The sequence below is a fragment of the Pogonomyrmex barbatus genome, unplaced genomic scaffold (assembly GCF_055798465.1).
Source record: "Pogonomyrmex barbatus isolate J1 unplaced genomic scaffold, ASM5579846v1 scaffold18, whole genome shotgun sequence".
Classification (NCBI taxonomy): Eukaryota; Metazoa; Arthropoda; class Insecta; order Hymenoptera; family Formicidae; genus Pogonomyrmex; species Pogonomyrmex barbatus.
This window is the reverse complement of record NW_028297114.1, coordinates 3,534,621-4,014,445: the sequence shown is the minus strand read 5'-3', so window position 1 is coordinate 4,014,445 and position 479,825 is coordinate 3,534,621. Positions and strand designations below refer to the sequence as shown.

The 479,825-nt window shown below is 34.6% G+C and overlaps 45 protein-coding genes and 5 long non-coding RNA genes across 138 annotated transcripts in view; 25 read left to right on the top strand and 25 right to left on the bottom strand.

Moving 5' to 3' along the window:
• Positions 1-8,902: 8,902 nt before the first annotated feature.
• On the bottom strand, positions 8,903-41,710 carry Galphao (G protein alpha o subunit). Its single transcript, XM_011646095.2, has 9 exons — positions 40,449-41,710; positions 34,623-35,285; positions 28,525-28,567; positions 24,671-24,812; positions 23,142-23,302; positions 18,961-19,089; positions 18,130-18,259; positions 16,878-17,031; positions 8,903-16,782 (listed from the first exon to the last, which is right to left on the bottom strand). The coding sequence occupies exons 2-9, from the start codon at positions 34,738-34,740 to the stop codon at positions 16,595-16,597; spliced, it is 1,065 nt and encodes a 354-aa protein (XP_011644397.1). The 5' UTR covers positions 34,741-35,285; positions 40,449-41,710; the 3' UTR covers positions 8,903-16,594.
• A 4,469-nt stretch (positions 41,711-46,179) lies between these two features.
• On the bottom strand, positions 46,180-57,004 carry RanBPM (Ran-binding protein M). 6 transcript variants are annotated; one of them, XM_089075179.1, is made up of 9 exons: positions 56,647-57,004; positions 50,690-51,072; positions 50,087-50,274; positions 49,749-49,861; positions 49,099-49,530; positions 48,517-48,837; positions 48,127-48,310; positions 47,731-47,792; positions 46,180-47,640 (listed from the first exon to the last, which is right to left on the bottom strand). In XM_089075179.1, the coding sequence occupies exons 1-7, from the start codon at positions 56,852-56,854 to the stop codon at positions 48,177-48,179; spliced, it is 1,779 nt and encodes a 592-aa protein (XP_088931305.1). In that variant the 5' UTR covers positions 56,855-57,004; the 3' UTR covers positions 46,180-47,640; positions 47,731-47,792; positions 48,127-48,176. The 6 variants fall into 6 exon arrangements, with proteins under 6 accessions (XP_088931305.1, XP_088931303.1, XP_088931304.1 ...); XM_089075177.1 differs by having other exon boundaries at positions 46,180-47,577; XM_089075178.1 differs by having other exon boundaries at positions 47,731-47,761.
• LOC148936999 (uncharacterized) lies at positions 49,427-49,783 on the top strand. Its single transcript, XR_016138842.1, has 2 exons — positions 49,427-49,566; positions 49,692-49,783. It is a non-coding gene; the product is annotated as an uncharacterized LOC148936999 (long non-coding RNA).
• Positions 57,005-57,040: 36 nt separating the features above from the next.
• LOC105431707 (tRNA-splicing ligase complex subunit RTRAF) lies at positions 57,041-59,122 on the top strand. The gene is made up of 4 exons (XM_011646088.3): positions 57,041-57,279; positions 57,619-57,840; positions 57,993-58,088; positions 58,174-59,122. The coding sequence occupies exons 1-4, from the start codon at positions 57,210-57,212 to the stop codon at positions 58,539-58,541; spliced, it is 756 nt and encodes a 251-aa protein (XP_011644390.2). The 5' UTR covers positions 57,041-57,209; the 3' UTR covers positions 58,542-59,122.
• A 1,601-nt stretch (positions 59,123-60,723) lies between these two features.
• On the bottom strand, positions 60,724-63,656 carry LOC105431706 (AN1-type zinc finger protein 2A). Its single transcript, XM_011646087.3, has 2 exons — positions 63,321-63,656; positions 60,724-62,809 (listed from the first exon to the last, which is right to left on the bottom strand). The coding sequence occupies exon 2, from the start codon at positions 62,773-62,775 to the stop codon at positions 62,143-62,145; it is 633 nt and encodes a 210-aa protein (XP_011644389.2). The 5' UTR covers positions 62,776-62,809; positions 63,321-63,656; the 3' UTR covers positions 60,724-62,142.
• A 511-nt stretch (positions 63,657-64,167) lies between these two features.
• On the bottom strand, positions 64,168-72,246 carry LOC105431705 (tetratricopeptide repeat domain 30). Of its 6 annotated transcripts, XM_089075173.1 has the most exons (11): positions 70,232-70,996; positions 69,097-69,215; positions 68,817-69,024; positions 68,125-68,192; positions 67,715-68,053; positions 67,524-67,659; positions 67,272-67,436; positions 66,935-67,203; positions 65,040-65,447; positions 64,577-64,961; positions 64,168-64,501 (listed from the first exon to the last, which is right to left on the bottom strand). In XM_089075173.1, the coding sequence occupies exons 1-11, from the start codon at positions 70,233-70,235 to the stop codon at positions 64,359-64,361; spliced, it is 2,244 nt and encodes a 747-aa protein (XP_088931299.1). In that variant the 5' UTR covers positions 70,236-70,996; the 3' UTR covers positions 64,168-64,358. The 6 variants fall into 6 exon arrangements, with proteins under 6 accessions (XP_088931299.1, XP_088931295.1, XP_011644385.2 ...); XM_089075169.1 differs by lacking the exons at positions 68,817-69,024; positions 69,097-69,215; positions 70,232-70,996 and adding exons at positions 68,382-68,431; positions 68,728-68,797 and having other exon boundaries at positions 68,125-68,190; XM_011646083.3 differs by lacking the exons at positions 68,817-69,024; positions 69,097-69,215; positions 70,232-70,996 and adding an exon at positions 68,382-68,795 and having other exon boundaries at positions 68,125-68,190.
• On the top strand, positions 65,801-66,877 carry LOC105431704 (zinc finger CCHC domain-containing protein 17). The gene is made up of 2 exons (XM_011646082.3): positions 65,801-66,056; positions 66,136-66,877. Exons 1-2 carry the CDS (start codon positions 65,937-65,939, stop codon positions 66,787-66,789), a joined length of 774 nt encoding a protein of 257 aa, XP_011644384.2. The 5' UTR covers positions 65,801-65,936; the 3' UTR covers positions 66,790-66,877.
• On the top strand, positions 72,069-76,817 carry LOC105431703 (adipocyte plasma membrane-associated protein Hemomucin). Its single transcript, XM_011646081.3, has 4 exons — positions 72,069-72,204; positions 72,282-72,487; positions 73,918-74,203; positions 74,290-76,817. The coding sequence occupies exons 1-4, from the start codon at positions 72,095-72,097 to the stop codon at positions 75,410-75,412; spliced, it is 1,725 nt and encodes a 574-aa protein (XP_011644383.2). The 5' UTR covers positions 72,069-72,094; the 3' UTR covers positions 75,413-76,817.
• A 188-nt stretch (positions 76,818-77,005) lies between these two features.
• LOC105431696 (mitochondrial inner membrane subdomain organizer) lies at positions 77,006-78,374 on the bottom strand. 2 transcript variants are annotated; one of them, XM_011646070.3, is made up of 5 exons: positions 78,232-78,374; positions 77,907-77,966; positions 77,610-77,811; positions 77,440-77,549; positions 77,006-77,367 (listed from the first exon to the last, which is right to left on the bottom strand). In XM_011646070.3, exons 1-5 carry the CDS (start codon positions 78,286-78,288, stop codon positions 77,110-77,112), a joined length of 687 nt encoding a protein of 228 aa, XP_011644372.2. In that variant the 5' UTR covers positions 78,289-78,374; the 3' UTR covers positions 77,006-77,109. The 2 variants fall into 2 exon arrangements, with proteins under 2 accessions (XP_011644372.2, XP_011644371.2); XM_011646069.3 differs by having other exon boundaries at positions 78,227-78,370.
• Positions 78,375-79,697: 1,323 nt separating this feature from the next.
• Positions 79,698-82,469, top strand: LOC105431697 (uncharacterized). Its single transcript, XM_011646071.3, has 3 exons — positions 79,698-79,838; positions 80,238-80,464; positions 81,431-82,469. The coding sequence occupies exons 1-3, from the start codon at positions 79,803-79,805 to the stop codon at positions 82,272-82,274; spliced, it is 1,107 nt and encodes a 368-aa protein (XP_011644373.2). The 5' UTR covers positions 79,698-79,802; the 3' UTR covers positions 82,275-82,469.
• Positions 82,361-107,292, bottom strand: LOC105431698 (RNA helicase aquarius). Of its 2 annotated transcripts, XM_011646072.2 has the most exons (15): positions 106,671-107,292; positions 105,930-106,566; positions 105,374-105,552; positions 87,920-88,033; positions 87,456-87,559; positions 87,166-87,277; positions 86,850-87,063; positions 86,689-86,737; positions 86,354-86,589; positions 85,555-85,942; positions 84,955-85,206; positions 84,512-84,869; positions 84,174-84,430; positions 82,974-84,108; positions 82,361-82,886 (listed from the first exon to the last, which is right to left on the bottom strand). In XM_011646072.2, the coding sequence occupies exons 1-15, from the start codon at positions 106,752-106,754 to the stop codon at positions 82,656-82,658; spliced, it is 4,350 nt and encodes a 1,449-aa protein (XP_011644374.1). In that variant the 5' UTR covers positions 106,755-107,292; the 3' UTR covers positions 82,361-82,655. The 2 variants fall into 2 exon arrangements, with proteins under 2 accessions (XP_011644374.1, XP_011644375.2); XM_011646073.3 differs by lacking the exons at positions 105,374-105,552; positions 105,930-106,566; positions 106,671-107,292 and adding an exon at positions 89,298-89,492.
• Positions 89,607-97,069, top strand: LOC105431699 (G protein-coupled receptor Mth2). The gene is made up of 7 exons (XM_011646074.3): positions 89,607-90,317; positions 93,820-94,084; positions 94,424-94,731; positions 95,126-95,204; positions 95,343-95,503; positions 95,831-96,071; positions 96,151-97,069. The coding sequence occupies exons 1-7, from the start codon at positions 90,263-90,265 to the stop codon at positions 96,347-96,349; spliced, it is 1,308 nt and encodes a 435-aa protein (XP_011644376.2). The 5' UTR covers positions 89,607-90,262; the 3' UTR covers positions 96,350-97,069.
• On the top strand, positions 101,167-105,331 carry mthl5 (G-protein coupled receptor Mth-like 5). The gene is made up of 2 exons (XM_011646076.3): positions 101,167-102,402; positions 103,392-105,331. The coding sequence occupies exons 1-2, from the start codon at positions 101,487-101,489 to the stop codon at positions 104,036-104,038; spliced, it is 1,563 nt and encodes a 520-aa protein (XP_011644378.2). The 5' UTR covers positions 101,167-101,486; the 3' UTR covers positions 104,039-105,331.
• Positions 107,293-107,438: 146 nt separating the features above from the next.
• On the top strand, positions 107,439-112,071 carry LOC105431695 (uncharacterized). 2 transcript variants are annotated; one of them, XM_011646063.3, is made up of 4 exons: positions 107,439-107,893; positions 108,354-108,785; positions 108,893-109,117; positions 109,267-112,071. In XM_011646063.3, the coding sequence occupies exons 1-4, from the start codon at positions 107,753-107,755 to the stop codon at positions 110,728-110,730; spliced, it is 2,262 nt and encodes a 753-aa protein (XP_011644365.2). In that variant the 5' UTR covers positions 107,439-107,752; the 3' UTR covers positions 110,731-112,071. The 2 variants fall into 2 exon arrangements, with proteins under 2 accessions (XP_011644365.2, XP_088931294.1); XM_089075168.1 differs by having other exon boundaries at positions 107,820-107,943.
• A 184-nt stretch (positions 112,072-112,255) lies between these two features.
• Dmtn (transmembrane and coiled-coil domain 2 protein Dmtn) lies at positions 112,256-121,978 on the bottom strand. 4 transcript variants are annotated; one of them, XR_016138839.1, is made up of 12 exons: positions 121,839-121,978; positions 120,214-120,421; positions 119,791-119,998; positions 119,163-119,328; positions 118,813-119,041; positions 118,611-118,655; positions 118,291-118,373; positions 117,016-117,344; positions 116,472-116,872; positions 115,989-116,149; positions 115,770-115,874; positions 112,256-115,647 (listed from the first exon to the last, which is right to left on the bottom strand). XR_016138839.1 is itself a non-coding variant. In XM_011646062.2 (11 exons), exons 2-10 carry the CDS (start codon positions 120,360-120,362, stop codon positions 115,993-115,995), a joined length of 1,767 nt encoding a protein of 588 aa, XP_011644364.2. In that variant the 5' UTR covers positions 120,363-120,421; positions 121,839-121,978; the 3' UTR covers positions 112,256-115,874; positions 115,989-115,992. The 4 variants fall into 4 exon arrangements, 2 of the variants coding, with proteins under 2 accessions (XP_011644364.2, XP_088931306.1); XR_016138840.1 differs by having other exon boundaries at positions 112,256-113,973; XM_011646062.2 differs by having other exon boundaries at positions 112,256-115,874.
• Positions 121,979-122,261: 283 nt separating this feature from the next.
• LOC105431693 (GSK3-beta interaction protein) lies at positions 122,262-127,858 on the bottom strand. Of its 2 annotated transcripts, XR_016138841.1 has the most exons (3): positions 127,328-127,858; positions 123,031-123,083; positions 122,262-122,346 (listed from the first exon to the last, which is right to left on the bottom strand). XR_016138841.1 is itself a non-coding variant. In XM_011646061.2 (1 exon), the coding sequence occupies exon 1, from the start codon at positions 127,750-127,752 to the stop codon at positions 127,399-127,401; it is 354 nt and encodes a 117-aa protein (XP_011644363.2). In that variant the 5' UTR covers positions 127,753-127,858; the 3' UTR covers positions 126,368-127,398. The 2 variants fall into 2 exon arrangements, 1 of the variants encoding a protein (XP_011644363.2); XM_011646061.2 differs by lacking the exons at positions 122,262-122,346; positions 123,031-123,083 and having other exon boundaries at positions 126,368-127,858.
• A 713-nt stretch (positions 127,859-128,571) lies between these two features.
• On the bottom strand, positions 128,572-131,800 carry LOC105431692 (protein-associating with the carboxyl-terminal domain of ezrin). 4 transcript variants are annotated; one of them, XM_011646056.3, is made up of 5 exons: positions 131,384-131,800; positions 130,351-130,804; positions 130,083-130,272; positions 129,845-129,981; positions 128,572-129,711 (listed from the first exon to the last, which is right to left on the bottom strand). In XM_011646056.3, the coding sequence occupies exons 1-5, from the start codon at positions 131,576-131,578 to the stop codon at positions 128,756-128,758; spliced, it is 1,932 nt and encodes a 643-aa protein (XP_011644358.2). In that variant the 5' UTR covers positions 131,579-131,800; the 3' UTR covers positions 128,572-128,755. The 4 variants fall into 4 exon arrangements, with proteins under 4 accessions (XP_011644358.2, XP_088930977.1, XP_011644359.2 ...); XM_089074851.1 differs by having other exon boundaries at positions 131,288-131,398; XM_011646057.3 differs by lacking the exon at positions 131,384-131,800 and adding an exon at positions 131,138-131,374 and having other exon boundaries at positions 130,351-130,881.
• Positions 131,801-133,129: 1,329 nt separating this feature from the next.
• Positions 133,130-153,238, bottom strand: nocte (no circadian temperature entrainment). Of its 11 annotated transcripts, none has more exons than XM_011646043.3 (20): positions 152,756-153,238; positions 151,452-151,600; positions 150,821-151,072; positions 150,353-150,509; positions 149,276-149,536; positions 147,096-147,176; positions 146,713-147,014; positions 146,131-146,629; positions 145,324-146,040; positions 144,384-144,853; positions 142,691-144,259; positions 140,532-142,439; positions 139,780-139,974; positions 139,375-139,683; positions 139,049-139,231; positions 138,827-138,959; positions 138,392-138,736; positions 138,098-138,243; positions 136,980-137,244; positions 133,130-136,891 (listed from the first exon to the last, which is right to left on the bottom strand). In XM_011646043.3, the coding sequence occupies exons 2-20, from the start codon at positions 151,542-151,544 to the stop codon at positions 136,737-136,739; spliced, it is 8,040 nt and encodes a 2,679-aa protein (XP_011644345.2). In that variant the 5' UTR covers positions 151,545-151,600; positions 152,756-153,238; the 3' UTR covers positions 133,130-136,736. The 11 variants fall into 11 exon arrangements, with proteins under 11 accessions (XP_011644345.2, XP_011644348.2, XP_011644351.2 ...); XM_011646046.3 differs by having other exon boundaries at positions 136,980-137,232; XM_011646049.3 differs by having other exon boundaries at positions 138,119-138,243.
• A 720-nt stretch (positions 153,239-153,958) lies between these two features.
• Positions 153,959-161,348, top strand: LOC105431687 (peptidyl-prolyl cis-trans isomerase-like 3). Of its 8 annotated transcripts, none has more exons than XM_011646037.3 (7): positions 153,961-154,156; positions 154,230-154,304; positions 155,472-155,752; positions 155,839-156,012; positions 156,106-156,240; positions 158,779-158,962; positions 159,106-159,621. In XM_011646037.3, the coding sequence occupies exons 1-4, from the start codon at positions 154,154-154,156 to the stop codon at positions 155,963-155,965; spliced, it is 486 nt and encodes a 161-aa protein (XP_011644339.1). In that variant the 5' UTR covers positions 153,961-154,153; the 3' UTR covers positions 155,966-156,012; positions 156,106-156,240; positions 158,779-158,962; positions 159,106-159,621. The 8 variants fall into 8 exon arrangements, with proteins under 8 accessions (XP_011644342.1, XP_011644339.1, XP_088931098.1 ...); XM_089074972.1 differs by lacking the exons at positions 153,961-154,156; positions 154,230-154,304; positions 159,106-159,621 and adding exons at positions 154,311-154,521; positions 160,386-160,496; positions 160,607-161,348; XM_089074970.1 differs by lacking the exons at positions 153,961-154,156; positions 154,230-154,304 and adding an exon at positions 154,311-154,521 and having other exon boundaries at positions 159,106-159,195; positions 159,283-159,621.
• On the bottom strand, positions 155,999-160,761 carry LOC105431690 (sarcosine dehydrogenase, mitochondrial). The gene is made up of 15 exons (XM_011646042.3): positions 160,620-160,761; positions 160,398-160,500; positions 159,912-160,168; positions 159,625-159,837; positions 159,089-159,412; positions 158,770-158,932; positions 158,543-158,690; positions 158,061-158,199; positions 157,759-157,959; positions 157,408-157,675; positions 157,192-157,321; positions 156,854-157,110; positions 156,591-156,753; positions 156,387-156,494; positions 155,999-156,301 (listed from the first exon to the last, which is right to left on the bottom strand). Exons 1-15 carry the CDS (start codon positions 160,641-160,643, stop codon positions 156,142-156,144), a joined length of 2,658 nt encoding a protein of 885 aa, XP_011644344.2. The 5' UTR covers positions 160,644-160,761; the 3' UTR covers positions 155,999-156,141.
• Positions 161,349-161,878: 530 nt separating the features above from the next.
• HERC2 (E3 ubiquitin-protein ligase HERC2) lies at positions 161,879-179,253 on the bottom strand. Its single transcript, XM_011646034.3, has 13 exons — positions 179,112-179,253; positions 178,287-178,905; positions 177,888-178,088; positions 177,318-177,528; positions 176,801-177,058; positions 165,556-176,675; positions 165,162-165,485; positions 164,716-165,025; positions 163,854-164,575; positions 163,339-163,777; positions 162,934-163,157; positions 162,702-162,856; positions 161,879-162,586 (listed from the first exon to the last, which is right to left on the bottom strand). Exons 2-13 carry the CDS (start codon positions 178,477-178,479, stop codon positions 162,353-162,355), a joined length of 14,391 nt encoding a protein of 4,796 aa, XP_011644336.2. The 5' UTR covers positions 178,480-178,905; positions 179,112-179,253; the 3' UTR covers positions 161,879-162,352.
• A 121-nt stretch (positions 179,254-179,374) lies between these two features.
• Positions 179,375-189,447, top strand: LOC105431686 (xaa-Pro aminopeptidase 3). 3 transcript variants are annotated; one of them, XM_011646036.2, is made up of 10 exons: positions 179,375-179,514; positions 180,051-180,217; positions 180,373-181,314; positions 181,389-181,751; positions 181,821-183,170; positions 183,230-184,395; positions 184,512-184,817; positions 184,936-186,377; positions 186,657-187,204; positions 187,302-189,447. In XM_011646036.2, exons 2-5 carry the CDS (start codon positions 180,169-180,171, stop codon positions 181,976-181,978), a joined length of 1,512 nt encoding a protein of 503 aa, XP_011644338.2. In that variant the 5' UTR covers positions 179,375-179,514; positions 180,051-180,168; the 3' UTR covers positions 181,979-183,170; positions 183,230-184,395; positions 184,512-184,817; positions 184,936-186,377; positions 186,657-187,204; positions 187,302-189,447. The 3 variants fall into 3 exon arrangements, with proteins under 3 accessions (XP_011644338.2, XP_088931087.1, XP_088931086.1); XM_089074961.1 differs by lacking the exon at positions 179,375-179,514 and adding an exon at positions 179,724-179,865; XM_089074960.1 differs by lacking the exon at positions 179,375-179,514 and having other exon boundaries at positions 179,982-180,217.
• On the bottom strand, positions 182,413-186,070 carry Paics (PAICS bifunctional enzyme). The gene is made up of 6 exons (XM_011646028.3): positions 185,929-186,070; positions 184,920-185,243; positions 184,480-184,823; positions 184,113-184,388; positions 183,245-183,389; positions 182,413-183,168 (listed from the first exon to the last, which is right to left on the bottom strand). Exons 1-6 carry the CDS (start codon positions 185,933-185,935, stop codon positions 183,008-183,010), a joined length of 1,257 nt encoding a protein of 418 aa, XP_011644330.2. The 5' UTR covers positions 185,936-186,070; the 3' UTR covers positions 182,413-183,007.
• A 621-nt stretch (positions 189,448-190,068) lies between the features above and the next one.
• LOC105431683 (amidophosphoribosyltransferase) lies at positions 190,069-192,848 on the top strand. Its single transcript, XM_011646029.3, has 7 exons — positions 190,069-190,282; positions 190,391-190,683; positions 190,797-191,046; positions 191,127-191,366; positions 191,446-191,573; positions 191,847-192,068; positions 192,145-192,848. The coding sequence occupies exons 1-7, from the start codon at positions 190,069-190,071 to the stop codon at positions 192,415-192,417; spliced, it is 1,620 nt and encodes a 539-aa protein (XP_011644331.1). The 3' UTR covers positions 192,418-192,848.
• Positions 192,099-194,747, bottom strand: LOC105431684 (general transcription factor 3C polypeptide 6). 5 transcript variants are annotated; one of them, XM_011646033.2, is made up of 5 exons: positions 194,588-194,747; positions 194,207-194,433; positions 193,876-194,134; positions 193,607-193,797; positions 192,099-193,383 (listed from the first exon to the last, which is right to left on the bottom strand). In XM_011646033.2, the coding sequence occupies exons 2-4, from the start codon at positions 194,363-194,365 to the stop codon at positions 193,634-193,636; spliced, it is 582 nt and encodes a 193-aa protein (XP_011644335.2). In that variant the 5' UTR covers positions 194,366-194,433; positions 194,588-194,747; the 3' UTR covers positions 192,099-193,383; positions 193,607-193,633. The 5 variants fall into 5 exon arrangements, with proteins under 5 accessions (XP_011644335.2, XP_011644332.2, XP_088931092.1 ...); XM_011646030.3 differs by having other exon boundaries at positions 192,099-192,445; XM_089074966.1 differs by having other exon boundaries at positions 192,099-192,445; positions 194,520-194,741.
• Positions 194,748-195,518: 771 nt separating this feature from the next.
• Sec61beta (Sec61 translocon subunit beta) lies at positions 195,519-197,094 on the top strand. 2 transcript variants are annotated; one of them, XM_011646027.3, is made up of 4 exons: positions 195,519-195,672; positions 195,783-195,901; positions 195,981-196,177; positions 196,643-197,094. In XM_011646027.3, exons 2-4 carry the CDS (start codon positions 195,899-195,901, stop codon positions 196,728-196,730), a joined length of 288 nt encoding a protein of 95 aa, XP_011644329.1. In that variant the 5' UTR covers positions 195,519-195,672; positions 195,783-195,898; the 3' UTR covers positions 196,731-197,094. The 2 variants fall into 2 exon arrangements, with proteins under 2 accessions (XP_011644329.1, XP_088931102.1); XM_089074976.1 differs by lacking the exon at positions 195,519-195,672 and having other exon boundaries at positions 195,679-195,901.
• Positions 197,095-198,841: 1,747 nt separating this feature from the next.
• Positions 198,842-204,565, top strand: LOC105431679 (uncharacterized). Of its 4 annotated transcripts, none has more exons than XM_011646025.3 (6): positions 198,848-199,181; positions 200,125-200,373; positions 201,347-201,508; positions 201,598-201,805; positions 202,495-202,690; positions 202,962-204,565. In XM_011646025.3, the coding sequence occupies exons 2-6, from the start codon at positions 200,191-200,193 to the stop codon at positions 203,152-203,154; spliced, it is 942 nt and encodes a 313-aa protein (XP_011644327.1). In that variant the 5' UTR covers positions 198,848-199,181; positions 200,125-200,190; the 3' UTR covers positions 203,155-204,565. The 4 variants fall into 4 exon arrangements, with proteins under 4 accessions (XP_088931091.1, XP_011644327.1, XP_011644325.1 ...); XM_011646023.3 differs by having other exon boundaries at positions 198,851-199,181; positions 200,145-200,373; XM_025219493.2 differs by lacking the exon at positions 198,848-199,181 and adding an exon at positions 199,402-199,424 and having other exon boundaries at positions 200,145-200,373.
• A 143-nt stretch (positions 204,566-204,708) lies between these two features.
• Positions 204,709-235,537, bottom strand: fax (failed axon connections). Of its 2 annotated transcripts, none has more exons than XM_089074962.1 (4): positions 234,945-235,537; positions 209,345-209,683; positions 208,401-208,553; positions 204,709-207,552 (listed from the first exon to the last, which is right to left on the bottom strand). In XM_089074962.1, exons 1-4 carry the CDS (start codon positions 235,296-235,298, stop codon positions 207,196-207,198), a joined length of 1,203 nt encoding a protein of 400 aa, XP_088931088.1. In that variant the 5' UTR covers positions 235,299-235,537; the 3' UTR covers positions 204,709-207,195. The 2 variants fall into 2 exon arrangements, with proteins under 2 accessions (XP_088931088.1, XP_088931089.1); XM_089074963.1 differs by having other exon boundaries at positions 208,401-208,538; positions 234,945-235,535.
• Positions 235,428-259,955, bottom strand: Evi5 (ecotropic viral integration site 5). Of its 12 annotated transcripts, none has more exons than XR_016138801.1 (11): positions 259,755-259,955; positions 251,100-251,354; positions 250,163-250,426; positions 249,753-250,017; positions 249,233-249,595; positions 248,352-249,029; positions 247,784-248,266; positions 247,607-247,705; positions 244,772-244,927; positions 236,240-241,398; positions 235,428-235,974 (listed from the first exon to the last, which is right to left on the bottom strand). XR_016138801.1 is itself a non-coding variant. In XM_089074947.1 (11 exons), exons 2-11 carry the CDS (start codon positions 251,796-251,798, stop codon positions 241,165-241,167), a joined length of 2,862 nt encoding a protein of 953 aa, XP_088931073.1. In that variant the 5' UTR covers positions 251,799-251,971; positions 254,138-254,936; the 3' UTR covers positions 235,428-241,164. The 12 variants fall into 12 exon arrangements, 11 of the variants coding, with proteins under 11 accessions (XP_088931073.1, XP_088931071.1, XP_088931072.1 ...); XM_089074947.1 differs by lacking the exon at positions 259,755-259,955 and adding exons at positions 251,734-251,971; positions 254,138-254,936 and having other exon boundaries at positions 235,428-241,398; XM_089074945.1 differs by lacking the exon at positions 259,755-259,955 and adding exons at positions 251,734-251,919; positions 254,138-254,936 and having other exon boundaries at positions 235,428-241,398.
• LOC105431676 (uncharacterized) lies at positions 246,035-246,880 on the top strand. Its single transcript, XR_968327.3, has 2 exons — positions 246,035-246,172; positions 246,513-246,880. It is a non-coding gene; the product is annotated as an uncharacterized LOC105431676 (long non-coding RNA).
• A 379-nt stretch (positions 259,956-260,334) lies between the features above and the next one.
• Positions 260,335-274,105, top strand: LOC105431674 (uncharacterized). The gene is made up of 6 exons (XM_011646010.3): positions 260,335-260,704; positions 262,804-262,849; positions 264,204-264,434; positions 264,563-267,413; positions 267,945-268,176; positions 268,364-274,105. The coding sequence occupies exons 1-6, from the start codon at positions 260,648-260,650 to the stop codon at positions 268,370-268,372; spliced, it is 3,426 nt and encodes a 1,141-aa protein (XP_011644312.2). The 5' UTR covers positions 260,335-260,647; the 3' UTR covers positions 268,373-274,105.
• A 519-nt stretch (positions 274,106-274,624) lies between these two features.
• Positions 274,625-287,043, bottom strand: LOC105431820 (serine/threonine-protein phosphatase 4 regulatory subunit 4). 6 transcript variants are annotated; one of them, XM_089074938.1, is made up of 16 exons: positions 286,167-287,043; positions 284,866-285,116; positions 284,691-284,764; positions 284,297-284,403; positions 283,768-283,997; positions 283,526-283,648; positions 283,323-283,426; positions 282,939-283,130; positions 282,716-282,874; positions 282,474-282,656; positions 281,948-282,394; positions 281,766-281,877; positions 281,445-281,484; positions 281,260-281,333; positions 280,944-280,989; positions 274,625-280,669 (listed from the first exon to the last, which is right to left on the bottom strand). In XM_089074938.1, exons 1-16 carry the CDS (start codon positions 286,211-286,213, stop codon positions 279,199-279,201), a joined length of 3,660 nt encoding a protein of 1,219 aa, XP_088931064.1. In that variant the 5' UTR covers positions 286,214-287,043; the 3' UTR covers positions 274,625-279,198. The 6 variants fall into 6 exon arrangements, with proteins under 6 accessions (XP_088931064.1, XP_088931066.1, XP_088931065.1 ...); XM_089074940.1 differs by having other exon boundaries at positions 274,625-280,198; positions 286,167-287,042; XM_089074939.1 differs by having other exon boundaries at positions 281,320-281,333; positions 286,167-287,042.
• Positions 287,044-289,519: 2,476 nt separating this feature from the next.
• Positions 289,520-297,763, bottom strand: LOC105431673 (piwi-like protein Siwi). Of its 3 annotated transcripts, none has more exons than XM_089074956.1 (12): positions 296,512-297,763; positions 295,886-295,983; positions 295,163-295,189; positions 294,848-294,929; positions 294,268-294,366; positions 292,918-293,126; positions 292,652-292,837; positions 292,393-292,560; positions 291,789-292,071; positions 291,257-291,609; positions 290,696-291,104; positions 289,520-290,553 (listed from the first exon to the last, which is right to left on the bottom strand). In XM_089074956.1, the coding sequence occupies exons 2-12, from the start codon at positions 295,979-295,981 to the stop codon at positions 289,913-289,915; spliced, it is 2,553 nt and encodes an 850-aa protein (XP_088931082.1). In that variant the 5' UTR covers positions 295,982-295,983; positions 296,512-297,763; the 3' UTR covers positions 289,520-289,912. The 3 variants fall into 3 exon arrangements, with proteins under 3 accessions (XP_088931082.1, XP_088931081.1, XP_011644311.2); XM_089074955.1 differs by having other exon boundaries at positions 296,916-297,763; XM_011646009.3 differs by lacking the exon at positions 296,512-297,763 and adding an exon at positions 296,154-296,395.
• A 146-nt stretch (positions 297,764-297,909) lies between these two features.
• Positions 297,910-306,904, bottom strand: LOC105431672 (CDK5 and ABL1 enzyme substrate 2). 3 transcript variants are annotated; one of them, XM_089074957.1, is made up of 10 exons: positions 306,041-306,904; positions 304,574-304,951; positions 304,236-304,359; positions 304,031-304,158; positions 303,481-303,519; positions 302,472-302,557; positions 302,285-302,391; positions 302,089-302,195; positions 301,814-302,030; positions 297,910-301,739 (listed from the first exon to the last, which is right to left on the bottom strand). In XM_089074957.1, the coding sequence occupies exons 1-10, from the start codon at positions 306,487-306,489 to the stop codon at positions 301,599-301,601; spliced, it is 1,776 nt and encodes a 591-aa protein (XP_088931083.1). In that variant the 5' UTR covers positions 306,490-306,904; the 3' UTR covers positions 297,910-301,598. The 3 variants fall into 3 exon arrangements, with proteins under 3 accessions (XP_088931083.1, XP_011644309.2, XP_088931084.1); XM_011646007.3 differs by having other exon boundaries at positions 301,814-302,018; positions 306,041-306,902; XM_089074958.1 differs by lacking the exon at positions 303,481-303,519 and having other exon boundaries at positions 306,041-306,903.
• On the top strand, positions 305,261-306,634 carry LOC148936998 (uncharacterized). Its single transcript, XR_016138804.1, has 2 exons — positions 305,261-305,580; positions 305,964-306,634. It is a non-coding gene; the product is annotated as an uncharacterized LOC148936998 (long non-coding RNA).
• LOC148936997 (uncharacterized) lies at positions 306,862-308,023 on the top strand. 2 transcript variants are annotated; one of them, XR_016138803.1, is made up of 2 exons: positions 306,862-307,002; positions 307,660-308,023. It is a non-coding gene; the product is annotated as an uncharacterized LOC148936997 (long non-coding RNA). The 2 variants fall into 2 exon arrangements; XR_016138802.1 differs by lacking the exon at positions 306,862-307,002 and adding an exon at positions 307,009-307,171.
• Positions 308,024-309,953: 1,930 nt separating this feature from the next.
• Positions 309,954-312,656, top strand: LOC105431670 (WD repeat domain-containing protein 83). Of its 2 annotated transcripts, XR_016138872.1 has the most exons (5): positions 309,954-310,321; positions 310,389-310,632; positions 311,220-311,446; positions 311,517-311,950; positions 312,532-312,656. XR_016138872.1 is itself a non-coding variant. In XM_011646004.3 (4 exons), the coding sequence occupies exons 1-4, from the start codon at positions 310,249-310,251 to the stop codon at positions 311,891-311,893; spliced, it is 921 nt and encodes a 306-aa protein (XP_011644306.2). In that variant the 5' UTR covers positions 309,954-310,248; the 3' UTR covers positions 311,894-312,210. The 2 variants fall into 2 exon arrangements, 1 of the variants encoding a protein (XP_011644306.2); XM_011646004.3 differs by lacking the exon at positions 312,532-312,656 and having other exon boundaries at positions 311,517-312,210.
• Positions 312,657-312,733: 77 nt separating this feature from the next.
• On the top strand, positions 312,734-347,238 carry LOC105431671 (low-density lipoprotein receptor). 5 transcript variants are annotated; one of them, XM_089075307.1, is made up of 15 exons: positions 312,734-312,993; positions 313,352-314,097; positions 318,856-318,981; positions 331,371-331,493; positions 334,155-334,274; positions 335,075-335,197; positions 337,666-337,901; positions 338,056-338,257; positions 338,675-338,986; positions 339,112-339,412; positions 339,497-339,788; positions 340,093-340,573; positions 341,378-341,461; positions 342,686-342,954; positions 343,140-347,238. In XM_089075307.1, the coding sequence occupies exons 2-15, from the start codon at positions 314,019-314,021 to the stop codon at positions 343,182-343,184; spliced, it is 2,793 nt and encodes a 930-aa protein (XP_088931433.1). In that variant the 5' UTR covers positions 312,734-312,993; positions 313,352-314,018; the 3' UTR covers positions 343,185-347,238. The 5 variants fall into 5 exon arrangements, with proteins under 5 accessions (XP_088931433.1, XP_088931434.1, XP_088931437.1 ...); XM_089075308.1 differs by having other exon boundaries at positions 312,734-313,011; XM_089075311.1 differs by lacking the exon at positions 335,075-335,197 and having other exon boundaries at positions 312,735-312,993.
• Positions 347,239-350,136: 2,898 nt separating this feature from the next.
• LOC105431669 (pleckstrin homology domain-containing family J member 1) lies at positions 350,137-352,611 on the bottom strand. The gene is made up of 2 exons (XM_011646003.3): positions 351,913-352,611; positions 350,137-351,372 (listed from the first exon to the last, which is right to left on the bottom strand). The coding sequence occupies exons 1-2, from the start codon at positions 352,001-352,003 to the stop codon at positions 350,891-350,893; spliced, it is 573 nt and encodes a 190-aa protein (XP_011644305.1). The 5' UTR covers positions 352,004-352,611; the 3' UTR covers positions 350,137-350,890.
• A 3,752-nt stretch (positions 352,612-356,363) lies between these two features.
• LOC148936996 (uncharacterized) lies at positions 356,364-358,676 on the bottom strand. The gene is made up of 2 exons (XR_016138785.1): positions 357,076-358,676; positions 356,364-356,758 (listed from the first exon to the last, which is right to left on the bottom strand). It is a non-coding gene; the product is annotated as an uncharacterized LOC148936996 (long non-coding RNA).
• A 3,499-nt stretch (positions 358,677-362,175) lies between these two features.
• On the top strand, positions 362,176-366,251 carry LOC105431667 (uncharacterized). 5 transcript variants are annotated; one of them, XR_016138784.1, is made up of 7 exons: positions 362,211-362,393; positions 362,501-362,651; positions 362,738-362,886; positions 362,987-363,242; positions 363,614-363,754; positions 363,841-364,036; positions 364,563-364,701. XR_016138784.1 is itself a non-coding variant. In XM_089074841.1 (6 exons), exons 2-6 carry the CDS (start codon positions 362,531-362,533, stop codon positions 363,975-363,977), a joined length of 804 nt encoding a protein of 267 aa, XP_088930967.1. In that variant the 5' UTR covers positions 362,176-362,192; positions 362,501-362,530; the 3' UTR covers positions 363,978-364,298. The 5 variants fall into 5 exon arrangements, 4 of the variants coding, with proteins under 4 accessions (XP_088930967.1, XP_011644301.2, XP_088930966.1 ...); XM_089074841.1 differs by lacking the exons at positions 362,211-362,393; positions 364,563-364,701 and adding an exon at positions 362,176-362,192 and having other exon boundaries at positions 363,841-364,298; XM_011645999.3 differs by lacking the exon at positions 364,563-364,701 and having other exon boundaries at positions 363,841-364,298.
• Positions 366,252-366,726: 475 nt separating this feature from the next.
• On the top strand, positions 366,727-368,323 carry Mob4 (MOB kinase activator 4). 2 transcript variants are annotated; one of them, XM_011645998.3, is made up of 4 exons: positions 366,727-366,949; positions 367,507-367,880; positions 367,956-368,090; positions 368,165-368,323. In XM_011645998.3, exons 1-4 carry the CDS (start codon positions 366,890-366,892, stop codon positions 368,259-368,261), a joined length of 666 nt encoding a protein of 221 aa, XP_011644300.1. In that variant the 5' UTR covers positions 366,727-366,889; the 3' UTR covers positions 368,262-368,323. The 2 variants fall into 2 exon arrangements, with proteins under 2 accessions (XP_011644300.1, XP_088930968.1); XM_089074842.1 differs by having other exon boundaries at positions 366,916-367,041.
• A 2,211-nt stretch (positions 368,324-370,534) lies between these two features.
• Positions 370,535-394,380, bottom strand: Rpp25 (ribonuclease P protein subunit Rpp25). Its single transcript, XM_011645993.3, has 5 exons — positions 393,903-394,380; positions 371,798-371,929; positions 371,529-371,707; positions 371,371-371,469; positions 370,535-370,973 (listed from the first exon to the last, which is right to left on the bottom strand). The coding sequence occupies exons 2-5, from the start codon at positions 371,927-371,929 to the stop codon at positions 370,778-370,780; spliced, it is 606 nt and encodes a 201-aa protein (XP_011644295.2). The 5' UTR covers positions 393,903-394,380; the 3' UTR covers positions 370,535-370,777.
• Positions 376,677-384,378, top strand: LOC105431663 (aromatic-L-amino-acid decarboxylase). Of its 2 annotated transcripts, none has more exons than XM_011645995.3 (14): positions 376,677-377,189; positions 378,519-378,724; positions 379,041-379,154; positions 379,392-379,443; positions 379,536-379,606; positions 380,143-380,385; positions 380,672-380,797; positions 380,892-381,130; positions 381,404-381,578; positions 381,660-381,825; positions 382,125-382,177; positions 382,256-382,452; positions 382,545-382,622; positions 383,500-384,378. In XM_011645995.3, exons 1-14 carry the CDS (start codon positions 376,856-376,858, stop codon positions 383,636-383,638), a joined length of 2,193 nt encoding a protein of 730 aa, XP_011644297.3. In that variant the 5' UTR covers positions 376,677-376,855; the 3' UTR covers positions 383,639-384,378. The 2 variants fall into 2 exon arrangements, with proteins under 2 accessions (XP_011644297.3, XP_011644296.2); XM_011645994.3 differs by having other exon boundaries at positions 377,056-377,189; positions 378,492-378,724; positions 383,500-384,333.
• LOC105431664 (tyrosine decarboxylase) lies at positions 386,279-391,930 on the top strand. 3 transcript variants are annotated; one of them, XM_089074838.1, is made up of 4 exons: positions 386,279-386,463; positions 387,345-387,564; positions 388,569-390,019; positions 390,269-391,930. In XM_089074838.1, the coding sequence occupies exons 2-4, from the start codon at positions 387,364-387,366 to the stop codon at positions 390,330-390,332; spliced, it is 1,716 nt and encodes a 571-aa protein (XP_088930964.1). In that variant the 5' UTR covers positions 386,279-386,463; positions 387,345-387,363; the 3' UTR covers positions 390,333-391,930. The 3 variants fall into 3 exon arrangements, with proteins under 3 accessions (XP_088930964.1, XP_088930965.1, XP_011644298.2); XM_011645996.3 differs by having other exon boundaries at positions 386,281-386,463; positions 390,283-391,930; XM_089074839.1 differs by lacking the exon at positions 390,269-391,930 and having other exon boundaries at positions 386,280-386,463; positions 388,569-390,023.
• On the bottom strand, positions 392,698-393,896 carry LOC105431665 (peptidyl-prolyl cis-trans isomerase H). The gene has a single exon (XM_011645997.2). The coding sequence runs from the start codon at positions 393,351-393,353 to the stop codon at positions 392,799-392,801; it is 555 nt and encodes a 184-aa protein (XP_011644299.1). The 5' UTR covers positions 393,354-393,896; the 3' UTR covers positions 392,698-392,798.
• A 2,676-nt stretch (positions 394,381-397,056) lies between the features above and the next one.
• LOC105431661 (uncharacterized) lies at positions 397,057-401,450 on the bottom strand. Of its 5 annotated transcripts, none has more exons than XM_011645990.3 (4): positions 401,309-401,450; positions 400,970-401,140; positions 399,575-400,887; positions 397,057-399,508 (listed from the first exon to the last, which is right to left on the bottom strand). In XM_011645990.3, exons 3-4 carry the CDS (start codon positions 400,603-400,605, stop codon positions 397,789-397,791), a joined length of 2,751 nt encoding a protein of 916 aa, XP_011644292.2. In that variant the 5' UTR covers positions 400,606-400,887; positions 400,970-401,140; positions 401,309-401,450; the 3' UTR covers positions 397,057-397,788. The 5 variants fall into 5 exon arrangements, with proteins under 5 accessions (XP_011644292.2, XP_011644293.2, XP_011644290.2 ...); XM_011645991.3 differs by having other exon boundaries at positions 397,057-399,490; XM_011645988.3 differs by having other exon boundaries at positions 397,057-400,887.
• Positions 401,451-401,521: 71 nt separating this feature from the next.
• Positions 401,522-404,034, top strand: LOC105431660 (dehydrogenase/reductase SDR family protein 7-like). The gene is made up of 7 exons (XM_011645987.3): positions 401,522-402,018; positions 402,085-402,247; positions 402,722-402,865; positions 402,952-403,171; positions 403,235-403,319; positions 403,392-403,552; positions 403,628-404,034. The coding sequence occupies exons 1-7, from the start codon at positions 401,930-401,932 to the stop codon at positions 403,825-403,827; spliced, it is 1,062 nt and encodes a 353-aa protein (XP_011644289.2). The 5' UTR covers positions 401,522-401,929; the 3' UTR covers positions 403,828-404,034.
• A 1,517-nt stretch (positions 404,035-405,551) lies between these two features.
• Positions 405,552-407,746, bottom strand: Pmi (Transmembrane protein Pmi). The gene is made up of 4 exons (XM_011645985.3): positions 407,586-407,746; positions 406,544-406,761; positions 406,040-406,377; positions 405,552-405,880 (listed from the first exon to the last, which is right to left on the bottom strand). Exons 1-3 carry the CDS (start codon positions 407,648-407,650, stop codon positions 406,091-406,093), a joined length of 570 nt encoding a protein of 189 aa, XP_011644287.1. The 5' UTR covers positions 407,651-407,746; the 3' UTR covers positions 405,552-405,880; positions 406,040-406,090.
• Positions 407,747-409,226: 1,480 nt separating this feature from the next.
• osp (myosin phosphatase Rho interacting protein outspread) overlaps positions 409,227-479,825 on the top strand; it is a 171,847-nt gene continuing 101,248 nt past the window's right edge. Inside the window, exons 1-2 of one of the 3 annotated variants that reach the window (XM_089074922.1) lie at positions 409,227-411,045; positions 459,110-459,190. In XM_089074922.1, the coding sequence (XP_088931048.1) occupies positions 410,902-411,045; positions 459,110-459,190 (225 nt within the window). In that variant the 5' untranslated portion in view covers positions 409,227-410,901. The remainder of the gene's footprint in view (positions 411,046-459,109; positions 459,191-479,825) is intronic. The other 2 variants (XM_089074921.1, XM_011645984.3) reach the window with 2 other exon arrangements.

Here is a 479,825-nt window from a genome sequence, read left to right as displayed (position 1 = left end):
ACGAAGCCCGACATTACGTGCCACAATATCTTGAAGAGCGGCATTGAGCTTTTGTGTCTGATCCCGACTTTCGCGACTGTGTCGAGAGGATCCTCGGCTCGTAGGATAATCCAATTCATCGGCTAATCTTTTTTCAATTCTAGGAGGTAATTCAGTTGGCTCCGCTCTATCCCAAGATTTTTCGTTTTTATTCAAAGCCGTTCTTCCGTTCAGTCGAGCCTCTTCATCTTCACCCCTGTAGAAGATGGAGAGATCGCGATCACCTGCCACACGAATAAAATCCGTTCCCTTGCCTCTCGTCCGCGTGACATCGGAAGAAACAGTTGATGAAGTCCATCCTGAAGAAGAGTTCTGGAAATAATCCATCTTCGACTTGTAGCGCTGCTTCTTCTTTCCTCCTTCAACCTTTTGAGTAGATTTAGATGGGTTTGCTGCGATTACCTGCTGCTCTTCTGTAGTACGATACCAAGGATGATCCTCAACTTCCTCCTCAGCATCCGTTAATTTTGTACTTGTAACGCGATTGGCTATTTTCGGTTGCTTTCTATTCTTTTTAATTTTACTCGATACTCTTCGTGCTTTCGTTTTCGATGAGACGTTTATGTCAGGTCTTCCAGGTCGAAATCTCCATTTGGAAATCGTTACATGACTGGGCGTCGTTGCTTCCGTCTCGTCTATGAAGGTAGTCTCGTCTAGAGAAATCTCTTCGTGCATCTCTCCCGAAAACGTTGTCATTGTCACGGGACGTATCGAGGGTCGGAAAGCCACGTCCGTGATCCTGGTAGTGGTCGCCAAGGTGGTCGTCGTGGATTGAGTGACAGTCGTCTCTTGTTTGGACGGCAAGGTTTCCGCTTCCGTGATCTCATCGAAGGTCGGCATGATGGGCGTGTACGCTGCATATTGTCTCACGATTCGATCTACCAACTCGGCGATTTCCTCCTTCTCCCGCGTTTTCTTCAAGTTATTTTTTGAATTTTCCGGATATCGAGCTTCGATGTAACGAAAACCTTCTACTTCCTTGTCACCCGGTGTAACCTTCTTAAATACAGTAACCGAAACGCTACCACGTGATGAGAGCCCCGGATCGATCGGCGGACCTTCAGGCTCCACGGAATTACCGGAATTACCGGCAATCATCCGCGAAGAGTTATTATTAAGTTCGAGAAATCTCGCGTTCTCCGTTTCATCTCGTTCGCCCTTACTTTGATTGTCCAGTGCTCCAAGAGATGTCACTTTCTTGGAACTACTCATCCGACTGCCAGATAATATTCTAAGCGGATCATCGGTCACTTTGAAATAGCTACTGACATTTCGGCTACGTGAAGTATTCGACGAAAGTTTTCGCGTGAATACTTCCGTCTGTCTCATTACGAATTCGGTTGCAGACAGCGGATTTTTTGATTCGTCAAAATTAATTTGCTTCGAGACATTGTAATCATATTTGCTTGTATTCGGTGATACGAAAAGATCGATGATGGCTCCTTTATAATTGGAATCTGTCTGTTTAATTGATGATGAAGTCGTGATGACTTCATTATTCGTCATCGTAGTCGCTAAAGAATTTTTATTCACAGTTAACGGCTGACGCGTATCAATGAATTCTGTGACTTGTTCATGAGTTTTATCCTCATGAATCACAAGCGATTCGTTCGGCTTGATGTTTTTGCGCGAAAAAAGATTATCTTTTACTTTATTCTGCATTTTAGAAATATCGGCTTTCGCAACTTCACTCTCCGTAACTACTCGAGAAGTCTCCGGAGTTTTTTGAATAATTCCTGTGTCGATAGAATCTTCCTTCAGGACATTACTTATTCGCAGGAACTTGTCCTCGATTCGTTTATCGATGCTGATCCCTTTGCCATCTTTGTTATTGAGGTAGAATGGATTATCGTTCTCTTCAGATTGGACCTTTTTATAGGAGTGACCAGATTCCAAAATCACTTGTTTCTTCGGACCTTTGTTTTCCCGAATTTTCGACGTCTTTTGTTTAGAGCGAGCTACCTCAGGTCGAATATAGTGATCTACAGAAGTACGTGTTTTGCGACGCAAGTCCTCATCTGTCAGACCGTCGCTCCGAGCATCCGCGGTATTAAAAAGTTCCTCTCCAGTTTCGAGATGTCTCCGAAAACGTCGTTCACGCTTCGAAAATTCGTTTCGAAAACTGTCGCGTTTGAAGTCCAGCGACTCGCGCTTCCGCGTCAATCCGCGGCTCGACTTGCCGAAACGTTTCAACTTCCCCCCGACGCCCTTGTCGCGAAACTTCTCGACCCCTTTGAACTTTCGCAACTTCCGGCGGGGCTTCCGGAATTTGTAACTGTTTTTCAAGTTCACGTCTTTCGACGCTCGTTCGGCCGAGTTATACGTTCCGCGCGATTCTCCATTCTTGGATAAATCCCGAAAGTCGTCGGGAAATCCCTGCATCTCATTCGCCGGTAACGAGCCGCGAGCTTTTGATTCCGGGATTTTCGTCAATGATTTATCCGCGGAACGAGCGGCGGCGGCGGCGGCGGCGACGACGACGACGACGGTGGGCGCGGATAATTCTTCCAGCCGTGCGATTCCAACGGAAGAGGAGAGATTTCGTAATCTTGTAAAAGCAGGAGCGGCCGAGACTCGCGTCGATACATTAGCATTTTCAGTTTTTTGCTCCTCACTGCTCGTATTACCGCTTCGAATCGCGGCTCCACTTAAGTTCTTCCTCACGACCGAGGCGTTTCTCAACGCGTTAACGTTATCCGAGATGTTCCCCGCTGCCCTAAATCCATACCTCTCTTTATCTGCCGTCGACGAGTGCGCTTCCGATATCACGATTTTCGATAATTGCACGAACACATCCCCCTCGAAACCGTGCGATTTTGTCGTGACGTTACGATTAATATCCTCACCGGTGTTGTCTCGAAACAAAATCCCCGATCGAGTAAAAAGTTCAACAGCCGCGGCGAAACTTCCGTTATCACCGTTAGGGAACGCATTCTTCTCCGTCCGTCTCGAAAATTGACTCTCTTCCGGAATTCGCGACGAGTGTAATACTAGGAACGTCGATGTGTAATCGAAAGTATTTTCTGGCTGGATTGCACCACGAAATCGATCTCTCGCCATCTCCTCGCGATTTCCACTTTCTGAAAAATTCACTGATCTGTCGCACTTCTCTAGCTCGAGAAACTTCCGATTATCCTCTTTGCCATCCGTTTTCCTGAAACCTCGCTCGCCTTCTAACTTCGTTAGTTTCGTAGTTGAATTTCGAGAATCATCTGCTACTGATCCGTGAAGAATCGAAGATCGATCGTCATCTCGACGATCGGGAAATTGCGAATTCGAGTTCTCACATTTTAATCTATTAAAGTTATCTCCTTCTATACTTGTAAATTTTATAATTACGTCTTGAAGATTATCCGTGACCGATCCATGGATCGAAGAGCGGCCGTTGCTAATCCGTTGATCCGATTCTCGAAATCCTTTTTTCGAATCATCCAGATTTCCACTCGATAAATTGACCAATAAATCCTTGTTTCTCTTGTCGTTTTCCTGTTTCATGGCTCTTTTTTTCATGGCTTGTTCGTACATGGCATCGATATAGGCTTCGATTTTTCCCTTGATTGGTGACAGATTGGAGAACACGTTCTTCGATACGGACGACAGAATTTCGCGATTCGCATTCTCCGCCTGAGGGAATGCCTCGAGCGGTCGAGTATGCTGTCTAGCCGAATTGCTTTTAAGCTGTTCTTCCCGTTGTTGTTTCCAAAGAGGAGACGCTCGCTCGCCAAGTGGGCCATTAACGGCGGAAGTATTGCAGCTCGTTACTCGTCCTCGCGCGTCGCCGTTCTCCAGCTCGATTTGGCGGTTGTGTTCCCCGTTCCCGCTCGTTTCGACCTGGCGCTGTGCCTTTGGATTGTCAAATAAATTTACGCTCGACACGGACCTGTTGCGAGCTGTGTTTGCGCCATCGTCCCTCTGGTAATAGTTTGACTTGGCGGCGACCGAGCGGAAACTTTCGGCACGATGCGCGTCCTCGCAAGAACAGCAGAAACCCTGAAAGCAATCCGGCGTCTTGTTGCGCGCGGCTCTTACTGCAGGGACATAACTTGCTTAAAGTTTAATTAAATGGCTCGCCATTGTCAGGGAAGTTTGGCCAAGCTAACGTGTAAACGACGGCATTCAGAAATTATTTTCATCTTTGGCCAGTTGGATTCGACCGTAATTGAGAGAATGGTTAATAATAATAGCTTACAAATGCAACAAAATGAGTAAAATACAAATGGTAAAATGCATAACATAAAAATATTATATAATAATTTACATATTAGCTGCTATGTTATGGTAACGCATAATATAATTTTGTTTAATACACAAATATAAAAAATAATATTAAATATTACAATTAACGTAATTCTCATGTTTTTCTATTTTTATTTATGTTATTTTTTGTTTAACTTTTTATTTTAGATAAATGAAATCGAAAGAATTTAAAAATTAAATAATCGATCATTCATCAAGGAATTGTACTTAATTTTTATATGCAAAGGAATTATAGAACTGTTTAAAATTTTTATATTTTTATCGATCTTTTGATACATAAAACTTTAAAGTCTTTGATAATATCAATGAGGATAATTTCCAAATGTTATCATTAAGAAATAAAATATTTTGTTAACAAGTACAAAAACCATAAAAAAATATGAAAAAAATTGAAATAAAAATATGCTAATTTATTAAAAAATTCGAAATCATATTAATTATTATTAATGTTAAAAAAGTAAAAGATATTTATAACAGCAAAATGGATGGTCAACGTTACTACTTCAGCGAGCGTAAGCTTCAAGCCTTATACATCCTCAATCACACATCATTCCTCACTTTATATTAGAAGTTCTTATATAAAGAACTGCTATCATCGCTTCCTTTACTTTTTGTATTCTAATATCACCTAATATCTGATACGTAATATATATACATATATGTATATAGGTACACACGCGCGCGCGCGCGCGCGCGCGCGCACACACACACACACACACACACACACACACACACACACACACACACATATATACACACATATTTTGTATACAGATATATACAAGAATATTGATTGAATTATAGCAGAATCTGTATATATGTCAAATTTATGTAGATCTATCAGAAGATATATATCCGAGTTGATAGTAAAGTTAGAAGCGAATTACGGAATTACGGATTTTTTCTTTTTTTTATGGCGACACAATTGAGATCGATACACACAGTAACTATTTAGCGACTATTTCAATTAGATATTTTGACTGAAATTTGTGTAAATCAATGGCGCTGGGCATATGATGACTAGACTCGTTGTTTTTTTTGTCTTTTTTTCTTTTTCATATTTTTTTATATTTTCTTGGCCAATACTTCTTTTTTTTTTTACGTGCAGCATTGATTTGGGTATGAAGTTGATGTACAGTTTTGGTGGCTTTGAAATTACGGCTGAAATTAATTGCAATAAAGCGAAAAAGACGGGGACGGAAGAAATGCAGGGTGATACATATTATGGAACTGTTCGGGATAGATTCTGTGCGTTCGAAATTGTTCAGTTATTTCCTAGATTTCTATTATCTTTTCTAGGAAAAACGAAATAATTTTAATCGTAATCTATTCCAAATAGTTTCATAATATGTACAAAGGCTTCTCTGAGCAGTAGCAGACCATCAAGATAAGATCCAAATTTGCTTCTTATATAAGAAACATACCGACAACAATCACTATCGAGAATTAAAGAGACACACTGTTGATTTTGTCGGAATCGGTGAAACTTAATAATAAATTCTTCGCATCTATCAGCTTTAAGAAAGTGACATATATAATTATTAAATTATTAAATTTCAAAATAAAATTATAAAAACTGTTATATTATCTGATAGTAGACATTTTCTAATTTTTTATTTATGTTTCTGAAGTCTTATATTTAGTTTTTATTTAAGAAATATAGTCTAGAAACAAAATGGCATGATGATGTCGACAACTTTCTTTTATATATTATGACTAATGTTTATATTTTTTTATATTACTCTTACTTGACTAAATAGTATTGGCTCTTCATTAATTAATATTCGACCACAAGTTGGGTTGTCTAAACTATCATTACATCCAGTGAAGTTTGGTCGATGATTATTAACGACTTCTTCTCTCACCTCCGCGTTGACAACCTTATTCAAAATAATCGATATATAGGAAAAACATTTTCTTTTTATTACCCAGTATGTGATATTTAAAACAGTGCAAATTTATCATCAGTTAATATGCATTTGCATATCAGACGTAGATAATCCAGATTACATTGTGGCGGTCCTCCGCTCACACAACTAATACTTAGCAAAGCATCCACGAAAAACTTGAAAACTATTTTGTCGATCTCAATTAACAAATTGTTGACGAACCTAATTGGTATTTTGTCCGAAAAACTTATAGAAAAAAAATATATTCTTCTTAGCAAAATTAGATTGTTCTTAGCAAAAAAGATTCTATTTCGCTTTTTACTAAATAGTATTATTATTAAAAATTATGATAAATATTAAATAGGATATAACTTAATTAACAATCTTACGCCTTGAAATCTCAGCCCATATAAGTGCAGCAAAGGCTCTTGGCGGACTTTTATGACATATGGATTACGTAGTCGTATTTTACGCATTTTTATTGGATCCATTACATGATCCACCAACACGAATTCTTCTCGCGTATTTGTCTAATAAAAATTTTAAAATAATTATTATACAATAATAAACTAAGGCATTTAGAAGTCAAAGAATGATAAAATTATAATTGTATGATAAACCAAAATAATAAATTTAACAGTTTTGATAGATTAATAATGTTTTTTTGAAAATACCTTTCCAACATTGTTAATCTTCACGCTAATAGCCACTTTCCTTCTGCAATTTCGTATCGGTTGTGTATGCAACGTTTCTCTTCTATCGGTACGATAAAAAATATTAGTTATAAAATGATTATTTTGCAAATTATATCAACGTCAATGATTTTGCTTACACTTTTTTTCGCGTTTTTGAACAACGAACCAGAACAGTTCTGATTTCGATCCACGGACGATCGATGAGTGGTTCTTTGAACGAGGAACGTCGATGGTTATCGTGCTCGAATTGTCCATTATAAAGTTCACGTTGGTGCCATCGCGACGCGCAGTCGGGGTTTCTCGATGGATGATACTGAGGGATGTACCGAAACTCCGAGATATAAGGGCGAAAATGCGGGGTGGCACTTTCGGGATGAGGACCGATTAATGCGAGTACTATCTGGATAGATATTTTAATCATTTGTTAAGAATATTAAGAACAAATAGAATTATTAATATTTATTATAAATAATGAGTTTTATAAAAGTTTCTTATGATGTAAGGCTCATATAAAAAACACGAAGACAGTTGTCAAACGTAAAGTCGATATCAGAAGGTACCTGCAGCGTTATCCAAAGGATCTTGAAAGGGCGCGAATGAGCTGGTGACATGTTAGATTATCCAGTGCGACATTGTTATCACTTGTCGAGCTCATTTCAAATGCAGAACGGCATCGAGGTTTGCCCACTCTATCTTGAATCTTAACGCGACGCGCATGTCGTAATCATTCAAGTAGAACAAGTAGACTGAATTGAATTCCCGAATGAATGAATTATAAATAATCTCCTAAGATACCTTGAAAATAGCAGATTCCTTGTACGGATTTTAATCTGTAGTTTGAGTTAAGAACATTCAAGGCTATGATTTTAAGGTTATGATTTTATCGGAATCATTCGAAGTAAGATTTCTTATCGATAGTTATTCGTGAAGTCATTCGATGAAACTATTCGTTTGACAACGCGATAAATCAAGATCTTTATTTGTCTATCAAAAGTTAATTTATAACAGAATAAGATACATAGAGTATTCATAAGATATGCATAATAATATATAATGTGTAATTATTCTACTTTAAAATAATTATTTGTATTTGATATTTATTTGAGAAAATTGATTTCTTTATTTTGATCGGAAAAATATTTATGGAAATGAAATAATGTTTTTCTTCATTATTTTACATCGGAAAAAGAATAAGATTGTGTGATTTTTGCAATTTAACAAATAAGTTTGTAAATTAAGAAAGACAGTAAAACGTTTAATAATCTTGATATTCTATATTTTATGTTTACAATATAAATTAATATAAAAGAATAATGAATCATTCCATTTACGAGCAGGAAATTGTCTTATCGTAACTTATTAAAAGATTGTACTTTTTATCAAGAATATTATTTAATCAACGCCCGCATGTGAATAAAATAAATTGGCTAAAACGAGCTTAATTCATCATTCTTTTTAGAGCAAAGGGATATTTAAACGCATTTTAATTCCTTGAAAATTGAAGTATTTTAAAAGTATATATTTAGGAAAGTCATCATTTATTTATTTATTTTTAAATACGTAGAACGTATTTATCTCAGACAATATATAGAAACTTTTTATTATTGTAAGAATTTAACAAATAATATTAATTATTGTAATTATAATTTATACAATAATTAATAATTAATAAGTAGAAATAAAATAAGGATTAAATAAGGAGTATGAAGAGATAAATTTTTTTTCATTATTAGTTTATTCTGACATTTTAAGATGTATGGACAATTATTACATAATAATTTTATATAATGAAAGGTTCTCCATGGTGGTAACTTTATATAATGAGACGTTTCACTCTTTTTCTTATTTTATCTTTTGTGTAACGCTCGCCCTTTCTCCCCTGTCGATCATCCCCCTCAATAATAAGACTCTTACACATCATTCTTTCACAACGGAAATCAAATAATGATTATTAAACTATGAATGCATCATGAAATACGTGCGTTCTTGATTATTGATCGTCAATTAAACGTCATTATTCACTTCTTTTTTTTTTTTAATTATCTTTATCATTACCAGTGTGTTATAATAATTACCATTAATCATTATAATTACGATATAACGCTATAATTAATTCCTCCCACACAGTTTACTGCATTTCGCTCGCTTTTTACCGTGATAAACGGCACAGAGAGAGCACGTTTTTATATGATAGGATGTATAGCGAACATGTCGCGGCTGTTGTCGGTAAATTTCACCTCGCCTCGCATTATAGTCGTCATTATAGTGGATTTTCACCGGGAGGCCATGTATCTTCGAAAGAATCCTCGTCGTGCCTTTCCGCCCTCTTCCGCGAGTCCTCCAGGGCGGCCTAGCCGCGTTCCCTACGACTTCCTTCCACTCGCGACGGAAAATAAAGAAGTCGACAGTTTAAAAAAAAAAAATACAACAAAGCAATAAAAAATAAGTGGATCGAATAAAAAGTAACTTCTGATAAATCTGCGTAGAAATGCAACGTTTATATGGCTCACAGTCTCTAAGAAGTTGACGGCGATCCTTCGCGCCGTGTTTCGATCAATTGCAATCCTTCCTTTTTCTTCTCTCATATGTTAGAAGCGCGCAATTATATTCGGTATATACAGCATGTACCGAACCTACCATTATTATTATTTTATTATTTCGCGGAGAGGAGTCGTTTCGAATAATTTAGAGATTTCGCGTGTTTCAAGCTTTCTAAATCTCGATTAAAATTGGCTCGATTAGAAATCGATCGATGAGCCGAGCATAGTCGTTCCCGATCCACTTGGAAAGGAGCTTGTATCATACATCTTAAACGTAATGTAATAATAATAATTGAATTCAAGAGAGAAATTTTTTATTCTCGACACGCGCTTAGCCGACTTCAGATTCGTCATGAAATTCGTTCGTCGTAAAGTATCTCTCGGCGGGTCTCTGGGACACGCTGTACACAAACTTAAATGAGCGAACAATGTCAGGTATGCACGTGTACGTACATGTAAACATGTACGCGTAAACATTTAGTTGTTACGTTCCTTCTTATTTTTTTTTTCTTTTTTCTTTTTGGTTCGATTACGTGACTAGAAATGCTACACACACACACACACACACACACACACACACACACACACACACACACACACATGCGCACCATCCATCCGTCCACGCGGCTGCATGTACACACACACACACACACACACACACACACAAAAGTATGACTTAGCAGTAGTATAACTAATACGTATCTCTATATTTATATATGTATAATTATATATTTTGTATGTATAATTATATATATATTACTCGTCACAATAGCTTCTACCGGCTGTCTGTGTATTAAGCTAATTTTACAACAATATGGCAATCATGGTGAATAATGAATAATACAGCTACGTTATCGCGAGACTACACAGTCAATAACACTAATCTTAGGGACAGTAATACAAAATAAAAGGACTCTCGCATCTCGGATACAGTTTCACCGAGCGAAATTAAGTCGCGCGCTTGTACCGCGAAGCAACTCGCGCTAAACACGGGCTATCCGCCGATGAGAGACGTTCTTGGATTCATCGTTGAAAACTTTACAACTTCGATTCGCCACGAACGAAAAACCTGAATATTTTCATTTCGCTAGATAAAATATCGACGTGACTGACGTACTTTTAATAAAAATAAATAGCCAACTACTCGTACGTATAATCCATCGTTTTTATAGTGCACATTTTTTTGCGAGAAGAAACGTTTTATGTCGCGTAAAAAAACCATGTCGTGCGCAAAACCGCTATTGTTTTACTTCACAAAGTTGCAACGTTTTCACCCGGACGTCCCGTGCTGTCGCAATAAACCAAGGTGTTAATATGTAAAGGTCATTCTTCATCGATCTTACTTCACAAAATGTTAATTGTCGAGTTCTCTCTTTTCGACAAAAACTTGACATATCTCGAACAAATTCTTCGCGGCATGACTTCCTCGGATTCTCAATTCCGCATCCACGATCAAGTTGCCTCAAAGTGAAGTTGTCAAATTGAAATTGCGACCGCGTTAAGCGACTTTTCTTTCGCGCCACCTTTCCCATTTACTACGATTCGCAGATTGATATGAAAATGACATGGATCATTGCGCTCAATTGCCATAACCGCTAAAACATTTCTAAGATACATCCGAATAAAAACTGGATTAAAAAGAATCGCCGTTTTGCCTTCTAGAAAAATAAAATAAACGAAATAGAATAAAGTAAAAAAAAAAAAAGACGATAAAAAAATCTTCCACTCTATCACAAACGTCTGAGGACGTTTAAAAAGGTACACCGCAATTTTTTCAGACGTCTCTTAGAGACGACTTTGGACTCTTGTTTGAGATATTTGAAATAAATCGCTCGAGAAGATAATTGGAATTTCCCCGATGTTGATGCACGAACTAGGCCGCCCTGGCGAGATTTATCTCGGACGACATCCAAGACGTCGGAAAAAAATCATCGCGCTTGGGCCCGACGCCGAAAGCCCGCTTTACGACCGGTCGTGAGACGGTGAATGTGAGATGAAACGAAATGAAAAGTGCGATCGCGAAGTGTGTGCCTCGAACGGAGAGAGCCTGGTTACACATGCGTGTGCCATGAGAGAAACAACGGAGCGAAGGAAACGGTGAGACCCGCCGATCCGGGATTGTGCGTCACGAGCGCTTACGCGCGTTACGCACAAGCGTGCAGCGATACGCGACGGGTGATTCCGCGTGTCTCGAGCGTATATTACACACATTTAATATAGTATCACACATCATAATACTATATTATTATTATTATTATTATTATTATTATTATTATTATTATATATATTATATATTATACAGACCCGAGACTTGTCCACCTGTCTCGTCGTCGCAGCGCGATCGACTTGTCTATCTTTCGATTTCTCGCCTATCGATCTTTGCGATCTGACCGACCCGTAAGAGTCCTCCCCGATATATCGGGCCTCTTGTCGCTGCCCAGTATCAATTTCTAACGAACATCCATCCGTTGATCTCCACGAAAGTCGATCCCTCACGTCGCGATTATGCGAAGCCAGTGGACAAATAGGTCAAGCGCCGGCTTATTCGCTTCATGGATCTTTCCCTGCCGAAAGAAACTAGCCCTCTGCATTTTTACGACCGACTTTACTTCCTCTCCCGATTTCACGACCGTGTTTTGTATTTCCCATTGGTTTTATTTTCGTAAAACATTTGCTCGCGTACAGCCGCCCATTTTTCGCCTAAGTTCCTCGCTTCCTAATTCCTTGTCAGAGGAACGTGCATTCTACACACGTGTATACACGAAAACATTGTCACTTATATCGCTTTTCAATATTGAATTATGTATAAGTTAGCAACGCAGTAGATCGGTAGACGTATGAGTGTACTCTTGCGTGTATTCCTGTTCCCTCTCTTTTCCTTCTGATTCCCCATGCTTATCCTCAACGTTTCGCACGCTCGATGTCCGCGAACATTTTACATAATTAAATTCACGCGCGTGTACCCCACCCAGACTTTTTGAACCTTTCGGATAAAACGATTTCATTAATATATAGAGAAAAAAGAACAAAAAACCTGGCCAAAATTAATATGTAATATATGTGTGTGTATGTTATTATCTAATATTAATATTGAACAATAAAATACGTTAGAATGCACGTAAAAAATACATAAATTATCTAATCATACTATAAATATCATACTATAAATTATCTTATAAATATCAAAGAAAATAAATATTTAACAATAAGATAATAATATCAATGTTGCCTGTTCGCAGGAAATCGCAAATGAAATTTGAAAAATGTATTAAAGTAGCTACTAAATTACTGTATAAAAAAAGATCAAATTGGAATTTAGACATATTTTTAATAAATAACTAAATTAATATTGTGTATTATTATCTAATTATGATTCAATAATAAAGCACAAATAATTTACATGATATATTTTTTATTTTACGTGTGTATTTCAATGTGCTTTATTATTAAATATTAATTGGATAATAATATATTGCAATATTAGTTTTGGCCAGATTTTCTTTTGTTTTTTTCTCTCTGTGTCGTCGATAAGCTTTTCAACAGATTGACTAGAGCCGAGAAACGATGATCTCCACGCACTTCAATTTACATTGTACCGCGAATATTCGCTGAATGTCAAGTTGATTCGAGGACAAATTGAACAGCATCCCGGAATGAATATTGGCTCTCGTTAGACGAGATAAGAGATCACTCGAGCAATCGCAACGGTCGTTTTTTAAAGATTTTTTTAATACGATTGGTTTATATATTTAGATCCAGTGAGGAATTTAGGATAAGAACAAATCGTATTGAAGAATCTTTTTACGGCATTTTAGAAGGTAGAAACTGATACTCATGACTAATCAAATCCTCCATATCTCGCGACAACGAGCGTAGTGTCAACTCCTATCGCGTTCAACTTGCTCTCTCAATAGAGTTTCCTCGACACCTTAACTGTGTGTAATTAGACTAAAAATTAAATCATGCGCATTTGCATGCGCTATTTGGTACGTTTCGTTTGAAAGACTTCTCACATAATTCCTCTTGATGGTAGTCCGTATAAATACTTTAATCCCTAAAGTACTTACAAGTCACAAAGCACGAGATCACCCGCCTCGCTAACGATGCCATCGATTACTCACAACTCGGAAGCTCGGAAACATCGAGATCGATATTCATGCTCGTCCGACGTTCGAAGAGATGAAAAATCAAGTGATTTAAAATCGCTAATGAGTAGCATTGCTGCCACTCGAGACTTATTTTTAGAGCATCAATATCTCGTTGCATATATATAAAGGTGATACGTGATCCGTGCGTATCGCGAATGATACCAGAAAATAATACAAAGCATTACGAAGAAAATATCCAAACTCCATCCCGAGATCTGAAAGATATCTAAAAATTTATTTTAGAAATGTCTTTTAAACATCTGCATCATTCAAGCATTTAAAACGTCCACTTTAAAACATCCTTCTTTATCAGACAAGCACAAGTATGTAAACGCCCGATATTTTCGAATGTCTCGTTTCAAACACCCAAAGTTAATTCTCGTTATATTATGCGTTTCCTGTCCCGTTTCTTTCGTCAGTTCTCCTCGTTTTCCTCCTTCTTTGTACTTATATTACATTATTCGACGACAAAACGGGCTCGCAATCTTGATGATGAATGCGATCGCGAAGACTGACTGATCCGAAAGGCGAAACGCGCCAAGGAAAGTCGCATGGAATAGGAACGACGAGCAGACAGGGACTTCAAAGATGAAAAAGAACGCGTCATAATTCTGCTGACGAAGTTAGACGTGAAGAAGTCTAAGGATCTTCGCAAATCGAACAGTGACAGATTCCCTCTCCTCCTCCATCTGTCATTCGAAAATTCATTTTATCTATAAAGATAATTCTACCACCTTATCGCCTTCGCGATTTTTCCTAACGGAATCTAATGGCACTTCGAACGATCGTTTCTGCCACTTCTGACTCTACGCATTTATCCTTTTAGATTGCGGCTATCTTCGTTATCCCCTCATCCTCGCCCTTTCCTTGCGCAAAACGATCCAAATATCGAAACGTGACGATGCTGTGTTCATCGATGGCTCGTTTTCTCTCGCCCGTATCTCCCTCCCTCCTCTCTCCTCCCCTCAATGGTCTCGTGTAATAAAATATAACTTATGCGAGATAGCGCCGTGTACAATACGATTGTGCGCAACGAGATTCTTACTTGCCTGCCCCGGAACGCGTTACACACGTGCTGGTACACGCGCCTAAAGTGTGAGGTCCCATGTATGCATGCTCTCGTACACACACTTTCCCTCGCCCTCCCTCCCTCCCTCCCTCCCTTCCTGAACCGAATCGCCAGTATTGTCGGTACACCCCGGTAGGAAAAGAAAAACGAAAAGGAAGAAAACGAAGCACTTAGAAAAATACACTCTCAGGACTCCCGCCAGAAAATCGCGCCGCGGCGCTTTTACGCGCGCGCCTGTGCGCGGGACGTCCCAGAAATTGTACACGCATAGGTACGTGCGTACGTGTGTCCCTGCTCTCGAACGCACGAAATGCGTCCACGTAAGAATCTTGAATCACTGTCAGTAACATGTCGACAATCATTTTCAGCCGTCTCGTTATTTCGCAAAATTTTGTTTTTCCTCGGTGTCCACGATTAGGATAATTTGCGAATTATCTCGTGCGTTATAGAAACTGCGAATAACCTTTTTCTTTTTTTTTTTTTCCTTTTTTCATCTCCCTAATATATCCTATCAGGAAATTTCGCAAAGCGAACGAGTGATTCAAAGTCGCGAGGATTTCAAGGGTCGACACGTTCTATATATATTTTGGAATTCGTGTATGTGCGCGACGATAAAAGTATACTGTACATGATTGCTCTGCGGCAATCGTTAACGAAGGGAATACAAGTTTCTCCAAAAACGTGAAAAATAATTATGCGTGTGTGTCGATGTGCGTATGGATCGACATTTGTGGCTGTAATGTTCCCGTGCCTAGGAATACCTCGTGTGCGTGGTCGTCATATTAACTGCGTGGTAATTGCATGGCATAGAAATGACGTAAAGTAAAAATAGAAAGATCTAACGTTACGCTGAGAGAAATGTAATCAACCGAGCTATGGAGACATTTCGCGACGTCGAAACCGTGGCTCTCATACGTCATTACAAAATTTGTCGCGTGGCCTCTTCAGCCGCTCCTCTGTTTATCAAAATGCAAATCTGGAAAACAATCTCGGCTCTCTCTTGAGAGATACGTTCGATCGCGTGCGGATCTGTTTTCCTCGATGAAAGGAGAGACGTAAGAGAATATATGAACGTGTATATGTATATATAAACGGAACTCCGAGTGCGCTTAGTAAAATCTGTGTGCGAAAGTTGTGGGAAAAGGTTTTTTTCGACTCGTGTGCGCGGCGCGCACGACACATGACTCTTCCTCTCCTTCTCTGCGTAGGAGCGTCATGGAATGCTCGAGCGTTTTCTAGCGAAACGAGAATGAAGCCAAAGATCGCGGTACAAAAATGCTCTCATGCCTCGACGGTCCTCAACATCGACGACTGATTTCGATCGACCGGTCCGATCGATCCGCGACTCCTTTAATTTTGTACAGGACCAGCGTTTTCATCGGTCGTGTCGACGATCGATTCGCACGCGAACTGCAACACGGCGGTTCTCGCCGAAGAAGAAAAACGCGTTCTCGGAGAGGCAAAAAGTTATTAAGTTTCATTCCTCCGACACGTACACCAAGATCGTGACATCACCCGCGAAACCATCTTCGATCGTTTCGGTCTCGTTCCTCGTGAAAACGACATTTGCTCCGTCCGGAGCAGGATCGGAGCCAACGATGGCCCGCCATCTCGTTCTTAGAGCATCGCGTTCTCCGCCCATAATCGATCGTTCTTTCTGCCTTCGCCAAGGAGCGTACCGTTTCTCCGACTGACATCACGAACGATTGACAACGTCGGCTTCTCGGATTCGTCAGCATAAAACAAGAACAAACTAAACGTTCCGCTACGTTCTGCACAGCGTTGATAATGAAAGGGATCGTCCTTCTCTCTCTTTTCTCTCTTTCGCGCTCTCTTTCTCGTGTCGGAATGGAGCCGAGACGAGCCACGAACCCATTGAAGAATACCGTCCGGCCAGCCATATCGTAGGTAGCGTTTTCCTCCTCCGTTTGCGCTTAACGTAGAATACAGAATTAACCTAGTAGAGACCGCAGCCGCGCAGATTATTGGCGATAATGACGTCTGTGACCGCGTCGAACACAAATTGAATGTTGTTCGTGTCGGTGGCACAGGTCATGTGGCAGTAAATCTCCTTCGTGGTCGACTTGTTCTTCGCTTCGAACTGTGCCTGAATGTATGCAGCCGCTTCGCTGTATTCCTGCGCACCTACGAGCGTTCAACACAGCCGTTAGCCATAAAAAAAACCCGTAACGCAAGATAAAAAGATGAGAAACGCAACTTTCTTGAGAAACGTAACTTACCAGCGTATTCGGGAAAGCAGATTGTAAGAGGAGACTTGCGGATTTTCTCCTCGAAGAGATCCTTTTTGTTCAGGAAGAGGATAATCGAGGTGTCGGTAAACCACTTGTTGTTGCAAATCGAGTCGAATAGCTTTAAGCTCTCCTGCATTCGGTTCTGCAATATGTCAAAAAAAAAGGATGACGTTACAATCTCGCTCGTTCACGCGAAATGTTCGCGTGCAAACTCCGCGGATGGACACATGCTTGCGATTCTAAAGTTTCGTTTTCTCCTCTTGCGAAATCTGACGGTCGATCAGACATGAGAGAATGCGATCACGAGAGAAAAATCCATAAACGCATAATCATACGGTATATAAATAGCGTGCTAACGATTCAAGCCCACGTCTCGTAGAAACTCGCTCTCTAAACGCGATTGTATTTAAAGCGATTAATAATGGCGTGGCGCGGCATTTGCTTCGCGCATAATCCGTATAGGCTATGATGGACCGACGATACAGGTCACGAGACGGACACACCGTAATGGCAATTAACATTGGTAGGATGACAACGCGCGTGTGTCATTACGCACGCGAGCGGAGAGTTCAACGGAACCTTCCCACGTGCAGCGACCCCGGCAATTGATCTCTTGATTCCTCGGAGAGGAATTCAGTTACGTTATTCAGTTACTCTCCCTCGCATTCCTAATTTGGACGTGATATTTTTCATACGGACCGTGCGTAACAAGCCGGTAACAACCATGCCTAACATCGATCACCTTGCATTTCTAACGTGACGAATGCGCGTGAATTTGCGATTAAACGAAATAAAGAAAACAACCGTTAGAAAGAGGAACCGTTTTTCTCTATCATATCTCATTTAAAAATCTCAATTAGAAATGTTATAACTTTTTCTCCTCAAACTAAAAGAGGAAAGCAACGTAAAAGTCAGGTAGGATCTTTGTGTTTGAAATAAAATTTTTCTCCTTATTTAATTATGTATTTGTCCAGGATCATTATATGTTGGCTGTAACGATAATATCATAATAAGATTTGATGTCTCTTGAATTTTATAATATTATTAAAGTTAAAAATCCTAAGAAAAATTGATTTTCTTTTATTTCTGTGTGATATATACAAAGAAATAATTAATAATTTATATTATCTTTTTTCTTCATAATATCATAACAATCATGACAAACGAGTTTGGATCGAGTATTCGGAATTAAAGTAACGAATATGTTGAAAGAGATAAATTAGCAACGTCGTGTATTTACCGTCGTTTCGTCCTCGTGCAAGACCTGATCGTATTCGGACATTGCCACACAGAAAATAATTGCGGTTACGTCCTCGAAGCAGTGTATCCATTTCTTACGCTCGCTCCTCTGACCACCCACATCAAATAATCTAAAAAAAGAGAGATAGGGAAAAATAATTAACTTTACTAGCATTTCGTTCTTTGAATTTTTAATCTAATCAATCATTTCTATGAAGTTGATACCACTTTCTTAAAATGTAAAAAAAAAAATAAGCAGAGTTCTAGGCCAACTTCGCAGAAATTTATTATTCTATTGTACTACATTACGATGTCAGAAAGTAAATGAAAAGGTTCACATGGTGTCTCATCTAATTTCGTTGTTAATCGGCAGATATAGAGAGAGAGATATAGAGAGAGTTGAGAAGCTAGTTGGTTTAGCGGGGACGTAACTATCTCGACACGCATTTTAATCGCTAGCAACGCTAATTTTCGATCCTCCGCGACAAATAGAAAGAAGTATCGGTCGAGTACGATTCATCGCTCGGCTTCGTTCCAAGCAAACGCTCAAATTATCACGGTAAATGACTCACGCGTCGACCATTCATAACGAGGTAGCCGCCTCGCATCTTCAGAGTGTCGCGTTCGTTCGCGAGATTACACGAGTCGGCATAAATAAAGCAGGAACGAGTGATTGATATCGTCATCCGCGAAACAGTCCTAATTAGCGTCGCGGGTTTACCTCACAATTTATCTTCCTGTATTAAGCTATATTTAAAAATATATTATATTTAAAAATATATTATGAACCTTTATTTAATTGTACAACTAAGTTGATTGGACCTCGGCTTACTTGAAATTGAGGTTTTTGAATGAGAAGTGAACTTCTACAATGCCCGTCGTTTTCACTCGGGTTCTGAGGATATCCTGTTCCGTTGGCTGATACTCCTTCGCTCCTAATCGATCCAAGTCATCCAGGAAGCTATAAAAAAAGAATACATTTGTAGGAAAATGTTGCAAAATTATAACTATTATAAATAGTGGCAATATATATCTTGACAATATATATCCAAAGTATTTTGACAACATGACAAATTAATTATTTCCTGCAGTTTCTGTTCTCTTCTATCTATTAAATATTTTTAATATTTGCACAGCATTTCTTAAGAGAGCAAAATAATTTTCTTTTTGATTAGGTCTGCTTAATTTATTTTTATAATATGATTCTTCTTTTACACGCGCCTAGATGCTTTTAGTCTTCGACTCTAATCTCGATTTTTCATTAAATTGCGAGGACGATGAATTCTCGAGCGACTATCGATTAATTGGCAATAAATTAACATCTGCTTATAGAATAAATCTGGATTCGATTCTGAGCGGTGGGAGCGTTCGAAGTGGGAGCTAGGGCGCGGCTCGCAACAAGTAGCTGGAAGCGAGCGGATAAAATAAATGGCGTTACTGTAATCGGATTTTCGTAAACTGCCGTGCGAACTGGCTGCCACGAGCCAGGCTTTCACCGGTGCAAGCGCCTTAGAAGTTTCTCATTGATCGTTCGCGAGATCGACACGGTTGACAACATTTCGCAATTCAACATCGAGGACAATGTGAAAAAAAAACAAATCCGATTATTCTTAGATATTATTTCAGTGTATATTTAATAATAATAATAATTTAAATAAAAGAAATTATGAAATGTTTGAATTGTTAACTTTGTTGTAGATTACATTGTTGAATTAATTAATTCCATTGTCGGTTTAATAACTACATTTCTTGAATTTGACTACGCGATGTTGTTCTCGAATGTTGAATGTTAATGTTAAATTAATGATAGGCGATGCAGTTTGAATAATAAATATTTAATGATTAGAATATATTAAATGCTAAACTATTTTTCAAAATAAGGTATCAAATAAAAATGATTTAGTATTTTTTTTCATAAATGATTGTTAAAAAAATAAAAGTACAACAGTACTCGTATTAAAAATCCCTTCGTCAAATGTCCATATATTTTTCAAGAAGCAAACGGGGAAATGAAAGGTTAGGAAAAACCACGCAGCGCCACCTTTTTAGACTACTGCTTACGGCATTTAGGGGTTGCGAGATAAGGGTTATAAGATGCCTTCTGGCTTCCGTAATGAATAAAAAAAAAAGGAAAATGAGATGAGAAAGGGGAGTAATCGGAAGCTGGTGATGAAGAGGACTAATGATAAATGAATCTTCAACAAGGAAGAGAAAAAGAAAAATAGCGAAAAGAAATAGCCAGGCAATGCGAGGGAAGATACGATGAAAAGGGTCCAGAGCATGAAGAAGCGACAGAGAAAGAGAATGAAAAAGAGAGGGGTGGCAGGGTGGTGAGTGCGCAGGAAATGGAAGCGAAGATCGAAGCACGGGGGAATCAGGCCGCCATGAAGGATTTGGCAATTCAGGACACGCCAAAGCCGAGACGAGCGAGCGAGTCCTGGTAATACCACCCTAGGGAGGAAAGAAGCTTAGATTTTTCTAGCAAGAGGAAAAAAAGGGAGAATAGATAGAGAAAGAGAGGAAGAGGCACGAATAAACCGAGAGGAGAAAATAGGAGAGAAGGTATACGCCGGAACCCGATCGGCCATCTTGGTTGCGTGCCACGTGACACGGGCGTGGCGTGACGTCATCGCGATCAATAATGACGAGGTGCGCACGAGGGAGAAGAGAAAGAGAATCCCCCGAAGAAAGCGTTAAAGAGGAAAGAAGAGGAAAACTGAAAGAGAGAGAGAGAAATGGGGAGAGGGAGGGAGAGAGGAGAGAGAGAGAAAGTTGGCGCGCGTTTCTCGTAACATTTCGACTATCGAAGCTACCCCTGTCGTATCATCATCCCCCCTGTCGTGACCTCGTCTTCGGCCAAACCTGTCGCATCTCCTCCAGTACTCACCCCAGCGCGATTTCCTCCTCGAGAAATTCGCATTACTCTCTTCCGGCCTCGCGAAACGAAATTCTCGCGGCAGTCCCCTACACGCGAACTTCCCGGAGGGTTATTCAAGATCATCTCGTTCTTCCCTTTGGAATGTTCATTTTTCAGGTTTCAGAAGACCTCGCTTCTGATGACACAGTCTTTGAACCGAATCGCGATTGAGTTCTCCCCGAGCGAAAATATCGAGGAATCGAGGTCTCGCCTGATTTGGGAATCACAAGCGAATTGATAGAAGAATTCTCTCGTTGGAAACTCAAAAGAAAAATCCGGAAAGGGGGATTCGCTATAATTTGACATCGATGTACATCTCGTGTGTGTTCGACACGTGCGCCATTCGACAAGCGAGCTTCCTTCCTCGGCAATTCTTTTCTATTTCTTTTCTATTTTCACCTACATAATACGCGAGACCTTCGAAAAAGAAATGGCGCATTTTGTCCTAAAAAAACGCGTGTAAATGGCGTTACTCTTTATTTGTATAAATTCGGTCTATTAATATCATCACGGTCATTTGTGTTCTATATATAGATAACGTGGGCAGTACAGTTAAGCACATCGTTTGCTCTATCATAAATGTATTTCTGGGCAAGCCAGACGCAAATAATTAATATAATCGTCGGAAGGTGGACTCGTGTTTTGCATTTCTCTCGACGTCGCTGTCGCGAATATTGCCGCCCTTATCGAAGAGGCATCGACTTTCGTTATACACGATTATTACGAAATGGCGGGGTATCCCCGGTTGAATGATGTATTAAACGAAGGCGAGGCGAGCGCGAGGGGGAAAGAGAGAGAGAGAAAAAGAGGAGGGAAAAGGGAAAGGGAAAAAGCGTACTTGCGTGTGCAATAAATATATGCGATATCGTGCAACCCGGTGCGAAGCCGCAGTGCGGTTTACTAAGGCTAACAATAAGAATGGCGCCAGAAAACGGCGGTCCGTGAGACGCCGAGAAAGAAAGACCGCTGCTCTCGCATTGCGTGCAGACGACGGAACACGTATGTCCTAACCGAATTTCTGTCGCTAATATCAGCGACAGGGATTTCGCAACAGCGCGACGTGGCATACACAGCGTTTGGTGAAAATGTGCGCGAATAAATCTTTCACGAGCAAACATGTTTGTGGAGCTTTGTTTTCTTTTCATATCCAACAGGGGAATTTTTCCAAGAAAATGAATGCGAACCATCCTGCAAATTTTTTTTTTTTTTTTTTTGCTAACGAAAGTGGATTCTACTCATCGTGAGTAGAAATCTCAAGTGTTTTAAATTAAATTTAAAAAAAACGTGGGGGTCTCTTTATCTTTTTTAATCTTGCGGGTACATTGATTTTTAATTTCAACCGCGGGTATTGTTGTAGAAGTAAAAAATAAACGAATTGTGCTTTGACGAAAATAGATAATGTTAAAAAAGCTTTTTTTATTCTTTAATTACGATCTGCTCGAGTGTAACGATTCGACTTTATCAGAGTAAATAGATCCGCAATCATTATACGCGCTCGAAGTATGGCGTAATAAAAAAAAATGTATGCTTAGCGAAGATAACTGATGAAAGTATTGGAAAACGGCACTACACCGAGATATACAAGCTACTACAAAATCAATATCCAACGAAGGGGCAGCGCGGAAATATGCCTGCGAAACGCACCGAAAGGAAGAGGAGGAGCGACAAGTCTCGCGTTCAGGATGAGGTTTGCTCTTGCTACCTCCGCCCTTTCGAGCATGCGAATTCTCAAAACTTGAAGTTTGAATCCCAAATATCCTCCCCGTGAAGCGTGACAAAATCCGCGGCAATTGGTTACAAAAGTCATCACCGAATCGAAATTAATTTCGTTATATTGATATAAAAAGTTTCTCCTAGATCAAAAAGAAGCTTTCGATTTTGCCTGAAATATTCTCGATCAAATAATACAATTTGAACAAGTTAATGAGCGTTTCCTTTAACTCATAGTTGTAATTTTCAACTGGCAATTTTACAGCGAAATTGAGCTATTGTATTTCAAGAATACGGACATTAATTGTTCTCGCATTGCTTTTGTGGTATCAGAAAACTTGGATTTTTAATCCTTCGAGAAATGATCGTTTTCTAGCGCTACTTACTATTTCGCGGAGTCGTTCAACTGATACTCATTGCTCCTGCCAAAGCACTCCTGCACTCCATTATCGGACCACAGCCTTTTCATAGCCGCCAGTAATTCTTCGCTAAAGGGTTCCGTGTCTTCCATTCTTTGAATTACATCGAATACCATTTTCGCGTCCGTCTGCAAGTATGGGAAACATATAAGTCCTTACATCCAAAATTCTTATTACGTCGTGTGACCATGTTGTCCCAAACTTTGCCAAATGCTTTAATTCTAGGCTGCAAATAATATCGATTAATATAATAATATGAAATAAATATTAATTGCTTTTTGCACTCGAATTTTTCCAATATTTAATTACTCGATAGATATAATCTTGTTATTAGCCAAATTTTTTCCTGTGAGATCGTTTGTCCAGATATCGAGTGAAATCTAATCTTCTAGCTAATCAAAAATCAATGATATTTATATGGTTAATGCTATATATATATATATATATTGAAAGAGTTTAAAAAATTGGCCAGATACAGAGTTAAAAATAATTTCGTTGGACCATTAAAATTTTTAGGATGTTTAAGCACAATGATAAAACTGTAAAAATTTATAATATTCTAGCGACTAGCGTTGAACTTTCTACATAATTATCTCTAAATTATTTTCAGATCCGTGTTTGGCCCAATTTTTACATATTTCAGGAAAATTGTATACAGACGTATTTTAAATACATCAAATAATCACGATGATCTTCCATAATTAATATATGGATATGATTACTTTGTAATTTTTTTGAATTACACATTTATATAAAAAAATAATGTAATTACATTGAAAAAAATGATCATAATTATTCGTGCGATCTTGGAGCAAGCATCCGGCGAGTAAGATCGCCTTACACAATCACACTTTAGACGGCTAATCAACCAGGCAACACGTTATGATTCGCCGTTGAATGCTTCATTCATTAGATAACCGTCGGCATGTAGTAAACTACATTCTGGATGTCATGTCATGCTTCACGAGTTAAAATAATCGATACATAACATTTAAATAGCATACAAGATATACACGGCTGATGTTACCGATTCGTTTCCATAATTTTGCAGTTGACATTTCATTGAAATTAAATGAGCGACGCACACGCGGATACATCTCGAGTATGGATGGACGAGCAGCATAAATAAAGGCACGGCGCTAATAAATTACCATGGAAATAAAAAAATAAATCATTTCTGTATGTGCGATAATTTTTTTGTCAAACAACACGATTGAAAGCAAATTTACAAAGATAGCTTGGGAAAGTTTAAATTGTAAACCTTTTTATCAAATCATAGCTAGAAGATGAAGAGTATTCATCAAACTACGAAATTTAAAAAAAATCATAATTCGATAAAATTGTAACTTAGAAATTACATTGAAATTATTTTGTAGTAACTTCGAGATCCGTGTGATATCTTACTCGTATCGCAATTTCAAATTTATAATCCGACGGAATCTCTTCACGAACTCTCTATTTTCTAAAACGTTCGGATATACAGAAGTGCATATTACCTCTCGCTCGTTGGTTGAAAAGCTGATGCCTAGATTAGGCATTGCTCTGAGAATAGCGACTAGAGATTGTATCGTGTTACTGTATACGACGGGTCTGTACTGCTTGAAGTCTTCCGGCGTGAAGCCGCTCTCGTGGATAATTCTGAAAGCAGAATGGGACTCGGGTTAGCACGTTCACGTGGTGAGACATCAGACACGCACACAGGAAGAGACACGAAATGTCTCTTTTCTGTAAATATTAGGACGGGGATTGTTACTTCGGAACGTTTACTTAAAAAAATACAGAAGGAGGGAAAAAAGGCCGTACCTAAAGCAGAAGCCGTTCTCTGAAAGAAAAGAATGAATACGTACGTACGAGAGAGTGCAATACTTGTATTATTAATATCATATTATCGATACGATTTGAATGAATAGACGCGTCGATGTCCCACTTAATTTAAGTGCGTCTGGCTCCCTCGCAACAAATTTGCAATCGCTCCGTAATATACGCGTGTCACGTGCGCAACGACTCGAATTAATATATGCCACGTAGCGTATCGTGTGTAAACGCATATATGAATTGCAATGCGCGCTACATGTACTCCATGACTTACATGAGTGCCCATACATATCGTAACAATGTTGGGAGTCAACACAGATGAATCGTAGAGTCGGCGGTGCTATGTATACAAGTGAAAACACGGTGTAGTATTACGTGGAATAGATCTATGTTCGTACCTGCGATTAAGTATACTTTTCTATATATAACCGCTCGCGAAAATGTTCCGAATATGATCCTTAAAAAGCGTGAAAAAGGGAAAAAGGGAAGGACATACAAGGGACGAAAAGAAGTTTTGCTGAAGTATCTAAAAATTCAGCCAGATTTAAAAATAATTTTTGTTGAGTCATCAAAATAGTATAAGACGAACAAACACAATGGTAATATCGCAAAAATTTTTGACAATCTAGCAGCTAGAATGTCCTACATAAATATTTTGATGGCCTAGTAAAATTATTTTCAGATTTGTATCTAAAGAAATTTTTGTATACTTCAGAAAAATCTTCTTTCCTCGTATACATTTCTAATTCGACGGAAACCAAAATATTTACAAGAATAAGAAGTTAATTTACATTCTAACATTAATTAGCATATTCTTCTTGTCATATGTATATTTTATTATGACGTTTTTATTATAACGTTCAAAGGACTCTAACGACTTCTCCATCCTCCATTCCTGAACCAAAGAATCAATCGAAAACCAAGGGCGTGCAAATTTCGAAAACGCTTTAATTAATAAATTTATAATTTGTACTTGCAACAATATTATGTAATGTAATTCTCATCGCGTCGTCAAACCGTTTGCGCGACCGTCGCGCAAACGTTACAACATTTAACGGCGTATTAATCCCAACAAAGAATATCGCACTGTCCATTACGTTAATAAATGACACAGAAACGTGTAGCGGGCGTCCGCTGTTTCGAGAGTAACGATATTAACGGCAGCACGGGGAGCGTGCGTTATGTACGCACGCACACATCGCTAGATTTGTAGTTGCTCTCGCACGCGAGAGGGAAAACCGGCCGGAGAGAGTACGCGTAAAATCACGCTTCGCTCGTACTTCAGTCTCGGACATCTACCGCTCGCTGCATTATGCGCATCCATAAATTATGCAGCCGGAAAGCATGCACCGAGAAGATGTACGGGGGAGTGGTTACATGTACGCAAAGAACATTGTTTCGAGAACACCCATAGTTTTTCCTTCAAGACAACCGGATGATTCGCTACGATTTAATTATTAATTTTTTTCTCCTCGATACAACATCGACACCCCTTTACGTCATTTATTCTAGAATTGTAATCCATGGGAGATTTTCGACACGGATTTAACGGCACTGGCACTTCGAAAAGAATGGAAATCTAATTAACTTGTGAGAAAAAGTGTAGAGAAAAATATTGAGAGCTGGAAGAGAAGCGTCTATTCGAGATCCCTTTATTCGCGCGAGTGACAGCTTCCCTTCCGTCTGGAGAATTACGCATAGCGGCAACTTTGTTCGTGGGACCCCTTGAACAGGCCCCATTCATGGCGCAGGTCACAGGAAAGAGAGAGAGAGAGAGAGAAAGAGAGAGAGAGACTCACCCCACACAGAGAATATGCTAATCTACATGAGAGAGAGAGAGAGAGAGAGAGAGAGAGAGAGAGAGAGAGGGAGAGAAGGAGAACACGGTGCTAACATCTCGGACGAGCTCGCGTATCACGGAACAGCTGCTGCCCTCGGATACGCGCGAGCGTATCGTAACATTGCGAGTATCGATCTTGCCGAGGCGAGGCAACAGTTTGCCTCGAAATAACGCCGATGCACGGACGCGAAAAGATTAATCTATTATTCGCACATGCGAGAGATGGACACGGCGTTATTATGCCACCATTCTGCCTACTTTCGAGGCGCGACGACGATAATTCACGAGGAAATTGCGCGTCTGTGCGGCGTAGAAAGGCTTTTCGGGTATAGATGTGACGTGAGTTTTATTTAATTAAAAGATCATATCCTCGTGACGACATAGAATATATAACAAATATGATAAGCGAACGAACATTTTTCATACAAACTTTTTCATTAGTAATTTTATACGATACGTTCTTTTATTAACATGAGTTTTCGAAATAATACGAGTTATTGCGCGCCTATGGATTGTATGGAAACCTACCCAAAATTATAGTTTCACGCAACCATGAGGATGATTCATCCGGCTCGTGCGTGTACGCGTGTAATTAGGCGAATTTCGCGTTACGAACTCGTTACCCGAGAATTTAACGGCTCTTCCACTGGAAAATGAGACGGTACGAAGAATGTGACAAGAATGGATCGTGGATACAATGGTACAATGCGGCGTCTGCAAGGCTCTCCTTTGATGTTTCGCGTCGTCGCGGAAATGCTAATTTGCGGATACTCATCAGTTAGCTGCAGACCGATCACGAGAAATATTTTCCCACGCTCCTCTCCTAATTCTCAACTGTATTTTCAATCAACCAGATTTTTGTATTTTAAATTTCATTTTGTTGACTTAAATCCCCAACAATTTGATTCTGGTGTTTTTCCTATCCAAATTGTAATATCTTTTATATATAATTAGAATATATTTTCATATCTTCTTAAATTTTGCATAAGTTATATTTATATTCTTTTGTATTTATTATAATGCATATGCGCAATAAGGACATGTATTCTTATTTTCTTCTCATTTCTTGACGTTACTAGTAATTTATCCTTTCTCTTTAATTTTACTATTTTTAACATTAATAACTCCGTTTAACCAATCTTTTTTAAAAGATATTTACTTTGTCTAGGAACGGAGTTACTCAAATTTAAATGATTTAAAATCGGTCGGAAATGAGTCAAATGCCTAATTAGGCATACATTTCGGTTTGCTTACTAAGAGTTGAATGACTTTAATCATAACGCACGTCTATTCGCTTAAGAAGTAAATTGTATAAGATGCTTTACTATACCCTATACGTATTGTTCGCTCGCAATTCTATTATTTTGTCAAGTCGCGATGATAATCCAAATCTTCCTGATCTTCCAATCAAAAATTTTCGTAATCAAAGAATTTCCTTTGAAAAATATATGTTTAAAAAAATCAAACTGTAGAATTTTGTTTTTCACAATCGTCAAAACAATCTTGTTTAAAAAGTCACGACGAACGTAAAAAGAGAAACTATTGCGAAATTAATTCAGACTTAACTGGTGATCGGAAGTGACCGATGTGAGTTAGGGAGTAAACAACATGTAATCTCGCTTCAATAATAGAATCCCCCTCCTTTAAATGATAATTAGTGCATGTAGTGCGAAGCGCTAAGACGATTATACTTACTTCATTTGTTTCACGATCGTACTCTTGCCGGATTCGCCCGCTCCTGAAAAACAGAAAGAAAGGCATTAATTGAGAGCAATCAGTTTCACGATTGCATATCGCCGAATTACGTTGCAAATGAATTCCTTTGTGCATTGGACAAAGGAAAGATAAGCTTCTTGTTCTCAATTTAATACCAAACAGAATTTGCTTTGAGAGACTCTCCACGCCAGAGCTATCTCCAACGACATTTTACATAAAGATTAGAAAAATTATGGCACATAATCTTTGTTCATCAAAGAAAAAAAATCAATAAAAAATTCGGCAAAGAACATATATTAAAATTCGATGCTGAAAATAGAAATTATTTTGTATATTAATTTGCATATTCACTAAGTCAAATAGAAAGGAAGAGAGAGAAGTGTTATTTTATGTTCTGGATATTAAATTCTAATTTACTAATTAATAATTTTCTACGAGGAAGAGTTTCGCATAGACGTCGGTTCGACGAACGCGTTAGGGCAAAGCGAGTCGCGAGTTATCGCGAAATATGCCACTCTGTATAACCGGATAACGTCGACGGAACTCGCTTTTCCTGCTTACCGCAAGCCTCCGCTCTCTCACTTTTAAAAGCACTCCCGGCGTAAGTAGCCGTCTATAACCAGCTACTCACGGTTAGAGTCGTTTAGTAACTGAATACACGTGAGATCTCGAGTGAGGAACGCCCTACAGGCGGCGACCGGGAAGAAAGGAGTCATCTCGAGACACCAACGATGATCCTCGTCGTGCTCTCGCCGAGATAAAACACCGAGCGTAGAGCTAAACGAGTTGCAAAATTCCGCGTAGAGCTCGCCGAAATCGTGACTTCCCCGGCGTTCTATTTTACTCAAAGTAGTTGTTGTTCTTAGGCACTTGGTAGAATAGTAGGCGCTACGCCTCGATAAAATAAGATAAAATAAACTCAGCCTGCCTGTTTACTTAAGATAAACAGTATCTCGAGAACTCTCTGGTAACACGGTGTTAGATCCTATGTTGATATGTCCTATGATTTTAGATCCGATCTAATTAGATTTTATTTAACTCTAATTAGATTTAATCCCCTTCCCTCCCCCCGCCCCTCCTATCTTCTGTGTGTTATGCTGCACCGTGTGCTTCCGTTTATTATTCGTACAACGGTTTGTTACATCCTTTTGATATGATTTAAAACCAGATAGCGTTTACTATGGCGTCGCGGTAAAATTTAGAACCTGTCAGCCACGTTTACTACATGTTCCGTCAAAACTTAGAACCGTTGATGATCGGTTTATCTTCGAGTCCGAGCCAGGAATGCACGTCAGTACGCATTACTTCCTGCAGCTACGTTCTCGCTTGCGTTTTCATTCACCTGCTCTATCTTCGGAAAGTTCAACCACTAAAAGGCGACTTTATCCATCGCAAACGCGATAAATGCGGTAAACAGAGATAATTTAGATAAATTTGAGCGCTCGGAGGGCGATGGGAGAGAAGAAACTGTTTGCGCTACACTAATCTACATCAATTTGATGCAAAATCAATCATGCGTAGGAATATTCATGAAAATATAATATAACATGAACGAAAATTTAACACAAACGTTTACATTAAAAAAGAAAATACGTAACATAAAATCAGGGAACTTCTATGAATTTATATGAATGCTTTAATCAATATGAGACAAAACTCGCAACTACAATTTTATAAAGAATATGAATATTTTATTTATGCTGAATTTTATATATGAAATATCGCGGAAAAAAATTCCATTTAATAAATTTCTATACATCAAATATTTTTATATATTAGTACTTAATTATTATTAATAATTATAATAATATAAATGACAATGAAGTTATAAGTTTATATTTAAAACTCATCTGATTCTTTAACAAATGTAAAACAAAGATACTCTTTTGATAATTTCTTAACTAAGAAGAACAGTGAAAAGATTTGAGAGATAAATTTAAAAATAAAATATATCTTAGTCTTCTTTTTTAATGAAATTTAATTTCTTTTTTGATAATATTGTAAAATAGAATAAATTTTACGTAATTCTATGTATATGTTGCAATATTGATGCTATATTGAAAAGTAAAGTATTAATTGTAATGTAATTAAATATTGAATGTAACATTTAATACATGGAAAAATGCTTAGTCGTTATTAAATCGTAATATAATTTTATAAAATTTACAAATTGTAATAAATTAGATTTTATTGCGCTACCCTTCAAACATTTTAACTGCTTTCATGCGCAAACAACACATCCGTGCCCTTTGCCATTTTTCTCCATTTCACATCGGTACATGCGCTGATGGTACGTAATCGATACTGTTTCCTAAAGTATGCTTAACTACACTTACAAAATTTTCCGTAACTTCCGAAATAAAACGTCTGTGTGAACTGAAGTTCCCAAAAATCTCTCAGTAGTTTTTAATATACTTATAAAATAATTTGAAAAGGTGAAAGAGAATGAAATATAATACATATATTTCTAAACTTTCTACCTAAATCTCTGTAATTTTTTTATAACTAATCATTGAAATCTATTGAAATCTTAGGATTAATTTAATGAGCAGTATATTGAAAAAAGGAGATTGTTTAGATAAAGTTCTCTTTCATCCATAACTAATTTAAATACAAAGATCCGATAATAAAAATAAATTGAGGAAATGATAACAGCAAAATTATAAAATCTTTTAAAGGGAAAAAGATCTCTTTTATTATATAAAAGCAGAGTAAAAAAATCAACATTTTCTCTCTATTCACGCATTTTTAACGCTTTGTATACTGACACGCTGCACACCGCGGTACAAAGAAGGCACCTCAGTCGCTGACATTTAACGCCATAGAGCCGCCCTGCGTCGCCTTGAAATACGCAACGTGCGTTCGTATTTCGCAGCCGAGGCACCATTAATCGGATGAAAATACTCGCAGCCAATTTGCGCACGTACATACGCACGCACGTTCAGCCGGCAAATGACGTCACTGGTTACACCAATAAACAGGACCCATATTTCGCTAGAAAACGTATCTTCCACGACCCTCGTATATCGCATTTCAAGCTAACGCAGATTGCAATTCTTAAGATGTATAGCATGTCTCCGGAAGATAAACGTCGTTAAAAATGGGAAACCTTCGGTTAACCAAACTTGCGCACGAAAATTTGATTTAGTAATTAAATTCGTAACAATATTGCTTTTATAGGAAAAAATTTAGCCAGATATTTAATATCGAATAATGCAACGATTATAATGCAACGTGAGTTGAAAAAAAAAAAAATAAAATCAAGGTCGATAATTCTCTCGGACACCAGGTATATCCCGTCTCGGGAACGGAGAATGAGAAAAGGCGAGAAAGTAAATTGAAAATGTGCGAAGCAATTAGTACGCGGACAGATAAACGGAGACAATAACGCCGGTGCATTTTATGCCGCCTCCGCACTGATTTTGCCTCTAATTATAGCGCAAGGCCAGCGAAGAATTTTTCATTAAGACTTTGAATCAAGAAGCACAATTAGCACGGTAATATTTATGAAATAATGAAAATTTGACAATAATCAATTAAATGCTATATGATAATTTCATTAATATCTATGCGAGAGAAAATAATGTTGCAACAAAACATGAAATTTATTAACAAATGATACATTTGTGAAAAAGCCACAATCATGAATGGATTCCAGATTTTATAAATATCTCTATTTATCTTTGTTCTACGTAATCATTACACATTATGTAACTCGTAGGAATTTTTCAAACACTCAATAGAATAGGAGTCATCGCTAACAATCAAGGATTTAATCTTGCTTTTAATCCTATTTACGCAAGTAATCTTAGGATATAAATGGAACAAGCAATTCTTTGAAATAATTATATGGTTTCTGATTAAAATAAATGTACAGCTTCCATAAATATTGTTTTGGGAAACAAAAATTTGTTACGATAATTTTTTATGTTTATATCGTATATCAGTAGCATATCTTTTCTTTTAGATTATTTCTGAAACATTTTTTTCATCTGAAAGATTTAATTGAGTTTTGCTTCTATTAGGATACTAGAATAAAAAGAAATGTCTCTGATGTAAGAAACGTAGTTTGACCGAACGAATATAAAATGTTGGAAACTGCGTTCCCAAATTATCCTCGTGTCACTCGAGTGCCACAAGCTCGAAAAAAAAAAAAATCTGGTGATAGACTTTCCCTGTCGACTGAAAATTTCAGCTTTTGTATCCCGCAGCCCAAGGGATACTGACACGTGGCAACAGTATGTGTCTCGGCGAATATCAGGTCTCCCGACATTCGGCATCAAGTTCCCGACAGATACCTCAAACGTTGGAGCCGGACAAGAAAAAGGGAGAAAAAGGACCCGTATCTGATTTATTTTTCCAGTTTCTCTCTCCGGCGATCTCGCGGCGCCGTCCGACGTCTATTTCAGTGAAAATATTTTCGTCGCGCGAGAATCTACGTTACGTATCACTCCCGCCCCCGTCCCTGTCATCTCAGTTTTTAAAATCGAGAAGTTCTTTTCTGACCCAATCCGCGTGCGAGCAAATGAGACGCGCTATCCCCGCGTCATCTCGGTCGCATCCCAAAGCGTTGACGTCATCGATGAAACGTCAGATAATGTCTGATGTCGACGCCGGCAATTATGCGCCACGAAGCGTGCACCGGCGTGGACTGAAAGAACTCACGTCGGATGAACGATCGGGCATTACCCTTCCGCAATAAGGAGGAACACGCTTGTTGCGCCATTCTTCCGGTTTTACGTCGCATCCAATTTCCTGCATGCCGGTCGATTTAAAAAGCCGGCACTCTATCCGCGAGAGCGCATGGAACGCGTGCACGAGCACCGAGATGAATCATCTTTAAGCCTGGGAAGGAGCTTCGAATTATTATCTCGCAAATCCAAAGAATCCATGTGCTCCTGCTGACATCTAACTTGGGCGGAAAATTCTACTCTTTTCGGTCACGGCCTTTTTCAACGTAGCGAATCAATTTCCGGCTTTACGTCAAAGGTAATCGCGACTTCTGCACGCGACGGGGAACTTTGATATAATTAACCTGTGATTTAGCACGCATTTAAAAAGTTAGGGTAGATCGATCAAGACTGTAGAAGAGAGAGAAGGCGAAAGAGTCGCAACTCCTCGCCTCAATCATAGATCCATAGTTCATGAAATATCTAAAGAGAAACGGCGGTGTAGATACTTCGCAGTGTCGTCGATATAATCGCGCTCGGTCACCAAGTTGTATGTATCTCCCACGAATAATTTCCCAACAATATTTACGCAGTTTGACGAAGTTATTCTTTTTATGTTTCAAAACTCGCATTGCTAGGTAACTCGTACAATTCTTTCCAACTGTTACATTAGTCATATCTTCTTACTTCCTCGCTAATTCCTTCTGATTTATCGTATCAATATTTTAGGCAAACAGCGTGATCATCAAAACAAAAATAATATTCCAATAAATTTATGATAATATAATAATTTTTACGTTATATTTTTCTTACTCATTTATATTTCAATGTGATTTCCAATTTATCCCTTTTGTCCCTTTTAATTATGTGCTTTAATTATAGTGCTTTTCACATGTTGAATGTACAAAGTCATCAGATCCAAATCAAATATTTAACTACTTGCTCCCTTATATCTAGCCATTTCCGAAATGTGTGATAACACATTATTTTAAAGCAATTTAAATTTAATAATAAAAAAAAGAAAAAGAAATAAAATATCGAGATTCTATAATCTATAATGTTTTAAATAGTACATTTAATTTTGAAAACAGATAGGAATCTCAAATGATAACATAATTCAGACATAAATTAACAAAATACGTAATTCTACATATAATATTTCAATTTTATATCGGTTTAAAGATATTCTATGCAGGATAGAATTCTAAACAAAAATTAGGAATATTGGTTGTATTTTTTTTTTTTTTTTCAAATTTCCAAACCTAAAATAGCAGAGGAATCTGCTGGATCGGTCCACCTATAATTTCACGTTATAAAATTTTAACGAGCGCACATATCGCGCGTACAGTTTATTCCCGTCTGACATGTATTTCGGGATGAATCGAGATGAATAAGGTAATTACATACCGAGCAGCAGGAGCTTGATGTCCTTGGCTGCCTGGATACCATCCTCCTTGAGATTCTTCTCGATCTGCTTGCTGCGAGCCAGAGCGGCCCGCTCTTCCGCGGACATGGCACAGCCCATCTTGCTACACGTTGCCTTTACAAATGCCACCCTCACGCACTTCCTCTCTCACCAGCTGCTGCTAAACAGCGCGGCCAGGTAACGGCCCCGTCGCCACGAAGAGGGTGAAACGACTTCCTGGCGCAACTTCTTCTCCTCCACCACCACCACCTCCTCCTCTCCGCGTCCTTAATCCCGTCCTCTTCGTCGCACTTCGCACCCGTCGCCGTCGTCACCACAGCAGCCGATACCACCACCGACACCACAACCACCGTAAACACTTTCGATACCACTAATACCACTATCGACACTATTGGCACTACCTCCTTCACCGGTTTCACCGTCTCTTCCGCCGCCGCCTCCTCCTCCTCCTCCGCCACCACCACCGCCGTCCTCCTCCTCGTCCTCGTCTTCGTCGTCTTCGTCTTCGTCGTCACCGATGGCAACCTTACTGGCGGCAACCGGCACCGAGTGGTCCTCTAACTACCTGGGCGACCGCAGCCACCCGTCCGCGACTCTAATGACCGCCACACTTGCGTCGATTTAACCGCGCGATTCAGCTGCGCCTGTAATCAAAAAAGGAATCAAATCAATCTTTGTGAACATCGCAATCCCACTCGAGAAATCTAATCGAGAAATGAAACGTTAACTTATCAGTTAGGAAGGCTATCTAGAGCAGGTATGGTCAACCGGCGACATGAATGCCACTAATGGTCTAAGAAGAATGGTCTAAAGAAGCACGGGCTGTTAAAAAAAAATTTTTTTTAAATCAAAAATGATAATAACTTTGTTAAATGAAAAGTCTTTTCGCTTCCAGTGCAAGAGAAGAAAATATAAATAAAATTATAGCTTTTTTTTACTTAATTCTGTAGCAGGCACATCAAAGATTTCGATAATAATACATCAAACAAAAGAATTGGCCATCCCAGATATGAATATCAATCTCATTTTTGCTCAGCATCATTTCTCTTTATTTGGTGAACAACAAAATGAAATAGTTCTAAAAAAAAACGGTCTTGCGAGCGTCAATTATATCGTATTTCTAGCAAACATGATCTGTCGAAACATATAATAAAATCGACTGCACCATTAAGATATTGAAATCGATTTTTAAATAATTTACGCTTTAACAAATTTAGATAATAATAATTAGATAATAATAATAATTATATAGTAAGTAATTATATAGTAGATAATAATAATTAGATAGTAATAATAATTTTTCCACTTAGAAGAAAGTGAGTTGAAAAAATAAAAATTAATTTCATATTGTATATTACTATAGGCAACTCTTTAACAACCATCACTCTATAAAAATCCTGTTCGTCACGAATACGAATGCGAACGAATTAAAATAATCAATTGCGTATTTCCGAATCTCCGAATTAGATCATCGATATCGGTATTGTTTAATCAATCTTCACTTCCGGATATAGAGAAGAAAGACGAATGACACTCGTTTTCGTCTTTCCGACGATAAATAGGATCACGCCTTGGCAGATCTCCCGTGTTTGATACGCCGAAAGATTCTCGACCAAATCATCGTTGATAACATCGTTTGTACGTCGTATCTCGTTATTATTCCTCCGGCGCGAGCCGGATAATAATTTTATTAGGCTGGCGTATCGTAACCGCGCTCGATGCAATTTAAGACCTTATCACTGAACATGAATCCGATTTAATGTCATTAGCCATAGTAAATGAAACACTAAATTTTATAATAATGAAAGGAGAAATAACAAATCAACGAGAGAATAAATAAAAAATTGTAAATTTTGTGCAGTCAGTATTTTTTATACTATTAAATAAAGATATTTTTATATAAATAATTTAAAATAATAAGATAGACTGAAGAGTTTTAAAAATATTATATGTTTGACGAATTCGTAAGAAAAGTTCGGTCTGGACAATTTTATTCACAGTTTATAGACAACTAGAGTAGATCTCGTTTGGTTAGACATGACAGTAGCGTAGGTTTATGTTTAGTCAGCCTAGTTTTGACGCAACTCACGAAGAAATGCCGTTGCGTGGAAAGACGACGAATTATAATGAAGAAATCAAATTGTGGATCTTGACGAGCTATTTAAGAAAACTCAATCCAAGTTTCCTTTCTCAGTTGCCGAGAACAAACTTAACTTAACAGAATGAAAAGATAGCAATGCTAAATTAGATTCTCAATTTATTTGCAATTAGATTCTGATAGCAATCGCTTTGTAATTTAATAAAAACAAATTAAATTTTCGAATATCAAAAGTAAACAGTGTTCAAATCTGAAAATCTTATAAAACGCCAATAGTAAAACAACATTAAATTAAAGCCGTAAATTTCTCTTAATTTAAGTAAAACAACTTCCTGTTAATATTTAACGCGCAAATAATTCAATAAAGTGGCGAATATTGAAAATATTAAACAAATAAAATAAAATAAAACGTAATAAAACAAAATAAAATAAATTCGAATTGTGACAAAAGCAATTGTTAACATAACGTTACCTTTAATTAATTATTTTGCTGTCTAGAAACATAAATCCAATAAAATATCGATATCTTTTTCCTGCATTTGACACCGAGTCTCTTCGCGAATTTTAATAATAATAATACAATTAATTAATGAATAGAGCAAAAATGAGAAAAGCGCTGTAAGAAGTGCGCGATTAATTTTTTTTAACAATAATGTTAACTTTTGGCCGGTTTCTAGGGCGCCCAGCGTTATGATGTTGCAAAATCGAAATTCATTGAGATCGTTCCGGCCGCGAGAGCTAAATTTTTAACTAGCCGGAAACCGCGGAAGTTGCGAACTGGGAATGCCCGTGGTTTATTCGTTTGTCGGATTGCACGTATCTTCGCAAGCACGGCATTACGTGGAAACACACCGGCGTACGATCAATAAAATGCAACGACCTGATATAATGGAAGCGATACGCGCGTCGTGCTTCATAAAATACCATCGTCGGCATAGTAAAACTAAAATACGTTAAGGAGACATGCGGAAAAAAAGAGAGAGAGACAGGCGATAGATCGTCGTCCCCTGGACTTATCGAGTTCCTCGCGGTTTCATCTCCGGCCTCTCCTCCGGTCCGCCCCTCTTGCCCTCGCGTAATTAATGTGTAGCATAAGAAGAAATCTCTTGTGATATGCGAGATAAGCTCATAATATACAAAGCCTAATTTTCATTTATTACGAATATTACTTGCGAATTATATATTTTCTTTCGGACTATACTCCGAACGATTAGATCATCATTGTTTGATTAAAAAGAAAAAAAAACTGTTTATTTTAAACGGATATGCGGAATATTTCATTTTGTAACGTAAATTTTATCGTCAATATGACTTGGAATTAATACATTGTTCAGTAGTGCGCAGTAGTTTTAATACGACAGGAGAGAAAGGACTCGAGTCCTCAAGCCTACATAAGCCACGCTTACGCTTAATCGCACACTCAAGTGCCTGAATATCTTCTGCGTTTCCTTTCGTATATTTAAATAATTAACAGCTTTCGTGCCATTATAATTTACCATTAATCTGTTTTGAAAATACTATATAAAATCGACTTGCTTGATGAATAATTTATATTACATTAAAAAATCTAATTTAAATTAATACATACATAGATAGATTTATGTTAAGTACAATTACATTATTTTGCGTATTTAATATCACAAATGACAAATGAAATCAGATCCCTCATTGTAGTATCGATCAATCATCGAGGCAAAAGCAAGGTAACATTATATCGTTATAAATTTCGAAAAAATTTTTCGTAAAAAATTTTTTAAAAAATTTTCTGATAATTTAGCTACGTTCATTTCCCGCATTTGAGCGATTTGATACATCAGTGATGTAACACGAAACCTTCTATCGATTGTGGTCACGCAACGGGTATTCCAGATCGTATCTGAAATTTAAAATCATTAAAAAACGCAAGCAGACACCTCGTTCTGCGTATGTGTATTTACGTCGGGGGAAGATTAAAATACATTTTACGAGCGTTGTCGTTGCGTTTTATCGAGGAGTTGTATTTTCTTTTTATATTCTGGAGACTGAAAATATTTCTTCTCCGTGACTTCAACGAAAACACGTTGATCCACGTATACGTATATCGCGCGTATTGCAATTTTATCATGAGTGACGTATCGCCGCTTGCCTATACGTTCTGCGAGCGTAATTGAAAATGGAAAGTAAAATTGTTTGATCGTTTATTTTTATTAATTACCAAGAGTTTCGTTTAGCTTTCGAATGTCGATGCTATTTTAGAAAAAAATAGGATGGATAATCAGAATTGTTAGCGATCAAGGAAAACTGGGAGGTGGATTAAACATAGTCTGGAAAAACCAAGAAACATCAGGAAATAAAGAAATTTATTAAGATAAAATTAAATTGCTGTAATATCAACTCTAAATTTAAACTTTAATTCTTTAAAAATTATTAAACAAAAATTTTAAAATTATTTAAAAAAAGATTATAAATATTTTAAAGTTATGTTTTATTTTATCACTTTTCATTTATTTCCTGTTGTATATTTGTTTGTAATTAATAACAATTTTAATATACCTTTTTAATTTTGTTAAATGCTTCCTTCAGATATCAAATATCAATTAGGAAATCTATCTAAGAAAAATAGCGGAAAAATCGGGAAAAATTAGGAAAAAAATTTTTTTGTTTCGCTAACAATTTCGCTAATATAACATAATATAAAGTGAGTTTTAATTAAAAGAGTCTTGTCTGCAATCTTTGAATTTTCAAAAACGCAATTATTTCAACTGATTTTGAAAATACTATATGGAAAAAACAGTTTTTCCTGACAAACCTAAAGATTTGATCAGATCTGAAAATAATTTTGTTGAACCATCAAAATTATTATAATAAGACGCTTAAAAATGATAAAAATACTGCAAAAATTTTTTATCTTCTAGCAATCAATTTGAACATCATGCATAATAATTTTGAAAACTTGAACAAAATTATTTTCAAATCTATATCTGGCCAAATTTTTAGATTTACCAGCAAAAGTGTTCTTTCCGTGTGTTCCGTATCCAAGCGAACGAGAGATTATTTCTAAGAGATCCATTATTTCTAATTGTCTCCCTTAAAATATCAATATTAAATGAATAAAATAAGTAATTTAAATAATTTTCAATTGCTTCACATTTAAGTTACATCAAACGCTAGCCTGAAATAAATGAATTTGTCAAAGAGCGCCAGATGTGAACTCGTAAACATGAACGCGCATTAACACGATCGTATAATTTGGATTATGCGTTCATTGTCCTCGAATACATATCATTTCGAAGATACGACAAAAGTAATTAAACAATATACGATAAAGAGTTCATGTACGACTCGCACACCGGTCAATCCGCCAATTGCCATTCTTCTTTATCGAATCCCATTTCGCGAAACGAGGACGTTTCACAGTTTCGAAGCACCCTTATGACTTTTCAGTTTTCATCCCCTACCCCCCCCTCCCCACCCTCGGCACAGGATCGTGGCAGTTAACGGGTGAATCGAGCGTCGGTGTGCGACAGTCGCGCGTATTCCAACAGAACCCCCGCCCTCTCTCATTCTCTCTCTCTTTCTCTCTTTCTCTTTCTATCTCTCGACCCTTTCTACTTCCCTCTTTCGGAGCAGCTCGCCAGGGGTAGCTCTCGACGGTATCACCACGAGCGCACAAACGGGGTGCTTACCCCGGCAATCCGTCGATACGAATCGAACGTGTACGTGTACGCACCTCCTTTCGTGTATCCTGAGGTGACGTCGGGATTCTCTCGTCGTGTCTTTTTCTTTTTGTCTTCTCTTCACCACCGACACTCTGTATGTTCTCTCTCTCTCTCTCTCTCTCTCCCTCTCTCCCCTGTTCTTCCCGGAGTAGTTTTTCACTTGGTTCAGGCTATTTGATCGATATTCCGGGAGAACGGTTTCCGGCAGGAGCACGGTCGGTGGTCCTGCTCGGTTCGACCGGGATCCGGGAGGAGGAGCACTTTAGGCGAGGCTCGACCCGCGCGCGAGAGAGAGAGAGAGGGATCCTCGTCCCGGCAGCGGCGACGGCGGCAACGACGACGACGACGACGACGATGATAATGACGGCGAGCACTCACGGCGCGAGAGCGAGCGAGCGAGCGAGCGAACGTGCGTGCGTGCGTGCCTGCGTGCCTGCGTGCCTGCCTGTCTGCCTGCCTGCGTACGTACGTGCGTGCGTGCGTACGTACGAGCGAATGTGCGTATGCGCGTTCAGCGACAGATACGGTTCGTTATCGCGTCTCTCGCTCTGCGGCGGCGGCGGCAGCGGCGGCGGCGGCCGCTCTCCTTCTGACGGGTCTACGTCTCCCGTGTCTTCTCAGGAACGAGAGAGGCACCGATTCCGATCGGGCGCGTCGTCTCCAACGGCACGGCGCCGGGATACTCGGTACTCGCGGTGCCGATTGACGTCGACGTCGGACGTCGACAGCAATGACGGGGATCCGAGAGTCTCTCAACAGCAGCAGCGACGGCGACGACGACGACGGCGGCGGCGGCAGCGACGTCGACGGCGGTGACTGCCGGCAATAGTCTCCGCCGTGGGTACGTTTTACGACCACGTAAAACAACTCGCGGCTCGTCTGTCACCTTCGTGTGAAAAGGGGAATACGCGAGGGAGAGCGGAAGGTTCCGGCGCCGATTTGCTCTCTCTCTCTCTCTCTCTCTCTCTCTCTCTCTCTCTCTCTCTCTCTCTCTCTCTCTCTCTCTCTCTCTCTCTCTCTCTCTCTCTCTCTCTCTCTCTCTCTCTCTCTCTCTCTCTGTCTGTCTGTTTCTCTCTCTCTCTCTCTCTCTCTCTCTCTCTCTCTCTCTCTCTCCCCGAGTCCGAGTGACGGCTGTAGGGCTCGTTCGCTCGCGCGTTTTTATTCCAAATCTCCGGAGGGGGATACCCGCGGACCCGGCAGCTGTGCTCCGCGAAAGTCGTACTCTCTTGACAGCGGCGGCGAGCTGGACGCGTACTGGCGGCGGAGTTGGCCGTCGATCGGGGCGACCTCTCGCCCCGCCCGACTCCGCCGCCTCCACCGCCGCCGCCGCCGCCGCCGCCGCCGCCGCCGCCGCCGCTGTTAGCCGCCGCCACCTCCGGCGCGTCGCTGGGAAAATGTCAATCGATCCCGGCCGGCCACGATGCTTCTCGTCTCGTCACGAGCCAAGAAACGACCAGCGGTTGCTCGACCCCGATCTCGAGTCTCGGAAATATTCGTTTGGCGACATCTAACGACGCGCAGCGTCGCGACGCTACCCTTACTCGAGGGATAGATCGGGTCATATTAAGAGATGGCTCATCGCCACGACCCTTACAGAAATCCAATTTAATACTAGTTAATATAACACTGAAAATTATTTGAGTATTAAAAACACTATTGTTCAGCACTTTTAATATGTTATTAATTACGATCTAATATTAAATTTCTAAGCGAGAGCTATAATTATTTATTTATGCTGCCATTATAATGTCTTAAATTGATGTAAAAGGCTTGTCTCATTTTTTATTTCTCTTGTGATAAGATTGAAAGTAATACTTCGGCAATATTGAAAGAAATTTATTATGCGTTTTAATATTTTCTTTTTTTCGTTTTTTGAAAAAGTTTTTTTAACTCATTTCCTAATTTTATTTAATATAAAACTTATGAAGAGTAGAAAGGTTTGGACGTGTAAAGCTCGATAAAATTTAAAACTTGTTAATACAAATTAAGAATAAATTGAAAATCTTTTTATGAATTCTATTTATATATGTGTGTATATATATATATATATATATATATATATATATATGTATGTATGTATATATATATGTATATATTAATAAAAACTATTTTACAAAGTTACAAAATATTGACATGAAGCTGTTGAAATCTAATCCATTGTGCGGTGAAAATTACACGGTGTTGTAATTTTGTAGAAATTTCGGATGATCCAATTTATATTTAATTGAAACAAGTGGGCATTGTATTTCGAAAATTATTTACTATAAAATAAATTAAAATAAAATAAAATTTGCTAAAAGTGGAAAAATAGCGGCAAAAATGTCAAAAATAAAAAATAAAATGCTTTTTATTACTAAAATAAATAGCTAATAGTATGTAGTTAACTGTAGTCAGTTCTATAATAAATATAATGTTTTTTTAATTTAAAAAACTTTAATATCTTAATTCATTTTCGAATTATCTCTGCAAAAATGAAAAATCTTCCAAAATTTTGATGTAATTTTTCATAGTAAATCATTTAACTTATATTAATTAAAAATATAATATAAAAGAATTATAAAAGAATTTTATATTTAATTAATTTCATTTTTATGTCTACATTAATAAGTCAAAATTTACCAAATTTACCGAATTTTTGCATATTTAAATCTTTCTATTCTCCTTAATGGAAAAACGACAAATTCTTAGTATATTATTATATCTTATGATGTAACGTATTAACCACCATAAGTCAATATTTATTTCGCTACAACAATCAGATTTTACAATTAACTGTAACTTTCATCTGCAAAAATATGAAATCAACTGCTAGAATTTAGAATTTTAATTTCAATACGAAAGGAAACATCAGAAAAAAATATTGAAATATATCTTTATACGAAATACTTCCAAATTTATGCTCCTTGCGATACACAGTCACTTTTTATTGCTAACAGCTCGACAAAATGTTTTACAAAATTGCCTCTAGAAAGATAAAGAGACTGTCAGACTTACCTTAACACATTACAACTTACGCGCCACGAAGACGATCGATTATCGCAAAATTTATCTTGCGATATTAAAATACTGTAAGAGCAATATATCTTAAAATCATCCGAATTCGAAAATCACGCAATGATTTATGCGGCTTGCACAAAGAAGAAAATACAACTCGCTTGATTACTGAGTAACGACTTTATAACGTAATCGTCGGTGGCGGTCTAAACAGGTCTTGAATAATCAAAAATTGCACAGTAAAATCGTAAAACAATTTCCATTCGAGTATTCTCTATTCTATCAATTGGAATCCTTGGCTAATGAGAATCATTTTTACCTTAATTGCATGACGTTCGAAGCAGGGACCAAACGTCGTTCAAAAATGTCACTTAGCTCAATCCACCTTTTGAACACAACCGTCTAATCCGCGATTTTTAATACTTCAATCAAGATGTAGATCTGTGGCAATAATTTCTTCGAGTCACGTCAGTCGACCGTTAAAAATCGCGAATTAGACTCACCTACGCTCGCCGGTTCGTTGAAATTACACTGACTTCGATCTTCGTGCCGACACTCCATCAAGCTGTTCGCGTGCGCTTTATTTATTTACATGTACGTTACTTTGTATGTTACACTTGGGTTTCTTGAAATGTCAGAAGCGTCGTCCGCCTAATCGGAATCGGAATCGAAGGTTCGTAAGGGTAAAACAACTGATATGGAACAATCCCGTGAGCCACTGCCCATCGCTATTGCATTTCGGGACGAGGATTCGTTATTCGAAAGCTTCGCAACATAGACAGAAAGAAAAAAAAGATGTGTACAGCAGCCTTGATCGTCGTCATGCTGTATTTCCAGAGAATGTCGTACGTTATTCTATCTACATTCCGCAATTCGCTCCTTCCATTCTTTCTCCTTTTTTCTCTCTCTCTCTCTCTCTCTCTCTCTCTCTCGTTTCATTATTACAAAAAGTGTTGCTAAAAAACATATTAACAGTATGAACTTTCGATTTGGTTTTATTCGTGTTACAGAGTGTTCCGCTGGCCCGCCGGACCCGTTTTCCGAATCACCCTGCACATGCTCCTAAACGCGGAGGACTTATATAGCGACGACAATGTTTTAAATGTTTCCACTACGTTGTAACATATCTCGTTACACACGACGCCACGCAGCTCATTTGATACAACTACGTCGTACATGTATAAAAATAACGTTTCTATTGTTAAAATATGTTTCAACATACTCAGAGTTAGAAATAACTAATTCGTCACCACTGCGTTCGTCCATTTCCCACTAAAATTGGATTATTCAAGATATTTGACTCTCATATGTCTCAAACTACAATTATTTCGTCATATAAAAAAAAGGGCATATAATATAGATATATTTATATATATTTACTGTGTACATACGCACACGCACGTGCGCACGTACATACGGTACGCACATAAAATAAGTATCATCGACTCTTTTTACGCGGTGCGAAACAAAATATCACAACACCACGAGAATTTATAATAATCCGTATTTATGTTGATTAATTTAACTCGTATCCGGGCAAACTGCCGCTCTCAATTCCTCGATAAAAGTTTAAAGTTACTTCCTAAAATGTGTAACTTTGTAAATGTATAACTCCTAACTTTGTAAATGTATACATGCGATCTTTGATTATATAAAGATAAATATATTTATATACGTGTAATACATTTTTTACACGAGACTCTTACGAGAGAAAAAGTATCGTTTACCCGTTTGTCTTTAGAAAAGTGGACCTCCCGGATAAGGGTTAATCAATGAAAATTAATTCATCGCGAATCCTCGTCATACACAAGCCTGGAGATGGCTAGATTGTCGCCGGCGTTATTTCTTGAAAAGCGTATGCGCGCGTGCGTGTGCGATTTACGTTAGAGTGCGAATAGTCCCTCGAAAGTTAAAGATAAAAGCGAGAAAGTGTTTAACTGCTTCCCTATTTAACGTCATCTGTCGTACAACGTACGCTAGCTACATCTTGTGCAAGAGTCACCTCGGGTGAGAAGACCCAAGAGGAAATCTTTCCAGTGAACATTTACTACCTTTCGACGTGAACGACGTGATTGGTGCATGCCCTACACACGCATATGCATTATCCTTTCGTTACAAACAGGGAATCGTCCCTCGTACTTCATGGCGGATACAGGAATACACAATACTCAGCCTCGGAGGGAAAATGAAAAAGCGATGTACACCGATGCGTTGTCAAACGTATCACGCGTAAACGCACGTATCGCGTAAGCCTTAATCAAGCGAGAACGAAAATCAAATTACGTTAAATAGGCACACATATATATATATATATATATATATATATATATATATATATATATATATATATATATATTACAATGTATTTTTATTACTTAAAATATATGCACTTTGAAAATATCATCGAAAGACTTAGAAGGCAGGCAAGGGGCAAAAACGATATTTGAGAGCCAATGATTGAAAGGGTGCAAATGAAAATGTCCAGAGACAAGAACGCCGACGATTCTACTGAGCAGGTTCCGATGAATGGTCTGATACAAAAATGAGCAGATTGTAAAACATCATCGGTCGCATAACAAAATGAGTGCTCTAACAAATCTCGAAATAACAATGATGATCATTTCGAAAATCAACTTTTGTGATCAGCTTGTACAATAGGTCATTAGGTAAATTTACACGAAGATCCTGATTGGGATAATCGCGATAACAACAACATGTGCGACGAAACAAAATGACTTATAAACCATGTTGGCCAAATCACTGCTGTATTCGCACATATTTCTTTATAGCTCTATCTATAGTACATAAAACAATAACACTAAAAATCATTAAATTCGAGTAATTCTATTTTAATATGATTTTTTTTGTATATATAGTAAATTATTGTATTTAAACGCACGCTTACGCCTAGCTGCATACGATTTTCTTATTTGTGATTCTTTTTTTTTCTTCTTTAATAATATATAATATAATAATATACTATGTCGCATATAAAAAACAATTACTTAGTATAGAGTACAAGATCGTTCCTTAGTTAAGTTTACAGATTTTTTGTTTTTCGCAACTATTTATATAAACGTAAGACGTCATCCATCTCTAAAATGAACATGCTTCCGCCGCTCCCAGAATAATTCTGAAAATCAAGATACATCTTCGTGCCGATTTGTCAAAATAATATCAAGTGAAGAAAATATCTTCTATCGTTAGAATGCTTTAAATGAAAATTAAGTAGAATCATTAACAAGTGCGGAAGATTAGTTCGACAGTTCGTGCGATGAATTTTTCTTTTTTTAAACAAACAAAGCTCGATATATAACAATACGTCTATTACTCCTCCCCTCCATAACCATCAGCGAAATTTAGCTACATCTAATCGGGTTGGACGTTTGATCGTTTTTTCAGTATTGAATACATCTTTGACACAACTCGCTTAAATGCAAATAAATTTGATTACAGGTTACCCTACAGTGCGCCGCACGATACGCGAGTTAATGCGAGAATCTTGACTGATGATGATACGAACGACAGCTTCATAGAGAAGTCTATACGAGATGACCTCAACTGTACGTTCCATCATCAATAACGTATTCTCGTGTTCTCTTGTGGAACCGTGATATTGCACAATGCTTGCCGCTGCTAATTAATTATGCGCGAATTCTCGCAGTTGGAATAACTACGAGGCATTATCGCGCATACATTTCACAGCGCTAGTCACGGTAAAGTGGATTGCAAACAAAATGTTGGTCTGATAAAAAAAAACAAAAGAAAATAAAAAGGGGAGAAAAAATAAAGAGATACAGAAAATCATATAAATAGTTATAACAATGTCAAAAAATGTAATATGGTCGGCCGCGATACGTCTGCGATCCGACCCCGGGAACGGGGGATCAGCATCGTGAACTGCCGCTTCTCGTTCTTGGTCGGCGTAGTAGTTATCCAAAGTGACCGTCCATCCGATTTAAGCTAAAAATTCATGAGGTGTCATTTTGGCTGGCAGGTCTGAGCGTTCACCTTGTATGTTCGTGTCTGTGGTGTGAGATCGAGCCAAGGCACCGATGAATCCGGCTGCTCTAGCTGAAGAGGCACGCGACATCGCGATGTTGTTGCGTTAACAGAACAATCTGCTCCACGTTCCGCCTCTGCATCCTATAAGATTCCCTCTCTCAGTTTCTTGCAACGGAGAAGACTCACATGCATATCGGAGAAATACTAAAGACACGATAAGTATTATAGTAATAATAAAATCGCCGCGCTTAGAATCAAAACGATTTTCAAATTAGTGCACACAGCACTTCCTACCTTAATCTTTCTTTGTATGGAGTTTCCATACCTAGATAAAAAGGAAAATCCGCGTTATTTACCTAGAAGAGAGTTCACTCCTTAAACATTTTTATTCTACAGAAGAGAAAGAGAGAATTATTTCTCTTTTTTAAATATTTTATTTTATTAAACAATTTTGAGATAATCTACGAGATCATCCGTGTGTTTCTCAAACTGAAGCTTATTAAGTTGAGAATTATAAAATTCGCGATCTTCTCTTCTTTAAACAATTGGTTTGTCAAAATTCATATATGTTTCATTCTCGACGACGAAAAATATGCAAACGTGTATTTCGTAGTAAATCATTCCAAATGATTTCGCAATCTTATTCGCAAATACAAAAGCGCAAATACAAAAGCGAGTATTGTTACTCACCATACTCGCACTGGTAAAAGAGGCGGACGTGGTAGCAGAGATAGGCACCGTCAATATTGGATAATATTATCTACTACTGCAAATCCGCAGGCCCCTAGGCCATTAGTCGACATCAAGCGTACAAGTTCTCTGGCATGAGATGCTGCGACTTCCAACGGTGGCTGACGAGACAAATTACTGGACTCTGTTGATCATTATTATCGCAATTAAGCAATGAAGCAGAATTTAAGAAATATAAGAATCACAAAAAGTAATAAAATCATTAATTGATTATAACAAAACAATGATTAATCCAATTTAATTTAATCTAATCTGATTTCTTCTTGTGTGAAAATAATTTATATTTATCTATAGATATATCAAAAGAAAACATGCTATTTTTTTTCTTACCTAGAATAGCAGAATTTAACCTGGCGCAAACTGTTTCCCTTTCCTGAGGATTCAGTTGCCAGCCAACTGGTGAATTCCACGGATTAGAGTATGCCAGCAGACTGAAAGCGTCCTGCAACATCTTTTTATTGCTGTCATTCTTTCCGTACTGTTGTCTCAAATGCACCGATTGTGAGTACAATTGTTTGCCAAATTCCAGCATTTTCTCAATTGCCTGTTTGTTACCACCACACAATTGCTTCTTACTTTTACATGTTGCAGTGGTATCCGGGATATTACTGGTCTGCTGTTGTTGAGTTTGATTGGCACTGTTGTCGATTTCTGCAAACAGCAATATTTGTCTATTTTATAAGAATTGCATTTTTTCTAATATAAATTGTCATGGAAATCATTTAAAAATAATTAACTATTATGAAAATAATTAAAAAATTTATATTGATTGCACATATTTATATAGATATAACGACGTTGTATCTATAATTTTATTTATTTTACTTGTTAAATTCCTGACATGAATTTATTTACAAGACAATCTATCGTGTATATAATGTATTTGCAATGCAAACTACATTGAGATCTCACCCATATCTACATCCTCCCCATTTTGACACTTGTACCCATTCGAATCCAGATTACCATTCTGATACCCATTACTATTCTTGATACCATTCACATTGGTGACACTGCTTTCCTCCATGTCTACATCATCTTCTATCTGACCGTTAACGAACTGTGGGCTGGTGCCGTTTATTGTATTATTGATATTCATCTCTTCCACGGTACCAGATGAATTTGCAGACTTCACGTACGCTTTGGTCGATTGTATCACACTAGTCTGGTTGGGGTTGCCGTTCTGACAGACCTCCGAGTCGCTGCCGTTCACCATTTCCACGAATTGACGGCACTTGAGCGCGAACAGGAGGTCCGGATCCCGATCGAGTAGACCGGGATATAACCGATTAGTCGTATCTATCGCTTCGCCAATGCGACCAGACAGTATCAGCTTTATAACCCCTGTGAATCATTGTTGAATCACGGTATAAAGATGTGGTACGAATTTGATAATCAACAAGCAGAATTGTCACTCTTCATTAAATTTAATTTGAAAATGCTATATTTAGATAAATTATAAATAATGTTTACAACATTTTAATATTTATCCATTGTTTTCTCAGGTTCTTTACGAAAGAGCGACAATCCCGAATGAGCGACAACGAAATCACAACACTTACTCTGCCGATTTTTGATGGAGTTGTAATCCTCCTCAAACACCTGACCCGTGCTGCTGGCGAATGCCTCGGCGCTGTCGAGATACCCATGATGGACGAGATACGTACACACCATTCTGTCGAATTCGTACAGAGCTTCGTTAACTCTCGAGAGATACCGCGAACATTGGTCCGTGGCGATTTTTTTCCCGCAAACTTCCTCAATTTATCCGCGCAAGCATTTGGGAAGAACTCTCGCAAATCAAGGAGGATTTTAACGGACAAACGAAGGGAGAGAGAAAGCAACCACGAAGGGAATGGAATCACGCACCCGGTCCCTGTCCCTCGTTTTCTGGTCGTACCTGTGAAGAATCGCCTGCCACTGTCCCTGGCCGTGGTCTGGCATGGGATAGTTTATGATCTGTAACCTCGTTCGTACACGCAGTTCGTTGATCATGTCCCCGATGTCGAAGACAAATGGCAACTGTCCGAAATTTGCGTCGACCACCTCGCCTGGAGTTTGCAAACCCACCGTCGGAAAGAGATTGGGCTGCAAAAATTAAGTAAGATTTTGTTTTATATAATTCGTTCACAAATTCTATTATTTTATCAATATTAAATAAATTAAAATTTGTGTTGTTGTCTCTTTCGTAAAATGATTTTCATGATTTATATTTGCGAAATTTATTACGCGAAGTTTAATGATAAGTAATAAAACATAAATAAGAATTTTCTAGAAGAAGAAAAAAGAAATACACGGAAAAAATTGTATTGTATCTACTGAAGTTTACAAGAACTAAAAGAAGCGCAGATAAAGATTTCTATGGCTCATTGGTCGTTTCTTCTCTTTTTTTATATGTGCCTGAATTCCTTTGATAACAAAGTATTTTTTCTTCCATTTTTTTTTTCCTTTCCATTTTTCTTCCATCTTTTCGTTGTTGTTATTGATGCAATGAATAACTTACAGGAAGATCCGTGAAGGCGATGCCCAAGTGATGGCCATTCTTCGTGTAGAAGGCGGTGTTGTCAACGAGATTTACACCGCAACCGATCACGTCGCCGGTGGTGAAGGTCGGTCCATAAGGTTGTCCAGTACCGCTTGAGCAGAAACTGTGACCGTCGTCGCCGTGATAACCGTATGAATGCTTATCCCAGCCAGGAAGTCTATTTACGTTGACGCCAGAAGCTGAGAGACCAATGCCCATGTAACCATCACGCCCCTTGCTCACGATCTTCACCTCGAAATAGTATAAGCCGCAGGCGGCTGGTATCGAGTGCGTTGTGCGAACACTGGCAGCGTCTTTGTGGGTTTTGCCGTAGCCTGGAAAAACAACACGGCCCCGACTCTCTTTAAAGGAATCGGTGAATCCGAGCGACTATAGGTACACTGTGTGATACGAAATTTCAATTGCACGAAGAAACATGTTAAAAATAGAAAGAGAGGCGCGTATTTGCGAGTGGGACGTATCTGCGGCTTGAGATTAAAACCGAGATCCCCATGCAACGCGGAGATGCAAGGACGAATATCACGCGTTCATACATATCCTCATACATGTCCTCCCACTTACTCCGCCAGCAGTGATTTTATTAGTTGTCTCGTAGAATAACATGCAATCATCGAAAATGTATCAAAATACGCGGAAAAAAAATTTATCAAGAATAGCACATTACATGTTGCAAAGATACATTGCATAATTCATTGTAGCACTACATTTTTTTCTTACATAAACTGATTCTTATTATCATGCATAAATACAAGATATCTTGTAATTTATTTCTTTACAATACTATCCAGATGTTTCAAAATGTCAGATTGCAGATAAAAAAATAATTCGGAAAATTTTCATATAAAAATTGGATAATTGTTATCTTTCTTATTTTTTTTTTAATAAATATTTCAAGAGTGTATATTGCTAAACTTTTTCTAGTTTTTTAGTATGTTAATTTTAAAAGAGACAGAACTATCAATTACATAAACAATTTAAGATCGGAATGAAAATGGGAAGTGAAAGTGGAAGTAAAGAGATGAAACCAAAGATGGAAATATATTCTTGTTCAAGAAAGAGAAAGAAAAATCCAATATCTTACGTCTACATTTTTCTTTCTTTGCAACGAGTTCGTTGGAGCAAATTTAACCAAATTGGCTGACTGCGTAAGTTTAGGCGCCAAGATAAAGCTAAGCGAGAACTGTGGTCACTTCCGAGATACGCTATGTGCCTTGGACACGACGTGAAATATTGATTTCAGGCATACATTAGTGCCACGAGGAAAAGCGCGACGTGATCCGGAGAAATACCGAAGTCGTTGCAAGTGAAATGGTTAGTCTTCTTTCACGCGTTGTAACTCGCAATGCGAGCGATATATTTTTGGCGTAACTAACATAATACGATGGCGATGAACAATACATACTTTAGGAAGCGACTTTCGCACGTGGAAAACATTAAGAAAACATTAAGTAATAAGTAAAGGACCTTCGGAACTCGCTTACATAACAAGATATCGCCGTCGTCGTGTATGAAACATAGGATATTCTCGTATAGGAAGTATTATCATATAGGTGTATATTATTTTCCCAACAAAATTGGACGTCGATTCGTCAGGGATTAAAGTTCTACCCTTTGATTATCATGACTTCCCGTAATTTTCTTTGTTAAATCTTTCAATGTCTTATACCCTGAGCGAAATTAATGCAAAGAATTTCCGTCACTGTGAGGACTTTGCAATACAAAGCTACAAATTGATCTGGAGAAAGACACGATTTACCTAGGCAGATATAAGTGGGGCATTAGGTCATCACGCGGTACATCGATGCAATATTACAAGCTTATCCACGATTATCTGTAATCTATGAGTGTTAGGCGCATGTCCCTCGCCCTTACACAACGTAATATACCGTATCTATCTGCTCCACACCGAACATCATTTCTAACGCGCTTTCAAACGCGCTGCTTCTATCGCAGTATTACAGAATAAAACAAAAAATCTATTCTTTATGCAAACAACGATCTTCAACAAAGCTCTTGTAATCACATAATTATAATATCATTTGATATAATATCAGTATAATATGAATCCGATTGTCATTTGATGGCAATATCTAGTATCCTCTCTCATTTCGAAACAAAGAACAAAGCATTTACTTCCGCGAATATCAAAATGCTTTTTTTATAAAATAATATATAATAATCGAATATATCATTCCGTATATGGAAATATAAATCAATGAAGTACAAATCAGTTTTGCGTACTCAAATATCTAAATATCTAAATAATTGAATATTAATTAAATTATCATTATGAATATGAAACATAAAAAGAGAAAGCTTTTGGATGGCTTTTAAATTTGTTCTCTGTATTAAATAATTAAATAAATAATCATGCTACAACTTCATGTTATATTAAAAATTGAAAATAAATTAATAAAAATAATCAAATACGTCTTCTAAACATTTTTCATTTTTGACATGTAAAACGTTGAGAGGGAGAGAAGAAGAGAGAGAGAGAGAGAGAGAGAGAGAGAGAGAGAGAGAGAGAGAGAGAGAGAGAGTAAATCAATCAACTCGTCTGCTAACTTTAATTAATGCAGGCACCTTTTGGAACTTTGGAGCTTTGCAAAAACGGCGGAATCAACTCCAGAGAGATTGAAAGATGTAAACGACGAAGATGAAGGCAAAGTCCGCTCGGCCCGTATTTACGGGATCAAAGAGCGATATGTGAAGTGCAGAGAAAACGAGAAGAGTTAATGGCTAACGGTAGATGCACTATTGCGAGTGACAACGACGATCTTCCGCTTTCTCAGGCACTCCCAGGCAAGAGAGGCCACATGCACTCGCTCGTTGCGTCAAGTCGCAATTTGTAAACAGATTCAGCATTCGTGATTCGTACAGCAAGCCCATGGCCGCGGTCGATTCCCGCACTGAAATTCTCGCCGAAATAGTTACCATGCATTCGCATGTAAATGGGATGTGCGTCCGGCTCGCGGTTCGAAGCTCGCAATAACAATCGCGACTCGCCTCTTAATTAGAAACGCAACGAGCTTTGCGAATGTATTTGCGACCATCAAGCGTGATTGCATTCCACGATTTCGCGAATATTGCTGCGCACAGAATTATTCTATCTTCTAGCAAACAGTCTCGCAAGTATCTCCATGGAATCTCTCATCATATCTCTCGCCCATACGGTGATTTGATAATCCCGAATATTTTCTTCCCCAAGCTATTGATTAAGTTAAAGTTGCGAAATTTGAGAAACGAGAAAACGCACGTAATAAAATAATAGTATAATAAATAGTATAAATAAAATGTAATAATCACATGCAAATCTGATGAAATTTAAAGATGTAAAGATGTAAAGATCCAACTGTAAAGATGTGCACGAACCAAATAAATTCTTTTAATTAGTTACAGGAATCTATTCTAAAGGAGAATCACGGCTTGAAAACTGACCACTGAAATATTTATGTTGCAAACTGAGACCGCCTGAACGATCCGGGACGAGTGCTACGACTCCGTAGAGCCCCAGAAGCAACGATCGAAGTTAAATTAAAGGATTCGCCAGCGATGGATATTATCGACGCGCAGCATGACTAGGGTCGAGTGTACACGTGCATTATGTTTCACGTCTACCGCGTATTACAATTTCTTGTGGCTCGCTTCCATAATAATCAGAGAATTTCGCAGTCGCATGACGATTGCTGAAACGCGATGCTCGATTATACGCGAATGTGTATCGTATAATTAAGACAGAAATATTTAATGAAGACCCAAGTATTCATATACTGACTTACTCATTTTCTAATTACGTAAATTACGATAACTTTCGTAATATGTCTTACAACTTGGCTATAAACTTACACTTTCTATAAAAGAGAAAAAAAGATATATAATAGCTTTATTCTGTGCAGTAATCGCGTTTTAATGTTTATGTTTTAATGTAGCTTTTATTTTACAACATTTTGCGGCATATATAAACGTTATTATCGTTAGTTATTTGCAATAAAAAAAAGCTACGGAAGGAGAATGATATAAATATAAATATTTGCAGTAGTTAGGAAATTCTTAGAAATAAAAAAAAAGATATTACTGTTGGCATACAATGACGAAAAACAATTTTGCTGTAGGATGTAAAAAAATAATTTGTAAATAATTTTGTTATATCAAAATTATTATGTCAGACGTTTAAATATGTACGTGATAATATTTTAAAATTTGTTTACATTCGATTAATTGTCCTACATAATTGTTTTGATGGCCAAACAAAATTATTTTTCAGATCTATAGATAGATCATATCTGTATCCAGCAAAGCTGTTCTCCGTCGTTTGCTCATGAAATAATCGAAGACGTGCGCGACAATTGTTTATCTCTTTCGCTTCGTTTCCTTTTAACAATCTTCGTTCGCGAGAGGAGAAACAATATTTTCGTTCGCTGCACGAACACATCACGCTCGTCGAGCGTGCACGGTTCGGTCGAAGTCGATACAGCACATTTACGTTTTAAATGCGTTTTAATTTTTCTTATCCCGTGCGCACGGCGGTACCAAGGGAACAGATAAGTACGTCGTCAGTGTTCGTCTTTGTCATCGTACGTCGCGACCTATGAGCTTGCGATGAACGTGGAATCCAAAAGTACACCCTGTATATAACGAGCACGGAGGAGCACAAGAAGGAAAGAAGAACAAAAAAAGCCATCGCCATTTCTGACATCGTCAAGTCCAGGGAAAGATACTTGTTCGTTACAGGAGGGCACTCGTAGGATTTGAACGAGCTCGTGCTGAGAGAGTGAGAGAGAGAGAGAGTGAGTGAGAGAGAGAGAGAGAGAGAGAGAGAGAGAGAGAGACATATGACGCGTGTGCCTTGCTGCATCAAATTTTAATGACGGGTTCCTTGAGGCTCCGGATCCGCAAAGAATCCGGCCGACAACCCGGTGACTAAAATCCCGATGACTCTATGCTCTCCGCCGAAATATCTCGGCACGATTAAGCGCATCAAGCTGCTGACGCAGCAGGCTTCGTTTCAATTCAATCGGCGAGCGCTCTTTGTGTTTATCTAACGTTTCCGCTAAGATCGGATTTACCTTCGAATCTATGCACTCGGTTATTTCGGGTTACGAGAGAGATGTGAAGGATAGGCCGTCTCGGAATTCGGAAGACAATCCTTATCGCGTTTTGATGTTTCGCGTGGGATCGGGACACCCTGTATATCGGCAGAGGCTGACGTGAACTCCTCGATGAGAATGGCGAGGAGAAGAGAGGAGGGAGGGAGAACGCGGAATGAAGATTCGGGCGAACGACGAGCTCGGGACGTCGACGAGAGTCGACGCGCGAGGTCGAGTCCAACGTATCGGTTTCACGTCGACGACGCAGCTGTCATTGACATTGTGCGTGCCCGTGCCTCGTCTCGCTCGCTTTCTCTCTGCATGTCTCTATCTTCCCGTCTCTGTCTTTTTTTCTCTCTCTTTCTCTTCATCTCTCACTCGCGTTTCTTTTACCAGACGCGTGGATGAGGATCGACGAGTGTTCCCCGAGGAGATGCGGGATAACGCGGGGACAGACGCGACCATCACATTAACGTTAACGTCGACGTCGACGTTGTCGTCGACATCGACGTCGACAACGACGGCGATGCGTACGGGCCCGATCGCGAGGGGACTGGCTGACTGATCAGCTGATTCCTTTGTTTAGGTCGCTGACACGCGCTGAAAAGCGCCCTGCCATTTTCAATCGATCGACCGTGCCTGCCCCGGGAGCAGCCCGACCGCAGGCACGAGGCACGAGGCCGGGGGACGGCGTCCGGGATGGCCCGCGACGCGATGCGATGCGATGCGATGCGATGCGACGAGGGGGAACGCTGCTTACGCACGAGGGAGAAGCGCGTTTCGTCTCGCACGCCGCGGAGGTCGCGCGCTGACGGTCTACCCACGTACCTTTGTAGTGAACGCGAAGATTGTTTTGCGACAAGCCTATGTAGCTGTACTTGTCCTTGGTGCTCCAGGAACGCGGCAGCGGCGTCTTCTCCTCGTCAACCATAGGGTAGAGCAGCTTCAGTCGATCCACTGGCTGGCCTTGTCCCGAATTCGTCCTCCCAGGCTCCATAACACTCCGTTCATCGCTGGTGGCGGCCATCATTGTCATCCGCTGCCCCACTCGCCCCGCTCTGGCCCGCCGTGCTGCGATTCCTGGATGCGAATATCGCCGCGCACGTCGCACGCGCAACTCTCTCGCAACGCGACGGTGGCGCCACCGAGAACCGAGCGCCGATAGACAAGCGTGCCACCTGCTCGCTGTTCGCGCCCCGCCTCGCCCCCTTCAGGCTGTCTCACGCACCGTTACTACCCGCTATCACCGCTCGGGAACAGGGGTATTCCGGGGTGATATGCGATATTTTTTTGGAGCCGCCTGAAAGAATCAGAGTCAACTTTTCGACACTTTTGGATTTTTCTACCACTTGACTTTAGAAGCAACCGTTCCACCGATCTCTCGTTCGCAAATGACTAACATGTTCGAAAGGAAATTAAAGGCGCTTGGCTACTTAGACTGGAAAAAGACCAACGGCAATGGTGAGCGACTTCTGATACATGTCATAACCTACGCGCGATACTCTACAAATTTTGTTATACACTATTTAAATCCGTGAAAAATTGCAAAATATTAATTATATTTATAAATGATATACGATATTTATCTCTGCTTATGAGATTGTATTTTATATTCCACCCTATGCTTGTTACTTAGTAGTGTTAATGAATTGTTTAAAATTTAAAAAGTTTTACAGACGTTTTACAGAAGTTTTTTTTTATTACTAAGAATGTTTTGATCATAAAAATGCTGCATCTGTTATTTGTAAAATGGACCAAAGCTTTTAAGAAATACAACATCAATATTGTTATATGTTTTAGATACTGATCACTTCAGAAGAGTGATTATATGGTTAGAGGATCAGAAGATACGTCATTATACTCCAGATGATCGTAAGAAATTGAGGGATATCACATCTTCAGAATGGCCGAACACTTTTGAAAAATATTGCAATGATGTTGAGTGTCCAATAACAAACAATGAGATTGATCGGTTAGAATGGCTTATAGGATATGCTATTCAACTGGAATTTGGAGATGATTGTAAGTAAAATTTGCTTGAAATAACATGAAATAAATATTTCAAAGACATATTTATAATAAATTATAAACATAAATTTTACAATAGTATGAGGTTATTAATTATTAATAAACTTAATAAATATACTGATAAAATATTATATATATTTTTTTAGGTTCTAAATATCAACAAGTTGTAGGAAAGAAAGCAAAGAATAAGAAGGAGATAAAACCTATTATCAAGTCTACAAACCCTTTAGATAATTTAGATTGTAAGTACAACTCGCAATAATATTTCATGCAATAATGTATCGTATATGTAATATAATCTATATTTTGCAATTTTATTTTTTTTAGTTAATAGTGACGCTTTTAAGACTGGAGTTAACTCAATAGCCAAATTATTGAATATACCAAAGCATTCTAATCATCTTGTGACGTTAGAAGCATGCAGCAAACTTGTGTGTAAAAAGCTAAATGCAGATGCGATTAAACAATCTAATAATACTGTGAACACCAAGGGTAAAACCCAAACGAAGATGATTATAGGGCCCAGTTTTAATATGGGCGATGCAATGTTGGACAATGCTGCTAAAGGCCTCTCCTTGTTGTATATCCAAGATCTCAGGGATCTTCAGACAAGTATCAATGAAACAATAGTCGCTGTGCAAAATATAACGGCTAATCCGAAAACGGATACAAAATTAGGAAAAGTCGGTAAATGAATAGTCACTTATGTATTTTGTATTCTAGAAAAACAGTTATTTAATTGACTAACTTGAACGACTATATTATATTAGCAAGCTATTTTGCGTCACATATAAATCTCAAAATAAAAACGTTTGTACCAATGTTGTTGCACATTGTAAAACGAGACATCTTTAATTATATGTAAATATATTAATTTATTTTTTGTGCCAAATTTGTGAATATATCTCGGTTTTGCAAAAAAGTATGGTGTAAAATTTGTTTCTTTTGTACATAATTAATATATCAAGTAAGCATAGCTTCGCTAACATAACAAAAAATACTCAGTATGTGCAAATAAAAGTCACGCTGTTAGTTTACACATAAATAAGGCGAACGAAAATAGAATAAGACAGTCTTAATTGCATCACATTAGAATAAGCAACATATTTGATTATAATTTTTGGTGAATATGTTAACTTCTATATTATAAAAATTGTTTTCTTGCAAATCATTATTTTAAATCTATATAATACATATAATGTTAAATTATGTAATGTTGAATATATTTGGAAAAATATTCTTAAAAAAATAAAATATACACTTATTTAATATACAATGTCAAACGTGTATAAATCATTCAAAATTATTTTATTAAGGTAAATTTGCTTCAGATTTTTATCATTTTTTAAACTGGTTTATATTTAATATATGATGTACTTAAGTAATTAAAAGAGTATATCCAGAAAAAGAGAAAAAACTGCCTCCTACTACTGAACATTTTATTGAAAAACCTATTTTATATATATATATATATATATATATATATATATATATATATATATATATATATATGAATATTTCTAAATCCAATACATATTTCATAGTATATGCATTTAAAAAAAATTATTGAAAAAAGTTATTTCAAAGCTATTTCATTGGTCATGTAATAATTACAACAATTTTAGATAGTTCTAGATAAAGAACAAATTAAGAATTTATATAAGTGTGATTCAAGACAACCTGTTATCTTTACAGGATATATTTCTGACCGAATTTTGAGACTTTCTTTGACTTTCTTTCAAAATTTGACTAAAGTTTAGTTTTTAAATTATAAAAACAAATAGTTTGCGTATTGGGCAGGGATATAGAAAATAAGTAGTAGTGACGCAATTCATCGCCTCTGATTAGTCATAAGCTCTGCATAAGCATATTCGTATAACAGTAAATTGTGCCGCTCCTGTTTACCTCTTATAGTCGATATATGATTAGCTAATTTTTTTTAATAATTTAGAAATCAAACTTTAAATAAAATTTTGCCAAAGGAGATGTCATCTCAGAATTCAGTCAAAAATATGTCTTATAAAAGATAAAGGATTGTTTTAAATCACTTTCTATATCAATGAACTTTTGTGTATGTATATACATCGGTACACATTCGTGAAATTATGAAATATATTTATCATTATTTCACTTTTATTATCTATTTCAAATTTACTTACAGTATCAGAATCCATTGAATATAAATTACTATAATATATATAAGAAGATACGCACGGGATGTATCTATATATAGATGTGTGTGTGTGTGTGTGTGTGTGTGTGTGTGTGTGTGTGTTATGTGTGTGTGTGTGTGTGTGTGTGTGTGTGTGTGTGTGTGTGTAATAAATCACCTTCTCTTACATATTTTGAACATTTCAGAACTACTGGAAGTCAATATACTTATAGATTTAAATTAAAGTACTTCAAAATACTTTTTAGAATAAAAATGAAAAATTGCAAAATTGTTATATATTAAAATTTCTTTAAAACATAATAAGGGAGACAATAAATGTTTTTATGCTTTCCAGTAGCTCTGAAACATAGGCAAGTATAATATAACAATACTAATAAACTTTTCAAATTAGTAAAAAGCATATTTCTATTCATATATTATCAAGAATTGTATTATTTTCAAGTCTTTAAAAGTATCATTATTTATTGATAAATATATGTATAGTGGCAAGCATAAAGCATCTGCTATTGACTATATTCATTAATTGTCAATACATTCGTACATATTACAGATATATTTATTGATCTCTGTTTTATTATAATTATTTCAAAAAATTCATGCCTCATGTATACATATACTTTTTCTCATATTATCAATTTCTTTTAAAAAGAAAGTGCTTATTCTACACTTTCGAAGAAATAAAGTAAGTTAAATGAAACTGAGTGTATCGTAAAATTATATATATTTATAAAAATATGATAGTTATCACAGAATTTATGAATATCAGTTTTAATATATCAATGCAGCATCTTGAGTATAAAGCTTATACATTTATTTATCCTGGTGATATTCTGAGGAATCTCTGTAAGAAGCCTATCTGACATGACTGTGATATGTCCAAACATGATTTCTATTTTAAAGTTCTGCTTAATATAATGAACACGCCTAGATATCAATACAATATACACGACTTTTTCCCACCATCACAGTTTTTGATATTGTACCAAAAACTTAATTTATGTCGTTTATTAAAATCTTATTAGTAAGAAATACGTTATAATGATAAAGAATTTTCTTTTATTTAAATATTCTGTTGAAAATAACATGTATTTTTAATACACAAGTATATATTTTTATATTATATAAAAACCTATATGTAGCCAGTGCTTGAAAGCAATTTTTAAAGCAAGTCGAATATTAATAAGCGTGAATTAAAATAATTTTTATGTTCTTTTATAATTATTAAAATTGAGAGATTTTATGTAAACGCATTCTAATATATCTTAATGATTATGCTTCATCTACTAAGGCACTCTATACTGAAGCTTTTTTTGTCATGTATTATCAGAATTGTTTTATTTTCGACAGAATATATTTTTTCTGGTTGTAAGCCAGATTTTATAATCTAAATGAAATATATGGAATGATTCACATTTATGATACATGAAGAGGAAATATCGAATTATGAAGATTTGTACTTGCAACTTAACATAAAATCTTATCTAATGACAATATCTTTTCTTTTGAAGACAAACGCTTTGAGATAAAATCTTGCTTAGGAATTTCTTAAGACGCCATAATTACAGTGCGCTTAATTACGTGAGCAATTTTAGAAAAACGTGGTAATTTCAATAATATGACAACTGTTACAGGTATAATCGCAATTATATCTATAAAAATACGTAACAGATCAAAAGTAGATAAAGCAACAAATGTAATATTTAAGTAATTTCCGCTATACGCATCATCAAATCTGTACGTCTTTTAAGCTAGCGCCAGATTATACAATTTTTAACAGATTTGCAGAAATTTACCAATACAAACATTGTGATTTATTTGTTAATTATTCAAATAGATTTATATACACAAATTGACTGATCCGTATCGATTCCCGTTATTTAATTCCATCAAGAAGTTGTTCCATTTTGGTAAATTGGCATAGTTAAACAATGATTACAAATTCGATAGATTTGTCTATTCATGCATCTCATTTACAAATCTCATATAAGTGGCGAATTGTACATCATGAATTACAGATAACCTGTCGCTGGCTTAAGATGAAACATATATTTTAATGCTCATAGATTATCAGAAAACAAGAAAGAAGCCTGCTTCTAGAACGGTATAAAATAACGTGTAGATAGTTACGAAAGTCTACATCTATCTCTGTTTCCAGAAGGCACTGGTTGTAATACACGTCTGTTTCTCTCCTCGTCGTCTAAAGAAGCTTGAAGAGCCCTAGCTAACGCCTCATCTTCATTGATTGTCCCTTGAAGACTTCGGAACAGATGCGAGTTGCTATTGCCGCTGTTCTGTGATATTGTCGTTTGAGCCTTTTTGTTTAGTGCCTCCAACCTGCGTAGCCTCAACGCCTCTTCTGCTCCAATGCAAGCGTGATCAGTAGGATGTCTATGCTTCAAGCAGAAATTGGCACCGCACTCGCTACACTTCACCGGCACCATCTCCTTGACCTTGCATCCTTTTGAAGAGCACTTGTTGGAGAACACCTTCCTACGGCTTTGCTTACAATCATTGTCTATGTGCAATCCCACAGCCACGTCAGGTAAATCGCCACGTTTTATCGGTATAGGAACGTCGCATAACGGACACACAGGCACTTGTACATCCTTCTTGTATGCGCTGGGGCAGCTGTGACTTGTATATGTTATGTGATCCGTACAAAAAATCCCCTGACAAGCATCGCACTTCAGAGGTAAGAAATCCAAGCGGTTACAGGTGTTCTCGGAGCAATGCTCTCCCAAATTTGGAAATTCCATTTCTGATTACGTCGTAAGTTGTCTTACGAGATATCTACAAAAATGATGCAACAAAATCAGAATAGATGACATGAACATAATCGCATCCTCTTTGAAAGTAAAAATTTATATTTTATTAATCAGGATTTTATGAGAAAATAAAATTGGACATAATGTACTTTTTAAAAAAGATGCAGCTTTCTTATATTTACTTTTACCAAGATTAATTTTAATCTTGATTTAACTTTTTATTTTTCTTTAATTTTAAGAAATTGAAAAAAAGCAAACCAAAAAATTAATTTAAATTATAAATGAACACAAAACAAGATTTTAGACTTTGAAAAGAAATACTTTTTTTATATTTCAAGAAGATTTCTTAATCATCACAACTCCCATTATCTCCGATATCGAATAAAGCAGTTTTTCGGAAAAATATCTTAAATTCGAGCTGCAAAAGCTTAAGATCAGAGATATATACCTCATACACAAAGCTAAACGTCATATGAAAACAGGAGGTACGAGGAGAGAGTGCAATTGTTACGATGAATTTTGCAACAACGACATACCTTGACTCAGCCAAAATGAAAAACTATGAGGACCTCGCGAATTAAGTCGCCGTGCGGATTTTCTCCCTTCTCTTTTCTGCCGAAGTGACGTATGAACTTTTGAAGATGAATAATCGCCCAAATTTTACCAGAGCGCACGTCGCTCGAATTTCCGAATAGTGGAGTATTTGACAAGGACTTTAACAAATCAGACCTCGATCTTATCCACGATGGTCGCATGCACTGATGTGACAGGCACGTGTACCTCCTTTATATATTCTCGGCGTGACGATAGAAACCGATGACCAACGATGATCGACGATTTTCAGACCTATACTTTCGCGGAGGAAAGAGCGAGAGGGTCATCGAGACAGAACAAAGAGATCTAACGCGAGGCGACGTCGTGTCACCGCGATGGTCACACCCTATACGGAAGTACGAGTGAATTAAAATCACCCGCTAGATTCGAAGAAATCATCGCGTTACGTCGAACGCGAAAAATATAAAATAAATTATATTGGCCGCGTTCAACGGAACGTTTATTTTGCAACTGTTGAAAATCTTTTATGTTGAAATTAAGAATTCTTTTGGATTTAAAAATATAATCCAATCTCCACGTAAAAAAACTTTTAATGACTGCAAAATAAATATTTTATTACATATTGGATTATACATCCAATTCTTTTTTTCTTTAAAAGAATAATCCAATTTCAACGCAGAAAAAACTTTCGACAATTGCAAATTAAATGTTCTGCTAAACGCGTGACCATTAAATAAATCTAGTATTCAAGTGAAAATTTTCCAGGATAATTAAATGATTCAGGTTCAGGCAATAAGATTGGGTAATAATTAATTAATTACAACATAAATAATAAAGATAATAATGTTTAACTTTTGTTTAAGTTAAAAATTTTTTTCCAGGTTATTGATTTTTTTATATATTATATTATAATTGTTTAAAACAATACGAATTCAAAACATCAATTAAAATAACTACAAGATATTGCCAAATAAATTGTATATAATAATATATACAAGTCCTTCTTTACGTATATGAATTTAAGACATTTGCAGCTTCAAGAATAACGCCTTTAGATACCGCGCTTCGTAGACAACCGTCCGTTTGCCCTGAGGTGAAACATTTAGCATGTCCTGTATGTCGAACGGTTGATCTATCACCGTCATTATGTCCTTGCCGTAAACTGAAATTCCAGAAATATACAAATAAATTAATTAAGATTCGGTTGAGATCATACATTGGATATAATATTGGATACCTTCACAGTGCTCCAGAAATTGGATGCATTCTTGTAATGTGGAATCCTTCAGGACTACTAGTTGTTTCGCCAATTGTTCCAGAAGCGACAGAAAGCATCTCTTTGCGTAGAACCAAGTGTCAGTGCCGAGTTTTTTGTTATACGGCTCCAAGCTCTTCATCACTCGCGATATGCCGAACTCGTAGTTACCCTTGGAACAATACAACGTCCCGATTACCAAGTTCACGATGCACAAGTGAAAGAGCTTCTTGTCTTGATCCTCAAAAGATACCGCCTCCTCCTCTTTCTCGATTTTTTTCATCAACTCCTCGGCTTCCGCGTTCTGCGAAGTCATGATGTAGCTGACGCAGAGGTTTGCGAGGACTATAGCGCTCACATCCAAGATCTGCAAATGTGACATTGCAACAAATCACGAAGAAAAAAGAAATAGAAATCATGAAAACGCGCGTTACTTGGTACTAACGTTGTCATATTTCTTCTTGACGATCGGTTCGTAGAAACGCGTCGCATCCTTAAATTTGTTTTCCTGCATAAACAGCGTATGAGCCACATTGAGTTTCCATACATCGTGTTCATTACAGAATTCGACGCTCTTCTTGAAGATCTTCTCCACTTGAGTGTAGTTCTCCAGGTCCCAGTAGATCTTTGCTTGCGCCATTAACACGGGAACATATCTATCGAGAGCCTCCTCATAATCGTTAACAGCCTTCTTCACGGCGTTATCATCGTGATTTAGCCTCGCTTCTTGAACCTGCTTAGTCGCCTTGCGAAGTGTTTCCGTATGTTTATTAGCGAGATCATCGAATTTGCGATATGCCTCCTCCGGCGAAGTTTGTTGTGTTATTAGTGCGTCCAAAAAATCATACAGATACTGAAACAATAATTCATATTTAAAGAATTCTAACTAGAACATTGCATATCTACCAGAACTTATTTCTTATACTTAAAATAAAATAGTATTAAAAATTATAGTCTTTCTTATATTATCATTCATTCTTATCAATGTTTTAATTTATTTTATTTTTTCTAATTTAAAAAAAATATATAATTAAAAAGATTAAAAATAATCTACACATTTTTTATATTTAATTTTTATATTAAGTTTTTGTTGCACTTTTCTATAAGTTTTAACGGAAATTATAAATATCTCAGTTATCAAAAATTTAATAATCTTGCAAATAAATAATATTATTTACATATTGGCTAGTCCTAATATTTATGGACATGTCGATATTATACGGCCCTGCATTTGTTGATAGAAACCTAACCTGTATCGCAATTTTTTTTCTCTATTGATTTGTCTATTGACTTGTCTGTTAGTTGCGTGACGGATATTGTTCCGTTACGAAATTGAAGCAAGATGGACAAGCACGAAAGTATAAATAAAATATTCTTGGGTGAAATTGTTTCAATTCAAAATTATGGAGCTTTTATCAGAATACCGGGTACGTCGGAACAGGGCTTGGTACACCGGTCGCAGGTGTGTATTATTAGATCACGATATAATAGCCAACACAATCCTACTTATAACATCCATTGATTTCTATAAATTCTGTCAGGTAAGCACGGTTCATGTCGACAATGTTGCAGAGGTTTTGCAAAAGGGTGAGCGGGTCTGGTGTAAGATAATCTCCATTACGGAGGATGGTAAAATAGGGCTATCCATGAAGTATGTAAATCAAGGAAATGGCACAGACCTGGACCCTAACGGCGTCGAGCTGCAGAGAGACATACAACGAAAGAAGAACCCAGGGACGATTCAGCGAAAGGTTATACAGTTAGAAGCAATATTGAATACTACATGTACCAAGTGTGGAACCAAAGGACATTTGTCCAAGGATTGCTTTATGTCTCCCGATGGTAAGAAGTACGAACTGATCCCGGAAATCGAAGAGAAAAGTATTCCAGAACCGAATAACGAAAAAAACACTGAAAAAAAAGTAGAAAAGAAACACAAATCAAAAAAGAAGAAGAGAAAGTCGAAAAAGAGCAAACAATCCTCTGACGACAGCGAGGCCGAGGACAAGGAGAGAAGTAAGAAGAAAAAGAAGAAAACTTCTAAGGAACATAAGAAGCACAAGAAGAAGTACAATAGCAGCTCAAGCGACTCGTCATCTAGCCACGATGTAAAGGCTCACAAACGGAAACACTTGGAGGAGCACGAACCGCATACCAAAAAATGCAAGCATGCGAAAATTAAGCATTCAGATTAATTGATATCAACCACGCTTTTCTTAATAAATATAAGCTCGCTATTATATTTTATGCCATTTGTATATAAAATATACGAGATAAAATTCATCTATTCAAGCGTTTAAATTTATGTCTAATGAATGAATGTATAAAAACTAAATTTACCGGCGTCAGATATTTATAAGTCAGATGTACATTTTCGGCCAAAACATCAGCGGCAAGATCGTAATATTGATATTTACAATATAGAAGTAACAGGTTGGCGAAGGTCTCAGGTGGGAAGGGATTCTGCTGTAGCAGAAACTGTAGTTTCTCGAAACCTTCACTCGGTTTTGTATCCATATTTATTAATGCCTGATTATGTAAAGTAACGGCATCGAGCTCCTCTTCGGAACGTGGCGGCATATCCGTTAACGCCTCCTTCGCTGCGTCATCTATAATAACAACAAATGTAAAAAAGCGTGTGGATCTTCATAGAATCAAAATCTATGAAATTATATACAATTTTGCAATTGGTATTCGATAGCAGCTTTCAGATTGAACGCCTCTGTCAGAGCTGTCTCGTGCAGAGTCAATGTATTCCCAACGCTTCGAACCTCGATACCCTCGGTGGCCATGCCTACGCTCAATTCTGGATGCTCCCTTATACCGTGCTCGATAATACTGGCTGAATGACAATAAAGAATTTAATGAAAATTAGCAAACAAACGCAAAGTTATAATTCGCATTGGCAAAATCGATACAAAGATTATACCAATGTGCTTTAGCGACGCTGCGTACTCTTTCAGTTTGAAGTAGCAAAGAGCAACGTTATATGACAAATGAGGCCTAAATCCCGCGATCTGCAATGCATTTGCAAATTTCTTGAGAGCTTGCTCGTACTGCTCCTCCTAGAAAAGTAATCATGTATATTCATCTGTCGAGCTTACTTATCACTATCTATACCTTGTATAAGAGACACCCCAAGTTGATTTCTGTATCCACATCGTCAGCGGGACATTGATCCACGAGATTCTTCGCAGCTACCATATCTTCCTGTCCATATTTTATAGCTGCCTGCAGCTTTTTTACCTTGAATTCCATATTACTTTGATTGATGATGCTCGAACAGATCGTCCATGCTTCCGGGAACATACAAGCTTGATGCAAAGACTGAGCATAGTAGAGCTTATAAAGATTCTCCTCTGGACACAGTTGAACCAGTTTCTCGTAACATTGAGCTGCGGCCATGAAATCTTGCGTGTAAAAGTAACAATGGGCCAGAAGAGACAAACAAGGTCTAGACTGAAAAACGCTTTATTGGTAATGTTTATGCAAACCGTAATACACAATATTATACATTATAGTATACATACATTAGGATGAGAATCTAAAAGATTTAGCAAGATTTTAATAGTTTCAGTGTATCGCTGTTCCTTTATCTGAAACAATTACATACAAACAATTACAATTACACACAACAATTACACATTGGTCTTTGAATTAAGAATACTAAACCGTGTGTTTTATACAAGATCGTTTGAAAATTTATTCTCTCAATTTAATTTCTCAATTAATTACGAGTTAGGTTTATTTTCTTAATTTTGTAATATATGCATGGTTAAATATGTACCATATTATATATTATTTTAGTGTATTCTCCATCTTTTATATGCACGTTTTCTATAAATGTAGACATAACGAGAATTACGATAACGAACCACAAAACCTTAATAAATAATATTCTTTTGCTTTACAGTAGTTATATCACATGTACCACACTCAACATGTGCATTCATGCATATTGTTTTGACACAAAGCAAAACTCGTTACCAAGGAAACAACATTAAGGAATAGTGCAAGTTTTAAAATCAGTCCATTTATATTTTCATTATTAATAATGTGAATATTTTGCAAGATGCCTTATTCAATTAATACAATTTGTCAGAAGATTAAATAATTTTAGGATATAAAGTTACCTTTCTTTTTTACAATTTATACACAATATATAGTAAGACAAATAGATTAAAAAGAAGGTATAATTAATTCCACAATAATTTATTGAATTCACACAAATTGTCCTTCTTAATCTGATCCAAAACAGCTGTCAAGTTATTAATTTTATCTGTCATAACTTGTAATTTATGTTCATGTGTCTTCAACAGTTCAGTAGTCTCCGTGAAGTTCTTTTGAAATGTTGTCAAGTGTTCATTTGTGAGAAATGGTACATCCAGAACTGATGTACTATCCGATGGCTTTGCAAAAATCTTTGTCATCTGTAACAAAGCATACAAATAATAAATGTAAGTAAATATATAGTAAAATAACTAGTAATAAGGAATACTTACATATATCTCGTTGGTAAGTTTGATAGATTTTTCAAGCTCATTTGCACATTGTAGTGGATATCTTTCTCGAGCGTCACATACCTCAAATACTGCATCTTCACACTGCTGCTCGAGATCATCTAAATTCAGAATAACATTATTGACATTATTATTGTATATATTGCATTACACTCATATGAGGCATTTTCTTATAATTTTTGTTCTTTTAAAATCCAGATACAATAAATGTTATAAAAAAACAAAGAAATATAAGGAAAATTAAGAATAAAGAATTAAAATTCGATAAATAGGAAACCATATTTTAAAACACAATCAAGAAATATTAAAGTGCTATTCAGTCTATCATTAATCAAAAGAAATTTTTTGTTCTGAATATTTAATTCTTTATTTATATTAATTGTGTCTGAGCCTTTAGGATTCAAGATGAATTTATTGATTTCCAACAAAATATTAAATTAAACCTATTCTTTATTATCATTAGATAGCAATAAAATGTTTTCTTTCTTACTTTTTCAAAAATATATTTATTTTCTTTTAAGTGCAACACACAGTTATAAAAAATAGATGTTATATTTTCTATGTTAATAACTATATCATATATATTTATATTTAATTTTTCTTAATATTTTAAAAACATAATATTGTTAACTTATTTATATTCCCAGCAAGCAAAATGTTAGCAATTTACTGGCAGAGTGGCAGCAAATTCAATTGGATAGTGATTGCAAATCCATAGCAATCTGTATCTGCATTAGACTCAGGTTTTATCAACAAAGCCTGCTGACATGCTACATCAGCAGATTGGTGACAGAAACCAAATCGAGTCTGCTAATATCAGCAGATTATTTTTGACAGCAGTTTGCCAACATTATCAAATATTACAAACACTGTACAATTCGTTTTCTTTCTACTATCAAATATTGGTAGCAGGCTCTGCTCAAAGTCTGTTTTTGCAGATTTTGCTATCAGAGTTAATTGATTTGTTTCTATTAATCAGATATCCAATAAGCCATTCTGATATTTTCTACCATAATTATTTATTATAATTATAATAATAATAATTATTATTATTATATATACTGCACTCTGCTTTTGTTCACTGCTACATTTAATAAAGTTATTATTAAATACCTACCCATTTCTAATCTTCACATCTAACGTTATATCTCTGAGAGCTTCAAGCTTATCTAAAAAAACAAAGAAAAACAGGAATAGATCCTATTGAAGAAATGTGAATAAGATGTTTTGCACGATATAGAACTTTGAGACATCAGAAAGAAGAAAAATATCGATGACTTTTCGCTTCGTCAATTGAACAGTTGTCAACGAATTTTGTCACGTTGGAAATCAACGTCGGCTAGATCTTTTCTTTTTAAACACATGAAATTTTCGCACGAGCGTGACAGCAATCACTAGAAACACAGATCAATCGTTTATAATATCAAGATTTATATATAATGTCTAAAAGTGTTTTAAAAGACACGATTAAGACTGTGGAATCCGTCCCGCCATCAAAATGTCGAATTTTTGTTTATCAGCAACTGCGCTGTGTTACACTTCAGTGTTGCACTTTATGCACTTGAAATGAGATCGACATTAGAATCGAGCGTTGACGAGAAAAGGATAAAAAGTGAGAAAGTACAAAAATTCAATTGCAACAAGCAAGCGTAGAGTTGAAAGGTTGACTATCCTTATCTGTCAAAAAAAAAATCACATATGTGCTCATCGCGTTACTTTGAACATGTTTTGATGAAAAAATATAAGAACTCAGGCATAATAAATGACAATAAAGAATAAGGAATTAATTATAAAGAATTAGAACAGAAAATTTCTTTCGATCAACAGAATATTTTGTTATTCCTTCAAAAAATTAAATATAAAGTAAAAAATTCCTATTATTATTATTATTATTATTATTATTATTATTATATTATTTATTCCTAATCTTTTTTTATATTTAATTCCTTATTCTTTATTCCCATATAATAATCTCTTATAGTTTATATCAAATTATATCACGAACACAAATAAACTATTTAGTATACGTATCAAATGATCGTTGTAAGCTATAATTATTCTGAAGATTAAAGATAACGAGTCACGGTGAATGGAACATAAAGCTTTCTGTAATTAGTAGTATAGTTATATTTTTTTTATATATAATATCTACAATTAATTAATTAATTACATTTCTAGCTAAATCTAACTCGTCAGTATCATCACATTTTCATATCAGAAAACAATCCGAATTCAATTTAAAATATGCCACTTCGCACAACAAGGGAGAAAAAAGTTCGATAAGTCGAAGTTCAGGAACGTGAATGTCAAAGAGCACACCATGGGACGATGGGTGATAGGACGGCAATTCTCAGGTATTAAGTCCAGCTTGAGATTTCATTCGGTCAACGAGGTAACGGTACTTAAGACGATCTTAAATATAGAGAAAAGATTGATAACTATGAATAATCATCTCTATCCGGCCCGATTTTACTTTAATCTCTGCCGAAAACGGGATTTTCGTCATGGGAAATCGGCAGGACAACTTCGTGACGTTTGCGAGATGAGACCTGCCTTTCCCTGGGAGTGATCGTCTGACAAGTAGATGCCCAAAGGCAAAATACCACGCAAAATATCACACATCGCATAGGAGCGTCACCGCCATTGGATTGGTGCGGACGTGTGCCGTTGCCCGTTATTCGTGTATCGTGAAAACAGTTAAATCACTGCCACAGAGGTCGCCGATCTTCATTTTCCCCGGCACCGTCCACCGCCGTCGACGATAACGACGACGACGACGACGACGACGACGACGAGAACGACAAGAACGACGAGTTCACATCGCGACACGTCGCGAACGCGAGTGATTCCGAGGTGAAGTGCATCCTTTGACTTGCTCTTGAACCTAACGAAGGAAACGAGGTGATATCGGCACCGTGTCTACCCGAGGAACTCGACGTTCGAGGAAACTGCGACGGGGCGTTTACCGCGCACCGGCAAGATGAGTTACCTGAAGTCGATTGGCACCGCCGTCATCTACATCGGCGTGTTCCTGGCCGTGATCACGTTCATGCCTGGTCTACCACCAGACACGGAATTCCAGGAGTTCAGGTATTGTAAACGTGATTAGATGAAAAAAAAAAGAGAAAATTGCGGATCTGATTTGTTCTTGACCTTCGATCTTGCAGCGTAACGCCGCCGCGCAAGTTTGATCCTAAGGTGGGCCCGAAAAATCGATTGAACAATGCCGAGAAGTTATTCGATGGTGAAATCAATGGTCCAGAAGGATTTGATTCTTACGACGGTCAGCTTTACACTGGCGTTCATGGCGGTTACATCCTTAGGATCGAGGAGGATCGCCTGGTGTCGATTGTCAAGTTCGGCAAGAAATGCGGTGAGTACGGATAGGTGTGTCTGATATTATAAAAGATAGATAAAATTATCTGGGGTTTAATGATAGAAATTTTGAATTTTAATGGAATTTGATGGAAAGGAACTAAAATAGAACAAGATGTAATAAAATCTTGTTAGTGATAGAATTGTTTAAATAAATAGATTAGATACATATACAAGATAGATAAGGGAATATCACAATTTTATCTATTTATAAATCAGTCGATGTATCTTGTCAATTGTATATGCTTAAGAAATTATTTATGCATTCAGTATGCATATAAAGGAAGTTTGTTTGATCTTTGGACTACTTTGTCTATATTTATCTTCTATTTTGCACATAAACTGATGAAGAATATTGAGTTTGATGATATATATATATATATATATATATATATATATATATATATATATTCGTCTGAGATTGATATTTCATTTTCTTAAAGGAAAAAACTTAATTTAAATCTAATTAAATAATTAAATATACCTGATATAAATAAATTAAATTAATATTTAAATAAAATCATAGATGATCAATATTCTAATTAGGTGAATATAATAAAATATGATAAACTTATAATATAAATTATATCAAATTTATTTTAAGTTAAAGATTATTTTAAATGTTATAACTACATATATATAAAAAAATAGAAAAATAGCAAATATGAATTCTATTCTATAATTTAATATAATTATTACATAAATTCTAAAAATGAGAAAAAAGTTTTAATTAAATAAATGATAATTATATATTTTAATTATAATTTTAAAAAATACACATATGTCAGAAATATAGATGTCATTGCTTTCTTAATATTTTGCAATTAAATCATTAAGTTACTTTAATTATAGATTTGCTACTGTTTGTGTATACATAAATATTCCATCACACTTGTAAAAGCAGAAGAAAGATTAACTTAGTGCATTCATGCTTTAATTATTTAATTCTTTACTTGTTATCTATAGCATGTATGCATGAAATACTGCTTAAATATTCTTTAATTAAGCATTGTCACAGAACAAGGCATCAAATTTCAAAATTTTTTATATCCTCTTTTTCTTTTATTTAATTAATTAATTAATTAAATTAATTTTTCATGGTCATTTTATAAGTGTGCATAGTATGATATAATGAAAAAGCAAATTTTACATCTACCATTATATTTATGAGAATTTAGTTGAATATCAAATTGACAAAATTGAAATTTTATGTGTGTGTGTGTGTGTGTGTGTGTGTGTGTATATGTGTGTGTGTGTGTGTGTGTGTGTGTGTGTGTGTGTGTGTGTGTGTGTGTGTGTGTGTGTGTGTGTGTGTGTAAACAGTTACATAAAATTAATAAATATGAATAATTTTTACAATCGATATAATTAATACAATCGATTATATAAAAGTAATAAAACTAACACGTTTTCTTATCAAATTTATAGAAGGTATTTGGCAAGAACACAAATGTGGCAGAGCCTTAGGAATGAAATTTGATAAAAAAGGCAATTTATATGTGGTGGATACCTATTATGGAATTTTCAAAGTAAATGTGACAACCAAAAATTATGAAAATATAGTGAACATTTCGAAGCCGATTGATGGAAAAATTTCACGGATTCCTAATAGCATAGATATTGCAAAAAATGGAGATCTTTATTGGACCGTTTCTAGCACCGACTTTGCGCTTTACGATATAGTGCAGTCGTTTCTAGCGAATCCATCGGGAAGGTAATAAGACATGAATGCGAGTTGTGTTTTTGTGTGTGCATTATATTTATGTAGATGTATGTATTAATGTGTTATGTAAATTACAGGCTCATACGTTATAATGCAGTTGAAAAGAAAAATGAAGTATTGATGCGAAATCTTGCATTCGCAAATGGAATCATGTTAAGCGATGACGAGAGTTTCGTAATTGTGGCGGAAACGCAAGCAAATCGTATCATGAAATATAATCTGAAAGGACCAAAAGCAGGGCAGCAGGAGATCTTCATTGATGGTTTACCAGGTCTCCCGGACAATATTCACAGCGATGGTCAAGGTGGTTTTCTCGTGACTTTGATCATAACTATCGATTCTGAGCATCCCCAACTTTTTCAGTCTCTTGCGCCACATCCATATATCAGAAAAATGTTAGTGCGATTGTTACTGACGATGGAATTACCATTTAAACTGTTGCACGATATCTATCCCAATATTTTCACGGAGAGACTTCTGCACGCGATCGGATCATTCCATAGTCTTGGATCATTAATACAAGCAAAAGATCAAAGCCTGTTGTTGAGAATAGATGCATCCGGTAACATTGTTGAAATTCTTTCTTCAGAAGATGATACAATATCTCATATGAGTGCGGCTCATATACACAATGGCTTTTTATGGTTTGGCTCTCCATGGAATAAATATCTCGCTAGAGTTCCGTTAAAACAAGCTTTTCCTGATCTAGCTAATAGTGGAAAGCAATTTTCTCATTCCAAGAGTGAGAAATTACCAAATGTTGATATAAAGACAGAAAAAGTGAAACGAGACACAGGTTCTATGACACCAAAATCAACTGCCGTTCCTACGACACCTAAGCTAACCGCCGCTCCCACAACGACGCCTAAACCAACCGCTGCTCCCACAACACCTAAGTCAACCGCTACTCCCACAACATCTAAGTCAACTGCTGCACCAAAATCATCTCCTAAAGCGGATAAACCTACAAATAACAAAGCGAAACCATCAGAAATTAAATCATCTGCCGAAGTGAAGAAGGACAATGCAAAAACAGCTAGCAATGCGAAATCAAAATCTCCAAATGTGAAATCTGAAGAAGATATACAATCCAAAAAGAACGTAAAAGTAGAACAAGATGCTTCCAAGCAAAAAGCTCAGAAGTCTCATTCCGAGAAAATTAATCGAGTCGAAACGAGCCGTCCGAAAAGCGACCTCTAAATGAATGAAGTAAATTAACTATGATATAATGACTTTTGTGATACCATACCAACACTTGTTGAACGGTACACTCCATTTTTCAGACATTCCAGACATTTAAAAAAAAAAAATAGATTGAAGATATCATTTCATGATATCAATTTGCTAAATTTTATAATATTCAAATTGTTATATCCGAGTTATGCACAAATTATGTATAAGTTGTGATCTACTATTACGGGTGCTATGATTGGAAAAAAAGGTCCTATATAAAGGTCCTCTTAGGAAAGAAAGAAAAAATAAGTTCAAACTTCCTAATATATTCCTAGATAAAGATATCTTTTTTTTAATTCAAACTTATTATGAAAGAGAACTTATGTTTTATTCGTGATATAAATGACATTGATAGTTTAAAAACTTAAAGTTAAGAAAAAAACATTCGCCAATATAATAAGATTAATATATATATTTTGCAATCTTTAAACTAGATATTTTCAAAAACAGATTTTATGTGTGGAATGTCAAAGAATCTTTGTTCTACATTTCGAATTATTGTTTTTATGTAACATCACATTCCTTGTTGTATTATCAACGATGGACCACTTTGTATATTTCAAAATGGGATAAGAATGCTAAAGACAAATTATTAGAGAACTCTATCAGCTTTATTACTATGACTAAAAATGAGGATAAAAGTTTAGAAGAAAGTTATAGATTATTTTATATATATATATATATATATATATATATAAAATATAAAGTTGAAAGCAATCATTTTTGCAAATTTTATTGTACGTTTTCCATTTATATATATACTAATTTTTATATTTATATATCATGTTTCAGTTTATATGTATAAGACATATATCAAATGATAAAATAATTAGCTGATAGCACAAGTATCTTTTCAGTGGGAACAAAATGATAATCATATTTTTTTAATGTTGAAGTTATTTTGCATTTTTGTTCGTGCAATATATGATTCTCTGCAAGTCTATTTTTATATTATATTTTTCTTTATTTGTGATGTAAAATATTTTTCAACAACAATTATAACTATATACTATTGTGGATATTAGAATATAATTCATGTAAGTTTTAATAACAAATAAGAATGAACAAATCGCAAAATGATATATGTATGTATATATATATACACACCATATATATATATATATATATATATATATATATATATATATATATGTGTGTGTGCGTGTGTGTGTATATAACATACATATACATACACTGTAGATGATTAAATAACTACGATAAATGTTTTTGTTAAGTTAATCAACGTATCGATTATAAATAACAACTTTGTTATATGGTGTCAGGTGCACAGAGATGTAAGATAATTGTAAAAGTATTGTACAGTTGTACAGTTTGGCAACTACATAAATAAAATTGACTTTTTCGATAGTTATATCGAATCAGTGTGTATCACTTGTGTAAATGTTAAATGCTTTACAAAAATATTTTATCGAACGGAGCATTAATTTTATAATTAAAATATATTTAAAGAATGCGAAGTAAAAGAGTAAAGTCTAATTTTCTTATGGAATTAATTCACTCTCAATTATAAAATATAATTTCAATGAAATATGCACGAAATTGCTAAAATAACTTTATTAAAAAATCCTTAAGTACATAATGTATATAATTCTCTCTTTGTACAAACTATTAAAAAAAATATATCACTGGAAGTTTATGAACAACTATAAATCAAGCCGTTTTGCTACAATGATTGGTAATAATGATTTCATTTTGTTAATTATAAACATTTCTGCTTTCCACAAAACTGTTGGCTGCTTGACAATATGCCAGTATCCATTTCTTCTCCGTACTGCCCACTTCTGCGCGCTTGCTAAAGATTTTTTGTATGCTAAAAAGCATTTATCATTTAGTTTTATCCAAGGTTCATGTACTGTAGCTAAACCTAATTTGATTAATTCCTTGCCAACTTCTAACGAATCCTATTTGCAAAAGAAAGAAACATTTAAGTGATATAGTACAAGTATTTATTATAAATATTATAAATCTCTTACCTTATCTTTTTGTGGCATTATAATCTCGCACTCCAAATATTCTTTTCCTTTGATTATAGGCACAAATGTTATGTGCTTTCCATTAAGCACAATTTGCAACCAACTTACACCTATAAGATTGACATGGAATGTTGAAAATGGCAAATTTTTGTAATCAGTCTGATACTTACCATTACCTGTAACGTTAATGCCACAAATTTTCACAGGCAGATAGGCTTTATTGTTGAAATGAGGAAAAGGCAGCAAGGATTGATGATCGACCATCAGTAAAACATTAGAGCTCGGTTCCACATGTGTTACAGTACCTTGAAGTGGAACCCGTGATTGCAGAAAATGCGAGGGGATTTCGGAAGGCTTCGTAAATCTCGCAAACTAGGAAACGAGAGAAAATCAATGTGAGATCCGTGGAGACAATGATAATGGATAACACCAGCGAATAGATCTGTGTTCTTCAAGTTTGTACTTACAGGTCTAATTCTGTACAGAGCTGCAAATAGGCTAGCACTAGCGATCCCGTAGGTGATGAGCTGAAAAGAGAAGTGTTGAATATAAATACGAGTTCTCTTTTTTTCTTTAGTTGACAAGTGCTTTCAACTTTAAGTTATATCTGACTATATTACAAGCTATATAATTACGGACTATATTAAAAGCTTATATAATTTTTCCTGTCTTTATAATAAAATCAAGTGTGATTTTCTTCGTTTTTCCGACTTCTCTTTTCTCAAACAGTTCCACGTTCAAGTCGTTTAAATGTGAGAGCCTAAGCGAGGTTAGGAACGTCTCGTACCTTACCCGGTCCCAAATCGTCCTCCATAAGGATCTGGAATCGTTTGAAGATCGAAGATGCATCCTTGGACGTCATGATTATTGCGATCTTGAGCTAAGGATGCCGTTCGCGTTATGTTTTTTGCGATCAGCCAGCTCGAAGTGCTCTTCGTGTATGCCGATCGTTCGATTATTTACAATCGTGTCCTACGATCCCCCTCTTCGTCAGATACCTGCTACTAGAAATACAACATCTACAACAATTAATAACTTTCTTGTTGCTATTTTCTCGCGAAGGATCGTCGAAGGTTTCTCGCAAGCAGGTACGATTTAATATACGGTCACACGGAGCGCGTTGAATTTCCCGGTCAAATTACACGTGCCCCGCACCTGAGTCTTGCCTCTCGCCTCGCCGTCTGCGCTGGAACGCGACACGAAATACACTCTGGCAGAAAAAGGAGAGCAACAGCCCATGGGTGTATCCAAGGGGAAGTTGGGAAAGTTCAAATTTCCTCTGAAATTAAAAAAAAAGTTAAAGTTACAGTGATAAAACCTAATATTTTTCTCATTCAAAATCAGAATAGGAGATAATCTAAGCTTAAAAAAAACAATTTATTGACGCAAAAAATTGCTGTTTGTGTTAACAGAATTGATAAAAACTCCCCTAAAAAAAAAATCCTGGATACGCCCATGGCAATAGCTGCGAGAAAGTGCAAATAGGAGATCTTTGGTGGAGCGAAATACCGTGCTTACGTAATCGCTCGCCAAACGTTAAATTCAATTTTATTCAACGTAATTTTATTTCTATACGAGCAAATACGAACGAAAGATTGACTCACGACGTAAATTATTTCTTTCTATATCGTTAAAACTAAGTTCATTAAATTAATTATTACTCATGTTTTCTTTTGCAAATAGGTCTCCTTGAAGAGGTGAGGAATTAGTCAAAATTAGAAATTAGGAATCGGATTATTAATTATAATACATAAACTTCGGATGAATTAACATCGGTGTTTTCTGAAAAAAATACGCTTAGAGAAACCATTTTTAGGAATTTCACGCTAATATATCTCTGCAAAGTTCTATGGAATCAGGTGATTTTCTTTGCTGAAGATTTCTATGATTCCTGACGAGAGAAAAGAGATGCATCCAGATGACTCACGTGTTACCAGTTACGATAAAGCTGTGGGTACAAAGAGAAGACGTCTTTCTTTTTCGTCTCTTATTCAAAACTTGCACTGTGTAAAGAAATACATCTTTCATGTAATAATCTGTCCATTTAGAACGCCTCGATAAACGTTATCACCCCGGCGCGGCTCGTGAGAGGCAAGCTGGACGAAAAATGTATTGACGTTGTAAAAAAAGACGTGACTTCACGCGCGCGCGAGGAGTGCGAAGGAGCGGAGCGGAGTCGCGTCCGCGCTCCAAATCAGTGCCGTCGCTCGGCGAGGACGAGCGTGCGTCACGCCGCGCCGCGCCGCGCCGAGCGAGTTCGCGCGTGCGACGTCAGCGGGAGACGTCAATCCGTCGTGAATCAACCACGCGAGCGGTGAGGGCGAAAGCACCGGCGAATCTCCGAGCGCGTGCCGAGCGCGAACATGTTCCGGGACGGCCAGTACCTGGAGGTGATCAAGGTACACCACGTGCAACAGCTGTCAACAGCTGGTTGTCAAACGCGCGCGCGCGCGCGCGTAAGCACGCGATCAGGTGGGCGCCACGCGCGGGCGAATGCACCTGAAAACATCTGTTGCGAGGACTGAGTTTTCTTATTTGCATTGGGTGACATATTTTGGTATTTCTTTTTTTTTTTCAAAAAGAAAAAAAAATAGTAATCACGACGGTGGATAGTGAATGAGCGATTCAATCGGACGGAAAGATACGTGGAGTATCACGATGGTCACCATACGTCTTATCTGAATTTAATTATATTACAAATATAATTAAATTTGACTTGAGAGGTTTTGTAGATTTTCTGAAACGGTGTACATAATTTGTTATCGAGCGCAAAGTATATATGTATGTGTGTATTGCAGGCCTCGGATGATTGCTTGGCGACTGCCGTGGTCACCGTGCAAGAGAAAACGGTAGAGATCAAGAAACAGAAGGTCAGCACAAATAAGTGGCTGCAGATCGAAGATTGGGCGGCGCTTTATAAAATATTGGAGCGAGCGGTTCTACGAAACGGCCGCCGGGGTGATGGATCACATCGCGAAGATCGGGGATGTGAGTGGAGAAAGTCCACTCGTCAACTCGAAATCACGTAAGAAGACAATTGTCTCAAACTGATGATCTCGTTTTGATTCTTTAACAAATTAATTAAATCTTCTAATATAACTTCAATCAAATTTCAATCAACTCAATCGAATTTGTCATCTACATATTTTGTTAATGAATAAAATTTGTTAATTTTTTATTATTTAATACGTAAAGAAAAATTGATGATTAGGGATGATAAATGGTTTACCTAGAAATTCGCAAGCAATTTCTTTTATTTGAATTAGTCAAAGTTTAGTTTTTATTTATAAAATCTACATTGTCATCTGAATTCAATTTAATTAGATCGTAAAGAGTCGAAGAACTTTACACATATATTTTTTACATATATATTTTGTATAATAATGTAATCATGCTATATAATAATGTAATCAATAGTAAAAATAAATATAGTATATGTCTTTAATGTTTATAACGAGTTGAGCTTGTAGAATAAATTAAAAAGAATTATAAGACTAAAGTTAAGTTTGATTAATTCAAGAAATCTTGGGAATAAATAAAAGCAAAGAGATAAAGATGAAATATATATGATTTATTCAAATTAGATTAGATAACGTTTCACAAGATGAAGAATGTTTTTCAAATTTTACTTGATCCCCTAGCCGTCGAAACCAAATCAAAATAAAGAAAATAATTACATTACTATACTACATGAATGTTGATTGAATTATAGCATAACATTTCTTGATCTATATATTATTGAAAACATGAATTAATATAATTATTATTTTCTCTGTTTTGCTTTCGTCTCGATAGCTGAGGAAACTTAAATAAAATTCAAAACGTTTCTTTTCTTTGTAGTATCTTATGATTTGAATAAATTACATATATATTTTATCTTAATCTCATTTGTTATTTAGCCATTATTTATTCCCAAGTTTCTAAAAAGAAACATTACAAATTTTTATTTTGCCGCAAGCAAGAAACATAAAACACGAATTTTGTATAACAGGTATACTTTTGAGCATTCAGAAAGCGCAAGTGATTTGTCATCCTTGCCTACAATCAAGGTGCACGTATCACCAGCGCGAAAGAAATCGGTGAAGCGAGAAACAAATGACGAGACTTCAAAGAAAAGTAAAGCGAAAACGGATGATGATGTGACGAAAGGCACGAAAGAAGAAAAATTATCCGTTCGAACAACAACAACAAAAGGCGATCGATTGAAGAAAACGCCAGAGAAATCGAAGCAGATTTCTTCGAAGAAAACTGAAATTCCGAGCGCTATCGCGACGGAGCAGGAGGATTTGAAAAGGAAGAAATGTCGGTCATACACGCTCTTCGACGATCTGGAGAACGCAGCGTTGGAGGAATACATTCCGGATGCTCCGAAGGCGAAGAAACCGTGTCCGGATTTCAAGTACGTGCCCAGCCGAAAAAGTGCATTGGAAAATATGCGGTTAACATCGAACGAATACACGCCAACTCTTTGCGACGGCAGAAGCCGTATCGCGGAGGATGTGAGCTATGTACCAAACTCCATCGAGAAACTGGAGATGACTTATGAAATTTACGAACCACGCGCCACCACCGAGATACCTGATAGCATTTTCGAGGAGTACGTGCCTAATTCCAAGGGTTTCAACCCCTCCGTAGAGAAGTACGAACCTGACTTCAAATCGCCGAGCAAGCTGATGAAGTTCGATGATAGTTACGTGCCCTCAAGCGTGCGACGAAGCGCGCCGAATGAATCGAAAAGAACTCCGAGTAAGTCGGAGAAGTCAAAGATGCAAAGATTAGAGGCGCGTCGAAAGGGAACGCTGGACAAGAAAAAGATAGACGAACTTTTCTCGTGAGACACGCGACAATGCAAAGTGTTCAAGCGGAATAGTACACGACTGAAGAAATTCTTGCAGGCAGAGAAAATAAATTTTGGCATGACTGACATTTGTAAAAAGTATAGTTTATCTTAAGATGATATATAAGGAAATTCTATATATTACATTATTATATAATGGTCCGTAATAAAATACTTATTATTAAATATAAAATGGTATCGATGGATCAATTGTTAAACAAACATCATTTACGATATGTACATTGATGTCTTGGAATTAAAGCGAATAGCTGTTTTATTTCCAAGCTATTTTCATTTGTTCTATTTCCGATGTATCGATAGGCTTCCTAATAGTATTAACCTTTGGGCGCAGTACAGATACATCATTGCGTGATCATATTCAGCGGTCGTCTTCGGCCTCACTCGGAGGATCTTCGACCAAATTCTTTATGGGTTCATATTTGTTCTCTGCCGTTTCTTCTTCCTTAGATTCGCTCATTTCAGCGTCATCTTGGTTGAGTTCCTCTTCGTCGTCGGTATCATCGTCGGCACCCGGATGAGTGGGAACTTTATGTGTCGGACTACTTGATGTCTGCATGGATCCCGGTTTCTGCCACATCTTTTGCGATCCCTGAAAGTGACGAAGAGGTCGTAATTAGTATATCGTAGAAATATAAATATAACTTATAAAAAATTTATAAGTTTTCATAGAAATTACCTTCATTCCACTGACTTTCTCCATGTAATAATCATAAACGAACTTAGCCATATGCGGCATATCTTCGATCTCCATCGGCACTGTTGAGGGTGCAGCGTCGTTCAGTCGCTCGGTAGGATAGAGTTCCTGCGGTAATAACTGCAACTTCAATGGTCTCTGCATCAATTGATCGAAAGCCGGCGTAAGCTCGAAGCAGTTCTTGAAAAGGGACACGCGGGCGAAGACGTAGAGACCGAGACGAGCACGCGACATTGCCACCACCAGACGTCTCGCGTCTCTCAGATGACCAACTGCGCGTGTTTTCACCAGAGACAACAAGATATAATCGTTTTGCTGACCCTGGTATTTGTCGACGGTCGTTACCTTGTTCGGCCGGCCAATTAGAGGATTGTTCGCGCACCGAATATTTATCACGTCTCTTATTAGATGCTTTTGACCGTTATACGTGGTCAGAATACTGATCTTATCCGCCGGGTATCCTAGCAAACGCATATACATAAACACTGCAACGCAGTACTCGGCTTCAGCAAGATTCTGGTAAAAGTAAGCGCTGGGTTCGCTTTCGCCAACGCCATTGAAATCCTCGACGTTCACTAGTTGGAAGTCGTACAAGAAGCCAGCGTTCGCTACCAGATACTCCGGGCTGCGCTCCACGTGCGTCAGATTTCCCAGTTTCTTGTATCGCCAATTGTAGAGATTGCAAATACTGGGTCTAGCACGACCTTGGCCGTCGAGATCAACTGTGGGTACACCCAATCTCACGAATCTCGCGAACAGCGATTGCTCCATGTTTGAGTACTTCTGGAAGGCCATATTTTTGATAACAGGCGGTAATTGATGATGATCTCCTATCATTATCCAACGTTTTAAGCGATTATATCCATCCTGAGGATTTTGTAGGAGCAACGGTATGAAAGTTTCTATCTCTAAGATTTGCGCGGACTCCTCCATAAGGATATTGTCATATTTGAAACCCATGTCGACAAGCTCGCGACGTTTAAGCGCCGCGTGCGTACAAGTCATAGCGATCACTTTGGCCTCCTTCACAAGCAAATATTTTGATCTATCAAGACCCGACCGTAGTAATTCGAAAGCACGAAACTCCTCCAATTGCGCGAATATCCTTTCAATGTATCTGTACAGAAGATATTTCATTAGAAGCCATTGTCATGTCATTTTGTAAGAGTTTAATACACTTACCTGAAGCAGCTGCACGCAATCTTGAGATCTTCCTCATATGAATTCCGTTTAAAAAGCGGCTGCGGAGCATTGTCGAAAAACTTGTGAAAGGGAAATTCCTCGTCGATTATAGAAGATAAATCGGACTTCTCGCTTGTGTGTTGCCTCTGCTTGATTTTAGCCTGGAAACGATCCCATCTTGTGGACACTTGATACATAAAAAAGTATCCTGCTGTTTCACATGTATACGCGACATCACCCTTCACGTTCAAAGATTCCTGCGAATGAAAACACATCATGACATGACACAATTTGACATAACTAATCGATATTAATTTAATAAGTTGAAAAATAAATACCTGTAACCTTTGAACTTCCAGGAGTAAATCTAAACGTTTGGCAAGAACGTAATTGACTCTGCCGTAGCGACTAAAGTCTTTTTCTGTCTCCAAAGCCTCCTCTCCATGACCGAGACGCAACAAATGTCGCTCGTCAATATCGAGAGCCATTATCTTCTCGAACAATTGATTGAGCGCTTGATTGGAGTGCGTTACAATCAGCGTTCTCTGATTGGGAAAATTGTGATATAGATTTGAGATGATCTGAACGGCGACATCCGTTTTACCTGTACCGGGCGGGCCAACGACCAACGTCAAGCCTGGTTGCATTCCAGCACGTATAGCTTCAACTTGCGTCGGCGTAAAGGGTATCTGATTTCTGCAACAATTTTTCTTCCGTTCAAAAAGTAACACGTTCGCATGCTATTAATACTACTAAAGAAATAAATAAAATGAATACTAACTTTTTCGGTTCGTTCGCTCTGTATGGACCTCTACTGGGTGGCACATGTGGTTTAACTGTAATGACCTTTTTGATTGGTTCTTCGTTGTTATGCTTCGCAAGGACATCCTCGAAAGTTAGCTGAAACGGTCGCACCAGATTTCCTTCGTCCTCTGAGTTCGTTTTGATCTCGTATTGAGGAAAACTGGCTCGTAGATGATCAATATCGAGGAATGTATCGTTGAAGTCTATCGTCGCGATTTCATCTGGCATTCTGTTACATTAAACATTTTTCAATAATTAATTAAAAATCACAATTTTATTTCTTAAATAAATTATTACAAATACAAATATTATTTATATATCATGCAAATTATTTCAAAAAATAGTATAAAAAAGTTAGTATAAAAAAGTTTTTCAAACACAATCAAGATAAATAATTATCGCCTGGTAAATATTGGCAAATTGTAAAAGAATCACGAAAGAAGGTATCTATTGTTAAGATCTCAGATACGTTCGCTCAGCCGTTTACGTTAATCGATGCCGTTCCAAGCGATCAAACATACTCGGTTTTATTATTAGTATAAATATAGTCACAGAGAGATAATAGACAAGAAACTACCTAGAATAGCATGCTGCACCTGGATCACCATATCCGAGGATTATATCGTGCAACCAATCGGGCACGACGCATTCAGTATTCATGAGCTCCCTTATAGTCTCTAACACGGCTTTGAAGTTATTCTCCTTAGGTTTACGTCTCATTATGATATTAAATCCCTCGTATACATCCTCGCCGCCGTGACTGGCGTTGTCCATGTCGATCCGGTATTGATTGCAATCCAGCCATACTCTATAGGTACGCGAATCGCCCGGCAGAATCGGCCTCGGCTCAGGGCCATCTTCTATCACTCTGCCGTTCGAGTCGAGCATACCCTCGACCTCGCACCCTCGCACTGTCGTTAAACCCACTTGTGGTACGAAGGGGAGCTTATGACTGTATTTCGTGCCTGCGATAGCACGACAATTGTTTGAGAACTCTGATCTCATTTATATTATTATTATAATATAAAACTACATGAAGAATTACATGAAGAAACAATTTTAATCTCAAAATCAAACCCTCACTGTTATTGAATATAAAAGCAATTAAGCTTCACTAGTATAACTAATCATTCGATACGATTGCAATAAAACCTGTTTATAGAGAAGTTTATAGAGAAATCTTAGCTGTTAAAATCAGATTTTATCTATTTTTGTTAAATAAATTCTGTTATCATAAAAATTTGTTTTGATGACAGAATAAGAATACAAATCATTATTTCATTACATATATTATTAATAAGTCTTTTTGCTCTCTATATAATTGATTTATATAAAACAATTACAAATTATTCTTTTTAAGTTCCGTTTTATCTTACCAATAGGATTCGGCGGCTTGACTGTGATGAGAAAGCACACATCGTGCTTGCGAAGATTCTCCCATTCGGATTTAATCTCCTTACGAACGCTGAGATTTATCGTTACATCGGCACGGACTCTCGACGGTCTGTTTTCGCCGACGTTAGGTTTGGCTACCTCAACCACCGCGAATTGCGTGATAGGTTGAGCCATTCTGGCCCATCCGCCAAAGTAGACACCACCGTCTTCTGCCCGCCTACGAACAAAGAAAGAAGAAATATAAGAAGAGATATATGATTACTTTTACTTCTGCAAAAGGAGAAGACAGTCAATGTTATGCAATAATTTAACATACCAAGGACTCAATCTGCTCACGGCATCCTCGATATCTTGTCGTATCTCATCTGTGGACAATAATAAATTTATAATAGAATAAATGACACGACTTAATCATGAATTCAGATACGACAGTAAACAATGCCATTCATCCATTTTTTTCTCATTTTTTTTACATACATGTAGATTCTAGGCGGAATAGATTGAAGTTTCGTAGCAGATAATCGTGTAACGTGAGGAATTGCAGGTTCAGTTTTGGCAGAGCCAGACAACCTTCGCCGGAAAAGTATTCAGTCGGGACGATGCTCTCGTTCCAGATGATATCCTCGGTCGGATAAAGAGGCATCTCATTCAACTCTTCAAGTTGCGACGGCCTACGTTCGTGTCGCGATATCTGAAATTAAGATGCATGCTCTGAATTCTCCGCTGATCTTGACGTAGAATCTCTGGCGGTCTCTCGATCGGCTTTTTTCTTTCTTTCTTTCCTTATACTCACTAGCAATTCGCGTAGAAAATCTATGTCCAGGCGGTACCAATTCTCGTCTTTTTCTCGCTCTACAGGCGGTACTAAATTCAAATAACTTGCAATAGACCTCAATTTTTCTTGACTGAAAATAAAGTAATTTGCGGTGTTTTAACATTTTAATGTTTTATGATTCATATATCAATATAATTATTTTACGTAAAAAATTATCTCACAATATTATCTTGAAGATTAATAATTCTTGTAATTAACTTTTATATGTATTTGAGAGGACAAACAATTTTATCATACGCAGAACTCACCTAAGCGAGCCGAAATGCTTGTAAAGAGCATCTCTGACGTCGACGCTGGCTACGTTGGCCAATGCGAAGCTTCTCAGGTCTGGGAATTTTGCGAAGACCGCATTCTAAACAGAATTTTAAATATTACCTGACAATCTCAAGATTTCGGGAATTCATTATAATTTAACATTCAGGTGTGCATTAGCATGTTTATGACGTAATTAATGGGCTTAATCATAGCTTAATCATAATTATTAAGATTCAAATCTCTGTATCATGATATTAAATCAACAACGACCGGTTTACGATGATGATAACATGTTTAGAAATCTGAAAGATGCGAAGGACTTTTTCTATCATCGCTTTAAAAATAGAGCGTTAAGGTAAGATAAAAAATTGGAAGTTATTTCGCGCGCGTTTTAAGAAAGAACTCCTCAGTGCATATATACGAAATTACACCATTTCTTAATTCGCTGTTTGCATACCTGAAGGGACGTAATTTTAGCGTAATGCAATTCCGTCATGTCATGATCCGTCAGAGGATTGCCGGTCTCCTCGCTGATCTCGAATCGGGCATAGAACTTGAGCATTTCCAGGAGCTGCAATCAAAAACAGAGATAACCGGATAGATAGTTTTCTAGCGACAGAACATGCTGTTTATTGTTATTCGTTATAAGCCATGTGGCCTTTATTCATGGAGACACACAGCTGGAAATTATGTGCGCGTCATGAAAGCAGAATCCACTGAGCCGCTGCATTTGTAATCGGTTCTTCGACGTCATAGTCGACGAGAGGACCGGCTGCAGGTATGTTAATCATTTTTCTTGACGGACGTGGTTTCCTCCTGCCTTCTCGAGAGATTCAACCTTCGTCCGTCACGAGATCGATATTTATTTCCCGCGTATTTCATTTATCGCCTGCGAAATTCATTTTCCGAATCGATGATTCACGCAAAATTAATACTTGTTAATAGACGAACGTGCATTTCAGGTGTCCCATTGCGTAATATAATTTCTCTCATTCTTGAAGATTTCTCGATGGAGACTGATAGATCAATCGGTTCACCTGACAGCGAGTCTAATTGGCCAAGAGCGTGCCAATTATTATGGCTCATTATTCATACGCATGTTCCACATATCAAATGACTGCTCAAACACAATTAATCAACTGCGGTTTTAAGCTCGTAGTTAATGTTAACGATAGTAATTAATCATGGTAATTATCAGAATTTCCTATCGTTTCACCACGGCCTTCGTTCGCGTGTGCGCATAATACAATAGTCGATACATGTATTTTCTGCAGTCTCTCAGAATATAGTTTTATAGTGCGTTACGAATGTACGTATCGTCAACATTTTAATTTCTACATACGAGAAAGATGCTACACGCGTAACGGTATACTTCTCCAACGAGTTTCTTCGTTGCGTTCTTATTCACGCGGCGTGATGTTCGTAAAGCACTACGATAAAGCACGCAACGACCTCGTTCCTTTTCTCTTAATTCTCTTAACTAATTAGACATCTACGGAATGGAGACCAGCAATACTCAGGCAGGGCAAGATCTTAGGCGCTCATACTCATCTTTTTATATTTTTAAATTTATGTATATATAAATTGTATAAATATACAGGATGGAAATCGCAAGCAATACTCGGCAAGGCAAAATCTTAAGTGTCTTAGTAATTTACTTTTGAATTTATATAAATTATATAAAAAATTACAAAAAAAATTTTTTAAATCATATATTAGATCTTGTCCAACCGAATATTTCCAGTTTCCGATTTTGTTATCGAGCACATTTTTAGCTTATATATCGATCATTTAATTAGAAATCCTTTGCAGAGTGAAACTCTGTTGAAGAGTACCATTCTACAGTACTCCTTCTTCAGTAGCCTTCGCAATCGCAACCCCGTTCGCATATATCGGCGTCGCAAAGAAATCTGGTGATCATTGTTTCACTCCGGCCATCGGTCTCGAGGCAGAGGTGGCTGGTGGTCTCGCGGAGAAAAAGGTAGGGAAGGTAAAGGTAGAAAAAAAAGAGGAATACGCGACTTCGCCGCACCACACGAGTCCATCCAAACGCAAAAAAGTGGGAGAGGATCGAGGCACTATCTTTCAGCCGCGCTCCGCGGCTCACCGGTGAGCTCCGAAGAGCAGTTCGCCGTTGCGTTCAGTTTCGCTCGCAGCGTAACTGCGTGAACTCGGTTCAAGTGGAGACTCGCGTACTCCAATCGCTTATCGTACTTCAATCGTATCGACTCAATCAAAACACGTCGACTTCCCTATAAAAGCACACGTGACACGCGTCGAGGACTTTTCCCGTAATTCCGATAACGGTCGCGCGATTCAGCCTGGATCATTCTGAGCAAACAAAAATCCGCCTCTTTAACGGGTTTCTCGGCAATTTTTTTCAAGCGATAAGGAAGGTCGTTCGATAAAGAATCGATAAAGTTGTCATAATCTTCACGCTCCTCGCCCGCAAAACAGCCCGCGAGTGATCGCTACGCGTCTTGGTTCCGGCCAGAGGGAAGGACAGAAGAAGGGGAAAACATTTGCGGGAAATTGCGATAAGAAGAGTGACAAAACCACGGAATCTTGGTTATCCGCTGGAGGATTTCCCACGGAAACTGCAGATAGATCAATACGCGGTCAGTTCTCCCGTGGCGAACGCCAGAGCAATCCCGAGCGTCCGTTGACCCTGATCGCGCGCAACGCGTCGGACAAGTGGTGGCTCCTTCGCTTGGAGAACGTTCGTCAAGTTCGCCGGAACTTCCTCGGCGTCCCCAAAACCCGGAGGAACGAGGAGATGCGGTAACGAGAGCGAAAGACAATGTCGTTTCCCGACGTGAGTTACAGCAGGCAGATGAGCACGTTGTCGATCAGAGGTGAGTAAGCTTCGTAAGCTTCTTCGCTTTATTATCCTTGCTTCATTATCTTCTCCTTGGTAGGAGGAGATAATGAAGCAAGGCTAATGTTTGTTTTTTCACAGAAAAAACCCGTGGACCGGTTTATCTACGTCGGTAGTAATAAAACTGGTTGTAATTAAATTTATTGTCAGCGAAACCGGCTGTTGCGAGTGTTTTGCACGAGTCCTTGCATTGTTCTCTAAAATTTTGCGAACTATTATGAGAATCGCCCTGCGTGGAAAAGATCACACACGCGTGAAGTTTCGTTTTTTAACAATTCCGAGATATCGTAATAATATCATCAGAATAATAGACCATCATCATAATAGATCTCCATATCAGGAGATCTTCTCAGAATATTCAGCAGCTAGTATTAAGAAATTCAAAATTTCTGAGTCACCCTTTTTCCATATTGTTTCATAAATGTCGTCATGCTTTGTTCGTTATTTTTGGCGTGTACATCAGAAACTTATTTTGTTTACGTAAAACGTACCTCATTGATATTCCAAGATACAAACTCATCTGTATACAAATTGCTGTCAGTCATACAGCAATAGGATGAGATTGATATTTAATTAATTTATCAATTATCAAAATGAGCTGATTGAAGTCTAACGTCTTACACAATGCGCGATTATAGAAAAATTTGCGGTTCTCAGTAGAAAAAAAAAAAAAAAAACTCGAATCCGTCAATGATATTTTCTCAACAAGGATGCTGCTGTGCCAGAGAGAATTATTAGTAGATAATCAATTTGTCGTAAATATTAATGCACACATTTAAGCATGCTCTCTGCACGTGTCTCTCAGAAGAAACAATATTTCGTTGTCTACTCGAAGAATATGAATTCGATTAAAGTCATTAAAAACTAATATCAAGATAAGCGTGAAATACTGAGAATGTGAATTATTGTGAAAAAGTCGCAACCGGATCTATAAATAAAAGCTGCCGATGAGATTGACGAGTTTTATCTTAACATTTCATAATCTTGAATAAAGTTAATTTGATGTGAAGATACAGACTGCATTAAGCAAACCTCCTTGATTGTCAACAGCATTTCCCGCTCATTTTCTGATTAAGCTACCTCGAACGAACGATTATCACGCATCTTTGCTCCAGATATCTTTTCTCGGCATTCGTTCGTTAATCAACCGAAACAGCAGATTACTGTTTTCACCTTAAATTTTATAATCATATCGTTAATGAGTGAGTTATCGTGTCAAATTCACGCGATTGGAGCTGAATGAGCGAGAAATTTATTGTATAACATCTTTTTTTTTCTTGTATAACAAACGCGATGATAACAGCGATATATAAGGAATAAAAGCGACGAACGTTTATTCTGCTCGCTCATTATACTTAATACGACAACTGCATCTAATTAAATATGGACGGCGTTTTCATTAAGTCGTCCCCGCTACAATAAGTCGAGGTGGCTGTGCCGTTTCATGGTTAATCCCACGATTTATTGAAAAGTAAAAATTGTTATTTTCAACATCGGGACTTTCTTAGGAATTAGATGTGACGACATTCGACGATTATTACGTTTACAAGTTCCGTTTAATGAAACTTACGATACGAAGTATCACGTTCAAAGTTTACAATTCCAACGTTTTATATTGTGACAAATAGTCGATCGGGTCAAGAGATCGTTCTAGAAAATTGAAATAGTTGAGAAAGAGCGTATTAATGCCATCCGTTTCACATAAATAATGTTATCCGACAAGATTACGAGGTCGAGATATCATTCTAAATAAAAGATGCCAAAATAAATAAGACGTTTGCTCTTACCGATAATGATAATATCAACAAATCCCTGCTAGCGTAAGAAATGAACATAAAATGCACGAGTTCAAAAAAAATATATATATCGCATCGAGAAAAACATGACCTTTTTTTGAATTAAAAACGAAAAGAGAGAATTATCAGTATTGTAGGAGTATTAACATATAATAAATAATCGCCTGAGCGTTTGAACTTTTGCGATTACGAGAATGCGATACATATTTCTTACAATTACAATTTTTTTTTTACGTCAATTTGCGTTTTTTGCATTTCGAGCTGCTTTGACGAATATTCTCGTGAAATGTTGAAGTCAAAAACTTAGTGCGAGTGGTGTATCAATGAGTTATCTACACACGCACGTGCGCCTAGTTCACACGCACGCGTGTACACAGCGTGGACCAACGCCGGTAATGAAGAGTTAACAGTTAAAAGAGCCGTCCCTTCTTCTTTCGCAACGATTGTTTCATATCGCACATCTGCACATTAGCGTCGAACTGGGTTACGAGTATCATTCCTATTGCGTTTCTTATTGCGCCCTCCGAGCCGCGATGCACCCGTTTCTGATATCCTCTTCTCAGAAGCGAGACGCATCTTCGTAATCTGCGGAATGCACTGCGTTGTACCGAGTCCATTTTTCCATTCAGAAAGTCTCGCTCTATTATTTCCCGCTGAAAATCTCGTAAACCCCCTCCCGCCCCCCCCCGGATAACACTCTCATGTCATGATAACGCCAAGTCTAATATCACCGAAGATAAAAAAAACGTTTTGATATCAGACCGATCCTTGTGACGCACGCGCTAACTCCGTGGCAAACGTTTTACGAATGCAATAATACGTTGTGATAATACATTTTCAGAAAAGCGCTTTAAAATTCTGTCATTATTTCAACACGAAAGAAATTTTATTCAAATATCTATTGGTTAAATACAAATCTGAAAATAATTTTATTAGATTGTCAAAATTATTATGTACGAAATTTAAGCATAATAATAATATTACAAATATTTTTGATATTCCAATGAATTTAAATGTTTCATAACATAATCATTTTTATAACTTAACAAAATTATTTTCAAATCTTCATATTCTAATATCATATTCAAATATTTGGTCAAATTTTTTTTTAAACACCAGCAAAACTATTTTTTTCTGTGAATATATTAAAATCCATTGTCAATTTATAAATATTTTATAAAAAGATCATGCTAGAAAAAAGACTATCTTTGCAAATAAGATTTCTATTGTTGGGCGAATATTACGAGAAATCAATGATGACACTTAATACGAAAAAAAAATTTTTTATTTCAGTTTCGCGAATAGAACAGTTTTGCTAAAACTTTGAATACAGGTCTAAAAATAATTTTGTTTGAATATCAAAAATATTGCAGTATTAATTATGATGCTTAAGCGTCCTACGTAATAATTTTATGATCCAACAAAATTACTTTGAGATCTGTATCTGGCCAAATTTTTATTTCAACAAAATAATTCTTTCCGTGTATACATTAGGTCTATCTTCCTGTCAAACGTGTCTTTTTGTAAAAGACACATACCGAGCGTTAGCTACATTGGGTGCTTTAGTGATATAAGTCGACACAAACATCTTATTCAACGAGTAACAAAGGCTAAAACGATACGTGTGTTAATTTATGGAAAGTATTGGCGCTTGAGCAATCGAAATGCAACAAATTTTTGCAGGTTCCTTCTGGTTGCTGTGGCTCTGCCTGCTCGCGAGCTCGGTCTCCCCGAGCGTGTCATCTTTCGATGTATCCTGCTGTCCCGAGGGTACGGTATGGCAACGCTCATCCAACTGTTCAGACGGCTCGAAGATCCGCCTGGAATGCCAGTACGGCATCTTTCTGCTGGATCCTAAGCTGAGCAAACATGATAACTTTACTGTCATCCACGAGGAGCTCACCGCTTGGCTGTTGCCAGACAGCCATGAGAGAATCCCGGCTGACAGGTAATTCTCCGTGGCTTTTGTCCGGATTTATATCATCGCGTCTGCTCGCTAATTTATTGTACACGTGCTTGCGGAAGAAGAAAAAAACGGAAAAAGGAAAGAGAAAGATGGTAGAACTACCGGACGATTGAGAAACATTGAGGAAAATCCTGATGTTCGGAAATTTCCCATTGTTGACACGTTATTATTGCGCATTTAGCAGCTCTAGGTAATTAGAATCTTCCGTAGGTAGACAATTAATAATTCGATTGCGATTCATTCATGACTGAACATCATTCATGACTTTCATCAATCTATGAGATTATATTTATTAATCTAATGAGGTTTTTTTTTTTTTAGATTTTGCATAGCCAAATCGGAGCAGAGCGGTGGTGATGTCGCGCTGGCCTGCTTTGATGAGGACCTGATGGATGACGAGAAGACATCAAACACATGGAAAAACATGCTAATCTGTATCGTTAGCATCATCTCGGCGATCTTCCTGATCGCCACTCTGGCGATTTATGTTATCCTGCCGGAATTGCGAGAGCTCCAAGATAAGGCGATGATGACTGCCGTTACGACTTTGGCCGTTAGTTACATTGTTCTCTCCATTCAGCATTTGCGGCCAAATTTAGACGACGATTATATCATCTGTATTTCTCTCGGTAAATAAATTATATTATCAACGCGTTTGATTATTTGCAGGCTTGAATACATGACAAATATTTCTTTTGAAATCACACACGAAAATAACAATTTTGCTGAACTATCTAAAAATTTAATCGGATATAAATCTAAAAATAATTTGGTTGAATTAAACTAATGATGTAAAATGCTTAAGCATAATGATAATACTGCAAAAAATATTAAATATTCCAGCAACCAGTGTGAGCATAATAATTTTATATAATTATTTCCAGATTTGTATCTGATTAAAAAATTTCCAAGTACTTCTACTTCTGCAAAACTATTTTTTCCGGATAGTCTTGTTTTTCTTATATTTTCCCGCTAGTTCCTTCGATTTCTTCTTATTATTCAATCCGTACGTTTGTATTCTAGGATTCATACTGTACTTCGCTTTCATGTCCGCGTTCTTCTGGATGAACATTGTGGCCTTCAACGTATGGCGATGCGTGTGGTAAGTGCCAGACGAATAAATTACCTGAAGAACATCCGATTGTAACAAAATTGTAATAAAAAAAGTAGGGCGCTGGCGATGGCGCTTAATTTCATGCAGATGTAAAAAGTTTTCTTTAAAATTCAATTATTTGTGCAGGTTTAAGAACTTCAGGATAAAGGATCAATTGCTCTTCTACACTTTTTGCGTTTGGGGATGGGGTGGTCCAACGTGTTTCCTGATCGCCGCACTGACGACGCATCATATGCCTGGAGATCACTTGCAACCCGGTTTTGGCCTGTATGGTTGCTGGTTCAGTGGTGAGTTTGAACACGCGTTGAGTGTCACGTGGCGATGGCGCATTGGACTTTCCGTTCATTTGCACGTATTGTACATTATCCTTCCTCTTGATAATAAATGATTTTTGTAATCTTATCAATTTTATACGTCAATAATAAATGTGGTAATGCGCGGGACTCAATATGTTAAAGATATAGACAAAGGTATTAAAGTATAGACAAAGATATTAAAAGTATAGACAAAGAATGACACGTGACTTTGTTGCGCTCTGATATCATCGGAGAATGATTTCAAAGATCATTCATGTTTTCTAATCCAAGATGAGATATATAGGTGTTATTTTGCAGGCCCTATGGAGACGTGGGCATGGTTTTACGGGCCAGTCGCTATTTTGCTAATGTTAAACATGATCTATCTGGGATTGACCAGCTGGCGTTTATGGCATCAATATCGTGATTACACAGGAAGCAAGTTGCGAATTTTGCGATTCAAGTGCTTGCTGTACATCAAATTGGTGCTTGTCATGGGCGTCACATGGATCTTCGAACTGATATCGTTCGCCATTGGGACAAAACTGGACGCAGTCTGGTAGGCGATCGTTAAGATGTCTGTCCCGATTTATTGATTGTTGATTTAATGAGCTAATTATCGAATGTATTCTTCATAGGATAGCAACGGATCTGTTGAATGGTCTTCAAGGATTCATCATATTTTTGCTCTTGGTCGCGACGCGAAAAAGAGTGCGGAAGCTATTGGCGAAGAAGCGACCATGCGGTATCGCTTTTCCCAAATCTTGGGCCGCATACGAAGACGAGGAGTGCGAAGCAGTGCTACCCGAGGAGCTTGAACTGTCTCAACAAGGATAAGATTCTCTTACAATTTGTTTTCCAGCATCTACATTCTGTAACGTATGCGTTACAGATATAACGTATGCATGTATTACAAATCTTTGCGCAGATATATCAGAGTATGTTGCTAACGAAATAGTTGCAAGTTATAAGAAGGCAGGATCTTTTATACGAGTTAAATATAAGAAATATCGTCTAGAGAAAGATAATCTTGCTTTATCTATATATTATCTGTAAACAGATAACGCGACACATACTATTGACAGGCTTTTAATTAATTTGATTCTAAAAATAACTCCTTTATAAACGCATTTTATTCTCCGTGCGAATATTCTCGTTATTATATAGTCTCAATCATGTTAATTCGTTTGTCATTTGTGATTCAGTTTCGCGAAATCAATGTTAATTTAATGTATTTTTTGCGTTAACGCGCGCAATCTTTTATTCTTTTATATTTAGTAGTACTAAGTATAAGAGAGATAAATATGACGATTGCCTTATAACAAGTTAATTATAAATACCGTACGTTGTAAATGACGATCGTCGTGGAAGGTATTTCGATTAGCGTAATGAAGTATATTATTATTAAGCTGTATAAGAATCTCCGAGTAAACATTATGCAAATTGGACCGAGTCACTCTGTGTGTGTGTGTGTGTGTGTGTGTGTGTGTGTGTGTGTGTTTGTATGTATGGAGGAACTCGTGGAAAGAATATAACAAAGATTACAATTATTACTCATCGGTGCGTAATCTCATTTTGCTCCTGTGATTCAGTTACAGTTTCTCGTTTAAGTTACTCACGGAAACGTGACGACAGCAAGTTATTATCTGTTTCCCACCGCACGTTCCTACAATTTCCTACGAAAATACGTAAATCCCGACTCATTCACTTTGTTTTATGTCCCACCTCCATTGTCGACCGAGTAACAAATACTATTCGTGACATAGCTCTTCGAGATATCTCATGCATGATAAAAGTATTGCACAAGCGGATTCTGAATTTGATGATTCGACATTGAACCACTAAATATAACGAATCATTATGCAATAAGTTGCAATGCAAAAGCCGCCCGGAGTCCGAAGGCTACCGAACACTTTCACCGTGGGCGAGACAATAGACACACATTAATGTACGTACATTAGCATAACATGCGTTCATTAATTCGAGTGTCTCTCAATGTCTGACTCGTTGACAGCGACAGAAGTTTAGGCAACAATTAATTTATTAAAAATTGTCGCCGCGGGCACGTGTCGAATGCATTGTAAACACACACTGTTTGACCTACTTTCATTGATCTCGCGAGTAATTCGTTACGCGTCATCCACTTCGATGTGCGTCTATTAATGTAAATTATATGTAAATTATATGGAGTGTCCCACATTCGGAGGATCATCCTTTACCTCTAGATTCTTCGATCGATTTTCTACCGATCTCTAATTTCTCCTTCGCGTAAATGTCAAGGATGATTTGTGACTTAAAAAAATTATTAATATTCTCAGTATATTTTAATTAAAGAGCCTCAGCCACATCAATTCAAGAATCAGCGAAGATAATTCGTAGCGGTGTTTCTCATCACGTTGCATTCTAACAATAAAATGTCATAAACGTATCAAATAATGCGCGTAACGAATCTGGATATGTTTTATAAAACTGTTCGGAATAAATTCCGGTCAAAATTTTTTAATTATTTTTAATTAAATTTTTATTGTCATTTCTAGGAAAAACGGAATAATTCCGATTGGAATTCATTCCCAATAATTCTATAATATGCTCCCCTGATTGCATTCGTGCATTCTAGTTTGTTGATACTGATACAGGCAGAAGTAGATCACGATGCGAACAAAATTTGTTAGGCAAATTAGATCGGCCCGGAACAATCGATACCATTGAAATGCAACGAGTTCATCGAATGCATTTAACCCCGCGAGATACCATGCGAAATAGGTTCATTCATATTCTCAATTCTATAAAATATCCAGAAATTATAATTTTGTACTACTTAAATGCAATTCTTTTGCAATATTTTTTATCAAACACAGAAAGAACAATTTCGCTGAAGTGTTGAAAAATTTGGCCAGATATAGATTTGAAAATAATTTTGAGTCATCAAAATTATTATGTAGAATGTTTAAGCGTAATGATGATTGCAAAAATTATTTATATTCTAGCAATCAATTTAATCTTTTTTTATAAATATTTTGGTGGCCCGCCAAGATTATTTTCAGATTTGTATCTGATTAAATTTTTAGATACGTCAATAAAAGTGTTTTTTCCGTGCAGCCAAATCGTGACAGAATTCTTCCTGTTAAATCCTTCATTTCTTTAAAAATAAGCTAAATGTGTTACAGATATTCGAAATGCTGATTCACATTGTTGTAAGAAGGTAAGCGCATTCAAAGAATTTCATATTTATACTCTTTTTTTTCTTCATTTTCATAATTATATCAAAATGACTTAATAATAAGGTATACGTAATCGAGTATACGTAATCAAACTATCATTTGAATAAAGGTGAAGAGTAAGAAAAATGACAAAGATTAAAAGAAAAAAATAAACGAAAAGAATCTGTATGAAGAATATATTAAATCTATTTATATGAAGATATTATCCTCTTGTATAAATGACTCGCATACATGCGCACCACAGTAATCGACGGTAATGAGATTAGATAGACATAAAAATGAATTTGCAATAATCCCGGAACTTGATTGCTAAGCTTTATCGCAATAAAACGCACTATTCAACGGATTGAAAGTGACAGAAGAGGATATTGCAGTGACTTTTACATTCTTCCCACATGTCTTCAACAAGAGGAAATTATGAGAAGTGGACTCGCAGCTTTCATTAAAACTGTCTCAGAAAGGGAAATTATATCGTTTGAAGCATAAGTAAAAGCCGGCGATTCAGGCTGCGTATAAAATACGAAAAATATGCATAGCTAATCACTCTCTTTCTCACTTCAGAGTACAATGACTCGATTGTTCAGCGGAACGAAGATACGAGATAGAAGTAATGCATCGTTGTCACACACATTGAGAGCATAAATAGAGCATGCTAGCGTGCATTACGAATGTCTTAAGAGCGGTCGCAAAAAAGAGACTAATGAGAGGGGAAGCCAGTACAAATTACCGGGGCCCGACTGTCCGGAAGAGCCTATTTGTCTTTCTCAGAAAGATCATTATTGGTCTATCTATTTTTAGTATGCACTGTTAAATCGGCAAACCCTACGAAGAATTTTGGAAAAATCTTTTTGTGTTTCTTCAAATAAGACTAATCACCGACAACAGACGATAATAACATTTAGAAAATGGAATATTTATCATGGTATCTGTTATATCAAGCTTATTAGCTAACATTTATTCTTACTCGCACGTCAATATAATATTTATTTTTACTCGCACGTCAATACAAGTTTCGTGCCAAGGAAGCTGAAAACATTTCAACTTGAGACCATCTTGGTCTTGAATATGCATCAATATTCAATGTTTTCTCGGTTTCCACGAGCAAGTGCCATATTTTGCACACGTCGTTGCGGTTTCGAGTTGACTTCTACGCGTTTGTCATAGAAATGACGAATGAATGATATAAAGACGGTGTGAAAAAAAATCGCGAGAAAACAGGAAAGACAGCCGAGTGTGACAAAGAATGCTGTGTACTTGCATGCGAATATAACAAACTTTTGTTACATGCGCTAAAGGCAGTAATAATCGAGGGAAATATCGTGTTGCTTTCGTGTTTCGATTCGTAAACTTGTTTAATCCACCTCGCGATAACTCTATCGGATAAGATTAACGTTGTACCATTCGCAATAGAGACAATTCCTTTTATACACTTACAAATAGTGACAATTTCGATAAGGATAATCTCGCAAGATAGAATTGGTAAAATAAAAAATAAATGAGTTCTGAATAATTTTTATGAGTTATCAATGTTGCTCGATAAGAGGAGTATCAGCCTGATTAAAGACTCGTTTGTTCCTTATTTATATGGCTCTTTCGTTAATAAATAAAAAAATACATAAAGCTCCTTCTGATAAGTCCAATAATTCAGTTTTCATGTTATTCATCCATTCATACCGTTATCATCGATAATCCTTTGACATTTCACCAGAGATTCAAATTGTCCTATCGATAATAGACAATGTTCGTTTAATCCTTAGTCATGGGCGCAGATTATATGTATTGAATCACATTGAGGGCCAATTTCACCATCTTCGATGGTTAACTTAATCGGCCAATTATTCCAATGGAATTGACTGATCGCATTTGTCATTAGGCAGAATATATCAGAATTGATCAATCACGGTTGATACTTAGATCAATTAAGTTAATCGAAGATGATGAAATTGGCCCTAAATTTCAAAATATTTCATTTAACATCCCTATATTAATATTCACTGTTGAAACAAAATAAAATAGAGTAAACTAGTCATCTAGGCATCTTAAATTTATATTAAATCTTAAGATGCCGAAATCATTCAAAGAGATAAAAATGTATGATCAAGAGATAAAAATGTATGATCGAGAGACACATACACACACACATCAATTCTTTTTTAATATATACAATTTAAGAGAAAGAAAAGGCAAAATGAAAATAAAGAAATAGAAAAAAACCATACTTGAAATGTATACAATAAGAATAAAGAAAATAATATATTCATTACAAAAGAAAAAGAAAAAAACATATACGAAATGAATAAGTAAACTATAGAATAAGTAAAATAAAAAAGAATATATACATTACAAATAAAAAAACAGTATAATGTACTAAATTTTACACAATATTCTAAAAATTTTAAAAAGTTAAATCAAAAGGATATATCATTAAAAATGAGGAGGACAGAGAATACAAAAGCGCGCATAAGCGCAGCATTGACGCACGCCGTTGTGTCTTCAAAGCAGCTGGAACGAAGGTAAACTCGCTTGCGGTTATCGAGGGACGCGGAGGGGATTGAGGGAGGCTCGATGCGGCGAGGAACGGGAATGTCATGGCGGCGGGAGCTAGTTGGGGCAGAAGTTGAGATAGATAGGTAGAGGTAGATAGGTAGAGGTAAGCAGTCAGCCGCGGGGACGGGAGGTGCTGGCGGTAAGGCTAGGCCAGGTATGGGCAAAGTGAGCACAACCTACGTCGTGATGAGCTGACTGAATCACGAATGAACTGTTCACGAAACGATCGATCGAGCGTCCGGCAACTCGGCTCTCTCTTCGATGCGGTTCGAGGCCGCGATTGTGAACGTGAGCAGAAGAGGATTCGCGCGCATCTCGACGCCATGTGTCCGAGGATCGTATTGTTTCTGTTGATTGTCGGTTGGGAAGCGAGAACTGTGCTCGCCAACAAGGAACGACCCGCCGGTGCCGATACGGTGAGCATCAGCAAGTGTTGCGAGCTCGAGGAGCTGCTAGTGGATGACCGATGTACGTCGTTGTCGGAGACTAATGAGACCAAGTGGCAACCGGAGTCTTTGATGGATCAAGACGCGAAGAAAGGATTAATCAAATCCAAATACGAGCTGAAGATCGGACGACCCAGATGCAACCCTAATGAACACCAGTGGCACGTGTATTACTATCCGTCCGGGCCGGATCGCCTAGTGATTCTGTCGACCGGCGCATTGCGTCATTATGTCATGAATACTCCTGAGAGCATGGACGAGTATCGTGGTCTCTCGCCACCACCGAGTGTCAATGATAAGAATGATGAAGACAAGGAAGACGGGACCATACACTATGACTATTTGTTCGGACATTACTGCGCCGACAAAGTGGTACTTACAGGGGATCGCCTAGTGGCGATGTATGCTATGCTTTGCGTACCGAACGTTTATAACCGCTGGACCGATATGAAGTTCCTGATAAATTGCTACATCAATCCCGTCATAGCCACGATATCGATAGTTTGTTATCTCATCATCTCACTTATCTACTCCACGCTACCACAATTATGCGATCTGGTTGGCAACATCATCGTCAGCATATGCCTCTGCCTCGTGGTCAATCAGATTACTCACTACGTGAGATTTATGGCGGATCTTCCGACTTATTCCCATTTTGTCAACCTCCTAGTCACTGGTACGTGAATAGCGAGCGATCGTTCTTGTTTAATTGTCGTAAATGCGACAAGTCATTTTCTTCGCGCGTTTAAATCACTCGCATCTCTATAATGAGTGTAATTCAAGATGCCTTTTTAAAGCGAAAAAGATGTAAATAATTTTCAGAAATATTAGTTAATTTATAATCCGTACCTTTCAGCTTTGAATAACTTCCTCTTCACATGTTTGCATTCTTTGCATTTTTTTATATGAATTATTTTATATGAATTTCCTCGTCTACATCTCATAGGCTCAGTATAAACATATCTATAATTTAGACATATAATGTATATCAAATTCAAAAATTCAGATTCTAGATATCAAATTAGAAACAAGAAAAAATTAATAATATAAAATTAAATTAAAATTAAAACAAAACGTAATCTATTCTATCAAATCAGACTAGTTACTTTCACTTCTATTCAGTTTGCTTCTTTTCATCTCTTCTTTCTCTTCTCGTTTGTTCATCTCACGTTTACTCTATTTTCCATCCTCTTCAGCCTTTTTTATTATTTTCTTTTAAAAATTCTACAATTCACATTTTCGGCCACATGCCGAATGCGTTTGTCTGTAGAAAGAAATATTCGCATTCATAAAGAGAAATTTTGTTTACAACAATGCAATGGTTGATAACAATATTATATTATATACTCAGCGATGTTGAGACACTTGACATAGTTTTACAGAATTACCGTGGATTATTTTTTCTCGGAGATACCGAGACAGTGAAATTGACAGTTACATCCTTTTCATCTTAAGTCATATTAATTTCATCCGCGAGACACGCGAAGAGTGTCGCAAAGACTCGAATAAGTCACGTCTGAGCACGCGTACATGACGGAAGAACCAATTAAGCATAGCTGTTCGAACGGCCTTTCGCTGTGAAAGCAAATTGTTTTAAAGAAATTTCAGGCCAGACGTGTGACAAGAAAAACAGTACTGAAATAATAACCGTTGTTTTTTTTTCAGACATAATCATGTTTGTTTCCCTGATGGCCGCCTTCATCTGGCTCACCGCCCTGGGCTACTTCGTGTGGAACTCGTTTAAATCGCCTAATATTTATCTGCGGGTGACCGACTGCTCACAGTATAGCCAGTATTCATGCTGGATCTGGTGTACAACGATCTGCATAGCTGGCTCCGCGATCTTCGCGCACATTTTCCTCGAGACGAACAAGCCCAAGATGGGTGAACCTCCTCAAGAAACCTTGGGATACCTCGCGATCTCTGTGATATTCATGAGCATCGGATTTACCATCATCATCAATCTATTCCTGATACAGAGTACCGTGAAGAGGATCAAAGATATGAACACATGCGGCCATATTCATCAAAGAATGAAGCATAACTTCGCGATGTTCTTCGTTCTCTACATGATTATGGGGGCCAATTGGCTTTTCTTAGTACTTTTGCAATTCTTGAAGTCGGATACTCTGACATACTGTTATAACGTTATAAATATGGTACAGGCAATCGCCATCCTTTACATATGCATATTATGTCAACGGAAAATCATGTTTACGGTTAAGAAAACGTTCAATTGTTGCAATTCCGGTAACAACACTGAAGACTTCGATTGGGGCGAGGAAATGACGGCCATCAATGCGGGTTATTAAAATAGGCTTGCTCTTAGTAAACACCTATTCGAGCGATGATCGTGAGCAATGACAATAACGCATTTAGATCATGATTTGTTAATATATATTGCTTGCAGAACGGCGAGGAATGACATGTGCGAAATGGAACGTGTCAAAATGCAAGATACATATTCAAATTAAGAATGTACAGTTTTGTTGAAAGATCTAAACATTTGGCCAGATACAGATCTGAAAAAATAATTTTGTTGGGCCATCAAATAATTATGTAGACTGTTCAAATTGGTTACTAAAATATAAAAAAATTTTGCATTATCATCATGCTTAAACGTCCTGCACAATAATTTCGATGGTCTGACAAAATTTTTTAGATCTACATCTAGCTAAATTTTTAAATATTTCAGCCAGTTTTTCCGTCAGTTTTTCAGTCAGTTTTATATATCATACAATCAAAGTATCGAGATCGTACACATAATATAAGTTTTGCATGCAAATTTTAACATGTAACACACACAATATACACACATAAAATATAGATAAATGTCTATATATTCAAATCAAAAGATATTCAGTGTGAAAAATGCAATGTGTCTCTATTTCAAAAGCAGTATTACGCACGTAATTAATTACGCATTATTTTTAGAGAAGTAAAATATGCGCGCAAGAAATATAGAAAAAGATTATATGTATATGTCGAAGATATTATCGGAAGAGATATCGGAAGAGAAAAATATGTTATCAATATCAACGTCAATAATAATCGATATAATAATCGAGTTAATGTGCAAATTAAATTATATGAGAGAAACTGTTGAAATATTTTATAAGTTTAACAAATTTCTAAAGTATTATATATGAAATATGTACAACATATTTCGATCGGAACGCTCGAACTGGTTGCATATTTCGCGTTTGGTGATTACATGTACCTTGGAACAAAATCAATCTCTTGCCTTATAAGAATGTTCGCTTATCACTTTACGACTTTGATCTGAAGTGACTTCATATTTAACATCTTGCATGTATTCATGTGTTCATCGTATTATATTACAAATGTACTGACTTAGATTCTATACAAAAGTAATTATATTGTGCAACATCATTGTTAATTGACTGACAAAATTTGTTAGCAAGCATGTTGTACGCGATATGATTAAGATATGTATAATGTATCATATGTATCATCGAGTCTCAAAAGATCTTATAATTTTAATATTTGTGTAATATTTATATCGACGTAGTATATAGATTTCTTTTTATACAAAAGATGTTAGATTCGATAAATAAATATTCGGATCAATATCGCAAGTTAAATTATTTTTATCTTAACATAATAAACTTCTTGCAACGACTTACCTGACCAAATAAACTTCCTTCTGGACGATGCAATAAATTAGATAACTGGCAGCGCACCACTAAGTGATTGTCATCCATGACAGTATTGAAGAAACGTCTAGTAGGAAGTAAGGCCTCAAGATCGATTACCAGCTCCAGAAATCTCTCACAGTAACGTACTTTGTCCGGAAGTACAGGTCCTGTTGAGAAAATAATTTCAAAATAAATTATAATTAAATATAAATTATTTTAAGCATTTTATTATTAAGATTTATTGATATTTCTGACTTTATTAATGCTACAAATTCCAAATAGTTGTTGTTAATTATTTCTAATATCTTTATCTTAATATCTTTTTCTCATATAATGATTTTCGAATTTTCTAACTTTTTATTACTTATTCTTTTTATTCTGATAAAATATTAAAGTCAGAAAATTTAAAGTCTTATTTTTTATAAAAAAATAATTCAAGAAAATAAAAATGGTCAAATAACCGCTTGGTACTTCTGCTATCAAGACAGAAAATTCTTTTAAAAAATATACAGACATTTAAACAAAAAATATAAAAATACAATACCTTCTGCAGGAATCGTTTCCAATATTGTCATGAATTTTATCATAAGTTTATGCAAGAACTTGCGTTCCCACTCATATTTCTCCTTATGTTCAGGATTATCTTTCTTTCTTATAATTTTCCAATACTTCCTCCATTTTGGATACTTTCTAAATTCGAGTTCTCTCCTCCCTTGTTGTAAGGAGATCCACATGGAAAGAGATACCAATCTCTTGGCTTCCTCTCGAACCAGAGATACCTCCATGGAATTGAAACAATGATTCAAAAATACTATCAGTGCCGTTTGTTCCTTCAAATTAAAGTCCATTATACTCTCCTCTAGGCATGCTTCGAGAACCTTCTGAAAGAATCCAGCAAATTGTGTTGGATTCTTTTCAAACGCCTCCCAGACTTGTACTCGTTCCCGGAACTTCTCGTTCACCATGACAACGATGGACATGGTGTGTGCCCGCGTGGCATTCTCTGCATTGTAATTCGGCCAAAGAAAGTTCTCCAAGTACTGGCTGAACTCCAACATCATAATCCTCCGGACAGAGAATCTGGAGGCACATATTTCCTGTATATAGATGTCATCCACTACCTGAGGATTGAACGCTAAATGCGTGTCTGTGGTGTGCGGCGCCCAGTATTTATTCGCGAGCTGCAAGATAATAAAATCATGGTGTAATCATGTGGTGAAATGCTTGATTGTAAAACTTATATATCTTTGCAATTTGTAAACCTGAGATAATAATAACAAAATACCTGAGTGATCCTGTCTGCATTGATTTGTTCCACCGTAGGAGCAGGATTATTACTTTTGATAGGTGGTGCGTTTTGATTCTCCATTATATTCACAAACTTACGAACCAAACGCCAAGAGTCAATCTAACCTCAACTCCATTCACCGGTAGTCACAATGAACTCAATAGCTGTCGACAGACGCGCCGGACAAACGTACAATTCTCGCGTGGAAGGAGAATGAAAAGAGTTTTTTGGCAATCAAATTTCTTCGACAAAGCGATTCAATTTTACTTCCGCGAGAGACGTCCGAGTGTTTGCGATTCACTTTGGTTCGCGTCGATAAAACACCAAAAATCCTTCTTCTGCAATCTCCAAAGTGAATTTACGAAAAATTTTCAGAGCATTGAAGGAAAACGGCGACTCAAAGCGAGAGTTGCCTGTTTAAATATTTAAATTCGATGATCGGGATTCTCGATATCGAGAGAGCGAAATCCGGAAGAAGCGACTGCGCGGAACGAAGCTCCAAAATACAATCCTCATCTACGCATTAGTTCCCATTGACGAATTAGAAGCGAAAACAGTTATCAATAAAGAAAAACACTCGTGGCTCTTCAGCCACTAAATATGTCGACTAAATGGAACACAGGGATATACGCGCACCATGCCGTTCGGATTTAGCGCGACTCCCTGTTACTGTCACGTGACCGGCTCTTAGTTCGGGCCGAGCCTCCGCGGAGGCGACGCTGCCGACCGGCTCCCCCCCCCCCACCTTCCCGGGAGAGGAGTTCGGACTGTCTCGAACTGATTCTCCGTCGCGCGACACAGGACGGGCTCTCCCGATGGTACGGCACGGACGGTTGGCTTGGATTTACGGAGCGACGCGCCGTCGCGAAGGCTCTAGAGCCGACGTTTCTCGCGGGACGCCGTCGTAGGGGATGCCCGTCGCGGTGAGCCAGTGAATCGCAATCGTCGCCGCGCTCTCTGAGAGAATCCCCTACCTCCCTCCTCGTTTCGCGTCCCCGGTGAACTCGAGAATTCAGTCTCGGTGGTTTTTCTCGGAGCTGAAGGGACAGCGCGTGAGGAGACACCTCGGCTCCGTCGACATGGCCGTCGTCGAGGAGTTCGATTACCTGTGCCGCCTGTGCGCGGCCAAAACTGGTATTCTGATGGGCCTGCCGATATTCGAGGCCGGCGACCAGATGCGCAACATCGACAAGAAGATAGCAGCCTGCCTGCCGGTTCAGGTAAAAAGATGCGGCGTGACGAACAAGCGCAGCATCATGCCGAGACGGCGGTAGATAAACTTTTCACATTCCCGATTTTTAAATACCCTCTTGGAGCAAGACGGAGATACACGATATCTTCTTTCTCTCGTGATCATCCTTATTTTCCTTATTTTTTCTTGATTGTGAGATGTTTTTTGTACAATCTTAGCCAATATTTGGCAATGTTAAATGAATTTTAATTAATTTTATATAAATCTTGAATTGATTAATTATGAATTTAAATTTATACAACCATGAGAATTTAATTAGAATCAATATTCTTGTAGAAATCCTCTAAGGATGTATCAAGAATACACAATTCTGTTAATTTAATTTTTATTCCAAAATAAGCAAGTATGCTGATAACTATGCTGTAAAAAGTCAGAGCAAATAAAAAACTTTTAGGATGATTGTATTATCATAATTTTCAAATTTTCAGGTGTCATTGACAGATCAGTTGCCCAAGGTTGTATGTGAAGAATGTGCATTTAAATTAGACCAGTTGTTCGATTTTCGCGAGAAGTGTTTACATACAGAAGGAATGTTTATGGAAATGTTAAAAGAAATTGGTAAAGAAGACGTCGTGCATATGACAGAGCACGACTTGGCAAGTGTGAATAACATGGGCACAATGCAAAGAAACTTGAACAGTATACAGATTAATAGCGAAAATGTACAAAACCATTCAGCTGTATCTCACGAAGCTGCAGAGTCTACCATACACACGATGCAGGTGATGGACGAAATGGATCTAGCTGGCGGTGAACAAGTAGTCACTCAGGAAGAGATAGGTCAGCAGGATGCGGACATTACAGGCATTGATTGTCTAAGTGGTGACACTGTGAGAATGGTTGATGCACATATACGAGAAGTAATTAAATGTTTATGTTTTCTTTAATGGATTGCTTATATTTTGATCTTATAATTGTTCTTACTTTAATTTATATCTTAATCTGTAAGCTATGGATTATTTTGTAGGTTTCAAATCATCAAATTGCAATGCACTTGGAAAACGGCATATGTGGAAACTTGGATCCCCTGAGTCAATTGGGTATAAATTATGTCACTTCTATCAATCCTGAAGATCAGAGTCAAGAACAGATAGTGCATTATTGTGAAAATGTTAAATACGAAGCGGATCCGATAAAACAGGAATACCATAGATTAACCACAGAAGAGCCACAGCACGTACTCAAAAATGATGTAAGTACATTGTTTTAAATAATAAGCAGCTCACAAAGAAAAATTAATCACAATTTATAATCAGAAGCAAATAGAATAATTATAAAAAATTATTTACACATAATCTCGTTTTATTTACATCAAGTTTATAATATAACTTTGTGATTCAGGTACCGGCAGATAATTTTGTTCCTCCTGAAACAGAAAACGAAATAGACGAATCTTGTATGACTGAAAATGGAACTCTAGAACATGTTAATTCCGTAAATGCTTTACCATCTACAAGTCAGATAAACGACGTACCTTGCGAGATAATGGTTAAATACACAAAGAGAACGAAACATGCGTTATTGGAGTCTACGCTTAACAATCCCACTATAGACGAGACCGGTTCGCACTGGTACGTTTGCCCGTTCTGTAACGAAGCAGCTTTGGAAACGACCAATCTAGCCGTACACTTTGAACAGCATTTCTGTTGCTGTCCTTGCGGTTTATATTTTACTAGTGTCGAGATGTTAAATTTACATAAGGAGCAATGCAATGTATATAAAACGGAGGTAGTCGATAAAGAAAAGAAGGACGCACAGTTAAACGTAGTAACGCCACAAGAGAGCAATGACAATCAAGAAGGGCAGAAGAAGCAGTCGACGGTGAAACGGAAGTGGACCGCGAAAGTGTGTACGGAATGCGGCAAGCAATACAGAACGAATTACAAGTTGCAGGAGCATATGCGCAAACACACGGGCGAAAAGCCGTTTCAGTGTACGACGTGTGAGAAAGCCTTCCGCAGTAAAATCGGCCTCGCGCAGCACACGGCTACACACACGGGCCAGTTCGATTACAACTGCTCGACGTGCGGCAAGGGATTTCAATGCAAGAGCTATCTCATCGTACATCAAAGAGTACACTCGGACCTGAAACCGTACCCATGCACCAAGTGCGGTCAGCACTTCAAGACGAAACAGTCGCTGCTGGACCACGAGAACCGTCACCTCGGCGTGAAGCCGTACATGTGCGAGATCTGCGGTCGTGGTTTCATCACCAAAGGCCTCTGCAAGAGCCATCAGAAGATCCACTCTGGTACGGACAATCGCCAGTATCCATGCGCGGTGTGCAACAAGATGTTCGTCAGCAAGAGTTACCTGAACACGCACTTGCGCATCCATACGGGCGAAAAACCGTACCTGTGCGAGGTGTGTGGCAAAGGATTTCTTACGCGGGTCGACCTCAAGATCCATTCGACTATGCATACCGGAGAGAAAAGTTTCAAATGCGAATCTTGCGGAAAGGTATTTGCTCGACGCGCCGCGTTACGTTGCCATCGACGGTCGCATACAGGCGAACGTCCTTACAAGTGCGATGTTTGCGACAAGGCGTTCACACAATTCAGTCCGATGGCAATTCACAAGCGTTTACACACTGGCGAGCGGCCATACGAGTGCGACGTATGCGGCAAAGCCTTTGTGTCCAGGTCGACCATGATGTGTCATAAAAAGAAACATCATATTACGACGAATGCTGTACAAAAGGACGCGCCTGTGCCGCACAACGAAGATGCGGAGGTCAAGATGATTCTTTCGTCCGATATCATAGTCAGAGAAACACATGATGGGATCCAAATCACCGCGGATTGAGATTGTAAACGAAAATGACATTTCGAATTCTGCGAACCGCGTTCAAGCCGACAATTTGGGTGCTAAAAAAGTTTCATTCGCATTTGTTAGATAATGAACTGCTTTCATCACCATAGTGTATTCTATCAGTGTACATTGTCAAGAATTTTATATAAAGATATTTTTACAAGCAGTATAATTCTTATATGAAGATTGAAAGTTATCTCGAAGCATTAAAGTATAACATGATTTTATATATTCTATAATGATATCGTCTTTTAATTTTCTTTCCGAGACATCATATTGTAATTATTAATGATTAATGTAAATACAGATATTTCATAATTATATTATTTTCTAATACATTAAAATTTTAATTATTATTTGTTAACAAACAAAATAATTATAAAATTCTAGAAAGATCAGTATAAACGAATGAATGTATATTATTCGTAATTTCGGAAAGACTATTGCAAATTATCACATTAAATCGTAATATTTTAGCTTATATTTAAAATTTTTTTTTCAAAAAATAAATAAGTTTTGTTTTAATGCCGATTTCTGCAATTTATCGTACAAATGGATTTAATATATAAGATATATTCTTTTAAAACTATATATACGTAAAATAATATTGAAATATAAATCAGCAACATTTATTATCGAACATAATGAACTTCAAATCAATGATATAAATCATTGAAATGAATCAATATAAAATACAGTACTCTTGATTTTGTTTTTAATAAAAAATTTTAATAAAAAGCGAAAAATGTATGGAAAATGTATTTATAATATATTTATATAAATATTAGATTATATTGATATATAAAAAATATGATTGGTTTTTTGATTTTGTTCACAAGTATACAGATATAATTATGACAGATTGTAATTTTCTTAGATTTCCATCTTTTTACATACTCCTGTATGTGTATGTGTGTGTGTGTGTGTGTGTGTGTGTGTGTGTGTGTGTGTGTGTGTGTGTGTAAAACTTTTGTTTATCATAAAAGAAGGACATTAATATTGTAAAAAAAGAGTATTTTCTTATATAACAAGATACTATTTAATCGAAAGCTGATGCGTTCATATGAGAAATGTTGTGCATTGATAATGTTTTGTAATCATGAACGTTTTTTGAATTTTCATAGAATAATCCAGAGAATAGATATAATCACTATGAATACTGTATATGCAGCTGCCAGGGAAACTCTCAGTAAATATAAATCAGCTTTTTGCACTACACAAAGTAGAAATTGTGATATACGATAAAATAATTGAATATATTATATTTGTAAGATTGCGATGGATGTAATATTATTAACAGAATCTTGAAAGAAAATATAAAAAGCTTTACACCGATATGTATCTTTAGTCATTTCTGAATATATTCTAAAATATACTCCATAAAAGTTGAATGAATTTCTCTCTCTCAGAATTAAGATCATCTATGAAGAGAAGTTCATTAACTTTATTACATTTATACTTTATTTATTATAATTTTTATTAACAGCAAATAAGGTCGAGTAGAATTGAATATAATTGATTTTACTGAAAATTCATTTTATTTTGACAGTACGAAATATGAATTGCAGAAGGCTGCTCGATACGTACACTTGGTACATCGACTCTACCAGCAGCAATAACCTTTGTCGTTGACAATGCACATGTAGATAGTATCGATGTATCGAAAATTGGATATATAAATTTATGTTGTTCACTTTTTTTTCTTTGAAATATTCCTTTTATTTTATCTTGAATACCAGTTGAACGCAGCTGTTATATATGCACAATGAGTTTATGTGATAACAACCTTTACAATAACTGCTGCTGGCTTTGCCTACACCGTTCTACAATTGACAACGAATATTTATTCTATAATTTGACATTAACTACCTACGCAAGGCATCGATGATGTAATTTATTTAATAATTCTGTTGCCTACGTTATATCTACATACGGGCCCCGTAAGCTACGAATGACAACAAACTAACAGGGATTGGTTAATCGATCACGGTAAATTATACAATACACATTTATGTGATGCGCCGTGGTCTCGTAAATATAAAATACATATAAAATTGTAAACGGCTTTTCAAGTAGAAAAACAGAAACTTATGCGACGTTTCAATAAAGTACAAAATACATTCGTCGTTGTTTAATAACTCCCTTAAAATTTCGAGTTGGAGCATTATTTGCTACTTAACACGATTTCTTTTCCGTACGTTCTGTATCGCTCGATATTTTATAAGCGTGTAGGGGCCCTCGGTAAATAGTGGTCGACCGTGTGAACAAATTTTCTAATTTCCTAGTGTTAAATACGTATATTAAAGCACCATGATCTAAAATTATAAATATACAGGGTGTTTTATTCTTTAATGTTATAATGAGAAAGAATTAAATTTTCATCTCTCTAGAAAAGTTATTAAATAAATGAAAAACCGATGAAACACAGTTAATACATCGTCGTATTGATAAAATTTTTACAAATATAACATAATGCTACATAAAGGCTTAACACCCTATATATTTTGACTACTTATGATTATGTAATACTAAATAGACTTACATTTTAGATTAATTATGTATTTTATATAACAAAAAAGATATACTATTACATAGGGGTCCACCGTTATACCAATACATATATATTGACAGTGTACAGTTGTTATACTGTCATACCAATACGTTATTGATAAAAGTATACTGGTATATCAATACATCTTCATCAGTTGAATGTTGAATATACATTGTAATGAACGGTGTACAGTTTTTGAGAAAACTCGTGTGTGTGTGTGTGTGTGTGCGCGCGCGCGCGCGCGCGCGCGCGTGTGTGTGTGTGTGTGTGTGTGTATATACAAGGTATACATTTTTCTGTGGTATCTTTCAGTTGTGATTATATTGATCCCAAAGCTGCTTCTTAAATATTAAGCTTATATATAAACCTAGCATAATCACAGCGATTTATCCGAAATGTAATATTTTCAGGAACATGAAAAACTATATTGAAAATATTCAATGTTTTTCGAAAAAGTTCTATTATTAAATTGATCAAATTAATACCGAGCGAATAATGTGAATATGAGAAATTTATTGAAGAAAAACATATTTCTGATGTTATGTATACACGGTCCAATTTTCATTTGCTTTGAGATCAGTGATGAATCGAATATCTCCTTATAACAGCATATAATTATTTTATCACGTCTTCAATTTCCATGCGATGAATTGTTCAATCAGATGCTCTTATCCTTCACATTGCTTCTAAATCAATACGAAATTTTAATATATATTGTCAACATAAAATATTTGACACAACAAGGCATATTAAATTACATCTTTTTGTACACGGTTACAGGCAGCTTTTGAATTAAATTCTTTGAATTAAAACTTTGCGCTATTATACATTTGCTACATCACTAAACTGACACAGATACCGGGCTTAAATTGTTAATTATAAGCTATCGTTATTATCACTTAGTTGTAAACACACAGTGTGAAATAAACATTCAAATTTCTATGTGCAAGGTGAAAGCAGCATGATGTAACGATTTAAATGAGATAAAATATTCCTGTATAAAAACATTATTTGATTTTAATGTATATCTCATGCATTGCAGTTGCTCTGAGTAATGATGCTTAGACACGGACCATCTAACTGTGAAAGCTATAAAATTGTATTGCAAAATAGTGAATATATAAGTCATATTATGCTCATAGAAGAAACACAGATGTTGAATCTTATTTATGAATGTTGTGATTTTAAACTTTAAACTTGTTTTGTTTTTCGTCACGTATCAAATACTCTGCATTTTGATAAATTTGTATTATCTCTCATATTAATTTCCAATACTAAAAACTTAAAATTATAATACATATTAAATTCACGCCAATATTAAATTAAACATAATTGTATAGCAATGTCCTTCAGTCTTTCTCTCATTTCAACTAACTGTCATGGATCAATTCTTTATGCTCGTTATGACATACATGCAGATTGATACTTTTAATGATTAAATCATTCGTTAGACTAATGAAACTCACTCCCTCTTTGTTCTCATGTATACGCATAATTTTAACATTATATGTAATATGTGCGATGTAAATCATATCATAGAATAAGAGGAAAGAGACAGTTGGTCCTCCTTTGATATCGGATAATAATAGCACATGCATTGCATATATGTATATGTATGTGTATGTGTGTGTATAACTTTTATTTAGACTCAAATCTAGTATTTACGATTTTTCAACGAAAGTTGAATGTTCCTTCATAACTCTTAGTAAAATTTTCCTTTTATTGCGACTCGATTTATATATCACCTATTTTATGCAATGCACAATTAAAAAAAACCTGCATTTTCTAGAGAACTTATATCTTTATCGGATCTTACGAATAACAATTAAACAATACATACTATTTTATACTTTATACAATGCCGGACAGCAGCTATCTATAATGATATAAGAGCTCTGTCTTAATTTACATTATTGTTTAGCATTTGGACGATTTGGATATTACAAATTCTTTACCTATCAACACGTATATCTAAGAAAATTCGAAACAAATCGATTGTACATCGACAAATTGTAACTGGACCGATCGTGAAGGTTGAAGACAATATCCTGGTGTGCATCATTTAACATCTTTTCACAATTTCTTTCACTACTTTTACATTCGCGCGAAGAAATAAACGTAGAGATATCCCAAATAAAAATTAAACCTCAATAATAATGTGCCACATAAGTCAAGTGTCAATGTACAATATTTCAACCATTTTTCATGCCTTAATACGTTTCCCTATCATGATTTTTTTTTAGCACTAATAGATCGTTAATGTTACGATCATAGAAAATTAAATTGAATCAAAATGAAGATGTATAAATTATAAAATTAATAAGAGTTTGTACAAATTAATTTGAGAATCACGTTTTTCCCTACAGCAAAAAATAGCTTTGTCAATTTAAATAATGGTATCAAAAATACATATATATCTTATAATAATAAATTTAAACAACCCAAGACACAAGATAATAAACTTATTTACGCATATACATACTATTATTGCTCCAATCTACAACACTGATAAATGGATGCAAGGTTTCGATCAATACGTTCTAGCCCAGCTTCATCACAGGGTTTGATTAAATTTAAGTATTCCACCCTGAAATAAACATTATTTATTTAAAATATTTCGCATGAAATATAATACTGCACCAAATTATGTAATTTACTTGTTAAAAACAATTAGCACTGGATGAAAATTCCATTCACTTACAATGCTACTTCATGGCGAGGGTCTGCTTGAGGTGGCGTATGAGGTGACTACCAACGTCATGTACCTCAGGCCATTGTTTTAACACGAACACTATACCCAGTACAACGAATGTAGTCGTTAATATACGCACCCTGCACATGAAACAATGAGGCTTAGTACAGCTGTAACAGACATGCAAAAACAAAACAAAATAATGTATGTGCGAAATAAATTTAGATAACTGATTATAATATGAAAATGAGTAAAAATTAACAAAATAAAAATAACACGACATATTAAAGAACAAAATAATATACACTATTGCATGATTATATTTCAGCACATTCTACATACGGAAATGTATAATGATAAATAAATAATATCAATCTAGATGAATCTAATTTAATAGTTTATTGTTATTATAGTGAAAAAATAAAAACAACACAAAATGATCTCAAAAAAATAAGAGATAAAAAAGAAAAATTATTTGTACAATAATCTTACCTAGTTCTAAGAAAAGGCATCATAATACCAGCACCTGTTGCAACAAGAAGCAAAATAACTTGCAATACTGTTAATACTACATTTATCAACTTTACAACCAATGCTCTCGCATTGCTATTATCCAAACCCTCCAGCGTCACATATTGCTGGTGCTGTTGTTGCTGATGTTCCATTTTACAGATTTTAGTTTGACAACTTTCTAACATTTCATGTATATCTCGTAGTCTATCTTCACTTTGATATTGCACTTTTTCCTCCATATCTGTAATAGTCTGTTTTAAATTTTCTACTTCATTTTGATGTAACTCTGTTAAGTCATTGATTTGCTCTTCCAAACGTTCACATCTGAAACGTTCTTCTTGGAGGGAATGAGAAAGATATGTCACTTCCTGTTGTAACGTCTAAATAATAAGGACAAGAATTAGTAATGTATTTGTAATTTATAAATATGTAATCTTTGTTTTGTATTTATATTTTAAATTATATTTTAATTTAGACCTATCACATATAATTTAGATATATCTAGAAAAAATTGATTACAAACCTTAATAGTATCTAATTTTTCTCTCATTCTGTCAAGATTCTCCCTGTGTTCCTGTAGTTCTGCAAAAATAGATTTGAGACTCAAGGCTGCATTATTACTGTGACACGTATGTGGCTGTCCTCTGCTACCAGGACCGCTTTCACTAGTCACACTAGAACACTCTGACCCTTCCTCAGACGGAAACTTCATTGCCGCTGCACTTTGGGTCGATGCCAGACTACATCCGCCCGGAAGTGTAGCTGATCCATGGTGAGTTTTATCATCTTCAACGCTAGCGTTATCACCATTACCTGCATGCGGTGTATCGTTTACATAAAAAGTCGAGCCATCTGTAGAGACACAGAGGTGGCAAGTTAGAATGTTATCCAATACCAAAGCTTGGCCTTTTGAAATAATATTATTTTTCGAATTATTATATTATTCAGTTCCTCATAAACAATTGATTAATCTCTATCTTGTTCCATCTTTACTTTTACTACTTAAACTGTTGAAAAATAGCAGTTATTCCATAAAATGCTTCTATTAAATTGTAATAATAATAAATTGTAATAAAATAATTGATCATTTTATATATTATATATAATTTAACATTATTATAAGAAAGTATTGGATAACTGACAATAAATAAAGAAAAGCAAATGTGTAATCGTAAAAGCTATTGTAAATAATGTGATACTCTGCTACGTAACGTAATGTTAAATAGATATGTGCAACAAAACACACGACGAAATTATATTCGACAAAAAATTATTCTGCATAAAAAAAAGAAACGGAAATTTAATAAGCAAAAGTTAAAAGCAAAGAATACAATATATAAGAAAGATAATCTTTAATATCTTATTTTACAGATAATGACATCATTATTTAACCATTTCTTTATAAAAAAAGAAAACTAAGAAGCTTAAAGCAATCGAAAAAATACGAACATTGTGCATGAAGCATATAAAAAAGTGTAACTCTCGCTCTTCGGACAACACATTACTTACTACTCTCAACTGCCATGATAGCAAAAATGTTAAAAAATGTTTATTTTCTTATTTAAGTATATTTTATATTTAAATAAATGGAAATAAGAATATAATCGCATGAATCATATTGTAAAAATTATATATTTTATTTTCTGTATTTAAGTGGAATAAATTATATATATTAGTGTGTAAAATTTAAATTGTTTTTAACTTGTTGTAAAATTGTTTTTAACCAAGTATTGTAATATGTCATATTTCATAGCTTGAGTAATATAAAATTTATTAAAAATTTAGCATTGCTACTTACGCGATAAAGTATTTATGTTATCAGCACTTCCAAATTTGTTTTTAATAAGATGAGCAAACTCTCTTGGTTTCGACATAACAGTTCTGTAACAGAATATGATTAGAAATATAAATGAACATATACAATGTTTTGCTTAATTGCTTTTAAATGTTTTTTCTCTTCAATCATTAAGAGATTGTTTTGCATTAATCTCCATTTAAAGTGATCTTAATGGAAATATGATTCTAAAAAGAAATAATGAATCAACCACATAAGAATAGAGTTTCAGGCATATTTGGGTATGGGATCTTCGTATGAATGATTTTCGTATGAACACTCACCCTGAAAAACCAGTGATTCCATCCCTAATATTTCCTCCTACATTTCTGGAATACATATTAGGCAAAAATATTATCATTTTAACGCTTATCAAAGAATAATTTACTATAGAAATATATTGATATTCAATATTATTCAGTATTATTATAAGTTTAAATATTTTTCTCTAAATATAGTAAAAAGTAAAATAAATTTAATACTTACTTAAGTCCTTGTCCCATATCGCGTAATACTTCTCTCGGTTGCCTGTGACTCGTCGGTGCGCCATTCATTTCATAACTTTTTAATTTTTTCATATAACTGTCTAATTTTTTTTGTAGCTGCGAAATATTGTGCGCCGACTTTTGATTCTTCTTTTCAAATACCGTTTTAATCCTGGTCAATTGCTGCTTATCCGCATTAGCAGCCAATTTCAAATATTCATTAACATTTTCTAAAATGTAAGTAATGTATATAAAAATACATACAATGGTTTGTATATAAATAAACAATACATATCAAGAATTTTCGTCCTTATGTGTTTAACTTAGTTAAATTAAGAAAAGTTTATATACCATCCCGCGTGGTCTGTTCTATTCTTATCTGCTCTCGGGTTTTAGCAATTTTGCTTTGAATATGTTCAATAGCTTGACGAACACGTGTTGCACTAGAATCAACATCATCACTTATCAATTCAGAAGAGCCATTTGATAGGAACGATTGGGTTGTGTGGTATTGTTCCTGTAGAAATATATTGATATTAGTTTCCTATCCAAAATTGTAAAAAAAATATATAAAAAAATATATAAATATAATATCAAATATATGAGAATATCTTTTAACACGACTTAGAAATAAAATCAGCTTAAAAGTGAAATCTTTGAATTATATATAGAGAATTTAAAAATCAGCAAATCTAAATATAATCTTGCATATAACATAATCATATTATCTCTTAATCTAGAAACTGCGTATTAGTAATTAGCGATTGGCCTTGTTACTATGTTATTTATGCATATACAATATTATGTAACTCTTTATGTAAGAATAGAAAGACATGCTGTTATAAAATTGCATGTACATTAAGTCTACAAAGTAACAATTTTCTTATCCGCTTTGATACAAACTCTTATTATCTTGCAAGTTCATTAGAACCGAGATATTCAAAATTCTTCCCGAATCAGAAAATATTTTAATACACACTCCTTCATCGTCAGTCGGTGGATGAACATTTGGCACAAACTCGTCTGGTTCGGCAGTGTTTGAAGTATTACTTGGTTCATCCATGACATCCCCCGAACGAATTAAATTTCCTGGTGATCTTTGCCTACTGCTGCTTTTCATGTTGAGGCTACTTCCGGCACCGCCACCACCACTTCCACTGCCTGTGCTACCCTCGCCTGTTTGAGAACTAAAACAAATATTTGAAAAATATTATTTGTTACAGCTTCTTTAATTCACTAATTGGAATTTACAATATTTTAAAGAAATGCAATACTATTGTACAAATAGACTAACTTATAAATAATGTATGTATAAAAGTACACATAGATTTTATGTTAGAATTTAGAACATTAAATGTGCAATAGATAGTAAATTGTACATCTATTGCTAATAGAATCTTACATTGGAACATTACGCAATCTTGGAGTATGATCCAAGTTTGCTGTCGATTGTTGAGACGGTTGATGCAGTTGAGACGTCGAAGGCGTTCTACTAGGAGATCCACTGCGTGAACTGTTTTTACTAGAAGTGTTTACCATCAGGCTTGCCATAACTTTCTTCTGAGAAGGTTGTCATCTATCTATTTTGTTTTAGCAAGTTCACATTGAACCTGCATAATAAATTAAAAATATTGTAAAAATTCTATAAAATAAAAAACATATAATATATAATGTAATATTATTAACAAAATTGGTTATAATTGTCCTTGTTATTAATCTACTTTGGTACTGAAATTGATAAATTAAAATTTGATAATTTTAAGCTACAAAATGCGAAAGATAAAATTAATATCAAGAATTAAAGAATTGAAATTGATCTCACATTGGACCGATTATTCACGCCTTTTGATTATTAGATAAAGGTTAATATCAACAGAACATATGATAAGCTTTATCTTATTATGGCTTATGATTCACAAGCTTTTCCTGAGAATAAATCGTTAATAGCAAAACAAGCAATCTCGATTACAGGGCTCATATATTAATTTATAATTTTATCTCATTGTTATTTTTTCTATCTATGCGCTATAAATATATATTAATATTTCGCAACAGTTTTATTTCTTGTATCATAGCAATAAAAAGAAAATTTGAAGCATAATAAATTACAAGAACAAACACTCCACTATAGCTGGACCCCAATGTATCTATCTTGAGCAGTAATTTTCTCTAAGAGACTACATTATCTAATTTATACTTTAAATATACATTGAGTAGAGAGACTGCATCTAAATATAGAATGTAGGATACATTCATATAAAGAGAAATACTCTCATATCTCAGTTAGAGAAAAATTATTTTCATTCTGCTAGAACGCAAACGATAAACTTTATACAAAAGTATCTCGTTATATTTCCTTTCTTATATAAATTTAAGAAAATTATAACAATTTTTTAAAACCTTAACTGAATTACATCAAGGAAAACAAAAGCTTATGCTTATTATTAACTTGATATGCTGCATATGCATATTTATTATAAATTTTTGGATTATAAATGTAATTAAAAGCTGTACGCCAAAGTTGCTTCTTTATTCTATCAATGCTCGTAGAAATGAAGATTAAAGGTCACAAACGTTTTTTCTCAGTTCTACGTCGTATCACCGTCTTCAATTCAATCATATTAACTGATGAATCATTGCTATTATCATAACCACCGTTGATCTGGAGCTAAGAATGCATAATAAATGGCACGCGACATTAGCGAAGATTACAGTTTCCTCTTGCTTTCGAGATTTTTATATTCACCTTGTTTATATGCTTTACTCGTATTAAACTATTTAAAATATAATCAAAATACAGAAACACATTAAATCTAAGAAACACAACATTAAAAGCCGAATGTCCTTTCTATGATTACAAGAAGAATGCAGAAATAAGTGACAAAGGCAATCTGATGTCAGGAACGGATCAGATATCAGGAGCGTGCGATCAGACATTCGAACGATCGTTAATTCTGCCAATTCGTGAATGACAAGACGCTCGTTCTCGTCCACGCTCGACGACAACGTAAACGGAATTGAACTTGCCGATCACGTGGCTGGCGAAAATCTTGGCGGTGATCCTTAGACGGCATCGGGTGGCTGGTGGCACGGTGTCACGATGCGCCACAAAATAACGCACACGATGTACGATAACCGCAGAGATACGTGACGGAGAGCGTAGGAGAGCGGAGGTAACACCGAACGCGCACCGTCACAGTTCGATTGTGGGTACGCGACGGCGTACACTGACACGTAGCACAAACACACTAAAGCGCGCTAGTAGAAGAAGAAATGGAAGTCCAGCCTCTGGACTTCGCTTCTCGCCGCGCATTCGAGAACGAGAGCAGTGATTCTCGCTTATGCGCGATCGACCTGTTATGCGAGCACGGACTAGCGTGCGGTGGCGGGCAGTATCGATGAAAAACACACAGGACCGTATTAATAGCGTGATGATCGCAGGGTCGGTCGGTCGGTCGGTCGGTCGGTCTGTCGGTCTGTCGGTCTGTCGGTTGGTCAGCAACGACGTAGAGGCTTCGCTAAGGCGAGATGATACCTAGAAAAATATAAATAGTAAAACTTGAGCAGTAAGCAAATCAATGTCAACTTGCATTATCGTATACATTAACTTCAATATCGATTTAATTTATTTTTTATCAGAGTTGGAAAAGTTAGTTTTTTTTTTTAAAGTTAATAGTCTAGAATTAAAAGTTGCGTGAACAAAAAAGTAATTCAGTTAAAAGTTACGTAAATATCACTTCAGTTAAATTAAAAGTTCATTTTAAAAAGCATTATTTATATTAAATTATAAAATGACGTAATTTTTTAGACTAGGTTATTTTGAACGATAAAACAATTACGAAATAAAATAAATTTTAATTTGAAAAAGATTAAAAACTTAAAATTGTGTTTTAAAAATAACTAGTTAAAATTTAAAGTTAACTTCGTATGAAATTAACTAAGTTAAAAATTATTAATTATTTATCTTTATTAATTTATTTGTAACTAATTAATTAATTAGATTATTTATTATCCAATCTTATTTTTTATATCTTATCTTATTTTTTTAATTCTAATTAGGGAAGAAAAGGTAAAGGCTAACTATATTAAACCGAGATTAAAATTAATCTAGAAATTTATATACATGAATACAGAAGTTTTACAATAACGATCTTATGTTTTCGATAATTCTCTTCTAAATTTAGCGTGATTTATTTACTGTCAAAGTCTTATCGCTTACGTTTTCTATGCGCCACTAGCTCCAGTTTCTTCCTCTACGTTTACAAGCCGTTCCTACAAACAGGAAAAAGTTACCTCATTAAAATAGATCATCTTGCATAAAGAATTTTATACAAAATCAATCGAACGGCAGTGAACGTTAATTAATATAATTAAAAGACATACAAACAAAAGATTACACGTTATATTCTCAACTTATGACGGGCAATAGAGATCATAAAATTATTCCTCGATGCCGGGAAACGGGCGAACGATCCAATTGGGCTTCTCATTCGCCTGTTAAATCCGACCGAGGAAAGAAAACGTTGAAGCAGAGACGTTTCTCACGTCGATGGCCACGCGTTAATTAGTCTCAATTAACTGTTCCTCGGGTGTCGTCGCGCGTGCGGGCTATTCGTGTCATAATAATTTTACGGCGCGGACAGTGTTATCGTGAGAGAACAGAATTAAATCTTGGCAGAGGCGCACGACGTCGTACGGCGTTATCGCGAGTCGTAACCGGCATGAGATATCGCGCCGCGTTGCAAAGGAGGCACGGGAGTAAATACGGAAACGCGGGATCGTCGACGGGAGCTGTCAAGTCGCCGTCTGGTCTCGTTCAGCGCGCGTAAACAGAAAGTCGGACGGGCGCATTCGGCGTGACGTATGCTCGATTATCCGTGCACGAGGCTTAGAACTCAATTCTTGAACTTCGCAGTTTTGCACATATATATTTTTTTTTATCGTGTTTTTTTTTACTCGTTGCATTACGAGTGAAAAATTGCGTGTATGTACGTTTTCCCGCGACTGTCGGGAATACCATTCTAGGGATTTTCAAATGCGATTAACTCGTAATGTGCCAATTTGCGTAATTGCATTCACGTTTGCTTTCATCAGTGTGGATTAACTTTAATCTTGATTTAACTCTATCTTTTTCTAATTTTTATATTCATTTCCAAGTAGATCAAACAACTTTCATTTCGATTTATTACCTTTCTCTAATTGGAATGAATGAAAGATAGAAAACAAATTAAGATAAAAAAATAAAACTGTTTCAACTAAAAAAGGTAAAAGGTAAGAATCGAAAGTTAATTTACATTAATAGAAATAGATATTATTTCCAAAACAAAACAGAATTGCATTTTTCTTTCTCGCTTTCGCTAAAATACAAATATATATATATCTATTTCATTCTCGGTACATTCGAACTCCGAAATAGCTATAAAGACAGACCTACGAACAAGCGCGTCGCCGTTCGAATCGAGTGCACGCTTCCGTTTTCACAGAGAGAATCCGCGTCCTCTCGTCTCACAAACCGAAACTGTTGAACGTTGAAATCGCGCTGCCGGACGTCTCTTCTCAAGCGAGGAAATGCGATGACACACGCGTCGAAGCGTTAAATCGTAACGGCCGTTGCGGTCAAACGCACTTTCTTGGCAACTCGCTCTCTCTCTCTCTCAGCCGCACTCGCGAAATCGCGTCGTGTTATAATCGTCGTTATTCTCACCTGATGATATCCTATGCGACGTCGAACGCACGAATGCACGATTCGCGACGCATGTCGCATCGGCACGACATGCCGTGACTCTGTCCGTGATTTCGTTCTTTTGTCTTTTTCTGTCGCGTACCGTATCCTCGCGTGCATCCGCATGCGACGGGACGGAATGGAACGCGGGGAACTCGCGAGCTCCGTTGTCCAATACAACCGACTGACTATGAGTACCGTATATCACTACGTGCTCGCTGCGTGACGGCGCGGGCGTGTCGTCGCACGCCGGCCGATCTCCCACATATCGTCGCGACGTCTCGCGGTTGCGGCGTCGTCACCGCGCATGCACTCGTCGACCGCGCAAATGCAATCTGGCGCGACGAGATTTTTCGCGCACGGTCTCTTTATTCCGTTTAGCGACCAACGAAAATTAACTTTAATCTTATGGTCTAATTTGTTCTTTATCTTTTTCCTATTTTGTAGAAATAAAAACAGATAAAAAATAAATTGAATCTTTAATTAATCTATATTCATAGAAATATTATATATAGATAGTACTTTTTTAGCATAAATATATGGTCATTTCTATCAAAATGAAAATTAACTTTAATTTCGGGTTATTCTTTTTTTTTTTCTAATTTAGAGAATTAAAGAAAAGTAAAAAGTAAATTAAACCAAAATTAAAGTTAATCTATATTAGTAGAAATGGACATTAATTCTAAAAAATATTATTTATGCATTTTATCAAAGTAAATTAACTTTAATCTTGATTTACTTTATACATTTTTTATTTTTTACTTTATAGAATTAAAAATAAGTTAAACCGAGATTAAATTGAATATTAATGAATTAAATTCAACGTTAATGGATATTAATATTAATAAAAAATACTGTTCTATTTATATTAGATTAATTTAACTTAAATTTAATTTAATTTACTTTTTATCTTTTTCTAATTTGTAAAAATAAAGAAAAATAAAAAGTAATTAAGATCAGTCTAGTAAAAATAGATATTAATGTTAATAAAAAATACTATTGTCTATTTCTATCAATGTAACTAATTTTAATTTACTCTTTATTTTTCTCTAATTTGTAGAGTTAAAAAAAGATAAAAAAATAAGTTAAAAGTCAAGATCGAAAATTAATTTATATTATATATATTAATAGAAATGGATACTTTTGATAGTCGCGGGAATAATACTTCGATGCCTCGAACGATTAACTTCGCCATGCATAGATTAACTTTTAAATATCACTAATTAATGTTAATAGTTTACATAAAATTCGTGGACTGTTTTTGCAGAATTTTTAGAAATACGTTCACTTTTGCGCGAATTCAGTTTTTATATTTGACTTATCTTTTCGTTCTTGGTCTTAAATATTAGTGCGATGCTCTTAAAGCTCTGAAAATCGCTTCAAATAACTACTTCGATCCTACAAGCTATGTATAAATAAATCGCTACGCAAATGAATTTCAATCAACAAAATTTGAATTACAAAAATGCCTTGTAAATGCAAATGGTAAACTGGCTCGAGAGTCTGTTTGGAATAAAAGCGAAATCGTACGGCCATTCGAATTCGAAATTTTAACATTTCTTTTTCACTGTCACGGATGATATTTTTCACATGTTCCGGTCATATTATTTCGCAATCGTTCTACTTCATTTTTGATAAGATTACGTTATTCATTTCCTCGTCGCCCACGGGAGAATTAACAAAGCCGTCTCGTCGCAGTTGCGTTAAAACGCAGAATATGATAAAACGTATGCGTCACTACGTGATACGTGCATGTAAGGCCATTAAGTCAAAAATACTAGGAAATCGCTTAACATGATAAGATGATAAGGCTTAAGATGATAAGAGCTGTCCATATTTTCCAAGAATTTATGAATCAGCTTTGAAAAAATCATCTGCGAAAGCACAACTTTCCAGATTTTCATGAATTTACAAAGTAGGATAAAAGCGCGAAAATATAGCAAACGCATTATTAAGAATGTTTAGAGAAATAGTGTTTAGTAAAATAGTTTTAGTATAAATATATAAGCGAAGCTAAATAATTTACTTTGTAACGTTAAAAAAGTTAATACTTATAAGAGATCGAGGAAATAGTGTTATCTAAGAATTGTAATTCAGGAATTGTTTTAAAAATTCAAGTCTAGATACTTGGATAATGAATGGAAAAAGCTGGCACGAATCAAAATTTCTAGTCGATTGGAATCAATTCTGTACATTGAAAATCTCAATTTTTATTTTTCTTTCTCTCGTTTCATGAAATAAAATTATAATTTAAATGAACAGGATAAGATCGATTATCGCTGTTATAACTCTCTATTTTACAACTTATGACTAGAAGTACAAAGGAGAAAAACAAATCAGCAATTGGCAATTTTTCAAAAGATGACTATCTTCCTTCATAATGTTTGTTTCTTAACAAAGCAAGTTGTGCTCACATGATTTATTTGGAATAAGAATATATGTCCGTTCTTTATAATTGAAGTAATATACATTTAAAATGAAATAGATATGTATTTGAAGCTCGAAAGAGAGAAAAAAATTTTAACATGATACAATGCAGTGATAAAGAACAGACTTTATATAACAGTAACAGATCTCGATTATAGACACTATTTCATCAACCTGTTTTTTAAACATGTCAACATAACGTATCTAAGGATGTTTCTTAGAATTGATTCGTATTTGATAGTGATTAATTATCGAAATAACGTATCAACTATCAAGCAAATTATAGTCATCTTATTTTAACTTGCAAGATACTATGATATAACAGACTTATAATTATTCATAAGAGATTTAATTAACTATGCTTAACCTAAATCTTAATCTAAGCCGCGTCGGCGAGTAACATTTCTGCTGCTGCTTCTTCCGCATCTCGCACGAAATCTATTGTTTATCGCTCAGTTCCTTCAGTTTATCCAGCAGCGCGTTTCCAAAGGAGCTCCTGTATTGCGGACTGACGAAGTTCAACAGGCCGTATGGTGTCTCGAAGCGCTCGTGCCCCGTGTTCGACGTATCATCGTGCTGATTGCCGACGATGGCAAAACCGGCGGCCGACAGCTCCACGCAAAACCGCAGGCCCTCCAGCGTGATTAGGTTCAAGTAGATGACCTGATTCGTGCTAGTTAGTCGCTCGGACACCCTCAGATCCTGCACATGTTCCTTCACGTCATTAATTATCGCCTGCGCCTCCAGCCGCCACTGTTCCGTGTCCAGCACCCGGTCCACGTCGTCCCGCATCACGAGATGATGATATGAATACAAACCCTCGATCACCCTCCGATCCGCGTTGTCCACGACACCGAAATCGATCTTCTCACGACGCAACCTAAGACATTGCAAACACAACCCCAACGTAAAATCTATATTTCCCTATATTTCACCATTACGTCCATTTTCATTAATTTGCGAATCAACTTTAATTTCGGTTTAAGTTATTTTTCTTTATTTTAATTAAAAAAAAAACAAGAATAAATTAAATCAAGATTAATAGAAATGAACATTGCTTATTGATATATATTCATCTCGCCAGATTCTTTTTAGTTTCAGAAGATAAAGATTAATAAAATCATAATGATTTTAATTATATAAAAATATATTTAAATTAAATTTTAAAGTTTTATAATTGAATAGTATTTATATTATCAACTATTTATATAAAATTTTCAGAATATTCAGAACTATCAGAATAAATTAATTAGAAACAATTAATTTATAATACAATATAATACAATATATGAGATTGATGATTTAAAAAATATCTCTATTTTTATGAAATATTTGAAGCTTGTTAATCTTTCTTAAACATTTCGATAACTAAATCGACAATGAATAATGTTGGAATATTGTTATCTAATTCAGTTCAAGAAAAATAGTATATGGGTATTTAAATATCTTTTTAAGACATTTTTTTTTTAATAATATCTATAGCTTATACATCTCTCTTGTATTTTTTGACTAAATCGATAAAATTCAATAAAATAATTTTAAATATTTCAGAGATATAATTAAAAAATTAAAGTTAGAAATTTAAATAATAAAATATACAACAATTAGATATCATGTTGTTGTATAATCACGTATATTTTACATTTAATAAAAATACTTATTTTAATATACATCATATTTGTAATCACATATACAGGACGTTTAATAAAAATGGATACGAATATCGGGACGAGTATCTCTTATCGCATGAGCTCTTTTGTTTCTTTGTGCAAATAACTTCATTCTTTTTACATGGTCACTGTTCCGCCAGTTCATATGTATCACCTATGCTCAAATCACTCAAATCTTCCCCCCATCCATTAACGTCGTGTTCTTCCAAAGTGGCATCCGATGCTTTCACGTCGAACATACTTTTCGGTAATTGCACTTCCGGTATGTGCAAGACCTGTGTCTTCTGTATCACAGGTTCCATATCTGTAAAGAAGTCAAATTCTTCCTTCGGTGATTTTATTACTTTTGAATTTTTTATGTCGAGCTCGGTAATATCAGAAAGTACCAGCTTCTTCGTATACTTTGGTTTCACTGTGGTTTCACTCGATGGTAATTCCGGCAATGGCGAGGGTGACGTCGAGGGATCGCAAGTAGGATCTTGCAATTCTATCTTCTCTGTATCCAATAGACTTTCTTCTTCTATGTGAAAATGACCATTCCCAACTGACTCTTGTGTTTCCCAATCTGACCAGGTGCACTCCTCCTCCACGAATGAAAATTCCTTTTCCTTTTTGTCTTCACCACCATCCGGCGATGGCCTCTCTGCTAGATGAACGTTAATGTTTTCATCTATATTTACGAAAACAGGCATCTCGCGAGTAAATGATAAAGCCTTGCTGATGTCATCGAGATTTTTGCTTCGAATCGCTATCTTATTTGGTCGACCATCTGTAAATAATTTCCCTCTGTTTCCACCGATAACTGTTGCTGCACCTAAAATCGGCACTATATCAGCCAGTGCTCTTAACGTAGCACAGACAAGATCATCATTGGTGTCCTTTATGCCAACGAGTAATTCAGGAAGAATATGATTTTTCAATTCGTCCGCTTCAAATATATGCACGAATGAATTGAAATGAGACAGTAATAATAGACGAATAGAAACGTCTCGAATGCAAAACATTTGTAGAAGTTTTGGTATTAAAATGCTCTTAAAAGTAGGAACTGTAAATAGACTAGTTCCCAAATCATTTTTTTCATCTGTAAAAGATATTAAGTATCTTATTAAACTGTTTTTTATGTGAAATTAATATATATTATATATTTAAATAATTAATATAATAAAAAAAGACAATTGAGATTTTCTGCATACAGCAGTATAATATATTCTAACCTTTGGGTTTAAAGATAAAAGGTAAAAGTTTTACTTGGGCAGTGCTATCCAACAAAACTATCCTGGAAAGAAGTACCCTCCCTAACTGTTCAGCAACAACAGCCTCGGGATACATTTGTAATTGTTGCCTTAATTTCCTGAAGAATAAAACATATTTTTTTATAAATATAGATATTATTTTTTTAATGCTGATAAATATCGTATAAATAGATACTATATTTTTCCTAGAGTTACTTACGTGAAGAACTCTTCTCTTTCGACGTCGGTTTTTAATGGTAATTCTTCTAGAAATGCATGTATTCTTATAAACTCGTGAGTGAAAAACGAATGTTGCAGCACGTTCAATAATCTACTTCTTAAACATGCATCTGAATTCTGCAGATTCTTTTTACAAAATTCCCTAAATTCCAACAAGTTTGATGCTTCATCTAAAATCAGTTTCAAAAGTTTTATGCATATATCACTCAATAAAAACAGTACCTATATGTTTCTTAATTTTTATGTACCTGTATTTTGTAAATTATTTAGAATATCCTCTGCTAATACTCCAAATGCATATGCATCAATTGCGGTAAGATTAGCAGACTTAACTAGATCAGCTATATCTTCGTTCGACGATATTGCCTTCTCGTATCTATAACTTTTTATTCGTTGGTAATACGTCGGTGTTGCATCTGTGAATTTACATAGGCATTCTAATCCACCCAACTTCCAGTATCCCTCCGTAGTGACGTAGATAGAACTACTGCACACATTGTTATGTGATGCCAATGCAGTCTCGTGCAAAAATATTAACGCTCGCAGGATACTGTGCAGGCCGATACATATTTGTAATATATTTTGTTTTTCAATAACTTGAATCAGTGGTCTGGCTTCTTCTGTGGCAAGGAAGAACTTGCTACCTTTGTTCCATGATGAAATATATTTCAAGATACAAGGATGCCGATGCAACATAAAATTCTAAAATATATAACATCATAGTCTTTGTTGATTTTTGATAATCTCACTTTTGCAAAATAAACATATAATCCATATTACTGTAAAAAAAAAAACAATAAAAAAAAGAATGATTCATTTATAAAAATTTTAAAAGAAGGAATGGAATATAGGCATTTATTATAAATTTTATGAAATTTAACACTTGAGCTATAAAACTAGAAATAGTATAACATCTCTTATTAATAATTTCCCACGATATTTGCATAGTTCTATCTTTGAAATAGAATATAAATTTATGTATATTTTATTTTCATAGAAAGATTAATTTCTTAGAAAGCCTTCCAAAATACTGACCTTTTCTCTAATATCAATTCAGAAATAAAAAGATTATTAGGCGTCGAAGATTCGACCTTACTGAGTAACACCTATGTTCCATTCCTGTGCTTGAATAGATATTTATATGGTTGTTTAAAAATTATAAATTGTGCTTCAAAGTATTTCCACCTAAATAAGATAAATTGTTCAGGAAGTATAATCGTTCATTATTATCGTTAATCATCTTAGAAATATTCAAAAATGAATGGACAGTTAGATGTCAACCTTCGCCGCTCGCTCCAATGGCGACGGTCTACCGAACGTGGCTGCAAAGTGCAGCGATGGTTCGCTGATGAAGACCGACAGTCTCTGCAGGTTCGAGTCGTGCACGCTCGCATCGTAGTGCATCCAATAATCGGTAACTTCGACGGCCTTGTCTTCGATCTCGAGACCGCGTAGAGCACTCTTCTCGTTCCCCATTAGTCGATCACCGTTGTCACGCGGACTGTCAGTTATGTCGTGTGCAAATCACTCGATCGTAGGAACATCGAGGATACGACGTCGACACGAGTAGATTCCATTTGATTCGCAATTCGCACGTTTTTACGGCCGACAATGACAAACACTCGGATCGGATTCCGACAGCACCGTTACGTGTGCGCCGAGCTGTCATTAGGTTAGGTTGAAGGAATTATCGATCCGCGATTGATCGATTTCTCGATCGAGTCTCGACGAATATATATTGAAACATAAAATACATATTACTGCTATTTATTATATATGTTTTTATATAAGCTGCTTGAATCGTAGGTAAAGATAAATTAAGATTTTTTTTATGAACAGAGAAGTGATTACATTAACATATGTCTCATTGTTATGCTTGTAATAAGAACTAAAATTTGTAATGGAAATAAATGAGATAGGCATTCTCGGATAATGCTTAATAATTATTTTGTGAATTTATATAATTTTATTTTTATTACATATATAAATTCAATAGGCCCTGTTTCTATCACCAATTATATATTATTACTTTTTAATGAGTTTTGAAACATAGTTAGCCAAAATCTTTTCAGAAATTTACTCAACGGAAAAATTTCCACTCAAAAACTATCACATACATAATATTTAATTTAAATATTCAAATATATATTTAATTTATATATATGTATATATATATATAATTAAATATGTATTTTAATATTTAAATTAAATATTATGTATGTGATAAATCATTTGTATCATTTGTATTATCAACGACATGTCGATTAATTAAAGATTTTCTGAAAGTTGTACAATTATTTCCTTTCCAAGATAATTTTTATACATGGTCTTATACAGCATGCGTTTGAAAAATGTAAAATCCGATAGAATACCCTTTTATGCAAGATATTCATTGTTAACACAAATAAGCGAACGATAGCATACTTTAAAATTAGTAGCGTATTGTAAAAAGAAGTATAATAACAAAGAATGAATGAGAGCAGCGCAGTATATCGATACATGCACATATGATTATTTTTAAGCAAATCTTCATTAAATTACAAAAAAAATATCACATTTGTAAATAAAAATCAGTAACACTCATTTAATGCATATTGCACATATAATATCAAAGATTAAATCATACAGCGTGCATATCTCAATTCTTTAATCTTGAATGATTTGTTCATTTAATTCAAAATACGAAGAATTTTTGCTTCATTCTTGTGTCTGTCGCGTGATTATCGTCTTTGTTATATATTAACATTAAAACTGTTATTAAACTTTGTTATTAAATTGTGTTTAAATTTTGTTAAATAAAAAGAAATATACATTTGAAAACCTGATTAATTTACAATTAATTTAGCTAATTCTTAGTTTTCCGATTCCATGAAAATTATTTATCATCTTCATATAACAAGAAATATTACTTAAACCATCATTATCTCTTGCAATTTCTTTTATTATTAAATGTTCCTTTTTTTATTAATTTCTTCGCCTACAGTTCTCTGTTGGGTTGTATCAACTGTATAAATTAATAGTAGCAAATTGCCATTTACTATTTTATTTTTCACGTTTAGCACGTAGGTGTATAAGTAATGTTCGTCATATTTCTAACTACAGATAATAATTACAGGCGCCCTGCGATAGGTAAACGGGTCTGTCGTATTACTTTTCATGTGTTTAATACTTTAAAACATTAAATATCAGAAAACGAATAAAACTTTGTTTTAAAATATCAACAATTTATATATTGTCATCAATAATAACAATCATATCACGAAGATTCTTATTTTTTCATCCGCTAAAAAATAGGACAAAGGGATAATAAAATCGCAAAAACAATACTCTCTAAATAAATAACATCCCTCTCGCATTCTCTTATATATTAAAATATGATCCTATAATAAAAATCATTAAAGTATTTTAGTATCGTTGTGAGACGACTGACTGTTGTAATACGACAGACCAGCTCGAATCTATATGTTGTGTGATATAAACAAAATCCACTTCGCATTTAAGCTATAAATGTCGTTAAACAAATTTTAATATTTTTAATAAAATTTATCGAGAGTATCCTATGAGACGTACCCATACAATTGAATTGTATTTTTTTTCCATTTACTTACTCTTTTTAGCTTATTCTTCACCTTCATTATCCACTGAGTGTACACGTGCAATAATAATAATAAAATAATAATTAAAATAATAATATAAAATAATAATAGCAATCGTATTAACAGTAATAATAGTAATTGCAGCAGCAGCAGTAGCAGGTAATAATAATAGTATACAGTAATAGTAGTATAGTAATCGTAATAATCTTAATAATAGTGATAGTATTAACAAGAGCAGTAGTAATAGTGACAAACGATAACGATAATAGATATAATGATAACTAATAAGAAGATAATATATAGTAACGGCAATATAATAGTAATAATACAACAAAAGATAACAGTATAATAATAGAAATTGAGCGAGCGAGCGAGCGAGCGAGCGAGCGAGAGAGAGAGAGAGAGAGAGAGAGAGAGAGAGAGAGAGAGAGAGAGAGAATGATATAATTGCGACGATAATTGCGGCCAGTTTCAATAGCAATGGTAATAGTTACGATAATAACAAAAATCAGTTCATGCATAATATACAAAGTAAAGTTAATGCTGATAAAAGAATATTAATAAAAATCATAAAAATTATAATAAAATTGAAGAGGATAAAAAATGAGACGATCGTTATCACAGCACTATTATTACTGCTGCTTACTACTACTGTTACTATTATTGCAATCTATTATTATTATTATTAGAGCTATTATTATTAATACTATCATTATTATAATTGCGTTCACTGCAAACACCAACTATTACCACTGCTACTTCTACTCCTACACTACTGTTACAATGCTGTTGACAATGATCCAGCTGCTGATGATGCTAGTGATGCTAATGATCGAAGTGGTAATAGCCATCGTGGTAATGATGCTTATGATAGAACTCGATTCTTTAATACTCATATACTGTGCTAACATTATCAGTCGCTATATATTATAATATATAGAATCGCGCTTTTAAAAATATAAATACATTAGAAGTTTGTACCGGCAAAATTTCAATGTATTTACATAAAAGGTACGAATGTCAACTACATTGGTGACAACATCAATAATACATTGCAATAGCACACTATACGAGTACTGGAGAATTAAGCAATAACATAAGAGAGAAGCATTTACTACTGGTTCTTTGAGACTCCAACAATTTCTTTTCTTCGTTTTTTTTTTTTAAATATTGTATATATTGCCCGTGCTACTTGATGAGATTTCACCAAGGATTAAATTCTTTTGTAAGACGAAAGGAATTGTAGCCTCATGTCTAATTTAAGCAATCCGTGGCATCGCCGTTATGTCGATTATTCATCTCTTAATAACTTTCCTCAAATTCTTCAATACTTTAGAGAAAAAGACGAAAGGGAATTTAATCTCTTTCTAATCAATATTCTCTAAATTCATTGAAGTGTTAAATTTTTAACAAGCCTACGTGTTAAGAATGTCTCTTCCTCTAATATATGTTTCTTCACTATTCACACAAACATCACGAATACGACATGAAAAATTCTCAGAGTTCAAGGATAGTGGTCGTCAGTACGACTGGCAGTATATCATATTTTTTTTTGAAAGTTAACATTTTATCTCAACAGTGCCTGGACTTCTTTTAAAAATCAAGGCGTAATGGGCATGGCCACATTTATCTTTACTGAATAAATCTGGCAACGGTGGACTCCTGTGAATACTACTATTTATTTTCATGGGCTTTATCTTTATAACAAAGCTTTAACTGCAACGAAAGCAGAGAATATACAATCCTTTTCGTACGTTGCGATAATAGTAGTTTAGATTGCAGTTCGGTTGATCCAACATAATCTTTTTAAGCGTGAAAAGTCTCGACATTATTCGTATAGCTTTTCACGCTTCACAAGCAATACCTTATATATCTAATGATTGAAAATTCGTCGTGAATAAAGTTAGATCATGATAAATTGTGCGATAGCTATTTAAACAACAGTTTCCTATATCGTCGCATAAAGTTCATGATCTCGCCTTATCGACAAAACGACCAATATACATGGATTCTCCTTGTCGCAATACATACGAGCGACATAGTCATTGCATAAATCAGAATCGTGGATATCATCCTAATCGGTAAGTGATTCCGCTTCTTATTGTTCGAATAAACGGAGGACTTTACACCGCCGCTTGTTTTAGTCCTTTCGAATATGCTACATATGAAATTGTAATAATTGTAACTTTCCTTGGTTACTTGCACTCTTCTCTTTCCTTATGACATGATCAAGAAAACGTGCATCGTGCATTCTAGAACATGTAGTATCGTTTACCACCGACTGATCCAGATCTGGGTACAGAGAGATTACATATACATGAATATGTGTATATATATATATATATATATATATATACACATATACATATATATATATATATATATATATATATATGAGTCCGTGTAAATTTTATCTCACTTCCCACAGATACAACCTTACTAATGGGACTCCTTAACGATACAGACATATCTTTTTGTAACTTGCATTTCGATTAACTAATATTCCACTCGACGACAGCACATATTTTTCTTGAGTCAAGTTATTTCAACATTACATGACAATTTAAAATGTGTCACTTTCTCAAGCTTTTTGTAGCAGTATCAATCAGCGCTGATTAACTTGTCGCCATTCTTAAATATGTTCATGTATATTCAATATTATTACTTAATAATGGAAATGCTTAATAAACATCTGTCCGATTGCGCAAAGACAGTAAGTTTATATTGTTAGAACTAAAGAACGGGAAAGGTGTATACATATAATGTTACCTTCCTACATGTTCTTTCTTTCAATATAGTACGAAACTCAGATTTTTAACTCATCTATTTAATTGCTAATCGATTATATAAGCACGTGATTTCGTAGATGAATGAATTCCATTGTGACACTGCCGTGCTGTATTTCTCGAGAAACAGAAAAGCACGTTAGTCTTTGCCCTTATTTTTCGACGACATTATATCAAAGGTTTAATTAAAGAAAGGTGTTTTTTTCCACAAAATAGAAGAGCAAATGTGTTCACCCTCACGAATATTCACGTTCACTCGTTTTGCTGATTCACTTCTTCCTTATTGTTATCACTGTCTTGTTGATTCACATTGGGCTTGTTATTCCCAGGCTGTGTTCCAGAAGGACCATCGTTCATCTTATCGTTATGGTTGTCAGATTTGTCACTGGAATCCATTTTAACGTTTCCTAAAAAAAGAAAATGTAATTATGAATTATATCTTAATTCCATATAAGTATATAAGCAGGTTCTATCATATATTTGCATTTTGCAAACCTTGGGGTGAATAATATTGCTGCTGTATCTTCATATTACGTTGCTGCTGTTGTTGATGTAAATTCGGTCTATGGCGATTAATTTGAGTTTGTTGCTGCTGTTGCGTCGGCATACAAGCAGGCTGCTGTTGCGTAGGATTATTCGGGTTTGGACCTGGTGCAAATGGTACCACAGGTCGTTGTATTGGAGGTGGATAACGCTGTTGTGACGGTTGAATACCAGCTCGAGGCGGCATACCCATTCCACGTACATTCTGTTGTAAAACCTGTAGATTAATACATAAAGCTATATTGTCTTATTTTTCATCTGTAAAACAGATGAAAATTAATTTTGTTTTAATATTCTAAATATTTTTTTCTTACAAAATGGAATTTTAAATATAAACTTATGTAAAATATTTAATTTAATGTAGACATAACATTTAGGTCTTCTTATTTTTTATGACAAAATTTACATATATATTATATAGAATAAAAGAGAGAAATTCTTTAATTATAAATATGCATATTATTTTATTACTAAGTCTATTATTTTATTTTTAATAATATTTAAAATATTTATGTATTTATACAAATTTATCTCTTTAAAATAATTAATATTTCTTGAAAGATACATATTCTAATTCTTGTATTAATTTTTTATTATTTAAAAAAATAAGATAAATTTACATAAATACAAAATCTTGCAGTTTAATGTAAAATAATATGTGATATTATAATATATTCTTAATATGATATAAATGATATTTCATTATATTTCAATATTTCAAGAGATAAATCAAAAAACTGAAAATAAAATATTGTATCAAATATATAAAATGAATTGTTCAAACAACATTATTTTCTGACTTATAATATATTTTTAAAAACAATGTTCAAGATACTCATTATAATACACATGATGTAATATACTTTAAACATATATTAATTATTACATTATAGAAGAAGGAAATTCAAATTTTTCTTTATTGATTTAAAATAAAATCTCAATAAATATTTATATAACACTCTTAAGCTTTAGATTCTCTTGAGATATTGTCATATAAAAATCTTGTATATGTTCAACTTGAAATACATGCATAATATTTAAATGAAATAATTTTAATGAATGGTACATACGTAGTTATTGTAGCTGCTTACCAGAGCAGACTGACTAACGCCCTGATATTGTTGATACTTGTGATGTTGTGTAGGACTTGGTTGTGGTTGTTGTGATGAAGATTGCTGTTTGCAATTTCTTGATTTAGGTGATGGTATTTGAGGAGCTATAATTAAAACATTAATATAATTACATTATATAAACATTTTATATAATACAGTTAAAAAAATATATATAATTTCTTTCATAATTTAAATAAAATTTTTAATAAGTTATTTGTTTATTTCAATTACTTTTTAAAATAACAAACTTACTTGAGCTAAAAACCGATGCAAGCACATCTTGCTGGTTTCCTGATGGACTCTTTAACTGTCTGGGCTGTTCTTGCGGTTGGTGCTTACTGAGAAATGTGGGAGCTGCATTTCCTGGACCTGGCAAACCACCAGTGGGATTGCGAAACTGTTGAGCTGCCGCGGCTATTTGTAATCCTGAACCGGATAAGAAGCTGGGACCATAATTTTGTAGACCGACAGGAGTTGCACTACCAGTTGCCAGACTTTGGCTATGCTGACCAAATCCTTGTAGACCATAATGAGTTCCAGTTTGTTGAGTAGCACCACCAGATTGATAGAAGCCTGTTTGCGATCCAGGAAATACATCTAAAAATATATTACAATATTAATGTTAAGAATATTTCATAAATCGATTTGCGCAATATGTAAATTCTTGATAAAATTCTTGTCATTTACCGGCAGATGTAGCGCTGTAATAACTGTTGGATGCTTGTACGTTTGGACCAGGTCTTTGTACTAATTGCGAATTACTCATGTAACTACCGCTAACACCGAGCACTTGATTTGGATCATATGGTATATAAGCCAACTGAAAAAAAAGATAACTTTTTATCAGTATATTTTATATTATTGGATTTGTTATAACAAAAGGTAAAAGTTTATAATATAAAATCGCACTTGATTAGGTTGAGCAGACGGAGTCTGGAAATGCGGAGCTTTAGTTCCAATTGCCCCAATTGGTTGGGACGATGGTTTGACGCTCGCCGACATTAGAGAGTTTGATGATGAACTGATTAACACCGTATTTGGATTATTACTGAGCTGCTGATTTTGTCCGAAGGGCGGAGCAGCTGCCGCGGTCTAAGAGAAATTAATGATTGAATCAATTTCATTATAAATATGTGTTAGAACAGTAATAGATACTTTTAGATTGTAATATACTGCAAATAGTTCCATCAGAAATTCATATGAGACGTTATAAAAAAAAATTAGAATTTACGTACAATACGATACTGAGACAAATTGCTTTGGTACATCTCTGGCGTGGGAGCATTCGGTGCATGAGGTGGCGGCGGTGGAGGTTGCTGCAAGTACACGTTTTGTTGGCTGAACGAGCTTTGGAGGGACGGAGCATATGGCGCATACTGCGTAAACGGTGATCGACTCTGATCCAATTGAAACGCTCCGTATAAACCGCCGGCTTGAGCTGGTAATTGTCCCGAGCCTGTATTGAATAACACCGCAGGCGGCGACGGTATAGCCGACATGCCACCGTATTGTGCCGCTTGTGAACCAGGATATTGCGGAAATTCCTGAAAACAAGAAAAGAGATCGTTTCTTTTAATATTCAGTTCCTTATCAATCAATTTTTGAAATAACAAAATAATAACAGTAAGAATGCAACGCACCTGATAGTTAATATGCGAGGGTTGTCCCGTAGAATTGAACGGAGGTGGACTTAGGGGACCTTGGAGACTAACGGGAGGATGGCCAATAGGACTTTGACCAGCTCCGATCGGACTTGGTCCAGGCACAGTAGATCCTGGTTGTGTACCACTGCTTCCCGAAGACTGTTGCTGCGGCTTCACCTGCGGGGGAACCAGCTGCGCATCAGGCAAAGAGTCAGCGTTTTCCCACAAGGGACATTGTGTTTCAATATTTAATTGTTACATATATCACGTCAACAGATATTCTCGACTAGCATTCGTTAGTTTGAAAATCGTTTTTAAATCTTTGAAAATCTGGTGAAAATGAAATAGGTTTGTTACATCATAGTAATCATGCATTGCTTTATATTTAATAATAGAAAAGCCGTAATAATGATAGTGAATAATGATAATAGTAACAAATAACGGTAATATTATCTATAATAAATATGGTTATAACATATATTGGTAATAATAAAAATAATCTATTAAATCGATATTGATTATTAATAAGTGGCTGACCGAGTAATCTTTTGGCTAAAGGTATAGCCACTTACCTTTTTCATTTTCACCACACTTACTAGATAAAATTTTTCAAACGAGAAAGAAAAGTAAAGCAATTAATGACAGTAACAATGCAAGTAACAAACATTGGAGAAACTTTAATAACGTGATTTCTATTGCATGCATAATAACATGACATATGAAAAAGTATTTGCGAAATGATTTCTCACCTTGCACACATTTGTAGATGTTGTGATTTCATTTTTTATATTGCTCTGATTGTATTGTTGGTGAGGACTGTAACTATCATCGACGTCGCCGCTTTCGAACGCCTGTGGAAAGCTAGTAGCGCTACTGACTACACCAGTACCATCCTCGTGTTCGACCACCGTCGGCATTGGTGGCGCATTTTCCCAAACTTTCTTTACAGATGCGATTTTAAGATTGAGCTCCGCGGTCGACGGCGATATCGTGCTCTGGCCACCAGCCATATGCATGGAACGTGCCATGCCCAAACTCTTGCTCTTATCTTCCGTCAATTGTGAAAGATCAGAGTCAAAGGTGAAGTCCAATTTCATATCAGCATTGTCTTCGTTCTTGTTGAAAGACAAAGGCATTTGGATGGGTTCTTGATTCTTGTCTTTGATCAGATCGTTCGGTTTATTGGAAAACGCGACGGAAAGCGTTGGCTGCTGATGCTGCTGGACTTGACTGCCTTCCTCCTCCATTTCCGCACGCTTTTCGGCTCGTTGTTGCGTCTTGATATGATTCGAAAACTTCGATTTAACTGCCAGGTCCGTCGGTCCACTCGTTTTGGTAGTCTTCGAGTAATTCGTATTTTCGAAGATTAAAGTCTGTACGGGAGGCGAAGACACATCGGACACGTTCTTTTCCGTCAGAGTTTCCTTCAGATTTTTCCCCGTTTTCTCGCCGCTCGGAGAATTTCGTTGGCTGCTATGTCCAGAGTTGGCTTCGTTGCCTTCGTGGCTGTGGTCATTCTGTGCCGTTAAACCAGACATCAATTGGATGTCGGTAGGAACCGCGGATGGAGAATTCGAACGCAACTGGCTTGTGAAAGGCTTATCCCAAGCGTTGACTGTTGGGGGAGGTGCAGGACTATTCGAAGAGTCCTTAGTGTAGTTATTGCCCGAGCTATTCAGTTTGTTCATATCGCTCGCGTCGGTTACGCACATTTGTTGTTGCTGTTGTTGTTTCACTAAACGTTGGAAACGCGGCGCGAGTCTTGGATTTCGAGAATTTCGACTATCGTACTTCTGTGGGATGTTCGCCGGTTGAGGGATATTCTGTCCAAGTAAGGGTGGTATATTTTGCACTTGCTGCAAAACTTGCTGCGACCCGTTCGACTTCGATTTCGAACGATCACGTTCACGCTCCTTCTCCTTGTCTCTCTTAATAGGTTTCGCTTCCTCCTTCTGATTGTGCCTGGACTCTTTCACGTTTTTCTTTGAACGTACTTCTTGGAAACCGTCAGCGTCTACCTTATCTTCTACTGCAACATTTGTAGCATCTTCGGTACAGCTGTTTGTTTCGATCTCCGAGTCCATTAGCTTTTTGTCTTTCGTCTGAGACTTCTTGTTAAGATCATTCAGCGCTTGATTCACCAGATTCGGATCGCTGAGCTTGATCTCATCGATACGATTAACCATGCTATCTTTGTTATTTGGTTTATTTGTGACCGCGCCACTGTTAGTGGAGCTTTGACTTCTGGATCTTCCTCCGTTCTGTATTTGCGTATTTTGCATTAGAGGCGGTATGCCGTCAGTGTGATTCTTCTGAGTGCTAAATCCAGCATTCTGCAGATTCCGTTTTTCCGCTCCTGGGGCTCGTGACGTCGGATTGGAAGACTTGGGATTTTTCTCGCGTTGCTCTCTAGTATTTGCCGATTGCTCGCCTCTACGGGAATGCACGTTCGTGCCGATAGCATTCTGGTTCACAGATTGAATAGCTCGCCCACCAAAATGCTTGTTGCGACTGTTACGAGACTCTTTATGATCATCTATGTGCTCCTCGCTGTTTTCCGATGTGGTTTCCCAATCTTCGTTACCCACGTCTGACTGAGGCTGTTTCGACAGATTGCCGCTGCTGCCGCGTGAACGGGCTTCGCGGTTATCTCTTCCCTAAATTAAAAAATTAAAAAAAAAAAAAAAAAAAAAAGATATAAGATACATTTATTTGATAAATTGTGACTAGTACAATAAATTAATTAATATAAAATATTAATTTCGAGCTTGAACTCTTCACTTGTTATTTATTTTATATTTTAGTACTTATTATTCCTTTTTTAAATTAATAAAAAAATAAATAAAAAAATGTATTAATAAATTTAAAACTGTAGTGTCTGTATATAACAAAATGTGATTATACGTACTCTTCTACTTCCACTACGAGTTCTCTTAGAACGTGACTCTTCTTTTCGCATTTGTATTTTTTGGGATGGGACATTGGTGACTTGACTCGCATGATTCGTTTCTTGCTTGTTACCAGACTGAGGAGTTTGTTGACTCGGAGACTTATTACGTCTGCCCGTAATACCTAAAGTAAGTGCCTGTTGCTTCGCGATTATCTTGTCATCGGCAGATTCAACTGGCGCGGATTGCAATAGACTTGCTTCTTTTTCTGAAGTCGGAGTCGGCGGATTTTGCCGACCGGCATTTTGTTGCTGATGCTTCTCGTCCGTATTACGTTCCGACGAGAACGGACTCTTGCTGGATGGAGGCCCGTAGCCTTCCATGCGACTACCCGTAGCCGTATTCCGAATACGGAAACCGCCTCTGCCACGACGAGATGGCTCGCCTGATGGTGCAAAAGCCTCATGGCTGGGCTTTCCATCATACGTTCTTTTCTCGCTGCGTGCCTGAGGATACTCAGTACCTCGCTTGTCATCTCGCCTCGATACCTCGCGATTGCGCTCCTCCTTTTCAACCTTTTGTGACGGTTTTGGAGAGCGAGCCGATCGCTTATCTTCTTTTCCAGACTCGGTAGAGCCGGATATCTCATCAGCGCTGTTCTCGGAATCAGTGTGCCCATATGAACCGCTCTTAGTAGACATTCCAGATTTACCAGCGGATCGTGGTCCACCCCTTCGTCCTCTGGATTCCGGGCCACGCCAACCGCGAGTATAAACGCTGAAAGTTCCTCCCCACTGACGTCCACCGCGAGATTCTCGGATTCTAGAATTGGAGCCACTGCTACTCGTTCTATTGCGCGTACTCTTTTCTCTCTTCTCATCCTTAGCTTGCTCTTTGGCATCTTCCGTAACGGGTTCCTCCCTCTTCTCCAAGACGGACTTATCCAATAAGCTCTGTTTAATTTCATCGTTTTCCTTGCTGTCTTTAACGACTTCAGCTATTTTTTCCTCTTCTTTTTCAAAAGTCGGTGATATCGCATCAGCCCATGCCTTCGGAGAATTATCACCTCTCTCAATTTGTCTACTTTCCGGAGTACGTTCCGTTTTCCTATTCCACACATCCGTATCCTTTTTCGTTTCTACGACATTTTCTTTCGGTTGATCTTTCTTTTCTTGAAGATCAGAACTACCTCTTTTCAGTTGAGTCAAACTGCGCTTCTCATTCTTCAATTCATCCGCTTCAATTTTCTCTTTAGTAACTGGACCAGGCGGTTGCCTTCTATCTCTCTCCCTTTCTCTAGTTTCTTCGTGATACAAATCTCGTTTCTTTTCCTCGTAATCTGATACTTCGTTTACCCAAGAAGTACAGTCTCGTAATTTATGCAATTCATCATCGCGTAAAGACGTTTTCGATTCTCTGGAGGTGCGACTATCACGTGAGTCTGGTCTCTGCGGACGTTCGTTACGCTCCTCCTTCGGTGCATCACGACGATTTTCAAGTTGTCTGTCCTGTCCCACGTTGCGTTCTTCACGCCACTCCGGATTCTCAGAGCGCTCTCTTTGCTCGCGTTCTCGCTCGTCGAAAGAATCCTAAAAATAAAATTGAAATGTTTTCAAAATTAGTTACAGAATAATAATAACATAATCGAAATAATCCGATAAACATAAATATTAAATTTATCGCACACAAATTGACCTTGTTTCATATTTTTACCTTTGAGTAATTGTCATAATCCTTTTTGTCTTTGTCACGTACATCTCTCACATCTCGAGCATCACGGCTGGTAGGACGAGAATCTTTGACATCGCGACCGTCTCGATTGTCTCGAGTATCACGACTGTCACGGGTATCTCGGTTGTCCCGATTATCTTTCGAGTCTAAAATCTCCTTCGGGTCTCGTTCTTTATCATCAAAATGTCTCTCGCGTTCCCACGAATCGCGAGAATGCCTGTCATCATATTCATAATCTCTGAAATTACGGCTGTATTCGTCATAATAACCACCTGGTTTGCGACTATCGTAGGACCGATGCGAGGAATGCCGATAACGATCTTCTCTTGATGATGGTGCACCACCGCGATGGTCTCGTGACGGAGGTCTTTCATCATCCAATGGTGCCGATGCATCCGAGTCGGTTCTGCTACGTCGTTGTGATGGCAAAGATTGCTTCATACCACTATCTACTAATACAAATTCCATTTAGTATGCAGTTTTATAATGCAGTTTTTTAATATTTTAGTACAATAAAATAGTGATTGAATAAACTTTCTAAAAATATTATATTAATAATCATTTATATTTAAAATCAAATGTTAGCCAACATCAAATTTTTTAACCAAACTAAGAATTCATATATTTTATACAATTCACAATATTATATTTTATACAAATTAATAATTAATTATGAAAAGACTAACGCGTGAGAATGTAATCATATACACCTCGTTTTTGAGATTCAATAAATAAAAATGATAAGTAAAAGAATATGAAATAAATGTAACACATTGGAATATTTAAATATAAGAATTGTTATCATATTCACTTTATATTATATGCTGTTAAAATAGTAAAAAATTATAATAATTATTTTTGTTACAATAAAAATGTTATTATTAAAATAATTCTAATAGTAAAGTAACCTATAAAAACTTACTCAATGAATTGTAATTATGAAGCCATCTACCAGGATCGTATTGTTGAGAGAACGGCACAGACTGAGAAGCAGGCCTTTCCGCATTCGGTGAAATCCGATTAAAATTCGCACTACTTCTCTCTGCCTGCTGCTTTTGAAACCTAGGGGGCAAATTATTTTGAAAGTGTCGAGAGAACGCCGGTTGTTCGCGATCTCTCGAGTCTCTTTGATCACGATCGCGATCGCGTTCCCTTTCGCGTTCGCTACGCACTGTATCTTGCTGTCGTAAGAAAGACTGTCGATCGCTCTGACGAAAGTCCGTCAGTCCTTGATCTCTGCCTTCTCTTAAATTGTCGCGAGTGTCACGACAGATACTTATATTTGCCATAATCTTCTCATCTTTTCCTTCGGACGAAGTACGAGAACGTTCTCTTTCTCTGCTTTCGCGTTCCCTGTTCTCCTTCTCCCTCTCCCACTCGGGTATAGGAAGAGGTACAGGCGGAACACTGATCAAGCTTTTGGACTCGCCAGATTGCGCGCGTTCCTCATCCTTATGTTTCGCCTGCTTCTCTTTCATCTTTTGTTCCAAGTCTTGTAATTTCTTAGCTGCCGCTTGCTTCGTTGATTCTTGGAAACGTTTCTCCTCTTCTTCCTTGCGTAAACGTGCACGCTCGACAACGGACGCAACTTCGACTTTAATTCTACGTCTTTCGTTCCACGTCTCGTCGTCCTCGACACCTGTTTATAACATAGACAAATGAATTAGATGTAACTTAAATAAATCGTTGCACTTTGTATTTTGTAATTTTCTAATAAAAGTATCATTACCTCTCAAAGAATGTACAGAGTGCAATTGCGATTGACTGGCGTAGCCAGCACTTGCACCATTCGATCCACGATAATCACGATTCATAGGTTGAGTCCAAGGACGATGCGGCGGATCGCGGAGTTCCTTCGAGTCTCGATTATCTCGAGGTTTCTCCTTTTCTTCTGCAATGTTATCATCGCCCTTTTTCTCTTTAATATCTTTTTTCTCATCATTTTTCGATGATTCTGGTTCAGGTTCGTCATCGCTAAAGGCCAATTTTTGGTTATAATCAATATCATCGTGCGCAGCCCATCCTGCATCACGGGAAATATCATCCATACGAGTAAGGTCTTCCTCCTTGATGATGGGTCTAGTCAGAATTTCTTCCTCAGCCACGCGTTCGCGTTGAGGAGGTGGGAATCGATCCAAAGGATGATTAAATCTAGGTCGAGGAGTGTTGGATCCAGAATTTGATGTAATATGCGAAGAAAATCCAGCAGGAAAATTTGATCTATACATCTAAAAAAATGTACAACACATTTTGTTACGCAAGTCCAAAAGAAAAGATCTATATAAAATTGGATTTGTAATAATAAACTCACAAATGGCGGGATAATTCCCCGGTAGTGATGCATGTTTGGCCCAATCTGGGAACTGGAAGAAGGCGCAGAACCTTGATTGTTTACAGAATTATGCTGGCCTCCCGGGCCCGCGCCCATGTTGGGCGATTGGCCCAAGTTCTGCCGCCCTCCACCGGGTCCCTCCTGGATATGTCCTCCTGAAACAGGTATATTTAAAGGGAGGCCCTGGCCCGCCGGAGTATTCCCATTTCCTGGACCAGCTGATGTTACTGGTACTGCGCCACTTGCCGTACGACTTCCGCCTTGAATCCAACTTCCTTCGGCTACAAAGATTCAGTTGCAGATAATCTATATACTATAGATTACATTATACTAGAAATATTAAAATAAAGAAAAAAACTCACTCTGCGGACGCAAGCTTGGACCTGGACCATATTGCGCATTTAACTCTCGATTCGATTGCTGTTGATTTCCCGGTATTCCACCTATGCAATTTATTTATTGTATTAGAGGCAAAAATAAATAAATAATTATACATTGCCTACAATTCCGATGCGCTTATGATACATAATAACAGTAATATCAACTGATGAAAGAATGAAGATTTAGCAAGATAATAGTATGATAGACAAAATACATGCTCGCACACAATTGTGCATAAAACTTTTTCACGTATATATAACATGCTTTACAGAGATAGTGTCAAGAATCTAACAAAAAAAAGTAATACAAAAGATAAAATATCTAATTATTCACATAATTTCATCTAAAATAAATGTAAAAATAAATGTAAATAACACGACTCGATAGAACTAGTATCAATTTCATATTACATAAGCATATAATAATCTTAGTTACAATATATATATATATTTGCGCGCGCGTGTGTGTAAATACAAACATAATTAAGAAGTTTTTACAAATACTTCGAATTAAATTTATATATCTTTTTATTTATCTCTCCCATATATATTGTAATATAATTAAAAACTTTTAATTATTTTATAATATATAAAATAATATTGTAACATATATTTAAGATCGATCAAATAATATTTATAAATATTTTAAGTTTTATTTTTACTTTGAATATATTTCCGCCATATAAATCTGAATAAATTATAATAATTCTGTTATAATTATATATATAATAATGTTTGCAAATAATGTAATATTGTTTAAATCATATTTCTGCATATAAACGCATATAAACTTATTCAAGAAAAATGTTAAGCAAATGTAAATATTTTGTACAACAGAATATAATGTCATAATATAATGCATTTTATGGTGCAATTTTAAAAATATGAAGAATTGAGAGTAGGATAACCCAAGCTGTTAAAAAAAAGATTCATTGAATTAAAAGGACAAAAACTATACGTCTCTTAACATTATGTACCTATCTCGATTGCTTATGCATATTCTTCTTTTTAATTAAGATAATAAATTATAAAAAATGACATATGAGATTTGGTACATATTGTAGTGCTATCTAATTTTCTACAAACGTATATAATGCAAATTAACATTTATATAATCAATATATTCTAATCCTAATACTATATCTAAAATTTTAATGTAATTAATGCACACTTAAATATTTTTTTTAATATAGTCATGAATTATATCTTTACTACTATCAATAACGTTAAATATATGAACTATTCCACAAAGAAAAAATTATATATAAATAAATAAAAAATTAGTTTTATGTAGAAATTTTTATTTTTAAAATATATATATATTAGTCAAATATCTTATTAAAGTTTCAAAAATATAACAAAGTATAAGATATTTTTTTTAAATGTTTATATATACATATATATAATTAAAATAATTTTCAAATTTCTTTCGTGGAATAGCGAATAATATAGAAATAGGAATAAAAGTTAGATACAATTTATATAAAAATTCATTTACTAAATAATAAATATATTTCTCTTAAGTAAAGATTACTGTAGAATAAGAATCTTGAAAGATGATATAATATCGTTGCAATTAAGATAAACAAATATTTTTATTTAATTTCTAAATATATTTTTATAATTTTATCAATATGTCACTATTTGTATACTGTTTCTAGAAAAATACTCTAATCACAAAATTTCGTAAGATATCACCGACAAAAAAGATATTAATAAGATAAACAAACTGTATTCTTACATGATTTTCGTTATATAATTCAACATTTCAAAGTTAAAGATTATCTTTTGATCTTTTTAATACGTTTAATACGTATATTTTATCATCACTATCTATTAAAACATATGCAAATGGGTAGTCTTCATGAAACATCCAATGTGTAAACTACTTCTTAAAGCACGATTTACTAGATCCACTATTGGCCTGATATAAAATCAAGAATCCGTATGCAATGCGCATTCTTGTACATATCTGCTGCAATTTTCATGATCAACAGATTTATTTACATTAATGTACGCAGCTTCCATCTTGCTCATAATCGAATAAATTTAATTGAAACGCAATGTTAAAAAAAAAGCTATCATGGGGAGAAGCACAGAGAGCACTACTGACAAAGAGACAAAAACTTGAATCTAACAGCAACAGGCAAGCAGTACCCCACCTGAGTGGTTGTGGGAATACGGCTGTTGCTGTAGTAACGAGTGATGGACCGCGACTGAGATTGCATTGGATGTTGTTGAGGACTGTTGAGTCTGGCTCTGAGTGGAGACGGAGGCGGACGGCTGTCCACTGAGACTGGGAAACTCGTGTTGGAACTGCGGGGACTGGTGGGCGAGGAAACTTAGTCCAAGGGCACCTCTTCCCCCTTTCGCGCCCCCCACGAGCCCCGCGTAACCAACCACTGCTGCCACAATGGGCGTACCTATCAATTAATTGCACCACCCAAACGACACCACTCCGCTTATACTTATACTCATGCCCAACGTCCAGAAATGGATATTAAAAGGATAAAGACTACATATCGCAAATATTAGATGGACAAGAGCAGTTACTGTTACATCCCGCATATATCATAACACATTATCTTAAAATTTAGTAAAGTCCTTTATCAATCCAACTCTGGACATCTGTCCAATGTTTCATGATATGTTACGTGCGTTTATATTACAATAATTTGCTTCAAATAAATACTATATATGGAGCATCATTATGATAATATACCAACGTTATATATTAATATATATATAATGAATTCATATTGTGTAAATAGTATAATGTATCAATTACATTAACTCTCAACTGTCTGATGTTATCGATCAGAACACATAGAATTAATATATAACTATATATATAATATATATTAATTTATATATAACCAATAATTATAATATATACAGAAATAATTTTACACACGCCGCTCCGCCTACGTTCTTACACACTCCCTTTTCGTAGAGGGAGACGGCAACAGATACCTACATGTGAAAAAGTAAAACCTTTCTCTGTCTTGCAATCGCGATTAATCTTGTATTATTAGAAATTTTTAAAAAACTTTTAAAACCTTTTAAATATTATTTCACTTTAAGCATACACGCTTGCTTTTGAATAATTACAAGTGTATTAATGGAACGGAAAATGTGAAAAATAAGAAAAAAGTAAGTAACTTAAAGTCCTTAATATCTTATATTAATTGATATTACGCATACATGCTAATAATGCTAACATATGTTTCTGCACATACCGTCTCCTGATCTGCTCATGATCGCGCTCCATGATGATTTGTTGTTTGCTTGATCCAAAAAAGAAGCTTGTGACGCATTTTGTTGTGTCGGCAGTAAAGAATGTAGGGATGTTGAAACAGTGGTCCCTGCTGCGCATTGTGCTGTTGAAGAGACAGTCTGCAAAGAAACATTTTAAATTTACTATATATCTTAAATTTTTTTAATATAATATATAATAAATAAAATAGAACATCTTTTTGGCATATTATTATTTTTATTATCATAAGGCGTTCACAGAAATATAGAGAATATAATAATTGTTTTTCTCTCATATAATCATCAGAATTAATCTATGATAAATAGAAGCAGTAAGAAAAAGAAAAATATGATAAATTAGAATATGAAATAATGAAATGTTAATATTAACTATAATTATTACTAATTATTACTAATGATTTTATAAAGAAAACAATTGAATGATAACTTACAGTAGTATTATCTAATGAAGTTGCTACTGTGGTGGTAGTAGTAGTGGTCGACGATGTCGAATCCTTAGTAGTAGCCCAACCACTTCCTCCACTTGGCACAAGACTGACAGCTGGATCACTGCTGCTGGTTTCACTTTTTAAACTGGGCAAATTAGCTGGAGGACGCCGTGCCGAAGGCACCTTTCCAAGACTTTGCATTCCATGTTTGCGAGGTAATGTATTTTTTTGTTGATGTGGCTCCAAAGATTCACCCTATGTGAAAATATCAGTTAGAAATATTTAGCTAGTAAATTGCTTTGCACTAAATAATAACTTGTAGTAAACAATAACTTTTCTTTCAATGGCAAAAATATAAAATAATATTAATTTATACAGATAAATATTAAAATTTGTTCAAATACTGTTTTATTTATACATATAACAATCATCATATATTGATGTAATATTAAAATATTGATGTAATATTCATAAAAGACTGATAAAATGAAGAATAATTATTTCGAATTTAGTTTTATTTAAGTTTTATTTGGTTTTATCTAATTATCTAAATTTTAAGATAAGAGATATTTGTAAACAAAAGCATCTCTCGGAAGATTAATAAGAAAAAGTAATAAAATGTTGGCCAACTCACCCTACTCACCCGGTACAAGCTATTGATATCTAATGATTGAAACTTGGATTTTCCTTTCTCCCCCTTCGACACAATCCCTGACAGAGTAGACATGCTGTCTGCACGCAACCATTTAGTACCAATCAGACCCAAAAGAACGAACCCTTTGTCTGTAAAGACAAAGTTATTTAAACGTTCCTTTCTCACTATTAATGTCTCAATTATTCATAAATTGTTTTTATCTTTATTTTCTTTAAACTAATAATAATTCAATTGTAATCTGAAAAAAATCACATTTAAAAGAATTGCAGTTAGAGACATATGCAGTTAATCTAACTATATACCTAAAAGATTTTTCTTGGATCATATCTTTCAAATTTAAATAGATATTCATATAGGATACATTCCATTTGGCATTTACAACGTTGATGGCATCATTTGTCTTTGTTTAATATTCAGTAACAGCAAAGACAAAATGATTCTAAGCGTTGTCAAATAGAATGCACTTTATATAATACTATGTTTAACGATAAAAAAAAATTTAAAAAGCTATCAGACATATATGTCCATTCTACAGTGTTTATTCGGCACAATCAAGAGAAAATTACATGTTGTAACACGTGATATATAACGTAATAATTGTGATACCTTGAGTCCTTTATCAAAGAGCTCTTAAATGCCTCACTACCTATCAACTTCCTAGCAGCGCAACGTCACCGATTCGCCTCGGCAATGCGCGAGAGTGGCGTGGAGGAGTTTGTAAAGCGTATCCGAGTGTCCCGCACATCGGCGGAAGAAACGGCAGAGGCGGCGCGATCCGAGGGAAAGCTTTTGTCTGTAGCGGCGATAAAAACGACGCAAAGTAAAAGCGACGAAAATAACTCGACTTATTGCCTCGTACGAATCTGTACCCCCGTGCTCGGCGGGGGCGGCCGCGAGGAGTAGGTGCGGGCCCTTGGGCCGTGTGCGTCGCGACGTCAAGGATCGACGCGACGGCTCAAAACAACGGGACGTTCAACGTGTCGCGATCAGTCGGCTCGTCGAGTCGCACGATGTTTTGGGATCTCGAGTTTTCACCACGCACTGAACCGTCGACGGTTTCGCCGCGATAACGGTACCCTGTGTCGAAGAAAGCGAAGATGCTGGCGAGACGAACGGGGGGTACCAGGCAAAAGAGAGGCGAGGGAGAAAAGAAGGGAGGGAGGGAGCGGAAGGAGAGAAGAGAAAGAGAGGTGTCGGATACAGCGGAGGCTATCCACATAGAAAGGACTTCGCGGTGACGGTGGGCGACGATGATGGATCCCGGGGAAAAAATACGTACTTACCTTGGTCCGTCCAAATGGGTTACCAATTCACAACAGGGTTAACTCCCAGTGAAATTAGATTAATGCGCGGATCGCCACGGATTACCACCTACGACGACGACGGCACCGCGCCTAGCTGGAGGACGCAGAGTACTCTTTTTCTACCAATTCGTCCCAAGATGGCGAATGCGCGACTCTCTCGGGCCCTTCCTCCGCCGCGATCAATACAATTACGTCACGCTCGCCGAGGAGAACGCCGTTCTCACAGACGCGCAACTCGTCGGCGGGTTCCCGTCCCGCTGCCCGCACACGACAGCAACGCGCACAAGAATTCACACTTCGCGATTACGAATCAATTCCGTGGTCCACGATGACGTGCGTCAAACTGCGCGATGCGTAGGTTACAGCTTTGCGGAAACGGAGCGTGCCCCGGGGAAAATCACGGAATCGCTATTTCCGCTACGCCACTGTCTACGTTGTGCGTGCGGCAGGAAAGTAAACGCACGCAACGGAAAGCGGAAGACAACTCCCGCGCCTCGTGGCCACCAGGTGGCGCTGCTTGGCGCGAATTCTTTTCCCATACCGCCGGGATCAAGCGCGCGATGCCGCGCTATATTCAAAAACTTTCGGACACGAGGAAGAAATAAAAAAGAAAACAAAGAAATGTAAAGAATTAGGAATAAAAAAATTTTAATAAAAAATAAATTAATAAAAAGACACATTAGTATTTCCTTGATCGTGAATTGAAATAATCTCCTATATATAGAAATTAATTCTCTACGTTTAACTTTTACTTTCTTAACTTTTCGATTATATTTGAAATTCTTATTTTTTTGTCAAAGCAAACGGGAATTCTTATTGCTTACAATTTCCTGACATTTCACGAAAACGCAAATATTCTTGTATATATTTTCTTTCAAGTTCGTGGAAATCTTTCCGAGTTTCGTCAACTTCTAATATATTGTTTTGACCCAATATTATGATAATTAATATTATAAAATAATATAGAAATAATAATATAGAAATAATATAGATATAATATTTTGTAATATCAATCTTTCTCTCTCTCTCTCTCTCTCTCTCTCTCACACACACACACACACACGCACACACACACGCACACACACACACGCACACACACACGCACACACACACATTCTTTGGTGGTCAATGATCATACGGATGCTATTTGACTTCGGAATAGAAACGCGCGTCGCGAGTGCAACCTATAATTACACTTTCTGCACTTCCACTTCTCTCTCGTTTGAACATGCGAAAACATTGAGAAAAGTGCTGCATGTTCTGGAAAGAAGCCTCGTATATTATGAGGCGTAATCTTCAAAACGGTGAAATTATTTTCAATTGATTTTTCTTTTTTCAATCGAATACAAAGTACATTGTGAAAACATACTATGAAAAATGGTGAATATATTATTTATAGCATCTCCGCTTGTTTGTATTCGCATGATTATTGATGTCATCTCTTTTTTTTTAGAGCGTTACATTACATACGGACGTTGGTGACATCAAAATAGAATTATTTTGCGAAATGTGCCCGAAAACATGCGAGGTATAGTTCGGTTTCCACGTAGTGAACAATGTTGTGATACTGCAGTTACTTACTAAGTAACGTCTAACCTGCAATGTTTAGCGTTTGCAACTTTGAAGCTGCTTTCTCATACAACTTAGTAAAGCTAGTTTTTACCCTCTCTCCATCAATTTTCAATGAATATAGCGAACTAGTGAAAGCACGCTGGAAAGTTTTACATTGTCCAACTAATAGCGAAGTAATGCTAGAAAAGTTGCCAGTGAAAGACTAAAAGAGAAATTATTAAAAATATAGATATTTATTACAATTTTAAAATTATGGAAAATGATTATTATGATTATTTATGATTTTATTAAATAATTATGATTATACATAATTTTATTTATGATTATTTATGATCTTTTAAAATGGGCGTTATCCACTTTTTCTTTTTGTATGATTTTTTCTTTCTCAATAAATATATTATAATCAGTATAGTGATTTTTAACTTTGTTTTTTAACTTTTCAATACTACTTTTCATTGAGGTAAAGTAGGAGTAAAAGCTTTGCTTCGCTGCATGAAATTGCACCTTTGGATTTTATTATAATTATGTTTAAAACTTCATTACAGTATTGAAAATCTATAGTTCACATATACTATATGTAAGTGCTAATAATAAATTTTGGAACACAGCCTTTGTAATTTTTAAGGGCAGTGTTATCATTATGTATTATTATATGTATTATTATGTATTATTATATGTATTATTATTATATATATATATATATATATATATAAAACTTTTCTGCCATATATATATTACAACTATGTAACAACAGTGTCATTAAGAATTTCAAAATATGCCTATTTGGCTATATTCAAAGACAATGAATATGCAATTATTAAATAAATACTTACTATTATTAATATAATTAATATAATTTTAAATTTATCATGGATCCAACTCCATTTACAGATAATAATTATTAAGTGTTTTTCTATTAAATATTATTTCCTGCCCTTCCTTTATTCTATAATAACAATTTTGTTATCATTAATGTATGATTATATAATTATTTTGTGATATTTTATTTGTCCAAAAATTTGTATATATGCATTATGACGCATGTATTGTAAATAATTACAGAAGGAATATATAATATATAATATAATTTTTGTGACACTATGTATCAACATTCTTATTTCAGAATTTTCTTGCACTCTGTGCTAGTGGATATTATGACAATTGCTTGTTCCATCGAAACATAAAAGGTTTTATTGTCCAAACTGGAGATCCTACTAATACTGGTAAAGGAGGAACCTCCATATGGAATCGCAAATTTGAGGATGAATTTAAAGAAGAGTTAAAGCATAATGCGAGGGGCCTCGTCTCCATGGCTAACAATGGTCCTAATACAAATGGCAGTCAATTTTTTATAACTTATGCACCACAATCACACTTAGATTTAAAATATACATTATTTGGAAAGTAAGTTTGATTTCTTTTATATAGTTTTTGCTGTGCAATAAAGTGCAAAATTATAATAATTTTTTATTGGGTTTCTGTTTACCTAGAGTCATTGATGGTTCGGAAACTTTGGAACAATTGGAAAAATTACCAGTGAATCCTAAGAATTACAAACCGCTTGCAGAAATCAGGATAAATAATGTAACTATACATGCTAACCCATTAGCAGGATAAGTTTAAGGGATAAAATGAACTTTTTACTATTCATCATAGTAACACAAGTAATTTGTATTATTCTATCAATATATAAAAAGAAATGAAAAAATATGAAATATTCGTAATTATTAAGTTATACATATAATTGTCCTTTACAGATTTAGAGTAAAAAAAAATAATATTGATAAATATTTTTATATCGTATATACACCTGATAATCTTTTGTTCTGTGGGTCGAATGGACTCTGGAGATACATCTTTGCGGGATATCTTTTTCTTCTCGCTTCGATTTGGTAAGTGCCCGTTTCTAAAAATTCCTTTGTAACATTTTGTCCATTTGGAGCTATGATGTATCTGAATAACAAAAAAATGAACACACAAATATAAATAATATGTAATTATTTATATTTTTATTATTGATTATCTATATTTTACTTACGCCAATCCAATACCATTTTTAAAAGTATATCCACGTTCAGCTCTTCTTAAATAACCAACTAATTGACTGTTTCTATAAACGCTCTCCATACCCCATAAAGGTACATCGCTATAATTAAATATTTATTTTTTTGCATGATCAACATGTGTTTGAAATATTGATAATTTGATCAGAGTCAAATGCATCGCGAAAAGATGTACTTACTCATTTGTATGTAAATGTACCAGTCTTTTCTTTATTCCATTTTTACGACATTGTTCAACAATTGTTTTTCCTAAGTATTTGCCGTTTTTGCGGCAGACAATTTCTAAAGCCGCTTCTATCGGATTATCGTCCGTTCTTAAATCTGTACCCCAAAGATGATAACCTGATAAACGAATTAATTATTATGAGTTAGTACAGATTAAAATAATATCATATAATAATCAACAATAATAGCAAAAAATAATCAACAATTTTTGCTATACCTTTTTCACAACTTAAACTATAGAGCGCTCTAAAGCCGGCTAGTTTCATATCATATTTTTTACCACATTCCATTAAAGCTTTATAAACTTTTTCGCATGAGCTTCTCGGTATATGTAATTCGAAACCAAGTTCCCCTACGAAGCTAAGTCTGAATATGTGTACTAATTCATCCTCTATTCGTATCAATTTTGAAGTTGAAAATGGAAATGATTTATTGGAGAGATCATCCTCGATTAACATTCGAAGAACTTGGCGGCTATAATAACGGATGATACATGAGATATGAGATGTATTTTTGTAACATTTATATATTTGTATTTGCATTTAATTTTGATACCTGTTTGGACCTTGAATCGATAAAATTCCTATCTGTTCTGTCACATTGTGCACAGTTACATTAAAACCTTTATCTCTTATTACTTTACTGATATGCGCCCAAGTATGATATGATGACATGCCTCCACTTACTAAAATTAAAAATAGGAATATTAATAACGTGAGATTGAAATTTTAAATGCAATGTATGAAAAATATAAAAGGTATGAGGACGTACCTACGTAAAATGCTTTTCCCTTAAATATGGGATCGACTAATCCACCTGAGCCAGATTCTAGACCAGTGACAGTGCAGTCGCCTTCTGTACCTCCTTTTTTATTCAACATACAAGTGTATACAGTTCTGTTAATTTCTCGATCTACTCGAGCTGTAAATATATAATCTACCGCTTTTTTTGCGTCTGGACCACATAAGTAATGTTTTCCGAAATACGACATGTCAAATAAGGCAACGTTATTTCTGCATGCAAGTGCTTCTTCCCGTATCTGTACATAAACAATTATCGAATTGATATTTTTTCTTGATATAAAAACATTTTATGTGACATTCAGTCAGAAAAAAAACTTACAATATTATCGTGCGGTGGAAAATTAAATGTACGTTCTGTTTTTAATATATCAGCATATGTGTTATTTGTATTTTTTGGAATATCATAATAGCCATCATAATCATAAGGTAAAACTGGAGCTATTTTGTTATCCGGTAGGAACCATCCTGGACGTTCCCATCCCTGTCGTTCTTCCATAACTGCACCTTCATTAACGAGGAACTAAAAGATAGTATATAAATATAAAAGTATATAATATAAAAGTCAAAAAGAGGGAATTTGGAAGTTTAAAGAATCGAAGTTTAAATTAACGTAAAGCATACATTGTGGAAAGGATCTGTCTTCAAATTTCTGCCACTCAAATGTTCGTCATGTGAAAAACGAATATCGTAATTTTTTGCATAGGCTTCATGGCTTCGCTCATTCACCCAAACTGAATTTTTTCTTTGTTCTGGTATATACCTATGGATAAAATATACAAAGATTTTAGTTGTATATAGTGATGGAATAATGCATCCTACTTGCCATATTGCTGACTCCTTTCTCTCTCTCATTTTTTTATATTGATAAAAATATAAATAAAAATATAAAACATATTGTATGAAATAATAATTGATAAATCTAAAAATTAATTAGTTAAGTAGATATAACTTTTAATATCTATTTTATTCTAATAAAATTAATTTTAACTTCAATTTAATATACTTTTTTTTATTCTAAGAATAAAAAAAAAAATAAAAAGTAAATTAAACTGAGATCAAAATTAATAGACATTAGTAGAAATGGACTAATAAGATTTTATTACCGTCTTATATCCTGATTGAACATGTGTCTGTCCGGTCGTCCATTAATTATCCATAATGCTATTTGTTCTCCACAACCACCTCCAAACATCATTCCGGCACTATTATATCCGCAAGAATAATAAAGACCTGTGCAGCGTGGATCTTCACCTTTTAGACATTGTTGCATTTAAAATTTAATATTCCTATGTCACGTAATCGATCATAAATTAATGCTTAAATTTTGTACCCATAATAGGTCTATGATCAGGAGTGAAACTTTCTGGGCCGCAGACGGTCGTTCTTATCCCAGTATTCGCCAAAGCGGGCATTAATCGATTCATGGCTTCTACGTGGGTATTGAATACGTCCCAATTCAACTCATACAGACTAAAGGAAAAATCTTCCGGCGGCTTTACAATATATATCATTTGAGTCAAACAGTACGTAAATAAACAATAGCAATTATCTTGTAGATATTACAGATATTATATATTTATTTACAGTATATATTTTTTTTATACCCAACTAAATTTAATCTTACATTTAACATGTACAATATAACTTACAAATTTCAATATGATAGGATTTGGCTCATATCCTCCGATGTTTATATTTCCACCTTGCACTCGAAAGTAGATATTAAAATCAGGATCTCGAACGTTTGGCAACCCTCGTACGTTCATCGGTTCAGTAACGATGTATGCGTGTTTCATTGGCACCAATGGAATATCCAATCCTATCATTCGTGTTATTGTTCCAGACCATGCTCCCGCCGCATTTAATATAACGTTGGTTTTTATAATACCATGAGGCGTTTTCACTCCGCGAACTGTTTTATGACCATCAGTATCTTCGATGAGAATTTTAGTGACAGGACAATCCTCGATGATCTTAAAGAATTATATTCATTTAGCTCAGTTTAGCAATTAACAGTAATTTTTTTTATATTGTATCATTATCGAGCAAATAACTCTTAATTTATAGAATTTGTTCTATTATTAACTTATAGAATTTAGATATAAAATTAGTTTTATTATTATGTAAATATGTACTGTAGAAATTTGATAATAGTAAAAAAAATGCTAATGAAAAAAATGTATACCTTGCAGCCGTTTTTTTCTGCTGATTTTGTTAATGCATTTACTAACATGGCAGGATCTATAGTACCATCCGCTGAACAGTATACTGCAGCCAAAAATGAATTTTTATCCAAAAGAGGAAATTTTTCTTTTGTCTCGACCGGATCAATCATATGTGCATCAATATCAAAATTCTTACAGCTAGTAGTTAATCTTTCATAATCGGTCACTCGCTCCTACGAAAAACAATGAATATTTATTCATCAAAACAATAGAAGCATATCAATTGAACAGAGATATTTAAACTCACGGGAGAATGAGCAATGTAAAGTCCACCGTTATTTATCCATCCTGGATTTATGCCTGTTTCTTCTTGCAAAGATGAATAAAGCATCCGCGAAGCTTTTAGTAACTCCGTCTCTATGTCGCATAGACCACGAAAATTCCACACGAGGCCTGCCGTATGCCATGTTGTGCCAGATATAAGCTTAGATTTTTCCAAAAGCACTGCGTTGACACCACGTTTTCCTAACTGATAAAGTGCATTGCAACCAGCACTGCCACCACCTATCACAATAATTTTTATCGAACATATCAATAAACATAAATCTATATATATAAATATTGATTAATATTTAATTAAGATTTTATTACGTTCTAGTATTATGTACAAAAATACATTGCCAAAAAATGTGAATTTTAATATATACGTATAAATAGATAGATAGAATAATCAATTTTTATTTAATTTTTACTATACGTTTGATTACATTTTTCTTTACAGGTCTAAACTTACCTATTATCACAACGTCTGCATTGCTAGGTACATCAATGTTCTTCGCCTCGTTCTCTTTGAACGTAGTAACCGCTCGTTTATTTCTAAGACCCCATTTAGGTAACTGAAATGAAATGAAATGAAAAGAAATATTAAATATGATATATTTTTATTTTCTTACGGAAATAAAATTATTTTCTTTATGATAGATTATTTCATACTAATTCCAGATCAAATGTATACCTTGTTCCTTGCAAGACGAAACATTTCGTATGCTTCGCAGAGTCAGCTTGTGTGCAATTGTAATATTAGTGCAGATTGAACTACAATCTCCCAGTTCACAGACCGCACCGTATCACACGACTATTCTGCTAGTGGTTCATTCTTTACAATTACGCGCTGTTTATAACATATACATACATTATCAAAAAAACTTTCCAATGCATATTTTTCAACGCTCACTTCTCTTTTACCCGTGATATCAGTCCACGCTCGCGTGCATCGCGCGTTCGTTTGAGAAAATGCTGCTTCCGTGCAGCACACAGAATAAAAAAAAAAAGATTACGAACGACGTCAATCGCAGAGTAACACAAACATTACTCAATTGCATACTTTAAATGAGAAAAACAATATTTAAAAGAGAGGGATAAGTATAAAGAGCTATGTAGTTGCTCAAGTATGCTCATTCTGTTATCTATGTTTCCTTTTTTTTTCTTTAATTTTGCAATGTGTTGTTATACTTATTATTATATACTAAAAATATCTGATATTTTGCTGTGTTGACACATAATGATAATAAGCGATAGAGAAATTAATTTCGTCATAAGATTAGTCCTTACCAGTTCTTATCAAATAAAACTAGAAATATCGTATATTATTAGAAATTATTTAAAAAAAAAAATGTTAACATGAGATTGATATTCTGAAAAAAATGTATGTAAATCAACAAATAAAAAAAAATTAAGAAAAAAATCGTATCTAAATCTAATATCGTAAACTATATATTTTTGATAAAATTAAATTGATTCACATTAGCTATTTACTTTCTAAGAAAATAATTTTCCTCGTTGCTAATGTAGACTCTGAAGAACAGTTATCACTGACAATGACCCTTGTGAAAGCTTTACCCTCTACAGATTTATATATAAATAGATAGATACATATATCTAGAATTTTATTGTTTGATTATAGAACAATGCAACACTTTTTTGACCTTGATATTATATCAAGACATTTCACAAGATTGAGAAATGCATTGCCGATTAATTATGTGCTAAGTTATATGTCTTATTATCAAAAAATTATCAAAAAATAATTTGGTAAATGTGTAAAGAAAAATATCCGATGACATTGCAATGCTTCTTATCTACAAATTTGATTATTTATTAAAATAACAAGACTAATGGTTTTCGCTACATATCAACTATTTTATGTATGATTGAAATATGTTATTTAAAAATATAAATTATAGGTTATTTAAAAATCATATAGAATATATAACATTATTTTCTGCTTTGTAAATCGTAATGTATTTCTAAGATATATTTCGAAATGCATAACGACGTTATACAAACTATTTTTTAAAGACTAACAGTTTCGACGTTAGACTAAAAACACTAAAAAATTACGGAATTAAGTAATTGAATATTCGATATTCGTCTACAAAGTAAATAATATTTCCGACTAAAAAAGGAATCTGGATGGAAAAGGACTCTTAATCTTATTGATTTATTTACTCTGTTATTAACATCTACTATACAATAAACTGGTCGTGCTACAAAAGCAGTACATGTAATTAAGTATTTTAGCATAATGCGTGGTATATATATATATATATATATATATATATATATATATAAATATATTGTGTAAGAAAAATAGGATATTTTTTGGAGAATCTGTGAACACATCTTGAAAGAAGTCGAAGAACGAAATGCCACTTCAAACACAAATAACCATTTCACATAATGAATTATTTAAAGCGAAGTGTGTTCCTCGCTCGCTAAACTATCTGTATCTTCAGTATCGGAATTGGTTGCAGCTTGTACTCGAGCGTATTCGTCGGTGTCGATACTTTTACAAAAATGAATTGCATACTTCAGTTTTTGTTGTAGAACTGCTTTGCACGAATATCGCGGCATTTTTAAAAGGAAAAAGCAAGTGTAGCTTTCAGGAAGAAACTGGTCCGGTGGGTTGTACTTATCCATTACCTAAAAAATGAAATAAAAATAAAAAATAAATAAAAATGGTGCAGTGGTGGATAATTAAATTTTAGTATTTCTCTTGATTTAATATTTCTCAAAGAAAAAGATGGCAATTGCTTACTTGTAAAACAAAGTCTCTGCCTCTAAAATCTGCGATTGTGCGCGGTAAACGTGTTCTGCCCCAAACGAAACGTAGGAAAAGCGATCGTTCTTGATTGGAAAATTCATCCATGACTTCCCAGAACCATTGAACAAGTGGTGCAATCGCTTCAATACCTACAAAATAAAAGATAGCTTTTTTATTTAAAAATTGACAATACATAATTATTTTAAATTTGCAGTAGAGCACATACCTTTATATGTTGCAACAGATTTTAATAAATTAAGCGGTATATCTGGACTACCGCAAACCATCGTTTCGAGTTCAGCACCACTAAACAATGCCAATAAGGGCACAGGAACGACTTTTGATAAGCCTTCTCGTACAGCTGCTACTTGAGCATCAAATTCATGTAATCTATAATCTAATGCCAATCTTACATATTCATGTCTATTTTCTGGTGTTATTTTTAAATATCTGAAAAATTAAATTAAATAATTTTATAAAAATAAACTTTTTAATTTATCAATTCTCTCTAAAGACATCAGATTTAGAAAAAAAATATTTTCTATAATAAATATATATGGAATATGTATCAGATAATGAATAATACATTGTAAAAAGTTAATGCAAATACATAAAAAAATTAATGCAATACCTATTGGATAATGCCACATCGTGTCCTGCAGCGGATGGCGTGGAAAATGGCATTTCTAATGTCTGAAAGACTTTTTCATCAGGATCCATGTCCCTAATACAAAGTAAACCAGGAACATAATCCCTGTCGACTTCCGTCAAATCCGCAGGTGTCAGAGGTATTCCGGCAAGTTGTTTCCAAACTGGTTCGGCTAAATTTAAACTCAATGGACTACCTGTTCGTATAGCAATCCCCATTAAAATGCCTAAGAATTGAAACATGTTCATATGTAATTGTGAGTCGGCCATGGGGTTTAACAAGAAACAGTCTCGATTTGTGCCATTATCTTCACGACCATTTGGTGTAGGTATAAATAGCGGCAAGGAACCATTTTGCAATTCATCACACATCTCTGCTATACTCTCACTGTATCCACCGCCGCAATCATCGACACTTTCCCCTAGAAATAACACAAACATTAATGATTTTACATAATCTAATGAGAAATCACAATTATATCTAAAGAGAATACATACCCACGAATTTTACTTTCCATATCCTATGAGGTAGAAACAATACATCTTGTGTTAAGAGGGACATTTTCGATACCATTTGGCCAAAAACAGACTTGATACCGTCTGGTCCAGCTAATCCGCCTTTGGCTCTAGCTCTTTTCACTTGAATTCTATTTAATTCGATCACAGGTCCATGTTGGCGATCTCTGACCATTGTGGCTTGAATAACTTTGCGAAATGTCGCTTCCTTTATACTGTACACTAACATAGGAGCTAACTTGCTCAGCCCAATATGCCCAGTGATCGGGAACATAGCCAAAGCAGGGCACAAAAGTTCCGCGAAATGATGGAGTAATACTAGTCTGTTGCGCAATACAGAATACGATAGATCTTTAACTAGATCGTATTCCATAGGCGTAGATGCCGGCATTCTGCTTTGCGTAGCTTTTGCAGTACTCCAAGCTAGTGTATGCGCACTGCCGCAGGCCACTCTCGTAATTTTCTTGCCTTGTAACGCATGTACCAGTCTTGGTCTATAAAGCGCACTCGTGGTGCCATCGCCGAGCTGGCCCTCGTCGTTGTCGCCCCACGTGAAAACCTCTCCTTTGTCGGAACATGCGACGCAATGTAACGAACCCGTTGCTATCGAAATGATCTTCTTCCCTTGTAATGCGGCTACCTTACGTGGTCTACGTACATGGTCATCTGTGCCATGACCTAAACGATGATAATCGCCTTTACCCCTGCAAATAAATAAAGAAATAAAAAATGTAAAAAGGAATTAAAGAAGATAATTTACTACGAATAAATAAAAGAAATATATATATATATATATATATATATATAAAAGAAATATGTAAAAATGTATGTATAGTATTATTACCAGGTATAAATCGCTCCGGATCTCGTTAAAGCAACCGAAAATTGACTACCGCATTCGACTTTGATTACGCCGAGTCCGGCTAGAGAATCTATCTTAAGTGGAACTTTACATCCGTCACTTCCACCTCTACCTAACTTTCCATAATCTCCGTCGCCCCAACTCCATACGTTGTCATCATCGGTTACGCAGAGTGTTTGCGCATCGCCACTTCCGCAAGCTACGTCGATTACTTTGTAATCTTGCAAAGCTTCTACTGCCTTTGGTCGTAATTGATCATCACTGTCGCCATGGCCGAGACGTCCGTAACGTCCTACAATCAATTATATCTTTTACAATACAAAATTATACTTTCAATTCACATAATATTCTCTAGTTAAACATTTAATAATTATTAAATTCCGAAATTAAATATTTTAATGTTTTACTAGCTCCTAATCGTATTTTACCTTTCCCCCATGTGTACAGCCATCCAGCGCTTGTAATAGCGGCGCTATGATGACCACCACAAGCTATATCTACGATTTCTATGCCGAGTAAATCTTCGATCAATTTTGGCCGGTCGTACGACACCTTATTACCATGTCCTAGTTTGCCATCGTCGCCTTCACCCCAGGAATATACATGACCTTCCGAACTCAGAGCGAGGCAATGCTTGCCTCCTGAACTAACGGCCACCTTTTTGATGAATACGTGTTGTATCGATTCCAATAATGTTGGGATCATAACTGAATCGGTTCCTCCTATTCCGAGGCGTCCTGCAGCTCCATAGCCTGCAAAGTCTCGCCTTAAGACTTGATACGAGTCACGCAACAATTCTTCAAGAAAATTATTCCATCTTACCAGTGGAATAGACTTTTCCATCAGCAGTTACAGCAAACAAAGTCTGTTCACCGCCAGCCAATTGAATTGGTCTGAGCGCAGACAGACTTTCGCAGGGTGCAGGCAGTTTGACCTTTGGACCCTCCAGACCTCCGAGTTGGCCTCTATGATTATGACCCCATCCATAAATCGCGCCTGATCCGTCCCACGATAGCGTCCAGTCTTCCGGACGACGATTCAGCCATTGCAGTAATTGTTCGTCATGTCCCTGCTTAAATACATTGTGATTCTCATGATCTTTTGTATAGTCGGCATCTCCATCCATTGCCATCTCGTTCAACTGTTTTGTGACCTCATGGCAGAAAGCCTTTGGCAAAGCAGTACGGTCGACAAGCGATTTCGCCACACGTGCAGCGAGACAATACCTTCGGAACCAGGACCACTTGTGCACCTCGGAGCAGAATTGCATTCCGTCCAGCTCCAGATCGCACGCAAGCGCCACGAGAACTTTGAAAAAGTCGCTGTGCATCAATTGCTTACCACCTCTAACCAGAGGATCCTCATACGCATACTGTCTCAAAAGCGCTTGTGGCAGAGAACTAAGTAGAGACGAAAGTGCCACTTCGGGTCTTATACCCGGCCCGTTTGTGTACACCACCTGTAATTTTCTCAATGCCCACATCCTCTGCTGTGCGGACAGAGTGCTTAATTGACTGCATTGTCCCAGAGCGGTAGCCAATCGTGAAGCGACGTTCCTATCGGAGTTTATCAGGCTGTTGTCCATGAGGAGATGTTCGGCTAGAGCTATAGTCGGCTGCGACAGCACCGCTCTGTCAGAACCCAACTCGTACGGCGCTGTTTTCGCCACGATTGGATAAACTGTAAATTTCCAGCCCCAGCCGTTGACGGATCCGTCCGAGCAGAATCGCCACCTCAGTTCGTCTCCTTGGATTTTGATCTCCGGGCCCCACTCGGTCCACTCTCTACCAGATCTGACTGCCACTACTCGGCCACTTCCGTCCATGATCGTAAGCGGATCGTGCCGCTTCTCCGTGGAACATTGCCGGTCGAATTCCACCCGAAGTGCCTCCGCGCCAGGTATCTTCACGTGGCCGGTCAATGTGGTGTCATCTATGTAAGGATGCGGGGTTTCTTGCACCACGGGTTGTGGTGTATTGTTGACACAGTTGCTGTTCGCCGCAGTGTCCTCTAGCTCCGTCACACATAATTCCAGCAACATGCTACCGATAGAACTGTTAATCTTTCCTAAAGCGATTAATACCGATGATATTGTTTCTTTGGCCGATGCGCAAACTCTGTTAGCTACCGCCAGCTTCAACAGGTCCACCAAGACTCTCGCATCATCTTCTGTTAACGCTGATGTAAATTCGTCCAAACCAGAAGCTGTCGCGCCGTCCTCACCCACCACCTGTGCGTTGGATGTTAGAGTGGCAGCTATAACACTCATCGCACTCGTCGACATCCTCGAGGCACGAGAGGACAGACTGGCGGAGCTGGACATAGACATGGCTAACATAGCTAACGGATAATCTTCAGACTCGGGAGTCATCTTAGGGCTAGTGGTTACATTGACTGCTTCAGCAACGTTCGCTGGAGCCTCTCCTCCGCCTTGCGCGATATCACCGACATTCTGATAAACCGCGTGTTCGGTACTCGATGTCATAGTTCCTTCTGGTGGTATCGCGTCCGTCGTTGGTGCTATCGACGCGTTCTTCACCGACGCACAGCCGCTCAGCATCGAGTGACTCTGCAAAGCCGTCACTATCGTCGCTCGTGCTTGCATAATAAGAAGAGCGTTAATCACATGCTGCAAAGCCTGTTGTTTAGCGACGTTACTCTCCAACGAGAGTATTATACTGGCAAGCGATGGTCTCGTAGCGACGGCGTCACTAGTTGCAACAACGACACCGTTCTGCTCCGGTGTATTATTCAGACCAAGACACATTTGGCCCAATGGATCCCTTGCCGTCGGGAACGTGACTGGGTCTTGATTGCCGTTGCTGGGCTGATCGACCAATACCCAAGCTATGCTGTGACTCGAGCCGCAGGATACCCTATTCACTCTCGCGTCCTCCAGCTCATGCACTAATGATGGTTTTCTGTTGACACTCGTCGTACCATTGCCTTGTTGTCCATGATCGTTATCACCCCAGGCATACACCTGGCCGGTATCGGTCACTGCGAGACAATGCAACGCGCCAACAGCCACATGAATAATTTTCTTGCCCCGAAGACCTTCAACTAGTGTAGGCTTTCTAACATGATGATCGTTACCGTGACCTAAACGAAAATAATCGCCCTTTCCCCACGTCCATACTTCACCATACTTCGTTAAAGCAAGAGAAAACTGTGCGCCGCATTCCACTTGTACGACACCTAAGCCGTTCAATCGATCTACCAATAAGGGTGTGTAACAACCGTCGCTTCCACCTCGGCCGAGCTTGCCGAAATCACCATCGCCCCAAGAATACACGCAACCATCAGTGGTCAAAGCCATAGTTTGCGCATCTCTGCTACCACAGGCTACTTGAACGACTCTCTGTCCGACTAAAGCTTGCACTAATTTTGGTCTTGTTTGCGTGATAGTGTCTCCATGGCCCAGCCTACCATACTCGCCTAAGCCCCAAGTGTATAGCTCGCCATTGCTTGCGATGGCCGCCGAATGCCCTGATCCACAAGCGATGTCTCGGATTCTCTTCGATTTCAATGTCTCGATGAGCTTCGGTTTATCCAGCGAAACACAATTTCCATGCCCCAGTTTGCCATCCTCACCTTCACCCCACGAGAACACTTTACCGTCTTGAGTGAGTGCCAGGGCATGCTTTCCACCAGAATGTACCGCCACTTTCTTGATCACGAATTGACTCAGAAAAGGAATGGGCTTCGGCTCACACACATTGTTATCATCCCCTAGACCTAGCCTGCCATTCGTTCCCTCTCCGCAAGCGTACAGCTTACCCTCTTGACTAACGATAAAAAGAGTCTTGCTTCCTCCAGCTATGTGAATAGGTTTTAATTTTGAAAGAACCTCGCTGTATATTGGTAGCTTGATTTTAGATCCTTTCAGCCCTCCTAATTGATCTTTATCATTTAAACCCCAAACATAAACGGCCGATTGTTGAGGTGGTGTATCCATGCAACGCTGTATCGCCACTTGTTCCTGCAAAACTTCCCAGTCAGATGCAAGGAAGGAGACCGAGGTTGTCAACTGATTCTCAAACATATTCTGACAACCAATTATGCGCAAACCATGTATCTTGCAATCTATACCGCCATTTCGACATTGTTTTATCGCTATTTCTACACAAGGGTAATATTCTTTCATATCTTGAAGCAGTGTAACGCTAGTGTCCGAATAACGTATTGTTATCATTCTTAATTCCATTAAATTAGTAAAGGAGTCTCCTACGTTGACCGCTATCACGGAAGGCATGTAACTACTGTCCTGCGGATTGACGATGATTTTCAAAGAGTGTATCAAGATACCAGGCAACATTTCCAGGCGAATCCAATGTTTACCCTGCGATCCACAACTTTGCCAATATTTCCCGGATCCATCTACCAAACGTGTCGCCCAGTTTTCTCGCGAAGATACGCTCAAGGTTCTGATGCACTTCGACCAATCGTCGATCAAACATGATTCTGATAAATCTTGCCTGTGGTATCTGCCTGGCTTACCGGCATAAACAGCCGCGGAACCGGGTTCCGCAATTCTATTGAAACCGTGTCGGTGCAACCGCTTAGTGTAGAAGCAATTTTCGCACAGATTATAATTATCGCAGTACTTGCACTTGAATCTCGGGCCGGAAATCGGTGATAAGCAACACGAGTTACAAATCACGGAATGATGACAAGACGGTACTTTCTCCATCTCGGCGACGCAGCCGGTCCAACCGTGCTGCTGCGGAAAATCTACGGATACATTCTTGCCGTTATTAGTTATTGCTGTGACTACTCCGACACAATGATGAGTTACAGATCCCCAATTGTACTTCGGTTCAATCACCGATGCTTTAACTCTAACTTTATCCCCGACCTTCAATGCGGGTGGTGGACCTGGCAAGGATGGCGGGTAGCCAAGTAATTCTATGTGAATAAAACGCACCCAGTATGTGCCGCCCTTGCGTTGCCATGCAACTTGCGCGTTCAAATCGTGCAAATTCTCCGCGTCGATCTTCACTACCTGGCCGACGTCGCCGTACTCCACTTCTTCATAACTCTTACAGCATCGTACCAGCATGCCTGGGACCACGTTGTCGCGCACATAAATCGCATATTCATCGACCGATAGAAAATCTGAGCGTTTCATGTAGGTCGGTGGTGCACCACCATTCACAGCACCCTCTTGCCCGGATGGAGAATCATCTAGATCCTCACTAATCGAATCGTCACTACCATCTGTCAGTCCCTCCAAGCTAGACAGGGTCTCGGTATCGCTGAGAGCGGCGTCTGGATTTTCCAACAGCCAGCCTACCACACTTTCCGCCGTTACGCTACCTTGCTCGGCGACGCTCATGCTTTTGATTGCTAATTCGACACTTTTCTTGTGAAAACCCATTTCGACTAGCTGAGCTACCAAAGGATTCGCAGGCGTCGCCGCTGAACTTCTCCTCGCCGCTGTGTTACCTTTACAATGTCTTTTCTGACTCGACGTTAAGGAGACCAATGAACAGTCGGATGTAGGAGTAATGGGATCTGAAGTCATGCCAATTCGTTGGATAGGTGTGTGCCTTAATTCGGAAACTAAATATTGAGAGACTGCTAAGGCGGCTTCCTCTAATTCTCCACGCTTAAATATCGGTTTCAATGGTTGCGGTTTCGTGGCGCGCAACAACAATTCCTGTAAAAGCGTACAAGTACGTCTGTCTTCATCATTGACTTCATTAGTTAATGGATATTTCAAAATCTTTCGCAATTTCGATTGGTAGGCGAGCATGGCTTTTCCGGCGTTCAAAGCAGCAAGTTGCTGTTGCTGGCTTCGTAATATCGAGGCGTTGACGGTGCCAGCAATGACGGGCATGCTGCCTGATCGTTTATCCATACAAGCGATACCTAAAAGCAGATTAGCCCAGACAGATATGAGCATCTCTGTTAAAGGCATTCTTTCCAATTGAAATTTCTCATTGACGCGTTTCACCATGTGGAACGGTACTATTTTCCGTATCCCATTGCCATTCCATAGTTGCATAACGATTTTCGAGTGTTTTGTGAATCTACAGACTGTGCCTATCTCACCGTCAGAATTCACTAAACCGCCAATTCTTATTCTGTTATCCAAACCACCGATGACAACGAGAGTCGCCATGACAGTCCGTTGAATGAACAGACCATTTTCACCGCCGTTTTCGTTCATCTGTATGTGAAATAGCGGACTATCATTCCAAAGATCCACTGTCAACGCCAATTTCGTGGAGAGAAATCTATTTATAGCTTCGTTCCAACCAGGCAGAGAATGCAAAAATCTGATTAACCATATTAATTCCTCAGCTACGGTGGAACTATATGATGCGGTCAAGGACATGCGACATTTATTCGAATGAAGCTCAGAACCGGCAGCAATGTCGCACGTGAGAGCCACTTGACCCAGAATCCCGAAGGACTTCTCCAAGAATTGCATCATGTCGCTCAGATTTGTCTCCATTCCCCACGAAGGTAAAACAGCTGCTAGTAGTTTCATAATCATAATTTGCTTCTCGAGACAGGGCTTAGCTTCATCGACAACAATGCTTAGAAGGAGGTTGAGCCAAGTCTGTGAACTCAAAGACTTGCACAATCCCGTCGATTTTGCGATCGCTCTCAGAAGACTAAAAGTAGCCCAAGTTTCGTGATGCTGCTTCGCTAATTGAACATGCGTGGTAGACTCGCCGGATTTATTCGCAGTCGATATTATGCCATGCAGAGTGGAAGTAAGAATTTTGATGGATACCATGGATACTTTATCCGCTTCCACGCCACAAGAAAGTAAAATTATTCGTAGCAAATTCGTCGATGCTGATTTGAGACACGTAGTTGGGTGTAGATCTTCCCCGCGGAAACCGGAACTCTCCATTCTATTTCCATCGAGCGAAGTATCGCTGTCAGTTTCATCGCTGTCGTCATCAGGAGGCGTCGGTGGATCGGCCAGCTTTAAATCGTATTTACCCTCCTTACCCATGCGATACGAATTCGTCGCACCGTTATCCCACTGAACTCTTATCCATCCATCTTCACCGAGTTCACCGATTACTCTACCTACGCCAGGCGGAGGACCATCTTGATCGCCCCATTTCCAATCAGCTCCTCGCATAACCCGAGTGCCAACTTTCATCAATGCCGCCAGTTCCATTCCGCTGAGCTGAACAGTCGGCGGCTTATTCTTTTGAAGAGTATCTTCGTAAATCGTCGTAATTTCGGTCTTTACTTTCGGCGCCTCGTCATCTCCACCTTGCTGTCCTTGTCCCTCGCCGCCTTCACAGAAATTTGCCGACGATGGTCCGATTTGTCTCAGTAAAGTCAAAATGCTCGACAACAGGCCTGAATTAACTAACAGTCCGATCTCGTTGGCATTTTGATAATTGGTTAGCATACCAAGGATAGTTAGCAGGAATCTCGCTCTCGGTAATTTGCGTAACCAAGTATAAGTACCTTGATTCAAACTGCTTTTTCCGCTGACCTTTTGCTTGTTCGGCAACTCTGCTTGAACGACATACATCCGTAAAGCTTGTACTGCCCATGAGATCACCTCGGCTTCAGCCAAAATAACTTTGGATTTTTGATACGGAGTCGTTAACTGTATATTATACAAACAATGCGTAATTCCATTGCTAAGGGATTTATTTTCGTAGGTCAAGCCGAGCCAACCGTTAAGCAAGGAGTATTTCACCGATGGTATCAAATAGTCTCTCTTCAATAATTCCCGCATCATCGATATACCCTGTTCCCGCACACGTGCACGTTGCATCTGACAGTACATAGCACGGCGCAACGTCTCGACATCCCCACCAATGCCGTCGTTAATGACGAATTCAATGATACTCGTCATCAAGCCATTGTAGTCGGCATTAGCCCATTGCATCGGCCCGCATCGAATTTTCTCAGTCATTTGCATAATTTTGTTCTTTATATCCGTTATATCTTCAAGTTTCGTAGAGGAGGAAGTCGTGGCAGTCAGACCTTCTTTGGAGGAGGACGTTGTATCACCATCCGGTTTGTTTTTCGTTTTGGCATTTTGTATCGACGCGTTTAAAATATCCTCTGGTTTACCACCGCCGCCGGATGCATCTTTGTTCTTACGTATGTCCGCTAAAACCATGCGAGCGGCTTTCTTGAATCTAGGGACGGTATATAATAGTTTCAAATCCTCGAGTCCTTTAACTTCGTAACTCATCGCGGACCTGATCTCGTACAAGAGAAATCTGCATCTCTCCTGCGCAGGCGCGCAAACTTCCTTATAACTACGATTCTGTTGCTGTCTAATCCGCACCAAGTTCCACTTTGTCTGATAAATCGCTCGCGCCATGTCGGCCAACGTATTGCTCAGTCTCGCGCTGTTAACAGTCTTTAATTCCTGCTCTGCTAACGCGAGTGCTTGCTGTCCCAAGCCAAGATGTTTTATAATCACAGCCATCAAAACACGGCTGATTTCCTCAACTGGATGATCGCCGCAAAAATCAGCGTGAGAGAATAAATTGTTGGCCTTAGAATATCTGTCGACTATCGTTAAGAATGCTCGTACGTGGCTATCGTCGGTTTTATGTGCTTCCGCTAACGCATGTATAAACGCGATTGTTCGATCGTCATGTTCCTTTTGCTGCTCGTTCTTTGCGTGCACCGGGAGCGGCGGTTCTGTGGGTGAATTAGCAGCGGTCGACGTATTGCTTCTCGCTTCATCCTTCTCCTCCTCATACGGATTTGGTGGTTGTAGGACTTGCAAGCCACCCCGTAAGAAATTCGCAGTGAGCCAAATGCCAGCTTCTTCCTCCGCCGATTGAAGCATCAAACTCTGTCGCATTCGGTAGGCGTGCAAGCCTAGCAAAAATCCCAGAGCTCTTTCTGTATCCAGAAGGGACGAACAGACATCAGTCACTTCGATCGTGATCCGTGCGTTCTCGTCGGGCTCGGCTTGGCAATAATGACCGACGAAACAGGAATCCATCATGCCCCGCGGTGGCGATAACTGATCGTACAATGCGCTACATTGCGTCATCGCTGAAGTTTCGTCCCGGCCAACAACGTACCGCTGCAGCACTTCGAATGGAGACCAAGAGCCATCGTTTCTGATGTCCTGCACGTCGTAAACGTTGTTATTCACTACTACCCAAAGACCACCGTCACGATTGTGATTCTCCAAGTCCGCCCAACGTATCAGTGAAGGCTCCTCCTGGATGGATATCTTATTTCCATGCAACGGCGCGATGATCCCCGGCCAGGACAAATCATCTGCTTCATTCTTTTCCATAGTCGGAGCTAATTTCACAAAATGGTCCAATGAATCCAGAATCGGTGCGATCACTTCCATCCAGTTCATGTCGATGAGCAACATAGAATAATCTACTTGCAACAATATCAAACAAGTTACTAGCTCGGAAAGTAAGACGTTGATTATGTCGCTTTTCAGGACGGTGGCAATTGAGATGAAATCTTTAACGGAGCGGCCGCCTATCTCAGCCGCTAGTGGCAGTATCTCGGTGGAGTGATCGCAAATCTGCGCGATGTACTTCTTCAGCAGCGACTCCGCGCCCATCATTTCCTGATCGTGCAGATCCTCCGTGCGAGACTTGCGCGTGATACACTCATACACTTGCGCGATCAGTAACCGTTGGAAACGCAGCAGCAGATTCAGGCTGGGTGAATTGTCGAATCTTCGAAGATGTTCGTTCCGATCTGCCTGCTGCGATGAGCCTTGCTGTAATCTGGATTGCGTAATGCACGTTCCATTTCTGATTAATTGCTGTATTAGCTGAAGCAGAGAGATAGTCGTAATGTTCTTCCCGGAATTAAAACCATCTTTCATACCCTGTCGCATTTCGGTTTTCGCTTTGACGACGTTCGACGTACCTATGTCGAGAAAATCCTTCTCGTCCGGCATGTCTGCTATTTCCGCCTTAATCGCAGCCTTCAACGCCAACTCCAATCCGCCATCCACCATCAGACTAGATACCAGTAAATCAGCCATAAATCGCTGTCCACTATTTATATATATATTCGCTGAACTCGATTGTTCTACGTTATTCGAGGTATTTGGCAGAAAGCTGGACAGCGTTTTCGCACGTTCGTTAGCTGTTGGTAGCAATATGCTCCAGCCGGTTTGTAAAACTGCTTGCGCCGCATCTTGTATCGTCGCTAATATCCCGGTTGCGCTTGCGAGATTGACACAACGTTGCTTCAAGGAATTTAACAGTGAACTGCTGGCTGCGAGTCCGACAGATTTAGTGTCGATATTATGTGTTAATATAGTATGTAATTGTAATCGGAGCAAGTTCAACGTAGCCACTGCCAGACACTCGCGATCCTGCGTAGGCGGTCGTATCCCTGGTAGGCCTTCGCAAGACTTGGACAGGAGCGTGTCGAGCAGTTGGAAAGTCTCCTCGCATATGTCGACGACAAAGGCCACTCTGCTAGCTCCGCCTGACCACGCTGACATGCACCAGGCAAAGCTCTGGGTCGGACCTGATGCCAGACCGATAACTGTTTTTGAAGATAACGTTGGACACAATGTAGGCTCGGAAACAACGGAACCCAACGTGGGATCAATCTGACCATAATCGTTTCTACCCCATCCATAAACGAATTGATCTTCTGTCAATGCCAATATATGCGTGGTACCCACGGACAAATCTTTGACCTTCTTATCTCTCAAGGATTCGATGACTTTCGGATATCTGATATGTTCCTCGCTACCATGGCCTAAACGATACGCATCACCTTTTCCCCACGTGTACACCTCACCGTGAGCCGTCAGCGCTGCGGAGAATTGACCGCCGCAAAACACCTTTACTACATTAATGTCCAGCAACTTATCGACAATCTTTGGCGTTTTGGATCCATCTGTACCACCTCTGCCTAGTTTTCCATAATCGCCGTCTCCCCAAGAGAAGACTATACCAGATGTGGTTACGCACAAGGTTTGGGAGTCTCCGCTACCGCACGCCACATGCACAACCGTATGACCCTTCAACGTTGTTACTAATGTCGGACTCATGACATCGTCGAAATTACCATGACCCAATCGACCGTAATTTCCTCTTCCCCAAGTGTACAATTCGCCACTGGCGCTTAATGCTGCCGAATACGTGCTACCGCATGCAATAAACATGATGTTCTTCTCTAAAAGCGCCTCGATTAATTTCGGTTCGTCGTACGAGACAGTGTCACCGTGTCCAAGTCTTCCACCGTCTCCGTTGCCCCAGGAATACACGCAGCCATCTTGTGTTAATGCTAAATAGTGCTTTCCATCTGAATGAGATGCGATCATCGTAATTGATTTATCGGAAAAACCATGCACTTTTTGCGGATATTGAGTTTCGGATCCGTGATACATATTATAAACATTGCCATTTAATGACAATATCATCAACGCTCGCTCAGTACAGCAAAGTTGCTTTATGCCCAATTCCGCGATTGCATCGCAGTAAAAAGGAGTGGAACCATTTCCAAATTTTACACCACCCCAAGCTAACACTTCCTGAAATGTTTGCTTGCCATTTCCGCTTCTCGGAAATCCGTATTCAGCACTCGCGGGTGGTAAAAGAGGAGCAGCCAATCTGCTTAAATTACACATTATAATAACTGCGGCTTTTCTCAAATCGACGGACACAGCATCATCATCCGGCAGTCGTAAATATTTAAGTAACACTTCGCAGGGTCCCGGCGTAACGTTTCTATCGAGATGCCTTCGAGATTTTGTTGCTGGTATCATATTCAATCGCCGTAATAGTGGAACAAGCGGTGCCGTACTTCCGGGTGGCGTAACTCGATTATCTTGATTCTTATGTTTACCACTGAGATGAAGTAATAAAACTACGGAATCCAGTAAACTAGAGAGCGTGGCCCTTTGCGCAACTAATTCCAATAATAGGCAAAGAGCCGTATGCTGATCTGACAGTGGTACTGGCCGCCACGATCGTCCAGTAGTCACTTCTCTGAAAGTAAATTTGTTTTGTATCGTATATAAAAAATTGTTCATATAAAATTAATATGTAACTATTATTCATGTTAATATATAAAACAAAAATACATACAAAAATATATAAAACAAAATACATACCCAGTAACGACTTGTCTTAAAAACTTTGCTGATCTTTCCACAACTTCCAACCAAACTTGAGAAACGTTACTTTCATCGAAGAGAGTCGCCTCTGGTAACGATTGTAGTGCCTCCAATGATTCGGTCAATAATTCACTACAAAACTCGACATCTTCTCCAGATCTCCAAGCCCGTCTTAAGTACGCGAACGAGAAATTGAGAGCCGCACGTGAACCAACGCGCGCTAATCCTAAGGTTGCTTTTTCGTGGAGTCTCGGCCTGCGGTTTAAAAATTTAAAAATTTAAGTATTTATGAGCATAATTTAATTTTATTTTCCAAACAAAACACAGAAAAAACAGAAAATAACGTACTCTGGAGAGAATCAAGATATATAATTGTATTTCGATACTCTGCATGTAATGTATACGAGAAAACAAATCACTTAGGAAATTTGACCTGTGCTGTATGTAATAGGGTTTACAACATAAATATATGACTAATTATAATCATATATATTGTATACATTTTATACTCAACGTTTTTTGTAATTTTCCAATAGACTTTGGTAAATTTGAGGTATCTTTGATCTCTTGTGGTTTATGACGAGACAAAGCGGTGAAATATCTTCGAGCAACTATCAAACGTTGTCTTAAACGTATTGCAGATAACGTACTATTTGCAACTTCGCAACATAACTTCCGTTGTTCCTTAATCAATAAATCAATGCATCCTTTCAAATCTGTTAATGCTGAAAATAAATAGATAAATGTACATAGACATTAATATTAAACTTAGCCAAAAATATTAAATTTAAAAAATCAAAAAATAGAATTAGTGCTTATAAATAAAAATGAATAATAAATAGATAATAAATAATAGGTAAGTAATAAATAAATATTAATATATAATGATTTGCTGCAAAATGTAGCATTTAAAAAATAAAATATAAATTACATAAAATGCAGAATATTCACAAAATATATAACTTTCAAAGTAAAACTGTTTGTTAAAATTTTATTAAATGTAAAGAAATATTTTGAATAGAAACTTAAACAAAAATTTAAATAGATTAGAATATAAATAAAATGTCTATGTAAATATGTTTACATGGCTGTGGTCCCCAGAGCCACGAGTCCATTATCCGCCTGGCAGATGTAGCCTTTTCGACCATCGCTGTTGTTCTTGCAGTTTCTTCCTCATCCAGTTTCTGACACGGAGTACAATTACAACCATGTTGTGGACCACAAATTCCATCACAGCAGAGACAAGATAATACTCTCATACCACAATAATAATGGCCAGTTTCACCTTAAAATAATATAAGGAATTATTAAGATAAAACTTATTACATTTTTTTATTTACATTTTTCTAATTTTCATTTCTTTCCAGATTCCAAAATACTTTAGAGATACAGATTTATAACATAGATCAAATGGATACAGAAATAAGTATGAATTAAATTAATATCTACATTATATTTCTATTATTTATTTCTATATCCATACCTTTCTTCGCTACAATTCCTGCAGCATTGATTAAACCATCGCTGAAGGAACCAACAATTTCGCCATCTCGTACCATCTCATTCCACAATTCAGCTAATCCATCGCGATAAAGGAATCGTTGTAGATCAGTCTTCAACCACTTGGCATCCAATCTTATTTCCGGTCTGACTGTTATATTTAATTGGTTGCTCATTTTGCCTATCTTATTTACAAAGACGTGTAATCTGATTTGTTAATTCAGACACGACAAACAGACAGATGTCCCTTATGAGATTCAATTAAAATTAATAATATCGTTTCTTATGAAATACTGTTTTCCCCTCTTGCTTCCACGATTACATGACGATTGTTAATCTGCCTCTCCACGGATCAATAAATAGAAAATCTCGTCTCAAGATTGATTAATTCGTTATTCTTAGATTTCGAGCTCTCGGTCGAACGTGACATCACTTAAAGAACAGAAAAAAACAAGAGAGACGTTCCTCGAAATAAATTCTCTGTTGAATTTTGGAGCAAGCAACTCCTCGGAGAAGATAGAGGTTAGCGATTAGAACGCACTTTGCGGTTTCTCGCTCAAAGTCTCTATCATCCGTTCCATCCTCTAGTCTCCTGTTACCATCTGTAAACATCCGTCGCTGTCAGTTCGCCAATCTCGATTAAAAAATCAATCAATGTTGTGACATTACGGTATCATTATTTTGACATGCACACACCATACATCCCACGCACGCACCCACCACACCACGCGCGCGCGCGCACGCGCGCCACACACACACACACACACCACATACCACACACTATACGATTCAATAAACAAACACATACCGGACGTGTGCCGCGACGGATTCCCATCTCAGACAATTCCGACGATGTGATCGGCTGCTCGATTATCCACCGATTGTCACAACACTAGTGTTGTCAATCTTCGCGCGATAGCGCGGTGATCGAGCATGTCTGGGACGTGACATATCCGCGAGTCGCCCGTCGCGGTCGTCCGTCTGACATTTGACCTGTCAACGAAGACAAGCAGTCGATCTCATGTATTTCAAGATCCCTTATTCTAGACACTCCTTTATCTTCAAATCAGCTGTTTCTCCTCTGTGCCACCGTCCCCCTCTTGCGATTGTTCCCATGTGACCACGTGACTATGAGGCGCGAGAGATGAGTGAAGAATCAGTGACTAAGAATAAGGATTCAGAATGAATTTCCAATGAAGTTTCACGCTTCTGTAATTTTTACCTTATTTCAAAATATCAAACTAGTACCATTTATAATTCTTCTTTTTCTTTCTATGTTAGACAGAAAAAGGCGAAAAAGTTCAATTTAAAAATAGGCTTTAATTATTAATGTCAATCAGAAGTTATACTGATATGATTGCTTTTCTACTGATTGGCTCTAACAAATTCTGCTTTTTCCATTTCTTATGTGAATGCACATTTACGTTTATTCCCAACGATGTAAATTAACTTTAATTAAGTTTAATTTTTCTTGTATCTCTCATTGGTGCTTTCCATTTAGTAATACAAGTTAACAATCATTTTGGTCTTATTATTTATTGATTTTCAAAACTTAAAAAAAGGTAAAAAATATATTAAATCGAAATTAAAAATAATCTGCATTAATAGAAATGGACATCCTTCTCGCTTTCGCTAAACTTCAAACATATATCTATTTCACTTTACCATAAGTGTGGGATAGTACATTTATCGGTATACAGAACAGACTTTGATATATACATTCTAACATTTACTCCAAATTGTATAGGTTAAGCTCTACATCGGATGTCAGAATATATTAAAAGATTTGCAAGAAACTAAGTACAAATCGATAAAAAATCTGCAGCGAGCATTAAGGAATATCAAAAACATTTAAAGAGGAAAATATGTTTAATAGTATAAAGCATTTGCTGAGATATAATCCGAATAAATTTGGTAAGAATCATGTTTATGCCGGTATATTTGTGATATTCCAAGGAAAAAGAGATTTAACTAATACAATGACATAAGATTACAATAAATTCCATGCTTTTATTCGCGATATTCGAAAAATTGGGCATTTAGCATATATTTCATTAATATAATTTTAGGTTGTCAGCTACTGACATACTTCTCGGCGGAAACGACAGTTAAAAGTAATCTAACGCAGCGAGAATGCACACGTGGTGTTCACCCACAAGTGTGTGGACAACCGACGTCGACGACACATCCACATTTGATAAAGCAAGGAGAGGTATTGCCAGGTATATCGCTTCAGGAACTTAAGAGACGACGTTCTAAATTGGTAGAAAGCATCTCACTAACAGCAAATGCCAAGAATGTACGCAGGCAGCAAATAGTTGTCATACCTGCGTCATCCACAATCTACATGTCTAATAAAATACCATATGTTTTTCGACAAAATACGGACTTTTTATACTTCTCTGGGTGTCAGGAGCCTGACAGTATCCTAGTACTTATTTGCAAGGAGGACAAGTCATCATACACTTTATTCGTAAGGCCAAAAGACGAACATTCAGAATTATGGGATGGTCCAAGAACTGGCGTTGAAATGGCAGCAGAAATGTTTGGCACAGATTATGCTCTACCTGTTACAGAGTTTGAACAATTCCTAACTACGCTTGTACAAGAAGATAAAAGCAGTATTGTATGGTATGATCATGCCGATATTGTTCAACCGATCTTGCATAAAAAGCTGTGTCAATTGATCAAATTGACAGACAATCAAATATTTGCTTCTCCCAAGATTTTGTTTCACCAAATTCGCTTGATCAAGAGTGCTTGCGAGATCAACTTAATGCGAGAAAGCTGCGGGATTGCCTCCAAGGCTATAGTAAAAACAATTCAATCTTCGAAGCCAGAAATGAGCGAGCATCAATTATTCGCCACTGTAGATTACGAATGTCGTATGCTCGGAGCTAAATACTTGGCATATCCTCCCGTTGTAGCAGGAGGTAAAAACGCAACTGTGATACATTATATCAGTAATAATCAAATTATACGAGATGGCGATTTGGTTTTAATGGATGCAGGTTTGTAGAGAAATTTATTAAATTATGATTAGCATGTAATCGAAACTTGCTTTTGCACTTCTATCCACTTGCAGGCTGTGAATATCACGGCTATTCGTCTGATATAACGCGAACATGGCCAATTAATGGCAAATTTACTCCAGAGCAAAAGGTTCTTTATGAGGTAGTACTTGACGTACAGAAAAACTTGATAGAAAGCTTGAAAGAAATGCCGTCATTGGACAACGCGTTTCGACATATGTGTCTTCTTTTGGGTGAAAGACTACAAGAAGTTGGCTTAATACCAAAAAATATAGATGAAAACAAATTATTGGCGTCCGCGTATACATACTGTCCGCATCATGTTAGTCATTATCTGGGAATGGATGTACATGACACAGAAAAAATATCCAGAAGCATAAGAATACAATCTGGAATGATAATAACAATAGAACCTGGTATTGCTCAAAACATTTGCTCTATGAAATTATTTTTAAATTAACTTATATGTTTCTTTTCTGTACTAGGTATATACGTAAGTCCAAGGAATCCTTATGCATCGTCACGCTTTCACGGTTTAGGTATTCGTATAGAGGATGATGTTTTAATAACAGAAAACGATTCAGAAATCTTAACGAAAAACTGTCCGAAAGAAGTAGCGGAAATTGAAGCTTTAGCAAGTTAAAGGTCAAAAATAATAGTGGTAATAAGTGATAATAAGCATTCAGTGTATATAAGAAAATATATTCTTACGTTTTATATGTATATAAAAAACCATAAGTATATATGCTTGTAAATATGCAGATAATTGTATCTATATGAAAGCAACTGCAGTCTTGAGTAATGATTTTCTTTTATATATATATATATATATATATATATATTTGTATGATTTATATATATATATATATATATATATATATATATATATAAATCATACAAATCTTTATTTATAATGTATTCAAATAGATAAAATTGAAGAATTATTTGGTACAACAATCTCTATATATGTGCATTTCTATGTATTAGACAATTATATATTATTTTCATTTCATATTTAAGATTTAAATTAATATAATTGTGTAATATATGTATGTATATAGAGAGAAAAATATTCAATATTTTGCATTTTCTTTATTTTAAACATAAAAATATTTGCAATATTTTATTATAAATCTATATAAAGATCGGTTATACATTATTCAAAAATTTCTTTAATTGGATATAGACGAACATTACATACTTGAAACCAGTAAAGTATTACTAGAATCAATAACAGTAAAGTATATATAAAAAGAGTTAACGTGATCATTTGATGTATAAATTCAAGTATTGCAATCTATAACCCGATCATATTACTATTTTTAGGATAAAGTTTTTGTATCTCGATTTACATGAATGCATGACACATAAAAATATGAGGTAAATATGAGGTATAAAGTAAAACGTTGAACATGAGATAGATGTCTATAAAATATTTTAAAAATAGAATTCAAAATGAATTATTATAGCAAAATATATTAAAGAATATACACTTCTTCTCACAATTGTATTGTCATGAATTCATCAAACTTGAAAAAAAACTTGATTTTTAATAAAACAGGTTGTAATGTGTCTCCGGCCTGACAATATCACCATGTTAATAATGAATTATTTTAACATCAAATTTAATTGCAATTTATCGTTGAACTCATTAGTTGGAACACTGCACACACTATAATTTCCGTAATTCCATATCGGCTTTTTTCAAGCTTATGAAATTGTAGAGAGCGCGTGCACGCAAACGAGCCCAAATCAAATGATTATGCATCGCATGGATTTGCGCCGCCGCGAGTGCAGCTGCTTCTGGATGCACGACTGTTGTGCAACCAAGCCCTGTAAATATAACTCAATTTTACATTTCGAACAATAAATACATTATAAATTATAAATTTAGGATCAATTAAGATACCTGATGGAACGTCAAGAGAAGACCATATGCTTCGTTCGATATTGTCTGATTTTAAAGGTGGGCAATTTATGACAGGCAAGACGCTGTTGCCGGAGAGCACTGGACCCAAACCGTTACTGCGGCCGGCTACTGCTATCAGCACCACCTACGGAAAAAAGAAATAAGAAACTTGTGATAAACAGAAATAATCTTTTTATAGACTATCGTTTTTTTTTTTATCATAACAGGTTTCGTGAGACATAACGGGATAACACAGATTATTTCAATAAGTTTGTATGAGTTTTGATATAATTATCCTTCATTAACACATTTGATATCGCGAGTTACTGTGATCATGTCGCAATGATAAATATCACTATATAAAATTGCACAATATCATTATAAGTTTCTGCATATCACTATTGTGTAATTACACTATTTAATTAATTATATAAATGACATGCATATATATATATATATATATATATATATATATATATATATATGCTATTTTTCATCTTTTAACATATTCTCATAATTCTTAATATTACATTATTACTACATCATATAAGTATGCACATTATAATTCTGAAAATAATTCGCTGTTTATTATATCTCTTTGCATCTATGAATTTTATTTTTTAAATTTATTGTAATATTCGATATTTTGACAAGAATTATTTCGAATATATACATAGAGAATTATATTAAAATCAATAATATGATATATTCCTTAAAATTTAGATTTTTTTTTAAAGAAAATTCCATTCTATATTTATCAAAAAATTCATAGATGAAAAGTATTCATAGATAAAATGTTCAAGAAATCTATGTTTCACCTAATTAGAAGTTTATTACGATAGATAAAAAGATGAAATTTTAAACATACATTTTCACCGGTGCCTTCATATTCAGCAAGAATATTTAAAGTTTCCTCAGTACCCTTATGAGCGCTGCAAACTCGGAGTTGTAGGTTCAGACCAAATGTTGCAGCGTGTTTCGCGATTTCTTGACAATGCGCCTTGTCGGATGGCGAACCCATAAGTATAACGACCAATGGCTTTGGTGCCTCAATAATATAATCTAATTGCTCTTCTACCCATTTAAAATTACACTTGACAGTCTCCAAATTCTGCTGTGTTACGTTGGATAGATCCCTATACACCTAAGTAGTAAGTAATAATAAATTTTAAAAAGCCAGTTTATGTAACATTAACAGAAATACTTTACTATCAAGAAAAAAGAAATAGTCTTACCTGCTTATCTTTCATCTGTTTCTTATCTCCAGATGGCCAGAGTCTCCAGGAATCGCTGTCAATAATATCAGCTAATAAAATCTCTCCATCCGAATCTATACCAAATTCTATCTTCATATCTATCAGCGAGCTATTACGTACTGCCCAAGCTCTCTCAAGAATTTCAAAAATAACAAGAGTAGTGCGTTTCATAATATCTACTTCGTCCTTCGTTATTTTTCTGCCACTCATTTCGAAACCCGCGGAAATAATTTGTTGATCGGACCATTGTGGATCATGATTAGCATCGTCTTTAAAGAATGTTTCCTGCAGAGGTGGATTGAATCTATAACCCTCAGGTACTCCTGAAAATATAATTATATGTAAATATATTATTCATGTTAATATTTGTTTTAACTCTATCAATTCCAACGAGACAATATTAATGTTTTAATGTGTACCTGGATGTCTCCTTAGAAAGCTGCCAGTTGCTTGTCTCCTAGTGACCCATTCGATTGGTATCATATCACATTTCTTCGCTATGAAAGAATTCGGACCAGCAGGTTTAATGTAAGCTGTTTTTATACCAGCTTGATTAAGCAATCCAAAGACCTTGACAGTAGTGGACGTGCTAATCACCGCTTTACCCTCCAAAGCATGAGACTTGGCGCCGTCGCCAGCAGTGATGCGATCCTTACTTTCCAGCAAACATAATGTACGATCATTTAAAAGTTCATAAACCTTCTTCGTCTTTCCCTCGTTGATAAGTTTTCCAAGTTTATAATCTAGAAAAAACAAAAGAGAAAACGATAATCTTTTAATATTATTTAGATAATACAAAATTCTTTCATTTTGTAATATCAATTGTTAATTTCGCCTCTCTCTGCGAGTGTTCTGAATTGCTTGCAAATGTATGATTGTACAGATGCTCTATGTAAATATTTATTGATTAACCACGATTTTTTTTTATATATATTATATTATAATTATAATATTAAATATAATATTATATTATATTATATTTTAATTTATATGGCTATTAAAATCAAATTTTAATGTGATTGATATTTATAGTCAATTCTTATATATTTTAAAAATTTTTATACATTTAAGATTGTCTTAAGTAAGTACTTAAATTCTCATAACCTAATGGCAGAATCATATTAGCATTTTAAAACAATCTTGAATAAACTATCCAATATTTACCTTATATAATGATATAAATGTGTTAAACACAAATGTATCAGATTTTTCGCGCGAGATGCCGGCCGGCATTTGCAAATTACATTATCAACCACCTGTTGCTCCAAGGAAAGCATTTACCCCTTCTTGCTTTTTTCAGAATTATTTCAATTTATTCAATCATAAACGTTACAAAATTAATGCTATGTTTTCAGAATTTATCTATTAAATCTACTAAATTAAGAGAAAGATTTGGTTCAACCGAAATTATTCTAACATTCCACTTACCAGTCATCCTGCCACTTTAACGTTTACTATTGGAATGGGTCTAAGCTGCTTGATTTCACATACATTTCTTTGGCAGTCCCCACTACGGATCTTCGTCGCTCTGATTTCCGATTGGTTCGAGAGCCTCTGGCTCCTCGTTGCGACATGATATCACTAACGAAAAGTCACACAAATATTTTTCTCGCGTTATACATATTAAAGTAAATTATTTCCTCTATCGAGAGGATTTAAAAAACATTCTAGAAAGTTCTCCGTTAATTAACAGATAACAGTGAGTCTTCATCAACTGTCACAATGACCGTCTCTGCTGGAAACATAGAACACATGTGAACATATGTGAATCATACGTTCATTATCATCAGTAAAGAGACAAAGCTTCAAAAGTATTTTACTAATCCATGTCACGCGACACGAATAGTAGCACACACAACAAGCTCGTTTACTTTAATGTATGATATAAGAAAAAAATTATTGTTCGTATTCTTCTCGTTTCTTCTAATCTAATATTAAGTTAGGAACTTTTTCTAATTAATTTATTAAGAAATTACAAATCATTTTCTTTTATTCAAATCGTGGAATGTCAGTAGATACATCAGTAATATAGCATGAATATTGTTCGATCATAACGCTGTGTAACAAAAATATGTTTGTTCTTCGATTTTCAAAGTTACGTCATAGTCGATAAAATTGGAGTTCGAAACTATATCGATCTTTCCATTCCTTTCCAGAAAGAATGATCATTTGGCAGCATTGAAATCCTGTGAAATTATATGTTGTAAGGATTAAAGGACTATTAAAGCCAACCTTTTCGGAAATTCAGGAAAGAATTGAAGGATTATTACGCCGTACACGTCTATCATGCTAATGCACTATCAGTTGGCGGCGAGAGGATAATTTCAATAATCAGTGGCTGACGTAAACATCATTTAAGTAATCTGCCCTTGGTGTGATTTCTTGCGTTTAGCGTCGAGTGATTCTCGACGGTCGGAAGAGAAACAGGAATGAAAATAGGAGCCCATCTTTCGAGAGACGCGGCGTTGTAATATTCCTCCTGCGTGTCCCTCTTCTTCTTCGAGAGAAGAGATAAAAGTCGAGCCTGAGCGCCTGCCAACAGAGGAGGCTTCCTCATTGGTCGCACAGTGCCGATCAGCCCATTTGTGCTTTGGAACGCGCCAGAGAAGCGCACATTTCGTACAGTCAGACGTGTTCCCGAAGTAGGACGAAGAATACGGACGCATTTCATCGACGCGAGCTATATACGCTCGACACACGTGAGGTATGTGTATCTCTTCCCATTGATAATCCTCTCCGAGATTCAAGCCGGCCGTGAGCGTATATCCTATTTAATTCATTATCGCGTTTTCTCTGCGTAGATCTCCGTCTTGAGAAAATAGGGAAATAAGTCAACAGGTAGCCCTTGTAATCTTCGCAAAGTGATGGACTCGCATAGGCATGATGTTGACAAGAGATAGGCCAGTTGCATCAACAGTCACGATTTGATTGAGCCTTGCTCCAAGAATTATTCTTTAGACTGTTGCGAGTGGCTTTGTAGCTTCATGTGAAACATTGCGGTTGTTAATCAACGCCGTTAATTATTATTTTTTAGCTCACGTGTGTTATACACGTGCTATATATAGTTTACATGCATTATATATAGATTTATTCAATGTCTATATAAGAAAATTTGTTATATGCGAGTCTTCAAATTAGCGAAATTTTTAAAAAACATGAAGACCGTAAATAACATTTTGATTGAAGCTCGATTATTATATTAATATTACACATTAACCAATATGTCTCTGATATTTTATTCCTGTATTTAAATATGTCGGTTTATTTGTTTAATAATATTATCACATTATTATACACATACATAGAAAATTAGACCGTTTTTTTTATTTTTACAATTTCTTTTAGAATCCATCCAGTTTTATTTTTACTTTTTCATGCGCATAAATATTGTTAGAGATTCGTTTCAAGCAATTTCTTAACTAATTCACAGTAGTTTGTACAAATACATCGATACAAAGTTAAATATCTTATTTACGCATGGAAAAATACATTTTTAAGATAAAATATACACTTTGATTCCATCTCTTTTTTATTTGATTTTCCAATCAAATTGTTCTGCTAGTTCAAATAAGTTAATGTCACTAAATTCTATAATCAAAAAATCAAAACAGATAAATGATTAAAATTTATCATAATACGGTCGAAGTTATTACGGTCGAAGAAAGTCCAAGCAGAATATCAAGCGAATTTTTTTAAAAAACTTTCAAATATTTTACTTGATGGATTAAATAAAATATTTTACTTTATAGATTAAATAAAATAAAAGATGAGCAAAGAAATTATTATATTCTTGCAATCTGATACGTTGAAACTCGAATTACGCCGAGTATAGTCTATTCAACAGATGATTAGTGCCTCCGAAAATTGAATATGTTATATACGTTATATATAATATACGTTTTATTCATTTATTTATTCTTGGTCTTAATCAATAATCTATTCACAAAACTTTAAAATTGTAATTTTTTTTCACAATTGACTGAAAAAAAAAAGAAAATATATTCTGTAAATAAAAGATTTGTAGTGCTAATTGCACTTGATAGGTCAATTTGTTTAGAAGTCGAATAAATTAACAATATAATTTTTTTTAATATAACAAATTTATTTTGGTTAATTACGCAATGAAGATAATATCTTCTATTTTTTATTTTTGATAAATAATTTATAAATTCCTCTTATTTTTAACATTTTAATTTCGTCTAAATTTTAGAATTTGTATTAAATCAATATATCTACAATTTATAAGATGATTAAAAAGTTAGATAAATAGATAGATAGACAAATAGAAATAAATAGATAGATAGATAGATAGATAGATAGATAGATAGATAGATAGATAGATAGATAGATAAAGATAGGTAGATAGAGAGACAGAGAGGGGGGTCGCAATCATCCAGCTATATGTACTTCATAACTGACAACACAGTGGAAAATTAACGTTGTTGCATAAAAATATTGTGTGATTTCTTGCATGACGTGAAAGGATCAATTTGCTGTAAACACAAATATAGTTGCTCTATATTCTGACATTCATGATGTCAATATGATATAAGATGATGAAATTGTTGCGAAATGCGAATTGCGTAAATGTGATAAGAAAACATAGTTGTAGCATTGAACAACTGTAAGATATCGATTCTATCAGTCCGTTGGGGGTCAATAGTTTACAAGGGCAATACAGATAATACGCAGAGCGGAATTTTTTACAAAAGGAATTTTACGAAATTTTCTATTAGAAAAGATATTTTAACATATAATACATAATTTATAAGCCAATCCAATATTAGTTTTGAATATATATGAAGTTTGTCATTGATAATATATCTAAATCTGAAGGGAAATAAATTTAAATGTTTAAAAACTTTTAATTGTGTACAATTTAAGAAATACCGATAATAATTCATATTTCTGGAATTAAAATTGATAATACAAGAATATATTTATATATATCGTATCCTTTTCTTTTGTGACCTGTCATTCCAGTTATCTATATTACTTTAAATATCTATATTATTTATATCTTATATATATTTTAAAAGTAGAGATCAATCACTCGGAAAGTGATTAGGGGCCCAAAAACAAGAAAAAAGTTGATATGAACATAAGTCTGGAAATGCGTTATTTTCGAATTATCGCCATTTTTATGTTGAAATTTAAAATTGCTTTGCTTTCGAACTTTTGTCAAATTGAAGAAAAAAGATCTCTATTTTATTTTAATTTTAAGTCAAATAGTCAAAAAGTCATATTTTAAAGTCAAATGAACGATTTGCGAGCTATTTTAGCATTGCCCAGGATGCATATTTATCTTGATCTTTATCAAGAGATGTTAAGCTGATTAAACTTCTTATATTCATATTCAACTTATATTCATATTCATTCAACTTTTTTCTTTTTGTTTTTGAGTCCCTTTTCAACATCTCCCGTGCGAATCTTCATTAATCTTTTAAAATTTTCCTTATATTAATATTTCATTTACATGCACTATCCCTTTTGATTTCAAATACTTATACACCTTATGTTTAAAACATTGTCATTTAGTAAAAAATAATTATTTATTTATTATAGATTATGATGGAAAAATTTCACGATAAAAATAACGAATGTTGTGCTGAAGCAATATCTCGTCTTTCCATTGAGGAGACAAAATGTATAAGACCACGAAGCAAAGGTGAAACAAGAGGGCAAAGGCCTACTGGTCTTACACACGAATGTGGTGTTTTCGGATGCATCGCTGCTGGGGATTGGCCATCGCAAATTGATGTTGCTCAAGTTATTTGTCTAGGTAAGTATTTGTATTCTACAATAGAAATTAGTTGAAATAATAAAATATATAAATGTAAGAAATAGAAACGCAGACGAAGCAATAAAAAGTTTTCGTTACTTTAATCAGGTTTAGTAGCGTTGCAACATAGAGGACAAGAAAGCGCAGGAATCGTTACAAGTGAGGGTGTCTGCTCAAAGTCATTCCATGTTCACAAGGGTATGGGAATGATCAATAATATCTTCAATGATGAGACAATGAGGAAGCTCAAAGGAAATCTAGGAATTGGTCATACAAGATACAGTACAAGTGCAGCTAGTGAAGAAGTTAATTGTCAGCCATTTGTGGTACATACCGCGCATGGAGCATTAGCAGTTGGTCATAACGGGGAATTAGTCAACACCGAGTCTCTACGGAAAATGGTAAAATTTATTTTTTTTTATTTTATGAACTATTTTTGATTATTTTATCAAATGTTCAAGTTCGTTGACGAAATGTTGATCAGTACCGAATTCTATTTCAATATATGGTCTAGGTATTAGGTCGAGGCGTTGGTTTGTCGACACATTCGGATTCGGAGCTTATAACGCAAGCGCTCTGCTTGAATCCACCGGAAGGCGAAGTTAATGGACCAGATTGGCCTGCGCGTATTAAACATCTTATGCAATTGGCACCGTTATCTTATTCTTTAGTTATAATGCAGCGCGACAAGATTTACGGCGTACGAGATCCTTATGGAAATCGTCCTCTTTGTTTAGGAAAAATCGTACCGATAGGCAATTTAGGTGAATATTGAAATATTAAAAGAATATCGCCTACTTTCTAATATCAATGCAAAATAATAAAAAACTAATTTATATTGCAGCAAGTAACGAGTCTGATGACGATGATGATGAGGCAGAAGGCTGGGTAATATCGTCGGAATCCTGCGGATTTTTGAGTATCGGTGCGAGATACGTTCGCGAAGTGTTTCCTGGTGAAATTGTGGAACTGACCAGGGAGGGCATTAAAACTATCGAGATAGTAGAAAGACCAAATAAAAAGCCTCAGGCATTTTGCATTTTCGAGTATGTCTACTTTGCCAGGAGCGATAGCATTTTTGAGGGTACATAAATAAGAATAATACAATATAATGATTGAACATTGGAGATAAGACACGTTTAACATCATTTGTTTTGCATTAGGACAAATGGTATACTCCGTGCGTATGCAATGTGGACGGGTATTAGCGATGGAGTCTCCAGTTGAAGCTGATATTGTCAGTTCCGTTCCCGAATCTGGAACTGCAGCGGCACATGGATATGCCAGAGAGGTAAATGCAAATAAAATCATAAATATAATTGCTATATCGATATAAAAACGAATATTAGTTCATATATACAGTCTGTCCATTTTTTATATCTATTGATTTCCAATATCCCAATATCTATTAATTTTATTTTTAGAATTAGAAAAACATAAAAATATAAAACATAATAAGCCAGAAAAACATAAAACATAAGTTAAACCAAAATTAAAGTTAATCTATATTTCTATTGGTAGAAATGGATTGGTAAATGTAAGAAAATTTTTCTTTATGTTACAGTCTAAAATACCTTTCGCTGAAGTGTTATGCAAAAATAGATACGTAGGTAGAACATTTATTCAGCCTAGTACACGATTGAGACAACTCGGAGTTGCTAAGAAGTTTGGAGCTTTATCGGAAAATGTGAAAGGAAAAAAAATAGTTCTCATTGACGACTCTATTGTCAGAGGAAATACAATCGGTCCTATTATCAAACTGCTGCGTGATGCAGGCGCTAAAGAAGTAAGCTTTATTAATGCTTTCTATCCTCTGTTGGTACGCTTGTTGTATTTATATTTATTATTCGGCATATTTACAGGTTCATGTTAGAATAGCATCTCCACCATTAAAATATCCATGTTACATGGGTATTAATATACCAACAAGAGAAGAACTCATTGCGAATAAACTTGACAATGTAAAATTGGCAAAACACGTGGGAGCGGATAGTTTAACGTACCTTTCGGTTGAGGGACTTGTGGAGGCGGTTAGACACCGCATGGACAATCGTGAAAGTAATTACATCGGTCACTGCACTGCCTGTCTAACGGGAGAATATCCAGACGAATTACCTGGCGATCTCGACTGGTAAAGACACATACAATGTACAATGTTTGATTCTAGAAACAAGCAAAACTCAGGTCCTTTATATAAATCGTAGCATTTCGTGATATATGATTTAATAAAGAGCTATGCTATTAGAAATATAAGTTACGTAAGATTTTAATTAAATATTAATGTACTTAGATATTAACATCGTCCATACATACAATATTAAATTTGTACTGATTCGAAGAGTTTTATATAATTTGTTTGAATTTTGATAAGGATTTAATATGTAAAATAATTATGATTAAGATTTTCTATTTTCTATCTCTTTGATAAAATTTTTTGATAGAAAAGAACTGTACTTTTTTGGGTTCAATTCAGTATTTTATAATTACATATTATTTTACATACAAAGTATGTACGAATTGTGTGTATGATATATGTATGAAATAAAAAGAATGATGGAATTAATAATGCGTGAGATATTATCATGACTATATCATGACTTTTATCATGTTTTTTGCAAAACAAAACAAGCATTATATGCAGGAAAAAAAACAGAAGAGAGGAAGAAAAGTATATATACTGTAATTATAAAGACATCTATAATAATGTAATCAATCAGTTTTCTAAATTTATTTAAGATTATAGATCTATATCAATTAAATTGATATCTATTATGTCTGCTTTATACACAATACAAATCTATTTTTTTAAGCTATTCAAAGACATGAAAGAAATTTAGAAATAGAAAAAAATATAAAAGATTTATTATAAAGAATATACTTATTAATATTACATATTATATCCTTTATTATTAAATGTGATTTTTTTTATATCATTACATATAAATAATTGTTTACATCCTCTTTGCAACACTCAACATAAAGAATTCAAACATGAACATATATTATTCTCTCTCTTGTCATAAATAATTCTTATAATCACACTTCTAAATTGTAATTATATATAATCATTTCTTTTTCATATAATTCACATAACTTAATATCTAAAAAAATTTAAGATATACTATCAATTTTATTTTGTAAATATAAATTCTTGTGATAACAAATATTAATTCTTAAATAACAAAATATTCGATTAGAACTTCAAAATATTTTAGGAATATATTTTCAAATATATGATTTTTCCTGTAATTGCTTAAAAAATTTTTATTCAAATATATATTAAAAGTTTTTAGCATACTAATGAAATTTAAAGTAATTACTCACTTTTTGCAAATAAATTTTTAAAATTGATTACACTTCTTCTGAGTTTTCTTCGGTTTTGTGTTCTACAATATTATCCTCATCAGAATTTGGCGTATCCTGGGATTTTTTCTCTTCCCTAATTTTATGTTTTTCTAAATATGTATTTAATTCCTCTAATTTATCATTACGTATTTTATTCCAAAATTCCATAGCTAGAAAAATTAATTTTATGTTATGTTAAATAAAACACATAAAGAAATTTTTATGTGCTTTTTCACTTTATTTTTTACCATCCTTTTGATAGTTCGGTGGTACTCCAGCTTGAGATAATGTATCAGTATTTGGAATGCAACTTTCATGTTCAGAATCACCAACAACCTCGACTTTTGGTTTTGTAAATACTCTCTGCATCTTAAGTAACTTTCTTGTTTTGGCAAAATATTTTAAAGATGGTACTTTGTCAAATACAACATCATCTACCTTTGGGTTATCATCTTTCTCAAAAAACATATAAGTACCCATTGCGTCTTCATATGTTCCTTCATAAAACTGAAAATATAATCGAAAAAAAATATATAAAGCGGATATTAATTTATTTTCATGTTCCATATGTTAGCATACCCGTCCATTAATTTGCATTACAGGATGTTCAGTATCTAAACCAATCATATCTAATTGAAGATTTTCATTATTAAACGCATCATTGCCAGCAAGCCCCTCAAACTCTACATACACGAGCATTTCTTCTTCATCTTCAGGTAACTCATCATCTGATTCCATTTTTATTATAAACTACTCTTTATATATTCACAGACAGTGATTCTTTTTTTAAAGATTAAAGATCCCACCTAAAAATTATGCATATTATACTATACATATACAAGGAAATATATTTCAAATATAACAAGAATAATAAAACAATTATATATCTAACCTCACATAGAAAAGAACATTAATTTTTAATAAAAATATTATATTTATTCATATTTAAGTACACAATACCTAAGATTGAAATCCTGTACAATTTCTTTTTAATTAATATTTTATTTTCAAAAGAAAAATAGAATATAAATAGAAGAAAAAATATTCGGAACAATCACAATATACTCAGACGCAAGATCTTCCTTCACAGGTGACCTGTGTGAAGATAGCCCCCCAACATTGAAAAACATAAAGTTTCTATAGCTCATTCGATTGCTCATCGTTTGCACATGTATGCACATTTCAAATTTTCGTTTGCACATTTCTAGTAAAAAAGTTATTAACAAAACAAATTTCGGGGGGCCATTTTCACACTAGCCCCCCAACTATGAGTAAATTAAATAAAAAATAGCTCCATTGATAGATATTCGTTTGCACATTGTCAAACAGATCGATTTTTCATTTGCACACCTCTAGTTAAAAAGTTATTAAAATGATATCAATCGAAAAGTTGTGGCGTTTTCATTCATATTCAGTTCTTGTTTATTTCTCATAAATCTACTGCATGTTCTCGCTCATCTTTAATATCTGTACCTAAACGTTATATCTTGTAATAACTGAAAAAATTCGAAACTCGCGAAATTCGCTCGTTTTTGAAATTTTAATTGTTAATAACTTTTTAACTAGAGGTGTGCAAACGAAAAATCGACCTGTTTTTATCAATTGAGCTATTTTTTATTTAATTTACTCCTAGTTGGGGGGCTAGTGTGAAGATGGCCCCCCCGAAATTTGTTTTGTTAATAACTTTTTTACTAGAAGTGTGCAAACGAAAATTCGAAATGTGCATACATGTGCAAACGATGAGCAATCGAATGAGCTATAGAAACTTTATGTTTTTCAATGTTGGGGGGCTATCTTCATACAGGTCTTCACAGTGTACACTAATTCTAGCTACAAAGAACAGACCATTTGTCCAAATAAGCAAACGACCAATCGCAGTATAATTCAAGTTCAACGGAAGCAGAACGAAAACGCTGTTGGCGCTAGTCTCAGCGTAAATGCAGCCGTAATGATGACGTGTTCGTTGTGTATTACGTGTTGGAAACACATTTGACACGTCGCCTGCTATTCTGCATTATACCGCCAGCTTGCGTTCGAATCGCCTGGTGAGTATATGTCTTGTTGTCACGTCGCAGTTATGAGTAACGAATTGTCTGCCAGCATTTCATTATAACGCATCTTGATTCATAACGAGTGAATCTCATTGAATTTCTAGAACACAAGCACCGTTATTAGCACCAAGATATTTGGCACGTTAGCTAAGTCTACGACGGTTCTTGAACAGGTCTTCCTGAAATCTCTCAAATTGTCAGTGATAAGAACAGTTGCACAATGGTAAGCATGATGTTTTGAATGAAATAATCTGATATGATTGAAGGAAAAAGTAACACAATATTTTCTTTCTCGGAAAAAGCCTGCTGCACCCAGTGCTACCTCTGTAGGTTCTGTTGGACGGTCACCTAGTAAAGCTATAGCACCTAGAACAGGTGGCAGTGGCACTGTCAGACAGAGAAAAACTACTGTAACTTCCTCTGCCCGGAACAGGAATACTGGCACAAGTTCCGGTGGCATGTGGAGGTTCTATACCGATGATTCCCCTGGCATTAAAGTGTAAGTAAAGATTAAAAATCCATAGATGAAAATTATGAGCTTTGTATGTGCATCGAGTCACATATGGTACAAAGAGACTTAATATATTTTAATAGTTTTGTTTATTTGTTTATTGATAATTTATTATGATATATCTTTATCATGACAGGTAATAAATAAGTACAAATAAATTATTAATCATCTTGAGATTTAAATCAATAAGTAAAAGATAAAAATCAGATGATATTGATGTATAATATAAAACGTTTATTGATGTATAATATAAAAATATTAAATTTTAGGGACTTTTATCTTTAACTTATTGCAATAACTAAAATATAAAATCTTAATTTGTTTATGTAACATTGATTGAAATAACAATTTAATTTTCTAAATTATTGCAATATTAATGTTATATGGCAGCATCCTAATAAATAATAAATACTAAATTCTTTCTTAATAATTAATATTAAAATCTTGTTGCAGAGGTCCAGTGCCAGTGTTGGTTATGTCGCTTCTGTTTATTGCATCTGTGTTCATGCTTCACATCTGGGGCAAGTACACAAGAAACTAGATTTAAGTAAATCTGTGGAATTTGGACTTGTAGATAGGAAGCAGTGAATGTTGCAAATGGCATCTTCCTGAAATTACAAAATGGCATTTTAAAAAGATCAATATCAGGTGGTTTTTAATATATAATGTTATCGATAATGCATCATTGAAGAAAAATCTATGAAATACATTGCAATGCTGACATCGTTATATGGTAAATTGAAATGTATTCATATTGAAGAATAAGAGAAAATGTGTTTTTTTTAATAATTTCATCGGTTATGCATATTGTGAGAAAGCGTGAGAGATTACTTAATTTGCATTTGTAATATTAAGGGTATAACAATATATGATATTGAAATAAATGTAAGTTATTTTTACCCTAATCAATTGACTGCATGTGAATCGATTTATTTAAGTCCTCACAATTAGTCATTTCCCATGAGAACATTATATCCTGATCAAGAACTTAATGTATTATTTTTAAGATTGAAGTAGGAAATTAATTTATAAATTTATAAATGAAAAATTTAGATTTAGATTATCTTTTTTTGAAAAGATGAAGATTACAATAATTGATTGGATTGATTACTAAAATATTTTGTATTAGTAGTGATTTTATAAAAAATATAAAAATTCCCTTAAATTCTTCGATTTTTTTAAAATGTTTGCCTTATATTTCAACATATATTATTTTTAATCATCTTTTTTATATCGTCTTCGCTGTAAATCTATTTCATTTCTACATAAAGATTGAAAACCCAAAGAATGTAGATAATACTGTTTTACATGTATATTTTCTGTTTTATTAATTAATTTTTCATATTATAAATTTATTATTTAGAATTTTATATTAAACCTATAATAATTCATGTATTAGAATACAGACTACAATTGTTAATGAGAATTGTCTCATGTCAATGTGTATACAGTGCTGCATGAGTGAGATATGAAAAGAGCGCAATGTTTTATTAATAATAATTTATAATAATCTTGTTTCGAAACGAATATTTCAAGTGTACTGTAGAGAATACATTTGATATAGATTTTCTCATTCACAGAAACATCTATTTTATTCAAAAACTTTTAATTCTTGCGTGAGTCATTGCCGTTCTTGCGTCCGTAGTTTTTACATCACATTTTCGTTCTTAAACATTTTCAGCGAAGCGCCGGCGCATCCAATATTGATTCCTGGCTCGATGGACCGAATAGCATTGCAGCGTTTCCGGATTGAGGAAGATACTAATAGCGTTCTAAGATATTTGAAAGTAAACGGTTTGAAAATGTAGATGTAAAACATGCACGTGTTGAGATGTTCAGCATGAAGAGGAAAAAATAGCAAGCAGCAAAGAGAAAACAAAAACAAAAAGAATGTGTGAAGGAAGAAAAGAGTGATGAACAGAGAGAAAAGTATGGAAAAATAAACGAAGGAAAGAAAAAGAGAATAAGATATTATGTTGACTGCGTGTGTTACTTTTCTAATTATAGTGACAAAAATCGGATGATTAGAATTGAAGAGAAAAATAAATGATGCGAAGATACGCGATTAATGTACAGGATATTTAGGAGTTTCTGAAAAACGAAAGAAAGAAAACAGATAATGCAGATTAGAAAAGAGAAAATTGCAGAATAGAAAGAAATATTGTAAAAACGAGTGAAGGATTTGAAAAAAGAGTTATTTGAAAGCGTTTTTATGAACTTTAGATTAAATTTTTTTTTTAGTATCTATATTAGTATCTAATATTTATAAATTTGTGCGAAAAGTAATCAAAAATTCCGATTCAATAAATAATTACTAGAAGGAAATTGTACAAAAAAAATAAATAAAAAAGATTGATATCTTGGAGAGACACGCGCGTATGAAATTCGATGTAATTCAAATAACTAAATTCGAAATAACTGATGATGAAATAACGAATAATTAATTAAAGGGCACGATCTCTCCGCTTTGAAAGCGACACGGGGGAGAATCGTGGCATGCCGGGGCCGCGTTCCATCTGGCGCAGGTGTCCCTGAAAATGATGTCGGAACATCCTCCGAGCCGCGGAGTCTCGACGGAGGCGCTCCGGAGGCGTGCGCGGTGGAGGTGTCGGGAAGAACGCGCATTGTGAATCGCGCGAGAGGGGAAGGGAGCGAGGACGAGGGGGGTGCGCCGCGGAGAGGCGATTCCGCTGCTCCGATCACCCCGGGGACGTGGCGGGGGCGGACGTGGATCTCGCGCTCCGTTGTCGATGGGCGCGCGAGGAGGTTCGAGCGTCGACCGACCCGCGGCGGACTCACACGTGATACCGTCGTGCGGGAGTGCGCGCCTCGTTTTAGCCGCGGCGACATTGGACCTCCCGTTCGTCGCCTGCCGCGTCCGAGCGGAGCAGAGCGGAGCGGAGCGGAGCAAAGCGGAGCGAAGCGGAGCGTCGAGGCGGGACGCGCCGCACCGCTGGAAAACCATCGCGAGATGCGGTTCTCCACGGGAGAGGTAATTCCTTTCTCTCGCTCTCTCAAGTTTCGTCTCGAGCGGCTTGAAAAAAAAAGTCCGGGAGATCCGCGACGATCGCCCGTATCAATAGCGTTATCCTTCCGCAGCGGTGACAGCGTTATATTTAAAGATCGAGCACTCGAGCGTAGCTTTAATTCGAGCGTTTCGTTCGATAACGTCATAAAATCACGTACACGGGTGCATTCTAAATTATTTCGCGCCAGGGAGAGCAGTTTCTTGAAGGTAACTTTGAATTTATATGCTGCATTTATACGCGCTGGAACGTTTTCAAATTATTCAAAATATTGCTGCCAAGAATGCACGGTTTTCCTAAGTGATAAATTTCTTAGCAAATTTCCCTGGGATGCCCCGACTGGCACATCCTCGACGCACCGCGTTTTCCGCATTGCGGAAAGCGTAATATAACTACACACGTTAATATATACGAGCGTGTTTGTTTGTCTGGAACATGTAACTTGTTAATTTGCCAGAAGATAGAATCCGATATCGATCGCCTTCTTCCCTCCAATTCCAATTTTTTTGGTATATAAAGAATTACAGAAATTATTTATAGAAATATATAATTCATGCTAAACAGCAATTATGTTTCTTCCTTTTTTTCTGGAGAGTTTGGATCTCTAAGTCCAAGATAACTTAGCAAATTTGTCCATGATGAAAAGGATAATTAAATGGACTTTTAATAACTGTAAAAAGACCTAATATCTATAAAAATTTCGCAACTTTTATTTCCTTTCAACAATCGAAACAGTATTTTATAATCCGTAAATTTAAAACTTTATTAATTTTACTTGAAAGCTTCGAGAGAAACGATTTACAGATAAGAAAGAGAAAAGTTATTAAAGAATTAAAGTAATTAAGTTTAAAACAATTAGTTTTAAATTAAAGCAACAAGGGCTAAAGGACGGACGTTAATTAACATCAGTGCGAACAATTGCATTTCAGAATTCGAGATAATTAATCCGGAGGCAATTAACGTGTGGTTGAGGACATGGCGATCGACATTTTAGATGAGGATCATCTCGCCGTGAGCGCGATCGTAACCGTCGGCATGCAGCTGATTTTCTTCACGATCGCGGCCACTTTCCAAATGGACAAGTTAACGGACTTCGCCGGCGGCACCAACTTTATCATCCTCGCCCTTCTCACTTTCTTTCTCGGTCAAGTGGGCAAGGTACCCTCGACACTAATCTCTCGCCCTTCTCGTGCATGTGCGATGTTTGTATAAAGACCGATAAAATCTGAGTATTACAAAAATACATAAGATATTTAATATCTCGTATAATGGAAAAACAAAGAATTATCAAAAAATTAACAAAAAATTTGGATGACAAATGACTTTTCTGAAAAATAATTTGCGTATTAAGTTATACGTTTCCGGCATTATTTGTTAATATTAGAAGTATCAAGTGATTACTTTTGATCACTTTTAATTTTTCTACTTTTAATTTTTACATTAATATCCTTTTTTCTCATATTAAAAATACGATTTGGAATTTTTTAATATTTTATTAATTATTCTTTTTATTCTGGATTATTGAAGTTAGAAAATCTGAAAACTCTGTTTATGATATTTGAAAAAAAATAAAAATGGTCCAAAATAACCGCTTGATATTTCTAATATTAAACTGTGAAGTGCAATGATAAAATTTAATTACAAAAAATCCGTCAAAAAATTTTTTAATTGGATGAGAAGTTTTAACAGATTTGATAAAAACAATGTCACAAATTAAATGAAGATTCTGTTTCACTATCGATAACTAATAATTATTATTATTATTGTAACTTCGTTAAAAGTTGAAAGATTTAATAACGACTGTCATAAATAATTCCCTTTCACAATTACGTTCGTATATAAAAGATTAGTTTGTTAAATTACTCTAGAACGATTTTCTCTCTCGAGGGCTTCGGTGAATGCATCTTGACATTCGCGCGCTATGTTGCAGGTTTTATCATCGACAGTTTTATCCTCAGTGAAGCCGATGTTATAAATAAAACGACAAGATATATTTAATATCTATTAACGGATGACCTATAAGTGCTATAAATTTTTTTTATACGACTCATGTCTTATCTCGATCGTTACGGTCGTTATGTTACGAATCCGTCGGGGTAAATAACATCACGTATCTTTCTCTCCCCCGTAGACGTACGACAGCCGACAAGTCATGGTGACCGTGTTTGTCTGCTTGTGGGGGGTACGGCTCTCCGGATATTTGCTGTATAGAATCATCAAGATAGGCCGTGACAAGAGATTCGACGATCGTCGCAGCAACGTGATTCGCTTCGCCGTGTTCTGGACATTCCAGGTGAGGGATAGGAGACCGCGTTGTGACGCGAGTATACCTCGCTTCCCCACGAGGGTGATATCGAGAGCATCGCATTTGACGGTTCGCAGGCTGTGTGGGTGTACGTCGTCAGCCTGCCTGTGATAATAATCAATTCTCCACGTCACAAGATACCGCCCGCACCAAAAACTATGACGACCCTCGACAGCGCTGGCACGGGTCTCTTCCTGATCGGCTTGCTGGCTGAGACTTACGCCGATCTGCAAAAGTTCGCTTTCAAGCAGGACCCGGTGAACAATGGAAAATGGTGTAACGATGGTGAGATCACGATCGATACATATCACTTATTTGCTACAATAATATAATTCACAAATTGTCAGTTTGAGTTTGTTGTTTGGAAAAAAGAATCAATCTTTGGAATTTTATTATTGGTGAATTAAGTTTTTAAAACTCGACTCGTATCTCTCATATCTCTTATACAACATACGTTCACCGAGTCAATTTCGAGTCGAAAAAACGATTAGAATAAAATAAATCTTTAGATAGAAAGCAACATATAAAAAACTCTTATGACATATATTTTAAAATTATTGACAAAAATAAATTAAGATTAGAAAGAGGACGTGTGAAATTGAAAACTTAAAAATTTAGAACGCGAATCGACAGAGTGTTTATTTTCTATGGGTTTCTGTACGTTTGCAAACAATTTAGTTATTGTTAGAGCACGGAAGTTCACGTAGCTTCACAATAAGCCATTCTCTACATTGGAAATGTGCTATTTTCTTAACAATATCAACAGAATAGAACGAGGATTTTGTTTAGATTAAACAGTTGCATGCAAGTTGTATCGTCTCAGTATATTTCATCACAAACTGGAAAGACTCCTTACGAAATCTGATGAACTTCTTTGTGTCTTATCATCTAATTGCTTTAATTAATTCGATAACATCTTACCCCGACTTTTTCTTTATTATTAAGGATTAAGATTTACAAGTTGACGTTTCTAGGACTTTGGAGGCTGTCACGACATCCGAATTATTTCGGCGAGATCGTCGTCTGGTGGGGAATATTCATAATATCTTTGAACGTTATCGAAGGAGCGGAATGGGTAGCTATCGCATCCCCGATTTTCACGACGTTTATTATCTTATTCCTGTCAGGAATGCCGTTATTGGAAAAGGCGTCGGATGAGAGATACCGAGAGTAAGTATCGATAACTCTGTTGAAAATTTGTATGATCTACTAAAGAAAGTAATATTCCGTCAGTAAAAAACTGCGAAAACAAAATAAATACACAACATATACATCAACATATATCAACTTATTAAAAGGAATTGAAATCTGGAAGGATATAATAATTTAAAACTAAATTAATGAAATTATTTAAATTTCTGTTTTTGTGATAAAAAATAATTTATACCAATTACAAATTCATGAAGCTTTTGGATAATACCACGTCTCAATGTGTTCTCAGCAACGCGGAATATCGTTACTACAAGCAATCCACGTCGCCGTTGATACCGATACCGCCGTCCATTTACGTCGAGGTGCCGCGTTTCCTCAAGTTCATCCTCTGCTGCGAATTTCCGCTGTATGACTCTCTGGATGTGAAACCGAGATCAGCCGTTACCGAGTCAACATCCATCAGTCTCGCGGCGTCCACGTAGCTGTAGCCACACGCCGGACGTCCGAATTCTGAGTCCGGCGTGCAGTCAACAGCAACAGCTACGGCCAGTACAGCCTTCTGAGTGTAACTTTACCTCCTCGTGGCATCGAGAGTCCCTTTTATCCATTCGCGAATACGAACTCGATGGCCGAATCGAAACGTCTAGTGTTCTCTCAAACGCAACATCGACACCTCAAGAAATACGGAACTGTACTTGGCCGAGCACATCAAGTTCGGTATGTGAGGATCGTTTGGAACAGATCCCTCTTCAAGATTCAAGGAAAGGCTTACAAAACGAAATATTATTATTTTTGTAACTGAAAACCCTTCCTGACGTTAGACGATAAACGGTACCGATGACTTTTCGTATAGAATCGAATGATGAGTGAACAAAGAAAATTATTTTTCTAGTGATGTTATATGGGTACCAATGTAAAAGTAGCACAATCGACCAATTCGAGCATTCGTTCCTATACGATAAGTCATCAGCAACGATTCGATTAACGCTTTTATTTATATACGTATTTAAACTCTTATTTTAGATACAAGAAAAAAGATTGGAGATGATATATAATTTGTATGCTCTAAATAATCCAGACTTAAACAAAAAAACTAAGTCATCAATATTCAATTAGTCAACCGCTACCTGTATTTTCAATCGTGTAAATGCATAGTGTTATAACGTTTCAAAAGAGTAGTTTTTGCGGAAATAAATTAGGCTGTCGTTTACCGTGCTCGCTGTCAACTAACAAAAAAGATACGTGTCTTAAATAGCGCAAATAAGTAATTTAAAGCGAGATTTTAATGTAATATAAATAAAACGACATAGTTCGTTTCTGAAATTAACAGTAATTTATAAAATCTATAGTCCACGGTGAGCGGTTGATAATGTCGGTTTGTCAAAGGTAAAAGAATTGGCAGAAACATACACAGAGATTAAAGGGAAACGGAAGTACGTGTACAGTATCTCGATTCCCGTAACTCGCAATAAGTTACGGAGTAAGCAATATTTATCACCGGGTACGTATGGCGAACATAATAAAACTGTCACATTTACATTCACCTCGCTGTCACAAACGCTATCCATTCCGTTAGTATGTCATGTAAGATGCTTATGGAGAAATTTTAGATGCGAGCGTGGTACGTTTACGTGTCCTGATTCTTCTCCCGAGGCTTTCGATCAATTTATTGAATCATAGCAATATTAAACATATCTTTGTGCCGAATAGAACGTCCCCAGAATATGAGGTAAAAATAAATTCTGAAGGAAATCTATAAAGTATAAGTAGTAATAATAGAAATTACGAAGCGTATGAAACGAATTCTTCATGGATGAACGATCCAGATGTTCTCAATATTTGATCGTTACGTACGTCTTCAAAGTTTAGATAATAAATGATAATTGATCTTGATTTATGATTATATTAATATATCCGTCCTTTCCTTCCTTTCCGTAAATTACACGCTATGGTCACGCATGTTATACCAAGAATCTTTCTTAAATACAATTCGAAAAGACAGTAATAAATGTTAATAGATTTTACATAAAGTTCGCTTCATATTTATAAACACATTTTATTTGTTCGTATGTATATCGTTAATAAATGGTGATATAATAATGACAATGAAATGTATAGCGCCGAGCATAAAACGAGCAGTCATATTATAATTATTAATATTCCTCTTATAATAATCTTACTGTATTGAGTGGGCCTACCTACTGTGCTTGCAACGTTATGGTCTCTCTCTTGTCCAAATGTTTCTTCCATTCTCTAATTTATATTATTTATTCATACATAATAATTCATAATAATATGTAACCACAGGTGAAAACATATGCGCCGTCCTAAGTATAAACAGCATCATCCACTAATCTTTTTTTCCATTTTTCGTTACGTGATCATATATATATATATATATATGTATATATATATATCTATATATATAATCGTTATCAATATAGTAAGCTACTTAAATGTAATATATCTCGTGTCTTCTCGTGGAATATGTTCAGCTGCCGTAGAAAAACTACGCAGCCGCTACGCAGTTCGTAGAAAAAACTTCAATTCCCGTTATACATCAAATTGTCGATTTTCGATGCGTGAAAGACACTTTGTATTACGCAAGGTAATTTCCTTAACACGTCCGAAAAATCGTGTCAATAAAATACGTGGGCAGCACAGCGTTTTGAATACCAAGGGAAAAGAGATCAAAACGTTACCTGTGCCTCTTCGCTAAAAGAAAGAAAGAAAGAAAAAAAACAAGAGCGTGGAGGGAGCAGGGAATGGTGGGTGAAGGGACGAAATATTACGACTCTGCTATACACGAATGGCATCTTCCTCGCGTATCTAAGTCCGACTGCATTCGCGCCACGTCTACATAATACATATACTATACAAATAATAGATAATAATAATATATGTCGTCCATCGCTTATCGCGGTTCCTTATCCATTCGTCTAAAAAAATATCGTTCGAGAAAAAAAATTGCAAAAATAAGTATAATATTCGTATAAAATATAGGAATGAGTATCGTCATTAAAATAAAATTTGATTGCACGCGCTTTGAGATAATGCTGAAATGCAAACGGGACTTTGCGGCCAGACGGAAGAGCGGATCGAGAGCTACTTTTCTGTACGGCTTTGTCAATCCATTTGCATTCTACATTAGGCTGTCTGAGGACATCCGTTGCTAGCTAGTCAATTGGCGTGACTCGACTCTCGATTCGATTGTTACACGTACACGAGAGAAGTAACTCAGTCAATCGATGACCTAACGTTGATTTTTGCATGGACATCGGATTTCCTTCTTACTTTCATACGATTAGTATTAATGTTGCCGCGTTCTTATTAATATTATCGTTACTTTAACATTAGCGTTATTATTATTAGCATTAGTTATCATAATCAATAATGAAAATCTCGGACCGCATTGATGAACCGGCTACAAAACGCAACGGTGCTTCCTCAGATGATTTCGATAGACAATCCTCTCAATGATACGTCGTAAAAAATCTGTCGTTATACAAAATTGTCATTTTTTTCAGAAACTTCATCTAACACGATATAAAAGTAAAAATAAAACGCGCGATACACGTATGAACGAAAAAGGAAAGTAACATGAATTAAATTAAAGAGAAAAATTGCGTTACGTTGCGCGCAAGACGCAAGGTAACTTATGCACAGCAAGGATCATTGAGAGAAGCGAAGTAGGACGCTCTTCGTCTTAAAAGGCGGGGATCGGTATGCCGTTGTCACGATCCTACACTCGCTTCTTCTTTTCTTCCTCTCCTTCTGTAACTACTTCTATCTTATAGCGTTACGCTATATTGCATTTGGCCACTGTCGACAAAGACCCCAGCTGCGTCAGACTATTGCAGTTCGTATATTGCAATCCTACGTTTCTAATGACTTATGAGATAGCCCCGTTTTCGTTTGTCCTTAGCAGAGCAGAAGAAAGGGCGTGTGGATTAGAGAATAGTCGTTTCGGTCATGTGTGTATCTCGAGTGTATCAATGTAAAATAACGCGTGATGCGCATTGAACGTATATAAACGAAGTATTAACATTATACATGAGTCTATTAATATCTATACGTATAAGTAGAGAGCTTTAGTCTCAAACCTTATTCTCTCTCTCTCTCTCTCTCTCTCTCTCTCTCTCTCTCTCTCTCTCTCTCTCTCTCTCTCTCTCTCTCTCTCTTGCTTTCTCTTACACGCACTCATACGCATACATCTTCTCATTCTTTTCTCTTCCTCTCTCTCTTTCACTCTTTCTCTCCTTCTTTCTTTCTCTCGTACATACAATCTCTCACTTCCGGCAACTCCCTTCCCTCGTCGTTCTATACGTGTTTTCTACATCGTCCGCGTCTCCACCGTTCACATTCACGCAATCACGCGCATGCATACGTACATTCTTACCCATCGTTAACTATCCCTCTCTTTCTTTCTCTCTATCTTTATTCATTCGCCAGTATACCTTCGCGACTCTTCGCCTTTAAATCCTTGAAACGACTTATTACTCCCCTTTACAACGAGAGACTGCTTATTTGCCGTCCTTCTCTTTTTCTTTGTTCTCATCAACTTCCTTGTCCTTCTCAACTTCCTTCTCCTCTTTGTCCGCTTTCTCCTTATCGCCTTCTTTTTCCTCCTTGGACTCTTTGGACTCCTTCGCCTCTTCTTTGCCTTCCTTCTCTTCCTGCTTCTCAGGCTTCGGTAGATGCGTGTTCATGTCCAGGCTGGAGCAAATCTCGTCCCAATCCGGGAAACATCGTTCTTTAACGCGCGAGCAATGGCCAACCAAGTTGGGACAATTCTCGACCATGTAATCTCGCAGACTGTACGGAGTGTCTTTGTCGATGTACAGGATTTGAGCGAGATGCGCAAATGCCACCACGTCCATCTGCACAAATTCAAATAAAATCCGCCAAGGCGGATCCAATTATATCGATTGCCGAAATTATAATCTATAATCTCTATTTTATCAATTCTTGTGTTAAAACAAATATAATTACAAATCAACTTAATTCACATGCGCTATACGATATTATAAATCATTTTTATAAAAAATTATAATTAGAAAAAGCTTTTCATATATATTATAAAGAAAATATTAATATTCACGCAAAAGGTAAGATGTAAAATTACAAAAAAAAACTTGTTATATCAACGCAAAGATTGACATGATATTCTATATAATTCAAATTTTACGATAAATAAATGCTCGTGAAAAACAATTCACAATTATTCAAAATATTGAAAATTATATTAGACATATCAATGGTTTAATTTGAAAACTGATAATATAAAATTAATTGTTCGAGCTATAATATTATTGTTTTAAATTATTCAAATTACTCAAAAAGATCAATCCCCAGATATTAAATAAGGTATTTTTATTTGTTTATTTTTTGAAGTTTATTTTATTAAATCAATTTTAAAAGTTTTAATCAATTGGAACTCGAAAACGAAAGTTCAAACCAACAACTATTGTTTGCTCAGTCCGGTGTCCAATATCTGTGAGATAACTGAAAACAAAACTTTTTTGCTGCAATGCCCAACGAGAGCACCGTTTTGCCGTAGGCGGTATTTGATTTTCATCGATATTATCTTCGGTGTTAGATTACGGGTAACTGGAACTATTATTTACACAGCAAATCAAATACTCCGCTGAAATTATTCACAGTATATAACGCGAGATCGCGATAGGCAACGGCGCTAACAGTTTAACGATGATTTAATGACACTTACGGTAGTCGGCTCGTCCCCGAAAAAGAAGGGCTTGTCAGCGAGCGTGTCCGAGAGTACCTTGAGATCGGTGCAGCCAAATTGGGACACTTCCTCCGGACTGTGCACGCCCATGCCCTGAGCCTTCACTTTTCTCGCACCCTGCAACCAATCCAACTACCATCTCACTACAAATGGTCACAATATTTTGTTCTGCAATTGCGCTTCTTTGTCTTGATACTACCTCTAGCTAGCACATTCATAGACATTTATGGGCACAAGCGCAGTTTGTGCACTCTAAGCGAATACTATGAATGATTCTGGAGATAGCATGAAGTAACATTGTGATAACGTGTAAGTAGCGAAACTTGGTCGAAGTAAATTCAGAGAAAAATATCATTTTATCATTTTATTTGTTTTTTAATTCAATAAGGTTTATACTTTATTTTATCGATAAATTTGCATTTCATAATCATCCTTATATTCCATATTATTAATATCTAGATGGAAACCTCGACCAGGACTCAACTAAGTGAGTTAAAATGATCGCTGATGAGACTGGCTATTCGAGGTACATTTTTTAATACTAGGAGAAATGTGCAATGTAACAAAACTACAATTAATTTACACGAATGCAAACTAGCATAATGTAAGTGTACATGCATGGCTAATTCGAAAACGCCGAGCATATGAAATCGTGCGTCTTGACAAATCAATGAGAGAAGGTCGAGAGAAATTATTTTTGCATACAGCATACCTTATAGTTTATATAACGATGGAAATAATGTGGAATATAATTATGGAAATATGCAAACAAGTTATATGAAAACACGTAATGGATGCGAATAAAATCATCAGAATCGAATGATCAGAAATTGTGAAACGTGAATTATCATCCAGTGATCTAACGTCCAAGTTATATGCTAAGTCACACCGAAATCACACGGCGAACGACAAACAAAACTTACCTTGCGTCCGAATGTAAGCTTGAAGAAGAAATTCAGAATGGCATTTGGGATACGTGATCCCAGAGCGAGTTGCAGATTGACCTTGTAGCCCTTCAGCACCTGGTCCAGATTCTTCGTGCGCCAGCACGCGACAACCCAGACGAGATGATTCTCGATCATCGATATCATAGCATGGGAGACGCTTCGCTGCTCGGATGTAAGACCGGCGTCCAAGTCCTTGCCGAATTTCTGGCTCAATTCTCGCAGGATAATGGTGCTATCCGCGATCTCCTCGCCGTTCAGCTCGACGAATGGCAACTGGCCCTTCTTAGAGCGGAATTTCATCTTGTGATCCACATTCTGGAAACAATCAAATAGTCAATTCTTCGTTAAAGTGAATAATAAGTATAACAAAATATATACTATAATAAAATTATTTTTAAATTAACAGCGCGACGATTTTGATTAAGGAGATAATAACTTCAATCCTTCGCGCGATCTGTTAATAAAAAAAAAAAAATATATATATATATATATATATATATATATATATATTTCGTCATTTTGTTCGTTTATGTGACTTTGCAATTTGGTTTCTATTAAATCGTAACGCGATCGAGTTTCCGCTTTGAATTTGAATATTTAGAATAAAATCACGATGAGAGTTTTTCTTTCGACGCGCAGATGACTCAAGACAAAATTGCCGGATTAATCGCCGTCTGTAATTATTGTTCCGTGTTGCAAAGTAGAATGTTGTGAAACGCAACTGCGATTCTTCGTCATTGCGCGTAATACATAACGTTACACCGAGACGGACAGGCATAGGCATACCTACACTCTCGCGAGGCACATGCTCTATTTATAGATGTATGTACCATGTTAAACGCATAAGTGGGATATCGTGGCTTTCACAGGTGAATCAGCTTATTACATGTAATGTTCTAGGAACGTTTCACGCGTTGATATATAGGGTGTCCCGAAATTGTCACTACGTTGCATGAATGATAAAAATTCTTTGATAAATTTAAAATATTTTTTTTCTTTACCGATAAGTTAACAGTATCTTTCTTTACATCATTCGGTATAAATGTTTTATCATTAATGTTCAATTAGTTTTATATTAAGTTTTTATTAAAATAAATTCTTCTTTAGAATATTTGGGAAACCAGATTTCGTGTAAAATACTCATATTGAATAGTTATATAGTTGAAATATAATTTGATGAAAACATTTGCTATTTTTGGCGAAGAATAATTTTTTAATTAGCTGATAAATTCTCGTGACATTGATTTTAAATTCGTTAATCTGCTATTTGGAAAAATGTAACATTCAAGAAAATTAAAAATTTAATTATATAATTTATAATTATATAATTTATCAGCATATAAAAATAAAATAGAGATCTCTCTTGATATTCCAATTACATATTAAATTAATACTTCTTCTTGCTATTTATAATAGAAAAATTCGAGTTAAACGCTATTTGTAATATATATATATATATATATAATTATGAAGAGAATATAGAAATGTATGTGTATTTTCAATCATAACAGAGTACATATAATTATTCAGTATTAAGTAAGTCAGTGTCGTTTAACATTAGAATCGTAATATGAATGTCATTAAATCTGCTAGGTAAGATTTTTGCGTGATACTTGAAGCACACGCTTTCTTACACGCATAATGCATCATGCGAATCAAGTATCTCGTAAAACGTGTAAGGTGACACTTCGAGTTAAAGTCAAACGAAAAGAACAGATCCGCTAGTACAATAATGTATCTCACCCCGAAAACCGGCTTGTCGACATACCGAGATGGAAATAAAAAGCGGAGCAAATCGCACGGAAGTTTGTGAAGGCTTGTAAGAGGGAAAACGGGGGATGAAAAAGGGATTAAGAGATGCGTGTGAGCACAATGTGAGGAATACGCAAGAGTGGAGTGAAACGCAAGTTCGGAAGAGCGAACTCGAAATGAACAAACAAAAGGAGCAAAGATGCGTGGTGGGGGCCAATTACATCCGAGTCGAGGTCGCGCATAAAAAAAGAAGAAAAAAGAAAAAAAGGGCAGAAAAAAATTAAAAAGAAAACTGCAATGCCGCGTGAAGTTCAGTCATGTTAGAGAAAGCAGTGTTATATACGCCGTATACAGATCGAGCGGGTCTGTCGACACGAGGAAGAGGCAACGTACGTAGCGGAGAGATCCATTGCTCCAGTTTTAACCCCTTTGGTCGGGCACACGGCGGCCGAGATCGATGAGGGCTGGTATAGTCCCGCATAATACGCATTTGTTGTCAGCTGTACAGGGACCGGAACCGAATGTTGACATGCGGTAGTAAGTTGCCTGAATGAGTCATCTTTTTGCCGAGCCTCATCTCGTTTGCTATTTTAATTGATCGAGCTTTTCACTTTTTTCAATTTCTTTTTCGCCCCCGGAATTTACACGAGAAGACGTCGAGGAAGAGATTTCTTTCATTCTCGTGAGAAAGAAATATAAAATCAGAATCAAAATCGGAGTCACTTATTTTGATTTCCTGGCTCGTTATTCTCATTAGTTAGTCAAAGTGCTTTTTGAATTTAATTTATAACATCGATAACGAAAAGTAGTCGCAGGGCGGGGCCCGAACGTTGCACCGAACGTTGCCCCGCGGCTCGCCCTCATTCCAGCACATTTACGTCCATGTTACATCATGTTTATTATTTATCTGTTACATGTTTGATTCCCGATATGATAACGATAATAACGAAGGCGAGGTCAGGGTGGAGTCGGGTGCATTGCCCTCGATATAAAATGCAACGACATCCCCATTACGTCATACGACGTTATTTATCGGAATTTCTCGCATTTTTCAAAAGTACGGCTGTCTCGATCAATTCCGATTGATAATGACAACAAGAGAGAAAGAGAATTCCAAACACTCTCCTCGATAATACGTTGGCATTTTTTGTATATCATATTTATGAAAATCCCTCAGAGCTGCTTATTCAAATTTATCGAAACGCAGTATTTTAATATCGTTGATTTATTATTGGGAGAAATTTTCGAAATTTTTTATTAACGAAGAAAGATTCTCCAATGAAAGATATAGGAGATTTTATCGCTATCTGATAATTGCCAAGGAGGGTGCCTTATGTTTTAGAGGTGAACCATCCATCCTATATAATCTATTAAAATCTTTTACGAGGGCGTACCGAGAGAGCACCTCATCCTCACCCTGGAAACATCGAAACAACGCATCCCCCCTGTTCGTCGTCCTGAACGAGCGCGAGCGAGATACATACTTTGCATGCTCGATTCCAATTCATGAGAACGATAACGAGAAGAGTAGGTCCACGGGGCGGGGTCGCCTGAAACGGTCGCTCGCTCGCTCGCGCGCGCTGCCTCGGCGTGCCGCGTGGAGGAGTCGAAAGAAATGGACGAAGGGTAGCTAGAGAGCTGGATCGGTGTGGGCGCAAGGGAGAAGCGCGAGCGGAGGGCGATGAACCCGCCGCGGCGGCAGGCAGCTTCCGTCGCCTGGCAACGTCCCCACTTGGCCTTCCCCTCCATCGGCACCATTGGTACACTACGCATGCACGCACACGCACACGTACCTGCATACACACATACACAAATCACTCATATGCACACTGCTGCATCGCGCGCGTGTGTGCATGCGTATATACGCCTCACGTATGCATTGCACCGCGTGCTGGTGTATGATGATTCTCTTTCTCTCTTACTCCCTCTTGTCCCCGTCATCGTCGTAGTCACCCTCGTTGATCGTAGTCGTGGCCGCCGTCGTTTGCGCTGATATTGATCGTGCGGGATGGTACTGTGAACCGCCGCCGACGCTGACGCCGACGCCGACGTCGACGCCGACGTCGACGCCGTCGCCGATACCGACGTTTGCACGATGTAAGGACACATGCACTGAAAAAGTCGAAGGTGGGAGGACAGAGGAACAATCTCGATGAAGGGAAATGAGGGAGAGAAAGAAAGGGAAAGAGAAGCCATCTCTGTATGGGGCACAGATGTGTCCAGGGTCAAAGTTCGGGACACTATCGATTAGACCGGACCGTTTATGTTAGGTCCAGGTAAAGCGAGGGCGTTCGAAGTGGCGTAGCATCGATCGCTTTTGATTACGTTCTATTTAGAGCAGAAGCTAATGGATCCCTTTAAACTTTCTTGGCAAATTTATGGAGCACACGGCCCATGAAAATATGACATCAAAATCGACGCAAATTGCGAGCAAATTTTATTTATCTTTTGTCACAATCAAGAGACAATTAATTAATCACGCAATCATGCAAAATGTAGCATGCAATTATTGTTGACTAAAAGCAAATAATGAAAACAAAATAACATGATACAAATAAATAACACTTCACGATCATTTAACGAGAGACTTAAATAAAATCATAATAGATGAAAAAAAATCACATAAAAAAGTAAAATATTTTCCCATGCCGAATTTGCGTTTGCGTTTTATAATTAAATATAAATATATATTTAATATATAATTCATACATCCCATAACTAAGTTGCAAAACTTCTCTTCCACATTTCTCTGTGACATCGAGTAATTTTCTTAATGAAAATTCTTAGGGGAATATCCTGAAAAAAGAAGTGTCCGTGTCTAAGCATTCTAAATATACGCCTTCGTTCACCATGAGTTACAAATCAGCTTGGTCCATGCCACGCGACAATACGCCGCGTCGCGCAATCTATGCACATATCCGATCCCTCATTCATCCTAATGGACCAAAAGCGTACTGTTTCCACGCTACGTTACGTCGGTCGATGCGTTCCAACGCGACGGATGTCGCCGGAAGATTTGCATGTGTATGCCGTGGATGTGCGTCGCGTGGCACAGTATAATTGGCTACTTACAGTTGTGCCCACAGCACCGGCACACAAATAAAATTGATTTCACGAAACATGTGTGTGATTTGCATTTCGTATTTCCACATAGGAACGCCAACCTATCAACCGTTTCGACATCGAATTGTTAATCTCCGCGCGAAAGAAATTTCTCTCCTCTTCTTCCTTTCATCACACGCTGCATTCTTCTCCCGACTAATTTTTTTATCGTTAATTGAAAAAGGCGGAGAGATTCTAATTCGATTGTTTCGCCGAATGCGATCGACGAATATCGAAAGTAGAGAAGAGATGGATAAAATTGAGATTTATGCGGAAAAAAATTGGACATTGAGTCAACAACATCAAGTATAACTTGATGAGTAATTTTATTGATTCAAATTTGATATTAAAAAATAAATATGTATATATATTTCTTTCATTAAAACTACTATTGAAGAGAATTAGATTATTTTTAATTACACTTGATGTTGACTCATTCTTTTTGCAATGCAAATTTAAAAATCGAAAAGAAAATTGATCATTAATTCATTAAAGTGATTCATGAATCACTCGGGAAACACGCTTTGTTGCGATGTAACGATCGTGAGAAGTCTCGTCAAGTTCTTTTAAAGCTCGTTCATATATGTTAAAAGTTTTCAAGGTATCGTGGTAATAAAGGGATTTAACACATTCGTGCGATCATAGGCGACATACATCGTCGTATATCGCGCGTAACGCACGAATATCGAATGTGTTAAAGCACTTTTAACCGGCGACACGAAGATAAAATAAAAACGAGAGACGAGTTGAACACGCATGGTATCACTTGGTGTCGTAGTATCACGTCGCTCGGATCAAGTAGATCGCTAGCTCAGCTAACTTAGCAGATAATCCTTGGCTTTAGCCTACTGTATTCAAAGTGTTAGGCAGCGGACGTAAATTAGCAACCGCAAGCGGTCGTACCACGAGCACCGCGCTATTAAAAGTTATATTCTTCTTGCGAATTATCGTTCTTATTTTACGTCAAAGTAATATCCATGTTTCTTCTTTTTATATTTCCACCGCATCAGCGGTATCTCTAATGACGAGCAACAATGTCCTTCGCATATATTTTAAGTCGACCATACATTTGAAATAATTGAAACAATATATTATCTTTTTTCTTACAAAAATACGGAAAGAATATTTTTATTGACAAATCTAGATATTTAGCCGGATACAGATTTGAAAATAATTTTGTTAGGCCTTCAAAATTATTATGTATGACGTTCAAATTGATTGCCAGAAGGTTAAACATTTTTGCAGCATTGTTATCATGTTTCCAGAATAATTCTGATGGTCCAATCAAATTTTTTTTCAGATCTGTGTCTGGATAAATTTTTAAATTTGCCAGCAAAATTATTCTCTCCGTGTACTCTTTAACATAGCTTTTCCAAACGATTTTCATTTGTAAAAATGAACCAACTGATTCTCTGATATGGTACGCGATAACGCCGGCTATTGCAACCAAGTCGAAAAGATCGGAGTAGGAAAGATCGTGTCTCTCGATTGGATGCTGAATGTGCGCACACGATCAATAGGCACCGACAAATGCGAAGTTGCACTCTTGTTTCAGTAATCAGTCAAATTGGGAGAAACACACCACGCCTTGCATTCACGGACGGTGAATTATCTCGACATTTAACCCGTTGTTTCCTCGAGCGTGACACCATAAAGTCGCACAATGGGGCCCGTTCACGCCGCGTAAACTATCTTACGAAACACGATAACCGCGTCGATATCCTTCCTTGCAATAAATAGCTTCGAACAGCTCGTCCGAAGCCAAGAAAGTTTCTCGACGTTACCCACGTTTTGAAAATGGAATTATAGAGAATAAATTCACAATGCTTTACCTTTTGCGAAAAAACAAACTGTATCAGTATTAAAATATATATTTTAAGTAGACGCGATTAAAGATTGATAAGTAATCCATTAATAAATCATAAATTAATGATAGATGATCAATTATAAAATAATTAAGTTTTTAAAAATATATTTATTTTAAATTATACGAAAGCAAAATTATTTTTTTCAATTAATACCATACAGCATAAACATAGCTTTATCGCAATCAAAAGGATCCCAGAATTCTGTTATATTCCACACAGTTTCGTAGATATTCATTGTTTGTTATATATTGTTTGTTCTCGTAATGTGATTCTTTTCATATCTAATTAAATCTAGTTGCTACTAAATAGTGCTACATGTGACTACATGAGAATTCTAAGAGCTGAACTATTCTGTATAACAATCGATAAACTGATAAATGCAAATCGATTTGTTACACCAGCTTTTCTATTATGATGCAATTGCCACCGTCGTTACTGCGATTATAACACCGCGGTGTTTCATCAATAAGACAAACTGCATGAGCACAAAGGTACAGATAGAGAGAGAAAAAGAGAGAAAAAACAAGAGAGAAAGAGAACAAACGCATATATTTCGTGTAAAGAAGAGAGAGAGAGAGAGAGAGAGAGAGAGAGAGAGAGAATTGGAAGCGCAAGAGAACCTCGGAACATTCGGGGTCGCGCATAGATCGGTGCGCGTCGTCTATTTTTCTATGGAGTGCAATGAACCCCTGCGCGTCCACCTCGCCATTCCGCCGGGCCCGGCGTGACGGAATGAATTTCTCGCGGTCGTGGAATGTCAAGCGGACGACGGAAGAGGGAAGAGGGAGATGAAAGAGAAACGACCGCGAAGTCGAAGTTGAGCCCTGCCGTCGCGCGGCATGCCACGGCGCGGCGTCGATAAGATAAGCCGTAATGAGGTTCAATTGGAAGATTAATTAATTAAAACCCACGGCGAAGAAGTTAAATTGGACGATATTGCGGATGGTATGCAGGCACGCCGCGCTGTTGCTACTGTTGCCATTGCTGTCGCTGCCGCTGGATCATCGGCGAGAGACCGCGAGCAGAAAATTCAGGCGTGTACGAGATGGGCGGATTGCCGCGCGCGCGAGATGGTGGCGAACGAGGAGGAGGCGAGAGAGAGAAGAGAGGAGAGAACAGGAGAGGAGAGGAGAGGAGAGAGAGAGAGAGAGAGAGAGAGAGAGAGAGAGAGAGAGAGAGAGAGAGAGATTTACAGCTGCCGGGATACAGAGACCCGTAATTATGTTGCGGCCGCCTCGGCGCGGTGTTGACGAACGCGAGGCGTTTCTCCTCGACGGCGTCAAGCCTGTAACTTGGAACGCTTCGTTATACGAATGCTTCCTCGCCTTCTTCTCGATGCGCTGAACAAGCTTAACGCTTATTATTATCGTGTCTATTAACCAGGTACACATCCCGGAACACTTCGGAGTACATAGCGGAATTTCAGTTAAACGATATTGGTTGATCTAAATTTCTAATGACTGTGATATTCTCCTAAAATCAATTTCACGGGGAAATATTCTACTCGCTTTATGAAACGAGATATCGATCGTTAGCATTGCGAGTACCATAATAATCCCATATTTATTTATAAAAACTTTTTTCAGTTTTTCACGAATATATTCCAAATCAGATTTTAATTTAATTTAATAATTATACTTCTCCATTATTTGAAAATTCAAACACAATTTAATTTAAAAATATACTGTTTTTAAACTAACGCCGTTTACAAAGCTTTTTTGCTATTGTAGAACGTGCTTTTATTTCGATGTAATAATTATTAAAAAAAAGTAGAATTAATAAACGTGTTAAAAAACGTGATACAAAATTTGTTTATGGCAGATAAATTTATCAATTAATCGAACCCAATGAAAAACGCGAAGCGTAATTCCTGGCGTCTCTCAGGATAATCCGGGGAAGTACCTAATCGCGCTCCCAATAAGGTTGTATGATTCTTAGAAGATTAATAAATTATATCCGGACTCGTTCAGTTCCAGTAAGAACCTTCGTCGATATCTTTTTTTTTTTCTTGGAATACGAGGCCGCGATACTGCGCCGCGACAAGTCATAAAATAATTACGACGGACAGAGCGCCTGTCGGGAAATACGCTGGACGAACGGACGCCCAGCGCGTTACGATTCCGCTCCGTAACGAGAAGAAGCGAAGAGAGAGGAAGACAATCGCATTTCCAGAGCGGACAATCTTGTCACCGACTAATGGAATGTAATAGAACGCTCGCCAGTCACCGCCTTGCCCTCTCGCCGTCCTTCTCGTTCTCGTCTTCTCCTCCCCGTCCGCCTTCCCCTTTCGCTCGCCTCTTCGCCTCCAACGCATCCGCAGACTTTTCTCTTTGTCCACGCGCTTTGTTCTTGTTGCGAGAGACATGCGTGCGATACTCCGGTGCGGTAGCACCGGGAAAAGAGAGAGAGAGAGAGAGAGAGAGAGAGAGAGAGAGAGAGAGGTCCTTCGTCGCGCTATTTTAAGAAACGCGCTCCTGCCCCCGCATTTATTTCCGCCGCTTTTATTTCTATATATGCCACCGTACTTGAAATTAGACAGCTGGCGCGCCGCAAAAAATCTCACGGCGTAAAAACGGCTACTACTTGAACGTCGTATCGCTACTTCGTGTCTGCGCATCTCGTGACAACGATAATTAAATGTACCGATGTTATGACTACTTGCTCCGACGATTCCAGCTACTTTGCAACCATCAGTTGTGGAAACAATTTACTCTCACTGCCACTTTCTCGAGAAAGAAACAGGGAGGAGAGGATGCGGTTTTCCTGATTTCCTTATCTGAAAACACCGGATATGCATTAATATTTATAAAATTTTCTTGCTTTCTTTTTCTCTTTCTCTATCTCTACCGTTACTTCGTTGGCGTTGCGGAAAGATTAAAACTTGATAAAACGAGCGATTACACACAGAAATTAAAAGGTAAATAATTATAATTGTATGAATAAACTGGGAACAAAAACAAACCAGAGAATGGTAACTACGATACCATTAGGAAATGCTGCGCTTGAACTTTTGACATATCTTGTAACATATATTTTATATTCTTTACAGTTGAGAAAGACGACAATTTAGTTAACTTACTCTGAACTTCGAGGAATGAAATACAAGCAGCGAAAAAAGCGAGATTTAATACGCAGCAAAATGTTTTTTTTTATAATATTTGTAATTCATATTACGGGTGAATGTTTGTGTGTGTCAACAAATATTTTTATTTATGCATTTCACAGTTAATGGACTCCAGTATTAAATTATTGAATATACACGACATTTTTAAATCAAACTTTAAAGATAAGTCTTTTCTCAAGTTTGATATTTAATCTCTTTCCAAGAAAACTTAGAGTTGACCGAGTAAAGATATCATTATAAATTTATTAAAAAATCTTTCTCAAGATTTTGTGCTTAATGTAATTAGATAACAAAATCGTTGTTTTTCAAATGTAATTCTTTTTTAATATTAATGTAGACAAAAATAAAAAAAAAACGAGAGCGAGTACGTCATAAAACAAATGTAAAGTTTATTTCTAAAATATAAGTTACGTGTTGCATTGTTTGGCATCTCGTTCATGACTGATTCACTCTAGTAATAACAACAGAGCTTTGATGAAAAATAACAGTTACGATGTCAACAATCAAAGAAAATTCAAATACATGCATTTGAATCATCAATTGCATTTAGAAAAAAGATTCTTATCGTTTTTTTTAAATTGCATTTTTTACATTATCAAAAGATGACCGTTCTCTAGATTTTCGAAAAGAGGGATAACGCATGTTGTATAAAGCACATTACACTAAAGTAAAAATTTCCTACCACGTAGAATTTTTATTTTTTTGCTCTACTGAATCGCGTGATACAAGTAACAGATACGAACTAAGTATGTCGTATTTTACGCGCAGTTAGTACGTCCTAAGAACAATGTGCACATTGTTCGTGTATATATGCACAAACTCTGTACACATAATTTGCATGAACCATCGCTTGCAAATCCTTTACTGCGTCTCTAGAAACATGCAAGTTTAGAACAATGGCAATAGAGGAGACAAATAGGCACTAATACACGGTACAATAGAATACGATTTATCGAAATTGAATTTCGAAGCTGTATTAATTTGTCGAACATAAATTAATATAACATATAAATATAATATAAATAATATAAATTCGTATATAAAATAACATAGATATCTATATTTTTTTAGATGTTCCACAAAACCAGAATGATTCGTTAAAAATTGCAGGTACGTATCAACTACGGCAGGTAGATATCAACTACGTTGATATCTAAAATAAGCATGTGAAAAGAATGCAATATTGAAGATTTGCCGACTTGATGTCATATTTTAAGCAAGGTCTATGGAAAATCGATTGTTTCCAATTAAACCTTTCTTTAGGAATTCTCAGAAATTTTGCGGAGTTACGCTTTATTATTGCAATATCTTTTTCGGGATGAGCACGTGTGCGTTTCTTGGATACAAAAGTTTCCCCTGGAAAAAGGGAAGGACTCCTGCGGTGTGCCAAGACTCAAGGGACAGTTTTAACATAAAATTGTCTCATTGGAACCATTTCGATAGACTCCCGTCTTCGCTTCAGGTCAAAATATGAATAATACACAAGTTTACAGCAAAAACTTAAAGCAGACATGGTGCTTCTTATAGACTTTTGGATGCTGAAAACGATGCTGCGAACTAAATCTTTCCAGCATGTTAGTTAGGTTTCCAAAATAATTTTAGCATGCAAAAAATGGCTTTGTTTGCAATATTATGATAGATTTTTTTCTAAAGAAAGTTTTTCTAAAGAAAACACTTCTCATCTCGTTAAAAATAACGAAAAGAATGTTTTTTATAATCAATAGAGAAAAAAATATGAAAACAACATGTTAATTACCGCGATACCTTCGAGACAAAGATAATTTACGATTGCATCGATGCATTTTTTCTGACAACAACGAGAACAAATGTCGAGGAAATGTTACCGGAAAGCGGTTCGTAACGCTCGTTGGTAACGATGATGCGCCAGGTGCGCGGAGTTTCGTGCAACTGAAATATCGAGCGACTCGGACTCGCTTTACCGCAAGTAATATCGCGTAACGGGATCGATAATATCGAGGAGCTATCGCGTTACGCGAATTGCGGGTAAGGTACGGACGCATGTCACGATGCAATGTTGTTTATAATGCGAGTGCATACTGCGTCTTTGCGCGACGCGAAGGAGACCGGCGAGCTTCTTGCATGTCGAACGGCGTAATTGAGATTGCACCGTCGCGTTAAACGGCACGAAACACGAGAAATTATCATATGCGAATCAATCCGGTGTAACAGATAGTATAAATATAATGTTTCCCATTAAAGCAAGATAAGATCGGTAGTCTGTTGACACATTCCTCTCTCGAACATTCATGAACACGCTCATTTTAATAATGCGGTCTTTCGACATTGTGTACACATTCGTAGCGTAATATTCAGGGTTGTGTAATTAGACCAGAAATATTTTAATAAATAATTCCTCTCTTTCATCTCTATATAAACAGCACAGAAATAAGATAAAATAAAATAATAATAAATTCTCGGCATATATATTAAAGGCAATAAAATAATATACTAAAAATTAACTGATCTTGAAATTAAACTTGGAGGCAAAATTAGACAAAATTAGCGTGGAGCATATGAATTTAAATTTTGGAGCAATTCGCCTAGTCGCAGACATGATTGAATTTCTGTAACAGATTTCTGTTAAATTGCCTAGGACTGTTTCCTTCAAAAGGGATGACAACTGCTGCAATCGTTAACGCACTCGTTGTCGCAGCAGAGTATGATAATCGCGAGGTTCTCGAATTATCTAAACCGCCATTCCGAGCGGAACCTCGATGCGTATGACCGTGTTGCAATAGTTCTCGCGCCAGTAACTATAAGACTGAATTCCAGGATATACCATTCCGGTGAGTCATTCTTCATGAATAATTGCGTCGAGCGACCGATCATGCTGGACGATAAAAACTCGCGCCGCGTTCGTGTCGCTTAATCAGAATACTCTGGAATAGCTTAATTTACGACCAACATTATTGACTATGCATTAAATTACGCGATGTCTCATTACGAGCGCGACTGATTAGCCGCGTGACTTGACGGCGGAATGCCGAGAATTTATCATCGAAAGAAATTTTAGTAACTGAAGCCAATTTATTATCGATCACTCGGTCAATCGCGAACGAGTAAATCATCAGTCTGACAGTAAAAATAGTCATGGAAACGCGAGGGCTTGCATGGTTAATGTCTCAATCGACAGTGATTGACAGTACGAGCTGGAATTTTTATCTGTTTGTATCTCTTGCGTTACGGCGTTACATCCTGTACTAATTTTTCATTACGTAAAACACATTTTTCTCATTATTAAAATCGAGATACACAATCTACAACTTTTACTCAATGTAAACATATCTCCATATCTGCATATATTTTCATCATTCCCATATGCTTTTTATCACTCGCAACATTGTTGTGTGAAACGTGTACATGTGTATAATATTATAAATATTTTTCAAAAACCCTCACTTACTTTGTATCTTTTCAACTTTTATTTATTCACTTGTGCATACATATCGTAACGAACTGTTTACTGATCCTGTGAATCAAGTGATATCGCGGTATCTTGACATTTAACATTTAGCCGTGCCTCGTGAACGAGAACGAGAACGTTTAAAAATCAGTTAATGAAAATTAAAGACACTTTGTGCGGGAGCGTTTAGAAAAAAAATCCGTATATAAAAATTCGCAACGGGCTGCCGGCGATATAAATAAACGCCGCAAGGTGCAGAAGGGGATACGCAAATTCCGTAAGAATTAATCAGATCGTCAAGGAACGTAAATCATCCGGTCGACATGCATAGCGAGCGCATACGCGGCTGAAGGGAACGAGGAAACGGGAGGAAAGGGGAGCAAGACGCGAGAAGTAATTTCGCAGTCGCGCGTGCACGCGAGGAGATTGTTTTCCACCGAGCTCATCGGCAGCTCGTCAATATGTATCGCATTATTCCTGCTCGCCGGTGCGCCACGGCCGGCGTTCGCGGGCTGTCCATCTTGCGACATACGTGCGACTCGCGCGCATCGCTATATAAAGTGAGCACATAGCGCGCATACACTCCTCTTTATCGCCGTCGTCGCGAGACGGCCCTGCCACGAGAGGCACGCTGTATGAATGCCATGATTTCCATTCCGCGCCTGTCGCCGTCTCCGTCGCCGTCTTCGTCGCCGTCGCCGTCGCCGTCGCGCACTCGCGGCATCGAATTATTGACGCAAGGCGGCCTTTGGCACGCGCTCGAATAACAAACGCGATACGAGATTCTTAAACGCGATGCGAATTCTTATTCTCGCATATAATGCATATTATCATTGATCTATACATGAAAAGAACAATTTTGCTGGATGTAGAGCTGAAGAATAATTTTGTTGACCTATCAGAATAATTATATAGTTCAAATTAGTTGTTGGAATATAAATTATTTTATAATATTTTCACTTGTATTTAAATGTCCTACTAATTTTCTCGATTAAATTTCAGATCTATATTCGATCAAATTATTAAATCCTACAGTAAAATTGTTCTTTCTGCGTAGAGTTGGGCGGTGCATCGAAACTGTCTTGACAGATGTAGAAGAAGATAGGATGATGTATGAGTAGAAGCGACTCGTGTAGTCTAAGGCCATGAGACACCTGATGATATATCTATTTTCAACTTACTTGTTTTGCATAATAAACAAGTAGAAGTCATAGTTATTTATTACATATATAATAATTTCCACATATTTACACAGCGTTGCACATTTAAAAATGATATCACATTAAGAATGGTTGCAATTAGTGCAAATATTGTTCCCTTTTCTGCTAGATAAAATTCAATTAATGAGAAAATTGTAGAAAGAGAGAGCCACGTGCCCATTTATTTCTCTCTTTCTAGTCGAGACGAAAGATGAATTGAAGAAATTTTGCCATATGCTCCGAAATTATATCGATGTTTATAACGAGAAATATTCAGTACGCAAATTTGAAGAGCACATGGAAAGAATAAGTTTTTTATAAAATCTAAAAATTTGGCTACATACAGATTTAAAAAATAATTTTGACTATCGATATTATATAGAATATTTAAACATAATGATAATACAGCAAAATCTTGTTATATTGCATCCTACATAACTATTTTAATACAACAAAATTTTTCAGATTTATATCCAGCAAAATTGTTCTTTCATCTTGCAGATGATATATTTTTATTGGAATACATCTTGTCTCAAAAATTTATTCGCACATCATATTCTCTCGTGATATTTGAAGTTTGTTGATAATGAATACGTAATCGTGTCCTCTTTCTATCAGAGAATTCTGTTGAATTAGTTTTTACTTAGATTTCGTTGAACTTTAAGAACTATGCTATCTGCAGTTTTAATCTTCGAAAAGTACTTTCCTTAAAATTTCTTTCTTCTTTAAATTTTCTGCATCTCCCAAAAATTCTTGCAAACTTTTGTGATAAAATATTATTTAGACTCAGAGAAATAATGTCACGACAAACGCGCTTGTTATCGTTATACATATGTATATCGTTCGCTAATTAACACATTGATTATCATTGCTGCATGTTTGCATCAACAATAGATGCTTGCCAGCATTGAACAGCCATTGTTTGATTTGCGCAAAACTTGGCGGTTTTGAGAAGCGAATGAAAATAATTTTGCTTTTCAATTCTTGATGATATTCAAGTTTAGAAATGTTGCTTTATTAAGTACTACAAATGTTCAATCGGCTATTGATAGCTAATTTTTTTTATAAAACTTCGACAGCTGATTTGAACTTAAAAAACTGAATATCAACAAGCAAAGAAAAAATAATATTAAAGCTATTTTCGTCAGTATATGTCGTATATCGTCGATACGAGATAATTATGAATAAATATTCTATTGATCAAGTCTTGTCTTCACGATAGAGATGATAACATAATTCTGTCATTGGATTAATCATTCGGTCAAGTCAAATCTTAACAGAACGTGCACGTTAGACGCAACGTACGAGTTATAATACGATAATAACAAAATATTTATAATTAAATATGTTAATTACAGATTGATTTATAATATGCTTATATCCTTGTCATATATCTAAATTAATGTAATAAAAAAAATTTTTTTTAATTATTTAAAAAATAAGCAAATTTAATTCAAAATTAATATCGATTTCTTCTAAATAAATAATATAGAATAATTAAATTCTTCATACAACTAATTTTACATTTTATCATTATTTTAATTATGTATAAGGCTTAATATAACAAAGATATGTTAAAAATTAATTAATGTTAAAAATAAAAAAATCACGTAATAAGTAATGCATGGTGAAAACAATTTTGCTGATAAAAATGGCTTGATACAGATTTGAAAATAACTTTGATGAATCTTCAAAATTATTGTGTACAAATTATTATGCACAATTATTATGTTTAAATTAATTACTAGAAGATCAAAAATATTTGTCATATTATTATAATGCTCAAGTGTTTGACATGATAATTTTGATGATGCAACAAAATTATTTTCAAGTTTGTATGTGGCCAAACTTTTAAATTTGCCAGCAAGATTCTGTTCATGTTAATTTTCTTTCGCAAAGAACGAAATTGGATCTCATCTTTATTTATAAATTTATCTTTATTAGAATTTAGATTGCTACACTGTTGGAAAAAAATGTGTTGAATTTAACATAAATCGCATGTCCCAAACGGTCCACTCAAAATTTTATGTTAATTTAACATAATATGGATGTGTTAAATAGTAACATCGATACTATGTTAATATTTCAACAAAAAAGAAATGTACTCTTGATTTTAATTTGCAGTTAATTGCGTATTATAATTAATATAATTTTTATGATAAAATAACATGTCAAGACGCGTCAAAATTCAAGACTGTGCCGAAATCACACAAAGAATAATAACAAGTCATCCCCACTCCTGTTATAGAGTAAAATCAATATTATTTTTGTGTAAATTTTAACATATTGAATAAATACGTACGAATTGTGTTATTTTAACACATTTCTTAAGTCATTTTAATAATTTTACATTTTATATTTGTTAAGGTCAGTTAACATAGTAGACATGTGTTAAATTTACATATAAATATGTAGATTATTTAACACAAAAATTTTAATAAGGACCGATTTTAACACAAATACAAAATGTTCTTTACTGTGTAGTAGAGAATTATCTCTGCACCGCACTCTTCATTCTTCATTCTCGCAAATATTGGCGCATTATAAAAAGGAAAGATGTTTGACACGACGTAATCGCGAATTCCTAGCTATCGCGGTGAAATTTTATTTGCAAACTTTCATCCATCTACGATATCAGATTAGCGGTATATCCGTGTGCATGTATTTTAATGACGCGTACGCACCAACACGCACGCGTGCCGAGTGCACATGCACGCATGCGGCTATTCGGCCGTACGGCAGGTGAGGAAAATATGCACCTACTTTACGGTTGAGGCAGGTCGCGGTCTTTAAATCGCCGGAAACGTATGCGCGGCTAGAGGAGGAGAGGCACGAGCGAATCGCGTGTTCCTGCTTCCTCCACCATCCCGTCACTTGACATTGTATTTTCGCTGCCTTTCGAAAGCTTCTCGGAAAGACACCGTGGCCGATAATCGCGACCAACGCCGTTACCCGACTATATGTATCTTAAAACAGGTTACGGCAAACGGCGTAGTTGGGATACATATCGACTGCGTGTATCTGTATTTTTTTTTCTTTTTCATCTCGCCGGTGAAAAGATACATAGGCCGACTCTTCAAACTACCGGGTGTCCGTTTATCTGGAGTTCGTTTTTGTAATACGAATTTTTCAATTTTTTTCTATGACGTGCTTGTAGCAATATTTGATTTTTGTTAACAAGACATGTAAAATTGGCTTTTGAATAACAAAAATGTATGATCGGCGTAGAGATTGCTACTTCTAACGTTGTCGATAATCAAATCTTAAATTAAAACAGTTGAGCTGAACGATAGCATTCTGTCTATTCATATGTTCATTTGAGGCTGCATCTGTCGACGTTTCTAACCGAAAGAACAAGGAATAAATCTAGGACATCCCGTATAAATATACACCGTGGTTCAGAAATATCGGCGGTGAACATACACGTTCTCCGATTAAAGCTAATCTACTTCGTGTAAACACCACGATGTAAGACTGCAAAACAGCTGTTTATATCCGATCTATTCATTTTCCGGAATATCTCGTTCTTTTACCCGCGGCAATAAACCGCGGCACCTTCGCTCATCTTCCCCGGGAAAATTATTATTTCCATGTACATAAAATCCAACGTTCTTATGCTACTCGCGTGCATCTTCCCTGAAGATACGGACGACGCCGTTCCATAACGGTTAAACGTTCGGTTCATAACCGGCGTGAGCGTCGTGAAGGAACGAACGACGGTGGGAAAAATAACGTCGGCGGCTTCTTCTAAGTTAACCGGGAGCACTTTGTTTTTTCTCCCGTAGAATGCTGTTTAAATCCTATGACTCAGCTAATTTCATGGCTCGTTAAGTTGCGAGCGACCCAGCCCGCACTACAACTCGGTCGGTGTTGATTATGTCTTTTACAGTACCCTTCGTGAAGAATTCACAAGCATTGTGCAGTCATTTATAATTGTAGAGAGAAATGTCATTGGTATGCGGACTGCATCTCTGATCAGCTTCACTTTTATCGGACATTTGCGCCATGGATATTCCGCGGAGACGATGGAATTTCTACCGGAAATAATCAGAATTCAAGATCGATTTACTGCTTTGTTGATGAATTTTACGATATATTTATTAATATTAACTTTTAAAACATTAGTTTGACAGATTAATCGCTTGTAATTATATTTCTAAAGAGAGACGAAAAAATCGAGCGAATTAAGATGTCGTTAAATAAATTATTAAAAAATTATAGCAAGACGTGTATTTGGAAAGCTTAAAAATTTCACTTCGAGTGTGAACCACGGTGATTTACGCCTATGCAGTGACCGAAGGTCAAAGATGCAGCTGCACCGAGTACAGCGGCTTCGAGAGTCATCTCTTACACTACCCGCCCTTTCCTTCCTTGCCCTTCCCTCTTCAATAAGTCAGGCCGACGGAAATCTCAACGTGTAGTTTTCTTGAATTCCCGATTATACACAGGGTGTTCGAAAATTACGCACTTTCTCCTCTGATAATGGAACTTTTATTTGCTTTGCCGAGTGAATTCTTTTTGTATAATGATGAAAATAAATCTTGAAGCAAACGAGGTGGAAGGAATTTGCGCGGAATAAAATTGATAAATGTACACGTGTTGTTTTATAAATAATACAACAGATTCTTATAAGAATGTTTCGTGAAATAAAAATCCTACGGCATTAGAAATCTTCAGAAACCGTTCTTCATCTCTTAATTGTTCTCTTATTAAGTTCTGGAATTACGTGAGAGATCTAAGAGCTAACTCCGCACGAGATGCACTTCTACGCTTCAGTTAGGCGACGCCGGTGGTGGGAAACCCGTGACAGACGGGTGCGAAACACGTGTGAACACTCCGGGAGGATTAACGGGCGGATGCTGCACTTAATAATTTGCCAATTGTTTCTACATCGTGGCGCGGTCACGTTAACCGGCAGGCGTTCGCGCGCTATGAGCGCCGCACTCAGATGGAAAACTATTTTCTTCTTACGCGCCGATTATCGACGAAATCGTTTTAGTGCTCCAGCCTTATTTCCCTTCTCCCTCGCACCCGCTCCCCCTCCCGACCCTTTTGTATCGGGGTTAAGTGCCTTTCTGAATTACTCTCCCCTAACAAACGGGATTTTGATGTTCGGAGTTTGCGCCTCCGACGGCGTGTCTCCCATAAAGATGCTCGGCGTAATCGGATGTTCTCGGAGCGCTGGTTATGGAGGATGCAAAAAAATCCTCCATTTATCCCGCGTGCCGTAGTCAATGACCTGATACCCAATCTAATCTCTGAACGCTCATCCGGTATCACCGGCATGAGGCATCGAACGTTTACGTAAATGCGGGAATGCGGAAGCGAAAGAATTCAACGACGATTCGTGCGATTTCATTGATTAGCTCCGCTTAGCTGAATTGGGGAAAAAGCGGACGAAGTCGCATTCCATGAATCGACAGCAACACACATTTCAGCGCGTGCCCTCCCCCGGGCCGGTTCCGTCTCTCCCGTACGAAAGTCTGAAACGTTTTGCTTTTCTCCTCGCGCATACAATGATCGTTCAAACAGACAGCTTCATCAAGGAGAAACGCACTTCTCCGTGATATATTGTCGCGCGCCGGAAACGGTGAGGCCCCAAGGTTTCATCGGCGTACCTCGAAACCCAGATCCCTCTTACGAGCTCTCTCGATCCTTGAATAATTCCTTGTCTTCTCGCGGTGACTTGTTAAAAATAAATTTTCCGAATTTATCCAAGGTACATATCCCGTTTCGTGCAAGGTTACACATTCTTTTTTCGGGGAAAGTTAAATTCGAAACTGGGATAATAAGAAGTCACATCGAAGGTAAAAAGAAGGTCTGTCCGAATATAGGACGGACCTCGCGCTATCTCCAGATTACAAAGCGACGTCGATTGTTCCAATTACCGAGATATCGATGCAAAATAGAAAAATTCGAAAAAAGTATTTTCCGTTGGTTTGGAATGTGAAGTAACCGTTAGCGTTATCCGAAATTAACCAGCTTGACCAATTGATCTCGATCATTCCACCCGTTATTTGTAGCCATCTTGATAATGATTAGTTCAATAGGAACTTCCTCCGTATTACCTGTGACCTCTTTTCTTCCAATTCTACCATTTCGCGATTGGAACGGGTATTCATTGGGAAAATACGATGAATGATATCTCATGACACAATATTACAGCAAGATAGAGGCCATCTTTCGGCACACAATTACGACACATTTTATGACAAAATTGATCCTAAAAATAATTAATCAATGCAGAAAATTGTTATATTTTAGCCGCTATATAAATGCATTAAAAGAAATTTTATATAAAACGTTCATATATTTGTAACTATAAATATCAAAACCACTTGAAAACTGCAAGTTTTCATTATCAAAACTCGTGATTTTTAAATAATTAAATAAAAAAACTGAAAGATAAATTAAATTTCAAAACTGTGTTACAAACAATGGGCTTTTGCTGTGTTTTCAGAAATACAAAGTATTTTACTTCAAATACATCAAAGAATCACACGGAAAATAATAGAGATATAAAGATTTAATAAAGATTTAAAGGAATGTATGTAATTTGTCTTTTTTTACAAGACACAACAATCAATTACATTATTATAGAATTATTTTCGTTTTTCATTACGTTAAAATGAAAAATAGCTTCTAATATCAGCGCAAACTTTATGCGCTATTTATAGAAAATCGTGAATAACTGTGCAACTGATATGCCTTAAAATATCAATAAAAGCTCTATTAATCATGCTTTAACACTGAACGAATCCTTTGTTCAGATTAGATATGACAAGTATGTCAGAATGAAACATGTGTCGACAGTACCACTAAACTTTTCTCCCTAGAAATCAATCTCTAAAGCTAATGTTACCGTCAATAAAATTAAATAGATTAGATTAAGAACGTTCGTGGCAATTTCGTTGAAACTCGCCTTAGAATTGTGTTGAGAAATTACAAGTATCTATAAAATATATATTGATGTTATTGCTAAGCTTTTTCCCCCTAGAAACCGAGCTCTAATGTAATCTAATATTATCATCAATAGAGCTAGATTAGATTAGAGACGTTCCGTTGAAATTCGCTTTAAAACTTTGTTAAGAAAATTTCATCAGCGGCATGGGAAGCATTCTTCCTGCGTTTAGCATTGCCACGAACGGCAATGTTGCCGTTCCCTTGCGAAGGAAAGCGTTATGTTCAACAGATGTCGGGGTAACGACTCGAAGGGGTAGGCAAGAGCGACAATGTAGAAGGAAGATAAATGTGTCACGAGGGTCGATAACCAGGCTAGAGATCACCGACGCGGAATTCTGCAGAAGTTACTACAGTAACTACGGAAAATTTATTCTCGCAACGCGACTATATAAATGGCGTATGTACGTGTGAACTCTCCGAGGCATTCGAATAGATCTCTCCTTAACGCAAATTATTTTAACGCAACGTGATATCTTTGATTTATAAGATGGTGAAAGGTGCTTTCGTTTTAATTTCAACGAGTTTTGAAATATACGCTTTAATAAAGCGTACTTTAACTCGAGGATTAATTGGTATTTACAGTAGGAAAAGAAAATAACTGTTAAAAGGGACACTTATTAATTTTTCGCTAAAAATAGCGGTTATTTCCATTTTGCTTTTTTAAAATTATTATCTTTCTTCTTATTTTAAAAATTTTATTAAAAATACGATTCTGGAATTTTTTAATTTATCTCAATTACTCCTGATAGAATATTAAAGTCAGAAAATTTTTAAATTCTATCTTTTTTTGATAAAAATATGTATTAAAGAAAATGGAGACGATAAAAAAATGACCGCTTGGTACTTTTACTGTTAAAAGAGACTACAGAAAATCCGATCCAAAAGTCTGTCGAAAGTGCGGGACATTTATGATAGTTCATGCATAAGAATCGGTACTTCTGGCCCGTTCGTGCGATATCGCGAAAAGAGAAAATTTCGTTTCGAGTCGCCGCAATTTCTACCGGTATAAGATGTAAGATACATAAGTTTCGAATCACGTCGGTCGGAATCTCGCGGTCTCAGAAGCATTCCGTATGTGTTACAGTCCGCCAGTAATGAAAATGTGAGAAGCCCGTTAACCAGCCGCTCCTAACAATCACACAGCAGCCGACAATGAAGATACAAAAGCGAAGCGACGAACGAATTCTCAATTGGCCATTATACCGATCATTAGCGATGATTTTCGCTCACAATATCGTTCTAATGAATCGCGATAATTAAGCGAGACGAGAGTGAGGGATGCTATCTCGCTGGGAAGAATTTCAACTTTCGCGCGAGAAAGCGTCGTTGTCATCGACAATGACGAACAAACAATTGATTTTCGCGACCATCGATTCACGCGGGGAAAAGAAGGGATTCGCGACATTGTGCCGATCTTTACAGAAAAAAAATTCGTCTTAAATCAAGACACTACATGTATTCATATAAATAAGAATATCATAATTTCTATATAGAAGAGTTTTAATCGATCAAATAAATGTTGAATCGAGCAAAGGTAATACTTGAATTGATACAAACTCCATCAAATCAAGATTTTTAAGAAAATTATAATATTCTTATATACTTTTCTTGGTTTAAGATTAATTTTTTTTGCACATAATTTTGATGATTTAACAAAATTATTTTTAGATCTGTATTGAGCTAAATTTTTAGATTTGCCAGAAAAATTATTCTCTCCGTATATCCTCGACAATTTCGACATGCCGATTATTATATCTTTGCGTTTCTCAGGAGCCGAAACAAGCGCAACCGTAACGATTCTGACGGAATAGACGGAACTTTCGTCTAAGATCGTTTTCTTGCCCTGTGTCGGAAGCGGGATGCCCCGCTTTCTATATCAATAAAATCGCGCAGCGGAAAGCAACGGATCTACCGCAAATAGACGTTACTCCGAAATTACCGCATCGAATTTATTCCGCGAATTAACCTTCTTTCCCCCGATTAAATATCAAACGAGAATCTATCTCGGAATGGTATCGCCTTTATATTAATGAAAATCGCGAATACATATAGAACATATTCCAGATAGAAAGGTCAATTAAATGTAATGCTAGGATATTCTCGAGGAGTAAAAACACGCCTCGAGATTAAAAGTATCTCAAGATTCTTTCAAGCTTGGCTGAAACTTGAGATCGCAAGAAGCATAACAAGGGAATATTCCCGCAAACGCTAGACATTAATATTACATTTCTTCCCTTCCCAATCTTCGATCGAGAAACAGACGTGCGCGAGAGGATCGTGTATTTTTACTTGTTCTCATTACATCTTCATCTCAATCTTCGATCGCCATTTAACTGTAAATTGTGCAATTTCGTGCATTAAATTTACTGCATTATTCACTAGGTTATATTTATATTTTTGTACAAAAAGAACGATTTTGTCGAAATATCTAAAAATTTGACTAGATACAGATCCAAAAATAATTTTGTTAAACTCAAAATAAATGTGGAACGTAGTTTGAGAAAATGATAATATTTTAACGATAATATTTTTTCATAGTCTAGCAACTAACTTGAGTCCTATGTAATTATATTGATGATCCAAGAAAAAATTATTTTCAGTATCTGGTCAAGATTTTTTATATATGTTATCAAAAGCGATCTTTTCATGAATATTGGCGATTCATGGGATTCATGGGATTCATAAACTTAACACGATTGTACTTTTCATTGGGGTATGTCTCGGTCGAAGGCATCCCGCTCCGAAAGTTGACAGCAGCCGCCATTTTGAAGCGGTCCGCGCGAAGGCCGTCTTTATGCATGTATTTTTATTGCGCGTCGCAGCAAGATAATTACGCTTACGACGTCGAGACGCGCGTTTAAGCACGTACGATGAAATTACCTCGACCGAGAGAACGTACGACAATCCAAAGAGTGCGAGATCGCATTTCATGGGGATTTGCGAAATGCAGCATCAATTCTAAGAATGGATACTGAGTTGAATTGCTGAGTTGACGCTTACTCGAATTTCTCGTGGCAATTTTTTTTTTTATGATAGCCTTCAATATTTATTTTCTCTTTTTCTCTCGCGTCTTGAAGACATAATGTCTTTCAATCCGAATTTCGTCGAACGAATTTAAAGACAATCGTGAAATAATTACGAATGGATGCGGATTTGTGAACAGGGATTCTCCGTCTCTTACAGAAATTTAACATTGGAAAATAGTAATTTTAATTGTATTTTGAATATTAGAAGCACTGTTGTTCGGTGCTTTTAACATGCAAAATAAGTAACTTCCAACATTATGTTGAACTTCTGTAAGGGTCGTCCGTGGAGTTCGCGTCAGAGGGATCGGAATGCGCGTTGTGTAAGTCGTTCGCGCTCTCTTCATCCACACCCCGATTCCCGCTGAGCGAAATGCCGTGCGCGTCCGTTGCTTCTTGGAGCATCAGGCGACATAAATCATCCCCAGCCGCGTCAATGCAACGCGGCGTATACGCCGTACGTACTCCGAGCGGACTGGCTGACGCGGATTAAATCGCGCCGCCATGTCGTCGATCGCGACAGTCGGGGACGGCACGGACGGGGGATTTAAATCGCCGCCGATTATCCGCATCACGACGACAGGGAGGACGCGCGAGGACGAGCCGCGGGCTGTTATCGTGAGACGATCGGCGCGAAATACTCCTATCTGCTTCTATCTATGTCGATCGATCTATCTCGCCGAAAGTGCACTGATCACTCGAGATTGCATCAATTCAATCGAAATCCGCGGATTAATTCTCGCTCGCGTCTGCGATTTCACACATCCACTCTTTCTCTCTCTAATAACAGACTTCTCGCGCTATACCGTAAATTCCAAAAACGCCTACGATTCCGAGGGACAAATCGACTGCGCGCGCGGAGTTTTCGCCGCATCGCCCGATAGAAAAAGGGCGAAAGAAAGAGAAAGAAGCGACGACAATCGGAGAAACCGGCGCTTGTTCGACGCGAGTAGGATAAAGGCGATCGATCCTCCCTCACTGGGCACGCAGATCGACAGACTGGACGGACAGACACGCACGCACGTATGCACGCATGCAAGAAAGAAAATGCGAGAGGACCGATTTGTCGTCGGAGCTGAGGGCGGGGGAAAGAAAGAGAAAAAGATGCTCGCGACACTCACCTCGTACTTGATACCGTTCAACCGCAACCACGTCTCCACCTTGAGACCGTACGGGGATAAGGACGGCAACAGCGGCGTCCGCGGGAACTGATACAGATAAACAACGTCCTTCTCGTAATCGGGGTGGTGCACGGTGTTGGCCTTCGCCGGCGCCGTGGCCGCGCCGCCAGCCGCGGCCGCGGCGGCGTCGTCGTCCTTCTTGCCGGCCGTCTCGTCCTTCTTCGCCGCCGCGTCCTTCTCCTCCTGCTTGTTGTCCGGCGGCGCGTCGTCCTTAAGCGCCTCCTTCATCTCCTTCACGTCCTTGATCTCTTTGCTCTCGGGTCCGTTATTCTCCGTCTCAGTTGCCATCGTCATTCTCGCGTCCAGCAACGCCGATGCGCGTCTCTACGTCTCGTCGTCCCTTTCCGTCCGGCCGGAGCTAATCGCGGAGTTTGCTCCTGCGTCGCTCGTTCCCTCTCGCTTTCTCTCTCTCTCTCTCTTCTCGCTCTCGTCTCTGAGCCTCCTCTCTCGATCGCGCGTGCACTCCGATCTCGAGCCTATCTCGACGGTAGCGCGCACTACACAAACCGTACGCCAAGCACACGTCGCCTCTTTCTGCTCGCCGGCCGGTTCCTCCTCGTCAGCGCTCGCGCGAGATCCCCGTCCTCCCCCTACCTACTTACGCACGGCTCCCTTGCCGGTTCCCTCGCGCTCTCCTGCCCGCGCACGCGGCGATCGCGCGCATGCGCAAGCGCCACACCCCGCCGTGGTCGACATATTTAATTGGTCGGCCACCCCTGCCCATATGTGCGCGAGCGAGAGAGACAAAAGGTGGGAAAGAGCGCGCGCGTACTTCTTCCCTCTCCCCCGCCGCCCCGATCTTTCCATCCCACTCGTCGTGCCGGAGAACTCCAGGAAAGTCGCGGCAACGCCGCCGCCATCTCCGCTGCAGTGGCTAGCGATGGCTTCGAGCAGGGCCGAAGGGCCGTCAATACCTTTCGCTCGAAACGAACGATGCGCAGGGCTGTTTCTGAAGTTACTCCCTGGCAAACTGAGGGGAAAGAAATCGATGATAAAAGAAAAAAGAATGGCAAGAACCGATGAATTTGACGCGCCGTACTACTCGGCTCACCATTTCAATGATTTTAATTTTACCGCAATTTCTGATCATTTTTAAGTGTGATAAATATCGCTCTTATCGCCTTCATTATCCGAGTAGCGTAAGAAACGGAGCGCGTAAGAGAGAAAGAAAAACAGAAGGAGGAGGTAACATTGCAGCCTTGTCTGACAATGAGGCAAACAAAAACTTTGCTTACTTCACGGCACGAATCTTGCCGTTTTATGTGCACGTTGAACGCATGCGCGGGTTCTCGGCGTTCTGATCACGGCCCTGAGTCCATCGTTCTATCGATCGAGTTTGGAGGATCGTTCCCGAGGAGTGCGTCGTACGAGCTGGAGCGCCGAAAATCGGATCGGTCCCATCGCTCGCGCGTCCCGGGCGACCGCCGACGCAACGCGTGCGCAGCGCAGCGCTGCGCGGCGCGCTACACGCGCGGAAACGCGGCAACGTCGCGTGTCAAGCGGCGCAACAACGAACCCCTTTTCACGGGTTACTTTTTTTACTCTCTCTCTCTCTCTCTCTCTCTCCCTCCTCTCTCTCTGTCCGGCCGATGGACTCTATTTGGGAAACTACTTGCCGGAACTTGCGCCATTCGCGAAGCGCAAGCTCGGCTCGGCCTGTGTCCGATGCTCTCGTCCCGCTCCCTTTCTCTCTGTGTCGCCTTCTTTTTCTTTCCCTCCGCCACCGCCGCCACCCAGCTGGAATATCGTTTCGAGATTGTTAAGCCTAGAGATTGAAATTACACCCTCGGCGCGCCGCTTCGCCTCGAAATTATCGATAGACCGAGGAGACGTTGAACGTACACGCGCGATCGATAGGCGCGACACCCTTCCGACGGGACGTTTAAACCCTTTGCGGTTTCGCGTCGCGGCGCGCCGAACGAGAGTGGCGGCAGCCCTCTTCGAGAGAATTCCACGCGTATTCTCCCTTTTTCTCGCTTTCGACTCGACGTTCCGGGAACGGCGAACGTAATTCGCGTGGGAAACGCGTTTCTTTTTTTCGAAACGTTACCAGAGCGCGGACAGGGGGATCAAATATCGCGGCGATTTACAACGGGGGTTAACGACCGTGACGCGCGAGGAGAGAAAAGTGCTCGGGATGCTCGACGGCTTCCTCGGGCTCTTATCTTTGCGCCGCGTTTCGCGCCAAATGCGAGAAAGCGAAAGAGCAAACATGTATTAATTCGCGGGAAATATTCCCGTCCCCATGATATTCGGGGTCCGGCGATCGCGGTCATCACGGGAAATGGAAGGGATCGATACGAGTGACGATTCGGGGTAACTGTGACGTCAAGTAATTAACTGGTTGCCTTTGGGCAACGTTATATCGAACCGCACACAATCGTGCCATTGTTGCGGCCAGATGCGGATTATATCGGGGGAAGGGATGGGAGAGGGGAATGAACTCTTCCGAATAACAGCGATTCGCAATAAAATCCGCACGATCCGCGGAAAAAAATTGTTAAAGGGACAATATTGTTCTAGATGTGACTCTTGTTAGCCTAGGTTATCTCAACTAGAGTATTATGCTTTTTATTATTTCCAAAAAATACACGTAATGAAAGAGAACAATCTATCGACTTTTTTAATCAATAGTTTAAAGATATTGTTTATCAGTATTAAAAAGAAATTTAAATTTCCCATCTTATTATTTCCTGCTTTAAATTTCCTCACCTGAAGGTGTAGACTCTCCGACTTTTTCTTTCTCTTTTCTTTAATCGCACATAGCATCATAACGACTCATTGCCATAACACACATCCATTAGATATCTTATCTTCGATACTTGGAAGTAATAGAGGTAACATCCTGTCCGAATAAGTAAATAAGACAAAGACATATCACACGTATCATTAACAAATATCACAAAGTCAATAAAGCATTTTCATCATTATGAGCAATTTCAATTCATATGGAAGAGCAGTTTTGTTGAAATGTCTAAAAATTTGACCAGATAAGATCTAAAAATAATTTTGTTGAGACATCAAAATTTAGAATTATATAAAATACTTTGCATAATGATAAACTGATGACCGCAAATATTTTTTATATTCTAGCAATCAATTTGAATATTTTATATTGTTAATGGCTCGACAAAATTATTTTTAGATTTGTAGTTGGTCAAATTTTTAAGTACTTCAGCAAAAATATTTTTTCCATGTTTAAAGATGTTTAAAGACATTTTTAAAAATGTATAAATATCTATTTTTATAATTTTGAAATTTACAATAAGAAAATTATGAAAAACTTATAAATTATCCTAAATTGCATTTAAAAATAATTCAAAAAAGTTTAGCGACGACTTAAAACGTGGATGAAAAATTATTTAAGCAAATAAATAGAAATATACTTAAGAAATAATGATCAAAATTTTTTAATATAAACACTAAGTATTCAAGATTTATGTGAAGTTGTTATATATAAAATATATAAAAACATTGAAATTTTTATTTTTATTATTTCTTAATTTTCTATTAAAGCACATTTCTACTTCATATTTAAATAATTTTTCGGGTTCTAAACCGTCGCCAAACTTTTTTGTATTATTTTTAAATACGACCTAGAATAATCTATAACTTTTTCATTGTAAATAAAAATGAGTGTAATATATCCTTAACAAACTTCGACTAAATTTGCTTTCGTTTCATTAGGTTGTTTCTTTTTGCGTTTGGAAACAAGATACGTTGAGTCACACGATCTACTCGCAATATGCGATATTAAATTTATAAAAAGGTATATAGACAGAAGAATATATATAAACGTAAAAGGGATTAGCGTTATACTGAAGCGACGTGGAAATTCTATGGTCGCGATGCCATATGGCAAGAAATTAAAACGCTGCGAGTTGCATACGAGCTTTTGTCTCCCGTGCGACAATACTTGAAAATCGATCTGTCTAAAATGGGGCTTTAAGGGTGCACTCTCCACTTCTCTCGTCCCCTCTTTCCCGGTAGTGTCGGTGGCGCGAGAAGAAACGATATCGATCTGGGTGAAACGTGTTATCAGAAAACGCACCCACCTAGAAAATCTTACGATGCGTTTGTGCATTATTCACCGTCCAAGAGTTTTTTTCGAACATTACACTCTCCACGTAGTCTGTCCCTTTTACACGTTGAATAACCGTTTAACCTATTTCAACCCGGCATTATTGAAAATACGCCATTCTCGGAAGCCTGCGACAATTGCGATTTTGATATAATCCCTGCCACAATAATTTCTGTAAACGGGAAATGTAACGATTACTCTCTAACATTAGAATCCGAATGTTTGACGTATTTATTGTTTTTTATTGTATCGACTACTTTTACTACTGCAAATCCATACGTTGCGAATAAAATATTTTCCAAAGATATTTTTGCATTTTTTTTAGCTATGATTTATGCTTGTATCATTTTTGTATTTTTTTATAAAAGAACATTACTTCTTACATGTGTATATCTGTAATCGTTAATTATTCATGTTTTTAAGACTTGCGTATTAAAGATATGCATCAACATATTGTTATGCTAATACGAAAGAAAAATATAATTTAATTAGAATTATGTAATTTTATAGGATTATATTTATCTTAATTAATCTCGCGTAATGGCGAAAATTCATGTTTGGCGTGTTTCGATGCTTATGAATTGATAACAAAGCAAAATTCATCATATTTGCATTTTAATGAACAATATTAAAAAATTCTATCTTTCATAACAAATGTGACATATTATAATAAAGGGAAATGTTTATTCTATGCTGGAATAAGCGTATCAGTCATGAGTTTTGGACACTCGCATTGGGAGTTAAATGTGCGGTATCGAGATGAGTTTATTGCGCTTAACGAAGCCACTTTGCGGATTTATCACTGGACGTGTTGTGAACGATGCAGATACACTCTTTTAGATTACATAACTAGGAATGAAAGGACACCCAAAGAGATAATCCTCTAAATAAATCGATCCTCCATACAAAGAAAAAGGGGAAACGCTAGAAAGAAGAAAAATATCAAAATGTACACAAAAAAGTCGAAAATATGACGATAGGAAATCAAGATGATAAATCCTTCGAGTATTTTTGTGAAGCATTGTTCTATAACGCAAAAATAAAAAATAAAGTATTACGAATTAAATATCAAAAAGAATCAACTCGTACGAGAAATCTAGCACATATTTTTTATCGAATGTTTTGATAACTCTAGCAAATTGCTCAAATTCGTATTTTTATTGGTTGACATTTAAAAATCTTTTTTAGTGATTAGATTAAAAAAAAATTATAGTTTTCGATACGCCATCGACGTATATAAAATTTCTTTCGCTAAAATAGCATTCCTCTTATCGGGAGAGAAAAAAAGATTGCGATCGAATTAATGATAGAAAAAAACCGAATGACCGATATGCACACGCTTAAGCGTACACACGGACGCGAACAAATAATCATGATAATTATCGTGAGCGCGAAGGAGGAGATAGAACACAGTGGTTGGTTTCACGGAGCGAGGAGTGTCGTCGGTCCTCCTCGCGCGGGTTTTAAAATAGAATATCGTTTTTCTCGTTCGATCCAATTAATCGACCCTTTGCGCGGCGCGCGATGGTCAGATCCATGGGGCCGTGGACGGGACCGGGCGCTGACTCACTCGGAAAATATGTACCATTCGCACGCGCTACTTCCCTCCCGATTACGAGCATTATGTCGTTGTCAGGGGAGGATCGGTACCTACGTACGCACGTACGTACGCATTGAGAGGATCGCGTTACGGCGATACGTACGAGGCGCGATATCGCGCGCGCGCGTTATTCAGCCGCTGCTCTCGCACGTTATTGTCACGCAATGTGGCGCATCGATACGGATTATATCGTTTATTGAAGCTCAGTCACGAACGCACGTACCGCACGTCATCGTCGCGTGCAACGGATGAATAAAGTTCGACGTAGAAAACAAAAAATGATCTCTTTTTCTCTCGACAACGGTTCGACTTTTCTGCTGCGTCGCACCGGGAGAAATCGCCGATGACAAATTGATCCGCAGACAGATTAATCGACCGCCGTTCGCAGCGGCTCGGAAGATCGCTAGGCCGCCTCTCCTCGATGACCTTCCGCCGTCGCAAATAGGAACGAACGCACGCCACACCTCGACCTGGTAGCGTCACGCCGCCGCGATCGAACGCGCACTGCTTTTCGCAGGAAAAAAAAAGAACCGCACGCTTAAATTATTAATGTCGGTGGCGCGACGCATTGTAAAACAACCCTGGGCTATACGAGACGCAGTTCGAACGATTGTAGAATAACGGTGTTGATTTCGTGTACGAGATCTCATGTACGAATCGGCGAACCCATACTTCGCGAGCCAAGGAGGAAATGAACATGAAGCTATCACGGTCTGAAAATAAAAATGAATTTAATTTGTCGCCTGCATCAAAATCTCTAAAAATAATACAGCGACGTTTCGCATTTGATTTGAGAATTGAGAGATATCTCGTGAGTTTTATCTTGGAAATGCATGATAATTTATCTTCGCTAACAACGTGATTGCGAGTAACTTAATTTATTGATACCGTTGAATGCAATCGTAGTTGTTGATTTATTTATTATTTCGCTTTTATCGTGCGCGATCAATAATTCAATTAAATAGAATGAATTCATATTGTGTATAGAGTATTCTCGATCTATTTGTTAAATTTATTATTCCAATAAATTTATTGATTGCTTTTTCGGCGTAAATTTTAAATCTTATCATTCGACGCAGTGTTCTAATTTTAAAAAAAAATTGCATCGGTCATTAAAAACTAAATGATAAAGCTAAATTATTGTTTTGACGTAAAATTTTCTTCAAGCTTGAATGAAATTTATAAATAAATTAATAATAAATTAATCAAGATTTGTGTTTGGAATTAAATTCGTTTATAAGTATCCTTGAATTTTTCATCTCCCTATCATTTCATAATTATGTTGATGCCATAATGTCAAAACAATCGCCGTTTTAATTGATAGGCTTCTCGGTATTCGGAACTAAAAGAAGACAGGTCTAGGACAGTCTATACACACAGATCCAATGACGCAGAAGCTACAGATACGTATTATGATACTAGAATATGATTCACACGTCCTAACCCATCGCCGTTATTCTACGATGTCGAGATTTCGTGGTGATTAAATTGATTCTCTAGTAGCATATAACAGCATAATCCTTTTAATAACGTAACATGCAACAGAATCGGAAAAGAAAAACCACTGTAAATACTTCCGTTAAATTAAAAAACGCAGATACAAACGTCACTTTCTCTTCGATCTTGCACATTTATTCTTCGTCGTGCTACTTACAATAAATACATTGCTCGACACCTCGTGAACAATCGTATTCGCGTTTTCTACAATTCACATACTTCCTTAATTAATATCGGTTTTGGTATCTCCCTTTTCTTTTTCTTTGAGTCCCTGCGCGATTTGTTTTTGCGTGAAAACTGCTTTTAAAGCGCACGATCGAAAAATACTAATATCGTTTCGTCGAATCTTCGTTACGATACGCTCATGCCAATTTGCACACATGCATGCGTGAAAAGCGAAGAGGGCTCCTATCGAAAGTGACTCGTGACTTATACACATTGATACATAGATTTACGGTGTGTACTGTGACACGGTTAAAACAATTATTTGACGCAATAAAGGAACGTAACGAAAGGGACGTAACGATTTAGGCCAAGCGAGAGAAGACGCGTTGCAAGTAGGCTAAGGTGACTCGCTGTAAAAGAAAGCAAGGTGTTTACGCGAATACTTACATGGAAATAATTATCCAAGTCACTGTAAGGAACGAGCCACGCTCGCGAGTACTAATTTTTACAAGTACTTCCGATTATCTTGTCCGGTTTCAATTTCAATAATCTGGAATCGTTAAATTAATTAGAAAAGACAATTCTCTTTTGGAGCGTTAAGATCGATTTATCACGATCAATCTCTCGTATATTAATCACCAGATTAATTATACATCTCGTGCTGCAAATTGCATATTATCCATAAAAATTAATTTTATTTTTTTTTTTTTAAGAAATTCGTTAAGTATGTTACAAATAATATAATATACATATATAGAACAACAATAATAAGAATTCAATATATCCTCTAGTTTCGAGAATATAATGTATCTTAAACTTTAGATAATTAAATTTCGATACGCACGCAGTATATGTGTTGTATGAATATCGTGATTCATATGTGATGATTCTTCGTGACACACACACACACACACACACACACACACACGCGCGCGCGCGCGCGCGCGCACGCACACACACACACACACACACACACACACACACACACACACACACACACACACATAATATATAAATACATATTTTTATAAAAAACGGTGATAAATTACTGTCATCACGTTTTCCGGCATAAATATATAACTTCTTAAATGCGATTACATTTGGTATGAATTACAAAAAATACACAGAGTATATCATGCGTATAAAAACAGTTGCGTGTGTCACGGAAAAGTCTATGATAATCTTCGTATAATCTACGGATCGTAATCAAGCTTTCAGAAAGTTAGAAAATAGCCGAATCCTTAGATAACACAAGAAAATCATATTCTAAATATTATAAAATATTCACATATCATACATTAAATTCTGCACTTATTAAGAGATAAATATTTTCTGCCAAAATCTATATTATATCGAACAAATGTATAAATAATAAAAAAGAGATTAATTATTAGAATTAACTTTATTAATTCCAACAGTTCCGTTCCAAGAAAATGAGATAAAATATTAAGCGAAAGTTGGAAAGTGTATCTTTTAAAACCCTCGAAAAATTATCATAAATTATCATTATTAAGAGAACACATGTTCAACAAAGGCAATACGAAAATCCGCGATTCAAAATTTTCAATTTAAATTAACTCTGCTAATATGAAAAAAATTAATTTCTGAAATTCGAATTTGTAACTTAGTAGGATGAGAAATATATATGTACATATATGTAATATATAAATAAGAATTATTTTGTATAAAATACTTCCTGCAATTATGGAATGGAATTAGTTTATGGATTTTTATGGAAAAATCAAATTCAAATCTGCATCCTTTAGATATTTTGAAACTCTTCCAGAATTATTTCATGCATCAATTATCTCGTTATCAATTAAATCTCGTTCAAAGACTAATATCATGACAATGATTATTGACTGGTTAATAAACAAGTATTAATTCTATTCTCTACAATACTTTGCTGTTAGCTACGACTAACATATGTTCTATAATACTCTGTGTAATGTGTGTAATCTATAAAATGTAATAATAATAAAAATAATATTGCTGTAGTAATAAATAATAATATTTTGCCATTATATATAAATGATTCTTATTTTGACAAAGTTTATGTCTCTGTGAAGAAATTTTCAACACATCAAATTATATAAATTATAACTGAGTCTTTGAAAAACACAGCTTTGGATCCTGATTACGATCGAGATTACTTCGATTACTAAAAGCGTCTATCGTTACTGTTTCATTATTTCATTTCGTCATCGTAGCATAATTAATTAATGGCTATATGTATTTATCATATTTGGCCTAATAATAATACACGTAACTAAAGGATTATTGTGGTCTATTCCCGCATTACAATCTAAGCGCATACGCATTATTTCCTACAGCAAAAGCCGACGACGAACAAAAGGTTCGTGCGCATCGATAACAGAGTATTGTTAGCTGCCTAATGGTTTTGGTATACATAGAATTCTATACCTCGGGTGAGTTTGGCGTGGTCGTATTGATATGATCCTGTAAGCAAATTCTGAGATCCCGCTCGTCCAATTCGCTTTCAGTATCGACGCTAAAACTTCGCACGGTTTGCCCGCCGAGTCCCGTCCATCGCTGTTTCCAACTCTCTAGTCTCATGACCTGTGACAAATAGACGTAATGTAAAATGTACTTCCAAGATAATTCTCCAGAAGGAGAAAGAACTCGTAATGTCCTGCTTTAGAAAATACTCGACTCTCATTAAAAGAAAAAAAAGAGAGAATAAGATATTAAGAGAGAAGTTAATTCTGGCTAATTAAACTTGAAATTTGTAAAAATAACTTAGCTATTATAATTATTTAGTTCTAGAGATATAGTTTTTCTCAATATAATTATAAATATATTACTATTATTTATTCTTTTCATAATGAGATTCATAATGAGATTCAAACAAATCAGAAACTAATCTTTTCTTTTCTAAAAAATTATTTATAAAAATAATAGCCTAAAAGATATTAAAATTAGTTTAATAATTTTTGATTTCCTAAACTGTACATATTATTTAAGATACATTATATTAAATATAAATATAAATTTATTAATATATCAATTACATAAAATTATGTAAATGAATGATGATATCGGAGAAGAAAAAATTCAAAACTCGATTTAATTTAGTAAGTTTTAACAATACTTTCGCAGATACTTTCACGCCTTTTTCATATCTACGCATTTTTTCTTCTTCGGTTTAAAAGCAGCAGCCGTGAATGTTTATCAGAACGAAACAGTGAACTTAATCTTAAGGAAGCATGCAAGTTAATTGGAAAGAGCACGCCATGCCATATCACCACGTATATAATAATATAGAAAGTGAGCCACATTTTAATTCAGTTTTAATTTAACTCATTTGATCATATCTGATAATATTACTTGTATCTATTTATATGACAATGTCTATTTATTACGACATTGTTGTAAAAACATTAAAAAAATGAAATATCTTCCAAAAAAATTTTTATTCGTTAATCAAATTTAATTAAAGATTTACAATAAAACTAATTACATCAATAATACATATTTATAATGCACATCTAAATGATGCATTTTTAATATATAATAATGAATTGCAAATCTAAATCTGTTTATTCCTTATGTAAATGAACGCTGTTATTATTAAAAGCAAAGATTCCGAACTGAAAAAAAGGTACGCAATAAGTAGAGACAATTATGACAAATCCATTTATAGTAAACAAAAAAAATATCATGCCACGCACACATACGGAGACGATAAAAAATGATGCTTACGCATGGGTAAAGACTTACTCGAGCCAGCGCCAAGGCTCAGTCTCCGGGCTGGTGATTGGCGTGGGGAACTGAGGAGAGACAGACATAACGCAGCAATAGTGGGTTAGTTTTGCAATAACGATTAGTCCCTTCTGGTTAGGCATTAGTTACCGCTCAATATCGTTACACAATAAAAATTACCTCGTAGATATTACCTCGTGCAAGATTGTGCAGCTTTTGTTTAAAAATCACGCTTGTAAATATCGGTATATTGGATATACCGATTTTTTATTGTTAATAAAATAAATTAGTTAATTCATTAAATATGCATAATAGATCTTTTTCGTTAATAGCGATAATTCAATAATAAAATAAAATAATAAGCTATCAAATATTCTCAATATCTGCTGTGATAAAACAGATTTTAATAATCATAATAATTATGTTTTTTTTCTCTCTGCAGTCCACCAGAAGCGACAGCGTTATGAAGCGTGTTGGACAGCGTTAAATTGCAGTAAGAGGTGCGATTTGTGCATAATCGTTTTATATGAAGTGTTACAACAATGATGAATTACTTTTTATGTTTACGGAATTTAGCAAAATGGAATGTCTTTTGCAATATGCACGATCTTGTAATTTATGAGTGCAGTATGTGTGGTAGCACATTAAAAATCAAAACGTTCAGTTTACATATAATACATTTGTTAGGAATGTATGGTGTTATTTTTTGTACAATTTTAGATAACATATATATCACACACCTATATATAAACAATAGAAACCTTGAGATTTATGGAGATTGATATGATATAAAAAAATAGTAGTAATTAATTCTGTAATGTTTTTATCATAATTGAATTATCTTATCAAACACAGTGTCACATTTATTTTACAGAGAATCAAAAGAAAAAACACATAACAATATGCAGTGCTTAAAAAAGAGTGAAAAAATATTTTTTAGTATTCTTAAATGGGATTTCATAGAATATCCGAAAAGTTTAATTGTTGAAAACTATCACACAATTATAAAATTAGTATTAAGTTTATATTAATAAAGATAGTATTAAATATTTATATAAATCATTTTCTTAAATTATTTTTGCTTATTGTTTAATAATATTGCTTAGTAATAAATATCTTTACTATATTATATTATATTATGATATTTATAATAGTTGTTTTAAAAAATATTACGAAATGTTTATGTTTTTATATCTTATTACTCTAGCACTTAAATTTTAGCACTTTATTTCATTTAAATAAATTTTCAAGAATATACAAAAATATATATATAAAATAAAATATCATAGTTATATGTTGCATGAAGAATAGCTGTTGGGCTAGTGATAAAATATTTTTGTGTAATTTGCTCTCTCCTAGTATAGTTATATTTACATAGAATTTATTGAATAAATTTATTGTTTTTATAAAAATAAAAATTATTTTACATAAAGTATATTTTGTGGCATAAAACATAATTCACCCCTTACTGCAATATTCTGAGATACTGCTTTTGTTAATATAATGAACAAAATAAATGTTTTCAATTCCACATACCTCAGCTTTTAATTCAGCGACCTTATCTTGAAGCTCCCGTACTTTCTCACTGTCATCTAAATTATTCCTAAGTTCGCCTTCCGCATGCATTTCCTCATTCTATAAAAATATTGAAATGTTATATATTTACATTTAAATTAGTATTAAATTTAATATATGTATAATATGTAAAATAACCTTCAATTCGAGAAGAGATATCGTTTGTGTAAGTTCTGCCACTTGCTGCGCATGTTCAGCATCGCGTATCCTAGCCATCATAGTCTCATCCTTCATTTTTGATTCCAAGTCGGAATACTTGTGTTGCTGTTCTCTCAATTTGGCAGCCAAAACAGTTTCTCGTGCTAACGCAGCTTCCAATTCATCTTTAAGTACTTTTCCACCCTCGTCTTGTCTACGGAGCTGATTGGTGGCTACCTGAACCTGAGTTTCAAGCTCCATAACTTTAAGTCGCAGCTCCTTAACTTCAGTCAATGCCTCCATTTCTCGAATTCTGGTCGTCATTAAGTCTTCCTCGAATTTCTGTACTTCGTGACCCCGATTCTCCCAAAAGAGCAGCTTCTTTGGCGTAGAATCAGCGGCAGGTGTTGATTGAGCGGACCGATGCTCTTGCAGATGCCTCTGCCAAGCTGCACTTAGTTCCATGACCCTCTGTCGTAGGTCCTGCATAATATATAATTATGTAAATCTACCAGTATTAGTATAACACTCATAAAAAATAACAAGATTATATATAAAATAATTTTACCTTCAAAGATAAATTGGCTTCTGCCTCTCTGAGTTTAACTGCAATAAGTTCCTCTTGCAAATGAGCAACGGAATTATCTGGTGTTGATTCACGCAGAGTCTTCTTATCTTGTTCTAATTCTTGTATCCTTCCTCTAAGTTCCCTAATCAATGCATCATTTTCTGCTTCATGTAATCTAACTCTAACCAATTCCTCTTGTAAGCACTGTATCATTTCCTCTTTCTGCGACAATGCTTCTTGCTTCACTAATATTTCGTCGAGTGATGACTGTCTAGATGTTACATTCTCTTCAAGAAGAATCGATAATGATCTCAGTTCTTCGTGCGCCTGTTCGAGTTGATGACTTGTCTCGAGATGCGAATGCCGAAGCGCTGCCAATTCTCTCTGCGCTATAAAAGCAGTTTCCTCTTCTTCGGCGCGTGACACTTGACCTCTAACTAATCTATCGGCCAATTCGGCAGACTCCGCTTCCAAAAGTTCAGTTCTTTGTCTAAGCAATCTATTTTCCGCTCTAAGCCTGCGTAACTCGACCATCTCTTCTTGCTCCTTCATCTTTAAAATGGTGTGATCTTTTTCTAGTTTTTTCATCCTTTTAGGATTGATCTTCATTCCATACGCAAGTATCATGAGGCCGTCGGGATCCTTTTCGGCCTTTCCAGGCAATTGCTTTTGGAAAAACTGCATAAACAAAAAATTGTGCATAAACAAAATATTGATGATTAAATTAAATCAACATACATATAATCTATACTCTTATTATTATTTAATATTTTTTTCATAAAAATATAAAATATACTTAAAATTAAATTTCTCGCAGCACTGACAATAACTTTTTGAATCTAACAATTTATGAATAGTAAGCTTTTCAATTAAAATCTTACCTTCAACATGCCTTCCATATCCAAACTGAGCAAATCTTCTTTGCCTAATTGCAACATTGCCAATGCAACCTTAAAGATAATTTCCATGCCTTCCGATAGAAAAACGTCAAAAATACGACATGCTAGTGGAAGGCTTAACGCTGTGGTAAATAGTGTAAGAAACCAAGAAGACGCATACATTGACGTATGGAAACCTTGGGCCGTAAAGTGAGCATGAAGTTCGGGATGTGCGTCAGCAACTAAATGTTCCAACTGATACATGCACACCCCTAATTCGGCCATAGTTGGTTTAAACATATCCCGTAAGCGATATTCTTGCATTAGCGCTACGAATACAGCAAAAGCTTCTTCTTCTGGCATTTGCTGCAATATATGAAATTATTAGAGTAAAGCAGACACTCTTTCTCTTTTTAGGTAAAATGAAGGATCAAGCATATCAAAGTAAATTTATGGATAATTTCTTTATTTTAAATATTTTTCTATTTCGCAATTTGTTATAAGGATGCTGTTGACACTTTACCTGCATTAAAAGTAATCCTACTATAAATCCCGAACCTTGGCAGTATCCTACTTCGCGATCATGTAGGCTATATGCTTTCATAACATTAAATAAACTCTCTTGACCGAAACCATCCTTCTCTTTGAAAAAGTCATGTTCGGGATATGTCCTAGCGATATCTCTTCTAATTATCCTTTCACAGGCTGATGTTGCTTTAATGTATTCGGCGAATTGTTTCTTAACAGGAGAATCATGGGCACCGCTTAATAATTGCCAAACAATACCTCTAAAATAATATGTAATATAATTAAATCGCAATATAAAGCAAACACTGTTATTATATTTATAGCATGCAATATAAATACATAATGTTACTAATTTTTGGAAGTATAAATAATATTGATAAATAATTTATAATACGTCTATGCTACCTGAAATGATGAGGTATGCCTTGGCGAACCAATTCCTTAACAGATTCTTTTCGTTTTTTCCAATGGTAATCCCAATCAGCTACTATATGACCCCAAAGAGTCCATGTATTTTCCTCACCATCGGCTGGGTTGTGGCGTCGGGGCGCAGCATCGCCGTTACCTCCGCTGCCCCCCGACGCCACAGACACCTGCGATGTATCGGAACCTTTCCTGCTGTGATTGCTCTGAAGAGAATTCAATGACTTTGCATCGGATTCAATTAGCCTGAAATTAATAAAAAAATTATGGGATTATAATTTTTATTTGCGTAAAAAATAACGTTAATTCACGTAGCATTTTATAGAAATTAATTTTATTACTTGTGTAAATTATATGTATTAAATATTTTCGTGTATTAAATACAATTTTCAAAAATTGATTATCGATATTTTTTATAATCTCTATAAAAGAGAGAAAATATAATATGTTCCTTTGAAATAGATTTTTAAATTAAATCTTTTTTCTCTTATAATATATGTAATTGAATTTATTGCGTATTCTCAGGATAGATTCATTTTATAAGTACGAAGTACGAAGGAATATAGAAAGGCAAAACTTACATCTTTTCCCACATTTTTCGATATTGAGATAAAAGTGCAGCCTTATTTTGCGTCCTATTGTGTATCATTTCCAAACCAAAATGTGTAGTAAAATTAACATTTAACATTTTTACCCTAAACTTGAAGTGATAGAAAATCCAGGCAACTTATCCAAATATCTGTACATGCAATAGTCCCTTCAACTCTACCATAGATTTTGGAAAACGAAACATGAAAAATTTGCAATGTTGATCTACCAGTCTGTGCAGTATATACAAAAACTGTTTTCTTGAATATTTGAAGGCGTAATATCTTGTCTACAGCATCAGGCAATAGGTGAGAATCACTTGATTATTCACCTATTGGCTTCCTCCAGCTTAGCTAATAGAGCCAGCTCGTCAGTGGGTATTTCCTGCGATGGAGTTATTTGCTGCTCGCAAAAGGTATCTGACGGCGGACTTGGAAGTATCTTGCCGGCCTGCGTGACGTTACGAGTAGATTGGTGGATGCTGGAGGTGCATAAACACAGCACGCTCATCACCTGCGGTCCATAACGCGACAGTCCCAATTGACCAACAGGCGCGTTTACACTATCCCAAGCGACGTTTTGACTTCTGAAATAGAATAAATTGAATTAACGATACCAATTAATGCAATATTCGATGTACAGCCTTTATGCCAATGGTCTATCATGATCTAATATATACTTGAGTATAAATGCGCGAATCATCTATTCGATCAAAATCCAATAAGTAAAATAAAAAAATTTTATTTTAATCGATTATACTGATGCCAATACGCAAAGACCTACTTTTTAATTGTTGCCAATGTTCTTCATGAAAATTAATGGGATTATTTAAGCAATGCCTTCCCTTTAATTCCAGGTTGATCCAATCTGGATCAATACTAAGTCATATATCTGATAAATACAACTTTAGAAAAAAAAAATATATTTATCCTATCAATTTATTAGTATTATAATACGCATTTTACCTTTTCGCGGCTTTATTTCTCCTCCAACGAGCTGCCGCAGGGGCCAATAAACCACGAAGAACCATCTTGGCAATTTTTCTTTATTTCGTTCGCGATTTTAGTGTTCGCGGAAAGCGTTTTAGCTTTCTCGTGTCCACCGTTTTTATCCTCACATTACCATGCTATTTTACACGTAACAATTGTTATCTATAGTAGAATCCATTTATGATCGATTTTATATCATCCGAGTAAAATCGATCTTTTGCAAATCAATAAGAGACTTGTTATCAATGTATATGATATTTCAAGATTTATGTTTATCTCAATTTTTAAAAATATTTAAATAAATAATATTAAATAAAAATGTGCAAGTATCAGTTAAAACAATTTTTAAAAACAATAAAAGAAAAACAGAACAAGTTAAATCAGAAATAATATTTCTAAATAGTATTTTAAAAATAATAAAACAACAAGAAAAATATAAATTTTAACATATTAATTATACTTTTTTAAATCATATTTTGTGTAATAAAATTCTAAAATCTAATTTTACTGATTTGTTGATAGTAAAAGAAAACTTGGATATTTAGTTTAATATGAAAAAAATTTTTGAGATAATATTCTTTGATAATTAAAAATCTAGAAAAAAATTATCTTTTTAGAAATTTTTATATCCTATAACAAAGAGTATTTTTCTGTAAGCAACTGCAATCTTGTGAAACACCTCGTATGAACGCCGCGCTCGGTGAAGCAACACACGAAGGAGATCAAGAAGGAAACAATTAGTGCGTGTGAACGAATTACGGGCGAAAGAGCAGGTGAATCCAAGCCAGCTATTACAACTATGTATTATATACAGTATACGGGTACAAAACGGAAGCAAACGGAATACGTCGAGATACCGTTCTTCAAGCCACGTCTCTCAAAGAAACAAGAATTAATGGTGTTGAAATTGAACTTGTTGCCATCGTTTATTTGACGTCTTTAGAATTATATAGAATTCTATTCTGTACATTTATTTTCTGAAATTTGTATAAACGAATATTTAAATATCTAGAGGTCAAAATAACTTTATTCATTTGTCTCATTAGTTTTATTGAAGTTTTCGAATTTTACAGATCGCGATTTAGAATATATTATTATATAACTAAAATATTATATAACTTCAGAAATAGAATTTTCTAGAAAATAAGTTTGAATATTTTAAATCGTTAAAATTTTTTTGTCATTATAAACACGATTATAATGTAGTAAATTATTTTAAACGCTAAAGACTTATTTTTTTTTTGCAAACAATTTAAAAATAACAATTTTTAAATCATATGATTGTAACAAATAAGTGATATAGTTCTTCATTGTACACATGTTTGAAAACATTATAGAGCTCAATAACTTCCTGGATGTCTTAAAGAAGTGCTTTTACGCATTATTTTAATATCAATGTGTTTGTAGACATCGATGGATGAGCACCTGTGTCGTATAGTCAGAATTGCTGCGTCATAAAAATTTCAAGTTATTATCAAGCAAATTACTGACCTATATGCAACACAGCACGAATATGACGAGAATGTTAACGAAAGTTATTGCTAAACTATTTATGCACAAAAAGAAAACAGATAGTACTTTCACTGAGTTAAAAATAAATTCTTTAAAAATAAATTTACTTAAAATAATTAAAATTCACAAATATGTTTCTCATTATATACATTGCATTGATTTTTCCATTATTAAATAAATTTATATTATTAAAATATATAAAATAAGATGCCCTGTGTATCTTTATTTCAGTAATTAATCATGTTTTAATAAATACAAATTATATAAAACATGCCCTGTGATATCGAAATAATTCACATTAAAACTACGAAATAAACATATTTTATTTTTAATCTCAAATGAGTTAAGATTCACTATTTAAGATTTTTTTATGGCATGGATTTTCTTATGGAACTGTTTCTCAGATAGTTTATGACATATAATAGTAAAGTTTAAGATAGTTTACGACATATAATAGTAAAGTTTCTACTAAGTCATAAACAAATGTAAATAATTTAGAAATAATCCATTGCTAAAGTAAATATTAAATTATATTGGCTTATACAAAATGAAACTTGATAAAACTTAGATTACTTAGTGTACGTAAAATGTTTAAAGATAGTTAATAGCTTAAAACTTAAAAATTTGACATAGTACTACGTAAAATGACATATAATTGTAAATAAAGAGAAATATAAAAAGGAAAATAAAGAAATAAATCTCTAGGTAGTAAAGAATTAAACAGCAAAACCGGCGTATTTTCTCATTTTAACACATGCACAAAATGTCGTTGAACTCCTTTTTGTTGTCGCTCTCGCGAAATCAAATTTGCAGTTTACTATTTAATTATCTCGTTATTCTTAAAAAATAAGTTAGAGTGTCATGTTACTGCATATATTCTGATAAGGGAGATAACGTAATCAGAAACGCGTTCGGTCGGATGTCCACGGCTCCTCTTTCGCCTTATCAAGACCCTTTTTCGCAGAATTTCTCCTTGTTTTTTCGATGCTTGTTTTTTCGATGCCGATTTGTTAAACGATTAATTCGACGTTCCGATATTTTCGATGCGGCTATTGTTTCACTTATTTTCCCGATTACCCCGGCACGGTAGGATCCGGCTAGGGATGTACTGCTGGAAAGTACGAAATGGGTTTGAGGGTCGATGCAGCCCGCGCAGGCCAGGATGCTCCACATGCGCAGCGACGTCCGTATCAAATAAATAAAAGGATACCGAGTACGTGAGGCTGCTGGTTCAGAGCATTGGGCGTTCTCGTCAAAGTAGGTAAAGTTTTGAAAATTATATGTCAACAATTCAATAAAATAAACGCATAAATATTCAGGAATTCTTTACATTCTTTCGAATACTTTCAAACAGTCGAATGCTTTCTTCATCCTTTTTCAAGCTGCGAATTGATTTTAACTTCGCCAGATCCTTCGACATTTATTTCAGTACTTGTTTTTTCAAAAAGTATCTTAAGAAATCTGTAAATAACTGTTTGAACTAATATTGTAAGTCATAAAACATTTCTTCTTTATTTATTCTTTTGTGCGTGTTTAAAGTTGGCGTCATTTCGTGGAAATTCATTAATTATAGAGTTTTAGCTTCGTTTTTGATAGTTCTGGTCATTAAAGCATAAAAGTTGTCTCAGGACAAACTGAGACAAGGTTCACACAGTTCTGAACGTATTTAAACGTTTTCTAAAGAACTTTGGTGAATAACAAAGAAATTTTTGAAGTTGGAATTTTACATTCTGTTATGTTAAGATACATAAGCATAATTGGATAATAATTACAAATATTATACAATATGTTAAACCGGTATATAATTTTTTACTTAAGTCAATTTAACATAAACATTTATTGATTGAAACAATATATGTTGTTTAAAAGTAATCAACTAAGTCAATATCAACTAAGATAATATAATATAATAACCATATAATAACCATAACCATAGCATATTTTCTAGTAATATATACTTGTCGCCGTTATCATCGGAACGGTCATCTGTTAGATTACATCATAATGTAACAATTTTGATATAAAATAATCATCATAGTATATTTTCCAAATATTTCGTTATTTTATATAAAGATAAAAAATTAATGCTCAATTTTCAAATTGATTTCTTTTTCTTGCTGTATCTCTTGCTTATTTGTTAAAGTTTTAATTCAGAATTCATTCAAACGAGAACCTGTGTTTCGGATTATTTGAAAAATATAAAACTGTCGAGTATTTTTTTTTATTTTCTGTTGAAATTTTTTATATTATTTTATACTATTAATCGAAGCAATCTCGGCTGTAAACGGAAATTTCAGGTTGTTAACTCATAATCGCGTCATATTGGATGAGTAACGGTATAATCATTTTCAATACATACAATTCCGTGTATATATTCATATTTTCTCAACTGTAACGGTATTAATAAAATATTGTAGTTTAAAATGGAATTCAATAATTCAATTTGTGCCATTTCAATAAATAATTTAATTTAGTAAACGCATTTGTATCGCTTTCTATATAAATTATTATTTTATTGCATCCTTATAATATTTAATTGTTTCAATATTTATTTTAAATATTCAATAAAATAAAATGTCATTATCATCCTGTATGCATTAATTACGTTTAAACATGACAGAATCATAAATTAACGAATTTCTCAAAATCGATAGATTATTATATATAAATTAATATAATATTATATATATAAATTAAAATGCAAATATATCTTTTCCTCGCGTGAATATTTATATGGAATTGGAAGTCTGCGAAATTATAAAATAAAAAGATCTTTCATTCATAAGTATATAAACTCATCTATGGGAAGTTACCAATTATGCATTATTGCTAGATCCCTAGAATTTTATACATGACTTACGTAGCCACAAACGCTTATGCGATAATACGTGGCTTACGTGACGAAAGAATCTTACGTTTTTACAGGAAAGAAGTTTTAGAAAAAAGTATAAGTACATTTGAAATACACAACTCTAATAATGTATAAGAATCTCCCTAGAGTAATACACAGATGAAATGGATGTATGCAATTGCACAAAATAAAAAATTAACGCACGGAAAATGTTCCATCATCACACATGTAAACAACGTATCCTTATATATCCATTTATATACGCGGTTATGTATATATATTGATTTTAATATTTGTATATTAACTTATATTTTAATTCAAATGTTCAATTGAACTGGATAAGAAAACAAGAGTAAAATAATTATTTCATCAAAGTAACAATTCAAAAAATTAGAAAATTAAACGTATGTTGCTTATAAAGAAAATATTTCTAGATTATTTTTAAATTTTTCTCTCAATTCTTGTATAATCCATTAACTTATAATTTTATTGTACTTAAACGTAATATGTGCAAGATAATAATAACATTTTACTTTACGTCCAGTAAAAACAACAACAAGTAATTAAATAGAAGCAAAATTATAACGTGTCTGGAATCAGATCTACAAGGAAGGCATAAAAAAAATCTATGATGTAAAGTCACTGATATTTTTACGTAAGGTTTCGAACTCGTACATTACAATTAAATTTTTACAATTATACATACATTATTACAGATATCCACACACGTTAATAAGATTAAATTAATAATGAAAAGTATTCGATAAAGCCTAATGATTCACTCGTGTGTGCAGACACACCTAGGTATTATATATGTTTCTATGGGATTGACGCTATTTTCGTATTAAATCAACTTTAGAAGATTGGTATATTTTCATCAGATCTATTTCATCATCAAAATAAAGTTTAATTATTTTCGAAATACAATACATCGTTTGTTTTCTTCTTGCATAAGTCAATCATGTAATATAATTTATATAAAAGTGTAAATACAATGTATATATAATAATTAAATTAAACATTATGTCATGTCATGAATGTAATTGTTCTCATATAAATTAAATACTTAGAATGTAATTAAAATTGTTATTAAAATTGATGCAAAAAAAAAAAAACAAAAAGAAAATTATATTTTCTACATTTTTTGTACTATCAGCAACGCCATCCTAATACATGTAAATATAGACAATTGAATTTTATCTGCTCCAGTTATGGCTCGTAGTACACCCCACGCGACTTGCTATGTAACTTCAATTGAACGTGACTAGAAAAATTAACATCTTTGGCTATTTTATATAAATATATAATATATAATATATTAAGTTGTTCTTCGTGGTATGTTCCATAAATTTCTAAATTAATCTCAATGTATAAAAACATTTTTTTTTAAATAATATATTTTATTTGAAAATAAAATGTAAAAATATCAGCTCACATATTATTTTAAAATATTATTTTTTCTTAGATAAATTTTGTTTTTTCTTGAATAATATTTATATTACTCCTCCAAAATGTCATCTAAATATTATTTCATAATTTGATAAAAGAGAATATGATATAAATCAATCTTTGATTATTATTAGTCGAATGTAAAGAACAAAAACGTCAATGCGGGGTTATGACAATGTAAAAGATTCAATCGTGATAATAGGAGAATCTAGGTCGCATTCAAATTATTTATAAGGCTCGTGTGTGGAGTAATCGATTCATTTTCAGTTTCCGCACGAAAACACAATGTGCGAAACACTGAAAGGAAGAGGCAGAGATCCGGTACCGAGTTATTGACCCGTAATTCACACCGACATTTAGCGTTAAAGGTCGCTTATCTGCTTCCGAGTCTCACTGATGCAACGTGCTCTCTATCGTTGCCCAAATAAAGCGACAGACATCCTAAAATTGTCCAGATGCACCGCCCACTGTCGAGGTTGATACAAGACACATTTAAAAACGCGATTTAATTACATTTCACTTTCCAATTCCGACCGAAAATCTATATTTTTTTTCTTTATTTTTGATTTACGTAAAAATATTACGTACATCAGACTCAAGTAACAAAGTATTTAATTTTTTAATTAACTTGGAGCGAACTCTTCGAACTTCAGAGATTTTAGATTTAATCGTTAATAAAAATATTCCAAAACTTTACAAGACTCAACAAATGATGGCATTTAATAAAACTTTTATCAGAATCAAAAGTTACCGAATTTGTATAATTAATAAGATTGAAAAGTGCGCTTTCGTAGTGTATATTCTTGTGTGTTCTATTAAGGTCATTTAGCGTACGCGAAGCAGGTCTTTTCACGCCTCGAAAGGTAATACCATCTAATTAGAGATTTAACGACGTGTGGAAGAAAGATGGGCAAACGGTGAAGCACCGAGTATTTCTGATTGCGATGAGGAATATTCGAGTTTGGTCCTTTGAAACTCTGCGTAGTTTTAAGGCAGTCTGCCGTGCGACTTTCGCGTAGTTCGATACCGTTTCACCTTACAGTTTCGCAACGCGAAATAAAAGAAATTAGTATTGCTATATTATGCTCACTCCTTTTCTCACGCGGCGAGGCGTTAATTTTATTGCCGTAGAAAATTTTTGAGGTCGATACTCATTACTTGTATATGGTATAGTTCTATTCTTTTATTTGTATATTGTATGAAATCTTTATAACCAGTAGACAAAATAAATAAAATAAAAATTAAAGCCGAGAAATTATACGTCAAATGTAAAACAATTCTTTTTATATATCAGTTATCATAATATATCAGTTTTTAAAATTGATCGCGAATTGCAATTGATGCAATAATGTTAAATCGATAATAAAACTAAATACACTTATGCAAGTGGAGATAAATATATTTATCTACAACTTTAAGCAGAAGATACTTTACTTATTCTCTTATCGAACATCTGATAAATTTAATCTCTTTTCTAATTTCTCGAATAGACTAAAATTATTAATTATAAATAAACTTGTAAGCCGTCCTGTAACACAAAGGATTAAACTGACTTTGATCTTTGCCTTGCATTGACGTTTTCTCACAGAATTTCTTCCTTCTTACAGATACACAGAATTACAGATACATTACGAAATCACAGATACTTTTAAAATATATATTTTTCTTCCAGTATAAATATTTTTTTATAATAAATTTTTTTTTCAGTACCTGAAAGAGAACAAGCAACCAATTGCCAGACGTGATCTTACTTCTGCGAAAACACACGCGTTTTCCTCATCTCTCCGACTATCGACAAGAATTTTTCTCAATTACTCACTCGTTTGGAGAAAAATGAATTCGTAAGGGACTCCCCCCCTTCTCTCTCTCTCTCTCTCTCTCTCTCTTGGAATTTCCACCCACTTTTGCCACCCACCTTCGCGGCTCTTCAATTAATACAAACGGCAACCTCGAACGACGGACGCGATATGCTTGTGTGAAAGTGCCGCCGTTCCCTCAAAGGCGAGCGAGCGAATAATAATAATGATAAAACGAGCCGCGGCGGTCTCCAACTGGTATACGTAACCGGAAAGGGATACGCGGTGCCGTCCGTGTTAGCAAACAAACTGGTGGTCGCACAGGTGGACGGCCGCTTCTCGGGCAGCCATCTGGTCTCGGGGTGCCGAGGGTACGGCGGGTCGCTTACCTCGAGAGCTCTCGCGTCGCGTCACGCCGCCGCCGTTCGTCCTGTCGACGATCGTCCGCGACGCCGAGGAATGCACCAAGCCCGACTTCAAATCCAACGAGCGAGCGCAATGCTGACACGGCTAACGAGCAGCGCATACGCGGCTGTCACCACTCGAAACTGTCATCACGGTGAATCCGACCAGATGCAATGTTACCAACGGACGCGGGTCGCTCTGTTACTAATCGGCGTCGCTTCGCGCGCGCCTCAGCGGGGGTGCGACGCTCGCGCTGGTGGCGGCCATGTTGCCCGTTGAATTCCGAACGCTCCGACTTCGATGCGATTCTAGCAAATCTCCGGATTCTCCGCGATTATTTCTCTCGTTCTGTTTTTTTTCCAAACTTGGGCGATATTTTTCGTTTTCACTTTTGCTCGCTTGATCTCGCCGAAGCTTTGTCTCTCGATTCCGAGAATCATTCTCGATCAGGCGCGCGTTTTTAAAGATTACCGCGCAATTCCCACTTTTATTCTCACTTTTACCATCGTCTAACAGAGCGCAGCACCGTGAGCTGTCATCGGCCGCGATGACATTAGGCGTTTCTCGCGCGCGACATGGTCGCGCTGCTGGTGCGCGCAGCAGGTCGACAGAATTGTCAAGATGGAAGACTCGCGGGGTTGACCGTCGCTCGCAGTATGGATTTCACCGCATGAGATTCGTGCACGGGTGCCGCTGGGGCTGAGATTCCCGTCCGGTCTCCGTGTGGAGCAAGAGTGAAGAAAGAGGGGCGGTTGTGGTCGGCAGACGGTGGTGTCTGCAAATGGTGTCGCGCCGCAGGAGCGCGATCATGCGGCGCGATCGAACGCGGTAATGAAGAGTGGCATCGCGGAGCAACGCGGCAACGGAGCGAGCCACAATGGTGGATAACAGTTGCATTATCGAAGGAAATGTCAAATTTCGTGATGGCAAGAAGGTGAGTCTCCCGATGAGCCGCGTGAGCTCGTCGTTCCTCTCCCCTTCTGCGTTTCATCCCCCGAACGCTCACTGCGACGCGGGGTAGGGAATCGTGCTCCATTTTTTTCTCTCTACTCTCCTCCAATTCGCGCGAACGCGTCCCCCGCGAGAATTCGCCTATTATCCCCCCGACATCTTCGAACTGACGCGCGAACATCTTTGAAAGACCTTTCTTTTTCCCTTACTTTTCCCTTTCTTTTTTGTTCTTTCTTTTTCTCGCATTTGCGAATTTAGGAAACGTGCGCTGGACGCGCGACGCTTATCGACGAGTCACCTGTGTGCACACGCCTTATGCACTCGCCTTATGCACGATAAAAAATTATGTAACGATTATGGGGGCGGTTTGTTAGCGTCTGTATATGTACTTTGCGCGATGCACCGATGGCATCGTTAAGTTCCGCGTTATAGGATGCCCTGGAAAAAACATGCGACAGACTGGGGCTGCCAGATTGCATTTTTGACAGTAGAAGACAGTAAAGATAAATGGTTCGAACTTGCTTATTATGTTTTCTGCGGTTATTTGTCTGAAGATAATAAGATAAAACAAAAATTAAATATTTAAGGCTAAACACAAAAAATTTTGTTTATTCCTTAAATATTTAATAGGATGTAGATATTAAATTTTTTAATTAGATGACAGATCTTTTAATACTGACGGAACGAAAAAAATTTTAACAAAGAAAATACTTTTATTTTAATAATTTCTCACAATATCTTTTTTTTTATTAATAAATAAATTTCTTTTTATTAATTATGTTACGCGCATTTTAAATTTTTAGACTTTTAATACATGGTTTTCAATAAAAATGTTTTGTAGAAATGATATGAATAATTCTTATGATACTTGTTATTCCATATCATTCTGTTATCAGTGCAAATATGTCTATCATATTTGTATCGGAGAATTTTATATTGGTAACAAGATTTTATTTCGATTTTATTTTTTTATATATTTTATAAAATATGTCAAGAATTATAGTTCTATTTTTGCCAGCAACTCATATAAAAAAAATCCTAATTTTTAAGAACATATTTAAAATACATATGCATTACAAATATAAAATTATATAATATTTATTTTTATCAATATTTTAACTTTAATCTTGATTAAATTTATTCTTTATCCTTTTTTAAATTAAAAAGAGATAAAAAGTAAGTTAAATCAAAATTCAAAGTTAATTTATATTGATAAACATTTTATTTTTTATATATATTCTACTACATCTTTTTAAGATATTTAGCATGAAATATATTTGAAATAGTTTTTGGGAAGAGAATATACATTATTTAAGAATAGTCTATGTAGGGAGTAGCTAATCCAAGTCTATAAAAAGCTAATAAGAAGGTAGAAGAACAAGGTATTGGAGAAGATAGAACCCTCATTTACTTTGATCATAAATTTAGAAATAAATCATGAATTAGTAGGAAGAAGTTCACGTTTGATTTCATATAATTTTTATCACAATTGTGCTTAATAAAAATTATTGAATGCAAAATAATATGTTTTAGACCAAAAAAAATTCTGTAATAAAATTTAATATTACCATATAAATATTACAGAGTTGGATTTATAACAGATTTAGTTAATAAATTATTTTGGATTTAGTTGGATTTAGTTAATAAAGTTATAATTAAAATCGTTGCAATATTAAAATTGTAAATAACGGATAAGAAACTATATCGCTTAGTTTTCAAGAATGAATTTTTCTTTTCATGATTACAATTAACATTTAATTGAAATTTAATTGTCAAAATATTCATTCTTGCATTACATTACTGCAATAATTTCTTAAATATATTATGTATTAATAAAACCAACATTTTAATATAAGAATATTTTTTAATATAAGAAAAATAAAATTCTAAGTTATATCTTTATCTTTTTAATGTTTTTCAACATTGCCTATTGTAAAATTTTATGTATACATTCTATGTTTATATCTATTTAATACCTGTAGTAAAAAAAAAGAATCGAATATTAAAAAGATATTTTATATGATTATATATAAAGATAATTTGTTTTATTATACAACTAATACAATATAATTTATTTTACAGTGGAAATCAAGATGGTGTGTTATGCGGAAATTATCACCAGTAGCAGGTAAAGCCTCATGATTGTTTTTAAACGCTGTTGTTAACAATAGTCTTACTGTTTTGTCGTTCATTTACCTTAAACGTGCTAATAATTTGTTATTAATGAGACTTTGATAAGATAGCGCTAATGGCATGCATGTATATACATTTGCGTTGTTCTATTGTATCACGGTTGCATTTAGAGGAAGAAAGAGAGGAAGGGAATGCAATAAGATAATAAACAGGAAATATTATACACTCTTGAAGCGTTCTTCCTTTTTGCTTTTACTATCACGTTGATACGTATATCTCATAATTTGCATAATAGACTCCCTGTTATATCTCTGCTGGCAAACTATGTAGCATACATTACACCCATTTTTACAAGATGTCCCTTGTTTTTATGGTTGAGAAAATATTGAATTTATCGCAGATTGAATTTTGCTTTAGCCTGTTTTACAAGCGGATATATTTAGAATATTTAGTTTATGGATTATTTATAAACAAAATGTTGTATCATCCACTTTTTCCAGATTAATAAAATTGATTTAAACTTTCGGTGTAACAGAAGTTTATTAATTTACTCAACTTTGCATTTAATATAGTAACAAAATGTTACTACTACAAAATGTTATGAAAATATATGTTAGTGGAATATATATTACATTTTATAATAAAATTTAATTACGTATAATTAAACACGATAGTTAGTGGCTACGATTTAATGTAGTTGGAATATTATTTACGTAATTGTTTAATATGTTTATTTAATATTAACTATAATATATGGATGATAGATAGATTTCTGTATTCTATGTGTTACAAATTGGTGGAATTTGTCGGCGAAAAATTAGTTCTTTCTCTCTCTTTCTCTTAGTTTCTCCCTTTAAAAGACCCTTCTTGCTTGTTATCAGTACAAAGGACCCTCCTTCAAACCTTCCTAGGGTGACAGCTGGCACATCTGTTGCTACCTAAAGCAACAAAAAAATTTCCAAGAACAGCTTTGCTCTTAGCAATAACCATTAATACATGATCCCTGTAACTTGAGGATATTTTAGAACCAAGGGTTTGAGCGCTTCATAAATTTTTCTTAGACAGAACTTAACGAGGAGAAACGTAAACACGTGACGAAATTTATTTCTGTATATCGGTCTACAGATGAGAATGCATTTATTATAACTGAATATTTCTCGGGAAATAATATGTATAACAAAATATTGAATGCATGTTAATAAACATCAATATTTGTTATTTCATATAAACACATCAACATAAAAAAAACAATTTTCTCTCTAGTTTATTAAAAGAAAAGTTTAAAAAAGAAAAAATAACATCGCGTAACTTTAAAATATATAAAGCATATGAATATTCCTTTTTAACAGATTGCTTGCATCTGCAACTTTATGGAGATAGTAAGGATCGTTACAAGCAAGGCCAAACAAAAGCGTCCCTAAGCTTGCAACACTTTCTGGGAGTGGAGAGTGGTTTTACACTCGACAAAGAATCCAATACGATTGCTATAATTTGTCAAGATGTAACAGTTGTCCTCGCATTTGATACGCGGGAACGATTGATACAATGGCAAGTTAAGATCTCGAACAATTTAGGCGAAGGTAAGTTGAACGTAAAGTACATTCAAAGAGAAGAAAATGAAAAGCATTAGAGATGCAAGATACTATATGAAATTCGGGAATAAAAATTATCATCTCGTATTAATTAATTCGTCCACTTTCCTCAACAGATCAGCAATTTTTGATACTCATCTCTTCGGTGCCGTCGAAGGCGAAGTTCACTAATGGACCGGCACACTTGCACATTCAGGACTGTCGTTTTTGCATCACTATCGGTGTACCTCCTCGACTCGTTGGTATCTGGGAGATCGCGCATCTCCGACGATATGGCGTGGTCGAAGGTAGATTTTGTTTCGAGGGTGGCTCGAGATGCGGTCGAGGAGAAGGTTTGCACGTTCTGATAACTGATCAGGGAGATGATATAATTAAGACGTTGCAGCTGGCGGCAGAGGGAAAACTCACTACGAAGAAACGATCGCCGCTCGGTAGAGAACAATTATCGACACAGGATAGTCCAGGGCGACGCCAGTGTTCCCGCGCCGAGACCAGAGCCAGCGATTTCTTTTCTTCGACTGTGTATTCAACGTCGACATATGAGGAGCACTGCGACAGTTGCAAAAATGAGAGCTCACCGTACTGGTCATCTGCGGAGAGCAGACAGCAGACAGAGCTCGATGGTGATTATAGTTGCCGAGATACGATGTCCATTTCAGAACTGCCCGATCAGCAGCCCGGCGGCGAGTGGCGTAGCTGTTCACTCACTCGTCAAGGTGCAGCGGGACTTGAAAGATGCGCGAGTTGCATCAGTAAGCTCGGTACCGTTTCGAAATCGTCGACCCTGATCACTACGGCTACCGTGAGCGGCATCAGCAGTCCTGCCGCGAGCACGTTAAACAACCTAGCATGTTCGCAGCCCCGTACCTTCGATCGACTATCGTTGTCTTCTTACAGCAGCAGCAGCCACGAGAGCGATTATTCTGGTTCGCAGCAGATAGAATGTCAATGCGCGCAGTCGAAAACCGCCCAGTCTCAGACGGCGCAGACAACGGCTCGTCAAATGTCACCGAGCCCAAGTACGTTGCCGCCGAGACCGCCGAAACCGTCCCAACCGCCATCGCAACCAACAACCAATCAGATCGTCACTGCCAAGAAGCCTAAAAAACCGCCGATGCCATTGCCTGCCGAACAGCAAGCTTGTGTGCATCCTCGAAAACCTCAACAAGTTCAGCAGGCTCAACAAACCCAGCAACAATCCCAGCAAGCCATAGCTCGCAATGTTGCGGGACCTTATGAGAACTACGACATTCCTAAAACAATTCTGGGTCATCACATGCTACTGGAGCAAGGTCCACAACCGGAACAGTATTACGATACACCAAGAAAAATAAAAGAATGTCTCACACTGCCGAAAACCTATCCGAATTACGACACGCCTCAGGTACCGCAGGCTGTAGTCCTGCAAGGATGTGGCTGTCCCGCAAAACTGCCAGTCCAATCGCCTAGATCTTCAGGTTGTCCTTGTCATAATGTTATGAGTTGGGCCGGCTTTGTCCTACCTTACTGCCGACGTGGCGCGGGAATTGAACCGACCGGCGTCACAATTCATCCCGTAAAACTCTCAGGTGAGGGTAAGATGCCAGTGGTGAACGCAAGTGGAGACATAGCGATTTATGCGACCGCCAGAAGGATAAACAAAAATGAATCGTCCGACGAGAAAGCTACGGCGGAAAACTGTGGCTGCGCCGTGGGAAATAAATCGAACAATTACGAGAACGTCGAGCCAGTGATAGATACGCAACCGGAATCGAAACAAGCGAATTATGTGAATATTGATTTTACGCAATCACTTGAGCATTACGAGAACAGCAAGGATATTTTAACGAAAAGCAGTATTTCACAAGAAGAAATTGAGAAATTCGCGGATCAATTGAAGGAACCAACACCCGAAGCACCGAGCGAAAATGCTTCGAAAATTTGCGAGAAATGCGGTCACGCAAAAGAAAAAGAAAATAATTACTTAGTCATGGATCCGGATAAACAAACCCCGAAAAAGCCGTTCCCCGCTTATTTACCAATGCAACCGGCTCACAACGCTTGTTCGAAGGAGATCCTATCTAGGCTCTGCAGCGGTATCAAGAGTTCCAGCAATCCGACGTTATCGGGATCCACGTTACTTGAGATAAATAAAAAGCGTTCCGACTCGGAATATCGTGTGCCAGGCTCAGCGATGCTGTCCAGTCCTTATCTCAGACGTCGCTATCTGGACGTGGGTAATATCACGGAATCTGGCGGTAGCATAGGTATACTTCTCAGGAAACGATCTTACTCTGCGGAATCCGCACATTACCTGGACGACGAGAGTCACACCTTTCCGTCCACACTTACTATCCACAAGTGCTCAAGTGAAGCGGATAAGAATTCTTTGATAACTGGCGAGTCGCATAATTCGTGCGTCAATTCTGAAAACAAGATTAGTAGTAATCACGAGAACGGGCAAATATTGACGGCCGCGTCTCAACCGTCGTTCATTAAGATCCGACGTTCATCATCTGTGCCATCTAAGACCGGGCACAATAGAGATTCCTCAAGCAGCAACGATTCCGGCGTTTCAACCGGTTCCCTCAGTCACCGAACGGCGGAGTTTGTGGAGTTCGAGTTATCATTGGCAGCACCTGCTGCTTCAGCAGTAAAGCAAAATATGTTGTCGGTCTGCCGCAAAAGTCCGCCACCCACATGTTATCACAGCAGCCTGCCGAGGAAGTCCAAGTCCAGCGATCCTCTTCGTGAAATTTCCTTCCAATTCCAAAAGATCAAGATACCAACGAAATCGTCATCTGCGGAGGCCGACATACCGACGTGTTTGCCAAAAACTACGAAGGGCTTTAATAGCCCTGGTGAAGTCTCTAATGCACCTTACATCGATTCACGAAGTACTAGCAGCGGTACTTCCGACATGTCAGATTACATCGAAACTTTATCGCTGTCTTCACATTCTTCGTCCGATACACCTGACAGTCTTAGGTAGGATATAACTGCAACTTTTGCAAAAGTTCCATTGTCCTTCTTTTCATAATTTTCTTATATAACTTATCTTAACTCCATCAAAACATATAAACGTCCTATAAATTTATATACAATGTTTTAGAATTTTATGACCTTCTTTTATAGCTATTCTTTCTTGTATATAACTTCGATTGATTTATTTTTAATCGCTAAAAACTTATACATTATTTTTTATTTTAAAACATTTATAATTACATTTTTAGAAAAATTATACAAATTTATACAATAGAAATTTAAACACATAATCTACTAATTTATTGTCTTGTTATTTAATTTAACTAAATATCTTAGTTTTACAAATAATTGATTTTAAAGATATTTTTTGAAATTTTATTTGTAATTATAATAAAATAATAATAATAAATATGATTTAATTGATTTTATTCGGATAATAGGATGGATAATTAATCACGTTAAATTAATTATTTCTAATAAATTGATTATTTTATTTATATAATTAATATGAGGAAATCATATATGTTTATATAGATTAGGAGGTAGAACAGTAGCAACGACTCTTCGACCTCGTAGCGGAAAGGAATATTATAAAATTGATCGAAGTATCTTGGTAGAACAGGGACGGCTTCTCACTACGGCATCCGCTAATTATGCAAATATCACTCCAGTGTTAGAAAAGAGCGAATCACCGTCACCTGGTTACATGAGTAGTTCACCTTTTGAGCAACCACAACCCACTCGTGAGCATTTTCTATTCCCCGAGGTGAGTATCACGGTATATAAGGAAATAGATTGTATCTATATTGATCCATACGACATCAAATTCTGACGAGAGTTTAAGTAAAAGAAATGATAAATTATAATTCCTTAAAATTACGTTATCTTTTATATAATAATTTGATAATATAATAATTTGATTTTTATATAATGATTTAATTTTTTTTTTACAGGAAGCTTAAACGTAATAATATTGTTTGGAAAAAAGAGTTGAAAACTTGAAGTTCCTAGGAATTCCAAACAAATGAGTAAGATTATTCACGGTAGAAATTATTATTGGGGCATTGTGACTATTTACACTATACGCAGATATCTGGTGTTACAAGCACTCTTTTTAAAATATTTGTCATTCAACACATATACGTAGTATAATATGCCAAATAATCAAAAATTAATAATTCTTAAGAACACGAAAGCGCTCTTTAACTAAATTCGGATGTTTATTGATGTTTTCATAAAGTCTTCCTCTAAAGAGCACAATCATAATCTAAAAAATATAAAAAAAGAACCACATCAATCTACAAAAATCTAGATACTAGCGTATAGTCGAAATAATGTCAGTAATCAAACACTTCCTACAACGACTCAAACAATTTCTAAAATATGCTCAATAAGAAACTAATAGTTTGTATAATAAGAATCCTGCCCTAGAGTAAAAAGATATGCATCGTATACTTTATATGAGTATATCGTTTTTTAAATACTTTCTTATTTTGTATGTGAGTATACTTCTATATAGAGACTATTGTACAGTCATCTTGGAAAAAATTGAATGAGATTAATGACTCTTAGAATTTCTGATTAGAGTTCTTAAAATTTTATAATAAAAAAATTAAAACATAACAAAATTTTAACATTAGATTTTTGGAGTATTTCTAGCTCTAAAGAATTATATAGCACTTTACTATTTTCTTTTTTTACACTTTCCTTGGATCTCATCCGAATTCTTCATGTTCTAAACTTTTTTTTTTTTATATTTTTAATTCAAGTCTTATGCATTGCCCTTAGTCTGTTTTAAGTTTTCACAGGAAAGTCTCAAAAAACTGCGAGATTAAATATCGTAAATATATGAGGCGAAAATTAAGTTTGCTTAATACTTGCTATTTATAGATTAACAATCTTGTTACTTTAGACATTGAGCCATGTGCCCCAAATTCTAAGATTAGATTATATCTTTTTTTGATATTAGTTCAAATATATATATATATATATATATATATATATATATATATATATTGAACGTTAATTTATATCTTCTTCTAGACTTTAGAAATTTAACTTAAAAATGTACAAAACAGAGATAATTTCAATGTAACAAATTTTTAAAGCATTGAAAACATCACAATTGTAATCGATTATATTATATTATACACTATAAAGTTTTAAGAATTCATATCTGGAAAATTCCATTAGAGACCGTTTGTTTGTACTGATTGATAAAATATTTATCCACATTCTGTACAACCAAAAAAATGCACTGAATATAGTCAGTTGCATAACATTCACAGGGTTTTCATATTTACAAGTTATTTTTTAAAGATTAAGATAAAATGTTACAGCCTTTAATGGTCTTCTTTCTAATGAGACATACGTGGTACATGTAAATACCATAGTCTCTGGGCAATCAAAGACGGTACTATATATAGATTATAAACAAATATTTCTGACTAAGATTTATGAAATATATAAAGATCGAATTATTTCAGGATTCCGATATGAGTTTTCCGATTTTTATTGCAATACATTTTTCTAAGGCATTTATCTTTTACATTTCCATTATGTTTTACTAAATATCTTTTTGATATTGTAAAGTATCATAACTTAATGCAAATGTAACAATCTTTCTCATTCTGTTTGCACATTTATTTTCATTTCATTTATTGTTGCATTGTACTTAATAGCTCATATACTTGAACTATTTAATTGTGATTAGTGTGTGCTATACACACGTTTCTACGAAGTGTTTACCAAAAATATTTATTTCTATTCTTTAACGCGGTACATATTGTATTTAATATATTAGAAACAAATAGATAAACTATTAAGTTAAGTAATATATTTACAACGATCATTTTAAGTCTAAAAAGTCTAATATGATATTCTATTTCTAATGTCTTTCTTTATAAGTATAAATATGCATATTTAGGATTTTGTACTTTTTCTACTCTCATTTCTTTATGAGGTTCATTATTCTCTTTTCACAGGAGAAGAGATTACAAATTTATGAGAGGGGATATAATTCATATAATATTGCACATACAGTAAATATATCATGCTGAGAAAGTTAGCATAATAGTGATATTAAACGCAATAATAAAACCTTAGAGTTATACATTTATAAGGCCGATATAATTAATGCACAGAATTTTGTTTTATATTCATTATACATTATTATACTTACCTGGCAAGTAATCAAATTAATGTTTGTAATCAAAATCATGAATGTTGCCATCATTAACCAATGCAGATTTCTAAGCATTGAACTTGCGGGACAATACATACTATAAGATGTGTTATTAAGTTGCAACAGCATTAATTTTGCACTATACACGTATACTATAGCACAAAACGATTTTAATGTCTTGATATCTAAGAAAATAGAAATAGTTCTTTTCATTTTAGATATCAAGAACTTTTTAATGTGATGCAAAGTTGTCTTGCTGCTGTATTCTTATCGCGTCTTATGTTATATCATTCCTTAAACAACATATGGAATTATTTTTCCATTAGGCCAAATTTTAACACAATATTATTTTATACGAGAGAATATTTTTTATTCTTAAGACTTTATCTACTTGTGTTCTATATATAAACTATACTGTTATAATAGCATTAAAATTCATAAAATTTATTGCAATATTGCATTAATTTAAATCGAAGACATGTAATGTTTTTTCACAACGTGTAAAGATACGTGCAACTGATTTTATATAAATTATAAAAGTATTAAAGAGTAGTATTATTACAAGACTGAGAAATAGTTGGTGTAATGAATGGTAGGAAATATTTACAGTGCTAGAATGTATAATTTATATGTACAGGCCTATGCGCAACTGGCAATTGATCATTTACAAAATCTGATTCTTCTGTCTACTAAATGTTTCCTGCCCAAAAATAGAATAAAACATTGTTATAGCATTGTTTAGGACATTGAACGCGCAAATACAAAAATATTCTCTTGATTTTTCTTTTCCTTAAAGTATAAGAAATCATACAATAGTTGAACATAAAATAGACAGTAGAAGCCTTAATGAAATACTGTATACAAAAACGATGTAGAAAGTGATACATAAGACACATTGAATTACGAGGAGATTGCATATACATGATTAGATATTTCACACAAGTAAGAATGGTATATAGAAAACAATTTATATTTCTCTCTATCAAGATTTTGTGGCCCCAAGGGATTCATAAATTGTAATATCTTCAAAAAAGTGTATTCAGATAGAAAATCATTACTATATCTCGTGATTTGCGGGTATGTGTTTGTATACACACATAAATACGTATAACGTATAACGAAGAATATGCATTTCGTGCGTGCATGAGAATGTCGAGGGCAAAATTTTAAGTTAGCGTAAGTAAATTTATCTACCCGAGTGATTTTCTGTTTTCTTTTCTCTTTATTCATTTTTTATAGATTTTTTGCATTCATGCATTATTAATATAAGGTAAAGTGAAAAATTTTAATTTTGAGTCAGTGAATTAACTTATATATACATATATTTCTGTCTTAAGTATCATATATGTGAAGTAGAAAGTCACTCGTATAAACACATGCTAGTCAGGAATCAAGTACTATATTGTAGTCATGATATATTTTTATTGCAAAGAAACTGTATATTATGCATAGCTTAAAAATTAAGCACATGTCCACTGATTTATTTCATTTTGGAGTTATTTCTCTGTCAAAAAGAATTATGGACCAAGTATTTGTTAACGCATGAGACTAGAGAGGGAAAAAATATCATATATTTTCTATTAATATATAACTTTATGATGAGTGATAGTGTAATAAGAACAGATTGAACAATAAATCAGCATGATTTATTCGTTTCATATTTGAACGAATTTATTGTTCTATCCGGATCTCACATCACGATTTTACTCAGAACTTGATATTAGAAAACGGAAACGTTTTTATTACTATAATTTAAACGTTTTTCAATATTTATTCGTAATTTGAAAAACGAATATATCAAATATACTTTTAAAATGTAGTAAAATAAAGTACATGTGCTAGCTTTTAAGCTATAAAAAAACCATATCTAAGAATTTACTAATGACATATATTGATTAATATATATATATATAAAAATTAGAAATAAGTTTTAAAGGGTATTATTGATGCTCTATCCATAATCGATGTACATAGTTTTGTGGTGTAGCATTAGTATATTAAATCTTTTATTTTGTGATTCGAGAATATAGACATCGTAAAAGCGAATTTCAATTGTACATACCACGTATCACGATGAAATGCGCTCAAAATGTCTTCAAACAATTTTATAAATTATTATTGAACTAGTGATTTAGTTACTCTGCGAGTACACTTTATAATATATCGGACTAAGCATTTAATCCAATTTAAGAATATACATTTCCGAAATTATATATCTACAATAGAAGACTTTGTATGCTTTAATTTTATTATTTTCCGTTCGGATCTCACATTGCTTCATTGTACTTGTCCTAGTAGATAAATATCAGAAATTAAAACTGGTCATTTTTTATTGCGCTATTGGCTATGATAAAAAATATTTTGAAAATGTAATCGATTAAAATTTTTTTGCGTATTCAGTCACTAGTATAACTTTTCATATATATCTGATGAAAAATTATTAATTTTAAATAATTTTATTTGGCGTGTAGTAATACGTGCTTATAATTTTAAAAAAAAGCTATAAAATAATAGTATCATATGATCGAAAACTTAATAATATCTATTTCCTTTGACAATCTGTTTTACAATGAAATTTTCTTCGTGTTTTAACAATACGAAGAGAATATCAACAGCTGTTGGTGTTGTCGCATTTTATGCCAGTTTTACGAGAAAGAAAAAATGAGATAATATTTAGAGAAATTTTATATAAGAAAGAAGAATCGTCCATCAAAATACTAATTTTTTCCTGTTTATACGAAGAAAAGTATATACTGATAGCAAGACTTTTAGAATTTGTAAGTTTTTCTTAAATATTACCTACCAAACTTATTTGTATATACACACACACACACACACACACATACACACACACACACACACACACACACACACACACACAGAGAGAGAGAGAGAGAGAGAAAGACAGAGGGAGAGAAAAAAAATTTCATTTGAATATATAGATCTATTAGATTTTGCTTTTTTAATTGTAAAAAAACTATTCGAAAATTGTCAGAAAAAAATTTAAATTTTCTATTTAAATACGTACATTTTAAAATGTTGAAATGAATTATTAATTGCTATTTGTATACACTTTTTAATCTATCTTATATATAAAGATTCATGGTATAATATGTAGAACAGGCTTTGTATTCTAAATACTTTTTCAAATGACTGGAGACGTTAACTTTGTTATTAAGAGATTGAAAAGTATATAAAAGCCCTCTTATTTTCTGAAATTAATATAATAAAATTATGTGTGTATTTCACTGAGCCATCCCGCCAGCTCGTAAAAGAGAAATATAATAAGTAACGACTAACGGAGCTTATGTATTAAATCGTCGAATGCATTTCACGAAGGTTACTTACTTCGAACTTTTGTAATCATAATAAAATGATAAGCGAAGAGATCGAACAAATTAATTAAATTATAGTGCGCCGTAAATAAATGAAAACTCGTACACAATTTGTAGTAGCTGAAATCATTGATTTATTAAAAAAGTAGAAGAAATAAAGAACTTAAAAAATAAAATTGTCTTTTATTATTTTTACAATCCAAGGAATCGATCGAGATTAGGATAATATTAAAATTTATTCAATGATTAAATATGAAAAGTAATTCGAATCTACTGCAAAAAAACTATCGGCGAAGATATAAATAAATAATTAAATTTATTTTATTAAATTTTGCTAATTAATTTTATCATTTTTGATACAAATTTTATTGTATCCCTAATGTAGATAATAGTCATAAAGACAAAATAATTTATATTATAAAACATATATGTTTTATTAAACCATCATAAAAGAATATTTATTTATGAAAAATCTGCATAGTAACAAATGAATTTTAATACTGCTCAATTGTTAAGATATATCAGATGTTTAACAATTCATTTAACAATCTCTTTAACTGAGAGTTTTTGTACTCTTCAGTAATGAATAAAAATTAAAAATAAAAACTATGTTAAATTAACTATTCATAATGTCTTACATAAAAGTATATTATATTAATTAGTAGCAATTGAATAAAAATTTTGTAAGTTCGATATTCAACAACATATTTTGGTTTATTAACGATATAGCGTGTTCACAGTAACGTTGACAATGTTAATAATCTATAGCTCCAATCTTCATTTCTCTCACGTTAACTATATTTTTATTACAGATATACTTCACACAAAAATACAATTTCAAATATTTCTTATTTTTATAGGAGTAGTATGAGTAATAAAAATATCGTTTCACAAATGTTCGTTTCCATGTTCGTTAGTACAACGAATGAATATCTTTTCTTTTTATTAAATAATTTTTTGTCATCACAGTTGTCACTTTTCTAATGTGATATAGCGCTTGAAACAAGATAATTTATATGATTAATTAGGCAAAAAATCGCGCAATATATATATGTAGAAGCATATTAAAATAATACACGCATATGTGTATACAGTGAATACGCATTACATTTTCAATAATTATTCTTTTTCAATAAATTACTCTTATTTATATGGAAACAGTTTAACAATGCGTAAATCTTTGCTACAGAATTAAGCTTCTCTTTATTTTTTGGCATAAAAGTTAATTTATATAATTTCACATATCTGTACAAAAATAAATAATAGCATTTAAACAGATTAAAGACAAGATTGCGTATTATTTATACACATTTTGATCTTTCTATCATCCAAATATGATCTTCGGTCAAATACCTGTTCTTCTTCGTACAAGTTTCTATTCTGCAGTTCTTAAGTGTATATTTAAATATTTCTCAATATCTCTCTAAATTGCAGGTATAACTTATATGAAAATTTTCGGTGAAACACATGTGTGTATAAATAGACCATAATGAGAAATTGGAATTAGACAAATTATACTTAAATTGAAAAAATATTTTCGCGTGTAAAGCATATGAGAATATACACATTATTAAATCGATTATTATATTGGTGTTCTATATAATCGTCAATACTATACTTGCATCTTCTATTATTCAAAGTTAATTATCCGACTTATAAGCCATTGCTACTTGTGCGGAAAAAATGTAGTACATCGTTGATCATTCACCAAGATTAAAATTATTCAATGCTCGTGTTGTCCATACGATACGATATATAAGTATATCAAAATTATCCGCTTCAGAAAAAGCAATATGATTATTTAAGATTTCCGGCATTTCACTTATTATTACGTATAATATTCGTATGCATTGTATCGAATCAAGGTACTAAGAATTAAGACATCCTCATAAATTCAATGTATGTAGCTAATCTCGTAACTTTTTATATACAGATTATTTGTATGTGAAATAAACAATGGAATTGCAAAAAAATCTAATAACAATATATAACAAAAATTAAATCAGTGTAAACAGTGTGTATGACTGCGAAAACTTATATTAAACTTATCTAACTCTTGTCATGATTTATTACAAGGCAGACTAACGCAATAAAATATGCAAAACTTAAACTTTTAAATCCATATTTTTCGTTTCTCTGCGATACGTATCGAGAATGCTTTATGCACTAAATTTATTAATAAATTCATGGCACTTGCATTGTAAAGCTCACATAATATAATGTATATATACGTACAAAATATGTTAAATAAGGTATATATACATAACTTTTTACAACTTATAATTTTGTTATAATTCTTTTTTGAAACATTAAATTCTTTTTTTAAACCATAAAATTTGAGACATCTTGTGTTAAACAACTTAATAATTAAAATTATAAATTAAAATAAAACTGCTATTTAGAAAAGAATCTATTTAGAAAAAGAATAAAATTATTTATGATTTTCTAAGTGCCGATAAGTTTGCAATTTTTTTATAAAATCAAATAATTTTTTAGTTATTAAAGATTTAAGAATGTTTTTCAACACAAAAAATGTTCCGAGTTTTTCAACATAAAAAATTTATATATATATATATATATATATATATATATATATACATATATATATACATATATACACCTTTTTTAAGATATCTTATATATACAAATACATAATGCCTTTGAAAGTTTGTACATCATTGTATATTATTAACAACTCTTTTTTCTTTCTCTTTCTCATTTCTGACTTGAAAATACTTCATATATTTTCATATATTTTCATGCAATCAGGTATATCTAAAACTGCAATTAAGATATATTAAGATATTTGATATATCTAAATATAATTCCTAACCTTGTATAAAACTCAAACTTTTTATCTTTTTTTATAAATTTTATATTGAAACTGTTTTACGCTCTCACTAAAATAAAATTATTTCAATAAAATTGGCAACAAAAAATAACCAACAGAAAAATTAAAGACTTAAAAAATGTATTAAATTCATATCTATATGTAACTGGCTTTTTTATAAAAATTGCAATAAAAATATAAAAAATTTACATTTTTATAAATATAAATATATACTTATGAAAATGTAAATATATTTTTTTCCTTTAAATGTACATAACTTAGTAGAAACCTCTTTTATTAGATTATTAAGAAAATGCAAACAAAGATAAATTGTCTGATTGGCTGATCAAAACTTAATATAAAATAAAAATATAAAATTTATCTTGAGCTTCGTATTTGTAATGTGATCATAGTATCGTGATCACATTATATTAATCATTGTTTTTCATCAAAATTAATAATACCGGAAATATGTGTGCACACAGAAAACATTTTCATACAAAAATTATAACTTTAAAAAATTATAGTACTATAACTCAAAAATGCTGATTTAATTAATGTTCATAAAAGGATTCTCACAAACCACGCATTTAAATCACAAACAATACAGTTTTTGTATTGTTTCAAAAATATTTACTTTTTATGAGATACTCTCTGTACATGTGTGTATGTATGATGCATATTTATATATATATATATATATATATATATATATATATATATATACATATATACATACATACATACATACATACATATACATACATATTCTCGGCAAATATAGTCATAATTTGAGATTTATACATAGTTGAACTGAACGTAAATTTAAACAATTCTTATTTTTTAATGTGTACTTTAATTAATATCTCATTCATTTCCATCGTTTGTTTGTAAATGATATAATTTAATGTATTAATATTAAATAACATTTTTTTCTTAAATAATAAAATATATCGTTATTATAATTTATCCGTTTTTTACTATCTCGCTTATTCTCTTTGGTCAACCTTAGATGTAAATAATAATTAATGTTAAATAATATTAAAAATATAAATACTAAAATGAATATATATGAATTATGTATCAAAATATCCAATACTCATATATCAATTTCAAATAAAAAAAAGTAAATATTTTTTCCAAATCATGACTATATCTTTCCAGATCTATCAAAGATTATATTTATGCAGATTAGACTCTAAGCCAGCTTTTAGAAAATCTGTTTTTGTTTTAGTAATATTTTATCCTAAGCTCTGGAATAATCCAGTTCCACAACAACTGTTTCTAATGCTATGATTAATGATTAGAATTTATAGCCTTATCGTGATAGAGGTCAATATCATTAAATATGCAACCTTTAAATAAAAGAAAAATTTCCTCTTGTTTTTTAATTCGTATAATTTTTAATTTCAAAATCTAAAAAGCAGTCTTTCAAAATAAGCGTGCATGTTTTTTTTTCTTTTCGACATAAAGTCAGAATGCATGACTTTTTTAAAAAATAAAGATATTTTTATAAAGTATATAATTTGATTCAACAGATAATATAAAATACTGAAATTAACATAATTATCTTATCACACATAAGTACAAAGGGCCATTTCACAAGAAATTAATATATTAAATATTAATTTTCTAATAAAATAAAAAAACATTTCTTGTTATGCCAATTAACATTATCATTCATATAATTATAATCTAATTTCAAATTAAAAATAATTAATAAGACAAAATATGAAGATTCTAATAATTTTGAATATTTTTTATCAATAATAGAGGAACAATTTATTTATGTAATATTGAATTTCATAAAATATATATAATTATATAAATTAATTTATATAAATAATGCAAATAAGGCAAAAATTATTGTGCAAATACGATAATATAATATAGAAAAATTATTCAGAAAATTATATCTTTAAAGTAGATCAAAAGCAATATTAAAAATTTATATATTAATAATTCTGTAATAAAACTGTTATATCTATTATGTTATGTTGAACTTATATTATTGTGAAGGTGTAATCAAAACATATATGATTTTAAAACGATTCCAACGCCAAATATTATTACTTATTAATTTACTTAAAATTTGATTTTTTGTGATTGTAAATCTCAATAAATTATTAATGTTCTATGTAAAGATATGATTTTAAATTTAAAATATTAGCAATATGTACATATTGTACAACAAAGTTTAAAAATAAATAAGATATCTACAGTTCATTATATTATCGGCACTGAATGTTGTAAAAATATTATATATTTAATTGCAATGTAAAAGAATTGATTACTTGAAATAATATTTTAATCAAATTTATACTCAATCATAAGCTTTGCTTAAGCAAACTCAAAGGAATAAAATATATGCATTTAATCAGCTTAGACCTCTTATTTAAGCCACTTAATTAAATTTAAATTTAAAGCTGCATACAAAGCTCATCGTGTAATATAATTGCTAAATGTTGTTGTGGAAGAATTATAAAAATTAGGTGATAAGATAGGAAGACGATATCTGTCTCTACTTCTTGATGTTATCTCTGTACTACTCTGTGCTGTTTGAGAATGTAATAGCATTCTACATAATTTGTCGACCTCTTCGTCACTCGAGCTAAATCTATTCAAATGTCTATCGCTAGCAGAACTTGGAGAATCATCACAGTTCTCAAGATCAAATCGTAATCGCGAGTCTATATGTACGGGGCTAGATGCTCTAGTGACAGGCGCAGTCCTGCTACGAGATTCGACATTTCTCAAAGGTATTTTACTAAGACCTTGATTATGATTCACATCCAATGTTGAAAAGCATCCCTTTATAGCCCGACGTACCGTTGTGTGATCCTCTAGACTATGACGTTTCATCATTTGCTTTGTTTCTTTAGTATCGGGAAGCTTCAAACTGAAATTCGTGGAATGACGTTTAGTTCGATCCAGTGTGCATTTAGAGTTAGTGAACTTTAATTTGTCTTTATCAAATGTCAAAGAATTTCTTTTCAATTTCTCATCTAGAAATCTTTCCTGACTAGCATCCCAACCAAATCTAGTTCTTCCATGTGGGGCGGAATATCTTTTAATCCTTGCATCAGTTTTGGACAAATGTTGATCACTTAAATTCTCTTTTACTATATTACATCGTAAACCTTCTTCATAATCTATCGAAATTCGTGTACTTCTCGACGAGTCGCTCTCATTAGTCCTGCGTTTCATACAATCTTCGTATTCAACAGAGGAATGTCTTTTAAACTTCCCCTTATCGTAATTTATGCTGCTCCGTTTAGGTCGAATCGTACTGTTTGGTTGCCTCCTTGCGGCAATAAAATCTTGCAAATGCGGTATTTTTGATGTGCTTTGTGAAGTGGAGAACTGAGTGGGTCTTCTGATACCAGTGTCTACCAGGAACTCATCGTCTGACTGCATCATAGATATCTCCGGCATGGAGCTAAAAGCCCAACAGGAATTATAGTGAGCCGCGTTTGTTAGTGCTCTTAAAGCGGCAAAGTTCGGCGCTCTATCCTTGCCGCTGATGTTAGTAGAAAATTCATGCGGATAATCCCGTGTTAGTACAGAATGTTGCTGCTGCTCTTGCTTATTTTCTTTTACAAGCGACAGAAAGAAAGATTTGGCAAAGGCGGAAGAATTATATTCGTTTGCTTGGCTTGACTGCTTTCTAAACTTTGTGTAATCATCGTTGACATCGTAACACGAACGACATTGGAAATCGCTTTTGTACTCCTGTTCACAAGCAGCCGGCAATGTAAGAAGAGCCTGAAATACTGCTAATTTGGAGCAGCTACACTGTGGCTTAGGTGTAATATAATCATTAGATGATCCATTCATAAAGTGAAAATGCGATGTATTAATGCATGAGTTGGAATATCCCGCTCTTTCCCAAGGATGTGTTAATTGGATTCTGTTAGGTGTAAAGCAGACACAACTTATAATTAGTTTGACTTGAGTTAACAGAAAATTGATGCGTATTTTACCATATATTAGCAAAAAGCATAACGAATAATTTTAGATAATATAATAAATAAGTAAAATATAACTTAGTATATTTGTATAATTATTCATAATATTCGTTAATATAAAGTTTTAATTCAAACATATGAAACTAATTATGTTATTTTCAAACATATATTAGTTTTATATTCTTCTGAATTTTTTTCAAATTAAATTTTGCTTACCTTGTTTTCAAGCTTTCGATTGCTTGACGCGAAGAAGCACTTCCATCTGCAAAATATAATTGCTTTAGTTTGAATAATTCAGGCAAATAACTATTATTATTAGCTTCATTATTAATCTCTTCCTTCTTGTTTAATTAATTTCTGAATAGCATTAATTAAAATCCACTTAATTAGTTATTCTCTTTAAATGTTAACACGAATTAAAAATTTGTACTTTGGGAAATGGTTTGGACTTGCAAGACAGATGACAGGATTACTTGGACACAAATTTCCGCTTCTCAATTTCTGTTATCATTAAATAATATAAATTGCTTACATTTGATTAATAATAACTCTGTTTTATGCAATGCTTCCTTATTTTCCTCTACATGCTCACCTTTTGACTGTGATCTAAAATATAGATTTATATAGTTTCAATACAGAATAATATATAATATTTATACAAATTTTAATTTATAAATTAATTTATTTTATAAATTAATATATATCACTATAACTTACGATCCTCTTGTAGAACTATCAGTTCCTGTTCTTGTCCAACCTGAGAAAATATTATTCAATTGTTATCAAAATTTTTAATTAACATTAATTTTTGTTTCTAATAGTTAATAATATAATTAATAATATAGTCATTAAAAATGTATAATCATTTGTAAAAGTTAAAAAATTATAATTATTTATTGCTATTAAATAATAAATAAATTATACATATAATCAAATAAAATATATTTTACAATTTAAATATAAATTATGCAAGAAATTAATAAGCATGATAATTAATATTTAAAATAAAAATTGCAAGTAGTATTTATTTAATAATACCTTGTTTTACCCCACTTGCTGATTTTCTTGCTGTATTTATACTTGATAACTTCTTTTCTTCCTCCAATTTTTTGGCATCCTCCATATCCTGCCTGTTAAGTTTTGTTGTCAACTATACAAAAGATAATATTAAAAAAAAACAGTTTCTTACAATAACTCGTATATGTATTAAAATTACTTACATTTTGGCCTTCGTATTTGACATCTATTTCATCTAATTTTTGTGTAACATTTTTCAAGATAAATAATACATCTCTATCTTTTTCATTGTTGACTAGATGTCTTACAACCGACTCCAATGATGTTAGCAATTTTTTATCAACCGGTACCCACAATAGACTTTTTAATTGAGGTAGTAAAGATACTACTTTCATTCTTATATTAGCTACCGAATCTTCAGTCAAATTTAATAAAACATTGAAAAAATGTTCCTTAAAATACGAAGAAGAAAAGATTTCCAGAGCTTCAACCATCATACGAACAAACATCATTCTCACATAACAATCAGGACTATTGGCTAAATCCGTAAAGATTCTATTGTGCATGTCTGCTCTTTGTATAGATTTCATGTTGTATCGTAGAAGAAGAAGAAAGAGTGTTCCCGCAGTAAGACGTACCGGTATTGGCCGCTAAAATTTTAAAATTAAATCTGTATATTTAATAAAACTTTAAAATTTTAAGAATAAAATATTAAATATATGAGCTTACTGCATGTAAAATTCTGGAGAAAGCCATTGGAACAAAATATGAGTATATAAAATCATTAGGAAAACATTTGGGTAAAATTTCTAGCTGTGTATGCATTAATGATACCAATCTCCAATTATGTGTAGTTGCAACTTCGTTTTCACATTTTATTAAGGCTTTACCTAGATTCATCAGACTAGAATCCTATAATGAATAATATATTTTAGAAGCTTTATTTTAAAGTATGTAAAAATATTAATTACCATCTTATCTGTTCCAATAGTTTGATTTTCAACTAAATATTCCAGTGTTAAACCAACATGAGGGATTAAACCTTGAAGCACTTCCTCAGAGTCATCTTTCAGCAATTTTATTAAATTTCCTTTTATTCTTGCATTTTTTGGCCCTAGAATCTTTGTCACCTACAAAAATACTTTATTATTACCTATACAAATGTTATAATTTAATAAATATATTTTATCTTACTTCATGAATGCCGCATGCAACGGTTTTTCGAACCATATAATAATAATCACTTGTCAACGCATCAAATGTTGTAAGTATTGCATCTGTATCTTCTGAAGAGTTTGACACAAAGATAAACATTGCCGGCAAATTAAATGCACAGTGTCTTCTACATTCGATGTATCTTTCGTCTTGAGTAGGTTTGCTGCTAATCTACAAAATTATGTTAAGATTGAATGTTACAATTAAGTTAATATTGATAATTTGAATTAATTATGTTATATAATTTTTAGATTAATTTATTTATATATATCTACAGTATGTATACCATTAATATATATCGCAATATTACAATATTATATATATATATATATATTCTGTACTGAATTTATTATTTATACTCACAAATGTAAAATGTGGTTTTTCTTTCTTCAATGATGGTATACCCATTTGTGCAAGTTGTTGATAATATTTTAAGAACCATGTTTTCTCTGACATTGATAAACATTCTAAAATTACATTCGTCATATCATATTATTCATATATCATTTCTGAATATTATCATTTAAGCACATAGTGTTGTCAATACAAATGCAAGGATTTCTTACTTTCTAGGCCAAGTACAAATTTTCCAAATTCTTGCGCTATCACACATATCACATTGTCTTCCGATTTAATTGCATTTTCACATAGCTTTTTAACAAGTGGGACTATTATATTTTTTATTATATCTATAAATATACAATTTATGTTTGAATTAATTTTTATTATTGAATTTATATTCATTGGGTCCAATTTTTTTATTCATTAAAACTTGAAAAAGTCTAAAAGTATTGCTTATAAAACTTGCCTTCCTGAAGATGAGGTAGTAAATACACTATTGTCTGTACAGAGGCATATCTTACATTGCTTTCTTCATCACTTGCTAATTCTACAAGCGATGGTAACAAAGCAGGTTTTACAGATTCAGCACCAAGACCCTCTGCAACAAAACGCAATTGCAAACAGATACTAGCTCGCACTTCGCTATTTACATCTTGACAAAGAGAGTGCACTGTTGGTAAAACTTCTTTCTGTATCCTAAACATTATAATAAAAAGATATTTATTAAGAAAATACACAAATAATTAATATTTCGATACTTTATATAAATCTTTGATTTTAATGTTCTTTATATAACAAAAATATAGCGAAAAGCAATTTGTCTAGCTAATGCATGTTTTATATGTATGTATATATATATATATATATATATATATATATATATATAAAATTCCGTTAATACTGGAACGATTAAATACATAATGATTTTATTATGTCAGAAATCATGAAAAAATCAGAATCATGAAAAAAAAACAGCTGTATATTCAAATACTCACATAGCAGAATCAAATCGCGTGCAAATCTTTCCCAATAATCTACTGCATATTATCCTGGAGTAGATAGATTGTGACAATTGTCCTTTACTTATAGTCAATGGAATAATCTGTATGTAAGAATGTTCTTGTTATCATCCATTCAAAAGAGCACTACAAGTTACATGTACAGCAATTTAATATCTCAAACATGAATTTCACACACATAATTCTTTCTCTTCAAAGTTTCTATTTATAAACACGCATAATTGTGTTTTACTTATATGCTTTTTAATAAATTTAATTATAGTTCTACATAAAATATTAAATAAACTAAAAACTTATTCTTTTCCATCTTCTTTTCCATCTATTTAACCAAATATAAATATATTAATTTTTTAAATTGCCTTTAACAAACCTGTGCTTTTATGACTTCTACCGGCAGTAATTCTATCACATCCAGTAAGGTCTCCAACCATGCATGACAGATAACTTTAACGGATTTATACAATGGAAGTTAGAGGACTGACAATGGATAATAAAAAATATTTTATTTTTCACTATATAATAATTCAATAATTAAATATGTTCACCTGGATCACGGCTCTCCAGAGAATTTAATATGCTTTGAAGGAATGTCTGACTAAAAACATTATGGCTGACAAGCTTCTGCTCTAAAATCGTTTTAAATGTAGATGATGCTGCTATGTGAAACTCGGTTGATGCAGTAGCCAGCAACTGCTGCATCTTAGGTACCACTCGAGACATACATGATTGTGTGTCGGTAGCTAGAAGACTTGGTAGACTTTGTATAACACTAAGTTTTTGGATCTCATCTCCCTTCCTGAAAAAAAAAATTCATTTGGATTTAAATGCTTATAAAATATTTTCCAAAATTTTTCTCAAGATCAAAAAAGATCCACAATAATAAATATTTTGCACTTTAAAAAAAATATTCATATATACTTAATTAATCAGATGACCATATTGACATCTTTAGATGCTAGATAAATTTGCACTTATTTTTTATCTGTTCCTTATAACCAAACTAATGTATATTCATTGTTTTTAAAATAAAATAGATGTTTGAAGTTTGACAAAAACGAGATAGAAAGTTTTAATACAGTCCAATGCAGAAAAAAAAAACAAACTTCTAATGTTCATTTCTACCATGTAAATTAATATTATTCTTTATCTTTTTCTAATTCTTAGAATTAAACTAAGATAAAAAGTAAATTAAACCGAGATTAAAATTAATTAACATTGATAAAAATGTACATTATTAGGATTAGTGCAAATTAAGGTGCTTCAGGTTTCATTGTTTTTTGTAGTTGAACTAGTATATATTCGTTGTACTTAAAATAAAAGATATATATTTAAAATTTGACAAAAATGAGATAGAAAGTTTCAGCGCAGTCCAATGTGGAAACAGAAAACAAACTACTTTTGCTTTGGTACAACAAATTGCAAGTTTTAAGTCTCGCTTAAAGCCAAAATAACACTGGTGCAACTAGGTCTTAGAATATAGACTCTAGAACTGTAATCGCCGCGACATGTTTGGTTAACCTAAATCCTCAAGGAACTCGTGAAGCTCCCGGGATCCTGACATCGCTCGCACGTCATGCGCGTGGCATGCCATTCCTTGGCCGTCTTTAAAGGACCTATAATTAGCGCATTTAATTATGACACAGGACAGCACGCTCCTTGAATGACCGCGCGGCTATTTTTAGGAAAACGCGCGGGGGAAGGGGAGGGATAAGAAAGGTAACAAACTTGACTCCCGGTGAAGAGGATGAACTCTAGGAATGATCTTCGATCGCGTCCGTGAGATTTCTTCTCGGCGGCAGGGGAGGGAAGGAAGGAGACAGACACACCAAAGTCCACGGATACTCACGGATCGGACGCGATCTCGTACGGAGCTTCATCTTCCTCTTGCAACATTTTCGAGGCGCATTTTACTCATCGACGTCGCAGGCGGCTCTCCGGGGTCGATCGGCCGCTTCACGGCTGATCCACCTCACACGGACGGCACGCGTGTCGCACGCACTCCCATGACACGCGGCACAACGTGATACGACGCGACACAACGCTACGCGCGGAAAACGCGAATGACAACTGAACGCGAGCGGGGCCAGGATCCCGATTTCCGCGCTTATCGATCACATCTGACTCGCCGCGCCGAACCGAGCCGACACGAGCGCGGCCCACGTACCAACTGGGTGGCGAACGGAGAAGACACCGAATCGTGACGCATCGCGTGCATGACTCGCGGATGCACACTGATGCACACGGGCTGGCCGCCACGCCGAGGGCGGCACTGATTGCGTAACGCGACTATGCGACACGCGCCGCGCCGCACCGCACCGCACCGCACCGTGTGCCGTGTGTGCGCGACACAAAGAATGATTTAACGATCGCGTCATCCTGCGATCCGACGCGCTGGATGTCGGTGCGACGCATTGGGTAAAAGAATCTACGCACAAATCAATCGAGTGTTCTTCGAAACGGAAACACTGAGGATACGCGATGATATTGAAAAGATCGCGCGCCATTCCCAATGGGAACTACAACTATTACGTGCGGGAGGAGAATATTTACTTTGAGAATTTGCATAATCAGTACTTAATATTGAATATGTATATAACATTCGAATTTGTCGAACATATTTTTTTTATGTCCATTTCTATCAATGCAGATTAACTTATTTGATCTCATTTTAATTTATCTTTTATAGTATTGAAAGCTTGCATATAATTGTCATTTAAATTCGTATTTTATTTTGTGGTGTGTATGTGTGTGTGTGTGTGTGTGTATGTATGTATGTGTGTAAAATTCGAATTTATTAATTTATTTTTTATATCAATGTATTAGATTAACTTTGATCTCGGTTTTAATTTATTATTCATAATATTGAAAATTTGCATTGTCATTTAATAACTATGTATATAAAATTCGAATTTGTCGAAGACAATTTTTTATGTGTACTTCTATCAATAAATTAACTTTAATCTTGGTTTAATTTATTTTTTATAGTTTTAAGAATTGTCATTTAACATCTATGTATATAAAATTGAATTTGATGAAGAATAAATTTTTTTATATCCATTTCATATCAATTTAGATTAGACTTTGATCTCTTTAACTTACTCCTTACTGACTTTTCATTTCTTTTCATTTTAAAAATTAAAAAAAAAACAAATTAAATTGAGATTAAAATTAATCATTGATAAAAATGGATATTAGAAACTGAATACTTATTACAAGTTATTTTTATTGATGTAATCATGCTTTATCTCTTGAAAGCTTTCGTCTTTGTTCATGAACAATGTACGTTTTGAACCTATCTGTTTAATAAAGGTTTATAAAATTATATACACCATTGAGTATTCGTATAAATTTTAAGAAAAATGAAATAATTTCTTACGAATTTGCAAGTTTAATGGCAAGTGGACATCATAAATTATCATGTAAATACAACATTACGTTGGAGAATATCCGCTATCTTGCATTTATGTTTGCGAGATCTAATTAACACTATTCCGACCTTGTTTCGGCAATCGAAGGCAAATTACACATTTCTGATCAAGGTTTAATAAAATGATTCGTCGAGGCAACATACATTGCTTTCGCGTGCAAGATTGAGTGTTAAAAATTTTCAACAAATAATTTTAACACTTATACAGGATTTGGATTTGCACAATAAAAAAGATATCAGTAACCGCGAAAGTAAGAATTTAAGAATATATATATTATGCGAATATAAAACTCTTATTTTTGAATTACCAAAGAATTACTTTAATATCGTCAATAAATTCAATTATGTGAGAACGCAAAGCATGTAATTTACTTACTGAAGGATATAGAGTGCTCTATCTATAGGTCTCGTTTCTAAGTTAACATCCAAGGAATGCTTTTGCAATTGCTCTTCATCCTAAATAAGGATATTTAAATAAAGTCAACGAAGCATGATATTGAATAGTGCGAGGATGTTTAATGTTAAGGCACATGAACAAGTGAAAATAAGTGAATAAGAAATGGAAACATTGATGGATATTACATACTCTCACATCGGGTAACGGTTTATCCAATTGGAGACTCGCAAACTCTTCAAGTTCCATGGTCCTTTTTCTAATTGATTTCATCTTTTAATCTAATTTCATATAACCTTTTAAATATTATACACTCTTTCAGAGAACAAAAGATATATTCATGTTAAACATAATCGAATCGCAAAAGGCATAACGCATCAGCAGCGATACAATTAAATTTTTTAAAAATTGTAAAAACTAGGAATCACTAATTATTGATTAATTACCGATTTCATAAGATCTTTTATTTGATAAATACATGCAGTTTACATAACTTTATATCTTCTTTAAATGATAATTATGATGAACAATTTTATGAATCATATATAAGAATATACATATATATATTTATATTATATTATATATATATATTTATATACACATATTCATGTGTGTATATAAATGAGCACATGTTTGTATCACATTAAAACAGAAATAAGGATTTGACTTGAAATAAAGTTGACTTGAGAAATAAAGATATTTTTCTATGCTACTTAAGTAATACTTATTCATTTTATAGTAGACAATTCTATGCAATCAAAACTATATCATCAGTACAAAAGTATTATAGGAATACTTAATAGTTAATGAAATCAAAAATGTTGAAAATTCTATAATCCAAAATAATCAACTCCTGATTGAAACTGAAATTAAAATTTTTAGGATATTCAGAACAAATAATTTAATCCTCATTTTTTTTAGATTACAGACTAGCATTAATAAACTTATATTGCTCAACTTTGTTATAATTGTATATACTATGACATATTTTAAAAATATTTCACGACTGATATATGTATTTGCAACAAGTAACAACTAGTTATGGTATTCGAATAAAGCTTTCCAAAGTTATACATTAGTTATCTGAAAGTATTATATATAATACTGTTAATTGTATTTCTAACTAAAGTGTTCCATTTCTCCCTTGGAAGATATGGAAGAACACAGGTAGAAGTATATTAAAAATTTTTTTGATAATTTCTCATCTTATAATCATAAAATATAAAATTACAAAAATATATATATAAAAAAATTACATCTATAGCTGCAGTCTAAGACTATAAATACTGATGCATTCAATTAATCAATCTGGACAAGAGATCTACATTTTAAAGCATTTGAATATTAAGTAAAACGCAATTTATAAAGAATACATTAATATGATGTAATACTACTTTATTTAAATAAATTCTATGAACACTTTTTTGTTTTTGGCATATAGGTTTTAATAAGTATAAAATTAAAATCATTTAACCACCTCTTTAATCATTTAAAAGTAAATGTAATATATAAAATATAGATGTAATATATATTGAACTTTTAAAATAAAATAAAAAAAAAAAAATACATATAGTCGTATATATTGCAATTAACAAAAAGAAAAGTTTAGAATCTTAGATTTAAATTTGATAATTAGATGACACTTAATGGAGCTACATGTTAACAAATTGTATTATCAAAAATATTTTGATATATATATATATATATATATACACATCAAAATATTTTTAAATATATATGAAAATAGAATTTTGAAAAATAAACGTTTGGATTATAAGAAATATAACTGATTTTGCAGCTGATTATCCGGAGGTTTATGAAGATGTCGTCCCACTAAGAATGATAACTTTCGTGCATAATGACAAAGCGCAGGCACACGAACAGTACTTGTGCAATTATAATACAGATAAGTTAATTTGTACGTGACTTGTTGTACCAATTCTGCGTCTAATCCAGTATTATCATAGATAACATTGTATGATGTTGGTGAAACAGTACCTTGTCTAACTTGTTGCGATACGAGAAAGAAATCATATCTAAGTGGATCCGTTATGACATCATCAACAACTGTACCGATCGGAGGATTATTTCGATTTTCGAAAAGTCGAATATTAATTTTTTTATTCACGATTATGAATATTAGTTTGAAATTAGGGCCATAATATATTTTTTCAAGTTTCTCTTTCAGCGGTTCCACTTCATTTTCATAAACACTCCGAATTTGACCTTCGCTGACACCATCACGATAAATAAAAAGGTGCATAGGTAAAGATTTATTATGTTTGCGATAAGCCTGCACAGCCTTGTTTACATTGTCACAGAGCCGTTCTCCAAGTTCTTCGCTACTTTGGTATTGACTAATACAGCTGAAGAATTGTGTCAGCTTCTGATCAACAGTTGCTACCATAGACACTATAATCATACAAATAGAAAATTTCATATCCTTGTAATTAAATTATTAAAAAAAAATGCAAAAGTTAGAAACTAAAATGATATAAAAAATATTTGTGATTAGAATATCAAAATAATAGTCTAAATATTTAGAGATACTTACAGAAATTTTTGCCTTTAGTATTTGTGTCATGACATATATCAAAACCAATAGTCATTAATCCCTTTAACACTGTTTCAATGGACCAAGGAGCTCCGCCTAACTTACAGATCATTTGTACTGCCACTTTTGTAGCAATACTCATAGTACCTTTTCCATCTAAATTTTTTTGTAAAAAAACCTGTGATGGTACAGGTCTATCTATACAACATTTCTTCTTGATGGCTGCATAACGATCACTACGATTATTGCTCACTACGCAGAATATTAAATCTGGACTACTTCTGCTAAGAATATATTCAAGCATCTCAGTATACGAGCTTGACTTATCTTCGCGTAACCAATTTTCTTGCGGGCGAGTAACCCTGAATGACATTTGAGATGACACTTGTAATAGCGTATTTAGAAATCGCTGCAAAATTTTAGATTAAAATATTTTAATATTTTGCATTTGGAGTATGTATATAAATATATATGCAATGATATACATAATTTATATAATTCTGATGTTATATACTATATATTCGTTATATACTTATGTATATTCCAATTCACATTACTCACATCTACAGCACCTCTATCTCGTTGAGATCCAATTAACACCCAGTTTCTTAATTCCTTGTTATGAAATAAATGCGCCCTTTGCATGTTCCTTGTCCAATCTCCTCGAAAACTATTAATTTTATAATTATTAGCAACGACAATTTTCTCATCATATAATACACGAGCAGGAAATTGAAGTAAATTTCTATCTAACGACATATCCCAATCTTTAAATTCTTGTACAACTTTTGGCTCGTGACGAAGTCTATTATTAAATCTCATCAATTTATCAATTCGAGATGAAGGTGAGATACAAGTATGGGTAGCTAAAGCTTTCATAAGCTGAAAATTTTCTCTCATGTCATCAGTTAAACCTAAGAAAGAGAAAAAACTATTAGCATATATTAGCATAATATATTAGCATAAAATTCATCAATACAGACAAATTTATACGTAAAGCATAAGATATGTTGTTATATCTTTGTTATTAAAAAAAAAAAAAAAACTTATGCATTGGAGAGATATATATTATTTTTTACGATATAAAATGCACCTGTGGCACGGCACAGTTCAGGAACTAAATAAACAAGATTTCCTTGATTTGATGCATTCCGTTCTTTCGGTTTTGATCTTGTTACTAACATTGGTTGTGTGGCATTTGTTATATCAATACGGTACTTGGTCTTATAATATTCTTGATAAGATATATGTTGACCAGATTTCATAGGAAATGTCGAAGAAGGACTTGCATCAAAATCTACATCTTCGATACGATATGTATGATTGTTATAATCCGTAAGTACCATAAGTCCTATTACTCTGTTGCAAAATTCTGTCTAAAAATATATATTGTTATTTATATAAAATAAACTTACAGAATAAATTTGTAGAATGCAGTTTTCATAAAATTAATTAAATATATAAAATTTAAAAAATACAAAAAAATTTCGATATTTTATTTTACATTATTTTATCTTATTATGTAAAAAATGCATATAACAAAATTCTTTTCTAATATTGCTTTATAAATGAGGAAAGAGATTATGTGTTTATATAAATTTTTATTATCTCCTTTAGTATTAAATCTTAATCCTGATTTTTTTTTTTAATAAATAGTACTAGAGAGTGACAAAAACATAAAAATGAAAATATCTTACCTTATGATCATAACCATGTCTGAAGCATTCCATCAATATATGTAATAGTGATTCTTGACGCATTACTTTATGCGTTATTTCAGCAGACATTAGAATATCATTCTCGTATTGTCTAATAGTAGTGATATAACCAGGCCACAATTCCAGTTTATATTGATATATACTAACCTATATAATTGTACACAATCGTTTATTACAAACATTAAAATTTTAATTTAATAAAATAAAATATAAATACTTATGCAAATTGTTTACTAACTTTATCTTTAGCATCAAAATAGTCACGGCCCACCAACTGCAATTTCAAATGCTCAAGGCATTTTCTCATTATTATATTAAAAATAATGATATAATGCCAATCATCCGGCGACATACTTCCAACTAAACATATAGTAATTTTGATAGGTACATTGTCAGATTGTCTTGTTGTTACTAGTTCCATTTTCTAAAATATATTATAAAAATGCTTAACTTCAAATTCTATTTGTTTATGCAATAGTATGAAATATATTACGATGTACTTACATCTGGTAAACGAGAACTTGTATATAAAACAGTGCCATCAAAGATATATGCACCAACTTTCTCTTTATGAAGTTTAAGCATACCCTTGCGAACAAATGTACGAGTTTCTTCCGGTTCGAAATCAACTCGATATTTATAAAGACACCAATTAGGTCCTGTGGGTATTCGAAAGTGATTTGATTGCAGCATTATTGGTCTTCCAGACGTTCCTATAAATTTATAGAAATAGAATATTACTGATTCTTCTACATACACATAAATTGTAACATGCATACACATTATTAAAGTTGTTATATATAAAATATCAAATTTTCGCTAATTGAAAGTATTAATATCATTTATAATTAGTTTTATAATACATTTTTGAAACACTAGTTTCAAAAATTCTATTCTGAAGATTCGCTATATTGTCAGTATCTTTTGTGAATTAAATAATAATTTTCGGTTATAACTAGGAAACTGATTTTTATCAAGTAATTATGAAGATTGCTTATGGTTATCATAAAGAATTTATTTTTATCACAAATAATAATCCGATCAAAAAATGGACTTTATGACAAATCAATAATAAACTTTATCTAGCCTTTCCAATTTGTTTCGACCAATGAACTCATATGGAATTTTTTTTATTTTGCCAATAGCAAAAGGATGACGCATCACATTGAATAATCAATGTTTATTCATTTAGCAAGTTTTTTTTTTTGTTTAACGAGAATCATCTTCCACTAAGATTCATAGTCTGAATTCATTTTATTGATAAAAGTGTCTTAAATATGGTTTAGTAAATTAAGCCACTTTTAAAAGTATTGTGATTGTCAAAAAGGAGTTCGAAATATAGATATAAAATTCTTAAAATATTGTTGTCACTTAAACTTTTAAGTCTATCATGTGGTATATTTTACTAAGAAAAATTTCCAGAACGGAATTTTTTAAACCAACCATTGTATTTTTCTTTCTTTAATGTTTGCTCAAAACACACAGACAGTTATTTCACAATGTTTTCTCCAAAAGCTCTTATAATATTGCATGTAATTAAAGTATATCTAAGTTGCATATCCAATTCAAATTTGTATAAGAAAATTATACAAATTTCAGTAAAATTCATACTTATTTTAAACTTTAAGGAAAAATCAAATTATTTATTTTATATTTTTAAATTATACTTTTGGAAAAATATGTTATGAGCATAATGCAACTACAATAATAAAGGATTCAATTATATAGTTAAATTATATAATTATATTTAAGATGTTATAAAATCAATATAGAAACAATATCAATATTTTTAATTAACAAATGCAACATATTATATGTAACAACCTAATATATAATTTAAGATTTTATACTCACCTTTTTTAGTTACTAAGGTACTTGGTCTAGTAACAAAAATATCTTCCCTACGGTGTCGTTCACACTTTGGTTTCACTAACGCTGATGGTGCATCTCCACCTTTTATAAATTAATATATATGCAAAATATTTTCAAAGCCTTTTGACCATTGATTTAAATTATTAAAAATAAATGAGAATAAAAACACAAGAGTCGAGTCAGATCTTTGTGCTTAAAGTAACATTTAATAAACAAATTCTTATAACAAACATATCAACCTTACATTAGGTCATCTTCAATTTATCCTGTTCTACTGGAACATGAAAAAACTGACTTGACTGTTATGCACTTGTTGTCTATTTTGAATTTATATATATATTTTTTAAATTATATTTATTATAATCCTTAATTTATTATTCTTTTCATTTAAATTACTTATATTTCTCATTTTTCTTAATAATAGAAAAATTTTTCCAATTTATTGCTTTAATATTAAAACTATTAATATTACTTACTTATCAATAAGATTAATAATTAAAAAAAATTAAACAAGACATGACTAGATAAAAAAATATGATAAAGATTTTGATAAGAAACATACTTTCTAGCATAGTTTCCATTGGTTCCTCTTTTATCGTGGATTTAGATGTACTTGGTTGAGAATAATCTTCATGGCTAATAGTCTGTCACAATAGAATAACATATTATTTATTTTTTTTTTTAATTAGTAATTTGTATGTTAATAATATATAAATTTCTATTAAAAAGAGCAATTACTAAATGTAAAATTCTCAGCTTCATACATTTGTAAAATATATATTTTAAATACATATTTTAAATATAGTATTATATATAAAAAGGAGTTCATTATATTTATATGCTAAAATTAATATTACATTGCAAATCATATACCAACCTTTACTATTCCTTTTCCCAATCGCTCCTATAAAAAAAAGGAGAAAAGAATATTTAATTGCAAAATACATAATAAAATATAAAACTGTATATCAGTTATATATTTGTAAGCAAGAATCAATATTTGTATAAAAAATTCTTTTAAAAATTTTTAGAAAAGATTATTTTTATCATATATATATATATATATATAATTACTTTAAAAATTGCTAAATTTTTCATTTATATATATATATATATATATATATATATAAAAGCAAATTATTTATATATATATATATATATATATATATATATATATAAATAAAAATAATTTGCAAATATAATTTTTTTATATTTGTAGGGGATAAGTAAAAATAGAAAACATGAAATATATAGTAATGTGCATAACTAATAAATGAAAGAGGAGACACATCATTCATTAGCAGCAGATACTGAGCATGTATACTTATTTTCTGACTGATGTTAATACAGGATACATTTCATTTAATGCTTACAATATTTTCAAATTTTATTTTTATATTTTTGAGGCTTTTATAAGATTTTCTTCAAAATTGCATAATGACATTCAACAGATAAACTGAATGAGAATAAATGATATTGATAAGCATTAATTAAAATATTAATTGGAATAAATTTGTAATCTGTTATTATGTTAAACAACTATTTCAAAGATCCAAAAGATACAATTATTTCTTTTAATTGGCATCCTATTTCAACTTACTGTTTCTGAGCTTCTCTCATAAGGTTTCCTACGATGTCCACTACTGGTAGATGGTTCTGAGGTATCATAACCTCTATCTCCCCTTGATTGAGACATTTCTAAAATTTTATAACAAAAGCAGAAAACTATATTAATAATATTATGTTTGAAAAAACAATCTTCATAATTAACAATCCACACAATCTATTAATCTTAAACAACATAAAATTAATCTAAGAAAAATGTTTCATCATGATTTGATTTTTATCAAGATTACTTCTATAATTACCAAGAATATAAAATGTTACAATTAAGGAAATATTTATTCGATGTTTCGAACGTAAACCAATAATAATAATAGACATTTCACATAAAGTTTGAATAATAAACCTGTTTCCATAACCAATCTTATGTTTACTAATATACCAATGTATTCAAAATGAAAGTCTATTTAAAATTTGCCATTGAAAAAAATTTGCTATTGAAAATAACAAAAAAAGCTTCAATAGAGTCCAGAGACAAAAAAAGATAGGCGTAAAAGGAAAGACAGAAATAAAACAGAAGCGAGCGAGATGTATTTTTATGTCAATAGCAAAAAAAAATACAATTTTTGGCATAGCATACAAAAATATTACAAAGAAAACTACCTGTGAACTAATTGCAGTATTCACTTTACATTTGAACATAAACCAACTGCATTTCACTTCTTTTATTTTCCGTGGACATGAAAGCAGCAAGACGCATGATCTTTCCCGCTTCCCACGTGGGATCGCGTGTTTATCTTAAACCTCATCTTAAACTATTGTAACACATCTTTCCGCCGACGATAGGAATCGATCGAGATAAATGAAATGTCGCGTTAAACATCGATTTTTCTTAGAATTACCCCTTAATATTTTGTCACGTGTTCCATGATTAAATGTTTATTCAAACAACTTTGTGATCATGCCCTCGTCAACGACAAAGACATAAAGATGTTAAACGTAAAGACGGATAAAACTTCGCGTTAACGTCGACTTTTTTGGGAATTTTATCGTACGCTGATACTTACCTTAGTATTTTCGTAGAATTTTGGTTCAGAGGGCTCGAACTGCGTCCAAAATGCGTGTTATTCGATTCTGTTTCACAACAAATTCGTTGCACACGTTCAAAACTATCAAAGCCCCGGTTTCCAATACGTAAACTATGAATCGACGTAGCTTATTGCGATTGCTTTCCCTTATTACTAAGCAGCTCCACTTGACCAATCACACGTCAAGCGTCACTCCGAAAAAAATTGATTGGTCCTACTCGAATAGGCTGGAAAAACATTCACGCGATCGATATCTGGATCGATGTTTTTACGAAAACATCTTTCTGAAGTCGAATCGACCAGATTTGACGTCGCGCATGATATTTAAAAAGCTCGAATATCGTCATAACACAAGAATCGGCACGAGTGTGTGAGGATAAAAGATATCAACGGCGATAAAAATGTAGTCGTAACAGCACCGCGCAATTTTGAAGCGGCCAATCAACGACGTTTTTGTCACCCCTTTTTTTCGACTTAGCAACAATATACTCAGCAAACTCATACATACATACATAACATATAACTCATATACATACATAACTCATATACATATCTAAAAATGCGACGTAGGCGTAATGAAATGCTTTATGCCAATTTGTAACAGAGATGAGTTTTTTTAATTCATCGATTAATAAATCACATTATGCAAATGTAACTTTGTTCTAAAACAGTATTTGCGCATTATGCGATTAATCGATCGAGGAATTAAAAAACTCAGTCTGCAATTAGTAGTTTCTGTCAGCCACTTGAGATTTGAGGATTTTGAGATCGTTTTTGCACTGTTCTACGTTGTATAAAAATCTAAAAAAAATTGTATATTTGTAAAATTTTTAATAAGTTTTTATCTTCAAAATTTTTTTCAGGTAGGATATTGTCGTTTACAAATTTATCCTAAAATTTATAATAAAATATTAACTGTGCCTTTAAATTTCTTGTCGATGGAAAACTAGGAAAATTTTTAAAAATTCATCAATTTTTAACATACACACGTATATTTCAAACATTGGGAACACATTATTGATATATTATGTGAATCATAGTTTTTATATATTATATAAATTAAAAAAGAAATTAATAAATTTTTCTTTTCAAAGGATTCACCATTCAGATAAATAATCATATGTGTATACGTGGTACGCTATGGAATAGAATATATCCTGTTATAATTGACACACTGCTCTATATACTAGACATCTTGTTACTGGATTTATCCCAGATGTATCATGTAAAATAGACCAATATGTATGTATGGTGCTTACATGTATGTATTTGTGAACATTGCACATTTTCTCTCAATACCGAAGACATGTATAATTTTGCCAAAATTTACTTCGAGTAATATCTTTCCAGTAATATCTTTCAAGCGATTAAAAATCAAGATCTTTTGCCAAGGATACATTTAGAGATCACTTTAATATAGAATTCTGTCAACGATTTAAAGTTAAAGATACTTTATAAACTATCCTAAATTTAGCGTTCAGAGAAAATGCACAATGGAACATATTATATGTACATATGCGAGTGGTTCAGTTTAACAGATATAAGAACAGATCGCTCGCTTATTAAAGCTTATTAAAAATCCAAAGACATCGTGATGAATAAAACAAAGAAGAAGATTATTAAGAATAAGTATTGTATGTGAGATTTGCTTATGAAAATATGAAATTTCTATGCAACTATATGTAAAAACTGCAACTCCTAGAAGATATTATTCAATAGTAAAGAATGGAGATATTTACTGGGATTGAGATGTTGCATCTTATGATATTAAACGGATAAAAGTGGTATAGAACTTTACTTATACAGATTATATTTTCAGAACTACCGCTATATCTTCAAATATATATTCTAGGTCTGTATTCGAAACATAGGATTAGAACCAGATGTGGCTATAGGATTATTAACTCCTCTTGCTAATGATATTCTGTGTTCTGTGTTCGACAAATAAAACATGAAATCAAACGGCTACATTTGGTTCTAAATGGAACAAACAGACATACAGACCAAACATTCTCTGTATATAATTTTGTTATTCCTATTCAAGCCGATAATTCTCTCCATTTTTTTATTTTAACGTTTCCTACAAACACTTACCCGATTACTTACAAAAATTTTAACTGGTGTTACAAGAATGGGATGCTGAAGGATATTTTTTTTTCTTTTCGTTATGAAACTGATTGTACAAATGTATATATGTATATATATATATGCATGTACATGTATAAAATATGTATCTTGTATTTTTGCATCCCTTCTTATGATGTTATAAACAAATATCGTTTTCAAAAACATATTACGATTAACAAAAACTAATGCATATAGAAATAAAACTGATGTAACACAACACAATAGTATTACAATGCTTATATATATCCTGTTATATAATTATTTAGGAAACTGAAATATAATTATCTATAAGAACAACAAATATAAAGAATTAATATTTTCTAGTATATATCTAAAACTTGAGCGAGAGGTATTAATTCTATATAAATAAATGTAATTGAGCACGGAGTACACTTATATTTTATAACTCAATTTAAATAAATGTAGTTTATATAAGTCTCTAATTTGTATATAATTAAAATATTTCGTATAAAGCATAAATAAAGCTATATACGAATAAAGCATGTTCAACTTGGTCGGTTTATCGAAGAAAATTTGTTATAATGAAAATAAATCTTCATTAAAGGTACATTTCAGAAAGACGCATCTTATACTTGTAATATCATTCTAAAAATAAGGGATACATCTATATGTTTATATTTGAAAAATATCTCTAATATATTAATATTATCTAAAAAGAATATATGGCTGAGCTTAAATATAATAAAGTGATCAAATATACATAATATAGAATATCGTTCTTTTTTTAATAATACTACACTTAGATTATTTTTATTACATTCAACTTCTGTATTATTTACAATCAAGATGTATAATGATGAAAACGAAAACAGAAAAATTAAAGTTAAATGAAAAAATAAAATATGAGATGTTATATGTTACTTTACATAAATATACTTAATTAAAACCAACTTACTCTTATATTACAAAATAAACAGAACATTAAAACAAGATAGTTATATTATGTTAAGATCTGTAATATTCTTGATATATAATTTTATTAATTATAATATAATAGTAATATAATCTTGATCATTGATGAATATTATAAAAGTCGGAAGAATATATTATTAATGTGAATTATAAACTTCTGAAATATAATTTTTATTAAAACGGTTTTGTCAATAGCAGTTAAGGCGTAAAACATACATATCTTTTTATCTATTCTATTGAGACGAATCATAAAAAAACTTAAAAAAACTAAGAAAGTTAATAAAATTCAATTATCAAATCCATAACGTTTATATACAATAATTTTCAGTAAATACTTATAAAGGCTTTATTTCTATGCGTATATAATAAAAATTTACTTAATAAATATGTGATCAATATTATAAATGTTTCTACTGTTTCTACAGCAACAATATGATACTATTAGTTCAAAGAATGTACATATTTTTTAATCTGTTTTTGTTGTCATATTTTAAAAGCTTTTTTTCATATCAAGATTTATTAGGAATATTTTTTAAAATTATTTTCATATTGACATGTGTATTATGTCCAATTATGTTTTTCATATTTTTTTGGAAGAAATGCCTACTGATTATTTAATATAACGTAACAATTTTATTTCTTAAAAATAATTTTTTTTTAGGAAAACTGCAATCAAAATGAAACAGCGGTTTTGTGAGAAGGGGGAGAAGAGGGAGGGGGAGATAATATACAGAAAGAAGGATCAATAGATTTAAAAGACTAATCAACTTAAAATTGAAGAAAAATGTTTTAAATAGTAATTCTAGTTTAAAAAAGAAAAAAAATATTGATATTTTTCTAAATATTTAAATATTTAAACATTCTATTTTTTGTAAACATTCGGGAGTTATTTACATAGCTGGTTTTAAGTATCTCTTTTTTATTACTTTCAGTATTAAATTAAAACAACTATGGCTATATACATACTCTGATACATAAACAATAAAATATATAAAAAGTAAAATATATAAAAAAAGTGCTCTCATTAAAACAAAGTTTGAAACTATTGTATATATACATTTCTACGTATTCTTATCTTATCTAGAAAGAATTTCATCACAAAACCGCTGATACATCTTTTATAAGAAGCAATTTAAGAATTATATATATTTTACAAATTTCTTCCTTTTCCATAATATTTACATATCATTAAACAAATATTTTAATAATGTTTGTTAAACATAATTTCTTTTTAACATTATCCACATTTATTGACATTTAAACAATTAAAATTATTCAAATAATAAAATAAATGTTCACAGCATGCATGCAGTAACTACTATATTGGTAACTTGCAAAAAAAACCTATTATAATAAAAAAAAGTATATATTCATTATTATTTTAATCATTTTTTAAATAGTTATCGAATTAAATCATATATATTAAATGAAATTTTAATAACGGAAAGAAAAAATATGTCATACATAAATACAATATTTTCAAAAGCCTATTTATACAGTTTTCAGACATTAAAATTACTCATTACGGATATGCTTTGTCGCTTTGAGATTTTCTTATAAGGAGGATTTGACACTGCGTGGAAAAAATGATACCAAAGGATGTCAAGATTCATAAATCAGTCGTTGATAATGAGGAAATATTTCCCAGGTTGGCAAATGCAAACCAAATTCTAAAGCTACCAATACGGCAAACTCAGAAGTAATTAAGTCCTTGCGATTTAATCGGAATACACCCTCAATTCTCTGTAACAATAATGATAGTTACTAAAAGCTAAAAAAAGCTTTATTATTATTATTATTACACAATATAAGGATACCTCAATGAGGGATTTAAGAATATCGCCTTTCACATCATTCAATTTTGCTGCAAGAAGTAAACAAGCACCAGCACACAACTTCCGTGTCTGTTTTGTTACAATGTTTCGAAGAATAAGTTTTTCAAAATATACGTAGGCCATTGCAACAGTAAGTAAGTCAATGCCATATTCTAATTTAGCTATTTTTCTCATTTCTCGCTTCAAACTGAAAGAAGAACTTTTTAAAATAATAGTACAAGAATCAAATATATAAATTATGTATAAATTAGACCAACCTGCGCAGTTTACTGAGAGTAAGTTGAATATGCGGAAACTTTTCCTTAAATTTATCATTTAATTCTTTCTTCAAATCCGAAGGTCTTACATAATCAATAACAGATGCCTAGATATATATTAAATATTAAACTATGAAATATTAATCAAAATTTTTAAAAAATCATTAATTATAACAATTGAGATTAAAACGTATACCATATATGACGTAAATGTTAGTAATGTTCTATGTTTTCCAGCGATGAGTTCTGGATCATCAAGTAAATTTGGATTATATTGAGCAGATTGTTCATCCCATTCATAAACTATAATAATATGGAAAATAATTAAACTCAGCTAATTATACAGTTGATAACTTTTAAAGAAATTAATTTTTTATACTCACCTTTGGAGTCAGTATTAAAAGACAATGGTGGAGACTCGGAAGTTATGTAATGAGCACGATTTGTAGCTGTATCATAGGAAAGACACCTAAAATGAAAGAGAAACACTGTAAAATTTATCATGTAATTATTTAATTTTTCAGCATGCAATAGCATACAATATGCTTCAGAATTTTTGCATTTTTCATTAAGACATTAGAATTTAAAGAAATATATTAAGAATGTTAAATATTAAGATATTAGTTTTTAAATCACAATAATAAGAAAAAGAATATTGTAAACTTGTTAAACTTTTGTTTCAATTTTATCTTGATAAATATAAATATTCAAAATTTAAAAGTTATAATAATAATAATAATGATCTCTTGATTTATTCTCGCTAGGAACAAGTTGAATCAAAGTTTCATGAGAAAAATTTTACATTTTAAAAAGTGCATAAAATTTTTAAAATATGATTTACATATAAAAATATATGAATACATATAACACATAACTACATTCCTATATTTTTAAATAGCAAGTATTTTTTTTTCATATGTAAGGAAAATGTAATATGAAATTATTCTGCGATGTGTACACATTTATTAGACATTTTAATGAATGATATAAAAATGTACATAAATATAATTTTAATATGTAATATATACATATGTATTAAAGATGATTAGAATGTGAATAAAATATATTTTTAATTTATATCTTTCTGTTATAAACTTTAGAATTTTATGTTCTATATCAAATGGAATTTTAATATTGTCTATTAAATTTCTTTGTATATTAATAAAAGGAATAAATGATTATTTCTTTATGAAGAATAGTATCAATATCATTACTAAGTATATTATAAAATGATTATGAATGATCTAATGACTGATTTTTACAACACATCTTTTGCAGAATTGTAACAAAATTTTAAGAAATAGACTTGTAGACCCTTAGCCCCACTGTTCATCTTAAATTTATCTAACACTTCTACGTTTTATTACACATATATTGTACTATAATTTTTACCATTTTCTGTGATCCACATTCCAAGTAATTGTTTTTGTCCTGCAAAAAGATGGTTGATATGTTTTGTTATAAAAATAAATATATGATATATGAATCCATGTACACATTACCTATGATATTGAAAGATTAAAAAGATGTCTAGATAATACTGCAATTGTGAATTATAGAATTATAGATCACAAATAATCATTAAGACATTCTTCAATAAGTAATAAAGTTTTCTCAGTGTTTGTTTTTAATGAAAATTTTATGCAAATTTAAAGCTATTAAATCTATTAATTTTACAGTAAAAACTAGACATCTCATATATTGAAGAAAGAGAAGACTATCTGATGATTTCTTTTAATTCTTATAAAAAAGTTTTATAGAGTATATAAATAAATATATGTAAAAACTAAAGAGGATATATCATTAGTATATATATATGTATATATGTTTATGTGCATGTATGTGTATATATACAGGATATCCAATTATATGGATTGTGATGTTAAATATGTATAAAGGAAATATAGAAAGTTATTTAATTAGTAAATATGTTTTGCTGTACCTTTGTACCACATGATGTTTATTAGGTATAAAATGTGGAAGTTCCATAGGTTCGTTTTCATTTAGATTCAATTTTTTATCTCTTTGGAATTGTCGAGATGGAACAAGCAATTGTCCATAAGATATTTCCTACAAAATCAATTAAGCATAAATAGATTAATTTTCTAATGTTTTAGAGTATTGAAAAGTAAAAAAATTTTTAATACTTGGCCGTCTTTTGCATGCTCTATACCCAGCAATCCAAATGGATCAATACTGTCATTAATTGCTGACAATGGTCTTTGAGATGACACATTTTTTCTTCGACATGTATCTTTACGTAATTCTGACCTGTAAATAACAGCATTTAAATTTTATTAAAATCCGGATCATTATATTGAAACATATAAAAAGTAGTATCAAATAAGTTAACATTAAGTTAACATTATAGCAATACATAAGTTAACATTATAGCAATAAAATTGCTATAATGATAGATAATAATAAAAATATCTTAGAACAAATAAGTTACAAATAATTTTGTAAATATTGAGAGAAGTCTTACCAACTGGAACGTTGTCCTTTATTATATGGAATAGCAGAAAATACTACAAATGGCACATGTTGGTTTGATACCAAAACCAATCTATCATCTCCAAATTTACAGCCATTCACAGGGCGTTGCATCAAACGCAATTCCTTTGTAATCTCTGGTATTATGCTACTATTTGTAGAAACAGCTTGCACGTTATTCACTGCCTTCGTCTTTGGTTTTGATGATTGTGCTTTTGAATGTATGGAGCCAATGCTTTCGTTGCTACTGTTATATTGATGCTTAATGTCTTCCGAAAGCGTAGATGTTTGATGACTTATGCGCTTCTTATATTGTAGAGAACCCACACGTCTTTCTGGTAAGGAATAGTCGCTTCCGGTAGTTCCCGTTCTAAAGATACAATTTCGCAATCAAATAAAATAGAAAGTACATATATGTAAAAAATATATATTATTAAAAAAAATTTATATGAGGATATTATTTTTTTCTATTCAAAATGAAGTTCCTTATTAGCAGAAATTAATTTAATGTTTTCACAATTTTTGATCTATTTGAAAAAAACATATTGTTAAGCAAAGCTTATTTGTTTGTCTATACCTTGTTTTTGTTTTAAAAAGAATATAATTTAAATTAAGCAAGAAATTACAGTTAAATAAAAAAGTCATAATTATAACACTGTAAGTGTTGTATCCCAGATATAAGTATGCAATGTATGGATGGAATGCAATCAAGTTTCATGATGTTTTTGTTTGTGATATCCTATACGCATTTGATAATGTTATCTGAATCCATTAAGTGTCATTCAATCCTATCCAAGACAGTCTTTGAAATGGAATATTATAGTACACAGATTCTCATTTAGTTACTTATACTAATTATTACTCAAATCAATTTTCAAAATTGATATTTAACATATAATTAACGTATAATTTAGAATATTTTAAATGTTCATAACAACAATTATCACCTGATATTTATAGCCATTTGATAAATTACTTTATAGAGTGTTCAATCTTAAAGTAAATAATTTAAAGTTCTACATTACAATTTTTATTATTAATTTAATACAGGTTTTTAAACTAATATATATAAATTTATATTACTTTATGTTTGATCAATTCTATTATCATAAGTTATCACAACCTATTTCTTAAACAAAGACTCAAAAGATAAGATAAAAAAATGTATTATTAATTTACCAATAACAAGTGATATCTTATTTAGCTAATTTTAAAAAGAATTAATTTTCATTTATTATTTAAGATAGTTTGTATAACAAAGCATACACTATAACTTATGTGTTCATTTTTGCCTTTTTAATGCTGCTTATAATTTGAAAACAAGCTGTTTTTTTCTTCATATCATACATGATAAAATATATTACTTCAATACTTGGACATAGTAAGAGCTTTTTGGAGCACCAAGATAAAGGAACACAGCATTGATTTAAGCAACTGTAATCAACAAACGAGTGTTTACCGTTCTCTAAACGAACTATGCATGCCACAAGAAAACTGCAGGTGATTTCTCTCCTGCTCCAAAAACATGGTAACTGCTGCCTTGGCAGGAGTGAGTAGTCCATCCGAATCAGAACTGAAAGAGTTGTGATCGGTGCTCTTGTGCACCGGCTGCGGCGAGTTGTTCTGCTCTATCGTGTCATTCTGTGAGTAGTCGTGCGTTTCCTCTGGATGACAGCCATCTAGGATCTCCTCCATGGAGACCTCGAGGTTAGCGGTCCGGCATATTTCCAGCACAGCCTGCTGATCCACCTGGCCATCGCTAAATCTACGCGTGTGTGTCGATCCTGCGCCGCGTGACAGGACGGCGAACTTGGTGTCCCGGTGACTGCCGTCAAGGGAGATGTTGGATAGGAATGTAAGGGCGGCCAATCTTCTACGTGAGTGATTTTTCTTTAGGGCCGCTGCCATTCCACGATGGACCGTGTCGGGATACCGGTGTCGAATACCGAGGTAAGCTGTGACAACGTGCACCCGACGATGACGACGATGACGACAACAACGACGACAACAACGACAACAACGACGACAACGACGACGACGACGACGACGACGACGGCGGCAACGACGACGTCGGCGACGTCGGCGACGACGACGACGGCGACGACGGCGACGACGACGACCTCGACTTTTTCGTACGACGACAACTAAGATCACAACGCATTGTCACTACTGATACACTTAGTTCTAAGTTCGCCAATCACAATCACGGCCGTGCGCCACACGTACAAACGTGAACCGGTATCGCTGATCATCATGCCGTTTCCTCGGACGAGCCGTTCACGAACACGCGTCACCTTCCGCACACTACCGTACGACTTTACCTACTACGCAACAGCGGGACCCATCCTCCTCCCCGTAGCGTCAGCGATCGCAGAACGTGGGATTGCGCAGTAGCGCGCGGCACAACATGCGAAATATGTGGTAACATTAGGCCCAACTTGATTTAACAAAACACTTGATCAAACAAGACATTAAAATAAAAACTAAGTAAATAAAAAAAATAAATAAAAAAAATAAATAAAAAGGTAAATTTAAAATAAACTAAAAAAAGTTAAAATGAAAAATAAGTAAATAGAAAATAAATAAAAATGTAAGTTTAAAATAAAACTAAAAAAAATATTTTAAAACAGAGCAAAGGAAATTATATCAAAAGATCTTTTTCAATTAAATTAAAGTCTAAAAATGAAACACACAAATTCTTTTTATTATGAATGACAGAAATGACAGAGAGTTTCTGCGTCCCAACTGACTATTATGTATCATAAATATTAATGTTCATTGAAAAAAATAGAAAAAAAAGACAAAGTTTGATGATGTTTTAATAAATATAAAATTCTTATATAAATGATTTAATTGTTGATGTCAAATATATTTAAGTTTTTAAGTATCAAGAAGCTTACATCATTAAAAATTTCATACTTCACAATTAATTAAGAGTAAGAGAATAACGCTGATAAATAAAACAATAATATAGAAGTTATTAAATATTATAAAAATTAAACAATGTTATTAACAATATTGTGATATAATAAAATGCAAATAATGTATTATAGTTAAACATATAAAAAATTGTTGCAGGCATCTACGTTTAGCTACGAGACTGTCAAGACAGTCACATGGTCATCTGCTTACAAAAACGCATGCGTACGGCATGTTGGAAAGGAAAATACGCATGCGTCTGAAAGAACACATTCTAGGAACACTGATTGGCGATATCTTTCGTACGAATGTAAACTGAAAGTTTAACATGCCGATGGAGGACGTCACTTTCAGAGAAATGTCTAATCTCTCAGATTCGAGACTGACGATATTTGTTTATCAATTTACATTCAAGTTGAAGTTCTACAAAGCGTATTAATATGATGCAAAAAAATTATGTTAAAAGTTGGAATCACAATAATTATAATAAAATAATAATGATCGCATAGCAAAATGTTAAAAACGTCTTTCATTAATTATCTCCAACTCTCCATTAAACAGGAAAAAACAAAGTTATATAATCGTTTATTTGAAAACTATTGCACAAATTTTTTTTATATAAATTAAGTTTGAATTATAGTTATATCAAATAGCTTTCTATGTACCGACGGAAAGAGTTAGACAATTATTTGAAAAAAATATTTTTTAAAGTAATATCCGTGAATTTTCTTTGCATGTTTATTTAAACAAATTATATAATAATTAATATAAACTTTACATTTTTTGAAAAAAATACATAAATGAAATTTAATAGAATAATTAAAATAAATATCTTTCAGACAGAACGATTTAAAATTTAATTGATTATTTTCTTTATTGTCGGCATTTTAGATATATATAAAATATTGATGCAAAAATAGTTAACAAATGTGATATTAATTAAATAAATAAGACACTTAAATATTAAATTAAAATTAAGTAATGACGGAAATTTCATTACGCATTCGTAGACAAGCTTGAAAAATTAATAAAAGTTAATAAAAATATCAATTTGAATGATAGGATAAGTGAAAATTATGTTTCACGTTGTCAGAAACGTTCGAAAAATCAAGTTTAAGTATTAGGAATGCACGTTGAGCGTGGAAGTATTCAAAAGTAAGGTACTCCCACCCAAGTCATGTGTCAGTCGTCGACCAATAAGAGTGCTACGAGGTATGTGTAGAGGGGACAGAAGATATGGGACCTGCTGGGGTCCGCTGACCAATCATTGCGTTGATACGCGGAAGCAAAGTGGGGAGGCAACCCAATGCGAGCGTAGTGGGTTGGAGTGGGAGAACCAATAGGATCATACCTAGTAGACGCAAAGTGGGAAAGATAACACCCCTATCTCGAGATACTTCAACGACCTACTCGGTCAACGTGCGCTCCTAATATTCAAACCGATTTTTCGGACATTTCTGGCGACGAGAAACCCGACTTTCATCTACGCTATCATCTAAATTTAGACTTCTATTATCTTATACATATCTTTTGTGTAATATAATTTCTACTTTTTAATAGTAATTTAATTAGACATCTTTTCTTTATTTAATTAATATCATTTTTATTAATTATATTTATTTGTTTATTTCATGTGTATGCATTTTGCAGCAACGATTTCAGACATCAAGGAATAAGAATATAACAAATTCAAATCACTCATAATGCATTTATTTTTTCGAAATAGATATGTTTTAAATAGGTTTTTAAATAATTTATTAAATAAATTAATAGGCACAAAAAGATCTCATATAAATATAATTTAACAAATAAATCTTTTATATTGATATATGGACAATCATATATACATTATTAAAATAAATTATAAATAACTTTTATCGTCGGATTTTTTGTTAAATATATAAAATAAATTAATAAACACATAATTTTACAGACGCCGAAGAATAAGAGGATAACAAATTCAAATCACTTATAATGCATTAATTTTTTTCGAAATAATGAGATGTTTTAATTCGCTTTTTAAATAATTTAATATATTAAATAAATTAATAGGCACAAAAAAATATATGCAAGTATAATTTAATCAACAAGTAAATCTTTCATATTGATATATGGACAATCAGAAGTAAAAACATTATTAACATAAATTATAAGTAACAATATTTTATTTTTATTTATTCATTGGATTTTTTTAAATATATAAAATAAATTAATAAGTACAATATACGTATTTTTCAAAAAAAGAGATATTTCAAAAATATTAGACTTTTTAAAATCGAAAAATTCGTATTTATAAATTATATAACAATAATATTTATCGTTGAATTTCTCTTCAAAATGCATAAAAAGAATATTGAAATGCAACATTATTAAAAGGAGGAATATATTTTGTCTCGTTTTTCAAGTTGGTGAGAAATGTATCGCCATTTTGTACGCGCATGCGTAAAGTTTTTATTTGGCATAATAGACCGTTAGAATGTGCTAAGGTTTGATTTTAATGAATAGGTTATGATTATACGAAGATTTCTGTAATATTTTCTTGACTGTTTATCTTTGTCAGTTGTTATCAAAATGATTCGAGATCTTTCGCTACGTCTAACAAATAAGGCATAGTATTTCCATTCTACTTCATTTTGTTGATTATAATTGAGAAATTAAATTGTGAAAATCTGAAAAAAATCTGTGATAAATTAAAAGACATGGAATTTTAATATATGTAAGCTACTGTGTCTCGAGAGAAGAAAAAAAATGAGTACTGAGTATAAATTCGAGAAAGAAATTGACTGCAAACAAGGAGCTGTAAGATCTGTACGATTTAGTGGTAAGAAAGCTTGCTTTGTTTTATATATGTTATAATTTTATGGATCGTACATTATTTCATATTTTAGTTGACGGTTCGTATTGCATAACATGTGGATCGGATAGGAAGCTAAAGCTATGGAATCCGTACAAATCCGCTACATTAAAAACATACAGTGGACACGGTAACGAGGTTATGGACGCTTGTGCGTCCTGTGATAGCAGCCAGATAGTCTCCTGTGGATTAGACAAATCTGTAATTGTCTGGGATGTGGCAATGGGCATACCTGTACGTCGTTTCAGGGGACATGCAGCTCCTGTTACGACAGTAAGGCAAGTGCATTATTTTATTAATAAATTTTATTAAGAAATTTGTATTTGTATATCAGATTAATATACTAAAAGCTGTTAATAAATCAAATTAGTAAATATAAGACTACATGAATATTTTGAATTATATACTCAACCATGAATTATTCTTGTTATTTAACAGAATATGCATTAATTATTTTAGTATCAAAAAAGTTATGTGATTGCATTTAGATACTTAATATGTTTTAGCTTTAATATATATTAATCTAATGTGGTATTATAGTGTAATATAGATGATCAAGTTTGCTATATAATCATGTTTATTATATTATTATATTTATTATATTGTTTTTTATAATTTACTGTGTGCTATATATTCTTGTAGATAAATTTATCATAACTTATAGATATAAAAGCTCTTTTCAAATTTATTCTTTAGAGAAATAATTGTATTTAATTAGAATTTAATTGAAATCAGTAATTTTTAAACTTGAAATTTAGATTAAAGTTTATCTTGTTTCATTTAAATGCAACATATTCCAATGTAAACACAAATTTTTTTAAGCCTGTTAGCTGAATTAAACTAATCTATCCTGTTGCAATTACAGATTTAATGAGGAATCATCAATGATTATTTCTGGATCTCGGGACAATAGTGTTATGTGTTGGGATGGACGTTCTAAAGCACAAGAGGCTGTACAATCTTTGAATGACGCCAAGGATTCCATTTCAAGTGTAAGGGTTTCTGATCATGAAATCTTGACTAGTTCTTTTGATGGTAAAGTGCGTACTTATGATATACGTGTGGGAGAACTTTGCGAAGATTACATGGGTGGTAAGAAATAATAAGTTAATATAACAGATTTGGAATTTTATTGGAGAGTAACAACATACAAACTTTTTAGATGCAATCACATGCGCGAGTTTCACCAGAGATGGACAATGCTTAGTCGTTAGTTGTGCAGATGATGTCATTAGATTAATTGACAAGGACTCGGGAGAGCTGCTTGGAGAATTCACGGGACACACTGGAAAAGATCTGTGTCTGGAATCGAGCGTAGACTTCCAAGACACGAAAATTCTTTCGGGTTCGGCGGATGGGAAGCTCTGGATTTGGGATCTTATATCTCAGAAGGTGGTTGCGAAACTCTCAGGTTTTAAACCGACTAAGTATCCTACTGTATCTATAAGTGTTCATCCACAAAAAAATTGCTTTTTGGCATCTAATGGGTCAAATATATTGATGTGGAGCACATCGACGAGTACTGCGAATAACGAATAGTACCAAAATTTGTTCTGTTATTTCCCTCTTATATACAGAATAAGTTTGTGATTCAGAGTAAGTTCAAAGTTTGTAATTTTCATTAATTTTTACAATTTTCTTAGAAATAAATTTTTATTACGGCTGTGTATATATCATTAATAATAACATAGTTATCAAAATGATAATATCTTAATAAAAGTTATAAGAATTTTGCGCTTTTAAACGATTGTAAATAATCTTAAATTATTATTTACTATATTTTTAATACAACGTAAGTGTTAATCACTATGTTACGTAATATATAACAAAAATATAAAAGAATCGTTACATCCTAATTTGAATTAAAAAATATAGCTATATTATATATTCCGCAATCAATTCTTATGAGAAATTGTAACAATTGTAAACAAATATATATATATATATATATATATATATATATACATTACACACACACACACACACACACACACACACACACACACACACACACACACACACACTATATATATATATATATATATTCTTAAGCAGGCAAATATTGATGATTCAGATGAGGCAAACAACTAGGATAGAAGCCAGTCGTATTGGACTGGCAAACAATGTGAAAAAAAGAAAGGAATTTAATTTAACAATAACATCCGTTTCGCACACAGGTGCAGATGTGTGCGTTCGCGCACGTGAGCGCAAAAATTCTTCGTTCGCTGTTGTGGTGGGAACGAGAGGTGGTGTCGGCCCAGGTAAAGCTGGGCCACATCATACGATACGCGAACGATTCGCACGCGCGAGCGACGCAACTTTCGAGCATATACGCTTAATGTAAAGTGTATGAGAAGGAGAGCAGGATGATGATGAATACAAGAGAAAGAGAGAGCGAAACTGCGCGCGCAGGTGGCGCGATCGGTGCGTCAGACTTGTTGGTCGCCGGCATAGTCTCGCCCGGGAGAATGCTCGCGTATGTGCACGAGAGAGAAAGACAGAGACTACATTACTCGCTGGACGATTGAGCGTGGCGGAGAGAAGCAGCGCAGCAGCAGCAGAGAGCGCGAAAGAAACCGGCCGAATCGCAGTGACGGATTAAAGGACACGAATCGATTTCGAGATTTCCTTTATCGCTGGTAAAGATTTGTAATTAAGCAAGCATTACAGACAGAAAAAAAGATAGTAAGAGAGAGAGAGTGAATGAATAATAAGGAATGAGTTTATCGAGCATTTGTATAATTGTAAAATTTGAAATACAAACGTGAAATTTCTGTTTTTGAAGATTTTCTAGATTTCGATATTTAGGCACGAAATTGTCCAACTTTTTATCTAAATTTTTTTCGTTGGTATGTGATGAATGAAGGAATTAAAATGAGAATAGAAATGCATTAGTTATCAGTTATTTTTTGCGTGTCTACATTGTCGTATTTAATTTCCTTTTCTTGCCAAATATTAGATTTTTTTGACATTGATTTGATTTTTTTCACATTGCAGATCCGCCCGGAGGCCTGAAATTGTGGAGCGCTGACGCCGCGGCGTGATAATCCGCCACTGCCTGGTCGACATAGCGGACAGAAAAGGCGAGGGAGAAGGACGGATATACCTCGCGAGGCGCGTGTGCCCGCACATGGGGCGGCCGGTCGGTTTCACCACTTCATAGAGTGTATTTTTTCTTGCCGCATGTAATCGCGAGAAGGAGAGCGACTGACGGACGGAGTTGATAGAAAAGGCCTAGACGGTGAAACCTCCAGTGAATGAAAGAGACGGAGACTAGAGCGAAACAGCTGATTGACAAATACCGATGTCAAGCGACGGTTGCTGGACCGCATGGTCTCGCAAGGAATCTCCGTTAGCGATCGCTGCTTCCAATAGCAGTACGCACTGTTGTTGTTATTGTTGTTGATCGATATTCGCGCGGAGAGAAGAAAGAGCAGAAAAGAGAGGAAGAAGGAGAAAGAGAGAAAGCCGGCAAGAGGGCGAACGTAAAGCGGAGAGAAGGAACTGTCGCGACAGGAAGTGCCGAGAGGTTGGCAACGGTGGTGCTCGCTGCCGCTGGGTGGTGTGGTGGTGGTGGTGGTGCTGGTAGTGGTGGTGGTTTGCCGTGACACAGTGGTGGAACGGAGGCACGAAGGACACGACTGCGGGAAGAAAGAGGGTTGTTATGGGGCGAGAATCCCGTGGCGTGCTGCTGCTCGTCGCGCTGGCCGTGCTGGCAGCCGCGGACGCCTTCTCGACCGACAGTAAGTTTCACATTTCAGAGTCCGACTGCGAAATATTTTCGGAGCAACAGTGAACGAAAGGGAGGGAGGGGAAGCGGGGGAGTGCTGGTCCTGGCTCGTATACACCCAGCTGCATTCGTCCCCGACGGTATCCGCGACCCCTCTCATATTCGTTCTCGACAGCCATCCTTCGACGACAGCGCGATATTTACAATTTTTTCAGTTATGCGTTGTCGTTGCACCCTCCCCCTCTCCCGAGAAGCGCGTCGACGAGACCAATTTCCAAAACCATCGATTTAAACACTGAGTCGTTCCCTCGAGGACAATATTATTTATCCCGCAGATTATTAATCGCTGTTTGATATCAGGAGAAGACAGTCGATTTATTTACGATCATGGTTGTACGGGCCGCTATTAATCGTCAACGTCACGGCTGTCTCGTGTTGGCCAACGTTAATGTGAGACGCACATCGGAGAGAAGTAACCTCGCCAAGTTACGTATTATTTCGAAAAAGAAATTAGATCCTGTGAAGCCTCTGAAAAACACGCCGGCGAGGACGCGAGAGGGGATTTTCATGGCGGCCGTTCTCTCACCCCGAGTCCATCTCTGAAATTTTCGCTTAGAAACACATCGCACGAGCAGCAAACACTCGCTGTAAATCGTGTTTTGAAAATCATATATTACATATAAATAACGATGTTAGTATTATTACATTAAAATTACATGCCCGAAACTAATTATTATTTAAATTTAAATTAAATTTTGACTGTCTCCAAAGTGATTGGTTCACATATCGCGTAGTCGGATAAGCGAAGCGTGTCGAGAACTTCACGTGTTATCGTCCCGACCAATTGTTCGCAGCATCATCTCTTTGGACCGCGGAGACGAGCCCCCGAAAAAGCGCCACGGCCAAGACGTTCGATTCAGTTGAGACGACGAAGTTGCACGTTATATAAGTCCAATAGACACGATGTCGTCTCGTTTTATCAATGATCGCGCGTACTCACTGTTTTTCATTAGTGTACGTTTCTGTCTCACTGAAGCGAGCATGTATACACAGATGAGATGTCGTTAACGTCGTCAAGAGAAAATGTAGTAAAGCGACGACTAGTTATTTAACACTACTTTGTTTTGATTTCTGTTTGTTCTGATAAAACATTTTCACAAAACATATGACGTTCAAAATTAATTATGTGTAAATAATGAATAAGTAATAGTTGATCAATATATAAAGAAAGGTATTATTGAAGTATCTAAAAATTTGGCCAAATGTACAAATCTAAAAATAATTTTGTTGAGCTATCAAGAACGCTTAGGCACGATGGCAAATTGATGACTGCAAAAATTTTTAATATTCTAGCTTCCAATTTGAACATCCTACATAAGCATTTTGAGGTTTCCAACAAAAATATTTTTAGATCTGCATCTGGCTAAATTTTTAGATACTTCAGCAAATCGTTCTTTCCATGTATAAATTAAAAAATTCGTAAACACAATAACGTTTTAGCAAGCAATTGTTAATTTTCGCAACATACTTAAATGAAAGATTATCTTATTATATTTTTAATATTGATGATATAATGGTGATATTTAACGGATTCCAAATTTCTCAATTGTGTCAGATTCGCAGATTTTTTTGAAATACGTCTTAACATAGAATTGTTAGAACATTAAGCATTTACATTCATTAACTTATTAAGTGTGATACATATATTACATAATAATATGTATAAATTCAAACAGAGGAAACAAACTTTATATGGTACATTTCTATATCTCGGTAGCGAATATTTAGAGAAAGAGATTAAATTAAAATATCTGCTTAATTCACTATTTTGGAAAAAAATTACAATTATGAATTATGATTTTTATTGAAGTTTGATTTAAGATTTTTCATTATTTACCATTACTATCTCAGATTATAATGTCAGAAGCCAAAAAAAAACAAAAATTCTTATAAAATATATTATATATTTAAATGTGAAATATGAAATATTTTAATAAATTAATTTATTTTATAAATTTTATAAATATGAAATATTTTTTATTAAAACAACATTTGTAATCAAGAAGATAGAGTTATAAAATATAAAAATATTAGTTTTTGTTTCGGGGAAAAATTAAATCATATTTATTCCTATATTATTATTATTAATTTGGCAGTTATAGCTGTGAACATAACTTATTTTGTTTTTTAGTATGCATAATTTATTTCCAGATATGGTTATTTATCAATTAACGAAACAAAACAAGGGCTTTCGGTATGTTTTACAAATTGATTCTATCGATTGTGTGCTTTTATTGAAACATACTTCCAATTTAATATATTTTGCAAGAATTTTTATTATATATTTTTTCGCTTCTGACGTCATAATCTAAAATAGTAGTGATGAATAGGAGCCTTAAATATTGTCCAACAACGAGTAATATTTTAGACATTAAAACAAGATAATTAGCTAATCCTTTGTTCGAAGGAAAATGAAAAAGTCAAAGCGTGGCATTGCTAAAAACTTAAAGCGCTGCCCATTCTGACAAAGTAGATTTTTCTCTTGATTTCTCTTAATAAAGACTCATCGTTTAATTTTCAAAGTCGGAGTTTCGGATGTAGGAATGATAGTGAATCGCTAGGAACAAGAGAATTTGTCAACAAAATTGTGCTACTTTCCTGGCTGCGTTACGCGAGAGCGTAGATTATATTAGTTACACGAAAACGCAAAGTAAACTGCTGGATTTAAGCGCGGAGAGAATCGAGGCACATTCACTAGTTACAGATATGCAGGCACAATTAGCGTAATGATTCTTCCGGCAAACTCAAGCGCCACGCAACCTGCTAGCGAAATAGAACTCGTTGATTGTGGACGTTTATTTGATCGGTCCTGACCACATAGACGTACACGCGTATTCACCTTGCTCTCCCCTTCTCTCTTCCCTCCAATGTTCACGTATGTATCCCGATTTCCACCTATTAGGCATCGTCCGATAATTTCACCAAGGAATTCATGAGGCAACGCAAACTGCAGTCGGAAATAGCCGGTGCACATCCACGTGATAAATCCGTATCGACGATTCCCGCCGGGAGTTGTCAAGGTGTTTCGCAGATCAATGCGCGAGTCGCACGAGAAATTTGCAAAAACTTCGATCTCAAATCGACTTTATTTACAGATCAAGTTCAACAATCTCTGTTATTTCGAATTCATCCTTCACCGCGAGCTGATTTATGAAAAATGTGTCATATGCATTGATAAATATCTGATCTATAAATTGATAAATATCTGATAGATATCTTTTTTTTCATGTGTATGATTAATGTATATCTTTCTTATATTTTTGCTGTAACCTAATTATTCAACACACGTTTGTATTCATAATTAAGAATTTTTTTATTAGAATTTGCTCGCGAATTGTTCACGATTGAAAAAGTATTGAGTAAAGAAACTATTATGAATATTTCTTTAATAGTTGAATAAATTATTTAACCCTCATATATTCATTATTTGGTTCTCATATTTTTTTCATGTTGCTTTACAAAAATTTTTATCATTAATTTTATTATAAATATAAATCTCTCAATGTGTGCAATAAATTAAAGAGAAATGAGATGCCAATGAAAGCATTATCAATCAGTTAAACAATGATATAAAAATACATAGAAAAAAAATGATTTTACTGAAGTATCTAAAAATATGACCAGATTTAGATCTGAAAATAATTTTGTTGAGTCATCAAAATAATTATGTAGAATAATTGTCAATTTATTCCTGAAATATCAAATATTCGCGCAGTGTTATCATTATTCTTAGTATCCTACATAATAATTTTGATATTCTGACAAAATTATTTTCGGATCTGTATTTATTCAAATTTTTAGATATTTTAGTAACATTGTTCTTTCCGTGTATTAATATAAAGTTACGTTTATACAAAGTTGTTTGGAAAGAACAGTTTTACAAAATATAGATCTGAAAATATAGATCAGAATATCAGAGGATATAGATCAGAATATAGATCTGAAAATTAATTTTATCGGAACATCAAAATATGTAAAAGTTCAAATTAGTCTCAATTCAATTTAGTCGTTAGAATATAAGAAGATTTTGCAATATTAAACATTCTACATAATAATTTTGATATTCCAATAAAATTATTTTTCAGGTCTGTATATGGCAAAATTTTTAGATGCTACAAAATTGTTCTTTCCGTATATTTATTATAAACAGTGATACTGTATATATTCGCAAAAAGAAAAGCTGTGTGGGTTTTCTTCATTCATTTGCTCGATGAGCATGATATAGGCGTCTATCTCTATTATCATCAGTGAGAATTGCGAAGTAACCTTGTCGACCAGTTGATACACAAATGAGTTATGGGAGATTACATTTGATTTTACTGCGATCATTATTGCGTTCTAACGACGCACGTGTCGCGATCGCATCCGCGAGTCATCTTCTAATGGCGAATCACTCTAATTATAACCCGCTACAATCAAATCTTGGCATTATCTCAATTTGTTTATTTATGACATTCGTCAAGCTTTCGTAAAGCAGGTGAAAGAACGTAAGCGGCAAGTAATTTTAAGTGGCAAGTAAATTGAGCGGTTGCATATATATTCTCGATAATAGCAAGACTAATTTTAGAATTTAAAGAGATGTACTGATCAACTTCTATAAAGCCCGAACTTAGTTCCTTATGTTTTTTAATCTTAGATGCTACTTAAGTTAAGTTGTTTTGATCATACTCGTTGAGTTTCTCTCAGCGCATTTTTTTTCTTTGGTTCTCAGGTAAACTAGCTTGCCCGTTGAGGCAGTTTCGATGTGCCAATGGCAGATGCATACCTATCTCGTGGGTCTGCGACCAATCGGATGACTGTACTGACAATTCTGATGAAAGCCCGGAGGAGTGCAAAAGTAAGTCCCGCGCAGAATTATGCGAAATACGACAAATTATATACATATAACGGCAATGACGTCGACCGCGGTCTGTACGATCGAGCGCAAATTTGCGCAACCCTTTGACGCGTCAAATTCGCATATGAACCGAAACGCAAACATCATTTTACAACAAATATTAGCTGCGTAAGCGATCGAACCATTAGTCGTTTCTACACGGAATTTTGTGAATTTCTCGTTTCCACTCATAATCGGATATTTCTCATAATTGTTCCTTTGATTTCACGAACAGTATCAGAACACCATGAAATTGGTGTCCTATCTGGATATATTCTTTATAAGAAATTTTAATAATTATTTTGAAACGGAAAAGAACGATGACTGAATGAAATAGCAAATCAGTCATTTTTATGTGGAAAATTTTTTGCGACAACTTGCATTTATGCATCGAACGCTCTTCGTTTCGCGGATAATTGAATATTTATGACATTGTTTACTATGACTTTATTTTATGATGTCAGTATCGATGGAAGTAAATGTTACAGGCACAATTACGTGCGTAAAAATGACGCTACCGGGAAATACAACGGCGATGTTTGGAAGTTTCACGCCGTACTACTGCGGAAGTGTGCGTGCACATGAACGCAAAACAATCTGACACGCATGCACGTGTCTTCGTTTAATTAAATGAAGAATCAGTTGATAAACAAGCCGTTCGCATATTTGTTCGCGCGTTCTTCTATCGCTTTATTGATCTCAAATGAATGTCTCAGTAGAGCGCCGAACTAATTTTCGTGATTGCAATTTAAAGTCGTAGTCTTAGTCAATCTCGGCAGCAAATCTCCAGCATTTCATCGATCCGCACTTTTGGATTTGTTTACGAGACATAATGTGTCAGACAGATCGAGTAACTTGATGCTTAATGGCTAGAATATGTAATAGTATAATTATTAATTGTAATTTCGTAATTATACTGCGTTAATAGGCATTGTAGATATTGCGCAAATATTGGTAAATTATAATCAAACTTTGACTCTCCATCGATTTATATTCACTCAATTTCAAAATGAAATTCAAATTCTTTTCCTCGATATGTCGATTGTTTATTCATATTAAAGAAGAAGTTACGTAACTGACACCGTCCGAGAATAAAGATTCGTTCAAAATTACACGAGCGAATAATCTCATTAGCATTCATTTTGAACTTGATTTATCTTACTACAGATACGTTGTAATATTTTTATTGCATTTTTACGCGTGCAGTGATCTACATGATACTTTTGTGCGATAGTTTTTTTTCCACGGATAAGCAATTAAATGTGAATGAATGTGTCCATCATGTGTCTCCGTGTTGCTATTTCGCGTCAAAATCATAGGAAAATCACATTAAATAAATTATTTTGTTGAATTATCTAAAAATTTGACCAGATCTACAAATAATTTTTTTGAACCATCGAATTAATTATGACATTTAAACATGTAATTTTTAAAAATAAAGTTTGAAAATTTTGTGCAATATAAGATATTTATTTTTTAGAGTTTTTATAGATTTTTTCGAAATTTTTAAAATTAATTATTAAAACTCGAATGATTCTTAATTTCATTTTACAATCTATAAATTTTTATGAAAATATTAAGGATTTTACAAAATAAATATATATTTGTTTGTAAGATACATTTAAAAATACTTTTTATTTTATGACATTTTTTACAAATTTCCTTAAAAATCAGAGAATTCAGGGAATTTTTTTCAGGAGTTTTTTGAGTAATCACCTTGTTTATTAATTAATTCATTAGAACAGTTGTGAATAAAAGTATGATTTTGCAAATTTTTTAATTTTTAGAAATTGTTTTTAAGTATTTATTTTTCGATAATAACAGTGAACTTCGTATTTGGCGATTTTCCAATTATTTGAGAGACTTTTGCAGTTTAGCGAGGCAAATATTAGAACAAGCAATACAGGATATCGTTATGTGCAATAACTATTCTCGGACATCCTACATAGTTTATCTCTATATATTTTAATAGAAGTGATTAAGGAATGCGTTTCACCGCGATATAATTAACTCAATGATAATAGACTTAGAGCTTGCATCATGATACGTTTACACGATTGTGTAAATGGAACATATAATATTAAAAAAAAATCTAAAGCTTACGACGCAGTAATCTTTCCTTGTTCCTTACTTCAAGTCCGCAACACCTCGCAATGAAAAAAAGGACAAGAGCGACAGTAATTGCCATAATTTTATAAATATGTGATTATAGACTCGATGCTCGATTCCGTAAAAATTCCATAATAAAAACCCGCCGTCCTTGCCAGAGTTTATAAGTTTCTCCGATCAGACACGCGAGAATCGGTACGAACAAAACGCAGCCTCTGGTTAATCAGATTCATCTTGCATCAGATGAAACGATCTAATCTGCTCTTTTATATTAGATAATAAAACTGTGCTCGTGCGTTTGTCTCAATTGCGTCTTTAGTCTTAGTTGAAACCTGGTTCGGAAAATCTTGAATGAGAGAAAAGAAGTATATATCTCCGACGATAATTATTTGAAAAAGACGATCCTTTTAAAAATAATTTTTTACACTCACATGTTGAGGTAAATAAATTGCTTTTGCAATATCAATTTTCAACAAGGAATATTGTTGTGTAATAAATATATCTATTATCAACTAACTGAGTATTAAACACGCAAACTTTTATACATTATATTGCAACATTTTTTTTTTTTTTTTTAGTTATATTTCTCAAATTAATTTTATTGTACAGTTTTGCACTTTGCTGTCTGTAATATAACGTAATTGTAGTTTTGTAGCATTTAATTTTCCGTAAAAGATTCCCTGCATTCGTATAAATTGGTTCTGCAGGCTGCAGGAACGCAAATAAACAAGCAGCTAAATAAGCAACTAAATAGACAAACTGCGGCACGATAGCGCAGCGACGTGAGATAATAAGATAGAAAAGGCAAAGGAAAACCGCGAGGGAAAGAGTGCTATCTAACGAGCGAAAAGGAGCAATAAAAACGAACGAGACTGCCAAACGAACCGAACTAACATTGCCCTTTGTCGTTTCCCAGGTTCGCAGGGTTTTGCACTTTGCACGCAGATTTCACTGTGATTCTTTCCCTTTTTCTTGTTTTTGTCAGCTTCTTGCGTGTCGAATGTCATTTTAACCCGAGATCTCGAATTCCACTTAAGTTTGTTGATTTTTTTTCATCTGTTCGAAGGTTTCAATCGTGCCGCCAATTTCAGCAACTAATAATCGGTTTGACCTTCGATGCATCATTTCCTCGATCAAATTTTCAATCAGGAAACGAGATACTTATAATAAAAAAAAAAAAAAAAAGAAAAATAAAATAAAGCTGTAAAGAATTTTATGCAATGCATATATTAATATGTTATAAACTGGTAGAAACCAAGTCAATTTTGTTCGAAAAGTGCTGGTCTCACGTTTTTCATTTAAGATTTTCCATTAATTACAAATTGTCTCGATGAAAGTCGTAGGACAATTTGTAAATGTACAGAATGCAATTAAGCGAAGTAGATCGTTAGGTTCATCAATACTATCACCTCTTTGACCACCGTGACCTACGGTGCAATGCCATTGCTCCGATGTCGGCCGCAAGGTTCACGCGATGTTGCATCAGGTTCTGAATCCTTTCTTTTTTTTTTTTATTTTTTTTTTATTCTCATTTCATCCTGTGCTTTCACACTCACGTCGGACTCTCTCGTCGGAGACGAGCGAGCTCGCGATTCTTCCTCCATCGGCCTGCCTGCCTCCGTTCATTTAGGGTCGATGCATTTTGTAACGCAAGGCCTACGTCGGTTGCATCAGTCGACGAGACGACAAGGAGAACCGATTCGGCTGCGTGGCAACTGCCAACGCACCATATAATTATGGTGAAAGCCAGTCGCGGCATGGTGTGTATAGGATCGCATGATTTGCTCCAGCCTCGAATTGGCGGCCACATTTGCTTCCTTGTGAAATTTTACAACATACATGAGGATTAATTTAGATATATAAAATTGTAATCCTCACATATGTTGCAAAACTCACAAAATAAATTAATAAAATAAAATAATTATTTTTGGACTAGGATTTGTCGAAATGAAGTCATTTTTATATCAAGTGTATTACATCCTGGATATTAAAATTAAAAACATGAAATTAAAAAGAAATATTTTTCTATAAAAACTGAGAAAGATATTTGCAATTTGCAGTCTCGATCGTGGGAGTCTTCGAACTTCACGCTATGCTTTCGTATTTAGATACCAATTGGTGGTTAAATGATTTCTAACTCAATTGAAATCAATCGGTTGGTCTACGTCACTAAAGAAACGCCAACGAAATCTCGCGACAATTATTGGTCATTGTTCAGTGCCATGTCAAGCGAATTCATTTTTATTGCATGTCGTTTACAAACGTATTCTGTAACAATACGCACAATCGCAAGATTGAAATCAAAAACTGTCCCGTGAATTAACAACTTAACTATGTTTGCTCGTTCGTAATTACCAACAATTGAAATGCCAGTGTGAAAATATATCGTTTAAATGATTTCTATATAAATTAGCACAATCGCGGAATAATAAGAGAATAAGAGAAATTTTAGTTTTGAATTGCCAATTTTAGCTGACCTTATACATTAAATATACAAACACGGCGCTCGCAATTATTTCATGAGAGACAACTGCATGCTTTTTCAATCAATTCTGAAATTGCATCTGATCGTTATCTTTAAATAGAATTTTTACATATTGATATTGAAATAATAAAGACAATACGTGCGTCAATGTGTCAGCTCGAGATTTTTAATGGACACTTCAAGATCAATTAATTTCAATTTAAATGACCCCGGAGACTCGACGAAGAATAGAACTTCAACCAAATGTGAACTCGAACGACGTAATCGTGATAATGCCCCGAGATAGTAAATATTGCCGAGTGTGAAAAGCGATTCACAGGAAGTATAGCGCACGCATTTCGTGGCGAATGCATAATACACGTATTCTCGTCGACAATGATAGTACATATTATTACCCAGTCTATTTCAGCCTTTCAAATTGTTGAATGGCGCACGTAACGTGCACGTTTTTCTGTTACCTCCCAGATCGGTACCTCGTGCAGAAAGCCGTTCGTGAGAGATACTACATGTAGCATTTTAACAAAATTTAAATTTTTCGATTTCCTCGGAAAAAGAATCTCGCACGAAAAAAACTTATTTTACGCTCGATTTATTTTTGCATGTATAATAAAATTACCTTCTCGATTGTTTCATCAGAGGACATTGGTGCATTTAAATTTCATGTATTATATATGAGAAGAACAGTTTTATTGGCAAATCTAAAAGTTACAAATCTGAAGAGAATTTTGTTGAATCGTGAAAATTATTATATAAAACGTTTAAACATAACAATATTTTTGATTTTCTAACAACCAATTTGAATGTCGTACAATTTTGAAGGAACGAAGTTATTTTCACCTGTATCTGGTCAAATTTTTTAAGATTTGTCAGCAAAACTGTTTTCTACATATACACCAACTCTTGTTGTAAGTCAATCAGAAGAAAAAGAGTGTCAATTTTAGAAAGATATTTCCAATGAAAATTGTAGGATTTTGAAGATGTACATTTAATCGATATATCAATTTCACCGATTGTATTGTAATTTTCAGAAATGTCAATTTTATTTCTCGAAGAAGAACCTATCCATTTTCCTAATGGAATTTGTAACCGAGGTGTCGAAGATATTGATTTGTGACGACGTTATATAAATCTTATATAATCCATATTGAAAGGAATTTCGTTTTTGGATTTCAATATTTAAACAATCTTGTTTCCAATTTCGAAGTATTCGCTAATACCACGTTATATATTTAAGATTAGTTTGAATTTTCCTTTGCTCGAACCTATGCAAATCAATGTAAATCAGTTTCTTCATGAATTGAACATGTGTGATAAGAAAAAAACAAGACGTTTCCGTGTGGCCAACAAACAAAATTATTTATTTAGAATTCTAAATAAAAGAGGAGCATTAACTCGCACTCGCGCATACATCGGACAATGATAAATATCGTCGCATCTACCGTTAATATCTAATATTACCTGCTCGGAAATGCATGGATTATTATGTGACAACAGCCCGCGGCGTAATAACCACCGCGTAATTTGATACAATAATTACATGACGTTCATTAATTAATCATTTGCGCGTTTAACTCTTGGTGAAGCCGTCCGTGAAACTCTACGTTCTCGCCAGATATAATGCATTTCGGAAGCAACCAATGAGCCTCGACGCAAATGGTATTGTGTCATTTTATCAATCACTTATAATTGTGAAGCTTTCAACTTGTAACTTTGTAAAGCCAAAGTTATCTGGATGTCCGTTCTTAAATTACAATTAACTCGGATAAATTACATAAATGCAGCTCAATCCTTTTTACACGAAAAAACCTATTGAATGACTTTTTCATCAATCGGTCGTAATCGATCGGAAAATACTGATGCTATAAAGCGTCAGACTTCTCTCAACTGTTATATTAAATTTAAACGCTGTGCTGTGTGCGCAGCGCGAAATCCAATAAATTAGTTCGCATGAATACATTGGGCAGTCTCGCGACACAGAGTTTCAATTAATCCGTTCGTAGCTTCTTGCTATTGGCAAGGATATAGGGTGTCGTCCTCCCTAATTGTTAATGTAAATGGTAGGGTGATAATACAGAATGTCTACTACTGGAAAAATCTGAAAAACCTGAAATTTTCAGAGAATTCGTTTATATCTTGAAAAATCAAGCAATTCTCAAGAAATTTTATTGAAAATCAAAGAAAGTTCTTTGAAGTTGTTTTTTTAAATATCGAAGTTGCCTTTTATTATAATCGAGAGTTTACCGATTGAATTGTTGTTAACAATAACAATGTATTCTAAACATCAGAGAATATTTGACGTTGATACAATACAATATTAACAACAATGGTTTCATGTTAGATGCAATTTTGTTTAATGAAGACGCATATTTATTTTATTAGTTTTATGAAAGTTGAATTTTGTATCTGTTATGCCTCATATAATTTTTTGTTTGTAGTTTTTGAAAATAAAGTTCAAAAATTTTATGCAATATTTAAATATTTATAAAATATATATTTATTTTTAGAATCTTTATAATTTTTTTTAAAATTTTTCAAATTTGATTATTGAGTGATAAACTTCATTTTATAAACTTTATGAATAGAAAATATTAAGAATTTTACACATAAATATATATTTGTAAAATATTTAAAAATATCCTTCATTTTATTTGGAATTTTAACAAATTACTTTGAAAATCAGAAAAAATTCCGAGGGAATTTTTTTCGAGTTTGGGTAAACACTCTGTAATAAAATTGAAAAAGAAATTAAAAATATAAGATAAAATTTGTTTACACAAAAATCAGTTTCAAAACTTATTGTCTCTTTTTGTTAAACTTTGATAAACTGCTTTAGATTTATATTGGTTTATTACGGTCTTTTTCCATGAATAGTATCGAACTGATGGCAATTTTAGTAATATTAAATATAAATAATCTTGTTATGTATGAAGATATTGCAGTATCGCATTAGGGATACATTAAGAATTGAATTCTCGGAAACGAACCGATTGATTCGTGCGATAATATCTCGAGCACGCGATGACCGAGATATCGCTGATAAAGCGTGATCTAGTCGCAGGACAGAAAGTCAAGCGCGTGAAAAGGGAATGACGAGACAGCTGCTCTTAATCAGCAGAGTCGCGATACGGAACAAGATTCTTACGGTCAGAAAACTGGTCGCGATTCCGTTTTGCATACATCCCATCTTTTAAGGGGCTATATGCACAACGTGCACATTTTATGCACGCGATTCATTTTACAACATATGCATTTCATGCTTAATGAGCTGCATGTTATGATGAGCCATAAAAGTATCTATGTTCCTTTAATTGTTGATGCCATACGATTAATATTTTATTTATATGTATTTACGCGAAAATTGTATATCATCTATATCAAGTTTTTAATCGAATTTTTAATTGAGCAAACAAGAAGATACATGTGTGTTATATATGTATTTGTAGAAAAGGAATAACGAATTCAATAATTCAATCGACCTATGGTATGTATACACCGATTGCATATTCTAAATCTGTATTGAATATTGTATTTGATTTTAGCGCATATTGATTATTCAGGAAACGACATTCATCATTCATTTGATGTCAAAAACTTCACAAATGCAAATATCTCAGAATCATGTTTCTGCAAACGAAGTGTTAGTCAATTCTTCAATAGTCTTGAGTTGTCCAATAAAAATGATTTTTTTTTATTAATTTTTTATTGCTCTGAACATCTTTTATGTATTAAATATAAATATAAATAAGAAAATCTCTGATAAGTTAATTTTTCTTTAATTCACAGAAAGAACACTTTTGTTGGCAAATCTAAAAATTTGGCTAAATACAGATCTGAAAACGATTTTGTTGGGCTTTTAAAATTATTATATATACGGGCCTTTATAATTATTATATATATAAAATTATTATATACGATGTTTAAATTGATTGTTAGAAGATCAAACATTTTTGCAGTATATTTAAGCGGCAGTATCATCATATTTAAGCATTCTACAAAATAATTTTGATGGGTCAACAAAATTATTTTCAGATCTGTATCTGATAAAATTTTTAGATTTGCCAGCAAAAGTGTTCTTTGCTTGTTGAAATGTTGAAATGTTAATATTATCATTTTCACATTCCGACTATTAACATTCATCCTGCATTCAATCTCTATTTGTGACTAATACATACAAATAATATAGAAAATAAAATAATATCACTGAATGAACATGGACAAATAAAAAATATAAAATATAAATCTTAAATCATTAAATTATTATATAAAAGAAATATTAGCATTTGAAATAAATATATTCTCTGCTCTTGAATTATTCCATATTACCTTCTTGTCATGTCATGTCTTAGTAACAAACAAAATCTTTCCGTCAAAAAAGAAGTTAGATATCGCAGTTAAATAACATAATATTATTCATTCAACATTTACATATTAAAAGCTGTATAAACACTAAAAAAACTTATCTTGAACTTGTGAGAATATTTTTAATGCTGTCAGATTTCTAAACGTAATAAAATTAGATAAATGCTTATATTGAAGATAATTGTCGCGTTAAGTTTGCTGTTTGTTATAACATATTTGATAATAACTATAACAATTTCCAGCGATGACCGCTAGATTGCAGTGCTTCACTTAAAAAATAAGTCTCTATTCCATATTAACAATCTATTCTATATATCTGCCTTTACATATGTTTATATCACGATCTCAATCACGATTTAAAAACATCGTTATTTAAAAACATTTCAATATTTAAATATTTTGGTATAATGTTAAAAATGAAGACACGTGTCTTAAATTATCATTTAGAGATAGTATGTATTTTTGAATAAAAGAGACATATTTAAATATATTTAAATTGTATTTAAATAGTAAAATAAAAACGAATATATTAAATTGCAATTATAATGTATAAATATTTATTTTAACTTAAATGTATTAAATCTATATAAAAACAACCGAATAGCAACATTAAATATATCTAAAATTTTATGATTCAATATGGTCTTAAACCAATATTCTGTCAAAATTAACATAAAATTAACTAAACACAAGCTTTATTTCTATATTTCTATATTTCTTTATTCAACTTCTCTGGTTCATGAAGAGTTCTTTATCATCGTTAAAATATTGACCAACATCTTTAAAATTATTAATATTGTTTCATATTGTTGTTTATCTTTATCTTTCAAGCATTTATTTAACAAGAATTATTTCTAACAAATCAATCAATTTTTTCCTGTCATAAATCAATTCTTTCTCTTATAAGATACCCTATACATATTATGTGTAGCATTTTTATAATAAAATATTTAAAATCAAAAGAAAATACTGATTAAATCGCGATTGTTACCGTTATGCATTCGCAGCGAGAAAATATTGTCAAATAACATATAAATTCATTAAATAAAATGTATGAATAAACATTACCATAATATTTCATGCTTAATCAATTATATGCTTTTATTGGCGTGTCCATAACTTTCTGAAGTGCTATGTTTCGCTGTGCTACTTTTCGCATTTTTGTGCCAATATCTGACCGCATTATCGATACTTCCTTCGTGTTATCATCACTTTGCGAATAATGCGTTGCAGGAACTTGATAAATGATGATAGTTTATAAATTTATGCATTACGTTCATCTATGTATCTTTGCTTTATATATTCTATACATGAATTTCTTTAATTTTTTTACAATGTATTAAGTAACGAAAGAATAGTAAATAGGATCGAAAATAACATTTTATCGACGTAGACACGTAATCGTATAAATTTGCAAGATACACCTGAAAAATTGCTTGAAGCACAGATCTTTTTTTTTTTATTTTAGCAATTTTTATTCATGATTCTCTTGTAAGATATGAATAATATCTCCAGCATATGAAGACAAAAAAAAATAGGTGTGCACATAATACTTTATGTATTTAAAATAAATATCACCTATTGTAAAATAGATTAAAAAGTATGATAAAAAAGGAGTAAACTAATAATAATATATACCTAAAAACTTTAGAAAACATATTAAGGCAAACATATTAAAACATTAATGTTAAACATTAATTTTCAAATAATGTAATGTGTATTAAAGCAAAACTAGTAAAGAGGGGGAGAACAACTAAAAATACTGCGTAACTAAAAATTTACTGCAATAGTTTTTTCATTAATTTCGAGATAAAGAATTCAGATTTTGTTTTGCGACAAATAACTAGGATTATCGTGTTTTACATTTATATTGAAATACGATAATTTGAATAAATAATTAATGCTGCATATTTTTATTTATTTCATATATGTAGGTAATTTTTATATTTGTTGAGACAAGTCTCAACTCAGCACAAATTGGTCTGCCATTGAAATTACTGAATACTTCGTATATAAAAATATTGTATTTTAAAAGGCAACATTATAAAATATTTAAAATCATAATCCATACAAAAAAAGTAAAATTGGATATTTCCTACCATAACATACACATTATTATTTAAAATAAAAGTTTTTATATGCACGGTAGAGAAAATTTAATATAAAAAAATCTGTGTTTGTATTTTGCAATAAAATAACCAAATTGCTTACAGGATTTAAAAGATAAAAGATATGTCTATGGCATCTTGTGTATTGAATAAGAAACTATATTAAATTTCCTTCTTTGATGTTAATCTTCTGATGTTAATATTTAACATATTTAATCAAATCGAAATAAATCAATATTATTTTCTATCGTTACGAAATTGTTGTGAAAAAAGATAATGAGAGATTTTAAATTCCAAATTGCAGCAATATTCCATTAAGCATCGAAAATATTAGACTTGTGCCGACATTGATTAAGTATCTACAACGATTAAGTATCTACGACTAGCAATGGAGAGAGGAATCTTCATTAATTCAAGATAATCATAGTCGGTTTATTATCTTGAATTTTTCATGAATTTTTTTTTTTTTTGGAAAAAGGCAATCAGTCTCGGTCAATCAGAATTCAAGTGAACTCTGCCGATTCGCGGATTGCATCATTCGCGGGTGCTCGATTTTCTCGTGCAATTTAGAAGAATATGTAAGAACGCGTTAGACTCGCAGCGAGGATCAGGGCTTTGATTCGCTTTTCTCCTTCTGCCGTGCCACTGTCGCTTGTGTGTGCCAGGGCCCATATATAGACGCCCCTTTGCTGGGCTGCGGCCTTACAGAATCCGCGACTACCACCGCGAATGCATCGTGCACCATGCACCGTCAGGTGTGTCTCGGAGAGCTCATGTCCCTTATGTCGATCGTTCGCGTTTGAAAATTGAAACCGCGAGCTAGAGCTATCAGCGTCCGTCGTCCGAGTAGCGGGATCACGAACGACAATTTCTTCCGCTTCGCTCGAGAATTCGGAGAGTATTGCGAGGAGAAATAAATATTAATATTTAGCGTACTTATCGGAGTCAGTGAGAGATCTACGCGGCAACGTCAGTGGTAGACAGATTCGCGTGAACGGGGAAATCTCGCTCGAAGATCATTCGCGTTATGATGACGCGTAGAGATTGACTTTTGACTTAGACACCGAGTTTTCCTCGTCGAGTGCGCCGTAAGAATTGTACGCGTAGTGCAATTTTACACGGTCCAGTTTGTACGAACGCTTCTCTCGCGATCATGCAGCTTCATGGCAGGAGTCCGACGCGCCCCTCGTCGAACGTTTCCTGGTGCATGTGCATCCTGTTGCAGCTCGCGTGCGCGACCCTCCTTTCGTTCGGCACCGTCGCTCAATTCCCTCCCGCGATCGTTTCAGACACCCAGGAATGCAAGGACACGGAGTTCAAGTGCGGTAACGGCAGATGCATACCCAATATCTGGCACTGCGACGGCGATCGCGATTGCCCGGACGGCACCGATGAGGATCCCGCAGTCTGCAGTAAGTCGTAATTTTTTACATGTGCATATAAATATTGTGACACCGGATTCCTTATTTTATGATAATAAGTCGCGAAAATGTCGCGTCACGAGAACGAGATGCGATTAATTTCCCAAAAGGTTTGATGAGGCAAGAGAAATTTAATCAGATTGAGTTGATTTATAGAACAATGATGTATACAGACATGTCAATGTCAATGAACAATAATGTATACAGACGTATAAAATTTAACATTATAATTTGAGTGATTAATGAGAATATTTTTTTATAAGATCCACGAATGAAAGTTTAATATTTTAACTCTAATATTTATTTCGAATTCAAGAGATTAAAGAAAAATTGATTTATGAATTTCTCTTTAGGATTTATAGTAATATATTATATATTACAAAAGTTAAAAACTTGATATACATATTTTTTTTAATTTTAAAATATTAAAATATTATACATTTGTCGAATGTCTCGTTTTTAAAATTGCAACAACGAATGTCCAGAATACAAAAAGTTTTAATTAGTTTCATAACAGATTAAGAGAAATTCTTAATAAAAATTAAATTTGAAAGTTAATTACCGTTATATTTAACGACCAACTCAATCGCAGGTCAAATATTTGCTAAGGTAAGATAAATGCGAAATTAATATCTCTCCATTACTACTAGTAAAGTATATTTATTAGCGTTTACCGCTTTGAGAGAAATACCTTGTATATTTATGTGTGCGAAACGCGAAATTCGTAGTTTATATGGCTCGAGCTGTCTATAAAATAGTAAAAAAATCTATTAATTACTTTTTATGAATCTCGCGTAAAAGCAGCGCATTTTATAAAAGCAGGCAACGAAGAAATCTTTGCACATTTCATAATAAAAAAAATTATTACGCGCTATTCGTACAGAGCTAACGCATTTTTTAAAATAAATGTTACTTTTTGAATATATATTGATGGAACTTAAAAATCTAATTTTTAACTAATTTTTCTTGTAATTTACGTTAATCGCGCGTCATTGCGCCTAAATAATAGGATGAATATTTAACCGAATATAGTGCATCCCGGCTGTAAAAGGTCCCGGTATGTGAAAGTGCAACTTTGAAGACCGGTTTTTCATGCAGGTGAAGTGTACTGACATACAGGGTGTCCCTCGTTAACGAGGTTACTTCCTATTTTGAGGATACTTGATTCTAGTATTATCGTTCGAGCATTGGCTGATGAAATATCTCGCGTGAATGTTAAAACGCATTTTTTTTTAATTAGAATTGTAGATCACTTGATATTCCAATTGGTAGTTATGTTACATATATCCCTCCTCGATGCATGTATGTGAAGCAGAAGGGCTTACTAATCGATTAGTTTAATCGTATCCCATCGATCCTTGAAGGTCGCGAACGACGATCATAATTACACAGTGAAATGCACGTTTAATATTAATTAATATACGCTGACACAAAGCCCTTTTGACCGATATAATTATGCGTGCATTTAATCATTTCAATTATGATGTAAATTACGCTGCAGATCATTAAAAATCCTCTTAAATTATAAAGTGGAGAAATGCCATTGAGTTTTATTGGTGTAATTTTAATGGAGAACGAAGAAATGAATAATATTTCAGAGAAACTATTATTCATCGTTACATTCTATCGGAACTATACATATGTTTAATGATTTCATCATTTCCTATTTATTTAATAAATGTATCACGTAATAAATTATTTTATCCACGTAAATTTCCACGCTTTACGTTAATTAACGGACATTCCAAGTGAATAACATAACTGCATTCTTCAAATAATTTTAAATGGAATTTATTCTTTGATAAAATTTTAATCTCAATACAAAATATCTGATATTGAAAATTAGAAATGGACTTTTTCGATATTTTTTATTCGCTAAAAAATTCAGATAGGGAAATTAAATGAAGGACATCCTGTATAAGTTTACATTATTCTATGATATTTGCGCAGCATTTGTTTCATAAAATGAGAAATTATATCAACGCTAACACATTACACACGAAACGTGATCACAAGTGATCACAGCTCTTTTATTCAAACTTGAATCTGAAAACAATGATATGTTAATATGCCAGATGTCAAAGGTTACATCGGCTGTTTCGTTTGCCTGTATAATCTATATATAATTATTTTATACATCATGGTCATCAAAGCGTCAACAAATCAAATCCACATTTTTATTACATATTTGACATTCTATAATTTGCATCAAATTTCTTGATTCTGAATTTGCATAATTGCATATAATTTCTTAATTCTGAATTTTCAGACTATTTAAACTGGGCTTAGGAAATGAAATTGTCATTTATTTAATAGACACCTATTAAAATATGAAATAAATATAAAAACATACATATTTTTTGCGAAATTTAACAGTGTGAAATTTAAGTTTTCCAAGTTGCACAAAATTGCAAAAAATGAAACATTTTTAATAAGATAATTTTTCAATAGAAAAATAGTTAAAACATATCGTTAAGAGTTTAAAAGACATTTTAAGCTATCAAATATATTTTACGTGTCTTTCAAAAATTTTTATTTGGGAAATTAATTGTTTTCTCTTATTGTCGATATTGATACTATCAAGTAGAAGTATGATTTTGCAAGATTATTTTTAAAAAAATAGTTAATCAAAAATATTAAACTGGAAAAAAGGACCGAAACCGTGCAGTGAAAGAGAGTTTGAATGCAGCCCGGGCCATTGCATTCCGAACATATGGGTGTGCGATCGTCAGATAGATTGTCCCAACGATCTGGATGAGAAGAACTGTCACAGTAAGTTGCGCGGATAAGTACTTTAGCGTAGGTGTTACCGGAAAGCAGCCAAGGAGGACCGAGATCAGCCGGAAAGCTACGGAACAAATGACAGGGCACAAATTGCAGAAGCTCAGATTGCATCCTCGTGCTCACGATACGTCGTTTGCTATATGAGAACACTCGGTTCTTGGTTCATTAATTGCATGTACCAAAATAAGGGCAAATATTTTCGTTACATAAAATAATTTTGGAGGCTTGGATGGAAATAATAATAAGCATAATATTTGGTAAAATTAATAGAAATTACTATAATTTTATTTCAGACACGGTGGTTTATTTCAATAACAAATTACTAAATTGTTTAATACTTGTATAGAATATTATTTTTATGCATGCTATTAATAATTTAAATCTTTAAATAAAATAATTTAATAATAATAGACGTAATCCAAAACAATGTGGATTTACAATATGTGCAATTGTGAAATAACAAACTTAATTAATTTTCTTAGTAAAACGAATAGCAGAATATTTTCGTGAAGAAGGTGACAAAGTATCTAGATCTGAATTTTCTTTTCTTTCTTGTTATAGCTTGGAATTTTCAATTTCGTCTCTCTTCTTTGATATGAAGTGGAGTATTATTTTAAGTTTGTACATATGCTTTGTGAGCAGTGTTTACGCAAGGATGCAATCTATCCTTCCGAGTATATCGCGACCAAATGTCAATCGCAGTGTTCACTTTGCAGGGGTTCGCGCCCCGCGTGAGCACGTCGTACATTCGCGTGCGAAATCGGTACAATGCAATTGTCATCTTGTAGGAACCAAGACCTGTTCGCCGGAACAATTCACATGCCATTCGGGAAATGGCGAGTGCGTGGCACTAACATGGATGTGTGACGACAACCCAGACTGTTCGGACGGTTCAGACGAGGCTGAGTGCAGTAAGCTTCTGCACGTGGGCTACTTTTTCCATATGCTTGCATACTTGTTCTTTCTATTATTTTCATCTTATGTCATCGTATGTTGCACGTTACGTCTCGGAGATTCTTTATTTAGACATTCTTTAGTACGTAATTCACTGACAGTTTCTGCATGCAAATTTCTTAAATATATTCTGTATCTTTGGAAATGTAATATAAGTCGCAACTACTTAAAAAAAATATTTAGATTGTTTGTATGAGATATTTTAATTACAAATCTAAGCTTTGAGATGCAAGCATACATTTTTGGAATTACAGTTTTACATTAAATATTTTATTAAATTTCAATCAAATGTATTAAATATATTAAGTATATTGACGTGACAAGAAACAGAGACGTAGACGAACGCGCGATTATCATGCTTTAAATAAATTATATTTATGTTTTTCATGAATATTAATTATAATAACAGTTCAATCGGTGATCGAGTAGTACTGCCTTGGGACAAGCTAAAGTATATTGGTGAAGGTTGCTTATGTAAGGGGACTTATAATGTGAATTTATAAGGAAAAGAATGTAAATGTGATAGTAAAATGTCCGTAGTTGCTTTAAACTTTAATATATTTTAAATGCATACAGAAAACTTTCACAACTAAAACATAAATATTACGACGTATCTTTTTGTCATAGAAACAGGTTGCACGAGTTACATTATTATGTATATTTTTATTGATCATGATTACTATATTCATTTATGATATATTTCCGTAGTGCGTTGATTTTGGTTGATTATTCTTTCCTTGCTGTTTTACCGGTCAATAATGTTAAAATCCGCAAAAATTGATAATGGGTAAAACAATTAATTATATAAAAAAATTTATTAGAAATTTTACATGAAAAATTTCTTTAAATTTTTTCAAGTATAATATTTTTCCGTTAAAATTCCGTTAAAGTTAAAGTTAAAGTGGCAAAAAACTTGATTTAAATATAAAATGATTAAGTCGGAAATAGATATTACCCACGATCTAATTTCTGTGTTCTATAATTAATTCTCTCATTTATTTTCTTTATATATCTTAATTATAAGTTATTATACTTATTATCTCTTGTTTCTCTCAGTTGGAGAATTCCCGATCGTAATACTTGAAACTGGAACTTAATACGTAGCTTTTTTAGATGTTAGATAAAGTTGTGTCGCAGATACCACTTGCTGGAGGAGATAATTATCTGGCTTGAAATTACGAGTGATTGCCGGAACCTCTAATTTTCTACAAAACTCTTTGAAAGCGCAATTGGTCAATTATAGAATACATAACATCGTAAAAGAAAAAATTTTTTCCTCAAGTCTGATATATTTCGTTATCATATTTCTTCCTAGAGTGGTACTTGCGCACGAACTTACATTAAAGCTGCATTTATGTTGGTCTTATCAGATATGTAGGTCTTTGTATTCTTGTTTAAATTATGTATTAATGCATAAAAGCTGTTGAAATTACTTATCAGTCAATATTTTATCTTCTTTTAATTAAAATTGTGAATTGTGTAACTGTAACTGTTTCCAATACGACCTATTTAATTAACATTCAGAAGTTGTCATATATTTTAAAAAATTAATAGTATTTTCATATTTTACTATAAGAGAAATTCAAAAATTCAATCGTATTTCTTATTATTAAATACCATTATACAATATTATATATTAAAGAAAAAAATGAAACTGAATTTTTTTGTAAAAAAAAGTTTTTCTAAAAACAGAAGATTTATACAGAATAGATTATTTAAGAATAAATTAAATATAACATTTATATTAATATAAACATTATTTAAAGAGTTTTCACTATTTGTTTTAAGAGGAAATTTATCAGTAGAAAATATTAACGCGCAAATGTCATCGTGAACGAATAATCTCTCTGTGCTGGAAAAATTTATAGTTATTGCGAAACTAGACAAAAACGTACATTATCTAATCATAAAGGTTATCGGAAAGGTTATCGGATCAGTTGATATTACTGCATATATTTTGAATTTACAGCGTAGTACAGTTTATTAAAAAATAGAAAGAATCATTAAACTTTATCAGGTTCTAAATCGTATTGGATGCAGTATTTTATATTGCAAAATTACTTATAATTATTGACATAATCTTTCTATTCTAATTTATATATGTATCTGCTGTTTTTTTTATATTAATTATGGCTCTTTTATTATTTGCAATATTTTTTTGACGAATGATTTGTGATAATTATTAACAAATAATTTATAGAATTATTAATATAACGTTAGAAAAATTCTGTAAATATTTGCATTAGTATTAACATCATTAATTGTTTTCCGATTAAAGCAGAGAATTTTTTGAGCAAGCTTTATTTTCCTTGTACTGATCAAATGTCAACCCCTGGCATGATCAATGTTGTTGCACGAAGAGAATTTCTGTTGCAAGTAAATCACGTCGTTCCACTTCTCTCACATGAGAAATCTTTTGCCTCAGACGACACTTGCCGGTCTGACGAGTTTACCTGCGCGAATAAGCACTGTATTCAGCAACTGTGGGTCTGCGACAACGACAACGATTGCGGGGACAACAGCGACGAGAAAGGTTGTGGGCCAAAAACGTGTAATCCTAACACTGATTTTGCGTGTTCTGAGAATTATTGTATAACGTCGCGATGGAGATGCGACGGCGATTACGATTGTCCCGATCGATCCGATGAAATAGGATGCAAGGTACCTCGTCTTTATACTGATGTTATCAAAGTATTGGTCGAGAAGATTCGCGCGGTCTTTTCAATGTTAAGAATAAAGAAGCCCGAAAAAAGAAATGCAATTTATATGATATGACATTGTATGTAGATCTAACGTTTTTTTGAAATTCTTTTAGGATATTCAGAACGGGAAGAAGACGAGTCACTGCGACAAGGAGTTCGATTGCGACGACGGTGTTACTTGTATTCATCTGACTTGGGTATGTGATGGTGAAAAGGACTGTCCCAATGGAGCAGACGAATCCGCACAGAGATGCCACAATGTCACCTGCAGGCCCGATCAATTTCAGTGCGAAGATCGACGTTCTTGCATTTCGGGTATCTAAATATATTTTAAGATATATATATATATATATATATATATATATATATAATATATATAAAAATTTTTAATTTATATATATATATATATAAATTATAATATTATTTGTATTTATAATTTGTATTTATAATATGTATAAAATATTTTAATTTATTAACGATATTCTGAAGATATTCCTCATAAGATTTATTTCATGCAAATGGATAACGACATATTTTATGAATGAATAAAAGACGACTGCAAAATTAAATTCAGACTTAACGTATTACGAAAATAATCAATAAGCTATTTTGAAAAATATTCATGATATTCATTTTATCATCTCAGATTTAAATCATTTAGATTTAGAAAATTGATCATTTTATATGATAGTTGCGCAAATCGCTCTATTTTTCAACAATCCATATGCGTAGGTCATCTGTATTGTAACGGTAAAACTGACTGTGCCGACGGAAGTGACGAAAAGAATTGCACGAGTAAAGTCGTAAGCTGTGATCCACGGATTCAGTTCGAGTGCAGCGAGGGCTCATGTATTCCTCTGGAAAATGTCTGCAACAAAAATCCAGATTGCATCGGCTGGGAGGATGAGAGCACTGAACTCTGTGGTGTGAATGAATGTGCAAAAAACAACGGTGGATGCTCGCAGATTTGCGTCGATTTGCCTATTGGTTACCGATGTGACTGCCATGCGGGCTATAGACTCATCGACAACCGCACATGCGATGGTATGACCAAGGTTTTTGTTTTTCTAAATGTTAACATGTTAATTCCTTAAAGTTTCTTATCTCTCACTACAATTATATATTGATTAGCTTCGGATTGTTTCTAAAGAAATTATTTTATCTTGCAGACATAGATGAATGCTTAGAACCAGGTAGCTGCTCTCAATTTTGTCAGAATGAAAAGGGCAGCTTTAAATGTAGTTGCGCTGCCGGTTATCTTAAAGATCCGCGAAATTTAACACGCTGTAAAGCCGCAGAAGGACATGCGAGTCTATTATTTGCCCGTCGACATGATATCCGAAAAGTAGCTTTGGACCGTCAAGAAATGACTGCTATTGTTAATAATACTAAAATGGCAACAGCTTTAGACTTTGTCTTCCGTACCGGAATGATTTTCTGGAGTGACATCAGTGAGAAGAAAATTTATAAGTATGTCGTAATTATCTTACAATTAGGAAGCCTTTATTATTTAGTTTTATATTGAGAGATATATTAATTGAATGATGTATTTAGAGCTCCAATAGACGAAGGAAATGAGCGTACAGTCGTTATTGAAAATGATTTCACTACATCGGATGGATTGGCAGTTGACTGGATTTATAGCCATATTTATTGGACAGACTCCGGAAAAGATACTATCGAATTGGCCAATTTCGAAGGAAATATGAGGAAGACTCTAATACGAGATCGCATTCAGGAACCTAGAGCGATAGCGCTAAACCCATTGGAGGGTTGGATGTTTTGGACAGACTGGAGCGACGAAGCTCGCATTGAACGAGCGGGTATGGATGGTAGTCATCGATCGGTAAGAGAGAAATGTGTTAATTAAAAATGTGTTAATTAAAATAATGCTAATTGAAAATTATTAATCATATTATCAAATGTTATAAAAACTATTTTTTTCTCTTATTTAAATGTATACGTATATATGTGCGCGTGTACGTATGCATGTGCCTATAACAAAAAAGAACATGATTAATAATTTGCAATCTATTAGATAATTGTTTTTTAGAAGTTTAAAAAAAAGCAACTATAAATCATTAATAAAACGCATTATGTATATGATTGGATAATTTGTCTTGATTTCTTCTAATAAGAGTTTATTGCAGGTGATAGTCGGCAATGACGTCAAGTGGCCTAATGGCTTAGCTTTAGATTTGATTGGTAAGAGAGTATATTGGGTGGACGCAAAACTGAATATCATAGGTTCCTGTAACTATGATGGTACTGGCAGACGAACGGTTCTGTACTCTCCCGATAGTCTTAGACATCCCTTTAGCATAACAACTTTCGAAGATTATGTGTACTGGACCGATTGGGATAAGGAAACGATCTTTAAAGCTAATAAATTCACGGGCAAGGAAGTAGAACCCGTAACGTCAATCAGAACGCTTCAACATCCAATGGTAGTCCACGTATATCATCCTTATAGACAACCCGATGGAATGAATCAATGTCAGGCTGTCAATGGACATTGCAGCCATTTATGTTTGCCAGCGCCTAAAATCAACTCTAGATCACCATTATTGTCATGCGCCTGTCCTGACGGCTTACGGCTATTGCCTGATGGATTGATGTGCGTAGAAAATGGTGAGTCATAAGGAAGGATATCGTGATTGACGAATGACCTTCCAGTGCTGAACTACTATATAATTTGCAACTGCTTCGTCATAGCAGTTATTTCATGAAGGGTGAATAAATTAAATTGCTGATTATTCTAACTGAATTGTGTTTCTAATACAATACAGGACAAACCTTTTTTTAAATGGCATTAAAAGTAATTTTTTAAATATTTGCAATATATAGATATTAGGAATTATAAAATTTTCTAAATAAATAGATCATTTTAATTAATAAACAAAACGGAAAGTTATTCGTCAATTTATAAGTACGCTATGCATTTTCTATAGCATGGCATATCACAAGAATAAAACCTTTTAGCATTGCATGCTATTGGTGCATTCTAATTTATTAATGCGTATTATCCAAAATAGGAAAATGCTTAAAATGCGTTATATTTTGTTTAAATTCCTCTAGCTTTTATATTCATAAGTTATTGCATACATGCAAGTAATACACGCATATATAATTATTAACGTTGATATTTCATAATATTTCTTGTAGTGATAAATCATCTCGCATGTTCATTTTTATATAAATTTATAAGTAAAATAGTACGAGCAAGACGAGCAACAGGGCGAGCAAGTGCTTGAATAAAAAAAAGTTATGAAAAAAGTATATAATAAAATTTCTAGTGCATATGGTTGATCATTCTGTTTATAGCACATATAAAAATTTAATTTTTTTCTTATTATTAGAAAGTTGCTCCAAGATGTTATGAGTTCATTATTTCATTTATTTGCATTCGTGTTGCATGAATTTGGGATATTCCAGTCACTACGACCGTAGCGCCATCCACGCAAACACCTACGGAGCCGTTCCAGAGGCTAAAACCTCTGAATATTACAACAACTATCAGTAAGTTTGGTTGGTTAATACTTTTTTAACATATGCATCTCCATATCGATTTTTGGGATATATTAACTCTTTACTTAATTATATTAATATGCAGAGAATTAATCATTTGAACATTTATTAATTCATGGGAATTTATGACATTCTTGAGTGGAATGCATTTAATACTGGGCTTTATAAAACTACTTATAAAGCTAATTAAAAATAATATATATATATATATATATATATATATATATATATAAATATATTAATATAATTTAATATTTAAGCATGTGTGACATATTAATAAATAAAAAATTGTTTTTTAATACAATGAATCTTGTATTAAATTACAATTTTCTAAAATTCTTTAATAATATCTAATTTATGTAATATCTAATACAAAATATAAATTTTGATCAAATTAATTCCTTTTAATTTCTTTTGAAGTCAATTCTTTTTTAATAAATTTAGTAGAAGATAAGTAATTTCAAAAAGATTCTTTCGGAAATTAAACTTAAAAAATGCAGAATTTAAATCTTATTCTTCATTTAATTCCAATTATATTTTAAATAATATTAATTAATTTTAAATCTATGATTTGAGTTTGAAACGTGGAAAATAGAAAATTGTGACAAATAAATATCTTTTTCTGCATTTCTATTACTAAAAAAATTAATTTCATATTTATTACGTAGAAAATTTATAAATAAAAACTGATTTGCTGAATTTAAAACTATATATTAAATTAATAGTATTATTTATCTAATAAATTTAATGGATTATAACTGAATAACTATAATTATTTGATTATTTATTTCAAAAATATAATTCATAACTTATTTTATAATTTATAATTTTGTATATTTTACAATCTTTATCATTTAAGGATATGTTATGAAATATATATATTAAGTGTTAGTTTGCATATAGAATGAATGTATTATATTCCGCATGTACTTTTTCTCTGAAAAATGCAATTTACTTGATAACTCGATTTTCATATCTATATTTTTTATATCGTATTCTTCTAATTTATTATAATGACTGCTGTATATTGCTAGAAAAATTAATTTATTAAGTTTTTATTAATCGATCGTATTAATCCTACAGTAGTGAATGTGCTGAAACAAAAAAAAGATTCTTGAGATGTCTTTATCCTTCAACGTCAAACATTTTGTATATTATAAACATTAATTTATTAAGTTATTTTTTACATTTTTACATGAAATATATTATTTCTAGATCCACTATCCCCAGCAGATGCAGAAGGAAAGGGCAACTCAGTAACTGAATCAACAGATCCTGGTTTAGTTGCCGGCATTGTAATAGGCGTAGTGTCTGTAGGACTGTTATTACTTGCACTTGTTGCAGTACTGTGTTATAGGCATTATCTTCATCGTAATGTTACTAGTATGAACTTTGACAACCCCGTCTACAGAAAGACTACAGAAGATCAGTTTAGTCTTGAAAAAAATAGATTCCCCCTTCCTGCAGCTACAGTTGGAGAGGAGGTAAAAATTCTTTGTCGACAATAATTATTTGAATTGACTTTTATCGAGATTTAAAAAAATGAAAATCACAAATGCTTCAATGAAAAGAATATAATTATTAAATATGCTCTTTATAAGAAAGAAAGATTTAATAACATATATTACTGTGTTGAAAGATTTAATAACATATATTACTTGTTTCTCAGGCTCAAGAACCATTGACAAGTCCTGGAACAAACGATTACGTTTAAGGTTCAATCTGTCAATGCAAAAAGTTTAACAGGCTACTGAAATACTATATCGACCAAGTGATAAAATCATGTAAAGAAAATAAGGTATTTGCGTTGAAAGCCTGTCCAAACGCATCATGCCTGCGCTCGCTCGCAAGCCTGCCAACCAACTGTGATTATGTTAATTTTTTTTGTATCTATTTCTTTACAAACTTTAGCACTTTGTCACTCAAATATATGTGTATATTATGCGTGCAACATTTAGATTTGCTCTAAGACATAAAGGGAGAAATATCTAGAGGAACTGTTGCCAAATAAGCGACTCTTATCTTCATGTATCTAAGTAGTTTAATAAGTTTTAAATTCCTATTTAATATTTTCCTTATTTAGTTAAGTAACATATAATTTGTAATATAGAATTTTTTAGATCTATTTAGCATGGCCTGGCACACATAGCGTGTGTATGAGTTTATATACATTATACAAAGTATTCAGTAATAACTGTATCACTTTTCACGGATAGATAGAGCAAATTACTGAGTAAAAGTTTTCTACTATTGTACAATTTCCGCAATAATTAATAAGTTATTAATTTATTAATGATTTATTTATTAATTTTTTACGATCCACGAATGAGTATGTCTCCGCATGAAGGAATGGCTCAGCATTATATCCTTACAGTTGTTAGGCGCGAGTAAAGCTCAGCTTCAGTAGTCTATTCACGTAGACATGCTTATTCGTATTTTTATAAATTATAAATTAATAATTAATTATTAATTATTAATTATTAATTATTAATTATTGCAAGAATTACAAAATGATAGAGAATTTCTTGCAATTCAGTATACTTCATTTACTTATTCATGAATATTCAATATATCTCTTTTACTTCTTCATGAAAAGTAACACGATTATTATGGATACTTTATAAATATATATATATATAATATGTAAGACTATACATATATAAACTTGTTATTGTTTAATTATTTATTTAGAAATATGTAATGAATATCTTTTGAAGAGAGTTTTTAGATACTTTTTTGAGTAGTATCTTAGGAGTCATGTGTAAATAATGCGAAAAATCTCAATCCATAAAAATATTATAAAAAAGATTTAGAAATTACTACATGATGTTAAAACGCGATATAAAAGTTATAATCTTGAATGCATGTTGCAAAACAAAGTATCATCTAACTAAGATAGAATAAGAGGCTATAATAATCATTTTTCTCGTCTTCAGTTATGGCAATTCTCTATTTTTTGTTATAAGAAAGAAAAATCACTTTTTATATAAAAGGCACATATATTCAATATATATATAAACACATTTTTTTATTATATATCTTTTATTATATAATCTTTAAATCTCTGTAATTTAGATTTAAGACTATATTTATATATAATCTATTCCGTGTTAATTATTCAAAGAGAAAGTCGAAAAATCGCGAGTTAATAAAAATATATATGCTCAGGAGGAATTTCTCCTTTTATGTCTGTATAATGCGTACAATGCCGATGGACATATGCAATATACGTGTGGACATATGTCAGGACTTTCCAGCAACTATCTGTATATTGATGGGCGGTCCATATCACGAAAAATATCACTCTATTTACAAATAATTATACTATCGTTTATGTAGTAAAACGGAAAGAGCATTGTTGTAACGACTTGAGCTCAATGACAGTAAGTGTGACTGTGCGTTTGTTAAAAGGAAACTGTTGTCAAATACTTCACTCTATTAAAGAAATCAGTGTATTTGTATAGAATTATTGCGTCAGGCTTAAGAATTTACTTACTATGTAATTATAAAAATAAATATGTATATGTATATATGTATGTGCAGAGTGTAACAAAAATAGAGTATAGGAACACTGCAACAAGAGATTAGTAAAAATCAAGTAATAAAAACATAATTTTTTCTTATTTTTTGTAATAACTTAAAATTGGGTAAAACAATCAGTCGTCGTTAGAAAGTGTTTTACATTGATATTAGATAAAATATGCCGTAAAGTTATTAACATATGTGACTGATCACAATTTATAATTTAACTAATTACAATTTTACATTATGTATTTAACTTTATATTTGAAAAATTATTGCTTTCATAATTTTTACGAACTTTTGTTATAGTGTTTTTAATTTTTGTAATGCTCTGTATATATATCCAAAAGATGTCCTACTAAAGATATGTATCAGTTGTAAGAATATTACGAAGTAATAATAGTTATTTAAAATAATAATAGTTTATTTAAAAAACTTTATTATAATTTGTATGTAATATATTTTGTCTTAAAATCGTAATATTTGATTTATCTTTTTATTTCGTTATCAATAAATTATTCTCCTTTTTTAACTATTATTCGTTTATACAAACTTATGAAAAATATATTGATTAAAATCCACAAAATATTTTTAGAACTTTTCAAATTTTGTATATTTTCTATACAATTGTATATAGTTTCTGAGACATAATAAAGAAAAATATAAAAGTATATACATAAATAACGACATAAAAGTATATACATAAATACAATGTCTCATAATTATTACAATGTTAAGATTGCATTTATAATTGGAAAAATGCGAGTGCTAAATCATTGTGGTATTTGCCTATTTTCAATTCTTAATTTGTTAATTAAATTTTGATCAAATTTGCGCAAACAAAGCATTGTTGATGCACATTTTTCTTTGGAATATCTTTCATATACATATTTATAATATAACATTACTAGATTAAAAATGATTAAATGTGAAACAAACATTTTAGATAAGATTATTAAAAGATATTAGGTTGATAAAAAGGGCTATGTACGTTGACAGATAGCAGATTGCTCTCATGCGTGTAAAATTGTGCCAATAGTTTCATGCTTATGCTGAAACAAATCAATTTATAATTCAATAATTTATATACACTTTATCTGGTCTTGTTTCTATGGGACCAAGGAACTTTGTACAGAAAGTATAAAATATACTATTTCTGGTTTTTTCTGCTTCTGTTTATTTTGCTTTTTGCATAAAAATAATATTAAACAACATATAATGTTAAATCAAATATGGAAAAAAACTGAAACCGAGAAATGTGCGTAATTTCACAATTTTTTGTAAAAATATTTTATATATGTAACTTAATGATTTATCGTATATTTATTTAACAAATATCTTTATTTAACATATCATTTCTTCTCAACCTTCCCACCCATGACTGTTTCCCCGGCTGTCTGTTAACGGAAACATGGTGTAATCGTAAGTGCAAGATGCAAAGTCCAAAATTAAGATATAGAAGCTTGGTGGTAATTTTAATCAAAAAATAGGAGTGCGTGTGATGAGAGTTGCAATTAACTGTGTAAATCGTAAAAGTATAATTTGTCCTAGTCACTCTATCCGCCAAAATCGTGTCAAACATTTCTATGCATCGTATGTATATGTACATATATGTACAATGGGATTCTGAAATAGTAATTAAATTTTGTCAATATAATCTTGGATTGGCTTAAAATTGACTTTTTTGTTCAAAAATATCGAAATATTAATAATTTTTTATATAGATTTATACGTAATTTAGAGTAAGAATTTTTTTCTAAAGCGAAAGAGATGAAAATAGATAATAAAACTTTAGTCTTTGTTTGGTTAATTTATTTTAATATGATTTAAATTTAATATGATTTAATTTAATTTAATATGATAATTTAATATGATTTAATTTATAAATATCAAATCTAATAATTTATTTTATACAAAAATTAAAAATGAAGAGTAAAGAAAACATGATAGTTAGTGAAAATTTATGTTTTTTTAAGGAATAATTAATTTCGAGTTAAAAAATATATGTATAAAATTTAATTATTTATTTTAGAATTTAGATCAATTCTGTATGCATATACAAGATGAACTCGCGCGTACGTAAATATACATTAAAAAAGTATATATATAATTTATTATAATGATTGTATAAATAAATATACAAACTATAAATTGCAGTAATGCCACGTTATTATTACACCTATGGAAAAATGTGAAATGTAAAATTTGTAAATAAGCCTATTTGAAAATATAAATAGTGAATCATTTTTTTATCGAGTTATGAATTTTCCCAAGTTTTCTTAAAATATCCAAAAATGAACAATACTGAAATATTATGTTACAGTTTTAATTAAGATAAGAAATCTCTCCTTTCTTGATATCAACTTGAACAGTTATACGAATTAAAAAAAATTTTTATTTATTTAAATTTTGTTTCTAGTATTTTTATTTTGTTATTATTCTTTATATATTTATATATGAAAGCTTTCTCCATAAACAGTTCTGTCGGCAAAAGCATTCCTTACCGATTTCAAAAACGATTCGATTTTTCAAATATTTTTCTTTTTTAACAATATTAGAAAGTTATTAATTCTTTTTATACTATTTAAGGACTGATTCGATAAGCAATATTGGCTGTAATAATTAATTTGGATTAAAGGAAAACAGAATCAGAGAATACGTTGTCATATGTTCATTTCAAAAGCGATTCGATTTCTGAAATATCTTTCTTTTTTAATAATATTTGAAGTTTATTACTCTTTCTTACTGTTATTAAAGATCAATCTGACGATAAACAATATTGCAATTGTTAATTAAGTTATTTCAGCAAAAATACTTTTGTATCATATAAACTAATCTCAAAAGCAATTCAATTTCTGAAATATTTTTCTTTTTTAATAAAGTTTCAAGTTTGTTAATTTTCTTACGTTACTTGGAGGCTAATCTGATGAAAAATATTTTTGTAATATTAATTAATTCTTAATGAGCAAAAGCACGTATCATTGTATATCGACTTATGTATAAATGTTTCAATCTTTTTCTTTTTATGATGTTTCAATCGTTTTCTTTTTATGATGTTCCAAACTTACTAATGTTTTTCATATAATTTGGCAATCAAATCGACGGTAAATAATATGGCAACATTGTTAATTAATTTACATTAATAAGGTATATCATCATATGCCGACTTTGAATGCACGATTTCGAATGCGACGCCATTTTTGAGATATCTTTCTTTTTTGATATCGAAATTTATTAAGTTTCATTATTCTATTTGGCGACTGGTATAACGATAAACAGTGTTAAAATATAAATATTAAATAGTTTGAAACAGTCTTACGTATTGCATGCTTTGAATTAAATTAGCAATATTTATTATGTTGTTGTAAAAATGGCAAATAAAAGCAAAATATTTCACAATTAAAATTGATACAGAAAGCAAAGATCCAACGCTAGAAACGAATTTCAAAAAATATTATATTGACAATATTTAATAATAAGCTAATGAATGTTTATTAATTTATTAAATTATTTGATAAAATGTTATAATACATATCTCGCTATTACGATATTTGCATTAAAATTATTTTAATTCGTAATTTTTTTAATATCCGAAATAAAGAAATAAGTGTTGTGTTTTTCTATATGTAAAATATTTAAATACATATGATTAATAAATATAGAAATAATTAATTAATTAAGATTGAATATTTTCATAATTTGTTATAATTAAATATTGTTAATAATTTCATTATGCGCATCTGTGAGCGATCAAAGATTGTATAAAGTAATAGCAATGTAAGTTCAGATGATAACATAAGAGACTTTTGGGTTTCTCGTCGTCAGAATGTCCGAAAAATCGGTTTGAATAACGGGAACGCACGTTGACCGAAGAGGTTGTTCAAGAACCTTAGAGCGGAGGTGTGTCTCCCCCCACATTGCTCCCACCTATTGACACTGTAATTGGTTGGTAAGAATTAGCAGGTGACTCTTCCGCCACGCTCTCATTGGAGAGCTGGTAGCCAATAGCGGGAACTTGTAATAGTGGGGATAAGGTTGGGTGGGAGTTTCTAGTGTACCTTCTGTAACTTCCTTGCTAGCGTGCTTTCCTAATATCGGAGCGATTTTTCGAGCTCCTGGCGAGACGCGCTCAAGTCGATTCTGTTTATTTGAGTCCTCCTATATAAATATGTTTTCCTAATAACTCGAACAGCTTTTCTGAGGTTTAGTAAGACTGGCGTACACCGTAAATCCTGTCTAATGTAAGCTTTTATCGAAACATTTTCTTTTATCAATTTTAAATAATTTAATTATTTATTTAATAATTTTACAAAGATTTTAACAAATATATTTTCTTTCGCGTTTTATTTTATTAAATTATATATTTTTTATTAAAGTTGAAAATAAAAAATTAATTTACATTTATTATGAAATAAATGAAATATTTTTTGGCAACCGTAAGATTTGCAAAAATATTCCAATTATATAGACCGTGTATTAATTCAGTGTCAAATTAACTAAATTATTATATATGTATATAATTATTATTAATATATTATATATACATGTACATAAAGTTATAGATTATTTTTTAATATCTTTATAATTATTATAGAATATAAAATTATTTTTTCAAACATTGATGTATAAAAAAAGAAAGAGAAAGAAATAAGAACTTTTATTATTATAATTAACTGTAATTTTTTAACTTTTTGCAATTTTATATATATATATCTCTTAATGAGTTATATTTAAAAAAATACAGTATTATAAAATAATATAAATTTAAATAAATTAAAAAATAATTTAATATTAAATAAAAATAAAAAATGATATTAACCCATAATTGAGATATATGCATAAATATTTTTAAAGGTTTCGAAATTAATAGTCTATTTATTAAAAGTATAATTATTTTCTTAAACTATGCTAGTTACTTATATTAATACTAATAATCTTTTTTTTATATTTAATAAATAAATTAAATTATTTTAATCTCAAATAATGATCATTGGAACCGTCGTTTAGATACAATATACATATATAAAACAAAAAATAAATATGAGTAAAAATAAATATTAGTAAGAAAATGAACCTTAAAAATGAATATTTTTAAATTCAAACGTTTGATACAGTTTTGGATAATACATTAAAAAATGTATGCAGAGGTTATAAAAATACTTTTATTTTTTTCATCAACTTTCCAATCAATTATTGTTATTACACAATTTTGTTACAAATAAAATTGAGTATTCATTTAGTTTAAATACTTCATTAAATTCATAGAGGTAGAATGGTAAATAACCACGAATTTTATTCTTCTCATATAATATAAGTATACCTTATTATCTATTTAAAAATATTAACATTTAATCATCGAAGTATTACTAAGCATTCACTCACATAATTCCTTTTTATATTATAATTTATATTAAAAATTAATACAATTTGTTCGTTGTATATATTATTTGTATATATTTTAAATAAATAAATTCATATTTGAAATTATCATTACTTTATATAATTTAATTCTTCTCTATTCCCAGAGCCTTTCTTGTCTTAAAAAAAGAATAATTTCCTCAGAAATACTTTTTATTTTTTGGTATTTATCATATTTTGATAACTTTTCTCATATTTTCTTAAACAAAATTATTATTTAAAGTAAATTATATTGCCTGATTATAATATTTCTATTTTTCTTTGTATAGATTCAGAGAGTCCATATAGTATATTATGCTATATTATGCTATATAAATTATTAAAGCTCATACAATATTTACTTTCTAAAACTTGCTTACTCGGCAGCTTTGCATTAAACATTCTTGCACTGATTACATATACACGTATTTGTCTAAAATATAAATTTCATGGGCCACAGATCAACTTTTAGTTTAATTATTCTAAAGTCAATCTCTGATATTAAAGATCTATGAGATTAACTTCTCTTGTTATCGTATTCAAAGTAGGCGATAATGCGACCGATGTTGTGAATGAACGTACATGAGATCTAAAGCTAGAGGCAGGTTCCCAAGCCTCATCTCGCACTACACCTTGATTCCTAGGATACATGAGCAATGGATCTTTGCCCGTTTTCTTGCACAATTTTTCTTGAAGCGTGATTAACCGAGACCTCCAATATCCATAGCTCGCTTGTTTAAGTGCATTAATCCACTGTTCTACTTGGGATTCGGAACGACCACTCAGCACATGCCGCTTGTCCAGCTCATCACGAAATGAAATGCTAAATGCAAATGCTCCTTCAGATGAATTGTCTACATTGATATTACAATTCTCTAGAATAATGACCCCAGCAGGTTGCCGCCTGTCGATCTGCCCCAAGTCATTGATGTTGAAGTAAAACAATAGATTGTATCGCAGTTTGAACCATTTCTCCTTGAATACTAAAAACAAATATAAAGATAAAAAGTATATGTTATTCATTTAATCTTAATATAAATTATTACGTCTATTTTTTCATTTATCTACCGATCTTTGCACAATGTTGAGAGATGCTAGAAATTAAGAATTAAAAAATAACTAATCTAACTAAATTATATACATTAAACTATTAATACATAACATATCGATAAATTTCTTCCTTTTTTTTTAAACAAGGAAAATTAAAGTATTTTAGAAACATTTTAAATAATGAAGTCTTCTGAGTAGTTTTGTCTATAATCAATATCAGTTAATTTTTTCTCAATTTATCTCTGTTGACACTACAAGAATTATAGCGACAATATCAAAAAAAGTCTAATATCGCATAAGGAAAATAGTTGCGCGTGCGGTAACATAATGCGTAGAATAATTATATATTGTTAAACTCCTCTGCACAAAGAGAACACCAAGTTCTCTCAAGTGACAGCTGACAGACAGGTTAAGTTGATCGTCACCACGTTATGTAAAACACCCTCAATCATATTCACACGTTCTAAACTAACCTGACTTATGTGCCCGCTTGTGATTTAATCGTCCTTCTAGATCCGCGGGTCCAAAGCTCGCCTCTGCGAGCTCCTTATCGTTAAATCTCATGTCTGATTCAAGGTCTGGGGACGTTTCTGTCAACGTGCCACGAACGATCGGAGAGATAGTCACGTCTCCGCGAAACTACATTCCATCGTCAATTCGTCAAATTACATTGATCGCGGCGGTCAAGCGCGAGGCTCCTTCTCCCACATCAATTGATCGTAGATCGTCGCGCTTTCTTGTATCTCCGTCGCGGGTGCGCTTTCACTCGCTTCGTTTACTGATAGCGCGAATAACACAATGGGCTGTCAGCAATTCTCGATAATAAATGTCCACTATCGAGAATGAGTCGGCGCACTAGTTTCGAAAATAGCTCGCATACTTGAAGAAGTCTTCGCGTTGCTTTTTGTTTTCTGATATTATAATTTGATTTAAATCTCTTCTGATATTATAGTTCGAGTTTAAATCTCTTGATGCAATTTGGAGGGATACCTTCATGTTTATTGACAATAACTTAATTTGAATGAAAGCGGGCAATTTCGTCTTTGGCGAAAAAAAAGAAATACCCTGAAATTTTCCATAATTATTACGCAAAATGATTTCAATCAAATTTAATTGTTAGAAATATTAGAAAGATCTAAGAGCGAACATCCCGGCTCTTTTCATGATATCACCGATCAACTGCTGTACACTAGCGCCCTCAAATTTATTTTAGCATATTCGAATTAAGTAGCCATTTCCATTTTCTGACACTGTCGATAAAATTCTGATGCATGTTATGTTATTTTCATAATTCATCGATCAAAAGTATCAAAAGTATGTTTACAATACAATACAATTACACATATTTATAATACAATAAAATTACACATCTTTTTACGTTTGCGTAATTTTTTTGTTCTAGAATAAATTATTGATAAACATTAACATTGGTTAGGTATAACTTTGGTATAACTTTTTTGTATGAATAAAATGGAAATAAAATGTTCTATTATGTCCGGTTTATTATTTTTTATAATAAAATTATTTTTATAAATAAATAATTATACGTTTGGTAATGAAAAATTCGTCACTAAAGCATCACATCGCATTGGCGATACAAACGTCAGTGGTATATACATGCGAGAGTTCTGACAAAGAAGCTCCGTGTGACCATAGTATTTATGTATTTATACATATATAAACATGAAATGTATCAGAAATTGATTATGTAAGATTAACTGAAATATGCGATTAACAACTTAAGTGTATTCATTTCAAAATTATATTTTATAAAAATTTATTTAAACTAAAATTATTTAAAAATAATAAATCTATGAATTAATGAAAAAAATGAAATAAAAAATATAAATTATAAATATAAATATAATATACGTGTATATATAAATAATATAATATAAATATAATATAAATATAATATAAATAAATAGAATTCATATTGCAGCAAAAATTGTTTATTATTCATAATAATATTTATTAATAATAAAATAATATTTATTAATATTTATTAATATTTATCCGATAAAAACCGATGAATTTGAGGCCCTCCACCACCCCCGCCGATTTTGATTGATGGTCCTCTTTTTTTGTTATATATTTTACATTTTTTTATATTTATAATTTATATTTATTAAAAATATAAATAAATTAAGAATATTAAGAAATAAGTATAGGAAATAAGCGTGCAAAGTGTGTATTCAAATATTCGATAAAAATCACAAACAATATAATATCCAAATATAATATCCAAACAATATAATATCCCAATATAATATCCAAAATCGGAATAAGACATTTGAAAGAAATTTTATTTTCCAATTTTAAATTTAAACATTGTGTTCTCTGGAATGAATCAATTTATAGAGGCCCTCCACCGCCCCCGCTGATTTTAATTAGCGGTCCTCTTTTCTTTGCACATATGTTTAAAATTTTTTTTACATTTATTATTTTTTATATAATACAATTTGATACATATAAAAAAATATAATAAAAGACTAAATATAAAAATAATCAAATAAATTATGTAAATTTCATATTATAAGAAAAATCAATACAAATATAAAAGTTTAATAAGAAACAAACATATAATATAAAACAATATTAAAATTTTATATATATATATATAATTTTATATATATATATATAGATAAAATTATCATATATATATATATATATAAAATGTGTGTGTGTGTGTATGTGTGTACATATATACATATATATAAATAATATAATATAAATATAATATAAATAAATAGAATTCATATTGTAACAAAAATTGTTTATTATTCGTAATATTTATTAGTCATAATATTTATCCAATAAAAATCGACGAAATTGAAGTCCTCCACCACCGATTTTGATCGACGGTCCTCTTTTTTTTTTGCTATATATTTTTTACATTTTTTATATTTATTATTTATATGCAATTAAGTTTAGTATCAAATACAATATAAAGTTAAATATGAGTACATAATCAAATATAGTATAATATAATAAAATAGTAATATATAAATAATAATAGTATAATAAATAAAATAATAGTATAATATAATAATAGTAAATATAATATAATAGTATAATATAATAAAAATACAAATATGTAATAAAAGATGTATAATAACACATGTAATAACAAACATCATTTTACATAAAGCATATAGCTGTCACAATTCTTTCCCACCCGAATTTTCATAACGTCGCTATCTATCGAATTTTAATCTCTACCTTTTATGAATTTTTCCATAGTCTCCCTACCTAATCGAATCCCTATTTTATGCTGACTGATCCAACAGAGTCCCTAATCCGCGATTATTCAATAGGAAATATATTCAGAAAAGAAATCAATATTCAGAAATCTATGATATATGAAAAACACAGATGATATTTTGTCATTTCCCTCCCGTAATTACGTGCAATTGCACGAATGTATAAAAATGTTTACCATTTATTCATTTTAGTTAATATTAACTAATCTTTCATGATTCTTCAGGCCAGATTGGACCTACCTTTCGTTGCTCCTGGCCACGTTGCTCCATCGTTGATTCTGACGACATATAGCCAGAAATGATAGAAAGGAAGTATTCTCTCCTTCAATTATCGGCTGACTTTTCAATATCGGCAGATTTTTCGCTTTTACACGCGGACGTCGATCGCAAGTAATAATCGCGAGTAATAATAAATTTAATAAATAATGTAAATAAAAAAAATATGATATGTTAACAATATTTATTAAATTAGGATTTTGATTCAAAATAAACTTAATATAAAACTAACATTTTAAATAAAAATAAATTAATAATTTATGATTATGAATTTATATTCCGCAAGACGAAACATTTATTGAATCTTCGTCATATTAAATTTTGCTTTATTTTACGTAAAGCCAAGTTATTAAGTAATATAGATGGATAGATAAAACATTTGATTAGGATCAAATCAGCACATGTGTTATATAATTTATTATTAATGTTATTAATGTTTGCTAAACATTCACTTATATTTAATGATATACATTATTAAAAAATTTCTAAATTTCATATATACTATATATATATTTCTTTTATGTCCCAATTTAGATATTTAATTCTGGTAATAAAATATAGAAAGAGGAAAGATAGGTAAATAAAAAATACACAATATATCCATTTATATTCTTATTACATATAATTATAAAGTATGACTCTCTTTTTAATTCAACCCTCACGACACATGCCCAAACGTCAATAGGCACCAGCACGACGCGGTTTCCAGGCCGCTAGGATTCACGGATCCAAACAACAACGCCAGCTCGGCGCACTGGACTTCGTAAAGCCAGGACACCTGACAAACCTTCACTGCAAGGGCACGTTTCCTCCGGAAGGCGAGAGTACATGCCTACTCTCAAACTATTTTAAGCCTCCTTTGGGCAGCTTGCAGTATAGACGCAATAGAGATTTCCCGAAGGTCTCGTACGCCTAGAATGTGGGCTCAGGATAGATCGGAGGACCGTGACCTCCAGTCAATCCCTGCCCCGACTGGACTATTGGTCTAGTGTGCTCAGTCTAGGATAGTCCTAGACACAATGCCCAATCAATTTAGACAGTGGCAATCGGGCCTCAAGGTTTTATTATGGTTTTAAGCCATAGTAATCCAACTTAGAGAGTCATAGTTTATATATAACATCATTTATATTTTTGCATCCATATTAAAAAATATGTATTATAAAAAATATTGAAAATAGAAATTTAATGTTTTTGAAGAATATTAATTTAATTGGATTTCTTATGTTAAATATTTATTTCAAAAATTTAATAAATTTAATAAATTATATATTAATATATTTCTAAAAAATACTAAATAAAATAAACTCTATTATTTTTACATTATTTTTACATTATTACTTTATATATTACATTATATATGTATTTAATTTCTTAAAACAAGTAAATTATTTTTGTTTTTTTTTTTTTTTGAGATTGTTTGATAACTTTTAAACAATTAATACTCGCAAAATTTAAAATGCGAAAAGCAATATAAAATAATAAAACATCGATACAATGAGCTCTATTTCTTGAGCTTTTTGTGTCTGTACAAGTGTATTAAAATAAAATAAATAAATAGTGTCATACCAGAATTAAATATACATCCCAATCTGTTTAAATCTATCCATTCTAGGGCAACAAATCTATGAAAACATATTTAACTGCGAAACTTTTATAATAAATACATAAAAATAATCTAATATAAGTTTCACAAATTTGTTACCCCAATATAAAAAAAATTTATCACTCACCGATCCGATGCGCAACAACGGAGTTAATCTGCCATGTAGCTACGATGATTCTGTAACACAAAAACAAAATATTCAAATTATAGCAATGCTGCAAATAATAGATATTTAAAAAAATAATTTATATGTATATCAAATCTATTTATTCTCAATTAAATATTTATTAAAATATATTATTTATTCCAAAAATCATTTGCAAAAATTATATAATTTCCAAAAAAGATCTTTATAAAAATAAATTCGTACGAAATTTTATTCATTTCATCATCATTTTTCTCTTTTCCAAATTATACAAATTTTAAATTATCGATATCTAATGATTTAAATAAATTATTAATTTTAATTTTGTTAACATAAAATGTATATTTACCGCAAGGTTGCTCCGCCGATGCCCGATGCCTCTCCTAGGTCTCCTCCTCCTCTCGAGATGTCGGGTCGTCGGATGTCCTCGCAGCACAAGACACTCGCGAAAAACACTCGCGAATTATTTTAATAACGCACGCGGACTAATTTTAAATAAAAGTCTTTCGCGCGATATTTGACGATACTCCGCGTTTAACTGCCCGTGAAAATATCAAGTTCCGTCGGTCCAGTCAGCACCCGAGTCGGTGAGCTTTTCGGGACACACGGTAACTCCTCAAGCAAGGGCTAGAATCGAAGCGGAAGAAGACGAATCGACTGACTAGAATCCGACGTCTCTTGTTTCTTAGAAATCACGTCTAAAATTGACTCAACCATCACATAGCCAACGGTTCAGGTCGAATCACCAGGGCGGATACCATACACGTGATATCAAAAGTCACCCGGGCTATCGAGAAGGCTGGTAGATGTGACAAGAGAGAAGGTACCCACCGCCGATGCCTAACAATCTAGACAATCGGGCAACTGGGATCCAGCCTCTCGGCACACGCGATAACCGCCCGAACTAAGCTCTGATCGAGTCAGATTAAATGCGATTTGTTTAAAAAGGGAAAGAGTAAGGTATTAAGGAAGAGAAAGTAAAGGTCGTTGGCGATTAAATAATCGCACGCGCCACATAGGAGCCCTTTCACGACTCGTGGCAATGCTGTGTCGAAAATGAGAAATAGTCCGCGCGCTCCAGACTAATACGCGCTTATATAATCGCGTATATCAGTGCGTGAAACGCACGCGTCACATAGGAGCCCTTTCACGACTCGTGACAATGCTGTGTCGAAAATAAGAAATCAAGAGAATAAGCGACGAAAACAAGTCAGCCGATCGAAATCTTGGACCGATTGGGACCGAACCACTTGTCGAAGACAGAGCGTGTTCTCAATTAGCCGTTTAATGCAAGTTGCAACTGTGCGAAACACAACACATCAAGCGGTAGCGAGTGCGTGTAACATTCACAGCCGGCATCACCAGTGCCGCGGCGCACGTGGCGTGAGGACGTAGCCGACTACGCCTCAATGAGATCCCGCGCTCCCTGCACCCCTTGACAATGCGACTCCCGGCACGAACTGTGATATCTTTCGAACGAGCCCTCGCGGGGCGAAGAAAAGTCTTTTAGTCCATTCACTTGCGGCACTCCCGAAACAAACGCGCGACGCGACGAACTGGCTGCAGTTCGTTTATTCACAATTAAAATCGGCGGCGGAATGTCGATTCAAAATCGACGATTAATGCGTGAACCGCATTAATCAACTTTGCCACATAAGAGCCCTTTCACGACTCGTGGCTATGCTGTGCTAGTACATTATTAATAACAGTAATATTAGCTAACGTTAATATTAATGTTATTAATAATGGTGCAATGGGTACTGTTGGCTTCTTCGTCTTTGGGGTACCCACGTACCCAAGTAGCACAAATTAATCGGCAAACCATCAGCCAACATCGGACCAACAGTGATTAACGTTTGGCCAACATTCTGTCGATTAATAATGCCGCTTAGGTAACCCCTCGGAATACTGAGCCCCTCTGCCACGTCAAGGCCATACCCTTTAGAGGGGTTAATATTCACCAAAAGTGAATTTCAAAGAAATAAGTTACGCGAAATATACGTATATATACGTATATACTTTAAATTAAAATTTTTACTTTAAATTAAAATCATTGTCTCGATAGGGTTTAATCAATCAGGGGTTAATCAATTGTTATATAGAAGCATTATTCTATTCGTATAGTACAGCAATGTTTGGTATCAGTAATATCATTTAACAATGAAATAATGTGAAAAAACGCGGAGCGACGCGCACCGTTACCTGCTCGTACGAACGCCAGATAAAGAATGATAACATGCGGAGCGCTCGTAAACACGGCACGGCGCTACGGCGTATACATATGGCCATGAACCGTAAACAACTCTCAAGGCAACTATATCTATACCGTATGTACAAAAAAAATTTTCAACAATATTATGAATAATATCTGATAGACGTTATAACGTCTTTTGACGACTCAACATTAAATCATTACGTTTTATGTAATCATTACGTTTCAAATACCTTCTAAATAATCTATTATTATGCAGTTATTGTTTTGTTTAATAGATTCGTTATTACTTATCAAAAATAGATATATAGATATCTTGTATACCTTATAATAAACAATTGTTACAATAAATTGTTACAATAAATAAATTAGCTGTTGCTATATGTATGTACGTATTACACAATATTAAATAATATTATACAATTTAAAAGTGTACAAATATTAAAGATATTTGGATTAGACCGTTATTATAAAAATAATCGCTCGTAATTATCGTGAATCTATTACTATATGTATATCGTTTCGATTATAAAAGAATAAATTATACTGAACATTTTCGACAATATTTTTCGACGATATTACGAATCGTTAATTAGTCACAGTTAATTAGCAATTATTATTACATAAGATATTATTTCATAAGATATAGCAACATTTCGTATCACTTAGCAATAAAGAAACGCGAAGAAATGCGAAGCGGCGCGCACTACGATCTATCTGTACGAAGACCGATGAATGAATGGTAGCACGTGAATGCGACACGTGCTACTCGCCGTATGTACACAATGGAGCGCGCGTAAATATTTTTCAAAGCTGCCTCACCCTCGATCTCATTACGATGAAATAATCAGCAATATTACAAATAATATTTAACTTACACGAAAGTACAGAATTTTTTACTAACTGAATATTAAATAATATATGTATATATTTCGTTAGATAATTATTGTTTCGATATGTTTATAAATCTGATTACAATTTGTTTATTTACTTAAATCGGCGATGGAATGTCGATTAAAAATTCATCGACTGCGTGGAACACATTTGTCAGATAGGAATTGGATAACTCATGGCTATGCTGTATTCATACATTATTGATACATTATCAACATCAATGATTTATGAGTTTATATTAACGTTATTGGTAACGGTATATAATAGGTATTGTTAGTTTTTTCTTTGAAGTACAAAACCTCTCGGAATACTCAGCCCCTCCGCCACGTCAAGACCGTACTCATCGAAGGGGTTATCATTTATAAAAAAGTTATAAACTTTAAAAGAATAAGTCGCGTGTATATACGTTATTAAAAAGTTGTTTTGATACGTTTAATCAATCGTTAATAAGCATTTATTATTAAGTATATTTATATTATACAACAATGTTTGGTACCATTTAGTAATAAAGAAATGCGAAAAAAACGCGGAGCGATGCGCATCGTACGAACGCCAGTTAAAGAATAGTAACACGCGGAGCGCTCGTAAACACGGCACGTGCTACTCGTCGCGTGTACACAATGGAGAGCGCTACGCGGAACGTAAACATTTATCAAGGCTGCGACACCTACAATGTGTGTAAAACAAAATGTTCGATAATATTACGTATAATCTTTAAATACGAAGCCCTATAACATCTTTTGATAAATTAACATTAATTGCTGTAATCATTATGTTTTAAATATCTTCTGAATAATCCATTATCGTATATTTACTATCTTGTTTAATAGATTCGTTGCTATTTATCAAAGATAGATATCTTATGTATCTTATGTGTATTATATGTATATAATAAACAATTGTTACAATAAATAAACTCACTGTCGCTATGTATGTATGTATTATAAAATGCTATACAATAAAATTCAGAGAAGGCTTTAAAAGTACTTAATGTTAAAGATGTTCAGATTAGACCATTTATTATAAAAATAATCGTATTATTATAAAAATAATTCGTCATTATCGTAAATCTATATGTATATCGTTTCGATTATAATAGAATAAATTATATTAAATACTTTCGACGATATTTGTCGAATATATCAAGAGTTAATTTTATAAAATATTAAATTCTATTCATAAAAAGGCCGTGTAAAAATTGTGTATATTAAAAATATTCTCGAGTCCTACAAAATTTCAAGATATATTTTTTACTGTATACTTATTTTTGATACATAAGCTTTCCTTAAATTTTTTCTAATTTATTTTTATTCTTGGTTTCTTTATTTTTTTTTAATAAATATACATTTCCTATGATGTAAATATTGTAAATTATTTTTAAATTATATAAAAGATTTAAATATTAAATAATGAATTATAACAATAATATATGTATAATTATATGCAAAACATCTAATTATGAGGGATTTTATAAAAATAAATGAATATTTGTCATACGTTATTTTTATTGTACATATATTGTACGTTTTTATTGTACGTATATGTATGTACATATAAATATGAACATATTAATAAATGTAAACATACTGATGTTAATGTTCAACAAAATTTTATTTTATAACAAAACAATTATGCAAACGTAAACAGATATATAATTACATATTAAATATATTTTTGATCCACGAATTGAGAAAGTAGCACAGACACACACTAGAATGGAATTTTATCGGCAATATCAGAAAATAGAAGTGACTACTTAATTTCAATGCTAAAATTGAACTTATTGACGCTATGTGTATGAGAATTTTGACGATTTCTCACGAAAAAGACCGAGATGACCGCTCTCAGGCTTCTCTTTAATGATATGATTAATTATTGCGAATATTATAACAAATTACGTTATTATTACGTTTTATTAATGTATTATTTAATTTAAATAAAGTTTTTAATTTTTTATGCGTCAAAAAAAAGATCAGAATAAATCATATTAAAAATTAAAAATGTTTTAAATAATTTTATTAGATGAATCCCATATAGCACAGCTGTGCAAAACAGCGTGTGCAAAGCGTTTTAAGAGCGTTATTGAGAACTCAACTCAATGTTTTTAAAGCCCTTTGCATGCGCTGCTGTGCTACGTGGGATTAGTCCCTTATTAAATTAATCTTAGAGATATAAAAAGAAAAAAATAAGAAAATGATTTAATGTCCATTTCTACAAATGTTTATTAATTTTAATATCTGTTTAATTTAATTATGTTTTTTTTTTAATTTTTTTCCAATTCTTTTCTACATTGGTAACAATGGACAATAGAAATGGGATTAATCGAGTTTCCGTCTGCTTTATCTTTTTTTGAATTTTAGGTTGGTATTCTTCTTGTCCGAAATGAACTCTGAGATGACTCTCGATTGCGATTGGTCGATTTACTTTTATTTTTCTTACGTTTCTTCGTGCGTCCTTATCGTGTTTGCGCGCTAAAATTTGCAATTTTTAAAGATACGAATTTATGCAAATTTGCCGGCAGTATGTACAATGGACACGAATATCTGTCGTGCATCAAAATCGTGAGTAATCTCACAGATTCTGGTTAGCGGCTTTGTAGCATAAGATAGAAAATAATTTATCTATCGGCCTAAGATGATACAAATGTCTGATTGTTTTTGCCTGTCAGCCTGCTACGAAGCAAGTCACAACAAAAGATATGCACAAGACCGAGAAGGCAGAAATGGGTTTCGCAGCAAATCATCGTGATTTAATTTTGACTGCCAATAAAGTTTTTGGAGAGAACAAATGGAGTCATACTGTTGTCAGTCAAACTTTAGGTATATCTGTCATCGCCAAAAAAAGTTTTTAAGTATAAGTAGTTTCATCAGATTTATACACAGAAATAAGCTTCAATTTGGTGTAGATTTTATCGAGGTTATTGGTGCGAAATGCTGCACTGGATGTGTCAGTACTGTCAAGGTCCAGCTCGACAATGGATGTTTCCACGAAGATATTGGTTATTTCATTGCAGAAGAATCAACTAAGGGATTGTCAATACATAATGCTAGAGTTGTAAGTATTATTCAAAAGGAAAGTACCATTCAAAAAAGGAAATAAAAATATTTGGAATTATATTTGTCTGAAAAAGATTATAATAGTTTTTTTTGCACAGGGTTCTGCTATAAATGCCTTAAAAAGGGTTCTGTTATCATTTGGAAATAAAATCGAAAGGGAGTTACGACACTTGCAAAAACGAATCGATCCTGAACAAACTAATGACTTACAAAAGAACACGTTGCCATTACCAGCTAAGTCGATTCAAGAAAAATCAAGTATTTCAGTTAAAGTACCTATAACTTCTCCTATGCCACAGACAGAGTGTACTAGTCTAGAACCAAAGAAAGATTCTGATCTTTCAATAATGAAAGGTTTGTGAACAATAAGAAATATTATAGATCTGAGAATTTTATAAATCTAAATTGTAAAAAGTTTTCAAGAAGATTCTTAAAAAATTTCATGATGCTTACTGATGTTCTTACTTTTATGTGATATTAGAAGAGATGTATCTTATATATATTGATCAAGTTATTAATATCTTATTAAGATTAAAATTGATCCCTTAGTTGAATCTCTTATTATTCTAACAAATAGTAGAAATTTTTGAATATAAAAATTGAGTTGAGGAATGAATTATATCATTTTATATTTTTTTTATATCTATGAATATTTTTATTTATATCATTCTCAGATTACTTATAATCAATGTAATGTATATGCAATAATAAGTCATTATACATAGAGCCTAATCTGATATCCACTGCAAACAATGCTACGACTGAGTCTAATCCATTATCATCTGCAAAAATTCAAAATATTAAAACTGATGAAGCCTCATCAAATGACAAAACAAATTCTATAAATGAAGAAAAGCCAAAACAAGGTAATATCGCTAATTTTTTTAATCACTCATTTTCTGTATAAAAATGCAAATTATTTTTAAACGTTGATCCTCCTAATTTCTTATAGAGTTGTCTGCAAGTGAGAAACAACGAATGGAGAGAAAAAGAAAACAAATGGAAAAGCAAATGGAATTTAAAAGACGTATGATGGAAAAAGAAGGGCTATTATCTACCAGTGATAACAAGCTTAATCCTAGATATTAATAAGCTTATTAATATTATAGAAGAATATTTATCATGTAGAAATTATACTCATTATTAAGGTTAGCACAATATCAGTATTATAATCTATTTTTTTATCAAACCAAATATTATAAATAAATATTGCTTATGTATACTGCGACGTATAAATAAAGCGATAGAAATATTTTTGATACTATCGATTAGGATGGCTCTAACATAGCCTAAGTTACACGTGTAGCATATGAAAGATAGGTTAGAAATTTTATATGGAAGATGTAAATCAGGAGCCAGTTATATATTTCAGATATGTTTCTAAATAAATATATTTTGTGTTTGATTTTATATCAGCATGAATGATTTTACTTCCTTTTGCTATTTTCTTTCCTTGAAGATATAAACATTAATTATTAACAATGATTTATCAACAAGACTTCCGATATATATTGCCGATATCGAAAATTTATAGTTCATGTAACGTATACTATAGATTTTTAGCAGTATATATCGGAAATCGGAATACCGCTCAAGAAGTTAAATTACACACGTTATTCACACACGTGGTTCCTTCAGAATTGAGACATGCCTGATTCATGTATTTTTTTATAGATATTGCCTTGAAAAGAGAAAGATAAATAAAAAAACAGCATTGGAAATAACAGAAAGTGTGGATTGCTCCATGTAATTTTTGTTTACATTGGTTATATTAATAAACAATGGATCAATATTTTAAAAGTTATGAAGAACTTGACGTGAGTAAAGCATATATGTGTATGTATATATATATAAAATTTTTATTATATATTATATTTATTAAATTAAATTTTGCTTTTAGATCCATCAATTAATGCTAAGTGATAAAGCACGTGTTTTAGCATACAAAACTGCTATTTTTAATTCGAAAGAGAAATTTCAGAACAAAATAGTAATGGATATTGGTGCTGGTTCAGGTAAAACAATTAATTTATTTTCAAATTTCTTTATTAAATAATTGTATAGTTTAATAAAGAATATTTAATAAAGATGTGTATAATGTATATTGTATATATTATGTATTTTGTATTTTTTTGTAGGAATATTATCAATTTTTTGTGCTCAAGTTGGAGCAAAGAAAGTTTATGCTGTGGAAGCAAGTGAGTTAGCAAAGAATATCGAGCAAGTGACAACCGAAAATAATGTACAAAATAAAATTGAAGTAATTCACAGTAAAATAGAGGACATCGATCCAAATAGTTTGGAAAAAGTAGATATAATAGTTTCAGAATGGATGGGTTTTTATTTGGTACACGAAGGGATGTTAGACTCTATACTTTTTGCTAGAGATTATTTCTTACGTGAGGATGGTTTATTATTTCCATGGATAGCAAAATTATATGCATCACCTTGCCAGTTACCATCTATGTATGAATTTTGGAATGATATATGTGGAGTCAGTATGAGGTAATTATATTATTTAGAAAAACAAAAGGATAGTACTAATATTTGCATTTGAAAAGTAGTATTAAATATTCTTTTTTTTATTTAGTCTTTTTAATTTATCCTTTTTTTAATTATTCTAAGCACTGTACTTTTTATATAATATGTTCTATTTTTACTTAGATGTATCGGGCAAGAGTACAGAAAAATTAAATCCTTGAAGCCACAGATACTGCTTTTAAATCAAAATGACCTTTTGGGAGATATTAGATTGCTTGCTTGGCTGGATCTGAGTTGCATCTCTATGAAAGATATAGATTTGCTAGGTGAAGAGAATCATATATCAGTGTGCAAAAAGGACGGAAGGTTTCAAGGGATGTGCATTTGGTTTGCCATCGAATTTCCAGATGGTTCAGAATTGTCCACAGGACCTTATGACAAAGAGACGCATTGGAAGCAAACTGTGATTGTTCTGCCTGAAGACATAGAAGTAATAAGAAACGAACCTATTGCCTTTAAACTAGAATTGAAAAAAGACATGTCGTATCCAAGACGTTACAATATGGAACTCAGTTTATTGGATGTGGAAAAAGTGGAACATGATGTTCCATGTAGCTGTCATATGACGAAGTGTATAGTAACAAAAAAATACATTGAGAATCTTGAAATCGAATCACACATAGCAGGAAATACCGATTTATAGATTTATATTTGTATTAATATATTTTTATTAATATATGATCTAAGTGAAATACTTATTCGTAATCATTTATCGATTTCTTATGTGTTTGCATTAACAAAACTTGCAATTTGAGTTACTCAAAACATGTATTGATATTAGAAAAAATACTTTGACCAAAAATAAATTAAAATCTAGCTAGACTTGACTGACTCCATTAAATTTCGATTAACTTGAGTATATCTGTATGTTCATTTTATGACAATATCGAATAATTTTAATCTTGGTTTAATTTATTCTTCCATCTTTTTCGAAAATTTTTAGAATTAAAAAAAGTATAAAAAGCAAGTTAAAGCAAAATTAAAGTTATTTAAATTTATTTAAATAATTTTATAAGATTTATTGGTAATTGTTATAAAATTTGTTGGTACAAATAGTAATATTTTTTATTAGCATTAAATAATTGATTAAATTAATTTGAGTTTGTTCAAAATAATATTTTACTTTTTTTAATATTAGTAAATAGTGCAGCAAATCATTAATTGGCTCGATCACGGAAATCGGAGTAAATGCCAACAGGCTCTACAAAATGCAATAACAGATTTTAAAATATAATATCTATTTTTTTCTTCCTTTACGTCGTAACGGTACGAACGCACGTAACAACGCGCATGCGTTATTTCGTCAGACGGAACAATCTGGGCAACTACTGGGCTTGACTCGTCTCGTATCGTCGCTCGCGGTGGGTGCGCCTATCGACGAGAACCGCGGCGACGAAGTGATCGTCTCCACGCCAGTCGAGCGTGCACGCACCGGTTCTACGAGCGCGACAACTGACAAGATGAAGATGGCGGACGGACCCACGATCTTGCGGAGAAACAGGCCCGGAACGAAAGCAGAGGTTATTAACTCCGTTTAATCTCGTTAAGGAACCAACCGTTGCACCCGGATGACACTTGACCGTTGGAATTAATTCTCGACAGAAATCTCCCGGTGCTTTTACTTCTCTTGATATTCCTCGATGATAATCGATGAATCTGATATCAACCGAGATACTATTTACACTAAGAGAATGATATGTTTCCGAATACCAGACACGATAATCTCACGGTATCCCGTAGTTCCTTAGTCTTCATTGAAGCATGACAAACTTAACTTTCTATCCTTATTCGAGATGCTGTATAGTTTACATGCGCCGTGCAGATCATTTGTTTCTCCATGGTTTTTATTGATTGTTCAACATGATAAAATATACAGAGAGAGAGAGAGAGAGAGAGAGAGAGAGAGAGAGAGAGAGAGAGAGAGCGAGCGAGCGAGCGAGAGTTGTGTTTTGTTCACGGTTTATTTTTATATCATGGCTACATAGTAAGGAAGCAAGATCGATTGTTTATAAGGACGCTGACGTAAATTTAATTATTTTTATAGACCTTATGATCGAAGTTCTATTTTGCTTTGCAGGACTTCAGCAGGTGGCCGGATGAACCGTTCGAAGAAATGGATAGCACGCTGGCCGTGCAACAATATATTCAACAAATGATCAGAAGAGATCCATCCAACATTGATTTGATACTTAATATGCCAGAAACCAATGATGAAGGGGTATGGAAGTATGAACATCTCAGGCAGTTCTGTATGGAGCTTAATGGTTTGGCAGTGAGATTACAAGAAGAATGCCATCCTGAAACTTGCACACAGATGACAGCCACGGAACAATGGATATTTTTATGTGCGGCGCATAAAACTCCTAAGGAATGTCCTGCGATTGATTACACTCGACATACATTGGATGGAGCAGCATGTCTACTTAACAGCAACAAATATTTTCCCAGCAGGTATTTCTTTCGTATTCTATTATTTTGTTTCAAATGGTTTCATAAATAAATTTATAATGTAAATCTTCATTTCAGAATCAGCATCAAGGAATCTTCTGTGGCAAAACTTGGCTCTGTTTGTCGTAGGGTTTATAGAATTTTCTCTCATGCATATTTTCATCATAGAACGATATTTGACGAATTTGAAAATGAAACTTTTCTCTGCCGCAGGTAATAAATACAATCTGTTCATGAATATTTCTAATGAATGTTACGTTACGAGGAAAATTATTCTATTGTTACAGGTTTACTGCATTTGTGACAAAATATAATCTGATGTCGAAGGATAATTTGATAGTACCTATTATGGAAGGTGATGGCGCGACGGAAAGTGAAGCATAGGATCTAACATTGCGATCGTATTGCCCGAAGTCGAATTGCCAGATATAGTAAGAAAAGAAAAATGTTAATATTCATTATTCTGATGTTTTCCTGACTTACGAATACGATATAGATCTTTAAAAGAAGTCAGTGAATTCGCTCCTATTTAAATAACGTGAATTTGTTACACAGTCTATCTTCATATGAAAAATATGAAAATACGAATTACGAAGAATATTTGTATTTTAAATTTTTCGTCACGTTGAAGTTTATATTATTGCTTCTAAATCACGTTCTAATATCGAGTAAATTAATGATGAAAATTTACAAACTTTTAACTATTTCCAACATTTTTCATTAGAATATAGCTTTCATTTAAAAATATATTCTTGATAATCATGCCTTTTTCAAGAATCTTGAAAGAGATACATCTTAATCTTTGCTCAGTATCTTGTTATACAGGTACTTTCGATGAATGTTTTATCAGTAACTGTATAATTATTGATATAAACAATACTTTCCATGTTTGACAAGCACAATTCTTATATTCATTCTTATAATATTTAAGATTTGTGCAGCCTTTCAAGCCATAGAAGAATTCATTAAAATTATTAAATTTCTTGAAATATACTATAGTAATTTAATCTCTCTCTCTCTCTCTCTCTCTGTTATATATATTTTATAAAATATTACATTTAAATGAGAAAAGAGGAAAAAAATGTTAAAAATTTTTTATCTTACACTATCAAAGTTACTAAACACTGGCAAGTGTCTCATATCTCTATATTATACTTTATAACGTCTTTTTGTAAAAAAATAACAGACTGTGTCTCTATAGTAAATATGTGTAATGAAACAATATATTACACAACTCATTTATATATTTAATTATATGAATAATTGTTTATAAATTTCAGAAATTAATTATAAAAAAGATTCTATAAGAGATCACTTTTCTATTAAAATTCTATTAAATCTCTACAGTTTCATAATCGTTAAATTATCTATAAAAATAGCACGCATTATATTGAGAATCGGTATGTTTCAATATAAGAATTAATATTAATTACATAATTATTTTCATTCTACCTTTGATAAAATGATAGATCTAGATGTGAGAAGTGATCTTTATATCTCAAAACGATTTGGTAATAAGATCCAGTTATAGAAATTTCCAATAAAATGGAAATGAAATCTCAAATGTTTGTTGCCGGTTTGCATAATCAGAAGAATGCGAATTTATATAAACAATTGTAGAATTTTACACATTGTACGAGCATCGTGTTAGTATAGAGTGACCATAATAATCATCATCACGTAGTTGGTCTTTATAAAATGTATTGTTTAAGCAAAAGGCATAGCGATAAATGTGGTATAGCACTGTTATTTATAAGACATATGCATTTATTCCGTACAGCAATATAAATTACAGGATATGCTAAGCTTTTCTATCCCGTTCGGCGGTTTCATAATATTGCCGTGAATTTTGAATTACTTCTATATGTTGGATATAAGACTAGGTCGAAACTATGACAAAAGATATGGAAAAAGAATGTAGATATGTAAAAGAATGATTAGGCACTTTATCAATACACGCCTAACCATTCTTGTCTGGTTTTTCGAATCTATAATTAGATATTGCTATCTAATTACGGAGTAAATATGAGTGCGTCGTTTTTTAAATGAATAATGTGCGTTTTTTAAATGAATAATTTTGCAAAGAAGACAGTTTTTTAAATCAGAGAAATAGCAATTACAAGATCAAATCTTATGATAACCGATCGATAATGACATTATTTTCCGACATGACGAATATTTATTGTACTATGTAACTCTTATCTTATAAAAGTAGTGTTCAAACGCATTTATCACGAGACCTTTTATCATACAGTGGAAGATAGACCAATTCAATATGTATTAGCGGATATTCTTACACAAGTGTTATACTGCCCTACAGGCTTCTCATAAAGAGATTCTAAACGAGCGAAACTGGCTTTGGCAAATCACGCATTGCGGGGACTGTTTCTTTTCGTATTCGACGCAATGAGAAAGATATTGTAATACTGTATATAGAACTTGTAAGTACAAAAGCTCGAATTATAATGAACACGCGAGATGCAACTAGAGAGTCTATACGCAGCAGGAATATATATATATATACATATATATATATATATATATATATATGTGTGTATATATATATATATATATATATATATATATATATATACATATATATAATAACGTGTGATTTCCCGTGAAAATTGTCTATGTAATGATAAAAAAAAATAAACTTTCTATATAAGACTAGTGTTATTTTTCTTCTGTAACTATAATCCGAATGATACATATTAAAAAATTATGAATTTAATTATTCCTTATACTGACATTTTATTATGTTTTCCATACTCTTTCATTTTTAAAATAAAAGATATGTTTGGATTTCGAAGAAAAAAAAGAAAAAAAATAAGTTAATGTACAATGTTAAAATATGAAAGTTGAAAATATTTCTAATTATATTTATTAAATTATATTAATCAAGATATTTTCTTTTTCTTTGAAAATGGTTCAGCGTATTTCCGTTTATCGATATTCTTTCTTTTCTCAATCCTTTCCATTGTCGTAAATTGCTTGCTGATGTCAGGCATACTCTCAATGTTATTTGTTGTAATAATTTTTGATTCCGTTACATCTTCCTTTAGAAATTGTTCACAATTTTCAGGTGCTTGATACCTAACAAAATATAATTTTATATATGTATTTTTTATACACACAATTCTTATAAAAAGTAATAGATTTTCTAAAAGATATAAATTTAATTATTTAATTATAACATATTAGCAATATATGTTAAAGATAAAAATATTCTAGATGATATTTTCGATTTTTATTTATACATGTAAAAAAAGGATAGGTTTTAGTATTAATAAAAATATTTTATAAAATTGAACTTTCTCACGTTTCATTAGTTTATGATTTATGAACATCAAAAACATATGATAAATATAAGAATTTAATTTAAAGTGTCCTCGAATCATAAAAAATAGACGATCAGATGTTTAGACAAAATTGTAATATTATGTAATTTTTTAATGTTATGGAAGATCATACAAGGCTAACTAAATCTTACCCAAGTTCAGTTGTATCCTTAATATCTTTAGACAATAAAATATGGATTTCCGGTACACGATGAATCTCAGCTGTTGTATCCTTTCCTGATTTTTCTGAGCTGAAAAATAAAGATTGAATTAAAGCTGCATCCATTGATAATTATTTTGGTAAACTTACCGGACGTTACGTAACTTTGTGATTTGATGAAGGCCTTTGTGTTTTCTCTTGAAAATTTCTGCGCAAGAAATAGTTTTCGCAATGCTATGTTCGATTCCGGTCCAGACGATGCTGTTGTAACTAGGAAACTCCTTCAGCGCATAGCCAAGTACATTTCTAATCTTGGTACCACTCTTCACCTTTTATACATATAGATACATATGTATAGATACATTTCATGAATAAAATCAAACAATATCCTTTAATTTTAAAAGATTTCGAGAACTTACATGCATCCAGAGAAATTTTTCTGGTAAATTATTTATTGGCACTTTCTGTGTATCTGTGGATTTTTCTGTTGATATAGTTTCTTTAACTTTTTGCTTTACCTGTAGCTTCTTCTTCAATTTTGATCTTCCCATCTAAAATTTACATAAAAGTCATTTTTAATATAATTTTGTTAGATATTATATTTTCTTATTAAAGACTTTACAAAAATTGAAGATTCTAATTTTCGTATAATATAATGCAGAATTAAGTTTAAAAAATAAAGTATTACGAATTTTTGAATTATATTCATGAATTTTAGATTTACATAAAAATTTAATATCAATAGGTTTTATTTTAAAAAGCTTTTAAGCATATTGTATTAATTAAAATATCAATAAAAAAGTTATGGAAAATATCATTTATTTAGATATTCGCCAAGAGAAGATTCGTTATGGACGAAAAAAAATTTTTTTATATTTTATATTATTTAAAAATTACGATGACATAATAACAAAGTGCATCATTGCGACTTAAAATAGATTTTAGTCCTATGAAGGCGGGATCTTCTTTTTGTAAATAAGGTCAATATAATGTTAGAGGGTGTAATTTCAGAAATAGTTGGGCTGTTCTGGAAATCGAAGCGATCTGCGGCGTTGTTTAGACGCCACGTCTCTCTCTGCCAGTAGGTCATGGGTTCAGTCACAAGCATCGCCGTTTCGTTGGCGTGCCATTCGATGGAACCATTCATGGAACTTGGAACGACCTTGTACAGTCGTACGCAGAAATATTTCGTCGATTGTGACGTTTATCTGGAGCTTCCACATACATAAGGGTAGATACAGATCGGAGAATGTTCGAAGACGAAACATATTTCGTAAATATTTTATATAATCATTTATATTTAATTTTGATTGAAAAGAATAATTATATAACATAATCCAATATCGACAAAACAATACAGTTATCCAATATAATTATTGGATTATTATATATAAATAATATATAAATAATATATATAATACATATATATAGCAGAAATATTTATTAATGTAACATTAAAATTTATTATAAAATTGTTGCTTGTTTATGAAAATTATATATTTTTAATATTAAACCAAGTAAAAAGGTGATAAACAAAACTTAAATGTGTTTTCTATCCATTTGACATTCAAGAGAGATGTTCTCCAAGCGAAAATTGCACGAAGTTAATAACATTCATATTTTATAATGTAAATAGTAAACAATGATATTTTATATAATATAAATCAGGTAACATTATTTTAATATAAAAATAAAAACAATTTAAAATTGTAAAATAATGTGTAAAATAATGTGTCGATTCAAAATTTTTTTAATACATAAGAATTAAAAATATGTTTGAATTCAATGTTATAAACTATTATTATTATTACATTCATCAGCACAACGATATCAGTAAGAGAAAATTAAAGTTTCTCTTTTAGTACAATTATTCAAAATGGCATTAATTTCTTAGCAGCTGTATCAGATCCCTCGTTGATATTACTTTACTTCGTCTTCTCATTACTTCAATATTGCTTGGACACGAGCCGTACCAATTAATATCGAAGGTATTACCAGAATGGTATCCCTCGAAAGTCTCAGCTTCAAGATATGTACACACACACACACACACACACACACACACACACACACACACACGCGCGCGCGCGCGCATATATCTTGATATATTGTGTGATATATATATATATATATATATATTAAATATATAATTCATCGGAATTCCGAAGCGTATCGTAATGGAAAAAGCAATGGAAAAGCTCTTCGCCAACGTCGAAGATGAAGAAAGAGAAAAAGATGGAAGAGATCGCCGGCTGCAGATACTGGAAAGTCCCATCAATATTTTCTAATCAACATTCGATTACCGGCGATATATGCCGATCCTAGGCGAAGGAGCGGCCTCGTTCTCGCGAAGGAAACCACGGGGCAGAAGCTAAGATACGGAGGGGACAATGCGGGGGCGCAAGAGGGTTCGAAGTATAGGTGTAGGCGTATATGGTAGCGGTATGCGCGGCATAGCGCGCATAGCGTCGCGACGCCCCGACGCCATATTGCATTATTAAGCACCTCCGTCGACCGGGGGTATCCCCCTCGCTCCCGCATTCCAGCATTATGAACGTTTTTATCCCTAAAACGCGTGAGCAGAAGGACCGACTATCTGCCGTTGGCCCGCGATCACCAGCCCGGGGTTCGTTGCACCCCCCGTCATACCGAGAGGAAGTTGTCCTCTATGACGCGTCACGTATGCCTTTTGTTTTGTTGAAATTATACGTCGGGACACGCGCGATCCTTCGCGGCGTGGCAATTACTCATTGATCTTGAAAGTATTAATAATAATAATAATATAAAATAATAGTATAAAATAATGAATAAAAATATACTCGTCTTTTAAATCATTAATTGATTAATTAAAATATGACATGTGTTAAGCTTATTTTTAAGATTACTTTTGTATTTGTAATCGTGTAAGGGGTATGTTCATTCCGTGGAGTGAGTCGCGATGACAGTTCGAGTTAATTAATTTCGAAAATTAATGATTGTCCCTTTCAGTTAAAATGCCACGTGATATTAACGCGGAACAAAGAAAATTTAATTAACTAGAATTCGAGCTAATTAATAATCTAAATAGGTATATAAGTCAGGATGTACCTGTTGAATGCAGTTAATCGTTCTAAAAAAAATTATAATCGTTATAAAAAAAAGATATGATTTCGTAGAATTTGTCAAATTGGTAAAAAAATAAAATTTTATATTCTAAAATTTCTTTCCGTAAGAACCGAAATATATATATATTAATTTAAAACACACTGAATCTTCCTTCAAAGTTTCACTAAATTTCATCCCGAAATTCTTTGATATTAGTCAGATATAATCTTCAGAAAAGGGAAGAAAGAAAAGAGAAAAATACGCTCCTTTTACGTCAAAAATTTAATTACTGCGTTGTGAATTCAATTACTGCGTTACTGCGGATGTGATCGTAATTATCGACATTAAATTACGGCATTTATATTAATTCCGGTGCTATCAATATCGTGCCACATTACGGATCATTCCGTCGTAATCGACAAATATTCTGTAATGCATTAGATTAACGTTCGAGCCGCCTGACTTTCCTCGAGCTATAATTACCACGCAAATTGAACTCGGCGAATGTCGTCATCGCCGCAGCAGCTAATTTCAGCAGTGAATTTCAGCAGGGAACATGAGGGATCTTACCACGATGATGATTCTCATTGCCTCCCCCTCGCGATCGAAAGGTAACGCGTTCCGCGATATCTCGAGGCTGTCGATTCTTTAATGCGGAGGAGGAAGGAGAGGTCAAGGATTTCCATCTCGTGTATTTCCGTTCTCAGCATCCCCGTGCGTTTCCTCTCGGCGAGAATCAACGGACGCCTTCTGCGGCTGGCACTCTCTTAATGATGCCTACGTATCCCCTCCTTTTCCATTGTAATAAACCGCGAGACGCTAGCATCCAATTTACTCGAGTGAACGAGGCATCTGTACAGGGTGTCTGATTCGTCAGATGTCCTTTTAACCGCGAATTCCTCGGTCGATTTGAAGTGAATCGACTTTCCCCAATGAGAATGTCAAAGCAGTTTCTGAGTAATTAACGAGCAAAGATTATAATGGCCGTTTTCAAGCTATTTTAAGAGGCAAATGGACAACAAAATATATTTTATTTTATGTTAAATGAATTTTAATCTAAAATTTAAATAAAGAGATATGATAGATATTAAAGATTAACAAGAGTCGCCAGAGGGAAAATAAATGATGAGTTTCCTCGATGTTTTGTTAAGGAGAAAGCGACTTTAGATTGTCAAAAAATTCTGTTCAAAGAACTATTCAATGCATCGAATAATTGAATACATCTAGCTGATTTAAAAAAAAAAATTCCGATAAAGATGAAAAAAAGTCATATTTAAATAATTGCAAAAATATTTAAAAATTTATGATACAATATGAAATATTTCGTTTTGTTAAAAGTTTTCTTGATCTACTAATCTTCTGGATTTTTATCTCATTCTCGGCGAACTATTTTTCTGATAAATTTTTTAATTCGAGAAAATAAAATTTATGTCAATCTGTTTCAATTTGTTTAATATTTTTCTGTTTTCTATTTCCTTTTGTAGAAAATAATGAGATAAATCTATATTAATGTCCTTCAATACTAATAAATCGGAAAACAATCAATTAAGTTATAATAATAATAATAATAGTAATTTTTATTTCAGATATAAAAATATCTCAGATAATTATTTAAAAAATAGAGTATTACTCCAGGTATTACTCTCGGGTTAAATATCAAGGAATTTTAAATTAATGATAAAAACTTTTAAAAATATAAATCATGAGAGGAAATGAAAATAATAAGATAAGCGAACCTATTTCGGAACACTTTCATTTTTTTCATAGCCGTTATATAACGACAAATGTTGATGTTGGTAACAAAAAATATCTCAATGCAACCCTATATCTTTATAAAAAAACATTCTAATTAATAAAATATATTATTTTCTTGCACAAAATAATATTTTCACATGAATATTTAAGAATTACAAAAAAATCATTGATTTAGAAAGAACATGATAATAATGGATAATTAATATTTCCATCTGTTGTTATTAAGAGTGTAATAAATATCTACTATTTTATCATTTTTATGGTATTTTTTTTATATGGTAGACGTTTCATGCTCATTTGTAAAATTTATGAAAATAAATATCCTAAATAAATTTTAATCGAATAAATTTGTTCTTTTTCTTTATATCAAGGGAAAGCTTAAGCTAGAGTTTAAATTACTTTGCATAATCGATATACAAAATAAATTACTCCAGCAAACATCAGAAAAATCTAATCAGGATAAGAAATTGAAAAGTAATTAATCACTTCTTGTCATTTGCTTTCTTTACTGAAATAATCATTACAAGATGTTTCATACAACATCAAAGGACACAATGTTTTCTTTTCTTTGTTTGCACGTGGCTTTAATTTGCAAGTCAATTCGTATAAAAAGTCCTTTGGAGGGATAACTTGATCTCATGATCTTTGACCGAACTCAGGACACACGTATACAAGCACGTGCGCGATTGTATTGGGGTGAGTGTGCGGGTAGCCAGGATGCGACGCGCGTCTTTTCGCGAATTGGCGAAGAAGTTTTGCTGAAGAAGGATGCGTTTGCGCAGGACTCACCGATGGAATTTTGCGCCCTGAAAGCCCCCCGACATATATCCGCGGTGGATGGCAAACTACCCCGGATTGTTCAGTTCAGTTCAGTTCAGATCGTCATCCGATCCGACATAAGCTCGAGTCGGTGGGTGGGTCATCCCGACTTTCTGTTACGCCGTATCATCACGTCACTGTTGCCAGCAACAGGTAGGAGAATGCAAAAGGCGTCCGCACGAGGCAACCGCGAATTTTGCGAAATTGAAATTACGAGTGACGCGCAAAAGTGATAGTCGCGGAACCGATTCGTCTTAAATAAGTCGTGCGAAGCTATCGATCAAAATTGTTTCAGTTGAAGATTATTAAATCCATTATTGTTATCATGATGATATGTGTAACGATAAACCTCGGGGGTGTAATTTACTTCTCGCGTAGCATCACTTAACTGATCGAATAAGATTCATGCCCAATTCCACTAACATAGATTTACTTTAATCTCGGTTTAACTTGCTCTTCATCTCTTTCTTAGAATTAGAAAGAGATGAAGAGTAAGTTGAATCGAGATTAAAATTAATCTGCGTTAGTATTCGAACAAAATTTAGTATTTTAAAATTCAATTCATTGCAAAATTCCATTTTGCAATGAAAAATATTGGTTCTATTTTAAAGATTAAGATTTGTGTAAAAGTATATGGTGCAAATGAAGAGTGCTGAAAGTTATAATTAATGTAATTAATGTAATTAATTGATTCATAAATGTTTATTTGTAAGAAAGTATTAGTAATAAAACGTTTATATATATCAACCGAAAAACATTCAAAAAAAGCATGAAATGAAAGCATAAAATAAGATGAGATTATGAAATACATTTATGCATACATAATAACAATAAGTTTGGGAACAAATATTAAAATTTTAAAAATAAATATTAAAATCGTAATTGATAACAGAACAGGTAGAATGCATTATCTTTTATCCGCGATATTAACTTATTAAATATTATTATTGTTAGAAACAAATCAATCACTTAATAATGAAATAATAATAGATTTAAAAATATATAAGACATATATGAGAAATATAATGTATGGCAAAAGTTAAAGAAGTATTATTTGATAAATAATAAAACTGTATCTGGTAATCATTATTTATTCTTAATTCCAATCTTCCTCGATTTTGGATGACTTTTAGTTTTTGTTATAAATTAATTCAGATTTAATAAATAACAATGTAAAATAACAATGAAAGATAAACAAATCATTTGTCATTAAAGCAAACAAGTCAATAAAAAAGATATTAAGATATAAAGATATACATAGATTAAATATTAAAAAATTAATATATATTTAGAGAAAGAAAGATACATAAGATTTAGAGCAAGAAAGATACATAAGATTTAGAGCAAGAAAGATACATAAGAGTACTTAAAAAAATACTTAAAAAAATATTTCAAAAAATATGCGATATATTTTATATTTGTAGTAGCACAAATTTTAATGTTTTCAATCTGAAGCAAACGTCGTCGAATTAAACTTATAAGCCGCCATGAACATCGAAGAGTTTCGCATTCGCGGCAAAGAGATGGTGGACTACATCTGCGAATTCATGAGCAACATTCATACCAGGAGAGTCACACCGGATATTGGTCCTGGCTATCTCAAATCTTTGCTGCCGTCGGCACCACCGAATGATCCGGAATCTTGGGATGAAATCATGAAAGATGTGGAATCCAAGATCATGCCGGGCGTGAGTATTCGCAAAATTCGGGAAGGAATTGACGAGACTATATTACATCAGGAATATTTGATAAATTATCGTGACACTCACAGTTTCAATTACAATCATTTACAAAATAATTCGAATGATTTTTTCTTTATATTAATCTTTATTAAATCTATTTGATTTTATTAAATTTTGTTAAACGAATAGAATTATTATTAATGAATCACAAATGTAATTTGTCATGTTAAAAAATACTTCAAAATAGCATGAAAAGAATTGTATTGAAGAATTGTATTGTAAGTGCAGTTTCTTCAAGTTTCTCGAATGATTTTTCTTTCAGATCACGCATTGGCAGCATCCAAGGTTTCACGCCTACTTCCCGGCCGGAAATTCTTTTCCCTCTATTCTTGGTGATATGTTATCTGACGCGATCGGCTGCATTGGATTTTCTTGGGTGAGTGAGAAATCTTCTCAAGCAGTCTAAGAAGCTACGCAAGTAAATACTGTATAAAATTATAATTAAACAAATCACCATAATTCAACGTGATAATAGAGTGACGCCGCGAAATCATTTCAATTTTCTCATCGACATCAGAAGTGATTGTAATTTGATCCCGCATCAAATCCGTTTGATGGATCGGGTGCAATTATTTACTCGATCGTTCTCAAAATGGAATTTTATTTGTTGTAGGCGGCCAGCCCCGCCTGCACAGAATTGGAAACGATAGTCTGCGATTGGTTCGGTAATTCTCTTCCATTATATTTCGTCAAAACGATTCGGTGACTTTACGAACGATTGATTTACGGAGTAATGCATCATCTTTCTGAATTATAGGCAAGGCGATTGGATTGCCAACTGATTTCTTATACTTTAGCGAGGGCAGTAAAGGCGGAGGCGTTATACAGGTGTGAATGATTATACGTAATATTTAAAATAGTAACATAGTAAGAATATTATAAAGCATTGTCTCTACTTCCACATCCATTTATATTTCAATTGTAAAAGTTTCAATATAATTGAAGAAATTGAATATGTTTGAAAAGAAGTTAACACTTCATATACTCTTTTTAAAACGTATCCGGCATCGATGTTTCTCATTGTATTACACATAAAAGAGTTATGATAAAGTTGGAGTGAATATTTCATATTTTTTTATCAAAAACGTATAAGAATAAAACATTCACTTTTCGATGATCTTATTTGAATGCGTTTAGACGTAAAATGATGTAAAGGCGGAAAATCGACCTATGCAAAAGAAAAATACGCAATTTTATTTAAGAACATAAGATGTTCCTTTGTCACTCTGAAAGTTTTGACAGCGGTACTCTTGTTTCATCAAAGAATCACAAAGAATTTTAAAATACCAAGGAAGATTTTTGTCGCTTTAATAGTTCCTAAGAGAACAGCTTATAACACTTTGTATGGATCACCCTGTACGTAGGGTTCAGCATCGGAATGCATTCTCGTGTGCATGCTGGCCGCTCGGGCACAAGCAATTGCGAGACTCAAGGAATCTCCTGCACATGCACACTTGGATGAGACCGCGCTGCTCGGCAAGCTGATGGCATATTGCAGCCGGGAAAGTCATAGTTCTGTCGAGAAGGATGCAATGATATGCTTCGTGAAGCTGCGTATTCTGGAACCCGATGAGAAGAGCGTACTTCGCGGAGAGACCTTGCGACAGGTGCACTTAAATATTATTATTTAAATATTATTATATATATTATTATATTATAAATTCGACGAATGTCCCAAAAATCTATATTTATAAACATGAATTAATTAAAATTAATATAATTTATATCGCATCTTTTATATCAAAAGCTAATAATGTCAATAAAATTGTTATTCATAATTTTGAAATAATTAATATATATCGTATTTAATTGTGATAAAATTATAAAATAATACTATAAATATCTTCATTTTTTATTCATTTTGTTATAACGTCGGCTTGGATTACTTGATAGGCGATCGAGAGTGACACAGCTGAGGGCTATGTTCCCTTTTTCGTGTCAACGACTCTTGGCACTACCGCCTGCTGTTCATTCGATAATCTTAAAGAAATAGGCCCGGTTTGTAAAAAATATCCAGGGGTAAGTATGAAGTTATGTATGAGTAAAAAAGATTTGGGTCATCTTAAGCGTATATATAAATATAATTTTTTTTATCAAAATCTGTATCACGCAGGTCTGGCTTCACGTAGATGCTGCTTATGCTGGAAATGCTTTCATCTGTCCAGAATTGAAATATTTGATGGCCGGCGTCGAATACGCCGATTCCTTCAACACCAACACCAATAAATTCTTATTGACAAACTTCGATTGCTCCTGCCTTTGGGTTCGCGACAGATTTAAACTTACCAGTGCACTCGTTGTGGATCCCTTGTATCTACAGCACACACATGCGGATACAGCTATAGATTACCGGTTATATTAGTCTTTTATCCATTTAGCAGAAGTATTTCAAAATTTCAAAATTTTACTTTCAAATCATATTCATAAGTTTATAGTAAAACTGTATTTGTTACTTTGTAATAATTGTTATTTTACAGTGTCTAATCTAATCTCCAACATCTATATTGTATCTATTATATAACTTTATTTATATTAATATATTTGTTTATATTAATTCATGAAAAAAATGTTCTATAATACCAGATCGCTAACATATTTTAATAATATTGTAAATATCTCTTACAGACACTGGAGTATAGCGTTGAGCAGGCGATTCCGTTCATTAAAGTTATGGTTCGTAATGAGAAGTTATGGTATATCTGGGCTACAGGCCTATATCCGAAATCACGTTAGACTCGCTAAAAGATTCGAGGCACTCGTTAGGAAAGATTCCAGATTCGAAGTTTGCAATGACGTTGTGGTAAGAGAATTTCTCTAATCGTATTCTGTATTTGCTTATATTGTTCGTGTCATCATTTGTTAATTGCGCTATTCGTTACAGCTGGGTTTGGTGTGCTTTCGCGCCAAAGGCAGCGATAAATTGAATCAGAAATTATTGAGTACTATTAATGACTCAGGAAAAATACATATGATCCCGGCGCGAGTAAATCAACGTTACACAATACGTTTCGCGCTCGCTGCACCTAATGCTACTGCCAGAGATGTTGGTAAATTATTTTTATAGTTATTTTTAATATTATAAAAAAAAAATCACATTTCTAAATTTCTGCTTAGGATAATATTTAACTTTTACATTTTTCAATACATCAGAGGTTTTTCTAAGAATCATCCAGAGTTCTATAAGAATTTAGCGTTCATCAATTCTATTTATAATTATATCATTAAATATAATAAATGTAATATGAATGCATTTTTATATACTTTCATAAATATTTTAAATTTTCTAATATTGTTATTTTGAAGAGATGTGTGCGTATCGCCTTGAATTAATTTTGTAATGTTTAAGACACGGCGTGGAGCATTATAACGGATTATCTAACTGAATTATTGGAGTTCAATGTAAGTTGGAACGTAAATATCTTACACGTAATGAAAAGAAAATTTTGCATATATTCTATATTTATATGTGTATATTAGGATGTAATGGATGAGCTTGCGGATATTCGCGAAAAGAAGAGGAAAGCTACCTTGGAACAAAGGAGATCATTCTTCGTGCGCATGGTATCTGATCCTGCGATTCAGCCAGGATTCACGAAGACTCCGAACAGAACAGGAGCCAAGCTCGACACGCAGGCAACGATTGGCGGTATTGGCTCAAATACTCAATCCGGAACGTAAGATAATTACATCGATCCTATTTTAATCTATTAGAATTGTTTGGTTAAGTATAATTAAAAAATAAATATGTCCAATTTTCTTTCTTTAGAAAATCTTGGATATCTTGGCCACTTGCTTATCTCATGCAAGCGAAAGAAGCTGCTGATACAAGTGAATTATCGCTCAGGTACTCGCGTATTTTCTCTAATTCAAATATTTATTTATATCTAAGATGATTACACATCCTAAAAACTATTTTTGCTTTTAAAGTAAACTTAATCACAAATTCATAAAATTGTGAACTTCTATGTACTATCTGTCTCGACATTTCTTGAAATTGATAATTCGTTTTCAACACAGTTTTCAATTTTTCTGTTAATTTTGAAACACTTTTGAAACAACTTTCGAGTTAATTTTTTCTTAAAGACAATGTTTAAGAAATGTTTAAAAGCAATAAGCTTTCATAGTCTTGTTGGTTAGACATCGATAAGAAATCTGTCTTTGTGTTTAAAATTTGTAAAAAATCTCATGCGTGCTCGCGAAACATTGCGTTATCATACATATGACGCAATGCAATGCAATGTAATACTCTGTACTGTATATAATACCGACAGATATCGGTTACTGATGTAACCGATATCGGTCTATTATATACAAGGACAAAGTGTCTTTCCTCTTATCTTCTCGACCAGTACTGTAATGACATTTGACTCCATTCAATACACGAGTCCATTTCAAAATGATCCAAACCAAAGAGCAGAGGGATACACGCGCCGTTATCTATTACCTTTGCGTCCAAACTTTTCTTCCCCATCAACTACAATTTTTATTACGATTTTTACTTTCTTGTTTTAATCCCGCGAATTTGTCATAGAGAATCTTAGATAAAAATCCAGTATAAAATTAATAAAAACTGCGTTAAAAAATTAATACAATACAAAAGTAAAAATATAACTGTGTTGCAGAAAACAATAATAATTGTCATTGCGAATATATGGTCAAATATTGTATTCTCTTTCTATATTTCTATTATAATTATAATGTTTTGTTACTTTCACACACAGATTTCGCCACCTGGATACTATGGTGCGCCTGAAGACCGGTGGTACTGGAAGTCGCCGCGGTAGCAGTAACGGATGCAGCCCAGATCCGTCCCCGTCTGCTTCACCCTCGCGAGGCAGATCGCCCAACGGCCGCGCGTAATCGCGTTATATCGCGATCTTTTCTTTCTTCGTGCAATCTTTCTGCAGAGTTCTCCAAGCGCAACACTCGTGACGGATACTCTGAAACTCCAATGCGTGCTCCAAAAAGGCAGACGAAGAGGAAACTAGTTACAACTTCACATCGGGAACCGATACTGCCGACAATCTCGATATTAAAGCCTATCTTAGACACTGTATAATTTGGGACGGAGAGAAATAATTCTTTCTGTCTATAATTTTATGTGTTATATTGTAAATATAGTTATAAATGAGAGAAAGGTCTCACATTAAATTCTTCAATTAGAATTATATAGATATATTAATCTTGCAAAATTACTTTCTCTATATTAGAATATTATCTGACTTCGTCAAAATATTGCTATCGCAAAGCATGCAATTAAAACTTTAAATCGTTAATTGCAATTATTAAAACTATCAGTTTACTTAAATATATCTGATGCGCGTTTTCTGTCTATAAAAATTAATATGCTCCAATTTTATCAATTATAACTTCGATTTTCTATAGATGTTCTCTTCATACACATACACACACATACACATTATTAAATGTATCAAATAAATATATAATATAGAATTTTGTTTTCCAAATTTTGTCGCGAATTACAGATCGTCTAAAATGGGCTTGAACGGAGAGAAAGTTCTGCGCTCAGTTGCTCACCAATGAGATGTCGCCCTGTATGTTTTACTCGATAAGAAATTAAGTAAATAGTTCAGTCTCAATTGCGTCATATTTTCTTAAACATCCCCGAATCTCGAAAACTTTAAAAAGATATTTAAAGAGCGTAGAAATTCTTGAGAATTCTTGAATATTTTATGACTGCTTTTCCTCGAAAAAAAGACAATAACAAAAGATCAAAAATTAGATATTTCTTTTTAAGTTCAAGATTTGGACAAAATATGATAAAATATCATATGATCAAAAATATATCATATTATATTGTGTTATCCATTATTTTTGTATAAAATTATTGGAAATCATTTCAAAGTCAAAAAAGTTTAAAAAGCATTATTTGATGACATCATAAAAATAAAGATAATGATGACGTTAAGATAATTGACTACATCAATATTTAAATGACAAGCAGGTAGGTTATAAGCAAACTATGCTATATAACTGCAAGATATAAGTAGACATGTCTGTGCAATTGAAAAAGTTGACATTATGCAACATGCAATCTCCTACGCGATAAATAATTCAACTATTTTCTTCGCTCGTATACACGTCCAATAATTTTTTAAATTTTCTCTTTCTTTATATCAATTGTATGCGGAACGTGAGATTTGATAGATAGGTCGGACATCCTATGTATAATCAGTGATATTCGCTTAATTTCGTTGAAATCGCTATTATACGATACTTGCAAAAGGAATAGTCGCGCAGCAAAGCAAACTTTAATTACTTCTCACGCGTTCATGAACACCGAAGCTCTACCGGGATTATAGGGGGATCCAATTCGAAAAACGGTGGATGCGAGTAGATCATGCGTGAAGGTGGCGATGAGAAAACGAGTAGCTATTGGCTTATATGTATGTGTGTGTGCGTGTGTTACGAAGATTGAGCGGTGACCTGTCACCGCTTCCACGGGGTGTGTTGTAAATGTAGGTGAAGAGTAAATGTCTATTTATAAAACGTTGGAGAGACGATGGGGGCAGAGGCACGGCGGGGGAGAATTTATCCCCGTGCGCAGAACACGGCGTACTGTATGGGACGTTTATTCAAACAGCGACCCCGCTATATTGCCATTGATGCTGGTTTGCAATACCAGCTTCCGAAGAATTTTCGCATTGTATCTGCGAAATGTCGAGAGAGAAATAAGAAATATTATTAGAGAAATATCAGGGAAAATAATTGATTGTAAGGTATAGCGGAAACGCTATAAATATTATCGTTTGAATTTCGATACTCTCAATTAGTATAAAAATGTCATCTTGTTGTTGATATGTTGAATGTGCAAAAAAAATTAACGTTCGTTTATCCTGTAGTAAACATTATCACTAATAATAAAAAGATAAATGAGAAATATAATTACCAATTTTTATCATGCAATCTCAAAATTATTTAGAAGAATTTTTTTATGCAGCAAAATAGTTTGCGTAATAATGCGCAACATACATATATAAAAAAAAAAATTAAATAATCTGACAAGATATTGACAAGATACTGACAAGATTTAGTAGCAGGTTTTAAAAGTGTTCGTATCTTAATATTAGTTATTTTCGACGTAACTCTTACATTTAGAGAATCATTTCGACGTATAGAAAAGTCGATTATCTTCAAATTTATTTGATTTTTATTTCTGTCCAATTAAAAGAGATTCATCATTTTGAAATATTTTAATCGTTTCTTTATCATTTTCAGGATCTGTACTTAAAGTTTTAGAGAGTATCAATTCGTCTGAATCCAGTTGTCGATATCAGATTAACGAATCGTCGCAATGATCTAGAAAACGTTACAAGACAGCTTCGGTTGGGAAACCCCTTATTTTTCCTCTCTCATAATCGATCTTTATTTGTTAGGAAAATAAATTTCATTACGCTTTCTCCCCAGTTTTCTCTCGCCACCTTAATTTTATCTGCGTGATAGCAGGGGCGTACGGAGCCGAGGTGCGCATAAAACTGACCGGCGCTTCGGCAGGTGCTACTAGTCTCTCGTCTGACGTGGCTCGCGGCAAATGTTCGATACGTGCGAGGGAAAATCGCGCGGCGCTCGAGTTACGAGAATACGCGAGGAAAAGTTCGCGCGATCGAGGAGGCCGATTTTCCGCCAAAGTGGAGCGGCTTTTCGAGCGGTAGCGGAAACAAAACGTGAGTGGAACCGATGAGCTAAGTCGTCGAAACTCCTCAACATTATTTGCCATTCATTCTTATTAAAAATTGCGCCTCTATCAAAATTACATTTTAAATTGCATTTTCATCTGCATACGTAAGAAAATATGACATAAAAGATCGATTTTCCGATAGCAATTTTTTAAGTAACAATAGAACGGAAATGTCAGCGTATCAGTAATTCAAATGTCCAAATTCTTCGATAATTCACCACTGTTCACCACTTGCTTCAGATTTTCTAAAAACTGCATCTCAAAATTTATATGTATATATGTATATATATATGTTTATCTTCTCATAAAAAATAATTTCATTTATAAAAAAAGAAGAATAAGAGATGATATGATTAATTAAAAATTACGATTATTATATTTTTTTATATTCTAGTACCAAAAAATACAACTTACCCAACGTGAAATTTAAATTTTTGTAAAACAAAAATGTAAATTTATCACAAATGTAAATTTAACAAGATTTATGTAAATTTATTTGACCAAACTCGCATTTTCGTAATATTTATCATGTGACATCTCGTGTGTAACTAATTAAATACACATCCCACGACGTTACTTTCATAATACTTTTGCGGATTATTATTAGATGCGTTCATCGATACCACATTTCCTTTTGCTCGAAAGAATTAATAGCCGCGAAGAATCCTTGCAGAAGCGCGGAAGAATTGATCCTTTTCTAAAGCAAATATAGGAGGATAACAGCGAGAAGCGCATCGGCGCGCTGATAGAGACGTTTTAAAAAATAAAGAAAGTCACGAACGCGTACGACGTGTAGTCGCGTTCGTGCCTAATCAGGCAGGTGTTTGCACGCTCTGACGCTTCTTCGCGAAAATCGCTGCATTCCAGCCCGGGGTACTCTGGCATCATGAACATCGATGAGTTTCGCGTGCGTGGCAAGGAGATGATCGAGTACATATGCGATTACATCCGCACGCTGGAGGGCAAGAGAGTAACGGCGAACGTCGATCCCGGCTATCTGAGACCCCTGCTGCCGAAAGAGGCACCCCTCAAGCCGGAATCATGGGACGCCATCATGAGGGACGTCGACGGCAAAATAATGCCCGGAGTGAGTTGCGGTCGTAACGGGTTGCCGCGATTATCGATTCCCCTTCCCTCTCTCTCTCTCTCTCTCTCTCTCTCTCTCTCTCTCTCTCTCTCTCTCTCTTGCCATTGATTTCAACCCCCTTTTCCGATATAAATAATGTTCGTGCACGTGAAAGAGAGAAAAAAAAATGAGATAAAAACTGTTTCCTCACTCTTAGCGATTCAAAACTGATAACGTGGTATTCGATAGAGAAATTCCGTTTTTTTCTGCAGTTCTTCTCAAACGTGCTCTTTGCGGGAACTTGAGGAAAAGTTAAGGTCGGCCCGAGTACCGTGACGTAAAATGTTTGTGATGCAATGCGTATTATGTAAACGTTGAAAGAACAATATTCTTTCTATCAGTATTTTTTAGTACGACAACTAATATTTTATCAATGATTACCAATATTTTAATTAAAACTTCTCCCATAAAATTTTTTCCTCGTATTTGTGACATCTAACTTTTCCATTCGAAATCTAACAATGAGATATCTAATTAAGAAAATAAATTTATTAAATGAAAATTTCTTATTAAAAATCCGATCTTGTTGTATTATAATATTAGAATTGATGTAATATTTAAGAATGGATGATCTCGGATTAAAAGGCGATTTCAAATTAAGATTGCCCAATGTGATAGAAAATGTTTAAAAATAATTTTAATCGAGCGATCGGTCGGCTGAACAATTGAAGGACGGTGACAACGTCACAACATTCCGATCTCCGTTTCCGACAGATAATGGCTTTGAGAATGTCGCGTCGCGACGCACGACTTTTTCATAAACGCCTGTAAAGTTCGTTCTTAATCCAATGCAACGTTATCGCGGTGACAATGAAAGTGAATCGTCGTTGTCAACCGGCATTTCCGCAGTCCATTCCGTTGTCCCATTCCATTCGGTTTCATTCTTCTTGTAGATAAATCAATTTCAGAACATAAAAGTAGGTTACTCGACTTGCGCCTGTACGCGAAGACAATGCTTTTTACAGATCACTCACTGGCAGCACCCGAGATTCCACGCCTACTTTCCGTCCGGCAACTCGTTTCCCTCGATCCTGGGTGACCTGTTGTCGGACGCGATCGGCTGCATCGGCTTCTCGTGGGCAGCCAGCCCGGCTTGCACCGAGCTTGAGACCATTGTGTTAGACTGGTATGCTAAGGCAATCGACCTGCCGGCCGAGTTCCTGTCGGAGCAGAAGAGCGGCGGCGGTGTGATCCAGGGGTCAGCCTCCGAGTGCATCCTGGTGACAATGCTGGCCGCGCGAACGCAGGCGATCAAGATGTTGAAGGAACAGGAACCCAATAAGGAGGATTCGGCATTCCTGCCGAGATTGGTGGCCTACTGCTCCACAGAATCGCACTCGTGCGTGGAGAAGGCGGCGATGATCAGCCTGGTGAAGCTTCGTGTGCTCGAGCCGGATGATAAGGCCGCGTTACGTGGCAAACGGCTCGAATCCGCCATCAAAGAAGACGTGGCGAATGGTTTAGTGCCGTTCTACGTGTCCGCAACTCTTGGTACCACCGGCTCCTGCGCCTTTGACAATCTCGTAGAGATTGGGCCGGTGTGTAAGTTGTACCCCAACGTCTGGCTACACGTGGACGGCGCTTACGCCGGTAACGCCTTCATTTGCCCAGAGATGAGACCGTTTATGGCCGGCATCGAACACGCCGATTCCTTCAACACGAATCCCAACAAGTGGTTGCTGGTAAACTTCGATTGCTCCTGCCTGTGGGTGCGTAATCGTGTAAAGCTCACGTCAGCGTTGATCGTCGATCCGCTCTATCTTCAACACGCTCGCTCGGGCGAGTCGATCGACTATCGTCATTGGGGTATCCCGCTCAGCAGGCGATTTCGAGCATTGAAGCTCTGGTTCGTTATGAGATCGTACGGCATCAGCGGCTTGCAGAAGTACATTAGGAATCATATAAGACTGGCCAAGAGATTTGAGACGCACATGAAAAAGGACAGGCGTTTTGAGATCTTGAACGATGTGCGAGTCGGTTTGGTGTGCTTTCGATTAAAGGAGAGTGAGGAGATGAATCAGGAGCTGCTGGCTAACATTAATGCGTCTGGTCGGCTACATATGATACCAGCTCGAGTGATGGGCAAGTATATCTTGCGTTTCTGTGTGACGAAGGAGGATGCTACCGAGGAGGACATCGATTACGCTCTCAGCGTGATCGAGGAACACGCCACGGAAGTGATGCTAGCTCACTACGAGGGTACGGAGGATGAGTACAGGGCGAAGGGTCCGAAGAGTCCAGCCGCTCTCGACAAGAAACTCGTCCGGAAATTCAGTTTTACCAGGAGCGTTACCAGGGATGTTTATAAGAGGTCCATCTCCAAATCCAGCCTGCACGACGGTGCAACGCCCATTATGGTCGTCGACGACAACTCGCAGGTTGACGCCATCGACGATGATCGTTTTTGCAACAGCAGGTAGATCTTTTTGAGTCCATGGCTGAATCTAAAGTTCTTATTTTCTTAAGATTTTTAAGATATTGAAAACATATTTTCAATTTTAAATCCGTTTTCCACTTATTTTGTTTTCACTTTATTAAATAATATTATCTACATTTTTATTTAAAGCATGATAAAATATAAAATTTTCTTTCTCGAATTAAAAAGTTCCAATATGTTTGGATTAGTTAGTTTTGCTATTATAATTATGATGATAATTATCGACAGATTATCGTTTTCAGGTCGTGACGATGTCGATGACGGTCCCCGGCGCCGACTCGGGACGACGTAGATGAGAATAAAAAGGGTCCTCGCTACACGGCTGTGTGATGCGGAACTCTGACGGTCCACCGTCGTCAATTTACTGAATCCCGAAGTCGCGTTTGTTGATAAGGACCGACTAATACTGATTACGTCGCCACGTAAGTGTTTAGTCAAGTGTTTATTCGTCCTCGATGCCAGAACAATTCGATTATGGACGATGACGATCGATCGTATATTATCTTGAGCACGAGTGATCCTTCGTGGCGACAAATTGCGTCTATGGCACATGAAATACTGAACCAAATTTTGTGACAAAGCATGAGATTATTCTTAAGCACATTTTAGACAGTTTGTAATTCGTGACAGAATTCGGCTTAAACAATTTAATTACAAACGCACGATAATTATAGTCCAAAAATATTCGATTAGCTTTTTTTTAGTAATAAGCTTTTTTTATTATAATAAGCTTTTTTTATTATAATAAGCTTTTTTTATTATAATCAAGATTTTATAATGATAAAGATTTTTATTAAAATTATAGAATTTTGCCGCACATAGAAATTCTGTCTCGAGTTATGGATAGTCTAAAGTGGGTTTTAGAGGCGGCTGCGCGTATTAACGTGGTCGTTTGATCTATTTTGGTATATACATATATGTCTGTATAAGCGAGAAAGAAAAAGAAAGATGAATCGATGTACATATGTAATACATGATAATGACTGCCGATGTACGCATGGACTCTAATAGTTTTGTATAAAAAAAAATTAATGAGTAATTAAAGTGTATCGATCTCAATAAATTTATAAGTGAAGTGATGACGAATAATTATACTGGTCCCAATGTACATCAGGTGTATTAGAATTTCATTTTTTTCGATGATACTACAACTGACTGAGAAGAGAGATGCATCAATGTTGATACATCAATTATCTTACATGTAGAATATACTTGAGTTTGAATGAATTATTAATTATAATCAAACTTTTGATTTTGATCTCAATTAGACAAGAATTAATCAAACACACACAATGGCAACATCATATTTAATATAGTGTCATTATCGATTATAAAAATTCGCGTTATAATAAATATAATTGGATTCAATATACGGATCCAATAATCTATAAAAAAAATATCAAAAATTATAAATCTATAATCGAAACTGTCTACAATAGTTTTGGTACACAATATAGTAAAGTAAAACTGTACTAGAATTATACAGACACATTGATATAGTGAACGTCATTAATTCGTGTAACTAATTGAATGATTTTATGATTAATGTCGCATCGATCAATAAAAATAGATTTTAATTTAGTTATAGATCAACTTTAAGATAAGAAAATTATAAAAGGTTTGAAAAACAAACGTTTACAAACTAAAGATTTACAGATTTAGACTGATAAATTTAGTTTAGGTCGATGCTAATACGCGAGTATATCGATGTACGTGTACATTTGTCTCTCCGCTGATTTATTCCGATTCGTAAAAATCAATTCCAGTATGTACAAAGGTAATACTGGAGAATCAATCGATTACTCTATTCATGAACATGATAAGTAGTACGATTATGAAGTGTTTATTTCATATGTACAGAAATGTTATAATAAAATTCAGTTCGTAAAATTGTTGTATTTTCTTTCATCCACCTAATCTTGTTTACTTTTAAATAAAGGCGTTCATAGAAAAAATTTTTTTAATAATCAAGTATTTTAGAAACTTAAATTGTTCCAAACGATTGATACTTTGCTTCATATAAGGCTGTCTATAATTTTATTTGTTGTGTATTTAGATATGTATATTTTAATATATATTTATGTATTTTGTATTTTTTTTCAAATATTTTTTTTTTATTAAATAATGTATGAAATTATAAATAAAATTTTATCTTAAATCCTAATAAAGATTATAAATCATCCAAACAGCTTTATTATACTATGCTTATAAATTCATATATTCATATAAACATAAGTCTAAAATTTTTTAAATTTAGAAAATATTATTGAATTTTATTTTAATAAAATATTATTGAATTTTATTTTTTAATTGATTATATAATTATACTTGTTTTTTTCTCTTTCTTAATATTCCTTTTTTAATAAAAGCAGTCTAGAAAATTTAATATAAAATAATATAATTAGTATATAATAAAATTTATGTAAATCAATGATATATAGAAATATGAAAATGTGAAAAAGCATAATACATAATTTTATAGATAGATTGCCAAATGTTTGCAAATTTCAATAATAATAGCATACATACGTAACATAAAATTTGTATCAAATTAAACATTAAAAAATTATAAATTAAATATATAAAAATGCCATATATAGAATATTATCTTATTTTTACACAGTTCCAGGAACAGCAATTTATGTATATTACAAAGCTTATACTTTCATTGTATTATATTAAAAAAAGTATAGATGTAGATACATATCATAATCTTATATAATCATCACTTCATAGATTTAAATAAACATTATTGTTGTTACATCTGTCCACATTGAGATATTGTCACAGGGATCTTTGGCTTATTGTTCGGTCCAGTAGGAACATTTTCCACTTTCCTCATGACAAGGAGACCATCGATAACTCTACCAAAGACAACATGTTTGCCATCCAAAAAATTACACTTTGCGCATGTAATAAAGAACTGACATCCATTGGTGTCTTTGCCACTGTTCGCCATGGACAATAGACCAGGAGAGTCATGTTTCAATGTAAAGTTCTCATCTGGGAACGTTCCACCACTATAAATACTCAGCACCCCAGTGCCATCACCATTAACGAAATCGCCTCCTTGTATCATGAAATCCTTGATCACTCTGTGGAAGATAGCACCTTTGAATCCCAATGGAACGCCATCCTTCCTGTATTCTCCAGTGCAAAACTGTCGGAAGTTTTCCGATGTCTTCGGACAAACATCCTCGAACAGCTCGAAGATCATGCGACCTATTTCTGTGGTGCCTACCGATACGTCGAAAAACACGACCGGATTATTAGGGTTCCGTAACTGCGCCTGAATCTGATTCCAAGTAGGCATGTTTGCTCACGGCGGTGTTTATTGTAAAAATTTATTACAGAATCCTCAAAAAATTATAGACAGATGCGTCAGGAGAAATATTCTTCTCAATCTGTACAGCATCAACGTAAACGCTCACAACCTCATTGAAGAATATAATATGCTTATAGGTTAGGTTTCTTCCGGAATGGATTAGCGTATAATATATGCAGAATGATCTGCAATTGGAGTTTCAACGTAATGTTGGTTTACAAATAAACTTCGTTAGCAGGAAACGTGATGTTGCAAATTTGTAATTTTGCAAATTTTCCATGTAAAGACGATTTTCAGCGATTCTCGAGTATTGCGAGAGCGGCAATACAAAATGACAAGAAGAGGTTAATTACCGCCTCCCACGACGCGGTGTTTTTCTCAATGATCAATTCAATTACTCGCCGCGTAACACAATGACTAGCGTTATGGTAAAACAATTAATAAGATAAAGGAGGTAAACAGACGTGTCACTGCTCAATGTACGGTACGAAATGTGCGAAACATGTGTCACAGGGGTGCTCAACTCGAGCGACTTACCTTGTACGATGTGAAAAGCGACGAATCTTAGAAATTGCACGTTGCCTCTCTTCCTCGGAGTGTCTTGGAGATATCCTCGTGGTTTCTTGGAACGACAAACACTCGTTAAGAAACTTGAAATTGACAAACAATGTGATCGCTATCGCGGAATTCACGCGCGTTTATGCATTCGTTAGGTTTGTTTTTTGTTCCTGGACCGCACTGGACTGCATTGGACTGCACTAGAACTTTCTATCTCGTTTTTTATCAAACTTCAAATATACGTCTGTTTCACTTTAAGTATAATAAGTGTATACTAATTCAGCTACAAAAACAGATTAGTGTTCCTTGCCGCCGTCGAGTCATGTGACCAAGCGCGCGCAATTTTTATTTTTCACGATGTATTGCGATATCTTTTCGAAATTATGAAAGATTTCTCTTTTAATCCGTGTTTTATATAGATTCTATTTTCGCATCACACACATAAATGCGTTTCTCTTTGTGATTTATTTAAATAATTTTAAAAAACAATATATGTGTAATAAAGTCGACCAATTGCGTGCTCAATGCGTAGGAGAACAATACGACAATACGGCATTCCTTGCACTCGATTTGTGATTGGTTGATTTCTTTAAGAACGAGGATAAAAAAATGATTTCTTTAAGAACGAGAATAAAAATCATGAAAAATAATTATAGGAATAATTGTTTATTTGAAATAAAAATATTATTTTTTATATGAGATAATAAAATTAAATATTATTTGTAAATATATATATATATATAATGTACAAATGAAAATAAATAGTTTTTAATACATTATTTATATTTTTTCTATTACCTCTAATTACGTGATACGTATAGTAGCAATAAATAAAATTATAAATAGTGTATGAATAAATAAAAAATTATTTATAAAAATAAAGTATTTGTTTATTATAACAAATAAATACAAGAAATTCATTTTTTATTTTCAACGTAAAACATGTATTTTCATTGTTCCTGGCAATGTTCGCAACATTTTATTTATAATCTAAAAAAATACTAAAAAGCGTAATAATTAACAAAAGTTCTGAAAATATCTTTCAATTTAATAAATATATTATAGTACACGGACGAGCGCTCATGCTAGGTGTGTGTGTGTGTGGGGGGGGTGTGTGGTGTGTGGTGTGTATGGTGTGTGGGCTAGCCTATCCCTTCCACTCCCTTTGACTCTCTTGTGATTCTCGTCTTGAAATTCCCATCACTGTGCTGCTCGCCAGGAGCTCGAAAAGTCGCCCTGATAGTAGGAAAGCATGTTGAGCAAGGAGGTTATAGAAAGTAGTTTCAGTGATCCCGCCACAAGTCTATCCCCACTATTACAATTCTCGCTATTGGCTTGACCAGCTGTCCAATGAGAGCGTTGCGAAGAGAAGCATAGGTTCCTACCCAGCAGACACGTATTGACCAATCATAGTGTCAATAGGAAGAGGCAATGTGGGGGAACAACACACCTCTGGTCATGGTACCTTGAACAACCTACTCGGTCATCGTGCGCTCCTAATATTTAAACCGATTTTTCGGACATTTCTGACGACGAGAAACTCAATTCTAGTCTATTTTATTGTCCGAATTTAGACTTCAATTAGCTTTTATTAACTTTTATAATCTTTTATGTGTGTTAATATAATACAATAAAATAAATACAATATAATACAATAAAGAAAATATATTATTTATTTAATAAATATTATATATTTATGTATTAATTACATCCGTTTAAATAATTTGCGTATGTGTACATGCATCATCGTATTCAATATTAAAAAAATACGAAGTTTAAATTGAATATGTTATTAATTATGGCAATTGAATCAATTTACAATTTGAATTAATTGAATCTAATTAACAAAAATTATAAAAATATCATTTGTCAAAGAATAGAATAGATAAACTCTTTCAAACATTGTCAAAAGAGAGAAATATCAAGGAAATTAAATTGCTTTTAAAGATGGCGTACATCCAACGTGCACACTCATTAATTTAAATTAAACTAATGAACAGACCTGTGATCTTCAGATCTATTTTTGACTTTTATCGTCAGATCTATTTTCAAAAGGTATAACAAAGACTAATAAACTTTAAACATTATAAAAAGACCAAAACTTTAAAAAAAACTAAGTTGTTTTAGAAGTTAAAATGCAGCAACGCGCTTTCGTTGATTGAAACTAATAATATTATGTGAGAAAAATTGACCATTTTTAAATATTAACAAAAAAGAAAAATATCACAAGAATTAAATCCTTTTTAAAATCGGCATATGATGATATACGTTTTAATTTTAACAGTGTTATAACTTTGTTTATTATCGAATTAGTCTCCAAATTGTATGAGAAACATCATGAAAATTTAAAGAAAGAATTTCTTGAAAACTGAGATATTTATATGAAGTCGGCAGTAATACACGCTTTTGCTGATTCAAATTAATTAATTAATAACAGTATTGCAAAAATGTTTTTTATCGAATTTGTTTCCAAATGTCATAAAAAAGATTAATAAATTTTAAACATTATCAAAAAATTAAAATATTTCAGAAATCAAAGTATTTTTGAGGTTAGTAAATAACGAAACATACTCTCATCGACATAATTTAATTAAGGCATTATAAAATAATTTTTTGAGAATAATTCGTTTTTAAAATCGACAGCCAGGTGTGCTTTCGTTGATCTAAACCAGCATTGCAATATGGTTCATAATTGAATCAATCTCTAAGTAATGTAAAAAAGATTAACAATCTTCAAATAATATCAGAAGATATTTATTCTTTAGAAATATTTTAACACCACATATATCATAGATATAAATATATGTCAAAAATAGGTGTACGAAACTAAAGTAAATTTTATAAAATTTACTTACCTCAAAGTAAAGGAGAGAAATATTTTCATTTTAATAATAAAAATTTTTGAATATTGCTAATCATTAAAATTTTATATCTTATAAACATATCAAAATAATAATATAAGGAAAAGAATAATTATTTCTATAATTTCAATAATGTTATTTATTTTATAACTCGCCAATTTTTAAAAAATTCATTATTTAATTAAAAACATGATTAATATCTCCTTTTACAACAAATATTAAAATTTTATATTCGCTAATATTACAATATATTTAAATTAAAGACAAAAATATAAGTATTATTAGAATTTATTTATTGATTTAATATAGATACAGTTTAGAGAAGTAAGAAAAAAAGGAATCAAATATTTCTTACATCGAGAACGTCTAAGTCTATACTTTAATATTTACATTTCTGTTCAATAAAATATCTGAAAAAAAAAACAAAATTCTCATATTAAAATATAACAAGCTATTGTACTGAGGAAATAAATTTTGCTTATCTTGTTGAATATAGAAATATAATAAAAGATAAAAATTAGCTTTTTACATCATAAGCTATCATAAGTTGTTGAATATTTTCATGTATATACTGAAGAAAATATATATTATAAATAAAATATATATATATCAATTTTGAGATTAAAAATAAGACACAAAATAAAACTAAATAAAAAAAACTATATATATAAAGCTATATATATAAAGCTTAATTACAGCATTTAATAAATACATCTACCTTGCTAATTAAAAGGTGTATTACATTAGATTTATATACATAAATTTTGCAATTTATATACATAACATTATGATAGAATCTTGTATCTTGTCTTACTTATATCACTTTCTAAAAATTCGAATTGTTTAGAATGTTACTTGTACACTAGCTATAAATAAATCTTGTGCAATTTAAGTCACTGATAAAAGATCATATAGGTTAAGTATATACTTATTGATTTCTACAGTCACATTAATAGGACGTGAAATATCACAAGCATACGTGAACAACAAAGTGAAAATGATAATTATATGTGTATCTTGATGTGTTCCTTCAACATATTTTTGCCATCAAATCTTTCTTCGCATATTTCACAAATAAAATCTTCTCCATCATCACTGTCATGCTGATATTGAACAATAACATGCGATGTTCCTTCTTGCATTAAAGAATCTTCGTCTTCAACATGTTTCTCTTCTTTCAGGACTTGTTGATCTATAACACTCATAGACATGTCTGCGCCACTTATCTGTACGATTTGACTGGAGTAGTTTTCGTGGCCTTGTGGATTTGGAATTGTTAGAACAGGTAGCGATTCGTTCTGTTTCGATATTATATTTAGAGTATTGTTCTGCTTGGGAGACTGGATCAAATGCAATGCGGACATATTATTTTGCCTGACCGTTTCATTGAGTGAATCATCCACTGATTCTGTGGATACTATGTTCGCCGTGTCGTTTTGCTTATTTATAGCAATTATATTGAGAGGATCCCTCTCATTGTGTTCCACTTGAAGTACTTGAATATTCTCCTCTTCTTTGCCATCCACAATGAAGCGTATGTTGCTGTGCTTAAGTTCAGAGATTGCTATAAAACCATCGTTACGTTTATCCGTAGTAACTACGACAAACGCATTATTTTGTTTCTCGTTTAGAATATGCATTTCATCTGGTTTATCAGTTGTATCTGTGATAGACAATAAAGCTTCATTTTGCTCCGTCTTCATAAATTGCTCTAAATTCTGTTTCGTTTGTTCGTTCATGTTGCACGATGACAACGACTTTGATGATTTCTTCTTCGTTGGTTTTGACTTTGGAGAGGTGTCGCTGTTAGTTTTCGCCTTTGCTTCAGCTATCATTTGATCCGAATGCTTGACAATATGTGCGCAGAGCTCATCTCGATCCTGATTCAGAGCACCACAAAGAGGACACGGATACGGAGGATTGCTCGCTTCTGTTTCGTTCTTTCCCGCTGCGTGAACCCAGCGAACATGTTCGCGTAAGACCACTTTCTGATTAAAGGCTCTCGAGCATAAGGGACATACATGCGGTCTCTCTCCCGTATGAATTCGCTCGTGTTTTCTCAAAGTTCCACCGTCTCGAAAAGCCTTCCAACAAAACTTGCATCCATACGGACGTTCACCAGTATGCGTTCGATTATGTATCAAATATCCTTGACGAGAAGAAAATGTTTTTGAGCAGGTATCGCATTGAAAATGGGCCGGACTTCCGGCATGCGTTCTACCATGTTCCCAAAGACCTTGCCGTGATACGAAGCTCTTCCCGCATTCCGTGCAAGTAAATGGAGAATCTCCAGGATGTGCCGACAATCTATGCTCATCCAATTCGTTCTGCTTCTCAAATTGCATACCACATACTTCGCACGAATGAGTCTTTTTGCGATGGATCCATTGGTGACGAAACATTTTCTGTTTCGTTGTAAATTTTTTCCCGCATTCTGAACAAGCATGCTTGCCCCATTTGTTGTTAGGCACTCCCTGTTCAATGTTGTTCTGCATTATTTTCTTGGCGCAGGTAGTTTGATGAGTTGCTAAGTGATTACCATCCTGAAATTGTTTGTCGCAGTACTCGCATTCGATCGGCATATTCCAATTTTTCGAAGCATGAATCTTTTCGTGAGACGCCAACGCGGTCGCCCGTGAAAAATTAATTCCACAATGTTTACACGTGTACTGCTTGCTGTTTGTCTCGGCCTCTCCATAATCTCTTCTGTTCGCGTTATTGTACCTGTAAAGTGTTTCGACTTTAACTATTCCATCAGGAGTATTGAAAGAATTTATTGTTATATCGTACTGTTGACTGTTGTTAACCGAATCGCTAATATTATTTTGCTCGGTGTACTCGCTAAATTGTGCTACTTCACCATTGGGCATCACGGTAAATTCTTGCAATGTATCCATCTTGGTATCCTGATGATTTGATATTGTGGTAACTATTGATTGCTCATTATGGAAATTGTATGACGAAACTGGCCACTGAACTTGACATACATCATAGTTTTGTATAGACTGGACAGACGAAGATGACATCTGAGAAGCATTCTGCGAATCAGATGAATTCTCTGGCCACTTCTTGAATGTTTCCACAGACTGAGATACATTGTTACTCTGTGATTGCATGATGGCCCGTCCAGCAACATAGGTGTGTATTTTCATGTGATTAGACAAGCTGGAAGGTCGCTGGAAATCCAAGCCACAAATAGTACACTTGTGCGGTCGTTCAATATGATGCATATGCGTCTGTTGCATATGTGTCTGCAAACTGCTCTTTGAACGGAACAAATTACCGCATGTTCTACAAGAATGAGGACGATCTACTTGATGACAAACCATATGATTATTCAAATCAATCTTTCTCTCAAATCTTTCTCCGCAAGTTGTACAGGATAGCTTAGGCACTGTACATACAGACTGATGGTCAACCATTTCCTCTTGGGTAAAAAGATGCTTACAGACTGGACAGCTGATTTTCTTGTTCTCAAAACAAGGATACATACCACCCAGCTGACGCAGAGCCTCTACAGCCATGGACTCATCATCACCTGATGTATATTGTTGCTGTTCTTCCTGCTTGATATACATTGGATATACCACTTGATTGTCATCTTCCTCTTCCGACTGCTCCGCAAGGATCTCGACGGTATTCTGAGTTTCCACAATGTCATTACTGGCAGTATTACTGATTGTGACTTCTGTCAGATTTTCTTGAAGAACGCATTCGTCGACAGGCTCACATATCTCCTCATGAGATATCATATTCTCCTGTATGGCATCATGCACATCAAGGGGAAATGTCACATACTGCTCACCCTCATGGGTCTCCATTCTGCTTGTTGTTGCTTCGAGCTCTGAAGCGAAGCGTACAAATAAAATGTATCGCAACGTGCTCGGCGATGCTCGAGGGAACCTAGTTTCACCTCGTTAGACCTTTTAGGTTAAGTTAGGTGCCATCGTATCCGCTCGTCGCGAATTCGCCGTATGTTGCGGCGTTTCTCGTTCTGTCGGACGTCCGTGGACGTCGTGGTGAATTATCAAGCGCGACCTGTCACCTCCGAATAAAATATATCCTCTTTTTCATCCTGCGCGAACATCGGTGCTAATACCATTCTGTAAAAGAAAAGAAAATATGTAGTTTTATATATACTTTACATATAAAGGATAACATTTATAATGATCTGAAGATGCATACGAGCGTAGAGATTTCTGCGAAGGAATCTCGAAGGAATTAGTTAAATCATCCAGGCAACTCATTTAACACTTACATCGACTACGATACTGTGAGGTTATTTGCGGAATAGTGCCCCACATCGAGCACTGTCTGAAGTTGCGCGATGATGACCAGCTCTTTATACTCTCGATACTAAATAAATAAATATTGCTGTTATTTGTCAATCGAAATATTTGATTTTTTTTATCTGATTTTAACTCAAAAAGCATATAATGAAAAAAATTTTTTTATTATAAATTATTACTTTTTCATTGGTAAATTAAATTTTCTATATAGTTGTTTAAAGAAAATCATGTTTACCCTTTGTGAATCAATATTTAGGAAAAAGTGTTATAAAAGAAAATAAATCTAAGATTTTTTCTTAGTTAGTATTTTCTTTGACATTTCCGCTTTTAAAGTGTATATCTTAAAGTCTTGTAAGGAAAAGGGAGACAAATATATAAGTTGAAAGCGGTTATGCCCGCATTTTAGCTGACTCCGTTCACTGGCGACTTTATGAGCACAAAATACGTATCTTGAACTATGTAATCATTTCCACGAGTATTTCCGATGGATAACATGCTACGTGCACGAACTTTGGTTCTCTTCCATGCTATGTTTAATTTTTGCTTCTTGTTAAATTAAATTCCGCGAATATAATAATATAATTTATAATATTATAAATTAATATTATAATAACATTTTAGAGATATCATATGAACATCAATTTTTAATCGCAAAAATGTTCTAACAACCTTTTCATAATATTCCGCGGATTAGTATGGACAGAACTTGGGGGCGCTAGTGGTTTTGACGGTCCTACGAAAAAGGTCGGGGTGGCCGTTCTCAGGTTTCTCTCTATAGCGGCAAACTTCATATATATAATATTTATGTGATGACACATGCTTCAAAGGTTATAGGTTATATTCCGGGGAATGATGAATGATAACCGTGCGATTGAAACACATAATTGTATTAATATATATTACAACGATCTTTGACAGATCATCGGAAAACAATCAAATATCCGAGTAATAATAAATACAGTTAATCAGATGCATGTCTGACCTATTGATTCTATCATAATTTGATTGAAGCTCGAAGGTTATCATGAAACGACAGGAAGAAACCTTGGCGGGATGGAACATTGTATGGTGGTTATTTAAATTATTCGGTCTCCCAATTACTATTCCTTGGCTGGTATATCATTTTTATGATATCATGCAGCAAAAACGAAGAAGGTCAGCTCTTAGCAACAAGGTAATTCTGAATCTTTTATCAGTAACCTAGATCTTTAAAGTCCACTGTAGTTTTTTTGCATTATTCTGAATTGTATAAAAATTTGAAAAATATCTGATATATTTATGGAGTCTAGATCTTTAAAGTTCACTGTAATTCTTTTGCATTGTTCTGAATTATATAAAAATTTGAAAAAATTCTGGTATATTTATGGAGTTTTTAATTATTAGTTTTTCATAGGAACATTTCATAGAAATTGTTTTAAATATGAATACCAAATTTTGTTATCTATTAATTATTCTAATATTATAATGAATTGACTGTGTTTTCAAATTCTCAGGTTGCCAATAAAAAATTTATGCTATAAAATGCAAACAAATATTTTTTTGAGACTATCTTGATGAATAGAGATTTAAAGATAAATATTTCTATAGATATTTTATAGATATTCTATAGATTTCTATAAATATTTTTATGGTCTTTGATATGATCTAGGTGGTGATGATAACTGGTGCTAGTTCTGGATTAGGAGAAGCTTTGGCACATGTATTCTATAGCTCAGGTTGTAGAATTATCCTTGTATCTCGCAGGAAAGAAGAGTTAGAGAGAGTAAAAAATGATCTGATGGATACTCATCAAGTATGTTATATTTATTTTAAAAGTAAAATTACTTACTTTAATAGACAAATGTATTAAATATTAATTGTTTTATATTTTTTCTTTAGACTGTTCTAACTTATCCACCCATTGTTTTACCATTAGATTTAACTGATATTAATAACTTGAAAAATGAAGTATCAAAAGCTATAATGATACATGGCAGAATTGATATTCTAATTAATAACGCTGGTATTTCATATAGGGGAGAAGTTATTGATACAAACGTCGATGTGGACATAAAAGTAATGCTATCAAATTATTTCTCTCAAGTTGCATTAAGCAAAAGTAAGTGTATCAATTAAGAAATCTAGTGCTACAATAAATTTACTGACAAATGATGCTTTACAGTTGTTCTTCCATACATGATACAGCAACAATCGGGTCATATAATTGGCATAAGTAGTATTCAGGGGAGAATAGCTATTCCATTTAGGCAAGCATTTAATTATGAGTCAGCATATGTTCTTTTTCAAAAATAATCTGTTACTGAGTTACAAATTTTCAGATCTGCATATGCAGCATCTAAGCATGCATTACAAGCTTGGTATGATACTGCTAGAGCAGAGCTGGCTGATAAAAACATTAAATTTACAGTTGTCAATCCAGGATATGTCAAAACATCTCTTTCTCTAAATGCCTTAACAGGAACTGGACAAGTTTATGGAGGTATATTTTTATTGGAAGTATTAAATTAATATATTATTCTTATGTGTAATTTAAATGTGTGTCATTTTGTTGTAGTAATGGACAAAACAACTGAAAATGGTTATGAACCAAAATATGTAGCCAAATGTATTTTAAAATCTGTATTGAAGCAAGAGAAAGAAATTATTATTGCACCATTTTCTCCAAAGTGTGCTATAATACTTAGAACTTTATTACCTTCACTCTTTTTCTGGATTATGCAAAAGCGTGCAAAAAAATTAGCACATAATAAATAATTTTATTTTAATTGTAAATATCACTATTTAATTAAAGACAAAGTTTTTATATATTGGTTGTGGATTTATGTTTTTATATAGAGAATTATTTAAAAATGTAATTACATAATTATATAATATGAAAAAGTAATATAAACAAAGGATAATATGTAATTAATTTCTGAGTTACTGCATTCTAGGATAACAAATAAAATACATTATTCAAAAGTATATTTTTTATTTGTATTGTAGCCACTTTCTGACTAGTGGAGTATCTTTACATTATGTACATTTTTTTATTATGAAATTTTAATTAAAACTGACACTGAAATATTTAGATGTCGAATGTGCTATCCATCTCTCGATGTAAGGTTCACAAAATTAAGTTCCACTTTTTCAAATTTTAAGTGGTAGAGATCTATTACATATAGTCATTTAATTAGTTGTTGCATATATCATTTTTAAGATATTAAAATATTATATTTTAAAGACAAAATATAGCATATATATTGTTAAATGTTATTTATAATAAAAATATACAGTTTATTCTTATAAGAGTAATAGATAGCACATCTATTTATGATACTATTCAGTATGTTATTAAAATTATTTTAACATTTCATTTAATTTTTTCTACTTAAGTGATATGAATTTACTTAAAATATAATAATTTTAATAAGACTTGAAAAAATGTCTACAGTAATAAAATCTGACTGTAATGATAAATTTAACCATTCCAATTTGTAAACTCACGTATATATTGATCACATTTTCATGGTTTTTATGGTTTTCGTAATTATATTACTTCTATTCTTTACCTTAATCTAATGGAATAGATTATGTAAAGAAATATAATAAAAAAAAAATTCATATTGTATTAAAAAATGTAATTAAATGTAATATTAAACGTAGAAAGCGATTATGTACTTGCGATAATCACTGTAATAATATTTCTATAATCATTGTATAATCGATTCTGGTATGCAATTGTATTGTACACATAAATGTAAAATGCAACTACAATACTTGATGCATATTGAGAAAAGTTTAACATGTTTCAAACAAAAATTGCGTTTAATGCTGTAACAATAGTTCGCTTGTTCTGTGCAACGAACTTTTTTTATAGTATCGTAATTCGTTAATCTATTTGAAAAAACAAGTCTTTGATAAAAATACATTTAATGAGTTCTTGCGCTTCATGTATAAAATAGAATTATTTAGAACAAATCCAATGTATGGATTTCCAGATATTCTTACAATCTTCGTTTCTTAAATTTTGTGCTATACTTGATATATAACGATATAACGATGATATTTTTAAGTATAGTAAAGTATATTTGTTATCATTCTAAAGTTTGATAGATAATTTCTATAGTAATATCTCAGAATTACTGTACATTGTTCACTTTTCTTTTGAGCTCGTGTATCGATGTACATACAAACAAGGGAACGATTTATGCGACAAATTTTATGATGAAAATTTATATATCATAATATATAGGAGTTAAATTTTTATCATTAAACATTTGCAGGAATGTTTGCGATGTTGACTTTCGTTTGATAGGATTGATGCAAATGACAAAGTTTTGTACACATATTTATGATAAAAAAAATATCTTACTCTATATTTACGATTAATAAAATAAAATCTAAAATTACATTGAATTTTTACGGTCAATATATCTTTTTGATGTTAAACTAGTTCAATATAGATTGTTCCGTTGGGTGAGAAAATCTAGGCAATATACCCCTTGACATATTATACGTATTGTATTCTCTCTACCTATTTTATTTACAGTCTAAAAATACATAATGCTAAATCCATATGTACCATTGTAAATTTAATCATTCTAAGAACACTTATGTCAATATATATATTTGTTTCTTCATTATAAAGACTGCATGTATGGTCTTTCCCCTTTCGTATTAGCTTTGAAAATTTTGCCAAGATGAAGATCAAGAAATAATAATGTAAGACCTCGAGGAAATTACATGCCAATGTAAACATTCGGACAAAATCTGGCTTTTTATGTGTGTTTATGTGGTTTACTTAGATCACATAAGCAGCATTCACCTGTGAGATAGTATTAACAGTGTTTTAAGTCAATTGTTGAAATGAGAGAATACTTTGTGTTATAATATACCATGGCATAAGAATAAACAAATTTATATTTCCTTTGATTAAAAAATTCTATAGGTTTACTATTATAAAAATTAATATCATATAGCCTACCTTATTGGTTCACCCTGGCTTAAATCAAGACCAATGCTAATAGCATTTTTTTCATTTAAACGCCTGATATACTCTCCAGGTGGTAATGCTAAGAGCTGCCAATGTAATAGTTGTGTGGAGAATTCGTCTCCTCTTATCATCTTTCCTTACAAGAAACGTTGGAGACGATGGACCTAAAACAGCTAATAGCTCAACGTGTGGTAATTTGCTGGTATCAGTCTCTACTTGATACTGACAACAAGGATCAAATTGCCAAGAGACTGTATACAGTCCGCAGGTTATGACTGATGTGAAACCTAGTGGACCACAGATATATGGTCGATCGCCCCAAACTAGGCCTAAAAAAGTCAAGTACTTACAACCAACTAATACAATTTGGTGCCAATGAATTGATATTTTATATATAACTTATTAAGATATTTCATATATTAACTTATTAAGATAAATATATCTAATTATTCATGCGTATGAAAAATTTATATAATGCATATAAATTAAACAAACCTGTGACGATTGCAGCAAGACCTGACAACGCAGCAGTCTTGTGAAGACAATTTCCTACTGCTATCCATCTGGAGGTTTCATCACCTAATTTCGACGGTTCGATAACAATTAAACTGCATTCCGATTCTAATGCTCTTTCTAACTCATATTCAAATGTCTCGTGAGCATTCTCACTGTCATAGACTTCCCTGATAATGGCAACGGTAGAGGACTCATCTCTATAAAAAAAAAAAAAACGTGCAAACACTAATATTTCTGTAATATAACGTTATATAAAATTCAGTGTTATACTTTGCAAAATTTATATAATTCGCGTCAACATGCCAAGATTATATCTATGCAAAACTCTTTTAATGTAATAGAAGAAGTTGACTTCTTCTTGTATAATAAAAATTAATTCTACACATAACTGAATAATATCTTATTTAATTCTATAATCACGTATTGTTAAGTGTCCCATAATAGACAACATTAGAAATCACGAGTCTTTTCAAGCTTTCTTTCTTTTGTGTTATGTAAGACATTGATTACAGTCAACCAACGCGAGATTTGTTTTGGTCGCGTACCTACGACTCTCTTCCCAGGATTAACGCTAAAAAGCGTACTTTCGTGCGGCCCCGTGATTTAACAGGGATTAAATATCATCATAATGAGAAGAGATGCGTTACGTATACGTCTATACGTTAAATACACGGGGAAAGAACGATAGTGAAAGTGACAGAAGCCGACGCGAACCGTTGTAACGAGGTGCGACGAATCGGAATCGCGACTAAAAATTTCCTCTCCATCACGTCAAATCGCCTCGGTCGCCGTCGCGAGATCATGAATTTAACGTTCCCCGATATTCGGGATTCAGACGAAGCCGGAAACTCGTCCCGGAGGGATTGATTCGCCATGCCGTCCGACGTCGGAGCGGATTTTGAGGTTAATTCCATTGCAATGGCGACGGCGACCCGCGTCGAGATACGTCGCGGTGACGTTTTCCTCGCGCGAGAACCGTCGGATGCCGCGCACGGCACGGAGGACGTTTCCGTCTACGAACCTGTCACCAGCCTCATCTACCATCTTCACCGTCGATCCCGCAGATACTGAAACGGCGGTCTGCATCGGACCGGAAGAAAAAGCATGACTCGCCGAACCGGACGCAAAAATCAGCTGATGAAGAGCGCCGCGGCCGGGCGTGCGCGCGCGCGCGCACGCACGCGTGCTCGCTCGAGCGCGTTACTCGCGTGACTCGAGTAGTTCTGACGACTTTGAATTTTCGGATCAACGCGGCTTCTTAACTTTTTCCGTTCTTCGTTTCCGGTTTCAAACGGATTGCGAGAGGGATAAGATACGATTCGTTTCTCTGATTTCTCACATCAAATCGCATCACGGAAGCTACAAACCAGCGATGGAAATATATCTAATTTGATTAACTGATTGTTAATTTGTAATATTTTCATTATTGTGAAATCGAAATTTTAATGAAAGATTAGTCGCCATTATGAGCGATTATGCATTTTGTGCTTTTATTGCATAAATGTTTTCATGCACAAATTGCTTTAGATGCATGGATTCTTTGTTATCGAATCTTTGTTATCATTTATTTAAATACCATTGGATTCATGCGAATATATATATCAGCATTAATTAAAGTACGAAATCAATAAAAAGATATTTCATTATTCGGATAATACCGATAATATCGATTGAACATGAAAACAGAGAACTTGTGAGAACTTGTGAGTATTTGTGAGAAAAATAAACGCAATTGATAAATGCTTGATAAATAAATACAATTTACATGTAGTATTGGATAATATATGAATATATATTGAGATGAATATATATATCACATCTCATTTAAAATACATAATTTTTAATTTAATTCGCATTATTTTAACAAAATAATATTTTAATCGCGCCTACTTTTTTTAATTTAAATTAATTTGGTTCAGTTTTAAATTCGTTGCCAATTAAAATAAAAAAACTATTATTATATTTTCTATATAAAAACGTACCAAAAAGAAGTATCGATTTACGAATGAAATTATCGATTATTATATCGATTATATTAATATTATCATTGTTATTATAAGAATTGATCGACTAGTCGCGCCACTATTAGGCATAATACTATGTTTCATTTGTTTACGCCATATTTGAATTTTTCAGCGAACGGACGGAGTGGATTATCGATCGCGTGGATCCGTTTACTTAATCGTCAGTTTTCGCAGATTCGCGCGAGCGATCTCATCGAAGAAGCATGTAAGTCCATTTCCTCCTGCATTTATCTTTTCGCGTTTAAAGTCGAACAGATATTTACGGAATTTCAGAGAGAAGAAAGAAAAAAACGAAGACTATGCGCGGAAAGTACGAACGAGACGAGCGGATACTTTACGATACATGACCAATCCATTTGTTTCATTCGTATTTTTTGCGCATTTCGCGTTTCGTAGCGTATTATGAGGAAAACGCGCACATCTAGATGTGGAAGGGAAGAAGAGACGGTTGATCGTTGGAATGAAAAAAGGAAAACAAAGATGATTTTCTGTTTATTTTATGTTTCCAGGAAAGCGAGAGGCGTCTCGTGCGAATCCCGAGTAGACGCGTCGATACGTTCGCGGAAGTTCGGGCGATTACGCCGTGGTGGCGCGCGGCGTGGGACTATATTCGCGATCGCGGCGCGTAGGGACGCGGCGCGCAGGGCGTTCCACGGTCGGCCGGGCTGAGAGTCGGGAGTAGAGCGCGCAGATAGAATTAAACGGAGCGAGATCGCAGATGGACGTCCGCGCGAGCGTACTGTCACGGGCAGCGCGACGCGCCGTGCCGTCGTCGTCGTTGTAATTTTGCCCGTCGACGAGTGCCTTATCCTGTCGCATATCATATCGTATCGCGTGTGTCATCGACTCGTCGGGGGGGCTCGCGCGCGCGCGCGACCGTGCGTTTCTACTCCGAGATTAGGATTGTGCGAATTCTCTCTTCTCACGTTGATACGTTCGTCCGGGTGCGAACAAATGAATATGTGGACGCGCGCATGAACGAACACAGAACTGTTGGCTGTCATCTGGTGACATTGTATCAAATATAATTGAATTATTGTGAGGTATTATCCCCCCTCCTCTCTGCCGTGACTAATCGCGGATGCCGGTATTTCGAGCGCTCTGAAGCGTGCTGCGAGATCGTCGTTCGCAGTTCTGCGTGAACATCGCGCACGTGCGCCTGTCTCGCGTCTGCGCGCGGTGAGTGACATGTTTTCGAATTTCCGACGGCGATCGGTGGCAGTTGACTTGCGTGACAATCGGTGGCGAGAGCGGATTCGGAGTGACGGCGTAAATCCACGTGCTCCACGGGAGTGTCGTACAACAGAGCGGAGCAGGAGCGGGAGCGGGAGCGGGAGCGGGAGCGTAGGTGAGGGGCGGAGAGGCGAGGTCGTGGCCGCCGCTGTCGCCGCCGCCACTGCCGCGTCGATCGAACGGTGGGATACGTACGAGAGGTGCGCGCGAGTAAGTGTGTGAGTTACGCGTCGAGTGGGGGCGAGGCGAGTGTTTCGACCGGATAACACTGACAGTCGACGAGAAGTCAGGGTGTTGTACGCGCGGGTGTACATATACGCGGCTGCGCTGCGCTCGGCTCGCGGTGTCCCGTGCAAATCGCGAGAGGCGTGATCGTGTAAATACACGCAACGCGACGCGAGTCAACGATTCGTGGATCGAGATCGACGAAAACTGCATCGTTCGCGAGTGCGAGATTCATCTCGTATTTTTTGCGCATTCTTCCGACAGCGGAATATCCGAACGCGAGCGCGGACATTTCTGCGAGAACGGTGGATTTAGCTTAGAACGAGGAGGAATCTCACGAGTGCGACAGGTGAATCCTCGTGATCCGACGCGGGTGACATTCTCGCCGAGAACAGCTGGCGGCGAATCTCTCTGTCTCTCTTTCTCGGGAAACATCACCGGCACGTTCATCGACGCGTCAACGACCTCGGCCTCGTCCGCGATCCCGTAAAGGAGCTTCCGTCGAGTGGTGCGCGCGTTATCGTTGTGCGAGATTGCCTGGCGTTTCGCGTATTGAAGCAGAGGTGCCCCGGCACTTCGTCTCCGAAGGACCGCGTATTGTGTTTATGTGTGTGTGACCTTAGACGTGAAAAGTGACACTTGGCGCGAGTAAAGCGGGAGTAAACAGTTCCTGGAAGTTAGCGGTTCCCGACGACGCACGCTCGTCGCGAGGAAACGGAACCGGTGCCGGCGCGCGCGAGAGCAACGGAAGCGGGAGAGAAACCGGAGGTGGATCAGCGCGGCGAGGGCGAGAAAGGAAGAAGGGCGATGCTGTGTCTCGGCTGCTGCGATCGCGGTTAATTCGCACGTGTCGCGATGTCGGGTGGCACGGCGGGCGGCGTCCGCGGCACCGGCGCCGAGTGCAGGAAGTTCGCGCCGAACATATTCAACAAGAGCAAGTGCAGCAGCTGCTTCAAGCAGAAGGAGGAGCACAGCGCGGAGGCTCTGGAATGCAACAGGGTGAGTTTTGCTTGATGGAGGATCCTTTCATCTCCGTTCCTCCATGACCCTCTTTCTCACTCTTTTCGGCTCCTCCTCTTTCGCTACCGCGCTCCTGCCTTTTCCCCGTCTCTCTTTCTCTCTTTCTCTTGCTTACATAATTATGTATATATATGATTATAATCATCAAATGTTAACTCAAAAGATTTGTCACATTTGACGAACAAAGTTGAGGATAAATTTGTGCAATTTGAGAAGGAACGCTTGTTATTTCAAATAGCCGTCATTAGCTTCAAAATTTTTCGTAATCTTCTTTCGAATATTCCGATTCGCTTTAAAACAGAATTTAATGAACACACAAAAATCTCGGAAATTTTTGCACTTAAAAATTCATTTTTTTCACTGAGCATAGTTCGAGATTCTTTCTTTGCCGAGATTTATCTCGTGTTATTATGATTAATTGCGTACAAGTGAGACATGAGACATTAATCTTAAATTAATAAATGTATACATCTTCTTTATGTAATGTATATGTATGTATATTATTGTATGCTCTGCTATACTCTTCAATCCGGAGCATTTGTGCTCTAAGATACAATAAGTGCTTCTCTGTTTCTCTTCTTGTCTCTCTTCCGATGTGATCTTCTGTTTCTTTCCTTCTCCCGCAATGGAGCGCTTGAGTCGTCTTTCCTCGTCACTCACCCTCGAATTCCTGCTCGGGCGGAGAGAAGGAACGCAGGTCCTATCGCTGTCAGGACGTCGATGTTATGTAAGATGCGTCGTGACCGTTGTTCGCAAATCGCTTCGTGAACGCGACGCACGTTTCGTTTACTTGTCCTTCAAAGCGACATCCGATCTTCCTGCTCGTTTGCACCACGGTAGTTGCGGTTCATTAACTTTACCTAGCCATCGCGCCGCGCCTTTCTAGAGATTCATGCAACAAGAATGATGAGTTTATTCGATCGAAGTTATAGTGCCGCGAGCTGCCGTTTAAATTATTATGCAATTTACGTATTGTGTATAAAATCCGAAACAAATAAACGTTTGGAATTTTCGTAAACTGAAAATAAATACAATAGGATATAGATTTCAGACGGGTCATGGCAATTGCGAAATTTCACGTGAACGTAGCGTAACGTATACACGATGCAGATTACCGTTTGACGATTACGTCGAGAATCATGCTACTACACAGTTGCTTGCCGCATCGTCTTTTTTTCACAGCAATTTAATATTTAGACCGCTTTCGATCTCGTGTTGCTTAAGTTCACGTTTTTTATAACGGTTAATCATACGCATATAACGAGCGACAATTACGCGGCAATTTAAGGGCACGTCTTAAGTAAGCGTATTATAAAATCTGGCGTGTTAAAAGAAATTGCACAAGAGCAAAAGAAAATTCTGGGACCGGCTTACCTTAATCATAGCATATGAATTTAATCCATTAGTAATTTCTTTAATCCTATCGTATGAACAATGCTATTATTGAATCAAGTATAATTCCGAAGTTTAAGAGCATAGATATCCAAAATTAATTCTTATATTATCGCATATTATTATTAATTATTACGTTTATCTCTAAAAATTATTTTCATGTAATTCTAACATCGAAATTCGAAAAATCATATTATTTTTAAAGTCAATTTTTATATATTTAAAATCTTTTAACATATACTTTTTTTTAGTATTTATTATTTATAAATAAAGATGGATTGAATATAAAATGAATATAAAAGATAGAGAGATTTTATATACGACACTATAAAAAGAAATTTTTTGAAGTGTTGACTTTCGTGTAGAAATTTAATTTGATTGATAAAAATGATATAGAATACAAATTAAACTCTAATACAAGTAATAAAATCTAATAAAATATATTAAAGATATATATTAAATAAAAGGATTTATACTACAATTACTAGTACTGTATATTGTATACACTATAATTAGAAACAAAAATATATCAAAATACGTAAGAAATATTTAAATATCTGATTTAACTCTAGAATAAGAATATTTAAAGACTGTTTTGTTTTTTGATTTGAAAGTACGTATATCGAAAGTATGTATCACGATCGAGAATACAAATACGGCTTCCGGTGCGAGGGTACATCAACGAGAAGGGGTCTTTCTGCTTTTTTTTGTCTCGTATAATTTTTATTTACGATACAGTGTTCAGCGATCACAGCGAACGAGCCCATGAAAATCATGGGAGAGAGATATATTGAAAGATAGAAAGAGAAACGGAAAAAAAGAGAAACTGAGACAGGAACGGAAACATCATAGGAACATTAAAAATCAATTCGTACTGTACGATGTTGAGGGTAGAGGAAGAACGCGATAGCGGAATTGTTGTCACTTCGTTAATGCGTATTTTTTCTGAACGTGAAATCGCTTTTTTATATCCAGTCGTTATTTTACCGTTCGTTTTAATGATTCATTAATTGTTGAAGTTAATTGTGCTATCTTTTAACTAAAATTATAATAATGCAAGGAATTGCCATTTGCACGAAATTATATTTTTTGATATGTGATTGGAAAAAAGCGTGCTTTATTTATTTTTTCCTAATAGTAAATTTAGAGCAAGTATTCGAAAATTTCTGAATATCAGAGAAGTGAAAGAGAAAGAATTGAAGCAGGCAAGGTTTCAAGTTTTTTTATAATACATTTATCAATGTTCGAACTTTTTTATCATGTGTAAATTTCATGTTGACGCTCTTGCAATATGCCTGAATTAAATAAATACTATTTCTATTTATTTCATTTTTTATTATGTTAATAATTATTAATGATGACTTTAAAACAAGATTGAAGAATAACATATTAAGAAAGGAAATTTTTCGCTCACATTTTTCGACACTGATATTTTCTTGTTTGATTGCAAAAATTGCATAATTTTTGTAATATGTAGGATTAAATCGAAGTTTTCGTTATCGTGTTAAGTCTAGTCTAATCTCAAGATGGATTTTATCATTTCGCATATTTCGGGATAAAATTGGCGGATTAAATTTGTTCGCGTGCGCGTTCAGTGTTCGTCGATGCGCGGTTTATTTCGGCGGGCCTTGCGCCGTTGCAAAATTTCGGAATGTCGGCAGCCTTGCGACCTGTTCCCAGTGCATTCCAGCCATCTCTTCCTCCAGCATCCCCTACGAGGGAAGAGGCCCCCTCCGAGAGTTGTTGGCCTGTCGGCTTTCGCATGGATGCGGTATCTCTGTATCGGTTTATTCTCCCCATCTTGCTTCCCTTTTTCACACGAGCTGTCTCTCTCTCCTCTCTCTCTGTCTCTCTCTCTCTCTCTCTCTCTCTCTCTCTCTCTCTCTCCGTCTCTCCCGCATGATCGCAAATAACGTATGCATACGCGACGCAATATTTCTTTACCCGTTAGCCGTAGCATGATCCTCCCGGTAAGTTCACGTTTCGGTAATCGCGATAGATGGAGAGAAGAAAAGAAAGAAATCGAATTAATTCATTGATCAGACGAAAGTATAATACTGTTTTATTTGGTATGTGAATACTTGTCAAATTATGTAAATCGCTCCGTGAGATTTCGTATCTCAGCGGGTAAGAAGGAAAAAGAGTTGATTTTTTTATTTGTCTTCGCAAGGAGATATTTCCAGAGCCGCACATATCTCATTTGTGTATCGTAAGATCTAATTTCAGCGAGCAATGCGAGAATATACAATCGTACCACACGATAGAAATACGATTAACAAAAGAAATCGGTCTTATTACGCGCGTATGTACGTTCTTGTTCTTGACTAAAGAGACCCTTGGGCCATGCTCGCTCGTGACCGGCCATTATCGGCGTGCAACTTGGTATTTTCAGAGTCCGATTACTTCTTCGTGAGCGCCTTCGTAAGTGCCTTCGAGAAATAATTTCCTGGGGTGAGAGAGCTCGAGACGCGGTTGGGACGTACCTTAAATTTTGATCCGGTGAAACGATTCCGAGACGTCTTACGGTACCTCGGGCTTCCTCCTGGCTTTTTCGAATATCTTCTCTTGCTATCAAATTTCTGATACCTCGCGAATAATCTTTTTTCATTCACATCTTTAACTTAATGGCTCGATATCTCGGATTAATTATAATCTGAAAATGTTTTATTACTTGCTCCCAGTTTTAGAAGGAAATCTTTTAAAATTGTTGAAATCCGATGGATCTATTAACTTTTTTAATAACGTTGTATTGAGTAAAGTTAATACAGCTGGATTAATCGTCGTCATTTTGTACGATCTTTGAACTTTATACTTGAAAAATTATGCATTTATATAACATGCAGCAACTTTGTTTTCCAATTTAGTGACGCGAGCATTTCGATGGGCGCCCGATAGTTAATTAACAGCGGTTACGATCGAAAAGAAATTCCGGATTCTCCGATTTGATTGATGGCAATTAACGTGCGCTATTACACAACCGACATTGGTAACTTTTTTTGTTCTTCCCTTTATCTCTTCTTTCTTGCTCCGTCTCGTTGATGGGATCTCGCCGCGGTGGTACAGCGATATCTCTCGGCTGAGGAATCGATGCGGATTTAATAGCTTAAAATAGAATTTCACCTTCTAATGAAATCGGACGGCTGGTTGCTTTTAGCGATTAGCGTGCGGAGATAACTCCTACGCTGGAGTCACGTGAAATGGAAAAACCATTAATTATCGTCAATCGAGTCACGAACATTATTGCCGCGCACACGTTCGCAGTACATTTTTTTTTGCTTCACTGCGCTATTGTATACCGTGAAAAAAATTGTTAAAGGAGCTAAATATTATATTCATCAATTATGGAAATGTGAAGTGAAACTTTTGATACGTTAGAAAGATAAGAACGAAATGCGTATTTATTTTAAACGAGGTATGAATATATACTCTATATATACTACTACGTTGCATCGTAGCGGAATGTTTCTCATTAACATCTTTTTACGTTGTTTATTGCACAATTTTATTATGAAAACTTCTTCTTCGTAAACAAGTAAAGAAGGTCACGCGAATTAACATTCCAGTAGTGGCCGAGCTAGTTCTCGGTTTATTGTTCGTATATATTTTTACGATAACGCGCTTGACGCCGTAATCAGGTTTTCACTTTGGTCCGCGAGACGCATTTTTTCCTCTCATGAAGGATAATTTTCGTCGCGAGGTTCTTTTTCTTCGTGTGGAATGGATAATTGGTAATTAAATGCAAAACAAAAAGCTCTTCTTACCGTGTTTTAATTAATATTGTTGAGAGAATATTCGCTGCCTTAATTAGAGTCAAATGAAATATTAATACCACATAGCTGGTATGACCTTTAGGAAAACCGTAAGACGTTGAAACTTGGCTGAAAAGCAGGCAAAAGGAAGGTATAAAAGTGGAAGCTGTTCACTTCGGTTTGTATGCGCGCGCGAGGCCTGCATAATTGTAATAACGGTTACGCGAAAATGATTACGCGTGACGATGATTTACTTCCCGATGAACGGAGATAAATGTTATCAGTTGCATACGCAGATACGAGATCCCGATTTAACCATATTGCAAATTGTTAATTTTAGCTTTACTTAACTTTTTTTAAAGCATCACTCCGTTTTTTTAACTCTTAATATTTAATTTTGTCAAATATTAATTTTGCTGAATTTTTATCTAAAATTTGAATTTCACATTGTTTACAATAGATGTTTGCAAAATCATTGTGCATAAATGATACAAGAAAAACTATTGTTATTGAGAGGCCATAACTTCAAGTCTACGACATTATAAATTGAGTAAGAGAGATATTCAGTGATTCGACACGACTCGAAACATTCCTCATGATATTTACGATTTCATGATTATATCTACGTACACGTACAATACGTACAATACGAGATAGCATGGATATATCCGGCGTGCTCGCTGAATATAAATTTCTCTTTAAAAGCGTCTGCTGCTTTTGTCATGCTCGCCAGAAATTATTAATATAAACGATAAAGATCATATCAGACAGAAAATATCGTTATGTTGCATAGTGTCGAAAAGAAATTTTATTTATATTTTTTAGCAATGTTCTGTTTCTTTTATGTTACATGTATATAATATGACAAGTACTTAATATTTCTTCTTGTAATAATCTCTAAGTAGATTTTGTCTTAATAATTTCTGGAATGAATGTAAAATACTGATTGTTTATTAGAGTTCTTTTTAAATTCTTGCGACAGTCTTTATCTTACACGTTGATCGAAATTCACCGAAGACTTCTTGCGAAGGGTAACTGTTGAAATTTATAAACGTGAATTTAAACGTAAAGCGTAAATTAGCGTGCGTTATGGTAATCAAAATATAGGCTTATGTTGTTATGCGTTATATACGTAATAGTTATCACCGCGAATTTATATGGTGTTGAATTCATGCAGTTTTGTGTTTTCAAGAAGCATTAGTAGGCAGAAAAACGTTCGTTACTCGATGAGAATTTTGGGCTTGTTGACACACAAACAATTTTTTACAATATTGAAAAGATATCTTAAAATAATACTTTATTTTTACTTAAAGTACATTTAAATATTAAACATGAATTATCTTATACTTTATTTGTGAAACTTGATTTTTATTTATTTTTTTATATTTTGAGATTTTAAGATTTTAATCTTTTTTTTCTTGTTTTTAAATCTCATTCGAATTTTAATAAATCGTTAATAGCTAATTTTTGAAATATCCTTTAATTTAATTTATTAAAATTTATATTTTGTATTACCTTGACAGTTTATTTTAATGTCTAATAAGTATCAATTTATTAAATTTCTATAAAGTTAATATTGTTACGTTATAACACTAGAAATAATAGAGACATATAATAATAATAATAATAATAATAATAATAATAATAATATAAAATATGCACAAACATCTATTCTTTTTATTATAAAAAGGAATTTGTGAGTTCTGCGCATATTCCAGTTTTAGAGATCGATATTTTTTGCGGTTTTACGATTGTATTCTCGGTATGGGGCACCGGTTATGTTTTTTTATTTTCTCGCAGTTTATTCCAGTCTTTGCGTGCCGGTCGGTCGAAACTTCATCCGTTCCACATGCATAACCTGTCCATTGTTAGCCGCATATTTAGTTAGCTTGCAACGTAAGCTATGAGCGAAGTACTGTTATGACCGGTGATATATGCATGACGTATCACTCGGTCGATCTCGATATTTGTTTCTCGCCTTCGGAACTGCGAGGCTTTGAGGACCGTCGTTTAAATTACAAGCGGAAACACCGTGGCGGCGATAAAGCGAATGTCTCTATGTACGCAGCTCGTTTTACATCGGGATGGAAGGGCGCGATAAATCGCTATTACTTAGGCACGAGCTGCTCCATCACTCTCTTCTTTCCGTCAAGCTGCGCTTGTAACGCGTTCATTCGCTACTTTACACGTTTCCTTTGACAAATGTCGATGCGCGCACATAACACGATAACATATATTTCTATTTTAATAACGATAAATTAGATAGCATATTAGTGTGGAGATAAACCATATAGCGGTTCGGTCTTGTTAAAAATAATGTAGGAATAAATTAACGGTTTATAGTTTTGACTTCTCATTCAATGATGACGTCCGATTTCAGAGATATCCTCGTCTAAATTTGAATATTTATTATTAGCAAAATGTATAGATTAATATTAGAAGATTGAGACCGATGACGTTGTAATAAATAAATAAAAAGAGATTGTGAGAAAATTGCCTTTACAGTAACGTTTATCCTCCGAAGTATCTCGTGATTGGCGATTCCGATCGATGACGAACCGAAAGTAACCACCGCCATTCTTAATGTGTTGTTGTAAAAAGGCTGAAAGTTGCAAAAACAGGTAACCAGTCGTAACGGTATACGATATGTATAGCAGGAAAGGAGAGAAAGAGAAGAGAGAAAAGAGGGGAGAGAGAGAGGGGAACGGAGAGGGAGAGAGAAGAAGAGAAACAGACTCGAGCGCGATGACGCTAAATGAAATTGCCTGTACATTGTTCCTAGTGAATGGAAGCAACGACGACGAGGTGGGCCGCTGCCTTACGGTGCATTCATCCTCGATCGGATAGCCCCCGGCCGATTAATCGAGTCCGGTAGAGCGAGAAGAGAGAGAGAGAGAGAGAGAGAGAGAGAGAGAGAGAGAGAGAGAGAGAGAGAGAGAGAGAGAGAGAGAGGGAGGGAGGGAGAGATGTATATGTACACTCTCCTTCTTTCCGTTGAATCGAAGCTTTTTCCTCGCGCAACCTTCGCCGGCTTCGTCCATAGAAGCCGTCGTGTGCGTATCTCTCTACCTTTATAAGGGCTTCATTGAAAACTTGGCCGATCCGCGCAAAATCAGCCATTCGGAATCGATGCGATTTTACGCGTTAGATCTTTCCGCCGATCGTCACGAAAGATCTATTACTAATGTTTTGTCGGAAATTACTGTAGATTTGTAACGCAAAATTTTTCTCGAGGTATTAAAAGCGCGCGTTTAATTCAAGTAAATCGAGCAGCGAGTGAGAAAGATCGCTTTAGAGTGATCGAAGTGTCATCCTGTCATCCTTTTTAACTTTAATTATATTTCTCTCTCTTTCTTTGTAATCTATACTAAATCTATATTTATAATTAGAAGGCTGCTTCTGAGACATCGTGTATATTTAATAAACGTGCTGTAAACAATTACTCTGAGATCTCAGCCGGCGTAATCACCTGTCAGAACGTAAGAAAAATATGCCACTATCGTCGACGAGACCATGTCGGGTATCATTAATTTCAATGAGCGATAAAGCCCTCGCCGCTCTTATTGAGCTCCGTTCGAGCGTTATCGCACTCTTGAAAGCCACCCATATTCGTAGATCATTTAACCAGAAGTTGATGAATCGAATCCAATTTCATTGGCCGCTTCCAAATGCCCAAGAAATATAAAAGATACAATTATGAGACCTAATCTATCATGTTTTTGTTAAGATACATTGACACAATTTATTAATATGTTCGTCACTGATAAAGCATTCGAGTGACATATATATATATATATATATATATATATAAAATATATATATATATATTTTTTTTTTTTTCTGTACATTTACTATGTACATATTTATTTTTATCATATCTTTTTGCGTTGGGACATCTAAAACGTATCTCATGTTTCCTACAAAATTTTGCTAATATTTGATTTTGTCGCATATTCCTTATTATTTTTTTTTTTCGCAAATTCGAAATTAAGTAGGAAAAGGCGTACATGGTTTTTCTACGACTTTTCTCGAGAGTTCCGGGAAAATCTGTGTTTCTACTTGAACGAGAGTCTCCGCGCTGGCTGGACTTTACATTTACGGAGTTTCTCTTAACGAGAAATTCTCGTTCTCGGTAGCGCGATTTCCGCGTATTTACTTCAGTATCGGTGACATGTGTATATGGAGGAGAGAGAAAGGGAATAAGAATACTTACTTGACCATCTCTCCTGTCTAGAGAGATGGGTTTCTTCTTGCCCCACCCGAGAAATCTTGTCTATGATCCCGACCTGAGGTACCCTTCTCTCAAATTATAGACCTCATACGGGCGATACTCAATCGTTTTTCTGCAGTAGTGGACGGATCGCCGTCGAAGATTAGAAGAGATATCTGAGCACTTGCGTTACGGGAGGGAATGAGAAAGCGGCCGAAGAGCACTCTTTCGAGTGCTCTTTGTGGACGCCAGTGACATCAAATTAACTTCTAACTTTCTATCTCGCGTCGTCTTGCCGATGTCACGACGATTCCGCGGTGATCTTTCGAGCAGTTCATTTTGAAAAGTGTGCCGCGCTTTCCCGCAATTTGTGAACGATAAAAATCGCATTTCGATCCGTTATTCAATCTGCGTATAATTGAAATAATTTTTATAACATAAGCTGTCTCTTTGTGAATCCATTTTCGTATAAATTGAAGGATAATATTAAGCATTAACATCTTTAATCTTTATTTGACGAATATTTCATTGAGTTTTTTACTGTTATATTAATGTTACATTTTTGTCCAGTAAATTTAGTACACAATTTGTGATAAATCTCATGTAAACCCGATAATCTTTTTCAGAATACTTAGTTGAGAAAAATTTCTTTTCACACATACACGTACCATGTACACAGACATACGCTCGCGTCAGTTTTCGCTCGCGATCCTCTCATGCGGTGGTGATACGCGTTGCGCAACGTATAGAAAAAGCATTAGAAGAGACAAAAACTTAATACTCTTCGTCATCCATCTTTTCGACGAGGCTTATAAACGAACGTCTCGCGTTCAGAATCGCGCGCTAAGGCGTGCTTTAGAGAGGAGGGAAGCTGGGATGATGGATGGTGGGGCCGTGAACAAAATGAAACGGTCGGAGAGCTGTTTGCTGCTCTTCGGGCGACATCCTCTTCGGGATCAGTGTGATATTTTGTCTTCTCTTTCGCGTCGTCGTCACCACCACAACCACCATCGCCGTCAACCATTTATCCTCTTCCAATGTTCCTCCTCGTGCTGACCACCTCGTGCTGACCACCTCGTGCAATTAGTCTCACGGTCACGGCAAGGACATCCACTTCGTGATAGGCTAAACACAAGTCGGCTGCTCTATGAAATATTGCCTACTGATCTGAGAGAGGAACCCAGCCGGCGTTGCCCGTTGGAATCGGACGGATAATTTGCGATCGTTATGACGAAACGACTATTAGGTCCTTGTCGCACCACGCCTTGTTTCGATAGGCGAAACTCAGTTTTAGCAGTCTGATAATCTCTAATCTATCTTATGCAGCCAGATTATCACGTATTTCATTAAGCTGTGTTAGTATACATGTATGCTTTCTATTTCCTTTATTCTATCTCTATCCATTTTTTAAAATATATATTCCAGTTTTATAATATTCACCTCTATTCAATTATAGTCTTGATGAGCCTATTCAATGTTAATTAGTCCCGATCATATAACTCGTATTGCCTTTAGTTTGCACTATATTTAGTGGACGCTCTCTACAGTCAGGGCAATTTCTTGCGTTTCTTTACAATTGATGTAACAGCCGCGAGCTGCCTCGTATAATCGCATATTTATGCCTAGCGCGATTGGATAACTCATCTCATCAGGTATAAGAGTCGCCGCGACTGTATGCAAGCGTTGTATGCGAATACCGATTTATAAGTCGATCAAGTTCGATGCGATGTGGATGATTATCTGCAATCGAGTCGGCATAACATACTGCCAGATCTTGTTCTCTCGATGCTTCGCTACTTCCTCTCTCTCTTGTTCCCTCGTTGTGATACCTCATCGCAACGATACATCGCCATCGATATGATATTTTACGTATGCAATGTTTCTACTAAAATATATCATTTATACTAAAATATATAATATTATACAGAAGAAAATCAGTCTTAAATCATTATACATATTAATATATAAGTAATATTAATAATCTTCTTAGAAACATTTTAATCTTGATTTGATTGAATTTTTCTATTGATGTAATGTTAAGTATATGTAATGTTAAGTATAGGTATAAGTAAAAATATTATGATTTTCACATAGAAGATTTTTAGTTGGGCAAAATAATCCTTGCATCAATTTGATTTGATTTAAGACTAATTTTTTTTTTTGTATAAACTTCAGATATTAGAAAAGCAGTCGAAAATGTTGCTTTTCATTTATTATGAAAGTTCTTAAATATATAAAATTAATTAAAGGCACTTTTCGAAATTTTAAAAATTTGTAGCATTCTAAACTTAATAGAAAATCAAATATTTCTTATTTAATTGTATTTGAGCTTAAAAAAATTATTGGTTCAGAAATCATGAATAATTATTAATTATAATTTATCTGAGGATTTCTCTTTTATTACCAGTATTTTCACAGAGATGTTCATTGCAGGAAGATTGATCGCCAACTGTGAAAATCTCGTCATTTTAAGAAAGCACGGTCCATGTCTATCTGAATGTTTGACAATTTTGCACAGTCACCTAATTTTTCTAACTCTCACATTCTTCGCAGTTATCTATTACAGTCGATCTAAGAGTCGAAGTGTCTCGGCATCGCGTCCGTTCTCTCGTGTCCAACCAATCCCTCCGCGTCTTCGACCTCGTTCGTAAGGCTTCCTCATTTGTCGTCGCATACCCGGAGGAGACTCGACTTGACGATAGGTCACTCCGCGAAGATTGTAAAAGCCGCGGCATATGTTCCACCGGGCGTATCCCTCTCACGGCAGGTCTTAGATCTTATCTGACCTTGCCGTTGGTGCATAAGCGATTTATAAATAATGTATGGACCGTTTATTTATACGGGCGTGCACACACGCGTCTTGTCGACCAAGTGGGCCGTGGAAGGAGCGTAGGAATAAAAAGGAGTGGGTAAAAGGGAGAAAGGAGGATGGTGGAGGCGTACTCGGTGGTATAACCGATATTTCTCGTATCGATACCTTGCCATTCATTCGGACGATCTCTCTTCCTTCCTTCTCTCCCTTTTTCACTCGTCGACATCGACGTGCGGCCGATTATCGTTCCCGTGACAATATCAGACGGCGCGTCGCTGCTTCTCGTGTACCGTAATACAGGCAAGAAATTGCACAGTTCCGGGATTTTGTTGTTCCTGTTTTATGACGCGACCGACGCGACCGAAATCGTCGATGAGGCACTCGACGGATCGAGCTCGTCTCATCATGGTCCATCTATATAACTGCGAAAAGAGGTAGGGAAGCAGATACCGAGAAACGGAAGAGCCAGTTTTCCGTTTTGACCTCTTGAAACAGGTTCAAAAGAATCCGCAGGCTCATCATTCGTCATGTTCATAAGCAAAAGAATAAATACAACACAATGCGTTTTCTACGATTTCAAAAGTATTGAAAGCTCTCATTTATTATTAAGAAAAAATTTCTTTGTATAGCTGTAGCAAAAATTTCTTAATATCTATATAATTTAGGTTGATTTTGTATCTTTCTGAATTTATTATTATTAGGAAAAAAATTACGTAAGACATAATATATGTATTATATAGATAAAATATTTTAATTGTAATATTTTAATATAATTTCTATTAATGTATTTAACGTAATAAAAGATATAATTTTTTTATTAATTGTATAAAACAATTAAATTGTTATGAATTTTATTATGTGAACGATTTATTTTTGCGTGTGATATGATTGCATAAGATATATAAAAATATCGCGCAAGTATTATAAAAATATGAGCAATGTGTGCGTCCGTTCTCGCCGCTATAAAACCTGTTCATTAGCGTGGGATATAATTAAAAATGGAGCATGACGTAGATCGGCGCGAAGCGTAAAGACCGAGTTACGTGAATGAGAAAATATCGATTTTTTGTGGATATCTCGATGATATAAACGGCTTTTTTGAAAGTTGGATAAAAAGTATCCGTTTAATGAGAAACGGTTTCCGATTCTTCGAGGATGCAATCCCGTTCGATGTTCGATACTCACAGTAGAGTTTTTAAATTAATTATTAAACTTATTAATCTTATTCAAAGGGACATAATAGCTGGTATTCCATAATTATTAATTATTTATTTAATATCATTAATTTCATTTTTATTTCTTATTATATAAGAAACATATGCGATATTATTCTTCAATTTAAAAAATTTTTATTTATTAAAAAATTGCAATCTTGGCAATTTAATTTTAGAATTTTCGATTTTAATTAATCTTCAAAGAATACGCTCTTAAAATATCATATGCTAATGGTGTAAGACATGCTATATTATTCATAAATTTAAAATCTGTTTGAGATTATTAGATTCTAAATATGACGAAAGATATTAATATTAACCATTCAAAATATGCAAATTAGACTTAAGAAAATATATGATCCCCTAAATTTATCGTATTTGGAAAAATGTCATGCCGAAGAACTTAGAAAGATAACATGCTATTAGTCTAATGCGCATCTAAGAATTAAGTCCGCTATGATAACCGAAGTTATTCCCACGTTCCTCTTTACCGCCTTCGTCATTGATCTCCGCGGGTGTAACGATCCCTAATTCTAATCCTTCGAGAGAGTCGAGTTGAATATCTCTCCCGTCCGAGCTGCTTTAAACATGGTCAAACATACTGGGGTCGCGTGGGAGCCGTGGACTTTCCACCTGTCCCCGATCTTATCTCGATCCGACGGTGATGTCGGTGCATAGCGTACACGCGCAAACCTCCCGATGCACGTGCATCGTTATGAATGATCGCGCGATGCATACTTTAAAGCGCACCGTGCACCGACTGTCACGACCGACTTCGAAAGTGGTCCCATTTTGACATTTGGTATCGTGTCTTCGGCAGAAATCGTAAAGCAGGAAATCTCGTTTTTAATCTCGACCGATGATTTTGCTGATTTAATCATCTGCTAATTAATTTAAAAGAGCACGTTTAATTTATTTTATCTCGGAACTCTCTTCTCTCCCGACTTTCGCAGTAAATATTTATTTCCACGTTCTCTTTTCTCAAAATCTATAATTATACATCATTAAATTATAACACGTGTAATTATAGGAATAAATTATTATAATATATAATTATAGGAAATTTTATTTACGAAAAAAATTGTGTCTCCTGCCAGTTAAACATCGTTCTAAATCTGATATATGTACGCTTCGGGAAGTTAATTCTAGAAACATGTCCATACACACACACACACACACACACACACACACACACACACACACACACACACACACACACACACACACTTGTATCTCGAGCTAAACGTTTCTGCAAGGAAAAATCTGTAATAGTTGCGCAGTTAGAGTTGGAATTTCGCGTGCTCTGCTTTTCATTTCCGTATGATTTACGGCACGGGCTCCACGTTGCCGTGGTTGGACGCGGTGGTCGTAACACGATTGTGTTATGTGGAACTTTCCACCTGCTCCCTGGGATGTTATCTCACGTGGTGAAACGTGAGCGGCGTGTATGCACGTGTGGGCCCTCGCGATCGGTGTGCATCCGATGGCGCGCGGATGGAGAGCGCGCATGTGCGCAAGATTAATTAATATCGCAATATCGCCCCGCCGCCGTCGCCGTCGCTGTCGCCGTCGCCGTCGCCGTCGTCGTCGTCGTCGTCGTCGTCGTCGTCGTCGTCGTCGTCGCCGCCGCCGCTGCCGCCGCCGTTGCAGCTGCGCAAATGACAAATTGGAGAAAGCGAGCTCGAAGAATATTGCTGTGGTCCCATCGGGCAGGCACGTCATCGTGATAAAGGTAGCGTAAGAAGATTATGCCCCGTCGGAACCTTGAGTGCGTCTCTGTTACGAGGTCGATGTCTTTTCTCCTCGTCCGATCCCAAAGAACCTGAAAGTCCGCTTCGATCGTCGACCGAAGTGAAAAACTTTGATTCGTGTGGTCTTCCGTGCACAAGCCGCTCTCGTAGAAAAAAGAAATACTATGCTTTTTCTTTGTTTGAGTTGCTTTGGTATTAAAATATATTTCGCGAAACTGGGAGAAAAGAGGACAATTTATTAGGAAAATTTAGAAGAATTTTGAAATAGAAAATTTATTTAATGAAATTGAAAATTAAATGTTCATATATGTTTATATGTTCATATATACTGCTGAAGATGTTTTTAAAATTTTATTTTTCTATTTTTTACACGGAAAAAGTTTGATTGGCCATACAAAAATTTTGATTAAAAATAAACGAATTAGAAATTTCGAAAATATCAAATTTCTGTTTAAATTAATTAGAAGTTCTATTAGTTTAAATTGAATTTTGATAACGTCAACTGGAACTTCTGCCTCTGAAACAGCCAATTATTTTTTCCGTGTAGCTCTAATTCTAAGATGGGACAAATAATGTAAAATAAAATGAAAAGTTGATCGACGTTAGTGAAAGTAATAATCAGTTTTACATAGATCGAAATTTTCATATAACCAATTTTGCGAATAATACCTGGTATTTCAGTGATTGATCAAGTCAGATACGATCGGTAAATACGGGTTACCATATCTTCTTTGCGATGCAGGAGAGACACGCAATGCGTTCGCCTACCTCACGCGTTCCCACGTGATTTGACGCACACGCACATTGTGTAACGCGAGCGGGAATCTAGTTTCTTCTTTTCTTGCACGTGACACCAGATTGTCATCGTCGTTGATCGTTGTTTGCGCAATCGGAATCGTGTAGGTATAATGTCGAATGAAAATGGATCATGCGATTCTCTTTACTTTGTTTTTATATGACGTAGAAACAACAATGTGCATTTCTAACTGAAGAGCAGTGAATTTAATTAATAATTTAAATAGACTATTTAAGTTCAAATACATTTGCCATAATTTTAATCGCAGTAAATTATTCAATTTTAATTACTCGATTTTATTTCGTATATTAACAAAATTTTTGAGATTTAAATTATACTTCCAAAATAAAAAATAGTGATTATATCTCTATAATAAATAATATTTATTATTTATTATAGAGATATAAAATATTGGAAAGATTTTACTTAATTAAATTAAATTCATAAATGTAAAGCTAAACCTAAGCGATATTAATAGTATACTCTCTGAAATTTTTTCATCGTTTGTTTACTTGAGTTGAGAATATAGAAATGCGTCGAATGAAATGAAAGTAAAAATGCGATCGGTAATCTTTTGAGATGGGATCGTTTTTTTTACGAATGAAAGCAATAAGAACCGAGCCGGTAATCCAGACGCACTAGACACGATTTTAGTAAGGAACAGAAAATTGTAGGTGGTTACGGTGCAGGAAACTGCCGAGTAAACGGTTCTCAGGCTTCGCGAAGGCACTTCCTGCTCCACTTCATCGCCCTGCGACTTAAATGGAGACAAGAGAAAGGCGTGGAGATTTCTTCGGAAATTATTAAGATCAGCTTTTGCGAGCGACCGATGTAGCCTTCTTATCTCAACCTGCGAGAACGACTTCCGACCGAAAGCGAGAGCGATTGTCTCCGTTACAATTCTACCAGATACCATACTGTGATCATTCACAACTATTCATTGCGAGAATGTCTTGCTTTTCGTAATCTGTTAACCGTACAAAGTATATTAATCGTAAAATTGAAAGGTTGATTTATAAACCTAGGAATGATTCAGAAGTGTTTTACTTACGTCATATTTTTCTGCAGGTCATAAAAATTATTAAAATAATATTTAATAATAAATAATTAATAATAAATAAGATGAAGTTATAGATTTTAGGTTGAATTATACTTGTTAACATAAAATTCTTCAACAGAAGATATTAATTTATGTTTATTTTGCAAAAATGTCTGAGCAAGGGGGCCTTCTTATTTAATAAATGACACACGATGGCATCTTTGTTGCTTTCATGCTACCGTTAATACCGTATAAATTCGCGTGGCAATCTTATCGCGTCGCTTTACAGAGTAGCGATACTGGAAAGGCTCTGAATGAAACATGTTCACATGACCGACATATCCCTTTCACATTTCACGTTGTAGTCCGCAAAATCATCTTTGTATCGCGAACTTTGTATCGTAACGAATGCCTGCAAGCCGTCACCTGTCGCTGATAAATTAAGAAAGATGAGCTGCTCGCTGATAATCGCAGCGAACCTCGCGGTCGAAACTGTGAATCGTAAAAAAGAAATCACCTTTCGTCTTTCTTTCTCTCATTCTTTTTTTTTCCTTTTCAACAACACTCGTCGAGACGTTTACCTTTACGTGCACTTTTACGATGGCCGCTGTGCACATCGATGCAAACACGCCTACATTGCTTCCTTGTCGCTGATTGCAATTGCATAATCGTTGCGTTTCGAATGCCGACTTTTGCCGCCACGGCGAATTAGCTCAGGAACGATCGCGTAAATTAGCGACCGTCTGACTTTTATTAGCTCCCGCGGCTGTCGTCGAAGTGTTTGCGATAAACGCGAGGTGTATAAGAGCAAATTGAGACTAGAGATATTCATTAGATACTTTAATGAACGAAACCACGGCTAACATTGTCGTTAATGAGCGGTGTTATTATTACAAGTTTCTTTTTCCGATCGCGAAATTGTGTTACGTTGTATTCGCGAAGATAACGAAATTCAAAGAGCGGAGTTGGATCGTTTTATTATCTTGTAAACGATTATTTTGCAACGATAAATTTCGATAGCAATAAGACTAGAGTTTCTAAATTAGAGTTTCTCCGAGTTTTCAAGGCTTGGAATTTTTCGATGAAAATTGAAATGTGATAATTATTATTATTGCACATTATCCACTTGTTGCCTTTTTCACTGTTTTTTTTTGTTCCTCCTGCTTGAATATTCTGTGTTCCGTAATAATAAATAATCAAGCAGTGAATGTTTTTTCGATGCTTGACACAGTTTATCAATTACTGTTCATTCATGTTCAGTTATCTTACGTAATATAATGGCTCTATATAATGGAAAAGTATTTTAGCAGTCGTGTAGCAAATGTGACAGGCAAAGTTCAGCGCGTAAGAATTGATTGCTGTGTTGCGCCATTCGGACAGTAGTCTAATCGTTGCGATTGCGGCCATGAAGCACATAGGTCCCGCTTGCAACCGTTTAAATAAGCACTACAATTCAGGCAGAACCAATCGTGAAACTAGTCACCGTTTCATAGTCACCGATTGCCTCCGTTTACCTCGTACCGCCGATTACCCCTCGCCGGGCTTTGCCCCTTTCCCTTCCGTTTTATTTGCTTCCTCGTTGTTGGAATTACGTCCCGAGACAAACGACTAACGTTTATCGTCGCCGTTATTTGCGTTCGACATCGCGACTACCACTCGCGATTCATCGGACTGTGAACGATGACGATAATTAGCGATTACTTCCCTCGATGCGGTTTCGATCGGCGCGTGTTCTCCATTCCACTTGCAATTATGTTCGCTTCATCATTCGGAACGAACTTGCCTCTTAATCTTTTAAATTGCACGTAACAACTTTGCAGTATACGTAATCTTAATTTATTGAAAACACAGATTTACACAGACGTTTGGCAAATAAGGTTTTCGCTTATATATATATATGAAATATTTTGTATAATACATTGATAGATAGTAAAATGCTTCGATTTCTATTGATTGATTTTTAATTAGAAATAATATCGTTCGAATTCGTTTTTCCGAATAAAGAATTATACAAGTTTAGAATAAAAAAGTTAGTTTAAATTAGACTAGGTGTTTCTTATAAATTTTTGGATGTCTTCAATTTTTAAAATTCTTCAACATAAAAAATAAGATAAAATTAAAAAATGCATTTTATAGAAGATAACATTCATGATTTCTAATCAAAATTTTAAAAGATCGTTAACCTTTTTTATAAAAAAACCTTCAAATATCGCAAAAAATAATTTTTTTGTATATTGAATTTAATTAATATGGAAAGCTGACGCTGAAAAATTTAGCTTGCGGTATCGTTTTCAATATTCAAAAATTATTAATTTATAAGATTTAATTTATAAGATGCACCTTGGCTGATGAAAATAATTAAAAAAATATTTTTTCGTAAAATAATATTATCATTAACGATCGATCGAACAATCGATACCTGAATATGAGAATTAGGCGTACAATAATAATGTCACGAATGGACATTGACTCGAGATATCCACTGATCGCGCTAATTGCATCATGAATTTTCCAGGTTTATCTGACGCATATTTGACGTTATCGAGTCGAATTGTCGAACAGTTCCCGCGGGCGACAATGCGTTTTCCCCATTTTCTATCTTTTCCCTATCTTTGATGCGACCGCGGTAGATATGAGTACATCCTCGAATGTGTACTCACTAGTTCCATCCAGAGGCGCACCTGGAATAGTAATAGAAGTTAAGCGATTCTCCGATTCTGTATACTACTTGCTCAGTCTGTAAAAACGACTCGCGCGCAATGAATGTAAAACGAGAAGAAGTTTGTTTTACACCTCCTCGTCCTCCTTGTCATTCCTCCGTCGACGGATCGTGAAAGGAACAACAGCGAGTTGATCAAACTACGACGTAAAAAGTCGTAGTTGCTTTCTTTTCTTGGAACTATCGGAACTTCGAGGTGTCTGAGGTCTCTTTCACTTTTTACGCGATTTTACTTTGTGCTATGTTAGGGAAACGGCAATAAGACATGTCGTTTAACTCTTTATGTCCGTGATAAATGCGATTTCTCCGAGAATCATGACAATTTGCTTTACATTCACGTTTGCTTTAAGGAAAACATTTTATATTTTTGGGCAAAACGCAGAATAATTTAAAGAGTTATTTCTCTCTCTGTCTCTCTTTATCTCTCGACATATTTCCAAAGATAAAATTTTTTAAATAATATATTTTTATATTATTTTTTATTATTACATCAGATAAATTTTTAATAAATTCGTTACAAGGAAAGATGTAAATCTTTTCATTATTATTATACAGTCTTATTATAGAAAGTATGAATCAAGAATACAGATCTTGTCCCAAATATTTGTGAAAAATATTCTTGGTACTGTCATGGCATCATCCAATAATTTGCAAAGAAATATTGCGATGGAAGATATTCTTGGGATGATTCAGTTAGTTTGCATGGATTGGAATGTCCAGGGCTGAATTTCAAGTATCGTGACTCGAGGGCGCATCGTTGACAATCACCGTCGACGGAATACGGAATCCCCGTGTGCAGCCGGCATTCTATAAATACGTCTCTTACTGCCAAGATGGCAGACGAAAGACATCAAAATGAACATTACGGCGAGCGACGTGTGGCGTGCGACGTTGTGTTATAACTAAACGATCTCGACGGTTTTCTCAGTGCCAGTAGAAAGCTACCAGATATTTTGATTGTTTAACTTGAGACTCGAGTTGTAAGCAAGTAGGCAATAAATCTTTCTTTTTACATGGAAATCAAGATTTTTAATTATATTTGATACGATCAAAATTTTATCCTAAATAAAAATTAGATTCTGGATATTTAATGTTAAATAATTATGAAATAAAATTATATTCAATTTAATTTTTACAAAGAAAGGAATGTTATCTTATTACATCTAGATAAGAAAAATTTAAAAGAAAAGACAAAGGACATCTTTTATTAATAACATTCTGCCTTAATTTAACAATGAGATTCATTTTCACTTAATTTTCATCTGATACGAAAAAAATGGACTGTGATTGATAACTAATAATTTTTGTTGACTTTAAGTATAATAGATTCAAGTCAACTTGCAATTAGCGCTTCTTTTTTTAAATAAATTTTAATAATATTAAAATTTATAAATATGAAAATTTATGAATATTATCTTAATAATATTACATGATTATTATCATAAGTCAGATTAGAAGAATGGAATGTTTATTTTTATGACGATGAAATTAGATGAATCCCCTTTACATATTATGACAGAATCTGACACTTTCTCAATTCTCAAGAATAACAAAGCTGGTTACGCTCTAATTAGAAAAGATACACGTATGTATATGCCGTATAGACTAACCATAGAAAGACCCTCCTGGTTTATCTTCTCCGCGGATGAAGGGAGCGTGCCGAGCGGTGCCGAGAGAGAAATAACCTTTGAGTAATACGAGGTAGTAGGTTGCTGCGACGTGTCTGCGCAGTGAAGAGGATGACGAAGGGAGGGACCAGAAGAGGGAAGAGCGAAGAAGGCAGATGATCACAGGGGGGAGGGTGGGAAGAGGTGAGTGGCGAAGGGACCGAGGGAGGGCAAGGAGGCGCGAGGAGGAGCCAGCGAGATAGAAGGCGTCCTTGATGGACAGGATGCCCCTGCCTGCTGGTTCATACCGTATAATCTTCTCTCTCATCTCATTCGGCTCCTTGTACGGGGTGTCGGGCAACGATTTGCACCCATGGCGCGTCGGGGGCAGCAGCGTGGGGCAGCGTGTTACTGAAACCTCGCCTCGCGTACAGCAAACGATACCGAACAATTCGCCGCCGCTGTCTCATCAGCGATTTATCCCGTCCGTCCCGCCGGGCATTAAAACAGTGCGACGAGATCCCTACATACAGGATGCGTTGTAATTCGCGGTACAACCAAAAGGGGGATGACTTGTGTAAAAGTACAGTTGTCGAAAGCGTAGAATTTTCTTTCTTGAGAGGTTTTGTTGAGAAATAAATTTTATTTTAGAGATTAGAAAATTTATATTTGCAAAATTAACGACACTTTTTTTTTTCTTTGTGCGTTCAGCTCGCGTAATTTTTAAGAATTTTACATGTGATATATTGCGAAGTACGGCAGAGAATTCATTTATAATTAAGAGATTAATAGAGATAGAGATTTTTTAAAATAAAAATAAGTTACTATAAAATTTGGCGAGGGAGGAATTATTTTACTAATGATTTTTATAATTATTTTTGAATGAAGGTTATTATATATAAATTTTGTCTTAAACTGCGCATTTTTTTTCATTAAACGTGTGTAAAACTACGAGTTTGATTAGAATTTTTATTGTATTTTTGAACAAGAAATTATACATTATTTTAAGTATTTTCTTCTTATAGGCAGTAAATTTTTTATCGTTTATCCCGTTCTGTATCGAAATAGTTTTCATTCTAAGTCTCGTCTATTGCGTTTTTTACTTTGAACGAACAGGTTACGGCATCGTTACCGTTATTAATGTTGCCGACGAATTGTGCATTATGAGAAATTCCAGTCGTAGATATTCGACGCGAACGCGAAACCTGCTCTTACGTATCGTAGAGTAATGAAATTTTATCAGCCACGCCCACGATTGGCGATCGCAGCGATTGCCTGCATCTGCATCTTCTGTTGGGATAATCGGAGGAAGGTGGAGGGAGATTTGCCACTATTCATAGTTATACAATGGTAAATAACGTTTCGAACGAGCAACTCGGATTATGACAAACAAGCAACGCGAGCGACCGATTCGGTCGATCGAGATTGCGTAATCTTCCTTCTATGCGAGCATATTCCCTCATCGGAAATCGGAAAAGGAATCGTTGAAAATTATAACGATTTACACAGCATTTATCTTTGTTACAACTTGTTTTATCACGATTATTTAGTGATAAAGTAATATAATTCTTACGTATAAGCGTATGATGAAAACTTATTAGCACAGAGGATATGAGCGCTGATTGGCTTTGAGCGCTGATTGGTTCACATATTAATTTAAAATGATGTAGAGAACGATGTGGCAGCAGAAGGTATAAGATCGCATAATCTGGTTCTGGCGATCGCGCTGCCACGGCCGGTGATGGGTGATCGATCGTTACATTGCATGCATAGGAATGATCTTGCTTCCTTCGATTCGCGATCTCACTCGACTCCACTCTACTTATGTCTTTCTGCGAGTCCCTATCTCAGTCCCATAACTTGACCGTAAAGTTGGAGTGTGGTAGTAAAGTCATCTTCCGATATATTTCTTCTGACATCCCACACTATCAAGGATATAATGTAAAATATTTACCCGTTCAATAAAATACAGTCGTGTAGAATTACGTTTAAAGGAAAGTGACTGCGACATTAGAGAATATATTATATTACTATTATATATTTAAAGAGATAGAGTTAACGAAGTTAATGTCTGAAGAGGAAAAAAAGATTATTTTATTTGTAGATAGGAACTTGTTTCTTCATGAGATACTAGCTTATAATATCGTACTAAATATATTTCTATAACGCTCTACACTTAACTCTACTTCTAATATTTTACTTAGCATCGTTCACAGGTTTTTAATAACTTTAAAGACAGGATATTCACGAGAAGATAGCAGTCTTTTTAAAACAACATCGAGCGATTTGAGAGTAGCTCGCAGCGTTTTCGATCTTCGATTTTTGATGCCCGTGAAAAAATACAGCTACAAGGTTGTTTTGTAAAGGGTAAATAGCTGCGTGAGCTCATATGATTATGATCTGCTAGCTACTATGCAGCGGGATACTGCGGGATCTTAGACTTCGCGGAGGAGCATGTCACTCGAATGTTCACGGCTGCCAAGGGCTATGGTTATCCTATCGTTGGCTATCACCCTTTCCTCTCCTTTCGCGTGCGGGCGCGCATCCGCGGAATACAGTACCGTGAATCAGCAGCCACCCCGGCTCTCGTAGATCGCACCGATCGATAGATCCTTCGGCGCTCGGTAGCGCAGATCACTATAATATCGGTCCCGATCGCCACATTCTGAGTAGGAGGAGAGGGACGGATAGCTGCGAAGTGGTGGTTTGTGCCCTTAGGACGTAGCGAGATCTATCTCGTTTGATCGCTCGAGCCTATCTGCGGATTATCTGCGGATACTTGTCGAATAAAATACTCCATCATCAGGAAAAGAGAAAGGAAAAGAAAGAGAACTTACGTTTCGATGACGAGAAAAATATATTTGTTCGAGTAATGGAATATATTAAAAAATAAAGTGTCGTATAATATATAGAAAATATTTATAAGATAGAAAATGTTTTTTATAAGAATCAAATAAACTTAAACACTTTTATTAATTTATCTTTAATTTAAAAAATTATAGTAAATATTTCTCTCTCAGAGTTGCTTAATCTATATATTTTTCATTTATGGTAGGCATTTATCTAAATTCATTAAATTTTAAATAATCGCGTACCTTGTTTGAATGAAATACACATAGTAAATTATCCTATAAATAGAAGTAGCGACTCTGCCCGACGACGTCGCCGGCTAATACCCTAGATCTATAAAACGGCTCATTTCGAGACGTTTACACTCTGTCATTTTCGCGCTCTAGTACTCTCTCGAAGATCTCTTTTGCGTTTCTCAATCGGTAATAAACAGTGGCGAAAAGCCAATCGAGGAACAAAGGGGACTTCGAAACGATCGACGGCTGGCCGCTCGCGAGATATACGCCGGATAGGCCACGCTATTGTCGTGGGAGTTTTTTTTTTTTTCGACCGCGGAATATGCGATCGTTTATCGTGCCGTTGCATCGAGGAGGCATCGCTCGTAACGTCGCCGGGAAGATTAGGTAGGAGATCGTAGAGAGCCTCCAACCTCTTAAACGAGATTACGTTTCTTAGACGTAGCCTCTTAGGGCACCCACGCTTCGCGCGAGGGAGATCGATCAAAAACCCTCCAAGTGCCAGATAAGCTAAAGCATCGTCAGAACTTGTAAGATTGTAAAGAAGGTGTTTCCGGGTTGTCTCGAGACGCCTAAGAAGCTTAAAATCATGGAATACCGTATATTTATTAATTCCGTTAAAAAAATTGTCTCTCTGTAAACCACCTTTTAATTATATAATTAATCTCAATTTTATCTGATAAATATAGAACCAAAATGGAAAAGAAATTCAATTATGTATTTGATTGTAAGGAGAGATTATTAAGCGTGATTTTTAATTAAGATAATTGGAAATATTTAAAATACATGAATATATCTTTATTTATAAATATTTCACATTTACGACGTTTTTTTTTTTTTAGAAATATCTTATCTTTAGGTGCTACTTTTTAAATTTAAATTGATTGAAAATATCTGAATAGAAGTAGTATTATAAAAGCAGTTAAAAATCCCTGTTTTCATGATCTGCATGGAACTTTTCATCGAGAGTCCATTCTCGCTGTTCGCTTAAATGCGTGAAGTTTTGACACGCATTAATCGTTTCGTTACACGTGCATTGTGAGCGCCACGTAAAATGTTAGAATATGTATAATCCATTAGCCGTGAAAGCGTTAAGAATATTAATATTGCCCTATTCTAGTTAGGATAAGCGTCACGAATGCGCACTTAGATGCAGCCGGGACGCGCGGTGGAACGGAGGACGGTTATCATTGTGATATGTTAGCGAGGAGGGGTTTCCAATCGCGGGTTTCAATACGGCGAGTCGCATTGTGCGCCGCTTAATCCTACCATCAATCGCAATCAGTCGAGCGAGCGACGAGCGAAAGCAAAACCGCTCGGTCCTTTCTCTCGTAGCGTCGCTCTTCTACGATTCACTTTCGTGCGTGTCTTAAAGAGTACATTCCATTGCCTCTGCTATTCCACGCGGGAAAATCAATAGGCAGATTTCAATTATAGAAATCTCAATAAATTTTCTTTAGAGATCGCACGACGTGATCGTTGCAATATAACATTCTATTACGCGAGGATATTACAATATAATCATTATCACGGCGATGAGTTTAATTGCGAGGCATGAGAATGCACGACGGCTCGTCAATCGGTGATAAATCGATCGATGAACAATCTATCGTCTCTCGAGGTATCTATTAGATAAGGAAAAAAAATCCCCTAGTCAATACGCGAACGTTACCGTCACGCAACGATTACAGTCACTCGGCCATATCCACAATACAGTTTTAATAGGATACGTCGTGCCGCGTAATAAAAGTTGCATCCCTCTATTTCTCTTTTTCGATTTACTCGTCCTCCTTATTCTCTTCTCGTGGCGTTTTTTCAAACGGAACTGACTGTCATGTTCCACACGGTGGACATGTCAGTTATCAAAGAGAAACAGTTTTATACTAGCGTTACTGATGAACCAAACAAACCAAATAAGAACTAAGAACTTTTAATTACTCGAGATTATTGCATTTAATAAAATGAGTGTTATAATGTTGATTATAAAATGAAATTTGAGAAATTTCAAATTCAACTAAAGGTCATATTTCTAATTTAGTAATTGATGCGATAAAAAAAAACGTAAAATATTTATAAAAATTCTATGTGATCGTTAATTACGCTACACGAATCTAACACGACTAAGAGTTAATCTACTTCGATGTGCAAAGCAGTGTGCGCGACTTCGAAGAGGACATTTATTGTTACCGTCGATATCTAATCTCGACCTTAACCGGTGTGACGATGCACTCGCGATTGTCCCGCGAAGAACGGTGAAGTATCGCTTGTCATGTTCCTCGTAGCCTTCGGACAGATCGTCCGACAGTAAAGAGCCATTTTCACGTCGCATTGTATGGCGTTATTGCTGTCATGACGGCGAACATCGTGGCGCAAGTCACCGTGAAAACTGACTATTCCGCAGCAAAATACGCGGAAATTGGAATTTATCACGAAGGCTTAAGTGAGTCGCCATTTGCGACTACAATGACGTTATATAATGCATTAAAATAAAAAAAATATCATCAGACACACTTGAAGATATAAATAGATATAAATAGATAGAGACAGAAACATTGTTGACAAAAATTTAATCATCTTATGAGATATTAAAGATTATATATAAAAATTAAATTGCACTTTAAATATATAAAAATAATATTGCGCTTTAGATTGATTAACTTTAATTATGATTAACTGTTATCTTAGACCTATGATTATAACACAAAGAGATAGAAGATGTTTAATTGTGTCTTTTCTCTTAATGATTTTTAATGAAGATTTTTTTTTTTAGTAATTGTAAAAATGATTATAAAAATATATCAAAAATTAGATAAATTAACTGAAACAAGTATATATATTATCGCACACTGATGACTACAAATTTGTTACAATTTTTAATAGCATGTGTGACAATGGATCTCTATCGACGATAGTTAATCTCAGTGACTTGAATGCTGTATCGATTCTGACAGTAATGAACGTTTTACAGAATGAATGGCGTAACAATGGCGACACGCATTGTAAATCGCATGCTTCCTGCGAATTCACTTTGAAGCCACGGAATGTTAAGGGGAATAATATTTCATCGAAAATCGATGCTTATTCGATGGGTTAACCGTTGTAAACTGTGATTGATTTATCGCCCTCGGCGGCGGCAGAACAACTGTACTCTCAAACTCTAAAGCACCGCGGGGGACGATCTGTCACACTTGGCGCAATGTCTCAGAATTGTATTGTTTATTTTTTAACGAGATCAAAACTTTACAGTTTTCTTTTGTAATAATGATATGCAGTACCACACACGTGCGTGTAACGATATCATTTTATAATACTTTAAGTAAATTAAGGAAGATTATGAATAATGTCTAATAGTATCCATCTCGATTTGAATTATATTTAGCGAAAACACGATCGCAAAATTTAATATTTAGAGAAGAAACAAAATAATTAGAAAAAACATAAAGGAATACATGTAAATTTGAGAAAAATATAAATTATAAAAGTGTTAAAATAACAAATTAAACAAGATGACTTTCTTATTAAATCTATTCTTTTGAAATTACTTTTCTATACGCATTTTTTTTTTTCATAATCTGATGGTGTAATCTATGAGTTTATTAATTATGTATAAATTACGAATTAGCAAATCTTTAGTTATTTTACAACGATCTATCTTGAATCATAGCAGTGACCTGGAAGGGTCATATTGCTGATATTGCTCGGATAATCTCGGAAGTGAAATTCTTTTATGTTCCCGTTTGCATCTCGTGTCGGCATGCCGGCGTGTCGTTTTGATTCAATCACGGCGCGATCTCTCCGGTAAGCGCGATAAATCATGTTAACCATGACATACCGCGGCGCGCATCGTTTCCGTCGTCGTGTTCGCAATGCGTTTTCTCGTGCCTCAAGAAAGAGAGAAAGAGAGAGAGAGAGAGAGAGAGAGAGAGAGAGACAAAGAGATCGTGAAGTTTTTTTTTTTACCAGGGCGGTTCGTTACCCGGTGCGATAAAGGGTGATCAATGTCTTACTTTCGCCGGTTGGAATCACGCGAGTTACGGCCGGCGGCGCAACTGCTGCGTTCGCGGTCACGCTCGCGCGCGGATTCAACGGCGACGAAGCGGTGCGACGCGTCTAAGCTGGATCGACCCTTGCTATTCCCGTACCTTCTATACTAGACGGCACAGCACGGGGCAATGACACCCGGTTCCCTATCCCGAGAGACTGGCTGTGTCGCTGCCGCTTGCAGGTGCGCCGTTGCGTATCTTGCGTGCGCGCGGAACGGGCATCGCTAATTTAATCAATCCCCCAAACGGAAGGCGCGAGGATGAGAACTGTTTTTCTCGCATTCGAAACAACCTCGCGAGTCTTTTGTGTCCGGTCCAGATTGTAAAATACAAATTTTCTATCGCGACTTTTCTATATACAACATATTTAGAAAATTTTATATAATATTTTATAGAATCTTTTTCATGAAATAACAGAATTTTTATGTAATAACAGATGTAACAGTCTTCAGATTTCATGCGAATGGAATAACGATTTCGTCATCAATGATGACAATTTGAATATAATTAATACGTAACTATAAATAAATTATCTATTAATAAATACGCTACAGCATTTGTCATTGTTTAGTAAAATTTAGGATCTTTTACAAGATTATAACAGTTTTTTCGTCTTTGAAGTATATGAAAAACTCACGTTAGATGCGTGAGATATCCTGTGTAACAGTCTTTAGATTTCATGCGAATGGAGTAACGATTTCGTCATCAATTTTGCGCTTTATCTTCGTGTTTGCTCGTATTTATCGCCTTGGATTCGGGTTGTTCGCCAAGCTTAGCAGTAAACGGTTCGTCTCGGACGACTCGTTCTTCCGGTTTCTCTCTCGCAGCACGTCTTTCGCAAGCTGCGAAAATTAATTCCGCGCGGTGATATGACGGCACGTAGTTGTAGGCACTCTCTTCCGGCTTATGCGCTAGAAGTTATTGGCCGTGACAACCTTATGCATCTAATGTACAAAAGATTGGATGCGTGGCATAGCCATAATTAAATCTCGTAATACTAAGATGCGTGTTGAGATATGAATTGCCATCGGGGATAAGGATCATTTTACATTCGATAAAGATTGAAAGTGAATAATTTTTGCGCAACATTTCTTAATGAATTATATAATTATACACTGCCGATCATAAATATACAAATTTTTTATATTATACATATATTTTATTATATTTAGTGATATTCGATATTTCTATCATAGTCATCAAATTCCATTGTAAAATTTATTAACATATTAATTATTGGATATTTCTTCAAGATTCTATATTATTTATTTTTAAAAATTTTATTAATAAATATTAATATATATAATATATATATTATTAATATAAATATATTTTTTATAAGATTATTTTCTGTAATAGAAGAAGATGAAAAATTTTTAAAGTTATTTCTTTTACCAATTGAATAATTTAGTCAGATTTACGAGACAGTGTATCCCGATATTCCCTTCTCTAAATACATCTGCGATGTAAGCCGAGAGGCAGTCTCCTCTCCGACATTTTCGCCGGATCGACACAAATTCCTTTTTTTTCCGGTCGCAACTCTAAAAATACGTCGCGATGAGAGAAAGAGCGAGAACCGTCGGGGAAAACCAACGTGTCAATCTGACTCTTCTCCCCTCTGGAGACGAGCACGTGGGCGTCATTTTAGCCTTAGCACGTTTATACTTAGTTTCGTCATTTAGGTCGTGCCAAATTACGGCACGCCAGCGGTGCAGCGGCGCAGCGGCGCAGCGGCCATTCCGCGGCGAAAAGTGCAACCGCGGCCGCAATTGCGCGCTGCACGGGTTTTTGCGAGAGATGTGTTTTTGCGTCATTATGTGCCGTGCGCGCTGCGCAATTCGCTAGCTACCTGTTTCTTCTGCGAGGCGATAAACTGTCCGACTTTTTTCCTCGCGCCACGCATCTTTTCGCTTTTACGACATTTTCCTTCGAGCGATCTTAATTTGGGACACTCGCGCCGTGGCCGTCGCTTGATTGATATAATTCGTGATCGTGTTAATAAAATTTGCCTCGATCGCTTTATGTCGAGAGACGTCATTAGACAAGTAGTCATGCTCGAGTGACGCATTAATAATTAAGAGAGGTTGCATAATACATGTAATTAGTCGTGCGTGTTAGATAGACGGTCTTTTTTTGCTTCGTGATCTCTTCTTGATCCATCTGTTATTTCATCATCAAAGTCATCTAATGATAATTTATTTTATTATTTTAATATTATCTAGTGAGAAAAGAGAAATAATATCATGTAGAAAAATATTTCAGTTCGTCACGGTCAAAAGTCACGTTGGAATCGAGAAGTCATTTCTTCAGCCGGTTTTTCTACTTTCTGGCTGGTCTATAAAATTAGCATCTATAAAATTTATTACCCATTGTTCGCATTCCTTGAATTATTTGCAATGCGAAAAACAACCGTGTTGTTTGATTCGAATAATTTTACATGAGTTTTTGTTAATTTTTAATTATTTTTGTCAAATACAATTTTTATTATATTACTACTAAGTTCGAAATTATATTAAGCTTTGATTTAAAAAATATTTTTAAAAAATTTTCTTAAATATTTTAAAATTAAGTTATTATTGTCCTTATGAAATTTTTTATTGAATAATATTTACAATTTTGGTTTAATCAACATATTTATAACATTTAAAATAGGCGATATTATATATAAATAATAAATGTTATATATATATATATATATATATATATATATATATATATATATATATAAAACACAACATGACTAATTAAGAATTATCTATTAGTGAAATTATATAAAATTATACAACATGGAAATCGATATTCTCTCTCTCTCTCTCTCTCTCTCTCTCTCTCTCTCTCTCTGTCTCTCTCTGTCTTCTTTTTTATTGAAAGAACACTTGTACCTAAGTTCTGTTACACATTTCGAAATTAAAATAAATGAAGAAAATATCTTTCTTTTTGGTCGAATTTTCGTTATTGGGGTGCAAATACAAACATTTTAACGTACATAAATATGAGCGTTACGTCACTATGGATTATTACCGTTGATAAAGTCGCGATAGAGTCGCGATAGCGTACAAGCTATTTGTGCATCGCGATGCATGACTCCTGGAAACGCTTTTGAGAAAGAAACTGCATTTTCTCACCTTTAAATCGCGGCCTTCGATTTCAATGTCAGCCGGTGCAAAATTGATTCGCGCGATAGCTATCGATATACGTGACGGCACGATAATTTTCGATCACTTTTCTCGCTATCTCGTTAAGTATAACGATATGGCGTTATAAGCTGTTGCGATTTTTGAAATTGAAGAGATCGAGGGAAATATTTTTTTTTCAAATTATGATAATTTTATTAAATTTGAACATAAAAAAATTAATCGATCATTACATTTTTTAAAAATCTTATTAAACTTTCAATTTTTTATTACTTTCCTATGTCGTTAGCTATGTCTTTAGCTGCAGTTTATATTCTTATAATAAATGACATTGAAACTAAAGTAGTAATTAAACGTCACATAATTTCTGATAAAATTAAATTCTATGCGTGATCTATATGAAAGATTAGTTCTGTCTATAAAAATATTAAAGGCCAATAATGAATCATAACAGTATCATTTATCATTATTTATATGGCAAAATGATAAATCATTGAATGAATCACAAGTATATTAATGTAATTATATGTGAGTACGAATGAGTTTATGCTCTTCTTCCGTATAAATCGATTAGGAACGAGAAAACCCATTTATTGTTCTCATTTCTCAAGTTCTAATTTTGACATTATTTAACGTTACTGTTAATAAGTCTTGTCTCACGGGGTTTCGAAGACTTAATTCTCAGTTAGGTAATCCCGAGCGTTATGCAAGTGAGCACTTGGATCGACCCCCGACGTAATTCGTCTAAACCTCTTGACGCTGATAGAGCCGCTTGCAACTGCGGAAAATTACTCAACGGTGAGACATTTGTCGCACAGGTTTATTTCGTCATGTTTAATGCACAACGTTGTTGCGGAATACGCGCTCTATTTTCTTCCTGGTTCGCTTGTAATTTCGCGGTATACTCATTTCTCGTAGGCTTGTTTTGCTGTCAAACATAGGATTTTTGTTCACCATTGCGCAAGAACTGTAATTATATCGCAAAATTTAATAACATAATAATTTACAGATATTTAAAGTAAATTAACAGGCAAGCTCGTGTTTTAATACATATCGTTTAATTTATCTACTCGCCTTTTACATCGAAAATTTATTTCGAAAATTTATTACACTTCTGCTGATATTCTTATAAAGTAATTCAGATATTATATCGAGTTAATGATTTTCATTATTAATTTTATTTTATATTTATTATAATAAGTCGGAATAACATTAAAGGCATCGTTGATAGTCCTGAAAATAAAGGTGATTGTATAGGTATTTTCGAGAATAGCAAACTCGATGAGGTCGTCTTAAAGCGTGCCACTGTGTCAGTAACAGTACTCCTCATAAAAGCGACTCAGTATCTTGGGGGTTATGATTCGCGCGACTTCGTGTGCGATATCTTTTAATAAAGAATATTTCATTTCCTAAAGTGCTTCTGCGAGTTAATAAAGTAGACAGACGATAAAGACTAAAATGTACTTTGTAACGCAAAAAGCACTGGATACAGTAATGTGTATGCAACTATTACCCTCCTTAGATATGAAGATACGTTAGCTATTGAACTATTCTAAACTTTATATTTCTTGCTAATTGCTATTATATTTTGAAAAAACAATTTCAATAATTTTTATAGAATATCTCATTGCTTGTTTGTTATTGTTTTTTATCAATAATGTATCGTTGTCTTTATAAATTTATTTATACAATTTTTATGGGATTTGAAGAAAGGAGAAAACAGGATAATATTCAATATTTTTGTATGACTTAAAATTATAATGCGCCTTTATAAATGCTGCTATAATAATCAGATAATTTAAAACTTCTTGCTATTCTATACATTAACAAAATATTCTTCGATGTTGTATCTTTCTTTAAATTTAACATAATGATTGTAACGTGGAAAGATATACAAGGCAGGTGTATTAAGCTTATATTTTTTCGTGACTAGAAAATTATCTTCTCTTTTTGCTTTATATAACTAAAAGTAAATAAATATCTTCATCATATATACATTCTAATGCATCCTATCTTCGTTACGTAGTTTACGTTATCAGCAACGCATAAATGCATTGCGCTAAGAAACTTCTCTGATTTGAAAATTTACATAAACCTGTACTGTAATAACAGACCATCGCGTGTTAGCCGTATTCATGTTTCGAAATTTCGGCGTAATTGTCGTGCCGATGAGATCGATTCGTACGATAGCAAATTCTTCGCCTGCGGTTTGAAACGTGTCAATTATCCCACAGATCTTGTTTTCTCATACACCGACATTTCTCTCGATCCGGTAAAACTCGCTTCGACCGAGGATTTTTTTCTAGCTACGACACGGGACTCTCTCTTTTTGGCTTCCCCAATATCCGATAGTGGCAAACATTCACCATTCGTGAACGGTCATTGTATTCAGTGACGAAACCGAGAAATAGTGTATTAGATAGGAATCCGTGCGCATTGCTGTTTCGAGGCTCGCGTCTTTCGAGTGAAAGGCCGCGGCACGCGCGACTCCAGATCGACAAAGTTGCCTAATGCGTGCCGTGCCGATATTGAAATCGAAATTCAAGAAATTCACGTGAGAAACTCGCGATTCGATCGGCACGAGAGTTACGATATAGATCATTATTTGGACAAACCAGCTAAGAGCAATCTTAACTAGTCTTCACTCTACGATCTCAATTATACAATTAAAGATATCGCTATCAGCAATGTGATATCAATTAGGAGAAGAAATCTAAGGAGAAGAAATAAATTTTAAGTTAAACAGTGAAAACAGTTAAATAAACGATTCGCGTTGAATAGATCTATTTGTGTCTTTATTTAAATGTTATATTTATATAAAAAATTGGGAATAGCTATAGTATATAATTAATAGATCTCATATACAACACAAAAATAAATGATCTAAAGTAAATCAATAAGTATATTTAAAAACCTGAATTGTTTTCTGAGACATTAAACAATTTTTTTTTTTCGTAGTTAACATTTTTTACATTTATAAATTACATTTATAAAAATGAACTGAATATAAAATTACGTTGTTATTATTTAATTATTATGGATTTCTTATTAATATATCGATAGAGTTGAAAAATTTATGTCCGCAAGAATGGGTCGGAGTTGCTCTAGAAGCTTTGTTGATTTAGAAAATTGAATTCGACGTGATTCATTGACTTGTCTAACCCGTCATGATCTGTCGCGACACTGTTAACCAGTTAACGGTCGACGTTAAGTATCTCAGAATCAATGTTTGATGATTCCATTGTTACCTTCGGCCGTGCCCGGCCCAGAAAGACGTGCTAATATGTGAGTTGTCATATCGTCACATTACGTCATTAACATTAAAAATGTATGGCATGATGCGGAGTACCGTTTCTATAACAATTTTCTATCGTGGGCGCGACAACGCGACTAAATCATAATGCTTTTATCGGCTGAATCTTGTCTGAAACGATCATCGCCTCACAATAGATTCTATTAATTACAATATTTATTGTTAGACAAATATGTATAAATCGTTGGCTAAATTATTTTATCATGATTTAACTTATGATATATTTATTGTTTAATTTTTTAATATTACTAACTAATAAATTTTTTAATTATAGCAGTCGATTCATAGAGTCACATGAATTTATTCAATTTTCTGTTTACATAGTTATATATTTTAAGTATTCACAATGCATGTCTTTACACATATGTACAATTAATAAATTCAAAATGAGTAAAGTTAACAATTTTAATCTACAGCGTCTATTTATTAGTGAAAGCATTCACAAAGGGAAATCAAAATCTCACAAATCCGATACAACAATTTTAGCGCTGTCGAGTGATATATTATGCCTGTGATGGCGTCGATTTGATTTCGCTCACACATTTACATTATATTTCATGCTGAAACTTGGGCCTGTCTCGTCAAACAAATCTAACCGTCGGCGGGACCATTTTTGGCGACCGAAATATCAACGGGAGCAGTCGCACGCGCGATTTCCTTTCAGGGTTAACCTAATTTGACGTGTACTTAATTACGAATTTCTGTCTCGTTGGAGAACCCGGTTATCGTTGGACACGAGCTTTCCTTTTGACAGAGCGACGGCCCGCTTAATAAACGCCCACGTGCCGGGCAAACATGCCTTTACGCGCGCGGCTGCTCATCGGAATAGAGATCAGTATTAATTACACATAATGGATCGTGACGTTTCATTGGTACTATGATCGCGTTGATTTAAAACATGATCGGTATTTGCGCACCTTACGCGTTAAAGCGTCCATCTTTAAATATTCATGTGAACACCTTAAATGTAACATATTGTTATTTTTTTATCGATCTTTTAATTGCGATGTTTCATCAGTTAAACATAACTGCTGGAAACGTGTAATTACAATAAAAACATAAAATGGAAAATAATTAATACGAATATAGGCTTTATAGCATTTTAGTACTTCATTATATTTAATATCTTCATTTATTATTAAAATTATATGATATATATATATATACGTAATGATTATTTCATAATTTTAGTATTACGTATATTTCTGCTTCGGACGTTAACATTTAGGACATCATAAAGTTCAAGGATGATGTAATAATTGGCTGTTATACTTCATATTCACTCACCCCGTGAGTTAGCACCATTTAACTGTTAGTTTCACTGACTTCGCTACGTCGAGTTAACTAACGCGGATCTAACGAGAATCTCGGCAAAGAGAATTCCGGAATGGAATTCTCTTTGCCAGCCGATCGATCTTCCAGCTTCCTGGAAACTTTCCTATTCTTCTAAAAGGAAGAGCTCGGTGTCACATTACTCGTTAACGAACCGAACGATCCGACTATGGCTCGCTCTACGCATATGTAATGTTTCTAACGGTATATCGTAACTCGCATACGCATACTCGTTGAAGCTACTGGTCAATTGTTTCCGTATCGGCTCAGATTTTGCTTCATGATTTCTTGAACTAACGACAACCTAATATAAAATATAGCACAAAATATCAAACTGTTTCTGCAATGTAGAAAACTAAATGTGACCTTTTTGGCCATTTTAAAATTAAAATCTCATAAAATATTTTTAAGAATTACAAATAAATTTAGCGGATTAAGTCCGCACTATGTATATAGATTTAATACAACACAATTCTTTTGTAATATTATTTATTTAATTACAAGAAAAAATTAAAGGAAAAGAATCTTGTCAAATGTTTTAAATCGGCAAGAAAGGTTTGCGTTAAGTGTTTGATAAACAATTTAAAATATAATCGCTAAAGAATATAATTTAAACTATTATATTTTTAGAAATACAATTATAATCGAGTGGGGATGACTGAAGGGAAGTATAGGTTCGAGGTTAAGACGACTAGTAAATAACACATTAGTATTCCTTTTCGTGCTCTGCCGTGAAAACGAAATTACTTGGCCGAGAGTCAAAGAAAGTAATAGAGGAGGCGTAGCGCTGAATTGGCAACCGACGTTATTTTCACCCCGCATTTTTATTTCAACGTCAGGTCATTTGCTATTCGGGCTTCGTTGGGCAAAACGCGAAAGAAACACGTCGCTCTTTCTCGACTGTGCAAACTCTCGATTTTCTTGTTTCTCCGAAATCGTGACTGGCGCACGTTCGTTCTCGATTGGTGGGCTATGAATGTGTCTCGAAAAATTGCAATGCGTGACTTAGTCGTCTCTACCACACTTCGCAAACATTTATATTTATCATAATAGTAAGCTATTAAATTGATTTTTTAATCGTACTATTTAGGAAATATTCCGTACAAATTATAACTTGATAATAATAGAAATTCTTATTGCCTACATTTTGTTCCATTTGCTTTCATAACTTTAGACAATTCTTAGAGAACAGTTTAGAGTAGAAAATTTAGTATATTTTAGGATCTTTACATTTTTAATCTAAGAAGTGTCAATTTATTGAGGAATGATATTTATTTATTTATGTCATTCGTTATCTCTGCTCGCATAAAGCGCAAGGACGTCGCGAATAAACTGGATTGAGCGATCAACGATCATATAACAAAGTGTCTCCTCGGTATTGCGGGCGACACGATGCGGTTTCACTACGAATCGGACGAGCGAAATCATGCTACACCGGTCGGTGCGGTTGCATATTATACATGTCATTGCCCGGGGCAACCACGAGCTCTCTCGAGAGGCTTGGCCAGTCATTCTCGACAAGTGTGCATCACGACATTGGTCTACCTTACATCCACCTACGTGCTGTACGTCCGCCGACGTATTCTACCTTATTCACTTTAACCCGTGTCCGCCGCTTTCGGGGTTTCCCATAACGATCTCTCTTCGGTTTAATCGAAATCGTCCGCGAGAATTGTCGATGAGAAGTTTAATCAAGCGAAATTTGATTTATCTTCGATTTTCTATTTTGTTCCTCCAACGTAAGACGTTGCTATGAAATTGGAAATTAAAATTTCTTATGTAATTTTTGGATTGTAATTTCAGAATTACTCGGAAGATGAATAATGCTTTTAGCAGGTGTAGAATTTATTTTTTTTGTGAAATCAACGTATTTTTATATGAAAAATATCATTATGTGGAAATAATTATTAATTATAAATATTTATTGCAAATGAGAACGTATAGTTCCAATAATAAGTACAAATTTTGTTTTTATTACAGTTGTTCATACGAAACTTGTTCTCTTTTGTTCACAGCATATTTAGCGTTAAATATAGATCTATGCCACTCGTTTTATATTGATATATCGATATTGAAAGCGACTCTGGCATCAGATAAATGTAACTTAAAATCAGACGTTATTAGCCATGTTACACGCTGAATGGAGACAAGGACATCGGTCTTTTATTCCGCTCGGCAGAAATTTTAGTTTCTTTAAGATCGTATAAATACGAAAAAAAAGCAAAACTTAGTAAGTTCGCTCCATATAATTTACAATAATTCCATCGCACCGCTCGCAATCTCTCTGACACTGATCTCCCCGATCGTACTGTGCGATTGGATAAAATGTAATGCTTCGACATAATATAAATCGGATCGGTCGACGGACGGTCGCTTTCTCGATTAGCATATAAAATCGGCGCACAGAGAGAGATTGATATTGAATCGTAACCAAGGAGTATCAACGATTATTACTCTGTCCGAACTGGTTAAGTAGGCATCGGGCTAAAACATTTTATCTGTTCTTATAATGGCAACAATTCACACTGATACCAATTTACAATCCCGTCACTGCCTACTACTCGCTCGGCAGCGAGAACTTTTTCCCATCCTTCGCCCTTTTTTTCCTCTCCCTCTTTTTTTCTCAGAGCCGGCATATAAGATATTCTCACCTCTACGCGCCAGCAGCTCGTTAGTGATTTGCGGTAACAATGGCCAACAGGAGGCTGGATAATTATTCCGTACACATGTACATGTCTCTCTCTCTCTCTCTCTTTCTCTCTCGCTCTTTGTCCGTCTTTCGCTCTCATGCCTCGTTTCTTTTCCTCTCCGATCCTTGAGCGTTCTTCTCCAACACCGAGCGTGTAATCCTCCGTTCTGCGCCGGCGAAACAAGTTGTTCGATCCCACGTCTTCGACCTCCAACGCGAGTCTCTCGGACAATTCTTTCTCCAAGCAGCCCGAGTAATCGAGTAGGCTGTTTGTATGCACCCGTATGCACAGCTGCATTGTTGTTGCAAAACAACACGCGGCACACCGGTAATCGACACGTAACACGCTCGTGCAAGCACACACGTGTACGCGAACACACATACACGGGGATAGAGTTGGGCGGACGAGAGCGGAGGATGGGTTAATCTTGCATAACGTAATAGCGAGGCAACGAGAGGACCTTACTTAGCCGTTTCTTACGGCTTGATTATTGATCAGCAACGAACCGTATAAATGCTGCGTAGTAATGATGCTAGACAAATTTAGCAATTGCATTTTTTTTCATGTCGATGCATTAATTTGTTATATTTCTATTTTATTATCTAAAACTATGGTAAAACATAACAAATATCTCTAATGTCTTTTTTTTTAATTTTTTTTTAAGATAATGTATGTAAAATTCTCACAAAATAATACTATAAATTGTATATAACTATAAGTATAATTATAAATTGCGTTTTAATAATAATATAATTACATATGTAACTATAATGATAATAATGTAACAATAATTTGACATTAGAACATATCTTATCTTGATCTGCTTGTAAAATATTTTTTTTTATCTCACTTGTTTCCGCGATAATTATTTTGTTCCATTTAAACAAGATTCGCGTGTATACTGCAAAGATGAATATTTCTCCGTGGCGCAACTATTTGTTTGCCTCGACCTTTTGCTATGCGTCTGTAGCCGTTATTAACGGAGTTAACGTTTTCCCGTACTCGGCTTAACGTTAAACGGATAAATCATTTTTCCGTTTATACGGCGCTGGAATTCATAACCGCCAGATTTGGTTACGACGCGCGGCTACGGACAGCGGGTTAATGACCACTTAATTACAGAACTCGCAATGCGGTCGCCTGGTTAATTGTAGGTCGCACAGAAACCGGAGTGATAAGCGCTTGACCGTGAGAAGAGGTAAAACGCACGGAAAATGTAGGTGCGCAAAATGCAATTTCATATTATTGCAATGAAATGCAATTTCATATTTGTAATATCTCTTTTTTTTTTTTAAAGAATTTGCGATACAGCGTTGAGACGAATAACACGATTTTAATATTAGCTGCTTAAAACGAAAGGTATAGACGCACAAAATATAATTTCATATTTGCAATATCTCTCCTTCTAGAAAATTTGTGATATGAGAAAGGTAACATAATTTTAATATTAGTTATTAATTGGCAAACGAACAGTAAGTGTTATATTACATTTAAAAATGTATTACTTTTATCATTTTATCCCGTGTTTTGTTACTTTATTAGATATATGATGTTGGATATGCTTCTTCCTGTAATTAATATAATCTTTTCTTTTCTTTTCTTTTATTACGAACAGAAATTGTTCATTAGAACGATTTGTGATGATAGTCATTTTTCAGTCAATCTTGATTTACTGCTTTGCATTTGCGAATGGCTGATGAAAGTTTCTCGAGGATACTTGAAGTTTATTACGCGCATCAAGTGTGCGAATTATCGCTAAAGAGCAATTCTTCGAGGCCATAATTAAACGCTACCGAAATCGAGAATTAGACGTCGTTATGCTCACTGAACCGTTATTAACAATATTCGATAATCAGCGATAAGTTTCTTTCCGGTGTATAATTCCAGATAATTGTAGCCGTCAACCGTTAATTAGGTCTTAGCTATTTACACCAGTGTTAGGAGACATCATTATATCAATTTCTCGCACAGTTTGTCAATATATTACATTTCACGCTTATATTTCATATAAGCTATTTTGCGAGTCTGGTAGTAATTAAATTGTACGATAAATTATTGACTGCTGATTACATGATTTTTTTTTTTTATATAGATGTGAAAAATTATTGAAATATACATATTGATTATTTTAAGCTTATTCGTCTTTAAAAAAAAAATTGTTCTATTGTATATTAACAACGAAATTCTATATTAAATTAGACATTATGCTTATCCGCCTTTGACGTGTAACCAGATAAAATACTTCTGTTCTCCTAGATTACGAACCGAAATAATTCGAAATAATTCCCATTGAGACTTCCTGAATCGTAATTGACACGAACGGAGCACAGGGCGTGTCGGTCGGATATCTTTTAACCGCGACGAGGTATTTAGATGTGCTCTTTTGCCGAGGAATTCGCAGGGCATTGATAATTTCTTGAGGTTTTCCGCAGTCGTTACGCGGTCGCGAAGTTAATTGAGTAGAAAGCGATTCAAAGTGGAAATGCGCCGACTCTTCTGCCGGACGTATTAAATGTCTCGGTGTTATATTATTATTAGAGGGACGGGAGAAAGGAAGAGAAAATATCTATTATTATTATATAGGCAGAGCTATGTCGAAATAAGTATAACTAAACAAGTTATATAGAAAAAGGGCAATTAGAGTCAATTGTGTTAATTACATCTAATCAGAAGAAATTATATTTATTATTTTTTTCAATATTATATAGAAATAGCAAAGAAATAGCAAGAAATAGCAACTGAAAGGATATATCGGTAAATAATGCTGGCTTAAAAATTCTTACAAAACTAGAAAAGATTGATATATAATTAATCTTACTATTGGAAAATATTAACGTAATTTAATTTTTTTCAATTTTAAAATAATGCGAGACGCACAGAAAAACAGCAAAAATAAAATAATACATATACATATATATATATATATATATATATATTTGTACATATGTATAATGATATATATAAATATTTTTTTTTTGATAGAATAGTAACGCAAAAATAAACCGTATGATCGGCATATGATTCATGTTATTTAACAGCGAGATACGTATAATTTGTCTAAACGAAGAGGAAGTAGAGGATGGACGCAATGCATTTCCGATGCAGTCGATATTGTTGTTGTGGTATCGGTCGTTCCGCTCGACGAATCGTATCTGTGGATTTCCAGAATAGTGGTATGGAGGAGAAACGTTAGAATTATATCCGCCAAACTGTGCAGGACGAAGCGAGACGAAACACGCTTGTCGTTTTGCCAGCGTTCCTGTTTGTCCTGTCCTTCCGATAGCATTTTTCCCCGGTGTGGCGCATGTGAAAGTGCGTGCGATCGTTCAGCGATAATCACGCGACGTCTTGTCACAGAATCGGTAGAAAACGGGCCGATAATGCCCACTCCTGTCTGATGAAAACAGGGAAAATTCTACGTCATGCCACGTGCTGCGACAAGGCAATTGCTTCGAGAAATTGCCGGTATTAAATATCTTGAGAGAGAAACCTACCCTGTTTTGAAACAATATCTTTAAAAAAAATAATCAGATTGTGTATAATTAAAATTATACGTAATGGATAAAAGATAAAAAAAATAGAGAAAGAAATAACATTACATATTACCTCAAGGATGACATTATGATATTTTTAAAAATGTCTAAAAATAAGAGAAGGCGAAGTATAAGTTTCTTTTAGCTTTTCTCTGATTTTGAAGTAGGACGAGTATCAAATCTATAACTAAACACATGCGCGATTTCCTCCTTTCTATTTTTATACCGTAGGATGATACTGGCCGTTCCACTTTCGGGCGAGTCAGAGAAATTGATGTGCAGGTTTCTGATTTATTTTCTTGGATTTATATTCTATGCGAACTTTTTCTCCGCCAGCATTCTCGCGTGAGAGCCATATAAATACGCAATGTCGCCAATTTGCACGGACGTGAACGAGTAATTAAGAAACGAGGGGAGTGAGGAGAGAAATAGATCTGAATGGGACTGGCGTCGGAATAGGAATAGAAACGTCGCGTTCACATTTTTGCCAATCGATTACGATACGTGCGCGACGCGAAAAACGCTCGTTATCGAGAGTCGCGTGTAGCGCAATTAAAGATATATCGAGCGGCGGATAGAGGCAGTATGTTTCTTCGAGTCTCTAATCCTCCTTCCTTCTCATCCTCAATCGACCGATTGCATTGCGCGATAATGTCTCACGGTCGAGGTGGGGACAAGTTTCCAGTACGCACGGAGGTTCGTTCGATCCGCGGGCACCGGATGTAGGATATACAGGCGACGAGACGCGTGGGAGTCCTCTCGAATGCGTAACACGCGAAGGTGCACCGTCGTACTCGGCTTGGCGGAGCAATGAGGGAACTTTCCCACTGAACGAGAAATGAAACTTTCGGAAAGCATCGAGATGAAAAAATTTACAACATTACTCTTTTTAATATACAAAACTATTTGATAAACGTGTTTCAAAATTTCTTTTGAAATTTGAAATTTTGGTAATAAAAATTCTTTTTTTTATCTTGTAATTTATAATGCAAAACTGAGTATGTTTTCATATGTGTTTTATATTTTTTAAAATTCTTTATTATGCATTTATTATTTATATAATATTTTTATTTCATATTTTTTTACAATCAAACGTTTTTATCTTAGCGCTTATTAAATGTTAATCTAATTTGTGTATTATTGTGTTTTCTTTTGTTCCGCTTAAAATATCATTATAAAACTACTAAACTATTATATTAATTTCTAATCAAATTTAAAAATGTATAATTTTAAATCTATTTATTAGTTTATTAGTTTATTATTTAATTTGTTAAAATCTAAAATCGAAAACTAGAGAATTTAATTCTTTATGTGACGACCGTATTTAATATTTCCGGGATAAATTCCGGAAATATAAAATTCCGCTCGGGTTTGAAGAGAGACTTGAGGAAAGATATGTTTTCTACAAAATTCTGTAGTCACCGTTGTGACTACCGGTGCTTTTCGCATTCCAGGCGTATAGGAAACGAATGCCGGCGGCGAGTTAATGCGTGCAACGGGATTTTCTTATTGGGCAGGCATCGTTCGCGACACGCTCTGTTTGGTTAACGAGCCGGCGAACGTGGCCGCGGACCTTTAATTGCTTTAATAAAGTACAGCTCGGTGCCTCGTTGCCCGAGTCATTTTACCGCGCTCGCGATATCGCCTTCGAGAGGTCGATGAGAATGATCGTCATACTCTCTCGGCACCTACGTCATCGCCGTAACGCGGGGGCACGTTTATGTCGGCTTTATTAGAGATTAGAAACGTAGTGGGCCCCCCCCATCGCGATCTGGGTCACGTCGTTTCGAGCTTAAGGACTGGCAAGGACTCCGGTCTGCGAAGCGTGTCAAGGACGACCAGAAGGAAGCGGCCCACCCGACCGGGGAGCAAGCGACCTGCTGTCCAATTATTGTCAATTGTGAGACAAGTGCCTTCGATTGCGTAACGTTGCGATAGTCACACTTGTTTGCTGAACCGCGCGAGGAAGAAAGAGAGAAAAGGAGCGCGCGAGCGCTCATGAATTATCCTTAATGGCCCGTCGAGAGAAGTACGGTACGATATTGGACGCTGGCAGCTTCTCGCCAGGCGTGAAAAAATCGGATAAGAGCCGTAACAGATCCCGAGTCGTCGAAACCTGTACCCCTAATTAGCGTGATAAATCGCGATGCAAATGAAATTTCCGTATCGAAATCATGAAATTGTGTGGTAATACGAGGTGTCCCTTAACTATACAGATTTATTGGCTAATTTGCATGCTCGTGTTGAACACGGGATTGAAGGCCGCGCACGAGAAACGAATTTTATAAAACATACTTCCACTTTAACGTAATCTATACTACATCTCGAATGAGTAATATCTTAATCACCGTACTGCAACTGAAGGAGTGTGCTGCAATTTCATCCGGTAGCTGTGGGATATTCTCCACTTCGGAAATTAATTCACCGAGAGATTATGAGATAAAATATTGTTAGCTTACTATTATACTACGCACGTTATACTGCCTCCGTAGGAAATAATTTCATAATGATACTCGTCGTTTTGGCGACCGGCGATATGCTGTAACAGAACGGTTATGGTTCGCTAGGCTCACGCTGTCGGTACGTGACAATCAGCACGCCGGAAGTTAATTGTGAATGTGCGACGAGCGACAGGAAATCGTACGAACCGGACGGAAAGCAGTTAAACAGAGCGTAGGCATTCGTTCACTGATGTTGATTCAGTTGAGCGAAAAAAATGGGATGCATCTCGTGTACGAATGCGATATCGATATATCCCGGCATTAGGCGACTTTCGATTAGCCTTGCGCTTTTTAACGAATATTTTCTCGATAAGCAGCAGTTGCGATCACGGCCGACGAGATAACTGGACCGTGAATCCGGCATTTGACATTTTTATACATGAAATAGCGTGGAAAGTGTCGCTGTTTTTACCTCGCGATGTTCGTGATGTATAATTCAGCGAATCGAGAATACCCGCGTCTGGTCCTTTCACAATGAATATTTTTTAATGAATATTCTCATTTAAATGAAGAATTTGATTTCTATGAATGAGATTTATTTATACCTTATGAGAGAAACCTGTTTCAGATGTCACGTTTTCATATTTAAGATGAACATAAAAAATGATTTTGTATTTGAAATGACTTATGATTATATTTAGAAATAATTAAATGCCATAAATATATCTTTCATTTATGAATTCTTTAATTTATTAATTTTTAATTGATTTTTTTCTTTCTAAAAATATTCAGGAATTAGATTATGTATTAGTGTTAATTTTCTATTAAATACGTATTTTAATAATTATCAAATTAATAAATTCATTTGTTGAATTTGTTGAAACATTTAACTGAAAATTGAATTAAATGAGAAATAAATTGTTATTCGGTTTCGGTTCAGCATCTTATTTTAAATATCAAATAACTTATCATAAAAAGAGATATCACGATAGTTTTTTTAACATCTTATTTATACATATCTCATTTTTATACCGAAGGTTTTAGTTATTAATTTTTATTAACGCAATTGAACTTTATAATACCGAATTTTTTATACACACTGATCTTATCGCATATTTTCGTCTTAACGAAATTATCTTCCTGCAATTGTGCCGCGCCTGTTTATTTCACGCACAATAAAGTAAAATAAAATTCCGGCTTGCTCGTTCTCTGACTTCGGCATGTGTTTAGGCATCGAGCGTTTTTGTCGGATGTTCTTTCGTTTAGCTCGTACAAGGAAGCGTCGTAATTTTCCCGAAGGAAAGAGGCGCGGAACGCCTTGCTCGCGCAGCCTGCCTTTATTTCTCCATAAAGCCGAGTGAATTCTTGTTCTTGCTCCGGTCAGAGGAGAGAAAGAGAGAAAGAGAAAGAGAGATAGATGATCGCCTCGTTTCGAGGTTGCCACGCAATGGAAGATCGGCCGTATGTACGAGAACGGACGACGTATTACTTCTTGGCGAGAGCGGCCTTTTTGCCAGTTTGGCCACGCCGCGCCATCGTGTAAACGCGATGCGATAGCCATTATTTACGTGGCATTATCTACCACGGGGATATAACGAGTGCCAAATTATTGCGCGTTGATTGCCGCGGATAAGCGCTTGAGTTTCTGATTGCCGCGGCGCTCTGTGATCGTTCAAAGTCTCAAATTGCCGAAGACGTACATTTATTTAAGTCGGCGTTATACTCCAGTTGTAACTTCGTATGATTAATTCGATTATACATCATACTTTATTGAGTTAATCTCATCAAATGTGAATTTGATTGCCTACGTTACATAAATATATATAGTAATTGCGGATATATAGTAATTGCGGAATAATCTTCGGCCTTATTTTCAAATTCTTGAAGATTCTAAAAATGTTACCAAGCAATGAAACATGTAAAGCACTGTATAATTTAAAGACTCGACAAATCTTTGACTAAGATGATTGTGAGTTTTTTTGGCAATTTAAAAGTTTAATTTTCATCTCTATCGTAATAATATTAGTATCACGCTTTGAAAAATTTAATTTATTTTGAGCTTTTATTTAAATAAATCTCCCTTAATGACACTATCGATGTGTCGTATATTTGCGTATATATTTACATTTGTTTCGATTGAATGAGAAAAAAAAACACTAGAGAAATATACGAGAGATTTAGCGACGTGCTATTACACATCGATGAATAAAAACGAGAGAACGGATGTGTTGAGACAGAAAATGATGGTGTTTAGTTGCTGACTGGTAAAAATGCTTGACCTATTAAAAGTTGGTAAAACGCTAGACTTCTACTTTCATCAGAATTAACTTATTTTGAGAGTTATAAATCATGCCAGATTCGTGTTACATTATGCTCGAATGTTAAAATCGTATTCGTTTGATACATTTGATGAATGCCCGATACTTTAAGATTCCTTGGAGTTAGATTTCTATTTGCGTGATTCGTTTCTACGTGCACGATCGCTGTCTCCCTTCTCCCTAACTGTCTTTCATCCTATTTCTATAAGTATTCGAAACCCTCTTTTGAAGAATAATAACAGACTCGGAGAAAGATCCGTCGGATAAAACGCATCGCTTGAAAGTTTGATTAGCTCCCGGTTCCCTTCCGATGGAAGCTCATTTTGTAGACACGATGCGGCTGCGACGGCTATTTCTTATTCTCGATCTTTGACCCGTGTTTCCTGCGATAGAAAAAGGGACCTTTACAGCGCCGACAAATCGGTCTCTACCTCGTGAAATCGAGGTCGTGTTATAATAACGCACCGGCATGTCGGATTCATTTCTTTTACTCCATTTTTTCTCAGCTTCTAATATTAAGATAGAATTACTTTTCTCTACCAAAATTATTATATAGAATATAGACAGTTGTACTATTAATTTTTTATCAACTTGCGAAATTATTCTCTTTTTTGAAAAATTTAATTATACATGTCTTATTTTTTTCTACAATTTGATAATTTTTAGATTTTGATAATCATGTCTTGGATTAATTCAGTCTCATAATGTAATTAATTTTTAAAATTTATGGAACTTTTATTTATTTTAAATCTTAATCTCTCTGTTGTAACATTTTCATTTATAGTTGTGGGTATAATTATACATGTTACTTTTATCAAGAGGAAATCGACTCTTATCTAACATGAACCATTTTTTTTCTTTCAGGCCACAAGGAAGATTTCCAAATGTGGATATCTATTTGTCGCGCCTGGATGGGACTTTTCAAATCCGCTGAACCGGACAAAGGTATGTTTCGTCTTTATCGCTTCCACCAGGAATATCTGACATATCCTTTCCGATCGGACGTCGTTGACGTCAATTGAATTACGTCGCACAGACAGAGGAAAGATATTCTTAATCGCTGATCGGAAGTGCGCACCGTGCATCGGCTCATCGATCACTTCCGTTCCGATGCTTGGGACGTGACGCGTTATCAGATGATCGAGCCTATCGCAGGAAATCATGCCGTGAAATGTGGATCGGTCCGCCGCGCAATTTGCTCATTATCGAGAAAGTGAGGATAAGTGAAGATAAGCGGGCGCCATTTCTCGTATCCTCCGCGCCGCTCAAAAGACCGGCGATACGTTTTTCCACGGTCTCGTGCGAGGCGATTCGCGCGCGGTTCGCTTCGCGAAAACGTGACTTAGAGGAACACGTAAACGAAGTCGTTCCGGCTTTATTTTACATTTTGACGGCGCGCACGAATGTTGTTCCTTTCTAAACTTTCTCCGATATGAAATATACGCTCGTTAACACTTTGTACGGATACGTTTCTTGTCCGTTCTTTTTTTTTATGCCGATGCGTCGGCTGCTGAAAGCTGGAAGGAATCGCGTTTTTCGATACGAGCTTATCGAGGTTTTAGAGGCCGATTGCGGCGATTCGCTGAGAAAATGCAGAAATGCGGATGTCGGTTCGCCAAGCTGTCGGTCGTATGATTTATGCTTGTGTCTAATGGGAACGACGGCTGTTGTAATTTTCTCTGTCAAAGCGCCGCGACATGTGCTATTTGATTGACGTGTCGGGAATCCGGGGACGGTACCGTTAATCGAAAAGGCGCAATTGTCAGGAAGGGAAATTGATAATTTGCTAAAAATCATAATAACAATTCGTAATAGAGATGTCGTTACGTCGCGAATACACGGAAACTTTTGGAAACAACCGAGGTTCTTATTACAGTACGTATAGGAGCGACTGCTTGTTAATTAAGAAAAAATAGTCGTCCCGCGATTCTTGAATTATGAAGGAAATGTCAAGCAAGATGTTGTTAAATCGTTACTATCGCGGATCAACAATAACCTTTAGTTATTGCGAAATCGCGTTTATCTGTCACCGTATTACTCGCAGTCTCGTGTAGCACTTTAGATTATCGTCCGTAATTATCATCAAAAGTATACATCTGCGAATTAAATTATTCGGGAAGATTAAGAAACTGAGAAGAGAAAGAATAATTTCGTAGTTCGAAGTTTATGTAGGCAGGTATTTCTGATAGCCGAGATTTATGCGATCGATAATTGCCGACATGTATCGAGCTCGTTCGTCTTACACTGCTTACAAATAGAAAGTGATCTCATGGTGACTGTCTTTGGCCTCGATCTTGGTCTCGCCTGCGATAATCTCTTGTGTGATGTTCAATGACAGGTCGACGGCTTCAATTTTTGCTAAGGTTTTTTAATCTGTCGTAAACAGAATCGCTTTTACGGAGCACCGCCGCACATGAGATTTGATAGCAATTCGATGGAAAATAAAAGTTATTTTATGCGTTTTTTTTGAAACTCAAGTTTTATTTGATTATTATTTGCAAGTTTGATTTAACATTCTCAAAAGTTTTTAATCGTTTTTTGCAGGAAATGATTTTCTCCATTTAAAAATGAACATGAATATTATAATATAATATTACGCTTTAACTATTTTTATTACAAATATTCACCATGTATTTACGTATATTCCATACATTTATGTTAATTTTAAATTTAACAGCCATAAAGCTATATCATAATTTCAAACCTTTAGTATCAAAGGAAAACGGTATGACGCATACAAAAATTTATATTATTAAAATTAAAAAATCCGCAACGAAACAGTTTTATTCATATAACGTCGTATTAATTTAATTACATAGCAACGTTTATTACTTAATAATTTAAAAGAAATATTATTATGTTTATCAAAATTACTTATTTATCTACGCTGCTAGCTGTCGTTTACTGTCGACATTTACTTTCTACAATACAAATCATGAGATTTATAACGTATATTTTCTTTGGTCCTTAGAGGGCTTTGAGGTAGCAATAAACGCTGTCTACCACTATTAGTATTACTTCGAGTCTCCGTGTAAAACGCGCTTGTCGTAAAAGGAAGAAGTTACACTCGGTGAACGACTCCTTTCCGATTATCTCGATTACCTGTGATCCTCGATTAACGAATTATTGTCGTTCCCGTAGTTAAAGGTATCATCGGGAAATTACATGGACCGCGACGCAAGCCCGTAAATTCCAGTCGTTGTGCCGCGGAGAAAGTGAATAATTAGAAGCCGCTTTAAAAAGGCCTTTAAGGCCTTTGAGGTTCGACCAACGAAGCGGTGCGTAACAGCCGTTAATGCGTGGTACCGACTCCTTAATTAAGTGAACCTTGTTAATTCATATACACGGCGTGTCCCCGAGATTTTCTCTCTTTCTGCCTCGCCCCCTCTACGGTGATAAATCTCACAGCTACGTTCAACAATTTACCAGCCGCTTTAATATTGATATCGTGTCACGACTGACGATATTTTATCGCTCGAGATGGTACTCGAGGGAGACTCGGATTCTTGAGAGATTATTACTTAATATTTTACAGCATTCCTATCTGATTTTTTTTCCCGGCGCGAACGTAAAAACGTTCGCGCCGAATGGCGAATATGCATAATCGCGATTTATTGCGTCTCAATGGTTTAGATTTATTATTACTTTGTTATTATATTTATATTATAATATTAAATTTATAGTTGTGGTATTTGCATAAATCTAAATTATTCCCATTTTTTTTTCAAAGTATTTCAAAGTAATCCAACATAACCATATACCATATTATTTCAGATAATTTTAAATTAATAAATGAAAAGATGAGAAATTATTATTTAAAGAGATCTTGAAAATAATAAGACACGATATAACATATATATATATATATATTTTTTTTTTAATGAAAGTTAAAAAATAAAATTTATTATACTTGTAAATAATTAAATACATTTTATTTATTCATTTCTGTAATTGATTGCAATCTTTTTAATATTGCGAATTATATTTCTTGTATTAAATGTATATAATCTTGTATATAATTAATTATATATATGAATGAATAAATAAAATGCTGGACTAAACAATTAATATATAAGATTTTTAAGAAAATAAAATACAATTGAAGTAGAATTGCTATACTCAATGTAAATTTTTTGGTGACTTACACATTATATTAAGTTTATGCTATTTATTCATTATCAGTCAAATAATACTTTGTAGAATTTTAACAGATTTGTCATGATCGTCAACGACAAATTTGCTTTTCGGGTCATGGTCACAGACGAAAAGATACGACCGAAAGGGAATTTATCCGTCATTCGATATTTCGCACATTTCAAATTTTACGACAAGCAATGACGTCGTGGTACAACTTTTATTTAGCGATATAATAAAGCGACGCCTCTATTTTCTCTCTGGTAATACCTTGAGGCATCGAGAGAAGTCGAATGGTAGGAATCTCTCACGGATCGTGAGATCGAAGAGGATCGATGGATCTCCGTTGCAAAGTATTGCGGTTAAAGAAATACTCTTGAATATGCGTAACTATTCGCACCGCTAGAAATTACATTTATTCTGTTCTCCTCTCGATTTCCCTCTGAAGTTGAAAGCCTTTCTTTAGATCAGTAATCTTCCAGCAATTCAGATAGTATCATAGATCAATATTTTCTAATAATATACATAAATTTTATAATAATTATTTCCTGGTGCGAATTCCTTTCTCGATTGAATTTTTAGATAAACTTCAAACAGCCTAATGATGAAATATTCTGTAACTCTATTAAGGATCACTTTAAATTCCTAAATTTTATTAATTATTACAACTTAAGAAAACCTTAATTTGAAGCACGAGATTTCTTTCAAACAGATATCACAAATTTTATATCGCATAATTTACTCTGTTTCATTCAAAAAATAATTTTATCGAAAATTAAAAGATTACGCTAATGATATTATTTTAAAATTATAATTCTATTTTATTTTACCATTAATTTTCTTACATAAAGTATGTTAGTTTATGTCCATAGCATCCACTAAACTTAGTTTATGTCCATGGCATCTACTAAATATCAGAATATACAATGTATCAAAGCGTAAATCACGATTTATTGATATTTGTATGTGAAACTCTGACGTTTGCGTCATAGTGCGCTTTGTAAAAGCGCGACGTAAAGATACGGAAAACAATGAAAATCGTTCAAAACATCATAAAGCAAGCACGGCATTGCAACGCGACGCGTGTGCGCTGCAGTAAAACGTCCTGTTACACATTCACCACGTGTTTGCGCTGTTGTAATGACACCGTAAAACGATAAGGTGCAACGACTCTGACGATAACGCGGCCAGGCCTTTCTGTTGCGTAATAATATTCCTGCAGGGATAAACAAATTTCTACATTGTGGCACCTGTAAGAAAGTCGACTTTGTCAGTCACGTTTTGATCGTAGCCTTCATTTTTCGCAGTCACTCTTCATTAGCTACGTGAAGAGTTTGCACAATAATTTACAAAATAATTCGTAGCATGAATAAATAAAACGCAAAAACATGTCTCGCATTCAATATATTCCATTATCGCGAGAACGCAAAAATAAATTAACGACGGATTTTCTCTGGTAGCAAATACGTTGTTGATTGATAACATCCGTATCGATAATCGAAACGGGAGCAAGATAACATAACGCGATATCACCGGTAGCTAATTCACGAATTGCCCATTTAATTGCGTCGATAGCGATGTTATTTTTTTTTTTTTATAGGTGAATCGTCGATCGTGATCTCGAATAATTTATTCAATCCGGTAGTACGTAATCGATTACGCGAGGTAGTTTACCAGGCAGAAGCATTTTTAATTGCGTCCATTCTGCATAGTCAGCCAATTTGACACTATATTAGTGTCACGGTAGCGTTTTACATGTGTTTCACATTAACTTTCAACGCAGAATTTCGCATTTCTTTGTGGCGTAATAATTACATTGTTAATTTGCTTCCGCGACACGACTCATTACTCGATGACGACGTATTGTCATCGTCGGATAAGAAATACTGCGCTCCTTATTTTCACACGAACATTTTTTCCTTCCGTTTCCTTTGTGCGTTTCATTATACCGATAAATATATGTTCACAGTGTGACGGCACGTTGTTGCATAATTTATGTCTTTCGTTGCGACACACCTATGACACCTGCTCGTTGTCACATTTGGCGTTAATTTGAAAGATAAACTCTCTTATCGCGGAGCAAAGACAGAGAACTCACGCCTTTCGTATCTACGTTTACTCTCTCATTGAAAGCAAAGCATATCGTATGTCATACCTACTTTCTTATCGCGTAGTTATAAGTAATGCTGACGTCGAATACCCCGTTTATCGTAAAATTCACAAGAATTGTTATTTACAAGAATAGAACGATTCTGATTTTTCGCAGATAAATACAACCGTGTTTGTAACGAGATAACATAACACTTTATAACACCGTCATTCAAGAAATATTTTATAATAGATTTTATGACATGACCGATGTTAAAAATTGCCACGATTATTTGATGTTAAAACAATCAATATTAAAATGTTTATTATATATAATAAATATTTATAAGTATTGTATTTATATTAAATGCAATTCTAAACGTGTATAAAGCTTCTAGTCGTTTTATATAACGAAACACTTGATGTACAAATAATAAAACGCAATATGATATATATAAAAAAAATAACATGTATTAATAGAATAATGCTGATAAAAACTCAATGGAACGCATGGAACTAGTCGAGTGTCATTCCTGACGACAATTTCACTTCGCGTGCGTGATAATTTAATTAGGAACGATTGATCCTAATTCCAGCACATCGCACACACGTACGACTTACGTGTCGTACATTTCTTTAATTGTCCAATTAACGCGCTCGCCTCGATTTGCCAAACGAGACCGCGGTTCGTCGTGAATCGAGGACGCTGCGCCGGGGAATTTGCAGGATACTTTCCCAACAGCGAGGGGAAAGAGATGCGGGGATAAGACGGGATATGGACGGGAAAATTGGCGCGGAATTATTCTAATGAACCGCTCACAGGAAGTGCGAGAAAAATCGAGGTCGGACGCGCGCACACGCGCGGAATTCCGCGCGGAGCATTCCCGAGCTGCGCGGATTTACATTGTAGGCGCACCGCGTAACCGTTCCCTTTCACTGTTTTTTCGGTCCCCCTGAAAAGGCAAGTAGTTCGTTGCTCGCATTACTTGCGCGGCATTCCCGACACGTGTACGTTCCGCGGTCAAAGGACCGGCCGGCGCGTTAAGGCGCGCCACGTATCACATCTCGCGGCTCGACGAACGAGTCTCGTAATAAATCGTCTCGTTAATCACCGACCGTTTCGAAATTGTTTGCATCGCGTTTTTAACGATTCTATTTTGGAGCTGCGTCTACCAAGATTGAGATCGATTAATGAAATATCGTACATTTGAATAAAAAAAAGCAATGGCAATGTTCTTATATATATATATTTGCTTCGACAGAACTGGCGATTTTTAATTGAGCTGTATTTATTATCATATTTTAGCATTCTCGTTATTTTTTGTAAGTAAAGATTTATTGCATTCGCAAAAAGTATACGAATGAATTTATTTTGGATAACGATTTGTCACGACTTTATTAAAATAATTTGTTATATTAATATATTTTTTATGGCCGCGGCAAAGGCGGTTTGAGGCATTTCGTTCGCACGATGGAACAATTTAATTGTTCGCATTTGCGTTTCTATGCACAGCTTTAATGAGCATGTTCCTACGACGACACAGTCGTCGCCTTGTGAGCGTCGACCTGTACACGCGAGCGGTACACGGCTTAAGCCCGCCGCTGCAAAATGCATTTGCTTACAGCTGGCTCACGTACGTCCATATAAAACATCGCATTATTCGCGAGTTATGCCCCGTACGCACGTCGATGCTTCTTTCCTTTTTTTTTTGGCCTTCTCCCTTTTGTGCTGCCTCTTAAAGTCTTCAGGCAGCCCTTAGCGCACATGCGTGTCGTCGTCCGTCTTTTTCCTCCTCTTCTCGTTTTCCTTTTGCTCCTCCGCGCACCACCTTGGCAATGCGCGACGAATGTAAATGTATCTTCGAATCCATCCGAATCCGATGAAATACGAATTAGACGATTCTAAATAAAAAAAAAAAAAGGTAAGAATAAGGGACATTGTTGTGCGAGTCCGCGCAGCGAGATACGTCGCGATTGGGGTTGCAAAAAATGCGTCGGCTCTCCCGAATCCGATGAAATATACTAAGCCGAAAAGTATCTCCGCCTTTGTGAATCGTTTGCCATCTGCGCGGAGCTGCAGCTTGCGACTCATTGCCGTTTCATCGAGGGTTTGCAACGTTTACGAGCGGCGTATATCAGCGGTTTTCAGCGCATTCCATTTGCAATCTGGAGATGTTACTTACGGGGGATCGGTTGCAGTAGTATTATGGTTAGCATCCCAGCACCATAGCAGTTTTTTTTTCTCGTTTGTACGGCAGCTAGGATTATGACATTAGAAGAGATAAAAAGTAATTAGTTAAGCGTGATTCTTCTCGTCTTGATACAGTTGATCCTTGATTTTATAGACTGAGGAGAAAATCCATAACCAGAAGATTGCAGAATGAAATTGACGTATAAAATACATGCATTTGTTTTTATTTATGAGTACAGATTTTATTTTCAGTTTTGAAATCGAAAGTCGTACTCGCACTCGTCTCACTTGTCATTATTTTTCGCACTTGTAAGTCACATTTGTTCATAAATGTCTAATTCTCAGTCTATAAATACACGCGAATTGTGTCAGTCGTGTCGAGCACAAAATGTGAGACATATGCGCCCTATATTTTCATGGCCATCTCGGTTGATGTGTAGAAACCGAATCTGGGAGATCGATAGAAAGATCGGGAACATAGTATCGATAAGCAAAGGTTACTGGGCGAATCAATAAATCGCCGCGTAATTTAGCTTTCGCGGTGTTTTATGGCCGTTTATTATGCACCTGCATAAATCATATTACGACAAAAAGGCATCATGCGCGAAAGTCTCGCCCGATCGATCTTGAGATCTCTTTGTGCATTCCTTACGCGCGTTTCGAAAGTAACGGCGTGGCGAGGCGGCGTAAGGCGGTGTAAGGGGTCAGAAAGCGAAACAAAAGGTCCGGCACGCTTGTCGTGCTAGGCTAATTATCGATAAGGCAATCAATCTCTAGATTGCGCGCCGCGCTCCAGGTCACTAATGCCAAACCTCCGGGCTAAGAGAGAAAGCAGTTTTGATTGAACTCGCGTACGCCATCTCTCATTCCGCGATATTAACCGTCTGGATTATGTATAATTCCAGGTCTTTAACGCGAGCATGTAATTTCGGGGGATCTCGTTGCGTCGCGTGATTGCATTTCGTATATTGAAAGCTTTCTATAAAATTACGTTCGATTAAACCGATACTCATAAAAAATCATAGAATTTCCAATCGCGTACGTTATCCCGCGTGTATAAGCGGAATTATAAGTGCTATTGGCATGTTGCACCGGATTAATTAAAAAAAGCATTTTTTTTATCATTTTTGGTCATTACGGTTTTATTGGAAGTCTCATTCCGTACATCAGATGGGATCTCATGCAAATTTCATCGCACACACACACACAGCAGGCGTGTATCAGCGAACACTTTTAAAACGATGCCAATCTCATGCATTATATAGGCCTCGATGCTTAATATGGATGTCGCTGTCACGAGGCGCCTCGAGAGAAAGACCATGTTTGATCAAGTCTTTCATCAAGGCTGTGTGTCAACCGCGAGGTCGTCATGCGCGGGACACCACCTGTATGTAAAACTCAATGTTACAATCTCGTGAAACTCGTTAAAATAGCATGCATTTGCTATTTGGCATAATCAAAGTACTCGCCGCCATGTAGACGAACATGTCGTGACTTCATCGTCTGGCACCTCAGAACTATCTATTGTTCTATGAATAGAGTTTAGCTATCTTCGTCCCTTCCTAGGATTTCTGCTCTTCGTCAACCTTTCACCATTTATACCGGAATCATTAAACACGTCGAATGTTAAAATGGCGATGGAGATTTTTCTAAAGCATTTTTATGTTACGCACATTAATATATCTAGATAAAATATTTTCCCACGAATCGTATCTTTATGATAATATCAAATCTAACTGCTAGTCACTTGGTTAGAAAAAGACAGAATATCTCGTCGAATAGTTTTACAGAAAAATTCTTTGTGTTATTGTTAATTGTATTTAATTGAATTAATACAATTGTAAATTCAAGAATCGTTCGAAGGAGCAATTAAATGGCTGTAAAACATAGAAAAAAAATTTACATAACCGCGAATACTTAATGGGTGATTTTTGTAAGCATTGTCGCATACAAAAGTCGCAATTCTCAAAAGAAGAGAAATCGAGATGAGTATCGTAGATACTTAGTAGTGAAGTATCATTTTTAATTCGGTAGAGTGAAATATCGTTTTTAATTCAGTATCCTGGACTTGCATCGTGACAGATTGTAGCTCGACAAAATTTTTTCATTCAAGCCCCACCGAGGGCTTCTCATATATTTCTCTTTGTCTCTGCGACTCGCAATCTCTCTTTAAGATGGAACAATGACGAGGAGGAAAAGAGAATCGGAGAACGCACGCTGTTATGCAAGCGGTTGCTCTTCAACTACTTTACGCGTTACGCATCAACGAAGGAAAATTAAGCTGAACCAGCTTTGAAGAACCGTTCTGTTTTTTCGTGTTTACCGCGTCGTCGTACCGCAGAAAGGTACAATACACCTGTTGTACTGTCGAGAATATTTTCTTAGTCAAGAGATGTAAAATTAGGTATTATGATCTGTAGTCTTTCCATACGATCTCTTAAAACATTTCCTATATTGTATAATAATGATTTATAACAATTATGCTTTTTTTTTTTAATTGAATAACCGTATCGATACTTAAAAACATATTCTTTTTTACCTTCATGTTTCCACATTACTGTATTTATGTTATTACTGTGTGTTAGTACTGTGTGTTAGTACAAACTTTTCGATTATATATAATATTTCGTAATTTCGATTTATGAGAAAGAAAGGGAGATCTGTTACTCAAGAAGTTTAATTTCACTGGGAGAGTCGAGGAAGTTTATCGGCACGACAGCTTCTCACCGTCTATCGATCGGTGATTCGAGTTTAAGAGAAGAGAGGCGGGAAGACCCGGAAGAGAGAAGGAAATCTTCGTAACAGAACAGTGGATTCGTCTCCGCGGTGAATGGTACACGATACATTATTACAAGCCATGCGCGCGTACACGGCGGCACGTATATCCAACTAACACTTACCTTGTCTACGCTCGATTTAACCGTACGTGAAAAACGAAAGCCGGAAATTCTGTAAAACATTTAGTTCTATCTTTTTTTTTTTTTTTAAAGGATGCTTAATATGAATCAAACACTACTTCAATTTTGTTTTATCTATACTTTAATCTTCAAGGAATTTCATCCTTTCTAAGAAAAGACATGTTAACAAAATCTTTTTTCTTTGATGCTGATTCAGTGAGTTGCACTCACTTCATGAATAGCTGTCATCATAGAAATTATGTATTTTAATAATTACGTATATACGTGCGTGGGAGATATTAATATAATAGTAATAATGTTACGATATCAATTGCAAGCATCTAAGCGTTTCAGTATTTATTTCTACGTGAAAAAAATAAAAATCCATAAATAGTAATTTATAACAATTTATAACAATCTATTATCTATGATCTATAAATCAATGAAAACCAAAGAGAACATTAGAGAACAGAATGAAGCGCGCGCTCGGTAATATTCTAGTTTTATAAAAGAATCATTTTAATTTGAGACTTAAACTCTTGATTTCATTAAATAAATTAAGATTTGTGTCGTGAATATATAAAACGCAGTTGGAGCGATTAAGAGAACGAATACACTCCGCCGCGGTTCCCGAGGCGTTGCGGGAGAAAGGACGAGAGAGAAAAAAAATCGGCGCGGAGAGCGTGCGAAAGCGATTCCCGTCGTGGAATTATCGTCTGCCAGGTGGTTTAATCGTCGGTAACGAGCAACCGTTCGACGATACTCTCCGCTCCCGCGTGTCGTGTGTACGGCCGTGGCCGTGGAAAGACAATAAAACAGAATCGACCCGACGGGGAAAATGCGGTATCTTGATAGGCGTAATTGTCCTTCTTCTCGCGTTATCGGCGCGGGATGATCTCGCCGCGATAACACGATGGGCCGTCGTCTCCTCTCCCGGTGCGTCGATCGAGTGCATCCTCTCGGCCTGTTTACGAGCCGCGGATTTACGAACTCGACCGTACGCGAACCGTAAGGATAAACCGTTGGAAAGCCTTTCCCGTGAGAGTCTTTTGGTCGCGAGCTCGCGAAAAGGATCGAGTCGGACGAGTTCCTCGATCTGACGTCGCGCGCGGAATTGCGTTGAAGATGCGTCGGACGATACGCTGGATCCCCGATACCGGGGGAAAACGAACGAAAACGAACGAAGTAAGCGTGACTTAAGTGCGGCACTTGTCGACGTCAACGCGCCGCGATCGCTGCTGCTGCTGCTGCTGCTGCTGCATGATTCATGATTTAAAGTTAAAGCTTATTATCTCGGTATAATTGGCAAGGTGTGGTTTACATACGTGTCTATGTGACTTTCTAATAACATAATTGCTCGAAGCTATCTACGCATATTACAATTTTAAGGGTTAAGATCGTTCAAAGGTTAATAACGTGTGCACGCGAATGGCTTATTTAGTGTGTGAAATTTATTTGCTGTTAGAATATACGCCAGCGGAAAAGACGTACGTAACAATTAAATGGTTAGCGCAGTTAAATATCTTCGAGATTCCAATGTTATATGCTTTTCATCGATCAACATGTCAATTCCTGTATAGAAATCTCGTTCTTCATCGCTTAATCATTCTCCAATTATTTTCTGAGAATTCCTCTGTCATTCACAGCATTTCAATCTTTATTCATGCGTCACAGGCTGTGCTATTTTTATCTCTTTTTCTATGATGGAATTTGCTAATATTATTTGCGCGCTTATCGCTATAAAAGACATTATATATAAGCTACGACGTCCATCTTTTTAAAAGTTGATTTTTAATTAGCGCATTTTGTGAATGAAAATAAATTCTCCAATTTTTGTTTCTTTTCGATCATCGAGGTCCTTGCACGAGTAAGGATGTCGCTATCGATAAGAAGAATTGAAATGTAAAATTCACTTTGCTCGTGTTGCCTCCTCGTCGCGTCGTGTACGTTGTTCCCCGTGTCCTGTTAGCCGTGGGACAGCCGGCGTATCCGCGAGGGATCTACGAGAGCAAACAGTGCGCTAATTAGATTTCCACCTGCCAAGCGCGCAGCGCAGCGCAGCGCAGCGCAGCGCGGCTCAAGGCGAACGCACTTGCCGCGCTCGCGATGTTGCGCGGAGCAAAGAAAAGCAGCGGTGTGCGGAAGCGACCGGTTAACCGGCTGCTTGATATCAGTCGACAGTCCCCGATTACGAGCGACGACGAAACCATATGTTGACGATCGAGCTAGGATTGCTAGAATTTCGCGGCGATCGCGACGGCGACCATCTGGGAGAGGAATTAACGCGCCGATTCGTAATGGCTGATTTTGCTTATGTAACATGATTCGTTCATTATCGAGATTTTATTCAGTCGCTCAAGTCGGAAACTAATAATTAGTAATTATATGAAATTATATCATCGCTTTAATATCTATGAATGGAAAAAATATTTTTTTTATTTGGATTAATGTATTTGGCTTAATGTATAACATTCTGAATAATTTTTATAGATATTTTTTATTATGTAAATCTTTGGTATATACGCTGGTACGTTTTGTTTTGATAAAGAAAAATCTTGAAGCTTAATTAATGATGATCTTTTATCATTAATTAACAGATTTATCAGTATCTCATATTTACTGTTAAATTTGCAGTTATAATAAATTATACTTAATGTGATAAAGTTTTATGAAATTACGAAGTGATATGATTTTATCGTAAATTAATAAATTTATCGGTATCTTTTTGCGAATATCTTTTATGTTTACTACTAAATTTACAGTTGTAGTAAATTATATTTTATTTTGCCAAATAGCAAAAATGATATAACGAACATTTAAAACTAACTTCGATCCGGTTCGATTTAGCTAGTGTTTAAGCAACATTCAAACTACTGCTGACTCCTGTGTAAAGTCTAAAGAAAGGCGATCAACATTCTTCAGCATTCGAAGTATGCTCATCGCACCTCGTGCGTATCTTGAGTCGTGCTGGGAATCTGCGTGGGGTTGTGTGAGAACTTTAGGAAAGGGACGTTTGCCATTTGTGACAGAAGCAGGTAGGCAGACAATCGCATGTCATCGGGTAAATTAAGGCTGACGCCATTCTCCGTGGCACGCGTCCGGAGGCCTCGATTTTAAAATTCACTTTCATCACATTACCGCCCTCGGGTGATACAGCCTGTCCTGCGATCCAAGAAATATCGATGGATATCGATAAATTCAAATTGCGAGGCATATGAAATATGCACGACAAAATTCTCAATAATAACATGCTATATAATATATCTTTGAACGCTACTTAACTTTTACATCCTGTTCCCGAGAGATACTTCTTGCCATTAATTTCATATAAAGTTATATTTAATTAGTTTATATAATTTTATATAATAAGTTTATATAATTTTTATCGCGCAATTTTTATTGCACAACAACAATGCGTAGAAAAATTACACTAGTTCTTATCATTCTTTATTAGCTCGTAATTAAAGAAAAAATATTTGTGGCTTCTGAAATTGTTTGACTTGCGAGCGAGTTTAATCGAATCACATTTGACGAAATTGTTGTCAGTCAGTTTTAGGAAATAATCGTCATTATGCTGTCACATATCACAGATCAGCTTGTATAAATCGGTAGCACTTTCGTTGAATCATTCAGGAGTTATCTTAAGGCGAGACGACGTCGAGTCGCACTCAGATGTGTGTTTTATCGGACTCGGTAGATTGTTCCACTTTTCGCGTTCAAGTTGCTGCACCTCGGAGATTTATCTACTGGTATAACTAATCTCTGCCTCTCAGGTGCTCCCATCAGTGGGTTGGTTTGCCGAGGTCGCTCTATCGAAGCTCTTATTAATGACGAGAGTACATCCGAGCGAGATTTATCTGATCTAATACGTCATTCGCGTCCGAGTGTATCATTGTCAAGACGATGGCTCGACTAGTCTGGTAACCGATTGGGCCAGAGATAAAGTGTAGTTACATGTCTACGGCAATGCCACGTACAAGCGTTATTCTGTTTAGACGTACTCGATATTCTATTCAACCTTGAGTGCAAATCTTGAGTAACCTCCCCTCAAAGAAGATTTAATTTAAGAAGATTAATTTTTTAAATATCTTCTTTAAGAGAGATAATTTTATTACATATAAGTGTATTTTGTGTATAAATTAAAAAAAATCATCGATTTTTGGCGGTATTCGATGTATTAAATAATGAAAGATGAATATCAATGAAATTGTTAGTGATAGAAAAAACAGGCGATATGTTAAAGAAAGCGCGAATAACGAAATTGAAACATCGAGCGAGCGTGTGCGTTATGTTGTTGGGTTCGGAATTAATTCGGATCAAATAACGGTGGAGCGAGGAAGAGACTTTTGCCGAGCATTGGAATCGGCAGCATTTCGTGACTTTGTGAGCGAATTTAATTTGTACGTATGCGCGACTTTTAACGAGGCGTAATTAATTTATATTGATTCGCGGGATTATTTATTTCGGTCGTTAACGGATTAAATTCCGACTGCCACGTAACGAATCAGGAAAGATGAGAATGGCGAAGAGAAGTGCCACGTCGTATATATCAAGCGAGAAGGCACCTTTCGCTTATTTATCTGAGGATTTGTTAATCCAGCTGCTCCTAATCCCCCATATGTGTACATAGTTACTACTCGCAACGTGATTACGATCATAATTCATAACTGACGCGATTGCATCACCCTCGATACATCATCGTAACTGACGAGATACAGGAAGTTCCACGACGCTGCCGTCCTGTCGTGCCGTTTTTTGTCGTTCGTAAATAATTACTCGAATAATAATACGTTATTCCCTATGATTTTCGTCGTGCGCTAGTAATGCAGTGTCTGATTAATCGATCGCAATTTTCCTCAAATGTATCTTAAATTGTTTCGTTAAAAAAATTGGCAATTTGTAAATTTTTAATTTAAAATTAACTATAGAGAAAAATTGCTATTAATACTATTGAATTTTTATAGGATTTTCAGATTGGTTATTAGGATATACAAAATTTTTGCAGTATTATTATCATGTTCGCGTCTTACATATTCACTGGCTCAACAAAATTATTTTCAGATCTGTATCTGACTGTGAATTTCTTGTGTACTTCAGCAAAATCGTTCTTTCTGCCTTTGAAGTAGTCTCTATTTATATATGGGAATGACTGTAAGAGCTGACTGGTATGCGTAACAAGGTACAGGATTAAAAACAGCTGAACGCATAAAAATAGTCTTTTACCTTGGCGTAAAGCGCGGTCGAAGAAATTCGCGATATACATTTTCATGAAGTTAACGAAATTGAATCTCGTACGCGGCCGTTCTTAACCTGGAATGCGAAGGATCGTAAGCGAATCGCGCCGTTCGCTCTGAGGGCTTGCTTGTCAAGGTGGTTCGGATGACAGGGGCTGAGTCATTCTCTCGATCGTTCGCGATTACATTTCGCTTCGGTGAGATATACGATTTCGCGAAAAACGCAATTCGCTCGGCGAATCCCCCGAGCGAGCCACGACCGCGAATTCTGGCGGAGCTCTCGTTTTAATATCGCATCGTCGCAAGGTCGCGCCGTCTCTCCTCCTCGCGTTACCTTGAAGAGTTTTCAGTCGATTAATAAAATGAGGATAATAAGAAGGATCGCGGTGGCGGCGGGGTTGCGCGAGCACACACTGGCAGCTATTATCCGCTATTCATCGGGCGATTCGCGAGAGGTAATCTTCGGTAGGCGAGGTCATTCTCGGTATACACTGCTACCGTTCGGGCTCTCGTTCGCGGGCCAAATATGGGCTACGCCTTGGAAACGATCGCGTGCCGCTGAATGTGCGGGGGGGGGAAAAAAATAGAGAATCGCAATGCACGCACACTACTGTCGGAATTATGATGTATGGCCGCCTTAATCGGACGACGTTATTTTCTGGATCGTACGAATCGTTCTTTTCATTCACATCCGACTATAAATAGCGATATCGGCGACGTCAGGAAATAATCACAAATGGGTTGCGTAACGTGTACAAAAAACCTCGCGCTGTTGCGAGATTTCGCGTGCGATTGACGCAGGGCGGAAAAGCTAGTCGCGACCGTCCGTCGATCGTATGAAAATGAGAGATACCGGCGAGTCGGTTTCGCCTTGGAAAGGTCACGAGGAGACGGCTGGAGAGTTCGCGATGAGGTTTCACCGGCAGACGAAAGGAAGGATAATGATGAGAGGGAGCCAGAACAAGCAGATACCGCGAATACGTCAGGCTCGCTTTGCCGAACAGTGAAAGCGATTCTCCATTAATGCTCCTCTTCGTGAAGGACTGAACACTCGTGCGTATGTGTGCTAAGCCCTGCGGACTTCCGGTCGGAGCACATGTACCTTATAGGCGTGAGATGAAAAATGCTAACAGACTTTCATAACCATAAAGGATAACATATATACTGGGAAAGGTGAACGGGAGCATCATCTCTTATTCATTCGACAATCAAACTTTCTTAACAATTAAAGTGAAATAAAGTTTCAAGTTTTGCATGAAAAAAAATTCTGGTTAAATATGAACGAGTCAGAAATTCCGTTTGAAATCGCCAGATTTCTGTTTAAATTAAATTAATCAGAAGTCTGTTGAATTGATTAGAAGTCGTAGCTAATTAGAAATATTAATTTAAATTGAATTCTGATTATTTCAGCCATAATTTCTAATTTGTTCATCTTTAAACGGAATTTTGATATAGCAAATGGGCGATAATTAATAGCGATAAAATTTGAGAAAGATCTCACGTGTGAAGATTATTCGAAACTCACGGAATCTAACGTTGAAATTCGACTTAATGATAATTTCTCTTCAATGTAAGAATGTAGGAATGTAGCGTATATTTATTGATCGCACGTTATTTATCTCGATTGGTGAGTCTCGGTGAGCCGAGTTATCTTGCGTACTGCAGGACGTTGTTCTCGATCATCGCTCATTTGTAAACAGGATTGGGACAACGTAGCTGAGATACCTCGGAGAATCCGTTGGAGATCCTGTTGAACGATGGAGCCACGGGTTGTAATCGTGATCCTTCGAGGCGGTCTTATCTGTATAACTGTACCTCGTTCGCAGTTTACCGTCACCGTTGTCGTCCGCTGACTATTACCTAGTCGCACAAATCTCCGCTTCGATCCTCGGTCGTCGATCGTCGTCGCACCCCTTTTTTTTTCTCGCGGCAACCTCGATTTTTGTCGAGCATCCGATTAGCTTTAGCTCCTTACATAACGGAGTGCGCGTAATCCACTTCCGTAAGAATAAGAATAAACCGTATGTAAGAAATTTCCAAAAAAATCGGGATCCGCTTACGTCACGTGCTGTAAGGACGTGACCGTAATCCTTCGAGGTGGTCTTATCCCCGTAACTGTACCTGTCGACAGCGGTCCACCGACGAGTGCCCATCGTGGCTACTATTAGCGATTCTCCCGTTAGGATAAATATGTGCCAGGCGCCACGCAGGATCTTGGCGATTAACGGCCGATTAACCGTGGCGCGCGGCCGTCTTGAGATTTTATGGAAAATATCTGCCGTGGAATTTATATTTCTTTTTTTTTTCCCCTCCCTTTTTCTTTTCCCTCTCTTTTCTCTTTGACCGCATTGTATTATTACTTGCACGTGGCCGTTAACGCGCGAGCGTGCGGTTGAATTGTCGGCACAATATTCTCGTCTTGTTTCTTAAATCTATCTACTTTTCGCTTTTTTTTTTGCCTCTCGGAGACCGACGATCCTTCGGACGACGGCGAATTCCTGCGGCGATTGTAGCTTTCAAATTAGACACAGAATAGCGGAATTCTTACGATCATATGCTATACGTGTACCGCTTCTTCCACCAAGTCTCATATATATATCGATTATTCTTTACGAGAGTCCTTGCGCGCGAAGTTTATCGTGTGCGATGCTTCTTCTTCTTCGTAAATAAATTCGCCAGTAAATCGCGGATTCACATTTATAAAAGTTATTTTGGGATCGCACGTGCAATTATTCAGTCAATTGTAGTGATTTCCTGGTTAATCTCGATTAACTGTTAATTGGCGTTGGTGGAAGCGGTCGGAAGCCGAGCGCGAGAAGCATAATGTTAGCTCGAGGGCTCGCATTTATAATGAGAGTACGCTCGTCAAGTTCTTACTCGGACAATTAAAAATCCCGGTCATTAATAAATACATTCATTCAATCCACGTCCGTGTAATGAGGTTTTATTGAGATAGAATTTAGGATCTGTTTTCCAAGAGAAGCTTGGATATTATTTTATAAAATATGAATTTATAGGATACTGAATTATGAATGAAGGAAAAAGATAAGCAATATAGAAATTGCAATCAGATATTATTTATTAATATACATTATATATATATATATATATATATATATATATATATATATCAAACACATATTTTTTACATAACACATATAATATACAAATTTAATGCGATTTTATATATCCAAAGTAATCATTTTTAATTAGAAATATAATTAAGACGATATTGGTACAAGATTTTAAAATTCAACTTTCCAAAAACTCACTCGTTCGTCCGCCAATTCGCGATGTGCGCGATGTTGCCAATCGATCCTGCGGGATGTCGCGGCCGACCTCGAGTCGTTACTTTTATCGCGTCTCGCATCTACGACACCTGATCCACGATGTCGTCGCGCCGCTCGCGGCTGACTCAGCCGCGCGAGGAGAAAGGGAGGAAACGGAATGGACGGGCCACGCTGGATCGGGATGGTTCCTTTTCCGAGAGGGTCGCAACCGAGAGGGACCGACGGTGCAACGCGGCACCGCGCGCGGCACTCGCAGGTGGTTACATGTCGCCGGCCACTCGGATTCTCGTCGCTCGATGCCGTTGTCGGTGGTGACGTCGTCGTCGTGGTGGTGCTGGTGCTGATGCTGGCACTGGTGGTGGTGTTACGGTAGGTTATGCCTTGCATTCCTGCCGAGGTCGACGAACCGAGACGAACTGCCTGTGCATGCTCGTCGCTGCGTTGCTCGCTTCTTAGCCACTGTCCGGCCTGCCTTGCCCTTTCCTTTCCCTTCCCACCTGTTTCTCTCTCGCTCTTTCCCTCCTTTCCTCTTTTTCTCTTTCTCTCTCTTTCTCTCCCTTTCTCCCTCTTTTCCCTTTCTTTTCGTTCTTTCGTCTCGTACCCGCCGACGACTATGGCTATGGCGTGCTTGGTGTATTCGCGACAGAGAAACACTTCCTTGTACCGCTCCTCCCACACTTTCCAGGGCGTTCCCCACGTGCGACGGCGGGACACACTTCCGTCTGTTTCTGTCCCGTGAGGCGAAATCAAGGTTCTCGTGCGTTATGCTTAATTATCCGGTGACAGTCCACCTTAGGGTCACCGACGAGAATCTAATTAAGGGATACGTCGCGTGAGACTGGGATGTATGAAGAAAAAACACTCCTACTGCGTACTCTGCTTTAATAAGCAATTTGCGGTGCTCCTTTTAAATCTTTATAAATTTCCTAGATCGCTTAGTGTGATATAAATGATTCATAAATTGCAGTCTTATCTTTACATGTGACAATTTAGAAAACATTAAATTTTATCCGCTCGGAGAAGCGATATCTCTATCGTTTCGCGACGAAAAGATTTTCCACCTGCGATTGCAGACATGTTTGAACGCAATTTCGAAATTATGAAAGTTGCTAGTTTTAATAATCATTTTCCATTAAATATACGCACGTATAATGCAAAATGAGAGTCGATTACGGTGTAATCTCTCATATTCTTTATTTAATAAGTTTTTAAGGATGCAAAAATAATCGGCGTTTTCCTTCTTTCTCCGTAAGCAAGTGCGGCGTACACTTTTTCATGGAGAAAGTTGATTTTTATCTTATGTGCGTAATAAAGGATAATATCTTTTTACATTAACCCTTTCATGAAAATGTTAAAGAGCATTGCTGGCTACATTCTCATTGTTGATTAATTGATCTTTTATGAAAGTACACAAATGTAATTTTTTAGAATTAGAAATGTAAATTTTAGAAAAACTTTCTTGTAGATTATACGATGTTTCCAAGTTAAGTATTATTTCATGCAATAATTATTTGAATTTAATTATTTTAATTATGCATTATAACAATTTTTCGTAGAAATCGTGGCGTTCTGTGTCCCGTGAGTGGTTTCGACTTCCGATTCGCCCTTTTGTCGGCTTTCGGTCTCGACTGGGTGCAATTAATTGGATGGCCGAAGGAACGATAAAAGGAAATGCCATTCCCTTTTTCGTACAGAACAAAGAATTAATGAAAAGAAAGAGCGAGAAAGAAAAAGAGAGGGGAGAGA

What these genes read in the sequence shown, in the direction of transcription:
- Galphao (XM_011646095.2), bottom strand. Translation starts at nt 34,740, where the DNA reads ATGGGCTGTGCCATGTCCGCGGAAGAGCGGGCCGCTCTGGCTCGCAGC. An exon ending in CATCAAGCTCCTGCTGCTCG is followed by an intron (nt 28,568 to 34,622) that starts GTATGTAATTAC and finishes TCTGTTTTTCAG; the next exon opens with GAGCGGGCGAATCCGGCAAG. An exon ending in ACGATCGTGAAACAAATGAA is followed by an intron (nt 24,813 to 28,524) that starts GTAAGTATAATC and finishes TTCTGCTTTCAG; the next exon opens with AATTATCCACGAGAGCGGCT.
- RanBPM (XM_089075179.1), bottom strand. Translation starts at nt 56,854, where the DNA reads ATGACAATGATGGCCGCCACCAGCGATGAACGGAGTGTTATGGAGCCT. An exon ending in TCGCCTTCACGGATCTTCCT is followed by an intron (nt 50,275 to 50,689) that starts GTAAGTTATTCA and finishes TAATTTTTGCAG; the next exon opens with CCCAATCTCTTTCCGACGGT. An exon ending in TGGGGAGGATGTAGATATGG is followed by an intron (nt 48,838 to 49,098) that starts GTGAGATCTCAA and finishes TGCTGTTTGCAG; the next exon opens with AAATCGACAACAGTGCCAAT.
- LOC105431707 (XM_011646088.3), top strand. Translation starts at nt 57,210, where the DNA reads ATGACTAACATGTTCGAAAGGAAATTAAAGGCGCTTGGCTACTTAGAC. An exon ending in ACTGGAATTTGGAGATGATT is followed by an intron (nt 57,841 to 57,992) that starts GTAAGTAAAATT and finishes ATATTTTTTTAG; the next exon opens with GTTCTAAATATCAACAAGTT. An exon ending in CCCTTTAGATAATTTAGATT is followed by an intron (nt 58,089 to 58,173) that starts GTAAGTACAACT and finishes TATTTTTTTTAG; the next exon opens with TTAATAGTGACGCTTTTAAG.
- LOC105431706 (XM_011646087.3), bottom strand. Translation starts at nt 62,775, where the DNA reads ATGGAATTTCCAAATTTGGGAGAGCATTGCTCCGAGAACACCTGTAAC.
- LOC105431704 (XM_011646082.3), top strand. Translation starts at nt 65,937, where the DNA reads ATGGACAAGCACGAAAGTATAAATAAAATATTCTTGGGTGAAATTGTT. An exon ending in GCTTGGTACACCGGTCGCAG is followed by an intron (nt 66,057 to 66,135) that starts GTGTGTATTATT and finishes AAATTCTGTCAG; the next exon opens with GTAAGCACGGTTCATGTCGA.
- LOC105431705 (XM_089075173.1), bottom strand. An exon ending in TGGGGTGTCTCTTATACAAG is followed by an intron (nt 67,660 to 67,714) that starts GTATAGATAGTG and finishes TTACTTTTCTAG; the next exon opens with GAGGAGCAGTACGAGCAAGC. An exon ending in AGCGTCGCTAAAGCACATTG is followed by an intron (nt 67,437 to 67,523) that starts GTATAATCTTTG and finishes ATTGTCATTCAG; the next exon opens with CCAGTATTATCGAGCACGGT.
- LOC105431703 (XM_011646081.3), top strand. Translation starts at nt 72,095, where the DNA reads ATGAGTTACCTGAAGTCGATTGGCACCGCCGTCATCTACATCGGCGTG. An exon ending in ACGGAATTCCAGGAGTTCAG is followed by an intron (nt 72,205 to 72,281) that starts GTATTGTAAACG and finishes TCGATCTTGCAG; the next exon opens with CGTAACGCCGCCGCGCAAGT. An exon ending in CAAGTTCGGCAAGAAATGCG is followed by an intron (nt 72,488 to 73,917) that starts GTGAGTACGGAT and finishes TCAAATTTATAG; the next exon opens with AAGGTATTTGGCAAGAACAC.
- LOC105431696 (XM_011646069.3), bottom strand. Translation starts at nt 78,301, where the DNA reads ATGACGTCCAAGGATGCATCTTCGATCTTCAAACGATTCCAGATCCTT. An exon ending in CTCTGTACAGAATTAGACCT is followed by an intron (nt 77,812 to 77,906) that starts GTAAGTACAAAC and finishes CTCGTTTCCTAG; the next exon opens with TTTGCGAGATTTACGAAGCC. An exon ending in CATTAACGTTACAGGTAATG is followed by an intron (nt 77,550 to 77,609) that starts GTAAGTATCAGA and finishes TCAATCTTATAG; the next exon opens with GTGTAAGTTGGTTGCAAATT.
- LOC105431697 (XM_011646071.3), top strand. Translation starts at nt 79,803, where the DNA reads ATGTTCCGGGACGGCCAGTACCTGGAGGTGATCAAG. An exon ending in AGTACCTGGAGGTGATCAAG is followed by an intron (nt 79,839 to 80,237) that starts GTACACCACGTG and finishes TGTGTATTGCAG; the next exon opens with GCCTCGGATGATTGCTTGGC. An exon ending in ACTCGTCAACTCGAAATCAC is followed by an intron (nt 80,465 to 81,430) that starts GTAAGAAGACAA and finishes TTTGTATAACAG; the next exon opens with GTATACTTTTGAGCATTCAG.
- LOC105431699 (XM_011646074.3), top strand. Translation starts at nt 90,263, where the DNA reads ATGTCGTTTCCCGACGTGAGTTACAGCAGGCAGATGAGCACGTTGTCG. An exon ending in AACGTATGGCGATGCGTGTG is followed by an intron (nt 95,205 to 95,342) that starts GTAAGTGCCAGA and finishes TTATTTGTGCAG; the next exon opens with GTTTAAGAACTTCAGGATAA. An exon ending in GTATGGTTGCTGGTTCAGTG is followed by an intron (nt 95,504 to 95,830) that starts GTGAGTTTGAAC and finishes GTTATTTTGCAG; the next exon opens with GCCCTATGGAGACGTGGGCA.
- mthl5 (XM_011646076.3), top strand. Translation starts at nt 101,487, where the DNA reads ATGAACTGTTCACGAAACGATCGATCGAGCGTCCGGCAACTCGGCTCT. An exon ending in TGTCAACCTCCTAGTCACTG is followed by an intron (nt 102,403 to 103,391) that starts GTACGTGAATAG and finishes TTTTTTTTTCAG; the next exon opens with ACATAATCATGTTTGTTTCC.
- LOC105431698 (XM_011646072.2), bottom strand. Translation starts at nt 106,754, where the DNA reads ATGGAGAATCAAAACGCACCACCTATCAAAAGTAATAATCCTGCTCCT. An exon ending in ATTTTCTACGCGAATTGCTA is followed by an intron (nt 87,064 to 87,165) that starts GTGAGTATAAGG and finishes TCTTAATTTCAG; the next exon opens with ATATCGCGACACGAACGTAG. An exon ending in ATTGCGTGCAGCTGCTTCAG is followed by an intron (nt 84,109 to 84,173) that starts GTAAGTGTATTA and finishes TCTTCTGTACAG; the next exon opens with ATACATTGAAAGGATATTCG.
- LOC105431695 (XM_011646063.3), top strand. Translation starts at nt 107,753, where the DNA reads ATGGCCGTCGTCGAGGAGTTCGATTACCTGTGCCGCCTGTGCGCGGCC. An exon ending in CAGCCTGCCTGCCGGTTCAG is followed by an intron (nt 107,894 to 108,353) that starts GTAAAAAGATGC and finishes TCAAATTTTCAG; the next exon opens with GTGTCATTGACAGATCAGTT. An exon ending in TTGATGCACATATACGAGAA is followed by an intron (nt 108,786 to 108,892) that starts GTAATTAAATGT and finishes ATTATTTTGTAG; the next exon opens with GTTTCAAATCATCAAATTGC.
- Dmtn (XM_011646062.2), bottom strand. Translation starts at nt 120,362, where the DNA reads ATGGCAAGCCTGATGGTAAACACTTCTAGTAAAAACAGTTCACGCAGT. An exon ending in AGAACAGACCACGCGGGATG is followed by an intron (nt 119,042 to 119,162) that starts GTATATAAACTT and finishes CTTACATTTTAG; the next exon opens with AAAATGTTAATGAATATTTG. An exon ending in GATATGGGACAAGGACTTAA is followed by an intron (nt 118,656 to 118,812) that starts GTAAGTATTAAA and finishes TATGTATTCCAG; the next exon opens with AAATGTAGGAGGAAATATTA.
- LOC105431693 (XM_011646061.2), bottom strand. Translation starts at nt 127,752, where the DNA reads ATGCGGGACGACGTGGACCGGGTGCTGGACACGGAACAGTGGCGGCTG.
- LOC105431692 (XM_011646056.3), bottom strand. Translation starts at nt 131,578, where the DNA reads ATGGGGAACGAGAAGAGTGCTCTACGCGGTCTCGAGATCGAAGACAAG. An exon ending in AAATAATTTACAAAATACAG is followed by an intron (nt 130,273 to 130,350) that starts GTACATAAAAAT and finishes AACTGATTTTAG; the next exon opens with ATGAAGCATCAAACTTGTTG. An exon ending in GAAAGAGAAGAGTTCTTCAC is followed by an intron (nt 129,982 to 130,082) that starts GTAAGTAACTCT and finishes TTTATTCTTCAG; the next exon opens with GAAATTAAGGCAACAATTAC.
- nocte (XM_011646043.3), bottom strand. Translation starts at nt 151,544, where the DNA reads ATGTCTACTCTGTCAGGGATTGTGTCGAAGGGGGAGAAAGGAAAATCC. An exon ending in GCTTGTACCGGGTGAGTAGG is followed by an intron (nt 151,073 to 151,451) that starts GTGAGTTGGCCA and finishes ATTTTCACATAG; the next exon opens with GGTGAATCTTTGGAGCCACA. An exon ending in TTACAGCGCTACATCTGCCG is followed by an intron (nt 138,737 to 138,826) that starts GTAAATGACAAG and finishes ATATATTTTTAG; the next exon opens with ATGTATTTCCTGGATCGCAA.
- LOC105431687 (XM_089074972.1), top strand. Translation starts at nt 154,378, where the DNA reads ATGTTTAGCGTTTGCAACTTTGAAGCTGCTTTCTCATACAACTTAGTA. An exon ending in ATTGTCCAACTAATAGCGAA is followed by an intron (nt 154,522 to 155,471) that starts GTAATGCTAGAA and finishes TTCTTATTTCAG; the next exon opens with AATTTTCTTGCACTCTGTGC. An exon ending in AAATATACATTATTTGGAAA is followed by an intron (nt 155,753 to 155,838) that starts GTAAGTTTGATT and finishes CTGTTTACCTAG; the next exon opens with AGTCATTGATGGTTCGGAAA.
- LOC105431690 (XM_011646042.3), bottom strand. Translation starts at nt 160,643, where the DNA reads ATGTTTCGTCTTGCAAGGAACAAG. An exon ending in CAGAAAAAAACGGCTGCAAG is followed by an intron (nt 159,413 to 159,624) that starts GTATACATTTTT and finishes TAATTCTTTAAG; the next exon opens with ATCATCGAGGATTGTCCTGT. An exon ending in TTCAATCAGGATATAAGACG is followed by an intron (nt 158,200 to 158,542) that starts GTAATAAAATCT and finishes TTTTATCCATAG; the next exon opens with GTATATACCAGAACAAAGAA.
- HERC2 (XM_011646034.3), bottom strand. Translation starts at nt 178,479, where the DNA reads ATGAGCAACCAATTAAATATAACAGTCAGACCGGAAATAAGATTGGAT. An exon ending in GCTGTACACATGGGGGAAAG is followed by an intron (nt 165,026 to 165,161) that starts GTAAAATACGAT and finishes AATTGATTGTAG; the next exon opens with GACGTTACGGACGTCTCGGC. An exon ending in GATGTGGCATTATCCAATAG is followed by an intron (nt 163,158 to 163,338) that starts GTATTGCATTAA and finishes TTAATTTTTCAG; the next exon opens with ATATTTAAAAATAACACCAG.
- LOC105431686 (XM_011646036.2), top strand. Translation starts at nt 180,169, where the DNA reads ATGTTTAATAGTATAAAGCATTTGCTGAGATATAATCCGAATAAATTT. An exon ending in ATATAATCCGAATAAATTTG is followed by an intron (nt 180,218 to 180,372) that starts GTAAGAATCATG and finishes ATATAATTTTAG; the next exon opens with GTTGTCAGCTACTGACATAC. An exon ending in TTTGGTTTTAATGGATGCAG is followed by an intron (nt 181,315 to 181,388) that starts GTTTGTAGAGAA and finishes ATCCACTTGCAG; the next exon opens with GCTGTGAATATCACGGCTAT.
- Paics (XM_011646028.3), bottom strand. An exon ending in CTTTCTAAGGAGACATCCAG is followed by an intron (nt 184,824 to 184,919) that starts GTACACATTAAA and finishes TTATATTTTCAG; the next exon opens with GAGTACCTGAGGGTTATAGA. An exon ending in AACAGATGAAAGATAAGCAG is followed by an intron (nt 184,389 to 184,479) that starts GTAAGACTATTT and finishes CTTACTACTTAG; the next exon opens with GTGTATAGGGATCTATCCAA.
- LOC105431683 (XM_011646029.3), top strand. Translation starts at nt 190,069, where the DNA reads ATGATGGAAAAATTTCACGATAAAAATAACGAATGTTGTGCTGAAGCA. An exon ending in TGCTCAAGTTATTTGTCTAG is followed by an intron (nt 190,283 to 190,390) that starts GTAAGTATTTGT and finishes TACTTTAATCAG; the next exon opens with GTTTAGTAGCGTTGCAACAT. An exon ending in CGTACCGATAGGCAATTTAG is followed by an intron (nt 191,047 to 191,126) that starts GTGAATATTGAA and finishes TTTATATTGCAG; the next exon opens with CAAGTAACGAGTCTGATGAC.
- LOC105431684 (XM_011646033.2), bottom strand. Translation starts at nt 194,365, where the DNA reads ATGGAATCAGATGATGAGTTACCTGAAGATGAAGAAGAAATGCTCGTG. An exon ending in TAATGCAAATTAATGGACGG is followed by an intron (nt 194,135 to 194,206) that starts GTATGCTAACAT and finishes TTATATTTTCAG; the next exon opens with TTTTATGAAGGAACATATGA. An exon ending in ACCGAACTATCAAAAGGATG is followed by an intron (nt 193,798 to 193,875) that starts GTAAAAAATAAA and finishes TAATTTTTCTAG; the next exon opens with CTATGGAATTTTGGAATAAA.
- Sec61beta (XM_011646027.3), top strand. An exon ending in GATTCCCCTGGCATTAAAGT is followed by an intron (nt 196,178 to 196,642) that starts GTAAGTAAAGAT and finishes ATCTTGTTGCAG; the next exon opens with AGGTCCAGTGCCAGTGTTGG.
- LOC105431679 (XM_011646025.3), top strand. Translation starts at nt 200,191, where the DNA reads ATGGCGATCGACATTTTAGATGAGGATCATCTCGCCGTGAGCGCGATC. An exon ending in TTCTCGGTCAAGTGGGCAAG is followed by an intron (nt 200,374 to 201,346) that starts GTACCCTCGACA and finishes TCTCCCCCGTAG; the next exon opens with ACGTACGACAGCCGACAAGT. An exon ending in TCGGATGAGAGATACCGAGA is followed by an intron (nt 202,691 to 202,961) that starts GTAAGTATCGAT and finishes ATGTGTTCTCAG; the next exon opens with CAACGCGGAATATCGTTACT.
- fax (XM_089074962.1), bottom strand. Translation starts at nt 235,298, where the DNA reads ATGACGATGGCAACTGAGACGGAGAATAACGGACCCGAGAGCAAAGAG. An exon ending in AGCTTACATTCGGACGCAAG is followed by an intron (nt 208,554 to 209,344) that starts GTAAGTTTTGTT and finishes GTGAGATGGTAG; the next exon opens with TTGGATTGGTTGCAGGGTGC. An exon ending in TCGGGGACGAGCCGACTACC is followed by an intron (nt 207,553 to 208,400) that starts GTAAGTGTCATT and finishes GAATTTGTGCAG; the next exon opens with ATGGACGTGGTGGCATTTGC.
- Evi5 (XM_089074944.1), bottom strand. Translation starts at nt 259,891, where the DNA reads ATGCGCTGCTCGTTAGCCGTGTCAGCATTGCGCTCGCTCGTTGGATTT. An exon ending in AAGCCAATTTATCTTTGAAG is followed by an intron (nt 248,267 to 248,351) that starts GTAAAATTATTT and finishes TATATTATGCAG; the next exon opens with GACCTACGACAGAGGGTCAT. An exon ending in CCACGCCAAACTCACCCGAG is followed by an intron (nt 241,399 to 244,771) that starts GTATAGAATTCT and finishes TTTTATTTTCAG; the next exon opens with ACCGTGATAGCTTCATGTTC.
- LOC105431674 (XM_011646010.3), top strand. Translation starts at nt 260,648, where the DNA reads ATGGTGGATAACAGTTGCATTATCGAAGGAAATGTCAAATTTCGTGAT. An exon ending in AATTTCGTGATGGCAAGAAG is followed by an intron (nt 260,705 to 262,803) that starts GTGAGTCTCCCG and finishes TTTATTTTACAG; the next exon opens with TGGAAATCAAGATGGTGTGT. An exon ending in CTCGAACAATTTAGGCGAAG is followed by an intron (nt 264,435 to 264,562) that starts GTAAGTTGAACG and finishes TTTCCTCAACAG; the next exon opens with ATCAGCAATTTTTGATACTC.
- LOC105431820 (XM_089074938.1), bottom strand. Translation starts at nt 286,213, where the DNA reads ATGTTGCAAGAGGAAGATGAAGCTCCGTACGAGATCGCGTCCGATCC. An exon ending in ACGCGATTTGATTCTGCTAT is followed by an intron (nt 283,998 to 284,296) that starts GTGAGTATTTGA and finishes TATAATGTTTAG; the next exon opens with GATACAGAAAGAAGTTTTAC. An exon ending in AGCAAGTGGGGTAAAACAAG is followed by an intron (nt 281,485 to 281,765) that starts GTATTATTAAAT and finishes ATATTTTCTCAG; the next exon opens with GTTGGACAAGAACAGGAACT.
- LOC105431673 (XM_011646009.3), bottom strand. Translation starts at nt 296,229, where the DNA reads ATGTCTATTATTATTATTGGTTTACGTTCGAAACATCGAATAAATATT. An exon ending in ATGAGAGAAGCTCAGAAACA is followed by an intron (nt 295,190 to 295,885) that starts GTAAGTTGAAAT and finishes TTTTTTTTATAG; the next exon opens with GAGCGATTGGGAAAAGGAAT. An exon ending in GAGATAGAGGTGCTGTAGAT is followed by an intron (nt 291,105 to 291,256) that starts GTGAGTAATGTG and finishes AAAATTTTGCAG; the next exon opens with CGATTTCTAAATACGCTATT.
- LOC105431672 (XM_089074957.1), bottom strand. Translation starts at nt 306,489, where the DNA reads ATGGCAGCGGCCCTAAAGAAAAATCACTCACGTAGAAGATTGGCCGCC. An exon ending in AAAGGACAACGTTCCAGTTG is followed by an intron (nt 304,360 to 304,573) that starts GTAAGACTTCTC and finishes TGTTATTTACAG; the next exon opens with GTCAGAATTACGTAAAGATA. An exon ending in TTCTTAAATCCCTCATTGAG is followed by an intron (nt 301,740 to 301,813) that starts GTATCCTTATAT and finishes TTATTGTTACAG; the next exon opens with AGAATTGAGGGTGTATTCCG.
- LOC105431670 (XM_011646004.3), top strand. Translation starts at nt 310,249, where the DNA reads ATGAGTACTGAGTATAAATTCGAGAAAGAAATTGACTGCAAACAAGGA. An exon ending in AAGATCTGTACGATTTAGTG is followed by an intron (nt 310,322 to 310,388) that starts GTAAGAAAGCTT and finishes TTCATATTTTAG; the next exon opens with TTGACGGTTCGTATTGCATA. An exon ending in GCTCCTGTTACGACAGTAAG is followed by an intron (nt 310,633 to 311,219) that starts GCAAGTGCATTA and finishes TTGCAATTACAG; the next exon opens with ATTTAATGAGGAATCATCAA.
- LOC105431671 (XM_089075307.1), top strand. Translation starts at nt 314,019, where the DNA reads ATGGGGCGAGAATCCCGTGGCGTGCTGCTGCTCGTCGCGCTGGCCGTG. An exon ending in AAGCCCGGAGGAGTGCAAAA is followed by an intron (nt 318,982 to 331,370) that starts GTAAGTCCCGCG and finishes CGATCGTTTCAG; the next exon opens with ACACCCAGGAATGCAAGGAC. An exon ending in CGACAACCGCACATGCGATG is followed by an intron (nt 338,987 to 339,111) that starts GTATGACCAAGG and finishes TTTATCTTGCAG; the next exon opens with ACATAGATGAATGCTTAGAA.
- LOC105431669 (XM_011646003.3), bottom strand. Translation starts at nt 352,003, where the DNA reads ATGAGATTTAACGATAAGGAGCTCGCAGAGGCGAGCTTTGGACCCGCG. An exon ending in CAAGCGGGCACATAAGTCAG is followed by an intron (nt 351,373 to 351,912) that starts GTTAGTTTAGAA and finishes ATTTGTTTTTAG; the next exon opens with TATTCAAGGAGAAATGGTTC.
- LOC105431667 (XM_011646002.2), top strand. Translation starts at nt 364,670, where the DNA reads ATGGATCAATATTTTAAAAGTTATGAAGAACTTGAC. An exon ending in GGATATTGGTGCTGGTTCAG is followed by an intron (nt 364,904 to 365,026) that starts GTAAAACAATTA and finishes ATTTTTTTGTAG; the next exon opens with GAATATTATCAATTTTTTGT. An exon ending in ATATGTGGAGTCAGTATGAG is followed by an intron (nt 365,394 to 365,552) that starts GTAATTATATTA and finishes ATTTTTACTTAG; the next exon opens with ATGTATCGGGCAAGAGTACA.
- Mob4 (XM_011645998.3), top strand. Translation starts at nt 366,890, where the DNA reads ATGAAGATGGCGGACGGACCCACGATCTTGCGGAGAAACAGGCCCGGA. An exon ending in GGCCCGGAACGAAAGCAGAG is followed by an intron (nt 366,950 to 367,506) that starts GTTATTAACTCC and finishes TTTGCTTTGCAG; the next exon opens with GACTTCAGCAGGTGGCCGGA. An exon ending in AACAAATATTTTCCCAGCAG is followed by an intron (nt 367,881 to 367,955) that starts GTATTTCTTTCG and finishes TCTTCATTTCAG; the next exon opens with AATCAGCATCAAGGAATCTT.
- Rpp25 (XM_011645993.3), bottom strand. Translation starts at nt 371,929, where the DNA reads ATGGGAAGATCAAAATTGAAGAAGAAGCTACAGGTAAAGCAAAAAGTT. An exon ending in AAAAATTTCTCTGGATGCAT is followed by an intron (nt 371,708 to 371,797) that starts GTAAGTTCTCGA and finishes TATGTATAAAAG; the next exon opens with GTGAAGAGTGGTACCAAGAT. An exon ending in ACAAAGTTACGTAACGTCCG is followed by an intron (nt 371,470 to 371,528) that starts GTAAGTTTACCA and finishes TTTATTTTTCAG; the next exon opens with CTCAGAAAAATCAGGAAAGG.
- LOC105431663 (XM_011645995.3), top strand. Translation starts at nt 376,856, where the DNA reads ATGATCTTTGACCGAACTCAGGACACACGTATACAAGCACGTGCGCGA. An exon ending in GATACAGCTATAGATTACCG is followed by an intron (nt 381,131 to 381,403) that starts GTTATATTAGTC and finishes TATCTCTTACAG; the next exon opens with ACACTGGAGTATAGCGTTGA. An exon ending in CTGAATTATTGGAGTTCAAT is followed by an intron (nt 382,178 to 382,255) that starts GTAAGTTGGAAC and finishes TGTGTATATTAG; the next exon opens with GATGTAATGGATGAGCTTGC.
- LOC105431664 (XM_089074838.1), top strand. Translation starts at nt 387,364, where the DNA reads ATGAACATCGATGAGTTTCGCGTGCGTGGCAAGGAGATGATCGAGTAC. An exon ending in ACGGCAAAATAATGCCCGGA is followed by an intron (nt 387,565 to 388,568) that starts GTGAGTTGCGGT and finishes TGCTTTTTACAG; the next exon opens with ATCACTCACTGGCAGCACCC. An exon ending in GATCGTTTTTGCAACAGCAG is followed by an intron (nt 390,020 to 390,268) that starts GTAGATCTTTTT and finishes AATTATCGACAG; the next exon opens with ATTATCGTTTTCAGGTCGTG.
- LOC105431665 (XM_011645997.2), bottom strand. Translation starts at nt 393,353, where the DNA reads ATGCCTACTTGGAATCAGATTCAGGCGCAGTTACGGAACCCTAATAAT.
- LOC105431661 (XM_011645988.3), bottom strand. Translation starts at nt 400,605, where the DNA reads ATGGAGACCCATGAGGGTGAGCAGTATGTGACATTTCCCCTTGATGTG.
- LOC105431660 (XM_011645987.3), top strand. Translation starts at nt 401,930, where the DNA reads ATGATAACCGTGCGATTGAAACACATAATTGTATTAATATATATTACA. An exon ending in TCAAGTTGCATTAAGCAAAA is followed by an intron (nt 403,172 to 403,234) that starts GTAAGTGTATCA and finishes GATGCTTTACAG; the next exon opens with TTGTTCTTCCATACATGATA. An exon ending in AGAATAGCTATTCCATTTAG is followed by an intron (nt 403,320 to 403,391) that starts GCAAGCATTTAA and finishes ACAAATTTTCAG; the next exon opens with ATCTGCATATGCAGCATCTA.
- Pmi (XM_011645985.3), bottom strand. Translation starts at nt 407,650, where the DNA reads ATGCAGACCGCCGTTTCAGTATCTGCGGGATCGACGGTGAAGATGGTA. An exon ending in GTAGATGAGGCTGGTGACAG is followed by an intron (nt 406,762 to 407,585) that starts GTTCGTAGACGG and finishes TTTTTTTTATAG; the next exon opens with AGATGAGTCCTCTACCGTTG. An exon ending in TCTTGCTGCAATCGTCACAG is followed by an intron (nt 406,378 to 406,543) that starts GTTTGTTTAATT and finishes TGACTTTTTTAG; the next exon opens with GCCTAGTTTGGGGCGATCGA.